This window comes from Vicugna pacos, unplaced genomic scaffold, assembly GCF_048564905.1.
Source record: "Vicugna pacos unplaced genomic scaffold, VicPac4 scaffold_19, whole genome shotgun sequence".
In the NCBI taxonomy this organism is placed as follows: Eukaryota; Metazoa; Chordata; class Mammalia; order Artiodactyla; family Camelidae; genus Vicugna; species Vicugna pacos.
Window position 1 is genome coordinate 57443236 of NW_027328740.1, and position 574320 is coordinate 58017555.

A 574320-nucleotide genomic window follows, 5' to 3' on the forward strand; every position below is an offset into this window, starting at 1 on the left:
AGAGAAACCTGGGGGTTGGGCTTTGAGGCCAAATAGTAGCGAGTGTCCCCGATGGACTGAGGAAGTATTTAGATGAATTCTCCATAAAGGGAAACACCTGAGCACCCATTCATCTGCGTGGAGTGGGGCTTCAAATCTCCCCACCACACAAGGTTGGGTTCCAGTATCCTGAGGGTGGGGTAGTTCCTCCAACTGACATCAGCGTCTTGGTTTGAATAGAATCCCTTTGCTTGTCTTCCCTGATGGTTTGCCTCGGCCAGTGTGTGGTTGAAAGTGGGATTTGGGATCTAAAACTAAGTATTAGCGTGTGCCTCTCCATGGGTAGTGGAGATGTTTAAACTACAACGCACAACTTGGGAATTACTGTGACCCCTGAAAAATGCGTGTGCTATGTTTCCCCACGTCCAGCACACATAGGAAGAAGTGTTCTGGGGTTCTGAGAGTGGGAAGGTTCCTCCAACAGACAGCAGCACCTGGGTTGTAATAGAATCCCTTAGCTTGACTTCCCTAAGTGTTTTCCTAGGCCTAGCAGTAAGCGATGGTGGGGGATGGGCTCTAAAGCCAAGTATTAGCGAGTGCATCTCTGTGGGTAGTGGAGGGTTTTAAACTACTTCCCCAACCTTGGAACACCTGTGCCCCATAAAGATGCGTGGAATCTGTTTCCCCACCTCCAGCACATACACGGAGACGTGCTCAGGTATCCTGATTGTGGGGAGGCTCCTCCAAATGACAGCAGCGCCTGGGTTCTAAAAGAATCCCTTAGCTTGTCTTCCCTGATGGCATTCCTGGGCTGGAGAGTGGGGGAAAGTGGGGGTTGGGCTCTAAACCAAGTATAAGCGAGAGCCTATCCATGGGACGTGGGTTTTTAACCTACAACCCACAACCATGGAATAAATGTGCCCCCTGAAAGATGCTTTGACTGTTTCCCTACATCCAGCACACACACGAAGATGTGTTCTTGTATTCTGAGTGTGGGGAAGTTCCTCAAACTGACAGCAGCACCTGGATTCTATTAGTATCCCTTAGCTTCTGTTCCCTGAGTGTTCTTTTAGGCCAGGCCATGAGGGAAAGCTGGGGGTTGGGCTTGGAGGCCACGTAGCAGTGAGTGCCCCCTGATCCATTGAGGAAGTTCTTAGAGGACTTGTCCCTAAAGGGAACACCTTTTCCTGCATTCATCTGGGTGTAGTGGGGCTGCACAACTCTCCCAAACCTAAGAATGTGTTCTGGAATTCTGAGTGCAGGGAAGTTCCTCCAACTGACAGCAGCGCCTGGGTTCTAATTGAATCCCTTTGCTTGTCTTCCCTGATGGAAAGCCTAGGCGGGAGTGCGGGGTAAAGTGTGGTTTGGGCTCCAAAACCAAGTATTTGCGATGACCTCTCTATGGTTTGTGGAGGTGTTTAAACTACATCCCTAACCTGGGAACACCTGTGCCCCCATAAAGATCCGTGGAGTCTGTTTCCACACCTCCAGCACACACACGAACACTTGCACAGTTATCCTGAGAGTGGGCAGCCTCCTCCAACTGAGAGGAGGGCCTTGGTTCTTATAAAATCGCTTAACTTGTCTACCCTGTTTGTTTGCCTGATACGGAGTGCTGGGGAAAGGGTGGGTTGGGCTCTAAATCCAAGTATTAGCGAGTGCTTCTCCATGGGATTTGGAAGTTATTAACCAAAAGCCCACAACATGGGAATACCTGTGCTCCTTGAAAAAAGCGTGGACTCTGTATCCCCACCACCAGAACACACATGAAGAAGTTTTCTGCTATCCTGAGAGTGGGCTGGCAATTTCAGGTGACAGAAGCGGCTGGGTTCTAATAGAATCCCTTAGCTTGTAATCCCTGAGTGTTTCCCTAGGACTGACTCTGAGAGAAACCTGGGGGTTGGGCTTTGAGGCCAAATAGTAGCGAGTGTCCCCGATGCACTGAGGAAGTATTTAGATGAATTCTCCATAAAGGGAAACACCTGAGCACCCATTCATCTGCGTGGAGTGGGGCTTCAAATCTCCCCACCACACAAGGTTGGGTTCCAGTATCCTGAGGGTGGGGTAGTTCCTCCAACTGACATCAGCGTCTTGGTTTGAATAGAATCCCTTTGCTTGTCTTCCCTGATGGTTTGCCTCGGCCAGTGTGTGGTTGAAAGTGGGATTTGGGATCTAAAACTAAGTATTAGCGTGTGCCTCTCCATGGGTTGTGGAGATGTTTAAACTACAACCCACAACTTGGGAATTACTGTGACCCCTGAAAAATGCGTGTGCTATGTTTCCCCACGTCCAGCACACACAGGAAGAAGTGTTCTGGGGTTCTGAGAGTGGGAAGGTTCCTCCAACAGACAGCAGCACCTGGGTTGTAATAGAATCCCTTAGCTTGACTTCCCTAAGTGTTTTCCTAGGCCTAGCAGTAAGCGATGGTGGGGGATGGGCTCTAAAGCCAAGTATTAGCGAGTGCATCTCTGTGGGTAGTGGAGGGTTTTAAACTACTTCCCCAACCTTGGAACACCTGTGCCCCATAAAGATGCGTGGAATCTGTTTCCCCACCTCCAGCACATACACGGAGACGTGCTCAGGTATCCTGATTGTGGGGAGGCTCCTCCAAATGACAGCAGCGCCTGGGTTCTAAAAGAATCCCTTAGCTTGTCTTCCCTGATGGCATTCCTGGGCTGGAGAGTGGGGGAAAGTGGGGGTTGGGCTCTAAACCAAGTATAAGCGAGAGCCTATCCATGGGACGTGGGTTTTTAACCTACAACCCACAACCATGGAATAAATGTGCCCCCTGAATGATGCTTTGACTGTTTCCCTACATCCAGCACACACACGAAGATGTGTTCTTGTATTCTGAGTGTGGGGAAGTTCCTCAAACTGACAGCAGCACCTGGATTCTATTAGTATCCCTTAGCTTCTGTTCCCTGAGTGTTCTTTTAGGCCAGGCCATGAGGGAAAGCTGGGGGTTGGGCTTGGAGGCCACGTAGCAGTGAGTGCCCCCTGATCCATTGAGGAAGTTCTTAGAGGACTTGTCCCTAAAGGGAACACCTTTTCCTGCATTCATCTGGGTGTAGTGGGGCTGCACAACTCTCCCAAACCTAAGAATGTGTTCTGGAATTCTGAGTGCAGGGAAGTTCCTCCAACTGACAGCAGCGCCTGGGTTCTAATTGAATCCCTTTGCTTGTCTTCCCTGATGGAAAGCCTAGGCGGGAGTGCGGGGTAAAGTGTGGTTTGGGCTCCAAAACCAAGTATTTGCGATGACCTCTCTATGGTTTGTGGAGGTGTTTAAACTACATCCCTAACCTGGGAACACCTGTGCCCCCATAAAGATCCGTGGAGTCTGTTTCCACACCTCCAGCACACACACGAACACTTGCACAGTTATCCTGAGAGTGGGCAGCCTCCTCCAACTGAGAGGAGGGCCTTGGTTCTTATAAAATCGCTTAACTTGTCTACCCTGTTTGTTTGCCTGATACGGAGTGCTGGGGAAAGGGTGGGTTGGGCTCTAAATCCAAGTATTAGCGAGTGCTTCTCCATGGGATTTGGAAGTTATTAACCAAAAGCCCACAACATGGGAATACCTGTGCTCCTTGAAAAAAGCGTGGACTCTGTATCCCCACCACCAGAACACACATGAAGAAGTTTTCTGCTATCCTGAGAGTGGGCTGGCAATTTCAGGTGACAGAAGCGGCTGGGTTCTAATAGAATCCCTTAGCTTGTAATCCCTGAGTGTTTCCCTAGGACTGACTCTGAGAGAAACCTGGGGGTTGGGCTTTGAGGCCAAATAGTAGCGAGTGTCCCCGATGCACTGAGGAAGTATTTAGATGAATTCTCCATAAAGGGAAACACCTGAGCACCCATTCATCTGCGTGGAGTGGGGCTTCAAATCTCCCCACCACACAAGGTTGGGTTCCAGTATCCTGAGGGTGGGGTAGTTCCTCCAACTGACATCAGCGTCTTGGTTTGAATAGAATCCCTTTGCTTGTCTTCCCTGATGGTTTGCCTCGGCCAGTGTGTGGTTGAAAGTGGGATTTGGGATCTAAAACTAAGTATTAGCGTGTGCCTCTCCATGGGTTGTGGAGATGTTTAAACTACAACCCACAACTTGGGAATTACTGTGACCCCTGAAAAATGCGTGTGCTATGTTTCCCCACGTCCAGCACACACAGGAAGAAGTGTTCTGGGGTTCTGAGAGTGGGAAGGTTCCTCCAACAGACAGCAGCACCTGGGTTGTAATAGAATCCCTTAGCTTGACTTCCCTAAGTGTTTTCCTAGGCCTAGCAGTAAGCGATGGTGGGGGATGGGCTCTAAAGCCAAGTATTAGCGAGTGCATCTCTGTGGGTAGTGGAGGGTTTTAAACTACTTCCCCAACCTTGGAACACCTGTGCCCCATAAAGATGCGTGGAATCTGTTTCCCCACCTCCAGCACATACACGGAGACGTGCTCAGGTATCCTGATTGTGGGGAGGCTCCTCCAAATGACAGCAGCGCCTGGGTTCTAAAAGAATCCCTTAGCTTGTCTTCTCTGATGGCATTCCTAGGCTGGAGAGTGGGGGAAAGTGGGGGTTGGGCTCTAAACCAAGTATAAGCGAGAGCCTATCCATGGGACGTGGGTTTTTAACCTACAACCCACAACCATGGAATAAATGTGCCCCCTGAAAGATGCTTTGACTGTTTCCCTACATCCAGCACACACACGAAGATGTGTTCTTGTATTCTGAGTGTGGGGAAGTTCCTCAAACTGACAGCAGCACCTGGATTCTATTAGTATCCCTTAGCTTCTGTTCCCTGAGTGTTCTTTTAGGCCAGGCCATGAGGGAAAGCTGGGGGTTGGGCTTGGAGGCCACGTAGCAGTGAGTGCCCCCTGATCCATTGAGGAAGTTCTTAGAGGACTTGTCCCTAAAGGGAACACCTTTTCCTGCATTCATCTGGGTGCAGTGGGGCTGCACAACTCTCCCACACCTAAGAATGTGTTCTGGAATTCTGAGTGCAGGGAAGTTCCTCCAACTGACAGCAGCGCCTGGGTTCTAATTGAATCCCTTTGCTTGTCTTCCCTGATGGAAAGCCTAGGCGGGAGTGCGGGGGAAAGTGTGGTTTGGGCTCCAAAACCAAGTATTTGCGATGACCTCTCTATGGTTTGTGGAGGTTTTTAAACTACATCCCTAACCTGGGAACACCTGTGCCCCCATAAAGATCCGTGGAGTCTGTTTCCACACCTCCAGCACACACACGAACACTTGCACAGTTATCCTGAGAGTGGGCAGCCTCCTCCAACTGAGAGCAGGGCCTTGGTTCTTATAAAATCGCTTAACTTGTCTACCCTGTTTGGTTGCCTGATACGGAGTGCTGGGGAAAGGGTGGGTTGGGCTCTAAATCCAAGTATTAGCGAGTGCTTCTCCATGGGATTTGGAGGTTATTAACCAAAAGCCCACAACATGGGAATACCTGTGCTCCTTGAAAAAAGCGTGGACTCTGTATCCCCACCACCAGAACACACATGAAGAAGTTTTCTGCTATCCTGAGAGTGGGCTGGCAATTTCAGGTGACAGAAGCGGCTGGGTTCTAATAGAATCCCTTAGCTTGTAATCCCTGAGTGTTTCCCTAGGACTGACTCTGAGACAAACCTGGGGGTTGGGCTTTGAGGCCAAATAGTAGCGAGTGTCCCCGATGGACTGAGGAAGTATTTAGATGAATTCTCCATAAAGGGAAACACCTGAGCACCCATTCATCTGCGTGGAGTGGGGCTTCAAATCTCCCCACCACACAAGGTTGGGTTCCAGTATCCTGAGGGTGGGGTAGTTCCTCCAACTGACATCAGCGTCTTGGTTTGAATAGAATCCCTTTGCTTGTCTTCCCTGATGGTTTGCCTAGGCCAGTGTGTGGTTGAAAGTGGTATTTGGGATCTAAAACTAAGTATTAGCGTGTGCCTCTCCATGGGTAGTGGAGATGTTTAAACTACAACCCACAACTTGGGAATTACTGTGACCCCTGAAAAATGCGTGTTCTATGTTTCCCCACGTCCAGCACACACAGGAAGAAGTGTTCTGGGGTTCTGAGTGTGGGGAGGTTCCTCCAACAGACAGCAGCACCTCGGTTGTAATAGAATCCCTTAGCTTGACTTCCCTAAGTGTTTTCCTAGGCCTAGCAGTAAGCGATGGTGGGGGATGGGCTCTAAAGCCAAGTATTAGCGAGTGCATCTCTGTGGGTAGTGGAGGGTTTTAAACTACTTCCCCAACCTTGGAACACCTGTGCCCCATAAAGATGCGTGGAATCTGTTTCCCCACCTCCAGCACACACACGGAGACGTGCTCAGGTATCCTGATTGTGGGGAGGCTCCTCCAAATGACAGCAGCGCCTGGGTTCTAAAAGAATCCCTTAGCTTGTCTTCCCTGATGGCATGCCTAGGCTGGAGAGTGGGGGAAAGTGGGGGTTGGGCTCTAAACCAAGTATAAGCGAGAGCCTATCCATGGGACGTAGGTTTTTAACCTACAACCCACAACCATGGAATAAATGTGCCCCCTGAAAGATGCTTTGACTGTTTCCCTACATCCAGCACACACACGAAGATGTGTTCTTGTATTCTGAGTGTGGGGAAGTTCCTCAAACTGACAGCAGCACCTGGATTCTATTAGTATCCCTTAGCTTCTGTTCCCTGAGTGTTCTTTTAGGCCAGGCCATGAGGGAAAGATGGGGGTTGGACTTGGAGGCCACGTAGCAGTGAGTGTCCCCTGATAAATTGAGGAAGTTCTTAGAGGACTTCTCCCTAAAGGGAACACCTTTTCCTGCATTCATCTGGGTGCAGTGGGGCTGCACATCGCTCCCACACCTAAGAATGTGTTCTGGAATTCTGAGTGCAGGGAAGTTCCTCCAACTGACAGCAGCGCCTGGGTTCTAATTGAATCCCTTTGCTTGTCTTCCCTGATGGAAAGCCTAGGCGGGAGTGCGGGGGAAAGTGTGGTTTGGGCTCCAAAACAAGTATTTGCGATGACCTCTCTATGGTTTGTGGAGGTGTTTAAACTACATCCGTAACCTGGGAACACCTGTGCCCCCATAAAGATCCGTGGAGTCTGTTTCCACACCTCCAGCACACACACGAACACTTGCACAGTTATCCTGAGAGTGGGCAGCCTCCTCCAACTGAGAGCAGGGCCTTGGTTCTTATAAAATCGCTTAACTTGTCTACCCTGTTTGGTTGCCTGATACGGAGTGCTGGGGAAAGGGTGGGTTGGGCTCTAAATCCAAGTATTAGCGAGTGCTTCTCCATGGGATTTGGAGGTTATTAACCAAAAGCCCACAACATGGGAATACCTGTGCTCCTTGAAAAAAGCGTGGATTCTGTATCCCCACCACCAGAACACACATGAAGAAGTTTTCTGCTATCCTGAGTGTGGGCTGGCAATTTCAGGTGACAGAAGCGGCTGGGTTCTAATAGAATCCCTTAGCTTGTAATCCCTGAGTGTTTCCCTAGGACTGACTCTGAGAGAAACCTGGGGGTTGGGCTTTGAGGCCAAATAGTAGCGAGTGTCCCCGATGGACTGAGGAAGTATTTAGATGAATTCTCCATAAAGGGAAACACCTGAGCACCCATTCATCTGCGTGGAGTGGGGCTTCAAATCTCCCCACCACACAAGGTTGGGTTCCAGTATCCTGAGGGTGGGGTAGTTCCTCCAACTGACATCAGCGTCTTGGTTTGAATAGAATCCCTTTGCTTGTCTTCCCTGATGGTTTGCCTAGGCCAGTGTGTGGTTGAAAGTGGGATTTGGGATCTAAAACTAAGTATTAGCGTGTGCCTCTGCATGGGTAGTGGAGATGTTTAAACTACAACCCACAACTTGGGAATTACTGTGACCCCTGAAAAATGCGTGTGCTATGTTTCCCCACGTCCAGCACACACAGGAAGAAGTGTTCTGGGGTTCTGAGAGTGGGGAGGTTCCTCCAACAGACAGCAGCACCTGGGCTGTAATAGAATCCCTTAGCTTGACTTCCCTAAGTGTTTTCCTAGGCCTAGCAGTAAGCGATGGTGGGGGATGGGCTCTAAAGCCAAGTATTAGCGAGTGCATCTCTGTGGGTAGTGGAGGGTTTTAAACTACTTCCCCAACCTTGGAACACCTGTGCCCCATAAAGATGCGTGGAATCTGTTTCCCCACCTCCAGCACACACACGGAGACGTGCTCAGGTATCCTGATTGTGGGGAGGCTCCTCCAAATGACAGCAGCGCCTGGGTTCTAAAAGAATCCCTTAGCTTGTATTCCCTGATGGCATGCCTAGGCTGGAGAGTGGGGGAAAGTGGGGGTTGGGCTCTAAACCAAGTATAAGGGAGAGCCTATCCATGGGATGTGGGTTTTCAACCTACAACCCACAGCCATGTAATAAATGTGCCCCCTGAAAGATGCTTTGACTGTTTCCCTACATCCAGCACACACACGAAATTGTGTTCTTGTATTCTGAGTGTGGGGAAGTTCCTCAAACTGACAGCAGCACCTGGATTCTATTAGTATTCCTTAGCTTCTGTTCCCTGAGTGTTCTTTTAGGCCAGGCCATGAGGGAAAGCTGGGGGTTGGGCTTGGAGGCCACGTAGCAGTGAGTGCCCCCTGATCCATTGAGGAAGTACTTAGAGGACTTGTCGCTAAAGGGAACACCTTTTCCTGCATTCATCTGGGTGCATTGGGGCTGCACAACTCTCCCACACCTAAGAATGTGTTCTGGAATTCTGAGTGCAGGGAAGTTCCTCCAACTGACAGCAGCGCCTGGGTTCTAATTGAATCTCTTTGCTTGTCTTCCCTGATGGAAAGCCTAGGCGGGAGTGCGGGGGAAAGTGTGGTTTGGGCTCCAAAACCAAGTATTTGCGATGACCTCTCTATGGTTTGTGGAGGTGTTTAAACTACATCCCTAACCTGGGAACACCTGTGCCCCCATAAAGATCCGTGGAGTCTGTTTCCACACCTCCAGCACACACACGAACACTTGCACAGTTATCCTGAGAGTGGGCAGCCTCCTCCAACTGAGAGCAGGGCCTTGGTTCTTATAAAATCGCTTAACTTGTCTACCCTGTTTGGTTGCCTGATACGGAGTGCTGGGGAAAGGGTGGGTTGGGCTCTAAATCCAAGTATTAGCGAGTGCTTCTCCATGGGATTTGGAGGTTATTAACCAAAAGCCCACAACATGGGAATACCTGTGCTCCTTGAAAAAAGCGTGGACTCTGTATCCCCACCATCAGAACACACATGAAGAAGTTTTCTGCTATCCTGAGTGTGGGCTGGCAATTTCAGGTGACAGAAGCGGCTGGGTTCTAATAGAATCCCTTAGCTTGTAATCCCTGAGTGTTTCCCTAGGACTGACTCTGAGAGAAACCTGGGGGTTGGGCTTTGAGGCCAAATAGTAGCGAGTGTCCCCGATGGACTGAGGAAGTATTTAGATGAATTCTCCATAAAGGGAAACACCTGAGCACCCATTCATCTGCGTGGAGTGGGGCTTCAAATCTCCCCACCACACAAGGTTGGGTTCCAGTATCCTGAGGGTGGGGTAGTTCCTCCAACTGACATCAGCGTCTTGGTTTGAATAGAATCCCTTTGCTTGTCTTCCCTGATGGTTTGCCTAGGCCAGTGTGTGGTTGAAAGTGGTATTTGGGATCTAAAACTAAGTATTAGCGTGTGCCTCTCCATGGGTTGTGGAGATGTTTAAACTACAACCCACAACTTGGGAATTACTGTGACCCCTGAAAAATGCGTGTGCTATGTTTCCCCTCGTCCAGCACACACAGGAAGAAGTGTTCTGGGATTCTGAGAGTGGGGAGGTCCCTCCAACAGACAGCAGCACCTGGGTTGTAATAGAATCCCTTAGCTTTACTTCCCTAAGTGTTTTCCTAGGCCTAGCAGTAAGCGATGGTGGGGGATGGGCTCTAAAGCCAAGTATTAGCGAGTGCATCTCTGTGGGTAGTGGAGGGTTTTAAACTACTTCCCCAACCTTGGAACACCTGTGCCCCATAAAGATGCGTGGAATCTGTTTCCCCACCTCCAGCACACACACGGAGACGTGCTCAGGTATCCTGATTGTGGGGAGGCTCCTCCAAATGACAGCAGCGCCTGGGTTCTAAAAGAATCCCTTAGCTTGTCTTCCCTGATGGCATTCCTAGGCTGGAGAGTGGGGGAAAGTGGGGGTTGGGCTCTAAACCAAGTATAAGCGAGAGCCTATCCATGGGATGTGGGTTTTTTAACCTACAACCCACAACCATGGAATAAATGTGCCCCCTGAAAGATGCTTTGACTGTTTCCCTACATCCAGCACACACACGAAGATGTGTTCTTGTATTCTGAGTGTGGGGTTGTTCCTCAAACTGACAGCAGCACCTGGATTCTATTAGTATCCCTTAGCTTCTGTTCCCTGAGTGTTCTTTTAGGCCAGGCCATGAGGGAAAGCTGGGGGTTGGGCTTGGAGGCCACGTAGCAGTGAGTGCCCCCTGATCCATTGAGGAAGTTCTTAAAGGACTTGTCCCTAAAGGGAACCCCTTTTCCTGCATTCATCTGGGTGCAGTGGGGCTGCACAACTCTCCCACACCTAAGAATGTGTTCTGGAATTCTGAGTGCAGGGAAGTTCCTCCAACTGACAGCAGCGCCTGGGTTCTAATTGAATCCCTTTGCTTGTCTTCCCTGATGGAAAGCCTAGGCGGGAGTGCGGGGGAAAGTGTGGTTTGGGCTCCAAACCAAGTATTTGCGATGACCTCTCTATGGTTTGTGGAGGTGTTTAAACTACATCCGTAACCTGGGAACACCTGTGCCCCCATAAAGATCCGTGGAGTCTGTTTCCACACCTCCAGCACACACACGAACACTTGCACAGTTATCCTGAGAGTGGGCAGCCTCGTCCAACTGAGAGCAGGGCCTTGGTTCTTATAAAATCGCTTAACTTGTCTACCCTGTTTGGTTGCCTGATACGGAGTGCTGGGGAAAGGGTGGGTTGGGCTCTAAATCCAAGTATTAGCGAGTGCTTCTCCATGGGATTTGGAGGTTATTAACCAAAAGCCCACAACATGGGAATACCTGTGCTCCTTGAAAAAAGCGTGGACTCTGTATCCCCACCACCAGAACACACATGAAGAAGTTTTCTGCTATCCTGAGTGTGGGCTGGCAATTTCAGGTGACAGAAGCGGCTGGGTTCTAATAGAATCCCTTAGCTTGTAATCCCTGAGTGTTTCCCTAGGACTGACTCTGAGAGAAACCTGGGGGTTGGGCTTTGAGGCCAAATAGTAGCGAGTGTCCCCGATGGACTGAGGAAGTATTTAGATGAATTCTCCATAAAGGGAAACACCTGAGCACCCATTCATCTGCGTGGAGTGGGGCTTCAAATCTCCCCACCACACAAGGTTGGGTTCCAGTATCCTGAGGGTGGGGTAGTTCCTCCAACTGACATCAGCGTCTTGGTTTGAATAGAATCCCTTTGCTTGTCTTCCCTGATGGTTTGCCTAGGCCAGTGTGTGGTTGAAAGTGGGATTTGGGATCTAAAACTAAGTATTAGCGTGTGCCTCTCCATGGGTAGTGGAGATGTTTAAACTACAACCCACAACTTGGGAATTACTGTGACCCCTGAAAAATGCGTGTGCTATGTTTCCCCACGTCCAGCACACACAGGAAGAAGTGTTCTGGGATTCTGAGTGTGGGGAGGTTCCTCCAACAGACAGCAGCACCTGGGTTTTAATAGAATCCCTAAGCTTGACTTCCCTAAGTGTTTTCCTAGGCCTAGCAGTAAGCGATGGTGGGGGATGGGCTCTAAAGCCAAGTATTAGCGAGTGCATCTCTGTGGGTAGTGGAGGGTTTTAAACTACTTCCCCAACCTTGGAACACCTGTGCCCCATAAAGATGCGTGGAATCTGTTTCCCCACCTCCAGCACACACACGGAGACGTGCTCAGGTATCCTGATTGTGGGGAGGCTCCTCCAAATGACAGCAGCGCGTGGGTTCTAAAAGAATCCCTTAGCTTGTCTTCCCTGATGGCATGCCTAGGCTGGAGAGTGGGGGAAAGTGGGGGTTGGGCTCTAAACCAAGTATAAGCGAGAGCCTATCCATGGGATGTGGGATTTTAACCTACAACCCACAACCATGGAATAAATGTGCCCCCTGGAAGATGCTTTGACTGTTTCCCTACATCCAGCACACACACGAAGATGTGTTCTTTTATTCTGAGTGTGGGGAAGTTCCTCAAACTGACAGCAGCACCTGGATTCTATTAGTATCCCTTAGCGTCTGTTCCCTGAGTGTTCTTTTAGGCCAGGCCATGAGGGAAAGCTGGGGGTTGGGCTTGGAGGCCACGTAGCAGTGAGTGCCCCCTGATCCATTGAGGAAGTTCTTAGAGGACTTTTCCCTAAAGGGAACACCTTTTCCTGCATTCATCTGGGTGCAGTGGGGCTGCACAACTCTCCCACACCTAAGAATGTGTTCTGGAATTCTGAGTGCAGGGAAGTTCCTCCAACTGACAGCAGCGCCTGGGTTCTAATTGAATCCCTTTGCTTGTCTTCCCTGATGGAAAGCCTAGGCGGGAGTGCGGGGGAAAGTGTGGTTTGGGCTCCAAAACCAAGTATTTGCGATGACCTCACTATGGTTTGTGGAGGTGTTTAAACTACATCCCTAACCTGGGAACACCTGTGCCCCCATAAAGATCCGTGGAGTCTGTTTCCACACCTCCAGCACACACACGAACACTTGCACAGTTATCCTGAGAGTGGGCAGCCTCCTCCAACTGAGAGCAGGGCCTTGGTTCTTATAAAATCGCTTAACTTGTCTACCCTGTTTGGTTGCCTGATACGGAGTGCTGGGGAAAGGGTGGGTTGGGCTCTAAATCCAAGTATTAGCGAGTGCTTCTCCATGGGATTTGGAGGTTATTAACCAAAAGCCCACAACATGGGAATACCTGTGCTCCTTGAAAAAAGCGTGGACTCTGTATCCCCACCACCAGAACACACATGAAGAAGTTTTCTGCTATCCTGAGTGTGGGCTGGCAATTTCAGGTGACAGAAGCGGCTGGGTTCTAATAGAATCCCTTAGCTTGTAATCCCTGAGTGTTTCCCTAGGACTGACTCTGAGAGAAACCTGGGGGTTGGGCTTTGAGGCCAAATAGTAGCGAGTGTCCCCGATGGACTGAGGAAGTATTTAGATGAATTCTCCATAAAGGGAAACACCTGAGCACCCATTCATCTGCGTGGAGTGGGGCTTCAAATCTCCCCACCACACAAGGTTGGGTTCCAGTATCCTGAGGGTGGGGTAGTTCCTCCAACTGACATCAGCGTCTTGGTTTGAATAGAATCCCTTTGCTTGTCTTCCCTGATGGTTTGCCTAGGCCAGTGTGTGGTTGAAAGTGGGATTTGGGATCTAAAACTAAGTATTAGCGTGTGCCTCTCCATGGGTAGTGGAGATGTTTAAACTACAACCCACAACTTGGGAATTACTGTGACCCCTGAAAAATGCGTGTGCTATGTTTCCCCACGTCCAGCACACACAGGAAGAAGTGTTCTGGGATTCTGAGAGTGGGGAGGTTCCTCCAACAGACAGCAGCACCTGGGTTTTAATAGAATCCCTAAGCTTGACTTCCCTAAGTGTTTTCCTAGGCCTAGCAGTAAGCGATGGTGGGGGATGGGCTCTAAAGCCAAGTATTAGCGAGTGCATCTCTGTGGGTAGTGGAGGGTTTTAAACTACTTCCCCAACCTTGGAACACCTGTGCCCCATAAAGATGCGTGGAATCTGTTTCCCCACCTCCAGCACACACACGGAGACGTGCTCAGGTATCCTGATTGTGGGGAGGCTCCTCCAAATGACAGCAGCGCCTGGGTTCTAAAAGAATCCCTTAGCTTGTCTTCCCTGATGGCATGCCTAGGCTGGAGAGTGGGGGAAAGTGGGGGTTGGGCTCTAAACCAAGTATAAGCGAGAGCCTATCCATGGGATGTGGGATTTTAACCTACAACCCACAACCATGGAATAAATGTGCCCCCTGAAAGATGCTTTGACTGTTTCCCTACATCCAGCACACACACGAAGATGTGTTCTTGTATTCTGAGTGTGGGGAAGTTCCTCAAACTGACAGCAGCACCTGGATTCTATTAGTATCCCTTAGCGTCTGTTCCCTGAGTGTTCTTTTAGGCCAGGCCATGAGGGAAAGCTGGGGGTTGGGCTTGGAGGCCACGTAGCAGTGAGTGCCCCCTGATCCATTGAGGAAGTTCTTAGAGGACTTTTCCCTAAAGGGAACACCTTTTCCTGCATTCATCTGGGTGCAGTGGGGCTGCACAACTCTCCCACACCTAAGAATGTGTTCTGGAATTCTGAGTGCAGGGAAGTTCCTCCAACTGACAGCAGCGCCTGGGTTCTAATTGAATCCCTTTGCTTGTCTTCCCTGATGGAAAGCCTAGGCGGGAGTGCGGGGGAAAGTGTGGTTTGGGCTCCAAAACCAAGTATTTGCGATGACCTCTCTATGGTTTGTGGAGGTGTTTAAACTACATCCCTAACCTGGGAACACCTGTGCCCCCATAAAGATCCGTGGAGTCTGTTTCCACACCTCCAGCACACACACGAACACTTGCACAGTTATCCTGAGAGTGGGCAGCCTCCTCCAACTGAGAGCAGGGCCTTGGTTCTTATAAAATCGCTTAACTTGTCTACCCTGTTTGTTTGCCTGATACGGAGTGCTGGGGAAAGGGTGGGTTGGGCTCTAAATCCAAGTATTAGCGAGTGCTTCTCCATGGGATTTGGAGGTTATTAACCAAAAGCCCACAACATGGGAATACCTGTGCTCCTTGAAAAAAGCGTGGACTCTGTATCCCCACCACCAGAACACACATGAAGAAGTTTTCTGCTATCCTGAGTGTGGGCTGGCAATTTCAGGTGACAGAAGCGGCTGGGTTCTAATAGAATCCCTTAGCTTGTAATCCCTGAGTGTTTCCCTAGGACTGACTCTGAGAGAAACCTGGGGGTTGGGCTTTGAGGCCAAATAGTAGCGAGTGTCCCCGATGGACTGAGGAAGTATTTAGATGAATTCTCCATAAAGGGAAACACCTGAGCACCCATTCATCTGCGTGGAGTGGGGCTTCAAATCTCCCCACCACACAAGGTTGGGTTCCAGTATCCTGAGGGTGGGGTAGTTCCTCCAACTGACATCAGCGTCTTGGTTTGAATAGAATCCCTTTGCTTGTCTTCCCTGATGGTTTGCCTAGGCCAGTGTGTGGTTGAAAGTGGGATTTGGGATCTAAAACTAAGTATTAGCGTGTGCCTCTCCATGGGTAGTGGAGATGTTTAAACTACAACCCACAACTTGGGAATTACTGTGACCCCTGAAAAATGCGTGTGCTATGTTTCCCCACGTCCAGCACACACAGGAAGTAGTGTTCTGGGGTTGTGAGTGTGGGGAGCTTCCTCCAACAGACAGCAGCACCTGGGTTGTAATAGAATCCCTTAGCTTGACTTCCCTAAGTGTTTTCCTAGGCCTAGCAGTAAGCGATGGTGGGGGATGGGCTCTAAAGCCAAGTATTAGCGAGTGCATCTCTGTGGGTAGTGGAGGGTTTTAAACTACTTCCCCAACCTTGGAACACCTGTGCCCCATAAAGATGCGTGGAATCTGTTTCCCCACCTCCAGCACACACACGGAGACGTGCTCAGGTATCCTGATTGTGGGGAGGCTCCTCCAAATGACAGCAGCGCCTGGGTTCTAAAAGAATCCCTTAGCTTGTCTTCCCTGATGGCTTACCTAGGCTGGAGAGTGGGGGAAAGTGGGGGTTGGGCTCTAAACCAAGTATAAGCGAGAGCCTATCCATGGGATGTGGGTTTTTAACCTACAACCCACAACCATGGAATAAATGTGCCCCCTGAAGGATGCTTTGACAGTTTCCCTACATCCAGCACACACACGGAGAGGTGTTCTTTTATTCTGAGTGTGGGGAAGTTCCTCAAGCTGACAGCAGCCCCTGGATTCTATTAGTATCCCTTAGCTTCTGTTCCCTGAGTGTTGTTTTAGGCCAGGCCATGAGGGAAAACTGGGGGTTGGGCTTGGAGGCCTCGTAACAGTGAGTGCCCCCTGATCCATTGAGGAAGTACTTAGAGGACTTGTCCCTAAAGGGAACACCTTTTCCTGCATTCATCTGGGTGCAGTGGGGCTGCACAACTCTCCCACACCTAAGAATGTGTTCTGGAATTCTGAGTGCAGGGAAGTTCCTCCAAGTGACAGCAGCGCCTGGGTTCTAATTGAATCCCTTTGCTTGTCTTCCCTGATGGAAAGCCTAGGCGGGAGTGCGGGGGAAAGTGTGGTTTGGGCTCCAAAACCAAGTATTTGCGATGACCTCTCTATGGTTTGTGGAGGTGTTTAAACTACACCCCTAACCTGGGAACACCTGTGCCCCCATAAAGATCCGTGGAGTCTGTTTCCACACCTCCAGCACACACACGAACACTTGCAAAGTTATCCTGAGAGTGGGCAGCCTCCTCCAACTGAGAGCAGGGCCTTGGTTCTTATAAAATCGCTTAACTTGTCTACCTTGTTTGGTTGCCTGATACGGAGTGCTGGGGAAAGGGTGGGTTGGGCTCTAAATCCAAGTATTAGCGAGTGCTTCTCCATGGGATTTGGAGGTTATTAACCAAAAGCCCACAACATGGGAATACCTGTGCTCCTTGAAAAAAGCGTGGACTCTGTATCCCCACCATCAGAACACACATGAAGAAGATTTCTGCTATCCTGAGTGTGGGCTGGCAATTTCAGGTGACAGAAGCGGCTGGGTTCTAATAGAATCTCTTAGCTTGTAATCCCTGAGTGTTTCCCTAGGACTGACTCTGAGAGAAACCTGAGGGTTGGGCTTTGAGGCCAAATAGCAGCGAGTTTCCCCGATGGACCGAAGGAAGTATTTAGATGAATTCTCCATAAAGGGAAACACCTGAGCACCCATTCATCTGCGTGGAGTGGGGCTTCAAATCTCCCCACCACACAAGGTTGGGTTCCAGTATCCTGAGGGTGGGGTAGTTCCTCCAACTGACATCAGCGTCTTGGTTTTAAAAGTATCCCTTTGCTTGTCTTCCCTGATGGTTTGCCTAGGCCAGTGTGTGGTTGAAAGTGGGATTTGGGATCTAAAACTAAGTATTAGCGTGTGCCTCTCCATGGGTAGTGGAGATGTTTAAACTACAACCCACAACTTGGGAATTACTGTGACCCCTGAAAAATGCGTGTGCTATGTTTCCCCACGTCCAGCACACACAGGAAGTAGTGTTCTGGGGTTGTGAGTGTGGGGAGGTTCCTCCAACAGACAGCAGCACCTGGGTTGTAATAGAATCCCTTAGCTTGACTTCCCTAAGTGTTTTCCTAGGCCTAGCAGTAAGCGATGGTGGGGGATGGGCTCTAAAGCCAAGTATTAGCGAGTGCATCTCTGTGGGTAGTGGAGGGTTTTAAACTACTTCCCCAACCTTGGAACACCTGTGCCCCATAAAGATGCTTGGAATCTGTTTCCCCACCTCCAGCACACACACGGAGACGTGCTCAGGTATCCTGATTGTGGGGAGGCTCCTCCAAATGACAGCAGCGCCTGGGTTCTAAAAGAATCCCTTAGCTTGTCTTCCCTGATGGCATGCCTAGGCTGGAGAGTGGGGGAAAGTGGGGGTTGGGCTCTAAACCAAGTATAAGCGAGAGCCTATCCATGGGATGTGGGTTTTTAACCTACAACGCACAACCATGGAATAAATGTGCCCCCTGAAAGATGCTTTGACTCTTTCCCTACATCCAGCACACACACGAAGATGTGTTCTTGTATTCTGAGTGTGGGGAAGTTCCTCAAACTGACAGCAGCACCAGGATTCTATTAGTATCCCTTAGCTTCTGTTCCCTGAGTGTTCTTTTAGGCCAGGCCATGAGGGAAAGCTGGGGGTTGGGCTTGGAGGCCACGTAGCAGTGAATGTCCCCTGATCCATTGAGGAAATTCTTAGAGGACTTGTCCCTAAAGGGAACACATTTTCCTGCATTCATCTGGGTGCAGTGGGGCTGCACATCTCTCCCACACCTAAGAATGTGTTCTGGAATTCTGAGTGCAGGGAAGTTCCTCCAACTGACAGCAGCGCCTGGGTTCTAATTGAATCCCTTTGCTTGTCTTCCCTGATGGAAAGCCTAGGCGGGAGTGCGGGGGAAAGTGTGGTTTGGGCTCCAAAACCAAGTAGTTGCGATGACCTCTCTATGGTTTGTGGAGGTGTTTAAACTACATCCCTAACCTGGGAACACCTGTGCCCCCATAAAGATCCGTGGAGTCTGTTTCCACACCTCCAGCACACACACGAACACTTGCACAGTTATCCTGAGAGTGGGCAGCCTCCTCCAACTGAGAGCAGGGCCTTGGTTCTTATAAAATCGCTTAACTTGTCTACCCTGTTTGGTTGCCTGATACGGAGTGCTGGGGAAAGGGTGGGTTGGGCTCTAAATCCAAGTATTAGCGAGTGCTTCTCCATGGGATTTGGAGGTTATTAACCAAAAGCCCACAACATGGGAATACCTGTGCTCCTTGAAAAAAGCGTGGACTCTGTATCCCCACCACCAGAACACACATGAAGAAGTTTTCTGCTATCCTGAGTGTGGGCTGGCCATTTCAGGTGACAGAAGCGGCTGGGTTCTAATAGAATCCCTTAGCTTGTAATCCCTGAGTGTTTCCCTAGGACTGACTCTGAGAGAAACCTGGGGGTTGGGCTTTGAGGCCAAATAGTAGCGAGTGTCCCCGATGGACTGAGGAAGTATTTAGATGAATTCTCCATAAAGGGAAACACCTGAGCACCCATTCATCTGCGTGGAGTGGGGCTTCAAATCTCCCCACCACACAAGGTTGGGTTCCAGTATCCTGAGGGTGGGGTAGTTCCTCCAACTGACATCAGCGTCTTGGTTTGAATAGAATCCCTTTGCTTGTCTTCCCTGATGGTTTGCCTAGGCCAGTGTGTGGTTGAAAGTGGGATTTGGGATCTAAAACTAAGTATTAGCGTGTGCCTCTCCATGGGTAGTGGAGATGTTTAAACTACAACCCACAACTTGGGAATTACTGTGACCCCTGAAAAATGCGTGTGCTATGTTTCCCCACGTCCAGCACACACAGGAAGAAGTGTTCTGGGGTTCTGAGTGTGGGGAGGTTCCTCCAACAGACAGCAGCACCTGGGTTGTAATAGAATCCCTTAGCTTGACTTCCCTAAGTGTTTTCCTAGGCCTAGCAGTAAGCGATGGTGGGGGATGGGCTCTAAAGCCAAGTATTAGCGAGTGCATCTCTGTGGGTAGTGGAGGGTTTTAAACTACTTCCCCAACCTTGGAACACCTGTGCCCCATAAAGATGCGTGGAATCTGTTTCCCCACCTCCAGCACACACACGGAGACGTGCTCAGGTATCCTGATTGTGGGGAGGCTCCTCCAAATGACAGCAGCGCCTGGGTTCTAAAAGAATCCCTTAGCTTGTCTTCCCTGATGGCATGCCTAGGCTGGAGAGTGGGGGAAAGTGGGGGTTGGGCTCTAAACCAAGTATAAGCGAGAGCCTATCCATGGGATGTTGGTTTTTAACCTACAACCCACAACCATGGAATAAATGTGCCCCCTGGAAGATGCTTTGACTGTTTCCCTACATCCAGCACACACACGAAGATGTGTTCTTGTATTCTGAGTGTGGGGAAGTTCCTCAAACTGACAGCAGCACCTGGATTCTATTAGTATCCCTTAGCTTCTGTTCCCTGAGTGTTCTTTTAGGCCAGGCCATGAGGGAAAGCTGGGGGTTGGGCTTGGAGGCCACGTAGCAGTGAGTGTCCCCTGATCCATTGAGGAAATTCTTGGAGGACTTGTCCCAAAAGGGAACACATTTTCCTGCATTCATCTGGGTGCAGTGGGGCTGCACATCTCTCCCACACCTAAGAATGTGTTCTGGAATTCTGAGTGCAGGGAAGTTCCTCCAACTGACAGCAGCGCCTGGGTTCTAATTGAATCCCTTTGCTTGTCTTCCCTGATGGAAAGCCTAGGCGGGAGTGCGGGGGAAAGTGTGGTTTGGGCTCCAAAACCAAGTATTTGCGATGACCTCTCTATGGTTTGTGGAGGTGTTTAAACTACATCCCTAACCTGGGAACACCTGTGCCCCCATAAAGATCCGTGGAGTCTGTTTCCACACCTCCAGCACACACACGAACACTTGCACAGTTATCCTGAGAGTGGGCAGTCTCCTCCAACTGAGAGCAGGGCCTTGGTTCTTATAAAATCGCTTAACTTGTCTACCCTGTTTGGTTGCCTGATACGGAGTGCTGGGGAAAGGGTGGGTTGGGCTCTAAATCCAAGTATTAGCGAGTGCTTCTCCATGGGATTTGGAGGTTATTAACCAAAAGCCCACAACATGGGAATACCTGTGCTCCTTGAAAAAAGCATGGACTCTGTATCCCCACCACCAGAACACACATGAAGAAGTTTTCTGCTATCCTGAGTGTGGGCTGGCCATTTCAGGTGACAGAAGCGGCTGGGTTCTAATAGAATCCCTTAGCTTGTAATCCCTGAGTGTTTCCCTAGGACTGACTCTGAGAGAAACCTGGGGGTTGGGCTTTGAGGCCAAATAGTAGCGAGTGTCCCCGATGGACTGAGGAAGTATTTAGATGAATTCTCCATAAAGGGAAACACCTGAGCACCCATTCATCTGCGTGGAGTGGGGCTTCAAATCTCCCCACCACACAAGGTTGGGTTCCAGTATCCTGAGGGTGGGGTAGTTCCTCCAACTGACATCAGCGTCTTGGTTTGAATAGAATCCCTTTGCTTGTCTTCCCTGATGGTTTGCCTAGGCCAGTGTGTGGTTGAAAGTGGGATTTGGGATCTAAAACTAAGTATTAGCGTGTGCCTCTCCATGGGTAGTGGAGATGTTTAAACTACAACCCACAACTTGGGAATTACTATGACCCCTGAAAAATGCGTGTGCTATGTTTCCCCACGTCCAGCACACACAGGAAGAAGTGTTCTGGGGTTCTGAGAGTGGGGAGGTTCCTCCAACAGACAGCAGCACCTGGGTTGTAATAGAATCCCTTAGCTTGACTTCCCTAAGTGTTTTCCTAGGCCTAGCAGTAAGCGATGGTGGGGGATGGGCTCTAAAGCCAAGTATTAGCGAGTGCATCTCTGTGGGTAGTGGAGGGTTTTAAACTACTTCCCCAACCTTGGAACACCTGTGCCCCATAAAGATGCGTGGAATCTGTTTCCCCACCTCCAGCACACACACGGAGACGTGCTCAGGTATCCTGATTGTGGGGAGGCTCCTCCAAATGACAGCAGCGCCTGGGTTCTAAAAGAATCCCTTAGCTTGTCTTCCCTGATGGCATGCCTAGGCTGGAGAGTGGGGGAAAGTGGGGGTTGGGCTCTAAACCAAGTATAAGGGAGAGCCTATCCATGGGATGTGGGTTTTCAACCTACAACCCACAGCCATGTAATAAATGTGCCCCCTGAAAGATGCTTTGACTGTTTCCCTACATCCAGCACACACACGAAGATGTGTTCTTGTATTCTGAGTGTGGGGAAGTTCCTCAAACTGACAGCAGCACCTGGATTCTATTAGTATCCCTTAGCTTCTGTTCCCTGAGTGTTCTTTTAGGCCAGGCCATGAGGGAAAGCTGGGGGTTGGGCTTGGAGGCCACGTAGCAGTGAGTGCCCCCTGATCCATTGAGGAAGTACTTAGAGGACTTGTCCCTAAAGGGAACATCTTTTCCTGCATTCATCTGGGTGCAGTGGGGCTGCACATCTCTCCCACACCTAAGAATGTGTTCTGGAATTCTGAGTGCAGAGAAGATCCTCCAACAGAGAGCAGCGCCTGGGTTCTAATTGAATCCCTTTGCTTGTCTTCCCTGATGGAAATCCTAGGCGGGCGTGCGGGGGAAATTGTGGTTTGGGCTCCAAAACCAAGTATTTGCGATGACCTCTCTATGGTTTGTGGAGGTATTTATACTACATCCCTAACCTGGGAACACCTGTGCCCCCATAAAGATCCGTGGAGTCTGTTTCCACACCTCCAGCACACACACGAACACTTGCACAATTATCCTGAGAGTGGGCAGCCTCCTCCAACTGAGAGCAGGGCCTTGGTTCTTATAAAATCGCTTAACTTGTCTACCCTGTTTGGTTGCCTGATACGGAGTGCTGGGGAAAGGGTGGGTTGGGCTCTAAATCCAAGTATTAGCGAGTGCTTCTCCATGGGATTTGGAGGTTATTAACCAAAAGCCCACAACATGGGAATACCTGTGCTCCTTGAAAAAAGCGTGGACTCTGTATCCCCACCACCAGAACACACATAAAGAAGTTTTCTGCTATCCTGAGTGTGGGCTGGCAATTTCAGGTGACAGAAGCGGCTGGGTTCTAATAGAATCCCTTAGCTTGTAATCCCTGAGTGTTTCCCTAGGACTGACTCTGAGAGAAACCTGGGGGTTGGGCTTTGAGGCCAAATAGTAGCGAGTGTCCCCGAAGGACTGAGGAAGTATTTAGATGAATTCTCCATAAAGGGAAACACCTGAGCACCCATTCATCTGCGTGGAGTGGGGCTTCAAATCTCCCCACCACACAAGGTTGGGTTCCAGTATCCTGAGGGTGGGGTAGTTCCTCCAACTGACATCAGCGTCTTGGTTTGAATAGAATCCCTTTGCTTGTCTTCCCTGATGGTTTGCCTAGGCCAGTGTGTGGTTGAAAGTGGGATTTGGGATCTAAAACTAAGTATTAGCGTGTGCCTCTCCATGGGTTGTGGAGATGATTAAACTACAACCCACAACTTGGGAATTACTGTGACCCCTGAAAAATGCGTGTGCTATGTTTCCCCACGTCCAGCACACACAGGAAGAAGTGTTCTGTGGTTCTGAGAGTGGGGAGGTTCCTCCAACAGACAGCAGCACCTGGGTTGTAATAGAATCCCTTAGCTTGACTTCCCTAAGTGTTTTCCTAGGCCTAGCAGTAAGCGATGGTGGGGGATGGGCTCTAAGCCAAGTATTAGCGAGTGCATCTCTGTGGGTAGTGGAGGGTTTTAAACTACTTCCCCAACCTTGGAACACCTGTGCCCCATAAAGATGCGTGGAATCTGTTTCCCCACATCCAGCACACACACGGAGACGTGCTCAGGTATCCTGATTGTGGGGAGGCTCCTCCAAATGACAGCAGCGCCTGGGTTCTAAAAGAATCCCTTAGCTTGTCTTCCCTGATGGCATGCCTAGGCTGGAGAGTGAGGGAAAGTGGGGGTTGGGCTCTAAACCAAGTATAAGCGAGAGCCTATCCATGGGATGTGGGTTTTCAACCTACAACCCACAACCATGGAATAAATGTGCCCCCTGAAAGATGCTTTGGCTGTTTCCCTACATCCAGCACACACACGAAGATGTGTTCTTGTATTCTGAGTGTGGGGAAGTTCCTCAAACTGACAGCAGCACCTGGATTCTATTAGTATCCCTTAGCTTCTGTTCCCTGAGTGTTCTTTTAGGCCAGGCCATGAGGGAAATCTGGGGGTTGGGCTTGGAGGCCACGTAGCAGTGAGTGTCCCCTGATCCACTGAGGAAATTCTTAGAGGACTTGTCCCTAAAGGGAACACATTTCCCTGCATTCATCTGGGTGCAGTGGGGCTGCACATCTCTCCCACACCTAAGAATGTGTTCTGGAATTCTGAGTGCAGGGAAGTTCCTCCAACTGACAGCAGCGCCTGGGTTCTAATTGAATCCCTTTGCTTGTCTTCCCTGATGGAAAGCCTAGGCGGGAGTGCGGGGGAAAGTGTGGTTTGGGCTCCAAAACCAAGTATTTGCGATGACCTCTCTATGGTTTGTGGAGGTGTTTAAACTACATCCCTAACCTGGGAACACCTGTGCCCCCATAAAGATTCGTGGAGTCTGTTTCCACACCTCCAGCACACACACGAACACTTGCACAGTTATCCTGAGAGTGGGCAGCCTCCTCCAACTGAGAGCAGGGCCTTGGTTCTTATAAAATCGCTTAACTTGTCTACCCTGTTTGGTTGCCTGATACGGAGTGCTGGGGAAAGGGTGGGTTGGGCTCTAAATCCAAGTATTAGCGAGTGCTTCTCCATGGGATTTGGAGGTTATTAACCAAAAGCCCACAACATGGGAATACCTGTGCTCCTTGAAAAAAGCGTGGACTCTGTATCCCCACCACCAGAACACACATGAAGAAGTTTTCTGCTATCCTGAGTGTGGGCTGGCAATTTCAGGTGACAGAAGCGGCTGGGTTCTAATAGAATCCCTTAGCTTGTAATCCCTGAGTGTTTCCCTAGGACTGACTCTGAGAGAAACCTGGGGGTTGGGCTTTGAGGCCAAATAGTAGCGAGTGTCCCCGATGGACTGAGGAAGTATTTAGATGAATTCTCCATAAAGGGAAACACCTGAGCACCCATTCATCTGCGTGGAGTGGGGCTTCAAATCTCCCCACCACACAAGGTTGGGTTCCAGTATCCTGAGGGTGGGGTAGTTCCTCCAACTGACATCAGCGTCTTGGTTTGAATAGAATCCCTTTGCTTGTCTTCCCTGATGGTTTGCCTAGGCCAGTGTGTGGTTGAAAGTGGGATTTGGGATCTAAAACTAAGTATTAGCGTGTGCCTCTCCATGGGTAGTGGAGATGTTTAAACTACAACCCACAACTTGGGAATTACTGTGACCCCTGAAAAATGCGTGTGCTATGTTTCCCCACGTCCAGCACACACAGGAAGAAGTGTTCTGGGGTTGTGAGTGTGGGGAGTTTCCTCCAACAGACAGCAGCACCTGGGTTGTAATAGAATCCCTTAGCTTGACTTCCCTAAGTGTTTTCCTAGGCCTAGCAGTAAGCGATGGTGGGGGATGGGCTCTAAAGCCAAGTATTAGCGAGTGCATCTCTGTGGGTAGTGGAGGGTTTTAAACTACTTCCCCAACCTTGGAACACCTGTGCCCCATAAAGATGCGTGGAATCTGTTTCCCCACCTCCAGCACACACACGGAGACGTGCTCAGGTATCCTGATTGTGGGGAGGCTCCTCCAAATGACAGCAGCGCCTGGGTTCTAAAAGAATCCCTTAGCTTGTTTTCCCTGATGGCATGCCTAGGCTGGAGAGTGGGGGAAAGTGGGGGTTGGCTCTAAACCAAGTGTAAGCGAGAGCCTATCCATGGGATGTGGGTTTTTAACCTACAACCCACAACCATGGAATAAATGTGCCCCCTGAAAGATGCTTTGACTGTTTCCCTACATCCAGCACACACACGAAGATGTGTTCTTGTATTCTGAGTGTGGGGAAGTTCCTCAAACTGACAGCAGCACCTGGATTCTATTAGTATCCCTTAGCTTCTGTTCCCTGAGTGTTCTTTTAGGCCAGGCCATGAGGGAAAGCTGGGGGTTGGGCTTGGAGGCCACGTAGCAGTGAGTGCCCCCTGATCCATTGAGGAAGTTCTTAGAGGACTTGTCCCTAAAGGGAACACCTTTTCCTGCATTCATCTGGGTGCAGTGGGACTGCACAACTCTCCCACACCTAAGAATGTGTTCTGGAATTCTGAGTGCAGGGAAGTTCCTCCAACTGACAGCAGCGCCTGGGTTCTAATTGAATCCCTTTGCTTGTCTTCCCTGATGGAAAGCCTAGGCGGGAGTGTGGGGGAAAGTGTGGTTTGGGCTCCAAAACCAAGTATTTGCGATGACCTCTCTATGGTTTGTGGAGGTGTTTAAACTACATCCCTAACCTGGGAACACCTGTGCCCCCATAAAGATCCGTGGAGTCTGTTTCCACACCTCCAGCACACACACGAACACTTGCACAGTTATCCTGAGAGTGGGCAGCCTCCTCCAACTGAGAGCAGGGACTTGGTTCTTATAAAATCGCTTAACTTGTCTACCCTGTTTGGTTGCCTGATACGGAGTGCTGGGGAAAGGGTGGGTTGGGCTCTAAATCCAAGTATTAGCGAGTGCTTCTCCATGGGATTTGGAGGTTATTAACCAAAAGCCCACAACTTGGGAATACCTGTGCTCCTTGAAAAAATCGTGGACTCTGTATCCCCACCACAAGAACACACATGAAGAAGTTTTCTGCTATCCTGAGTGTGGGCTGGCCATTTCAGGTGACAGAAGCGGCTGGGTTCTAATAGAATCCCTTAGCTTGTAATCCCTGAGTGTTTCCCTAGGACTGACTCTGAGAGAAACCTGGGGGTTGGGCTTTGAGGCCAAATAATAGCGAGTGTCCCCGATGGACTGAGGAAGTATTTAGATGAATTCTCCATAAAGGGAAACACCTGAGCACCCATTCATCTGCGTGGAGTGGGGCTTCAAATCTCCCCACCACACAAGGTTGGGTTCCAGTATCCTGAGGGTGGGGTAGTTCCTCCAACTGACATCAGCGTCTTGGTTTGAATAGAATCCCTTTGCTTGTCTTCCCTGATGGTTTGCCTAGGCCAGTGTGTGGTTGAAAGTGGGATTTGGGATCTAAAACCAAGTATTAGCGTGTGCCTCTCCATGGGTAGTGGAGATGTTTAAACTACAACCCACAACTTGGGAATTACTGTGACCCCTGAAAAATGCGTGTGCTATGTTTCCCCACGTCCAGCACACACAGGAAGAAGTGTTCTTTTGTTGTGAGTGTGGGGAGGTTCCTCCAACAGACAGCAGCACCTGGGTTGTAATAGAACCCCTTAGCTTGACTTCCCTAAGTGTTTTCCTAGGCCTAGCAGTAAGCGATGGTGGGGGATGGGCTCTAAAGCCAAGTATTAGCGAGTGCATCTCTGTGGGTAGTGGAGGGTTTTAAACTACTTCCCCAACCTTGGAACACCTGTGCCCCATAAAGATGCGTGGAATCTGTTTCCCCACCTCCAGCACACACACGGAGACGTGCTCAGGTATCCTGATTGTGGGGAGGCTCCTCCAAATGACAGCAGCGCCTGGGTTCTAAAAGAATCCCTTAGCTTGTCTTCCCTGATGTCATGCCTAGGCTGGAGAGTGGGGGAAAGTGGGGGTTGGGCTCTAAACCAAGTATAAGCGAGAGCCTATCCATGGGATGTGGGTTTTTAACCTACAACCCACAACCATGGAATAAATGTGCCCCCTGAAAGATGCTTTGACTGTTTCCCTACATCCAGCACACACACGAAGATGTGTTCTTGTATTCTGAGTGTGGGGAAGTTCCTCAAACTGACAGCAGCACCTGGATTCTATTAGTATCCCTTAGCTTCTGTTCCCTGAGTGTTCTTTTAGGCCAGGCCATGAGGGAAAGCTGGGGGTTGGGCTTGGAGGCCACGTAGCAGTGAGTGCCCCCTGATCCATTGAGGAAATTCTTAGAGGACTTGTCCCTAAAGGGAACACCTTTTCCTGCATTCATCTGGGTGCAGTGGGGCTGCACAACTCTCCCACACCTAAGAATGTGTTCTGGAATTCTGAGTGCAGGGAAGTTCCTCCAACTGACAGCAGCGCCTGGGTTCTAATTGAATCCCTTTGCTTGTCTTCCCTGATGGAAAGCCTAGGCGGGAGTGCGGGGGAAAGTGTGGTTTGGGCTCCAAAACCAAGTATTTGCGATGACCTCTCTATGGTTTGTGGAGGTGTTTAAACTACATCCCTAACCTGGGAACACCTGTGCCCCCATAAAGATCCATGGAGTCTGTTTCCACACCTCCAGCACACACACGAACACTTGCACAGTTATCCTGAGAGTGGGCAGCCTCCTCCAACTGAGAGCAGGGCCTTGGTTCTTATAAAATCGCTTAACTTGTCTACCCTGTTTGGTTGCCTGATACGGAGTGCTGGGGAAAGGGTGGGTTGGGCTCTAAATCCAAGTATTAGCGAGTGCTTCTCCATGGGATTTGGAGGTTATTAACCAAAAGCCCACAACATGGGGATACCTGTGCTCCTTGAAAAAAGCGTGGACTCTGTATCCCCACCACCAGAACACACATGAAGAAGTTTTCTGCTATCCTGAGTGTGGGCTGGCAATTTCAGGTGACAGAAGCGGCTGGGTTCTAATAGAATCCCTTAGCTTGTAATCCCTGAGTGTTTCCCTAGGACTGACTCTGAGAGAAACCTGGGGGTTGGGCTTTGAGGCCAAATAGTAGCGAGTGTCCCCGATGGACTGAGGAAGTATTTAGATGAATTCTCCATAAAGGGAAACACCTGAGCACCCATTCATCTGCGTGGAGTGGGGCTTCAAATCTCCCCACCACACAAGGTTGGGTTCCAGTATCCTGAGGGTGGGGTAGTTCCTCCAACTGACATCAGCGTCTTGGTTTGAATAGAATCCCTTTGCTTGTCTTCCCTGATGGTTTGCCTAGGCCAGTGTGTGGTTGAAAGTGGGATTTGGGATCTAAAACTAAGTATTAGCGTGTGCCTCTCCATGGGTAGTGGAGATGTTTAAACTACAACCCACAACTTGGGAATTACTGTGACCCCTGAAAAATGCGTGTGCTATGTTTCCCCACGTCCAGCACACACAGGAAGAAGTGTTCTGGGGTTCTGAGTGTGGGGAGGTTCCTCCAACAGACAGCAGCACCTGGGTTGTAATAGAATCCCTTAGCTTGACTTCCCTAAGTGTTTTCCTAGGCCTAGCAGTAAGCGATGGTGGGGGATGGGCTCTAAAGCCAAGTATTAGCGAGTGCATCTCTGTGGGTAGTGGAGGGTTTTAAACTACTTCCCCAACCTTGGAACACCTGTGCCCCATAAAGATGCGTGGAATCTGTTTCCCCACCTCCAGCACACACACGGAGACGTGCTCAGGTATCCTGATTGTGGGGAGGTTCCTCCAAATGACAGCAGCGCCTGGGTTCTAAAAGAATCCCTTAGCTTGTTTTCCCTGATGGCATGCCTAGGCTGGAGAGTGGGGGAAAGTGGGGGTTGGCTCTAAACCAAGTGTAAGCGAGAGCCTATCCATGGGATGTGGGTTTTTAACCTACAACCCACAAGCATGGAATAAATGTGCCCCCTGAAAGATGCTTTGACTGTTTCCCTACATCCAGCACACACACGAAGATGTGTTCTTGTATTCTGAGTGTGGGGAAGTTCCTCAAACTGACAGCAGCACCTGGATTCTATTAGTATCCCTTAGCTTCTGTTCCCTGAGTGTTCTTTTAGGCCAGGCCATGAGGGAAAGCTGGGGGTTGGGCTTGGAGGCCACGTAGCAGTGAGTGCCCCCTGATCCATTGAGGAAGTTCTTAGAGGACTTGTCCCTAAAGGGAACACCTTTTCCTGCATTCATCTGGGTGCAGTGGGACTGCACAACTCTCCCACACCTAAGAATGTGTTCTGGAATTCTGAGTGCAGGGAAGTTCCTCCAACTGACAGCAGCGCCTGGGTTCTAATTGAATCCCTTTGCTTGTCTTCCCTGATGGAAAGCCTAGGCGGGAGTGTGGGGGAAAGTGTGGTTTGGGCTCCAAAACCAAGTATTTGCGATGACCTCTCTATGGTTTGTGGAGGTGTTTAAACTACATCCCTAACCTGGGAACACCTGTGCCCCCATAAAGATCCGTGGAGTCTGTTTCCACACCTCCAGCACACACACGAACACTTGCACAGTTATCCTGAGAGTGGGCAGCCTCCTCCAACTGAGAGCAGGGACTTGGTTCTTATAAAATCGCTTAACTTGTCTACCCTGTTTGGTTGCCTGATACGGAGTGCTGGGGAAAGGGTGGGTTGGGCTCTAAATCCAAGTATTAGCGAGTGCTTCTCCATGGGATTTGGAGGTTATTAACCAAAAGCCCACAACTTGGGAATACCTGTGCTCCTTGAAAAAAGCGTGGACTCTGTATCCCCACCACAAGAACACACATGAAGAAGTTTTCTGCTATCCTGAGTGTGGGCTGGCCATTTCAGTTGACAGAAGCGGCTGGGTTCTAATAGAATCCCTTAGCTTGTAATCCCTGAGTGTTTCCCTAGGACTGACTCTGAGAGAAACCTGGGGGTTGGGCTTTGAGGCCAAATAGTAGCGAGTGTCCCCGATGGACTGAGGAAGTATTTAGATGAATTCTCCATAAAGGGAAACACCTGAGCACCCATTCATCTGCGTGGAGTGGGGCTTCAAATCTCCCCACCACACAAGGTTGGGTTCCAGTATCCTGAGGGTGGGGTAGTTCCTCCAACTGACATCAGCGTCTTGGTTTGAATAGAATCCCTTTGCTTGTCTTCCCTGATGGTTTGCCTAGGCCAGTGTGTGGTTGAAAGTGGGATTTGGGATCTAAAACCAAGTATTAGCGTGTGCCTCTCCATGGGTAGTGGAGATGTTTAAACTACAACCCACAACTTGGGAATTACTGTGACCCCTGAAAAATGCGTGTGCTATGTTTCCCCACGTCCAGCACACACAGGAAGAAGTGTTCTGGGGTTGTGAGTGTGGGGAGGTTCCTCCAACAGACAGCAGCACCTGGGTTGTAATAGAACCCCTTAGCTTGACTTCCCTAAGTGTTTTCCTAGGCCTAGCAGTAAGCGATGGTGGGGGATGGGCTCTAAAGCCAAGTATTAGCGAGTGCATCTCTGTGGGTAGTGGAGGGTTTTAAACTACTTCCCCAACCTTGGAACACCTGTGCCCCATAAAGATGCGTGGAATCTGTTTCCCCACCTCCAGCACACACACGGAGACGTGCTCAGGTATCCTGATTGTGGGGAGGCTCCTCCAAATGACAGCAGCGCCTGGGTTCTAAAAGAATCCCTTAGCTTGTCTTCCCTGATGTCATGCCTAGGCTGGAGAGTGGGAGAAAGTGGGGGTTGGGCTCTAAACCAAGTATAAGCGAGAGCCTATCCATGGGATGTGGGTTTTTAACCTACAACCCACAACCATGGAATAAATGTGCCCCCTGAAAGATGCTTTGACTGTTTCCCTACATCCAGCACACACACGAAGATGTGTTCTTGTATTCTGAGTGTGGGGAAGTTCCTCAAACTGACAGCAGCACCTGGATTCTATTAGTATCCCTTAGCTTCTGTTCCCTGAGTGTTCTTTTAGGCCAGGCCATGAGGGAAAGCTGGGGGTTGGGCTTGGAGGCCACGTAGCAGTGAGTGCCCCCTGATCCATTGAGGAAATTCTTAGAGGACTTGTCCCTAAAGGGAACACCTTTTCCTGCATTCATCTGGGTGCAGTGGGGCTGCACAACTCTCCCACACCTAAGAATGTGTTCTGGAATTCTGAGTGCAGGGAAGTTCCTCCAACTGACAGCAGCGCCTGGGTTCTAATTGAATCCCTTTGCTTGTCTTCCCTGATGGAAAGCCTAGGCGGGAGTGCGGGGGAAAGTGTGGTTTGGGCTCCAAAACCAAGTATTTGCGATGACCTCTCTATGGTTTGTGGAGGTGTTTAAACTACATCCCTAACCTGGGAACACCTGTGCCCCCATAAAGATCCGTGGAGTCTGTTTCCACACCTCCAGCACACACACGAACACTTGCACAGTTATCCTGAGAGTGGGCAGCCTCCTCCAACTGAGAGCAGGGCCTTGGTTCTTATAAAATCGCTTAACTTGTCTACCCTGTTTGGTTGCCTGATACGGAGTGCTGGGGAAAGGGTGGGTTGGGCTCTAAATCCAAGTATTAGCGAGTGCTTCTCCATGGGATTTGGAGGTTATTAACCAAAAGCCCACAACATGGGAATACCTGTGCTCCTTGAAAAAAGCGTGGACTCTGTATCCCCACCACCAGAACACACATGAAGAAGTTTTCTGCTATCCTGAGTGTGGGCTGGCAATTTCAGGTGACAGAAGCGGCTGGGTTCTAATAGAATCCCTTAGCTTGTAATCCCTGAGTGTTTCCCTAGGACTGACTCTGAGAGAAACCTGGGGGTTGGGCTTTGAGGCCAAATAGTAGCGAGTGTCCCCGATGGACTGAGGAAGTATTTAGATGAATTCTCCATAAAGGGAAACACCTGAGCACCCATTCATCTGCGTGGAGTGGGGCTTCAAATCTCCCCACCACACAAGGTTGGGTTCCAGTATCCTGAGGGTGGGGTAGTTCCTCCAACTGACATCAGCGTCTTGGTTTGAATAGAATCCCTTTGCTTGTCTTCCCTGATGGTTTGCCTAGGCCAGTGTGTGGTTGAAAGTGGGATTTGGGATCTAAAACTAAGTATTAGCGTGTGCCTCTCCATGGGTAGTGGAGATGTTTAAACTACAACCCACAACTTGGGAATTACTGTGACCCCTGAAAAATGCGTGTGCTATGTTTCCCCACGTCCAGCACACACAGGAAGAAGTGTTCTGGGGTTCTGAGAGTGGGGAGGTTCCTCCAACAGACAGCAGCACCTGGGTTGTAATAGAATCCCTTCGCTTGACTTCCCTAAGTGTTTTCCTAGGCCTAGCAGTAAGCGATGGTGGGGGATGGGCTCTAAAGCCAAGTATTAGCGAGTGCATCTCTGTGGGTAGTGGAGGGTTTTAAACTACTTCCCCAACCTTGGAACACCTGTGCCCCATAAAGATGCGTGGAATCTGTTTCCCCACCTCCAGCACACACACGGAGACGTGCTCAGGTATCCTGATTGTGGGGAGGCTCCTCCAAATGACAGCAGCGCCTGGGTTCTAAAAGAATCCCTTAGCTTGTCTTCCCTGATGGCATGCCTAGGCTGGAGAGTGGGGGAAAGTGGGGGTTGGGCTCTAAACCAAGTATAAGCGAGAGCCTATCCATGTGATGTTGGTTTTTAACCTACAACCCACAACCATGGAATAAATGTGCCCCCTGAAAAATGCTTTGACTCTTTCCCTACATCCAGCACACACACGAAGATGTGTTCTTGTATTCTGAGTGTGGGGAAGTTCCTCAAACTGACAGCAGCACCTGGATTCTATTAGTATCCCTTAGCTTCTGTTCCCTGAGTGTTCTTTTAGACCAGGCCATGAGGGAAAGCTGGGGGTTGGGCTTGGAGGCCACGTAGCAGTGAGTGTCCCCTGATCCATTGAGGAAATTCTTGGAGGACTTGTCCCTAAAGGGAACACATTTTCCTGCATTCATCTGGGTGCAGTGGGGCTGCACATCTCTCCCACACCTAAGAATGTGTTCTGGAATTCTGAGTGCAGGGAAGTTCCTCCAACTGACAGCAGCGCCTGGGTTCTAATTGAATCCCTTTGCTTGTCTTCCCTGATGGAAAGCCTAGGCGGGAGTGCGGGGGAAAGTGTGGTTTGGGCTCCAAAACCAAGTACTTGCGATGACCTCTCTATGGTTTGTGGAGGTGATTAAACTACATCCCTAACCTGGGAACACCTGTGCCCCCATAAAGATCCGTGGAGTCTGTTTCCACACCTCCAGCACACACACGAACACTTGCACAGTTATCCTGAGAGTGGGCAGTCTCTTCCAACTGAGAGCAGGGCCTTGGTTCTTATAAAATCGCTTAACTTGTCTACCCTGTTTGGTTGCCTGATACGGAGTGCTGGGGAAAGGGTGGGTTGGGCTCTAAATCCAAGTATTAGCGAGTGCTTCTCCATGGGATTTGGAGGTTATTAACCAAAAGCCCACAACATGGGAATACCTGTGCTCCTTGAAAAAAGCGTGGACTCTGTATCCCCACCACCAGAACACACATGAAGAAGTTTTCTGCTATCCTGAGTGTGGGCTGGCAATTTCAGGTGACAGAAGCGGCTGGGTTCTAATAGAATCCCTTAGCTTGTAATCCCTGAGTGTTTCCCTAGGACTGACTCTGAGAGAAACCTGGGGGTTGGGCTTTGAGGCCAAATAGTAGCGAGTGTCCCCGATGGACTGAGGAAGTATTTAGATGAATTCTCCATAAAGGGAAACACCTGAGCACCCATTCATCTGCGTGGAGTGGGGCTTCAAATCTCCCCACCACACAAGGTTGGGTTCCAGTATCCTGAGGGTGGGGTAGTTCCTCCAACTGACATCAGCGTCTTGGTTTGAATAGAATCCCTTTGCTTGTCTTCCCTGATGGTTTGCCTAGGCCAGTGTGTGGTTGAAAGTGGGATTTGGGATCTAAAACTAAGTATTAGCGTGTGCCTCTCCATGGGTAGTGGAGATGTTTAAACTACAACCCACAACTTGGGAATTACTGTGACCCCTGAAAAATGCGTGTGCTATGTTTCCCCACGTCCAGCACACACAGGAAGAAGTGTTCTGGGGTTCTGAGTGTGGGGAGGTTCCTCCAACAGACAGCAGCACCTGGGTTGTAATAGAATCCCTTAGCTTGACTTCCCTAAGTGTTTTCCTAGGCCTAGCAGTAAGCGATGGTGGGGGATGGGCTCTAAAGCCAAGTATTATCGAGTGCATCTCTGTGGGTAGTGGAGGGTTTTAAACTACTTCCCCAACCTTGGAACACCTGTGCCCCATAAAGATGCGTGGAATCTGTTTCCCCACCTCCAGCACACACACGGAGACGTGCTCAGGTATCCTGATTGTGGGGAGGCTCCTCCAAATGACAGCAGCGCCTGGGTTCTAAAATTATCCCTTAGCTTGTCTTCCCTGATGGCATGCCTAGGCTGGAGAGTGGGGGAAAGTGGGGGTTGGGCTCTAAACCAAGTATAAGCGAGAGCCTATCCATGGGATGTTGGTTTTTAACCTACAACCCACAACCATGGAATAAATGTGCCCCCTGGAAGATGCTTTGACTGTTTCCCTACATCCAGCACACACACGAAGATGTGTTCTTGTATTCTGAGTGTGGGGAAGTTCCTCAAACTGACAGCAGCACCTGGATTCTATTAGTATCCCTTAGCTTCTGTTCCCTGAGTGTTCTTTTAGGCCAGGCCATGAGGGAAAGCTGGGGGTTGGGCTTGGAGGCCACGTAGCAGTGAGTGTCCCCTGATCCACTGAGGAAATTCTTAGAGGACTTGTCCCTAAAGGGAACACATTTCCCTGCATTCATCTGGGTGCAGTGGGGCTGCACATCTCTCCCACACCTAAGAATGTGTTCTGGAATTCTGAGTGCAGGGAAGTTCCTCCAACTGACAGCAGCGCCTGGGTTCTAATTGAATCCCTTTGCTTGTCTTCCCTGATGGAAAGCCTAGGCGGGAGTGCGGGGGAAAGTGTGGTTTGGGCTCCAAAACCAAGTATTTGCGATGACCTCTCTATGGTTTGTGGAGGTGTTTAAACTACATCCCTAACCTGGGAACACCTGTGCCCCCATAAAGATCTGTGGAGTCTGTTTCCACACCTCCAGCACACACACGAACACTTGCACAGTTATCCTGAGAGTGGGCAGCCTCCTCCAACTGAGAGCAGGGCCTTGGTTCTTATAAAATCGCTTAACTTGTCTACCCTGTTTGGTTGCCTGATACGGAGTGCTGGGGAAAGGGTGGGTTGGGCTCTAAATCCAAGTATTAGCGAGTGCTTCTCCATGGGATTTGGAGGTTATTAACCAAAAGCCCACAACATGGGAATACCTGTGCTCCTTGAAAAAAGCGTGGACTCTGTATCCCCACCACCAGAACACACATGAAGAAGTTTTCTGCTATCCTGAGTGTGGGCTGGCAATTTCAGGTGACAGAAGCGGCTGGGTTCTAATAGAATCCCTTAGCTTGTAATCCCTGAGTGTTTCCCTAGGACTGACTCTGAGAGAAACCTGGGGGTTGGGCTTTGAGGCCAAATAGTAGCGAGTGTCCCCGATGGACTGAGGAAGTATTTAGATGAATTCTCCATAAAGGGAAACACCTGAGCACCCATTCATCTGCGTGGAGTGGGGCTTCAAATCTCCCCACCACACAAGGTTGGGTTCCAGTATCCTGAGGGTGGGGTAGTTCCTCCAACTGACATCAGCGTCTTGGTTTGAATAGAATCCCTTTGCTTGTCTTCCCTGATAGTTTGCCTAGGCCAGTGTGTGGTTGAAAGTGGGATTTGGGATCTAGAACTAAGTATTAGCGTGTGCCTCTCCATGGGTAGTGGAGATGTTTAAACTACAACCCACAACTTGGGAATTACTGTGACCCCTGAAAAATGCGTGTGCTATGTTTCCCCACGTCCAGCACACACAGGAAGAAGTGTTCTGGGGTTGTGAGTGTGGGGAGGTTCCTCCAACAGACAGCAGCACCTGGGTTGAAATATAACCCCTTCGCTTGACTTCCCTAAGTGTTTTCCTAGGCCTAGCAGTAAGCGATGGTGGGGGATGGCCTCTAAAGCCAAGTATTAGCGAGTGCATCTCTGTGGGTAGTGGAGGGTTTTAAACTACTTCCCCAACCTTGGAACACCTGTGCCCCATAAAGATGCGTGGAATCTGTTTCCCCACCTCCAGCACACACACGGAGACGTGCTCAGGTATCCTGATTGTGGGGAGGCTCCTCCAAATGACAGCAGCGCCTGGGTTCTAAAAGAATCCCTTAGCTTGTCTTCCCTGATGGCATGCCTAGGCTGGAGAGTGGGGGAAAGTGGGGGTTGGGCTCTAAACCAAATATAAGGGAGAGCCTATCCATGGGATGTGGGTTTTCAACGTACAACCCACAGCCATGTAATAAATGTGCCCCCTGAAAGGTGCTTTGACTGTTTCCCTACATCCAGCACACACACGAAGATGTGTTCTTGTATTCTGAGTGTGGGGAAGTTCCTCAAACTGACAGCAGCACCTGGATTCTATTAGTATCCCTTAGCTTCTGTTCCCTGAGTGTTCTTTTAGGCCAGGCCATGAGGGAAAGCTGGGGGTTGGGCTTGGAGGCCACGTAGCAGTGAGTGCCCCCTGATCCATTGAGGAAGTACTTAGAGGACTTGTCCCTAAAGTGAACACCTTTTCCTGCATTCATCTGGGTGCAGTGGGGCTGCACATCTCTCCCACACCTAAGAATGTGTTCTGGAATTCTGAGTGCAGAGAAGTTCCTCCAACAGAGAGCAGCGCCTGGGTTCTAATTGAATCCCTTTGCTTGTCTTCCCTGATGGAAATCCTAGGCGGGAGTGCGGGGGAAATTGTGGTTTGGGCTCCAAAACCAAGTATTTGCGATGACCTCTCTATGGTTTGTGGAGGTGTTTAAACTACATCCCTAACCTGGGAACACCTGTGCCCCCATAAAGATCCATGGAGTCTGTTTCCACACCTCCAGCACACACACGAACACTTGCACAGTTATCCTGAGAGTGGGCAGCCTCCTCCAACTGAGAGCAGGGCCTTGGTTCTTATAAAATCGCTTAACTTGTCTACCCTGTTTGGTTGCCTGATACGGAGTGCTGGGGAAAGGGTGGGTTGGGCTCTAAATCCAAGTATTAGCGAGTGCTTCTCCATGGGATTTGGAGGTTATTAACCAAAAGCCCACAACATGGGAATACCTGTGCTCCTTGAAAAAAGCGTGGACTCTGTATCCCCACCACCAGAACACACATGAAGAAGTTTTCTGCTATCCTGAGTGTGGGCTGGCAATTTCAGGTGACAGAAGCGGCTGGGTTCTAATAGAATCCCTTAGCTTGTAATCCCTGAGTGTTTCCCTAGGACTGACTCTGAGAGAAACCTGGGGGTTGGGCTTTGAGGCCAAATAGTAGCGAGTGTCCCCGAAGGACTGAGGAAGTATTTAGATGAATTCTCCATAAAGGGAAACACCTGAGCACCCATTCATCTGCGTGGAGTGGGGCTTCAAATCTCCCCACCACACAAGGTTGGGTTCCAGTATCCTGAGGGTGGGGTAGTTCCTCCAACTGACATCAGCGTCTTGGTTTGAATAGAATCCCTTTGCTTGTCTTCCCTGATGGTTTGCCTAGGCCAGTGTGTGGTTGAAAGTGGGATTTGGGATCTAAAACTAAGTATTAGCGTGTGCCTCTCCATGGGTTGTGGAGATGATTAAACTACAACCCACAACTTGGGAATTACTGTGACCCCTGAAAAATGCGTGTGCTATGTTTCCCCACGTCCAGCACACACAGGAAGAATTGTTCTGGGGTTCTGAGAGTGGGGAGGTTCCTCCAACAGACAGCAGCACCTGGGTTGTAATAGAATCCCTTAGCTTGACTTCCCTAAGTGTTTTCCTAGGCCTAGCAGTAAGCGATGGTGGGGGATGGGCTCTAAACCAAGTATTAGCGAGTGCATCTCTGTGGGTAGTGGAGGGTTTTAAACTACTTCCCCAACCTTGGAACACCTGTGCCCCATAAAGATGCGTGGAATCTGTTTCCCCACATCCAGCACACACACGGAGACGTGCTCAGGTATCCTGATTGTGGGGAGGCTCCTCCAAATGACAGCAGCGCCTGGGTTCTAAAAGAATCCCTTAGCTTGTCTTCCCTGATGGCATGCCTAGGCTGGAGAGTGAGGGAAAGTGGGGGTTGGGCTCTAAACCAAGTATAAGCGAGAGCCTATCCATGGGATGTGGGTTTTCAACCTACAACCCACAACCATGGAATAAATGTGCCCCCTGAAAGATGCTTTGACTGTTTCACTACATCCAGCACACACACGAAGATGTGTTCTTGTATTCTGAGTGTGGGGAAGTTCCTCAAACTGACAGCAGCACCTGGATTCTATTAGTATCCCTTAGCTTCTGTTCCCTGAGTGTTCTTTTAGGCCAGGCCATGAGGGAAAGCTGGGGGTTGGGCTTGGAGGCCACGTAGCAGTGAGTGTCCCCTGATCCACTGGGGAAATTCTTAGAGGACTTGTCCCTAAAGGGAACACATTTCCCTGCATTCATCTGGGTGCAGTGGGGCTGCACATCTCTCCCACACCTAAGAATGTGTTCTGGAATTCTGAGTGCAGGGAAGTTCCTCCAACTGACAGCAGCGCCTGGGTTCTAATTGAATCCCTTTGCTTGTCTTCCCTGATGGAAAGCCTAGGCGGGAGTGCGGGGGAAAGTGTGGTTTGGGCTCCAAAACCAAGTATTTGCGATGACCTCTCTATGGTTTGTGGAGGTGTTTAAACTACATCCCTAACCTGGGAACACCTGTGCCCCCATAAAGATCCGTGGAGTCTGTTTCCACACCTCCAGCACACACACGAACACTTGCACAGTTATCCTGAGAGTGGGCAGCCTCCTCCAACTGAGAGCAGGGCCTTGGTTCTTATAAAATCGCTTAACTTGTCTACCCTGTTTGGTTGCCTGATACGGAGTGCTGGGGAAAGGGTGGGTTGGGCTCTAAATCCAAGTATTAGCGAGTGCTTCTCCATGGGATTTGGAGGTTATTAACCAAAAGCCCACAACATGGGAATACCTGTGCTCCTTGAAAAAAGCGTGGACTCTGTATCCCCACCACCAGAACACACATGAAGAAGTTTTCTGCTATCCTGAGTGTGGGCTGGCAATTTCAGGTGACAGAAGCGGCTGGGTTCTAATAGAATCCCTTAGCTTGTAATCCCTGAGTGTTTCCCTAGGACTGACTCTGAGAGAAACCTGGGGGTTGGGCTTTGAGGCCAAATAGTAGCGAGTGTCCCCGATGGACTGAGGAAGTATTTAGATGATTTCTCCATAAAGGGAAACACCTGAGCACCCATTCATCTGCGTGGAGTGGGGCTTCAAATCTCCCCACCACACAAGGTTGGGTTCCAGTATCCTGAGGGTGGGGTAGTTCCTCCAACTGACATCAGCGTCTTGGTTTGAATAGAATCCCTTTGCTTGTCTTCCCTGATGGTTTGCCTAGGCCAGTGTGTGGTTGAAAGTGGGATTTGGGATCTAAAACTAAGTATTAGCGTGTGCCTCTCCATGGGTTGTGGAGATGATTAAACTACAACCCACAACTTGGGAATTACTGTGACCCCTGAAAAATGCGTGTGCTATGTTTCCCCACGTCCAGCACACACAGGAAGAAGTGTTCTGGGGTTCTGAGAGTGGGGAGGTTCCTCCAACAGACAGCAGCACCTGGGTTGTAATAGAATCCCTTAGCTTGACTTCCCTAAGTGTTTTCCTAGGCCTAGCAGTAAGCGATGGTGGGGGATGGGCTCTAAACCAAGTATTAGCGAGTGCATCTCTGTGGGTAGTGGAGGGTTTTAAACTACTTCCCCAACCTTGGAACACCTGTGCCCCATAAAGATGCGTGGAATCTGTTTCCCCACATCCAGCACACACACGGAGACGTGCTCAGGTATCCTGATTGTGGGGAGGCTCCTCCAAATGACAGCAGCGCCTGGGTTCTAAAAGAATCCCTTAGCTTGTCTTCCCTGATGGCATGCCTAGGCTGGAGAGTGAGGGAAAGTGGGGGTTGGGCTCTAAACCAAGTATAAGCGAGAGCCTATCCATGGGATGTGGGTTTTCAACCTACAACCCACAACCATGGAATAAATGTGCCCCCTGAAAGATGCTTTGACTGTTTCACTACATCCAGCACACACACGAAGATGTGTTCTTGTATTCTGAGTGTGGGGAAGTTCCTCAAACTGACAGCAGCACCTGGATTCTATTAGTATCCCTTAGCGTCTGTTCCCTGAGTGTTCTTTTAGGCCAGGCCATGAGGGAAAGCTGGGGGTTGGGCTTGGAGGCCACGTAGCAGTGAGTGCCCCCTGATCCATTGAGGAAGTTCTTAGAGGACTTGTCCCTAAAGGGAACACCTTTTCCTGCATTCATCTGGGTGCAGTGGGGCTGCACAACTCTCCCACACCTAAGAATGTGTTCTGGAATTCTGAGTGCAGGGAAGTTCCTCCAACTGACAGCAGCGCCTGGGTTCTAATTGAATCCCTTTGCTTGTCTTCCCTGATGGAAAGCCTAGGCGGGAGTGTGGGGGAAAGTGTGGTTTGGGCTCCAAAACCAAGTATTTGCGATGACCTCTCTATGGTTTGTGGAGGTGTTTAAACTACATCCCTAACCTGGGAACACCTGTGCCCCCATGAAGATCCGTGGAGTCTGTTTCCACACCTCCAGCACACACACGAACACTTGCACAGTTATCCTGAGAGTGGGCAGCCTCCTCCAACTGAGAGCAGGGCCTTGGTTCTTATAAAATCGCTTAACTTGTCTACCCTGTTTGGTTGCCTGATACGGAGTGCTGGGGAAAGGGTGGGTTGGGCTCTAAATCCAAGTATTAGCGAGTGCTTCTCCATGGGATTTGGAGGTTATTAACCAAAAGCCCACAACATGGGAATACCTGTGCTCCTTGAAAAAAGCGTGGACTCTGTATCCCCACCACCAGAACACACATGAAGAAGTTTTCTGCTATCCTGAGTGTGAGCTGGCCATTTCAGGTGACAGAAGCGGCTGGGTTCTAATAGAATCCCTTAGCTTGTAATCCCTGAGTGTTTCCCTAGGACTGACTCTGAGAGAAACCTGGGGGTTGGGCTTTGAGGCCAAATAGTAGCGAGTGTCCCCGATGGACTGAGGAAGTATTTAGATGAATTCTCCATAAAGGGAAACACCTGAGCACCCATTCATCTGCGTGGAGTGGGGCTTCAAATCTCCCCACCACACAAGGTTGGGTTCCAGTATCCTGAGGGTGGGGTAGTTCCTCCAACTGACATCAGCGTCTTGGTTTGAATAGAATCCCTTTGCTTGTCTTCCCTGATGGTTTGCCTAGGCCAGTGTGTGGTTGAAAGTGGGATTTGGGATCTAAAACCAAGTATTAGCGTGTGCCTCTCCATGGGTAGTGGAGATGTTTAAACTACAACCCACAACTTGGGAATTACTGTGACCCCTGAAAAATGCGTGTGCTATGTTTCCCCACGTCCAGCACACACAGGAAGAAGTGTTCTGGGGTTCTGAGTGTGGGGAGTTTCCTCCAACAGACAGCAGCACCTGGGTTGTAATAGAATCCCTTAGCTTGACTTCCCTAAGTGTATTCCTAGGCCTAGCAGTAAGCGATGGTGGGGGATGGGCTCTAAAGCCAAGTATTAGCGAGTGCATCTCTGTGGGTAGTGGAGGGTTTTAAACTACTTCCCCAACCTTGGAACACCTGTGCCCCATAAAGATGCGTGGAATCTGTTTCCCCACCTCCAGCACATACACGGAGACGTGCTCAGGTATCCTGATTGTGGGGAGGCTCCTCCAAATGACAGCAGCGCCTGGGTTCTAAAAGAATCCCTTAGCTTGTCTTCCCTGAAGGCATGCCTAGGCTGGAGAGAGGGGGAAAGTGGGGGTTGGCTCTAAACCAAGTGTAAGCGAGAGCCTATCCATGGGATGTGGGTTTTTAACCTACAACCCACAACCATGGAATAAATGTGCCCCCTGAAAGATGCTTTGACTGTTTCCCTACATCCAGCACACACACGAAGATGTGTCCTTGTATTCTGAGTGTGGGGAAGTTCCTCAAACTGACAGCAGCACCTGGATTCTATTAGTATCCCTTAGCTTCTGTTCCCTGAGTGTTCTTTTAGGCCAGGCCATGAGGGAAAGCTGGGGGTTGCGCTTGGAGGCCACGTAGCATTTAGTGCCCCCTAATCCATTGAGGAAGTTCTTAGAGGACTTGTCCCTAAAGGGAACACCTTTTCCTGCATTCATCTGGGTGCAGTGGGGCTGCACAACTCTCCCACACCTAAGAATGTGTTCTGGAATTCTGAGTGCAGGGAAGTTCCTCCAACTGACAGCAGCGCCTGGGTTCTAATTGAATCCCTTTGCTTGTCTTCCCTGATGGAAAGCCTAGGCGGGAGTGTGGGGGAAAGTGTGGTTTGGGCTCCAAAACCAAGTATTTGCGATGACCTCTCTATGGTTTGTGGAGGTGTTTAAACTACATCCCTAACCTGGGAACACCTGTGCCCCCATAAAGATCCGTGGAGTCTGTTTCCACACCTCCAGCACACACACGAACACTTGCACAGTTATCCTGAGAGTGGGCAGCCTCCTCCAACTGAGAGCAGGGCCTTGGTTCTTATAAAATCGCTTAACTTGTCTACCCTGTTTGGTTGCCTGATACGGAGTGCTGGGGAAAGGGTGGGTTGGGCTCTAAATCCAAGTATTAGCGAGTGCTTCTCCATGGGATTTGGAGGTTATTAACCAAAAGCCCACAACATGGGAATACCTGTGCTCCTTGAAAAAAGCGTGGACTCTGTATCCCCAACACCAGAACACACATGAAGAAGTTTTCTGCTATCCTGAGTGTGGGCTGGCCATTTCAGGTGACAGAAGCGGCTGGGTTCTAATAGAATCCCTTAGCTTGTAATCCCTGAGTGTTTCCCTAGGACTGACTCTGAGAGAAACCTGGGGGTTGGGCTTTGAGGCCAAATAGTAGCGAGTGTCCCCGATGGACTGAGGAAGTATTTAGATGAATTCTCCATAAAGGGAAACACCTGAGCACCCATTCATCTGCGTGGAGTGGGGCTTCAAATCTCCCCACCACACAAGGATGGGTTCCAGTATCCTGAGGGTGGGGTAGTTCCTCCAACTGACATCAGCGTCTTGGTTTGAATAGAATCCCTTTGCTTGTCTTCCCTGATGGTTTGCCTAGGCCAGTGTGTGGTTGAAAGTGGGATTTGGGATCTAAAACTAAGTATTAGCGTGTGCCTCTCCATGGGTAGTGGAGATGTTTAAACTACAACCCAGAACTTGGGAATTACTGTGACCCCTGAAAAATGCGTGTGCTATGTTTCCCCACGTCCAGCACACACAGGGAGAAGTGTTCTGGGGTTGTGAGTGTGGGGAGTTTCCTCCAACAGACAGCAGCACCTGGGTTGTAATAGAATCCCTTAGCTTGACTTCCCTAAGTGTTTTCCTAGGCCTAGCAGTAAGCGATGGTGGCGGATGGGCTCTAAAGCCAAGTATTAGCGAGTGCATCTCTGTGGGTAGTGGAGGGTTTTAAACTACTTCCCCAACCTTGGAACACCTGTGCCCCATAAAGATGCGTGGAATCTGTTTCCCCACCTCCAGCACACACACGGAGACGTGCTCAGGTATCCTGATTGTGGGGAGGCTCCTCCAAATGACAGCAGCGCCTGGGTTCTAAAAGAATCCCTTAGCTTGTCTTCCCTGAAGGCATGCCTAGTCTGGAGAGTGGGGGAAAGTGGGGGTTGGCTCTAAACCAAGTGTAAGCGAGAGCCTATCCATGGGATGTGGGTTTTTAACCTACAACCCACAACCATGGAATAAATGTGCCCCCTGAAAGATGCTTTGACTGTTTCCCTACATCCAGCACACACACGAAGATGTGTTCTTGTATTCTGAGTGTGGGGAAGTTCCTCAAACTGACAGCAGCACCTGGATTCTATTAGTATCCCTTAGCTTCTGTTCCCTGAGTGTTCTTTTAGGCCAGGCCATGAGGGAAAGCTGGGGGTTGCGCTTGGAGGCCACGTAGCATTGAGTGCCCCCTAATCCATTGAGGAAGTTCTTAGAGGACTTGTCCCTAAAGGGAACACCTTTTCCTGCATTCATCTGGGTGCAGTGGGGCTGCACATCTCTCCCACACCTAAGAATGTGTTCTGGAATTCTGAGTGCAGGGAAGTTCCTCCAACTGACAGCAGCGCCTGGGTTCTAATTGAATCCCTTTGCTTGTCTTCCCTGATGGAAAGCCTAGGCGGGAGTGTGGGGGAAAGTGTGGTTTGGGCTCCAAAACCAAGTATTTGCGATGACCTCTCTATGGTTTGTGGAGGTGTTTAAACTACATCCCTAACCTGGGAACACCTGTGCCCCCATAAAGATCCGTGGAGTCTGTTTCCACACCTCCAGCACACACACGAACACTTGCACAGTTATCCTGAGAGTGGGCAGCCTCCTCCAGCTGAGAGCAGGGCCTTGGTTCTTATAAAATCGCTTAACTTGTCTACCCTGTTTGGTTGCCTGATACGGAGTGCTGGGGAAAGGGTGGGTTGGGCTCTAAATCCAAGTATTAGCGAGTGCTTCTCCATGGGATTTGGAGGTTATTAACCAAAAGCCCACAACATGGGAATACCTGTGCTCCTTGAAAAAAGCGTGGACTCTGTATCCCCACCACCAGAACACACATGAAGAAGTTTTCTGCTATCCTGAGTGTGGGCTGGCCATTTCAGGTGACAGAAGCGGCTGGGTTCTAATAGAATCCCTTAGCTTGTAATCCCTGAGTGTTTCCCTAGGACTGACTCTGAGAGAAACCTGGGGGTTGGGCTTTGAGGCCAAATAGTAGCGAGTGTCCCCGATGGACTGAGGAAGTATTTAGATGAATTCTCCATAAAGGGAAACACCTGAGCACCCATTCATCTGCGTGGAGTGGGGCTTCAAATCTCCCCACCACACAAGGTTGGGTTCCAGTATCCTGAGGGTGGGGTAGTTCCTCCAACTGACATCAGCGTCTTGGTTTGAATAGAATCCCTTTGCTTGTCTTCCCTGATGGTTTGCCTAGGCCAGTGTGTGGTTGAAAGTGGGATTTGGGATCTAAAACTAAGTATTAGCGTGTGCCTCTCCATGGGTAGTGGAGATGTTTAAACTACAACCCACAACTTGGGAATTACTGTGACCCCTGAAAAATGCGTGCGCAATGTTTCCCCACGTCCAGCACACACAGGAAGAAGTGTTCTGGGGTTCTGAGTGTGGGGAGGTTCCTCCAACAGACAGCAGCACCTGGGTTGTAATAGAATCCCTTCGCTTGACTTCCCTAAGTGTTTTCCTAGGCCTAGCAGTAAGCGATGGTGGGGGATGGGCTCTAAAGCCAAGTATTAGCGAGTGCATCTCTGTGGGCAGTGGAGGGTTTTAAACTACTTCCCCAACCTTGGAACACCTGTGCCCCATAAAGATGCGTGGAATCTGTTTCCCCACCTCCAGCACACACACGGAGACGTGCTCAGGTATCCTGATTGTGGGGAGGCTCCTCCAAATGACAGCAGCGCCTGGGTTCTAAATGAATCCCTTAGCTTGTCTTCCCTGATGGCTTACCTAGGCTGGAGAGTGGGGGAAAGTGGGGGTTGGGCTCTAAACCAAGTATAAGCGAGAGCCTATCCATGGGATGTGGGTTTTTAACCTACAACCCACAACCATGGAATAAATGTGCCCCCTGAAAGATGCTTTGACTGTTTCCCTACATCTAGCACACACACGAAGAGGTGTTCTTGTATTCTGAGTGTGGGGAAGTTCCTCAAACTGACAGCAGCACCTGGATTCTATTAGTATCCCTTAGCTTCTGTTCCCTGAGTGTTCTTTTAGGCCAGGCCATGAGGGAAAGCTGGGGGTTGGGCTTGGAGGCCACGTAGCAGTGAGTGCCCCCTGATCCATTGAGGAAGTTCTTAGAGGACTTCTCCCGAAAGTGAACACCTTTTCCTGCATTCATCTGGGTGCAGTGGGGCTGCACATCTCCCCCAAACCTAAGAATGTGTTCTGGAATTCTGAGTGCAGGGAAGATCCTCCAACTGACAGCAGCGCCTGGGTTCTAATTGAATCCCTTTGCTTGTCTTCCCTGATGGAAAGCCTAGGCGGGAGTGCGGGGGAAAGTGTGGTTTGGGATCCAAAACCAAGTATTTGCGATGACCTCTCTATGGTTTGTGGAGGTGTTTAAACTACATCCCTAACCTGGGAACACCTGTGCCCCCATAAAGATCCGTGGAGTCTGTTTCCACACCTCCAGCACACACACGAACACTTGCACAGTTATCCTGAGAGTGGGCAGCCTCCTCCAACTGAGAGCAGGGCCTTGGTTCTTATAAAATCGCTTAACTTGTCTACCCTGTTTGGTTGCCTGATACGGAGTGCTGGGGAAAGGGTGGGTTGGGCTCTAAATCCAAGTATTAGCGAGTGCTTCTCCATGGGATTTGGAGGTTATTAACCAAAAGCCCACAACATGGGAATACCTGTGCTCCTTGAAAAAAGCGTGGACTCTGTATCCCCACCACCAGAACACACATGAAGAAGTTTTCTGCTATCCTGAGAGTGGGCTGGCAATTTCAGGTGACAGAAGCGGCTGGGTTCTAATAGAATCCCTTAGCTTGTTATCCCTGTGTGTTTCCCTAGGACTGACTCTGAGAGAAACCTGGGGGTTGGGCTTTGAGGCCAAATAGTAGCGAGTGTCCCCGATGGACTGAGGAAGTATTTAGATGAATTCTCCATAAAGGGAAACACCTGAGCACCCATTCATCTGCGTGGAGTGGGGCTTCAAATCTCCCCACCACACAAGGTTGGGTTCCAGTATCCTGAGGGTGGGGTAGTTCCTCCAACTGACATCAGCGTCTTGGTTTTAATAGAATCCCTTTGCTTGTCTTCCCTGATGGTTTGCCTAGGCCAGTGTGTGGTTGAAAGTGGGATTTGGGATCTAAAACTAAGTATTAGCGTGTGCCTCTCCATGGGTAGTGGAGATGTTTAAACTACAACCCACAACTTGGGAATTACTGTGACCCCTGAAAAATGCGTGTGCTATGTTTCCCCACGTCCAGCACACACAGGAAGTAGTGTTCTGGGGTTGTGAGTGTGGGGAGGTTCCTCCAACAGACAGCAGCACCTGGGTTGTAATAGAATCCCTTAGCTTGACTTCCCTAAGTGTTTTCCTAGGCCTAGCAGTAAGCGATGGTGGGGGATGGGCTCTAAAGCCAAGTATTAGCGAGTGCATCTCTGTGGGTAGTGGAGGGTTTTAAACTACTTCCCCAACCTTGGAACACCTGTGCCCCATAAAGATGCGTGGAATCTGTTTCCCCACCTCCAGCACACACACGGAGACGTGCTCAGGTATCCTGATTGTGGGGAGGCTCCTCCAAATGACAGCAGCGCCTGGGTTCTAAAAGAATCCCTTAGCTTGTCTTCCCTGATGGCATGCCTAGGCTGGAGAGTGGGGGAAAGTGGGGGTTGGGCTCTAAACCAAGTATAAGCGAGAGCCTATCCATGGGATGTGGGTTTTTAAACTACAACCCACAACCATGGAATAAATGTGCCCCCTGAAAGATGCTTTGACTGTTTCCCTACATCCAGCACACACACGAAGATGTGTTCTTGTATTCTGAGTGTGGGGAAGTTCCTCAAACTGACAGCAGCACCAGGATTCTATTAGTATCCCTTAGCTTCTGTTCCCTGAGTGTTCTTTTAGGCCAGGCCATGAGGGAAAGCTGGGGGTTGGGCTTGGAGGCCACGTAGCAGTGAGTGTCCCCTGATCCACTGAGGAAGTTCTTAAAGGACTTGTCCCTAAAGGGAACACCTTTTCCTGCATTCATCTGGGTGCAGTGGGGCTGCACATCTCTCCCACACCTAAGAATGTGTTCTGGAATTCTGAGTGCAGGGAAGATCCTCCAACTGACAGCAGCGCCTGGGTTCTAATTGAATCCCTTTGCTTGTCTTCCCTGATGGAAAGCCTAGGCGGGAGTGCGGGGGAAAGTGTGGTTTGGGATCCAAAACCAAGTATTTGCGATGACCTCTCTATGGTTTGTGGAGGTGTTTAAACTACATCCCTAACCTGGGAACACCTGTGCCCCCATAAAGATCCGTGGAGTCTGTTTCCACACCTCCAGCACACACACGAACACTTGCACAGTTATCCTGAGAGTGGGCAGCCTCCTCCAACTGAGAGCAGGGCCTTGGTTCTTATAAAATCGCTTAACTTGTCTACCCTGTTTGGTTGCCTGATACGGAGTGCTGGGGAAAGGGTGGGTTGGGCTCTAAATCCAAGTATTAGCGAGTGCTTCTCCATGGGATTTGGAGGTTATTAACCAAAAGCCCACAACATGGGAATACCTGTGCTCCTTGAAAAAAGCGTGGACTCTGTATCCCCACCACCAGAACACACATGAAGAAGTTTTCTGCTATCCTGAGTGTGGGCTGGCAATTTCAGGTGACAGAAGCGGCTGGGTTCTAATAGAATCCCTTAGCTTGTAATCCCTGAGTGTTTCCCTAGGACTGACTCTGAGAGAAACCTGGGGGTTGGGCTTTGAGGCCAAATAGTAGCGAGTGTCCCCGATGGACTGAGGAAGTATTTAGATGAATTCTCCATAAAGGGAAACACCTGAGCACCCATTCATCTGCGTGGAGTGGGGCTTCAAATCTCCCCACCACACAAGGTTGGGTTCCAGTATCCTGAGGGTGGGGTAGTTCCTCCAACTGACATCAGCGTCTTGGTTTGAATAGAATCCCTTTGCTTGTCTTCCCTGATGGTTTGCCTAGGCCAGTGTGTGGTTGAAAGTGGGATTTGGGATCTAAAACTAAGTATTAGCGTGTGCCTCTCCATGGGTAGTGGAGATGTTTAAACTACAACCCACAACTTGGGAATTACTGTGACCCCTGAAAAATGCGTGTGCTATGTTTCCCCACGTCCAGCACACACAGGAAGTAGTGTTCTGGGGTTGTGAGTGTGGGGAGGTTCCTCCAACAGACAGCAGCACCTGGGTTGTAATAGAATCCCTTAGCTTGACTTCCCTAAGTGTTTTCCTAGGCCTAGCAGTAAGCGATGGTGGGGGATGGGCTCTAAAGCCAAGTATTAGCGAGTGCATCTCTGTGGGTAGTGGAGGGTTTTAAACTACTTCCCCAACCTTGGAACACCTGTGCCCCATAAAGATGCGTGGAATCTGTTTCCCCACCTCCAGCACACACACGGAGACGTGCTCAGGTATCCTGATTGTGGGGAGGCTCCTCCAAATGACAGCAGCGCCTGGGATCTAAAAGAATCCCTTAGCTTGTCTTCCCTGATGGCATGCCTAGGCTGGAGAGTGGGGGAAAGTGGGGGTTGGGCTCTAAACCAAGTATAAGCGAGAGCCTATCCATGGGATGTGGGTTTTTAACCTACAACGCACAACCATGGAATAAATGTGCCTCCTGAAAGATGCTTTGACTGTTTCCCTACATCCAGCACACACACGAAGATGTGTTCTTGTATTCTGAGTGTGGGGAAGTTCCTCAAACTGACAGCAGCACCAGGATTCTATTAGTATCCCTTAGCTTCTGTTCCCTGAGTGTTCTTTTAGGCCAGGCCATGAGGGAAAGCTGGGGGTTGGGCTTGGAGGCCACGTAGCAGTGAGTGTCCCCTGATCCACTGAGGAAGTTCTTAAAGGACTTGTCCCTAAAGGGAACACCTTTTCCTGCATTCATCTGGGTGCAGTGGGGCTGCACATCTCTCCCACACCTAAGAATGTGTTCTGGAATTCTGAGTGCAGGGAAGATCCTCCAACTGACAGCAGCGCCTGGGTTCTAATTGAATCCCTTTGCTTGTCTTCCCTGATGGAAAGCCTAGGCGGGAGTGCGGGGGAAAGTGTGGTTTGGGATCCAAAACCAAGTATTTGCGATGACCTCTCTATGGTTTGTGGAGGTGTTTAAACTACATCCCTAACCTGGGAACACCTGTGCCCCCATAAAGATCCGTGGAGTCTGTTTCCACACCTCCAGCACACACACGAACACTTGCACAGTTATCCTGAGAGTGGGCAGCCTCCTCCAACTGAGAGCAGGGCCTTGGTTCTTATAAAATCGCTTAACTTGTCTACCCTGTTTGGTTGCCTGATACGGAGTGCTGGGGAAAGGGTGGGTTGGGCTCTAAATCCAAGTATTAGCGAGTGCTTCTCCATGGGATTTGGAGGTTATTAACCAAAAGCCCACAACATGGGAATACCTGTGCTCCTTGAAAAAAGCGTGGACTCTGTATCCCCACCACCAGAACACACATGAAGAAGTTTTCTGCTATCCTGAGTGTGGGCTGGCAATTTCAGGTGACAGAAGCGGCTGGGTTCTAATAGAATCCCTTAGCTTGTAATCCCTGAGTGTTTCCCTAGGACTGACTCTGAGAGAAACCTGGGGGTTGGGCTTTGAGGCCAAATAGTAGCGAGTGTCCCCGATGGACTGAGGAAGTATTTAGATGAATTCTCCATAAAGGGAAACACCTGAGCACCCATTCATCTGCGTGGAGTGGGGCTTCAAATCTCCCCACCACACAAGGTTGGGTTCCAGTATCCTGAGGGTGGGGTAGTTCCTCCAACTGACATCAGCGTCTTGGTTTGAATAGAATCCCTTTGCTTGTCTTCCCTGATGGTTTGCCTAGGCCAGTGTGTGGTTGAAAGTGGGATTTGGGATCTAAAACTAAGTATTAGCGTGTGCCTCTCCATGGGTAGTGGAGATGTTTAAACTACAACCCACAACTTGGGAATTACTGTGACCCCTGAAAAATGCGTGTGCTATGTTTCCCCACGTCCAGCACACACAGGAAGAAGTGTTCTGGGGTTCTGAGTGTGGGGAGGTTCCTCCAACATACAGCAGCACCTGGGTTGTAATAGAATCCCTTAGCTTGACTTCCCTAAGTGTTTCCTAGGCCTAGCAGTAAGCGATGGTGGGGGATGGTCTCTAAAGCCAAGTATTAGCGAGTGCATCTCTGTGGGTAGTGGAGGGTTTTAAACTACTTCCCCAACCTTGGAACACCTGTGCCCCATAAAGATGCGTGGAATCTGTTTCCCCACCTCCAGCACACACACGGAGACGTGCTCATGTATCCTGATTGTGGGGAGGCTCCTCCAAATGACAGCAGCGCCTGGGTTCAAAAAGAATCCCTTAGCTTGTATTCCCTGATGGCTTACCTAGGCTGGAGAGTGGGGGAAAGTGGGGGTTGGGCTCTAAACCAAGTATAAGCGAGAGCCTATCCATGGGATGTGGGTTTTTAACCTACAACCCACAACCATGGAATAAATGTGCCCCCTGAAAGATGCTTTGACTGTTTCCCTACATCCAGCACACACACGAAGAGGTGTTCTTGTATTCTGAGTGTGGGGAAGTTCCTCAAACTGACAGCAGCACCTGGATTCTATTAGTATCCCTTAGCTTCTGTTCCCTGAGTGTTCTTTTAGGCCAGGCCATGAGGGAAAGCTGGGGGTTGGGCTTGGAGGCCACGTAGCAGTGAGTGCCCCCTGATCCATTGAGGAAGTACTTAGAGGACTTGTCCCTAAAGGGAACACCTTTTCCTGCATTCATCTGGGTGCAGTGGGGCTGCACAACTCTCCCACACCTAAGAATGTGTTCTGGAATTCTGAGTGCAGGGAAGTTCCTCCAACTGACAGCAGCGCCTGGGTTCTAATTGAATCCCTTTGCTTGTCTTCCCTGATGGAAAGCCTAGGCGGGAGTGCGGGGGAAAGTGTGGTTTCGGCTCCAAAACCAAGTATTTGCGATGACCTCTCTATGGTTTGTGGAGGTGTTTAAACTACATCCCTAACCTGGGAACACCTGTGCCCCATAAAGATCCGTGGAGTCTGTTTCCACACCTCCAGCACACACACGAACACTTGCACAGTTATCCTGAGAGTGGGCAGCCTCCTCCAACTGAGAGCAGGGCCTTGGTTCTTATAAAATCGCTTAACTTGTCTACCCTGTTTGGTTGCCTGATACGGAGTGCTGGGGAAAGGGTGGGTTGGGCTCTAAATCCAAGTATTAGCGAGTGCTTCTCCATGGGATTTGGAGGTTATTAACCAAAAGCCCACAACATGGGAATACCTGTGCCCCTTGAAAAAAGCGTGGACTCTGTATCCCCACCACCAGAACACACATGAAGAAGTTTTCTGCTATCCTGAGTGTGGGCTGGCAATTTCAGGTGACAGAAGCGGCTGGGTTCTAATAGAATCCCTTAGCTTGTAATCCCTGAGTGTTTCCCTAGGACTGACTCTGAGAGAAACCTGGGGGTTGGGCTTTGAGGCCAAATAGTAGCGAGTGTCCCCGATGGACTGAGGAAGTATTTAGATAAATTCTCCATAAAGGGAAACACCTGAGCACCCATTCATCTGCGTGGAGTGGGGCTTCAAATCTCCCCACCACACAAGGTTGGGTTCCAGTATCCTGAGGGTGGGGTAGTTCCTCCAACTGACATCAGCGTCTTGGTTTGAATAGAATCCCTTTGCTTGTCTTCCCTGATGGTTTGCCTAGGCCAGTGTGTGGTTGAAAGTGGGATTTGGGATCTAAAACTAAGTATTAGCGTGTGCCTCTCCATGGGTAGTGGAGATGTTTAAACTACAACCCACAACTTGGGAATTACTGTGACCCCTGAAAAATGCGTGTGCTATGTTTCCCCACGTCCAGCACACACAGGAAGAAGTGTTCTGGGGTTGTGAGTGTGGGGAGGTTCCTCCAACAGACAGCAGCACCTGGGTTGTAATAGAATCCCTTCGCTTGACTTCCCTAAGTGTTTTCCTAGGCCTAGCAGTAAGCGATGGTGGGGGATGGGCTCTAAAGCCAAGTATTAGCGAGTGCATCTCTGTGGGTAGTGGAGGGTTTTAAACTACTTCCCCAACCTTGGAACACCTGTGCCCCATAAAGATGCGTGGAATCTGTTTCCCCACCTCCAGCACACACACGGAGACGTGCTCAGGTATCCTGATTGTGGGGAGGCTCCTCCAAATGACAGCAGCGCCTGGGTTCTAAAAGAATCCCTTAGCTTGTCTTCCCTGATGGCATGCCTAGGCTGGAGAGTGGGGGAAAGTGGGGGTTGGGCTCTAAACCAAGTATAAGCGAGAGCCTATCCATGGGATGTGGGTTTTTAACCTACAACCCACAACCATGGAATAAATGTGCCCCCTGAAAGATGCTTTGACTGTTTCCCTACATCCAGCACACACACGAAGATGTGTTCTTGTATTCTGAGTGTGGGGAAGTTCCTCAAACTGACAGCAGCACCTGGATTCTATTAGTATCCCTTAGCTTCTGTTCCCTGAGTGTTCTTTTAGGCCAGGCCATGAGGGAAAGCTGGGGGTTGGGCTTGGAGGCCACGTAGCAGTGAGTGCCCCCTGATCCATTGAGGAAGTTCTAGAGGACTTGTCCCTAAAGGGAACACCTTTTCCTGCATTCATCTGGGTGCAGTGGGGCTGCACAACTCTCCCACACCTAAGAATGTGTTCCGGAATTCTGAGTGCAGGGAAGTTCCTCCAACTGACAGCAGCGCCTGGGTTCTAATTGAATCCCTTTGCTTGTCTTCCCTGATGGAAAGCCTAGGCGGGAGTGCGGGGGAAAGTGTGGTTTGGGCTCCAAAACCAAGTATTTGCGATGACCTCTCTATGGTTTGTGGAGGTGTTTAAACTACATCCCTAACCTGGGAACACCTGTGCCCCCATAAAGATCCGTGGAGTCTGTTTCCACACCTCCAGCACTCACACGACCACTTGCACAGTTATCCTGAGAGTGGGCAGCCTCCTCCAACTGAGAGCAGGGCCTTGGTTCTTATAAAATCGCTTAACTTGTCTACCCTGTTTGGTTGCCTGATACGGAGTGCTGGGGAAAGGGTGGGTTGGGCTCTAAATCCAAGTATTAGCGAGTGCTTCTCCATGGGATTTGGAGGTTATTAACCAAAAGCCCACAACATGGGAATACCTGTGCTCCTTGAAAAAAGCGTGGACTCTGTATCCCCACCACCAGAACACACATGAAGAAGTTTTCTGCTATCCTGAGTGTGGGCTGGCAATTTCAGGTGACAGAAGCGGCTGGGTTCTAATAGAATCCCTTAGCTTGTAATCCCTGAGTGTTTCCCTAGGACTGACTCTGAGAGAAACCTGGGGGTTGGGCTTTGAGGCCAAATAGTAGCGAGTGTCCCCGATGGACTGAGGAAGTATTTAGATGAATTCTCCATAAAGGGAAACACCTGAGCACCCATTCATCTGCGTGGAGTGGGGCTTCAAATCTCCCCACCACACAAGGTTGGGTTCCAGTATCCTGAGGGTGGGGTAGTTCCTCCAACTGACATCAGCGTCTTGGTTTGAATAGAATCCCTTTGCTTGTCTTCCCTGATGGTTTGCCTAGGCCAGTGTGTGGTTGAAAGTGGGATTTGCAATCTAAAACTAAGTATTAGCGTGTGCCTCTCCATGGGTAGTGGAGATGTTTAAACTACAACCCACAACTTGGGAATTACTGTGACCCCTGAAAAATGCGTGTGCTATGTTTCCCCACGTCCAGCACACACAGGAAGAAGTGTTCTGGGGTTGTGAGTGTGGGGAGGTTCCTCCAACAGACAGCAGCACCTGGGTTGTAATAGAATCCCTTAGCTTGACTTCCCTAAGTGTTTTCCTAGGGCTAGCAGTAAGCGATGGTGGGGGATGGGCTCTAAAGCCAAGTATTAGCGAGTGCATCTCTGTGGGTAGTGGAGGGTTTTAAACTACTTCCCCAACCTTGGAACACCTGTGCCCCATAAAGATGCGTGGAATCTGTTTCCCCACCTCCAGCACACACACGGAGACGTGCTCAGGTATCCTGATTGTGGGGAGGCTCCTCCAAATGACAGCAGCGCCTGGGTTCTAAAAGAATCCCTTAGCTTGTCTTCCCTGATGGCATGCCTAGGCTGGAGAGTGGGGGAAAGTGGGGGTTGGGCTCTAAACCAAGTATAAGCGAGAGCCTATCCATGGGATGTGGGTTTTTAACCTACAACCCACAACCATGGAATAAATGTGCCCCCTGAAAGATGTTTTGACTGTTTCCCTACATCCAGCACACACACGAAGATGTGTTCTTGTATTCTGAGTGTGGGGAAGTTCCTCAAACTGACAGCAGCACCTGGATTCTATTAGTATCCCTTAGCTTCTGTTCCCTGAGTGTCCTTTTAGGCCAGGCCATGAGGGAAAGCTGGGGGTTGGGCTTGGAGGCCACGTAGCAGTGAGTGCCCCCTGATCCATTGAGGAAGTACTTAGAGGACTTGTCCCTAAAGGGAACACCTTTTCCTGCATTCATCTGGGTGCAGTGGGGCTGCACAACTCTCCCACACCTAAGAATGTGATCTGGAATTCTGAGTGCAGGGAAGTTCCTCCAACTGACAGCAGCGCCTGGGTTCTAATTGAATCCCTTTGCTTGTCTTCCCTGATGGAAAGCCTAGGCGGGAGTGCGGGGGAAAGTGTGGTTTGGGCTCCAAAACCAAGTATTTGCGATGACCTCTCTAAGGTTTGTGGAGGTGTTTAAACTACATCCCTAACCTGAGAACACCTGTGCCCCCATAAATGTCCGTGGAGTCTGTTTCCACACCTCCAGCACACACACGAACACTTGCACAGTTATCCTGAGAGTGGGCAGCCTCCTCCAACTGAGAGCAGGGCCTTGGTTCTTATAAAATCGCTTAACTTGTCTACACTGTTTGGTTGCCTGATACGGAGTGCTGGGGAAAGGGTGGGTTGGGCTCTAAATCCAAGTATTAGCGAGTGCTTCTCCATGGGATTTGGAGGTTATTAACCAAAACCCCACAACATTTGAATACCTGTGCTCCTTGAAAAAAGCATGGACTCTGTATCCCCACCACCAGAACACACATGAAGAAGTTTTCTGCTATCCTGAGTGTGGGCTGGCAATTTCAGGTGACAGAAGCGGCTGGGTTCTAATAGAATCCCTTAGCTTGTAATCCCTGAGTGTTTCCCTAGGACTGACTCTGAGAGAAACCTGGGGGTTGGGCTTTGAGGCCAAATAGTAGTGAGTGTCCCCGATGGACTGAGGAAGTATTTAGATGAATTCTCCATAAAGGGAAACACCTGAGCACCCATTCATCTGCGTGGAGTGGGGCTTCAAATCTCCCCACCACACAAGGTTGTGTTCCAGTATCCTGAGGGTGGGGTAGTTCCTCCAACTGACATCAGCGTCTTGGTTTTAATAGAATCCCTTTGCTTGTCTTCCCTGATGGTTTGCCTAGGCCAGTGTGTGGTTGAAAGTGGGATTTGGGATCTAAAACTAAGTATTAGCGTGTGCCTCTCCATGGGTAGTGGAGATGTTTAAACTACAACCCACAACTTGGGAATTACTGTGACCCCTGAAAAATGCGTGTGCTATGTTTCCCCACGTCCAGCACACACAGGAAGAAGTGTTCTGGGGTTGTGAGTGTGGGGAGGTTCCTCCAACAGACAGCAGCACCTGGGTTGTAATAGAATCCCTTCGCTTGACTTCCCTAAGTGTTTTCCTAGGCCTAGCAGTAAGCGATGGTGGGGGATGGGCTCTAAAGCCAAGTATTAGCGAGTGCATCTCTGTGGGTAGTGGAGGGTTTTAAACTACTTCCCCAACCTTGGAACACCTGTGCCCCATAAAGATGCGTGGAATCTGTTTCCCCACCTCCAGCACACACACGGAGACGTGCTCAGGTATCCTGATTGTGGGGAGGCTCCTCCAAATGACAGCAGCGCCTGGGTTCTAAAAGAATCCCTTAGCTTGTCTTCCCTGATGGCATGCCTAGGCTGGAGAGTGGGGGAAAGTGGGGGTTGGGCTCTAAACCAAGTATAAGCGAGAGCCTATCCATGGGATGTGGGTTTTTAACCTACAACCCACAACCATGGAATAAATGTGCCCCCTGAAAGATGCTTTGACTGTTTCCCTACATCCAGCACACACACGAAGATGTGTTCTTGTATTCTGAGTGTGGGGAAGTTCCTCAAACTGACAGCAGCACCTGGATTCTATTAGTATCCCTTAGCTTCTGTTCCCTGAGTGTACTTTTAGGCCAGGCCATGAGGGAAAGCTGGGGGTTGGGCTTGGAGGCCACGTAGCAGTGAGTGCCCCCTGATCCATTGAGGAAGTACTTAGAGGACTTGTCCCTAAAGGGAACACTTTTTCCTGCATTCATCTGGGTGCAGTGGGGCTGCACATCTCTCCCACACCTAAGAATGTGTTCTGGAATTCTGAGTGCAGGGAAGTTCCTCCAACTGACAGCAGCGCCTGGGTTCTAATTGAATCCCTTTGCTTGTCTTCACTGATGGAAAGCCTAGGCGGGAGTGCGGGGGAAAGTGTGGTTTGGGCTCCAAAACCAAGTATTTGCGATGACCTCTCTATGGTTTGTGGAGGTGTTAAACTACATCCCTAACCTGAGAACACCTGTGCCCCCATAAAGATCCGTGGAGTCTGTTTCCACACCTCCAGCACACAGACGAACACTTGCACAGTTATCCTGAGAGTGGGCAGCCTCCTCCAACTGAGAGCAGGGCCTTGGTTCTTATAAAATCGCTTAACTTGTCTACCCTGTTTGGTTGCCTGATACGGAGTGCTGGGGAAAGGGTGGGTTGGGCTCTAAATCCAAGTATTAGCGAGTGCTTCTCCATGGGATTTGGAGGTTATTAACCAAAAGCCCACAACATGGGAATACCTGTGCTCCTTGAAAAAAGCGTGGACTCTGTATCCCCACCACCAGAACACACATGAAGAAGTTTTCTGCTATCCTGAGTGTGGGCTGGCAATTTCAGGTGACAGAAGCGGCTGGGTTCTAATAGAATCCCTTAGCTTGTAATCCCTGAGTGTTTCCCTAGGACTGACTCTGAGAGAAACCTGGGGGTTGGGCTTTGAGGCCAAATAGTAGCGAGTGTCCCCGATGGACTGAGGAAGTATTTAGATGAATTCTCCATAAAGGGAAACACCTGAGCACCCATTCATCTGCGTGGAGTGGGGCTTCAAATCTCCCCACCACACAAGGTTGGGTTCCAGTATCCTGAGGGTGGGGTAGTTCCTCCAACTGACATCAGCGTCTTGGTTTGAATAGAATCCCTTTGCTTGTCTTCCCTGATAGTTTGCCTAGGCCAGTGTGTGGTTGAAAGTGGGATTTGGGATCTAGAACTAAGTATTAGCGTGTGCCTCTCCATGGGTAGTGGAGATGTTTAAACTACAACCCACAACTTGGGAATTACTGTGACCCCTGAAAAATGCGTGTGCTATGTTTCCCCACGTCCAGCACACACAGGAAGAAGTGTTCTGGGGTTGTGAGTGTGGGGAGGTTCCTCCAACAGACAGCAGCACCTGGGTTGAAATATAACCCCTTCGCTTGACTTCCCTAAGTGTTTTCCTAGGCCTAGCAGTAAGCGATGGTGGGGGATGGCCTCTAAAGCCAAGTATTAGCGAGTGCATCTCTGTGGGTAGTGGAGGGTTTTAAACTACTTCCCCAACCTTGGAACACCTGTGCCCCATAAAGATGCGTGGAATCTGTTTCCCCACCTCCAGCACACACACGGAGACGTGCTCAGGTATCCTGATTGTGGGGAGGCTCCTCCAAATGACAGCAGCGCCTGGGTTCTAAAAGAATCCCTTAGCTTGTCTTCCCTGATGGCATGCCTAGGCTGGAGAGTGGGGGAAAGTGGGGGTTGGGCTCTAAACCAAGTATAAGCGAGAGCCTATCCATGGGATGTGGGTTTTTAACCTACAACCCACAACCATGGAATAAATGTGCCCCCTGAAAGATGCTTTGACTGTTTCCCTACATCCAGCACACACACGAAGATGTGTTCTGGTATTCTGAGTGTGGGGAAGTTCCTCAAACTGACAGCAGCACCTGGATTCTATTAGTATCCCTTAGCTTCTGTTCCCTGAGTGTTCTTTTAGGCCAGGCCATGAGGGAAAGCTGGGGGTTGGGCTTGGAGGCCACGTAGCAGTGAGTGCCCCCTGATCCATTGAGGAAGTTCTTAGAGGACTTCTCCCTAAAGGGAACACCTTTTCCTGCATTCATCTGGGTGCAGTGGGGCTGCACATCTCTCCCACACCTAAGAATGTGTTCTGGAATTCTGAGTGCAGGGAAGTTCCTCCAACTGACAGCAGCGCCTGGGTTCTAATTGAATCCCTTTGCTTGTCTTCCCTGATGGAAAGCCTAGGCGGGAGTGCGGGGGAAAGTGTGGTTTGGGCTCCAAAACCAAGTATTTGCGATGACCTCTCTATGGTTTGTGGAGGTGTTTAAACTACATCCCTAACCTGAGAACACCTGTGCCCCCATAAAGATCCGTGGAGTCTGTTTCCACACCTCCAGCACACACACGAACACTTGCACAGTTACCCTGAGAGTGGGCAGCCTCCTCCAACTGAGAGCAGGGCCTTGGTTCTTATAAAATCGCTTAACTTGTCTACCCTGTTTGGTTGCCTGATACGGAGTGCTGGGGAAAGGGTGGGTTGGGCTCTAAATCCAAGTATTAGCGAGTGCTTCTCCATGGGATTTGGAGGTTATTAACCAAAACCCCACAACATGGGAATACCTGCGCTCCTTGAAAAAAGCATGGACTCTGTATCCCCACCACCAGAACACACATGAAGAAGTTTTCTGCTATCCTGAGTGTGGGCTGGCAATTTCAGGTGACAGAAGCGGCTGGGTTCTAATAGAATCCCTTAGCTTGTAATCCCAGAGTGTTTCCCTAGGACTGACTCTGAGAGAAACCTGGGGGTTGGGCTTTGAGGCCAAATAGTAGTGAGTGTCCCCGATGGACTGAGGAAGTATTTAGATGAATTCTCCATAAAGGGAAACACCTGAGCACCCATTCATCTGCGTGGAGTGGGGCTTCAAATCTCCCCACCACACAAGGTTGTGTTCCAGTATCCTGAGGGTGGGGTAGTTCCTCCAACTGACATCAGCGTCTTGGTTTGAATAGAATCCCTTTGCTTGTCTTCCCTGATGGTTTGCCTAGGCCAGTGTGTGGTTGAAAGTGGGATTTGGGATCTAAAACTAAGTATTGGCGTGTGCCTCTCCATGGGTAGTGGAGATGTTTAAACTACAACCCACAACTTGGGAATTACTGTGACCCCTGAAAAGTGCGTGTGCTATGTTTCCCCACGTCCAGCACACACAGGAAGAAGTGTTCTGGGGTTGTGAGTGTGGGGATGTTCCTCCAACAGACAGCAGCACCTGGGTTGTAATAGAATCCCTTCGCTTGACTTCCCTAAGTGTTTTCCTAGGCCTAGCAGTAAGCGATGGTGGGGGATGGGCTCTAAAGCCAAGTATTAGCGAGTGCATCTCTGTGGGTAGTGGAGGGTTTTAAACTACTTCCCCAACCTTGGAACACCTGTGCCCCATAAAGATGCGTGGAATCTGTTTCCCCACCTCCAGCACACACACGGAGACGTGCTCAGGTATCCTGATTGTGGGGAGGCTCCTCCAAATGACAGCAGCGCCTGGGTTCTAAAAGAATCCCTTAGCTTGCCTTCCCTGATGGCATGCCTTGGCTGGAGTGTGGGGGAAAGTGGGGGTTGGGCTGTAAACCAAGTATAAGCGAGAGCCTATCCATGGGATGTGGGTTTTTAACCTACAACCCACAACCATGGAATAAATGTGCCCCCTGAAAGATGCTTTGACTGTTTCCCTACATCCAGCACACACACGAAGATGTGTTCTTGTATTCTGAGTGTGGGGAAGTTCCTCAAACTGACAGCAGCACCTGGATTCTATTAGTATCCCTTAGCTTCTGTTCCCTGAGTGTTCTTTTAGGCCAGGCCATGAGGGAAAGCTGGGGGTTGGGCTTGGAGGCCACGTAGCAGTGAGTGCCCCCTGATCCATTGAGGAAGTTCTTAGAGGACTTCTCCCTAAAGGGAACACCTTTTCCTGCATTCATCTGGGTGCAGTGGGGCTGCACATCTCTCCCACACCTAAGAATGTGTTCTGGAATTCTGAGTGCAGGGAAGTTCCTCCAACTGACAGCAGCGCCTGGGTTCTAATTGAATCCCTTTGCTTGTCTTCCCTGATGGAATGCCTAGGCGGGAGTGCGGGGGAAAGTGTGGTTTGGGCTCCAAAACCAAGTATTTGCGATGACCTCTCTATGGTTTGTGGAGGTGTTTAAACTACATCCCTAACCTGAGAACACCTGTGCCCCCATAAAGATCCGTGGAGTCTGTTTCCACACCTCCAGCACACACACGAACACTTGCACAGTTATCCTGAGAGTGGGCAGCCTCCTCCAACTGAGAGCAGGGCCTTGGTTCTTATAAAATCGCTTAACTTGTCTACCCTGTTTGGTTGCCTGATACGGAGTGCTGGGGAAAGGGTGGGTTGGGCTCTAAATCCAAGTATTAGCGAGTGCTTCTCCATGGGATTTGGAGGTTATTAACCAAAAACCCACAACATGGGAATACCTGTGCTCCTTGAAAAAAGCGTGGACTCTGTATCCCCACCACCAGAACACACATGAAGAAGTTTTCTGCTATCCTGAGTGTGGGCTGGCAATTTCAGGTGACAGAAGCGGCTGGGTTCTAATAGAATCCCTTAGCTTGTAATCCCTGAGTGTTTCCCTAGGACTGACTCTGAGAGAAACCTGGGGGTTGGGCTTTGAGGCCAAATAGTAGCGAGTGTCCCCGATGGACTGAGGAAGTATTTAGATGAATTCTCCATAAAGGGAAACACCTGAGCACCCATTCATCTGCGTGGAGTGGGGCTTCAAATCTCCCCACCACACAAGGTTGGGTTCCAGTATCCTGAGGGTGGGGTAGTTCCTCCAACTGACATCAGCGTCTTGGTTTGAATAGAATCCCTTTGCTTGTCTTCCCTGATGGTTTGCCTAGGCCAGTGTGTGGTTGAAAGTGGGATTTGGGATCTAGAACTAAGTATTAGCGTGTGCCTCTCCATGGGTAGTGGAGATGTTTAAACTACAACCCACAACTTGGGAATTACTGTGACCCCTGAAAAATGCGTGTGCTATGTTTCCCCACGTCCAGCACACACAGGAAGAAGTGTTCTGGGGTTGTGAGTGTGGGGAGGTTCCTCCAACAGACAGCAGCACGTGGGTTGAAATAGAACCCCTTCGCTTGACTTCCGTAAGTGTTTTCCTAGGCCTAGCAGTAAGCGATGGTGGGGGATGGGCTCTAAAGCCAAGTATTAGCGAGTGCATCTCTGTGGGTAGTGGAGGGTTTTAAACTACTTCCCCAACCTTGGAACACCTGTGCCCCATAAAGATGCGTGGAATCTGTTTCCCCACCTCCAGCACACACACGGAGACGTGCTCAGGTATCCTGATTGTGGGGAGGCTCCTCCAAATGACAGCAGCGCCTGGGTTCTAAAAGAATCCCTTAGCTTGTCTTCCCTGATGGCATGCCTAGGCTGGAGAGTGGGGGAAAGTGGGGGTTGGGCTCTAAACCAAGTATAAGCGAGAGCCTATCCATGGGATTTGGGTTTTTAACCTACAACCCACAACCATGGAATAAATGTGCCCCCTGAGAGATGCTTTGACTGTTTCCCTACATCCAGCACACACACGAAGATGTGTTCTTGTATTCTGAGTGTGGGGAAGTTCCTCAAACTGACAGCAGCACCTGGATTCTATTAGTATCCCTTAGCTTCTGTTCCCTGAGTGTTCTTTTAGGCCAGGCCATGAGGGAAAGCTGGGGGTTGGGCTTGGAGGCCACGTAGCAGTGAGTGCCCCCTGATCCATTGAGGAAGTTCTTAGAGGACTTGTCCCTAAAGGGAACACCTTTTCCTGCATTCATCTGGGTGCAGTGGGGCTGCACAACTCTCCCGCACCTAAGAATGTGTTCTGGAATTCTGAGTGCAGGGAAGTTCCTCCAACTGACAGCAGCGCCTGGGTTCTAATTGAATCCCTTTGCTTGTCTTCCCTGATGGAAAGCCTAGGCGGGAGTGCGGGGGAAAGTGTGGTTTGGGCTCCAAAACCAAGTATTTGCGATGACCTCTCTATGGTTTGTGGAGGTGTTTAAACTACATCCCTAACCTGGGAACACCTGTGCCCCCATAAAGATCCGTGGAGTCTGTTTCCACACCTCCAGCACACACACGAACACTTGCACAGTTATCCTGAGAGTGGGCAGCCTCCTCCAACTGAGAGCAGGGCCTTGGTTCTTATAAAATCGCTTAACTTGTCTACCTTGTTTGGTTGCCTGATTCGGAGTGCTGGGGAAAGGGTGGGTTGGGCTCTAAATCCAAGTATTAGCGAGTGCTTCTCCATGGGATTTGGAGGTTATTAACCAAAAGCCCACAACATGGGAATACCTGTGCTCCTTGAAAAAAGCGTGGACTCTGTATCCCCACCACCAGAACACACATGAAGAAGTTTTCTGCTATCCTGAGTGTGGGCTGGCAATTTCAGGTGACAGAAGCGGCTGGGTTCTAATAGAATCCCTTAGCTTGTAATCCCTGAGTGTTTCCCTAGGACTGACTCTGAGAGAAACCTGGGGGTTGGGCTTTGAGGCCAAATAGTAGCGAGTGTCCCCGATGGACTGAGGAAGTATTTAGATGAATTCTCCATAAAGGGAAACACCTGAGCACCCATTCATCTGCGTGGAGTGGGGCTTCAAATCTCCCCACCACACAAGGTTGGGTTCCAGTATCCTGAGGGTGGGGTAGTTCCTCCAACTGACATCAGCGTCTTGGTTTGAATAGAATCCCTTTGCTTGTCTTCCCTGATGGTTTGCCTAGGCCAGTGTGTGGTTGAAAGTGGGATTTGGGATCTAGAACTAAGTATTAGCGTGTGCCTCTCCATGGGTAGTGGAGATGTTTAAATTACAACCCACAACTTGGGAATTACTGTGACCCCTGAAAAATGCGTGTGCTATGTTTCCCCACGTCCAGCACACACAGGAAGAAGTGTTCTGGGGTTGTGAGTGTGGGGAGGTTCCTCCAACAGACAGCAGCACCTGGGTTGAAATAGAACCCCTTCGCTTGACTTCCCTAAGTGTTTTCCTAGGCCTAGCAGTAAGCGATGGTGGGGGATGGGCTCTAAAGCCAAGTATTAGCGAGTGCATCTCTGTGGGTAGTGGAGGGTTTTAAACTACTTCCCCAACCTTGGAACACCTGTGCCCCATAAAGATGCGTGGAATCTCTTTCCCCACCTCCAGCACACACACAGAGACGTGCTCAGGTATCCTGATTGTGGGGAGGCTCCTCCAAATGACAGCAGCGCCTGGGTTCTAAAGGAATCCCTTAGCTTGTCTTCCCTGATGGCATGCCTAGGCTGGAGAGTGGGGGAAAGTGGGGGTTGGGCTCTAAACCAAGTATAAGCGAGAGCCTATCCATGGGATGTGGGTTTTTAACCTACAACCCACAACCATGGAATAAATGTGCCCCCTGAAAGATGCTTTGACTGTTTCCCTACATCCAGCACACACACGAAGATGTGTTCTTGTATTCTGAGTGTGGGGAAGTTCCTCAAACTGACAGCAGCACCTGGATTCTATTAGTATCCCTTAGCTTCTGTTCCCTGAGTGTTCTTTTAGGCCAGGCCATGAGGGAAAGCTGGGGGTTGGGCTTGGAGGCCACGTAGCAGTGAGTGCCCCCTGATCCATTGAGGAAGTACTTAGAGGACTTGTCCCTAAAGGGAACACCTTTTCCTGCATTCATCTGGGTGCAGTGGGGCTGCACAACTCTCCCACACCTAAGAATGTGTTCTGGAATTCTGAGTGCAGGGAAGTTCCTCCAACTGACAGCAGCGCCTGGGTTCTAATTGAATCCCTTTGCTTGTCTTCCCTGATGGAAAGCCTAGGCGGGAGTGCGGGGGAAAGTGTGGTTTGGGCTCCAAAACCAATTATTTGCGATGACCTCTCTATGGTTTGTGGAGGTGTTTAAACTACATCCCTAACCTGGGAACACCTGTGCCCCCATAAAGATCCGTGGAGTCTGTTTCCACACCTCCAGCACACACACGAACACTTGCACAGTTATCCTGAGAGTGGGCAGCCTCCTCCAACTGAGAGCAGGGCCTTGGTTCTTATAAAATCGCTTAACTTGTCTACCCTGTTTGGTTGCCTGATACGGAGTGCTGGGGAAAGGGTGGGTTGGGCTCTAAATCCAAGTATTAGCGAGTGCTTCTCCATGGGATTTGGAGGTTATTAACCAAAAGCCCACAACATGGGAATACCTGTGCTCCTTGAAAAAAGCGTGGACTCTGTATCCCCACCACCAGAACACACATGAAGAAGTTTTCTGCTATCCTGAGTGTGGGCTGGCAATTTCAGGTGACAGAAGCGGCTGGGTTCTAATAGAATCCCTTAGCTTGTAATCCCTGAGTGTTTCCCTAGGACTGACTCTGAGAGAAACCTGGGGGTTGGGCTTTGAGGCCAAATAGTAGCGAGTGTCCCCGATGGACTGAGGAAGTATTTAGATGAATTCTCCATAAAGGGAAACACCTGAGCACCCATTCATCTGCGTGGAGTGGGGCTTCAAATCTCCCCACCACACAAGGTTGGGTTCCAGTATCCTGAGGGTGGGGTAGTTCCTCCAACTGACATCAGCGTCTTGGTTTGAATAGAATCCCTTTGCTTGTCTTCCCTGATGGTTTGCCTAGGCCAGTGTGTGGTTGAAAGTGGGATTTGGGATCTAAAACTAAGTATTAGCGTGTGCCTCTCCATGGGTAGTGGAGATGTTTAAACTACAACCCACAACTTGGGAATTACTGTGACCCCTGAAAAAGGCGTGTGCTTTGTTTCCCCACGTCCAGCACACACAGGAAGAAGTGTTCTGGGGTTGTGATGGTGGGGAAGTTCCTCCAACAGACAGCAGCACCTGGGTTGTAATAGAATCCCTTAGCTTGACTTCCCTAAGTGTTTTCCTAGGCCTAGCAGTAAGCGATGGTGGGGGATGGGCTCTAAAGCCAAGTATTAGCGAGTGTATCTCTGTGGGTAGTGGAGGGTTTTAAACTACTTCCCCAACCTTGGAACACCTGTGCCCCATAAAGATGCGTGGAATCTGTTTCCCCACCTCCAGCACACACACAGAGACGTGCTCAGGTATCCTGATTGTGGGGAGGCTCCTCCAAATGACAGCAGCGACTGGGTTCTAAAAGAATCCCTTAGCTTTTCTTCCCTGATGGCATGCCTAGGCTGGAGAGTGGGGGAAAGTGGGGGTTGGGCTCTAAACCAAGTATAAGCGAGAGCCTATCCATGGGATGTGGGTTTTTAACCTACAACCCACAACCATAGAATAAATGTGCCCCCTGAAAGATGCTTTGACTGTTTCCCTACATCCAGCACACACACGAAGATGTGATCTTGTATTCTGAGTGTGGGGAAGTTCCTCAAACTGACAGCAGCACCTGGATTCTATTAGTATCCCTTAGCTTCTGTTCCCTGAATGTTCTTTTAGGCCAGGCCATGAGGGAAAGCTGGGGGTTGGGCTTGGAGGCCACGTAGCAGTGAGTGCCCCCTGATCCATTGAGGAAGTACCTAGAGGACTTCTCCCTAAAGGGAACACCTTTTCCTGCATTCATCTGGGTGCAGTGGGGCTGCACAACTCTCCCACACCTAAGAATGTGTTCTGGAATTCTGAGTGCAGGGAAGTTCCTCCAACTGACAGCAGCGCCTTGGTTCTAATTGAATCCCTTTGCTTGTCTTCCCTGATGGAAAGCCTAGGCGGGAGTGCGGGGGAAAGTGTGGTTTGGGCTCCAAAACCAAGTATCTGCGATGACCTCTCTATGGTTTGTGGAGGTGTTAAACTACATCCCTAACCTGGGAACACCTGTGCCCCCATAAAGATCCGTGTAGTCTGTTTCCACACCTCCAGCACACACACGAACACTTGCACAGTTATCCTGAGAGTGGGCAGCCTCCTCCAACTGAGAGCAGGGCCTTGGTTCTTATAAAATCGCTTAACTTGTCTACCCTGTTTGGTTGCCTGATACGGAGTGCTGGGGAAAGGGTGGGTTGGGCTCTAAATCCAAGTATTAGCGAGTGCTTCTCCATGGGATTTGGAGGTTATTAACCAAAAGCCCACAACATGGGAATACCTGTGCTCCTTGAAAAAAGCGTGGACTCTGTATCCCCACCACCAGAACACACATGAAGAAGTTTTCTGCTATCCTGAGTGTGGGCTGGCAATTTCAGGTGACAGAAGCGGCTGGGTTCTAATAGAATCCCTTAGCTTGTAATCCCTGAGTGTTTCCCTAGGACTGACTCTGAGAGAAACCTGGGGGTTGGGCTTTGAGGCCAAATAGTAGCGAGTGTCCCCGATGGACTGAGGAAGTATTTAGATGAATTCTCCATAAAGGGAAACACCTGAGCACCCATTCATCTGCGTGGAGTGGGGCTTCAAATCTCCCCACCACACAAGGTTGGGTTCCAGTATCCTGAGGGTGGGGTAGTTCCTCCAACTGACATCAGCGTCTTGGTTTGAATAGAATCCCTTTGCTTGTCTTCCCTGATGGTTTGCCTAGGCCAGTGTGTGGTTGAAAGTGGGATTTGGGATCTAAAACTAAGTATTAGCGTGTGCCTCTCCATGGGTAGTGGAGATGTTTAAACTACAACCCACAACTTGGGAATTACTGTGACCCCTGAAAAATGCGTGTGCTATGTTTCCCCACGTCCAGCACACACAGGAAGAAGTGTTCTGGGGTTGTGAGTGTGGGGAGGTTCCTCCAACAGACAGCAGCACCTGGGTTGTAATAGAATCCCTTCGCTTGACTTCCCTAAGTGTTTTCCTAGGCCTAGCAGTAAGCGATGGTGGGGGATGGGCTCTAAAGCCAAGTATTAGCGAGTGCATCTCTGTGGGTACTGGAGGGTTTTAAACTACTTCCCCAACCTTGGAACACCTGTGCCCCATAAAGATGCGTGGAATCTGTTTCCCCACCTCCAGCACACACACGGAGACGTGCTCAGGTATCCTGATTGTGGGGAGGCTCCTCCAAATGACAGCAGCGCCTGGGTTCTAAAAGAATCCCTTAGCTTGTCTTCCCTGATGGCATGCCTAGGCTGGAGAGTGGGGGAAAGTGGGGGTTGGGCTCTAAACCAAGTATAAGCGAGAGCCATTCCATGGGATGTGGGTTTTTAACCTACAACCCACAACCATGGAATAAATGTGCCCCCTGAAAGATGCTTTGACTGTTTCCCTACATCCAGCACACACACGAAGATGTGTTCTTGTATTCTGAGTGTGGGGAAGTTCCTCAAACTGACAGCAGCACCTGGATTCTATTAGTATCCCTTAGCTTCTGTTCCCTGAGTGTTCATTTAGGCCAGGCCATGAGGGAAAGCTGGGGGTTGGGCTTGGAGGCCACGTAGCAGTGAGTGCCCCCTGATCCATTGAGGAAGTACTTAGAGGACTTCTCCCTAAACGGAACACCTTTTCCTCCATTCATCTGGGTGCAGTGGGGCTGCACATCTCTCCCACACCTAAGAATGTCTTCTGGAATCCTGAGTGCAGGGAAGTTCCTCCAACTGACAGCAGCGCCTGGGTTCTAACTGAATTCCTTTGCTTGTCTTCCCTGACGGAAAGCCTAGGCGGGAGTGCGGTTAAAAGTGTGGTTTGGGCTCCAAAACCAAGTATTTGCGATGACCTCTCTATGGTTTGTGGAGGTGTTTAAACTACATCCCTAACCTGGGAACACCTGTGCCCCCATAAAGATCCGTGGAGTCTGTTTCCACACCTCCAGCACACACACGAACACTTGCACAGTTATCCTGAGAGTGGGCAGCCTCCTCCAACTGAGAGCAGGGCCTTGGTTCTTATAAAATCGCTTAACTTGTCTACCCTGTTTGGTTGCCTGATACGGAGTGCTGGGGAAAGGGTGGGTTGGGCTCTAAATCCAAGTATTAGCGAGTGCTTCTCCATGGGATTTGGAGGTTATTAACCAAAAGCCCACAACATGGGAATACCTGTGCTCCTTGAAAAAAGCGTGGACTCTGTATCCCCACCACCAGAACACACATGAAGAAATTTTCTGCTATCCTGAGTGTGGGCTGGCAATTTCAGGTGACAGAAGCGGCTGGGTTCTAATAGAATCCCTTAGCTTGTAATCCCTGAGTGTTTCCCTAGGACTGACTCTGAGAGAAACCTGGGGGTTGGGCTTTGAGGCCAAATAGTAGCGAGTGTCCCCGATGGACTGAGGAAGTATTTAGATGAATTCTCCATAAAGGGAAACACCTGAGCACCCATTCATCTGCGTGGAGTGGGGCTTCAAATCTCCCCACCACACAAGGTTGGGTTCCAGTATCCTGAGGGTGGGGTAGTTCCTCCAACTGACATCAGCGTCTTGGTTTGAATAGAATCCCTTTGCTTGTCTTCCCTGATGGTTTGCCTAGGCCAGTGTGTGGTTGAAAGTGGGATTTGGGATCTAAAACTAAGTATTAGCGTGTGCCTCTCCATGGGTAGTGGAGATGTTTAAACTACAACCCACAACTTGGGAATTACTGTGACCCCTGAAAAATGCGTGTGCTATGTTTCCCCACGTCCAGCACACACAGGAAGAAGTGTTCTGGGGTTGTGAGTGTGGGGAGGTTCCTCCAACAGACAGCAGCACCTGGGTTGTAATAGAATCCCTTCGCTTGACTTCCCTAAGTGTTTTCCTAGGCCTAGCAGTAAGCGATGGTGGGGGATGGGCTCTAAAGCCAAGTATTAGCGAGTGCATCTCTGTGGGTACTGGAGGGTTTTAAACTACTTCCCCAACCTTGGAACACCTGTGCCCCATAAAGATGCGTGGAATCTGTTTCCCCACCTCCAGCACACACACGGAGACGTGCTCAGGTATCCTGATTGTGGGGAGGCTCCTCCAAATGACAGCAGCGCCTGGGTTCTAAAAGAATCCCTTAGCTTGTCTTCCCTGATGGCATGCCTAGGCTGGAGAGTGGGGGAAAGTGGGGGTTGGGCTCTAAACCAAGTATAAGCGAGAGCCTATCCATGGGATGTGGGTTTTTAACCTACAACCCACAACCATGGAATAAATGTGCCCCCTGAAAGATGCTTTGACTGTTTCCCTACATCCAGCACACACACGATGATGTGTTCTGGTATTCTGAGTGTGGGGAAGTTCCTCAAACTGACAGCAGCACCTGGATTCTATTAGTATCCCTTAGCTTCTGTTCCCTGAGTGTTCTTTTAGGCCAGGCCATGAGGGATAGCTGGGGGTTGGGCTTGGAGGCCACGTAGCAGTGAGTGCCCCCTGATCCATTGAGGAAGTACTTAGAGGACTTCTCCCTAAACGGAACACCTTTTCCTCCATTCATCTGGGTGCAGTGGGGCTGCACAACTCTCCCACACCTAAGAATGTGTTCTGGAATCCTGAGTGCAGGGAAGTTCCTCCAACTGACAGCAGCGCCTGGGTTCTAATTGAATCCCTTTGCTTGTCTTCCCTGACGGAAAGCCTAGGCGGGAGTGCGGGGGAAAGTGTGGTTTGGGCTCCAAAACCAAGTATTTGCGATGACCTCTCTATGGTTTGTGGAGTTGTTTAAACTTCATCCCTTACCTGGGAACACCTGTGCCCCCATAAAGATCCGTGGAGTCTGTTTCCACACCTCCAGCACACACACGAACACTTGCACAGTTATCCTGAGAGTGGGCAGCCTCCTCCAACTGAGAGCAGGGCCTTGGTTCTTATAAAATCGCTTAACTTGTCTACCCTGTTTGGTTGCCTGATACGGAGTGCTGGGGAAAGGGTGGGTTGGGCTCTAAATCCAAGTATTAGCGAGTGCTTCTCCATGGGATTTGGAGGTTATTAACCAAAAGCCCACAACATGGGAATACCTGTGCTCCTTGAAAAAAGCGTGGACTCTGTATCCCCACCACCAGAACACACATGAAGAAGTTTTCTGCTATCCTGAGTGTGGGCTGGCAATTTCAGGTGACAGAAGCGGCTGGGTTCTAATAGAATCCCTTAGCTTGTAATCCCTGAGTGTTTCCCTAGGACTGACTCTGAGAGAAACCTGGGGGTTGGGCTTTGAGGCCAAATAGTAGCGAGTGTCCCCGATGGACTGAGGAAGTATTTAGATGAATTCTCCATAAAGGGAAACACCTGAGCACCCATTCATCTGCGTGGAGTGGGGCTTCAAATCTCCCCACCACACAAGGTTGGGTTCCAGTATCCTGAGGGTGGGGTAGTTCCTCCAACTGACATCAGCGTCTTGGTTTGAATAGAATCCCTTTGCTTGTCTTCCCTGATGGTTTGCCTAGGCCAGTGTGTGGTTGAAAGTGGGATTTGGGATCTAAAACTAAGTATTAGCGTGTGCCTCTCCATGGGTAGTGGAGATGTTTAAACTACAACCCACAACTTGGGAATTACTGTGACCCCTGAAAAATGCGTGTGCTATGTTTCCCCACGTCCAGCACACACAGGAAGAAGTGTTCTGGGGTTGTGAGTGTGGGGAGGTTCCTCCAACAGACAGCAGCACCTGGGTTGTAATAGAATCCCTTCGCTTGACTTCCCTAAGTGTTTTCCTAGGCCTAGCAGTAAGCGATGGTGGGGGATGGGCTCTAAAGCCAAGTATTAGCGAGTGCATCTCTGTGGGTAGTGGAGGGTTTTAAACTACTTCCCCAACCTTGGAACACCTGTGCCCCATAAAGATGCGTGGAATCTGTTTCCCCACCTCCAGCACACACACGGAGACGTGCTCAGGTATCCTGATTGTGGGGAGGCTCCTCCAAATGACAGCAGCGCCTGGGTTCTAAAAGAATCCCTTAGCTTGTCTTCCCTGATGGCATGCCTAGGCTGGAGAGTGGGGGAAAGTGGGGGTTGGGCTCTAAACCAAGTATAAGCGAGAGCCTATCCATGGGATGTGGGTTTTTAACCTACAACCCACAACCATGGAATAAATGTGCCCCCTGAAAGATGCTTTGACTGTTTCCCTACATCCAGCACACACATGAAGATGTGTTCTGGTATTCTGAGTGTGGGGAAGATCCTCAAATTGACAGCAGCACCTGGATTTTATTAGTATCCCTTAGCATCTGTTCCCTGAGTGTTCTCTTAGACCAGGCCATGAGGGAAAGCTGGGGGTTGGGCTTGGAGGCCACGTAGCAGTGAGTGCCCCCTGATCCATTGAGGAAGTACTTAGAGGACTTGTCCCTAAAGGGAACACCTTTTCCTGCATTCATCTGGGTGCAGTGGGGCTGCACAACTCTCCCACACCTAAGAATGTGTTCTGGAATTCTGAGTGCAGGGAAGTTCCTCCAACTGACAGCAGCGCCTGGGTTCTAATTGAATCCCTTTGCTTGTTTTCCCTGATGGAAAGCCTAGGCGGGAGTGCGGGGGAAAGTGTGGTTTGGGCTCCAAAACCAAGTATTTGCGATGACCTCTCTATGGTTTGTGGAGGTGTTAAACTACATCCCTAACCTGGGAACACCTGTGCCCCCATAAAGATCCGTGGAGTCTGTTTCCACACCTCCAGCACACACACGAACACTTGCACAGTTATCCTGAGAGTGGGCAGCCTCCTCCAACTGAGAGCAGGGCCTTGGTTCTTATAAAATCGCTTAACTTGTCTACCCTGTTTGGTTGCCTGATACGGAGTGCTGGGGAAAGGGTGGGTTGGGCTCTAAATCCAAGTATTAGCGAGTGCTTCTCCATGGGATTTGGAGGTTATTAACCAAAAGCCCACAACATGGGAATACCTGTGCTCCTTGAAAAAAGCGTGGACTCTGTATCCCCACCACCAGAACACACATGAAGAAGTTTTCTGCTATCCTGAGTGTGGGCTGGCAATTTCAGGTGACAGAAGCGGCTGGGTTCTAATAGAATCCCTTAGCTTGTAATCCCTGAGTGTTTCCCTAGGACTGACTCTGAGAGAAACCTGGGGGTTGGGCTTTGAGGCCAAACAGTAGCGAGTGTCCCCGATGGACTGAGGAAGTATTTAGATGAATTCTCCATAAAGGAAAACACCTGAGCACCCATTCATCTGCGTGGAGTGGGGCTTCAAATCTCCCCACCACACAAGGTTGGGTTCCAGTATCCTGAGGGTGGGGTAGTTCCTCCAACTGACATCAGCGTCTTGGTTTGAATAGAATCCCTTTGCTTGTCTTCCCTGATGGTTTGCCTAGGCCAGTGTGTGGTTGAAAGTGGGATTTGGGATCTAAAACTAAGTATTAGCGTGTGCCTCTCCATGGGTAGTGGAGATGTTTAAACTACAACCCACAACTTGGGAATTACTGTGACCCCTGAAAAATGCGTGTGCTATGTTTCCCCACGTCCAGCACACACAGGAAGAAGTGTTCTGGGGTTGTGAGTGTGGGGAGGTTCCTCCAACAGACAGCAGCACCTGGGTTGTAATAGAATCCCTTCGCTTGACTTCCCTAAGTGTTTTCCTAGGCCTAGCAGTAAGCGATGGTGGGGGATGGGCTCTAAAGCCAAGTATTAGCGAGTGCATCTCTGTGGGTAGTGGAGGGTTTTAAACTACTTCCCCAACCTTGGAACACTTGTGCCCCATAAAGATGCGTGGAATCTGTTTCCCCACCTCCAGCACACACACGGAGACGTGCTCAGGTATCCTGATTGTGGGGAGGCTCCTCCAAATGACAGCAGCGCCTGGGTTCTAAAAGAATCCCTTAGCTTGTCTTCCCTGATGGCATGCCTAGGCTGGAGAGTGGGGGAAAGTGGGGGTTGGGCTCTAAACCAAGTATAAGCGAGAGCCTATCCATGGGATGTGGGTTTTTAACCTACAACCCACAACCATGGAATAAATGTGCCCCCTGAAAGATGCTTTGACTGTTTCCCTACATCCAGCACACAGATGAAGATGTGTTCTGGTATTCTGAGTGTGGGGAAGATCCTCAAATTGACAGCAGCACCTGGATTTTATTAGTATCCCTTAGCATCTGTTCCCTGAGTGTTCTCTTAGACCAGGCCATGAGGGAAAGCTGGGGGTTGGGCTTGGAGGCCACGTAGCAGTGAGTGCCCCCTGATCCATTGAGGAAGTACTTAGAGGACTTGTCCCTAAAGGGAACACCTTTTCCTGCATTCATCTGGGTGCAGTGGGGCTGCACAACTCTCCCACACCTAAGAATGTGTTCTGGAATTCTGAGTGCAGGGAAGTTCCTCCAACTGACAGCAGCGCCTGGGTTCTAATTGAATCCCTTTGCTAGTTTTCACTGATGGAAAGCCTAGGCGGGAGTGCGGGGGAAAGTGTGGTTTGGGCTCCAAAACCAAGTATTTGCGATGACCTCTCTATGGTTTGTGGAGGTGTTAAACTACATCCCTAACCTGGGAACACCTGTGCCCCCATAAAGATCCGTGGAGTCTGTTTCCACACCTCCAGCACACACACGAACACTTGCACAGTTATCCTGAGAGTGGGCAGCCTCCTCCAACTGAGAGCAGGGCCTTGGTTCTTATAAAATCGCTTAACTTGTCTACCCTGTTTGGTTGCCTGATACGGAGTGCTGGGGAAAGGGTGGGTTGGGCTCTAAATCCAAGTATTAGCGAGTGCTTCTCCATGGGATTTGGAGGTTATTAACCAAAAGCCCACAACATGGGAATACCTGTGCTCCTTGAAAAAAGCGTGGACTCTGTATCCCCACCACCAGAACACACATGAAGAAGTTTTCTGCTATCCTGAGTGTGGGCTGGCAATTTCAGGTGACAGAAGCGGCTGGGTTCTAATAGAATCCCTTAGCTTGTAATCCCTGAGTGTTTCCCTAGGACTGACTCTGAGAGAAACCTGGGGGTTGGGCTTTGAGGCCAAATAGTAGCGAGTGTCCCCGATGGACTGAGGAAGTATTTAGATGAATTCTCCATAAAGGGAAACACCTGAGCACCCATTCATCTGCGTGGAGTGGGGCTTCAAATCTCCCCACCACACAAGGTTGGGTTCCAGTATCCTGAGGGTGGGGTAGTTCCTCCAACTGACATCAGCGTCTTGGTTTGAATAGAATCCCTTTGCTTGTCTTCCCTGATGGTTTGCCTAGGCCAGTGTGTGGTTGAAAGTGGGATTTGGGATCTAAAACTAAGTATTAGCGTGTGCCTCTCCATGGGTAGTGGAGATGTTTAAACTACAACCCACAACTTGGGAATTACTGTGACCCCTGAAAAATGCGTGTGCTATGTTTCCCCACGTCCAGCACACACAGGAAGAAGTGTTCTGGGGTTGTGAGTGTGGGGAGGTTCCTCCAACAGACAGCAGCACCTGGGTTGTAATAGAATCCCTTCGCTTGACTTCCCTAAGTGTTTTCCTAGGCCTAGCAGTAAGCGATGGTGGGGGATGGGCTCTAAAGCCAAGTATTAGCGAGTGCATCTCTGTGGGTAGTGGAGGGTTTTAAACTACTTCCCCAACCTTGGAACACCTGTGCCCCATAAAGATGCGTGGAATCTGTTTCCCCACCTCCAGCACACACACGGAGACGTGCTCAGGTATCCTGATTGTGGGGAGGCTCCTCCAAATGACAGCAGCGCCTGGGTTCTAAAAGAATCCCTTAGCTTGTCTTCCCTGATGGCATGCCTAGGCTGGAGAGTGGGGGAAAGTGGGGGTTGGGCTCTAAACCAAGTATAAGCGAGAGCCTATCCATGGGATGTGGGTTTTTAACCTACAACCCACAACCATGGAATAAATGTGCCCCCTGAAAGATGCTTTGACTGTTTCCCTACATCCAGCACACACATGAAGATGTGTTCTGGTATTCTGAGTGTGGGGAAGATCCTCAAATTGACAGCAGCACCTGGATTTTATTAGTATCCCTTAGCATCTGTTCCCTGAGTGTTCTCTTAGACCAGGCCATGAGGGAAAGCTGGGGGTTGGGCTTGGAGGCCACGTAGCAGTGAGTGCCCCCTGATCCATTGAGGAAGTACTTAGAGGACTTGTCCCTAAAGGGAACACCTTTTCCTGCATTCATCTGGGTGCAGTGGGGCTGCACAACTCTCCCACACCTAAGAATGTGTTCTGGAATTCTGAGTGCAGGGAAGTTCCTCCAACTGACAGCAGCGCCTGGGTTCTAATTGAATCCCTTTGCTTGTTTTCCCTGATGGAAAGCCTAGGCGGGAGTGCGGGGGAAAGTGTGGTTTGGGCTCCAAAACCAAGTATTTGCGATGACCTCTCTATGGTTTGTGGAGGTGTTAAACTACATCCCTAACCTGGGAACACCTGTGCCCCCATAAAGATCCGTGGAGTCTGTTTCCACACCTCCAGCACACACACGAACACTTGCACAGTTATCCTGAGAGTGGGCAGCCTCCTCCAACTGAGAGCAGGGCCTTGGTTCTTATAAAATCGCTTAACTTGTCTACCCTGTTTGGTTGCCTGATACGGAGTGCTGGGGAAAGGGTGGGTTGGGCTCTAAATCCAAGTATTAGCGAGTGCTTCTCCATGGGATTTGGAGGTTATTAACCAAAAGCCCACAACATGGGAATACCTGTGCTCCTTGAAAAAAGCGTGGACTCTGTATCCCCACCACCAGAACACACATGAAGAAGTTTTCTGCTATCCTGAGTGTGGGCTGGCAATTTCAGGTGACAGAAGCGGCTGGGTTCTAATAGAATCCCTTAGCTTGTAATCCCTGAGTGTTTCCCTAGGACTGACTCTGAGAGAAACCTGGGGGTTGGGCTTTGAGGCCAAACAGTAGCGAGTGTCCCCGATGGACTGAGGAAGTATTTAGATGAATTCTCCATAAAGGAAAACACCTGAGCACCCATTCATCTGCGTGGAGTGGGGCTTCAAATCTCCCCACCACACAAGGTTGGGTTCCAGTATCCTGAGGGTGGGGTAGTTCCTCCAACTGACATCAGCGTCTTGGTTTGAATAGAATCCCTTTGCTTGTCTTCCCTGATGGTTTGCCTAGGCCAGTGTGTGGTTGAAAGTGGGATTTGGGATCTAAAACTAAGTATTAGCGTGTGCCTCTCCATGGGTAGTGGAGATGTTTAAACTACAACCCACAACTTGGGAATTACTGTGACCCCTGAAAAATGCGTGTGCTATGTTTCCCCACGTCCAGCACACACAGGAAGAAGTGTTCTGGGGTTGTGAGTGTGGGGAGGTTCCTCCAACAGACAGCAGCACCTGGGTTGTAATAGAATCCCTTCGCTTGACTTCCCTAAGTGTTTTCCTAGGCCTAGCAGTAAGCGATGGTGGGGGATGGGCTCTAAAGCCAAGTATTAGCGAGTGCATCTCTGTGGGTAGTGGAGGGTTTTAAACTACTTCCCCAACCTTGGAACACTTGTGCCCCATAAAGATGCGTGGAATCTGTTTCCCCACCTCCAGCACACACACGGAGACGTGCTCAGGTATCCTGATTGTGGGGAGGCTCCTCCAAATGACAGCAGCGCCTGGGTTCTAAAAGAATCCCTTAGCTTGTCTTCCCTGATGGCATGCCTAGGCTGGAGAGTGGGGGAAAGTGGGGGTTGGGCTCTAAACCAAGTATAAGCGAGAGCCTATCCATGGGATGTGGGTTTTTAACCTACAACCCACAACCATGGAATAAATGTGCCCCCTGAAAGATGCTTTGACTGTTTCCCTACATCCAGCACACAGATGAAGATGTGTTCTGGTATTCTGAGTGTGGGGAAGATCCTCAAATTGACAGCAGCACCTGGATTTTATTAGTATCCCTTAGCATCTGTTCCCTGAGTGTTCTCTTAGACCAGGCCATGAGGGAAAGCTGGGGGTTGGGCTTGGAGGCCACGTAGCAGTGAGTGCCCCCTGATCCATTGAGGAAGTACTTAGAGGACTTGTCCCTAAAGGGAACACCTTTTCCTGCATTCATCTGGGTGCAGTGGGGCTGCACAACTCTCCCACACCTAAGAATGTGTTCTGGAATTCTGAGTGCAGGGAAGTTCCTCCAACTGACAGCAGCGCCTGGGTTCTAATTGAATCCCTTTGCTAGTTTTCACTGATGGAAAGCCTAGGCGGGAGTGCGGGGGAAAGTGTGGTTTGGGCTCCAAAACCAAGTATTTGCGATGACCTCTCTATGGTTTGTGGAGGTGTTAAACTACATCCCTAACCTGGGAACACCTGTGCCCCCATAAAGATCCGTGGAGTCTGTTTCCACACCTCCAGCACACACACGAACACTTGCACAGTTATCCTGAGAGTGGGCAGCCTCCTCCAACTGAGAGCAGGGCCTTGGTTCTTATAAAATCGCTTAACTTGTCTACCCTGTTTGGTTGCCTGATACGGAGTGCTGGGGAAAGGGTGGGTTGGGCTCTAAATCCAAGTATTAGCGAGTGCTTCTCCATGGGATTTGGAGGTTATTAACCAAAAGCCCACAACATGGGAATACCTGTGCTCCTTGAAAAAAGCGTGGACTCTGTATCCCCACCACCAGAACACACATGAAGAAGTTTTCTGCTATCCTGAGTGTGGGCTGGCAATTTCAGGTGACAGAAGCGGCTGGGTTCTAATAGAATCCCTTAGCTTGTAATCCCTGAGTGTTTCCCTAGGACTGACTCTGAGAGAAACCTGGGGGTTGGGCTTTGAGGCCAAATAGTAGCGAGTGTCCCCGATGGACTGAGGAAGTATTTAGATGAATTCTCCATAAAGGGAAACACCTGAGCACCCATTCATCTGCGTGGAGTGGGGCTTCAAATCTCCCCACCACACAAGGTTGGGTTCCAGTATCCTGAGGGTGGGGTAGTTCCTCCAACTGACATCAGCGTCTTGGTTTGAATAGAATCCCTTTGCTTGTCTTCCCTGATGGTTTGCCTAGGCCAGTGTGTGGTTGAAAGTGGGATTTGGGATCTAAAACTAAGTATTAGCGTGTGCCTCTCCATGGGTAGTGGAGATGTTTAAACTACAACCCACAACTTGGGAATTACTGTGACCCCTGAAAAATGCGTGTGCTATGTTTCCCCGCGTCCAGCACACACAGGAAGAAGTGTTCTGGGGTTGTGAGTGTGGGGAGGTTCCTCCAACAGACAGCAGCACCTGGGTTGTAATAGAATCCCTTCGCTTGACTTCCCTAAGTGTTTTCCTAGGCCTAGCAGTAAGCGATGGTGGGGGATGGGCTCTAAAGCCAAGTATTAGCGAGTGCATCTCTGTGGGTAGTGGAGGGTTTTAAACTACTTCCCCAACCTTGGAACACTTGTGCCCCATAAAGATGCGTGGAATCTGTTTCCCCACCTCCAGCACACACACGGAGACGTGCTCAGGTATCCTGATTGTGGGGAGGCTCCTCCAAATGACAGCAGCGCCTGGGTTCTAAAAGAATCCCTTAGCTTGTCTTCCCTGATGGCATGCCTAGGCTGGAGAGTGGGGGAAAGTGGGGTTTGGGCTCTAAACCAAGTATAAGCGAGAGCCTATCCATGGGATGTGGGTTTTTAACCTACAACCCACAACCATGGAATAAATGTGCCCCCTGAAAGATGCTTTGACTGTTTCCCTACATCCAGCACACACATGAAGATGTGTTCTGGTATTCTGAGTGTGGGGAAGATCCTCAAATTGACAGCAGCACCTGGATTTTATTAGTATCCCTTAGCATCTGTTCCCTGAGTGTTCTCTTAGACCAGGCCATGAGGGAAAGCTGGGGGTTGGGCTTGGAGGCCACGTAGCAGTGAGTGCCCCCTGATCCATTGAGGAAGTACTTAGAGGACTTGTCCCTAAAGGGAACACCTTTTCCTGCATTCATCTGGGTGCAGTGGGGCTGCACAACTCTCCCACACCTAAGAATGTTTTCTGGAATTCTGAGTGCAGGGAAGTTCCTCCAACTGACAGCAGCGCCTGGGTTCTAATTGAATCCCTTTGCTTGTTTTCCCTGATGGAAAGCCTAGGCGGGAGTGCGGGGGAAAGTGTGGTTTGGGCTCCAAAACCAAGTATTTGCGATGACCTCTCTATGGTTTGTGGAGGTGTTAAACTACATCCCTAACCTGGGAACACCTGTGCCCCCATAAAGATCCGTGGAGTCTGTTTCCACACCTCCAGCACACACACGAACACTTGCACAGTTATCCTGAGAGTGGGCAGCCTCCTCCAACTGAGAGCAGGGCCTTGGTTCTTATAAAATCGCTTAACTTGTCTACCCTGTTTGGTTGCCTGATACGGAGTGCTGGGGAAAGGGTGGGTTGGGCTCTAAATCCAAGTATTAGCGAGTGCTTCTCCATGGGATTTGGAGGTTATTAACCAAAAGCCCACAACATGGGAATACCTGTGCTCCTTGAAAAAAGCGTGGACTCTGTATCCCCACCACCAGAACACACATGAAGAAGTTTTCTGCTATCCTGAGTGTGGGCTGGCAATTTCAGGTGACAGAAGCGGCTGGGTTCTAATAGAATCCCTTAGCTTGTAATCCCTGAGTGTTTCCCTAGGACTGACTCTGAGAGAAACCTGGGGGTTGGGCTTTGAGGCCAAATAGTAGTGAGTGTCCCCGATGGACTGAGGAAGTATTTAGATGAATTCTCCATAAAGGGAAACACCTGAGCACCCATTCATCTGCGTGGAGTGGGGCTTCAAATCTCCCCACCACACAAGGTTGGGTTCCAGTATCCTGAGGGTGGGGTAGTTCCTCCAACTGACATCAGCGTCTTGGTTTGAATAGAATCCCTTTGCTTGTCTTCCCTGATGGTTTGCCTAGGCCAGTGTGTGGTTGAAAGTGGGATTTGGGATCTAAAACTAAGTATTAGCGTGTGCCTCTCCATGGGTAGTGGAGATGTTTAAACTACAACCCACAACTTGGGAATTACTGTGACCCCTGAAAAATGCGTGTGCTATGTTTCCCCACGTCCAGCACACACAGGAAGAAGTGTTCTGGGGTTGTGAGTGTGGGGAGGTTCCTCCAACAGACAGCAGCACCTGGGTTGTAATAGAATCCCTTCGCTTGACTTCCCTAAGTGTTTTCCTAGGCCTAGCAGTAAGCGATGGTGGGGGATGGGCTCTAAAGCCAAGTATTAGCGAGTGCATCTCTGTGGGTAGTGGAGGGTTTTAAACTACTTCCCCAACCTTGGAACACTTGTGCCCCATAAAGATGCGTGGAATCTGTTTCCCCACCTCCAGCACACACACGGAGACGTGCTCAGGTATCCTGATTGTGGGGAGGCTCCTCCAAATGACAGCAGCGCCTGGGTTCTAAAAGAATCCCTTAGCTTGTCTTCCCTGATGGCATGCCTAGGCTGGAGAGTGGGGGAAAGTGGGGTTTGGGCTCTAAACCAAGTATAAGCGAGAGCCTATCCATGGGATGTGGGTTTTTAACCTACAACCCACAACCATGGAATAAATGTGCCCCCTGAAAGATGCTTTGACTGTTTCCCTACATCCAGCACACACATGGAGATGTGTTCTGGTATTCTGAGTGTGGGGAAGATCCTCAAATTGACAGCAGCACCTGGATTTTATTAGTATCCCTTAGCATCTGTTCCCTGAGTGTTCTCTTAGACCAGGCCATGAGGGAAAGCTGGGGGTTGGGCTTGGAGGCCACGTAGCAGTGAGTGCCCCCTGATCCATTGAGGAAGTACTTAGAGGACTTGTCCCTAATGGGAACACCTTTTCCTGCATTCATCTGGGTGCAGTGGGGCTGCACAACTCTCCCACACCTAAGAATGTGTTCTGGAATTCTGAGTGCAGGGAAGTTCCTCCAACTGACAGCAGCGCCTGGGTTCTAATTGAATCCCTTTGCTTGTTTTCCCTGATGGAAAGCCTAGGCGGGAGTGCGGGGGAAAGTGTGGTTTGGGCTCCAAAACCAAGTATTTGCGATGACCTCTCTATGGTTTGTGGAGGTGTTAAACTACATCCCTAACCTGGGAACACCTGTGCCCCCATAAAGATCCGTGGAGTCTGTTTCCACACCTCCAGCACACACACGAACACTTGCACAGTTATCCTGAGAGTGGGCAGCCTCCTCCAACTGAGAGCAGGGCCTTGGTTCTTATAAAATCGCTTAACTTGTCTACCCTGTTTGGTTGCCTGATACGGAGTGCTGGGGAAAGGGTGGGTTGGGCTCTAAATCCAAGTATTAGCGAGTGCTTCTCCATGGGATTTGGAGGTTATTAACCAAAAGCCCACAACATGGGAATACCTGTGCTCCTTGAAAAAAGCGTGGACTCTGTATCCCCACCACCAGAACACACATGAAGAAGTTTTCTGCTATCCTGAGTGTGGGCTGGCAATTTCAGGTGACAGAAGCGGCTGGGTTCTAATAGAATCCCTTAGCTTGTAATCCCTGAGTGTTTCCCTAGGACTGACTCTGAGAGAAACCTGGGGGTTGGGCTTTGAGGCCAAATAGTAGCGAGTGTCCCCGATGGACTGAGGAAGTATTTAGATGAATTCTCCATAAAGGGAAACACCTGAGCACCCATTCATCTGCGTGGAGTGGGGCTTCAAATCTCCCCACCACACAAGGTTGGGTTCCAGTATCCTGAGGGTGGGGTAGTTCCTCCAACTGACATCAGCGTCTTGGTTTGAATAGAATCCCTTTGCTTGTCTTCCCTGATGGTTTGCCTAGGCCAGTGTGTGGTTGAAAGTGGGATTTGGGATCTAAAACTAAGTATTAGCGTGTGCCTCTCCATGGGTAGTGGAGATGTTTAAACTACAACCCACAACTTGGGAATTACTGTGACCCCTGAAAAATGCGTGTGCTATGTTTCCCCACGTCCAGCACACACAGGAAGAAGTGTTCTGGGGTTGTGAGTGTGGGGAGGTTCCTCCAACAGACAGCAGCACCTGGGTTGTAATAGAATCCCTTCGCTTGACTTCCCTAAGTGTTTTCCTAGGCCTAGCAGTAAGCGATGGTGGGGGATGGGCTCTAAAGCCAAGTATTAGCGAGTGCATCTCTGTGGGTAGTGGAGGGTTTTAAACTACTTCCCCAACCTTGGAACACTTGTGCCCCATAAAGATGCGTGGAATCTGTTTCCCCACCTCCAGCACACACACGGAGACGTGCTCAGGTATCCTGATTGTGGGGAGGCTCCTCCAAATGACAGCAGCGCCTGGGTTCTAAAAGAATCCCTTAGCTTGTCTTCCCTGATGGCATGCCTAGGCTGGAGAGTGGGGGAAAGTGGGGTTTGGGCTCTAAACCAAGTATAAGCGAGAGCCTATCCATGGGATGTGGGTTTTTAACCTACAACCCACAACCATGGAATAAATGTGCCCCCTGAAAGATGCTTTGACTGTTTCCCTACATCCAGCACACACATGAAGATGTGTTCTGGAATTCTGAGTGTGGGGAAGATCCTCAAATTGACAGCAGCACCTGGATTTTATTAGTATCCCTTAGCATCTGTTCCCTGAGTGTTCTCTTAGACCAGGCCATGAGGGAAAGCTGGGGGTTGGGCTTGGAGGCCACGTAGCAGTGAGTGCCCCCTGATCCATTGAGGAAGTACTTAGAGGACTTGTCCCTAAAGGGAACACCTTTTCCTGCATTCATCTGGGTGCAGTGGGGCTGCACAACTCTCCCACACCTAAGAATGTGTTCTGGAATTCTGAGTGCAGGGAAGTTCCTCCAACTGACAGCAGCGCCTGGGTTCTAATTGAATCCCTTTGCTTGTTTTCCCTGATGGAAAGCCTAGGCGGGAGTGCGGGGGAAAGTGTGGTTTGGGCTCCAAAACCAAGTATTTGCGATGACCTCTCTATGGTTTGTGGAGGTGTTAAACTACATCCCTAACCTGGGAACACCTGTGCCCCCATAAAGATCCGTGGAGTCTGTTTCCACACCTCCAGCACACACACGAACACTTGCACAGTTATCCTGAGAGTGGGCAGCCTCCTCCAACTGAGAGCAGGGCCTTGGTTCTTATAAAATCGCTTAACTTGTCTACCCTGTTTGGTTGCCTGATACGGAGTGCTGGGGAAAGGGTGGGTTGGGCTCTAAATCCAAGTATTAGCGAGTGCTTCTCCATGGGATTTGGAGGTTATTAACCAAAAGCCCACAACATGGGAATACCTGTGCTCCTTGAAAAAAGCGTGGACTCTGTATCCCCACCACCAGAACACACATGAAGAAGTTTTCTGCTATCCTGAGTGTGGGCTGGCAATTTCAGGTGACAGAAGCGGCTGGGTTCTAATAGAATCCCTTAGCTTGTAATCCCTGAGTGTTTCCCTAGGACTGACTCTGAGAGAAACCTGGGGGTTGGGCTTTGAGGCCAAATAGTAGCGAGTGTCCCCGATGGACTGAGGAAGTATTTAGATGAATTCTCCATAAAGGGAAACACCTGAGCACCCATTCATCTGCGTGGAGTGGGGCTTCAAATCTCCCCACCACACAAGGTTGGGTTCCAGTATCCTGAGGGTGGGGTAGTTCCTCCAACTGACATCAGCGTCTTGGTTTGAATAGAATCCCTTTGCTTGTCTTCCCTGATGGTTTGCCTAGGCCAGTGTGTGGTTGAAAGTGGGATTTGGGATCTAAAACTAAGTATTAGCGTGTGCCTCTCCATGGGTAGTGGAGATGTTTAAACTACAACCCACAACTTGGGAATTACTGTGACCCCTGAAAAATGCGTGTGCTATGTTTCCCCACGTCCAGCACACACAGGAAGAAGTGTTCTGGGGTTCTGAGTGTGGGGAGGTTCCTCCAACAGACAGCAGCACCTGGGTTGTAATAGAATCCCTTCGCTTGACTTCCCTAAGTGTTTTCCTAGGCCTAGCAGTAAGCGATGGTGGGGGATGGGCTCTAAAGCCAAGTATTAGCGAGTGCATCTCTGTGGGTAGTGGAGGGTTTTAAACTACTTCCCCAACCTTGGAACACTTGTGCCCCATAAAGATGCGTGGAATCTGTTTCCCCACCTCCAGCACACACACGGAGACGTGCTCAGGTATCCTGATTGTGGGGAGGCTCCTCCAAATGACAGCAGCGCCTGGGTTCTAAAAGAATCCCTTAGCTTGTCTTCCCTGATGGCATGCCTAGGCTGGAGAGTGAGGGAAAGTGGGGTTTGGGCTCTAAACCAAGTATAAGCGAGAGCCTATCCATGGGATGTGGGTTTTTAACCTACAACCCACAACCATGGAATAAATGTGCCCCCTGAAAGATGCTTTGACTGTTTCCCTACATCCAGCACACACATGAAGATGTGTTCTTGTATTCTGAGTGTGGGGAAGATCCTCAAATTGACAGCAGCACCTGGATTTTATTAGTATCCCTTAGCATCTGTTCCCTGAGTGTTCTCTTAGACCAGGCCATGAGGGAAAGCTGGGGGTTGGGCTTGGAGGCCACGTAGCAGTGAGTGCCCCCTGATCCATTGAGGAAGTACTTAGAGGACTTGTCCCTAAAGGGAACACCTTTTCCTGCATTCATCTGGGTGCAGTGGGGCTGCACAACTCTCCCACACCTAAGAATGTGTTCTGGAATTCTGAGTGCAGGGAAGTTCCTCCAACTGACAGCAGCGCCTGGGTTCTAATTGAATCCCTTTGCTTGTTTTCCCTGATGGAAAGCCTAGGCGGGAGTGCGGGGGAAAGTGTGGTTTGGGCTCCAAAACCAAGTATTTGCGATGACCTCTCTATGGTTTGTGGAGGTGTTAAACTACATCCCTAACCTGGGAACACCTGTGCCCCCATAAAGATCCGTGGAGTCTGTTTCCACACCTCCAGCACACACACGAACACTTGCACAGTTATCCTGAGAGTGTGCAGCCTCCTCCAACTGAGAGCAGGGCCTTGGTTCTTATAAAATCGCTTAACTTGTCTACCCTGTTTGGTTGCCTGATACGGAGTGCTGGGGAAAGGGTGGGTTGGGCTCTAAATCCAAGTATTAGCGAGTGCTTCTCCATGGGATTTGGAGGTTATTAACCAAAAGCCCACAACATGGGAATACCTGTGCTCCTTGAAAAAAGCGTGGACTCTGTATCCCCACCACCAGAACACACATGAAGAAGTTTTCTGCTATCCTGAGTGTGGGCTGGCAATTTCAGGTGACAGAAGCGGCTGGGTTCTAATAGAATCCCTTAGCTTGTAATCCCTGAGTGTTTCCCTAGGACTGACTCTGAGAGAAACCTGGGGGTTGGGCTTTGAGGCCAAATAGTAGCGAGTGTCCCCGATGGACTGAGGAAGTATTTAGATGAATTCTCCATAAAGGGAAACACCTGAGCACCCATTCATCTGCGTGGAGTGGGGCTTCAAATCTCCCCACCACACAAGGTTGGGTTCCAGTATCCTGAGGGTGGGGTAGTTCCTCCAACTGACATCAGCGTCTTGGTTTGAATAGAATCCCTTTGCTTGTCTTCCCTGATGGTTTGCCTAGGCCAGTGTGTGGTTGAAAGTGGGATTTGGGATCTAAAACTAAGTATTAGCGTGTGCCTCTCCATGGGTAGTGGAGATGTTTAAACTACAACCCACAACTTGGGAATTACTGTGACCCCTGAAAAATGCGTGTGCTATGTTTCCCCACGTCCAGCACACACAGGAAGAAGTGTTCTGGGGTTCTGAGTGTGGGGAGGTTCCTCCAACAGACAGCAGCACCTGGGTTGTAATAGAAACCCTTCGCTTGACTTCCCTAAGTGTTTTCCGAGGCCTAGCAGTAAGCGATGGTGGGGGATGGGCTCTAAAGCCAAGTATTAGCGAGTGCATCTCTGTGGGTAGTGGAGTGTTTTAAAGTACTTCCCCAACCTTGGAACACCTGTGCCCCATAAAGATGCGTGGAATCTGTTTCCCCACCTCCAGCACACACACGGAGACTTGCTCAGGTATCCTGATTGTGGGGAGGCTCCTCCAAATGACAGCAGCGCCTGGGTTCTAAAAGAATCCCTTAGCTTGACTTCCCTGATGGCATTCCTAGGCTGGAGAGTTGGGGAAAGTAGGGGTTGGGCTCTAAACCAAGTATAAGCGAGAGCCTATCCATGGGATGTGGGTTTTTAACCTACAACCCACAACCATGGAATAAATGTGCCCCCTGAATGATGCTTTGACTGTTTCCCTACATGCAGCACACACACGAAGATTTGTTCTTGTATTCTGAGTGTGGGGAAGTTCCTCAAACTGACAGCAGCACCTGGATTCTATTAGTATCCCTTAGCTTCTGTTCTCTGAGTGTTCTTTTAGGCCAGGCCATGAGGGAAAGCTGGGGGTTGGGCTTGGAGGCCACGTAGCAGAGAGTGCCCCCTGATCCATTGAGGAAGTTCTTAGAGGACTTCTCCCTAAAGGGAACACCTTTTCCTGCATTCATCTGGGTGCAGTGGGGCTGCACATCTCTCCCACACCTAAGAATGTGTTCTGGAATTCTGAGGGCAGGGAAGTTCCTCCAACTGACAGCAGCGCCTGGGTTCTAATTGAATCCCTTTGCTTGTCTTCCCTGATGGAAAGCCTAGGCGGGAGTGCGGGGAAAGTTTGGTTTGGGCTCCAAAACCAAGTATTTGCGATGACCTCTCTATGGTTTGTGGAGGTGTTTAAACTACATCCCTAACCTGGGAACACCTGTGCCCCATAAAGATCCGTGGAGTCTGTTTCCACACCTCCAGCACACACATGAACTCTTGCACAGTTATCCTGAGAGTGGGCAGCCTCCTCCAACTGAGAGCAGGGCCTTGGTTCTTATAAAATCGCTTAACTTGTCTACCCTGTTTGGTTGCCTGATACGGAGTGCTGGGGAAAGGGTGGGTTGGGCTCTAAATCCAAGTATTAGCGAGTGCTTCTCCATGGGATTTGGAGGTTATTAACCAAAAGCCCACAACATGGGAATACCTGTGCTCCTTGAAAAAAGCGTGGACTCTGTATCCCCACCACCAGAACACACATGAAGAAGTTTTCTGCTATCCTGAGTGTGGGCTGGCAATTTCAGGTGACAGAAGCGGCTGGGTTCTAATAGAATCCCTTAGCTTGTAATCCCTGAGTGTTTCCCTAGGACTGACTCTGAGAGAAGCCTAGGGGTTGGGCTTTGAGGCCAAATAGTAGCGAGTGTCCCCGATGGACTGAGGAAGTATTTAGATGAATTCTCCATAAAGGGAAACACCTGAGCACCCATTCATCTGCGTGGAGTGGGGCTTCAAATCTCCCCACCACACAAGGTTGGGTTCCAGTATCCTGAGGGTGGGGTAGTTCCTCCAACTGACATCAGCGTCTTGGTTTGAATAGAATCCCTTTGCTTGTCTTCCCTGATTGTTTGCCAAGGCCAGTGTGTGGTTGAAAGTGGGATTTGGGATCTAAAACTAAGTATTAGCGTGTGCCTCTCCATGGGTAGTGGAGATGTTTAAACTACAACCCACAACTTGGGAATTACTGTGACCCCTGAAAAATGCGTGTGCTATGTTTCCCCACGTCCAGCACACACAGGAAGTAGTGTTCTGGGGTTCTGAGTGTGGGGAGATTCCTCCAACAGACAGCAGCATCTGGGTTGTAATAGAATCCCTTCGCTTGACTTCCCTAAGTGTTTTCCTAGACCTAGCAGTAAGCGATGGTGGGTGATGGGCTCTAAAGCCAAGTATTAGCGAGTGCATCTCTGTGGGTAGTGGAGGGTTTTAAACTACTTCCCCAAACTTGGAACACCTGTGCCCCATAAAGATGCGTGGAATCTCTTTCCCCACCTCCAGCACACACACGGAGACGTGCTCAGGTATCCTGATTGTGGGGAGGCTCCTCCAAATGACAGCAGCGCCTGGGTTCTAAAGGAATCCCTTAGCTTGTCTTCCCTGATGGCATGCCTAGGCTGGAGAGTGGGGGAAAGTGGGGGTTGGGCTCTAAACCAAGTATAAGCGAGAGCCTATCCATGGGATGTGGGTTTTTAACCTACAACCCACAACCATGGAATAAATGTGCCCCCTGAAAGATGCTTTGACTGTTTCCCTACATCCAGCACACACACGAAGATGTGTTCTTGTATTCTGAGTGTGGGGAAGTTCCTCAAACTGACAGCAGCACCTGGATTCTATTAGTATCCCTTAGCTTCTGTTCCCTGAGTGTTCTTTTAGGCCAGGCCATGAGGGAAAGCTGGGGGTTGGGCTTGGAGGCCACGTAGCAGTGAGTGCCCCCTGATCCATTGAGGAAGTACTTAGAGGACTTGTCCCTAAAGGGAACACCTTTTCCTGCATTCATCTGGGTGCAGTGGGGCTGCACAACTCTCCCACACCTAAGAATGTGTTCTGGAATTCTGAGTGCAGGGAAGTTCCTCCAACTGACAGCAGCGCCTGGGTTCTAATTGAATCCCTTTGCTTGTCTTCCCTGATGGAAAGCCTAGGCGGGAGTGCGGGGGAAAGTGTGGTTTGGGCTCCAAAACCAAGTATTTGCGATGACCTCTCTATGGTTTGTGGAGGTGTTTAAACTACATCCCTAACCTGGGAACACCTGTGCCCCCATAAAGATCCGTGGAGTCTGTTTCCACACCTCCAGCACACACACGAACACTTGCACAGTTATCCTGAGAGTGGGCAGCCTCCTCCAACTGAGAGCAGGGCCTTGGTTCTTATAAAATCGCTTAACTTGTCTACCCTGTTTGGTTGCCTGATACGGAGTGCTGGGGAAAGGGTGGGTTGGGCTCTAAATCCAAGTATTAGCGAGTGCTTCTCCATGGGATTTGGAGGTTATTAACCAAAAGCCCACAACATGGGAATACCTGTGCTCCTTGAAAAAAGCGTGGACTCTGTATCCCCACCACCAGAACACACATGAAGAAGTTTTCTGCTATCCTGAGTGTGGGCTGGCAATTTCAGGTGACAGAAGCGGCTGGGTTCTAATAGAATCCCTTAGCTTGTAATCCCTGAGTGTTTCCCTAGGACTGACTCTGAGAGAAACCTGGGGGTTGGGCTTAGAGACCAAATAGTAGCGAGTGTCCCCGATGGACTGAGGAAGTATTTAGATGAATTCTCCATAAAGGGAAACACCTGAGCACCCATTCATCTGCGTGGAGTGGGGCTTCAAATCTCCCCACCACACAAGGTTGGGTTCCAGTATCCTGAGGGTGGGGTAGTTCCTCCAACTGACATCAGCGTCTTGGTTTGAATAGAATCCCTTTGCTTGTCTTCCCTGATGGTTTGCCTAGGCCAGTGTGTGGTTGAAAGTGGGATTTGGGATCTAAAACTAAGTATTAGCGTGTGCCTCTCCATGGGTAGTGGAGATGTTTAAACTACAACCCACAACTTGGGAATTACTGTGACCCCTGAAAAATGCGTGTGCTATGTTTCCCCACGTCCAGCACACACAGGAAGAAGTGTTCTGGGGTTGTGAGTGTGGGGAGGTTCCTCCAACAGACAGCAGCACCTGGGTTGTAATAGAATCCCTTCGCTTGACTTCCCTAAGTGTTTTCCTAGGCCTAGCAGTAAGCGATGGTGGGGGATGGGCTCTAAAGCCAAGTATTAGCGAGTGCATCTCTGTGGGTAGTGGAGGGTTTTAAAGTACTTCCCCAACCTTGGAACACCTGTGCCACATAAAGATGCGTGGAATCTCTTTCCCCACCTCCAGCACACACACGGAGACGTGCTCAGGTATCCTGATTGTGGGGAGGCTCCTCCAAATGACAGCAGCGCCTGGGTTCTAAAAGAATCCCTTAGCTTGTCTTCCCTGATGGCATGCCTAGGCTGGAGAGTGGGGGAAAGTGGGGGTTGGGCTCTAAACCAAGTATAAGCGAGAGCCTATCCATGGGATGTGGGTTTTTAACCTACAACCCACAACCATGGAATAAATGTGCCCCCTGAAAGATGCTTTGACTGTTTCCCTACATCCAGCACACACACGAAGATGTGTTCTTGTATTCTGAGTGTGGGGAAGTTCCTCAAACTGACAGCAGCACCTGGATTCTATTAGTATCCCTTAGCTTCTGTTCCCTGAGTGTTCTTTTAGGCCAGGCCATGAGGGAAAGCTGGGGGTTGGGCTTGGAGGCCACGTAGCAGTGAGTGCCCCCTGATCCATTGAGGAAGTACTTAGAGGACTTGTCCCTAAAGGGAACACCTTTTCCTGCATTCATCTGGGTGCAGTGGGGCTGCACAACTCTCCCACACCTAAGAATGTGTTCTGGAATTCTGAGTGCAGGGAAGTTCCTCCAACTGACAGCAGCGCCTGGGTTCTAATTGAATCCCTTTGCTTGTCTTCCCTGATGGAAAGCCTAGGCGGGAGTGCGGGGGAAAGTGTGGTTTGGGCTCCAAAACCAAGTATTTGCGATGACCTCTCTATGGTTTGTGGAGGTGTTTAAACTACATCCCTAACCTGGGAACACCTGTGCCCCCATAAAGATCCGTGGAGTCTGTTTCCACACCTCCAGCACACACACGAACTCTTGCACAGTTATCCTGAGAGTGGGCAGCCTCCTCCAACTGAGAGCAGGGCCTTGGTTCTTATAAAATCGCTTAACTTGTCTACCCTGTTTGGTTGCCTGATACGGAGTGCTGGGGAAAGGGTGGGTTGGGCTCTAAATCCAAGTATTAGCGAGTGCTTCTCCATGGGATTTGGAGGTTATTAACCAAAAGCCCACAACATGGGAATACCTGTGCTCCTTGAAAAAAGCGTGGACTCTGTATCCCCACCACCAGAACACACATGAAGAAGTTTTCTGCTATCCTGAGTGTGGGCTGGCAATTTCAGGTGACAGAAGCGGCTGGGTTCTAATAGAATCCCTTAGCTTGTAATCCCTGAGTGTTTCCCTAGGACTGACTCTGAGAGAAACCTGGGGGTTGGGCTTAGAGACCAAATAGTAGCGAGTGTCCCCGATGGACTGAGGAAGTATTTAGATGAATTCTCCATAAAGGGAAACACCTGAGCACCCATTCATCTACGTGGAGTGGGGCTTCAAATCTCCCCACCACACAAGGTTGGGTTCCAGTATCCTGAGGGTGGGGTAGTTCCTCCAACTGACATCAGCGTCTTGGTTTGAATAGAATCCCTTTGCTTGTCTTCCCTGATGGTTTGCCTAGGCCAGTGTGTGGTTGAAAGTGGGATTTGGGATCTAAAACTAAGTATTAGCGTGTGCCTCTCCATGGGTAGTGGAGATGTTTAAACTACAACCCACAACTTGGGAATTACTGTGACCCCTGAAAAATGCGTGTGCTATGTTTCCCCACGTCCAGCACACACAGGAAGAAGTGTTCTGGGGTTGTGAGTGTGGGGAGGTTCCTCCAACAGACAGCAGCACCTGGGTTGTAATAGAATCCCTTCGCTTGACTTCCCTAAGTGTTTTCCTAGGCCTAGCAGTAAGCGATGGTGGGGGATGGGCTCTAAAGCCAAGTATTAGCGAGTGCATCTCTGTGGGTAGTGGAGGGTTTTAAAGTACTTCCCCAACCTTGGAACACCTGTGCCCCATAAAGATGCGTGGAATCTGTTTCCCCACCTCCAGCACACACACGGAGACGTGCTCAGGTATCCTGATTGTGGGGAGGCTCCTCCAAATGACAGCAGCGCCTGGGTTCTAAAAGAATCCCTTAGCTTGTCTTCCCTGATGGCATGCCTAGGCTGGAGAGTGGGGGAAAGTAGGGGTTGGGCTCTAAACCAAGTATAAGCGAGAGCCTATCCATGGGATGTGGGTTTTTAACCTACAACCCACAACCATGGAATAAATGTGCCCCCTGAAAGATGCTTTGACTGTTTCCCTACATCCAGCACACACACGAAGATGTGTTCTTGTATTCTGAGTGTGGGGAAGTTCCTCAAACTGACAGCAGCACCTGGATTCTATTAGTATCCCTTAGCTTCTGTTCCCTGAGTGTTCTTTTAGGCCAGGCCATGAGGGAAAGCTGGGGGTTGGGCTTGGAGGCCACGTAGCAGTGAGTGCCCCCTGATCCATTGAGGAAGTACTTAGAGGACTTGTCCCTAAAGGGAACACCTTTTCCTGCATTCATCTGGGTGCAGTGGGGCTGCACAACTCTCCCACACCTAAGAATGTGTTCTGGAATTCTGAGTGCAGGGAAGTTCCTCCAACTGACAGCAGCGCCTGGGTTCTAATTGAATCCCTTTGCTTGTCTTCCCTTATGGAAAGCCTAGGCGGGAGTGCGGGGGAAAGTGTGGTTTGGGCTCCAAAACCAAGTATTTGCGATGACCTCTCTATGGTTTGTGGAGGTGTTTAAACTACATCCCTAACCTGGGAACACCTGTGCCCCCATAAAGATCCGTGGAGTCTGTTTCCACACCTCCAGCACACACACGAACACTTGCACAGTTATCCTGAGAGTGGGCAGCCTCCTCCAACTGAGAGCAGGGCCTTGGTTCTTATAAAATCGCTTAACTTGTCTACCCTGTTTGGTTGCCTGATACGGAGTGCTGGGGAAAGGGTGGGTTGGGCTCTAAATCCAAGTATTAGCGAGTGCTTCTCCATGGGATTTGGAGGTTATTAACCAAAAGCCCACAACATGGGAATACCTGTGCTCCTTGAAAAAAGCGTGGACTCTGTATCCCCACCACCAGAACACACATGAAGAAGTTTTCTGCTATCCTGAGTGTGGGCTGGCAATTTCAGGTGACAGAAGCGGCTGGGTTCTAATAGAATCCCTTAGCTTGTAATCCCTGAGTGTTTCCCTAGGACTGACTCTGAGAGAAACCTGGGGGTTGGGCTTAGAGACCAAATAGTAGCGAGTGTCCCCGATGGACTGAGGAAGTATTTAGATGAATTCTCCATAAAGGGAAACACCTGAGCACCCATTCATCTGCGTGGAGTGGGGCTTCAAATCTCCCCACCACACAAGGTTGTGTTCCAGTATCCTGAGGGTGGGGTAGTTCCTCCAACTGACATCAGCGTCTTGGTTTGAATAGAATCCCTTTGCTTGTCTTCCCTGATGGTTTGCCTAGGCCAGTGTGTGGTTGAAAGTGGGATTTGGGATCTAAAACTAAGTATTAGCGTGTGCCTCTCCATGGGTAGTGGAGATGTTTAAACTACAACCCACAACTTGGGAATTACTGTGACCCCTGAAAAATGCGTGTGCTATGTTTCCCCACGTCCAGCACACACAGGAAGAAGTGTTCTGGGGTTGTGAGTGTGGGGAGGTTCCTCCAACAGACAGCAGCACCTGGGTTGTAATAGAATCCCTTCGCTTGACTTCCCTAAGTGTTTTCCTAGGCCTAGCAGTAAGCGATGGTGGGGGATGGGCTCTAAAGCCAAGTATTAGCGAGTGCATCTCTGTGGGTAGTGGAGGGTTTTAAAGTACTTCCCCAACCTTGGAACACCTGTGCCCCATAAAGATGCGTGGAATCTGTTTCCCCACCTCCAGCACACACACGGAGACGTGCTCAGGTATCCTGATTGTGGGGAGGCTCCTCCAAATGACAGCAGCGCCTGGGTTCTAAAAGAATCCCTTAGCTTGTCTTCCCTGATGGCATGCCTAGGCTGGAGAGTGGGGGAAAGTAGGGGTTGGGCTCTAAACCAAGTATAAGCGAGAGCCTATCCATGCGATGTGGGTTTTTAACCTACAACCCACAACCATGGAATAAATGTGCCCCCTGAAAGATGCTTTGACTGTTTCCCTACATCCAGCACACACACGAAGATGTGTTCTTGTATTCTGAGTGTGGGGAAGTTCCTCAAACTGACAGCAGCACCTGGATTCTATTAGTATCCCTTAGCTTCTGTTCCCTGAGTGTTCTTTTAGGCCAGGCCATGAGGGAAAGCTGGGGGTTGGGCTTGGAGGCCACGTAGCAGTGAGTGCCCCCTGATCCATTGAGGAAGTACTTAGAGGACTTGTCCCTAAAGGGAACACCTTTTCCTGCATTCATCTGGGTGCAGTGGGGCTGCACAACTCTCCCACACCTAAGAATGTGTTCTGGAATTCTGAGTGCAGGGAAGTTCCTCCAACTGACAGCAGCGCCTGGGTTCTAATTGAATCCCTTTGCTTGTCTTCCCTGATGGAAAGCCTAGGCGGGAGTGCGGGGGAAAGTGTGGTTTGGGCTCCAAAACCAAGTATTTGCGATGACCTCTCTATGGTTTGTGGAGGTGTTTAAACTACATCCCTAACCTGGGAACACCTGTGCCCCCATAAAGATCCGTGGAGTCTGTTTCCACACCTCCAGCACACACACGAACACTTGCACAGTTATCCTGAGAGTGGGCAGCCTCCTCCAACTGAGAGCAGGGCCTTGGTTCTTATAAAATCGCTTAACTTGTCTACCCTGTTTGGTTGCCTGATACGGAGTGCTGGGGAAAGGGTGGGTTGGGCTCTAAATCCAAGTATTAGCGAGTGCTTCTCCATGGGATTTGGAGGTTATTAACCAAAAGCCCACAACATGGGAATACCTGTGCTCCTTGAAAAAAGCGTGGACTCTGTATCCCCACCACCAGAACACACATGAAGAAGTTTTCTGCTATCCTGAGTGTGGGCTGGCAATTTCAGGTGACAGAAGCGGCTGGGTTCTAATAGAATCCCTTAGCTTGTAATCCCTGAGTGTTTCCCTAGGACTGACTCTGAGAGAAACCTGGGGGTTGGGCTTAGAGACCAAATAGTAGCGAGTGTCCCCGATGGACTGAGGAAGTATTTAGATGAATTCTCCATAAAGGGAAACACCTGAGCACCCATTCATCTGCGTGGAGTGGGGCTTCAAATCTCCCCACCACACAAGGTTGGGTTCCAGTATCCTGAGGGTGGGGTAGTTCCTCCAACTGACATCAGCGTCTTGGTTTGAATAGAATCCCTTTGCTTGTCTTCCCTGATGGTTTGCCTAGGCCAGTGTGTGGTTGAAAGTGGGATTTGGGATCTAAAACTAAGTATTAGCGTGTGCCTCTCCATGGGTAGTGGAGATGTTTAAACTACAACCCACAACTTGGGAATTACTGTGACCCCTGAAAAATGCGTGTGCTATGTTTCCCCACGTCCAGCACACACAGGAAGTAGTGTTCGGGGGTTCTGAGTGTGGGGAGGTTCCTCCAACAGACAGCAGCACCTGGGTTGTAATAGAATCCCTTAGCTTGACTTCCCTAAGTGTTTTCCTAGGCCTAGCAGTAAGCGATGGTGGGGGATGGGCTCTAAAGCCAAGTATTAGCGAGTGCATCTCTGTGGGTAGTGGAGGGTTTTAAACTACTTCCCCAACCTTGGAACACCTGTGCCCCATAAAGATGCGTGGAATCTGTTTCCCCACCTCCAGCACACACACGGAGACGTGCTCAGGTATCCTGATTGTGGGGAGGCTCCTCCAAATGACAGCAGCGCCTGGGTTCTAAAAGAATCCCTTAGCTTGTCTTCCCTGATGGCATGCCTAGGCTGGAGAGTGGGGGAAAGTAGGGGTTGGGCTCTAAACCAAGTATAAGCGAGAGCCTATCCATGCGATGTGGGTTTTTAACCTACAACCCACAACCATGGAATAAATGTGCCCCCTGAAAGATGCTTTGACTGTTTCCCTACATCCAGCACACACACGAAGTTGTGTTCTTGTATTCTGAGTGTGGGGAAGTTCCTCAAACTGACAGCAGCACCTGGATTCTATTAGTATCCCTTAGCTTCTGTTCCCTGAGTGTTCTTTTAGGCCAGGCCATGAGGGAAAGCTGGGGGTTGGGCTTGGAGGCCACGTAGCAGTGAGTGCCCCCTGATCCATTGAGGAAGTACTTAGAGGACTTGTCCCTAAAGGGAACACCTTTTCCTGCATTCATCTGGGTGCAGTGGGGCTGCACAACTCTCCCACACCTAAGAATGTGTTCTGGAATTCTGAGTGCAGGGAAGTTCCTCCAACTGACAGCAGCGCCTGGGTTCTAATTGAATCCCTTTGCTTGTCTTCCCTGATGGAAAGCCTAGGCGGGAGTGCGGGGGAAAGTGTGGTTTGGGCTCCAAAACCAAGTATTTGCGATGACCTCTCTATGGTTTGTGGAGGTGTTTAAACTACATCCCTAACCTGGGAACACCTGTGCCCCCATAAAGATCCGTGGAGTCTGTTTCCACACCTCCAGCACACACACGAACACTTGCACAGTTATCCTGAGAGTGGGCAGCCTCCTCCAACTGAGAGCAGGGCCTTGGTTCTTATAAAATCGCTTAACTTGTCTACCCTGTTTGGTTGCCTGATACGGAGTGCTGGGGAAAGGGTGGGTTGGGCTCTAAATCCAAGTATTAGCGAGTGCTTCTCCATGGGATTTGGAGGTTATTAACCAAAAGCCCACAACATGGGAATACCTGTGCTCCTTGAAAAAAGCGTGGACTCTGTATCCCCACCACCAGAACACACATGAAGAAGTTTTCTGCTATCCTGAGTGTGGGCTGGCAATTTCAGGTGACAGAAGCGGCTGGGTTCTAATAGAATCCCTTAGCTTGTAATCCCTGAGTGTTTCCCTAGGACTGACTCTGAGAGAAACCTGGGGGTTGGGCTTAGAGACCAAATAGTAGCGAGTGTCCCCGATGGACTGAGGAAGTATTTAGATGAATTCTCCATAAAGGGAAACACCTGAGCACCCATTCATCTGCGTGGAGTGGGGCTTCAAATCTCCCCACCACACAAGGTTGGGTTCCAGTATCCTGAGGGTGGGGTAGTTCCTCCAACTGACATCAGCGTCTTGGTTTGAATAGAATCCCTTTGCTTGTCTTCCCTGATGGTTTGCCTAGGCCAGTGTGTGGTTGAAAGTGGGATTTGGGATCTAAAACTAAGTATTAGCGTGTGCCTCTCCATGGGTAGTGGAGATGTTTAAACTACAACCCACAACTTGGGAATTACTGTGACCCCTGAAAAATGCGTGTGCTATGTTTCCCCACGTCCAGCACACACAGGAAGAAGTGTTCTGGGGTTCTGAGTGTGGGGAGATTCCTCCAACAGACAGCAGCACCTGGGTTGTAATAGAATCCCTTCGCTTGACTTCCCTAAGTGTTTTCCTAGGCCTAGCAGTAAGCGATGGTGGGGGATGGGCTCTAAAGCCAAGTATTAGCGAGTGCATCTCTGTGGGTAGTGGAGGGTTTTAAAGTACTTCCCCAACCTTGGAACACCTGTGCCCCATAAAGATGCGTGGAATCTGTTTCCCCACCTCCAGCACACACACGGAGACGTGCTCAGGTATCCTGATTGTGGGGAGGCTCCTCCAAATGACAGCAGCGCCTGGGTTCTAAAAGAATCCATTAGCTTGTCTTCCCTGATGGCATGCCTATGCTGGAGAGTGGGGGAAAGTAGGGGTTGGGCTCTAAACCAAGTATAAGCGAGAGCCTATCCATGGGATGTGGGTTTTTAACCTACAACCCACAACCATGGAATAAATGTGCCCCCTGAATGATGCTTTGACTGTTTCCCTACATCCAGCACACACACGAAGATGTGTTCTTGTATTCTGAGTGTGGGGAAGTTCCTCAAACTGACAGCAGCACCTGGATTCTATTAGTATCCCTTAGCTTCTGTTCCCTGAGTGTTCTTTTAGGCCAGGCCATGAGGGAAAGCTGGGGGTTGGGCTTGGAGGCCACGTAGCAGTGAGTGCCCCCTGATCCATTGAGGAAGTACTTAGAGGACTTGTCCCTAAAGGGAACACCTTTTCCTGCATTCATCTGGGTGCAGTGGGGCTGCACAACTCTCCCACACCTAAGAATGTGTTCTGGAATTCTGAGTGCAGGGAAGTTCCTCCAACTGACAGCAGCGCCTGGGTTCTAATTGAATCCCTTTGCTTGTCTTCCCTGACGGAAAGCCTAGGCGGGAGTGCGGGGGAAAGTGTGGTTTGGGCTCCAAATCCAAGTATTTGCGATGACCTCTCTATGGTTTGTGGAGGTGTTTAAACTACATCCCTAACCTGGGAACACCTGTGCCCCCATAAAGATCCGTGGAGTCTGTTTCCACACCTCCAGCACACACACGAACACTTGCACAGTTATCCTGAGAGTGGGCAGCCTCCTCCAACTGAGAGCAGGGCCTTGGTTCTTATAAAATCGCTTAACTTGTCTACCCTGTTTGGTTGCCTGATACGGAGTGCTGGGGAAAGGGTGGGTTGGGCTCTAAATCCAAGTATTAGCGAGTGCTTCTCCATGGGATTTGGAGGTTATTAACCAAAAGCCCACAACATGGGAATACCTGTGCTCCTTGAAAAAACCGTGGACTCTGTATCCCCACCACCAGAACACACATGAAGAAGTTTTCTGCTATCCTGAGTGTGGGCTGGCAATTTCAGGTGACAGAAGCGGCTGGGTTCTAATAGAATCCCTTAGCTTGTAATCCCTGAGTGTTTCCCTAGGACTGACTCTGAGAGAAACCTGGGGGTTGGGCTTAGAGACCAAATAGTAGCGAGTGTCCCCGATGGACTGAGGAAGTATTTAGATGAATTCTCCATAAAGGGAAACACCTGAGCACCCATTCATCTGCGTGGAGTGGGGCTTCAAATCTCCCCACCACACAAGGTTGGGTTCCAGTATCCTGAGGGTGGGGTAGTTCCTCCAACTGACATCAGCGTCTTGGTTTGAATAGAATCCCTTTGCTTGTCTTCCCTGATGGTTTGCCTGGGCCAGTGTGTGGTTGAAAGTGGGATTTGGGATCTAAAACTAAGTATTAGCGTGTGCCTCTCCATGGGTAGTGGAGATGTTTAAACTACAACCCACAACTTGGGAATTACTGTGACCCCTGAAAAATGCGTGTGCTATGTTTCCCCACGTCCAGCACACACAGGAAGAAGTGTTCTGGGGTTCTGAGTATGGGGAGGTTCCTCCAACAGACAGCAGCACCTGGGTTGTAATAGAATCCCTTCGCTTGACTTCCCTAAGTGTTTTCCTAGGCCTAGCAGTAAGCGATGGTGGGGGATGGGCTCTAAAGCCAAGTATTAGCGAGTGCATCTCTGTGGGTAGTGGAGGGTTTTAAAGTACTTCCCCAACCTTGGAACACCTGTGCCCCATAAAGATGCGTGGAATCTGTTTCCCCACCTCCAGCACACACACGGAGACGTGCTCAGGTATCCTGATTGTGGGGAGGCTCCTCCAAATGACAGCAGCGCCTGGGTTCTAAAAGAATCCATTAGCTTGTCTTCCCTGATGGCATGCCTACGCTGGAGAGTGGGGGAAAGTAGGGGTTGGGCTCTAAACCAAGTATAAGCGAGAGCCTATCCATGGGATGTGGGTTTTTAACCTACAACCCACAACCATGGAATAAATGTGCCCCCTGAAAGATGCTTTGACTGTTTCCCTACATCCAGCACACACACGAAGATGTGTTCTTGTATTCTGAGTGTGGGGAAGTTCCTCAAACTGACAGCAGCACCTGGATTCTATTAGTATCCCTTAGCTTCTGTTCCCTGAGTGTTCTTTTAGGCCAGGCCATGAGGGAAAGCTGGGGGTTGGGCTTGGAGGCCACGTAGCAGTGAGTGCCCCCTGATCCATTGAGGAAGTACTTAGAGGACTTGTCCCTAAAGGGAACACCTTTTCCTGCATTCATCTGGGTGCAGTGGGGCTGCACAACTCTCCCACACCTAAGAATGTGTTCTGGAATTCTGAGTGCAGGGAAGTTCCTCCAACTGACTGCAGCGCCTGGGTTCTAATTGAATCCCTTTGCTTGTCTTCCCTGATGGAAAGCCTAGGCGGGAGTGCGGGGGAAAGTGTGGTTTGGGCTCCAAAACCAAGTATTTGCGATGACCTCTCTATGGTTTGTGGAGGTGTTTAAACTACATCCCTAACCTGGGAACACCTGTGCCCCCATAAAGATCCGTGGAGTCTGTTTCCACACCTCCAGCACACACACGAACACTTGCACAGTTATCCTGAGAGTGGGCAGCCTCCTCCAACTGAGAGCAGGGCCTTGGTTCTTATAAAATCGCTTAACTTGTCTACCCTGTTTGGTTGCCTGATACGGAGTGCTGGGGAAAGGGTGGGTTGGGCTCTAAATCCAAGTATTAGCGAGTGCTTCTCCATGGGATTTGGAGGTTATTAACCAAAAGCCCACAACATGGGAATACCTGTGCTCCTTGAAAAAAGCGTGGACTCTGTATCCCCACCACCAGAACACACATGAAGAAGTTTTCTGCTAGCCTGAGTGTGGGCTGGCAATTTCAGGTGACAGAAGCGGCTGGGTTCTAATAGAATCCCTTAGCTTGTAATCCCTGAGTGTTTCCCTAGGACTGACTCTGAGAGAAACCTGGGGGTTGGGCTTAGAGACCAAATAGAAGCGAGTGTCCCCGATGGACTGAGGAAGTATTTAGATGAATTCTCCATAAAGGGAAACACCTGAGCACCCATTCATCTGCGTGGAGTGGGGCTTCAAATCTCCCCACCACACAAGGTTGGGTTCCAGTATCCTGAGGGTGGGGTAGTTCCTCCAACTGACATCAGCGTCTTGGTTTGAATAGAATCCCTTTGCTTGTCTTCCCTCAGCGTCTTGGTTTGAATAGAATCCCTTTGCTTGTCTTCCCTGATGGTTTGCCTAGGCCAGTGTGTGGTTGAAAGTGGGATTTGGGATCTAAAACTAAGTATAGCGTGTGCCTCTCCATGGGTAGTGGAGATGTTTAAACTACAACCCACAACTTGGGAATTACTGTGACCCCTGAAAAATGCGTGTGCTATGTTTCCCCACGTCCAGCACACACAGGAAGAAGTGTTCTGGGGTTCTGAGTGTGGGGAGGTTCCTCCAACAGACAGCAGCATCTGGGTTGTAGTAGAATCCCTTCACTTGACTTCCCTAAGTGTTTTCCTAGGCCTAGCAGTAAGCGATGGTGGGGGATGGGCTCTTAATCCAAGTATTAGCGAGTGCATCTCTGTGGGTAGTGGAGGGTTTTAAACTACTTCCCCAACCTTGGAACAGCTGTGCCCCATAAAGATGCATGGAATCTGTTTCCCCACCTCCAGCACACACACGGAGACGTGCTCAGGTATCCTGATTGTGGGGAGGCTCCTCCAAATGACAGCAGCGCCTGGGTTCTAAAAGAATCCCTTAGCTTGTCTTCCCTGATGGCATGCCTAGGCTGGAGAGTGGGGGAAAGTGGGGGTTGGGCTCTTAACCAAGTATTAGCGAGAGCCTATCCATGGGATGTGGGTTTTTAACCTACAACCCACAACCATGGAATAAATGTGCCCCCTGAAAGATGCTTTGACTGTTTCCCTACATCCAGCACACAAACGAAGATGTGTTCTGGTATTCTGAGTGTGGGGAAGATCCTCAAATTGACAGCAGCACCTGGATTTTATTAGTATCCCTTAGCATCTGTTCCCTGAGTGTTCACTTATACCAGGCCATGAGGGAAAGCTGGGGGTTGGGCTTGGAGGCCACGTAGCAGTGAGTGCCCCCTGATCCATTGAGGAAGTACTTAGAGGACTTCTCCCTAAAGGGAACACCTTTTCCTGCATTCATCTGGGTGCAGTGGGGCTGCACATCTCTCCCACACCTAAGAATGTGTTCTGGAATTCTGAGTGCAGGGAAGTTCCTCCAAGTGACAGCAGCGCCTGGGTTCTAATTGAATCCCTTTGCTTGTCTTCCCTGATGGAAAGCCTAGGCGGGAGTGCGGGGGAAAGTGTGGTTTGGGCTCCAAAACCAAGTATTTGCGATGACCTCTCTATGGTTTGTGGAGGTGTTTAAACTACATCCCTAACCTGGGAACACCAGTGCCCCCATAAAAATCCGTGGAGTCTGTTTCCACACCTCCAGCACACACACGAACTCTTGCACAGTTATCCTGAGAGTGGGCAGCCTCCTCCAACTGAGAGCAGGGCCTTGGTTCTTATAAAATCGCTTAACTTGTCTACCCTGTTAGTTGCCTGATACGGAGTGCTGGGGAAAGGGTGGGTTGGGCTCTAAATCCAAGTATTAGCGAGTGCTTCTCCATGGGATTTGGAGGTTATTAACCAAAAGCCCACAACATGGGAATACCTGTGCTCCTTGAAAAAAGCGTGGACTCTGTATCCCCACCACCAGAACACACATGAAGAAGTTTTCTGCTATCCTGAGTGTGGGCTGGCCATTTCAGGTGACAGAAGCGGCTGGGTTCTAATAGAATCCCTTAGCTTGTAATCCCTGAGTGTTTCCCTAGGACTGACTCTGAGAGAAACCTGGGGGTTGGGCTTTGAGGCCAAATAGTAGCGAGTGTCCCCGATGGACTGAGGAAGTATTTAGATGAATTCTCCATAAAGGGAAACACCTGAGCACCCATTCATCTGCGTGGAGTGGGGCTTCAAATCTCCCCACCACACAAGGTTGGGTTCCAGTATCCTGAGGGTGGGGTAGTTCCTCCAACTGACATCAGCGTCTTGGTTTGAATAGAATCCCTTTGCTTGTCTTCCCTGATGGTTTGCCTAGGCCAGTGTGTGGTTGAAAGTGGGATTTGGGATCTAAAACTAAGTATTAGCGTGTGCCTCTCCATGGGTAGTGGAGATGTTTAAACTACAACCCACAACTTGGGAATTACTGTGACCCCTGAAAAATGCGTGTGCTATGTTTCCCCATGTCCAGCACACACAGGAAGTAGTGTTCTGGGGTTCTGAGTGTTGGGAGGTTCCTCCAACAGACAGCAGCATCTGGGTTGTAATAGAATCCCTTCACTTGACTTCCCTAAGTGTTTTCCTAGGCCTAGCAGTAAGCGATGGTGGGGGATGGGCTCTAAAGCCAAGTATTAGCGAGTGCATCTCTGTGGGTAGTGGAGGGTTTTAAACTACTTCCCCAACCTTGGAACACCTGTGCCCCATTAAGATGCGTGGAATCCCTTTCCCCACCTCCAGCACACACACGGAGATGTGCTCAGGTATCCTGATTGTGGGGAGGCTCCTCCAAATGACAGCAGCGCCTGGGTTCTAAAAGAATCCCTTAGCTTGTCTTCCCTGATGGCATGCCTAGGCTGGAGAGTGGGGGAAAGTGGGGGTTGGGCTCTAACCCAAGTATAAACGAGAGCCTATCCATGGGATGTGGGTTTTTAACCTACAACCCACAACCATGGAATAAATGTGACCCCTGAAGGATGCTTTGACTGTTTCCCTACATCCAGCACACACACGAAGATGTGTTCTTGTATTCTGAGTGTGGGGAAGTTCCTCAAACTGACAGCAGCACCTGGATTCTATTAGTATCCCTTAGCTTCTGTTCCCTGAGTGTTCTTTTAGGCCAGGCCATGAGGGAAAGCTGGGAGTTGGGCTTGGAGGCCACGTAGCAGTGAGTGCCCCCTGATCCATTGAGGAAGTACTTAGAGGACTTGTCCCTAAAGGGAACACCTTTTCCTGCATTCATCTGGGTGCAGTGGGGCTGCACAACTCTCCCACACCTAAGAATGTGTTCTGGAATTCTGAGTGCAGGGAAGTTCCTCCAACTGACAGCAGCGCCTGGGTTCTAATTGAATCCCTTTGCTTGTCTTCCCTGATGGAAAGCCTAGGCGGGAGTGCGGGGGAAAGTGTGGTTTGGGCTCCAAAACCAAGTATTTGCGATGACCTCTCTATGGTTTGTGGAGGTGTTTAAACTACATCCCTAACCTGGGAACACCTGTGCCCCCATAAAGATCCGTGGAGTCTGTTTCCACACCTCCAGCACACACACGAACACTTGCACAGTTATCCTGAGAGTGGGCAGCCTCCTCCAACTGAGAGCAGGGCCTTGGTTCTTATAAAATCGCTTAACTTGTCTACCCTGTTTGGTTGCCTGATACGGAGTGCTGGGGAAAGGGTGGGTTGGGCTCTAAATCCAAGTATTAGCGAGTGCTTCTCCATGGGATTTGGAGGTTATTAACCAAAAGCCCACAACATGGGAATACCTGTGCTCCTTGAAAAAAGCGTGGACTCTGTATCCCCACCACCAGAACACACATGAAGAAGTTTTCTGCTATCCTGAGTGTGGGCTGGCAATTTCAGGTGACAGAAGCGGCTGGGTTCTAATAGAATCCCTTAGCTTGTAATCCCTGAGTGTTTCCCTAGGACTGACTCTGAGAGAAACCTGGGGGTTGGGCTTAGAGACCAAATAGTAGCCAGTGTCCCCGATGGACTGAGGAAGTATTTAGATGAATTCTCCATAAAGGGAAACACCTGAGCACCCATTCATCTGCGTGGAGTGGGGCTTCAAATCTCCCCACCACACAAGGTTGGGTTCCAGTATCCTGAGGGTGGGGTAGTTCCTCCAACTGACATCAGCGTCTTGGTTTTAATAGAATCCCTTTGCTTGTCTTCCCTGATGGTTTGCCTAGGCCAGTGTGTGGTTGAAAGTGGGATTTGGGATCTAAAACTAAGTATTAGCGTGTGCCTCTCCATGGGTAGTGGAGATGTTTAAACTACAACCCACAACTTGGGAATTACTGTGACCCCTGAAAAATGCGTGTGCTATGTTTCCCCACGTCCAGCACACACAGGAAGTAGTGTTCTGGGGTTCTGAGTGTTGGGAGGTTCCTCCAACAGACAGCAGCATCTGGGTTGTAATAGAATCCCTTCGCTTGACTTCCCTAAGTGTTTTCCTAGGCCTAGCAGTAAGCGATGGTGGGGGATGGGCTCTAAAGCCAAGTATTAGCGAGTGCATCTCTGTGGGTAGTGGAGGGTTTTAAACTACTTCCCCAACCTTGGAACACCTGTGCCCCATAAAGATGCGTGGAATCTGTTTCCCCACCTCCAGCACACACACGGAGACGTGCTCAGGTATCCTGATTGTGGGGAGGCTCCTCCAAATGACAGCAGCGCCTGGGTTCTAAAAGAATCCCTTAGCTTGTCTTCCCTGACGGCATGCCTAGGCTGGAGAGTGGGGGAAAGTAGGTGTTGGGCTCTAAACCAAGTATAAGCGAGAGCCTATCCATGGGATGTGGGTTTTTAACCTACAACCCACAACCATGGAATAAATGTGCCCCCTGAAAGATGCCTTGACTGTTTCCCTACATCCAGCACACACACGAAAATATGTTCTTGTATTCTGAGTGTGGGGAAGTTCCTCAAACTGACAGCAGCACCTGGATTCTATTAGTATCCCTTAGCTTCTGTTCCCTGAGTGTTCTTTTAGGCCAGGCCATGAGGGAAAGCTGGGGGTTGGGCTTGGAGGCCACGTAGCAGTGAGTGCCCCCTGATCCATTGAGGAAGTACTTAGAGGACTTCTCCCTAAAGGGAACACCTTTTCCTGCATTCATCTGGGTGCAGTGGGGCTGCACATCTCTCCCACACCTAAGAATGTGTTCTGGAATTCTGAGTGCAGGGAAGTTCCTCCAACTGACAGCAGCGCCTGGGTTCTAATTGAATCCCTTTGCTTGTCTTCCCTGATGGAAAGCCTAGGCGAGAGTGCGGGGGAAAGTGTGGTTTGGGCTCCAAAACCAAGTATTTGCGATGACCTCTCTATGGTTTGTGGAGGTGTTTAAACTACATCCCTAACCTGGGAACACCTGTTCCCCCTTAAAAATCCGTGGAGTCTGTTTCCACACCTCCAGCACACACACGAACACTTGCACAGTTATCCTGAGAGTGGGCAGCCTCGTCCAACTGAGAGCAGGGCCTTGGTTCTTATAAAATCGCTTAACTTGTCTACCCTGTTTGGTTGCCTGATACGGAGTGCTGGGGAAAGGGTGGGTTGGGCTCTAAATCCAAGTATTAGCGAGTGCTTCTCCATGGGATTTGGAGGTTATTAACCAAAAGCCCACAACATGGGAATACCTGTGCTCCTTGAAAAAAGCGTGGACTCTGTATCCCCACCACCAGAACACACATGAAGAAGTTTTCTGCTATCCTGAGTGTGGGCTGGCAATTTCAGGTGACAGAAGCGGCTGGGTTCTAATAGAATCCCTTAGCTTGTAATCCCTGAGTGTTTCCCTAGGACTGACTCTGAGAGAAACCTGGGGGTTGGGCTTTGAGGCCAAATAGTAGCGAGTGTCCCCGATGGACTGAGGAAGTATTTAGATGAATTCTCCATAAAGGGAAACACCTGAGCACCCATTCATCTGCGTGGAGTGGGGCTTCAAATCTCCCCACCACACAAGGTTGGGTTCCAGTATCCTGAGGGTGGGGTAGTTCCTCCAACTGACATCAGCATCTTGGTTTGAATAGAATCCCTTTGCTTGTCTTCCCTGATGGTTTGCCTAGGCCAGTGTGTGGTTGAAAGTGGGATTTGGGATCTAAAACTAAGTATTAGCGTGTGCCTCTCCATGGGTAGTGGAGATGTTTAAACTACAACCCACAACTTGGGAATTACTGTGACCCCTGAAAAATGCGTGTGCTATGTTTCCCCACGTCCAGCACACACAGGAAGAAGTGTTCTGGGGTTCTGAGTGTGGGGAGGTTCCTCCAACAGACAGCAGCATCTGGGTTGTAATAGAATCCCTTCGCTTGACTTCCCTAAGTGTTTTCCTAGGCCTAGCAGTAAGCGATGGTGGGGGATGGGCTCTAAAGCCAAGTATTAGCGAGTGCATCTCTGTGGGTAGTGGAGGGTTTTAAACTACTTCCCCAACCTTGGAACACCTGTGCCCCATAAAGATGCGTGGAATCTGTTTCCCCACCTCCAGCACACACACGGAGACGTGCTCAGGTATCCTGATTGTGGGGAGGCTCCTCCAAATGACAGCAGCGCCTGGGTTCTAAAAGAATCCCTTAGCTTGTCTTCCCTGATGGCATGCCTAGGCTGGAGAGTGGGGGAAAGTGGGGGTTGGGCTCTAAACCAAGTATAAGCGAGAGCCTATCCATGGGATGTGGGTTTTTAACCTACAACCCACAACCATGGAATAAATGTGCCCCCTGAAAGATGCTTTGACTGTTTCCCTACATCCAGCACACACACGAAGATGTGTTCTTGTATTCTGAGTGTGGGGAAGTTCCTCAAACTGACAGCAGCACCTGGATTCTATTAGTATCCCTTAGCTTCTGTTCCCTGAGTGTTCTTTTAGGCCAGGCCATGAGGGAAAGCTGGGGGTTGGGCTTGGAGGCCACGTAGCAGTGAGTGCCCCCTGATCCATTGTGGAAGTACTTAGAGGACTTCTCCCTAAAGGGAACACCTTTTCCTGCATTCATCTGGGTGCAGTGGGGCTGCACATCTCTCCCACACCTAAGAATGTGTTCTGGAATTCTGAGTGCAGGGAAGTTCCTCCAACTGACAGCAGCGCCTGGGTTCTAATTGAATCCCTTTGCTTGTCTTCCATGATGGAAAGCCTAGGCGAGAGTGCGGGGGAAAGTGTGGTTTGGGCTCCAAAACCAAGTATTTGCGATGACCTCTCTATGGTTTGTGGAGGTGTTTAAACTACATCCCTAACCTGGGAACACCTGTGCTCCCATAAAAATCCGTGGAGTCTGTTTCCACACCTCCAGCACACACACGAACACTTGCACAGTTATCCTGAGAGTGGGCAGCCTCCTCCAACTGAGAGCAGGGCCTTGGTTCTTATAAAATCGCTTAACTTGTCTACCCTGTTTGGTTGCCTGATACGGAGTGCTGGGGAAAGGGTGGGTTGGGCTCTAAATCCAAGTATTAGCGAGTGCTTCTCCATGGGATTTGGAGGTTATTAACCAAAAGCCCACAACATGGGAATACCTGTGCTCCTTGAAAAAAGCGTGGACTCTGTATCCCCACCACCAGAACACACATGAAGAAGTTTTCTGCTATCCTGAGTGTGGGCTGGCAATTTCAGGTGACAGAAGCGGCTGAGTTCTAATAGAATCCCTTAGCTTGTAATCCCTGAGTGTTTCCCTAGGACTGACTCTGAGAGAAACCTGGGGGTTGGGCTTTGAGGCCAAATAGTAGCGAGTGTCCCCGATGGACTGAGGAAGTATTTAGATGAATTCTCCATAAAGGGAAACACCTGAGCACCCATTCATCTGCGTGGAGTGGGGCTTCAAATCTCCCCACCACACAAGGTTGGGTTCCAGTATCCTGAGAGTTGGGTAGTTCCTCCAACTGACATCAGCGTCTTGGTTTGAATAGAATCCATTTGCTTGTCTTCCCTGATGGTTTGCCTAGGCCAGTGTGTGGTTGAAAGTGGGATTTGGGATCTAAAACTTAGTATTAGCGTGTGCCTCTCCATGGGTAGTGGTGATGTTTAAACTACAACCCACAACTTGGGAATTACTGTGACCCCTGAAAAATGCGTGTGCTATGTTTCCCCACGTCCAGCACACACAGGAAGAAGTGTTCTGGGGTTGTGAGTGTGGGGAGGTTCCTCCAACAGACAGCAGCATCTGGGTTGTAATAGAATCCCTTCGCTTGACTTCCCTAAGTGTTTTCCTAGGCCTAGCAGTAAGCGATGGTGGGGGATGGGCTCTAAAGCCAAGTATTAGCGAGTGCATCTCTGTGGGTAGTGGAGGGTTTTAAACTACTTCCCCAACCTTGGAACAGCTGTGCCCCATAAAGATGCGTGGAATCTGTTTCCCCACCTCCAGCACACACACGGAGACGTGCTCAGGTATCCTGATTGTGGGGAGGCTCCTCCAAATGACAGCAGCGCCTGGGTTCTAAAAGAATCCCTTAGCTTGTCTTCCCTGATGGCATGCCTAGGCTGGAGAGTGGGGGAAAGTAGGGGTTGGGCTCTAAACCAAGTATAAGCGAGAGCCTATCCATGGGATGTGGGTTTTTAACATACAACCCACAACCATGGAATAAATGTGCCCCCTGGAAGATGCTTTGACTGTTTCCCTACATCCAGCACACACACGAAGATGTGTTCTGGTATTCTGAGTGTGGGGAAGATACTCAAATTGACAGCAGCACCTGGATTCTATTAGTATCCCTTAGCATCTGTTCCCTGAGTGTTCTCTTAGACCAGGCCATGAGGGAAAGCTGGGGGTTGGGCTTGGAGGCCACGTAGCAGTGAGTGCCCCCTGATCCATTGAGGAAGTACTTAGAGGACTTGTCCCTAAAGGGAACACCTTTTCCTGCATTCATCTGGGTGCAGTGGGGCTGCACAACTCTCCCACACCTAAGAATGTGTTCTGGAATTCTGAGTGCAGGGAAGTTCCTCCAACTGACAGCAGCGCCTGGGTTCTAATTGAATCCCTTTGCTTGTCTTCCCTGATGGAAAGCCTAGGCGGGAGTGCGGGGGAAAGTGTGGTTTGGGCTCCAAAACCAAGTATTTGCGATGACCTCTCTATGGTTTGTGGAGGTGTTTAAACTACATCCCTAACCTGGGAACACCTGTGCCCCATAAAGGTCCGTGGAGTCTGTTTCCACACCTCCAGCACACACACGAACACTTGCACAGTTATCCTGAGAGTGGGCAGCCTCCTCCAACTGAGAGCAGGGCCTTGGTTCTTATAAAATCGCTTAACTTGTCTACCCTGTTTGGTTGCCTGATACGGAGTGCTGGGGAAAGGGTGGGTTGGGCTCTAAATCCAAGTATTAGTGAGTGCTTCTCCATGGGATTTGGAGGTTATTAACCAAAAGCCCACAACATGGGAATACCTGTGCTCCTTGAAAAAAGCGTGGACTCTGTATCCCCACCACCAGAACACACATGAAGAAGTTTTCTGCTATCCTGAGTGTGGGCTGGCAATTTCAGGTGACAGAAGCGGCTGGGTTCTAATAGAATCCCTTAGCTTGTAATCCCTGAGTGTTTCCCTAGGACTGACTCTGAGAGAAACCTGGGGGTTGGGCTTAGAGACCAAATAGTAGCGAGTGTCCCCGATGGACTGAGGAAGTATTTAGATGAATTCTCCATAAAGGGAAACACCTGAGCACCCATTCATCTGCGTGGAGTGGGGCTTCAAATCTCCCCACCACACAAGGTTGGGTTCCAGTATCCTGAGGGTGGGGTAGTTCCTCCAACTGACATCAGCGTCTTGGTTTGAATAGAATCCCTTTGCTTGTCTTCCCTGATGGTTTGCCTAGGCCAGTGTGTGGTTGAAAGTGGGATTTGGGATCTAAAACTAAGTATTAGCGTGTGCCTCTCCATGGGTAGTGGAGATGTTTAAACTACAACCCACAACTTGGGAATTACTGTGACCCCTGAAAAATGCGTGTGCTATGTTTCCCCACGTCCAGCACACACAGGAAGAAGTGTTCTGGGGTTCTGAGTGTGGGGAGGTTCCTCCAACAGACAGCAGCATCTGGGTTGTAATAGAATCCCTTCGCTTGACTTCCCTAAGTGTTTTCCTAGGCCTAGCAGTAAGCGATGGTGGGGGATGGGCTCTAAAGCCAAGTATTAGCGAGTGCATCTCTGTGGGTAGTGGAGGGTTTTAAACTACTTCCCCAACCTTGGAACACCTGTGCTCCATAAAGATGCGTGGAATCTGTTTCCCCACCTCCATCACACACACGGAGACGTGCTCAGGTATCCTGATTGTGGGGAGGCTCCTCCAAATGACAGCAGCGCCTGGGTTCTAAAAGAATCCCTTTGCTTGTCTTCCCTGATGGCATGCCTAGGCTGGAGAGTGGGGAAAAGTGGGGGTTGGGCTCTAAACCAAGTATTAGCGAGAGCCTATCCATGGGATGTGGGTTTTTAACCTACAACCCACAACCATGGAATAAATGTGCCCCCTGAAAGATGCTTTGACTGTTTCCCTACATCCAGCACACACACGAAGATGTGTTCTTGTATTCTGAGTGTGGGGAAGATCCTCAAACTGACAGCAGCACCTGGATTCTATTAGTATCCCTTAGCTTCTGTTCCCTGAGTGTTCTTTTAGGCCAGGCCATGAGGGAAAGCTGGGGGTTGGGCTTGGAGGCCAAGTAGCAGTGAGTGCCCCCTGATCCATTGAGGAAGTACTTAGAGGACTTCTCCCTAAAGGGAACACCTTTTCCTGCATTCATCTGGGTGCAGTGGGGCTGCACAACTCTCCCACACCTAAGAATGTGTTCTGGAATTCTGAGTGCAGGGAAGATCCTCCAACTGACAGCAGCGCCTGGGTTCTAATTGAATCCCTTTGCTTGTCTTCCCTGATGGAAAGCCTAGGCGGGAGTGCGGGGGAAAGTGTGGTTTGGGCTCCAAAACCAAGTATTTGCGATGACCTCTCTATGGTTTGTGGAGGTGTTTAAACTACATCCCTAACCTGGGAACACCTGTGCCCCATAAAGATCCGTGGAGTCTGTTTCCACACCTCCAGCACACACACGAACACTTGCACAGTTATCCTGAGAGTGGGCAGCCTCCTCCAACTGAGAGCAGGGCCTTGGTTCTTATAAAATCGCTTAACTTGTCTACCCTGTTTGGTTGCCTGATACGGAGTGCTGGGGAAAGGGTGGGTTGGGCTCTAAATCCAAGTATTAGTGAGTGCTTCTCCATGGGATTTGGAGGTTATTAACCAAAAGCCCACAACATGGGAATACCTGTGCTCCTTGAAAAAAGCGTGGACTCTGTATCCCCACCACCAGAACACACATGAAGAAGTTTTCTGCTATCCTGAGTGTGGGCTGGCAATTTCAGGTGACAGAAGCGGCTGGGTTCTAATAGAATCCCTTAGCTTGTAATCCCTGAGTGTTTCCCTAGGACTGACTCTGAGAGAAACCTGGGGGTTGGGCTTAGAGACCAAATAGTAGCGAGTGTCCCCGATGGACTGAGGAAGTATTTAGATGAATTCTCCATAAAGGGAAACACCTGAGCACCCATTCATCTGCGTGTAGTGGGGCTTCAAATCTCCCCACCACACAAGGTTGGGTTCCAGTATCCTGAGGGTGGGGTAGTTCCTCCAACTGACATCAGCGTCTTGGTTTGAATAGAATCCCTTTGCTTGTCTTCCCTGATGGTTTGCCTAGGCCAGTGTGTGGTTGAAAGTGGGATTTGGGATCTAAAACTAAGTATTAGCGTGTGCCTCTCCATGGGTAGTGGAGATGTTTAAACTACAACCCACAACTTGGGAATTACTGTGACCCCTGAAAAATGCGTGTGCTATGTTTCCCCACGTCCAGCACACACAGGAAGAAGTGTTCTGGGGTTCTGAGTGTGGGGAGGTTCCTCCAACAGACAGCAGCATCTGGGTTGTAATAGAATCCCTTCGCTTGACTTCCCTAAGTGTTTTCCTAGGCCTAGCAGTAAGCGATGGTGGGGGATGGGCTCTAAAGCCAAGTATTAGCGAGTGCATCTCTGTGGGTAGTGGAGGGTTTTAAACTACTTCCCCAACCTTGGAACACCTGTGCTCCATAAAGATGCGTGGAATCTTTTTCCCCACCTCCAGGACACACACGGAGACGTGCTCAAGTATCCTGATTGTGGGGAGGCTCCTCCAAATGATAGCAGCGCCTGGGTTCTAAAAGAATCCCTTAGCTTGTCTTCCCTGATGGCATTCCTAGGCTGGAGAGTGGGGGAAAGTGGGGGTTGGGCTCTAAACCAAGTATTAGCGAGAGCCTATCCATGGGATGTGGGTTTTTAACCTACAACCCACAACCATGGAATAAATGTGCCCCCTGAAAGATGCTTTGACTGTTTCCCTACATCCAGCACACACACGAAGATGTGTTCTTGTATTCTGAGTGTGGGGAAGTTCCTCAAACTGACAGCAGCACCTGGATTCTATTAGTATCCCTTAGCTTCTGTTCCCTGAGTGTTCTTTTAGGCCAGGCCATGAGGGAAAGCTGGGGGTTGGGCTTGGAGGCCACGTAGCAGTGAGTGCCCCCTGATCCATTGAGGAAGTACTTAGAGGACTTCTCCCTAAAGGGAACACCTTTTCCTGCATTCATCTGGGTGCAGTGGGGCTGCACATCTCTCCCACACCTAAGAATGTGTTCTGGAATTCTGAGTGCAGGGAAGTTCCTCCAACTGACAGCAGCGCCTGGGTTCTAATTGAATCCCTTTGCTTGTCTTCCCTGATGGAAAGCCTAGGCGAGAGTGCGGGGCAAAGTGTGGTTTGGGCTCCAAAACCAAGTATTTGCGATGACCTCTCTATGGTTTGTGGAGGTGTTTAAACTACATCCCTAACCTGGGAACACCTGTGCCCCCATAAAGATCCGTGGAGTCTGTTTCCACACCTCCAGCACACACACGAACACTTGCACAGTTATCCTGAGAGTGGGCAGCCTCCTCCAACTGAGAGCAGGGCCTTGGTTCTTATAAAATCGCTTAACTTGTCTACCCTGTTTGGTTGCCTGATACGGAGTGCTGGGGAAAGGGTGGGTTGGGCTCTAAATCCAAGTATTAGCGAGTGCTTCTCCATGGGATTTGGAGGTTATTAACCAAAAGCCCACAACATGGGAATACCTGTGCTCCTTGAAAAAAGCGTGGACTCTGTATCCCCACCACCAGAACACACATGAAGAAGTTTTCTGCTATCCTGAGTGTGGGCTGGCAATTTCAGGTGACAGAAGCGGCTGGGTTCTAATAGAATCCCTTAGCTTGTAATCCCAGAGTGTTTCCCTAGGACTGACTCTGAGAGAAACCTGGGGGTTGGGCTTTGAGGCCAAATAGTAGCGAGTGTCCCCGATGGACTGAGGAAGTATTTAGATGAATTCTCCATAAAGGGAAACACCTGAGCACCCATTCATCTGCGTGGAGTGGGGCTTCAAATCTCCCCACCACACAAGGTTGGGTTCCAGTATCCTGAGGGTGGGGTAGTTCCTCCAACTGACATCAGCGTCTTGGTTTGAATAGAATCCCTTTGCTTGTCTTCCCTGATGGTTTGCCTAGGCCAGTGTGTGGTTGAAAGTGGGATTTGGGATCTAAAACTAAGTATTAGCGTGTGCCTCTCCATGGGTAGTGGAGATGTTTAAACTACAACCCACAACTTGGGAATTACTGTGACCCCTGAAAAATGCGTGTGCTATGTTTCCCCACGTCCAGCACACACAGGAAGAAGTGTTCTGGGGTTCTGAGTGTGGGGAGGTTCCTCCAACAGACAGCAGCACCTGGGTTGTAATAGAATCCCTTCGCTTGACTTCCCTAAGTGTTTTCCTAGGCCTAGCAGTAAGCGATGGTGGGGGGTGGGCTCTAAAGCCAAGTATTAGCGAGTGCATCTCTGTGGGTAGTGGAGGGTTTTAAACTACTTCCCCAACCTTGGAACACCTGTGCCCCATAAAGATGCGTGGAATCTGTTTCCCCACCTCCATCACACACACGGAGACGTGCTCAGGTATCCTGATTGTGGGGAGGCTCCTCCAAATGACAGCAGCGCCTGGGTTCTAAAAGAATCCCTTAGCTTGTCTTCCCTGATGGCATGCCTAGGCTGGAGAGTGGTGGAAAGTGGGGGTTGGGCTCTTAACCAAGTATTAGCGAGAGCCTATCCATGGGATGTGGGTTTTTAACCTACAACCCACAACCATGGAATAAATGTGCCCCCTGAAATATGCTTTGACTGCTTCCCTTCATCCAGCACACACACGAAGATGTGTTCTGGTATTCTGAGTGTGGGGAAGGTTCTCAAATTGAAAACAGCACCTGGATTTTATTAGTATCCCTTAGCATATGTTCCCTGAGTGTTCTCTTAGACCAGGCCATGAGGGAAAGCTGGGGGTTGGGCTTGGAGGCCACGTAGCAGTGAGTGCCCCCTGATCCATTCAGGAAGTACTAAGAGGACTTCTCCCTAAAGGGAACACCTTTTCATCCATTCATCTGGGTGCAGTGGGGCTGCACAACTCTCCCACACCTAAGAATGTGTTCTGGAATTTTGAGTGCAGGGAAGTTCCTCCAACTGACAGCAGCGCCTAGATTCTAATTGAATCCCTTTGCTTGTCTTCCCTGATGGAAAGCCTAGGCGGGAGTGCGGGGGAAAGTGTGGTTTGGGCTCCAAAACCAAGTATTTGCGATGACCTCTCTATGGTTTGTGGAGGTGTTTAAACTACATCCCTAACCTGGGAACACCTGTGCCCCCATAAAGATCCGTGGAGTCTGTTTCCACACCTCCAGCACACACACGAACACTTGCACAGTTATCCTGAGAGTGGGCAGCCTCCTCCAACTGAGAGCAGGGCCTTGGTTCTTATAAAATCGCTTAACTTGTCTACCCTGTTTGGTTGCCTGATACGGAGTGCTGGGGAAAGTGTGGGTTGGGCTCTAAATCCAAGTATTAGCGAGTGCTTCTCCATGGGATTTGGAGGTTATTAACCAAAAGCCCACAACATGGGAATACCTGTGCTCCTTGAAAAAAGCGTGGACTCTGTATCCCCTCCACCAGAACACACATGAAGAAGTTTTCTGCTATCCTGAGTGTGGGCTGGCAATTTCAGGTGACAGAAGCGGCTGGGTTCTAATAGAATCCCTTAGCTTGTAATCCCTGAGTGTTTCCCTAGGACTGACTCTGAGAGAAACCTGGGGGTTGGGCTTTGAGGCCAAATAGTAGCGAGTGTCCCCGATGGACTGAGGAAGTATTTAGATGAATTCTCCATAAAGGGAAACACCTGAGCACCCATTCATCTGCGTGGAGTGGGGCTTCAAATCTCCCCACCACACAAGGTTGGGTTCCAGTATCCTGAGGGTGGGGTAGTTCCTCCAACTGACATCAGCGTCTTGGTTTGAATAGAATCCCTTTGCTTGTCTTCCCTGATGGTTTGCCTAGGCCAGTGTGTGGTTGAAAGTGGTATTTGGGATCTAAAACTAAGAATTAGCGTGTGCCTCTCCATGGGTAGTGGAGATGTTTAAACTACAACCCACAACTTGGGAATTACTGTGACCCCTGAAAAATGCGTGTGCTATGTTTCCCCACGTCCAGCACACACAGGAAGAAGTATTCTGGAGTTGTGAGTGTGGGGAGGTTCCTCCAACAGACAGCAGCACCTGGGTTGTAATAGAATCCCTTCGCTTGACTTCCCTAAGTGTTTTCCTAGGCCTAGCAGTAAGCGATGGTGGGGGATGGGCTCTAAAGCCAAGTATTAGCGAGTGCATCTCTGTGGGTAGTGGAGGGTTTTAAACTACTTCCCCAACCTTGGAACACCTGTGCCCCATAAAGATGCGTGGAATCTGTTTCCCCACCTACAGCACACACACGGGGACGTGCTCAGGTATCCTGATTGTGGGGAGGCTCCTCCAAATGACAGCAGCGCCTGGGTTCTAAAAGAATCCCTTAGCTTGTCTTCCCTGATGGCATGCCTAGGCTGGAGAGTGGGGGAAAGTAGGGGTTGGGCTCTAAACCAAGTATAAGCGAGAGCCTATCCATGGGATGTGGGTTTTTAACCTACAACCCACAACCATGGAATAAATGTGCCCCCTGAAAGATGCTTTGACTGTTTCCCTACATCCAGCACACACACGAAGATGTGTTCTTGTATTCTGAGTGTGGTGAAATTCCTCAAACTGACAGCAGCACCTGGATTCTATTAGTATCCCTTAGCTTCTGTTCCCTGAGTGTTCTTTTAGGCCAGGCCATGAGGGAAAGCTGGGGGTTGGGCTTGGAGGCCACGTAGCAGTGAGTGCCCCCTGATCCATTGAGGAAGTACTTAGAGGACATGTTCCTAAAGGGAACACCTTTTCCTGCATTCATCTGGGTGCAGTGGGGCTGCACAACTCTCCCACACCTAAGAATGTGTTCTGGAATTCTGAGTGCAGGGAAGTTCCTCCAACTGACAGCAGCGCCTGGGTTCTAATTGAATCCCTTTGCTTGTCTTCCCTGATGGAAAGCCTAGGCGGGAGTGCGGGGGAAAGTTTGGTTTGGGCTCCAAAACCAAGTATTTGCGATGACCTCTCTATGGTTTGTGGAGGTGTTTAAACTACATCCCTAACCTGGGAACACCTGTGCCCCCATAAATATCCGTGGAGTCTGTTTCCACACCTCCAGCACACACACGAACACTTGCACAGTTATCCTGAGAGTGGGCAGCCTCCTCCAACTGAGAGCAGGGCCTTGGTTCTTATAAAATCGCTTAACTTGTCTACCCTGTTTGGTTGCCTGATACGGAGTGCTGGGGAAAGGGTGGGTTGGGCTCTAAATCCAAGTATTAGCGAGTGCTTCTCCATGGGATTTGGAGGTTATTAACCAAAAGCCCACAACATGGGAATACCTGTGCCCCTTGAAAAAAGCGTGGACTCTGTATCCCCACCACCAGAACACACATGAAGAAGTTTTCTGCTATCCTGAGTGTGGGCTGGCAATTTCAGGTGACAGAAGCGGCTGGGTTCTAATAGAATCCCTTAGCTTGTAATCCCTGAGTGTTTCCCTAGGACTGACTCTGAGAGAAACCTGGGGGTTGGGCTTTGAGGCCAAATAGTAGCGAGTGTCCCCGATGGACTCAGGAATTATTTAGATGAATTCTCCATAAAGGGAAACACCTGAGCACCCATTCATCTGCGTGGAGTGGGGCTTCAAATCTCCCCACCACACAAGGTTGGGTTCCAGTATCCTGAGTGTGGGGTAGTTCCTCCAACTGACATCAGCGTCTTGGTTAGAATAGAATCCCTTTGCTTGTCTTCACTGATGGTTTGCCTAGGCCAGTGTGTGGTTGAAAGTGGGATATGGGATCTAAAACTAAGTATTAGCGTGTGCCTCTCCATGGGTAGTGGAGATGTTTAAACTACAACCCACAACTTGGGAATTACTGTGACCCCTGAAAAATGCGTGTGCTATGTTTCCCCACGTCCAGCACACACAGGAAGAAGTGTTCTGGGGTTCTGAGTGTGGGGAGGTTCCTCCAACAGACAGCAGCACCTGGGTTGTAATAGAATCCCTTAGCTTGACTTCCCTAAGTGTTTTCCTAGGCCTAGCAGTAAGCGATGGTGGGGGATGGGCTCTAAAGCCAAGTATTAGCGAGTGCATCTCTGTGGGTAGTGGAGGGTTTTAAACTACTTCCCCAAACTTGGAACACCTTTGCCCCATAAAGATGCGTGGAATCTGTTTCCCCACCTCCAGCACACACACGGAGACGTGCTCAGGTATCCTGATTGTGGGGAGGCTCCTCCAAATGACAGCAGCGCCTGGGTTCTAAAAGAATCCCTTAGCTTGTCTTCCCTGATGGCATGCCTAGGCTGGAGAGTGGGGGAATGTGGGGGTTGGGCTCTAAACCAAGTATAAGCGAGAGCCTATCCATGGGATGTGGGTTTTTAACCTACAACCCACAACCATGGAATAAATGTGCCCCCTGAAAGATGCTTTGACTGTTTCCCTACATCCGGCACACACACGAAGATGTGTTCTTGTATTCTGAGTGTGGGGAAGTTCCTCAAACTGACAGCAGCACCTGGATTCTATTAGTATCCCTTAGCTTCTGTTCCCTGAGTGTTCTTTTAGGCCAGGCCATGAGGGAAAGCTGGGGGTTGGGCTTGGAGGCCACGTAGCAGTGAGTGCCCCCTGATCCATTGAATAAGTACTTAGAGGACATGTTCCTAAAGGGAACACCTTTTCCTGCATTCATCTGGGTGCAGTGGGGCTGCACATCTCTCCCACACCTAAGAATGTGTTCTGGAATTCTGAGTGCAGGGAAGTTCCTCCAACTGACAGCAGCGCCTGGGTTCTAATTGAATTCCTTTGCTTGTCTTCCCTGACGGAAAGCCTAGGCGGGAGTGCGGGGGAAAGTGTGGTTTGGGCTCCAAAACCAAGTATTTGCGATGACCTCTCTATGGTTTGTGGAGGTGTTTAAACTACATCCCTAACCTGGGAACACCTGTGCCCCCATAAAGATCCGTGGAGTCTGTTTCCACACCTCCAGCACACACACGAACACTTGCACAGTTATCCTGAGAGTGGGCAGCCTCCTCCAACTGAGAGCAGGGCCTTGGTTCTTATAAAATCGCTTAACTTGTCTACCCTGTTTGGTTGCCTGATACGGAGTGCTGGGGAAAGGGTGGGTTGGGCTCTAAATCCAAGTATTAGCGAGTGCTTCTCCATGGGATTTGGAGGTTATTAACCAAAAGCCCACAACATGGGAATACCTGTGCTCCTTGAAAAAAGCGTGGACTCTGTATCCCCACCACCAGAACACACATGAAGAAGTTTTCTGCTATCCTGAGTGTGGGCTGGCAATTTCAGGTGACAGAAGCGGCTGGGTTCTAATAGAATCCCTTAGCTTGTAATCCCTGAGTGTTTCCCTAGGACTGACTCTGAGAGAAACCTGGGGGTTGGGCTTTGAGGCCAAATAGTAGCGAGTGTCCCCGATGGACTGAGGAAGTATTTAGATGAATTCTCCATAAAGGGAAACACCTGAGCACCCATTCATCTGCGTGGAGTGGGGCTTCAAATCTCCCCACCACACAAGGTTGGGTTCCAGTATCCTGAGGGTGGGGTAGTTCCTCCAACTGACATCAGCGTCTTGGTTAGAATAGAATCCCTTTGCTTGTCTTCCCTGATGGTTTGCCTAGGCCAGTGTGTGGTTGAAAGTGGGATTTGGGATCTAAAACTAAGTATTAGCGTGTGCCTCTCCATGGGTAGTGGAGATGTTTAAAATACAACCCACAACTTGGGAATTACTGTGACCCCTGAAAAATGCATGTGCTATGTTTCCCCACGTCCAGCACACACAGGAAGAAGTGTTCTGGGGTTCTGAGTGTGGGGAGGTTCCTCCAACAGACAGCAGCACCTGGGTTGTAATAGAATCCCTTAGCTTGACTTCCCTAAGTGTTTTCCTAGGCCTAGCAGTAAGCGATGGTGGGGGATGGGCTCTAAAGCCAAGTATTAGCGAGTGCATCTCTGTGGGTAGTGGAGGGTTTTAAACTACTTCCCCAACCTTGGAACACCTTTGCCCCATAAAGATGTGTGGAATCTGTTTCCCCACCTCCAGCACACACACGGAGACGTGCTCAGGTATCCTGATTGTGGGGAGGCTCCTCCAAATGACAGCAGCGCCTGGGTTCTAAAAGAATCCCTTAGCTTGTCTTCCCTGATGGCATGCCTAGGCTGGAGAGTGGGGGAAAGTGGGGGTTGGGCTCTAAACCAAGTATAAGCGAGAGCCTATCCATGGGATGTGGGTTTTTAACCTACAACCCACAACCATGGAATAAATGTGCCCCCTGAGAGATGCTTTGACTGTTTCCCTACATCCGGCACACACACGAAGATGTGTTCTTGTATTCTGAGTGTGGGGAAGTTCCTCAAACTGACAGCAGCACCTGGATTCTATTAGTATCCCTTTGCTTCTGTTCCCTGAGTGTTCTTTTAGGCCAGGCCATGAGGGAAAGCTGGGGGTTGGGCTTGGAGGCCACGTAGCAGTGAGTGCCCCCTGATCCATTGAGGAAGTACTTAGAGGACTTCTCCCTAAAGGGAACACCTTTTCCTCCATTCATCTGGGTGCAGTGGGGCTGCACATCTCTCCCACACCTAAGAATGTGTTCTGGAATTCTGAGTGCAGGGAAGTTCCTCCAACTGACAGCAGCGCCTGGGTTCTAATTGAATTCCTTTGCTTGTCTTCCCTGACGGAAAGCCTAGGCGGGAGTGCGGGGGAAAGTGTGGTTTGGGCTCCAAAACCAAGTATTTGCGATGACCTCTCTATGGTTTGTGGAGGTGTTTAAACTACATCCCTAACCTGGGAACACCTGTGCCCCCATAAAGATCCGTGGAGTCTGTTTCCACACCTCCAGCACACACACGAACACTTGCACAGTTATCCTGAGAGTGGGCAGCCTCCTCCAACTGAGAGCAGGGCCTTGGTTCTTATAAAATCGCTTAACTTGTCTACCCTGTTTGGTTGCCTGATACGGAGTGCTGGGGAAAGGGTGGGTTGGGCTCTAAATCCAAGTATTAGCGAGTGCTTCTCCATGGGATTTGGAGGTTATTAACCAAAAGCCCACAACATGGGAATACCTGTGCTCCTTGAAAAAAGCGTGGACTCTGTATCCCCACCACCAGAACACACATGAAGAAGTTTTCTGCTATCCTGAGTGTGGGCTGGCAATTTCAGGTGACAGAAGCGGCTGGGTTCTAATAGAATCCCTTAGCTTGTAATCCCTGAGTGTTTCCCTAGGACTGACTCTGAGAGAAACCTGGGGGTTGGGCTTTGAGGCCAAATAGTAGCGAGTGTCCCCGATGGACTGAGGAAGTATTTAGATGAATTCTCCATAAAGGGAAACACCTGAGCACCCATTCATCTGCGTGGAGTGGGGCTTCAAATCTCCCCACCACACAAGGTTGGGTTCCAGTATCCTGAGGGTGGGGTAGTTCCTCCAACTGACATCAGCGTCTTGGTTTGAATAGAATCCCTTTGCTTGTCTTCCCTGATGGTTTGCCTAGGCCAGTGTGTGGTTGAAAGTGGGATTTGGGATCTAAAACTAAGTATTAGCGTGTGCCTCTCCATGGGTAGTGGAGATGTTTAAACTACAACCCACAACTTGGGAATTACTGTGACCCCTGAAAAATGCGTGTGCTATGTTTCCCCACGTCCAGCACACACAGGAAGAAGTGTTCTGGGGTTCTGAGTGTGGGGAGGTTCCTCCAACAGACAGCAGCACCTGGGTTGTAATAGAATCCCTTAGCTTGACTTCCCTAAGTGTTTTCCTAGGCCTAGCAGTAAGCGATGGTGGGGGATGGGCTCTAAAGCCAAGTATTAGCGAGTGCATCTCTGTGGGTAGTGGAGGGTTTTAAACTACTTCCCCAACCTTGGAACACCTGTGCCCCATAAAGATGCGTGGAATCTGTTTCCCCACCTCCAGCACACACACGGAGACGTGCTCATGTATCCTGATTGTGGGGAGGCTCCTCCAAATGACAGCAGCGCCTGGGTTCTAAAAGAATCCCTTAGCTTGTCTTCCCTGATGGCATGCCTAGGCTGGAGAGTGGGGGAAAGTGGGGGTTGGGCTCTAAACCAAGTATAAGCGAGAGCCTATCCATGGGATGTGGGTTTTTAACCTACAACCCACAACCATGGAATAAATGTGCCCCCTGAAAGATGCTTTGACTGTTTCCCTACATCCAGCACACACACGAAGATGTGTTCTTGTATTCTGAGTGTGGGGAAGTTCCTCAAACTGACAGCAGCACCTGGATTCTATTAGTATCCCTTAGCTTCTGTTCCCTGAGTGTTCTTTTAGGCCAGGCCATGAGGGAAAGCTGGGGGTTGGGCTTGGAGGCCACGTAGCAGTGAGTGCCCCCTGATCCATTTAGGAAGTACTTAGAGGACTTGTCCCTAAAGGGAACACCTTTTCCTGCATTCATCTGGGTGCAGTGGGGCTGCACAACTCTCCCACCCCTAAGAATGTGTTCTGGAATTCTGAGTGCAGGGAAGTTCCTCCAACTGACAGCAGCGCCTGGGTTCTAATTGAATTCCTTTGCTTGTCTTCCCTGACGGAAAGCCTAGGCGGGAGTGCGGGGGAAAGTGTGGTTTGGGCTCCAAAACCAAGTATTTGCGATGACCTCTCTATGGTTTGTGGAGGTGTTGAAACTACATCCCTAACCTGGGAACACCTGTGCCCCCATAAAGATCCGTGGAGTCTGTTTCCACACCTCCAGCACACACACGAACACTTGCACAGTTATCCTGAGAGTGGGCAGCCTCCTCCAACTGAGAGCAGGGCCTTGGTTCTTATAAAATCGCTTAACTTGTCTACCCTGTTTGGTTGCCTGATACGGAGTGCTGGGGAAAGGGTGGGTTGGGCTCTAAATCCAAGTATTAGCGAGTGCTTCTCCATGGGATTTGGAGGTTATTAACCAAAAGCCCACAACATGGGAATACCTGTGCTCCTTGAAAAAAGCGTGGACTCTGTATCCCCACCACCAGAACACACATGAAGAAGTTTTCTGCTAGCCTGAGTGTGGGCTGGCAATTTCAGGTGACAGAAGCGGCTGGGTTCTAATAGAATCCCTTAGCTTGTAATCCCTGAGTGTTTCCCTAGGACTGACTCTGAGAGAAACCTGGGGGTTGGGCTTTGAGGCCAAATAGTAGCGAGTGTCCCCGATGGACTGAGGAAGTATTTAGATGAATTCTCCATAAAGGGAAACACCTGAGCACCCATTCATCTGCGTGGAGTGGGGCTTCAAATCTCCCCACCACACAAGGTTGGGTTCCAGTATCCTGAGGGTGGGGTAGTTCCTCCAACTGACATCAGCGTCTTGGTTAGAATAGAATCCCTTTGCTTGTCTTCCCTGATGGTTTGCCTAGGCCAGTGTGTGGTTGAAAGTGGGATTTGGGATCTAAAACTAAGTATTAGCGTGTGCCTCTCCATGGGTAGTGGAGATGTTTAAACTACAACCCACAACTTGGGAATTACTGTGACCCCTGAAAAATGCGTGTGCTATGTTTCCCCACGTCCAGCACACACAGGAAGAAGTGTTCTGGGGTTCTGAGTGTGGGGAGGTTCCTCCAACAGACAGCAGCACCTGGGTTGTAATAGAATCCCTTAGCTTGACTTCCCTAAGTGTTTTCCTAGGCCTAGCAGTAAGCGATGGTGGGGGATGGGCTCTAAAGCCAAGTATTAGCGAGTGCATCTCTGTGGGTAGTGGAGGGTTTTAAACTACTTCCCCAACCTTGGAACACCTTTGCCCCATAAAGATGTGTGGAATCTGTTTCCCCACCTCCAGCACACACACGGAGACGTGCTCAGGTATCCTGATTGTGGGGAGGCTCCTCCAAATGACAGCAGCGCCTGGGTTCTAAAAGAATCCCTTAGCTTGTCTTCCCTGATGGCATGCCTAGGCTGGAGAGTGGGGGAAAGTGGGGGTTGGGCTCTAAACCAAGTATAAGCGAGAGCCTATCCATGGGATGTGGGTTTTTAACCTACAACCCACAACCATGGAATAAATGTGCCCCCTGAGAGATGCTTTGACTGTTTCCCTACATCCGGCACACACACGAAGAAGTGTTCTTGTATTCTGAGTGTGGGGAAGTTCCTCAAACTGACAGCAGCACCTGGATTCTATTAGTATCCCTTTGCTTCTGTTCCCTGAGTGTTCTTTTAGGCCAGGCCATGAGGGAAAGCTGGGGGTTGGGCTTGGAGGCCAAGTAGCAGTGAGTGCCCCCTGATCCATTGAGGAAGTACTTAGAGGACTTCTCCCTAAAGGGAACACCTTTTCCTCCATTCATCTGGGTGCAGTGGGGCTGCACATCTCTCCCACACCTAAGAATGTGTTCTGGAATTCTGAGTGCAGGGAAGTTCCTCCAACTGACAGCAGCGCCTGGGTTCTAATTGAATTCCTTTGCTTGTCTTCCCTGACGGAAAGCCTAGGCGGGAGTGCGGGGGAAAGTGTGGTTTGGGCTCCAAAACCAAGTATTTGCGATGATCTCTCTATGGTTTGTGGAGGTGTTTAAACTGCATCCCTAACCTGGGAACACCTGTGCCCCCATAAAGATCCGTGGAGTCTGTTTCCACACCTCCAGCACACACACGAACACTTGCACAGTTATCCTGAGAGTGGGCAGCCTCCTCCAACTGAGAGCAGGGCCTTGGTTCTTATAAAATCGCTTAACTTGTCTACCCTGTTTGGTTGCCTGATACGGAGTGCTGGGGAAAGGGTGGGTTGGGCTCTAAATCCAAGTATTAGCGAGTGCTTCTCCATGGGATTTGGAGGTTATTAACCAAAAGCCCACAACATGGGAATACCTGTGCTCCTTGAAAAAAGCGTGGACTCTGTATCCCCACCACCAGAACACACATGAAGTAGTTTTCTGCTATCCTGAGTGTGGGCTGGCAATTTCAGGTGACAGAAGCGGCTGGGTTCTAATAGAATCCCTTAGCTTGTAATCCCTGAGTGTTTCCCTAGGACTGACTCTGAGAGAAACCTGGGGGTTGGGCTTAGAGACCAAATAGTAGCGAGTGTCCCCGATGGACTGAGGAAGTATTTAGATGAATTCTCCATAAAGGGAAACACCTGAGCACCCATTCATCTGCGTGGAGTGGGGCTTCAAATCTCCCCACCACACAAGGTTGGGTTCCAGTATCCTGAGGGTGGGGTAGTTCCTCCAACTGACATCAGCGTCTTGGTTTGAATAGAATCCCTTTGCTTGTCTTCCCTGATGGTTTGCCTAGGCCAGTGTGTGGTTGAAAGTGGGATTTGGGATCTAAAACTAAGTATTAGCGTGTGCCTCTCCATGGGTAGTGGAGATGTTTAAACTACAACCCACAACTTGGGAATTACTGTGACCCCTGAAAAATGCGTGTGCTATGTTTCCCCACGTCCAGCACACACAGGAAGAAGTGTTCTGGGGTTCTGAGTGTGGGGAGGTTCCTCCAACAGACAGCAGCACCTGGGTTGTGATAGAATCCCTTCACTTGACTTCCCTAAGTGTTTTCCTAGGCCTAGCAGTAAGCGATGGTGGGGGATGGGCTCTAAAGCCAAGTATTAGCGAGTGCATCTCTGTGGGTAGTTGAGGGTTTTAAACTACTTCCCCAACCTTGGAACACCTGTGCCCCATAAAGTTGCATGGAATCTGTTTCCCCACCTCCATCACACACACGGAGAAGTGCTCAGGTATCCTGATTGTGGGGAGGCTCCTCCAAATGACAGCAGCGCCTGGGTTCTAAAAGAATCCCTTAGCTTGTCTTCCCTGATGGCATGCCTAGGCTGGAGAGTGGGGGAAAGTGGGGGTTGGGCTCTAAACCAAGTATTAGCGAAAGCCTATCCATGGGATGTGGGTTTTGAACCTACAACCCACAACCATGGAATAAATGTGCCCCCTGAAAGATGCTTTGACTGTTTCCCTACATCCAGCACACACACGAAGATGTGTTCTGGTATTCTGAGTGTGGGGAAGATCCTCAAATTGACAGCAGCACCTGGATTTTATTAGTATCCCTTAGCATATGTTCCCTGAGTGTTCTCTTAGACCAGGCCATGAGGGAAAGCTGGGGTTTGGGCTTGGAGGCCACGTAGCAGTGAGTGCCCCCTGATCCATTGAGGAAGTACTTAGAGGACTTCTCCCTAAAGGGAACACCTTTTCCTCCATTCATCTGGGTGCAGTGGGGCTGCACATCTCTCCCACACCTAAGAATGTGTTCTGGAATTCTGAGTGCAGGGAAGTTCCTCCAACTGACAGCAGCGCCTGGGTTCTAATTGAATCCCTTTGCTTGTCTTCCCTGATGGAAAGCCTAGGCGGGAGTGCGGGGGAAAGTGTGGTTTGGGCTCCAAACCAAGTATTTGCGATGACCTCTCTATGGTTTGTGGAGGTGTTTAAACTACATCCCTAACCTGGGAACACCTGTGCCCCCATAAAGATCCGTGGAGTCTGTTTCCACACCTCCAGCACACACACGAACACTTGCACAGTTATCCTGAGAGTGGGCAGCCTCCTCCAACTGAGAGCAGGGCCTTGGTTCTTATAAAATCGCTTAACTTGTCTACCCTGTTTGGTTGCCTGATACGGAGTGCTGGGGAAAGGGTGGGTTGGGCTCTAAATCCAAGTATTAGCGAGTGCTTCTCCATGGGATTTGGAGGTTATTAACCAAAAGCCCACAACATGGGAATACCTGTGCTCCTTGAAAAAAGCGTGGACTCTGTATTCCCACCACCAGAACACACATGAAGAAGTTTTCTGCTAGCCTGAGTGTGGGCTGGCAATTTCAGGTGACAGAAGCGGCTGGGTTCTAATAGAATCCCTTAGCTTGTAATCCCTGAGTGTTTCCCTAGGACTGACTCTGAGAGAAACCTGGGGGTTGGGCTTTGAGGCCAAATAGTAGCGAGTGTCCCCGATGGACTGAGGAAGTATTTAGATGAATTCTCCATAAAGGGAAACACCTGAGCACCCATTCATCTGCGTGGAGTGGGGCTTCAAATCTCCCCACCACACAAGGTTGGGTTCCAGTATCCTGAGGGTGGGGTAGTTCCTCCAACTGACATCAGAGTCTTGGTTAGAATAGAATCCCTTTGCTTGTCTTCCCTGATGGTTTGCCTAGGCCAGTGTGTGGTTGAAAGTGGGATTTGGGATCTAAAACTAAGTATTAGCGTGTGCCTCTCCATGGGTAGTGGAGATGTTTAAACTACAACCCACAACTTGGGAATTACTGTGACCCCTGAAAAATGCGTGTGCTATGTTTCCCCACGTCCAGCACACACAGGAAGAAGTGTTCTGGGGTTCTGAGTGTGGGGAGGTTCCTCCAACAGACAGCAGCACCTGGGTTGTAATAGAATCCCTTAGCTTGACTTCCCTAAGTGTTTTCCTAGGCCTAGCAGTAAGCGATGGTGGGGGATGGGCTCTAAAGCCAAGTATTAGCGAGTGCATCTCTGTGGGTAGTGGAGGGTTTTAAACTACTTCCCCAACCTTGGAACACCTTTGCCCCATAAAGATGTGTGGAATCTGTTTCCCCACCTCCAGCACACACACGGAGACGTGCTCAGGTATCCTGATTGTGGGGAGGCTCCTCCAAATGACAGCAGCGCCTGGGTTCTAAAAGAATCCCTTAGCTTGTCTTCCCTGATGGCATGCCTAGGCTGGAGAGTGGGGGAAAGTGGGGGTTGGGCTCTAAACCAAGTATAAGCGAGAGCCTATCCATGGGATGTGGGTTTTTAACCTACAACCCACAACCATGGAATAAATGTGCCCCCTGAGAGATGCTTTGACTGTTTCCCTACATCCGGCACACACACGAAGATGTGTTCTTGTATTCTGAGTGTGGGGAAGTTCCTCAAACTGACAGCAGCACCTGGATTCTATTAGTATCCCTTTGCTTCTGTTCCCTGAGTGTTCTTTTAGGCCAGGCCATGAGGGAAAGCTGGGGGTTGGGCTTGGAGGCCACGTAGCAGTGAGTGCCCCCTGATCCATTGAGGAAGTACTTAGAGGACTTCTCCCTAAAGGGAACACCTTTTCCTCCATTCATCTGGGTGCAGTGGGGCTGCACATCTCTCCCACACCTAAGAATGTGTTCTGGAATTCTGAGTGCAGGGAAGTTCCTCCAACTGACAGCAGCGCCTGGGTTCTAATTGAATTCCTTTGCTTGTCTTCCCTGACGGAAAGCCTAGGCGGGAGTGCGGGGGAAAGTGTGGTTTGGGCTCCAAAACCAAGTATTTGCGATGACCTCTCTATGGTTTGTGGAGGTGTTTAAACTACATCCCTAACCTGGGAACACCTGTGCCCCCATAAAGATCCGTGGAGTCTGTTTCCACACCTCCAGCACACACACGAACACTTGCACAGTTATCCTGAGAGTGGGCAGCCTCCTCCAACTGAGAGCAGGGCCTTGGTTCTTATAAAATCGCTTAACTTGTCTACCCTGTTTGGTTGCCTGATACGGAGTGCTGGGGAAAGGGTGGGTTGGGCTCTAAATCCAAGTATTAGCGAGTGCTTCTCCATGGGATTTGGAGGTTATTAACCAAAAGCCCACAACATGGGAATACCTGTGCTCCTTGAAAAAAGCGTGGACTCTGTATCCCCACCACCAGAACACACATGAAGTAGTTTTCTGCTATCCTGAGTGTGGGCTGGCAATTTCAGGTGACAGAAGCGGCTGGGTTCTAATAGAATCCCTTAGCTTGTAATCCCTGAGTGTTTCCCTAGGACTGACTCTGAGAGAAACCTGGGGGTTGGGCTTTGAGGCCAAATAGTAGCGAGTGTCCCCGATGGACTGAGGAAGTATTTAGATGAATTCTCCATAAAGGGAAACACCTGAGCACCCATTCATCTGCGTGGAGTGGGGCTTCAAATCTCCCCACCACACAAGGTTGGGTTCCAGTATCCTGAGGGTGGGGTAGTTCCTCCAACTGACATCAGCGTCTTGGTTTGAATAGAATCCCTTTGCTTGTCTTCACTCAGCGTCTTGGTTTGAATAGAATCCCTTTGCTTGTCTTCCCTGATGGTTTGCCTAGGCCAGTGTGTGGTTGAAAGTGGGATTTGGGATCTAAAACTAAGTATTAGCGTGTGCCTCTCCATGGGTAGTGGAGATGTTTAAACTACAACCCACAACTTGGGAATTACTGTGACCCCTGAAAAATGCGTGTGCTATGTTTCCCCACGTCCAGCACACACAGGAAGAAGTGTTCTGGGGTTCTGAGTGTGGGGAGGTACCTCCAACAGACAGCAGCACCTGGGTTGTAATAGAATCCCTTTGCTTGACTTCCCTAAGTGTTTTCCTAGGCCTAGCAGTAAGCGATGGTGGGGGATGGGCTCTAAAGCCAAGTATTAGCGAGTGCATCTCTGTGGGTAGTGGAGGGTTTTAAACTACTTCCCCTACCTTGGAGCACCTGTGCCCCATAAAGATGCGTGGAATCTGTTTCCCCACCTCCAGCACACACACGGAGACGTGCTCAGGTATCTTCATTGTGGGGAGGCTCCTCCAAATGACAGCAGCGCCTGGGTTCTAAAAGAATCCCTTAGCTTGTCTTCCCTGATGGCATGCCTAGGCTGGAGAGTGGGGGAAAGTGGGGGTTGGGCTCTAAACCAAGTATAAGCGAGAGCCTATCCATGGGATGTGGGTTTTTAACCTACAACCCACAACCATGGAATAAATGTGCCCCCTGAAAGATGCTTAGACTGTTTCCCTACATCCAGCACACACACGAAGATGTGTTCTTTTATTCTGAGTGTGGGGAAGTTCCTCAAACTGACAGCAGCACCTGGATTCTATTAGTATCCCTTAGCTTCTGTTCCCTGAGTGTTCTTTTAGGCCAGGCCATGAGGGAAAGCTGGGGGTTGGGCTTGGAGGCCACGTAGCAGTGAGTGCCCCCTGATCCATTGAGGAAGTACTTAGAGGACTTGTCCCTAAAGGGAACACCTTTTCCTGCATTCATCTGGGTGCAGTGGGGCTGCACAACTCTCCCACACCTAAGAATGTGTTCTGGAATTCTGAGTGCAGGGAAGTTCCTCCAACTGACAGCAGCGCCTGGGTTCTAATTGAATCCCTTTGCTTGTCTTCCCTGATGGAAAGCCTAGGCGGGAGTGCGGGGGAAAGTGTGGTTTGGGCTCCAAAACCAAGTATTTGCGATGACCTCTCTATGGTTTGTGGAGGTGTTTAAACTACATCCCTAACCTGGGAACACCTGTGCCCCCATAAAGATCCGTGGAGTCTGTTTCCACACCTCCAGCACACACACGAACACTTGCACAGTTATCCTGAGAGTGGGCAGCCTCCTCCAACTGAGAGCAGGGCCTTGGTTCTTATAAAATCGCTTAACTTGTCTACCCTGTTTGGTTGCCTGATACGGAGTGCTGGGGAAAGGGTGGGTTGGGCTCTAAATCCAAGTATTAGCGAGTGCTTCTCCATGGGATTTGGAGGTTATTAACCAAAAGCCCACAACATGGGAATACCTGTGCTCCTTGAAAAAACCGTGGACTCTGTATCCCCACCACCAGAACACACATGAAGAAGTTTTCTGCTATCCTGAGTGTGGGCTGGCCATTTCAGGTGACAGAAGCGGCTGGGTTCTAATAGAATCCCTTAGCTTGTAATCCCTGAGTGTTTCCCTAGGACTGACTCTGAGAGAAACCTGGGGGTTGGGCTTTGAGGCCAAATAGTAGCGAGTGTCCCCGATGGACTGAGGAAGTATTTAGATGAATTCTCCATAAAGGGAAACACCTGAGCACCCATTCATCTGCGTGGAGTGGGGCTTCAAATCTCCCCACCACACAAGGTTGGGTTCCAGTATCCTGAGGGTGGGGTAGTTCCTCCAACTGACATCAGCGTCTTGGTTTGAATAGAATCCCTTTGCTTGTCTTCCCTCAGCGTCTTGATTTGAATAGAATCCCTTTGCTTGTCTTCCCTGATGGTTTGCCTAGGCCAGTGTGTGGTTGAAAGTGGGATTTGGGATCTAAAACTAAGTATTAGCGTGTGCCTCTCCATGGGTAGTGGAGATGTTTAAACAGCAACCCACAACTTGGGAATTACTGTGACCCCTGAAAAATGCGTGTGCTATGTTTCCCCACGTCCAGCACACACAGGAAGAAGTGTTCTGGGGTTCTGAGTGTGGGGAGGTACCTCCAACAGACAGCAGCACCTGGGTTGTAATAGAATCCCTTCGCTTGACTTCCCTAAGTGTTTTCCTAGGCCTAGTAGTAAGCGATGGTGGGGGATGGGCTCTAAAGCCAAGTATTAGCGAGTGCATCTCTGTGGGTAGTGGAGGGTTTTAAACTACTTCCCCTACCTTGGAGCACCTGTGCCCCATAAAGATGCGTGGAATCTGTTTCCCCACCTCCAGCACACACACGGAGACGTGCTCAGGTATCTTCATTGTGGGGAGGCTCCTCCAAATGACAGCAGCGCCTGGGTTCTAAAAGAATCCCTTAGCTTGTCTTCCCTGTTGGCATGCCTAGGCTGGAGAGTGGGGGAAAGTGGGGGTTGGGCTCTAAACCAAGTATAAGCGAGAGCCTATCCATGGGATGTGGGTTTTTAACCTACAACCCACAACCATGGAATAAATGTGCCCCCTGAAAGATGCTTAGACTGTTTCCCTACATCCAGCACACACACGAAGATGTGTTCTTTTATTCTGAGTGTGGGGAAGTTCCTCAAACTGACAGCAGCACCTGGATTCTATTAGTATCCCTTAGCTTCTGTTCCCTGAGTGTTCTTTTAGGCCAGGCCATGAGGGAAAGCTGGGGGTTGGGCTTGGAGGCCACGTAGCAGTGAGTGCCCCCTGATCCATTGAGGAAGTACTTAGAGGACTTGTCCCTAAAGGGAACACCTTTTCCTGCATTCATCTGGGTGCAGTGGGGCTGCACAACTCTCCCACACCTAAGAATGTGTTCTGGAATTCTGAGTGCAGGGAAGTTCCTCCAACTGACAGCAGCGCCTGGGTTCTAATTGAATCCCTTTGCTTGTCTTCCCTGATGGAAAGCCTAGGCGGGAGTGCGGGGGAAAGTGTGGTTTGGGCTCCAAAACCAAGTATTTGCGATGACCTCTCTATGGTTTGTGGAGGTGTTTAAACTACATCCCTAACCTGGGAACACCTGTGCCCCCATAAAGATCCGTGGAGTCTGTTTCCACACCTCCAGCACACACACGAACACTTGCACAGTTATCCTGAGAGTGGGCAGCCTCCTCCAACTGAGAGCAGGGCCTTGGTTCTTATAAAATCGCTTAACTTGTCTACCCTGTTTGGTTGCCTGATACGGAGTGCTGGGGAAAGGGTGGGTTGGGCTCTAAATCCAAGTATTAGCGAGTGCTTCTCCATGGGATTTGGAGGTTATTAACCAAAAGCCCACAACATGGGAATACCTGTGCTCCTTGAAAAAAGCGTGGACTCTGTATCCCCACCACCAGAACACACATGAAGAAGTTTTCTGCTATCCTGAGTGTGGGCTGGCCATTTCAGGTGACAGAAGCGGCTGGGTTCTAATAGAATCCCTTAGCTTGTAATCCCTGAGTGTTTCCCTAGGACTGACTCTGAGAGAAACCTGGGGGTTGGGCTTTGAGGCCAAATAGTAGCGAGTGTCCCCGATGGACTGAGGAAGTATTTAGATGAATTCTCCATAAAGGGAAACACCTGAGCACCCATTCATCTGCGTGGAGTGGGGCTTCAAATCTCCCCACCACACAAGGTTGGGTTCCAGTATCCTGAGGGTGGGGTAGTTCCTCCAACTGACATCAGCGTCTTGGTTTGAATAGAATCCCTTTGCTTGTCTTCCCTCAGCGTCTTGATTTGAATAGAATCCCTTTGCTTGTCTTCCCTGATGGTTTGCCTAGGCCAGTGTGTGGTTGAAAGTGGGATTTGGGATCTAAAACTAAGTATTAGCGTGTGCCTCTCCATGGGTAGTGGAGATGTTTAAACAGCAACCCACAACTTGGGAATTACTGTGACCCCTGAAAAATGCGTGTGCTATGTTTCCCCACGTCCAGCACACACAGGAAGAAGTGTTCTGGGGTTCTGAGTGTGGGGAGGTACCTCCAACAGACAGCAGCACCTGGGTTGTAATAGAATCCCTTCGCTTGACTTCCCTAAGTGTTTTCCTAGGCCTAGTAGTAAGCGATGGTGGGGGATGGGCTCTAAAGCCAAGTATTAGCGAGTGCATCTCTGTGGGTAGTGGAGGGTTTTAAACTACTTCCCCTACCTTGGAGCACCTGTGCCCCATAAAGATGCGTGGAATCTGTTTCCCCACCTCCAGCACACACACGGAGACGTGCTCAGGTATCTTCATTGTGGGGAGGCTCCTCCAAATGACAGCAGCGCCTGGGTTCTAAAAGAATCCCTTAGCTTGTCTTCCCTGTTGGCATGCCTAGGCTGGAGAGTGGGGGAAAGTGGGGGTTGGGCTCTAAACCAAGTATAAGCGAGAGCCTATCCATGGGATGTGGGTTTTTAACCTACAACCCACAACCATGGAATAAATGTGCCCCCTGAAAGATGCTTAGACTGTTTCCCTACATCCAGCACACACACGAAGATGTGTTCTTTTATTCTGAGTGTGGGGAAGTTCCTCAAACTGACAGCAGCACCTGGATTCTATTAGTATCCCTTAGCTTCTGTTCCCTGAGTGTTCTTTTAGGCCAGGCCATGAGGGAAAGCTGGGGGTTGGGCTTGGAGGCCACGTAGCAGTGAGTGCCCCCTGATCCATTGAGGAAGTACTTAGAGGACTTGTCCCTAAAGGGAACACCTTTTCCTGCATTCATCTGGGTGCAGTGGGGCTGCACAACTCTCCCACACCTAAGAATGTGTTCTGGAATTCTGAGTGCAGGGAAGTTCCTCCAACTGACAGCAGCGCCTGGGTTCTAATTGAATCCCTTTGCTTGTCTTCCCTGATGGAAAGCCTAGGCGGGAGTGCGGGGGAAAGTGTGGTTTGGGCTCCAAAACCAAGTATTTGCGATGACCTCTCTATGGTTTGTGGAGGTGTTTAAACTACATCCCTAACCTGGGAACACCTGTGCCCCCATAAAGATCCGTGGAGTCTGTTTCCACACCTCCAGCACACACACGAACACTTGCACAGTTATCCTGAGAGTGGGCAGCCTCCTCCAACTGAGAGCAGGGCCTTGGTTCTGATAAAATCGCTTAACTTGTCTACCCTGTTTGGTTGCCTGATACGGAGTGCTGGGGAAAGGGTGGGTTGGGCTCTAAATCCAAGTATTAGCGAGTGCTTCTCCATGGGATTTGGAGGTTATTAACCAAAAGCCCACAACATGGGAATACCTGTGCTCCTTGAAAAAAGCGTGGACTCTGTATCCCCACCACCAGAACACACATGAAGAAGTTTTCTGCTATCCTGAGTGTGGGCTGGCCATTTCAGGTGACAGAAGCGGCTGGGTTCTAATAGAATCCCTTAGCTTGTAATCCCTGAGTGTTTCCCTAGGACTGAATCTGAGAGAAACCTGGGGGTTGGGCTTTGAGGCCAAATAGTAGCGAGTGTCCCCGATGGACTGAGGAAGTATTTAGATGAATTCTCCATAAAGGGAAACACCTGAGCACCCATTCATCTGCGTGGAGTGGGGCTTCAAATCTCCCCACCACACAAGGTTGGGTTCCAGTATCCTGAGGGTGGGGTAGTTCCTCCAACTGACATCAGCGTCTTGGTTTGAATAGAATCCCTTTGCTTGTCTTCCCTCAGCGTCTTGATTTGAATAGAATCCCTTTGCTTGTCTTCCCTGATGGTTTGCCTAGGCCAGTGTGTGGTTGAAAGTGGGATTTGGGATCTAAAACTAAGTATTAGCGTGTGCCTCTCCATGGGTAGTGGAGATGTTTAAACAGCAACCCACAACTTGGGAATTACTGTGACCCCTGAAAAATGCGTGTGCTATGTTTCCCCACGTCCAGCACACACAGGAAGAAGTGTTCTGGGGTTCTGAGTGTGGGGAGGTACCTCCAACAGACAGCAGCACCTGGGTTGTAATAGAATCCCTTCGCTTGACTTCCCTAAGTGTTTTCCTAGGCCTAGTAGTAAGCGATGGTGGGGGATGGGCTCTAAAGCCAAGTATTAGCGAGTGCATCTCTGTGGGTAGTGGAGGGTTTTAAACTACTTCCCGTACCTTGGAGCACCTGTGCCCCATAAAGATGCGTGGAATCTGTTTCCCCACCTCCAGCACACACACGGAGACGTGCTCAGGTATCTTCATTGTGGGGAGGCTCCTCCAAATGACAGCAGCGCCTGGGTTCTAAAAGAATCCCTTAGCTTGCCTTCCCTGATGGCATGCCTAGGCTGGAGAGTGGGGGAAAGTGGGGGTTGGGCTCTAAACCAAGTAGAAGCGAGAGCCTATCCATGGGATGTGGGTTTTTAACCTAAAACCCACAACCATGGAATAAATGTGCCCCCTGAAAGATTCTTTGACTCTTTCCCTACATCCGGCACACACACGAAGATGTGTTCTTATATTCTGAGTGTGGGGAAGTTCCTCAAACTGACAGCAGCACCTGGATTCTATTAGTATCCCTTAGCTACTGTTCCCTGAGTGTTCATTTAGGCCAGGCCATGAGGGAAAGCTGGGGGTTGGGCTTGGAGGCCACGTAGCAGTGAGTGCCCCCTGATCCATTGAGGAAGTACTTAGAGGACTTCTCCCTAAAGGGAACACCTTTTCCTGCATTCATCTGGGTGCCGTGGGGCTGCACATCTCTCCCACACCTAAGAATGTGTTCTGGAATTCTGAGTGCAGGGAAGTTCCTCCAAGTGACAGCAGCGCCTGGGTTCTAATTGAATCCCTTTGCTTGTCTTCCCTGATGGAAAGCCTAGGCGGGAGTGCGGGGGAAAGTGTGGTTTGGGCTCCAAAACCAAGTATTTGCGATGACCTCTCTATGGTTTGTGGAGGTGTTTAAACTACATCCCTAACCTGGGAACACCTGTGCCCCCATAAAGATCCTTGGAGTCTGTTTCCACACGACCAGCACACACACGAACACTTGCACAGTTATCCTGAGAGTGGGCAGCCTCCTCCAACTGAGAGCAGGGCCTTGGTTCTTATAAAATCGCTTAACTTGCCTACACTGTTTGGTTGCCTGATACGGAGTGCTGGGGAAAGGGTGGGTTGGGCTCTAAATCCAAGTATTAGCGAGTGCTTCTCCATGGGATTTGGAGGTTATTAACCAAAAGCCCACAACATGGGAATACCTGTGCTCCTTGAGAAAAGCGTGGATTCTGTATCCCCACCACCAGAACACACATGAAGAAGTTTTCTGCTATCCTGAGTGTGGGCTGGCAATTTCAGGTGACAGAAGCGGCTGGGTTCTAATAGAATCCCTTAGCTTGTAATCCCTGAGTGTTTCCCTAGGACTGACTCTGAGAGAAACCTGGGGGTTGGGCTTTGAGGCCAAATAGTAGCGAGTGTCCCCGATGGACTGAGGAAGTATTTAGATGAATTCTCCATAAAGGGAAACACCTGAGCACCCATTCATCTGCGTGGAGTGGGGCTTCAAATCTCCCCACCACACAAGGTTGGGTTCCAGTATCCTGAGGGTGGGGTAGTTCCTCCAACTGACATCAGCGTCTTGGTTTGAATAGAATCCCTTTGCTTGTCTTCCCTGATGGTTTGCCTAGGCCAGTGTGTGGTTGAAAGTGGGATTTGGGATCTAAAACTAAGTATTAGCGTGTGCCTCTCCATGGGTAGTGGAGATGTTTAAACTACAACCCACAACTTGGGAATTACTGTGACCCCTGAAAAATGCGTGTGCTATGTTTCCCCACGTCCAGCACACACAGGAAGAAGTGTTCTGGGGTTCTGAGTGTGGGGAGTTTCCTCCAACAGACAGCAGCACCTGGGTTGTAATAGAATCCCTTCGCTTGACTTCCCTAAGTGTTTTCCTAGGCCTAGCAGTAATCGATGGTGGGGGATGTGCTCTAAAGCCAAGTATTAGCGAGTGCATCTCTGTGGGTAGTGGAGGGTTTTAAACTACTTCCCCAACCTTGGAACACCTGTGCCCCATAAAGATGCATGGAATCTGTTTCCCCACCTCCAGCACACACACGGAGACTTGCTCAGGTATCCTGATTGTGGGGAGGCTCCTCCAAATGACAGCAGCGCCTGGGTTCTAAAAGAATCCCTTAGCTTGTCTTCCCTGATGGCATGCCTAGGCTGGAGAGTGGGGGAAAGTGGGGGTTGGGCTCTTAACCAAGTATTAGCGAGAGCCTATCCATGGGATGTGGGTTTTTAACCTACAACCCACAACCATGGAATAAATGTGCCCCCTGAAAGATGCTTTGACTGTTTCCCTACATCCAGCACACACACGAAGATGTGTTCTGGTATTCTGAGTGTGGGGAAGATCCTCAAATTGACAGCAGCACCTGGATTTTATTAGTATCCCTTAGCATATGTTCCTTGAGTGTTCTCTTAGACCAGGCCATGAGGGAAAGCTGGGGGTTGGGCTTGGAGGCCACGTAGCAGTGAGTGCCCCCTGATCCATTGAGGAAGTACTTAGAGGACTTGTCCCTAAAGGGAACACCTTTTCCTGCATTCATCTGGGTGCAGTGGGGCTGCACATCTCTCCCACACCTAAGAATGTGTTCTGGAATTCTGAGTGCAGGGAAGTTCCTCCAAGTGACAGCAGCGCCTGGGTTCTAATTGAATCCCTTTGCTTGTCTTCCCTGATGGAAAGCCTAGGCGGGAGTGCGGGGGAAAGTGTGGTTTGGGCTCCAAAACCAAGTATTTGCGATGACCTCTCTATGGTTTGTGGAGGTGTTTAAACTACATCCCTAACCTGGGAACACCTGTGCCCCCATAAAGATCCGTGGAGTCTGTTTCCACACCTCCAGCACACACACGAACACTTGCACAGTTATCCTGAGAGTGGGCAGCCTCCTCCAACTGAGAGCAGGGCCTTGGTTCTTATAAAATCGCTTAACTTGTCTACCCTGTTTGGTTGCCTGATACGGAGTGCTGGGGAAAGGGTGGGTTGGGCTCTAAATCCAAGTATTAGCGAGTGCTTCTCCATGGGATTTGGAGGTTATTAACCAAAAGCCCACAACATGGGAATACCTGTGCTCCTTGAAAAAACCGTGGACTCTGTATCCCCACCACCAGAACACACATGAAGAAGTTTTCTGCTATCCTGAGTGTGGGCTGGCAATTTCAGGTGACAGAAGCGGCTGGGTTCTAATAGAATCCCTTAGCTTGTAATCCCAGAGTGTTTCCCTAGGACTGACTCTGAGAGAAACCTGGGGGTTGGGCTTTGAGGCCAAATAGTAGCGAGTGTCCCCGATGGACTGAGGAAGTATTTAGATGAATTCTCCATAAAGGGAAACACCTGAGCACCCATTCATCTGCGTGGAGTGGGGCTTCAAATCTCCCCACCACACAAGGTTGGGTTCCAGTATCCTGAGGGTGGGGTAGTTCCTCCAACTGACATCAGCGTCTTGGTTTGAATAGAATCCCTTTGCTTGTCTTCCCTGATGGTTTGCCTAGGCCAGTGTGTGGTTGAAAGTGGGATTTGGGATCTAAAACTAAGTATTAGCGTGTGCCTCTCCATGGGTAGTGGAGATGTTTAAACTACAACCCACAACTTGGGAATTACTGTGACCCCTGAAAAATGCGTGTGCTATGTTTCCCCACGTCCAGCACACACAGGAAGAAGTGTTCTGGGGTTCTGAGTGTGGGGAGTTTCCTCCAACAGACAGCAGCACCTGGGTTGTAATAGAATCCCTTCGCTTGACTTCCCTAAGTGTTTTCCTAGGCCTAGCAGTAAGCGATGGTGGGGGATGGGCTCTAAAGCCAAGTATTAGCGAGTGCATCTCTGTGGGTAGTGGAGGGTTTTAAAGTACTTCCCCAACCTTGGAACACCTGTGCCCCATAAAGATGCGTGGAATCTGTTTCCCCACCTCCAGCACACACACGGAGACTTGCTCAGGTATCCTGATTGTGGGGAGGCTCCTCCAAATGACAGCAGCGCCTGGGTTCTAAAAGAATCCCTTAGCTTGTCTTCCCTGATGGCATGCCTAGGCTGGAGAGTGGGGGAAAGTGGGGGTTGGGCTCTTAACCAAGTATTAGCGAGAGCCTATCCATGGGATGTGGGTTTTTAACCTACAACCCACAACCATGGAATAAATGTGCCCCCTGAAAGATGCTTTGACTGTTTCCCTACATCCAGCACACACACGAAGATGTGTTCTGGTATTCTGAGTGTGGGGAAGATCCTCAAATTGACAGCAGCACCTGGATTTTATTAGTATCCCTTAGCATATGTTCCTTGAGTGTTCTCTTAGACCAGGACATGAGGGAAAGCTGGGGGTTGGGCTTGGAGGCCACGTAGCAGTGAGTGCCCCCTGATCCATTGAGGAAGTACTTAGAGGACTTGTCCCTAAAGGGAACACCTTTTCCTGCATTCATCTGGGTGCAGTGGGGCTGCACATCTCTCCCACACCTAAGAATGTGTTCTGGAATTCTGAGTGCAGGGAAGTTCCTCCAAGTGACAGCAGCGCCTGGGTTCCAATTGAATCCTTTTGCTTGTCTTCCCTGATGGAAAGCCTAGGCGGGAGTGCGGGGGAAAGTGTGGTTTGGGCTCCAAAACCAAGTATTTGCGATGACCTCTCTATGGTTTGTGGAGGTGTTTAAACTACATCCCTAACCTGGGAACACCTGTGCCCCCATAAAGATCCGTGGAGTCTGTTTCCACACCTCCAGCACACACACGAACACTTGCACAGTTATCCTGAGAGTGGGCAGCCTCCTCCAACTGAGAGCAGGGCCTTGGTTCTTATAAAATCGCTTAACTTGTCTACCCTGTTTGGTTGCCTGATACGGAGTGCTGGGGAAAGGGTGGGTTGGGCTCTAAATCCAAGTATTAGCGAGTGCTTCTCCATGGGATTTGGAGGTTATTAACCAAAAGCCCACAACATGGGAATACCTGTGCTCCTTGAAAAAAGCGTGGACTCTGTATCCCCACCACCAGAACACACATGAAGAAGTTTTCTGCTATCCTGAGTGTGGGCTGGCAATTTCAGGTGACAGAAGCGGCTGGGTTCTAATAGAATCCCTTAGCTTGTAATCCCTGAGTGTTTCCCTAGGACTGACTCTGAGAGAAACCTGGGGGTTGGGCTTTGAGGCCAAATAGTAGCGAGTGTCCCCGATGGACTGAGGAAGTATTTAGATGAATTCTCCATAAAGGGAAACACCTGAGCACCCATTCATCTGCGTGGAGTGGGGCTTCAAATCTCCCCACCACACAAGGTTGGGTTCCAGTATCCTGAGGGTGGGGTAGTTCCTCCAACTGACATCAGCGTCTTGGTTTGAATAGAATCCCTTTGCTTGTCTTCCCTCAGCGTCTTGGTTTGAATAGAATCCCTTGGCTTGTCTTCCCTGATGGTTTGCCTAGGCCAGTGTGTGGTTGAAAGTGGGATTTGGGATCTAAAACTAAGTATTAGCGTGTGCCTCTCCATGGGTAGTGGAGATGTTTAAACTACAACCCACAACTTGGGAATTACTGTGACCCCTGAAAAATGCGTGTGCTATGTTTCCCCACGTCCAGCACACACAGGAAGAAGTGTTCTGGGGTTCTGAGTGTGGGGAGGTTCCTCCAACAGACAGCAGCACCTGGGTTGTAATAGAATCCCTTAGCTTGACTTCCCTAAGTGTTTTCCTAGGCCTAGCAGTAAGCGATGGTGGGGGATGGGCTCTAAAGCCAAGTATTAGCGAGTGCATCTCTGTGGGTAGTGGAGGGTTTTAAACTACTTCCCCAACCTTGGAACACCTGTGCCCCATAAAGATGCGTGGAATCTGTTTCCCCACCTCCAGCACACACACGGAGACGTGCTCAGGTATCCTGATTGTGGGGAGGCTCCTCCAAATGACAGCAGCACCTGGGTTCTAAAAGAATCCCTTAGCTTCTTTTCCCTGATGGCATTCCTAGGCTGGAGAGTGGGGGAAAGTGGGGGTTGGGCTCTAAACCAAGTATAAGCGAGAGCCTATCCATGGGATGTGGGTTTTTAACCTACAACCCACAACCATGGAATAAATGTGCCCCCTGAAAGATGCTTTGACTGTTTCCCTACATCCAGCACACACACGAAGATGTGTTCTTATATTCTGAGTGTGGGGAAGTTCCTCAAACTGACAGCAGCACCTGGATTCTATTAGTATATCTTAGCTTCTGTTCCCTGAGTGTTCTTTTAGGCCAGGCCATGAGGGAAAGCTGGGGGTTGGGCTTGGAGGCCACGTAGCAGTGAGTGCCCCCTGATCCATTGAGGAAGTACTTAGAGGACTTGTCCCTAAAGGGAACACCTTTTCCTGCATTCATCTGGGTGCAGTGGGGCTGCACAACTCTCCCACACCTTAGAATGTGTTCTGGAATTCTGAGTGCAGGGAAGTTCCTCCAACTGACAGCAGCGCCTGGGTTCTAATTGAATTCCTTTGCTTGTCTTCCCTGACGGAAAGCCTAGGCGGGAGTGCGGGGGAAAGTGTGGTTTGGGCTCCAAAACCAAGTATTTGCGATGACCTCTCTATGGTTTGTGGAGGTGTTTAAACTACATCCCTAACCTGGGAACACCTGTGTCCCCATAAAGATCCGTGGAGTCTGTTTCCACACCTCCAGCACACACACGAACACTTGCACAGTTATCCTGAGAGTGGGCAGCCTCCTCCAACTGAGAGCAGGGCCTTGGTTCTTATAAAATCGCTTAACTTGTCTACCCTGTTTGGTTGCCTGATACGGAGTGCTGGGGAAAGGGTGGGTTGGGCTCTAAATCCAAGTATTAGCGAGTGCTTCTCCATGGGATTTGGAGGTTATTAACCAAAAGCCCACAACATGGGAATACCTGTGCTCCTTGAAAAAAGCGTGGACTCTGTATCCCCACCACCAGAACACACATGAAGAAGTTTTCTGCTATCCTGAGTGTGGGCTGGCCATTTCAGGTGACAGAAGCGGCTGGGTTCTAATAGAATCCCTTAGCTTGTAATCCCTGAGTGTTTCCCTAGGACTGACTCTGAGAGAAACCTGGGGGTTGGGCTTTGAGGCCAAATAGTAGCGAGTGTCCCCGATGGACTGAGGAAGTATTTAGATGAATTCTCCATAAAGGGAAACACCTGAGCACCCATTCATCTGCGTGGAGTGGGGCTTCAAATCTCCCCACCACACAAGGTTGGGTTCCAGTATCCTGAGGGTGGGGTAGTTCCTCCAACTGACATCAGCGTCTTGGTTTGAATAGAATCCCTTTGCTTGTCTTCCCTCAGCGTCTTGATTTGAATAGAATCCCTTTGCTTGTCTTCCCTGATGGTTTGCCTAGGCCAGTGTGTGGTTGAAAGTGGGATTTGGGATCTAAAACTAAGTATTAGCGTGTGCCTCTCCATGGGTAGTGGAGATGTTTAAACAGCAACCCACAACTTGGGAATTACTGTGACCCCTGAAAAATGCGTGTGCTATGTTTCCCCACGTCCAGCACACACAGGAAGAAGTGTTCTGGGGTTCTGAGTGTGGGGAGGTACCTCCAACAGACAGCAGCACCTGGGTTGTAATAGAATCCCTTCGCTTGACTTCCCTAAGTGTTTTCCTAGGCCTAGTAGTAAGCGATGGTGGGGGATGGGCTCTAAAGCCAAGTATTAGCGAGTGCATCTCTGTGGGTAGTGGAGGGTTTTAAACTACTTCCCCTACCTTGGAGCACCTGTGCCCCATAAAGATGCGTGGAATCTGTTTCCCCACCTCCAGCACACACACGGAGGCGGGCTCAGGTATCTTCATTGTGGGGAGGCTCCTCCAAATGACAGCAGCGCCTGGGTTCTAAAAGAATCCCTTAGCTTGTCTTCCCTGATGGCATGCCTAGGCTGGAGAGTGGGGGAAAGTGGGGGTTGGGCTCTAAACCAAGTATAAGCGAGAGCCTATCCATGGGATGTGGGTTTTTAACCTACAACCCACAACCATGGAATAAATGTGCCCCCTGAAAGATTCTTTGACTCTTTCCCTACATCCGGCACACACACGAAGATGTGTTCTTGTATTCTGAGTGTGGGGAAGTTCCTCAAACTGACAGCAGCACCTGGATTCTATTAGTATCCCTTAGCTTCTGTTCCCTGAGTGTTCATTTAGGCCAGGCCATGAGGGAAAGCTGGGGGTTGGGCTTGGAGGCCACGTAGCAGTGAGTGCCCCCTGATCCATTGAGGAAGTACTTAGAGGACTTCTCCCTAAAGGGAACACCTTTTCCTGCATTCATCTGGGTGCCGTGGGGCTGCACATCTCTCCCACACCTAAGAATGTGTTCTGGAATTCTGAGTGCAGGGAAGTTCCTCCAAGTAACAGCAGCGCCTGGGTTCTAATTGAATTCCTTTGCTTGTCTTCCCTGATGGAAAGCCTAGGCGGGAGTGCGGGGGAAAGTGTGGTTTGGGCTCCAAAACCAAGTATTTGCGATGACCTCTCTATGGTTTGTGGAGGTGTTTAAACTACATCCCTAACCTGGGAACACCTGTGCCCCCATAAAGATCCTTGGAGTCTGTTTCCACACCTCCAGCACACACACGAACACTTGCACAGTTATCCTGAGAGTGGGCAGCCTCCTCCAACTGAGAGCAGGGCCTTGGTTCTTATAAAATCGCTTAACTTGTCTACCCTGTTTGGTTGCCTGATACGGAGTGCTGGGGAAAGGGTGGGTTGGGCTCTAAATCCAAGTATTAGCGAGTGCTTCTCCATGGGATTTGGAGGTTATTAACCAAAAGCCCACAACATGGGAATACCTGTGCTCCTTGAAAAAAGCGTGGACTCTGTATCCCCACCACCAGAACACACATGAAGAAGTTTTCTGCTATCCTGAGTGTGGGCTGGCAATTTCAGGTGACAGAAGCGGCTGGGTTCTAATAGAATCCCTTAGCTTGTAATCCCTGAGTGTTTCCCTAGGACTGACTCTGAGAGAAACCTGGGGGTTGGGCTTTGAGGCCAAATAGTAGCGAGTGTCCCCGATGGACTGAGGAAGTATTTAGATGAATTCTCCATAAAGGGAAACACCTGAGCACCCATTCATCTGCGTGGAGTGGGGCTTCAAATCTCCCCACCACACAAGGTTGGGTTCCAGTATCCTGAGGGTGGGGTAGTTCCTCCAACTGACATCAGCGTCTTGGTTTGAATAGAATCCCTTTGCTTGTCTTCCCTGATGGTTTGCCTAGGCCAGTGTGTGGTTGAAAGTGGGATTTGGGATCTAAAACTCAGTATTAGCGTGTGCCTCTCCATGGGTAGTGGAGATGTTTAAACTACAACCCACAACTTGGGAATTACTGTGACCCCTGAAAAATGCGTGTGCTATGTTTCCCCACGTCCAGCACACACAGGAAGAAGTGTTCTGGGGTTGTGAGTGTGGGGAGGTTCCTCCAACAGACAGCAGCACCTGGGTTGTAATAGAATCCCTTAGCTTGACTTCCCTAAGTGTTTTCCTAGGCCTAGCAGTAAGCGATGGTGGGGGATGGGCTCTAAAGCCAAGTATTAGCGAGTGCATCTCTGTGGGTAGTGGAGGGTTTTAAACTACTTCCCCAACCTTGGAACACCTGTGCCCCATAAAGATGCGTGGAATCTGTTTCCCCACCTCCAGCACACACACGGAGCCGTGCTCAGGTATCCTGATTGTGGGGAGGCTCCTCCAAATGACAGCAGCACCTGGGTTCTAAAAGAATCCCTTAGCTTGTCTTCCCTGATGGCATGCCTAGGCTGGAGAGTGGGGGAAAGTGGGGTTTGGGCTCTAAACCAAGTATAAGCGAGAGCCTATCCATGGGATGTGGGTTTTTAACCTACAACCCACAACCATGGAATAAATGTGCCCCCTGAAAGATGCTTTGACTGTTGCCCTACATCCAGCACACACACGAAGATGTGTTCTTGTATTCTGAGTGTGGGGAAGTTCCTCAAACTGACAGCAGCACCTGGATTCTATTAGTATCCCTTAGCTTCTGTTCCCTGATTGTTCTTTTAGGCCAGGCCATGAGGGAAAGCTGGGGGTTGGGCTTGGAGGCCACGTAGCAGTGAGTGCCCCCTGATCCATTGAGGAAGTACTTAGAGGACTTGTCCCTAAAGGGAACACCTTTTCCTGCATTCATCTGGGTGCAGTGGGGCTGCACAACTCTCCCACACGTAAGAATGTGTTCTGGAATTCTAAGTGCAGGGAAGTTCCTCCAACTGACAGCAGCGCCTGGGTTCTAATTGAATTCCTTTGCTTGTCTTCCCTGACGGAAAGCCTAGGCGGGAGTGCGGGGGAAAGTGTGGTTTGGGCTCCAAAACCAAGTATTTGCGATGACCTCTCTATGGTTTGTGGAGGTGTTTAAACTACATCCCTAACCTGGGAACACCTGTGCCCCCATAAAGATCCGTGGAGTCTGTTTCCACACCTCCAGCACACACACGAACACTTGCACAGTTATCCTGAGAGTGGGCAGCCTCCTCCAACTGAGAGCAGGGCCTTGGTTCTTATAAAATCGCTTAACTTGTCTACCCTGTTTGGTTGCCTGATACGGAGTGCTGGGGAAAGGGTGGGTTGTGCTCTAAATCCAAGTATTAGCGAGTGCTTCTCCATGGGATTTGGAGGTTATTAACCAAAAGCCCACAACATGGGAATACCTGTGCTCCTTGAAAAAAGCGTGGACTCTGTATCCCCACCACCAGAACACACATGAAGAAGTTTTCTGCTATCCTGAGTGTGGGCTGGCAATTTCAGGTGACAGAAGCGGCTGGGTTCTAATAGAATCCCTTAGCTTGTAATCCCTGAGTGTTTCCCTAGGACTGACTCTGAGAGAAACCTGGGGGTTGGGCTTTGAGGCCAAATAGTAGCGAGTGTCCCCGATGGACTGAGGAAGTATTTAGATGAATTCTCCATAAAGGGAAACACCTGAGCACCCATTCATCTGCGTGGAGTGGGGCTTCAAATCTCCCCACCACACAAGGTTGGGTTCCAGTATCCTGAGGGTGGGGTAGTTCCTCCAACTGACATCAGCGTCTTGGTTTGAATAGAATCCCTTTGCTTGTCTTCCCTGATGGTTTGCCTAGGTCAGTGTGTGGTTGAAAGTGGGATTTGGGATCTAAAACTAAGTATTAGCGTGTGCCTCTCCATGGGTAGTGGAGATGTTTAAACTACAACCCACAACTTGGGAATTACTGTGACCCCTGAAAAATGCGTGTGCTATGTTTCCCCACGTCCAGCACACACAGGAAGAAGTGTTCTGGGGTTGTGAGTGTGGGGAGGTTCCTCCAACAGACAGCAGCACCTGGGTTGTAATAGAATCCCTTCGCTTGACTTCCCTAAGTGATTTCCTAGGCCTAGCAGTAAGCGATGGTGGGGGATGGGCTCTAAAGCCAAGTATTAGCGAGTGCATCTCTGTGGGTAGTGGAGGGTTTTAAACTACTTCCCCAACCTTGGAACACCTGTGCCCCATAAAGATGCGTGGAATCTGTTTCCCCACCTCCAGCACACACACGGAGACGTGCTCAGGTATTCTGATTGTGGGGAGGCTCCTCCAAATGACAGCAGCGCCTGGGTTCTAAAAGAATCCCTTAGCTTGTCTTCCCTGATGGCATGCCTAGGCTGGAGAGTGGGGGAAAGTGGGGGTTGGGCTCTAAACCAAGTATAAAAGAGAGCCTATCCATGGGATGTGGGTTTTTAACCTACAACCCACAACCATGGAATAAATGTGCCCCCTGAAAGATGCTTTGACTGTTTCCCTACATCCAGCACACACACGAAGTTGTGTTCTTGTATTCTGAGTGTGGGGAAGTTCCTCAAACTGACAGCAGCACCTGGATTCTATTAGTATCCCTTAGCTTCTGTTCCCTGAGTGTTCTTTTAGGCCAGGCCATGAGGGAAAGCTGGGGGTTGGGCTTGGAGGCCACGTAGCAGTGAGTGCCCCCTGATCCATTGAGGAAGTACTTAGAGGACTTGTCCCTAAATGGAACACCTTTTCCTGCATTCATCTGGGTGCAGTGGGGCTGCACAACTCTCCCACACGTAAGAATGTGTTCTGGAATTCTGAGTGCAGGGAAGTTCCTCCAACTGACAGCAGCGCCTGGGTTCTAATTGAATTCCTTTGCTTGTCTTCCCTGACGGAAAGCCTAGGCGGGAGTGCGGGGGAAAGTGTGGTTTGGGCTCCAAAACCAAGTATTTGCGATGACCTCTCTATGGTTTGTGGAGGTGTTTAAACTACATCCCTAACCTGGGAACACCTGTGCCCCCATAAAGATCCGTGGAGTCTGTTTCCACACCTCCAGCACACACACGAACACTTGCACAGTTATCCTGAGAGTGGGCAGCCTCCTCCAACTGAGAGCAGGGCCTTGGTTCTTATAAAATCGCTTAACTTGTCTACCCTGTTTGGTTGCCTGATACGGAGTGCTGGGGAAAGGGTGGGTTGGGCTCTAAATCCAAGTATTAGCGAGTGCTTCTCCATGGGATTTGGAGGTTATTAACCAAAAGCCCACAACATGGGAATACCTGTGCTCCTTGAAAAAAGCGTGGACTCTGTATCCCCACCACCAGAACACACATGAAGAAGTTTTCTGCTATCCTGAGTGTGGGCTGGCAATTTCAGGTGACAGAAGCGGCTGGGTTCTAATAGAATCCCTTAGCTTGTAATCCCTGAGTGTTTCCCTAGGACTGACTCTGAGAGAAACCTGGGGGTTGGGCTTTGAGGCCAAATAGTAGCGAGTGTCCCCGATGGACTGAGGAAGTATTTAGATGAATTCTCCATAAAGGGAAACACCTGAGCACCCATTCATCTGCGTGGAGTGGGGCTTCAAATCTCCCCACCACACAAGGTTGGGTTCCAGTATCCTGAGGGTGGGGTAGTTCCTCCAACTGACATCAGCGTCTTGGTTTGAATAGAATCCCTTTGCTTGTCTTCCCTGATGGTTTGCCTAGGCCAGTGTGTGGTTGAAAGTGGGATTTGGGCTCTAAAGCTAAGTATTAGCGTGTGCCTCTCCATGGGTAGTGGAGATGTTTAAACTACAACCCACAACTTGGGAATTACTGTGACCCCTGAAAAATGCGTGTGCTATGTTTCCCCACGTCCAGCACACACAGGAAGAAGTGTTCTGGGGTTGTGAGTGTGGGGAGGTTCCTCCAACAGACAGCAGCACCTGGGTTGTAATAGAATCCCTTCGCTTGACTTCCCTAAGTGATTTCCTAGGCCTAGCAGTAAGCGATGGTGGGGGATGGGCTCTAAAGCCAAGTATTAGCGAGTGCATCTCTGTGGGTAGTGGAGGGTTTTAAACTACTTCCCCAACCTTGGAACACCTGTGCCCCATAAAGATGCGTGGAATCTTTTTCCCCACCTCCAGCACACACACGGAGACGTGCTCAGGTATTCTGATTGTGGGGAGGCTCCTCCAAATGACAGCAGCGCCTGGGTTCTAAAAGAATCCCTTAGCTTGTCTTCCCTGATGGCATGCCTAGGCTGGAGAGTGGGGGAAAGTGGGGGTTGGGCTCTAAACCAAGTATAAGCGAGAGCCTATCCATGGGATGTGGGTTTTTAACCTACAACCCACAACCATGGAATAAATGTGCCCCCTGAAAGATGCTTTGACTGTTTCCCTACATCCAGCACACACACGAAGATATGTTCTAGAATCCTGAGTGTGGGGAAGTTCCTCAAACTGACAGCAGCACCTGGATTCTATTAGTATCCCTTAGCTTCTGTTCCCTGAGTGTTCTTTTAGGCCAGGCCATGAGGGAAAGCTGGGGGTTGGGCTTGGAGGCCACGTAGCAGTGAGTGCCCCCTGATCCATTGAGGAAGTACTTAGAGGACTTGTCCCTAAAGGGAACACCTTTTCCTGCATTCATCTGGGTGCAGTGGGGCTGCACAACTCTCCCACACCTAAGAATGTGTTCTGGAATTCTGAGTGCAGGGAAGTTCCTCCAACTGACAGCAGCGCCTGGGTTCTAATTGAATTCCTTTGCTTGTCTTCCCTGATGGAAAGCCTAGGCGGGAGTGCGGGGGAAAGTGTGCTTTGGGCTCCAAAACCAAGTATTTGCGATGACCTCTCTATGGTTTGTGGAGGTGTTTAAACTACATCCCTAACCTGGGAACACCTGTGCCCCCATAAAGATCCGTGGAGTCTGTTTCCACACCTCCAGCACACACACGAACACTTGCACAGTTATCCTGAGAGTGGGCAGCCTCCTCCAACTGAGAGCAGGGCCTTGGTTCTTATAAAATCGTTTAACTTGTCTACCCTGTTTGGTTGCCTGATACGGAGTGCTGGGGAAAGGGTGGGTTGGGCTCTAAATCCAAGTATTAGCGAGTGCTTCTCCATGGGATTTGGAGGTTATTAACCAAAAGCCCACAACATGGGAATACCTGTGCTCCTTGAAAAAAGCGTGGACTCTGTATCCCCACCACCAGAACACACATGAAGAAGTTTTCTGCTATCCTGAGTGTGGGCTGGCAATTTCAGGTGACAGAAGCGGCTGGGTTCTAATAGAATCCCTTAACTTGTAATCCCTGAGTGTTTCCCTAGGACTGACTCTGAGAGAAACCTGGGGGTTGGGCTTTGAGGCCAAATAGTAGCGAGTGTCCCCGATGGACTGAGGAAGTATTTAGATGAATTCTCCATAAAGGGAAACACCTGAGCACCCATTCATCTGCGTGGAGTGGGGCTTCAAATCTCCCCACCACACAAGGTTGGGTTCCAGTATCCTGAGGGTGGGGTAGTTCCTCCAACTGACATCAGCGTCTTGGTTTGAATAGAATCCCTTTGCTTGTCTTCCCTGATGGTTTGCCTAGGCCAGTGTGTGGTTGAAAGTGGGATTTGGGATCTAAAACTAAGTATTAGCGTGTGCCTCTCCATGGGTAGTGGAGATGTTTAAACTACAACCCACAACTTGGGAATTACTGTGACCCCTGAAAAATGCGTGTGCTATGTTTCCCCACGTCCAGCACACACAGGAAGAAGTGTTCTGGGGTTCTGAGTGTGGGGAGGTTCCTCCAACAGACAGCAGCACCTGGGTTGTAATAGAATCCCTTAGCTTGACTTCCCTAAGTGTTTTCCTAGGCCTAGCAATAAGCGATGGTGGGGGATGGGCTCTAAAGCCAAGTATTAGCGAGTGCATCTCTGTGGGTAGTGGAGGGTTTTAAACTACTTCCCCAACCTTGGAACACCTGTGCCCAATAAAGATGCGTGGAATCTGTTTCCCCACCTCCAGCACACACACGGAGACGTGCTCAGGTATCCTGATTGTGGGGAGGCTCCTCCAAATGACAGCAGCGCCTGGGTTCTTAAAGAATCCCTTAGCTTGTCTTCCCTGATGGCATGCCTAGGCTGGAGAGTGGGGGAAAGTGGGGGTTGGGCTCTAAACCAAGTATAAGCGAGAGCCTATCCATGGGATGTGGGTTTTTAACCTACAACCCACAACCATGGAATAAATGTGCCCCCTGAAAGATGCTTTGACTGTTTCCCTACATCCAGCACACACACGAAGATGTGTTCTTGTATTCTGAGTGTGGGGAAGTTCCTCAAACTGACAGCAGCACCTGGATTCTATTAGTATCCCTTAGCTTCTGTTCCCTGATTGTTCTTTTAGGCCAGGCCATGAGGGAAAGCTGGGGGTTGGGCTTGGAGGCCACGTAGCAGTGAGTGCCCCCTGATCCATTGAGGAAGTACTTAGAGGACTTGTCCCTAAAGGGAACACCTTTTCCTGCATTCATCTGGGTGCAGTGGGGCTGCACAACTCTCCCACACGTAAGAATGTGTTCTGGAATTCTAAGTGCAGGGAAGTTCCTCCAACTGACAGCAGCGCCTGGGTTCTAATTGAATTCCTTTGCTTGTCTTCCCTGACGGAAAGCCTAGGCGGGAGTGCGGGGGAAAGTGTGGTTTGGGCTCCAAAACCAAGTATTTGCGATGACCTCTCTATGGTTTGTGGAGGTGTTTAAACTACATCCCTAACCTGGGAACACCTGTGCCCCCATAAAGATCCGTGGAGTCTGTTTCCACACCTCCAGCACACACACGAACACTTGCACAGTTATCCTGAGAGTGGGCAGCCTCCTCCAACTGAGAGCAGGGCCTTGGTTCTTATAAAATCGCTTAACTTGTCTACCCTGTTTGGTTGCCTGATACGGAGTGCTGGGGAAAGGGTGGGTTGTGCTCTAAATCCAAGTATTAGCGAGTGCTTCTCCATGGGATTTGGAGGTTATTAACCAAAAGCCCACAACATGGGAATACCTGTGCTCCTTGAAAAAAGCGTGGACTCTGTATCCCCACCACCAGAACACACATGAAGAAGTTTTCTGCTATCCTGAGTGTGGGCTGGCAATTTCAGGTGACAGAAGCGGCTGGGTTCTAATAGAATCCCTTAGCTTGTAATCCCTGAGTGTTTCCCTAGGACTGACTCTGAGAGAAACCTGGGGGTTGGGCTTTGAGGCCAAATAGTAGCGAGTGTCCCCGATGGACTGAGGAAGTATTTAGATGAATTCTCCATAAAGGGAAACACCTGAGCACCCATTCATCTGCGTGGAGTGGGGCTTCAAATCTCCCCACCACACAAGGTTGGGTTCCAGTATCCTGAGGGTGGGGTAGTTCCTCCAACTGACATCAGCGTCTTGGTTTGAATAGAATCCCTTTGCTTGTCTTCCCTGATGGTTTGCCTAGGTCAGTGTGTGGTTGAAAGTGGGATTTGGGATCTAAAACTAAGTATTAGCGTGTGCCTCTCCATGGGTAGTGGAGATGTTTAAACTACAACCCACAACTTGGGAATTACTGTGACCCCTGAAAAATGCGTGTGCTATGTTTCCCCACGTCCAGCACACACAGGAAGAAGTGTTCTGGGGTTGTGAGTGTGGGGAGGTTCCTCCAACAGACAGCAGCACCTGGGTTGTAATAGAATCCCTTCGCTTGACTTCCCTAAGTGATTTCCTAGGCCTAGCAGTAAGCGATGGTGGGGGATGGGCTCTAAAGCCAAGTATTAGCGAGTGCATCTCTGTGGGTAGTGGAGGGTTTTAAACTACTTCCCCAACCTTGGAACACCTGTGCCCCATAAAGATGCGTGGAATCTGTTTCCCCACCTCCAGCACACACACGGAGACGTGCTCAGGTATTCTGATTGTGGGGAGGCTCCTCCAAATGACAGCAGCGCCTGGGTTCTAAAAGAATCCCTTAGCTTGTCTTCCCTGATGGCATGCCTAGGCTGGAGAGTGGGGGAAAGTGGGGGTTGGGCTCTAAACCAAGTATAAAAGAGAGCCTATCCATGGGATGTGGGTTTTTAACCTACAACCCACAACCATGGAATAAATGTGCCCCCTGAAAGATGCTTTGACTGTTTCCCTACATCCAGCACACACACGAAGTTGTGTTCTTGTATTCTGAGTGTGGGGAAGTTCCTCAAACTGACAGCAGCACCTGGATTCTATTAGTATCCCTTAGCTTCTGTTCCCTGAGTGTTCTTTTAGGCCAGGCCATGAGGGAAAGCTGGGGGTTGGGCTTGGAGGCCACGTAGCAGTGAGTGCCCCCTGATCCATTGAGGAAGTACTTAGAGGACTTGTCCCTAAATGGAACACCTTTTCCTGCATTCATCTGGGTGCAGTGGGGCTGCACAACTCTCCCACACCTAAGAATGTGTTCTGGAATTCTGAGTGCAGGGAAGTTCCTCCAACTGACAGCAGCGCCTGGGTTCTAATTGAATTCCTTTGCTTGTCTTCCCTGACGGAAAGCCTAGGCGGGAGTGCGGGGGAAAGTGTGGTTTGGGCTCCAAAACCAAGTATTTGCGATGACCTCTCTATGGTTTGTGGAGGTGTTTAAACTACATCCCTAACCTGGGAACACCTGTGCCCCCATAAAGATACGTGGAGTCTGTTTCCACACCTCCAGCACACACACGAACACTTGCACAGTTATCCTGAGAGTGGGCAGCCTCCTCCAACTGAGAGCAGGGCCTTGGTTCTTATAAAATCGCTTAACTTGTCTACCCTGTTTGGTTGCCTGATACGGAGTGCTGGGGAAAGGGTGGGTTGGGCTCTAAATCCAAGTATTAGCGAGTGCTTCTCCATGGGATTTGGAGGTTATTAACCAAAAGCCCACAACATGGGAATACCTGTGCTCCTTGAAAAAAGCGTGGACTCTGTATCCCCACCACCAGAACACACATGAAGAAGTTTTCTGCTATCCTGAGTGTGGGCTGGCAATTTCAGGTGACAGAAGCGGCTGGGTTCTAATAGAATCCCTTAGCTTGTAATCCCTGAGTGTTTCCCTAGGACTGACTCTGAGAGAAACCTGGGGGTTGGGCTTTGAGGCCAAATAGTAGCGAGTGTCCCCGATGGACTGAGGAAGTATTTAGATGAATTCTCCATAAAGGGAAACACCTGAGCACCCATTCATCTGCGTGGAGTGGGGCTTCAAATCTCCCCACCACACAAGGTTGGGTTCCAGTATCCTGAGGGTGGGGTAGTTCCTCCAACTGACATCAGCGTCTTGGTTTGAATAGAATCCCTTTGCTTGTCTTCCCTGATGGTTTGCCTAGGCCAGTGTGTGGTTGAAAGTGGGATTTGGGCTCTAAAGCTAAGTATTAGCGTGTGCCTCTCCATGGGTAGTGGAGATGTTTAAACTACAACCCACAACTTGGGAATTACTGTGACCCCTGAAAAATGCGTGTGCTATGTTTCCCCACGTCCAGCACACACAGGAAGAAGTGTTCTGGGGTTGTGAGTGTGGGGAGGTTCCTCCAACAGACAGCAGCACCTGGGTTGTAATAGAATCCCTTCGCTTGACTTCCCTAAGTGATTTCCTAGGCCTAGCAGTAAGCGATGGTGGGGGATGGGCTCTAAAGCCAAGTATTAGCGAGTGCATCTCTGTGGGTAGTGGAGGGTTTTAAACTACTTCCCCAACCTTGGAACACCTGTGCCCCATAAAGATGCGTGGAATCTTTTTCCCCACCTCCAGCACACACACGGAGACGTGCTCAGGTATTCTGATTGTGGGGAGGCTCCTCCAAATGACAGCAGCGCCTGGGTTCTAAAAGAATCCCTTAGCTTGTCTTCCCTGATGGCATGCCTAGGCTGGAGAGTGGGGGAAAGTGGGGGTTGGGCTCTAAACCAAGTATAAGCGAGAGCCTATCCATGGGATGTGGGTTTTTAACCTACAACCCACAACCATGGAATAAATGTGCCCCCTGAAAGATGCTTTGACTGTTTCCCTACATCCAGCACACACACGAAGTTGTGTTCTTGTATTCTGAGTGTGGGGAAGTTCCTCAAACTGACAGCAGCACCTGGATTCTATTAGTATCCCTTAGCTTCTGTTCCCTGAGTGTTCTTTTAGGCCAGGCCATGAGGGAAAGCTGGGGGTTGGGCTTGGAGGCCACGTAGCAGTGAGTGCCCCCTGATCCATTGAGGAAGTACTTAGAGGACTTGTCCCTAAATGGAACACCTTTTCCTGCATTCATCTGGGTGCAGTGGGGCTGCACAACTCTCCCACACGTAAGAATGTGTTCTGGAATTCTGAGTGCAGGGAAGTTCCTCCAACTGACAGCAGCGCCTGGGTTCTAATTGAATTCCTTTGCTTGTCTTCCCTGACGGAAAGCCTAGGCGGGAGTGCGGGGGAAAGTGTGGTTTGGGCTCCAAAACCAAGTATTTGCGATGACCTCTCTATGGTTTGTGGAGGTGTTTAAACTACATCCCTAACCTGGGAACACCTGTGCCCCCATAAAGATCCGTGGAGTCTGTTTCCACACCTCCAGCACACACACGAACACTTGCACAGTTATCCTGAGAGTGGGCAGCCTCCTCCAACTGAGAGCAGGGCCTTGGTTCTTATAAAATCGCTTAACTTGTCTACCCTGTTTGGTTGCCTGATACGGAGTGCTGGGGAAAGGGTGGGTTGGGCTCTAAATCCAAGTATTAGCGAGTGCTTCTCCATGGGATTTGGAGGTTATTAACCAAAAGCCCACAACATGGGAATACCTGTGCTCCTTGAAAAAAGCGTGGACTCTGTATCCCCACCACCAGAACACACATGAAGAAGTTTTCTGCTATCCTGAGTGTGGGCTGGCCATTTCAGGTGACAGAAGCGGCTGGGTTCTAATAGAATCCCTTAGCTTGTAATCCCTGAGTGTTTCCCTAGGACTGACTCTGAGAGAAACCTGGGGGTTGGGCTTTGAGGCCAAATAGTAGCGAGTGTCCCCGATGGACTGAGGAAGTATTTAGATGAATTCTCCATAAAGGGAAACACCTGAGCACCCATTCATCTGCGTGGAGTGGGGCTTCAAATCTCCCCACCACACAAGGTTGGGTTCCAGTATCCTGAGGGTGGGGTAGTTCCTCCAACTGACATCAGCGTCTTGGTTTGAATAGAATCCCTTTGCTTGTCTTCCCTGATGGTTTGCCTAGGCCAGTGTGTGGTTGAAAGTGGGATTTGGGATCTAAAACTAAGTATTAGCGTGTGCCTCTCCATGGGTAGTGGAGATGTTTAAACTACAACCCACAACTTGGGAATTACTGTGACCCCTGAAAAATGCGTGTGCTATGTTTCCCCACGTCCAGCACACACAGGAAGAAGTGTTCTGGGGTTGTGAGTGTGGGGAGGTTCCTCCAACAGACAGCAGCACCTGGGTTGTAATAGAATCCCTTCGCTTGACTTCCCTAAGTGTTTTCCTAGGCCTAGCAGTAAGCGATGGTGGGGGATGGGCTCTAAAGCCAAGTATTAGCGAGTGCATCTCTGTGGGTAGTGGAGGGTTTTAAACTACTTCCCCAACCTTGGAACACCTGTGCCCCATAAAGATGCGTGGAATCTGTTTCCCCACCTCCAGCACACACACGGAGACGTGCTCAGGTATCTTGATTGTGGGGAGGCTCCTCCAAATGACAGCAGCGCCTGGGTTCTAAAAGAATCCCTTAGCTTGTCTTCCCTGATGGCATGCCTAGGCTGGAGAGTGGGGGAAAGTGGGGGTTGGGCTCTAAACCAAGTATAAGCGAGAGCCTATCCATGGGATGTGGGTTTTTAACCTACAACCCACAACCATGGAATAAATGTGCCCCCTGAAAGATGCTTTGACTGTTTCCCTACATCCGGCACACACACGAAGATGTGTTCTTGTATTCTGAGTGTGGGGAAGTTCCTCAAACTGACAGCAGCACCTGGATTCTATTAGTATCCCTTAGCTTCTGTTCCCTGAGTGTTCTTTTAGGCCAGGCCATGAGGGAAAGCTGGGGGTTGGGCTTGGAGGCCACGTAGCAGTGAGTGCCCCCTGATCCATTGAGGAAGTACTTAGAGGACTTCTCCCTAAAGGGAACACCTTTTCCTGCATTCATGTGGGTGCAGTGGGGCTGCACATCTCTCCCACACCTAAGAATGTGTTCTGGAATTCTGAGTGCAGGGAAGTTCCTCCAACTGACAGCAGCGCCTGGGTTCTAATTGAATTCCTTTGCTTGTCTTCCCTGACGGAAAGCCTAGGCGGGAGTGCGGGGGAAAGTGTGGTTTGGGCTCCAAAACCCAGTATTTGCGATGACCTCTCTATGGTTTGTGGAGGTGTTTAAACTACATCCCTAACCTGGGAACACCTGTGCCCCCATAAAGATCCGTGGAGTCTGTTTCCACACCTCCAGCACACACACGAACACTTGCACAGTTATCCTGAGAGTGGGCAGCCTCCTCCAACTGAGAGCAGGGCCTTGGTTCTTATAAAATCGCTTAACTTGTCTACCCTGTTTGGTTGCCTGATACGGAGTGCTGGGGAAAGGGTGGGTTGGGCTCTAAATCCAAGTATTAGCGAGTGCTTCTCCATGGGATTTGGAGGTTATTAACCAAAAGCCCACAACATGGGAATACCTGTGCTCCTTGAAAAAAGCGTGGACCCTGTATCCCCACCACCAGAACACACATGAAGAAGTTTTCTGCTATCCTGAGTGTGGGCTGGCAATTTCAGGTGACAGAAGCGGCTGGGTTCTAATAGAATCCCTTAGCTTGTAATCCCTGAGTGTTTCCCTAGGACTGACTCTGAGAGAAACCTGGGGGTTGGGCTTTGAGGCCAAATAGTAGCGAGTGTCCCCGATGGACTGAGGAAGTATTTAGATGAATTCTCCATAAAGGGAAACACCTGAGCACCCATTCATCTGCGTGGAGTGGGGCTTCAAATCTCCCCACCACACAAGGTTGGGTTCCAGTATCCTGAGGGTGGGGTAGTTCCTCCAACTGACATCAGCGTCTTGGTTTGAATAGAATCCCTTTGCTTGTCTTCCCTGATGGTTTGCCTAGGCCAGTGTGTGGTTGAAAGTGGGATTTGGGATCTAAAACTAAGTATTAGCGTGTGCCTCTCCATGGGTAGTGGAGATGTTTAAACTACAACCCACAACTTGGGAATTACTGTGACCCCTGAAAAATGCGTGTGCTATGTTTCCCCACGTCCAGCACACACAGGAAGAAGTGTTCTGGGGTTGTGAGTGTGGGGAGGTTCCTCCAACAGACAGCAGCACCTGGGTTGTAATAGAATCCCTTCGCTTGACTTCCCTAAGTGATTTCCTAGGCCTAGCAGTAAGCGATGGTGGGGGATGGGCTCTAAAGCCAAGTATTAGCGAGTGCATCTCTGTGGGTAGTGGAGGGTTTTAAACTACTTCCCCAACCTTGGAACACCTGTGCCCCATAAAGATGCGTGGAATCTGTTTCCCCACCTCCAGCACACACACGGAGACGTGCTCAGGTTTCCTGATTGTGGGGAGGCTCCTCCAAATGACAGCAGCGCCTGGGTTCTAAAAGAATCCCTTAGCTTGTCTTCCCTGATGGCATGCCTAGGCTGGAGAGTGGGGGAAAGTGGGGGTTGGGCTCTAAACCAAGTATAAGCGAGAGCCTATCCATGTGATGTGGGTTTTTAACCTACAACCCACAACCATGGAATAAATGTGCCCCCTGAAAGATGCTTTGACTGTTTCCCTACATCCAGCACACACACGAAGATGTGTTCTTGTATTCTGAGTGTGGGGAAGTTCCTCAAACTGACAGCAGCACCTGGATTCTATTAGTATCCCTTAGCTTCTGTTCCCTGAGTGTTCTTTTAGGCCAGGCCATGAGGGAACGCTGGGGGTTGGGCTTGGAGGCCACGTAGCAGTGAGTGCCCCCTGATCCATTGAGGAAGTACTTAGAGGACTTGTCCCTAAAGGGAACACCTTTTCCTGCATTCATCTGGGTGCAGTGGGGCTGCACAACTCTCCCACACCTATGAATGTGTTCTGGAATTCTGAGTGCAGGGAAGTTCCTCCAAGTGACAGCAGCGCCTGGGTTCTAATTGAATCCCTTTGCTTGTCTTCCCTGACGGAAATCCTAGGCAGGAGTGACGGGAAAAGTGTGGTTTGGGCTCCAAAACCAAGTATTTGCGATGACCTCTCTATGGTTTGTGGAGGTGTTTAAACTACATCCCTAACCTGGGAACACCTGTGCCCCCATAAAGATCCGTGGAGTCTGTTTCCACACCTCCAGCACACACACGAACACTTGCACAGTTATCCTGAGAGTGGGCAGCCTCCTCCAACTGAGAGCAGGGCCTTGGTTCTTATAAAATCGCTTAACTTGTCTACCCTGTTTGGTTGCCTGATACGGAGTGCTGGGGAAAGGGTGGGTTGGGCTCTAAATCCAAGTATTAGCGAGTGCTTCTCCATGGGATTTGGAGGTTATTAACCAAAAGCCCACAACATGGGAATACCTGTGCTCCTTGAAAAAAGCGTGGACTCTGTATCCCCACCACCAGAACACACATGAAGAAGTTTTCTGCTATCCTGAGTGTGGGCTGGCAATTTCAGGTGACAGAAGCGGCTGGGTTCTAATAGAATCCCTTAGCTTGTAATCCCTGAGTGTTTCCCTAGGACTGACTCTGAGAGAAACCTGGGGGTTGGGCTTTGAGGCCAAATAGTAGCGAGTGTCCCCGATGGACTGAGGAAGTATTTAGATGAATTCTCCATAAAGGGAAACACCTGAGCACCCATTCATCTGCGTGGAGTGGGGCTTCAAATCTCCCCACCACACAAGGTTGGGTTCCAGTATCCTGAGGGTGGGGTAGTTCCTCCAACTGACATCAGCGTCTTGGATTGAATAGAATCCCTTTGCTTGTCTTCCCTCAGCGTGTTGGTTTGAATAGAATCCCTTTGCTTGTCTTCCCTGATGGTTTGCCTAGGCCAGTGTGTGGTTGAAAGTGGGATTTGGGATCTAAAACTAAGTATTAGCGTGTGCCTCTCCATGGGTAGTGGAGATGTTTAAACTACAACCCACAACTTGGGAATTACTGTGACCCCTGAAAAATGCGTGTGCTATGTTTCCCCACGTCCAGCACACACAGGAAGAAGTGTTCTGGGTTTCTGAGTGTGGGGAGGTACCTCCAACAGACAGCAGCACCTGGGTTGTAATAGAATCCCTTCGCTTGACTTCCCTAAGTGTTTTCCTAGGCCTAGTAGTAAGCGATGGTGGGGGATGGGCTCTAAAGCCAAGTATTAGCGAGTGCATCTCTGTGGGTAGTGGAGGGTTTTAAACTACTTCCCCTACCTTGGAGCACCTGTGCCCCATAAAGATGCGTGGAATCTGTTTCCCCACCTCCAGCACACACACGGTGACGTGCTCAGGTATCTTCATTGTGGGGAGGCTCCTCCAAATGACAGCAGCGCCTGGGTTCTAAAAGAATCCCTTAGCTTGTCTTCCCTGATGGCATGCCTAGGCTGGAGAGTGGGGGAAAGTGGGGGTTGGGCTCTAAACCAAGTATAAGCGAGAGCCTATCCATGGGATGTGGGTTTTTAACCTACAACCCACAACCATGGAATAAATGTGCCCCCTGAAAGATTCTTTGACTCTTTCCCTACATCCGGCACACACACGAAGATGTGTTCTTATATTCTGAGTGTGGGGAAGTTCCTCAAACTGACAGCAGCACCTGGATTCTATTAGTATCCCTTAGCTTCTGTTCCCTGAGTGTTCATTTAGGCCAGGCCATGAGGGAAAGCTGGGGGTTGGGCTTGGAGGCCACGTAGCAGTGAGTGCCCCCTGATCCATTGAGGAAGTACTTAGAGGACTTCTCCCTAAAGGGAACACCTTTTCCTGCATTCATCTGGGTGCCGTGGGGCTGCACATCTCTCCCACACCTAAGAATGTGTTCTGGAATTCTGAGTGCAGGGAAGTTCCTCCAAGTGACAGCAGCGCCTGGGTTCTAATTGAATCCCTTTGCTTGTCTTCCCTGATGGAAAGCCTAGGCGGGAGTGCGGGGGAAAGTGTGGTTTGGGCTCCAAAACCAAGTATTTGCGATGACCTCTCTATGGTTTGTGGAGGTGTTTAAACTACATCCCTAACCTGGGAACACCTGTGCCCCCATAAAGATCCTTGGAGTCTGTTTCCACACCTCCAGCACACACACGAACACTTGCACAGTTATCCTGAGAGTGGGCAGTCTCCTCCAACTGAGAGCAGGGCCTTGGTTCTTATAAAATCGCTTAACTTGTCTACCCTGTTTGGTTGCCTGATACGGAGTGCTGGGGAAAGGGTGGGTTGGGCTCTAAATCCAAGTATTAGCGAGTGCTTCTCCATGGGATTTGGAGGTTATTAACCAAAAGCCCACAACATGGGAATACCTGTGCTCCTTGAAAAAAGCGTGGACTCTGTATCCCCACCACCAGAACACACATGAAGAAGTTTTCTGCTATCCTGAGTGTGGGCTGGCAATTTCAGGTGACAGAAGCGGCTGGGTTCTAATAGAATCCCTTAGCTTGTAATCCCTGAGTGTTTCCCTAGGACTGACTCTGAGAGAAACCTGGGGGTTGGGCTTTGAGGCCAAATAGTAGCGAGTGTCCCCGATGGACTGAGGAAGTATTTAGATGAATTCTCCATAAAGGGAAACACCTGAGCACCCATTCATCTGCGTGGAGTGGGGCTTCAAATCTCCCCACCACACAAGGTTGGGTTCCAGTATCCTGAGGGTGGGGTAGTTCCTCCAACTGACATCAGCGTCTTGGTTTGAATAGAATCCCTTTGCTTGTCTTCCCTGATGGTTTGCCTAGGCCAGTGTGTGGTTGAAAGTGGGATTTGGGATCTAAAACTCAGTATTAGCGTGTGCCTCTCCATGGGTAGTGGAGATGTTTAAACTACAACCCACAACTTGGGAATTACTGTGACCCCTGAAAAATGCGTGTGCTATGTTTCCCCACGTCCAGCACACACAGGAAGAAGTGTTCTGGGGTTCTGAGTGTGGGGAGGTTCCTCCAACAGACAGCAGCACCTGGGTTGTAATAGAATCCCTTAGCTTGACTTCCCTAAGTGTTTTCCTAGGCCTAGCAGTAAGCGATGGTGGGGGATGGGCTCTAAAGCCAAGTATTAGCGAGTGCATCTCTGTGGGTAGTGGAGGGTTTTAAACTACTTCCCCAACCTTGGAACACCTGTGCCCCATAAAGATGCGTGGAATCTGTTTCCCCACCTCCAGCACACACACGGAGACGTGCTCAGGTATCCTGATTGTGGGGAGGCTCCTCCAAATGACAGCAGCACCTGGGTTCTAAAAGAATCCCTTAGCTTGTCTTCCCTGATGGCATGCCTAGGCTGGAGAGTGGGGGAAAGTGGGGGTTGGGCTCTAAACCAAGTATAAGCGAGAGCCTATCCATGGGATGTGGGTTTTTAACCTACAACCCACAACCATGGAATAAATGTGCCCCCTGAAAGATGCTTTGACTGTTTCCCTACATCCAGCACACACACGAAGATGTGTTCTAGTATTCTGAGTGTGGGGAAGTTCCTCAAACTGACAGCAGCACCTGGATTCTATTAGTATCCCTTAGCTTCTGTTCCCTGAGTGTTCTTTTAGGCCAGGCCATGAGGGAAAGCTGGGGGTTGGGCTTGGAGGCCACGTAGCAGTGAGTGCCCCATGATCCATTGAGGAAGTACTTAGAGGACTTGTCCCTAAAGGGAACACCTTTTCCTGCATTCATCTCGGTGCAGTGGGGCTGCACATCTCTCCCACACCTAAGAATGTGTTCTGGAATTCTGAGTGCAGGGAAGTTCCTCCAACTGACAGCAGCGCCTTGGTTCTAATTGAATTCCTTTGCTTGTCTTCCCTGACGGAAAGCCTAGGCGGGAGTGCGGGGGAAAGTGTGCTTTGGGCTCCAAAACCAAGTATTTGCGATGACCTCTCTATGGTTTGTGGAGGTTTTTAAACTACATCCCTAACCTGGGAACACCTGTGCCCCCATAAAGATCCGTGGAGTCTGTTTCCACACCTCCAGCACACACACGAACACTAGCACAGTTATCCTGAGAGTGGGCAGCCTCCTCCAACTGAGAGCAGGGCCTTGGTTCTTATAAAATCGCTTAACTTGTCTACCCTGTTTGGTTGCCTGATACGGAGTGCTGGGGAAAGGGTGGGTTGGGCTCTAAATCCAAGTATTAGCGAGTGCTTCTCCATGGGATTTGGAGGTTATTAACCAAAAGCCCACAACATGGGAATACCTGTGCTCCTTGAAAAAAGCGTGGACTCTGTATCCCCACCACCAGAACACACATGAAGTTTTCTGCTATCCTGAGTGTGGGCTGGCAATTTCAGGTGACAGAAGCGGCTGGGTTCTAATAGAATCCCTTAGCTTGTAATCCCTGAGTGTTTCCCTAGGACTGACTCTGAGAGAAACCTGGGGGTTGGGCTTTGAGTCCAAATAGTAGAGAGTGTCCCCGATGGACTGAGAAAGTATTTAGATGAATTCTCCATAAAGGGAAACACCTGAGCACCCATTCATCTGCGTGGAGTGGGGCTTCAAATCTCCCCACCACACAAGGTTGGGTTCCAGTATCCTGAGGGTGGGGTAGTTCCTCCAACTGACATCAGCGTCTTGGTTTGAATAGAATCCATTTGCTTGTCTTCCCTGATGGTTTGCCTAGGCCAGTGTGTGGTTGAAAGTGGGATTTGGGATCTAAAACTAAGTATTAGCGTGTGCCTCTCCATGGGTAGTGGAGATGTTTAAAATACAACCCACAACTTGGGAATTACTGTGACCCCTGAAAAATGCATGTGCTATGTTTCCCCACGTCCAGCACACACAGGAAGAAGTGTTCTGGGGTTCTGAGTGTGGGGAGGTTCCTCCAACAGACAGCAGCACCTGGGTTGTAATAGAATCCCTTAGCTTGACTTCCCTAAGTGTTTTCCTAGGCCTAGCAGTAAGCGATGGTGGGGGATGGGCTCTAAAGCCAAGTATTAGCGAGTGCATCTCTGTGGGTAGTGGAGGGTTTTAAACTACTTCCCCAACCTTGGAACACCTGTGCCCCAAAAAGATGCGTGGAATCTGTTTCCCCACCTCCAGCACACACACGGAGACGTGCTCAGGTATCCTGATTGTGGGGAGGCTCCTCCAAATGACAGCAGCGCCTGGGTTCTAAAAGAATCCCTTAGCTTGTCTTCCCTGATGGCATGCCTAGGCTGGAGAGTGGGGGAAAGTGGGGGTTGGGCTCTAAACCAAGTATAAGCGAGAGCCTATCCATGGGATGTGGGTTTTTAACCTACAACCCACAACCATGGAATAAATGTGCCCCCTGAAAGATGCTTTGACTGTTTCCCTACATCCAGCACACACACGAAGATGTGTTCTTGTATTCTGAGTGTGGGGAAGTTCCTCAAACTGACAGCAGCACCTGGATTCTATTAGTATCCCTTAGCTTCTGTTCCCTGAGTGTTCTTTTAGGCCAGGCCATGAGGGAAAGCTGGGGGTTGGGCTTGGAGGCCACGTAGCAGTGAGTACCCCCTGATCCATTGAGGAAGTACTTAGAGGACTTGTCCCTAAATGGAACACCTTTTCCTGCATTCATCTGGGTGCAGTGGGGCTGCACAACTCTCCCACACGTAAGAATGTGTTCTGGAATTCTGAGTGCAGGGAAGTTCCTCCAACTGACAGCAGCGCCTGGGTTCTAATTGAATTGCTTTGCTTGTCTTCCCTGACGGAAAGCCTAGGCGGGAGTGCGGGGGAAAGTGTGGTTTGGGCTCCAAAACCAAGTATTTGCGATGACCTCTCTATGGTTTGTGGAGGTGTTTAAACTACATCCCTAACCTGGGAACACCTGTGCCCCCATAAAGATCCGTGGAGTCTGTTTCCACACCTCCAGCACACACACGAACACTTGCACAGTTATCCTGAGAGTGGGCAGCCTCCTCCAACTGAGAGCAGGGCCTTGGTTCTTATAAAATCGCTTAACTTGTCTACCCTGTTTGGTTGCCTGATACGGAGTGCTGGGGAAAGGGTGGGTTGGGCTCTAAATCCAAGTATTAGCGAGTGCTTCTCCATGGGATTTGGAGGTTATTAACCAAAAGCCCACAACATGGGAATACCTGTGCTCCTTGAAAAAAGCGTGGACTCTGTATCCCCACCACCAGAACACACATGAAGAAGTTTTCTGCTATCCTGAGTGTGGGCTGGCAATTTCAGGTGACAGAAGCGGCTGGGTTCTAATAGAATCCCTTAGCTTGTAATCCCTGAGTGTTTCCCTAGGACTGACTCTGAGAGAAACCTGGGGGTTGGGCTTTGAGGCCAAATAGTAGCGAGTGTCCCCGATGGACTGAGGAAGTATTTAGATGAATTCTCCATAAAGGGAAACACCTGAGCACCCATTCATCTGCGTGGAGTGGGGCTTCAAATCTCCCCACCACACAAGGTTGGGTTCCAGTATCCTGAGGGTGGGGTAGTTCCTCCAACTGACATCAGCGTCTTGGTTTGAATAGAATCCCTTTGCTTGTCTTCCCTGATGGTTTGCCTAGGCCAGTGTGTGGTTGAAAGTGGGATTTGGGATCTAAAACTAAGTATTAGCGTGTGCCTCTCCATGGGTAGTGGAGATGTTTAAAATACAACCCACAACTTGGGAATTACTGTGACCCCTGAAAAATGCATGTGCTTTGTTTCCCCACGACCAGCACACACATGAAGAAGTGTTCTGGGGTTGTGAGTGTGGGGAGGTTCCTCCAACAGACAGCAGCACCTGGGTTGTAATAGAATCCCTTAGCTTGACTTCCCTAAGTGTTTTCCTAGGCCTAGCAGTAAGCGATGGTGGGGGATGGGCTCTAAAGCCAAGTATTAGCGAGTGCATCTCTGTGGGTAGTGGAGGGTTTTAAACTACTTCCCCAACCTTGGAACACCTGTGCCCCATAAAGATGCGTGGAATCTGTTTCCCCACCTCCAGCACACACACGGAGACGTGCTCAGGTATCCTGATTGTGGGGAGGCTCCTCCAAATGACAGCAGCGCCTGGTTTCTTAAAGAATCCTTTAGCTTGTCTTCCCTGATGGCATGCCTAGGCTGGAGAGTGGGGGAAAGTGGGGGTTGGGCTCTAAACCAAGTATAAGCGAGAGCCTATCCATGGGATGTGGGTTTTTAACCTACAACCCACAACCATGGAATAAATGTGCCCCCTGAAAGATGCTTTGACTGTTTCCCTACATCCGGCACACACACGAAGATGTGTTCTTGTATTCTGAGTGTGGGGAAGTTCCTCAAACTGACAGCAGCACCTGGATTCTATTAGTATCCCTTAGCTTCTGTTCCCTGAGTGTTCTTTTAGGCCAGGCCATGAGGGAAAGCTGGGGGTTGGGCTTGGAGGCCACGTAGCAGTGAATGCCCCCTGATCCATTGAGGAAGTACTTAGAGGACTTCTCCCTAAAGGGAACACCTTTTCCTGCATTCATCTGGGTGCAGTGGGGCTGCACATCTCTCCCACACCTAAGAATGTGTTCTGGAATTCTGAGTGCAGGGAAGTTCCTCCAACTGACAGCAGCGCCTGGGTTCTAATTGAATTCCTTTGCTTGTCTTCCCTGACGGAAAGCCTAGGCGGGAGTGCGGGGGAAAGTGTGGTTTGGGCTCCAAAACCCAGTATTTGCGATGACCTCTCTATGGTTTGTGGAGGTGTTTAAACTACATCCCTAACCTGGGAACACCTGTGCCCCCATAAAGATCCGTGGAGTCTGTTTCCACACCTCCAGCACACACACGAACACTTGCACAGTTATCCTGAGAGTGGGCAGCCTCCTCCAACTGAGAGCAGGGCCCTGGTTCTTATAAAATCGCTTAACTTGTCTACCCTGTTTGGTTGCCTGATACGGAGTGCTGGGGAAAGGGTGGGTTGGGCTCTAAATCCAAGTATTAGCGAGTGCTTCTCCATGGGATTTGGAGGTTATTAACCAAAAGCCCACAACATGGGAATACCTGTGCTCCTTGAAAAAAGCGTGGACCCTGTATCCCCACCACCAGAACACACATGAAGAAGTTTTCTGCTATCCTGAGTGTGGGCTGGCAATTTCAGGTGACAGAAGCGGCTGGGTTCTAATAGAATCCCTTAGCTTGTAATCCCTGAGTGTTTCCCTAGGACTGACTCTGAGAGAAACCTGGGGGTTGGGCTTTGAGGCCAAATAGTAGCGAGTGTCCCCGATGGACTGAGGAAGTATTTAGATGAATTCTCCATAAAGGGAAACACCTGAGCACCCATTCATCTGCGTGGAGTGGGGCTTCAAATCTCCCCACCACACAAGGTTGGGTTCCAGTATCCTGAGGGTGGGGTAGTTCCTCCAACTGACATCAGCGTCTTGGTTTGAATAGAATCCCTTTGCTTGTCTTCCCTGATGGTTTGCCTAGGCCAGTGTGTGGTTGAAAGTGGGATTTGGGATCTAAAACTAAGTATTAGCGTGTGCCTCTCCATGGGTAGTGGAGATGTTTAAACTACAACCCACAACTTGGGAATTACTGTGACCCCTGAAAAATGCGTGTGCTATGTTTCCCCACGTCCAGCACACACAGGAAGAAGTGTTCTGGGGTTGTGAGTGTGGGGAGGTTCCTCCAACAGACAGCAGCACCTGGGTTGTAATAGAATCCCTTCGCTTGACTTCCCTAAGTGATTTCCTAGGCCTAGCAGTAAGCGATGGTGGGGGATGGGCTCTAAAGCCAAGTATTAGCGAGTGCATCTCTGTGGGTAGTGGAGGGTTTTAAACTACTTCCCCAACCTTGGAACACCTGTGCCCCATAAAGATGCGTGGAATCTGTTTCCCCACCTCCAGCACACACACGGAGACGTGCTCAGGTTTCCTGATTGTGGGGAGGCTCCTCCAAATGACAGCAGCGCCTGGGTTCTAAAAGAATCCCTTAGCTTGTCTTCCCTGATGGCATGCCTAGGCTGGAGAGTGGGGGAAAGTGGGGGTTGGGCTCTAAACCAAGTATAAGCGAGAGCCTATCCATGGGATGTGGGTTTTTAACTTACAACCCACAACCATGGAATAAATGTGCCCCCTGAATGATGCTTTGACTGTTTCCCTACATCCAGCACACACACGAAGATGTGTTCTTGTATTCTGAGTGTGGGGAAGTTCCTCAAACTGACAGCAGCACCTGGATTCTATTAGTATCCCTTAGCTTCTGTTCCCTGAGTGTTCTTTTAGGCCAGGCCATGAGGGAACGCTGGGGGTTGGGCTTGGAGGCCACGTAGCAGTGAGTGCCCCCTGATCCATTGAGGAAGTACTTAGAGGACTTGTCCCTAAAGGGAACACCTTTTCCTGCATTCATCTGGGTGCAGTGGGGCTGCACAACTCTCCCACACCTATGAATGTGTTCTGGAATTCTGAGTGCAGGGAAGTTCCTCCAAGTGACAGTAGCGCCTGGGTTCTAATTGAATCCCTTTGCTTGTCTTCCCTGACGGAAATCCTAGGCAGGAGTGACGGGGAAAGTGTGGTTTGGGCTCCAAAACCAAGTATTTGCGATGACCTCTCTATGGTTTGTGGAGGTGTTTAAACTACATCCCTAACCTGGGAACACCTGTGCCCCCATAAAGATCCGTGGAGTCTGTTTCCACACCTCCAGCACACACACGAACACTTGCACAGTTATCCTGAGAGTGGGCAGCCTCCTCCAACTGAGAGCAGGGCCTTGGTTCTTATAAAATCGCTTAACTTGTCTACCCTGTTTGGTTGCCTGATACGGAGTGCTGGGGAAAGGGTGGGTTGGGCTCTAAATCCAAGTATTAGCGAGTGCTTCTCCATGGGATTTGGAGGTTATTAACCAAAAGCCCACAACATGGGAATACCTGTGCTCCTTGAAAAAAGCGTGGACTCTGTATCCCCACCACCAGAACACACATGAAGAAGTTTTCTGCTATCCTGAGTGTGGGCTGGCAATTTCAGGTGACAGAAGCGGCTGGGTTCTAATAGAATCCCTTAGCTTGTAATCCCTGAGTGTTTCCCTAGGACTGACTCTGAGAGAAACCTGGGGGTTGGGCTTTGAGGCCAAATAGTAGCGAGTGTCCCCGATGGACTGAGGAAGTATTTAGATGAATTCTCCATAAAGGGAAACACCTGAGCACCCATTCATCTGCGTGGAGTGGGGCTTCAAATCTCCCCACCACACAAGGTTGGGTTCCAGTATCCTGAGGGTGGGGTAGTTCCTCCAACTGACATCAGCGTCTTGGATTGAATAGAATCCCTTTGCTTGTCTTCCCTCAGCGTGTTGGTTTGAATAGAATCCCTTTGCTTGTCTTCCCTGATGGTTTGCCTAGGCCAGTGTGTGGTTGAATGTGCGATTTGGGATCTAAAACTAAGTATTAGCGTGTGCCTCTCCATGGGTAGTGGAGATGTTTAAACTACAACCCACAACTTGGGAATTACTGTGACCCCTGAAAAATGCGTGTGCTATGTTTCCCCACGTCCAGCACACACAGGAAGAAGTGTTCTGGGTTTCTGAGTGTGGGGAGGTACCTCCAACAGACAGCAGCACCTGGGTTGTAATAGAATCCCTTCGCTTGACTTCCCTAAGTGTTTTCCTAGGCCTAGTAGTAAGCGATGGTGGGGGATGGGCTCTAAAGCCAAGTATTAGCGAGTGCATCTCTGTGGGTAGTGGAGGGTTTTAAAATACTTCCCCTACCTTGGAGCACCTGTGCCCCATAAAGATGCGTGGAATCTGTTTCCCCACCTCCAGCACACACACGGAGACGTGCTCAGGTATCTTCATTGTGGGGAGGCTCCTCCAAATGACAGCAGCGCCTGGGTTCTAAAAGAATCCCTTAGCTTGTCTTCCCTGATGGCATGCCTAGGCTGGAGAGTGGGGGAAAGTGGGGGTTGGGCTCTAAACCAAGTATAAGCGAGAGCCTATCCATGGGATGTGGGTTTTTAACCTACAACCCACAACCATGGAATAAATGTGCCCCCTGAAAGATTCTTTGACTCTTTCCCTACATCCGGCACACACACGAAGATGTGTTCTTATATTCTGAGTGTGGGGAAGTTCCTCAAACTGACAGCAGCACCTGGATTCTATTAGTATCCCTTAGCTTCTGTTCCCTGAGTGTTCATTTAGGCCAGGCCATGAGGGAAAGCTGGGGGTTGGGCTTGGAGGCCACGTAGCAGTGAGTGCCCCCTGATCCATTGAGGAAGTACTTAGAGGACTTCTCCCTAAAGGGAACACCTTTTCCTGCATTCATCTGGGTGCCGTGGGGCTGCACATCTCTCCCACACCTAAGAATGTGTTCTGGAATTCTGAGTGCAGGGAAGTTCCTCCAAGTGACAGCAGCGCCTGGGTTCTAATTGAATCCCTTTGCTTGTCTTCCCTGATGGAAAGCCTAGGCGGGAGTGCGGGGGAAAGTGTGGTTTGGGCTCCAAAACCAAGTATTTGCGATGACCTCTCTATGGTTTGTGGAGGTGTTTAAACTACATCCCTAACCTGGGAACACCTGTGCCCCCATAAAGATCCTTGGAGTCTGTTTCCACACCTCCAGCACACACACGAACACTTGCACAGTTATCCTGAGAGTGGGCAGTCTCCTCCAACTGAGAGCAGGGCCTTGGTTCTTATAAAATCGCTTAACTTGTCTACCCTGTTTGGTTGCCTGATACGGAGTGCTGGGGAAAGGGTGGGTTGGGCTCTAAATCCAAGTATTAGCGAGTGCTTCTCCATGGGATTTGGAGGTTATTAACCAAAAGCCCACAACATGGGAATACCTGTGCTCCTTGAAAAAAGCGTGGACTCTGTATCCCCACCACCAGAACACACATGAAGAAGTTTTCTGCTATCCTGAGTGTGGGCTGGCAATTTCAGGTGACAGAAGCGGCTGGGTTCTAATAGAATCCCTTAGCTTGTAATCCCTGAGTGTTTCCCTAGGACTGACTCTGAGAGAAACCTGGGGGTTGGGCTTTGAGGCCAAATAGTAGCGAGTGTCCCCGATGGACTGAGGAAGTATTTAGATGAATTCTCCATAAAGGGAAACACCTGAGCACCCATTCATCTGCGTGGAGTGGGGCTTCAAATCTCCCCACCACACAAGGTTGGGTTCCAGTATCCTGAGGGTGGGGTAGTTCCTCCAACTGACATCAGCGTCTTGGTTTGAATAGAATCCCTTTGCTTGTCTTCCCTGATGGTTTGCCTAGGCCAGTGTGTGGTTGAAAGTGGGATTTGGGATCTAAAACTCAGTATTAGCGTGTGCCTCTCCATGGGTAGTGGAGATGTTTAAACTACAACCCACAACTTGGGAATTACTGTGACCCCTGAAAAATGCGTGTGCTATGTTTCCCCACGTCCAGCACACACAGGAAGAAGTGTTCTGGGGTTGTGAGTGTGGGGAGGTTCCTCCAACAGACAGCAGCACCTGGGTTGTAATAGAATCCCTTAGCTTGACTTCCCTAAGTGTTTTCCTAGGCCTAGCAATAAGCGATGGTGGGGGATGGGCTCTAAAGCCAAGTATTAGCGAGTGCATCTCTGTGGGTAGTGGAGGGTTTTAAACTACTTCCCCAACCTTGGAACACCTGTGCCCCATAAAGATGCGTGGAATCTGTTTCCCCACCTCCAGCACACACACGGAGACGTGCTCAGGTATCCTGATTGTGGGGAGGCTCCTCCAAATGACAGCAGCGCCTGGGTTCTAAAAGAATCCCTTAGCTTGTCTTCCCTGATGGCATGCCTAGGCTGGAGAGTGGGGGAAAGTGGGGGTTGGGCTCTAAACCAAGTATAAGCGAGAGCCTATCCATGGGATGTGGGTTTTTAACCTACAACCCACAACCATGGAATAAATGTGCCCCCTGAAAGATGCTTTGACTGTTTCCCTACATCCAGCACACACACGAAGATGTGTTCTAGTATTCTGAGTGTGGGGAAGTTCCTCAAACTGACAGCAGCACCTGGATTCTATTAGTATCCCTTAGCTTCTGTTCCCTGAGTGTTCTTTTAGGCCAGGCCATGAGGGAAAGCTGGGGGTTGGGCTTGGAGGCCACGTAGCAGTGAGTGCCCCCTGATCCATTGAGGAAGTACTTAGAGGACTTGTCCCTAAAGGGAACACCTTTTCCTGCATTCATCTGGGTGCAGTGGGGCTGCACATCTCTCCCACACCTAAGAATGTGTTCTGGAATTCTGAGTGCAGGGAAGTTCCTCCAACTGACAGCAGCGCCTGGGTTCTAATTGAATTCCTTTGCTTGTCTTCCCTGACGGAAAGCCTAGGCGGGAGTGCGGGGGAAAGTGTGCTTTGGGCTCCAAAACCAAGTATTTGCGATGACCTCTCTATGGTTTGTGGAGGTGTTTAAACTACATCCCTAACCTGGGAACACCTGTGCCCCCATAAAGATCCGTGGAGTCTGTTTCCACACCTCCAGCACACACACGAACACTAGCACAGTTATCCTGAGAGTGGGCAGCCTCCTCCAACTGAGAGCAGGGCCTTGGTTCTTATAAAATCGTTTAACTTGTCTACCCTGTTTGGTTGCCTGATACGGAGTGCTGGGGAAAGGGTGGGTTGGGCTCTAAATCCAAGTATTAGCGAGTGCTTCTCCATGGGATTTGGAGGTTATTAACCAAAAGCCCACAACATGGGAATACCTGTGCTCCTTGAAAAAAGCGTGGACCCTGTATCCCCACCACCAGAACACACATGAAGAAGTTTTCTGCTATCCTGAGTGTGGGCTGGCAATTTCAGGTGACAGAAGCGGCTGGGTTCTAATAGAATCCCTTAGCTTGTAATCCCTGAGTGTTTCCCTAGGACTGACTCTGAGAGAAACCTGGGGGTTGGGCTTTGAGGCCAAATAGTAGCGTGTGTCCCCGATGGACTGAGGAAGTATTTAGATGAATTCTCCATAAAGGGAAACACCTGAGCACCCATTCATCTGCGTGGAGTGGGGCTTCAAATCTCCCCACCACACAAGGTTGGGTTCCAGTATCCTGAGGGTGGGGTAGTTCCTCCAACTGACATCAGCGTCTTGGTTTGAATAGAATCCCTTTGCTTGTCTTCCCTGATGGTTTGCCTAGGCCAGTGTGTGGTTGAAAGTGGGATTTGGGATCTAAAACTAAGTATTAGCGTGTGCCTCTCCATGGGTAGTGGAGATGTTTAAAATACAACCCACAACTTGGGAATTACTGTGACCCCTGAAAAATGCATGTGCTTTGTTTCCCCACGTCCAGCACACACATGAAGAAGTGTTCTGGGGTTGTGAGTGTGGGGAGGTTCCTCCAACAGACAGCAGCACCTGGGTTGTAATAGAATCCCTTAGCTTGACTTCCCTAAGTGTTTTCCTAGGCCTAGCAGTAAGCGATGGTGGGGGATGGGCTCTAAAGCCAAGTATTAGCGAGTGCATCTCTGTGGGTAGTGTAGGGTTTTAAACTACTTCCCCAACCTTGGAACACCTGTGCCCCATAAAGATGCGTGGAATCTGTTTCCCCACCTCCAGCACACACACGGAGACGTGCTCAGGTATCCTGATTGTGGGGAGGCTCCTCCAAATGACAGCAGCGCCTGGTTTCTTAAAGAATCCCTTAGCTTGTCTTCCCTGATGGCATGCCTAGGCTGGAGAGTGGGGGAAAGTGGGGGTTGGGCTCTAAACCAAGTATAAGCGAGAGCCTATCCATGGGATGTGGGTTTTTAACCTACAACCCACAACCATGGAATAAATGTGCCCCCTGAAAGATGCTTTGACTGTTTCCCTACATCCAGCACACACACGAAGATGTGTTCTTGTATTCTGAGTGTGGGGAAGTTCCTCAAACTGACAGCAGCACCTGGATTCTATTAGTATCCCTTAGCTTCTGTTCCCTGAGTGTTCTTTTAGGCCAGGCCATGAGGGAAAGCTGGGGGTTGGGCTTGGAGGCCACGTAGCAGTGAGTGCCCCCTGATCCATTGAGGAAGTACTTAGAGGACTTGTCCCTAAATGGAACACCTTTTCCTGCATTCATCTGGGTGCAGTGGGGCTGCACAACTCTCCCACACGTAAGAATGTGTTCTGGAATTCTGAGTGCAGGGAAGTTCCTCCAACTGACAGCAGCGCCTGGGTTCTAATTGAATTCCTTTGCTTGTCTTCCCTGACGGAAAGCCTAGGCGGGAGTGCGGGGGAAAGTGTGGTTTGGGCTCCAAAACCAAGTATTTGCGATGACCTCTCTATGGTTTGTGGAGGTGTTTAAACTACATCCCTAACCTGGGAACACCTGTGCCCCCATAAAGATCCGTGGAGTCTGTTTCCACACCTCCAGCACACACACGAACACTTGCACAGTTATCCTGAGAGTGGGCAGCCTCCTCCAACTGAGAGCAGGGCCTTGGTTCTTATAAAATCGCTTAACTTGTCTACCCTGTTTGGTTGCCTGATACGGAGTGCTGGGGAAAGGGTGGGTTGGGCTCTAAATCCAAGTATTAGCGAGTGCTTCTCCATGGGATTTGGAGGTTATTAACCAAAAGCCCACAACATGGGAATACCTGTGCTCCTTGAAAAAAGCGTGGACTCTGTATCCCCACCACCAGAACACACATGAAGAAGTTTTCTGCTATCCTGAGTGTGGGCTGGCAATTTCAGGTGACAGAAGCGGCTGGGTTCTAATAGAATCCCTTAGCTTGTAATCCCTGAGTGTTTCCCTAGGACTGACTCTGAGAGAAACCTGGGGGTTGGGCTTTGAGGCCAAATAGTAGCGAGTGTCCCCGATGGACTGAGGAAGTATTTAGATGAATTCTCCATAAAGGGAAACACCTGAGCACCCATTCATCTGCGTGGAGTGGGGCTTCAAATCTCCCCACCACACAAGGTTGGGTTCCAGTATCCTGAGGGTGGGGTAGTTCCTCCAACTGACATCAGCGTCTTGGTTTGAATAGAATCCCTTTGCTTGTCTTCCCTGATGGTTTGCCTAGGCCAGTGTGTGGTTGAAAGTGGGATTTGGGATCTAAAACTAAGTATTAGCGTGTGCCTCTCCATGGGTAGTGGAGATGTTTAAACTACAACCCACAACTTGGGAATTACTGTGACCCCTGAAAAATGCGTGTACTATGTTTCCCCACGTCCAGCACACACAGGAAGAAGTGTTCTGGGGTTGTGAGTGTGGGGAGGTTCCTCCAACAGACAGCAGCACCTGGGTTGTAATAGAATCCCTTAGCTTGACTTCCCTAAGTGTTTTCCTAGGCCTAGCAGTAAGCGATGGTGGGGGATGGGCTCTAAAGCCAAGTATTAGCGAGTGCATCTCTGTGGGTAGTGGAGGGTTTTAAACTACTTCCCCAACCTTGGAACACCTGTGCCCCATAAAGATGCGTGGAATCTGTTTCCCCACCTCCAGCACACACACGGAGACGTGCTCAGGTATCCTGATTGTGGGGAGGCTCCTCCAAATGACAGCAGCGCCTGGGTTCTAAAAGAATCCCTTAGCTTGTCTTCCCTGATGGCATGCCTAGGCTGGAGAGTGGGGGAAAGTGGGGGTTGGGCTCTAAACCAAGTATAAGCGAGAGCCTATCCATGGGATGTGGGTTTTTAACCTACAACCCACAACCATGGAATAAATGTGCCCCCTGAAAGATGCTTTGACTGTTTCCCTACATCCAGCACACACACGAAGATGTGTTCTGGTATTCTGAGTGTGGGGAAGTTCCTCAAACTGACAGCAGCACCTGGATTCTATTAGTATCCCTTAGCTTCTGTTCCCTGAGTGTTCTTTTAGGCCAGGCCATGAGGGAAAGCTGGGGGTTGGGCTTGGAGGCCACGTAGCAGTGAGTGCCCCCTGATCCATTGAGGAAGTACTTAGAGGACTTGTCCCTAAATGGAACACCTTTTCCTGCATTCATCTGGGTGCAGTGGGGCTGCACAACTCTCCCACACGTAAGAATGTGTTCTGGAATTCTGAGTGCAGGGAAGTTCCTCCAACTGACAGCAGCGCCTGGGTTCTAATTGAATTGCTTTGCTTGTCTTCCCTGACGGAAAGCCTAGGCGGGAGTGCGGGGGAAAGTGTGGTTTGGGCTCCAAAACCAAGTATTTGCGATGACCTCTCTATGGTTTGTGGAGGTGTTTAAACTACATCCCTAACCTGGGAACACCTGTGCCCCCATAAAGATCCGTGGAGTCTGTTTCCACACCTCCAGCACACACACGAACACTTGCACAGTTATCCTGAGAGTGGGCAGCCTCCTCCAACTGAGAGCAGGGCCTTGGTTCTTATAAAATCGCTTAACTTGTCTACCCTGTTTGGTTGCCTGATACGGAGTGCTGGGGAAAGGGTGGGTTGGGCTCTAAATCCAAGTATTAGCGAGTGCTTCTCCATGGGATTTGGAGGTTATTAACCAAAAGCCCACAACATGGGAATACCTGTGCTCCTTGAAAAAAGCGTGGACTCTGTATCCCCACCACCAGAACACACATGAAGAAGTTTTCTGCTATCCTGAGTGTGGGCTGGCAATTTCAGGTGACAGAAGCGGCTGGGTTCTAATAGAATCCCTTAGCTTGTAATCCCTGAGTGTTTCCCTAGGACTGACTCTGAGAGAAACCTGGGGGTTGGGCTTTGAGGCCAAATAGTAGCGAGTGTCCCCGATGGACTGAGGAAGTATTTAGATGAATTCTCCATAAAGGGAAACACCTGAGCACCCATTCATCTGCGTGGAGTGGGGCTTCAAATCTCCCCACCACACAAGGTTGGGTTCCAGTATCCTGAGGGTGGGGTAGTTCCTCCAACTGACATCAGCGTCTTGGTTTGAATAGAATCCCTTTGCTTGTCTTCCCTGATGGTTTGCCTAGGCCAGTGTGTGGTTGAAAGTGGGATTTGGGATCTAAAACTAAGTATTAGCGTGTGCCTCTCCATGGGTAGTGGAGATGTTTAAACTACAACCCACAACTTGGGAATTACTGTGACCCCTGAAAAATGCGTGTGCTATGTTTCCCCACGTCCAGCACACACAGGAAGAAGTGTTCTGGGGTTGTGAGTGTGGGGAGGTTCCTCCAACAAACAGCAGCACCTGGGTTGTAATAGAATCCCTTAGCTTGACTTCCCTAAGTGTTTTCCTAGGCCTAGCAGTAAGCGATGGTGGGGGATGGGCTCTAAAGCCAAGTATTAGCGAGTGCATCTCTGTGGGTAGTGGAGGGTTTTAAACTACTTCCCCAACCTTGGAACACCTGTGCCCCATAAAGATGCGTGGAATCTGTTTCCCCACCTCCAGCACACACACGGAGACGTGCTCAGGTATCTTGATTGTGGGGAGGCTCCTCCAAATGACAGCAGCGCCTGGTTTCTTAAAGAATCCCTTAGCTTGTCTTCCCTGATGGCATGCCTAGGCTGGAGAGTGGGGGAAATTGGGGGTTGGGCTCTAAACCAAGTATAAGCGAGAGCCTATCCATGGGATGTGGGTTTTTAACCTACAACCCACAACCATGGAATAAATGTGCCCCCTGAAAGATGCTTTGACTGTTTCCCTACATCCGGCACACACACGAAGATGTGTTCTTGTATTCTGAGTGTGGGGAAGTTCCTCAAACTGACAGCAGCACCTGGATTCTATTAGTATCCCTTAGCTTCTGTTCCCTGAGTGTTCTTTTAGGCCAGGCCATGAGGGAAAGCTGGGGGTTGGGCTTGGAGGCCACGTAGCAGTGAGTGCCCCCTGATCCATTGAGGAAGTACTTAGAGGACTTCTCCCTAAAGGGAACACCTTTTCCTCCATTCATCTGGGTGCAGTGGGGCTGCACATCTCTCCCACACCTAAGAATGTGTTCTGGAATTCTGAGTGCAGGGAAGTTCCTCCAACTGACAGCAGCGCCTGGGTTCTAATTGAATTCCTTTGCTTGTCTTCCCTGACGGAAAGCCTAGGCGGGAGTGCGGGGGAAAGTGTGGTTTGGGCTCCAAAACCAAGTATTTGCGATGACCTCTCTATGGTTTGTGGAGGTGTTTAAACTACATCCCTAACCTGGGAACACCTGTGCCCCCATAAAGATCCGTGGAGTCTGTTTCCACACCTCCAGCACACACACGAACACTTGCACAGTTATCCTGAGAGTGGGCAGCCTCCTCCAACTGAGAGCAGGGCCTTGGTTCTTATAAAATCGCTTAACTTGTCTACCCTGTTTGGTTGCCTGATACGGAGTGCTGGGGAAAGGGTGGGTTGGGCTCTAAATCCAAGTATTAGCGAGTGCTTCTCCATGGGATTTGGAGGTTATTAACCAAAAGCCCACAACATGGGAATACCTGTGCTCCTTGAAAAAAGCGTGGACTCTGTATCCCCACCACCAGAACACACATGAAGAAGTTTTCTGCTATCCTGAGTGTGGCCTGGCAATTTCAGGTGACAGAAGCGGCTGGGTTCTAATAGAATCCCTTAGCTTGTAATCCCTGAGTGTTTCCCTAGGACTGACTCTGAGAGAAACCTGGGGGTTGGGCTTTGAGGCCAAATAGTAGCGAGTGTCCCCGATGGACTGAGGAAGTATTTAGATGAATTCTCCATAAAGGGAAACACCTGAGCACCCATTCATCTGCGTGGAGTGGGGCTTCAAATCTCCCCACCACACAAGGTTGGGTTCCAGTATCCTGAGGGTGGGGTAGTTCCTCCAACTGACATCAGCGTCTTGGTTTGAATAGAATCCCTTTGCTTGTCTTCCCTGATGGTTTGCCTAGGCCAGTGTGTGGTTGAAAGTGGGATTTGGGATCTAAAACTAAGTATTAGCGTGTGCCTCTCCATGGGTAGTGGAGATGTTTAAACTACAACCCACAACTTGGGAATTACTGTGACCCCTGAAAAATGCATGTGCTATGTTTCCCCACGTCCAGCACACACAGGAAGAAGTATTCTGGGGTTGTGAGTGTGGGGAGGTTCCTCCAACAGACAGCAGCACCTGGGTTGTAATAGAATCCCTTAGCTTGACTTCCCTAAGTGTTTTCCTAGGCCTAGCAGTAAGCGATGGTGGGGGATGGGCTCTAAAGCCAAGTATTAGCTAGTGCATCTCTGTGGGTAGTGGAGGGTTTTAAACTACTTCCCCAACCTTGGAACACCTGTGCCCCATAAAGATGCGTGGAATCTGTTTCCCCACCTCCAGCACACACACGGAGACGTGCTCAGGTATCCTGATTGTGGGGAGGCTCCTCCAAATGACAGCAGCACCTGGGTTCTAAAAGAATCCCTTAGCTTGTCTTCCCTGATGGCATGCCTAGGCTGGAGAGTGGGGGAAAGTGGGGGTTGGGCTCTAAACCAAGTATAAGCGAGAGCCTATCCATGGGATGTGGGTTTTTAACCTACAACCCACAACCATGGAATAAATGTGCCCCCTGAAAGATGCTTTGACTGTTTCCCTACATCCGGCACACACACGAAGAAGTTTTCTTGTATTCTGAGTGTGGGGAAGTTCCTCAAACTGACAGCAGCACCTGGATTCTATTAGTATCCCTTAGCTTCTGTTCCCTGAGTGTTCTTTTAGGCCAGGCCATGAGGGAAAGCTGGGGGTTGGGCTTGGAGGCCACGTAGCAGTGAGTGCCCCCTGATCCATTGAGGAAGTACTTAGAGGACTTGTCCCTAAAGGGAACACCTTTTCCTGCATTCATCTGGGTGCAGTGGGGCTGCACAACTCTCCCACACCTAAGAATGTGTTCTGGAATTCTGAGTGCAGGGAAGTTCCTCCAAGTGACAGCAGCGCCTGGGTTCTAATTGAATCCCTTTGCTTGTCTTCCCTGACGGAAATCCTAGGCGGGAGTGACGGGGAAAGTGTGGTTTGGGCTCCAAAACCAAGTATTTGCGATGACCTCTCTATGGTTTGTGGAGGTGTTTAAACTACATCCCTTACCTGGGAACACCTGTGCCCCCATAAAGATCCGTGGAGTCTGTTTCCACACCTCCAGCACACACACGAACACTTGCACAGTTATCCTGAGAGTGGGCAGCCTCCTCCAACTGAGAGCAGGGCCTTGGTTCTTATAAAATCGCTTAACTTGTCTACCCTGTTTGGTTGCCTGATACGGAGTGCTGGGGAAAGGGTGGGTTGGGCTCTAAATCCAAGTATTAGCGAGTGCTTCTCCATGGAATTTGGAGGTTATTAACCAAAAGCCCACAACATGGGAATACCTGTGCTCCTTGAAAAAAGCGTGGACTCTGTATCCCCACCACCAGAACACACATGAAGAAGTTTTCTGCTATCCTGAGTGTGGGCTGGCAATTTCAGGTGACAGAAGCGGCTGGGTTCTAATAGAATCCCTTAGCTTGTAATCCCTGAGTGTTTCCCTAGGACTGACTCTGAGAGAAACCTGGGGGTTGGGCTTTGAGGCCAAATAGTAGCGAGTGTCCCCGATGGACTGAGGAAGTATTTAGATGAATTCTCCATAAAGGGAAACACCTGAGCACCCATTCATCTGCGTGGAGTGGGGCTTCAAATCTCCCCACCACACAAGGTTGGGTTCCAGTATCCTGAGGGTGGGGTAGTTCCTCCAACTGACATCAGCGTCTTGGTTTGAATAGAATCCCTTTGCTTGTCTTCCCTGATGGTTTGCCTAGGCCAGTGTGTGGTTGAAAGTGGGATTTGGGATCTAAAACTAAGTATTAGCGTGTGCCTCTCCATGGGTAGTGGAGATGTTTAAACTACAACCCACAACTTGGGAATTACTGTGACCACTGAAAAATGCGTGTGCTATGTTTCCCCACGTCTAGCACACACAGGAAGAAGTGTTCTGGGGTTCTGAGAGTGGGGAGGTTCCTCCAACAGACAGCAGCACCTGGGTTGTAATAGAATCCCTTCGCTTGACTTCCCTAAGTGTTTTCCTAGGCCTAGCAGTAAGCGATGGTGGGGGATGGGCTCTAAAGCCAAGTATTAGCGAGTGCATCTCTGTGGGTAGTGGAGGGTTTTAAACTACTTCCCCAACCTTGGAACACCTGTGCCCCATAAAGATGCGTGGAATCTGTTTCCCCACCTCCAGCACACACACGGAGACGTGCTCAGGTATCCTGATTGTGGGGAGGCTCCTCCAAATGACAGCAGCGCCTGGGTTCTAAAAGAATCCCTTAGCTTGTCTTCCCTGATGGCATGCCTAGGCTGGAGAGTGGGGGAAAGTGGGGGTTGGGCTCTAAACCAAGTATAAGCGAGAGCCTATCCATGGGATGTGGGTTTTTAACCTACAACCCACAACCATGGAATAAATGTGCCCCCTGAAAGATGCTTTGACTGTTTCCCTACATCCAGCACACACACGAATATGTGTTCTTGTATTCTGAGTGTGGGGAAGTTCCTCAAACTGACAGCAGCACCTGGATTCTATTAGTATCCCTTAGCTTCTGTTCCCTGAGTGTTCTTTTAGGCCAGGCCATGAGGGAAAGCTGGGGGTTGGGCTTGGAGGCCACGTAGCAGTGAGTGCCCCCTGATCCATTGAGGAAGTACTTAGAGGACTTGTCCCTAAAGGGAACACCTTTTCCTGCATTCATCTGGGTGCAGTGGGGCTGCACAACTCTCCCACACCTAAGAATGTGTTCTGGAATTCTGAGTGCAGGGAAGTTCCTCCAAGTGACAGCAGCGCCTGGGTTCTAATTGAATCCCTTTGCTTGTCTTCCCTGACGGAAATCCTAGGCGGGATTGACGGGGAAAGTGTGGTTTGGGCTCCAAAACCAAGTATTTGCGATGACCTCTCTATGGTTTGTGGAGGTGTTTAAACTACATCCCTTACCTGGGAACACCTGTGCCCCCATAAAGATCCGTGGAGTCTGTTTCCACACCTCCAGCACACACACGAACACTTGCACAGTTATCCTGAGAGTGGGCAGCCTCCTCCAACTGAGAGCAGGGCCTTGGTTCTTATAAAATCGCTTAACTTGTCTACCCTGTTTGGTTGCCTGATACGGAGTGCTGGGGAAAGGGTGGGTTGGGCTCTAAATCCAAGTATTAGCGAGTGCTTCTCCATGGGATTTGGAGGTTATTAACCAAAAGCCCACAACATGGGAATACCTGTGCTCCTTGAAAAAAGCGTGGACTCTGTATCCCCACCACCAGAACACACATGAAGAAGTTTTCTGCTATCCTGAGTGTGGGCTGGCAATTTCAGGTGACAGAAGCGGCTGGGTTCTAATAGAATCCCTTAGCTTGTAATCCCTGAGTGTTTCCCTAGGACTGACTCTGAGAGAAACCTGGGGGTTGGGCTTTGAGGCCAAATAGTAGCGAGTGTCCCCGATGGACTGAGGAAGTATTTAGATGAATTCTCCATAAAGGGAAACACCTGAGCACCCATTCATCTGCGTGGAGTGGGGCTTCAAATCTCCCCACCACACAAGGTTGGGTTCCAGTATCCTGAGGGTGGGGTAGTTCCTCCAACTGACATCAGCGTCTTGGTTTGAATAGAATCCCTTTGCTTGTCTTCCCTGATGGTTTGCCTAGGCCAGTGTGTGGTTGAAAGTGGGATTTGGGATCTAAAACTAAGTATTAGCGTGTGCCTCTCCATGGGTAGTGGAGATGTTTAAACTACAACCCACAACTTGGGAATTACTGTGACCACTGAAAAATGCGTGTGCTATGTTTCCCCACGTCTAGCACACACAGGAAGAAGTGTTCTGGGGTTCTGAGAGTGGGGAGGTTCCTCCAACAGACAGCAGCACCTGGGTTGTAATAGAATCCCTTCGCTTGACTTCCCTAAGTGTTTTCCTAGGCCTAGCAGTAAGCGATGGTGGGGGATGGGCTCTAAAGCCAAGTATTAGCGAGTGCATCTCTGTGGGTAGTGGAGGGTTTTAAACTACTTCCCCAACCTTGGAACACCTGTGCCCCATAAAGATGCGTGGAATCTGTTTCCCCACCTCCAGCACACACACGGAGACGTGCTCAGGTATCCTGATTGTGGGGAGGCTCCTCCAAATGACAGCAGCGCCTGGGTTCTAAAAGAATCCCTTAGCTTGTCTTCCCTGATGGCATGCCTAGGCTGGAGAGTGGGGGAAAGTGGGGGTTGGGCTCTAAACCAAGTATAAGCGAGAGCCTATCCATGGGATGTGGGTTTTTAACCTACAACCCACAACCATGGAATAAATGTGCCCCCTGAAAGATGCTTTGACTGTTTCCCTACATCCAGCACACACACGAATATGTGTTCTTGTATTCTGAGTGTGGGGAAGTTCCTCAAACTGACAGCAGCACCTGGATTCTATTAGTATCCCTTAGCTTCTGTTCCCTGAGTGTTCTTTTAGGCCAGGCCATGAGGGAAAGCTGGGGGTTGGGCTTGGAGGCCACGTAGCAGTGAGTGCCCCCTGATCCATTGAGGAAGTACTTAGAGGACTTGTCCCTAAAGGGAACACCTTTTCCTGCATTCATCTGGGTGCAGTGGGGCTGCACAACTCTCCCACACCTAAGAATGTGTTCTGGAATTCTGAGTGCAGGGAAGTTCCTCCAAGTGACAGCAGCGCCTGGGTTCTAATTGAATCCCTTTGCTTGTCTTCCCTGACGGAAATCCTAGGCGGGATTGACGGGGAAAGTGTGGTTTGGGCTCCAAAACCAAGTATTTGCGATGACCTCTCTATGGTTTGTGGAGGTGTTTAAACTACATCCCTTACCTGGGAACACCTGTGCCCCCATAAAGATCCGTGGAGTCTGTTTCCACACCTCCAGCACACACACGAACACTTGCACAGTTATCCTGAGAGTGGGCAGCCTCCTCCAACTGAGAGCAGGGCCTTGGTTCTTATAAAATCGCTTAACTTGTCTACCCTGTTTGGTTGCCTGATACGGAGTGCTGGGGAAAGGGTGGGTTGGGCTCTAAATCCAAGTATTAGCGAGTGCTTCTCCATGGGATTTGGAGGTTATTAACCAAAAGCCCACAACATGGGAATACCTGTGCTCCTTGAAAAAAGCGTGGACTCTGTATCCCCACCACCAGAACACACATGAAGAAGTTTTCTGCTATCCTGAGTGTGGGCTGGCAATTTCAGGTGACAGAAGCGGCTGGGTTCTAATAGAATCCCTTAGCTTGTAATCCCTGAGTGTTTCCCTAGGACTGACTCTGAGAGAAACCTGGGGGTTGGGCTTTGAGGCCAAATAGTAGCGAGTGTCCCCGATGGACTGAGGAAGTATTTAGATGAATTCTCCATAAAGGGAAACACCTGAGCACCCATTCATCTGCGTGGAGTGGGGCTTCAAATCTCCCCACCACACAAGGTTGGGTTCCAGTATCCTGAGGGTGGGGTAGTTCCTCCAACTGACATCAGCGTCTTGGTTTGAATAGAATCCCTTTGCTTGTCTTCCCTGATGGTTTGCCTAGGCCAGTGTGTGGTTGAAAGTGGGATTTGGGATCTAAAACTAAGTATTAGCGTGTGCCTCTCCATGGGTAGTGGAGATGTTTAAACTACAACCCACAACTTGGGAATTACTGTGACCCCTGAAAAATGCATGTGCTATGTTTCCCCACGTCCAGCACACACAGGAAGAAGTGTTCTGGGGTTCTGAGTGTGGGGAGGTTCCTCCAACAGACAGCAGCACCTGGGTTGTAATAGAATCCCTTCGCTTGACTTCCCTAAGTGTTTTCCTAGGCCTAGCAGTAAGCGATGGTGGGGGATGGGCTCTAAAGCCAAGTATTAGCGAGTGCATCTCTGTGGGTAGTGGAGGGTTTTAAACTACTTCCCCAACCTTGGAACACCTGTGCCCCATAAAGATGCGTGGAATCTCTTTCCCCACCTCCAGCACACACACGGAGACGTGCTCAGGTATCCTGATTGTGGGGAGGCTCCTCCAAATGACAGCAGCGCCTGGGTTCTAAAAAAATCCCTTAGCTTGTCTTCCCTGATGGCATGCCTAGGCTGGAGAGTGGGGGAAAGTGGGGGTTGGGCTCTAAACCAAGTATAAGCGAGAGCCTATCCATGGGATGTGGGTTTTAAACCTACAACCCACAACCATGGAATAAATGTGCCCCCTGAAAGATGCTTTGACTGTTTCCCTACATCCAGCACACACACGAAGATGTGTTCTTGTATTCTGAGTGTGGGGAAGTTCCTCAAACTGACAGCAGCACCTGGATTCTATTAGTATCCCTTAGCTTCTGTTCCCTGAGTGTTCTTTTAGGCCAGGCCATGAGGGAAAGCTGGGGGTTGGGCTTGGAGGCCACGTAGCAGTGAGTGCCCCCTGATCCATTGAGGAAGTACTTAGAGGACTTGTCCCTAAAGGGAACACCTTTTCCTGCATTCATCTGGGTGCTGTGGGGCTGCAAAACTCTCCCACACCTAAGAATGTGTTCTGGAATTCTGAGTGCAGGGAAGTTCCTCCAACTGACAGCAGCGCCTGGGTTCTAATTGAATCCCTTTGCTTGTCTTCCCTGACGGAAAGCCTAGGCGGGAGTGCGGGGGAAAGTGTGGTTTGGGCTCCAAAACCAAGTATTTGCGATGACCTCTCTATGGTTTGTGGAGGTGTTTAAACTACATCCCTAACCTGGGAACACCTGTGCCCCCATAAAGATCCGTGGAGTCTGTTTCCACACCTCCAGCACACACACGAACACTTGCACAGTTATCCTGAGAGTGGGCAGCCTCCTCCAACTGAGAGCAGGGCCTTGGTTCTTATAAAATCGCTTAACTTGTCTACCCTGTTTGGTTGCCTGATACGGAGTGCTGGGGAAAGGGTGGGTTGGGCTCTAAATCCAAGTATTAGCGAGTGCTTCTCCATGGGATTTGGAGGTTATTAACCAAAAGCCCACAACATGGGAATACCTGTGCTCCTTGAAAAAAGCGTGGACTCTGTATCCCCACCACCAGAACACACATGAAGAAGTTTTCTGCTATCCTGAGTGTGGGCTGGCAATTTCAGGTGACAGAAGCGGCTGGGTTCTAATAGAATCCCTTAGCTTGTAATCCCTGAGTGTTTCCCTAGGACTGACTCTGAGAGAAACCTGGGGGTTGGGCTTTGAGGCCAAATAGTAGCGAGTGTCCCCGATGGACTGAGGAAGTATTTAGATGAATTCTCCATAAAGGGAAACACCTGAGCACCCATTCATCTGCGTGGAGTGGGGCTTCAAATCTCCCCACCACACAAGGTTGGGTTCCAGTATCCTGAGGGTGGGGTAGTTCCTCCAACTGACATCAGCGTCTTGGTTTTAATAGAATCCCTTTGCTTGTCTTCCCTGATGGTTTGCCTAGGCCAGTGTGTGGTTGAAAGTGGGATTTGGGATCTAAAACTAAGTATTAGCGTGTGCCTCTCCATGGGTAGTGGAGATGTTTAAACTACAACCCACAACTTGGGAATTACTGTGACCCCTGAAAAATGCGTGTGCTATGTTTCCCCACGTCCAGCACACACAGGAAGAAGTGTTCTGGGGTTCTGAGTGTGGGGAGGTTCCTCCAACAGACAGCAGCACCTGGGTTGTAATAGAATCCCTTAGCTTGACTTCCCTAAGTGTATTCCTAGGCCTAGCAGTAAGCGATGGTGGGGGATGGGCTCTAAAGCCAAGTATTAGCGAGTGCATCTCTGTGGGTAGTGGAGGGTTTTAAATTACTTCCCCAACCTTGGAACACCTGTGCCCCATAAAGATGCGTGGAATCTGTTTCCCCACCTCCAGCACACACACGGAGACGTGCTCAGGTATCCTGATTGTGGGGAGGCTCCTCCAAATGACAGCAGCGCCTGGGTTCTAAAAGAATCCCTTAGCTTGTCTTCCCTGATGGCATGCCTAGGCTGGAGAGTGGGGGAAAGTGGGGGTTGGGCTCTAAACCAAGTATAAGCGAGAGCCTATCCATGGGATGTGGGTTTTTAACCTACAACCCACAACCATGGAATAAATGTGCCCCCTGAAAGATGCTTTGACTGTTTCCCTACATCCAGCACACACACGAAGATGTGTTCTTGTATTCTGAGTGTGGGGAAGTTCCTCAAACTGACAGCAGCACCTGGATTCTATTAGTATCCCTTAGCTTCTGTTCCCTGAGTGTTCTTTTAGGCCAGGCCATGAGGGAAAGCTGGGGGTTGGGCTTGGAGGCCACGTAGCAGTGAGTGCCCCCTGATCCATTGAGGAAGTACTTAGAGGACTTGTCCCTAAAGGGAACACCTTTTCCTGCATTCATCTGGGTGCAGTGGGGCTGCACATCTCTCCCACACCTAAGAATGTGTTCTGGAATTCTGAGTGCAGGGAAGTTCCTCCAACTGACAGCAGCGCCTGGGTTCTAATTGAATCCCTTTGCTTGTCTTCCCTGACGGAAAGCCTAGGCGGGAGTGCGGGGGAAAGTGTGGTTTGGGCTCCAAAACCAAGTATTTGCGATGACCTCTCTATGGTTTGTGGAGGTGTTTAAACTACATCCCTAACCTGGGAACACCTGTGCCCCCATAAAGATCCGTGGAGTCTGTTTCCACACCTCCAGCACACACACGAACACTTGCACAGTTATCCTGAGAGTGGGCAGCCTCCTCCAACTGAGAGCAGGGCCTTGGTTCTTATAAAATCGCTTAACTTGTCTACCCTGTTTGGTTGCCTGATACGGAGTGCTGGGGAAAGGGTGGGTTGGGCTCTAAATCCAAGTATTAGCGAGTGCTTCTCCATGGGATTTGGAGGTTATTAACCAAAAGCCCACAACATGGGAATACCTGTGCTCCTTGAAAAAAGCGTGGACTCTGTATCCCCACCACCAGAACACACATGAAGAAGTTTTCTGCTATCCTGAGTGTGGGCTGGCAATTTCAGGTGACAGAAGCGGCTGGGTTCTAATAGAATCCCTTAGCTTGTAATCCCTGAGTGTTTCCCTAGGACTGACTCTGAGAGAAACCTGGGGGTTGGGCTTTGAGGCCAAATAGTAGCGAGTGTCCCCGATGGACTGAGGAAGTATTTAGATGAATTCTCCATAAAGGGAAACACCTGAGCACCCATTCATCTGCGTGGAGTGGGGCTTCAAATCTCCCCACCACACAAGGTTGGGTTCCAGTATCCTGAGGGTGGGGAAGTTCCTCCAACTGACATCAGGGTCTTGGTTTGAATAGAATCCCTTTGCTTGTCTTCCCTGATGGTTTGCCTAGGCCAGTGTGTGGTTGAAAGTGGTATTTGGTATCTAAAACTAAGTATTAGCGTGTGCCTCTCCATGGGTAGTGGAGATGTTTAAACTACAACCCACAACTTGGGAATTACTGTGACCCCTGAAAAATGCGTGTGCTATGTTTCCCCACGTCCAGCACACACAGGAAGAAGTGTTCTGGGGTTCTGAGTGTGGGGAGGTTCCTCCAACAGGCAGCAGCACCTGGGTTGTAATAGAATCCCTTCGCTTGACTTCCCTAAGTGTATTCCTAGGCCTAGCAGTAAGCGATGGTGGGGGATGGGCTCTAAAGCCAAGTATTAGCGAGTGCATCTCTGTGGGTAGTGGAGGGTTTTAAACTACTTCCCCAACCTTGGAACACCTGTGCCCCATAAAGATGCGTGGAATCTCTTTCCCCACCTCCAGCACACACACGGAGACGTGCTCAGGTATCCTGATTGTGGGGAGGCTCCTCCAAATGACAGCAGCGCCTGGGTTCTAAAAAAACCCTTAGCTTGTCTTCCCTGATGGCATGCCTAGGCTGGAGAGTGGGGGAAAGTGGGGGTTGGGCTCTAAACCAAGTATAAGCGAGAGCCTATCCATGGGATGTGGGTTTTCAACCTACAACCCACAACCATGGAATAAATGTGCCCCCTGAAAGATGCTTTGACTGTTTCCCTACATCCAGCACACACACGAAGATGTGTTCTTGTATTCTGAGTGTGGGGAAGTTCCTCAAACTGACAGCAGCACCTGGATTCTATTAGTATCCCTTAGCTTCTGTTCCCTGAGTGTTCTTTTAGGCCAGGCCATGAGGGAAAGCTGGGGGTTGGGCTTGGAGGCCACGTAGCAGTGAGTGCCCCCTGATCCATTGAGGAAGTACTTAGAGGACTTGTCCCTAAAGGGAACACCTTTTCCTGCATTCATCTGGGTGCAGTGGGGCTGCACAACTCTCCCACACCTAAGAATGTGTTCTGGAATTCTGAGTGCAGGGAAGTTCCTCCAACTGACAGCAGCGCCTGGGTTCTAATTGAATTCCTTTGCTTGTCTTCCCTGACGGAAAGCCTAGGCGGGAGTGCGGGGGAAAGTGTGGTTTGGGCTCCAAAACCAAGTATTTGCGATGACCTCTCTATGGTTTGTGGAGGTGTTTAAACTACATCCCTAACCTGGGAACACCTGTGCCCCCATAAAGATCCGTGGAGTCTGTTTCCACACCTCCAGCACACACACGAACACTTGCACAGTTATCCTGAGAGTGGGCAGCCTCCTCCAACTGAGAGCAGGGCCTTGGTTCTTATAAAATCGCTTAACTTGTCTACCCTGTTTGGTTGCCTGATACGGAGTGCTGGGGAAAGGGTGGGTTGGGCTCTAAATCCAAGTATTAGCGAGTGCTTCTCCATGGGATTTGGAGGTTATTAACCAAAAGCCCACAACATGGGAATACCTGTGCTCCTTGAAAAAAGCGTGGACTCTGTATCCCCACCACCAGAACACACATGAAGAAGTTTTCTGCTATCCTGAGTGTGGGCTGGCCATTTCAGGTGACAGAAGCGGCTGGGTTCTAATAGAATCCCTTAGCTTGTAATCCCTGAGTGTTTCCCTAGGACTGACTCTGAGAGAAACCTGGGGGTTGGGCTTTGAGGCCAAATAGTAGCGAGTGTCCCCGATGGACTGAGGAAGTATTTAGATGAATTCTCCATAAAGGGAAACACCTGAGCACCCATTCATCTGCGTGGAGTGGGGCTTCAAATCTCCCCACCACACAAGGTTGGGTTCCAGTATCCTGAGGGTGGGGTAGTTCCTCCAACTGACATCAGCGTCTTGGTTTGAATAGAATCCCTTTGCTTGTCTTCCCTGATGGTTTGCCTAGGCCAGTGTGTGGTTGAAAGTGGGATTTGGGATCTAAAACTAAGTATTAGCGTGTGCCTCTCCATGGGTAGTGGAGATGTTTAAACTACAACCCACAACTTGGGAATTACTGTGACCCCTGAAAAATGCGTGTGCTCTGTTTCCCCACGTCCAGCACACACAGGAAGAAGTGTTCTGGGGTTCTGAGTGTGGGGAGGTTCCTCCAACAGACAGCAGCACCTGGGTTGTAATAGAATCCCTTAGCTTGACTTCCCTAAGTGTATTCCTAGGCCTAGCAGTAAGCGATGGTGGGGGATGGGCTCTAAAGCCAAGTATTAGCGAGTGCATCTCTGTGGGTAGTGGAGGGTTTTAAATTACTTCCCCAACCTTGGAACACCTGTGCCCCATAAAGATGCGTGGAATCTGTTTCCCCACCTCCAGCACACACACGGAGACGTGCTCAGGTATCCTGATTGTGGGGAGGCTCCTCCAAATGACAGCAGCGCCTGGGTTCTAAAAGAATCCCTTAGCTTGTCTTCCCTGATGGCATGCCTAGGCTGGAGAGTGGGGGAAAGTGGGGGTTGGGCTCTAAACCAAGTATAAGCGAGAGCCTATCCATGGGATGTGGGTTTTTAACCTACAACCCACAACCATGGAATAAATGTGCCCCCTGAAAGATGCTTTGACTGTTTCCCTACATCCAGCACACACACGAAGATGTGTTCTGGTATTCTGAGTGTGGGGAAGTTCCTCAAACTGACAGCAGCACCTGGATTCTATTAGTATCCCTTAGCTTCTGTTCCCTGAGTGTTCTTTTAGGCCAGGCCATGAGGGAAAGCTGGGGGTTGGGCTTGGAGGCCACGTAGCAGTGAGTGCCCCCTGATCCATTGAGGAAGTACTTAGAGGACTTGTCCCTAAAGGGAACACCTTTTCCTGCATTCATCTGGGTGCAGTGGGGCTGCACATCTCTCCCACACCTAAGAATGTGTTCTGGAATTCTGAGTGCAGGGAAGTTCCTCCAACTGACAGCAGCGCCTGGGTTCTAATTGAATCCCTTTGCTTGTCTTCCCTGATGGAAAGCCTAGGCGGGAGTGCGGGGGAAAGTGTGGTTTGGGCTCCAAAACCAAGTATTTGCGATGACCTCTCTATGGTTTGTGGAGGTGTTTAAACTACATCCCTAACCTGGGAACACCTGTGCCCCCATAAAGATCCGTGGAGTCTGTTTCCACACCTCCAGCACACACACGAACACTTGCACAGTTATCCTGAGAGTGGGCAGCCTCCTCCAACTGAGAGCAGGGCCTTGGTTCTTATAAAATCGCTTAACTTGTCTACCCTGTTTGGTTGCCTGATACGGAGTGCTGGGGAAAGGGTGGGTTGGGCTCTAAATCCAAGTATTAGCGAGTGCTTCTCCATGGGATTTGGAGGTTATTAACCAAAAGCCCACAACATGGGAATACCTGTGCTCCTTGAAAAAAGCGTGGACTCTGTATCCCCACCACCAGAACACACATGAAGAAGTTTTCTGCTATCCTGAGTGTGGGCTGGCAATTTCAGGTGACAGAAGCGGCTGGGTTCTAATAGAATCCCTTAGCTTGTAATCCCTGAGTGTTTCCCTAGGACTGACTCTGAGAGAAACCTGGGGGTTGGGCTTTGAGGCCAAATAGTAGCGAGTGTCCCCGATGGACTGAGGAAGTATTTAGATGAATTCTCCATAAAGGGAAACACCTGAGCACCCATTCATCTGCGTGGAGTGGGGCTTCAAATCTCCCCACCACACAAGGTTGGGTTCCAGTATCCTGAGGGTGGGGTAGTTCCTCCAACTGACATCAGCGTCTTGGTTTGAATAGAATCCCTTTGCTTGTCTTCCCTGATGGTTTGCCTAGGCCAGTGTGTGGTTGAAAGTGGGATTTGGGATCTAAAACTAAGTATTAGCGTGTGCCTCTCCATGGGTAGTGGAGATGTTTAAACTACAACCCACAACTTGGGAATTACTGTGACCCCTGAAAAATGCGTGTGCTATGTTTCCCCACGTCCAGCACACACAGGAAGAAGTGTTCTGGGGTTGTGAGTGTGGGGAGGTTCCTCCAACAGACAGCAGCACCTGGGTTGTAATAGAATCCCTTAGCTTGACTTCCCTAAGTGTTTTCCTAGGCCTAGCAGTAAGCGATGCTGGGGGATGGGCTCTAAAGCCAAGTATTAGCGAGTGCATCTCTGTGGGTATTGGAGGGTTTTAAATTACTTCCCCAACCTTGGAACACCTGTGCCCCATAAAGATGCGTGGAATCTGTTTCCCCACCTCCAGCACACACACGGAGACGTGCTCAGGTATCCTGATTGTGGGGAGGCTCCTCCAAATGACAGCAGCGCCTGGGTTCTAAAAGAATCCCTTAGCTTGTCTTCCCTGATGGCATGCCTAGGCTGGAGAGTGGGGGAAAGTGGGGGTTGGGCTCTAAACCAAGTATAAGCGAGAGCCTATCCATCGGATGTGGGTTTTTAACCTACAACCCACAACCATGGAATAAATGTGCCCCCTGAAAGATGCTTTGACTGTTTCCCTACATCCAGCACACACACGAAGATGTGTTCTTGTATTCTGAGTGTGGGGAAGTTCCTCAAACTGACAGCAGCACCTGGATTCTATTAGTATCCCTTAGCTTCTGTTCCCTGAGTGTTCTTTTAGGCCAGGCCATGAGGGAAAGCTGGGGGTTGGGCTTGGAGGCCACGTAGCAGTGAGTGCCCCCTGATCCATTGAGGAAGTACTTAGAGGACTTGTCCCTAAAGGGAACACCTTTTCCTGCATTCATCTGGGTGCAGTGGGGCTGCACATCTCTCCCACACCTAAGAATGTGTTCTGGAATTCTGAGTGCAGGGAAGTTCCTCCAACTGACAGCAGCGCCTGGGTTCTAATTGAATCCCTTTGCTTGTCTTCCCTGATGGAAAGCCTAGGCGGGAGTGCGGGGGAAAGTGTGGTTTGGGCTCCAAAACCAAGTATTTGCGATGACCTCTCTATGGTTTGTGGAGGTGTTTAAACTACATCCCTAACCTGGGAACACCTGTGCCCCCATAAAGATCCGTGGAGTCTGTTTCCACACCTCCAGCACACACACGAACACTTGCACAGTTATCCTGAGAGTGGGCAGCCTCCTCCAACTGAGAGCAGGGCCTTGGTTCTTATAAAATCGCTTAACTTGTCTACCCTGTTTGGTTGCCTGATACGGAGTGCTGGGGAAAGGGTGGGTTGGGCTCTAAATCCAAGTATTAGCGAGTGCTTCTCCATGGGATTTGGAGGTTATTAACCAAAAGCCCACAACATGGGAATACCTGTGCTCCTTGAAAAAAGCGTGGACTCTGTATCCCCACCACCAGAACACACATGAAGAAGTTTTCTGCTATCCTGAGTGTGGGCTGGCAATTTCAGGTGACAGAAGCGGCTGGGTTCTAATAGAATCCCTTAGCTTGTAATCCCTGAGTGTTTCCCTAGGACTGACTCTGAGAGAAACCTGGGGGTTGGGCTTTGAGGCCAAATAGTAGCGAGTGTCCCCGATGGACTGAGGAAGTATTTAGATGAATTCTCCATAAAGGGAAACACCTGAGCACCCATTCATCTGCGTGGAGTGGGGCTTCAAATCTCCCCACCACACAAGGTTGGGTTCCAGTATCCTGAGGGTGGGGTAGTTCCTCCAACTGACATCAGCGTCTTGGTTTGAATAGAATCCCTTTGCTTGTCTTCCCTGATGGTTTGCCTAGGCCAGTGTGTGGTTGAAAGTGGGATTTGGGATCTAAAACTAAGTATTAGCGTGTGCCTCTCCATGGGTAGTGGAGATGTTTAAACTACAACCCACAACTTGGGAATTACTGTGACCCCTGAAAAATGCGTGTGCTATGTTTCCCCACGTCCAGCACACACAGGAAGAAGTGTTCTGGGGTTCTGAGTGTGGGGAGGTTCCTCCAACAGACAGCAGCACCTGGGTTGTAATAGAATCCCTTAGCTTGACTTCCCTAAGTGTTTTCCTAGGCCTAGCAGTAAGCGATGCTGGGGGATGGGCTCTAAAGCCAAGTATTAGCGAGTGCATCTCTGTGGGTATTGGAGGGTTTTAAACTACTTCCCCAACCTTGGAACACCTGTGCCCCATAAAGATGCGTGGAATCTGTTTCCCCACCTCCAGCACACACACGGAGACGTGCTCAGGTATCCTGATTGTGGGGAGGCTCCTCCAAATGACAGCAGCGCCTGGGTTCTAAAAGAATCCCTTAGCTTGTCTTCCCTGATGGCATGCCTAGGCTGGAGAGTGGGGGAAAGTGGGGGTTGGGCTCTAAACCAAGTATAAGCGAGAGCCTATCCATCGGATGTGGGTTTTTAACCTACAACCCACAACCATGGAATAAATGTGCCCCCTGAAAGATGCTTTGACTGTTTCCCTACATCCAGCACACACACGAAGATGTGTTCTTGTATTCTGAGTGTGGGGAAGTTCCTCAAACTGACAGCAGCACCTGGATTCTATTAGTATCCCTTAGCTTCTGTTCCCTGAGTGTTCTTTTAGGCCAGGCCATGAGGGAAAGCTGGGGGTTGGGCTTGGAGGCCACGTAGCAGTGAGTGCCCCCTGATCCATTGAGGAAGTACTTAGAGGACTTGTCCCTAAAGGGAACACCTTTTCCTGCATTCATCTGGGTGCAGTGGGGCTGCACATCTCTCCCACACCTAAGAATGTGTTCTGGAATTCTGAGTGCAGGGAAGTTCCTCCAACTGACAGCAGCGCCTGGGTTCTAATTGAATCCCTTTGCTTGTCTTCCCTGACGGAAAGCCTAGGCGGGATTGCGGGGGAAAGTGTGGTTTGGGCTCCAAAACCAAGTATTTGCGATGACCTCTCTATGGTTTGTGGAGGTGTTTAAACTACATCCCTAACCTGGGAACACCTGTGCCCCCATAAAGATCCGTGGAGTCTGTTTCCACACCTCCAGCACACACACGAACACTTGCACAGTTATCCTGAGAGTGGGCAGCCTCCTCCAACTGAGAGCAGGGCCTTGGTTCTTATAAAATCGCTTAACTTGTCTACCCTGTTTGGTTGCCTGATACGGAGTGCTGGGGAAAGGGTGGGTTGGGCTCTAAATCCAAGTATTAGCGAGTGCTTCTCCATGGGATTTGGAGGTTATTAACCAAAAGCCCACAACATGGGAATACCTGTGCTCCTTGAAAAAAGCGTGGACTCTGTATCCCCACCACCAGAACACACATGAAGAAGTTTTCTGCTATCCTGAGTGTGGGCTGGCAATTTCAGGTGACAGAAGCGGCTGGGTTCTAATAGAATCCCTTAGCTTGTAATCCCTGAGTGTTTCCCTAGGACTGACTCTGAGAGAAACCTGGGGGTTGGGCTTTGAGGCCAAATAGTAGCGAGTGTCCCCGATGGACTGAGGAAGTATTTAGATGAATTCTCCATAAAGGGAAACACCTGAGCACCCATTCATCTGCGTGGAGTGGGGCTTCAAATCTCCCCACCACACAAGGTTGGGTTCCAGTATCCTGAGGGTGGGGTAGTTCCTCCAACTGACATCAGCGTCTTGGTTTGAATAGAATCCCTTTGCTTGTCTTCCCTGATGGTTTGCCTAGGCCAGTGTGTGGTTGAAAGTGGGATTTGGGATCTAAAACTAAGTATTAGCGTGTGCCTCTCCATGGGTAGTGGAGATGTTTAAACTACAACCCACAACTTGGGAATTACTGTGACCCCTGAAAAATGCGTGTGCTATGTTTCCCCACGTCCAGCACACACAGGAAGAAGTGTTCTGGGGTTCTGAGTGTGGGGAGGTTCCTCCAACAGACAGCAGCACCTGGGTTGTAATAGAATCCCTTAGCTTGACTTCCCTAAGTGTTTTCCTAGGCCTAGCAGTAAGCGATGCTGGGGGATGGGCTCTAAAGCCAAGTATTAGCGAGTGCATCTCTGTGGGTAGTGGAGGGTTTTAAATTACTTCCCCAACCTTGGAACACCTGTGCCCCATCAAGATGCGTGGAATCTGTTTCCCCACCTCCAGCACACACACGGAGACGTGCTCAGGTATCCTGATTGTGGGGAGGCTCCTCCAAATGACAGCAGCGCCTGGGTTCTAAAAGAATCCCTTAGCTTGTCTTCCCTGATGGCATGCCTAGGCTGGAGAGTGGGGGAAAGTGGGGGTTGGGCTCTAAACCAAGTATAAGCGAGAGCCTATCCATGGGATGTGGGTTTTTAACCTACAACCCACAACCATGGAATAAATGTGCCCCCTGAAAGATGCTTTGACTGTTTCCCTACATCCAGCACACACACGAAGATGTGTTCTTGTATTCTGAGTGTGGGGAAGTTCCTCAAACTGACAGCAGCACCTGGATTCTATTAGTATCCCTTAGCTTCTGTTCCCTGAGTGTTCTTTTAGGCCAGGCCATGAGGGAAAGCTGGGGGTTGGGCTTGGAGGCCACGTAGCAGTGAGTGCCCCCTGATCCATTGAGGAAGTACTTAGAGGACTTGTCCCTAAAGGGAACACCTTTTCCTGCATTCATCTGGGTGCAGTGGGGCTGCACATCTCTCCCACACCTAAGAATGTGTTCTGGAATTCTGAGTGCAGGGAAGTTCCTCCAACTGACAGCAGCGCCTGGGTTCTAATTGAATCCCTTTGCTTGTCTTCCCTGACGGAAAGCCTAGGCGGGATTGCGGGGGAATGTGTGGTTTGGGCTCCAAAACCAAGTATTTGCGATGACCTCTCTATGGTTTGTGGAGGTGTTTAAACTACATCCCTAACCTGGGAACACCTGTGCCCCCATAAAGATCCGTGGAGTCTGTTTCCACACCTCCAGCACACACACGAACACTTGCACAGTTATCCTGAGAGTGGGCAGCCTCCTCCAACTGAGAGCAGGGCCTTGGTTCTTATAAAATCGCTTAACTTGTCTACCCTGTTTGGTTGCCTGATACGGAGTGCTGGGGAAAGGGTGGGTTGGGCTCTAAATCCAAGTATTAGCGAGTGCTTCTCCATGGGATTTGGAGGTTATTAACCAAAAGCCCACAACATGGGAATACCTGTGCTCCTTGAAAAAAGCGTGGACTCTGTATCCCCACCACCAGAACACACATGAAGAAGTTTTCTGCTATCCTGAGTGTGGGCTGGCAATTTCAGGTGACAGAAGCGGCTGGGTTCTAATAGAATCCCTTAGCTTGTAATCCCTGAGTGTTTCCCTAGGACTGACTCTGAGAGAAACCTGGGGGTTGGGCTTTGAGGCCAAATAGTAGCGAGTGTCCCCGATGGACTGAGGAAGTATTTAGATGAATTCTCCATAAAGGGAAACACCTGAGCACCCATTCATCTGCGTGGAGTGGGGCTTCAAATCTCCCCACCACACAAGGTTGGGTTCCAGTATCCTGAGGGTGGGGAAGTTCCTCCAACTGACATCAGGGTCTTGGTTTGAATAGAATCCCTTTGCTTGTCTTCCCTGATGGTTTGCCTAGGCCAGTGTGTGGTTGAAAGTGGTATTTGGGATCTAAAACTAAGTATTAGCGTGTGCCTCTCCATGGGTAGTGGAGATGTTTAAACTACAACCCACAACTTGGGAATTACTGTGACCCCTGAAAAATGCGTGTGCTATGTTTCCCCACGTCCAGCACACACAGGAAGAAGTGTTCTGGGGTTCTGAGTGTGGGGAGGTTCCTCCAACAGACAGCAGCACCTGGGTTGTAATAGAATCCCTTCGCTTGACTTCCCTAAGTGTTTTCCTAGGCCTAGCAGTAAGCGATGCTGGGGGATGGGCTCTAAAGCCAAGTATTAGCGAGTGCATCTCTGTGGGTAGTGGAGGGTTTTAAATTACTTCCCCAACCTTGGAACACCTGTGCCCCATCAAGATGCGTGGAATCTGTTTCCCCACCTCCAGCACACACACGGAGACGTGCTCAGGTATCCTGATTGTGGGGAGGCTCCTCCAAATGACAGCAGCGCCTGGGTTCTAAAAGAATCCCTTAGCTTGTCTTCCCTGATGGCATGCCTAGGCTGGAGAGTGGGGGAAAGTGGGGGTTGGGCTCTAAACCAAGTATAAGCGAGAGCCTATCCATGGGATGTGGGTTTTTAACCTACAACCCACAACCATGGAATAAATGTGCCCCCTGAAAGATGCTTTGACTGTTTCCCTACATCCAGCACACACACGAAGATGTGTTCTGGTATTCTGAGTGTGGGGAAGTTCCTCAAACTGACAGCAGCACCTGGATTCTATTAGTATCCCTTAGCTTCTGTTCCCTGAGTGTTCTTTTAGGCCAGGCCATGAGGGAAAGCTGGGGGTTGGGCTTGGAGGCCACGTAGCAGTGAGTGCCCCCTGATCCATTGAGGAAGTACTTAGAGGACTTGTCCCTAAAGGGAACACCTTTTCCTGCATTCATCTGGGTGCAGTGGGGCTGCACAACTCTCCCAAACCTAAGAATGTGTTCTGGAATTCTGAGTGCAGGGAAGTTCCTCCAACTGACAGCAGCGCCTGGGTTCTAATTGAATCCCTTTGCTTGTCTTCCCTGATGGAAAGCCTAGGCGGGAGTGCGGGGGAAAGTGTGGTTTGGGCTCCAAAACCAAGTATTTGCGATGACCTCTCTATGGTTTGTGGAGGTGTTTAAACTACATCCCTAACCTGGGAACACCTGTGCCCCCATAAAGATCCGTGGAGTCTGTTTCCACACCTCCAGCACACACACGAACACTTGCACAGTTATCCTGAGAGTGGGCAGCCTCCTCCAACTGAGAGCAGGGCCTTGGTTCTTATAAAATCGCTTAACTTGTCTACCCTGTTTGGTTGCCTGATACGGAGTGCTGGGGAAAGGGTGGGTTGGGCTCTAAATCCAAGTATTAGCGAGTGCTTCTCCATGGGATTTGGAGGTTATTAACCAAAAGCCCACAACATGGGAATACCTGTGCTCCTTGAAAAAAGCGTGGACTCTGTATCCCCACCACCAGAACACACATGAAGAAGTTTTCTGCTATCCTGAGTGTGGGCTGGCAATTTCAGGTGACAGAAGCGGCTGGGTTCTAATAGAATCCCTTAGCTTGTAATCCCTGAGTGTTTCCCTAGGACTGACTCTGAGAGAAACCTGGGGGTTGGGCTTTGAGGCCAAATAGTAGCGAGTGTCCCCGATGGACTGAGGAAGTATTTAGATGAATTCTCCATAAAGGGAAACACCTGAGCACCCATTCATCTGCGTGGAGTGGGGCTTCAAATCTCCCCACCACACAAGGTTGGGTTCCAGTATCCTGAGGGTGGGGTAGTTCCTCCAACTGACATCAGCGTCTTGGTTTGAATAGAATCCCTTTGCTTGTCTTCCCTGATGGTTTACCTAGGCCAGTGTGTGGTTGAAAGTGGGATTTGGGATCTAAAACTAAGTATTAGCGTGTGCCTCTCCATGGGTAGTGGAGATGTTTAAACTACAACCCACAACTTGGGAATTACTGTGACCCCTGGAAAATGTGTGTGCTATGTTTCCCCATGTCCAGCACACAGAGGAAGAATTGTTCTGGTGTTGTGAGTGTGGGGAGGTTCCTCCAACAGACAGCAGCACCTGGGTTGTAATAGAATCCCTTCGCTTGACTTCCCTAAGTGTTTTCCTAGGCCTAGCAGTAAGCGATGGTGGGGGATGGGCTCTAAAGCCAAGTATTAGCGAGTGCATCTCTGTGGGTAGTGGAGGGTTTTAAACTACTTCCCCAACCTTGGAACACTTGTGCCCCATAAAGATGCGTGGAATCTGTTTCCCCACCTCCAGCACACACACGGAGACGTGCTCAGGTATCCTGATTGTGGGGAGGCTCCTCCAAATGACAGCAGCGCCTGGGTTCTAAAAGAATCCCTTAGCTTGTCTTCCCTGATGGCATGCCTAGGCTGGAGAGTGGGGGAAAGTGGGGGTTGGGCTCTAAACCAAGTATAAGCGAGAGCCTATCCATGGGATGTGGGTTTTTAACCTACAACCCACAACCATGGAATAAATGTGCCCCCTGAAAGATGCTTTGACTGTTTCCCTACATCCAGCACACACACGAAGACGTGTTCTGGTATTCTGAGTGTGGGGAAGTTCCTCAAACTGACAGCAGCACCTGGATTCTATTAGTATCCCTTAGCTTCTGTTCCCTGAGTGTTCTTTTAGGCCAGGCCATGAGGGAAAGCTGAGGGTTGGGCTTGGAGGCCACGTAGCAGTGAGTGCCCCCTGATCCATTGAGGAAGTACTTAGAGGACTTGTCCCTAAAGGGAACACCTTTTCCTGCATTCATCTGGGTGCAGTGGGGCTGCACATCTCTCCCACCCCTAAGAATGTGTTCTGGAATTCTGAGTGCAGGGAAGTTCCTCCAACTGACAGCAGCGCCTGGGTTCTAATTGAATCCCTTTGCTTGTCTTCCCTGACGGAAAGCCTAGGCGGGAGTGCGGGGGAAAGTGTGGTTTGGGCTCCAAAACCAAGTATTTGCGATGACCTCTCTATGGTTTGTGGAGGTGTTTAAACTACATCCCTAACCTGGGAACACCTGTGCCCCCATAAAGATCCGTGGAGTCTGTTTCCACACCTCCAGCACACACACGAACACTTGCACAGTTATCCTGAGAGTGGGCAGCCTCCTCCAACTGAGAGCAGGGCCTTGGTTCTTATAAAATCGCTTAACTTGTCTACCCTGTTTGGTTGCCTGATACGGAGTGCTGGGGAAAGGGTGGGTTGGGCTCTAAATCCAAGTATTAGCGAGTGCTTCTCCATGGGATTTGGAGGTTATTAACCAAAAGCCCACAACATGGGAATACCTGTGCTCCTTGAAAAAAGCGTGGACTCTGTATCCCCACCACCAGAACACACATGAAGAAGTTTTCTGCTATCCTGAGTGTGGGCTGGCAATTTCAGGTGACAGAAGCGGCTGGGTTCTAATAGAATCCCTTAGCTTGTAATCCCTGAGTGTTTCCCTAGGACTGACTCTGAGAGAAACCTGGGGGTTGGGCTTTGAGGCCAAATAGTAGCGAGTGTCCCCGATGGACTGAGGAAGTATTTAGATGAATTCTCCATAAAGGGAAACACCTGAGCACCCATTCATCTGCGTGGAGTGGGGCTTCAAATCTCCCCACCACACAAGGTTGGGTTCCAGTATCCTGAGGGTGGGGTAGTTCCTCCAACTGACATCAGCGTCTTGGTTTGAATAGAATCCCTTTGCTTGTCTTCCCTGATGGTTTACCTAGGCCAGTGTGTGGTTGAAAGTGGGATTTGGGATCTAAAACTAAGTATTAGCGTGTGCCTCTCCATGGGTAGTGGAGATGTTTAAACTACAACCCACAACTTGGGAATTACTGTGACCCCTGGAAAATGTGTGTGCTATGTTTCCCCATGTCCAGCACACACAGGAAGAATTGTTCTGGTGTTGTGAGTGTGGGGAGGTTCCTCCAACAGACAGCAGCACCTGGGTTGTAATAGAATCCCTTAGCTTGACTTCCCTAAGTGTTTTCCTAGGCCTAGCAGTAAGCGATGGTGGGGGATGGGCTCTAAAGCCAAGTATTAGCGAGTGCATCTCTGTGGGTAGTGGAGGGTTTTAAACTACTTCCCCAACCTTGGAACACCTGTGCCCCATCAAGATGCGTGGAATCTGTTTCCCCACCTCCAGCACACACACGGAGACGTGCTCAGGTATCCTGATTGTGGGGAGGCTCCTCCAAATGACAGCAGCGCCTGGGTTCTAAAAGAATCCCTTAGCTTGTCTTCCCTGATGGCATGCCTAGGCTGGAGAGTGGGGGAAAGTGGGGGTTGGGCTCTAAACCAAGTATAAGCGAGAGCCTATCCATCGGATGTGGGTTTTTAACCTACAACCCACAACCATGGAATAAATGTGCCCCCTGAAAGATGCTTTGACTGTTTCCCTACATCCAGCACACACACGAAGATGTGTTCTGGTATTCTGAGTGTGGGGAAGTTCCTCAAACTGACAGCAGCACCTGGATTCTATTAGTATCCCTTAGCTTCTGTTCCCTGAGTGTTCTTTTAGGCCAGGCCATGAGGGAAAGCTGGGGGTTGGGCTTGGAGGCCACGTAGCAGTGAGTGCCCCCTGATCCATTGAGGAAGTACTTAGAGGACTTGTCCCTAAAGGGAACACCTTTTCCTGCATTCATCTGGGTGCAGTGGGGCTGCACATCTCTCCCACACCTAAGAATGTGTTCTGGAATTCTGAGTGCAGGGAAGTTCCTCCAACTGACAGCAGCGCCTGGGTTCTAATTGAATCCCTTTGCTTGTCTTCCCTGACGGAAAGCCTAGGCGGGATTGCGGGGGAATGTGTGGTTTGGGCTCCAAAACCAAGTATTTGCGATGACCTCTCTATGGTTTGTGGAGGTGTTTAAACTACATCCCTAACCTGGGAACACCTGTGCCCCCATAAAGATCCGTGGAGTCTGTTTCCACACCTCCAGCACACACACGAACACTTGCACAGTTATCCTGAGAGTGGGCAGCCTCCTCCAACTGAGAGCAGGGCCTTGGTTCTTATAAAATCGCTTAACTTGTCTACCCTGTTTGGTTGCCTGATACGGAGTGCTGGGGAAAGGGTGGGTTGGGCTCTAAATCCAAGTATTAGCGAGTGCTTCTCCATGGGATTTGGAGGTTATTAACCAAAAGCCCACAACATGGGAATACCTGTGCTCCTTGAAAAAAGCGTGGACTCTGTATCCCCACCACCAGAACACACATGAAGAAGTTTTCTGCTATCCTGAGTGTGGGCTGGCAATTTCAGGTGACAGAAGCGGCTGGGTTCTAATAGAATCCCTTAGCTTGTAATCCCTGAGTGTTTCCCTAGGACTGACTCTGAGAGAAACCTGGGGGTTGGGCTTTGAGGCCAAATAGTAGCGAGTGTCCCCGATGGACTGAGGAAGTATTTAGATGAATTCTCCATAAAGGGAAACACCTGAGCACCCATTCATCTGCGTGGAGTGGGGCTTCAAATCTCCCCACCACACAAGGTTGGGTTCCAGTATCCTGAGGGTGGGGTAGTTCCTCCAACTGACATCAGCGTCTTGGTTTGAATAGAATCCCTTTCCTTGTCTTCCCTGATGGTTTACCTAGGCCAGTGTGTGGTTGAAAGTGGGATTTGGGATCTAAAACTAAGTATTAGCGTGTGCCTCTCCATGGGTAGTGGAGATGTTTAAACTACAACCCACAACTTGGGAATTACTGTGACCCCTGGAAAATGTGTGTGCTATGTTTCCCCATGTCCAGCACACACAGGAAGAATTGTTCTGGTGTTGTGAGTGTGGGGAGGTTCCTCCAACAGACAGCAGCACCTGGGTTGTAATAGAATCCCTTAGCTTGACTTCCCTAAGTGTTTTCCTAGGCCTAGCAGTAAGCGATGGTGGGGGATGGGCTCTAAAGCCAAGTATTAGCGAGTGCATCTCTGTGGGTAGTGGAGGGTTTTAAACTACTTCCCCAACCTTGGAACACCTGTGCCCCATCAAGATGCGTGGAATCTGTTTCCCCACCTCCAGCACACACACGGAGACGTGCTCAGGTATCCTGATTGTGGGGAGGCTCCTCCAAATGACAGCAGCGCCTGGGTTCTAAAAGAATCCCTTAGCTTGTCTTCCCTGATGGCATGCCTAGGCTGGAGAGTGGGGGAAAGTGGGGGTTGGGCTCTAAACCAAGTATAAGCGAGAGCCTATCCATCGGATGTGGGTTTTTAACCTACAACCCACAACCATGGAATAAATGTGCCCCCTGAAAGATGCTTTGACTGTTTCCCTACATCCAGCACACACACGAAGATGTGTTCTGGTATTCTGAGTGTGGGGAAGTTCCTCAAACTGACAGCAGCACCTGGATTCTATTAGTATCCCTTAGCTTCTGTTCCCTGAGTGTTCTTTTAGGCCAGGCCATGAGGGAAAGCTGGGGGTTGGGCTTGGAGGCCACGTAGCAGTGAGTGCCCCCTGATCCATTGAGGAAGTACTTAGAGGACTTGTCCCTAAAGGGAACACCTTTTCCTGCATTCATCTGGGTGCAGTGGGGCTGCACATCTCTCCCACACCTAAGAATGTGTTCTGGAATTCTGAGTGCAGGGAAGTTCCTCCAACTGACAGCAGCGCCTGGGTTCTAATTGAATCCCTTTGCTTGTCTTCCCTGACGGAAAGCCTAGGCGGGATTGCGGGGGAATGTGTGGTTTGGGCTCCAAAACCAAGTATTTGCGATGACCTCTCTATGGTTTGTGGAGGTGTTTAAACTACATCCCTAACCTGGGAACACCTGTGCCCCCATAAAGATCCGTGGAGTCTGTTTCCACACCTCCAGCACACACACGAACACTTGCACAGTTATCCTGAGAGTGGGCAGCCTCCTCCAACTGAGAGCAGGGCCTTGGTTCTTATAAAATCGCTTAACTTGTCTACCCTGTTTGGTTGCCTGATACGGAGTGCTGGGGAAAGGGTGGGTTGGGCTCTAAATCCAAGTATTAGCGAGTGCTTCTCCATGGGATTTGGAGGTTATTAACCAAAAGCCCACAACATGGGAATACCTGTGCTCCTTGAAAAAAGCGTGGACTCTGTATCCCCACCACCAGAACACACATGAAGAAGTTTTCTGCTATCCTGAGTGTGGGCTGGCAATTTCAGGTGACAGAAGCGGCTGGGTTCTAATAGAATCCCTTAGCTTGTAATCCCTGAGTGTTTCCCTAGGACTGACTCTGAGAGAAACCTGGGGGTTGGGCTTTGAGGCCAAATAGTAGCGAGTGTCCCCGATGGACTGAGGAAGTATTTAGATGAATTCTCCATAAAGGGAAACACCTGAGCACCCATTCATCTGCGTGGAGTGGGGCTTCAAATCTCCCCACCACACAAGGTTGGGTTCCAGTATCCTGAGGGTGGGGAAGTTCCTCCAACTGACATCAGGGTCTTGGTTTGAATAGAATCCCTTTGCTTGTCTTCCCTGATGGTTTGCCTAGGCCAGTGTGTGGTTGAAAGTGGGATTTGGGATCTAAAACTAAGTATTAGCGTGTGCCTCTCCATGGGTAGTGGAGATGTTTAAACTACAACCCACAACTTGGGAATTACTGTGACCCCTGAAAAATGCGTGTGCTATGTTTCCCCACGTCCAGCACACACAGGAAGAAGTGTTCTGGGGTTCTGAGTGTGGGGAGGTTCCTCCAACAGACAGCAGCACCTGGGTTGTAATAGAATCCCTTCGCTTGACTTCCCTAAGTGTTTTCCTAGGCCTAGCAGTAAGCGATGCTGGGGGATGGGCTCTAAAGCCAAGTATTAGCGAGTGCATCTCTGTGGGTAGTGGAGGGTTTTAAATTACTTCCCCAACCTTGGAACACCTGTGCCCCATCAAGATGCGTGGAATCTGTTTCCCCACCTCCAGCACACACACGGAGACGTGCTCAGGTATCCTGATTGTGGGGAGGCTCCTCCAAATGACAGCAGCGCCTGGGTTCTAAAAGAATCCCTTAGCTTGTCTTCCCTGATGGCATGCCTAGGCTGGAGAGTGGGGGAAAGTGGGGGTTGGGCTCTAAACCAAGTATAAGCGAGAGCCTATCCATGGGATGTGGGTTTTTAACCTACAACCCACAACCATGGAATAAATGTGCCCCCTGAAAGATGCTTTGACTGTTTCCCTACATCCAGCACACACACGAAGATGTGTTCTGGTATTCTGAGTGTGGGGAAGTTCCTCAAACTGACAGCAGCACCTGGATTCTATTAGTATCCCTTAGCTTCTGTTCCCTGAGTGTTCTTTTAGGCCAGGCCATGAGGGAAAGCTGGGGGTTGGGCTTGGAGGCCACGTAGCAGTGAGTGCCCCCTGATCCATTGAGGAAGTACTTAGAGGACTTGTCCCTAAAGGGAACACCTTTTCCTGCATTCATCTGGGTGCAGTGGGGCTGCACAACTCTCCCAAACCTAAGAATGTGTTCTGGAATTCTGAGTGCAGGGAAGTTCCTCCAACTGACAGCAGCGCCTGGGTTCTAATTGAATCCCTTTGCTTGTCTTCCCTGATGGAAAGCCTAGGCGGGAGTGCGGGGGAAAGTGTGGTTTGGGCTCCAAAACCAAGTATTTGCGATGACCTCTCTATGGTTTGTGGAGGTGTTTAAACTACATCCCTAACCTGGGAACACCTGTGCCCCCATAAAGATCCGTGGAGTCTGTTTCCACACCTCCAGCACACACACGAACACTTGCACAGTTATCCTGAGAGTGGGCAGCCTCCTCCAACTGAGAGCAGGGCCTTGGTTCTTATAAAATCGCTTAACTTGTCTACCCTGTTTGGTTGCCTGATACGGAGTGCTGGGGAAAGGGTGGGTTGGGCTCTAAATCCAAGTATTAGCGAGTGCTTCTCCATGGGATTTGGAGGTTATTAACCAAAAGCCCACAACATGGGAATACCTGTGCTCCTTGAAAAAAGCGTGGACTCTGTATCCCCACCACCAGAACACACATGAAGAAGTTTTCTGCTATCCTGAGTGTGGGCTGGCAATTTGAGGTGACAGAAGCGGCTGGGTTCTAATAGAATCCCTTAGCTTGTAATCCCTGAGTGTTTCCCTAGGACTGACTCTGAGAGAAACCTGGGGGTTGGGCTTTGAGGCCAAATAGTAGCGAGTGTCCCCGATGGACTGAGGAAGTATTTAGATGAATTCTCCATAAAGGGAAACACCTGAGCACCCATTCATCTGCGTGGAGTGGGGCTTCAAATCTCCCCACCACACAAGGTTGGGTTCCAGTATCCTGAGGGTGGGGTAGTTCCTCCAACTGACATCAGCGTCTTGGTTTGAATAGAATCCCTTTGCTTGTCTTCCCTGATGGTTTACCTAGGCCAGTGTGTGGTTGAAAGTGGGATTTGGGATCTAAAACTAAGTATTAGCGTGTGCCTCTCCATGGGTAGTGGAGATGTTTAAACTACAACCCACAACTTGGGAATTACTGTGACCCCTGGAAAATGTGTGTGCTATGTTTCCCCATGTCCAGCACACACAGGAAGAATTGTTCTGGTGTTGTGAGTGTGGGGAGGTTCCTCCAACAGACAGCAGCACCTGGGTTGTAATAGAATCCCTTAGCTTGACTTCCCTAAGTGTTTTCCTAGGCCTAGCAGTAAGCGATGGTGGGGGATGGGCTCTAAAGCCAAGTATTAGCGAGTGCATCTCTGTGGGTAGTGGAGGGTTTTAAACTACTTCCCCAACCTTGGAACACCTGTGCCCCATAAAGATGCGTGGAATCTGTTTCCCCACCTCCAGCACACACACGGAGACGTGCTCAGGTATCCTGATTGTGGGGAGGCTCCTCCAAATGACAGCAGCGCCTGGGTTCTAAAAGAATCCCTTAGCTTGTCTTCCCTGATTGCATGCCTAGGCTGGAGAGTGGGGGAAAGTGGGGGTTGGGCTCTAAACCAAGTATAAGCGAGAGCCTATCCATGGGATGTGGGTTTTTAACCTACAACCCACAACCATGGAATAAATGTGCCCCCTGAAAGATGCTTTGACTGTTTCCCTACATCCAGCACACACACGAAGATGTTTTCTGGTATTCTGAGTGTGGGGAAGTTCCTCAAACTGACAGCAGCACCTGGATTCTATTAGTATCCCTTAGCTTCTGTTCCCTGAGTGTTCTTTTAGGCCAGGCCATGAGGGAAAGCTGAGGGTTGGGCTTGGAGGCCACGTAGCAGTGAGTGCCCCCTGATCCATTGAGGAAGTACTTAGAGGACTTGTCCCTAAAGGGAACACCTTTTCATGCATTCATCTGGGTGCAGTGGGGCTGCACATCTCTCCCACACCTAAGAATGTGTTCTGGAATTCTGAGTGCAGGGAAGTTCCTCCAACTGACAGCAGCGCCTGGGTTCTAATTGAATCCCTTTGCTTGTCTTCCCTGATGGAAAGCCTAGGCGGGAGTGCGGGGGAAAGTGTGGTTTGGGCTCCAAAACCAAGTATTTGCGATGACCTCTCTATGGTTTGTGGAGGTGTTTAAACTACATCCCTAACCTGGGAACACCTGTGCCCCCATAAAGATCCGTGGAGTCTGTTTCCACACCTCCAGCACACACACGAACACTTGCACAGTTATCCTGAGAGTGGGCAGCCTCCTCCAACTGAGAGCAGGGCCTTGGTTCTTATAAAATCGCTTAACTTGTCTACCCTGTTTGGTTGCCTGATACGGAGTGCTGGGGAAAGGGTGGGTTGGGCTCTAAATCCAAGTATTAGCGAGTGCTTCTCCATGGGATTTGGAGGTTATTAACCAAAAGCCCACAACATGGGAATACCTGTGCTCCTTGAAAAAAGCGTGGACTCTGTATCCCCACCACCAGAACACACATGAAGAAGTTTTCTGCTATCCTGAGTGTGGGCTGGCAATTTCAGGTGACAGAAGCGGCTGGGTTCTAATAGAATCCCTTAGCTTGTAATCCCTGAGTGTTTCCCTAGGACTGACTCTGAGAGAAACCTGGGGGTTGGGCTTTGAGGCCAAATAGTAGCGAGTGTCCCCGATGGACTGAGGAAGTATTTAGATGAATTCTCCATAAAGGGAAACACCTGAGCACCCATTCATCTGCGTGGAGTGGGGCTTCAAATCTCCCCACCACACAAGGTTGGGTTCCAGTATCCTGAGGGTGGGGAAGTTCCTCCAACTGACATCAGGGTCTTGGTTTGAATAGAATCCCTTTGCTTGTCTTCCCTGATGGTTTGCCTAGGCCAGTGTGTGGTTGAAAGTGGTATTTGGGATCTAAAACTAAGTATTAGCGTGTGCCTCTCCATGGGTAGTGGAGATGTTTAAACTACAACCCACAACTTGGGAATTACTGTGACCCCTGAAAAATGCGTGTGCTATGTTTCCCCACGTCCAGCACACACAGGAAGAAGTGTTCTGTGGTTCTGAGTGTGGGGAGGTTCCTCCAACAGACAGCAGCACCTGGGTTGTAATAGAATCCCTTCGCTTGACTTCCCTAAGTGTTTTCCTAGGCCTAGCAGTAAGCGATGCTGGGGGATGGGCTCTAAAGCCAAGTATTAGCGAGTGCATCTCTGTGGGTAGTGGAGGGTTTTAAATTACTTCCCCAACCTTGGAACACCTGTGCCCCATCAAGATGCGTGGAATCTGTTTCCCCACCTCCAGCACACACACGGAGACGTGCTCAGGTATCCTGATTGTGGGGAGGCTCCTCCAAATGACAGCAGCGCCTGGGTTCTAAAAGAATCCCTTAGCTTGTCTTCCCTGATGGCATGCCTAGGCTGGAGAGTGGGGGAAAGTGGGGGTTGGGCTCTAAACCAAGTATAAGCGAGAGCCTATCCATGGGATGTGGGTTTTTAACCTACAACCCACAACCATGGAATAAATGTGCCCCCTGAAAGATGCTTTGACTGTTTCCCTACATCCAGCACACACACGAAGATGTGTTCTGGTATTCTGAGTGTGGGGAAGTTCCTCAAACTGACAGCAGCACCTGGATTCTATTAGTATCCCTTAGCTTCTGTTCCCTGAGTGTTCTTTTAGGCCAGGCCATGAGGGAAAGCTGGGGGTTGGGCTTGGAGGCCACGTAGCAGTGAGTGCCCCCTGATCCATTGAGGAAGTACTTAGAGGACTTGTCCCTAAAGGGAACACCTTTTCCTGCATTCATCTGGGTGCAGTGGGGCTGCACAACTCTCCCAAACCTAAGAATGTGTTCTGGAATTCTGAGTGCAGGGAAGTTCCTCCAACTGACAGCAGCGCCTGGGTTCTAATTGAATCCCTTTGCTTGTCTTCCCTGATGGAAAGCCTAGGCGGGAGTGCGGGGGAAAGTGTGGTTTGGGCTCCAAAACCAAGTATTTGCGATGACCTCTCTATGGTTTGTGGAGGTGTTTAAACTACATCCCTAACCTGGGAACACCTGTGCCCCCATAAAGATCCGTGGAGTCTGTTTCCACACCTCCAGCACACACACGAACACTTGCACAGTTATCCTGAGAGTGGGCAGCCTCCTCCAACTGAGAGCAGGGCCTTGGTTCTTATAAAATCGCTTAACTTGTCTACCCTGTTTGGTTGCCTGATACGGAGTGCTGGGGAAAGGGTGGGTTGGGCTCTAAATCCAAGTATTAGCGAGTGCTTCTCCATGGGATTTGGAGGTTATTAACCAAAAGCCCACAACATGGGAATACCTGTGCTCCTTGAAAAAAGCGTGGACTCTGTATCCCCACCACCAGAACACACATGAAGAAGTTTTCTGCTATCCTGAGTGTGGGCTGGCAATTTGAGGTGACAGAAGCGGCTGGGTTCTAATAGAATCCCTTAGCTTGTAATCCCTGAGTGTTTCCCTAGGACTGACTCTGAGAGAAACCTGGGGGTTGGGCTTTGAGGCCAAATAGTAGCGAGTGTCCCCGATGGACTGAGGAAGTATTTAGATGAATTCTCCATAAAGGGAAACACCTGAGCACCCATTCATCTGCGTGGAGTGGGGCTTCAAATCTCCCCACCACACAAGGTTGGGTTCCAGTATCCTGAGGGTGGGGAAGTTCCTCCAACTGACATCAGGGTCTTGGTTTGAATAGAATCCCTTTGCTTGTCTTCCCTGATGGTTTGCCTAGGCCAGTGTGTGGTTGAAAGTGGTATTTGGGATCTAAAACTAAGTATTAGCGTGTGCCTCTCCATGGGTAGTGGAGATGTTTAAACTACAACCCACAACTTGGGAATTACTGTGACCCCTGAAAAATGCGTGTGCTATGTTTCCCCACGTCCAGCACACACAGGAAGAAGTGTTCTGGGGTTCTGAGTGTGGGGAGGTTCCTCCAACAGACAGCAGCACCTGGGTTGTAATAGAATCCCTTCGCTTGACTTCCCTAAGTGTTTTCCTAGGCCTAGCAGTAAGCGATGCTGGGGGATGGGCTCTAAAGCCAAGTATTAGCGAGTGCATCTCTGTGGGTAGTGGAGGGTTTTAAATTACTTCCCCAACCTTGGAACACCTGTGCCCCATCAAGATGCGTGGAATCTGTTTCCCCACCTCCAGCACACACACGGAGACGTGCTCAGGTATCCTGATTGTGGGGAGGCTCCTCCAAATGACAGCAGCGCCTGGGTTCTAAAAGAATCCCTTAGCTTGTCTTCCCTGATGGCATGCCTAGGCTGGAGAGTGGGGGAAAGTGGGGGTTGGGCTCTAAACCAAGTATAAGCGAGAGCCTATCCATGGGATGTGGGTTTTTAACCTACAACCCACAACCATGGAATAAATGTGCCCCCTGAAAGATGCTTTGACTGTTTCCCTACATCCAGCACACACACGAAGATGTGTTCTGGTATTCTGAGTGTGGGGAAGTTCCTCAAACTGACAGCAGCACCTGGATTCTATTAGTATCCCTTAGCTTCTGTTCCCTGAGTGTTCTTTTAGGCCAGGCCATGAGGGAAAGCTGGGGGTTGGGCTTGGAGGCCACGTAGCAGTGAGTGCCCCCTGATCCATTGAGGAAGTACTTAGAGGACTTGTCCCTAAAGGGAACACCTTTTCCTGCATTCATCTGGGTGCAGTGGGGCTGCACAACTCTCCCAAACCTAAGAATGTGTTCTGGAATTCTGAGTGCAGGGAAGTTCCTCCAACTGACAGCAGCGCCTGGGTTCTAATTGAATCCCTTTGCTTGTCTTCCCTGATGGAAAGCCTAGGCGGGAGTGCGGGGGAAAGTGTGGTTTGGGCTCCAAAACCAAGTATTTGCGATGACCTCTCTATGGTTTGTGGAGGTGTTTAAACTACATCCCTAACCTGGGAACACCTGTGCCCCCATAAAGATCCGTGGAGTCTGTTTCCACACCTCCAGCACACACACGAACACTTGCACAGTTATCCTGAGAGTGGGCAGCCTCCTCCAACTGAGAGCAGGGCCTTGGTTCTTATAAAATCGCTTAACTTGTCTACCCTGTTTGGTTGCCTGATACGGAGTGCTGGGGAAAGGGTGGGTTGGGCTCTAAATCCAAGTATTAGCGAGTGCTTCTCCATGGGATTTGGAGGTTATTAACCAAAAGCCCACAACATGGGAATACCTGTGCTCCTTGAAAAAAGCGTGGACTCTGTATCCCCACCACCAGAACACACATGAAGAAGTTTTCTGCTATCCTGAGTGTGGGCTGGCAATTTCAGGTGACAGAAGCGGCTGGGTTCTAATAGAATCCCTTAGCTTGTAATCCCTGAGTGTTTCCCTAGGACTGACTCTGAGAGAAACCTGGGGGTTGGGCTTTGAGGCCAAATAGTAGCGAGTGTCCCCGATGGACTGAGGAAGTATTTAGATGAATTCTCCATAAAGGGAAACACCTGAGCACCCATTCATCTGCGTGGAGTGGGGCTTCAAATCTCCCCACCACACAAGGTTGGGTTCCAGTATCCTGAGGGTGGGGTAGTTCCTCCAACTGACATCAGCGTCTTGGTTTGAATAGAATCCCTTTCCTTGTCTTCCCTGATGGTTTACCTAGGCCAGTGTGTGGTTGAAAGTGGGATTTGGGATCTAAAACTAAGTATTAGCGTGTGCCTCTCCATGGGTAGTGGAGATGTTTAAACTACAACCCACAACTTGGGAATTACTGTGACCCCTGGAAAATGTGTGTGCTATGTTTCCCCATGTCCAGCACACACAGGAAGAATTGTTCTGGGGTTGTGAGTGTGGGGAGGTTCCTCCAACAGACAGCAGCACCTGGGTTGTAATAGAATCCCTTCGCTTGACTTCCCTAAGTGTTTTCCTAGGCCTAGCAGTAAGCGATGGTGGGGGATGGGCTCTAAAGCCAAGTATTAGCGAGTGCATCTCTGTGGGTAGTGGAGGGTTTTAAACTACTTCCCCAACCTTGGAACACCTGTGCCCCATAAAGATGCGTGGAATCTGTTTCCCCACCTCCAGCACACACACGGAGACGTGCTCAGGTATCCTGATTGTGGGGAGGCTCCTCCAAATGACAGCAGCGCCTGGGTTCTAAAAGAATCCCTTAGCTTGTCTTCCCTGATGGCATGCCTAGGCTGGAGAGTGGGGGAAAGTGGGGGTTGGGCTCTAAACCAAGTATAAGCGAGAGCCTATCCATGGGATGTGGGTTTTTAACCTACAACCCACAACCATGGAATAAATGTGCCCCCTGAAAGATGCTTTGACTGTTTCCCTACATCCAGCACACACACGAAGACGTGTTCTGGTATTCTGAGTGTGGGGAAGTTCCTCAAAATGACAGCAGCACCTGGATTCTATTAGTATCCCTTAGCTTCTGTTCCCTGAGTGTTCTTTTAGGCCAGGCCATGAGGGAAAGCTGAGGGTTGGGCTTGGAGGCCACGTAGCAGTGAGTGCCCCCTGATCCATTGAGGAAGTACTTAGAGGACTTGTCCCTAAAGGGAACACCTTTTCCTGCATTCATCTGGGTGCAGTGGGGCTGCACATCTCTCCCACACCTAAGAATGTGTTCTGGAATTCTGAGTGCAGGGAAGTTCCTCCAACTGACAGCAGCGCCTGGGTTCTAATTGAATCCCTTTGCTTGTCTTCCCTGATGGAAAGCCTAGGCGGGAGTGCGGGGGAAAGTGTGGTTTGGGCTCCAAAACCAAGTATTTGCGATGACCTCTCTATGGTTTGTGGAGGTGTTTAAACTACATCCCTAACCTGGGAACACCTGTGCCCCCATAAAGATCCGTGGAGTCTGTTTCCACACCTCCAGCACACACACGAACACTTGCACAGTTATCCTGAGAGTGGGCAGCCTCCTCCAACTGAGAGCAGGGCCTTGGTTCTTATAAAATCGCTTAACTTGTCTACCCTGTTTGGTTGCCTGATACGGAGTGCTGGGGAAAGGGTGGGTTGGGCTCTAAATCCAAGTATTAGCGAGTGCTTCTCCATGGGATTTGGAGGTTATTAACCAAAAGCCCACAACATGGGAATACCTGTGCTCCTTGAAAAAAGCGTGGACTCTGTATCCCCACCACCAGAACACACATGAAGAAGTTTTCTGCTATCCTGAGTGTGGGCTGGCAATTTCAGGTGACAGAAGCGGCTGGGTTCTAATAGAATCCCTTAGCTTGTAATCCCTGAGTGTTTCCCTAGGACTGACTCTGAGAGAAACCTGGGGGTTGGGCTTTGAGGCCAAATAGTAGCGAGTGTCCCCGATGGACTGAGGAAGTATTTAGATGAATTCTCCATAAAGGGAAACACCTGAGCACCCATTCATCTGCGTGGAGTGGGGCTTCAAATCTCCCCACCACACAAGGTTGGGTTCCAGTATCCTGAGGGTGGGGAAGTTCCTCCAACTGACATCAGGGTCTTGGTTTGAATAGAATCCCTTTGCTTGTCTTCCCTGATGGTTTGCCTAGGCCAGTGTGTGGTTGAAAGTGGTATTTGGGATCTAAAACTAAGTATTAGCGTGTGCCTCTCCATGGGTAGTGGAGATGTTTAAACTACAACCCACAACTTGGGAATTACTGTGACCCCTGAAAAATGCGTGTGCTATGTTTCCCCACGTCCAGCACACACAGGAAGAAGTGTTCTGGGGTTCTGAGTGTGGGGAGGTTCCTCCAACAGACAGCAGCACCTGGGTTGTAATAGAATCCCTTCGCTTGACTTCCCTAAGTGTTTTCCTAGGCCTAGCAGTAAGCGATGCTGGGGGATGGGCTCTAAAGCCAAGTATTAGCGAGTGCATCTCTGTGGGTAGTGGAGGGTTTTAAATTACTTCCCCAACCTTGGAACACCTGTGCCCCATCAAGATGCGTGGAATCTGTTTCCCCACCTCCAGCACACACACGGAGACGTGCTCAGGTATCCTGATTGTGGGGAGGCTCCTCCAAATGACAGCAGCGCCTGGGTTCTAAAAGAATCCCTTAGCTTGTCTTCCCTGATGGCATGCCTAGGCTGGAGAGTGGGGGAAAGTGGGGGTTGGGCTCTAAACCAAGTATAAGCGAGAGCCTATCCATGGGATGTGGGTTTTTAACCTACAACCCACAACCATGGAATAAATGTGCCCCCTGAAAGATGCTTTGACTGTTTCCCTACATCCAGCACACACACGAAGATGTGTTCTGGTATTCTGAGTGTGGGGAAGTTCCTCAAACTGACAGCAGCACCTGGATTCTATTAGTATCCCTTAGCTTCTGTTCCCTGAGTGTTCTTTTAGGCCAGGCCATGAGGGAAAGCTGGGGGTTGGGCTTGGAGGCCACGTAGCAGTGAGTGCCCCCTGATCCATTGAGGAAGTACTTAGAGGACTTGTCCCTAAAGGGAACACCTTTTCCTGCATTCATCTGGGTGCAGTGGGGCTGCACAACTCTCCCAAACCTAAGAATGTGTTCTGGAATTCTGAGTGCAGGGAAGTTCCTCCAACTGACAGCAGCGCCTGGGTTCTAATTGAATCCCTTTGCTTGTCTTCCCTGATGGAAAGCCTAGGCGGGAGTGCGGGGGAAAGTGTGGTTTGGGCTCCAAAACCAAGTATTTGCGATGACCTCTCTATGGTTTGTGGAGGTGTTTAAACTACATCCCTAACCTGGGAACACCTGTGCCCCCATAAAGATCCGTGGAGTCTGTTTCCACACCTCCAGCACACACACGAACACTTGCACAGTTATCCTGAGAGTGGGCAGCCTCCTCCAACTGAGAGCAGGGCCTTGGTTCTTATAAAATCGCTTAACTTGTCTACCCTGTTTGGTTGCCTGATACGGAGTGCTGGGGAAAGGGTGGGTTGGGCTCTAAATCCAAGTATTAGCGAGTGCTTCTCCATGGGATTTGGAGGTTATTAACCAAAAGCCCACAACATGGGAATACCTGTGCTCCTTGAAAAAAGCGTGGACTCTGTATCCCCACCACCAGAACACACATGAAGAAGTTTTCTGCTATCCTGAGTGTGGGCTGGCAATTTCAGGTGACAGAAGCGGCTGGGTTCTAATAGAATCCCTTAGCTTGTAATCCCTGAGTGTTTCCCTAGGACTGACTCTGAGAGAAACCTGGGGGTTGGGCTTTGAGGCCAAATAGTAGCGAGTGTCCCCGATGGACTGAGGAAGTATTTAGATGAATTCTCCATAAAGGGAAACACCTGAGCACCCATTCATCTGCGTGGAGTGGGGCTTCAAATCTCCCCACCACACAAGGTTGGGTTCCAGTATCCTGAGGGTGGGGTAGTTCCTCCAACTGACATCAGCGTCTTGGTTTGAATAGAATCCCTTTGCTTGTCTTCCCTGATGGTTTACCTAGGCCAGTGTGTGGTTGAAAGTGGGATTTGGGATCTAAAACTAAGTATTAGCGTGTGCCTCTCCATGGGTAGTGGAGATGTTTAAACTACAACCCACAACTTGGGAATTACTGTGACCCCTGGAAAATGTGTGTGCTATGTTTCCCCATGTCCAGCACACACAGGAAGAATTGTTCTGGGGTTGTGAGTGTGGGGAGGTTCCTCCAACAGACAGCAGCACCTGGGTTGTAATAGAATCCCTTCGCTTGACTTCCCTAAGTGTTTTCCTAGGCCTAGCAGTAAGCGATGGTGGGGGATGGGCTCTAAAGCCAAGTATTAGCGAGTGCATCTCTGTGGGTAGTGGAGGGTTTTAAACTACTTCCCCAACCTTGGAACACCTGTGCCCCATAAAGATGCGTGGAATCTGTTTCCCCACCTCCAGCACACACACGGAGACGTGCTCAGGTATCCTGATTGTGGGGAGGCTCCTCCAAATGACAGCAGCGCCTGGGTTCTAAAAGAATCCCTTAGCTTGTCTTCCCTGATGGCATGCCTAGGCTGGAGAGTGGGGGAAAGTGGGGGTTGGGCTCTAAACCAAGTATAAGCGAGAGCCTATCCATGGGATGTGGGTTTTTAACCTACAACCCACAACCATGGAATAAATGTGCCCCCTGAAAGATGCTTTGACTGTTTCCCTACATCCAGCACACACACGAAGACGTGTTCTGGTATTCTGAGTGTGGGGAAGTTCCTCAAAATGACAGCAGCACCTGGATTCTATTAGTATCCCTTAGCTTCTGTTCCCTGAGTGTTCTTTTAGGCCAGGCCATGAGGGAAAGCTGAGGGTTGGGCTTGGAGGCCACGTAGCAGTGAGTGCCCCCTGATCCATTGAGGAAGTACTTAGAGGACTTGTCCCTAAAGGGAACACCTTTTCCTGCATTCATCTGGGTGCAGTGGGGCTGCACATCTCTCCCACACCTAAGAATGTGTTCTGGAATTCTGAGTGCAGGGAAGTTCCTCCAACTGACAGCAGCGCCTGGGTTCTAATTGAATCCCTTTGCTTGTCTTCCCTGATGGAAAGCCTAGGCGGGAGTGCGGGGGAAAGTGTGGTTTGGGCTCCAAAACCAAGTATTTGCGATGACCTCTCTATGGTTTGTGGAGGTGTTTAAACTACATCCCTAACCTGGGAACACCTGTGCCCCCATAAAGATCCGTGGAGTCTGTTTCCACACCTCCAGCACACACACGAACACTTGCACAGTTATCCTGAGAGTGGGCAGCCTCCTCCAACTGAGAGCAGGGCCTTGGTTCTTATAAAATCGCTTAACTTGTCTACCCTGTTTGGTTGCCTGATACGGAGTGCTGGGGAAAGGGTGGGTTGGGCTCTAAATCCAAGTATTAGCGAGTGCTTCTCCATGGGATTTGGAGGTTATTAACCAAAAGCCCACAACATGGGAATACCTGTGCTCCTTGAAAAAAGCGTGGACTCTGTATCCCCACCACCAGAACACACATGAAGAAGTTTTCTGCTATCCTGAGTGTGGGCTGGCAATTTCAGGTGACAGAAGCGGCTGGGTTCTAATAGAATCCCTTAGCTTGTAATCCCTGAGTGTTTCCCTAGGACTGACTCTGAGAGAAACCTGGGGGTTGGGCTTTGAGGCCAAATAGTAGCGAGTGTCCCCGATGGACTGAGGAAGTATTTAGATGAATTCTCCATAAAGGGAAACACCTGAGCACCCATTCATCTGCGTGGAGTGGGGCTTCAAATCTCCCCACCACACAAGGTTGGGTTCCAGTATCCTGAGGGTGGGGAAGTTCCTCCAACTGACATCAGGGTCTTGGTTTGAATAGAATCCCTTTGCTTGTCTTCCCTGATGGTTTGCCTAGGCCAGTGTGTGGTTGAAAGTGGTATTTGGGATCTAAAACTAAGTATTAGCGTGTGCCTCTCCATGGGTAGTGGAGATGTTTAAACTACAACCCACAACTTGGGAATTACTGTGACCCCTGAAAAATGCGTGTGCTATGTTTCCCCACGTCCAGCACACACAGGAAGAAGTGTTCTGGGGTTCTGAGTGTGGGGAGGTTCCTCCAACAGACAGCAGCACCTGGGTTGTAATAGAATCCCTTCGCTTGACTTCCCTAAGTGTTTTCCTAGGCCTAGCAGTAAGCGATGCTGGGGGATGGGCTCTAAAGCCAAGTATTAGCGAGTGCATCTCTGTGGGTAGTGGAGGGTTTTAAATTACTTCCCCAACCTTGGAACACCTGTGCCCCATCAAGATGCGTGGAATCTGTTTCCCCACCTCCAGCACACACACGGAGACGTGCTCAGGTATCCTGATTGTGGGGAGGCTCCTCCAAATGACAGCAGCGCCTGGGTTCTAAAAGAATCCCTTAGCTTGTCTTCCCTGATGGCATGCCTAGGCTGGAGAGTGGGGGAAAGTGGGGGTTGGGCTCTAAACCAAGTATAAGCGAGAGCCTATCCATGGGATGTGGGTTTTTAACCTACAACCCACAACCATGGAATAAATGTGCCCCCTGAAAGATGCTTTGACTGTTTCCCTACATCCAGCACACACACGAAGATGTGTTCTGGTATTCTGAGTGTGGGGAAGTTCCTCAAACTGACAGCAGCACCTGGATTCTATTAGTATCCCTTAGCTTCTGTTCCCTGAGTGTTCTTTTAGGCCAGGCCATGAGGGAAAGCTGGGGGTTGGGCTTGGAGGCCACGTAGCAGTGAGTGCCCCCTGATCCATTGAGGAAGTACTTAGAGGACTTGTCCCTAAAGGGAACACCTTTTCCTGCATTCATCTGGGTGCAGTGGGGCTGCACAACTCTCCCAAACCTAAGAATGTGTTCTGGAATTCTGAGTGCAGGGAAGTTCCTCCAACTGACAGCAGCGCCTGGGTTCTAATTGAATCCCTTTGCTTGTCTTCCCTGATGGAAAGCCTAGGCGGGAGTGCGGGGGAAAGTGTGGTTTGGGCTCCAAAACCAAGTATTTGCGATGACCTCTCTATGGTTTGTGGAGGTGTTTAAACTACATCCCTAACCTGGGAACACCTGTGCCCCCATAAAGATCCGTGGAGTCTGTTTCCACACCTCCAGCACACACACGAACACTTGCACAGTTATCCTGAGAGTGGGCAGCCTCCTCCAACTGAGAGCAGGGCCTTGGTTCTTATAAAATCGCTTAACTTGTCTACCCTGTTTGGTTGCCTGATACGGAGTGCTGGGGAAAGGGTGGGTTGGGCTCTAAATCCAAGTATTAGCGAGTGCTTCTCCATGGGATTTGGAGGTTATTAACCAAAAGCCCACAACATGGGAATACCTGTGCTCCTTGAAAAAAGCGTGGACTCTGTATCCCCACCACCAGAACACACATGAAGAAGTTTTCTGCTATCCTGAGTGTGGGCTGGCAATTTGAGGTGACAGAAGCGGCTGGGTTCTAATAGAATCCCTTAGCTTGTAATCCCTGAGTGTTTCCCTAGGACTGACTCTGAGAGAAACCTGGGGGTTGGGCTTTGAGGCCAAATAGTAGCGAGTGTCCCCGATGGACTGAGGAAGTATTTAGATGAATTCTCCATAAAGGGAAACACCTGAGCACCCATTCATCTGCGTGGAGTGGGGCTTCAAATCTCCCCACCACACAAGGTTGGGTTCCAGTATCCTGAGGGTGGGGTAGTTCCTCCAACTGACATCAGCGTCTTGGTTTGAATAGAATCCCTTTGCTTGTCTTCCCTGATGGTTTACCTAGGCCAGTGTGTGGTTGAAAGTGGTATTTGGGATCTAAAACTAAGTATTAGCGTGTGCCTCTCCATGGGTAGTGGAGATGTTTAAACTACAACCCACAACTTGGGAATTACTGTGACCCCTGGAAAATGTGTGTGCTATGTTTCCCCATGTCCAGCACACACAGGAAGAATTGTTCTGGTGTTGTGAGTGTGGGGAGGTTCCTCCAACAGACAGCAGCACCTGGGTTGTAATAGAATCCCTTAGCTTGACTTCCCTAAGTGTTTTCCTAGGCCTAGCAGTAAGCGATGGTGGGGGATGGGCTCTAAAGCCAAGTATTAGCGAGTGCATCTCTGTGGGTAGTGGAGGGTTTTAAACTACTTCCCCAACCTTGGAACACCTGTGCCCCATAAAGATGCGTGGAATCTGTTTCCCCACCTCCAGCACACACACGGAGACGTGCTCAGGTATCCTGATTGTGGGGAGGCTCCTCCAAATGACAGCAGCGCCTGGGTTCTAAAAGAATCCCTTAGCTTGTCTTCCCTGATGGCATGCCTAGGCTGGAGAGTGGGGGAAAGTGGGGGTTGGGCTCTAAACCAAGTATAAGCGAGAGCCTATCCATGGGATGTGGGTTTTTAACCTACAACCCACAACCATGGAATAAATGTGCCCCCTGAAAGATGCTTTGACTGTTTCCCTACATCCAGCACACACACGAAGATGTGTTCTGGTATTCTGAGTGTGGGGAAGTTCCTCAAACTGACAGCAGCACCTGGATTCTATTAGTATCCCTTAGCTTCTGTTCCCTGAGTGTTCTTTTAGGCCAGGCCATGAGGGAAAGCTGAGGGTTGGGCTTGGAGGCCACGTAGCAGTGAGTGCCCCCTGATCCATTGAGGAAGTACTTAGAGGACTTGTCCCTAAAGGGAACACCTTTTCATGCATTCATCTGGGTGCAGTGGGGCTGCACATCTCTCCCACACCTAAGAATGTGTTCTGGAATTCTGAGTGCAGGGAAGTTCCTCCAACTGACAGCAGCGCCTGGGTTCTAATTGAATCCCTTTGCTTGTCTTCCCTGATGGAAAGCCTAGGCGGGAGTGCGGGGGAAAGTGTGGTTTGGGCTCCAAAACCAAGTATTTGCGATGACCTCTCTATGGTTTGTGGAGGTGTTTAAACTACATCCCTAACCTGGGAACACCTGTGCCCCCATAAAGATCCGTGGAGTCTGTTTCCACACCTCCAGCACACACACGAACACTTGCACAGTTATCCTGAGAGTGGGCAGCCTCCTCCAACTGAGAGCAGGGCCTTGGTTCTTATAAAATCGCTTAACTTGTCTACCCTGTTTGGTTGCCTGATACGGAGTGCTGGGGAAAGGGTGGGTTGGGCTCTAAATCCAAGTATTAGCGAGTGCTTCTCCATGGGATTTGGAGGTTATTAACCAAAAGCCCACAACATGGGAATACCTGTGCTCCTTGAAAAAAGCGTGGACTCTGTATCCCCACCACCAGAACACACATGAAGAAGTTTTCTGCTATCCTGAGTGTGGGCTGGCAATTTCAGGTGACAGAAGCGGCTGGGTTCTAATAGAATCCCTTAGCTTGTAATCCCTGAGTGTTTCCCTAGGACTGACTCTGAGAGAAACCTGGGGGTTGGGCTTTGAGGCCAAATAGTAGCGAGTGTCCCCGATGGACTGAGGAAGTATTTAGATGAATTCTCCATAAAGGGAAACACCTGAGCACCCATTCATCTGCGTGGAGTGGGGCTTCAAATCTCCCCACCACACAAGGGTGGGTTCCAGTATACTGAGGGTGGGGTAGTTCCTCCAACTGATATCAGCGTCTGGGTTTTAATAGAATCCCTTTGCTTGTCTTCCCTGATGGTTTGCCTAGGCCAGTGTGTGGTTGAAAGTGGGATTTGGGATCTAAAACTAAGTATTAGCGTGTGCCTCTCCATGGGTAGTGGAGATGTTTAAACTACAACCCACAACTTGGGAATTACTGTGACCCCTGAAAAATGCGTGTGCTATGTTTCCCCACGTCCAGCACACACAGGAAGAAGTGTTCTGGGGTTGTGAGTGTGGGGAGGTTCCTCCAACAGACAGCAGCACCTGGGTTGTAATAGAATCCCTTCGCTTGACTTCCCTAAGTGTTTTCCTAGGCCTAGCAGTAAGCGATGGTGGGGGATGGGCTCTAAAGCCAAGTATTAGCGAGTGCATCTCTGTGGGTAGTGGAGGGTTTTAAACTACTTCCCCAACCTTGGAACACTTGTGCCCCATAAAGATGCGTGGAATCTGTTTCCCCACCTCCAGCACACACACGGAGACGTGCTCAGGTATCCTGATTGTGGGGAGGCTCCTCCAAATGACAGCAGCGCCTGGGTTCTAAAAGAATCCCTTAGCTTGTCTTCCCTGATGGCATGCCTAGGCTGGAGAGTGGGGGAAAGTGGGGGTTGGGCTCTAAACCAAGTATAAGCGAGAGCCTATCCATGGGATGTGGGTTTTTAACCTACAACCCACAACCATGGAATAAATGTGCCCCCTGAAAGATGCTTTGACTGTTTCCCTACATCCAGCACACACACGAAGACGTGTTCTGGTATTCTGAGTGTGGGGAAGTTCCTCAAAATGACAGCAGCACCTGGATTCTATTAGTATCCCTTAGCTTCTGTTCCCTGAGTGTTCTTTTAGGCCAGGCCATGAGGGAAAGCTGAGGGTTGGGCTTGGAGGCCACGTAGCAGTGAGTGCCCCCTGATCCATTGAGGAAGTACTTAGAGGACTTGTCCCTAAAGGGAACACCTTTTCCTGCATTCATCTGGGTGCAGTGGGGCTGCACATCTCTCCCACACCTAAGAATGTGTTCTGGAATTCTGAGTGCAGGGAAGTTCCTCCAACTGACAGCAGCGCCTGGGTTCTAATTGAATCCCTTTGCTTGTCTTCCCTGATGGAAAGCCTAGGCGGGAGTGCGGGGGAAAGTGTGGTTTGGGCTCCAAAACCAAGTATTTGCGATGACCTCTCTATGGTTTGTGGAGGTGTTTAAACTACATCCCTAACCTGGGAACACCTGTGCCCCCATAAAGATCCGTGGAGTCTGTTTCCACACCTCCAGCACACACACGAACACTTGCACAGTTATCCTGAGAGTGGGCAGCCTCCTCCAACTGAGAGCAGGGCCTTGGTTCTTATAAAATCGCTTAACTTGTCTACCCTGTTTGGTTGCCTGATACGGAGTGCTGGGGAAAGGGTGGGTTGGGCTCTAAATCCAAGTATTAGCGAGTGCTTCTCCATGGGATTTGGAGGTTATTAACCAAAAGCCCACAACATGGGAATACCTGTGCTCCTTGAAAAAAGCGTGGACTCTGTATCCCCACCACCAGAACACACATGAAGAAGTTTTCTGCTATCCTGAGTGTGGGCTGGCAATTTCAGGTGACAGAAGCGGCTGGGTTCTAATAGAATCCCTTAGCTTGTAATCCCTGAGTGTTTCCCTAGGACTGACTCTGAGAGAAACCTGGGGGTTGGGCTTTGAGGCCAAATAGTAGCGAGTGTCCCCGATGGACTGAGGAAGTATTTAGATGAATTCTCCATAAAGGGAAACACCTGAGCACCCATTCATCTGCGTGGAGTGGGGCTTCAAATCTCCCCAACACACAAGGTTGGGTTCCAGTATCCTGAGGGTGGGGTAGTTCCTCCAACTGACATCAGCGTCTTGGTTTCAATAGAATCCCTTTGCTTGTCTTCCCTGATGGTTTACCTAGGCCAGTGTGTGGTTGAAAGTGGGATTTGGGATCTAAAACTAAGTATTAGCGTGTGCCTCTCCATGGGTAGTGGAGATGTTTAAACTACAACCCACAACTTGGGAATTACTGTGACCCCTGGAAAATGTGTGTGCTATGTTTCCCCATGTCCAGCACACACAGGAAGAATTGTTCTGGTGTTGTGAGTGTGGGGAGGTTCCTCCAACAGACAGCAGCACCTGGGTTGTAATAGAATCCCTTAGCTTGACTTCCCTAAGTGTTTTCCTAGGCCTAGCAGTAAGCGATGGTGGGGGATGGGCTCTAAAGCCAAGTATTAGCGAGTGCATCTCTGTGGGTAGTGGAGGGTTTTAAACTACTTCCCCAACCTTGGAACACCTGTGCCCCATAAAGATGCGTGGAATCTGTTTCCCCACCTCCAGCACACACACGGAGACGTGCTCAGGTATCCTGATTGTGGGGAGGCTCCTCCAAATGACAGCAGCGCCTGGGTTCTAAAAGAATCCCTTAGCTTGTCTTCCCTGATGGCATGCCTAGGCTGGAGAGTGGAGGAAAGTGGGGGTTGGGCTCTAAACCAAGTATAAGCGAGAGCCTATCCATGGGATGTGGGTTTTTAACCTACAACCCACAACCATGGAATAAATGTGCCCCCTGAAAGATGCTTTGACTGTTTCCCTACATCCAGCACACACACGAAGATGTGTTCTGGTATTCTGAGTGTGGGGAAGTTCCTCAAACTGACAGCAGCACCTGGATTCTATTAGTATCCCTTAGCTTCTGTTCCCTGAGTGTTCTTTTAGGCCAGGCCATGAGGGAAAGCTGAGGGTTGGGCTTGGAGTCCACGTAGCAGTGAGTGCCCCCTGATCCATTGAGGAAGTACTTAGAGGACTTCTCCCTAAAGGGAACACCTTTTCCTGCATTCATCTGGGTGCAGTGGGGCTGCACATCTCTCCCACACCTAAGAATGTGTTCTGGAATTCTGAGTGCAGGGAAGTTCCTCCAACTGACAGCAGCGCCTGGGTTCTAATTGAATCCCTTTGCTTGTCTTCCCTGACGGAAAGCCAAGGCGGGAGTGCGGGGGAAAGTGTGGTTTGGGCTCCAAAACCAAGTATTTGCGATGACCTCTCTATGGTTTGTGGAGGTGTTTAAACTTCATCCCTAACCTGGGAACACCTGTGCCCCCATAAAGATCCGTGGAGTCTGTTTCCACACCTCCAGCACACACACGAACACTTGCACAGTTATCCTGAGAGTGGGCAGCCTCCTCCAACTGAGAGCAGGGCCTTGGTTCTTATAAAATCGCTTAACTTGTCTACCCTGTTTGGTTGCCTGATACGGAGTGCTGGGGAAAGGGTGGGTTGGGCTCTAAATCCAAGTATTAGCGAGTGCTTCTCCATGGGATTTGGAGGTTATTAACCAAAAGCCCACAACATGGGAATACCTGTGCTCCTTGAAAAAAGCGTGGACTCTGTATCCCCACCACCAGAACACACATGAAGAAGTTTTCTGCTATCCTGAGTGTGGGCTGGCAATTTGAGGTGACAGAAGCGGCTGGGTTCTAATAGAATCCCTTAGCTTGTAATCCCTGAGTGTTTCCCTAGGACTGACTCTGAGAGAAACCTGGGGGTTGGGCTTTGAGGCCAAATAGTAGCGAGTGTCCCCGATGGACTGAGGAAGTATTTAGATGAATTCTCCATAAAGGGAAACACCTGAGCACCCATTCATCTGCGTGGAGTGGGGCTTCAAATCTCCCCACCACACAAGGTTGGGTTCCAGTATCCTGAGGGTGGGGTAGTTCCTCCAACTGACATCAGCGTCTTGGTTTGAATAGAATCCCTTTGCTTGTCTTCCCTGATGGTTTACCTAGGCCAGTGTGTGGTTGAAAGTGGGATTTGGGATCTAAAACTAAGTATTAGCGTGTGCCTCTCCATGGGTAGTGGAGATGTTTAAACTACAACCCACAACTTGGGAATTACTGTGACCCCTGAAAAATGCGTGTGCTATGTTTCCCCACGTCCAGCACACACAGGAAGAAGTGTTCTGGGGTTGTGAGTGTGGGGAGGTTCCTCCAACAGACAGCAGCACCTGGGTTGTAATAGAATCCCTTCGCTTGACTTCCCTAAGTGTTTTCCTAGGCCTAGCAGTAAGCGATGGTGGGGGATGGGCTCTAAAGCCAAGTATTAGCGAGTGCATCTCTGTGGTTAGTGGAGGGTTTTAAATTACTTCCCCAACCTTGGAACACCTGTGCCCCATAAAGATGCGTGGAATCTGTTTCCCCACCTCCAGCACACACACGGAGACGTGCTCAGGTATCCTGATTGTGGGGAGGCTCCTCCAAATGACAGCAGCGCCTGGGTTCTAAAAGAATCCCTTAGCTTGTCTTCCCTGATGGCATGCCTAGGCTGGAGAGTGAGGGAAAGTGGGGGTTGGGCTCTAAACCAAGTATAAGCGAGAGCCTATCCATGGGATGTGGGTTTTTAACCTACAACCCACAACCATGGAATAAATGTGCCCCCTGAAAGATGCTTTGACTGTTTCCCTACATCCAGCACACACACGAAGATGTGTTCTTGTATTCTGAGTGTGGGGAAGTTCCTCAAACTGACAGCAGCACCTGCATTCTATTAGTATCCCTTAGCTTCTGTTCCCTGAGTGTTCTTTTAGGCCAGGCCATGAGGGAAAGCTGGGGGTTGGGCTTGGAGGCCACGTAGCAGTGAGTGCCCCCTGATCCATTGAGGAAGTACTTAGAGGACTTCTCCCTAAAGGGAACACCTTTTCCTCCATTCATCTGGGTGCAGTGGGGCTGCGCATCTCTCCCACACCTAAGAATGTGTTCTGGAATTCTGAGTGCAGGGAAGTTCCTCCAACTGACAGCAGCGCCTGGGTTCTAATTGAATCCCTTTGCTTGTCTTCCCTGATGGAAAGCCTAGGCGGGAGTGCGGGGGAAAGTGTGGTTTGGGCTCCAAAACCAAGTATTTGCGATGACCTCTCTATGGTTTGTGGAGGTGTTTAAACTACATCCCTAACCTGGGAACACCTGTGCCCCCATAAAGATCCGTGGAGTCTGTTTCCACACCTCCAGCACACACACGAACACTTGCACAGTTATCCTGAGAGTGGGCAGCCTCCTCCAACTGAGAGCAGGTCCTTGGTTCTTATAAAATCGCTTAACTTGTCTACCCTGTTTGGTTGCCTGATACGGAGTGCTGGGGAAAGGGTGGGTTGGGCTCTAAATCCAAGTATTAGCGAGTGCTTCTCCATGGGATTTGGAGGTTATTAACCAAAAGCCCACAACATGGGAATACCTGTGCTCCTTGAAAAAAGCGTGGACTCTGTATCCCCACCACCAGAACACACATGAAGAAGTTTTCTGCTACCCTGAGTGTGGGCTGGCAATTTCAGGTGACAGAAGCGGCTGGGTTCTAATAGAATCCCTTAGCTTGTAATCCCTGAGTGTTTCCCTAGGACTGACTCTGAGAGAAACCTGGGGGTTGGGCTTTGAGGCCAAATAGTAGCGAGTGTCCCCGATGGACTGAGGAAGTATTTAGATGAATTCTCCATAAAGGGAAACACCTGAGCACCCATTCATCTGCGTGGAGTGGGGCTTCAAATCTCCCCACCACACAAGGTTGGGTTCCAGTATACTGAGGGTAGGGTAGTTCCTCCAACTGACATCAGCGTCTTGGTTTGAATAGAATCCCTTTGCTTGTCTTCCCTGATGGTTTGCCTAGGCCAGTGTGTGGTTGAAAGTGGTATTTGGGATCTAAAACTAAGTATTAGCGTGTGCCTCTCCATGGGTAGTGGAGATGTTTAAACTACAACCCACAACTTGGGAATTACTGTGACCCCTGAAAAATGCGTGTGCTATGTTTCCCCACGTCCAGCACACACAGGAAGAAGTGTTCTGGGGTTGTGAGTGTGGGGAGGTTCCTCCAACAGACAGCAGCACCTGGGTTGTAATAGAATCCCTTCGCTTGACTTCCCTAAGTGTTTTCCTAGGCCTAGCAGTAAGCGATGGTGGGGGATGGGCTCTAAAGCCAAGTATTAGCGAGTGCATCTCTGTGGGTAGTGGAGGGTTTTAAACTACTTCCCCAACCTTGGAACACCTGTGCCCCATAAAGATGCGTGGAATCTGTTTCCCCACCTCCAGCACACACACGGAGACGTGCTCAGGTATCCTGATTGTGGGGAGGCTCCTCCAAATGACAGCAGCGCCTGGGTTCTAAAAGAATCCCTTAGCTTGTCTTCCCTGATGGCATGCCTAGGCTGGAGAGTGGGGGAAAGTGGGGGTTGGGCTCTAAACCAAGTATAAGCGAGAGCCTATCCATGGGATGTGGGTTTTTAACCTACAACCCACAACCATGGAATAAATGTGCCCCCTGAAAGATGCTTTGACTGTTTCCCTACTTCCAGCACACACACGAAGATGTGTTCTTGTATTCTGAGTGTGGGGAAGTTCCTCAAACTGACAGCAGCACCTGGATTCTATTAGTATCCCTTAGCTTCTGTTCCCTGAGTGTTCATTTAGGCCAGGCCATGAGGGAAAGCTGGGGGTTGGGCTTGGAGGCCACGTAGCAGTGAGTGCCCCCTGATCCATTGAGGAAGTACTTAGAGGACTTGTCCCTAAATGGAACACCTTTTCCTGCATTCATCTGGGTGCAGTGGGGCTGCACACCTCTCCCACACCTAAGAATGTGTTCTGGAATTCTGAGTGCAGGGAAGTTCCTCCAACTGACAGCAGCGCCTGGGTTCTAATTGAATCCCTTTGCTTGTCTTCCCTGATGGAAAGCCTAGGCGGGAGTGCGGGGGAAAGTGTGGTTTGGGCTCCAAAACCAAGTATTTGCGATGACCTCTCTATGGTTTGTGGAGGTGTTTAAACTACATCCCTAACCTGGGAACACCTGTGCCCCCTAAAGATCCGTGGAGTCTGTTTCCACACCTCCAGCACACACACGAACACTTGCACAGTTATCCTGAGAGTGGGCAGCCTCGTCCAACTGAGAGCAGGGCCTTGGTTCTTATAAAATCGCTTAACTTGTCTACCCTGTTTGGTTGCCTGATACGGAGTGCTGGGGAAAGGGTGGGTTGGGCTCTAAATCCAAGTATTAGCGAGTGCTTCTCCATGGGATTTGGAGGTTATTAACCAAAAGCCCACAACATGGGAATACCTGTGCTCCTTGAAAAAAGCGTGGACTCTGTATCCCCACCACCAGAACACACATGAAGAAGTTTTCTGCTATCCTGAGTGTGGGCTGGCAATTTCAGGTGACAGAAGCGGCTGGGTTCTAATAGAATCCCTTAGCTTGTAATCCCTGAGTGTTTCCCTAGGACTGACTCTGAGAGAAACCTGGGGGTTGGGCTTTGAGGCCAAATAGTAGCGAGTGTCCCCGATGGACTGAGGAAGTATTTAGATGAATTCTCCATAAAGGGAAACACCTGAGCACCCATTCATCTGCGTGGAGTGGGGCTTCAAATCTCCCCACCACACAAGGTTGGGTTCCAGTATCCTGAGGGTGGGGTAGTTCCTCCAACTGACATCAGCGTCTTGGTTTGAATAGAATCCCTTTGCTCGTCTTCCCTGGTGGTTTGCCTAGGCCAGTGTGTGGTTGAAAGTGGGATTTGGGATCTAAAACTAAGTATTAGCGTGTGCCTCTCCATGGGTAGTGGAGATGTTTAAACTACAACCCACAACTTGGGAATTACTGTGACCCCTGAAAAATGCGTGTGCTATGTTTCCCCACGTCCAGCACACACAGGAAGAAGTGTTCTGGGGTTCTGAGTGTGGGGAGGTTCCTCCAACAGACAGCAGCACCTGGGTTGTAATAGAATCCCTTAGCTTGACTTCCCTAAGTGTTTTCCTAGGCCTAGCAGTAAGCGATGGTGTGGGATGGGCTCTAAAGCCAAGTATTAGCGAGTGCATCTCTGTGGGTAGTGGAGGGTTTTAAACTACTTCCCCAACCTTGGAACACCTGTGCCCCATAAAGATGCGTGGAATCTGTTTCCCCACCTCCAGCACACACACGGAGACGTGCTCATGTATCCTGATTGTGGGGAGGCTCCTCCAACTGACAGCAGCGCCTGGGTTCTAAAAGAATCCCTTAGCTTGTCTTCCCTGATGGCTTACCTAGGCTGGAGAGTGGGGGAAAGTGGGGGTTGGGCTCTAAACCAAGTATAAGCGAGAGCCTATCCATGGGATGTGGGTTTTTAACCTACAACCCACAACCATGGAATAAATGTGCCCCCTGAAAGATGCTTTGACTGTTTCCCTACTTCCAGCACACACACGAAGATGTGTTCTTGTATTCTGAGTGTGGGGAAGTTCCTCAAACTGACAGCAGCACCTGGATTCTATTAGTATCCCTTAGCTTCTGTTCCCTGAGTGTTCTTTTAGGCCAGGCCATGAGGGAAAGCTGGGGGTTGGGCTTGGAGGCCACGTAGCAGTGAGTGCCCCCTGATCCATTGAGGAAGTACTTAGAGGACTTGTCCCTAAAGGGAACAACTTTTCCTGCATTCATCTGGGTGCAGTGGGGCTGCACAACTCTCCCACACCTAAGAATGTGTTCTGGAATTCTGAGTGCAGGGAAGTTCCTCCAACTGACAGCAGCGCCTGGGTTCTAATTGAATCCCTTTGCTTGTCTTCCCTGATGGAAAGCCTAGGCGGGAGTGCGGGGGAAAGTGTGGTTTGGGCTCCAAAACCAAGTATTTGCGATGACCTCTCTATGGTTTGTGGAGGTGTTTAAACTACATCCCTAACCTGGGAACACCTGTGCCCCCATAAAGATCCGTGGAGTCTGTTTCCACACCTCCAGCACACACACGAACACTTGCACAGTTATCCTGAGAGTGGGCAGCCTCCTCCAACTGAGAGCAGGGCCTTGGTTCTTATAAAATCGCTTAACTTGTCTACCCTGTTTGGTTGCCTGATACGGAGTGCTGGGGAAAGGGTGGGTTGGGCTCTAAATCCAAGTATTAGCGAGTGCTTCTCCATGGGATTTGGAGGTTATTAACCAAAAGCCCACAACATGGGAATACCTGTGCTCCTTGAAAAAAGCGTGGACTCTGTATCCCCACCACCAGAACACACATGAAGAAGTTTTCTGCTATCCTGAGTGTGGGCTGGCAATTTCAGGTGACAGAAGCGGCTGGGTTCTAATAGAATCCCTTAGCTTGTAATCCCTGAGTGTTTCCCTAGGACTGACTCTGAGAGAAACCTGGGGGTTGGGCTTTGAGGCCAAATAGTAGCGAGTGTCCCCGATGGACTGAGGAAGTATTTAGATGAATTCTCCATAAAGGGAAACACCTGAGCACCCATTCATCTGCGTGGAGTGGGGCTTCAAATCTCCCCACCACACAAGGTTGGGTTCCAGTATCCTGAGGGTGGGGTAGTTCCTCCAACTGACATCAGCGTCTTGGTTTGAATAGAATCCCTTTGCTCGTCTTCCCTGGTGGTTTGCCTAGGCCAGTGTGTGGTTGAAAGTGGGATTTGGGATCTAAAACTAAGTATTAGCGTGTGCCTCTCCATGGGTAGTGGAGATGTTTAAACTACAACCCACAACTTGGGAATTACTGTGACCCCTGAAAAATGCGTGTGCTATGTTTCCCCACGTCCAGCACACACAGGAAGAAGTGTTCTGGGGTTCTGAGTGTGGGGAGGTTCCTCCAACAGACAGCAGCACCTGGGTTGTAATAGAATCCCTTAGCTTGACTTCCCTAAGTGTTTTCCTAGGCCTAGCAGTAAGCGATGGTGTGGGATGGGCTCTAAAGCCAAGTATTAGCGAGTGCATCTCTGTGGGTAGTGGAGGGTTTTAAACTACTTCCCCAACCTTGGAACACCTGTGCCCCATAAAGATGCGTGGAATCTGTTTCCCCACCTCCAGCACACACACGGAGACGTGCTCATGTATCCTGATTGTGGGGAGGCTCCTCCAAATGACAGCAGCGCCTGGGTTCTAAAAGAATCCCTTAGCTTGTCTTCCCTGATGGCTTACCTAGGCTGGAGAGTGGGGGAAAGTGGGGGTTGGGCTCTAAACCAAGTATAAGCGAGAGCCTATCCATGGGATGTGGGTTTTTAACCTACAACCCACAACCATGGAATAAATGTGCCCCCTGAAAGATGCTTTGACTGTTTCCCTACATCCAGCACACACACGAAGATGTGTTCTTGTATTCTGAGTGTGGGGAAGTTCCTCAAACTGACAGCAGCACCTGGATTCTATTAGTATCCCTTAGCTTCTGTTCCCTGAGTGTTCTTTTAGGCCAGGCCATGAGGGAAAGCTGGGGGTTGGGCTTGGAGGCCACGTAGCAGTGAGTGCCCCCTGATCCATTGAGGAAGTACTTAGAGGACTTGTCCCTAAAGGGAACACCTTTTCCTGCATTCATCTGGGTGCAGTGGGGCTGCACAACTCTCCCACACCTAAGAATGTGTTCTGGAATTCTGAGTGCAGGGAAGTTCCTCCAACTGACAGCAGCGCCTGGGTTCTAATTGAATCCCTTTGCTTGTCTTCCCTGATGGAAAGCCTAGGCGGGAGTGCGGGGGAAAGTGTGGTTTGGGCTCCAAAACCAAGTATTTGCGATAACCTCTCTATGGTTTGTGGAGGTATTTAAACTACATCCCTAACCTGGGAACACCTGTGCCCCCATAAAGATCCGTGGAGTCTGTTTCCACACCTCCAGCACACACACGAACACTTGCACAGTTATCCTGAGAGTGGGCAGCCTCGTCCAACTGAGAGCACGGCCTTGGTTCTTATAAAATCGCTTAACTTGTCTACCCTGTTTGGTTGCCTGATACGGAGTGCTGGGGAAAGGGTGGGTTGGGCTCTAAATCCAAGTATTAGCGAGTGCTTCTCCATGGGATTTGGAGGTTATTAACCAAAAGCCCACAACATGGGAATACCTGTGCTCCTTGAAAAAAGCGTGGACTCTGTATCCCCACCACCAGAACACACATGAAGACGTTTTCTGCTATCCTGAGAGTGGGCTGGCAATTTCAGGTGACAGAAGCGGCTGGGTTCTAATAGAATCCCTTAGCTTGTAATCCCTGAGTGTTTCCCTAGGACTGACTCTGAGAGAAACCTGGGGGTTGGGCTTTGAGGCCAAATAGTAGCGAGTGTCCCCGATGGACTGAGGAAGTATTTAGATGAATTCTCCATAAAGGGAAACACCTGAGCACCCATTCATCTGCGTGGAGTGGGGCTTCAAATCTCCCCACCACACAAGGTTGGGTTCCAGTATCCTGAGGGTGGGGTAGTTCCTCCAACTGACATCAGCGTCTTGGTTTGAATAGAATCCCTTTGCTTGTCTTCCCTGATGGTTTGCCTAGGCCAGTGTGTGGTTGAAAGTGGGATTTGGGATCTAAAACTAAGTATTAGCGTGTGCCTCTCCATGGGTAGTGGAGATGTTTAAACTACAACCCACAACTTGGGAATTACTGTGACCCCTGAAAAATGCGTGTGCTATGTTTCCCCACGTCCAGCACACACAGGAAGAAGTGTTCTGGGGTTGTGAGTGTGGGGAGGTTCCTCCAACAGACAGCAGCACCTGGGTTGTAATAGAATCCCTTAGCTTGACTTCCCTAAGTGTTTTCCTAGGCCTAGCAGTAAGCGATGGTGGGGGATGGGCTCTAAAGCCAAGTATTAGCGAGTGCATCTCTGTGGGTAGTGGAGGGTTTTAAACTACTTCCCCAACCTTGGAACACCTGTGCCCCATAAAGATGCGTGGAATCTGTTTCCCCACCTCCAGCACACACACGGAGACGTGCTCAGGTATCCTGATTGTGGGGAGGCTCCTCCAAATGACAGCAGCGCCTGGGTTCTAAAAGAATCCCTTAGCTTGTCTTCCCTGAAGGCATGCCTAGGCTGGAGAGTGGGGGAAAGTGGGGGTTGGGCTCTAAACCAAGTATAAGCGAGAGCCTATCCATGGGATGTGGGTTTTTAACCTACAACCCACAACCATGGAATAAATGTGCCCCCTGAAAGATGCTTTGACTGTTTCCCTACATCCAGCACACACACGAAGATGTGTTCTTGTATTCTGAGTGTGGGGAAGTTCCTCAAACTGACAGCAGCACCTGGATTCTATTAGTATCCCTTAGCTTCTGTTCCCTGAGTGTTCTTTTAGGCCAGGCCATGAGGGAAAGCTGGGGGTTGGGCTTGGAGGCCACGTAGCAGTGAGTGCCCCCTGATCCATTGAGGAAATACTTAGAGGACTTGTCCCTAAAGGGAACACCTTTTCCTGCATTCATCTGGGTGCATTGGGGCTGCACAACTCTCCCACACCTAAGAATGTGTTCTGGAATTCTGAGTGCAGGGAAGTTCCTCCAACTGACAGCAGCGCCTGGGTTCTAATTGAATCCCTTTGCTTGTCTTCCCTGATGGAAAGCCTAGGCGGGAGTGCGGGGGAAAGTGTGGTATGGGCTCCAAAACCAAGTATTTGCGATGACCTCTCTATGGTTTGTGGAGGTGTTTAAACTACATCCCTAACCTGGGAACACCTGTGCCCCATAAAGATCCGTGGAGTCTGTTTCCACACCTCCAGCACACACACGAACACTTGCACAGTTATCCTGAGAGTGGGCAGCCTCCTCCAACTGAGAGCAGGGCCTTGGTTCTTATAAAATCGCTTAACTTGTCTACCCTGTTTGGTTGCCTGATACGGAGTGCTGGGGAAAGGGTGGGTTGGGCTCTAAATCCAAGTATTAGCGAGTGCTTCTCCATGGGATTTGGAGGTTATTAACCAAAAGCCCACAACATGGGAATACCTGTGCTCCTTGAAAAAAGCGTGGACTCTGTATCCCCACCATCAGAACACACATGAAGAAGATTTCTGCTATCCTGAGTGTGGGCTGGCAATTTCAGGTGACAGAAGCGGCTGGGTTCTAATAGAATCCCTTAGCTTGTAATCCCTGAGTGTTTCCCTAGGACTGACTCTGAGAGAAACCTGAGGGTTGGGCTTTGAGGCCAAATAGCAGCGAGTGTCCCCGATGGACCGAAGGAAGTATTTAGATGAATTCTCCATAAAGGGAAACACCTGAGCACCCATTCATCTGCGTGGAGTGGGGCTTCAAATCTCCCCACCACACAAGGTTGGGTTCCAGTATCCTGAGGGTGGGGTAGTTCCTCCAACTGACATCAGCGTCTTGGTTTGAATAGAATCCCTTTGCTTGTCTTCCCTGATGGTTTGCCTAGGCCAGTGTGTGGTTGAAAGTGGGATTTGGGGTCTAAAACTAAGTATTAGCGTGTGCCTCTCCATGGGTAGTGGAGATGTTTAAACTACAACCCACAACTTGGGAATTACTGTGACCCCTGAAAAATGCGTGTGCTATGTTTCCCCACGTCCAGCACACACAGGAAGAAGTGTTCTGGGGTTGTGAGTGTGGGGAGGTTCCTCCAACAGACAGCAGCACCCGGGTTGTAATAGAATCCCTTCGCTTGACTTCCCTAAGTGTTTTCCTAGGCCTAGCAGTAAGCGATGGTGGGGGATGGGCTCTAAAGCCAAGTATTAGCGAGTGCATCTCTGTGGGTAGTGGAGGGTTTTAAACTACTTCCCCAACCTTGGAACACCTGTGCCCCATAAAGATGCGTGGAATCTGTTTCCCCACCTCCAGCACACACACGGAGACGTGCTCAGGTATCCTGATTGTGGGGAGGCTCCTCCAAATGACAGCAGCGCCTGGGTTCTAAAAGAATCCCTTTGCTTGTCTTCCCTGATGGCATGCCTAGGCTGGAAAGTGCGGGAAAGTGGGGGTTGGGCTCTAAACCAAGTATAAGCGAGAGCCTATCCATGGGATGTGGGTTTTTAACCTACAACGCACAACCATGGAATAAATGTGCCCCCTGAAAGATGCTTTGACTGTTTCCCTACATCCAGCACACACACGAAGATGTGTTCTTGTATTCTGAGTGTGGGGAAGTTCCTCAAACTTACAGCAGCACCTGGATTCTATTAGTATCCCTTAGCTTCTGTTCCCTGAGTGTTCTTTTAGGCCAGGCCATGAGGGAAAGCTGGGGGTTGGGCTTGGAGGCCACGTAGCAGTGAGTGTCCCCTGATCCATTGAGGAAGTTCTTAGAGGACTTGTCCCTAAAGGGAACAACTTTTCCTGCATTCATCTGGGTGCAGTGGGGCTGCACATCTCTCCCACACCTAAGAATGTGTTCTGGAATTCTGAGTGCAGGGAAGATCCTCCAACTGACAGCAGCGCCTGGGTTCTAATTGAATCCCTGTGCTTGTCTTCCCTGATGGAAAGCCTAGGCGGGAGTGCGGGGGATAGTGTGGTTTGGGCTCCAAAACCAAGTATTTGCGATGACCTCTCTATGGTTTGTGGAGGTGTTTAAACTACATCCCTAACCTGGGAACACCTGTGCCCCATAAAGATCCGTGGAGTCTGTTTCCACACCTCCAGCACACACACGAACACTTGCACAGTTATCCTGAGAGTGGGCAGCCTCCTCCAACTGAGAGCAGGGCCTTGGTTCTTATAAAATCGCTTAACTTGTCTACCCTGTTTGGTTGCCTGATACGGAGTGCTGGGGAAAGGGTGGGTTGGGCTCTAAATCCAAGTATTAGCGAGTGCTTCTCCATGGGATTTGGAGGTTATTAACCAAAAGCCCACAACATGGGAATACCTGTGCTCCTTGAAAAAAGCGTGGACTCTGTATCCCCACCATCAGAACACACATGAAGAAGATTTCTGCTATCCTGAGTGTGGGCTGGCAATTTCAGGTGACAGAAGCGGCTGGGTTCTAATAGAATCCCTTAGCTTGTAATCCCTGAGTGTTTCCCTAGGACTGACTCTGAGAGAAACCTGAGGGTTGGGCTTTGAGGCCAAATAGCAGCGAGTGTCCCCGAAGGACCGAAGGAAGTATTTAGATGAATTCTCCTTAAAGGGAAACACCTGAGCACCCATTCATCTGCGTGGAGTGGGGCTTCAAATCTCCCCACCACACAAGGTTGGGTTCCAGTATCCTGAGGGTGGGGTAGTTCCTCCAACTGACATCAGCGTCTTGGTTTGAATAGAATCCCTTTGCTTGTCTTCCCTGATGGTTTGCCTAGGCCAGTGTGTGGTTGAAAGTGGGATTTGGGATCTAAAACTAAGTATTAGCGTGTGCCTCTCCATGGGTAGTGGAGATGTTTAAACTACAACCCACAACTTGGGAATTACTGTGACCCCTGAAAAATGCGTGTGCTATGTTTCCCCACGTCCAGCACACACAGGAAGAAGTGTTCTGGGGTTGTGAGTGTGGGGAGGTTCCTCCAACAGACAGCAGCACCTGGGTTGTAATAGAATCCCTTAGCTTGACTTCCCTAAGTGTTTTCCTAGGCCTAGCAGTAAGCGATGGTGGGGGATGGGCTCTAAAGCCAAGTATTAGCGAGTGCATCTCTGTGGGTAGTGGAGGGTTTTAAACTACTTCCCCAACCTTGGAACACCTGTGCCCCATAAAGATGCGTGGAATCTCTTTCCCCACCTCCAGCACACACACGGAGACGTGCTCAGGTATCCTGATTGTGGGGAGGCTCCTCCAAATGACAGCAGCGCCTGGGTTCTAAAAGAATCCCTTAGCTTGTCTTCCCTGATGGCATGCCTAGGCTGGAGAGTGGGGGAAAGTGGGGGTTGGGCTCTAAACCAAGTATAAGCGAGAGCCTATCCATGGGATGTGGGTTTTTAACCTACAACGCACAACCATGGAATAAATGTGCCCCCTGAAAGATGCTTTGACTGTTTCCCTACATCCAGCACACACACGAAGATGTGTTCTTGTATTCTGAGTGTGGGGAAGTTCCTCAAACTGACAGAAGCACCTGGATTCTATTAGTATCCCTTAGCTTCTGTTCCCTGAGTGTTCTTTTAGGCCAGGCCATGAGGGAAAGCTGGGGGTTGGGCTTGGAGGCCACGTAGCAGTGAGTGTCCCCTGATCCATTGAGGAAGTTCTTAGAGGACTTGTCCCTAAAGGGAACACCTTTTCCTGCATTCATCTGGGTGCAGTGGGGCTGCACATCTCTCCCACACCTAAGAATGTGTTCTGGAATTCTGAGTGCAGGGAAGATCCTCCAACTGACAGCAGCGCCTGGGTTCTAATTGAATCCCTTTGCTTGTCTTCCCTGATGGAAAGCCTAGGCGGGAGTGCGGGGGATAGTGTGGTTTGGGCTCCAAAACCAAGTATTTGCGATGACCTCTCTATGGTTTGTGGAGCTGTTTAAACTACATCCCTAACCTGGGAACACCTGTGCCCCCATAAAGATCCGTGGAGTCTGTTTCCACACCTCCAGCACACACACGAACACTTGCACAGTTATCCTGAGTGTGGGCAGCCTCCTCCAACTGAGAGCAGGGCCTTGGTTCTTATAAAATCGCTTAACTTGTCTACCCTGTTTGGTTGCCTGATACGGAGTGCTGGGGAAAGGGTGGGTTGGGCTCTAAATCCAAGTATTAGCGAGTGCTTCTAAATGGGATTTGGAGGTTATTAACCAAAAGCCCACATCTTGGGAATACCTGTGCTCCTTGAGAAAAGCGTGGATTCTGTATCCCCACCACCAGAACACACATGAAGAAGTTTTCTGCTATCCTGAGTGTGGGCTGGCAATTTCAGGTGACAGAAGCGGCTGGGTTCTAATAGAATCCCTTAGCTTGTAATCCCTGAGTGTTTCCCTAGGACTGACTCTGAGAGAAACCTGAGGGTTGGGCTTTGAGGCCAAATAGCAGCGAGTGTCCCCGATGGACCGAAGGAAGTATTTAGATGAATTCTCCATAAAGGGAAGCACCTGAGCACCCATTCATCTGCGTGGAGTGGGGCTTCAAATCTCCCCACCACACAAGGTTGGGTTCCAGTATCCTGAGGGTGGGGTAGTTCCTCCAACTGACATCAGCGTCTTGGTTTGAATAGAATCCCTTTGCTTGTCTTCCCTGATGGTTTGCCTAGGCCAGTGTGTGGTTGAAAGTGGGATTTGGGATCTAAAACTAAGTATTAGCGTGTGCCTCTCCATGGGTAGTGGAGATGTTTAAACTACAACCCACAACTTGGGAATTACTGTGACCCCTGAAAAATGCGTGTGCTCTGTTTCCCCACGTCCAGCACACACAGGAAGAAGTGTTCTGGGGTTGTGAGTGTGGGGAGGTTCCTCCAACAGACAGCAGCACCTGGGTTGTAATAGAATCCCTTCGCTTGACTTCCCTAAGTGTTTTCCTAGGCCTAGCAGTAAGCGATGGTGGGGGATGGGCTCTAAAGCCAAGTATTAGCGAGTGCATCTCTGTGGGTAGTGGAGGGTTTTAAAATACTTCCCCAACCTTGGAACACCTGTGCCCCATAAAGATGCGTGGAATCTGTTTCCCCACCTCCAGCACACACACGGAGACGTGCTCAGGTATCCTGATTGTGGGGAGGCTCCTCCAAATGACAGCAGCGCCTGGGTTCTAAAAGAATCCCTTAGCTTGTCTTCCCTGATGGCATGCCTAGGCTGGAAAGTGCGGGAAAGTGGGGGTTGGGCTCTAAACCAAGTATAAGCGAGAGCCTATCCATGGGATGTGGGTTTTTAACCTACAACGCACAACCATGGAATAAATGTGCCCCCTGAAAGATGCTTTGACTGTTTCCCTACATCCAGCACACACACGAAGATGTGTTCTTGTATTCTGAGTGTGGGGAAGTTCCTCAAACTGACAGCAGCACCTGGATTCTATTAGTATCCCTTAGCTTCTGTTCCCTGAGTGTTCTTTTAGGCCAGGCCATGAGGGAAAGCTGGGGGTTGGGCTTGGAGGCCACGTAGCAGTGAGTGTCCCCTGATCCATTGAGGAAGTTCTTAGAGGACTTGTCCCTAAAGGGAACAACTTTTCCTGCATTCATCTGGGTGCAGTGGGGCTGCACATCTCTCCCACACCTAAGAATGTGTTCTGGAATTCTGAGTGCAGGGAAGATCCTCCAACTGACAGCAGCGCCTGGGTTCTAATTGAATCCCTTTGCTTGTCTTCCCTGATGGAAAGCCTAGGCGGGAGTGCGGGGGATAGTGTGGTTTGGGCTCCAAAACCAAGTATTTGCGATGACCTCTCTATGGTTTGTGGAGCTGTTTAAACTACATCCCTAACCTGGGAACACATGTGCCCCCATAAAGATCCGTGGAGTCTGTTTCCACACCTCCAGCACACACACGAACACTTGCACAGTTATCCTGAGTGTGGGCAGCCTCCTCCAACTGAGAGCAGGGCCTTGGTTCTTATAAAATCGCTTAACTTGTCTACCCTGTTTGGTTGCCTGATACGGAGTGCTGGGGAAAGGGTGGGTTGGGCTCTAAATCCAAGTATTAGCGAGTGCTTCTAAATGGGATTTGGAGGTTATTAACCAAAAGCCCACATCATGGGAATACCTGTGCTCCTTGAGAAAAGCGTGGATTCTGTATCCCCACCACCAGAACACACATGAAGAAGTTTTCTGCTATCCTGAGTGTGGGCTGGCAATTTCAGGTGACAGAAGCGGCTGGGTTCTAATAGAATCCCTTAGCTTGTAATCCCTGAGTGTTTCCCTAGGACTGACTCTGAGAGAAACCTGAGGGTTGGGCTTTGAGGCCAAATAGCAGCGAGTGTCCCCGATGGACCGAAGGAAGTATTTAGATGAATTCTCCATAAAGGGAAGCACCTGAGCACCCATTCATCTGCGTGGAGTGGGGCTTCAAATCTCCCCACCACACAAGGTTGGGTTCCAGTATCCTGAGGGTGGGGTAGTTCCTCCAACTGACATCAGCGTCTTGGTTTGAATAGAATCCCTTTGCTTGTCTTCCCTGATGGTTTGCCTAGGCCAGTGTGTGGTTGAAAGTGGGATTTGGGATCTAAAACTAAGTATTAGCGTGTGCCTCTCCATGGGTAGTGGAGATGTTTAAACTACAACCCACAACTTGGGAATTACTGTGACCCCTGAAAAATGCGTGTGCTCTGTTTCCCCACGTCCAGCACACACAGGAAGAAGTGTTCTGGGGTTGTGAGTGTGGGGAGGTTCCTCCAACAGACAGCAGCACCTGGGTTGTAATAGAATCCCTTCGCTTGACTTCCCTAAGTGTTTTCCTAGGCCTAGCAGAAAGCGATGGTGGGGGATGGGCTCTAAAGCCAAGTATTAGCGAGTGCATCTCTGTGGGTAGTGGAGGGTTTTAAACTACTTCCCCAACCTTGGAACACCTGTGCCCCATAAAGATGCGTGGAATCTGTTTCCCCACCTCCAGCACACACACGGAGACGTGCTCAGGTATCCTGATTGTGGGGAGGCTCCTCCAAATGACAGCAGCGCCTGGGTTCTAAAAGAATCCCTTAGCTTGTCTTCCCTGATGGCATGCCTAGGCTGGAAAGTGCGGGAAAGTGGGGGTTGGGCTCTAAACCAAGTATAAGCGAGAGCCTATCCATGGGATGTGGGTTTTTAACCTACAACGCACAACCATGGAATAAATGTGCCCCCTGAAAGATGCTTTGACTGTTTCCCTACATCCAGCACACACACGAAGATGTGTTCTTGTATTCTGAGTGTGGGGAAGTTCCTCAAACTGACAGCAGCACCTGGATTCTATTAGTATCCCTTAGCTTCTGTTCCCTGAGTGTTCTTTTAGGCCAGGCCATGAGGGAAAGCTGGGGGTTGGGCTTGGAGGCCACGTAGCAGTGAGTGTCCCCTGATCCATTGAGGAAGTTCTTAGAGGACTTGTCCCTAAAGGGAACAACTTTTCCTGCATTCATCTGGGTGCAGTGGGGCTGCACATCTCTCCCACACCTAAGAATGTGTTCTGGAATTCTGAGTGCAGGGAAGATCCTCCAACTGACAGCAGCGCCTGGGTTCTAATTGAATCCCTTTGCTTGTCTTCCCTGATGGAAAGCCTAGGCGGGAGTGCGGGGGATAGTGTGGTTTGGGCTCCAAAACCAAGTATTTGCGATGACCTCTCTATGGTTTGTGGAGCTGTTTAAACTACATCCCTAACCTGGGAACACCTGTGCCCCCATAAAGATCCGTGGAGTCTGTTTCCACACCTCCAGCACACACACGAACACTTGCACAGTTATCCTGAGTGTGGGCAGCCTCCTCCAACTGAGAGCAGGGCCTTGGTTCTTATAAAATCGCTTAACTTGTCTACCCTGTTTGGTTGCCTGATACGGAGTGCTGGGGAAAGGGTGGGTTGGGCTCTAAATCCAAGTATTAGCGAGTGCTTCTAAATGGGATTTGGAGGTTATTAACCAAAAGCCCACATCATGGGAATACCTGTGCTCCTTGAGAAAAGCGTGGATTCTGTATCCCCACCACCAGAACACACATGAAGAAGTTTTCTGCTATCCTGAGTGTGGGCTGGCAATTTCAGGTGACAGAAGCGGCTGGGTTCTAATAGAATCCCTTAGCTTGTAATCCCTGAGTGTTTCCCTAGGACTGACTCTGAGAGAAACCTGAGGGTTGGGCTTTGAGGCCAAATAGCAGCGAGTGTCCCCGATGGACCGAAGGAAGTATTTAGATGAATTCTCCATAAAGGGAAGCACCTGAGCACCCATTCATCTGCGTGGAGTGGGGCTTCAAATCTCCCCACCACACAAGGTTGGGTTCCAGTATCCTGAGGGTGGGGTAGTTCCTCCAACTGACATCAGCGTCTTGGTTTGAATAGAATCCCTTTGCTTGTCTTCCCTGATGGTTTGCCTAGGCCAGTGTGTGGTTGAAAGTGGGATTTGGGATCTAAAACTAAGTATTAGCGTGTGCCTCTCCATGGGTAGTGGAGATGTTTAAACTACAACCCACAACTTGGGAATTACTGTGACCCCTGAAAAATGCGTGTGCTCTGTTTCCCCACGTCCAGCACACACAGGAAGAAGTGTTCTGGGGTTGTGAGTGTGGGGAGGTTCCTCCAACAGACAGCAGCACCTGGGTTGTAATAGAATCCCTTCGCTTGACTTCCCTAAGTGTTTTCCTAGGCCTAGCAGAAAGCGATGGTGGGGGATGGGCTCTAAAGCCAAGTATTAGCGAGTGCATCTCTGTGGGTAGTGGAGGGTTTTAAACTACTTCCCCAACCTTGGAACACCTGTGCCCCATAAAGATGCGTGGAATCTGTTTCCCCACCTCCAGCACACACACGGAGACGTGCTCAGGTATCCTGATTGTGGGGAGGCTCCTCCAAATGACAGCAGCGCCTGGGTTCTAAAAGAATCCCTTAGCTTGTCTTCCCTGATGGCATGCCTAGGCTGGAGAGTGGGGGAAAGTGGGGGTTGGGCTCTAAACCAAGTATAAGCGAGAGCCTATCCATGGGATGTGGGTTTTTAACCTACAACCCACAACCATGGAATAAATGTGCCCCCTGAAAGATGCTTTGACTGTTTCCCTACATCCAGCACACACACGAAGATGTGTTCTTGTATTCTGAGTGTGGGGAAGTTCCTCAAACTGACAGCAGCACCTGGATTCTATTAGTATCCCTTAGCTTCTGTTCCCTGAGTGTTCTTTTAGGCCAGGCCATGAGGGAAAGCTGGGGGTTGGGCTTGGAGGCCACGTAGCAGTGAGTGCCCCCTGATCCATTGAGGAAGTACTTAGAGGACTTGTCCCTAAAGGGAACACCTTTTCCTGCATTCATCTGGGTGCAGTGGGGCTGCACAACTCTCCCACACCTAAGAATGTGTTCTGGAATTCTGAGTGCAGGGAAGTTCCTCCAACTGACAGCAGCGCCTGGGTTCTAATTGAATCCCTTTGCTTGTCTTCCCTGATGGAAAGCCTAGGCGGGAGTGCGGGGGAAAGTGTGGTTTGGGCTCCAAAACCAAGTATTTGCGATGACCTCTCTATGGTTTGTGGAGCTGTTTAAACTACATCCCTAACCTGGGAACACCTGTGCCCCCATAAAGATCCGTGGAGTCTGTTTCCACACCTCCAGCACACACACGAACACTTGCACAGTTATCCTGAGTGTGGGCAGCCTCCTCCAACTGAGAGCAGGGCCTTGGTTCTTATAAAATCGCTTAACTTGTCAACCCTGTTTGGTTGCCTGATACGGAGTGCTGGGGAAAGGGTGGGTTGGGCTCTAAATCCAAGTATTAGCGAGTACTTCTCCATGGGATTTGGAGGTTATTAACCAAAAGCCCACAACATGGGAATACCTGTGCTCCTTGAAAAAAGCGTGGACTCTGTATCCCCACCATCAGAACACACATGAAGAAGATTTCTGCTATCCTGAGTGTGGGCTGGCAATTTCAGGTGACAGAAGCGGCTGGGTTCTAATAGAATCCCTTAGCTTGTAATCCCTGAGTGTTTCCCTAGGACTGACTCTGAGAGAAACCTGGGGGTTGGGCTTTGAGGCCAAATAGTAGCGAGTGTCCCCGATGGACTGTGGAAGTATTTAGATGAATTCTCCATAAAGGGAAACACCTGAGCACCCATTCATCTGCGTGGAGTGGGGCTTCAAATCTCCCCACCACACAAGGTTGGGTTCCAGTATCCTGAGGGTGGGGTAGTTCCTCCAACTGACATCAGCGTCTTGGTTTGAATAGAATCACTTTGCTTGTCTTCCCTGATGGTTTGCCTAGGCCAGTGTGTGGTTGAAAGTGGGATTTGGGATCTAAAACTAAGTATGAGCGTGTGCCTCTCCATGGGTAGTGGAGATGTTTAAACTACAACCCACAACTTGGGAATTACTGTGACCCCTGAAAAATGCGTGTGCTATGTTTCCCCACGTCCAGCACACACAGGAAGAAGTGTTCTGGGGTTCTGAGTGTGGGAAGGTTCCTCCAACAGACAGCAGCACCTGGGTTGTAATAGAATCCCTTAGCTTGACTTCCCTAAGTGTTTTCCTAGGCCTAGCAGTAAGCGATGGTGGGGGATGGGCTCTAAAGCCAAGTATTAGCGAGTGCATCTCTGTGGGTAGTGGAGGGTTTTAAACTACTTCCCCAACCTTGGAACACCTGTGCCCCATAAAGATGCGTGGAATCTGTTTCCCCACCTCCAGCACACACACGGAGACGTGCTCAGGTATCCTGATTGTGGGGAGGCTCCTCCAAATGACAGCAGCGCCTGGGTTCTAAAAGAATCCCTTAGCTTGTCTTCCCTGATGGCATGCCTAGGCTGGAAAGTGGGGGAAAGTGGGGGTTGGGCTCTAAACCATGTATAAGCGAGAGCCTATCCATGGGATGTGGGTTTTTAACCTACAACCCACAACCATGGAATAAATGTGCCCCCTGAAAGATGCTTTGACTGTTTCCCTACATCCAGCACACACACGAAGATGTGTTCTTGTATTCTGAGTGTGGGGAAGTTCCTCAAACTGACAGCAGCACCTGGATTCTATTAGTATCCCTTAGCTTCTGTTCCCTGAGTGTTCTTTTAGGCCAGGCCATGAGGGAAAGCTGGGGGTTGGGGTTGGAGGCCACGTAGCAGTGAGTGTCCCCTGATCCATTGAGGAAGTTCTTAGAGGACTTGTCCCTAAAGGGAACACCTTTTCCTGCATTCATCTGGGTGCAGTGGGGCTGCACATCTCTCCCACACCTAAGAATGTGTTCTGGGATTCTGAGTGCAGGGAAGTTCCTCCAACTGACAGCAGCGCCTGGGTTCTAATTGAATCCCTTTGCTTGTCTTCCCTGATGGAAAGCCTAGGCGGGAGTGCGGGGGAAAGTGTGGTTTGGGCTCCAAAACCAAGTATTTGCGATGACCTCTCTATGGTTTGTGGAGGTGTTTAAACTACATCCCTAACCTGGGAACACCTGTGCCCCATAAAGATCCGTGGAGTCTGTTTCCACACCTCCAGCACACACACGAACACTTGCACAGTTATCCTGAGAGTGGGCAGCCTCCTCCAACTGAGAGCAGGGCCTTGGTTCTTATAAAATCGCTTAACTTGTCTACCCTGTTTGGTTGCCTGATACGGAGTGCTGGGGAAAGGGTGGGTTGGGCTCTAAATCCAAGTATTAGCGAGTGCTTCTCCATGGGATTTGGAGGTTATTAACCAAAAGCCCACAACATGGGAATACCTGTGCTCCTTGAAAAAAGCGTGGACTCTGTATCCCCACCATCAGAACACACATGAAGAAGATTTCTGCTATCCTGAGTGTGGGCTGGCAATTTCAGGTGACAGAAGCGGCTGGGTTCTAATAGAATCCCTTAGCTTGTAATCCCTGAGTGTTTCCCTAGGACTGACTCTGAGAGAAACCTGAGGGTTGTGCTTTGAGGCCAAATAGCAGCGAGTGTCCCCGATGGACCGAAGGAAGTATTTAGATGAATTCTCCATAAAGGGAAACACCTGAGCACCCATTCATCTGCGTGGAGTGGGGCTTCAAATCTCCCCACCACACAAGGTTGGGTTCCAGTATCCTGAGGGTGCGGTAGTTCCTCCAACTGACATCAGCGTCTTGGTTTGAATAGAATCCCTTTGCTTGTCTTCCCTGATGGTTTGCCTAGGCCAGTGTGTGGTTGAAAGTGGGATTTGGGATCTAAAACTAAGTATTAGCGTGTGCCTCTCCATGGGTAGTGGAGATGTTTAAACTACAACCCACAACTTGGGAATTACTGTGACCCCTGAAAAATGCGTGTGCTATGTTTCCCCACGTCCAGCACACACAGGAAGAAGTGTTCTGGGGTTGTGAGTGTGGGGAGGTTCCTCCAACAGACAGCAGCACCTGGGTTGTAATAGAATCCCTTCGCTTGACTTCCCTAAGTGTTTTCCTAGGCCTAGCAGTAAGCGATGGTGGGGGATGGGCTCTAAAGCCAAGTATTAGCGAGTGCATCTCTGTGGGTAGTGGAGGGTTTTAAACTACTTCCCCAACCTTGGAACACCTGTGCCCCATAAAGATGCGTGGAATCTGTTTCCCCACCTCCAGCACACACACGGAGACGTGCTCAGGTATCCTGATTGTGGGGAGGCTCCTCCAAATGACAGCAGCGCCTGGGTTCTAAAAGAATCCCTTAGCTTGTCTTCCCTGAAGGCATGCCTAGGCTGGAGAGTGGGGGAAAGTGGGGGTTGGGCTCTAAACCAAGTATAAGCGAGAGCCTATCCATGGGATGTGGGTTTTTAACCTACAACCCACAACCATGGAATAAATGTGCCCCCTGAAAGATGCTTTGACTGTTTCCCTACATCCAGCACACACACGAAGATGTGTTCTTGTATTCTGAGTGTGGGGAAGTTCCTCAAACTGACAGCAGCACCTGGATTCTATTAGTATCCCTTAGCTTCTGTTCCCTGAGTGTTCTTTTAGGCCAGGCCATGAGGGAAAGCTGGGGGTTGGGCTTGGAGGCCACGTAGCAGTGAGTGCCCCCTGATCCATTGAGGAAGTACTTAGAGGACTTGTCCCTAAAGGGAACACCTTTTCCTGCATTCATCTGGGTGCAGTGGGGCTGCACAACTCTCCCACACCTAAGAATGTGTTCTGGAATTCTGAGTGCATGGAAGTTCCTCCAACTGACAGCAGCGCCTGGGTTCTAATTGAATCCCTTTGCTTGTCTTCCCTGATGGAAAGCCTAGGCGGGAGTGCGGGGGAAAGTGTGGTTTGGGCTCCAAAACCAAGTATTTGCGATGACCTCTCTATGGTTTGTGGAGCTGTTTAAACTACATCCCTAACCTGGGAACACCTGTGCCCCCATAAAGATCCGTGGAGCCTGTTTCCACACCTCCAGCACACACACGAACACTTGCACAGTTATCCTGAGTGTGGGCAGCCTCCTCCAACTGAGAGCAGGGCCTTGGTTCTTATAAAATCGCTTAACTTGTCAACCCTGTTTGGTTGCCTGATACGGAGTGCTGGGGAAAGGGTGGGTTGGGCTCTAAATCCAAGTATTAGCGAGTGCTTCTCCATGGGATTTGGAGGTTATTAACCAAAAGCCCACAACATGGGAATACCTGTGCTCCTTGAGAAAAGCGTGGATTCTGTATCCCCACCACCAGAACACACATGAAGAAGTTTTCTGCTATCCTGAGTGTGGGCTGGCAATTTCAGGTGACAGAAGCGGCTGGGTTCTAATAGAATCCCTTAGCTTGTAATCCCTGAGTGTTTCCCTAGGACTGACTCTGAGAGAAACCTGGGGGTTGGGCTTTGAGGCCAAATAGTAGCGAGTGTCCCCGATGGACTGAGGAAGTATTTAGATGAATTCTCCATAAAGGGAAACACCTGAGCACCCATTCATCTGCGTGGAGTGGGGCTTCAAATCTCCCCACCACACAAGGTTGGGTTCCAGTATCCTGAGGGTGGGGTAGTTCCTCCAACTGACATCAGCGTCTTGGTTTGAATAGAATCACTTTGCTTGTCTTCCCTGATGGTTTGCCTAGGCCAGTGTGTGGTTGAAAGTGGGATTTGGGATCTAAAACTAAGTATGAGCGTGTGCCTCTCCATGGGTAGTGGAGATGTTTAAACTACAACCCACAACTTGGGAATTACTGTGACCCCTGAAAAATGCGTGTGCTATGTTTCCCCACGTCCAGCACACACAGGAAGAAGTGTTCTGGGGTTCTGAGAGTGGGGAGGTTCCTCCAACAGACAGCAGCACCTGGGATGTAATAGAATCCCTTAGCTTGACTTCCCTAAGTGTTTTCCTAGGCCTAGCAGTAAGCGATGGTGGGGGATGGGCTCTAAAGCCAAGTATTAGCGAGTGCATCTCTGTGGGTAGTGGAGGGTTTTAAACTACTTCCCCAACCTTGGAACACCTGTGCCCCATAAAGATGCGTGGAATCTGTTTCCCCACCTCCAGCACACACACGGAGACGTGCTCAGGTATCCTGATTGTGGGGAGGCTCCTCCAAATGACAGCAGCGCCTGGGTTCTAAAAGAATCCCTTAGCTTGTCTTCCCTGATGGCATACCTAGGCTGGAGAGTGGGGGAAAGTGGGGGTTGGGCTCTAAACCAAGTATAAGCGAGAGCCTATCCATGGGATGTGGGTTTTTAACCTACAACCCACAACCATGGAATAAATGTGCCCCCTGAAAGATGCTTTGACTGTTTCCCTACATCCAGCACACACACGAAGATGTGTTCTTGTATTCTGAGTGTGGGGAAGTTCCTCAAACTGACAGCAGCACCTGGATTCTATTAGTATCCCTTAGCTTCTGTTCCCTGAGTGTTCTTTTAGGCCAGGCCATGAGGGAAAGCTGGGGGTTGGGCTTGGAGGCCACGTAGCAGTGAGTGCCCCCTGATCCATTGAGGAAGTTCTTAGAGGACTTGTCCCTAAAGGGAACACCTTTTCCTGCATTCATCTGGGTACATTGGGGCTGCACAACTCTCCCACACCTAAGAATGTGTTCTGGAATTCTGAGTGCAGGGAAGTTCCTCCAACTGACAGCAGCGCCTGGGTTCTAATTGAATCCCTTTGCTTGTCTTCCCTGATGGAAAGCCTAGGCGGGAGTGCGGGGGAAAGTGTGGTTTGGGCTCCAAAACCAAGTATTTGCGATGACCTCTCTATGGTTTGTGGAGGTGTTTAAACTACATCCCTAACCTGGGAACACCTGTGCCCCCATAAAGATCCGTGGAGTCTGTTTCCACACATCCAGCACACACACGAACACTTGCACAGTTATCCTGGGAGTGGGCAGCCTCCTCCAACTGAGAGCAGGGCCTTGGTTCTTATAAAATCGCTTAACTTGTCTACCCTGTTTGGTTGCCTGATACGGAGTGCTGGGGAAAGGGTGGGTTGGGCTCTAAATCCAAGTATTAGCGAGTGCTTCTCCATGGGATTTGGAGTTTATTAACCAAAAGCCCACAACATGGGAAAACTTGTGCTACTTGAAAAAAGCGTGTATTCTGTATCCCCACCACCAGAACACACATGATGAAGTTTTCTGCTATCCTGAGTGTGGGCTGGCAATTTCAGGTGACAGAAGCGGCTGGGTTCTAATAGAATCCCTTAGCTTGTAATCCCTGAGTGTTTCCCCAGGACTGACTCTGAGAGAAACCTGGGGGTTGGGCTTTGAGACCAAATAGTAGCGAGTGTCCCCGATGGACTGAGGAAGTATTTAGATGAATTCTCCATAAAGGGAAACACCTGAGCACCCATTCATCTGCGTGGAGTGGGGCTTCAAATCTCCCCACCACACAAGGTTGGGTTCCAGTATCCTGAGGGTGGGGTAGTTCCTCCAACTGACATCAGCGTCTTGGTTTGAATAGAATCCCTTTGCTTGTCTTCCCTGATGGTTTGCCTAGGCCAGTGTGTGGTTGAAAGTGGGATTTGGGATCTAAAACTAAGTATTAGCGTGTGCCTCTCCATGGGTAGTGGAGATGTTTAAACTACAACCCACAACTTGGGAATTACTGTGACCCCTGAAAAATGCGTGTGCTATGTTTCCCCACGTCCAGCACACACAGGAAGAAGTGTTCTGGGGTTGTGAGTGTGGGGAGGTTCCTCCAACAGACAGCAGCACCTGGGTTGTAATAGAATCCCTTCGCTTGACTTCCCTAAGTGTTTTCCTAGGCCTAGCAGTAAGCGATGGTGGGGGATGGGCTCTAAAGCCAAGTATTAGCGAGTGCATCTCTGTGGGTAGTGGAGGGTTTTAAACTACTTCCCCAACCTTGGAACACCTGTGCCCCATAAAGATGCGTGGAATCTGTTTCCCCACCTCCAGCACACACACGGAGACGTGCTCAGGTATCCTGATTGTGGGGAGGCTCCTCCAAATGACAGCAGCGCCTGGGTTCTAAAAGAATCCCTTAGCTTGTCTTCCCTGATGGCATGCCTAGGCTGGAGAGTGGGGGAAAGTGGTGGTTGGGCTCTAAACCAAGTATAAGCGAGAGCCTATCCATGGGATGTGGGTTTTTAACCTACAACCCACAACCATGGAATAAATGTGCCCCCTGAAAGATGCTTTGACTGTTTCCCTACATCCAGCACACACACGAAGATGTGTTCTTGTATTCAGAGTGTGGGGAAGTTCCTCAAACTGACAGCAGCACCTGGATTCTATTAGTATCCCTTAGCTTCTGTTCCCTGAGTGTTCTTTTAGGCCAGGCCATGAGGGAAAGCTGGGGGTTGGGCTTGGAGGCCACGTAGCAGTGAGTGTCCCCTGATCCATTGAGGAAGTTCTTAGAGGACTTGTCCCTAAAGGGAACACCTTTTCCTGCATTCATCTGGGTGCAGTGGGGCTGCACATCTCTCCCACACCTAAGAATGTGTTCTGGAATTCTGAGTGCAGGGAAGTTCCTCCAAAAGACAGGAGCGCCTGGGTTCTAATTGAATCCCTTTGCTTGTCTTCCCTGATGGAAAGCCTAGGCTTGAGTGCGGGGATAGTGTGCTTTGGGCTCCAAAACCAAGTATTTGCGATGACCTCTCTATGGTTTGTGGAGGTGTTTAAACTACATCCCTAACCTGGGAACACCTGTGCCCCCATAAAGATCCGTGGAGTCTGTTTCCACACCTCCAGCACACACACGAACACTTGCACAGTTATCCTGAGAGTGGGCAGCCTCCTCCAACTGAGAGCAGGGCCTTGGTTCTTATAAAATCGCTTAACTTGTCTACCCTGTTTGGTTGCCTGATACGGAGTGCTGGGGAAAGGGTGGGTTGGGCTCTAAATCCAAGTATTAGCGAGTGCTTCTCCATGGGATTTGGAGGTTATTAACCAAAAGCCCACAACATGGGAATACCTGTGCTCCTTGAAAAAAGCGTGGACTCTGTATCCACACCATCAGAACACACATGAAGAAGATTTCTGCTATCCTGAGTGTGGGCTGGCAATTTCAGGTGACAGAAGCGGCTGGGTTCTAATAGAATCCCTTAGCTTGTAATCCCTGAGTGTTTCCCTAGGACTGACTCTGAGAGAAACCTGGGGGTTGGGCTTTGAAGCCAAATAGTAGCGAGTGTCCCCGATGGACTGAGGAAGTATTTAGATGAATTCTCCATAAAGGGAAACACCTGAGCACCCATTCATCTGCGTGGAGTGGGGCTTCAAATCTCCCCACCACACAAGGTTGGGTTCCAGTATCCTGAGGGTGGTGTAGTTCCTCCAACTGACATCAGCGTCTTGGTTTGAATAGAATCCCTTTGCTTGTCTTCCCTGATGGTTTGCCTAGGCCAGTGTGTGGTTGAAAGTGGGATTTGGGATCTAAAACTAAGTATGAGCGTGTGCCTCTCCATGGGTAGTGGAGATGTTTAAACTACAACCCACAACTTGGGAATTACTGTGACCCCTGAAAAATGCGTGTGCTATGTTTCCCCACGTCCAGCACACACAGGAAGAAGTGTTCTGGTGTTGTGAGTGTGGGGAGGTTCCTCCAACAGACAGCAGCACCTGGGTTGTAATAGAATCCCTTAGCTTGACTTCCCTAAGTGTTTTCCTAGGCCTAGCAGTAAGCGATGGTGGGGGATGGGCTCTAAAGCCAATTATTTGCGAGTGCATCTCTGTGGGTAGTGGAGGGTTTTAAACTACTTCCCCAACCTTGGAACACCTGTGCCCCATAAAGTTGCGTGGAATCTGTTTCCCCACCTCCAGCACACACACGGAGACGTGCTCAGGTATCCTGATTGTGGGGAGGCTCCTCCAAATGACAGCAGCGCCTGGGTTCTAAAAGAATCCCTTAGCTTATCTTCCCTGATGTCATGCCTAGGCTGGAGAGTGGGGGAAGTGGGGGTTGGGCTCTAAACCAAGTATAAGCGAGAGCCTATCCATGGGACGTGGGTTTTTAACATACAACCCACAACCATGGAATAAATGTGCCCCCTGAAAGATGCTTTGACTGTTTCCCTACATCCAGCACACACACGAAGATGTGTTCTTGTATTCTGAGTGTGGGGAAGTTCCTCAAACTGACAGCAGCACCTGGATTCTATTAGTATCCCTTAGCTTCTGTTCCCTGAGTGTTCTTTTAGGCCAGGCCATGAGGGAAAGCTGTGGGTTGGGCTTGGAGGCCACGTAGCAGTGAGTGCCCCCTGATCCATTGAGGAAGTTCTTAGAGGACTTGTCCCTAAAGGGAACACCTTTTCCTGCATTCATCTGGGTGCAGTGGGGCTGCACAACTCTCCCACACCTAAGAATGTGTTCTGGAATTCTGAGTGCAGGGAAGTTCCTCCAACTGACAGCAGCGCCTGGGTTCTAATTGAATCCCTTTGCTTGTCTTCCCTGATGGAAAGCCTAGGCGGGAGTGCGGGGGAAAGTGTGGTTTGGGCTCCAAAACCAAGTATTTGCGATGACCTCTCTATGGTTTGTGGAGGTGTTTAAACTACATCCCTAACCTGGGAACACCTGTGCCCCCATAAAGATCCGTGGAGTCTGTTTCCACACCTCCAGCACACACACGAACACTTGCACAGTTATCCTGAGAGTGGGCAGCCTCCTCCAACTGAGAGCAGGGCCTTGGTTCTTATAAAATCGCTTAACTTGTCTACCCTGTTTGGTTGCCTGATACGGAGTGCTGGGGAAAGGGTGGGTTGGGCTCTAAATCCAAGTATTAGCGAGTGCTTCTCCATGGGATTTGGAGGATATTAACCAAAAGCCCACAACATGGGAATACCTGTGCTCCTTGAAAAAAGCGTGGACTCTGTATCCCCACCACCAGAACACACATGAAGAAGATTTCTGCTATTCTGAGTGTGGACTGGCAATTTCAGGTGACAGAAGCGGCTGGGTTCTAATAGAATCCCTTAGCTTGTAATCCCTGAGTGTTTCCCTAGGACTGACTCTGAGAGAAACCTGGGGGTTGGGCTTTGAGGCCAAATAGTAGCGAGTGTCCCCGATGGACTCAGGAAGTATTTAGATGAATTCTCCATAAAGGGAAACACCTGAGCACCCATTCATCTGCGTGGAGTGGGGCTTCAAATCTCCCCACCACACAAGGTTGGGTTCCAGTATCCTGAGGGTGGGGTAGTTCCTCCAACTGACATCAGCGTCTTGGTTTGAATAGAATCCCTTTGCTTGTCTTCCCTGATGGTTTGCCTAGGCCAGTGTGTGGTTGAAAGTGGGATTTGGGATCTAAAACTAAGTATGAGCGTGTGCCTCTACATGGGTAGTGGAGATGTTTAAACTACAACCCACAACTTGGGAATTACTGTGACCCCTGAAAAATGCGTGTGCTATGTTTCCCCACGTCCAGCACACACAGGAAGAAGTGTTCTGGTGTTGTGAGTGTGGGGAGGTTCCTCCAACAGACAGCAGCACCTGGGTTGTAATAGAATCCCTTAGCTTGACTTCCCTAAGTGTTTTCCTAGGCCTAGCAGTAAGCGATGGTGGGGGATGGGCTCTAAAGCCAAGTATTAGCGAGTGCATCTCTGTGGGTAGTGGAGGGTTTTAAACTACTTCCCCAACCTTGGAACATCTGTGCCCCATAAAGTTGCGTGGAATCTGTTTCCCCACCTCCAGCACACACACGGAGACGTGCTCAGGTGTCCTGATTGTGGGGAGGCTCCTCCAAATGACAGCAGCGCCTGGGTTCTAAAAGAATCCCTTAGCTTATCTTCCCTGATGTCATGCCTAGGCTGGAGAGTGGGGGAAAGTGGGGGTTGGGCTCTAAACCAAGTATAAGCGAGAGCCTATCCATGGGATGTGGGTTTTTAAACTACAACCCACAACCATGGAATAAATGTGCCCCCTGAAAGATGCTTTGACTGTTTCCCTACATCCAGCACACACACGAAGATGTGTTCTTGAATTCTGAGTGTGGGGAAGTTCCTCAAACTGACAGCAGCACCTGGATTCTATTAGTATCCCTTAGCTTCTGTTCCCTGAGTGTTCTTTTAGGCCAGGCCATGAGGGAAAGCTGGGGGTTGGGCTTGGAGGCCACGTAGCAGTGAGTGCCCCCTGATCCATTGAGGAAGTACTTAGAGGACTTGTCCCTAAAGGGAACACCTTTTCCTGCATTCATCTGGGTGCAGTGGGGCTGCACAACTCTCCCACACCTAAGAATGTGTTCTGGAATTCTGAGTGCAGGGAAGTTCCTCCAACTGACAGCAGCGCCTGGGTTCTAATTGAATCCCTTTGCTTGTCTTCCCTGATGGAAAGCCTAGGCGGGAGTGCGGGGGAAAGTGTGGTTTGGGCTCCAAAACCAAGTATTTGCGATGACCTCTCTATGGTTTGTGGAGGTGTTTAAACTACATCCCTAACCTGGGAACACCTGTGCCCCCATAAAGATCCGTGGAGTCTGTTTCCACACCTCCAGCACACACACGAACACTTGCACAGTTATCCTGAGAGTGGGCAGCCTCCTCCAACTGAGAGCAGGGCCTTGGTTCTTATAAAATCGCTTAACTTGTCTACCCTGTTTGGTTGCCTGATACGGAGTGCTGGGGAAAGGGTGGGTTGGGCTCTAAATCCAAGTATTAGCGAGTGCCTCTCCATGGGATTTGGAGGTTATTAACCAAAAGCCCACAACATGGGAATACCTGTGCTCCTTGAAAAAAGCATGGACTCTGTATCCCCACCACCAGAACACACATGAAGAAGTTTTCTGCTATCCTGAGTGTGGGCTGACAATTTCAGGTGACAGAAGCGGCTGGGTTCTAATAGAATCCCTTAGCTTGTAATCCCTGAGTGTTTCCCTAGGACTGACTCTGAGAGAAACCTGGGGGTTGGGCTTTGAGGCCAAATAGTAGCGAGTGTCCCCGATGGACTGAGGAAGTATTTAGATGAATTCTCCATAAAGGGAAACACCTGAGCACCCATTCATCTGCGTGGAGTGGGGCTTCAAATCTCCCCACCACACAAGGTTGGGTTCCAGTATCCTGAGGGTGGGGTAGTTCCTCCAACTGACATCAGCGTCTTGGTTTTAATAGAATCCATTTGCTTGTCTTCCCTGATGGTTTGCCTAGGCCAGTGTGTGGTTGAAAGTGGGATTTGGGATCTAAAACTAAGTATTAGCGTGTGCCTCTCCATGGGTAGTGGAGATGTTTAAACTACAACCCACAACTTGGGAATTACTGTGACCCATGACAAATGCGTGTGCTATGTTTCCCCACGTCCAGCACACACAGGAAGAAGTGTTCTGGGGTTGTGAGTGTGGGGAGGTTCCTCCAACAGACAGCAGCACCTGGGTTGTAATAGAATCCCTTAGCTTGACTTCCCTAAGTGTTTTCCTAGGCCTAGCAGTAAGCGATGGTGGGGGATGGGCTCTAAAGCCAAGTATTAGCGAGTGCATCTCTGTGGGTAGTGGAGGGTTTTAAATTACTTCCCCAACCTTGGAACACCTGTGCCCCATAAAGATGCGTGGAATCTGTTTCCCCACCTCCAGCACACACACGGAGACGTGCTCAGGTATCCTGATTGTGGGGAGGCTCCTCCAAATGACAGCAGCGCCTGGGTTCTAAAAGAATCCCTTAGCTTGTCTTCCCTGATGGCATGCCTAGGCTGGAGAGTGGGGGAAAGTGGGGGTTGGGCTCTAAACCAAGTATAAGCGAGAGCCTATCCATGGGATGTGGGTTTTTAACCTACAACCCACAACCATGGAATAAATGTGCCCCCTGAAAGATGCTTTGACTGTTTCCCTACATCCAGCACACACACGAAGATGTGTTCTTGTATTCTGAGTGTGGGGAAGTTCCTCAAACTGACAGCAGCACCTGGATTCTATTAGTATCCCTTAGCTTCTGTTCCCTGAGTGTTCTTTTACGCCAGGCCATGAGGGAAAGCTGGGGGTTGGGCTTGGAGGCCACGTAGCAGTGAGTGCCCTCTGATCCATTGAGGAAGTACTTAGAGGACTTGTCCCTAAAGGGAACACCTTTTCCTGCATTCATCTGGGTGCAGTGGGGCTGCACAACTCTCCCACACCTAAGAATGTGTTCTGGAATTCTGAGTGCAGGGAAGTTCCTCCAACTGACAGCAGCGCCTGGGTTCTAATTGAATCCCTTTGCTTGTCTTCCCTGATGGAAAGCCTAGGCGGGAGTGCGGGGGAAAGTGTGGTTTGGGCTCCAAAACCAAGTATTTGCGATGACCTCTCTATGGTTTGTGGAGGTGTTTAAACTACATCCCTAACCTGGGAACACCTGTGCCCCCATAAAGATCCGTGGAGTCTGTTTCCACACCTCCAGCACACACACGAACACTTGCACAGTTATCCTGAGAGTGGGCAGCCTCCTCCAACTGAGAGCAGGGCCTTGGTTCTTATAAAATCGCTTAACTTGTCTACCCTGTTTGGTTGCCTGATACGGAGTGCTGGGGAAAGGGTGGGTTGGGCTCTAAATCCAAGTATTAGCGAGTGCTTCTCCATGGGATTTGGAGGTTATTAACCAAAATCCCACAACATGGGAATACCTGTGCTCCTTGAAAAAAGCGTGGACTCTGTATCCCCACCACCAGAACACACATGAAGAAGTTTTCTGCTATCCTGAGTGTGGGCTGGCAATTTCAGGTGACAGAAGCGGCTGGGTTCTAATAGAATCCCTTAGCTTGTAATCCCTGAGTGTTTCCCTAGGACTGACTCTGAGAGAAACCTGGGGGTTGGGCTTTGAGGCCAAATAGTAGCGAGTGTCCCCGATGGACTGAGGAAGTATTTAGATGAATTCTCCATAAAGGGAAACACCTGAGCACCCATTCATCTGCGTGGAGTGGGGCTTCAAATCTCCCCACCACACAAGGTTGGGTTCCAGTATCCTGAGGGTGGGGTAGTTCCTCCAACTGACATCAGCGTCTTGGTTTGAATAGAATCCCTTTGCTCGTCTTCCCTGGTGGTTTGCCTAGGCCAGTGTGTGGTTGAAAGTGGGATTTGGGATCTAAAACTAAGTATTAGCGTGTGCCTCTCCATGGGTAGTGGAGATGTTTAAACTACAACCCACAACTTGGGAATTACTGTGACCCCTGAAAAATGCGTGTGCTATGTTTCCCCACGTCCAGCACACACAGGAAGAAGTGTTCTGGGGTTCTGAGTGTGGGGAGGTTCCTCCAACAGACAGCAGCACCTGGGTTGTAATAGAATCCCTTAGCTTGACTTCCCTAAGTGTTTTCCTAGGCCTAGCAGTAAGCGATGGTGTGGGATGGGCTCTAAAGCCAAGTATTAGCGAGTGCATCTCTGTGGGTAGTGGAGGGTTTTAAACTACTTCCCCAACCTTGGAACACCTGTGCCCCATAAAGATGCGTGGAATCTGTTTCCCCACCTCCAGCACACACACGGAGACGTGCTCATGTATCCTGATTGTGGGGAGGCTCCTCCAAATGACAGCAGCGCCTGGGTTCTAAAAGAATCCCTTAGCTTGTCTTCCCTGATGGCATGCCTAGGCTGGAGAGTGGGGGAAATTGGGGGTTGGGCTCTAAACCAAGTATAAGCGAGAGCCTATCCATGGGATGTGGGTTTTTAACCTACAACCCACAACCATGGAATAAATGTGCACCCTGAAAGATGCTTTGACTCTTTCCCTACATCCAGCACACACACGAAGATGTTTTCTTGTATTCTGAGTGTGGGGAAGTTCCTCAAACTGACAGCAGCACCTGGATTTTATTAGTATCCCTTAGCTTCTGTTCCCTGAATGTTCTTTTAGGCCAGGCCATGAGGGAAAGCTGGGGGTTGGGCTTGGAGGCCACGTAGCATTGAGTGCCCCCTGATCCATTGAGGAAGTTCTTAGAGGACTTGTCCCTAAAGGGAACAACTTTTCCTGCATTCATCTGGGTGCAGTGGGGCTGCACAACTCTCCCACACCTAAGAATGTGTTCTGGAATTCTGAGTGCAGGGAAGTTCCTCCAACTGACAGCAGCGCCTGGGTTCTAATTGAATCCCTTTGCTTGTCTTCCCTGATGGAAAGCCTAGGCGGGAGTGCGGGGGAAAGTGTGGTTTGGGCTCCAAAACCAAGTATTTGCGATGACCTCTCAATGGTTTGTGGAGGTGTTTAAACTACATCCCTAACCTGGGAACACCTGTGCCCCCATAAAGATCCGTGGAGTCTGTTTCCACACCTCCAGCACACACACGAACACTTGCACAGTTATCCTGAGAGTGGGCAGCCTCCTCCAACTGAGAGCAGGGCCTTGGTTCTTATAAAATCGCTTAACTTGTCTACCCTGTTTGGTTGCCTGATACGGAGTGCTGGGGAAAGGGTGGGTTGGGCTCTAAATCCAAGTATTAGCGAGTGCTTCTCCATGGGATTTGGAGGTTATTAACCAAAAGCCCACAACATGGGAATACCTGTGCTCCTTGAAAAAAGCGTGGACTCTGTATCCCCACCACCAGAACACACATGAAGAAGTTTTCTGCTATCCTGAGTGTGGGCTGGCAATTTCAGGTGACAGAAGCGGCTGGGTTCTAATAGAATCCCTTAGCTTGTAATCCCTGAGTGTTTCCCTAGGACTGACTCTGAGAGAAACCTGGGGGTTGGGCTTTGAGGCCAAATAGTAGCGAGTGTCCCCGATGGACTCAGGAAGTATTTAGATGAATTCTCCATAAAGGGAAACACCTGAGCACCCATTCATCTGCGTGGAGTGGGGCTTCAAATCTCCCCACCACACAAGGTTGGGTTCCAGTATCCTGAGGGTGGGGTAGTTCCTCCAACTGACATCAGCGTCTTGGTTTGAATAGAATCCCTTTGCTTGTCTTCCCTGATGGTTTGCCTAGGCCAGTGTGTGGTTGAAAGTGGGATTTGGGATCTAAAACTAAGTATTAGCGTGTGCCTCTCCATGGGTAGTGGAGATGTTTAAACTACAACCCACAACTTGGGAATTACTGTGACCCCTGAAAAATGCGTGTGCTATGTTTCCCCACGTCCAGCACACACAGGAAGAAGTGTTCTGGGGTTGTGAGTGTGGGGAGGTTCCTCCAACAGACAGCAGCACCTGGGTTGTAATAGAATCCCTTCGCTTGACTTCCCTAAGTGTTTTCCTAGGCCTAGCAGTAAGCGATGGTGGGGGATGGGCTCTAAAGCCAAGTATTAGCGAGTGCATCTCTGTGGGTAGTGGAGGGTTTTAAACTACTTCCCCAACCTTGGAACACTTGTGCCCCATAAAGATGCGTGGAATCTCTTTCCCCACCTCCAGCACACACACAGAGACGTGCTCAGGTATCCTGATTGTGGGGAGGCTCCTCCAAATGACAGCAGCGCCTGGGTTCTAAAAGAATCCCTTAGCTTGTCTTCCCTGATGGCATGCCTAGGCTGGAGACTGGGGGAAAGTGGGGGTTGGGCTCTAAACCAAGTATAAGCGAGAGCCTATCCATGGGATGTGGGTTTTTAACCTACAACCCACAACCATGGAATAAATGTGCCCCCTGAAAGATGCTTTGACTGTTTCCCTACATCCAGCACACACACGAAGATGTGTTCTTGTATTCTGAGTGTGGGGAAGTTCCTCAAACTGACAGCAGCACCTGGATTCTATTAGTATCCCTTAGCTTCTGTTCCCTGAGTGTTCTTTTAGGCCAGGCCATGAGGGAAAGCTGGGGGTTGGGCTTGGAGGCCACGTAGCAGTGAGTGCCCCCTGATCCATTGAGGAATTACTTAGAGGACTTCTCCCTAAACGGAACACCTTTTCCTCCATTCATCTGGGTGCAGTGGGGCTGCACATCTCTCCCACACCTAAGAATGTGTCCTGGAATTCTGAGTGCAGGGAAGTTCCTCCAACTGACAGCAGCGCCTGGGTTCTAATTGAATTCCTTTGCTTGTCTTCCCTGACGGAAAGCCTAGGCGGGAGTGCGGGGAAAAGTGTGGTTTGGGCTCCAAAACCAAGTATTTGCTATGATCTCTCTATGGTTTGTGGAGATGTTTAAACTACATCCCTAACCTGGGAACGCCTGTGCCCCCATAAAGATCCGTGGAGTCTGTTTCCACACCTCCAGCACACACACGGACACTTGCACAGTTATCCTGAGAGTGGGCAGCCTCCTCCAACTGAGAGCAGGGCCTTGGTTCTTATAAAATCGCTTAACTTGTCTACCCTGTTTTGTTGCCTGATACGGAGTGCTGGGGAAAGGGTGGGTTGGGCTCTAAATCCAAGTATTAGCGAGTGCTTCTCCATGGGATTTGGAGGTTATTAACCAAAAGCCCACAACATGGGAATACCTGTGCTCCTTGAAAAAGCGTGGACTCTGTATCCCCACCACCAGAACACACATGAAGAAGTTTTCTGCTATCCTGAGTGTGGGCTGGCAATTTCAGGTGACAGAAGCGGCTGGGTTCTAATAGAATCCCTTAGCTTGTAATCCCTGAGTGTTTCCCTAGGACTGACTCTGAGAGAAACCTGGGGGTTGGGCTTTGAGGCCAAATAGTAGCGAGTGTCCCCGATGGACTGAGGAAGTATTTAGATGAATTCTCCATAAAGGGAAACACCTGAGCACCCATTCATCTGCGTGGAGTGGGGCTTCAAATCTCCCCACCACACAAGGTTGGGTTCCAGTATCCTGAGGGTGGGGTAGTTCCTCCAACTGACATCAGCGTCTTGGTTTGAATAGAATCCCTTTGCTTGTCTTCCCTGATGGTTTGCCTAGGCCAGTGTGTGGTTGAAAGTGGGATTTGGGATCTAAAACTAAGTATTAGCGTGTGCCTCTCCATGGGTAGTGGAGATGTTTAAACTACAACCCACAACTTGGGAATTACTGTGACCCCTGAAAAATGCGTGTGCTATGTTTCCCCACGTCCAGCACACACAGGAAGAAGTGTTCTGGGGTTCTGAGAGTGGGGAGGTTCCTCCAACAGACAGCAGCACCTGGGATGTAATAGAATCCCTTAGCTTGACTTCCCTAAGTGTTTTCCTAGGCCTAGCAGTAAGCGATGGTGGGGGATGGGCTCTAAAGCCAAATATTAGCGAGTGCATCTCTGTGGGTAGTGGAGGGTTTTAAACTACTTCCCCAACCTTGGAACACCTGTGCCCCATAAAGATGCGTGGAATCTGTTTCCCCACCTCCAGCACACACACGGAGACTTGCTCAGGTATCATGATTGTGGGGAGGCTCCTCCAAATGACAGCAGCGCCTGGGTTCTAAAAGAATCCCTTAGCTTGTCTTCCCTGATGGCATGCCTAGGCTGGAGAGTGGGGGAAAGTGGGGGTTGGGCTCTAAACCAAGTATAAGCGAGAGCCTATCCATGGGATGTGGGTTTTGAACCTACAACCCACAACCATGGAATAAATGTGCCCCCTGAAAGATGCTTTGACTGTTTCCCTACATCCAGCACACACACGAAGATGTGTTCTTGTATTCTGAGTGTGGGGAAGTTCCTCAAACTGACAGCAGCACCTGGATTCTATTAGTATCCCTTAGCTTCTTTTCCCTGAGTGTTTTTTTAGGCCAGGCCATGAGGGAAAGCTGGGGGTTGGGCTTGGAGGCCACGTAGCAGTGAGTGCCCCCTGATCCATTGAGGAAATACTTAGAGGACTTCTCCCTAAACGGAACACCTTTTCCTCCATTCATCTGGGTGCAGTGGGGCTGCACATCTCTCCCACACCTAAGAATGTGTTCTGGAATCCTGAGTGCAGGGAAGTTCCTCCAACTGACAGCAGTGCCTGGGTTCTAATTGAATTCCTTTGCTTGTCTTCCCTGACAGAAGGCCTAGGCGGGAGTGCGGGGAAAAGTGTGGTTTGGGCTCCAAAACCAAGTATTTGCGATGACCTCTCTATGGTTTGTGGAGGTGTTTAAACTACATCCCTAACCTGGGAACACCTGTGCCCCCATAAAGATCCGTGGAGTCTGTTTCCACACCTCCAGCACACACACGAACACTTGCACAGTTATCCTGAGAGTGGGCAGCCTCCTCCAACTGAGAGCAGGGCCTTGGTTCTTATAAAATCGCTTAACTTGTCTACCCTGTTTGGTTGCCTGATACGGAGTGCTGGGGAAAGGGTGGGTTGGGCTCTAAATCCAAGTATTAGCGAGTGCTTCTCCATGGGATTTGGAGGTTATTAACCAAAAGCCCACAACATGGGAATACCTGTGCTCCTTGAAAAAAGCGTGGACTCTGTATCCCCACCACCAGAACACACATGAAGAAGTTTTCTGCTATCCTGAGTGTGGGCTGGCAATTTCAGGTGACAGAAGCGGCTGGGTTCTAATAGAATCCCTTAGCTTGTAATCCCTGAGTGTTTCCCTAGGACTGACTCTGAGAGAAACCTGGGGGTTGGGCTTTGAGGCCAAATAGTAGCGAGTGTCCCCGATGGACTCAGGAAGTATTTAGATGAATTCTCCATAAAGGGAAACACCTGAGCACCCATTCATCTGCGTGGAGTGGGGCTTCAAATCTCCCCACCACACAAGGTTGGGTTCCAGTATCCTGAGGGTGGGGTAGTTCCTCCAACTGACATCAGCGTCTTGGTTTGAATAGAATCCCTTTGCTTGTCTTCCCTGATGGTTTGCCTAGGCCAGTGTGTGGTTGAAAGTGGGATTTGGGATCTAAAACTAAGTATTAGCGTGTGCCTCTCCATGGGTAGTGGAGATGTTTAAACTACAACCCACAACTTGGGAATTACTGTGACCCCTGAAAAATGCGTGTGCTATGTTTCCCCACGTCCAGCACACACAGGAAGAAGTGTTCTGGGGTTGTGAGTGTGGGGAGGTTCCTCCAACAGACAGCAGCACCTGGGTTGTAATAGAATCCCTTCGCTTGACTTCCCTAAGTGTTTTCCTAGGCCTAGCAGTAAGCGATGGTGGGGGATGGGCTCTAAAGCCAAGTATTAGCGAGTGCATCTCTGTGGGTAGTGGAGGGTTTTAAACTACTTCCCCAACCTTGGAACACTTGTGCCCCATAAAGATGCGTGGAATCTCTTTCCCCACCTCCAGCACACACACGGAGACGTGCTCAGGTATCCTGATTGTGGGGAGGCTCCTCCAAATGACAGCAGCGCCTGGGTTCTAAAAGAATCCCTTAGCTTGTCTTCCCTGATGGCATGCCTAGGCTGGAGACTGGGGGAAAGTGGGGGTTGGGCTCTAAACCAAGTATAAGCGAGAGCCTATCCATGGGATGTGGGTTTTTAACCTACAACCCACAACCATGGAATAAATGTGCCCCCTGAAAGATGCTTTGACTGTTTCCCTACATCCAGCACACACACGAAGATGTGTTCTTGTATTCTGAGTGTGGGGAAGTTCCTCAAACTGACAGCAGCACCTGGATTCTATTAGTATCCCTTAGCTTCTGTTCCCTGAGTGTTCTTTTAGGCCAGGCCATGAGGGAAAGCTGGGGATTGGGCTTGGAGGCCACGTAGCAGTGAGTGCCCCCTGATCCATTGAGGAAGTACTTAGAGGACTTGTCCCTAAAGGGAACACCTTTTCCTGCATTCATCTGGGTGCAGTGGGGCTGCACATCTCTCCCACACCTAAGAATGTGTTCTGGAATCCTGAGTGCAGGGAAGTTCCTCCAACTGACAGCAGCGCCTGGGTTCTAATTGAATTCCTTTGCTTGTCTTCCCTGACGGAAAGCCTAGGCGGGAGTGCGGGGAAAAGTGTGGTTTGGGCTCCAAAACCAAGTATTTGCTATGATCTCTCTATGGTTTGTGGAGGTGTTTAAACTACATCCCTAACCTGGGAACACCTGTGCCCCCATAAAGATCCGTGGAGTCTGTTTCCACACCTCCAGCACACACACGAACACTTGCACAGTTATCCTGAGAGTGGGCAGCCTCCTCCAACTGAGAGCAGGGCCTTGGTTCTTATAAAATCGCTTAACTTGTCTACCCTGTTTGGTTGCCTGATACGGAGTGCTGGGGAAAGGGTGGGTTGGGCTCTAAATCCAAGTATTAGCGAGTGCTTCTCCATGGGATTTGGAGGTTATTAACCAAAAGCCCACAACATGGGAATACCTGTGCTCCTTGAAAAAAGCGTGGACTCTGTATCCCCACCACCAGAACACACATGAAGAAGTTTTCTGCTATCCTGAGTGTGGGCTGGCAATTTCAGGTGACAGAAGCGGCTGGGTTCTAATAGAATCCCTTAGCTTGTAATCCCTGAGTGTTTCCCTAGGACTGACTCTGAGAGAAACCTGGGGGTTGGGCTTTGAGGCCAAATAGTAGCGAGTGTCCCCGATGGACTGAGGAAGTATTTAGATGAATTCTCCATAAAGGGAAACACCTGAGCACCCATTCATCTGCGTGGAGTGGGGCTTCAAATCTCCCCACCACACAAGGTTGGGTTCCAGTATCCTGAGGGTGGGGTAGTTCCTCCAACTGACATCAGCGTCTTGGTTTGAATAGAATCCCTTTGCTTGTCTTCCCTGATGGTTTGCCTAGGCCAGTGTGTGGTTGAAAGTGGGATTTGGGATCTAAAACTAAGTATTAGCGTGTGCCTCTCCATGGGTAGTGGAGATGTTTAAACTACAACCCACAATTTGGGAATTACTGTGACCCCTGAAAAATGCGTGTGCTATGTTTCCCCACGTCCAGCACACACAGGAAGAAGTGTTCTGGGGTTGTGAGTGTGGGGAGGTTCCTCCAACAGACAGCAGCACCTGGGTTGTAATAGAATCCCTTCGCTTGACTTCCCTAAGTGTTTTCCTAGGCCTAGCAGTAAGCGATGGTGGGGGATGGGCTCTAAAGCCAAGTATTAGCGAGTGCATCTCTGTGGGTAGTGGAGGGTTTTAAACTACTTCCCCAACCTTGGAACACCTGTGCCCCATAAAGATGCGTGGAATCTGTTTCCCCACCTCCAGCACACACACGGAGACGTGCTCAGGTATCCTGATTGTGGGGAGGCTCCTCCAAATGACAGCAGCGCCTGGGTTCTAAAAGAATCCCTTAGCTTGTCTTCCCTGATGGCATGCCTAGGTTGGAGAGTGGGGGAAAGAGGGGGTTGAGCTCTAAACCAAGTATAAGCGAGAGCCTATCCATGGGATGTGGGTTTTTAACCTACAACCCACAACCATGGAATAAATGTGCCCCCTGAAAGATGCTTTGACTGTTTCCCTACATCCAGCACACACACGAAGATGTGTTCTTGTATTCTGAGTGTGGGGAAGTTCTTCAAACTGACAGCAGCACCTGGATTCTATTAGTATCCCTTAGCTTCTGTTCCCTGAGTGTTCTTTTAGGCCAGGCCATGAGGGAAAGCTGGGGGTTGGGCTTGGAGGCCACGTAGCAGTGAGTGCCCCCTGATTCATTGAGGAAGTACTTAGAGGACTTCTCCCTAAACGGAACACCTTTTCCTGCATTCATCTGGGTGCAGTGGGGCTGCACATCTCTCCCACACCTAAGAATGTGTTCTGGAATCCTGAGTGCAGGGAAGTTCCTCCAACTGACAGCAGCGCCTGGGTTCTAATTGAATTCCTTTGCTTGTCTTCCCTGACGGAAAGCCTAGGCGGGAGTGCGGGTAAAAGTGTGGTTTGGGCTCCAAAACCAAGTATTTGCGATGACCTCTCTATGGTTTGTGGAGGTGTTTAAACTACATCCCTAACCTGGGAACACCTGTGCCCCCATAAAGATCCGTGGAGTCTGTTTCCACACCTCCATCACACACACGAACACTTGCACAGTTATCCTGAGTGTGGGCAGCCTCCTCCAACTGAGAGCAGGGCCTTGGTTCTTATAAAATCGCTTAACTTGTCTACCCTGTTTGGTTGCCTGATACGGAGTGCTGGGGAAAGGGTGGGTTGGGCTCTAAATCCAAGTATTAGCGAGTGCTTCTCCATGGGATTTGGAGGTTATTAACCAAAAGCCCACAACATGGGAATACCTGTGCTCCTTGAAAAAAGCGTGGACTCTGTATCCCCACCACCAGAACACACATGAAGAAGTTTTCTGCTATCCTGAGTGTGGGCTGGCAATTTCAGGTGACAGAAGCGGCTGGGTTCTAATAGAATCCCTTAGCTTGTAATCCCTGAGTGTTTCCCTAGGACTGACTCTGAGAGAAACCTGGGGGTTGGGCTTTGAGGCCAAATAGTAGCGAGTGTCCCCGATGGACTGAGGAAGTATTTAGATGAATTCTCCATAAAGGGAAACACCTGAGCACCCATTCATCTGCGTGGAGTGGGGCTTCAAATCTCCCCACCACACAAGGTTGGGTTCCAGTATCCTGAGGGTGGGGTAGTTCCTCCAACTGACATCAGCGTCTTGGTTTGAATAGAATCCCTTTGCTTGTCTTCGCTCAGCGTCTTGGTTTGAATAGAATCCCTTTGCTCGTCTTCCCTGATGGTTTGCCTAGGCCAGTGTGTGGTTGAAAGTGGGATTTGGGATATAAAACTAAGTATTAGCGTGTGCCTCTCCATGGGTAGTGGACATGTTTAAACTACAACCCACAACTTGGGAATTACTGTGACCCCTGAAAAATGCGTGTGCTATGTTTCCCCACGTCCAGCACACACAGGAAGAAGTGTTCTGGGGTTGTGAGTGTGGGGAGGTTCCTCCAACAGACAGCAGCACCTGGGTTGTAATAGAATCCCTTCGCTTGACTTCCCTAAGTGTTTTCCTAGGCCTAGCAGTAAGCGATGGTGGGGGATGGGCTCTAAAGCCAAGTATTAGCGAGTGCATCTCTGTGGGTAGTGGAGGGTTTTAAACTACTTCCCCAACCTTGGAACACCTGTGCCCCATAAAGATGCGTGGAATCTGTTTCCCCACCTCCAGCACACACACGGAGACGTGCTCAGGTATCCTGATTGTGGGGAGGCTCCTCCAAATGACAGCAGCGCCTGGGTTCTAAAAGAATCCCTTAGCTTGTCTTCCCTGATGGCATGCCTAGGCTGGAGAGTGGGGGAAAGTGGGGGTTGGGCTCTAAACCAAGTATAAGCGAGAGCCTATCCATGGGATGTGGGTTTTTAACCTACAACCCACAACCATGGAATAAATGTGCCCCCTGAAAGATGCTTTGACTGTTTCCCTACATCCAGCACACACACGAAGTTGTGTTCTTGTATTCTGAGTGTGGGGAAGTTCCTCAAACTGACAGCAGCACCTGGATTCTATTAGTATCCCTTAGCTTCTGTTCCCTGAGTGTTCTTTTAGGCCAGGCCATGAGGGAAAGCTGGGGGTTGGGCTTGGAGGCCACGTAGCAGTGAGTGCCCCCTGATCCATTGAGGAAGTACTTAGAGGACTTGTCCCTAAAGGGAACACCTTTTCCTGCATTCATCTGGGTGCAGTGGGGCTGCACAACTCTCCCACACCTAAGAATGTGTTCTGGAATTCTGAGTGCAGGGAAGTTCCTCCAAGTGACAGCAGCGCCTGGGTTCTAATTGAATCCCTTTGCTTGTCTTCCCTGATGGAAAGCCTAGGCGGGAGTGCGGGGGAAAGTTTGGTTTGGGCTCCAAAACCAAGTATTTGCGATGACCTCTCTATGGTTTGTGGAGGTGTTTAAACTACATCCCTAACCTGGGAACACCTGTGCCCCCATAAAGATCCGTGGAGTCTGTTTCCACACCTCCAGCACACACACGAACACTTGCACAGTTATCCTGAGAGTGGGCAGCCTCCTCCAACTGAGAGCAGGGCCTTGGTTCTTATAAAATCGCTTAACTTGTCTACCCTGTTTGGTTGCCTGATACGGAGTGCTGGGGAAAGGGTGGGTTGGGCTCTAAATCCAAGTATTAGCGAGTGCTTCTCCATGGGATTTGGAGGTTATTAACCAAAAGCCCACAACATGGGAATACCTGTGCTGCTTGCAAAAAGCGTGGACTCTTTATCCCCACCACCAGAACACACATGAAGAAGTTTTCTGCTATCCTGAGTGTGGGCTGGCAATTTCAGGTGACAGAAGCAGCTGGGTTCTAATAGAATCCCTTAGCTTGTAATCCCTGAGTGTTTCCCTAGGACTGACTCTGAGAGAAACCTGGGGGTTGGGCTTTGAGGCCAAATAGTAGCGAGTGTCCCCGATGGACTGAGGAAGTATTTAGATGAATTCTCCATAAAGGGAAACACCTGAGCACCCATTCATCTGCGTGGAGTGGGGCTTCAAATCTCCCCACCACACAAGGTTGGGTTCCAGTATCCTGAGTGTGGGGTAGTTCCTCCAACTGACATCAGCATCTTGGTTTGAATAGAATCCCTTTGCTTGTCTTCCCTGATGGTTTGCCTAGGCCAGTGTGTGGTTGAAAGTGGTATTTGGGATCTAAAACTAAGTATTAGCGTGTGCCTCTCCATGGGTAGTGGAGATGTTTAAACTACAACCCACAACTTGGGAATTACTGTGACCCCTGAAAAATGCGTGTGCTATGTTTCCCCACGTCCAGCACACACAGGAAGTAGTGTTCTGGGGTTCTGAGTGTGGGGAGGTTCCTCCAACAGACAGCAGCATCTGGGTTGTAATAGAATCCTTTCGGTTGACTTCGCTAAGTGTTTTCCTAGGCCTAGCAGTAAGCGATGGTGGGGGATGGGCTCTAAAGCCAAGTATTAGCGAGTGCATCTCTGTGGGTAGTGGAGGGTTTTAAACTACTTCCCCAATCTTGGAACACCTGTGCCCCATAAAGATGCGTGGAATCTCTTTCCCCACCTACAGCACACACACGGAGATGTGCTCAGGTATCCTGATTGTGGGGAGGCTCCTCCAAATGACAGCAGCGCCTGGGTTCTAAAAGAATCCCTTAGCTTGTCTTCCCTGATGGCATGCCTAGGCTGGAGAGTGGGGGAAAGTGGGGGTTGGGCTCTAAACCAAGTATAAGCGAGAGCCTATCCATGGGATGTGGGTTTTTAACCTACAACCCACAACCATGGAATAAATGTGCCCCCTGAAAGATGCTTTGACTGTTTCCCTACATCCAGCACACACACGAACATGTTTTCTTGTATTCTGAGTTTGGGGAAGTTCCTCAAACTGACAGCAGCACCTGGATTCTATTAGTATCCCTTAGCTTCTGTTCCCTGAGTGTTCTTTTAGGCCAGGCCATGAGGGAAAGCTGGGGGTTGGGCTTGGAGGCCACGTAGCAGTGAGTGCCCCCTGATCCATTGAGGAAGTACTTAGAGGAATTGTCCCTAAAGGGAACACCTTTTCCTGCATTCATCTGGGTGCAGTGGGGCTGCACAACTCTCCCACACCTAAGAATGTGTTCTGGAATTCTGAGTGCAGGGAAGTTCCTCCAACTGACAGCAGCGCCTGGGTTCTAATTGAATCCCTTTGCTTGTCTTCCCTGATGGAAAGCCTAGGCGGGAGTGCGGGGGAAAGTGTGGTTTGGGCTCCAAAACCAAGTATTTGCGATGACCTCTCTATGGTTTGTGGAGGTGTTTAAACTACATCCCTAACCTGGGAACACCTGTGCCCCCATAAAGATCCGTGGAGTCTGTTTCCACACCTCCAGCACACACACGAACACTTGCACAGTTATCCTGAGAGTGGGCAGCCTCCTCCAACTGAGAGCAGGGCCTTGGTTCTTATAAAATCGCTTAACTTGTCTACCCTGTTTGGTTGCCTGATACGGAGTGCTGGGGAAAGGGTGGGTTGGGCTCTAAATCCAAGTATAAGCGAGTGCTTCTCCATGGGATTTGGAGGTTATTAACCAAAAGCCCACAACATGGGAATACCTGTGCTCCTTGCAAAAAGCGTGGACTCTGTATCCCCACCACCAGAAAACACTTGAAGAAGTTTTCTGCTATCCTGAGTGTGGGCTGGCAATTTCAGGTGACAGAAGCGGCTGGGTTCTAATAGAATCCCTTAGCTTGTAATCCCTGAGTGTTTCCCTAGGACTGACTCTGAGAGAAACCTGGGGGTTGGGCTTTGAGGCCAAATAGTAGCGAGTGTCCCCGATGGACTGAGGAAGTATTTAGATGAATTCTCCATAAAGGGAAACACCTGAGCACCCATTCATCTGCGTGGAGTGGGGCTTCAAATCTCCCCACCACACAAGGTTGGGTTCCAGTATCCTGAGGGTGGGGTAGTTCCTCCAACTGACATCAGCATCTTGGTTTTAATAGAATCCCTTTGCTTGTCTTCCCTGATGGTTTGCCTAGGCCAGTGTGTGGTTGAAAGTGGGATTTGGGATCTAAAACTAAGTATTAGCGTGTGCCTCTCCATGGGTAGTGGAGATGTTTAAACTACAACCCACAACTTGGGAATTACTGTGACCCCTGAAAAATGCGTGTGCTATGTTTCCCCACGTCCAGCACACACAGGAAGAAGTGTTCTGGGGTTCTGAGTGTGGGGAGGTTCCTCCAACAGACAGCAGCATCTGGGTTGTAATAGAATCCCTTCGCTTGACTTCCCTAAGTGTTTTCCTAGGCCTAGTAGTAAGCGATGGTGGGGGATGGACTCTAAAGCCAAGTATTAGCGAGTGCATCTCTGTGGGTAGTGGAGGGTTTTAAACTACTTCCCCAATCTTGGAACACCTGTGCCCCATAAAGATGCGTGGAATCTCTTTCCCCACCTCCAGCACACACACGGAGATGTGCTCAGGTATCCTGATTGTGGGGAGGCTCCTCCAAATGACAGCAGCACCTGGGTTCTAAAAGAATCCCTTAGCTTGTCTTCCCTGATGGCATGCCTAGGCTGGAGAGTGGGGGAAAGTGGGGGTTGGGCTCTAAACCAAGTATAAGCGAGAGCCTATCCATGGGATGTGGGTTTTTAACCTACAACCCACAACCATGGAATAAATGTGCCCCCTGAAAGATGCTTTGACTGTTTCCCTACATCCAGCACACACACGAACATTTGTTCTTGTATTCTGAGTGTGGGGAAGTTCCTCAAACTGACAGCAGCACCTGGATTCTATTAGTATCCCTTAGCTTCTGTTCCCTGAGTGTTCTTTTAGGCCAGGCCATGAGGGAAAGCTGGGGGTTGGGCTTGGAGGCCACGTAGCAGTGAGTGCCCCCTGATCCATTGAGGAAGTACTTAGAGGACTTGTCCCTAAAGGGAACACCTTTTCCTGCATTCATCTGGGTGCAGTGGGGCTGCACAACTCTCCCACACCTAAGAATGTGTTCTGGAATTCTGAGTGCAGGGAAGTTCCTCCAACTGACAGCAGCGCCTGGGTTCTAATTGAATCCCTTTGCTTGTCTTCCCTGATGGAAAGCCTAGGCGGGAGTGCGGGGGAAAGTGTGGTTTGGGCTCCAAAACCAAGTATTTGCGATGACCTCTCTATGGTTTGTGGAGGTGTTTAAACTACATCCCTAACCTGGGAACACCTGTGCCCCATAAAGATCCGTGGAGTCTGTTTCCACACCTCCAGCACACACACGAACACTTGCACAGTTATCCTGAGAGTGGGCAGCCTCGTCCAACTGAGAGCAGGGCCTTGGTTCTTATAAAATCGCTTAACTTGTCTACCCTGTTTGGTTGCCTGATACGGAGTGCTGGGGAAAGGGTGGGTTGGGCTCTAAATCCAAGTATTAGCGAGTGCTTCTCCATGGGATTTGGAGGTTATTAACCAAAAGCCCACAACATGGGAATACCTGTGCTCCTTGAAAAAAGCGTGGACTCTGTATCCCCACCACCAGAACACACATGAAGAAGTTTTCTGCTATCCTGAGTGTGGGCTGGCAATTTCAGGTGACAGAAGCGGCTGGGTTCTAATAGAATCCCTTAGCTTGTAATCCCTGAGTGTTTCCCTAGGACTGACTCTGAGAGAAACCTGGGGGTTGGGCTTAGAGACCAAATAGTAGCGAGTGTCCCCGATGGACTGAGGAAGTATTTAGATGAATTCTCCATAAAGGGAAACACCTGAGCACCCATTCATCTGCGTGGAGTGGGGCTTCAAATCTCCCCACCACACAAGATTGGGTTCCAGTATCCTGAGGGTGCGGTAGTTCCTCCAACTGACATCAGCGTCTTGGTTTGAATAGAATCCCTTTGCTTGTCTTCCCTGATGGTTTGCCTAGGCCAGTGTGTGGTTGAAAGTGGGATTTGGGATCTAAAACTAAGTATTAGCGTGTGCCTCTCCATGGGTAGTGGAGATGTTTAAACTACAACCCACAACTTGGGAATTACTGTGACCCCTGAAAAATGCGTGTGCTATGTTTCCCCACGTCCAGCACACACAGGAAGAAGTGTTCTGGGGTTCTGAGTGTGGGGAGGTTCCTCCAACAGACAGCAGCACCTGGGTTGTAATAGAATCCCTTCGCTTGACTTCCCTAAGTGTTTTCCTAGGCCTAGCAGTAAGCGATGGTGGGGGATGGGCTCTAAAGCCAAGTATTAGCGAGTGCATCTCTGTGGGTAGTGGAGGGTTTTAAACTACTTCCCCAACCTTGGAACACCTGTGCGCCATAAAGATGCGTGGAATCTGTTTCCCCACCTCCAGCACACACACGGAGACGTGCTCAGGTATCCTGATTGTGGGGAGGCTCCTCCAAATGACAGCAGCGCCTGGGTTCTAAAGGAATCCCTTAGCTTGTCTTCCCTGATGGCATGCCTAGGCTGGAGAGTGGGGGAAAGTGGGGGTTGGGCTCTAAACCAAGTATAAGCGAGAGCCTATCCATGGGATGTGGGTTTTTAAACTACAACCCACAACCATGGAATAAATGTGCCCCCTGAAAGATGCTTTGACTGTTTCCCTACATCCAGCACACACACGAACATGTTTTCTTGTATTCTGAGTGTGGGGAAGTTCCTCAAACTGACAGCAGCACCTGGATTCTATTAGTATCCCTTAGCTTCTGTTCCCTGAGTGTTCTTTTAGGCCAGGCCATGAGGGAAAGCTGGGGGTTGGGCTTGGAGGCCACGTAGCAGTGAGTGCCCCCTGATCCATTGAGGAAGTACTTAGAGGACTTGTCCCTAAAGGGAACACCTTTTCCTGCATTCATCTGGGTGCAGTGGGGCTGCACAACTCTCCCACACCTAAGAATGTGTTCTGGAATTCTGAGTGCAGGGAAGTTCCTCCAACTGACAGCAGCGCCTGGGTTCTAATTGAATCCCTTTGCTTGTCTTCCCTGATGGAAAGCCTAGGCGGGAGTGCGGGGGAAAGTGTGGTTTGGGCTCCAAAACCAAGTATTTGCGATGACCTCTCTATGGTTTGTGGAGGTGTTTAAACTACATCCCTAACCTGGGAACACCTGTGCCCCATAAAGATCCGTGGAGTCTGTTTCCACACCTCCAGCACACACACAAACACTTGCACAGTTATCCTGAGAGTGGGCAGCCTCGTCCAACTGAGAGCAGGGCCTTGGTTCTTATAAAATCGCTTAACTTGTCTACCCTGTTTGGTTGCCTGATACGGAGTGCTGGGGAAAGGGTGGGTTGGGCTCTAAATCCAAGTATTAGCGAGTGCTTCTCCATGGGATTTGGAGGTTATTAACCAAAAGCCCACAACATGGGAATACCTGTGCTCCTTGAAAAAAGCGTGGACTCTGTATCCCCACCACCAGAACACACATGAAGAAGTTTTCTGCTATCCTGAGTGTGGGCTGGCAATTTCAGGTGACAGAAGCGGCTGGGTTCTAATAGAATCCCTTAGCTTGTAATCCCTGAGTGTTTCCCTAGGACTGACTCTGAGAGAAACCTGGGGGTTGGGCTTTGAGGCCAAATAGTAGCGAGTGTCCCCGATGGACTGAGGAAGTATTTAGATGAATTCTCCATAAAGGGAAACACCTGAGCACCCATTCATCTGCGTGGAGTGGGGCTTCAAATCTCCCCACCACACAAGGTTGGGTTCCAGTATCCTGAGTGTGGGGTAGTTCCTCCAACTGACATCAGCATCTTTGTTTTAATAGAATCCCTTTGCTTGTCTTCCCTGATGGTTTGCCTAGGCCAGTGTGTGGTTGAAAGTGGGATTTGGGATCTAAAACTAAGTATTAGCGTGTGCCTCTCCATGGGTAGTGGAGATGTTTAAACTACAACCCACAACTTGGGAATTACTGTGACCCCTGAAAAATGCGTGTGCTATGTTTCCCCACGTCCAGCACACATAGGAAGTAGTGTTCTGGGGTTCTGAGGGTGGGGAGGTTCCTCCAACAGACAGCAGCATCTGGGTTGTAATAGAATCCCTTCGCTTGACTTCCCTAAGTGTTTTCCTAGGCCTAGTAGTAAGCGATGGTGGGGGATGGGCTCTAAAGCCAAGTATTAGCGAGTGCATCTCTGTGGGTAGTGGAGGGTTTTAAACTACTTCCCCAATCTTGGAACACCTGTGCCCCATAAAGATGCGTGGAATCTCTTTCCCCACCTCCAGCACACACACGGAGATGTGCTCAGGTATCCTGATTGTGGGGAGGCTCCTCCAAATGACAGCAGCGCCTGGGTTCTAAAAGAATCCCTTAGCTTGTCTTCCCTGATGGCATGCCTAGGCTGGAGAGTGGGGGAAAGTGGGGGTTGGGCTCTAAACCAAGTATAAGCGAGAGCCTATCCATGGGATGTGGGTTTTTAACCTACAACCCACAACCATGTAATAAATGTGCCCCCTGAAAGATGCTTTGACTGTTTCCCTACATCCAGCACACACACGAACATGTTTTCTTGTATTCTGAGTGTGGGGAAGTTCCTCAAACTGACAGCAGCACCTGGATTCTATTAGTATCCCTTAGCTTCTGTTCCCTGAGTGTTCTTTTAGGCCAGGCCATGAGGGAAAGCTGGGGGTTGGGCTTGGAGGCCACGTAGCAGTGAGTGCCCCCTGATCCATTGAGGAATTACTTAGAGGACTTGTCCCTAAAGGGAACACCTTTTCCTGCATTTATCTGGGTGCAGTGGGGCTGCACAACTCTCCCACACCTAAGAATGTGTTCTGGAATTCTGAGTGCAGGGAAGTTCCTCCAACTGACAGCAGCGCCTGGGTTCTAATTGAATCCCTTTGCTTGTCTTCCCTGATGGAAAGCCTAGGCGGGAGTGCGGGGGAAAGTGTGGTTTGGGCTCCAAAACCAAGTATTTGCGATGACCTCTCTATGGTTTGTGGAGGTGTTTAAACTACATCCCTAACCTGGGAACACCTGTGCCCCCATAAAGATCCGTGGAGTCTGTTTCCACACCTCCAGCACACACACGAACACTTGCACAGTTATCCTGAGAGTGGGCAGCCTCCTCCAACTGAGAGCAGGGCCTTGGTTCTTATAAAATCGCTTAACTTGTCTACCCTGTTTGGTTGCCTGATACGGAGTGCTGGGGAAAGGGTGGGTTGGGCTCTAAATCCAAGTATAAGCGAGTGCTTCTCCATGGGATTTGGAGGTTATTAACCAAAAGCCCACAACATGGGAATACCTGTGCTCCTTGCAAAAAGCGTGGACTCTGTATCCCCACCACCAGAACACACTTGAAGAAGTTTTCTGCTATCCTGAGTGTGGGCTGGCAATTTCAGGTGACAGAAGTGGCTGGGTTCTAATAGAATCCCTTAGCTTGTAATCCCTGAGTGTTTCCCTAGGACTGACTCTGAGAGAAACCTGGGGGTTGGGCTTTGAGGCCAAATAGTAGCGAGTGTCCCCGATGGACTGAGGAAGTATTTAGATGAATTCTCCATAAAGGGAAACACCTGAGCACCCATTCATCTGCGTGGAGTGGGGCTTCAAATCTCCCCACCACACAAGGCTGGGTTCCAGTATCCTGAGGGTGGGGTAGTTCCTCCAACTGACATCAGCGTCTTGGTTTGAATAGAATCCCTTTGCGTGTCTTCCCTGATGGTTTGCCTAGGCCAGTGTGTGGTTGAAAGTGGGATTTGGGATCTAAAACTAAGTATTAGCGTGTGCCTCTCCATGGGTATTGGAGATGTTTAAACAACAACCCACAACTTGGGAATTACTGTGACCCCTGAAAAATGCGTGTGCTATGTTTCCCCACGTCCAGCACACACAGGAAGAAGTGTTCTGGGGTTCTGAGAGTGGGGAGGTTCCTCCAACAGACAGCAGCACCTGGGTTGTAATAGAATCCCTTAGCTTGACTTCCCTAAGTGTTTTCCTAGGCCTAGCAGTAAGCGATGGTGGGGGATGGGCTCTAAAGCCAAGTATTAGCGAGTGCATCTCTGTGGGTAGTGGAGGGTTTTAAACTACTTCCCCAACCTTGGAACACCTGTGCCCCATAAAGATGCGTGGAATCTGTTTCCCCACCTCCAGCACACACACGGAGACGTGCTCAGTTATCCTGATTGTGGGGAGGCTCCTCCAAATGACAGCAGCACCTGGGTTCTAAAAGAATCCCTTAGCTTGTCTTCCCTGATGGCATGCCTAGGCTGGAGAGTGAGGGAAAGTGGGGGTTGGGCTCTAAACCAAGTAAAAGCGAGAGCCTATCCATGGGATGTCGGTTTTTAACCTACAACACACAACCATGGAATAAATGTGCCCCCTGAAAGATGCTTTGACTGTTTCCCTACATCCAGCACACGCACGAAGCTGTGTTCTGGTATTCTGAGTGTGGGGAAGTTCCTCAAACTGACAGCAGCACCTGGATTCTATTAGTATCCCATAGCTTCTGTTCCCTGAGTGTTCTCTTAGACCAGGCCATGAGGGAAAGCTGGGAGTTGGGCTTGGAGGCCACGTAGCAGTGAGTGCCCCCTGATCCATTGAGGAAGTACTTAGAGGACTTCTCCCTAAACGGAACACCTTTTCCTCCATTCATCTGGGTGCAGTGGGGCTGCACATCTCTCCCACACCTAAGAATGTGTTCTGGAATTCTGAGTGCAGGGAAGTTCCTCCAACTGACAGCAGCGCCTGGGTTCTAATTGAATCCCTTTGCTTGTCTTCCCTGATGGAAAGCCTAGGCGGGAGTGTGGGGAAATTGTGGTTTGGGCTCCAAAACCAAGTATTTGCGATGACCTCTCTAAGGTTTGTGGAGCTGTTTAAACTACATCCCTAACCTGGGAACACCTGTGCCCCCATAAAGATCCGTGGAGTCTGTTTCCACACCTCCAGCACACACACGAACTCTTGCACAATTTTCCTGAGTGTGGGCAGCCTCCTCCAACTGAGAGCAGGGCCTTGGTTCTTATAAAATCGCTTAACTTGTCTACCCTGTTTGGTTGCCTGAAATGGAGTGCTGGGGAAAGGGTGGGTTGGGCTCTAAATCCAAGTATTAGCGAGTGCTTCTCCATGGGATTTGGAGGTTATTAACCAAAAGCCCACAACATGGGAATACCTGTGCTCCTTGAAAAAAGCGTGGACTCTGTATCCCCACCACCAGAACACACATGAAGAAGTTTTCTGCTATCCTGAGTGTGGGCTGGCAATTTCAGGTGACAGAAGCGGCTGGGTTCTAATAGAATCCCTTAGCTTGTAATCCCTGAGTGTTTCCCTAGGACTGACTCTGAGAGAAACCTGGGGGTTGGGCTTTGAGGCCAAATAGTAGCGAGTGTCCCCGATGGACTGAGGAAGTATTTAGATGAATTCTCCATAAAGGGAAACACCTGAGCACCCATTCATCTGCGTGGAGTGGGGCTTCAAATCTCCCCACCACACAAGGTTGGGTTCCAGTATCCTGAGGGTGGGGTAGTTCCTCCAACTGACATCAGCGTCTTGGTTTGAATAGAATCCCTTTGCGTGTCTTCCCTGATGGTTTGCCTAGGCCAGTGTGTGGTTGAAAGTGGGATTTGGGATCTAAAACTAAGTATTAGCGTGTGCCTCTCCATGGGTAGTGGAGATGTTTAAACTACAACCCACAACTTGGGAATTACTGTGACCCCTGAAAAATGCGTGTGCTATGTTTCCCCACGTCCAGCACACACAGGAAGAAGTGTTCTGAGGTTTTGAGAGTGGGGAGGTTCTTCCAACAGACAGCAGCACCTGGGTTGTAATAGAATCCCTTAGCTTGACTTCCCTAAGTGTTTTCCTAGGCCTAGAAGTAAGCGATGGTTGGGGATGGGCTGTAAAGCCAAGTATTAGCAAGTGCATCTCTGTGGGTAGTGGAGGGTTTTAAACTACTTCCCCAACCTTGGAACACCTGGGCCCCATAAAGATGCGTGGAATCTGTTTCCCCTCCTCCAGCACACACACGGAGACGTGCTCAGGTATCCTGATTGTGGGGAGGCTCCTCCAAATGACAGCAGAGCCTGGGTTCTAAAAGAATCCCTTAGCTTGTCTTCCCTGAAGGCATGTCTAGGCTGGAGAGTGAGGGAAAGTGGGGGTTGGGCTCTAAACCAAGTAAAAGCGAGAGCCTATCCATGGGATGTGGGTTTTTTACCTACAACACACAACCATGGAATAAATGTGCCCCCTGAAAGATGCTTTGACTGTTTCCCTACATACAGCACACACACGAAGATGTGTTCTGGTATTCTGAGTGTGGGGAAGTTCCTCAAACTGACAGCAGCACCTGGATTGTATTAGTTTCCCTTAGCTTCTGTTCCCTGAGTGTTCTCTTAGACCAGGCCATGAGGGAAAGCTGGGAGTTGGGCTTGGAGGCCACGTAGCAGTGAGTGCCCCCTGATCCATTGAGGAAGTACTTAGAGGACTTCTCCCTAAACGGAACACCTTTTCCTGCATTCATCTGGGTGCAGTGGGGTGCACATCTCTCCCACACCTAAGAATGTGTTCTGGAATTCTGAGTGCAGGGAAGTTCCTCCAACTGACAGCAGCGCCTGGGTTCTAATTGAATCCGTTTGCTTGTCTTCCATGATGGAAAGCCTAGGCGGGAGTGTGGGGGAAAGTGTGGTTTGGGCTCCAAAACCAAGTATTTCGATGACCTCTCTATGGTTTGTGGAGATGTTTAAACTACATCCCTAACCTGGGAACACCTGTGCCCCCATAAAGATCCGTGGAGTCTGTTTCCACACCTCCAGCACACACACGAACACTTGCACAGTTATCCTGAGAGTGGGCAGCCTCCTCCAACTGAGAGCAGGGCCTTGGTTCTTATAAAATCGCTTAACTTGTCTACCCTGTTTGGTTGCCTGAAATGGAGTGCTGGGGAAAGGGTGGGTTGGGCTCTAAATCCAAGTATTAGCGAGTGCTTCTCCATGGGATTTGGAGGTTATTAACCAAAAGCCCACAACATGGGAATACCTGTGCTCCTTGAAAAAAGCGTGGACTCTATATCCCCACCACCAGAACACACATGAAGAAGTTTTCTGCTATCCTGAGTGTGGGCTGGCAATTTCAGGTGACAGAAGCGGCTGGGTTCTAATAGAATCCCTTAGCTTGTAATCCCTGAGTGTTTCCCTAGGACTGACTCTGAGAGAAACCTGGGGGTTGGGCTTTGAGGCCAAATAGTAGCGAGTGTCCCCGATGGACTGAGGAAGTATTTAGATGAATTCTCCATAAAGGGAAACACCTGAGCACCCATTCATCTGCGTGGAGTGGGGCTTCAAATCTCCCCACCACACAAGGTTGGGTTCCAGTATCCTGAGGGTGGGGTAGTTCCTCCAACTGACATCAGCGTCTTGGTTTGAATAGAATCCCTTTGCGTGTCTTCCCTGATGGTTTGCCTAGGCCAGTGTGTGGTTGAAAGTGGGATTTGGGATCTAAAACTAAGTATTAGCGTGTGCCTCTCCATGGGTAGTGGAGATGTTTAAACTACAACCCACAACTTGGGAATTACTGTGACCCCTGAAAAATGCGTGTGCTATGTTTCCCCACGTCCAGCACACACAGGAAGAAGTGTTCTGGGGTTCTGAGAGTGGGGAGGTTCCTCCAACAGACAGCAGCACCTGGGTTGTAATAGAATCCCTTAGCTTGACTTCCCTAAGTGTTTTCCTAGGCCTAGCAGTAAGCGATGGTGGGGGATGGGCTCTAAAGCCAAGTATTAGCGAGTGCATCTCTGTGGGTAGTGGAGGGTTTTAAACTACTTCCCCAACCTTGGAACACCTGTGCCCCATAAAGATGCGTGGAATCTGTTTCCCCACCTCCAGCACACACACGGAGACGTGCTCAGGTATCCTGATTGTGGGGAGGCTCCTCCAAATGACAGCAGAGCCTGGGTTCTAAAAGAATCCCTTAGCTTGTTTCCCTGATGGCATGCCTAGGCTGGAGAGTGAGGGAAAGTGGGGGTTGGGCTCTAAACCAAGTAAAAGCGAGAGCCTATCCATGGGATGTGGGTTTTTTACCTACAACACACAACCATGGAATAAATGTGCCCCCTGAAAGATGCTTTGACTGTTTCCCTACATCCAGCACACACACGAAGATGTGTTCTGGTATTCTGAGTGTGGGGAAGTTCCTCAAACTGACAGCAGCACCTGGATTCTATTAGTATCCCTTAGCTTCTGTTCCCTGAGTGTTCTCTTAGACCAGGCCATGAGGGAAAGCTGGGAGTTGGGCTTGGAGGCCACGTAGCAGTGAGTGCCCCCTGATCCATTGAGGAAGTACTTAGAGGACTTCTCCCTAAACGGAACACCTTTTCCTCCATTCATCTGGGTGCAGTGGGGCTGCACATCTCTCCCACACCTAAGAATGTGTTCTGGAATTCTGAGTGCAGGGAAGTTCCTCCAACTGACAGCAGCACCTGGGTTCTAATTGAATCCGTTTGCTTGTCTTAAATGATGGAAAGCCTAGGCGGGAGTGTGGGGGAAAGTGTGGTTTGGGCTCCAAAACCAAGTATTTGCGATGACCTCTCTATGGTTTGTGGAGGTGTTTAAACTTCATCCCTAACCTGGGAACACCTGTGCCCCCATAAAGATCCGTGGAGTCTGTTTCCACACCTCCAGCACACACACGAACACTTGCACAGTTATCCTGAGAGTGGGCAGCCTCCTCCAACTGAGAGCAGGGCCTTGGTTCTTATAAAATCGCTTAACTTGTCTCCCCTGTTTGGTTGCCTGATACGGAGTGCTGGGGAAAGGGTGGGTTGGGCTCTAAATCCAAGTATTAGCGAGTGCTTCTCCATGGGATTTGGAAGTTATTAACCAAAACCCCACAACATGGTAATACCTGTGCTCCTTGAAAAAAGCGTGGACTCTGTATCCCCACCACCAGAACACACATGAAGAAGTTTTCTGCTATCCTGAGTGTGGGCTGGCAATTTCAGGTGACAGAAGTGGCTGGGTTCTAATAGAATCCCTTAGCTTGTAATCCCTGAGTGTTTCCCTAGGACTGACTCTGAGAGAAACCTGGGGGTTGGGCTTTGAGGCCAAATAGTAGCGAGTGTCCCCGATGGACTGAGGAAGTATTTAGATGAATTCTCCATAAAGGGAAACACCTGAGCACCCATTCATCTGCGTGGAGTGGGGCTTCAAATCTCCCCACCACACAAGGCTGGGTTCCAGTATCCTGAGGGTGGGGTAGTTCCTCCAACTGACATCAGCGTCTTGGTTTGAATAGAATCCCTTTGCGTGTCTTCCCTGATGGTTTGCCTAGGCCAGTGTGTGGTTGAAAGTGGGATTTGGGATCTAAAACTAAGTATTAGCGTGTGCCTCTCCATGGGTAGTGGAGATGTTTAAACAACAACCCACAAATTGGGAATTACAGTGACCCCTGAAAAATGCGTGTGCTATGTTTCCCCACGTCCAGCACACACAGGAAGAAGTGTTCTGGGGTTCTGAGAGTGGGGAGGTTCCTCCAACAGACAGCAGCACCTGGGTTGTAATAGAATCCCTTAGCTTGACTTCCCTAAGTGTTTTCCTAGGCCTAGCAGTAAGCGATGGTCGGGGATGGGCTCTAAAGCCAAGTATTAGCGAGTGCATCTCTGTGGGTAGTGGAGGGTTTTAAACTACTTCCCCAACCTTGGAACACCTGTGCCCCATAAAGATGCGTGGAATCTGTTTCCCCACCTCCAGCACACACACGGAGACGTGCTCAGGTATCCTGATTGTGGGGAGGCTCCTCCAAATGACAGCAGCACCTGGGTTCTAAAAGAATCCCTTAGCTTGTCTTCCCTGATGGCATGCCTAGGCTGGAGAGTGAGGGAAAGTGGGGGTTGGGCTCTAAACCAAGTAAAAGCGAGAGCCTTTCCATGGGATGTGGGTTTTTAACCTACAACACACAACCATGGAATAAATGTGCCCCCTGAAAGATGCTTTGACTGTTTCCCTACATCCAGCACACGCACGAAGATGTGTTCTGGTATTCTGAGTGTGGGGAAGTTCCTCAAACTGACAGCAGCACCTGGATTCTATTAGTATCCCTTAGCTTCTGTTCCCTGAGTGTTCTCTTAGACCAGGCCATGAGGGAAAGCTGGGAGTTGGGCTTGGAGGCCACGTAGCAGTGAGTGCCCCCCTGATCCATTGAGGAAGTACTTAGAGGACTTCTCCCTAAACGGAACACCTTTTCCTCCATTCATCTGGGTGCAGTGGGGCTGCACATCTCTCCCACACCTAAGAATGTGTTCTGGAATTCTGAGTGCAGGGAAGTTCCTCCAACTGACAGCAGCGCCTGGGTTCTAATTGAATCCCTTTGCTTGTCTTCCCTGATGGAAAGCCTAGGCGGGAGTGTGGGGGAAATTGTGGTTTGGGCTCCAAAACCAAGTATTTGCGATGACCTCTCTATGGTTTGTGGAGGTGTTTAAACTACATCCCTAACCTGGGAACACCTGTGCCCCCATAAAGATCCGTGGAGTCTGTTTCCACACCTCCAGCACACACACGAACTCTTGCACAATTTTCCTGAGTGTGGGCAGCCTCCTCCAACTGAGAGCAGGGCCTTGGTTCTTATAAAATCGCTTAACTTGTCTACCCTGTTTGGTTGCCTGAAATGGAGTGCTGGGGAAAGGGTGGGTTGGGCTCTAAATCCAAGTATTAGCGAGTGCTTCTCCATGGGATTTGGAGGTTATTAACCAAAAGCCCACAACATGGGAATACCTGTGCTCCTTGAAAAAAGCGTGGACTCTGTATCCCCACCACCAGAACACACATGAAGAAGTTTTCTGCTATCCTGAGTGTGGGCTGGCAATTTCAGGTGACAGAAGCGGCTGGGTTCTAATAGAATCCCTTAGCTTGTAATCCCTGAGTGTTTCCCTAGGACTGACTCTGAGAGAAACCTGGGGGTTGGGCTTTGAGGCCAAATAGTAGCGAGTGTCCCCGATGGACTGAGGAAGTATTTAGATGAATTCTCCATAAAGGGAAACACCTGAGCACCCATTCATCTGCGTGGAGTGGGGCTTCAAATCTCCCCACCACACAAGGCTGGGTTCCAGTATCCTGAGGGTGGGGAAGTTCCTCCAACTGACATCAGCGTCTTGGTTTGAATAGAATCCCTTTGCGTGTCTTCCCTGATGGTTTGCCTAGGCCAGTGTGTGGTTGAAAGTGGGATTTGGGATCTAAAACTAAGTATTAGCGTGTGCCTCTCCATGGGTAGTGGAGATGTTTAAACAACAACCCACAACTTGGGAATTACTGTGACCCCTGAAAAATGCGTGTGCTATGTTTCCCCACGTCCAGCACACACAGGAAGAAGTGTTCTGGGGTTCTGAGAGTGGGGAGGTTCCTCCAACAGACAGCAGCACCTGGGTTGTAATAGAATCCCTTAGCTTGACTTCCCTAAGTGTTTTCCTAGGCCTAGCAGTAAGCGATGGTGGGGGATGGGCTCTAAAGCCACGTATTAGCGAGTGCATCTCTGTGGGTAGTGGAGGGTTTTAAACTACTTCCCCAACCTTGGAACACCTGTGCCCCATAAAGATGCGTGGAATCTGTTTCCCCTCCTCCAGCACACACACGGAGACGTGCTCAGGTATCCTGATTGTGGGGAGGCTCCTCCAAATGACAGCAGCACCTGGGTTCTAAAAGAATCCCTTAGCTTGTCTTCCCTGATGGCATGCCTAGGCTGGAGAGTGAGGGAAAGTGGGGGTTGGGCTCTAAACCAAGTAAAAGCGAGAGCCTATCCATGGGATGTGGGTTTTTAACCTACAACACACAACCATGGAATAAATGTGCCCCCTGAAAGATGCTTTGACTGTTTCCCTACATCCAGCACACGCACGAAGATGTGTTCTGGTATTCTGAGTGTGGGGAAGTTCCTCAAACTGACAGCAGCACCTGGATTCTATTAGTATCCCTTAGCTTCTGTTCCCTGAGTGTTCTCTTAGACCAGGCCATGAGGGAAAGCTGGGAGTTGGGCTTGGAGGCCACGTAGCAGTGAGTGCCCCCTGATCCATTGAGGAAGTACTTAGAGGACTTCTCCCTAAACGGAACAACTTTTCCTCCATTCATCTGGGTGCAGTGGGGCTGCACATCTCTCCCACACCTAAGAATGTGTTCTGGAATTCTGAGTGCAGGGAAGTTCCTCCAACTGACAGCAGCGCCTGGGTTCTAATTGAATCCCTTTGCTTGTCTTCCCTGATGGAAAGCCTAGGCGGGAGTGTTGGGGAAAGTGTGGTTTGGGCTCCAAAACCAAGTATTTGCGATGACCTCTCTATGGTTTGTGGAGGTGTTTAAACTACATCCCTAACCTGGGAACACCTGTGCCCACATAAAGATCCGTGGAGTCTGTTTCCACACCTCCAGCACAGACACGAACGCTTGCACAATTTTCCTGAGTGTGGGCAGCCTCCTCCAACTGAGAGCAGGGCCTTGGTTCTTATAAAATCGCTTAACTTGTCTACCCTGTTTGGTTGCCTGCTACGGAGTGCTGGGGAAAGGGTGGGTTGGGCTCTAAATCCAAGTATTAGCGAGTGCTTCTCCATGGGATTTGGAGGTTATTAACCAAAAGCCCACAACATGGGAATACCTGTGCTCCTTGAAAAAAGCGTGGACTCTGTATCCCCACCACCAGAACACACATGAAGAAGTTTTCTGCTATCCTGAGTGTGGGCTGGCAATTTCAGGTGACAGAAGCGGCTGGGTTCTAATAGAATCCCTTAGCTTGTAATCCCTGAGTGTTTCCCTAGGACTGACTCTGAGAGAAACCTGGGGGTTGGGCTTTGAGGCCAAATAGTAGCGAGTGTCCCCGATGGACTGAGGAAGTATTTAGATGAATTCTCCATAAAGGGAAACACCTGAGCACCCATTCATCTGCGTGGAGTGGGGCTTCAAATCTCCCCACCACACAAGGTTGGGTTCCAGTATCCTGAGGGTGGGGTAGTTCCTCCAACTGACATCAGCGTCTTGGTTTGAATAGAATCCCTTTGCGTGTCCTCCCTGATGGTTTGCCTAGGCCAGTGTGTGGTTGAAAGTGGGATTTGGGATCTAAAACTAAGTATTAGCGTGTGCCTCTCCATGGGTAGTGGAGATGTTTAAACTACAACCCACAACTTGGGAATTACTGTGACCCCTGAAAAATGCGTGTGCTATGTTTCCCCACGTCCAGCACACACAGGAAGAAGTGTTCTGGGGTTCTGAGAGTGGGGAGGATCCTCCAACAGACAGCAGCACCTGGGTTGTAATAGAATCCCTTAGCTTGACTTCCCTAAGTGTTTTCCTAGGCCTAGCAGTAAGCGATGGTGGGGGATGGGCTCTAAAGCCAAGTATTAGCGAGTGCATCTCTGTGGGTAGTGGAGGGTTTTAAACTACTTCCCCAACCTTGGAACACCTGTGCCCCATAAAGATGCGTGGAATCTGTTTCCCCACCTCCAGCACACACACGGAGACGTGCTCAGGTATCCTGATTGTGGGGAGGCTCCTCCAAATGACAGCAGAGCCTGGGTTCTAAAAGAATCCCTTAGCTTGTCTTCCCTGATGGCATTCCTAGGCTGGAGAGTGAGGGAAAGTGGGGGTTGGGCTCTAAACCAAGTAAAAGCGAGAGCCTATCCATGGGATGTGGGTTTTTTACCTACAACACACAACCATGGAATAAATGTGCCCCCTGAAAGATGCTTTGACTGTTTCCCTACATCCAGCACACACACGAAGATGTGTTCTGGTATTCTGAGTGTGGGGAAGTTCCTCAATCTGACAGCAGCACCTGGATTCTATTAGTATCCCTTAGCTTCTGTTCCCTGAGTGTTCTCTTAGACCAGGCCATGAGGGAAAGCTGGGAGTTGGGCTTGGAGGCCACGTAGCAGTGAGTGTCCCCTGATCCATTGAGGAAGTACTTAGAGGACTTCTCCCTAAACGGAACACCTTTTCCTGCATTCATCTGGGTGCAGTGGGGATGCACATCTCTCCCACAAATAGGAATGTGTTCTGGAATTCTGAGTGCAGGGTAGTTCCTCCAACTGACAGCAGCACCTGGGTTCTAATTGAATCCGTTTGCTTGTCTTCCATGATGGAAAGCCTAGGCGGGAGTGTGTGGGAAAGTGTGGTTTGGGCTCCAAAACCAAGTATTTGCGATGACCTCTCTATGGTTTGTGGAGGTGTTTAAACTACATCCCTAACCTGGGAACACCTGTGCCCCCATAAAGATCCGTGGAGTCTGTTTCCACACCTCCAGCACACACACGAACACTTGCACAGTTATCCTGAAAGTGGGCAGCCTCCTCCAACAGAGAGCAGGGCCTTGGTTCTTATAAAATCGCTTAACTTGTCTACCCTGTTTGGTTGCCTGATACGGAGTGCTGCGGAAAGGGTGGGTTGGGCTCTAAATCCAAGTATTAGCGAGTGCTTCTCCATGGGATTTGGAGGTTATTAACCAAAAGCCCACAACATGGGAACACCTGTGCTCCTTGAAAAAAGTGTGGACTCTGTATCCCCACCACCAGAACACACATGAAGAAGTTTTCTGCTATCCTGAGTGTGGGCTGGCAATTTCAGGTGACAGAAGTGGCTGGGTTCTAATAGAATCCCTTAGCTTGTAATCCCTGAGTGTTTCCCTAGGACTGACTCTGAGAGAAACCTGGGGGTTGGGCTTTGAGGCCAAATAGTAGCGACTGTCCCCGATGGACTGAGGAAGTATTTAGATGAATTCTCCATAAAGGGAAACACCTGAGCACCCATTCATCTGCGTGGAGTGGGGCTTCAAATCTCCCCACCACACAAGGCTGGGTTCCAGTATCCTGAGGGTGGGGAAGTTCCTCCAACTGACATCAGCGTCTTGGTTTGAATAGAATCCCTTTGCGTGTCTTCCCTGATGGTTTGCCTAGGCCAGTGTGTGGTTGAAAGTGGGATTTGGGATCTAAAACTAAGTATTAGCGTGTGCCTCTCCATGGGTAGTGGAGATGTTTAAACAACAACCCACAACTTGGGAATTACTGTGACCCCTGAAAAATGCGTGTGCTATGTTTCCCCACGTCCAGCACACACAGGAAGAAGTGTTCTGGGGTTCTGAGAGTGGGGAGGTTCCTCCAACAGACAGCAGCACCTGGGTTGTAATAGAATCCCTTAGCTTGACTTCCCTAAGTGTTTTCCTAGGCCTAGCAGTAAGCGATGGTGGGGGATGGGCTCTAAAGCCACGTATTAGCGAGTGCATCTCTGTGGGTAGTGGAGGGTTTTAAACTACTTCCCCAACCTTGGAACACCTGTGCCCCATAAAGATGCGTGGAATCTGTTTCCCCTCCTCCAGCACACACACGGAGACGTGCTCAGGTATCCTGATTGTGGGGAGGCTCCTCCAAATGACAGCAGCACCTGGGTTCTAAAAGAATCCCTTAGCTTGTCTTCCCTGATGGCATGCCTAGGCTGGAGAGAGAGGGAAAGTGGGGGTTGGGCTCTAAACCAAGTAAAAGCGAGAGCCTATCCATGGGATGTGGGTTTTTAACCTACAACACACAACCATGGAATAAATGTGCCCCCTGAAAGATGCTTTGACTGTTTCCCTACATCCAGCACACGCACGAAGATGTGTTCTGGTATTCTGAGTGTGGGGAAGTTCCTCAAACTGACAGCAGCACCTGGATTCTATTAGTATCCCTTAGCTTCTGTTCCCTGAGTGTTCTCTTAGACCAGGCCATGAGGGAAAGCTGGGAGTTGGGCTTGGAGGCCACGTAGCAGTGAGTGCCCCCTGATCCATTGAGGAAGTACTTAGAGGACTTCTCCCTAAACGGAACACCTTTTCCTCCATTCATCTGGGTGCAGTGGGGCTGCACATCTCTCCCACACCTAAGAATGTGTTCTGGAATTCTGAGTGCAGGGAAGTTCCTCCAACTGACAGCAGCGCCTGGGTTCTAATTGAATCCGTTTGCTTGTCTTCCATGATGGAATGCCTAGGCGGGAGTGTGGGGGAATGTGTGGTTTGGGCTCCAAAACCAAGTATTTGCGATGACCTCTCTATCGTTTGTGGAGGTGTTTAAACTACATCCCTAACCTGGGAACACCTGTGCCCCCATAAAGATCCGTGGAGTCTGTTTCCACACCTCCAGCACACACACGAACACTTGCACAGTTATCCTGAGAGTGGGCAGCCTCCTCCAACTGAGAGCAGGGCCTTGGTTCTTATAAAATCGCTTAACTTGTCTACACTGTTTGGTTGCCTGAAATGGAGTGCTGGGGAAAGGGTGGGTTGGGCTCTAAATCCAAGTATTAGCGAGTGCTTCTCCATGGGATTTGGAGGTTATTAACCAAAAGCCCACAACATGGGAATACCTGTGCTCCTTGAAAAAAGCGTGGACTCTGTATCCCCACCACCAGAACACACATGAAGAAGTTTTCTGCTATCCTGAGTGTGGGCTGGCAATTTCAGGTGACAGAAGCGGCTGGGTTCTAATAGAATCCCTTAGCTTGTAATCCCTGAGTGTTTCCCTAGGACTGACTCTGAGAGAAACCTGGGGGTTGGGCTTTGAGGCCAAATAGTAGCGAGTGTCCCCGATGGACTGAGGAAGTATTTAGATGAATTCTCCATAAAGGGAAACACCTGAGCACCCATTCATCTGCGTGGAGTGGGGCTTCAAATCTCCCCACCACACAAGGTTGGGTTCCAGTATCCTGAGGGTGGGGTAGTTCCTCCAACTGACATCAGCGTCTTGGTTTTAATATAATCCCTTTGCTTGTCTTCCCTGATGGTTTGCCTAGGCCAGTGTGTGGTTGAAAGTGGGATTTGGGATCTAAAACTAAGTATTAGCGTGTGCCTCTCCATGGGTAGTGGAGATGTTTAAACTACAACCCACAACTTGGGAATTACTGTGACCCCTGAAAAATGCGTGTGCTATGTTTCCCCACGTCCAGCACACACAGGATGAAGTGTTCTGGGGTTCTGAGTGTGGGGAGGTTCCTCCAACAGACAGCAGCACCTGGGTTGTAATAGAATCCCTTAGCTTGACTTCCCTAAGTGTTTTCCTAGGCCTAGCAGTAAGCGATGGTGGGGGATGGGCTCTAAAGCCAAGTATTAGCGAGTGCATCTCTGTGGGTAGTGGAGGGTTTTAAACTACTTCCCCAACCTTGGAACACCTGGGCCCCATAAAGATGCGTGGAATCTGTTTCCCCACCTCCAGCACACACACGGAGACGTGCTCAGGTATCCTGATTGTGGGGAGGCTCCTCCAAATGACAGCAGCGCCTGGGTTCTAAAAGAATCCCTTAGCTTGTCTTCCCTGATGGCATGCCTAGGCTGGAGAGTGGGGGAAAGTGGCGGTTGGGCTCTAAACCAAGTATAAGCGAGAGCCTATCCATGGGATGTGGGTTTTTAACCTACAACCCACAACCATGGAATAAATGTGCCCCCTGAAAGATGCTTTGACTGTTTCCCTACATCCAGCACACACACGAAGATGTGTTCTGGTATTCTGCGTTTGGGGAAATTCCTCAAACTGACAGCAGCACCAACATTCCATTAATATCCCTTAGCTTCTTTTCCCTGAGTGTTCTTTTAGGCCAGGCCATGAGGGAAAGCTGGGGGTTGGGCTCGGAGGCCACGCAGCAGTGAGTGCCCCCTGATCCATTGAGGAAGTACTTAGAGGACTTCTCCCTAAAGGGAACACCTTTTCCTGCATTCATGTGGGTGCAGTGGGGCTGCACATCTCTCCCACACCTAAGAATGTGTTCTGGAATTCTGAGTGCAGGGAAGTTCCTCCAACTGACAGCAGCGCCTGGGTTCTAATTGAATCCGTTTGCTTGTCTTCAATGATGGAATGCCTAGGCGGGAGTGTGGGGGAATGTGTGGTTTGGGCTCCAAAACCAAGTATTTGCGATGACCTCTCTATGGTTTGTGGAGGTGTTTAAACTACATCCCTAACCTGGGAACACCTGTGCCCCCATAAAGATCCGTGGAGTCTGTTTCCACACCTCCAGCACACACACGAACACTTGCACAGTTATCCTGAGAGTGGGCAGCCTCCTCCAACTGAGAGCAGGGCCTTGGTTCTTATAAAATCGCTTAACTTGTCTACCCTGTTTGGTTGCCTGAAATGGAGTGCTGGGGAAAGGGTGGGTTGGGCTCTAAATCCAAGTATTAGCGAGTGCTTCTCCATGGGATTTGGAGGTTATTAACCAAAAGCCCACAACATGGGAATACCTGTGCTCCTTGAAAAAAGCGTGGACTCTGTATCCCCACCACCAGAACACACATGAAGAAGTTTTCTGCTATCCTGAGTGTGGGCTGGCAATTTCAGGTGACAGAAGCGGCTGGGTTCTAATAGAATCCCTTAGCTTGTAATCCCTGCGTGTTTCCCTAGGACTGACTCTGAGAGAAACCTGGGGGTTGGGCTTTGAGGCCAAATAGTAGCGAGTGTCCCCGATGGACTGAGGAAGTATTTAGATGAATTCTCCATAAAGGGAAACACCTGAGCACCCATTCATCTGCGTGGAGTGGGGCTTCAAATCTCCCCACCACACAAGGTTGGGTTCCAGTATCCTGAGGGTGGGGTAGTTCCTCCAACTGACATCAGCGTCTTGGTTTGAATAGAATCCCTTTGTTTGTCTTCCCTGATGGTTTGCCTAGGCCAGTGTGTGGTTGAAAGTGGGATTTGGGATCTAAAACTAAGTATTAGCGTGTGCCTCTCCATGGGTAGTGGAGATGTTTAAACTACAACCCACAACTTGGGAATTACTGTGACCCCTGAAAAATGCGTGTGCTATGTTTCCCCACGTCCAGCACACACAGGAAGAAGTGTTCTGGGGTTCTGAGTGTGGGGAGGTTCCTCCAACAGACAGCACCACCTGGGTTGTAATAGAATCCCTTAGCTTGACTTCCCTAAGTGTTTTCCTAGGCCTAGCAGTAAGCGATGGTGGGGGATGGGCTCTAAAGCCAAGTATTAGCGAGTGCATCTCTGTGGGTAGTGGAGGGTTTTAAACTACTTCCCCAACCTTGGAACACCTGTGCCCCATAAAGATGCGTGGAATCTGTTTCCCCACCTCCAGCACACACACGGAGACGTGCTCAGGTATCCTGATTGTGGGGAGGCTCCTCCAAATGACAGCAGCGCCTGGGTTCTAAAAAAATCCCTTAGCTTGTCTTCCCTGATGGCATGCCTAGGCTGGAGTGTGGGGGAAAGTGGGGGTTGGGCTCTAAACCAAGTATAAGCGAGAGCCTATCCATGGGATGTGGGTTTTTAACCTACAACCCACAACCATGGAATAAATGTGCCCCCTGAAAGATGCTTTGACTGTTTCCCTACATCCAGCACACACACGAAGATGTGTTCTTGTATTCTGAGTGTGGGGAAGTTCCTCAAACTGACAGCAGAACCAAGATTCCATTAGTATTCCTTAGCTTCTGTTCCCTGAGTGTTCTCTTAGACCAGGCCATGAGGGAAAGCTGGGGGTTGGGCTTGGAGGCCACGTAGCAGTGAGTGCCCCCTGATCCATGGAGGAAGTACTTAGAGGACTTCTCCCTAAACGGAACACCTTTTCCTGCATTCATCTGGGTGCAGTGGGGCTGCACATCTCTCCCACACCTAAGAATGTGTTCTGGAATTCTGAGTGCAGGGAAGTTCCTCCAACTGACAGCAGCGCCTGGGTTCTAATTGAATCCCTTTGCTTGTCTTCCCTGATGGATAGCCTAGGCGGGAGTGCGGGCGAAAGTGTGGTTTGGGCTCCAAAACCAAGTATTTGCGATGACCTCTCTATGGTTTGTGGAGGTGTTTAAACTACATCCCTAACCTGGGAACACCTGTGCCCCCATAAAGATCCGTGGAGTCTGTTTCAACACCTCCAGCACACATACGATCACTTGCACAGTTATCCTGAGAGTGGGCAGCCTCCTCCAACTGAGAGCAGGGCCTTGGTTCTTATAAAATCGCTTAACTTGTCTACCCTGTTTGGTTGCCTGATACGGAGTGCTGGGGAAAGGGTGGGTTGGGCTCTAAATCCAAGTATTAGCGAGTGCTTCTCCATGGGATTTGGAGGTTATTAACCAAAAGCCCACAACATGGGAATACCTGTGCTCCTTGAAAAAAGCGTGGACTCTGTATCCCCACCACCAGAACACACATGAAGAAGTTTTCTGCTATCCTGAGTGTGGGCTGGCAATTTCAGGTGACAGAAGCGGCTGGGTTCTAATAGAATCCCTTAGCTTGTAATCCCTGCGTGTTTCCCTAGGACTGACTCTGAGAGAAACCTGGGGGTTGGGCTTTGAGGCCAAATAGTAGCGAGTGTCCCCGATGGACTGAGGAAGTATTTAGATGAATTCTCCATAAAGGGAAACACCTGAGCACCCATTCATCTGCGTGGAGTGGGGCTTCAAATCTCCCCACCACACAAGGTTGGGTTCCAGTATCCTGAGGGTGGGGTAGTTCCTCCAACTGACATCAGCGTCTTGGTTTGAATAGAATCCCTTTGTTTGTCTTCCCTGATGGTTTGCCTAGGCCAGTGTGTGGTTGAAAGTGGGATTTGGGATCTAAAACTAAGTATTAGCGTGTGCCTCTCCATGGGTAGTGGAGATGTTTAAACTACAACCCACAACTTGGGAATTACTGTGACCCCTGAAAAATGCGTGTGCTATGTTTCCCCACGTCCAGCACACACAGGAAGAAGTGTTCTGGGGTTCTGAGTGTGGGGAGGTTCCTCCAACAGACAGCACCACCTGGGTTGTAATAGAATCCCTTAGCTTGACTTCCCTAAGTGTTTTCCTAGGCCTAGCAGTAAGCGATGGTGGGGGATGGGCTCTAAAGCCAAGTATTAGCGAGTGCATCTCTGTGGGTAGTGGAGGGTTTTAAACTACTTCCCCAACCTTGGAACACCTGTGCCCCATAAAGATGCGTGGAATCTGTTTCCCCACCTCCAGCACACACACGGAGACGTGCTCAGGTATCCTGATTGTGGGGAGGCTCCTCCAAATGACAGCAGCGCCTGGGTTCTAAAAAAATCCCTTAGCTTGTCTTCCCTGATGGCATGCCTAGGCTGGAGTGTGGGGGAAAGTGGGGGTTGGGCTCTAAACCAAGTATAAGCGAGAGCCTATCCATGGGATGTGGGTTTTTAACCTACAACCCACAACCATGGAATAAATGTGCCCCCTGAAAGATGCTTTGACTGTTTCCCTACATCCAGCACACACACGAAGATGTGTTCTTGTATTCTGAGTGTGGGGAAGTTCCTCAAACTGACAGCAGAACCAAGATTCCATTAGTATTCCTTAGCTTCTGTTCCCTGAGTGTTCTCTTAGACCAGGCCATGAGGGAAAGCTGGGGGTTGGGCTTGGAGGCCACGTAGCAGTGAGTGCCCCCTGATCCATGGAGGAAGTACTTAGAGGACTTCTCCCTAAACGGAACACCTTTTCCTGCATTCATCTGGGTGCAGTGGGGCTGCACATCTCTCCCACACCTAAGAATGTGTTCTGGAATTCTGAGTGCAGGGAAGTTCCTCCAACTGACAGCAGCGCCTGGGTTCTAATTGAATCCCTTTGCTTGTCTTCCCTGATGGATAGCCTAGGCGGGAGTGCGGGCGAAAGTGTGGTTTGGGCTCCAAAACCAAGTATTTGCGATGACCTCTCTATGGTTTGTGGAGGTGTTTAAACTACATCCCTAACCTGGGAACACCTGTGCCCCCATAAAGATCCGTGGAGTCTGTTTCAACACCTCCAGCACACATACGATCACTTGCACAGTTATCCTGAGAGTGGGCAGCCTCCTCCAACTGAGAGCAGGGCCTTGGTTCTTATAAAATCGCTTAACTTGTCTACCCTGTTTGGTTGCCTGATACGGAGTGCTGGGGAAAGGGTGGGTTGGGCTCTAAATCCAAGTATTAGCGAGTGCTTCTCCATGGGATTTGGAGGTTATTAACCAAAAGCCCACAACATGGGAATACCTGTGCTCCTTGAAAAAAGCGTGGACTCTGTATCCCCACCACCAGAACACACATGAAGAAGTTTTCTGCTATCCTGAGTGTGGGCTGGCAATTTCAGGTGACAGAAGCGGCTGGGTTCTAATAGAATCCCTTAGCTTGTAATCCCTGAGTGTTTCCCTAGGACTGACTCTGAGAGAAACCTGGGGGTTGGGCTTTGAGGCCAAATAGTAGCGAGTGTCCCCGATGGACTGAGGAAGTATTTAGATGAATTCTCCATAAAGGGAAACACCTGAGCACCCATTCATCTGCGTGGAGTGGGGCTTCAAATCTCCCCACCACACAAGGTTGGGTTCCAGTATCCTGAGGGTGGGGTAGTTCCTCCAACTGACATCAGCGTCTTGGTTTGAATAGAATCCCTTTGTTTGTCTTCCCTGATGGTTTGCCTAGGCCAGTGTGTGGTTGAAAGTGGGATTTGGGATCTAAAACTAAGTATTAGCGTGTGCCTCTCCATGGGTAGTGGAGATGTTTAAACTACAACCCACAACTTGGGAATTACTGTGACCCCTGAAAAATGCGTGTGCTATGTTTCCCCACGTCCAGCACACACAGGAAGAAGTGTTCTGGGGTTCTGAGTGTGGGGAGGTTCCTCCAACAGACAGCACCACCTGGGTTGTAATAGAATCCCTTAGCTTGACTTCCCTAAGTGTTTTCCTAGGCCTAGCAGTAAGCGATGGTGGGGGATGGGCTCTAAAGCCAAGTATTAGCGAGTGCATCTCTGTGGGTAGTGGAGGGTTTTAAACTACTTCCCCAACCTTGGAACACCTGTGCCCCATAAAGATGCGTGGAATCTGTTTCCCCACCTCCAGCACACACACGGAGACGTGCTCAGGTATCCTGATTGTGGGGAGGCTCCTCCAAATGACAGCAGCGCCTGGGTTCTAAAAAAATCCCTTAGCTTGTCTTCCCTGATGGCATGCCTAGGCTGGAGTGTGGGGGAAAGTGGGGGTTGGGCTCTAAACCAAGTATAAGCGAGAGCCTATCCATGGGATGTGGGTTTTTAACCTACAACCCACAACCATGGAATAAATGTGCCCCCTGAAAGATGCTTTGACTGTTTCCCTACATCCAGCACACACACGAAGATGTGTTCTTGTATTCTGAGTGTGGGGAAGTTCCTCAAACTGACAGCAGAACCAAGATTCCATTAGTATTCCTTAGCTTCTGTTCCCTGAGTGTTCTCTTAGACCAGGCCATGAGGGAAAGCTGGGGGTTGGGCTTGGAGGCCACGTAGCAGTGAGTGCCCCCTGATCCATGGAGGAAGTACTTAGAGGACTTCTCCCTAAACGGAACACCTTTTCCTGCATTCATCTGGGTGCAGTGGGGCTGCACATCTCTCCCACACCTAAGAATGTGTTCTGGAATTCTGAGTGCAGGGAAGTTCCTCCAACTGACAGCAGCGCCTGGGTTCTAATTGAATCCCTTTGCTTGTCTTCCCTGATGGATAGCCTAGGCGGGAGTGCGGGCGAAAGTGTGGTTTGGGCTCCAAAACCAAGTATTTGCGATGACCTCTCTATGGTTTGTGGAGGTGTTTAAACTACATCCCTAACCTGGGAACACCTGTGCCCCCATAAAGATCCGTGGAGTCTGTTTCAACACCTCCAGCACACATACGATCACTTGCACAGTTATCCTGAGAGTGGGCAGCCTCCTCCAACTGAGAGCAGGGCCTTGGTTCTTATAAAATCGCTTAACTTGTCTACCCTGTTTGGTTGCCTGATACGGAGTGCTGGGGAAAGGGTGGGTTGGGCTCTAAATCCAAGTATTAGCGAGTGCTTCTCCATGGGATTTGGAGGTTATTAACCAAAAGCCCACAACATGGGAATACCTGTGCTCCTTGAAAAAAGCGTGGACTCTGTATCCCCACCACCAGAACACACATGAAGAAGTTTTCTGCTATCCTGAGTGTGGGCTGGCAATTTCAGGTGACAGAAGCGGCTGGGTTCTAATAGAATCCCTTAGCTTGTAATCCCTGAGTGTTTCCCTAGGACTGACTCTGAGAGAAACCTGGGGGTTGGGCTTTGAGGCCAAATAGTAGCGAGTGTCCCCGATGGACTGAGGAAGTATTTAGATGAATTCTCCATAAAGGGAAACACCTGAGCACCCATTCATCTGCGTGGAGTGGGGCTTCAAATCTCCCCACCACACAAGGTTGGGTTCCAGTATCCTGAGGGTGGGGTAGTTCCTCCAACTGACATCAGCGTCTTGGTTTGAATAGAATCCCTTTGCTTGTCTTCCCTGATGCTTTGCCTAGGCCAGTGTGTGGTTGAAAGTGGGATTTGGGATCTAAAACTAAGTATTAGCGTGTGCCTCTCCATGGGTAGTGGAGATGTTTAAACTACAACCCACAACTTGGGAATTACTGTGACCCCTGAAAAATGCGTGTGCTATGTTTCCCCACGTCCAGCACACACCGGAAGAAGTGTTCTGGGGTTCTGAGTGTGGGGAAGTACCTCCAACAGACAGCAGCACCTGGGTTGTAATAGAATCCCTTAGCTTGACTTCCCTAAGTGTTTTCCTAGGCCTAGCAGTAAGCGATGGTGGGGGATGGGCTCTAAAGCCAAGTATTAGCGAGTGCATCTCTGTGGGTAGTGGAGGGTTTTAAACTACTTCCCCAACCTTGGAACACCTGTGCCCCATAAAGATGCGTGGAATCTGTTTCCCCACCTCCAGCACACACACGGAGACGTGCTCAGGTATCCTGATTGTGGGGAGGCTCCTCCAAATGACAGCAGCGCCTGGGTTCTAAAAGAATCCCTTAGCTTGTCTTCCCTGATTGCATGCCTAGGCTGGAGTGTGGGGGAAGTGGGGGTTGGGCTCTAAACCAAGTATAAGCGAGAGCCTATCCATGGGATGTGGGTTTTTAACCTACAACCCACAACCATGGAATAAATGTGCCCCCTGAAAGATGCTTTGACTGTTTCCCTACATCCAGCACACACACGAAGATGTGTTCTGGTATTCTGCGTTTGGGGAAATTCCTCAAACTGACAGCAGCACCAACATTCCATTAATATCCCTTAGCTTCTTTTCCCTGAGTGTTCTTTTAGGCCAGGCCATGAGGGAAAGCTGGGGGTTGGGCTCGGAGGCCACGCAGCAGTGAGTGCCCCCTGATCCATTGAGGAAGTACTTAGAGGACTTCTCCCTAAAGGGAACACCTTTTCCTGCATTCATGTGGGTGCAGTGGGGCTGCACATCTCTCCCACACCTAAGAATGTGTTCTGGAATTCTGAGTGCAGGGAAGTTCCTCCAACTGACAGCAGCGCCTGGGTTCTAATTGAATCCGTTTGCTTGTCTTCAATGATGGAATGCCTAGGCGGGAGTGTGGGGGAATGTGTGGTTTGGGCTCCAAAACCAAGTATTTGCGATGACCTCTCTATGGTTTGTGGAGGTGTTTAAACTACATCCCTAACCTGGGAACACCTGTGCCCCCATAAAGATCCGTGGAGTCTGTTTCCACACCTCCAGCACACACACGAACACTTGCACAGTTATCCTGAGAGTGGGCAGCCTCCTCCAACTGAGAGCAGGGCCTTGGTTCTTATAAAATCGCTTAACTTGTCTACCCTGTTTGGTTGCCTGAAATGGAGTGCTGGGGAAAGGGTGGGTTGGGCTCTAAATCCAAGTATTAGCGAGTGCTTCTCCATGGGATTTGGAGGTTATTAACCAAAAGCCCACAACATGGGAATACCTGTGCTCCTTGAAAAAAGCGTGGACTCTGTATCCCCACCACCAGAACACACATGAAGAAGTTTTCTGCTATCCTGAGTGTGGGCTGGCAATTTCAGGTGACAGAAGCGGCTGGGTTCTAATAGAATCCCTTAGCTTGTAATCCCTGCGTGTTTCCCTAGGACTGATTCTGAGAGAAACCTGGGGGTTGGGCTTTGAGGCCAAATAGTAGCGAGTGTCCCCGATGGACTGAGGAAGTATTTAGATGAATTCTCCATAAAGGGAAACACCTGAGCACCCATTCATCTGCGTGGAGTGGGGCTTCAAATCTCCCCACCACACAAGGTTGGGTTCCAGTATCCTGAGGGTGGGGTAGTTCCTCCAACTGACATCAGCGTCTTGGTTTGAATAGAATCCCTTTGCTTGTCTTCCCTGATGGTTTGCCTAGGCCAGTGTGTGGTTGAAAGTGGGATTTGGGATCTAAAACTAAGTATTAGCGTGTGCCTCTCCATGGGTAGTGGAGATGTTTAAACTACAACCCACAACTTGGGAATTACTGTGACCCCTGAAAAATGCGTGTGCTATGTTTCCCCACGTCCAGCACACACAGGAAGAAGTGTTCTGGGGTTCTGAGTGTGGGGAGGTTCCTCCAACAGACAGCACCACCTGGGTTGTAATAGAATCCCTTAGCTTGACTTCCCTAAGTGTTTTCCTAGGCCTAGCAGTAAGCGATGGTGGGGGATGGGCTCTAAAGCCAAGTATTAGCGAGTGCATCTCTGTGGGTAGTGGAGGGTTTTAAACTACTTCCCCAACCTTGGAACACCTGTGCCCCATAAAGATGCGTGGAATCTGTTTCCCCACCTCCAGCACACACACGGAGACGTGCTCAGGTATCCTGATTGTGGGGAGGCTCCTCCAAATGACAGCAGCGCCTGGGTTCTAAAAAAATCCCTTAGCATGTCTTCCCTGATGGCATGCCTAGGCTGGAGTGTGGGGGAAAGTGGGGGTTGGGCTCTAAACCAAGTATAAGCGAGAGCCTATCCATGGGATGTGGGTTTTTAACCTACAACCCACAACCATGGAATAAATGTGCCCCCTGAAAGATGCTTTGACTGTTTCCCTACATCCAGCACACACACGAAGATGTGTTCTTGTATTCTGAGTGTGGGGAAGTTCCTCAAACTGACAGCAGAACCAAGATTCCATTAGTATTCCTTAGCTTCTGTTCCCTGAGTGTTCTCTTAGACCAGGCCATGAGGGAAAGCTGGGGGTTGGGCTTGGAGGCCACGTAGCAGTGAGTGCCCCCTGATCCATGGAGGAAGTACTTAGAGGACTTCTCCCTAAACGGAACACCTTTTCCTGCATTCATCTGGGTGCAGTGGGGCTGCACATCTCTCCCACACCTAAGAATGTGTTCTGGAATTCTGAGTGCAGGGAAGTTCCTCCAACTGACAGCAGCGCCTGGGTTCTAATTGAATCCCTTTGCTTGTCTTCCCTGATGGATAGCCTAGGCGGGAGTGCGGGCGAAAGTGTGGTTTGGGCTCCAAAACCAAGTATTTGCGATGACCTCTCTATGGTTTGTGGAGGTGTTTAAACTACATCCCTAACCTGGGAACACCTGTGCCCCCATAAAGATCCGTGGAGTCTGTTTCAACACCTCCAGCACACATACGATCACTTGCACAGTTATCCTGAGAGTGGGCAGCCTCCTCCAACTGAGAGCAGGGCCTTGGTTCTTATAAAATCGCTTAACTTGTCTACCCTGTTTGGTTGCCTGATACGGAGTGCTGGGGAAAGGGTGGGTTGGGCTCTAAATCCAAGTATTAGCGAGTGCTTCTCCATGGGATTTGGAGGTTATTAACCAAAAGCCCACAACATGGGAATACCTGTGCTCCTTGAAAAAAGCGTGGACTCTGTATCCCCACCACCAGAACACACATGAAGAAGTTTTCTGCTATCCTGAGTGTGGGCTGGCAATTTCAGGTGACAGAAGCGGCTGGGTTCTAATAGAATCCCTTAGCTTGTAATCCCTGAGTGTTTCCCTAGGACTGACTCTGAGAGAAACCTGGGGGTTGGGCTTTGAGGCCAAATAGTAGCGAGTGTCCCCGATGGACTGAGGAAGTATTTAGATGAATTCTCCATAAAGGGAAACACCTGAGCACCCATTCATCTGCGTGGAGTGGGGCTTCAAATCTCCCCACCACACAAGGTTGGGTTCCAGTATCCTGAGGGTGGGGTAGTTCCTCCAACTGACATCAGCGTCTTGGTTTGAATAGAATCCCTTTGCTTGTCTTCCCTGATGCTTTGCCTAGGCCAGTGTGTGGTTGAAAGTGGGATTTGGGATCTAAAACTAAGTATTAGCGTGTGCCTCTCCATGGGTAGTGGAGATGTTTAAACTACAACCCACAACTTGGGAATTACTGTGACCCCTGAAAAATGCGTGTGCTATGTTTCCCCACGTCCAGCACACACAGGAAGAAGTGTTCTGGGGTTCTGAGAGTGGGGAGGTTCCTCCAACAGACAGCAGCACCTGGGTTGTAATAGAATCCCTTAGCTTGACTTCCCTAAGTGTTTTCCTAGGCCTAGCAGTAAGCGATGGTGGGGGATGGGCTCTAAAGCCAAGTATTAGCGAGTGCATCTCTGTGGGTAGTGGAGGGTTTTAAACTACTTCCCCAACCTTGGAACACCTGTGCCCCATAAAGATGCGTGGAATCTGTTTCCCCACCTCCAGCACACACACGGAGACGTGCTCAGGTATCCTGATTGTGGGGAGGCTCCTCCAAATGACAGCAGCACCTGGGTTCTAAAAGAATCCCTTAGCTTGTCTTCCCTGATGGCATGCCTAGGCTGGAGTGTGGGGGAAAGTGGGGGTTGGGCTCTAAACCAAGTATAAGCGAGAGCCTATCCATGGGATGTGGGTTTTTAACCTACAACCCACAACCATGGAATAAATGTGCCCCCTGAAAGATGCTTTGACTGTTTCCCTACATCCAGCACACACACGAAGATGTGTTCTTGTATTCTGAGTGTGGGGAAGTTCCTCAAACTGACAGCAGAACCAAGATTCCATTAGTATTCCTTAGCTTCTGTTCCCTGAGTGTTCTCTTAGACCAGGCCATGAGGGAAAGCTGGGGGTTGGGCTTGGAGGCCACGTAGCAGTGAGTGCCCCCTGATCCATGGAGGAAGTACTTAGAGGACTTCTCCCTAAACGGAACACCTTTTCCTCCATTCATCTGGGTGCAGTGGGGCTGCACATCTCTCCCACACCTAAGAATGTGTTCTGGAATTCTGAGTGCAGGGAAGTTCCTCCAACTGACAGCAGCGCCTGGGTTCTAATTGAATCCCTTTGCTTGTCTTCCCTGATGGATAGCCTAGGCGGGAGTGCGGGGGAAAGTGTGGTTTGGGCTCCAAAACCAAGTATTTGCGATGACCTCTCTATGGTTTGTGGAGGTGTTTAAACTACATCCCTAACCTGGGAACACCTGTGCCCCCATAAAGATCCGTGGAGTATGTTTCAACACCTCCAGCACACACACGATCACTTGCACAGTTATCCTGAGAGTGGGCAGCCTCCTCCAACTGAGAGCAGGGCCTTGGTTCTTATAAAATCGCTTAACTTGTCTACCCTGTTTGGTTGCCTGATACGGAGTGCTGGGGAAAGGGTGGGTTGGGCTCTAAATCCAAGTATTAGCGAGTGCTTCTCCATGGGATTTGGAGGTTATTAACCAAAAGCCCACAACATGGGAATACCTGTGCTCCTTGAAAAAAGCGTGGACTCTGTATCCCCACCACCAGAACACACATGAAGAAGTTTTCTGCTATCCTGAGTGTGGGCTGGCAATTTCAGGTGACAGAAGCGGCTGGGTTCTAATAGAATCCCTTAGCTTGTAATCCCTGAGTGTTTCCCTAGGACTGACTCTGAGAGAAACCTGGGGGTTGGGCTTTGAGGCCAAATAGTAGCGAGTGTCCCCGATGGACTGAGGAAGTATTTAGATGAATTCTCCATAAAGGGAAACACCTGAGCACCCATTCATCTGCGTGGAGTGGGGCTTCAAATCTCCCCACCACACAAGGTTGGGTTCCAGTATCCTGAGGGTGGGGTAGTTCCTCCAACTGACATCAGCGTCTTGGTTTGAATAGAATCCCTTTGCTTGTCTTCCCTGATGGTTTGCCTAGGCCAGTGTGTGGTTGAAAGTGGGATTTGGGATCTAAAACTAAGTATTAGCGTGTGCCTCTCCATGGGTAGTGGAGATGTTTAAACTACAACCCACAACTTGGGAATTACTGTGACCCCTGAAAAATGCGTGTGCTCTGTTTCCCCACGTCCAGCACACACAGGAAGAAGTGTTCTGGGGTTCTGAGTGTGGGGAGGTTCCTCCAACAGACAGCAGCACCTGGGTTGTAATAGAATCCCTTAGCTTGTCTTCCCTAAGTGTATTCCTACGCCTAGCAGTAAGCGATGGTGGGGGATGGGCTCTAAAGCCAAGTATTAGCGAGTGCATCTCTGTGGGTAGTGGAGGGTTTTAAACTACTTCCCCAACCTTGGAACACCTGTGCCCCATAAAGATGCGTGGAATCTGTTTCCCAACCTCCAGCACACACACGGAGACGTGCTCAGGTATCCTGATTGTGGGGAGGCTCCTCCAAATGACAGCAGAGCCTGGGTTCTAAAAGAATCCCTTAGCTTGTCTTCCCCGATGGCATGCCTAGGCTGGAGAGTGAGGGAAAGTGGGGGTTGGGCTCTAAACCAAGTAAAAGCGAGAGCCTATCCATGGGATGTGGGTTTTTAACCTACAACACACAACCATGGAATAAATGTGCCCCCTGAAAGATGCTTTGACTGTTTCCCTACATCCAGCACACGCACGAAGATGTGTTCTGGTATTCTGAGTGTGGGGAAGTTCCTCAAACTGACAGCAGCACCTGGATTCTATTAGTATCCCTTAGCTTCTGTTCCCTGAGTGTTCTCTTAGACCAGGCCATGAGGGAAAGCTGGGAGTTGGGCTTGGAGGCCACGTAGCAGTGAGTGCCCCCTGATCCATTGAGGAAGTACTTAGAGGACTTCTCCCTAAACGGAACAACTTTTCCTCCATTCATCTGGGTGCAGTGGGGCTGCACATCTCTCCCACACCTAAGAATGTGTTCTGGAATTCTGAGTGCAGGGAAGTTCCTCCAAATGACTGCAGCGCCTGGGTTCTAATTGAATCCGTTTGCTTGTCTTCCAAGATGGAAAGCCTAGGCGGGAGTGTGGGGGAAAGTGTGGTTTGGGCTCCAAAACCAAGTATTTGCGATGACCTCTCTATGGTTTGTGGAGGTGTTTAAACTACATCCCTAACCTGGGAACACCTGTGCCCCCATAAAGCTCCGTGGAGTCTGTTTCCACACCTCCAGCACACACACGAACACTTGCACAGTTATCCTGAGAGTGGGCAGCCTCCTCCAACTGAGAGCAGGGCCTTGGATCTTATAAAATCGCTTAACTTGTCTACCCTGTTTGGTTGCCTGATACGGAGTGCTGGGGAAAGGGTGGGTTGGGCTCTAAATCCAAGTATTAGCGAGTGCTTCTCCATGGGATTTGGAGGTTATTAACCAAAAGCCCACAACATGGGAATACCTGTGCTCCTTGAAAAAAGCGTGGACTCTGTATCCCCACCACCAGAACACACATGAAGAAATTTTCTGCTATCCTGAGTGTGGGCTGGCAATTTCAGGTGACAGAAGCGGCTGGGTTCTAATAGAATCCCTTAGCTTGTAATCCCTGAGTGTTTCCCTAGGACTGACTCTGAGAGAAACCTGGGGGTTGGGCTTTGAGGCCAAATAGTAGCGAGTGTCCCCGATGGACTGAGGAAGTATTTAGATGAATTCTCCATAAAGGGAAACACCTGAGCACCCATTCATCTGCGTGGAGTGGGGCTTCAAATCTCCCCACCACACAAGGCTGGGTTCCAGTATCCTGAGGGTGGGGTAGTTCCTCCAACTGACATAAGCGTCTTGGTTTGAATAGAATCCCTTTGCGTGTCTTCCCTGATGGTTTGCCTAGGCCAGTGTGTGGTTGAAAGTGGGATTTGGGATCTAAAACTAAGTATTAGCGTGTGCCTCTCCATGGGTAGTGGAGATGTTTAAAGAACAACCCACAGCTTGGGAATTACTGTGACCCCTGAAAAATGCGTGTGCTATGTTTCCCCACGTCCAGCACACACAGGAAGAAGTGTTCTGGGGTTCTGAGAGTGGGGAGGTTCCTCCAACAGACAGCAGCACCTGGGTTGTAATAGAATCCCTTCGCTTGACTTCCCTAAGTGTTTTCCTAGGCCTAGCAGTAAGCGATGGTGGGGGATGGGCTCTAAAGCCAAGTATTAGCGAGTGCATCTCTGTGGGTAGTGGAGGGTTTTAAACTACTTCCCCAACCTTGGAACACCTGTGCCCCATAAAGATGCGTGGAATCTGTTTCCCCACCTCCAGCACACACACGGAGACGTGTTCAGGTATCCTGATTGTGGGGAGGCTCCTCCAAATGACAGCAGCACCTGGGTTCTAAAAGAATCCCTTAGCTTGCCTTCCCTGATGGCATGCCTAGGCTGAAGAGTGAGGGAAAGTGGGGGTTGGGCTCTAAACCAAGTAAAAGCGAGAGCCTATCCATGGGATGTGGGTTTTTAACCTACAACACACAACCATGGAATAAATGTGCCCCCTGAAAGATGCTTTGACTGTTTCCCTACATCCAGCACACACACGAAGATGTGTTCTTGTATTCTGAGTGTGGGGAAGTTCCTCAAACTGACAGCAGCACCTGGATTCTATTAGTATCCCTTAGCTTCTGTTCCCTGAGTGTTCTCTTAGACCAGGCCATGAGGGAAAGCTGGGAGTTGGGCTTGGAGGCCACGTAGCAGTGAGTTCCCCCTGATCCATTGAGGAACTACTTAGAGGACTTCTCCCTTAACGGAAAACCTTTTCCTGCATTCATCTGGGTGCAGTGGGGCTGCACAACTCTCCCACACCTAAGAATGTGTTCTGGAATTCTGAGTGCAGGGAAGTTCCTCCAACTGACAGCAGCGCCTGGGTTCTAATTGAATCCCTTTGCTTGTCTTCCCTGATGGAAACCCTAGGCGGGAGTGTGGGGAAAGTGTTGTTTGGGCTCCAAAACCAAGTATTTGCGATGACCTCTCTATGGTTCGTGGAGGTGTTTAAACTACATCCCTAAACTGGGAACACCTTTGCCCCCATAAAGATCCGTGGAGTCTGTTTCCACACCTCCAGCACAGACACGAACTCTTGCACAGTTATCCTGAGAGTGGGCAGCCTCCTCCAACTGAGAGCAGGGCCTTGGTTCTTATAAAATCGCTTAACTTGTCTACGGTGTTTGGTTGCCTGAAATGGAGTGCTGGGGAAAGGGTGGGTTGGGCTCTAAATCCAAGTATTAGCGAGTGCTTCTCCATGGGATTTGGAGGTTATTAACCAAAAGCCCACAACATGGGAATACCTGTGCTCCTTGAAAAAAGCGTGGACTCTGTATCCCCACCACCAGAACACACATGAAGAAGTTTTCTGCTATCCTGAGTGTGGGCTGGCAATTTCAGGTTACAGAAGCGGCTGGGTTCTAATAGAATCCCTTAGCTTGTAATCCCTGAGTGTTTCCCTAGGACTGACTCTGAGAGAAACCTGGGGGTTGGGCTTTGAGGCCAAATAGTAGCGAGTGTCCCCGATGGACTGAGGAAGTATTTAGATGAATTCTCCATAAAGGGAAACACCTGAGCACCCATTCATCTGCGTGGAGTGGGGCTTCAAATCTCCCCACCACACAAGGTTGGGTTCCAGTATCCTGAGGGTGGGGTAGTTCCTCCAACTGACATCAGCGTCTTGGTTTGAATAGAATCCCTTTGCTTGTCTTCCCTGATGGTTTGCCTAGGCCAGTGTGTGGTTGAAAGTGGGATTTGGGATCTAAAACTAAGTATTAGCGTGTGCCTCTCCATGGGTAGTGGAGATGTTTAAACTACAACCCACAACTTGGGAATTACTGTGACCCCTGAAAAATGCGTGTGCTATGTTTCCCCACGTCCAGCACACACAGGAAGAAGTGTTCTGGGGTTCTGAGTGTGGGGAGGTTCCTCCAACAGACAGCAGCACCTGGGTTGTAATAGAATCCCTTAGCTTGACTTCCTTAAGTGTTTTCCTAGGCCTAGCAGTAAGCGATGGTGGGGGATGGGCTCTAAAGCCAAGTATTAGCGAGTGCATCTCTGTGGGTAGTGGAGGGTTTTAAACTACTTCCCCAACCTTGGAACACCTGTGCCCCATAAAGATGCGTGGAATCTGTTTCCCCACCTCCAGCACACACACGGAGACGTGCTCAGGTATCCTGATTGTGGGGATGCTCCTCCAAATGACAGCAGCGCCTGGGTTCTAAAAGAATCCCTTAGCTTGTCTTCCCTGATGGCATGCCTAGGCTGGAGAGTGGGGGAAAGTGGGGGTTGGGCTCTAAACCAAGTATAAGCGAGAGCCTATCCATGGGATGTGGGTTTTTAACCTACAACCCACAACCATGGAATAAATGTGCCCCCTGAAAGATGCTTTGACTGTTTCCCTACATCCAGCACACACACGAAGATGTGTTCTGGTATTCTGAGTGTGGGGAAGTTCCTCAAACTGACAGCAGCACCATGATTCCATTAGTATTTCTTAGCTTCTGTTCCCTGAGTGTTCTCTTAGACCAGGCCATGAGGGAAAGCTGGGGGTTGGGCTTGGAGGCCACGTAGCAGTGAGTGCCCCCTGATCCATTGAGGAAGTACTTAGAGGACTTCTCCCTAAACGGAACACCTTTTCCTGCATTCATCTGGGTGCAGTGGGGCTGCACATCTCTCCCACAGCTAAGAATGTGTTCTGGAATTCTGAGTGCAGGGAAGTTCCTCCAACTGACAGCAGCGCCTGGGTTCTAATTGAACCCCTTTGCTTGTCTTCCCTGATGGAAAGCCTAGGCGGGAGTGCTGGGGAAAGTGTGGTTTGGGCTCCAAAACCAAGTATTTGCGATGACCTCTCTATTGTTTGTGGAGGTGTTTAAACTACATCCCTAACCTGGGAACACCTGTGCCCCCATAAAGATCCGTGGAGTCTGTTTCCACACCTCCAGCACACACACGAACACTTGCACAGTTATCCTGAGAGTGGGCAGCCTCCTCCAACTGAGAGCAGGTCCTTGGTTCTTATAAAATCGCTTAACTTGTCTACCCTGTTTGGTTGCCTGATACGGAGTGCTGGGGAAAGGGTGGGTTGGGCTCTAAATCCAAGTATTAGCGAGTGCTTCTCCATGGGATTTGGAGGTTATTAACCAAAACCCCACAACATGGGAATACCTGTGCTCCTTGAAAAAAGCGTGGACTCTGTATCCCCACCACCAGAACGCACATGAAGAAGTTTTCTGCTATCCTGGGTGTGGGCTGGGAATTTCAGGTGACAGAAGCGGCTGGGTTCTAATAGAATCCCTTAGCTTGTAATCCCTGAGTGTTTCCCTAGGACTGACTCTGAGAGAAACCTGGGGGTTGGGCTTTGAGGCCAAATAGTAGCGAGTGTCCCCGATGGACTGAGGAAGTATTTAGATGAATTCTCCATAAAGGGAAACACCTGAGCACCCATTCATCTGCGTGGAGTGGGGCTTCAAATCTCCCCACCACACAAGGTTGGGTTCCAGTATCCTGAGGGTGGGGTAGTTCCTCCAACTGACATCAGCGTCTTGGTTTGAATAGAATCCCTTTGCTTGTCTTCCCTGATGGTTTGCCTAGGCCAGTGTGTGGTTGAAAGTGGGATTTGGGATCTAAAACTAAGTATTAGCGTGTGCCTCTCCATGGGTAGTGGAGAAGTTTAAACTACAACCCACATCTTGGGAATTACTGTGACCCCTGAAAAATGCGTGTGCTATGTTTCCCCACGTCCAGCATACACAGGAAGAAGTGTTCTGGGGTTCTGAGTGTGGGGAGGTTCCTCCAACAGACAGCAGCACCTGGGTTGTAATAGAATCCCTTAGCTTGACTTCCCTAAGTGTTTTCCTAGGCCTAGCAGTAAGCGATGGTGGGGGATGGGCTCTAAAGCCAAGTATTAGCGAGTGCATCTCTGTGGGTACTGGAGGGTTTTAAACTACTTCCCCAACCTTGGAACACCTGTGCCCCATAAAGATGCGTGGAATCTGTTTCCCCACCTCCAGCACACACACGGAGACGTGCTCAGGTGTCCTGATTGTGGGGAGGCTCCTCCAAATGACAGCAGCGCCTGGGTTCTAAAAGAATCCCTTAGCTTGTCTTCCCTGATGGCATGCCTAGGCTGGAGAGTGGGGGAAAGTGGGGGTTGGGCCCTAAACCAAGTATAAGCGAGAGCCTATCCATGGGATGTGGGTTTTTAACCTACAACCCACAACCATGGAATAAATGTGCCCCCTGAAAGATGCTTTGACTGTTTCCCTACATCCAGCACACACACGAAGATGTGTTCTTGTATTCTGAGTGTGGGGATGTTCCTCAAACTGACAGCAGCAACTGGATTCTATTAGTATCCCTTAGCTTCTGTTCCCTGAGTGTTCATTTAGGCCAGGCCATGAGGGAAAGCTGGGGGTTGGGCTTGGAGGCCACGTAGCAGTGAGTGCCCCCTGATTCATGGAGGAAGTACTTAGAGGACTTCTCCCTAAAGGGAACACCTTTTCCTGCATTCATCTGGGTGCAGTGGGGCTGCACATCTCTCCCACACCTAAGAATGTGTTCTGGAATTCTGAGTGCAGGGAAGTTCCTCCAACTGACAGCAGCGCCTGGGTTCTAATTGAATCCCTTTGCTTGTCTTCCCTGATGGAAAGCCTAGGCGGGAGTGCGGGGGAAAGTGTGGTTTGGGCTCCAAAACCAAGTATTTGCGATGACCTCTCTATGGTTTGTGGAGGTGTTTAAACTACATCCCTAACATGGGAACACCTGTGGTCCCATAAAGATCCGTGGAGTCTGTTTCAACACCTCCAGCACACACACGATCACTTGCACAGTTATCCTGAGAGTGGGCAGCCTCCTCCAACTGAGAGCAGGGCCTTGGTTCTTATAAAATCTCTTCACTTGTCTACCCTGTTTGGTTGCCTGATACGGAGTGCTGGGGAAAGGGTGGGTTGGGCTCTAAATCCAAGTAGTAGCGAGTGCTTCTCCATGGGATTTGGAGGTTATTAACCAAAAGCCCACAACATGGGAATACCTGTGCTCCTTGAAAAAAGCGTGGACTCTGTATCCCCACCACCAGAACACACATGAAGAAGTTTTCTGCTATCCTGAGTGTGGGCTGGCAATTTCAGGTGACAGAAGCGGCTGGGTTCTAATAGAATCCCTTAGCTTGTAATCCCTGAGTGTTTCCCTAGGACTGACTCTGAGAGAAACCTGGGGGTTGGGCTTTGAGGCCAAATAGTAGCGAGTGTCCCCGATGGACTGAGGAAGTATTTAGATGAATTCTCCATAAAGGGAAACACCTGAGCACCCATTCATCTGCGTGGAGTGGGGCTTCAAATCTCCCCACCACACAAGGTTGGGTTCCAGTATCCTGAGGGTGGGGTAGTTCCTCCAACTGACATCAGCGTCTTGGTTTGAATAGAATCCCTTTGCTTGTCTCCCTGATGGTTTGCCTAGGCCAGTGTGTGGTTGAAAGTGGGATTTGGGATCTAAAACTAAGTATTAGCGTGTGCCTCTCCATGGGTAGTGGAGATGTTTAAACTACAACCCACAACTTGGGAATTACTGTGACCCCTGAAAAATGCGTGTGCTATGTTTCCCCACGTCCAGCACACACAGGAAGAAGTGTTCTGGGGTTGTGAGTGTGGGGAGGTTCCTCCAACAGACAGCAGCACCTGGGTTGTAATAGAATCCCTTCGCTTGACTTCCCTAAGTGTTTTCCTAGGCCTAGCAGTAAGCGATGGTGTGGGATGGGCTCTAAAGCCAAGTATTAGCGAGTGCATCTCTGTGGGTAGTGGAGGGTTTTAAACTACTTCCCCAACCTTGGAACACCTGTGCCCCATAAAGATGCGTGGAATCTGTTTCCCCACCTCCAGCACACACACGGAGACGTGCTCAGGTATCCTGATTGTGGGGAGGCTCCTCCAAATGACAGCAGCGCCTGGGTTCTAAAAGAATCCCTTAGCTTGTCTTCCCTGATGGCATGCCTAGGCTGGAGAGTGGGGGAAAGTGGGGGTTGGGCTCTAAACCAAGTATAAGCGAGAGCCTATCCATGGGATGTGGGTTTTTAACTTACAACCCACAACCATGGAATAAATGTGCCCCCTGAAAGATGCTTTGACTGTTTCCCTACATCCAGCACACACACGAAGATGTGTTCTGGTATTCTGAGTGTGGGGATGTTCCTCAAACTGACAGCAGCACCTGGATTCCATTAGTATCCCTTAGCTTCTGTTCCCTGAGTGTTCTTTTAGGCCAGGCCATGAGGGAAAGCTGGGGGTTGGGCTTGGAGGCCACGTAGCAGTGAGTGCCCCCTGATTCATGGAGGAAGTACTTAGAGGACTTCTCCCTAAAGGGAACACCTTTTCCTGCATTCATCTGGGTGCAGTGGGGCTGCACATCTCTCCCACACCTAAGAATGTGTTCTGGAATTCTGAGTGCAGGGAAGTTCCTCCAACTGACAGCAGCGCCTGGGTTCTAATTGAATCCCTTTGCTTGTCTTCCCTGATGGAAAGCCTAGGCGGGAGTGCGGGGGAAAGTGTGGTTTGGGCTCCAAAACCAAGTATTTGCGATGACCTCTCTATGGTTTGTGGAGGTGTTTAAACTACATCCCTTACCTGGGAACACCTGTGGTCCCATAAAGATCCGTGGAGTCTGTTTCAACACCTCCAGCACACACACGATCACTTGCACAGTTATCCTGAGAGTGGGCAGCCTCCTCCAACTGAGAGCAGGGCCTTGGTTCTTATAAAATCGCTTAACTTGTCTACCCTGTTTGGTTGCCTGATACGGAGTGCTGGGGAAAGGGTGGGTTGGGCTCTAAATCCAAGTATTAGCGAGTGCTTCTCCATGGGATTTGGAGGTTATTAACCAAAAGCCCACAACATGGGAATACCTGTGCTCCTTGAAAAAAGCGTGGACTCTGTATCCCCACCACCAGAACACACATGAAGAAGTTTTCTGCTATCCTGAGTGTGGGCTGGCAATTTCAGGTGACAGAAGCGGCTGGGTTCTAATAGAATCCCTTAGCTTGTAATCCCTGAGTGTTTCCCTAGGACTGACTCTGAGAGAAACCTGGGGGTTGGGCTTTGAGGCCAAATAGTAGCGAGTGTCCCCGATGGACTGAGGAAGTATTTAGATGAATTCTCCATAAAGGGAAACACCTGAGCACCCATTCATCTGCGTGGAGTGGGGCTTCAAATCTCCCCACCACACAAGGTTGGGTTCCAGTATCCTGAGGGTGGGGTAGTTCCTCCAACTGACATCAGCGTCTTGGTTTGAATAGAATCCCTTTGTTTGTCTTCCCTGATGGTTTGCCTAGGCCAGTGTGTGGTTGAAAGTGGGATTTGGGATCTAAAACTAAGTATTAGCGTGTGCCTCTCCATGGGTAGTGGAGATGTTTAAACTACAACCCACAACTTGGGAATTACTGTGACCCCTGAAAAATGCGTGTGCTATGTTTCCCCACGTCCAGCACACACAGGAAGAAGTGTTCTGGGGTTCTGAGTGTGGGGAGGTTCCTCCAACAGACAGCAGCACCTGGGTTGTAATAGAATCCCTTAGCTTGACTTCCCTAAGTGTTTTCCTAGGCCTAGCAGTAAGCGATGGTGGGGGATGGGCTCTAAAGCCAAGTATTAGCGAGTGCATCTCTGTGGGTAGTGGAGGGTTTTAAACTACTTCCCCAACCTTGGAACACCTGTGCCCCATAAAGATGCGTGGAATCTGTTTCCCCACCTCCAGCACACACACGGAGACGTGCTCAGGTATCCTGATTGTGGGGAGGCTCCTCCAAATGACAGCAGCGCCTGGGTTCTAAAAGAATCCCTTAGTTTGTCTTCCCTGATGGCATGCCTAGGCTGGAGAGTGGGGGAATGTGGGGCTTGGGCTCTAAACCAAGTATAAGCGAGAGCCTATCCATGGGATGTGGGTTTTTAACCTACAACCCACAACCATGGAATAAATGTGCCCCCTGAAAGATGCTTTGACTGTTTCCCTACATCCAGCACACACACGAAGATGTGTTCTGGTATTCTGAGTGTGGGGAAGTTCCTCAAACTGACAGCAGCACCAAGATTCCACTAGTATCCCTTAGCTTCTGTTCCCTGATTGTTCTCTTAGACCAGGCCATGAGGGAAAGCTGGGGGTTGGGCTTGGAGGCCACGTAGCAGTGAGTGCCCCCTGATCCATTGAGGAAGTACTTAGAGGACTTCTCCCTAAAGGGAACACCTTTTCCTGCATTCATCTGGGTGCAGTGGGGCTGCACATCTCTCCCACACCTAAGAATGTGTTCTGGAATTCTGAGTGCAGGGAAGTTCCTCCAACTGACAGCACCGCCTGGGTTCTAATTGAATCCCTTTGCTTGTCTTCCCTGATGGAAAGCCTAGGCGGGAGTGCGGGGGAAAGTGTGGTTTGGGCTCCAAAACTAAGTATTTGCGATGACCTCTCTATGGTTTGTGGAGGTGTTTAAACTACATCCCTAACCTGGGAACACCTGTGCCCCCATAAAGATCCGTGGAGTCTGTTTCCACACCTCCAGCACACACACGAACACTTGCACAGTTATCCTGAGAGTGGGCAGCCTCCTCCAACTGAGAGCAGGGCCTTGGTTCTTATAAAATCGCTTAACTTGTCTACCCTGTTTGGTTGCCTGATACGGAGTGCTGGGGAAAGGGTGGGTTGGGCTCTAAATCCAAGTATTAGCGAGTGCTTCTCCATGGGATTTGGAGGTTATTAACCAAAAGCCCACAACATGGGAATACCTGTGCTCCTTGAAAAACGCGTGGACTCTGTATCCCCACCACCAGAACACACATGAAGAAGTTTTCTGCTATCCTGAGTGTGGGCTGGCAATTTCAGGTGACAGAAGCGGCTGAGTTCTAATAGAATCCCTTAGCTTGTAATCCCTGAGTGTTTCCCTAGGACTGACTCTGAGAGAAACCTGGGGGTTGGGCTTTGAGGCCAAATAGTAGCGAGTGTCCCCGATGGACTGAGGAAGTATTTAGATGAATTCTCCATAAAGGGAAACACCTGAGCACCCATTCATCTGCGTGGAGTGGGGCTTCAAATCTCCCCACCACACAAGGTTGGGTTCCAGTATCCTGAGGGTGGGGTAGTTCCTCCAACTGACATTAGCGTCTTGGTTTGAATAGAATCCCTTTGCTTGTCTTCCCTGATGGTTTGCCTAGGCCAGTGTGTGGTTGAAAGTGGGATTTGGGATCTAAAACTAAGTATTAGCGTGTGCCTCTCCATGGGTAGTGGAGATGTTTAAACTACAACCCACAACTTGGGAATTACTGTGACCCCTGAAAAATGCGTGTGCTATGTTTCCCCACGTCCAGCACACACAGGAAGAAGTGTTCTGGGGTTCTGAGTGTGGGGAGGTTCCTCCAACAGACAGCAGCACCTGGGTTGTAATAGAATCCCTTAGCTTGACTTCCTTAAGTGTTTTCCTAGGCCTAGCAGTAAGCGATGGTGGGGGATGGGCTCTAAAGCCAAGTATTAGCGAGTGCATCTCTGTGGGTAGTGGAGGGTTTTAAACTACTTCCCCAACCTTGGAACACCTGTGCCCCATAAAGATGCGTGGAATCTGTTTCCCCACCTCCAGCACACACACGGAGACGTGCTCAGGTATCCTGATTGTGGGGATGCTCCTCCAAATGACAGCAGCGCCTGGGTTCTAAAAGAATCCCTTAGCTTGTCTTCCCTGATGGCATGCCTAGGCTGGAGAGTGGGGGAAAGTGGGGGTTGGGCTCTAAACCAAGTATAAGCGAGAGCCTATCCATGGGATGTGGGTTTTTAACCTACAACCCACAACCATGGAATAAATGTGCCCCCTGAAAGATGCTTTGACTGTTTCCCTACATCCAGCACACACACGAAAATGTGTTCTGGTATTCTGAGTGTGGGGAAGTTCCTCAAACTGACAGCAGCACCATGATTCCATTAGTATTTCTTAGCTTCTGTTCCCTGAGTGTTCTCTTAGACCAGGCCATGAGGGAAAGCTGGGGGTTGGGCTTGGAGGCCACGTAGCAGTGAGTGCCCCCTGATCCATTGAGGAAGTACTTAGAGGACTTCTCCCTAAACGGAACACCTTTTCCTGCATTCATCTGGGTGCAGTGGGGCTGCACATCTCTCCCACAGCTAAGAATGTGTTCTGGAATTCTGAGTGCAGGGAAGTTCCTCCAACTGACAGCAGCGCCTGGGTTCTAATTGAACCCCTTTGCTTGTCTTCCCTGATGGAAAGCCTAGGCGGGAGTGCTGGGGAAAGTGTGGTTTGGGCTCCAAAACCAAGTATTTGCGATGACCTCTCTATTGTTTGTGGAGGTGTTTAAACTACATCCCTAACCTGGGAACACCTGTGCCCCCATAAAGATCCGTGGAGTCTGTTTCCACACCTCCAGCACACACACGAACACTTGCACAGTTATCCTGAGAGTGGGCAGCCTCCTCCAACTGAGAGCAGGTCCTTGGTTCTTATAAAATCGCTTAACTTGTCTACCCTGTTTGGTTGCCTGATACGGAGTGCTGGGGAAAGGGTGGGTTGGGCTCTAAATCCAAGTATTAGCGAGTGCTTCTCCATGGGATTTGGAGGTTATTAACCAAAACCCCACAACATGGGAATACCTGTGCTCCTTGAAAAAAGCGTGGACTCTGTATCCCCACCACCAGAACGCACATGAAGAAGTTTTCTGCTATCCTGGGTGTGGGCTGGGAATTTCAGGTGACAGAAGCGGCTGGGTTCTAATAGAATCCCTTAGCTTGTAATCCCTGAGTGTTTCCCTAGGACTGACTCTGAGAGAAACCTGGGGGTTGGGCTTTGAGGCCAAATAGTAGCGAGTGTCCCCGATGGACTGAGGAAGTATTTAGATGAATTCTCCATAAAGGGAAACACCTGAGCACCCATTCATCTGCGTGGAGTGGGGCTTCAAATCTCCCCACCACACAAGGTTGGGTTCCAGTATCCTGAGGGTGGGGTAGTTCCTCCAACTGACATCAGCGTCTTGGTTTGAATAGAATCCCTTTGCTTGTCTTCCCTGATGGTTTGCCTAGGCCAGTGTGTGGTTGAAAGTGGGATTTGGGATCTAAAACTAAGTATTAGCGTGTGCCTCTCCATGGGTAGTGGAGAAGTTTAAACTACAACCCACATCTTGGGAATTACTGTGACCCCTGAAAAATGCGTGTGCTATGTTTCCCCACGTCCAGCATACACAGGAAGAAGTGTTCTGGGGTTCTGAGTGTGGGGAGGTTCCTCCAACAGACAGCAGCACCTGGGTTGTAATAGAATCCCTTAGCTTGACTTCCCTAAGTGTTTTCCTAGGCCTAGCAGTAAGCGATGGTGGGGGATGGGCTCTAAAGCCAAGTATTAGCGAGTGCATCTCTGTGGGTAGTGGAGGGTTTTAAACTACTTCCCCAACCTTGGAACACCTGTGCCCCATAAAGATGCGTGGAATCTGTTTCCCCACCTCCAGCACACACACGGAGACGTGCTCAGGTGTCCTGATTGTGGGGAGGCTCCTCCAAATGACAGCAGCGCCTGGGTTCTAAAAGAATCCCTTAGCTTGTCTTCCCTGATGGCATGCCTAGGCTGGAGAGTGGGGGAAAGTGGGGGTTGGGCTCTAAACCAAGTATAAGCGAGAGCCTATCCATGGGATGTGGGTTTTTAACTTACAACCCACAACCATGGAATAAATGTGCCCCCTGAAAGATGCTTTGACTGTTTCCCTACATCCAGCACACACACGAAGATGTGTTCTTGTATTCTGAGTGTGGGGATGTTCCTCAAACTGACAGCAGCAACTGGATTCTATTAGTATCCCTTAGCTTCTGTTCCCTGAGTGTTCATTTAGGCCAGGCCATGAGGGAAAGCTGGGGGTTGGGCTTGGAGGCCACGTAGCAGTGAGTGCCCCCTGATTCATGGAGGAAGTACTTAGAGGACTTCTCCCTAAAGGGAACACCTTTTCCTGCATTCATCTGGGTGCAGTGGGGCTGCACATCTCTCCCACACCTAAGAATGTGTTCTGGAATTCTGAGTGCAGGGAAGTTCCTCCAACTGACAGCAGCGCCTGGGTTCTAATTGAATCCCTTTGCTTGTCTTCCCTGATGGAAAGCCTAGGCGGGAGTGCGGGGGAAAGTGTGGTTTGGGCTCCAAAACCAAGTATTTGCGATGACCTCTCTATGGTTTGTGGAGGTGTTTAAACTACATCCCTAACATGGGAACACCTGTGGTCCCATAAAGATCCGTGGAGTCTGTTTCAACACCTCCAGCACACACACGATCACTTGCACAGTTATCCTGAGAGTGGGCAGCCTCCTCCAACTGAGAGCAGGGCCTTGGTTCTTATAAAATCGCTTCACTTGTCTACCCTGTTTGGTTGCCTGATACGGAGTGCTGGGGAAAGGGTGGGTTGGGCTCTAAATCCAAGTAGTAGCGAGTGCTTCTCCATGGGATTTGGAGGTTATTAACCAAAAGCCCACAACATGGGAATACCTGTGCTCCTTGAAAAAAGCGTGGACTCTGTATCCCCACCACCAGAACACACATGAAGAAGTTTTCTGCTATCCTGAGTGTGGGCTGGCAATTTCAGGTGACAGAAGCGGCTGGGTTCTAATAGAATCCCTTAGCTTGTAATCCCTGAGTGTTTCCCTAGGACTGACTCTGAGAGAAACCTGGGGGTTGGGCTTTGAGGCCAAATAGTAGCGAGTGTCCCCGATGGACTGAGGAAGTATTTAGATGAATTCTCCATAAAGGGAAACACCTGAGCACCCATTCATCTGCGTGGAGTGGGGCTTCAAATCTCCCCACCACACAAGGTTGGGTTCCAGTATCCTGAGGGTGGGGTAGTTCCTCCAACTGACATCAGCGTCTTGGTTTGAATAGAATCCCTTTGCTTGTCTTCCCTGATGGTTTGCCTAGGCCAGTGTGTGGTTGAAAGTGGGATTTGGGATCTAAAACTAAGTATTAGCGTGTGCCTCTCCATGGGTAGTGGAGATGTTTAAACTACAACCCACAACTTGGGAATTACTGTGACCCCTGAAAAATGCGTGTGCTATGTTTCCCCACGTCCAGCACACACAGGAAGAAGTGTTCTGGGGTTGTGAGTGTGGGGAGGTTCCTCCAACAGACAGCAGCACCTGGGTTGTAATAGAATCCCTTCGCTTGACTTCCCTAAGTGTTTTCCTAGGCCTAGCAGTAAGCGATGGTGGGGGATGGGCTCTAAAGCCAAGTATTAGCGAGTGCATCTCTGTGGGTAGTGGAGGGTTTTAAACTACTTCCCCAACCTTGGAACACCTGTGCCCCATAAAGATGCGTGGAATCTGTTTCCCCACCTCCAGCACACACACGGAGACGTGCTCAGGTATCCTGATTGTGGGGAGGCTCCTCCAAATGACAGCAGCGCCTGGGTTCTAAAAGAATCCCTTAGCTTGTCTTCCCTGATGGCATGCCTAGGCTGGAGAGTGGGGGAAAGTGGGGGTTGGGCTCTAAACCAAGTATAAGCGAGAGCCTATCCATGGGATGTGGGTTTTTAACTTACAACCCACAACCATGGAATAAATGTGCCCCCTGAAAGATGCTTTGACTGTTTCCCTACATCCAGCACACACACGAAGATGTGTTCTGGTATTCTGAGTGTGGGGATGTTCCTCAAACTGACAGCAGCACCTGGATTCTATTAGTATCCCTTAGCTTCTGTTCCCTGAGTGTTCTTTTAGGCCAGGCCATGAGGGAAAGCTGGGGGTTGGGCTTGGAGGCCACGTAGCAGTGAGTGCCCCCTGATTCATGGAGGAAGTACTTAGAGGACTTCTCCCTAAAGGGAACACCTTTTCCTGCATTCATCTGGGTGCAGTGGGGCTGCACATCTCTCCCACACCTAAGAATGTGTTCTGGAATTCTGAGTGCAGGGAAGTTCCTCCAACTGACAGCAGCGCCTGGGTTCTAATTGAATCCCTTTGCTTGTCTTCCCTGATGGAAAGCCTAGGCGGGAGTGCGGGGGAAAGTGTGGTTTGGGCTCCAAAACCAAGTATTTGCGATGACCTCTCTATGGTTTGTGGAGGTGTTTAAACTACATCCCTTACCTGGGAACACCTGTGGTCCCATAAAGATCCGTGGAGTCTGTTTCAACACCTCCAGCACACACACGATCACTTGCACAGTTATCCTGAGAGTGGGCAGCCTCCTCCAACTGAGAGCAGGGCCTTGGTTCTTATAAAATCGCTTAACTTGTCTACCCTGTTTGGTTGCCTGATACGGAGTGCTGGGGAAAGGGTGGGTTGGGCTCTAAATCCAAGTATTAGCGAGTGCTTCTCCATGGGATTTGGAGGTTATTAACCAAAAGCCCACAACTTGGGAATACCTGTGCTCCTTGAAAAAAGCGTGGACTCTGTATCCCCACCACCAGAACACACATGAAGAAGTTTTCTGCTATCCTGAGTGTGGGCTGGCAATTTCAGGTGACAGAAGCGGCTGGGTTCTAATAGAATCCCTTAGCTTGTAATCCCTGAGTGTTTCCCTAGGACTGACTCTGAGAGAAACCTGGGGGTTGGGCTTTGAGGCCAAATAGTAGCGAGTGTCCCCGATGGACTGAGGAAGTATTTAGATGAATTCTCCATAAAGGGAAACACCTGAGCACCCATTCATCTGCGTGGAGTGGGGCTTCAAATCTCCCCACCACACAAGGTTGGGTTCCAGTATCCTGAGGGTGGGGTAGTTCCTCCAACTGACATCAGCGTCTTGGTTTGAATAGAATCCCTTTGCTTGTCTTCCCTGATGGTTTGCCTAGGCCAGTGTGTGGTTGAAAGTGGGATTTGGGATCTAAAACTAAGTATTAGCGTGTGCCTCTCCATGGGTAGTGGAGATGTTTAAACTACAACCCACAACTTGGGAATTACTGTGACCCCTGAAAAATGCGTGTGATATGTTTCCCCACGTCCAGCACACACAGGAAGAAGTGTTCTGGGGTTCTGAGTGTGGGGAGGTTCCTCCAACAGACAGCAGCACCTGGGTTGTAATAGAATCCCTTAGCTTGACTTCCCTAAGTGTTTTCCTAGGCCTAGCAGTAAGCGATGGTGGGGGATGGGCTCTAAAGCCAAGTATTAGCGAGTGCATCTCTGTGGGTAGTGGAGGGTTTTAAACTACTTCCCCAACCTTGGAACACCTGTGCCCCATAAAGATGCGTGGAATCTGTTTCCCCACCTCCAGCACACACACGGAGACGTGCTCAGGTATCCTGATTGTGGGGAGGCTCCTCCAAATGACAGCAGCGCCTGGGTTCTAAAAGAATCCCTTAGCTTGTCTTCCCTGATGGCATGCCTAGGCTGGAGAGTGGGGGAATGTGGGGCTTGGGCTCTAAACCAAGTATAAGCGAGAGCCTATCCATGGGATGTGGGTTTTTAACCTACAACCCACAACCATGGAATAAATGTGCCACCTGAAAGATGCTTTGACTGTTTCCCTACATCCAGCACACACACGAAGATGTGTTCTGGTATTCTGAGTGTGGGGAAGTTCCTCAAACTGACAGCAGCACCAAGATTCCACTAGTATCCCTTAGCTTCTGTTCCCTGATTGTTCTCTTAGACCAGGCCATGAGGGAAAGCTGGGGGTTGGGCTTGGAGGCCACGTAGCAGTGAGTGCCCCCTGATTCATGGAGGAAGTACTTAGAGGACTTCTCCCTAAAGGGAACACCTTTTCCTGCATTCATCTGGGTGCAGTGGGGCTGCACATCTCTCCCACCCCTAAGACTGTGTTCTGGAATTCTGAGTGCAGGGAAGTTCCTCCAACTGACAGCAGCGCCTGGGTTCTAATTGAATCCCTTTGCTTGTCTTCCCTGATGGAAAGCCTAGGCGGGAGTGCGGGGGAAAGTGTGGTTTGGGCTCCAAAACCAAGTATTTGCGATGACCTCTCTATGGTTTGTGGAGGTGTTTAAACTACATCCCTAACCTGGGAACACCTGTGCCCCCATAAAGATCCGTGGAGTCTGTTTCCACACCTCCAGCACACACACGAACACTTGCACAGTTATCCTGAGAGTGGGCAGCCTCCTCCAACTGAGAGCAGGGCCTTGGTTCTTATAAAATCGCTTAACTTGTCTACCCTGTTTGGTTGCCTGATACGGAGTGCTGGGGAAAGGGTGGGTTGGGCTCTAAATCCAAGTATTAGCGAGTGCTTCTCCATGGCATTTGGAGGTTATTAACCAAAAGCCCACAACATGGGAATACCTGTGCTCCTTGAAAAAAGCGTGGACTCTGTATCCCCACCACCAGAACACACATGAAGAAGTTTTCTGCTATCCTGAGTGTGGGCTGGCAATTTCAGGTGACAGAAGCGGCTGGGTTCTAATAGAATCCCTTAGCTTGTAATCCCTGAGTGTTTCCCTAGGACTGACTCTGAGAGAAGCCTGGGGGTTGGGTTTTGAGGCCAAATAGTAGCGAGTGTCCCCGATGGACTGAGGAAGTATTTAGATGAATTCTCCTTAAAGGGAAACACCTGAGCACCCATTCATCTGCGTGGAGTGGGGCTTCAAATCTCCCCACCACACAAGGTTGGGTTCCAGTATCCTGAGGGTGGGATAGTTCCTCCAACTGACATCAGCGTCTTGGTTTGAATAGAATCCCTTTGCTTGTCTTCCCTGTTGGTTTGCCTAGGCCAGTGTGTGGTTGAAAGTGGGATTTGGGATCTAAAACTAAGTATTAGCGTGTGCCTCTCCATGGGTAGTGGAGATGTTTAAACTACAACCCACAACTTGGGAATTACTGTGAACCCTGAAAAATGCGTGTGCTATGTTTCCCCACGTCCAGCACACACAGGATGAAGTGTTCTGGGGCTCTGAGTGTGGGGAGGTTCCTCCAACAGACAGCAGCACCTGGGTTGTAATAGAATCCCTTAGCTTGACTTCCCTAAGTGTTTTCCTAGGCCTAGCAGTAAGCGATGGTGGGGGATGGGCTCTAAAGCCAAGTATTAGCGAGTGCATCTCTGTGGGTAGTGGAGGGTTTTAAACTACTTCCCCAACCTTGGAACACCTGTGCCCCATAAAGATGCGTGGAATCTGTTTCCCCACCTCCAGCACACACACGGAGACGTGCTCAGGTGTCCTGATTGTGGGGAGGCTCCTCCAAATGACAGCAGCGCCTGGGTTCTAAAAGAATCCCTTAGCTTGTCTTCCCTGATGGCATGCCTAGGCTGGAGAGTGGGGGAAAGTGGGGGTTGGGCTCTTAAGCAAGTATAAGCGAGAGCCTATCCATGGGATGTGGGTTTTTAACCTACAACCCACAACCATGGAATAAATGTGCCCCTGAAAGATGCTTTGACTGTTTCCCTACATCCAGCACACACACGAAGATGTGTTCTGGTATTCTGAGTGTGGGGAAGTTCCTCAAACTGACAGCAGCACCAAGATTCCACTAGTATCCCTTAGCTTCTGTTCCCTGAGTGTTCTCTTAGACCAGGCCATGAGGGAAAGCTGGGGGTTGGGCTTGGAGGCCACGTAGCAGTGAGTGCCCCCTGATCCATTGAGGAAGTACTTAGAGGACTTCTCCCTAAAGGGAACACCTTTTCCTGCATTCATGTGGGTGCAGTGGGGCTGCACATCTTTCCCACACCTAAGAATGTGTTCTGGAATTCTGAGTGCAGGGAAGTTCCTCCAACAGACAGCACCGCCTGGGTTCTAATTGAATCCCTTTGCTTGTCTTCCCTGATGGAAAGCCTAGGCGGGAGTGCGGGGGAAAGTGTGGTTTGGGCTCCAAAACCAAGTATTTGCGATGACCTCTCTATGGTTTGTGGAGGTGTTTAAACTACATCCCTAACCTGGGAACACCTGTGCCCCCATAAAGATCCGTGGAGTCTGTTTCCACACCTCCAGCACACACACGAACACTTGCACAGTTATCCTGAGAGTGGGCAGCCTCCTCCAACTGAGAGCAGGGCCTTGGTTCTTATAAAATCGCTTAACTTGTCTACCCTGTTTGGTTGCCTGATACGGAGTGCTGGGGAAAGGGTGGGTTGGGCTCTAAATCCAAGTATTAGCGAGTGCTTCTCCATGGGATTTGGAGGTTATTAACCAAAAGCCCACAACATGGGAATACCTGTGCTCCTTGAAAAAAGCGTGGACTCTGTATCCCCACCACCAGAACACACATGAAGAAGTTTTCTGCTATCCTGAGTGTGGGCTGGCAATTTCAGGTGACAGAAGCGGCTGGGTTCTAATAGAATCCCTTAGCTTGTAATCCCTGAGTGTTTCCCTAGGACTGACTCTGAGAGAAACCTGGGGGTTGGGCTTTGAGGCCAAATAGTAGCGAGTGTCCCCGATGGACTGAGGAAGTATTTAGATGAATTCTCCATAAAGGGAAACACCTGAGCACCCATTCATCTGCGTGGAGTGGGGCTTCAAATCTCTCCACCACACAAGGTTGGGTTCCAGTATCCTGAGGGTGGGGTAGTTCCTCCAACTGACATCAGCGTCTTGGTTTCAATAGAATCCCTTTGCTTGTCTTCCCTGATGGTTTGCCTAGGCCAGTGTGTGGTTGAAAGTGGGATTTGGGATCTAAAACTAAGTATTAGCGTGTGCCTCTCCATGGGTAGTGGAGATGTTTAAACTACAACCCACAACTTGGGAATTACTGTGACCCCTGAAAAATGCGTGTGCTCTGTTTCCCCACGTCCAGCACACACAGGAAGAAGTGTTCTGGGGTTCTGAGTGTGGGGAGGTTCCTCCAACAGACAGCAGCACCTGGGTTGTAATAGAATCCCTTAGCTTGACTTCCCTAAGTGTTTTCCTAGGCCTAGCAGTAAGCGATGGTGGGGGATGGGCTCTAAAGCCAAGTATTAGCGAGTGCATCTCTGTGGGTAGTGGAGGGTTTTAAACTACTTCCCCAACCTTGGAACACCTGTGCCCCATAAAGATGCGTGGAATCTGTTTCCCCACCTCCAGCACACACACGGAGAAGTGCTCAGGTGTCCTGATTGTGGGGAGGCTCCTCCAAATGACAGCAGCGCCTGGGTTCTAAAAGAATCCCTTAGCTTGTCTTCCCTGATGGCATGCCTAGGCTGGAGAGTGGGGGAAAGTGGGGGTTGGGCTCTAAACCAAGTATAAGCGAGAGCCTATCCATGGGATGTGGGTTTTTAACCTACAACCCACAACCATGGAATAAATGTGCCCCCTGAAAGATGCTTTGACTGTTTCCCTACATCCAGCACACACACGAAGATGTGTTCTGGTATTCTGAGTGTGGGGAAGTTCCTCAAACTGACAGCAGCACCAAGATTCCATTAGTATCCCTTAGCTTCTGTTCCCTGAGTGTTCTCTTAGACCAGGCCATGAGGGAAAGCTGGGGGTTGGGCTTGGAGGTCACGTAGCAGTGAGTGCCCCCTGATCCATTGAGGAAGTACTTAGAGGACTTCACCCTAAACGGAACACCTTTTCCTGCATTCATCTGTGTGCAGTGGGGCTGCACATCTCTCCCACAGCTAAGAATGTGTTCTGGAATTCTGAGTGCAGGGAAGTTCCTCCAACTGACAGCAGCGCCTGGGTTCTAATTGAATCCCTTTGCTTGTCTTCCCTGATGGAAAGCCTAGGCGGGAGTGCGGGGGAAAGTGTGGTTTGGGCTCCAAAACCAAGTATTTGCGATGACCTCTCTATGGTTTGTGGAGGTGTTTAAACTACATCCCTAACCTGGGAACACCTGTGCCCCCATAAAGATCCGTGGAGTCTGTTTCCACACCTCCAGCACACACACGAACACTTGCACAGTTATCCTGAGAGTGGGCAGCCTCCTCCAACTGAGAGCAGGGCCTTGGTTCTTATAAAATCGCTTAACTTGTCTACCCTGTTTGGTTGCCTGATACGGAGTGCTGGGGAAAGGGTGGGTTGGGCTCTAAATCCAAGTATTAGCGAGTGCTTCTCCATGGGATTTGGAGGTTATTAACCAAAAGCCCACAACATGGGAATACCTGTGCTCCTTGAAAAAAGCGTGGACTCTGTATCCCCACCACCAGAACACACATGAAGAAGTTTTCTGCTATCCTGAGTGTGGGCTGGCAATTTCAGGTGACAGAAGCGGCTGGGTTCTAATAGAATCCCTTAGCTTGTAATCCCTGAGTGCTTCCCTAGGACTGACTCTGAGAGAAACCTGGGGGTTGGGCTTTGAGGCCAAATAGTAGCGAGTGTCCCCGATGGACTGAGGAAGTATTTAGATGAATTCTCCATAAAGGGAAACACCTGAGCACCCATTCATCTGCGTGGAGTGGGGCTTCAAATCTCCCCACCACACAAGGTTGTGTTCCAGTATCCTGAGGCTGGGGTAGTTCCTCCAACTGACATCAGCGTCTTGGTTTCAATAGAATCCCTTTGCTTGTCTTCCCTGATGGTTTGCCTAGGCCAGTGTGTGGTTGAAAGTGGGATTTGGGATCTAAAACTAAGTATTAGCGTGTGCCTCTCCATGGGTAGTGGAGATGTTTAAACTACAACCCACAACTTGGGAATTACTGTGACCCCTGAAAAATGCGTGTGCTCTGTTTCCCCACGTCCAGCACACACATGAAGAAGTGTTCTGGGGTTCTGAGTGTGGGGAGGTTCCTCCAACAGACAGCAGCACCTGGGTTGTAATAGAATCCCTTAGCTTGACTTCCCTAAGTGTATTCCTAGGCCTAGCAGTAAGCGATGGTGGGGGATGGGCTCTAAAGCCAAGTATTAGCGAGTGCATCTCTGTGGGTAGTGGAGGGTTTTAAACTACTTCCCCAACCTTGGAACACCTGTGCCCCATAAAGATGCGTGGAATCTGTTTCCCCACCTCCAGCACACACACGGAGACGTGCTCAGGTGTCCTGATTGTGGGGAGGCTCCTCCAAATGACAGCAGCGCCTGGGTTCTAAAAGAATCCCTTAGCTTGTCTTCCCTGATGGCATGCCTAGGCTGGAGAGTGGGGGAAAGTGGGGGTTGGGCTCTAAACCAAGTATAAGCGAGAGCCTATCCATGGGATGTGGGTTTTTAACCTACAACCCACAACCATGGAATAAATGTGCCCCCTGAAAGATGCTTTGACTGTTTCCCTACATCCAGCACACACACGAAGATGTGTTCTTGTATTCTGAGTGTGGGGTTGTTCCTCAAACTGACAGCAGGACCTGGATTCTATTAATATCCCTTAGCTTCTGTTCCCTGAGTGTTCTTTTAGGCCAGGCCATGAGGGAAAGCTGGGGGTTGGGCTTGGAGGCCACGTAGCAGTGAGTGCCCCCTGATTCATGGAGGAAGTACTTAGAGGACTTCTCCCTAAAGGGAACACCTTTTCCTGCATTCATCTGGGTGCAGTGGGGCTGCACATCTCTCCCACCCCTAAGACTGTGTTCTGGAATTCTGAGTGCAGGGAAGTTCCTCCAACTGACAGCAGCGCCTGGGTTCTAATTGAATCCCTTTGCTTGTCTTCCCTGATGGAAAGCCTAGGCGGGAGTGCGGGGGAAAGTGTGGTTTGGGCTCCAAAACCAAGTATTTGCGATGACCTCTCTATGGTTTGTGGAGGTGTTTAAACTACATCCCTAACCTGGGAACACCTGTGCCCCCATAAAGATCCGTGGAGTCTGTTTCCACACCTCCAGCACACACACGAACACTTGCACAGTTATCCTGAGAGTGGGCAGCCTCCTCCAACTGAGAGCAGGGCCTTGGTTCTTATAAAATCGCTTAACTTGTCTACCCTGTTTGGTTGCCTGATACGGAGTGCTGGGGAAAGGGTGGGTTGGGCTCTAAATCCAAGTATTAGCGAGTGCTTCTCCATGGCATTTGGAGGTTATTAACCAAAAGCCCACAACATGGGAATACCTGTGCTCCTTGAAAAAAGCGTGGACTCTGTATCCCCACCACCAGAACACACATGAAGAAGTTTTCTGCTATCCTGAGTGTGGGCTGGCAATTTCAGGTGACAGAAGCGGCTGGGTTCTAATAGAATCCCTTAGCTTGTAATCCCTGAGTGTTTCCCTAGGACTGACTCTGAGAGAAGCCTGGGGGTTGGGTTTTGAGGCCAAATAGTAGCGAGTGTCCCCGATGGACTGAGGAAGTATTTAGATGAATTCTCCTTAAAGGGAAACACCTGAGCACCCATTCATCTGCGTGGAGTGGGGCTTCAAATCTCCCCACCACACAAGGTTGGGTTCCAGTATCCTGAGGGTGGGGTAGTTCCTCCAACTGACATCAGCGTCTTGGTTTGAATAGAATCCCTTTGCTTGTCTTCCCTGTTGGTTTGCCTAGGCCAGTGTGTGGTTGAAAGTGGGATTTGGGATCTAAAACTAAGTATTAGCGTGTGCCTCTCCATGGGTAGTGGAGATGTTTAAACTACAACCCACAACTTGGGAATTACTGTGAACCCTGAAAAATGCGTGTGCTATGTTTCCCCACGTCCAGCACACACAGGATGAATTGTTCTGGGGCTCTGAGTGTGGGGAGGTTCCTCCAACAGACAGCAGCACCTGGGTTGTAATAGAATCCCTTAGCTTGACTTCCCTAAGTGTTTTCCTAGGCCTAGCAGTAAGCGATGGTGGGGGATGGGCTCTAAAGCCAAGTATTAGCGAGTGCATCTCTGTGGGTAGTGGAGGGTTTTAAACTACTTCCCCAACCTTGGAACACCTGTGCCCCATAAAGATGCGTGGAATCTGTTTCCCCACCTCCAGCACACACACGGAGACGTGCTCAGGTGTCCTGATTATGGGGAGGCTCCTCCAAATGACAGCAGCGCCTGGGTTCTAAAAGAATCCCTTAGCTTGTCTTCCCTGATGGCATGCCTAGGCTGGAGAGTGGGGGAAAGTGGGGGTTGGGCTCTTAAGCAAGTATAAGCGAGAGCCTATCCATGGGATGTGGGTTTTTAACCTACAACCCACAACCATGGAATAAATGCGCCCCTGAAAGATGCTTTGACTGTTTCCCTACATCCAGCACACACACGAAGATGTGTTCTGGTATTCTGAGTGTGGGGAAGTTCCTCAAACTGACAGCAGCACCAAGATTCCACTAGTATCCCTTAGCTTCTGTTCCCTGAGTGTTCTCTTAGACCAGGCCATGAGGGAAAGCTGGGGGTTGGGCTTGGAGGCCACGTAGCAGTGAGTGCCCCCTGATCCATTGAGGAAGTACTTAGAGGACTTCTCCCTAAAGGGAACACCTTTTCCTGCATTCATGTGGGTGCAGTGGGGCTGCACATCTCTCCCACACCTAAGAATGTGTTCTGGAATTCTGAGTGCAGGGAAGTTCCTCCAACAGACAGCACCGCCTGGGTTCTAATTGAATCCCTTTGCTTGTCTTCCCTGATGGAAAGCCTAGGCGGGAGTGCGGGGGAAAGTGTGGTTTGGGCTCCAAAACCAAGTATTTGCGATGACCTCTCTATGGTTTGTGGAGGTGTTTAAACTACATCCCTAACCTGGGAACACCTGTGCCCCCATAAAGATCCGTGGAGTCTGTTTCCACACCTCCAGCACACACACGAACACTTGCACAGTTATCCTGAGAGTGGGCAGCCTCCTCCAACTGAGAGCAGGGCCTTGGTTCTTATAAAATCGCTTAACTTGTCTACCCTGTTTGGTTGCCTGATACGGAGTGCTGGGGAAAGGGTGGGTTGGGCTCTAAATCCAAGTATTAGCGAGTGCTTCTCCATGGGATTTGGAGGTTATTAACCAAAAGCCCACAACATGGGAATACCTGTGCTCCTTGAAAAAAGCGTGGACTCTGTATCCCCACCACCAGAACACACATGAAGAAGTTTTCTGCTATCCTGAGTGTGGGCTGGCAATTTCAGGTGACAGAAGCGGCTGGGTTCTAATAGAATCCCTTAGATTGTAATCCCTGAGTGTTTCCCTAGGACTGACTCTGAGAGAAACCTGGGGGTTGGGCTTTGAGGCCAAATAGTAGCGAGTGTCCCCGATGGACTGAGGAAGTATTTAGATGAATTCTCCATAAAGGGAAACACCTGAGCACCCATTCATCTGCGTGGAGTGGGGCTTCAAATCTCTCCACCACACAAGGTTGGATTCCAGTATCCTGAGGGTGGGGTAGTTCCTCCAACTGACATCAGCGTCTTGGTTTCAATAGAATCCCTTTGCTTGTCTTCCCTGATGGTTTGCCTAGGCCAGTGTGTGGTTGAAAGTGGGATTTGGGATCTAAAACTAAGTATTAGCGTGTGCCTCTCCATGGGTAGTGGAGATGTTTAAACTACAACCCACAACTTGGGAATTACTGTGACCCCTGAAAAATGCGTGTGCTCTGTTTCCCCACGTCCAGCACACACAGGAAGAAGTGTTCTGGGGTTCTGAGTGTGGGGAGGTTCCTCCAACAGACAGCAGCACCTGGGTTGTAATAGAATCCCTTAGCTTGACTTCCCTAAGTGTTTTCCTAGGCCTAGCAGTAAGCGATGGTGGGGGATGGGCTCTAAAGCCAAGTATTAGCGAGTGCATCTCTGTGGGTAGTGGAGGGTTTTAAACTACTTCCCCAACCTTGGAACACCTGTGCCCCATAAAGATGCGTGGAATCTGTTTCCCCACCTCCAGCACACACACGGAGAAGTGCTCAGGTGTCCTGATTGTGGGGAGGCTCCTCCAAATGACAGCAGCGCCTGGGTTCTAAAAGAATCCCTTAGCTTGTCTTCCCTGATGGCATGCCTAGGCTGGAGAGTGGGGGAAAGTGGGGGTTGGGCTCTAAACCAAGTATAAGCGAGAGCCTATCCATGGGATGTGGGTTTTTAACCTACAACCCACAACCATGGAATAAATGTGCCCCCTGAAAGATGCTTTGACTGTTTCCCTACATCCAGCACACACACGAAGATGTGTTCTGGTATTCTGAGTGTGGGGAAGTTCCTCAAACTGACAGCAGCACCAAGATTCCATTAGTATCCCTTAGCTTCTGTTCCCTGAGTGTTCTCTTAGACCAGGCCATGAGGGAAAGCTGGGGGTTGGGCTTGGAGGTCACGTAGCAGTGAGTGCCCCCTGATCCATTGAGGAAGTACTTAGAGGACTTCACCCTAAACGGAACACCTTTTCCTGCATTCATCTGTGTGCATTGGGGCTGCACATCTCTCCCACAGCTAAGAATGTGTTCTGGAATTCTGAGTGCAGGGAAGTTCCTCCAACTGACAGCAGCGCCTGGGTTCTAATTGAATCCCTTTGCTTGTCTTCCCTGATGGAAAGCCTAGGCGGGAGTGCGGGGGAAAGTGTGGTTTGGGCTCCAAAACCAAGTATTTGCGATGACCTCTCTATGGTTTGTGGAGGTGTTTAAACTACATCCCTAACCTGGGAACACCTGTGCCCCCATAAAGATCCGTGGAGTCTGTTTCCACACCTCCAGCACACACACGAACACTTGCACAGTTATCCTGAGAGTGGGCAGCCTCCTCCAACTGAGAGCAGGGCCTTGGTTCTTATAAAATCGCTTAACTTGTCTACCCTGTTTGGTTGCCTGATACGGAGTGCTGGGGAAAGGGTGGGTTGGGCTCTAAATCCAAGTATTAGCGAGTGCTTCTCCATGGGATTTGGAGGTTATTAACCAAAAGCCCACAACATGGGAATACCTGTGCTCCTTGAAAAAAGCGTGGACTCTGTATCCCCACCACCAGAACACACATGAAGAAGTTTTCTGCTATCCTGAGTGTGGGCTGGCAATTTCAGGTGACAGAAGCGGCTGGGTTCTAATAGAATCCCTTAGCTTGTAATCCCTGAGTGCTTCCCTAGGACTGACTCTGAGAGAAACCTGGGGGTTGGGCTTTGAGGCCAAATAGTAGCGAGTGTCCCCGATGGACTGAGGAAGTATTTAGATGAATTCTCCATAAAGGGAAACACCTGAGCACCCATTCATCTGCGTGGAGTGGGGCTTCAAATCTCCCCACCACACAAGGTTGTGTTCCAGTATCCTGAGGCTGGGGTAGTTCCTCCAACTGACATCAGCGTCTTGGTTTCAATAGAATCCCTTTGCTTGTCTTCCCTGATGGTTTGCCTAGGCCAGTGTGTGGTTGAAAGTGGGATTTGGGATCTAAAACTAAGTATTAGCGTGTGCCTCTCCATGGGTAGTGGAGATGTTTAAACTACAACCCACAACTTGGGAATTACTGTGACCCCTGAAAAATGCGTGTGCTCTGTTTCCCCACGTCCAGCACACACATGAAGAAGTGTTCTGGGGTTCTGAGTGTGGGGAGGTTCCTCCAACAGACAGCAGCACCTGGGTTGTAATAGAATCCCTTAGCTTGACTTCCCTAAGTGTATTCCTAGGCCTAGCAGTAAGCGATGGTGGGGGATGGGCTCTAAAGCCAAGTATTAGCGAGTGCATCTCTGTGGGTAGTGGAGGGTTTTAAACTACTTCCCCAACCTTGGAACACCTGTGCCCCATAAAGATGCGTGGAATCTGTTTCCCCACCTCCAGCACACACACGGAGACGTGCTCAGGTGTCCTGATTGTGGGGAGGCTCCTCCAAATGACAGCAGCGCCTGGGTTCTAAAAGAATCCCTTAGCTTGTCTTCCCTGATGGCATGCCTAGGCTGGAGAGTGGGGGAAAGTGGGGGTTGGGCTCTAAACCAAGTATAAGCGAGAGCCTATCCATGGGATGTGGGTTTTTAACCTACAACCCACAACCATGGAATAAATGTGCCCCCTGAAAGATGCTTTGACTGTTTCCCTACATCCAGCACACACACGAAGATGTGTTCTGGTATTCTGAGTGTGGGGAAGTTCCTCAAACTGACAGCAGCACCAAGATTCCATTAGTATCCCTTAGCTTCTGTTCCCTGAGTGTTCTCTTAGACCAGGCCATGAGGGAAAGCTGGGGGTTGGGCTTGGAGGCCACGTAGCAGTGAGTGCCCCCTGATCCATTGAGGAAGTACTTAGAGGACTTCTCCCTAAACGGAACACCTTTTCCTGCATTCATCTGGGTGCAGTGGGGCTGCACATCTCTCCCACACCTAAGAATGTGTTCTGGAATTCTGAGTGCAGGGAAGTTCCTCCAACTGACAGCAGCGCCTGGGTTCTAATTGAATCCCTTTGCTTGTCTTCCCTGATGGAAAGCCTAGGCGGGAGTGCGGGGGAAAGTGTGGTTTGGGCTCCAAAACCAAGTATTTGCGATGACCTCTCTATGGTTTGTGGAGGTGTTTAAACTACATCCCTAACCTGGGAACACCTGTGCCCCCATAAAGATCCGTGGAGTCTGTTTCCACACCTCCAGCACACACACGAACACTTGCACAGTTATCCTGAGAGTGGGCAGCCTCCTCCAACTGAGAGCAGGGCCTTGGTTCTTATAAAATCGCTTAACTTGTCTACCCTGTTTGGTTGCCTGATACGGAGTGCTGGGGAAAGGGTGGGTTGGGCTCTAAATCCAAGTATTAGCGAGTGCTTCTCCATGGGATTTGGAGGTTATTAACCAAAAGCCCACAACATGGGAATACCTGTGCTCCTTGAGAAAAGCGTGGACTCTGTATCCCCACCACCAGAACACACATGAAGAAGTTTTCTGCTATCCTGAGTGTGGGCTGGCAATTTCAGGTGACAGAAGCGGCTGGGTTCTAATAGAATCCCTTAGCTTGTAATCCCTGAGTGTTTCCCTAGGACTGACTCTGAGAGAAACCTGGGGGTTGGGTTTTGAGGCCAAATAGTAGCGAGTGTCCCCGATGGACTGAGGAAGTATTTAGATGAATTCTCCATAAAGGGAAACACCTGAGCACCCATTCATCTGCGTGTAGTGGGGCTTCAAATCTCCCCACCACACAAGGTTGGGTTCCAGTATCCTGAGGGTGGGGTAGTTCCTCCAACTGACATCAGCGTCTTGGTTTGAATAGAATCCCTTTGCTTGTCTTCCCTGATGGTTTGCCTAGGCCAGTGTGTGGTTGAAAGTGGGATTTGGGATCTAAAACTAAGTATTAGCGTGTGCCTCTCCATGGGTAGTGGAGATGTTTAAACTACAACCCACAACTTGGGAATTACTGTGACCCCTGAAAAATGCGTGTGCTATGTTTCCCCACGTCCAGCACACACAGGAAGAAGTGTTCTGGGGTTCTGAGTGTGGGGAGGTTCCTCCAACAGACAGCAGCACCTGGGTTGTAATAGAATCCCTTCACTTGACTTCCCTAAGTGTTTTCCTAGGCCTAGCAGTAAGCGATGGTGGGGGATGGGCTCTAAAGCCAAGTATTAGCGAGTGCATCTCTGTGGGTAGTGGAGGGTTTTAAACTACTTCCCCAACCTTGGAACACCTGTGCCCCATAAAGATGCGTGGAATCTGTTTCCCCACCTCCAGCACACACACGGAGACGTGCTCAGGTGTCCTGATTGTGGGGAGGCTCCTCCAAATGACAGCAGCGCCTGGGTTCTAAAAGAATCCCTTAGCTTGTCTTCCCTGATGGCATGCCTAGGCTGGAGAGTGGGGGAAAGTGGGGGTTGGGCTCTAAACCAAGTATAAGCGAGAGCCTATCCATGGGATGTGGGTTTTTAACCTACAACCCACAACCATGGAATAAATGTGCCCCCTGAAAGATGCTTTGACTGTTTCCCTACATCCAGCACACACACGAAGAAGTGTTCTAGTATTCTGAGTGTGGGGAAGTTCCTCAAACTGACAGCAGCACCTGGATTCTAGTAGTATCCCTTTGCTTCTGTTCCCTGTGTGTTCTCTTAGACCAGGACATGAGGAAAAGCTGGGGGTTGGGCTTGGAGGCCACGTAGCAGTGAGTGCCCCCTGATCCATTGAGGAAGTACATAGAGGACTTCTCCCTAAACGGAACACCTTTTCCTGCATTCATCTGGGTGCAGTGGGGCTGCACATCTCTCCCACACCTAAGAATGTGTTCTGGAATTCTGAGTGCAGGGAAGTTACTCCAACTGACAGCAGCGCCTGGGTTCTAATTGAATCCCTTTGCTTGTCTTCCCTGATGGAAAGCCTAGGCGGGAGTGCGGGGGAAAGTGTGGTTTGGGCTCCAAAACCAAGTATTTGCGATGACCTCTCTATGGTTTGTGGAGGTGTTTAAACTACATCCCTAACCTGGGAACACCTGTGCCCCCATAAAGATCCGTGGAGTCTGTTTCCACACCTCCAGCACACACACGAACACTTGCACAGTTATCCTGAGAGTGGGCAGCCTCCTCCAACTGAGAGCAGGGCCTTGGTTCTCATAAAATCGCTTAACTTGTCTACCCTGTTTGTTTGCCTGATACGGAGTGCTGGGGAAAGGGTGGGTTGGGCTCTAAATCCAAGTATTAGCGAGTGCTTCTCCATGGGATTTGGAGGTTATTAACCAAAAGCCCACAACTTGGGAATACCTGTACTCCTTGAAAAAAGCGTGGACTCTGTATCCCCACCACCAGAACACACATGAAGAAGTTTTCTGCTATCCTGAGTGTGGGCTGGCAATTTCAGGTGACAGAAGCGGCTGGGTTCTAATAGAATCCCTTAGCTTGTAATCCCTGAGTGTTTCCCTAGGACTGAATCTGAGAGAAACCTGGGGGTTGGGCTTTGAGGCCAAATAGTAGCGAGTGTCCCCGATGGACTGAGGAAGTATTTAGATGAATTCTCCATAAAGGGAAACACCTGAGCACCCATTCATCTGCGTGGAGTGGGGCTTCAAATCTCCCCACCACACAAGGTTGGGTTCCAGTATCCTGAGGGTGGGGTAGTTCCTCCAACTGACATCAGCGTCTTGGTTTGAATAGAATCCCTTTGCTTGTCTTCCCTGATGGTTTGCCTAGGCCAGTGTGTGGTTGAAAGTGGGATTTGGGATCTAAAACTAAGTATTAGCGTGTGCCTCTCCATGGGTAGTGGAGATGTTTAAACTACAACCCACAACTTGGGAATTACTGTGACCCCTGAAAAATGCGTGTGCTATGTTTCCCCACGTCCAGCACACACAGGAAGAAGTGTTCTGGGGTTCTGAGTGTGGGGAGGTTCCTCCAACAGACAGCAGCACCTGGGTTGTAATAGAATCCCTTAGCTTGACTTCCCTAAGTGTTTTCCTAGGCCTAGCAGTAAGCGATGGTGGGGGATGGGCTCTAAAGCCAAGTATTAGCGAGTGCATCTCTGTGGGTAGTGGAGGGTTTTAAACTACTTCCCCAACCTTGGAACACCTGTGCCCCATAAAGATGCGTGGAATCTGTTTCCCCACCTCCAGCACACACACGGAGACGTGCTCAGGTATCCTGATTGTGGGGAGTCTCCTCCAAATGACAGCAGCGCCTGGGTTCTAAAAGAATCCCTTAGCTTGACTTCCCTGATGGCATGCCTAGGCTGGAGAGTGGGGGAAAGTGGGGGTTGGGCTCTAAAGCAGGTATAAGCGAGAGCCTATCCATGGGATGTGGGATTTTAACCTACAACCCACAACCATGGAATAAATGTGCCCCCTGAAAGATGCTTTGACTGTTTCCCTACATCCAGCACACACACGAAGAAGTGTTCTGGTATTCTGAGTGTGGGGTTGTTCCTCAAACTGACAGCAGCACCTGGATTCTATTAGTATCCCTTAGCTTCTGTTCCCTGAGTGTTCTTTTAGGCCAGGCCATGAGGGAAAGCTGGGGGTTGGGCTTGGAGGCCACGTAGCAGTGAGTGCCCCCTGATCCATTGAGGAAGTACTGAGAGGACTTCTCCCTAAAGGGAACACCTTTTCCTGCATTCATCTGGGTGCAGTGGGGCTGCACATCTCTCCCACACCTAAGAATGTGTTCTGGAATTCTGAGTGCAGGGAAGTTCCTCCAACTGACAGCAGCGCCTGGGTTCTAATTGAATCCCTTTGCTTGTCTTCCCTGATGGAAAGCCTAGGCGGGAGTGCGGGGGAAAGTGTGGTTTGGGCTCCAAAACCAAGTATTTGCGATGACCTCTCTATGGTTTGTGGAGGTGTTTAAACTACATCCCTAACCTGGGAACACCTGTGCCCCCATAAAGATCCGTGGAGTCTGTTTCCACACCTCCAGCACACACACGAACACTTGCACAGTTATCCTGAGAGTGGGCAGCCTCCTCCAACTGAGAGCAGGGCCTTGGTTCTTATAAAATCGCTTAACTTGTCTACCCTGTTTGTTTGCCTGATACGGAGTGCTGGGGAAAGGGTGGGTTGGGCTCTAAATCCAAGTATTAGCGAGTGCTTCTCCATGGGATTTGGAGGTTATTAACCAAAAGCCCACAACATGGGAATACCTGTGCTCCTTGAAAAAAGCGTGGACTCTGTATCCCCACCACCAGAACACACATGAAGAAGTTTTCTGCTATCCTGAGTGTGGGCTGGCAATTTCAGGTGACAGAAGCGGCTGGGTTCTAATAGAATCCCTTAGCTTGTAATCCCTGAGTGTTTCCCTAGGACTGACTCTGAGAGAAACCTGGGGGTTGGGCTTTGAGGCCAAATAGTAGCGAGTGTCCCCGATGGACTGAGGAAGTATTTAGATGAATTCTCCATAAAGGGAAACACCTGAGCACCCATTCATCTGCGTGGAGTGGGGCTTCAAATCTCCCCACCACACAAGGTTGGGTTCCAGTATCCTGAGGGTGGGGTAGTTCCTCCAACTGACATCAGCGTCTTGGATTGAATAGAATCCCTTTGCTTGTCTTCCCTGATGGTTTGCCTAGGCCAGTGTGTGGTTGAAAGTGGGATTTGGGATCTAAAAGTAAGTATTAGCGTGTGCCTCTCCATGGGTAGTGGAGATGTTTAAACTACAACCCACAACTTGGGAATTACTGTGACCCCTGAAAAATGCGTGTGCTATGTTTCCCCACGTCCAGCACACACAGGAAGAAGTGTTCTGGGGTTCTGAGTGTGGGGAGGTTCCTCCAACAGACAGCAGCACCTGGGTTGTAATAGAATGCCTTAGCTTGACTTCCCTAAGTGTTTTCCTAGGCCTAGCAGTAAGCGATGGTGGGGGATGGGCTCTAAAGCCAAGTATTAGCGAGTGCATCTCTGTGGGTAGTGGAGGGTTTTAAACTACTTCCCCAACCTTGGAACACCTGTGCCCCATAAAGATGCGTGGAATCTGTTTCCCCACCTCCAGCACACACACGGAGACGTGCTCAGGTATCCTGATTGTGGGGAGGCTCCTCCAAATGACAGCAGCACCTGGGTTCTAAAAGAATCCCTTAGCTTGTCTTCCCTGAAGGCATGCCTAGGCTGGAGAGTGGGGGAAAGTGGGGGTTGGGCTCTAAACCAAGTATAAGCGAGAGCCTATCCATGGGATGTGGGTTTTTAACCTACAACCCACAACCATGGAATAAATGTGCCCCCTGAAAGATGCTTTGACTGTTTCCCTACATCCAGCACACGCACGAAGATTTGTTCTTGTATTCTGAGTGTGGGGAAGTTCCTCAAACTGACAGCAGCACCTGGATTCTATTAGTATCCCTTAGCTTCTGTTCCCTGAGTGTTCTTTTAGGCCAGGCCATGAGGGAAAGCTGGGGGTTGGGCTTGGAGGCCACGTAGCAGTGAGTGCCCCCTGATTCATGGAGGAAGTACTTAGAGGACTTCTCCCTAAAGGGAACACCTTTTCCTGCATTCATCTGGGTGCAGTGGGGCTGCACATCTCTCCCACCCCTAAGAATGTGTTCTGGAATTCTGAGTGCAGGGAAGTTCCTCCAACTGACAGCAGCGCCTGGGTTCTAATTGAATCCCTTTGCTTGTCTTCCCTGATGGAAAGCCTAGGCGGGAGTGCGGGGGAAAGTGTGGTTTGGGCTCCAAAACCAAGTATTTGTGATGACCTCTCTATGGTTTGTGGAGGTGTTTAAACTACATCCCTAACCTGGGAACACCTGTGCCCCCATAAAGATCCGTGGAGTCTGTTTCCACACCTCCAGCACACACACGAACACTTGCACAGTTATCCTGAGAGTGGGCAGCCTCCTCCAACTGAGAGCAGGGCCTTGGTTCTTATAAAATCGCTTAACTTGTCTACCCTGTTTGTTTGCCTGATACGGAGTGCTGGGGAAAGGGTGGGTTGGGCTCTAAATCCAAGTATTAGCGAGTGCTTCTCCATGGGATTTGGAGGTTATTAACCAAAAGCCCACAACATGGGAATACCTGTGCTCCTTGAAAAAAGCGTGGACTCTGTATCCCCACCACCAGAACACACATGAAGAAGTTTTCTGCTATCCTGAGTGTGGGCTGGCAATTTCAGGTGACAGAAGCGGCTGGGTTCTAATAGAATCCCTTAGCTTGTAATCCCTGAGTGTTTCCCTAGGACTGACTCTGAGAGAAACCTGGGGGTTGGGCTTTGAGGCCAAATAGTAGCGAGTGTCCCCGATGGACTGAGGAAGTATTTAGATGAATTCTCCATAAAGGGAAACACCTGAGCACCCATTCATCTGCGTGGAGTGGGGCTTCAAATCTCCCCACCACACAAGGTTGGGTTTCAGTATCATGAGGGTGGGGTAGTTCCTCCAACTGACATCAGCGTCTTGGATTGAATAGAATCCCTTTGCTTGTCTTCCCTGATGGTTTGCCTAGGCCAGTGTGTGGTTGAAAGTGGGATTTGGGATCTAAAACTAAGTATTAGCGTGTGCCTCTCCATGGGTAGTGGAGATGTTTAAACTACAACCCACAACTTGGGAATTACTGTGACCCCTGAAAAATGCGTGTGCTATGTTTCCCCACATCCAGCACACACAGGAAGAAGTGTTTTGGGGTTCTGAGTGTGGGGAGGTTCCTCCAACAGACAGCAGCACCTGGGTTGTAATAGAATGCCTTAGCTTGACTTCCCTAAGTGTTTTCCTAGGCCTAGCAGCAAGCGATGGTGGGGGATGGGCTCTAAAGCCAAGTATTAGCGAGTGCATCTCTGTGGGTAGTGGAGGGTTTTAAACTACTTCCCCAACCTTGGAACACCTGTGCCCCATAAAGATGCGTGGAATCTGTTTCCCCACCTCCAGCACACACACGGAGACTTGCTCAGGTGTCCTGATTGAGGGGAGGCTCCTCCAAATGACAGCAGCGCCTGGGTTCTAAAAGAATCCCTTAGCTTGTCTTCCCTGATGGCATGCCTAGGCTGGAGAGTGGGGGAAAGTGGGGGTTGGGCTCTAAACCAAGTATAAGCGAGAGCCTATCCATGGGATGTGGGTTTTTAACCTACAACCCACAACCATGGAATAAATGTGCCCCCTGAAAGATGCTTTGACTGTTTCCCTACATCCAGCACACACACGAAGATGTGTTCTTGTATTCTGAGTGTGGGGTTGTTCCTCAAACTGACAGCAGCACCTGGATTCTATTAATATCCCTTAGCTTCTGTTCCCTGAGTGTTCTTTTAGGCCAGGCCATGAGGGAAAGCTGGGGGTTGGGCTTGGAGGCCACGTAGCAGTGAGTGCCCCCTGATTCATGGAGGAAGTACTTAGAGGACTTCTCCCTAAAGGGAACACCTTTTCCTGCATTCATCTGGGTGCAGTGGGGCTGCACATCTCTCCCACACCTAAGAATGTGTTCTGGAATTCTGAGTGCAGGGAAGTTCCTCCAACTGACAGCAGCGTCTGGGTTCTAATTGAATCCCTTTGCTTGTCTTCCCTGATGGAAAGCCAAGGCGGGAGTGCGGGGGAAAGTGTGGTTTGGGCTCCAAAACCAAGTATTTGCGATGACCTCTCTATGGTTTGTGGAGGTGTTTAAACTACATCCCTAACCTGGGAACACCTGTGCCCCCATAAAGATCCGTGGAGTCTGTTTCCACACCTCCAGCACACACACGAACACTTGCACATTTATCCTGAGAGTGGGCAGCCTCCTCCAACTGAGAGCAGGGCCTTGGTTCTTATAAAATCGCTTAACTTGTCTACCCTGTTTGGTTGCCTGATACGGAGTGCTGGGGAAAGGGTGGGTTGGGCTCTAAATCCAAGTATTAGCGAGTGCTTCTCCATGGCATTTGGAGGTTATTAACCAAAAGCCCACAACATGGGAATACCTGTGCTCCTTGAAAAAAGCGTGGACTCTGTATCCCCACCACCAGAACACACATGAAGAAGTTTTCTGCTATCCTGAGTGTGGGCTGGCAATTTCAGGTGACAGAATCGGCTGGGTTCTAATAGAATCCCTTAGCTTGTAATCCCTGAGTGTTTCCCTAGGACTGACTCTGAGAGAAACCTGGGGGTTGGGCTTTGAGGCCAAATAGTAGCGAGTGTCCCCGATGGACTGAGGAAGTATTTAGATGAATTCTCCATAAAGGGAAACACCTGAGGACCCATTCATCTGCGTGGAGTGGGGCTTCAAATCTCCCCACCACACAAGGTTGGGTTCCAGTATCCTGAGGGTGGGGTAGTTCCTCCAACTGACATCAGCATCTTGGTTTGAATAGAATCCCTTTGCTTGTCTTCCCTGATGGTTTGCCTAGGCCAGTGTGTGGTTGAAAGTGGGATTTGGGATCTAAAACTAAGTATTAGAGTGTGTCTCTCCATGGGTAGTGGAGATGTTTAAACTACAACCCACAACTTGGGAATTACTGTGACCCCTGAAAAATGCGTGTGCTATGTTTCCCCACGTCCAGCACACACAGGAAGAAGTGTTCTGGGGTTCTGAGTGTGGGGAGGTTCCTCCAACAGAGAGCAGCACCTGGGTTGTAATAGAATCCCTTAGCTTGACTTCCCTAAGTGTTTTCCTAGGCCTAGCAGTAAGCGATGGTGGGGGATGGGCTCTAAAGCCAAGTATTAGCGAGTGCATCTCTGTGGGTAGTGGAGGGTTTTAAACTACTATCCCAACCTTTGAACACCTGTGCCCCATAAAGATGCGTGGAATCTGTTTCCCCACCTCCAGCACACACACGGAGACGTGCTCAGGTATCCTGATTGTGGGGAGGCTCCTCCAAATGACAGCAGCGCCTGGGTTCTAAAAGAATCCCTTAGCTTGTCTTCCCTGATGGCATGCCTAGGCTGGAGAGTGGGGGAAAGTGGGGGTTGGGCTCTAAACCAAGTATAAGCGAGAGCCTATCCATGGGATGTGGGTTTTTAACCTACAACCCACAACCATGGAATAAATGTGCCCCCTGAAAGATGCTTTGACTGTTTCCCTACATCCAGCACACGCACGAAGATTTGTTCTTGTATTCTGAGTGTGGGGAAGTTCCTCAAACTGACAGCAGCACCTGGATTCTATTAGTATCCCTTAGCTTCTGTTCCCTGAGTGTTCTTTTAGGCCAGGCCATGAGGGAAAGCTGGGGGTTGGGCTTGGAGGCCACGTAGCACTGAGTGCCCCCTGATTCATGGAGGAAGTACTTAGAGGACTTCTCCCTAAAGGGAACACCTTTTCCTGCATTCATCTGGGTGCAGTGGGGCTGCACATCTCTCCCACGCCTAAGAATGTGTTCTGGAATTCTGAGTGCAGGGAAGTTCCTCCAACTGACAGCAGCGCCTGGGTTCTAATTGAATCCCTTTGCTTGTCTTCCCTGATGGAAAGCCTAGGCGGGAGTGCGGGGGAAAGTGTGGTTTGGGCTCCAAAACCAAGTATTTGCGATGGCCTCTCTATGGTTTGTGGAGGTGTTTAAACTACATCCCTAACCTGGGAACACCTGTGCCCCCATAAAGATCCGTGGAGTCTGTTTCCACACCTCCAGCACACACACGAACACTTGCACAGTTATCCTGAGAGTGGGCAGCCTCCTCCAACTGAGAGCAGGGCCTTGGTTCTTATAAAATCGCTTAACTTGTCTACCCTGTTTGGTTGCCTGATACGGAGTGCTGGGGAAAGGGTGGGTTGGGCTCTAAATCCAAGTATTAACGAGTGCTTCTCCATGGGATTTGGAGGTTATTAACCAAAAGCCCACAACATGGGAATACCTGTGCTCCTTGAAAAAAGCGTGGACTCTGTATCCCCACCACCAGAACACACATGAAGAAGTTTTCTGCTATCCTGAGTGTGGGCTGGCAATTTCAGGTGACAGAAGCGGCTGGGTTCTAATAGAATCCCTTAGCTTGTAATCCCTGAGTGTTTCCCTAGGACTGACTCTGAGAGAAACCTGGGGGTTGGGCTTTGAGGCCAAATAGTAGCGAGTGTCCCCGATGGACTGAGGAAGTATTTAGATGAATTCTCCATAAAGGGAAACACCTGAGCACCCATTCATCTGCGTGGAGTGGGGCTTCAAATCTCCCCACCACACAAGGTTGGGTTCCAGTATCCTGAGGGTGGGGTAGTTCCTCCAACTGACATCAGCGTCTTGGATTGAATAGAATCCCTTTGCTTGTCTTCCCTGATGGTTTGCCTAGGCCAGTGTGTGGTTGAAAGTGGGATTTGGGATCTAAAACTAAGTATTAGCGTGTGCCTCTCCATGGGTAGTGGAGATGTTTAAACTACAACCCACAACTTGGGAATTACTGTGACCCCTGAAAAATGCGTGTGCTATGTTTCCCCACGTCCAGCACACACAGGAAGAAGTGTTTTGGGGTTCTGAGTGTGGGGAGGTTCCTCCAACAGACAGCAGCACCTGGGTTGTAATAGAATGCCTTAGCTTGACTTCCCTAAGTGTTTTCCTAGGCCTAGCAGTAAGCGATGGTGGGGGATGGGCTCTAAAGCCAAGAATTAGCGAGTGCATCTCTGTGGGTAGTGGAGGGTTTTAAACGACTTCCCCAACCTTGGAACACCTGTGCCCCATAAAGATGCGTGGAATCTGTTTCCCCACCTCCAGCACACACACGGAGACTTGCTCAGGTGTCCTGATTGAGGGGAGGCTCCTCCAAATGACAGCAGCGCCTGGGTTCTAAAAGAATCCCTTAGCTTGTCTTCCCTGATGGCATGCCTAGGCTGGAGAGTGGGGGAAAGTGGGGGTTGGGCTCTAAACCAAGTATAAGCGAGAGCCTATCCATGGGATGTGGGTTTTTAACCTACAACCCACAACCATGGAATAAATGTGCCCCCTGAAAGATGCTTTGACTGTTTCCCTACATCCAGCACACACACGAAGATGTGTTCTTGTATTCTGAGTGTGGGGTTGTTCCTCAAACTGACAGCAGCACCTGGATTCTATTAATATCCCTTAGCTTCTGTTCCCTGAGTGTTCTTTTAGGCCAGGCCATGAGGGAAAGCTGGGGGTTGGGCTTGGAGGCCACGTAGCAGTGAGTGCCCCCTGATTCATGTAGGAAGTACTTAGAGGACTTCTCCCTAAGGGGAACACCTTTTCCTGCATTCATCTGGGTGCAGTGGGGCTGCACATCTCTCCCACACCTAAGAATGTGTTCTGGAATTCTGAGTGCAGGGAAGTTCCTCCAACTGACAGCAGCGTCTGGGTTCTAATTGAATCCCTTTGCTTGTCTTCCCTGATGGAAAGCCTAGGCGGGAGTGCGGGGGAAAGTGTGGTTTGGGCTCCAAAACCAAGTATTTGCGATGACCTCTCTATGGTTTGTGGAGGTGTTTAAACTACATCCCTAACCTGGGAACACCTGTGCCCCCATAAAGATCCGTGGAGTCTGTTTCCACACCTCCAGCACACACACGAACACTTGCACAGTTATCCTGAGAGTGGGCAGCCTCCTCCAACTGAGAGCAGGGCCTTGGTTCTTATAAAATCGCTTAACTTGTCTACCCTGTTTGGTTGCCTGATACGGAGTGCTGGGGAAAGGGTGGGTTGGGCTCTAAATCCAAGTATTAGCGAGTGCTTCTCCATGGGATTTGGAGGTTATTAACCAAAAGCCCACAACATGGGAATACCTGTGCTCCTTGAAAAAAGCGTGGACTCTGTATCCCCACCACCAGAACACACATGAAGAAGTTTTCTGCTATCCTGAGTGTGGGCTGGCAATTTCAGGTGACAGAAGCGGCTGGGTTCTAATAGAATCCCTTAGCTTGTAATCCCTGAGTGTTTCCCTAGGACTGACTCTGAGAGAAACCTGGGGGTTGGGCTTTGAGGCCAAATAGTAGCGAGTGTCCCCGATGGACTGAGGAAGTATTTAGATGAATTCTCCATAAAGGGAAACACCTGAGCACCCATTCATCTGCGTGGAGTGGGGCTTCAAATCTCCCCACCACACAAGGTTGGGTTCCAGTATCCTGAGGGTGGGGTAGTTCCTCCAACTGACATCAGCGTCTTGGATTGAATAGAATCCCTTTGCTTGTCTTCCCTGATGGTTTGCCTAGGCCAGTGTGTGGTTGAAAGTGGGATTTGGGATCTAAAACTAAGTATTAGCGTGTGCCTCTCCATGGGTAGTGGAGATGTTTAAACTACAACCCACAACTTGGGAATTACTGTGACCCCTGAAAAATGCGTGTGCTCTGTTTCCCCACGTCCAGCACACACATGAAGAAGTGTTCTGGGGTTCTGAGTGTGGGGAGGTTCCTCCAACAGACAGCAGCACCTGGGTTGTAATAGAATCCCTTAGCTTGACTTCCCTAAGTGTATTCCTAGGCCTAGCAGTAAGCGATGGTGGGGGATGGGCTCTAAAGCCAAGTATTAGCGAGTGCATCTCTGTGGGTAGTGGAGGGTTTTAAACTACTTCCCCAACCTTGGAACACCTGTGCCCCATAAAGATGCGTGGAATCTGTTTCCCCACCTCCAGCACACACACGGAGACGTGCTCAGGTGTCCTGATTGTGGGGAGGCTCCTCCAAATGACAGCAGCGCCTGGGTTCTAAAAGAATCCCTTAGCTTGTCTTCCCTGATGGCATGCCTAGGCTGGAGAGTGGGGGAAAGTGGGGGTTGGGCTCTAAACCAAGTATAAGCGAGAGCCTATCCATGGGATGTGGGTTTTTAACCTACAACCCACAACCATGGAATAAATGTGCCCCCTGAAAGATGCTTTGACTGTTTCCCTACATCCAGCACACACACGAAGATGTGTTCTGGTATTCTGAGTGTGGGGAAGTTCCTCAAACTGACAGCAGCACCAAGATTCCATTAGTATCCCTTAGCTTCTGTTCCCTGAGTGTTCTCTTAGACCAGGCCATGAGGGAAAGCTGGGGGTTGGGCTTGGAGGCCACGTAGCAGTGAGTGCCCCCTGATCCATTGAGGAAGTACTTAGAGGACTTCTCCCTAAACGGAACACCTTTTCCTGCATTCATCTGGGTGCAGTGGGGCTGCACATCTCTCCCACACCTAAGAATGTGTTCTGGAATTCTGAGTGCAGGGAAGTTCCTCCAACTGACAGCAGCGCCTGGGTTCTAATTGAATCCCTTTGCTTGTCTTCCCTGATGGAAAGCCTAGGCGGGAGTGCGGGGGAAAGTGTGGTTTGGGCTCCAAAACCAAGTATTTGCGATGACCTCTCTATGGTTTGTGGAGGTGTTTAAACTACATCCCTAACCTGGGAACACCTGTGCCCCCATAAAGATCCGTGGAGTCTGTTTCCACACCTCCAGCACACACACGAACACTTGCACAGTTATCCTGAGAGTGGGCAGCCTCCTCCAACTGAGAGCAGGGCCTTGGTTCTTATAAAATCGCTTAACTTGTCTACCCTGTTTGGTTGCCTGATACGGAGTGCTGGGGAAAGGGTGGGTTGGGCTCTAAATCCAAGTATTAGCGAGTGCTTCTCCATGGGATTTGGAGGTTATTAACCAAAAGCCCACAACATGGGAATACCTGTGCTCCTTGAGAAAAGCGTGGACTCTGTATCCCCACCACCAGAACACACATGAAGAAGTTTTCTGCTATCCTGAGTGTGGGCTGGCAATTTCAGGTGACAGAAGCGGCTGGGTTCTAATAGAATCCCTTAGCTTGTAATCCCTGAGTGTTTCCCTAGGACTGACTCTGAGAGAAACCTGGGGGTTGGGTTTTGAGGCCAAATAGTAGCGAGTGTCCCCGATGGACTGAGGAAGTATTTAGATGAATTCTCCATAAAGGGAAACACCTGAGCACCCATTCATCTGCGTGGAGTGGGGCTTCAAATCTCCCCACCACACAAGGTTGGGTTCCAGTATCCTGAGGGTGGGGTAGTTCCTCCAACTGACATCAGCGTCTTGGTTTGAATAGAATCCCTTTGCTTGTCTTCCCTGATGGTTTGCCTAGGCCAGTGTGTGGTTGAAAGTGGGATTTGGGATCTAAAACTAAGTATTAGCGTGTGCCTCTCCATGGGTAGTGGAGATGTTTAAACTACAACCCACAACTTGGGAATTACTGTGACCCCTGAAAAATGCGTGTGCTATGTTTCCCCACGTCCAGCACACACAGGAAGAAGTGTTCTGGGGTTCTGAGTGTGGGGAGGTTCCTCCAACAGACAGCAGCACCTGGGTTGTAATAGAATCCCTTCACTTGACTTCCCTAAGTGTTTTCCTAGGCCTAGCAGTAAGCGATGGTGGGGGATGGGCTCTAAAGCCAAGTATTAGCGAGTGCATCTCTGTGGGTAGTGGAGGGTTTTAAACTACTTCCCCAACCTTGGAACACCTGTGCCCCATAAAGATGCGTGGAATCTGTTTCCCCACCTCCAGCACACACACGGAGACGTGCTCAGGTGTCCTGATTGTGGGGAGGCTCCTCCAAATGACAGCAGCGCCTGGGTTCTAAAAGAATCCCTTAGCTTGTCTTCCCTGATGGCATGCCTAGGCTGGAGAGTGGGGGAAAGTGGGGGTTGGGCTCTAAACCAAGTATAAGCGAGAGCCTATCCATGGGATGTGGGTTTTTAACCTACAACCCACAACCATGGAATAAATGTGCCCCCTGAAAGATGCTTTGACTGTTTCCCTACATCCAGCACACACACGAAGAAGTGTTCTGGTATTCTGAGTGTGGGGAAGTTCCTCAAACTGACAGCAGCACCTGGATTCTAGTAGTATCCCTTTGCTTCTGTTCCCTGTGTGTTCTCTTAGACCAGGACATGAGGGAAAGCTGGGGGTTGGGCTTGGAGGCCACGTAGCAGTGAGTGCCCCCTGATCCATTGAGGAAGTACATAGAGGACTTCTCCCTAAACGGAACACCTTTTCCTGCATTCATCTGGGTGCAGTGGGGCTGCACATCTCTCCCACACCTAAGAATGTGTTCTGGAATTCTGAGTGCAGGGAAGTTACTCCAACTGACAGCAGCGCCTGGGTTCTAATTGAATCCCTTTGCTTGTCTTCCCTGATGGAAAGCCTAGGCGGGAGTGCGGGGGAAAGTGTGGTTTGGGCTCCAAAACCAAGTATTTGCGATGACCTCTCTATGGTTTGTGGAGGTGTTTAAACTACATCCCTAACCTGGGAACACCTGTGCCCCCATAAAGATCCGTGGAGTCTGTTTCCACACCTCCAGCACACACACGAACACTTGCACAGTTATCCTGAGAGTGGGCAGCCTCCTCCAACTGAGAGCAGGGCCTTGGTTCTCATAAAATCGCTTAACTTGTCTACCCTGTTTGTTTGCCTGATACGGAGTGCTGGGGAAAGGGTGGGTTGGGCTCTAAATCCAAGTATTAGCGAGTGCTTCTCCATGGGATTTGGAGGTTATTAACCAAAAGCCCACAACTTGGGAATACCTGTACTCCTTGAAAAAAGCGTGGACTCTGTATCCCCACCACCAGAACACACATGAAGAAGTTTTCTGCTATCCTGAGTGTGGGCTGGCAATTTCAGGTGACAGAAGCGGCTGGGTTCTAATAGAATCCCTTAGCTTGTAATCCCTGAGTGTTTCCCTAGGACTGAATCTGAGAGAAACCTGGGGGTTGGGCTTTGAGGCCAAATAGTAGCGAGTGTCCCCGATGGACTGAGGAAGTATTTAGATGAATTCTCCATAAAGGGAAACACCTGAGCACCCATTCATCTGCGTGGAGTGGGGCTTCAAATCTCCCCACCACACAAGGTTGGGTTCCAGTATCCTGAGGGTGGGGTAGTTCCTCCAACTGACATCAGCGTCTTGGTTTGAATAGAATCCCTTTGCTTGTCTTCCCTGATGGTTTGCCTAGGCCAGTGTGTGGTTGAAAGTGGGATTTGGGATCTAAAACTAAGTATTAGCGTGTGCCTCTCCATGGGTAGTGGAGATGTTTAAACTACAACCCACAACTTGGGAATTACTGTGACCCCTGAAAAATGCGTGTGCTATGTTTCCCCACGTCCAGCACACACAGGAAGAAGTGTTCTGGGGTTCTGAGTGTGGGGAGGTTCCTCCAACAGACAGCAGCACCTGGGTTGTAATAGAATCCCTTAGCTTGACTTCCCTAAGTGTTTTCCTAGGCCTAGCAGTAAGCGATGGTGGGGGATGGGCTCTAAAGCCAAGTATTAGCGAGTGCATCTCTGTGGGTAGTGGAGGGTTTTAAACTACTTCCCCAACCTTGGAACACCTGTGCCCCATAAAGATGCGTGGAATCTGTTTCCCCACCTCCAGCACACACACGGAGACGTGCTCAGGTATCCTGATTGTGGGGAGTCTCCTCCAAATGACAGCAGCGCCTGGGTTCTAAAAGAATCCCTTAGCTTGACTTCCCTGATGGCATGCCTAGGCTGGAGAGTGGGGGAAAGTGGGGGTTGGGCTCTAAAGCAGGTATAAGCGAGAGCCTATCCATGGGATGTGGGATTTTAACCTACAACCCACAACCATGGAATAAATGTGCCCCCTGAAAGATGCTTTGACTGTTTCCCTACATCCAGCACACACACGAAGAAGTGTTCTGGTATTCTGAGTGTGGGGTTGTTCCTCAAACTGACAGCAGCACCTGGATTCTATTAGTATCCCTTAGCTTCTGTTCCCTGAGTGTTCTTTTAGGCCAGGCCATGAGGGAAAGCTGGGGGTTGGGCTTGGAGGCCACGTAGCAGTGAGTGCCCCCTGATCCATTGAGGAAGTACTTAGAGGACTTCTCCCTAAAGGGAACACCTTTTCCTGCATTCATCTGGGTGCAGTGGGGCTGCACATCTCTCCCACACCTAAGAATGTGTTCTGGAATTCTGAGTGCAGGGAAGTTCCTCCAACTGACAGCAGCGCCTGGGTTCTAATTGAATCCCTTTGCTTGTCTTCCCTGATGGAAAGCCTAGGCGGGAGTGCGGGGGAAAGTGTGGTTTGGGCTCCAAAACCAAGTATTTGCGATGACCTCTCTATGGTTTGTGGAGGTGTTTAAACTACATCCCTATCCTGGGAACACCTGTGCCCCCATAAAGATCCGTGGAGTCTGTTTCCACACCTCCAGCACACACACGAACACTTGCACAGTTATCCTGAGAGTGGGCAGCCTCCTCCAACTGAGAGCAGGGCCTTGGTTCTTATAAAATCGCTTAACTTGTCTACCCTGTTTGTTTGCCTGATACGGAGTGCTGGGGAAAGGGTGGGTTGGGCTCTAAATCCAAGTATTAGCGAGTGCTTCTCCATGGGATTTGGAGGTTATTAACCAAAAGCCCACAACATGGGAATACCTGTGCTCCTTGAAAAAAGCGTGGACTCTGTATCCCCACCACCAGAACACACATGAAGAAGTTTTCTGCTATCCTGAGTGTGGGCTGGCAATTTCAGGTGACAGAAGCGGCTGGGTTCTAATAGAATCCCTTAGCTTGTAATCCCTGAGTGTTTCCCTAGGACTGACTCTGAGAGAAACCTGGGGGTTGGGCTTTGAGGCCAAATAGTAGCGAGTGTCCCCGATGGACTGAGGAAGTATTTAGATGAATTCTCCATAAAGGGAAACACCTGAGCACCCATTCATCTGCGTGGAGTGGGGCTTCAAATCTCCCCACCACACAAGGTTGGGTTCCAGTATCCTGAGGGTGGGGTAGTTCCTCCAACTGACATCAGCGTCTTGGATTGAATAGAATCCCTTTGCTTGTCTTCCCTGATGGTTTGCCTAGGCCAGTGTGTGGTTGAAAGTGGGATTTGGGATCTAAAAGTAAGTATTAGCGTGTGCCTCTCCATGGGTAGTGGAGATGTTTAAACTACAACCCACAACTTGGGAATTACTGTGACCCCTGAAAAATGCGTGTGCTATGTTTCCCCACGTCCAGCACACACAGGAAGAAGTGTTCTGGGGTTCTGAGTGTGGGGAGGTTCCTCCAACAGACAGCAGCACCTGGGTTGTAATAGAATGCCTTAGCTTGACTTCCCTAAGTGTTTTCCTAGGCCTAGCAGTAAGCGATGGTGGGGGATGGGCTCTAAAGCCAAGTATTAGCGAGTGCATCTCTGTGGGTAGTGGAGGGTTTTAAACTACTTCCCCAACCTTGGAACACCTGTGCCCCATAAAGATGCGTGGAATCTGTTTCCCCACCTCCAGCACACACACGGAGACGTGCTCAGGTATCCTGATTGTGGGGAGGCTCCTCCAAATGACAGCAGCACCTGGGTTCTAAAAGAATCCCTTAGCTTGTCTTCCCTGAAGGCATGCCTAGGCTGGAGAGTGGGGGAAAGTGGGGGTTGGGCTCTAAACCAAGTATAAGCGAGAGCCTATCCATGGGATGTGGGTTTTTAACCTACAACCCACAACCATGGAATAAATGTGCCCCCTGAAAGATGCTTTGACTGTTTCCCTACATCCAGCACACGCACGAAGATTTGTTCTTGTATTCTGAGTGTGGGGAAGTTCCTCAAACTGACAGCAGCACCTGGATTCTATTAGTATCCCTTAGCTTCTGTTCCCTGAGTGTTCTTTTAGGCCAGGCCATGAGGGAAAGCTGGGGGTTGGGCTTGGAGGCCACGTAGCAGTGAGTGCCCCCTGATTCATGGAGGAAGTACTTAGAGGACTTCTCCCTAAAGGGAACACCTTTTCCTGCATTCATCTGGGTGCAGTGGGGCTGCACATCTCTCCCACCCCTAAGAATGTGTTCTGGAATTCTGAGTGCAGGGAAGTTCCTCCAACTGACAGCAGCGCCTGGGTTCTAATTGAATCCCTTTGCTTGTCTTCCCTGATGGAAAGCCTAGGCGGGAGTGCGGGGGAAAGTGTGGTTTGGGCTCCAAAACCAAGTATTTGTGATGACCTCTCTATGGTTTGTGGAGGTGTTTAAACTACATCCCTAACCTGGGAACACCTGTGCCCCCATAAAGATCCGTGGAGTCTGTTTCCACACCTCCAGCACACACACGAACACTTGCACATTTATCCTGAGAGTGGGCAGCCTCCTCCAACTGAGAGCAGGGCCTTGGTTCTTATAAAATCGCTTAACTTGTCTACCCTGTTTGGTTGCCTGATACGGAGTGCTGGGGAAAGGGTGGGTTGGGCTCTAAATCCAAGTATTAGCGAGTGCTTCTCCATGGGATTTGGAGGTTATTAACCAAAAGCCCACAACATGGGAATACCTGTGCTCCTTGAAAAAAGCGTGGACTCTGTATCCCCACCACCAGAACACACATGAAGAAGTTTTCTGCTATCCTGAGTGTGGGCTGGCAATTTCAGGTGACAGAATCGGCTGGGTTCTAATAGAATCCCTTAGCTTGTAATCCCTGAGTGTTTCCCTAGGACTGACTCTGAGAGAAACCTGGGGGTTGGGCTTTGAGGCCAAATAGTAGCGAGTGTCCCCGATGGACTGAGGAAGTATTTAGATGAATTCTCCATAAAGGGAAACACCTGAGGACCCATTCATCTGCGTGGAGTGGGGCTTCAAATCTCCCCACCACACAAGGTTGGGTTCCAGTATCCTGAGGGTGGGGTAGTTCCTCCAACTGACATCAGCATCTTGGTTTGAATAGAATCCCTTTGCTTGTCTTCCCTGATGGTTTGCCTAGGCCAGTGTGTGGTTGAAAGTGGGATTTGGGATCTAAAACTAAGTATTAGAGTGTGTCTCTCCATGGGTAGTGGAGATGTTTAAACTACAACCCACAACTTGGGAATTACTGTGACCCCTGAAAAATGCGTGTGCTATGTTTCCCCACGTCCAGCACACACAGGAAGAAGTGTTCTGGGGTTCTGAGTGTGGGGAGGTTCCTCCAACAGAGAGCAGCACCTGGGTTGTAATAGAATCCCTTAGCTTGACTTCCCTAAGTGTTTTCCTAGGCCTAGCAGTAAGCGATGGTGGGGGATGGGCTCTAAAGCCAAGTATTAGCGAGTGCATCTCTGTGGGTAGTGGAGGGTTTTAAACTACTATCCCAACCTTTGAACACCTGTGCCCCATAAAGATGCGTGGAATCTGTTTCCCCACCTCCAGCACACACACGGAGACGTGCTCAGGTATCCTGATTGTGGGGAGGCTCCTCCAAATGACAGCAGCGCCTGGGTTCTAAAAGAATCCCTTAGCTTGTCTTCCCTGATGGCATGCCTAGGCTGGAGAGTGGGGGAAAGTGGGGGTTGGGCTCTAAACCAAGTATAAGCGAGAGCCTATCCATGGGATGTGGGTTTTTAACCTACAACCCACAACCATGGAATAAATGTGCCCCCTGAAAGATGCTTTGACTGTTTCCCTACATCCAGCACACGCACGAAGATTTGTTCTTGTATTCTGAGTGTGGGGAAGTTCCTCAAACTGACAGCAGCACCTGGATTCTATTAGTATCCCTTAGCTTCTGTTCCCTGAGTGTTCTTTTAGGCCAGGCCATGAGGGAAAGCTGGGGGTTGGGCTTGGAGGCCACGTAGCACTGAGTGCCCCCTGATTCATGGAGGAAGTACTTAGAGGACTTCTCCCTAAAGGGAACACCTTTTCCTGCATTCATCTGGGTGCAGTGGGGCTGCACATCTCTCCCACGCCTAAGAATGTGTTCTGGAATTCTGAGTGCAGGGAAGTTCCTCCAACTGACAGCAGCGCCTGGGTTCTAATTGAATCCCTTTGCTTGTCTTCCCTGATGGAAAGCCTAGGCGGGAGTGCGGGGGAAAGTGTGGTTTGGGCTCCAAAACCAAGTATTTGCGATGGCCTCTCTATGGTTTGTGGAGGTGTTTAAACTACATCCCTAACCTGGGAACACCTGTGCCCCCATAAAGATCCGTGGAGTCTGTTTCCACACCTCCAGCACACACACGAACACTTGCACAGTTATCCTGAGAGTGGGCAGCCTCCTCCAACTGAGAGCAGGGCCTTGGTTCTTATAAAATCGCTTAACTTGTCTACCCTGTTTGGTTGCCTGATACGGAGTGCTGGGGAAAGGGTGGGTTGGGCTCTAAATCCAAGTATTAACGAGTGCTTCTCCATGGGATTTGGAGGTTATTAACCAAAAGCCCACAACATGGGAATACCTGTGCTCCTTGAAAAAAGCGTGGACTCTGTATCCCCACCACCAGAACACACATGAAGAAGTTTTCTGCTATCCTGAGTGTGGGCTGGCAATTTCAGGTGACAGAAGCGGCTGGGTTCTAATAGAATCCCTTAGCTTGTAATCCCTGAGTGTTTCCCTAGGACTGACTCTGAGAGAAACCTGGGGGTTGGGCTTTGAGGCCAAATAGTAGCGAGTGTCCCCGATGGACTGAGGAAGTATTTAGATGAATTCTCCATAAAGGGAAACACCTGAGCACCCATTCATCTGCGTGGAGTGGGGCTTCAAATCTCCCCACCACACAAGGTTGGGTTCCAGTATCCTGAGGGTGGGGTAGTTCCTCCAACTGACATCAGCGTCTTGGATTGAATAGAATCCCTTTGCTTGTCTTCCCTGATGGTTTGCCTAGGCCAGTGTGTGGTTGAAAGTGGGATTTGGGATCTAAAACTAAGTATTAGCGTGTGCCTCTCCATGGGTAGTGGAGATGTTTAAACTACAACCCACAACTTGGGAATTACTGTGACCCCTGAAAAATGCGTGTGCTATGTTTCCCCACGTCCAGCACACACAGGAAGAAGTGTTTTGGGGTTCTGAGTGTGGGGAGGTTCCTCCAACAGACAGCAGCACCTGGGTTGTAATAGAATGCCTTAGCTTGACTTCCCTAAGTGTTTTCCTAGGCCTAGCAGTAAGCGATGGTGGGGGATGGGCTCTAAAGCCAAGAATTAGCGAGTGCATCTCTGTGGGTAGTGGAGGGTTTTAAACGACTTCCCCAACCTTGGAACACCTGTGCCCCATAAAGATGCGTGGAATCTGTTTCCCCACCTCCAGCACACACACGGAGACTTGCTCAGGTGTCCTGATTGAGGGGAGGCTCCTCCAAATGACAGCAGCGCCTGGGTTCTAAAAGAATCCCTTAGCTTGTCTTCCCTGATGGCATGCCTAGGCTGGAGAGTGGGGGAAAGTGGGGGTTGGGCTCTAAACCAAGTATAAGCGAGAGCCTATCCATGGGATGTGGGTTTTTAACCTACAACCCACAACCATGGAATAAATGTGCCCCCTGAAAGATGCTTTGACTGTTTCCCTACATCCAGCACACACACGAAGATGTGTTCTTGTATTCTGAGTGTGGGGTTGTTCCTCAAACTGACAGCAGCACCTGGATTCTATTAATATCCCTTAGCTTCTGTTCCCTGAGTGTTCTTTTAGGCCAGGCCATGAGGGAAAGCTGGGGGTTGGGCTTGGAGGCCACGTAGCAGTGAGTGCCCCCTGATTCATGTAGGAAGTACTTAGAGGACTTCTCCCTAAGGGGAACACCTTTTCCTGCATTCATCTGGGTGCAGTGGGGCTGCACATCTCTCCCACACCTAAGAATGTGTTCTGGAATTCTGAGTGCAGGGAAGTTCCTCCAACTGACAGCAGCGTCTGGGTTCTAATTGAATCCCTTTGCTTGTCTTCCCTGATGGAAAGCCTAGGCGGGAGTGCGGGGGAAAGTGTGGTTTGGGCTCCAAAACCAAGTATTTGCGATGACCTCTCTATGGTTTGTGGAGGTGTTTAAACTACATCCCTAACCTGGGAACACCTGTGCCCCCATAAAGATCCGTGGAGTCTGTTTCCACACCTCCAGCACACACACGAACACTTGCACAGTTATCCTGAGAGTGGGCAGCCTCCTCCAACTGAGAGCAGGGCCTTGGTTCTTATAAAATCGCTTAACTTGTCTACCCTGTTTGTTTGCCTGATACGGAGTGCTGGGGAAAGGGTGGGTTGGGCTCTAAATCCAAGTATTAGCGAGTGCTTCTCCATGGGATTTGGAGGTTATTAACCAAAAGCCCACAACATGGGAATACCTGTGCTCCTTGAAAAAAGCGTGGACTCTGTATCCCCACCACCAGAACACACATGAAGAAGTTTTCTGCTATCCTGAGTGTGGGCTGGCAATTTCAGGTGACAGAAGCGGCTGGGTTCTAATAGAATCCCTTAGCTTGTAATCCCTGAGTGTTTCCCTAGGACTGACTCTGAGAGAAACCTGGGGGTTGGGCTTTGAGGCCAAATAGTAGCGAGTGTCCCCGATGGACTGAGGAAGTATTTAGATGAATTCTCCATAAAGGGAAACACCTGAGGACCCATTCATCTGCGTGGAGTGGGGCTTCAAATCTCCCCACCACACAAGGTTGGGTTCCAGTATCCTGAGGGTGGGGTAGTTCCTCCAACTGACATCAGCATCTTGGTTTGAATAGAATCCCTTTGCTTGTCTTCCCTGATGGTTTGCCTAGGCCAGTGTGTGGTTGAAAGTGGGATTTGGGATCTAAAACTAAGTATTAGAGTGTGTCTCTCCATGGGTAGTGGAGATGTTTAAACTACAACCCACAACTTGGGAATTACTGTGACCCCTGAAAAATGCGTGTGCTATGTTTCCCCACGTCCAGCACACACAGGAAGAATTGTTCTGGGGTTCTGAGTGTGGGGAGGTTCCTCCAACAGAGAGCAGCACCTGGGTTGTAATAGAATCCCTTAGCTTGACTTCCCTAAGTGTTTTCCTAGGCCTAGCAGTAAGCGATGGTGGGGGATGGGCTCTAAAGCCAAGTATTAGCGAGTGCATCTCTGTGGGTAGTGGAGGGTTTTAAACTACTTCCCCAACCTTGGAACACCTGTGCCCCATAAAGATGCGTGGAATCTGTTTCCCCACCTCCAGCACACACACGGAGACGTGCTCAGGTATCCTGATTGTGGGGAGGCTCCTCCAAATGACAGCAGCGCCTGGGTTCTAAAAGAATCCCTTAGCTTGTCTTCCCTGATGGCATGCCTAGGCTGGAGAGTGGGGGAAAGTGGGGGTTGGGCTCTAAACCAAGTATAAGCGAGAGCCTATCCATGGGATGTGGGTTTTTAACCTACAACCCACAACCATGGAATAAATGTGCCCCCTGAAAGATGCATTGACTGTTTCCCTACATCCAGCACACGCACGAAGATTTGTTCTTGTATTGTGAGTGTGGGGAAGTTCCTCAAACTGACAGCAGCACCTGGATTCTATTAGTATCCCTTAGCTTCTGTTCCCTGAGTGTTCTTTTAGGCCAGGCCATGAGGGAAAGCTGGGGGTTGGGCTTGGAGGCCACGTAGCAGTGAGTGCCCCCTGATTCATGGAGGAAGTACTTAGAGGACTTCTCCCTAAAGGGAACACCTTTTCCTGCATTCATCTGGGTGCAGTGGGGCTGCACATCTCTCCCACGCCTAAGAATATGTTCTGGAATTCTGAGTGCAGGGAAGTTCCTCCAACTGACAGCAGCGCCTGGGTTCTAATTGAATCCCTTTGCTTGTCTTCCCTGATGGAAAGCCTAGGCGGGAGTGCGGGGGAAAGTGTGGTTTGGGCTCCAAAACCAAGTATTTGCGATGGCCTCTCTATGGTTTGTGGAGGTGTTTAAACTACATCCCTAACCTGGGAACACCTGTGCCCCCATAAAGATCCGTGGAGTCTGTTTCCACACCTCCAGCACACACACGAACACTTGCACAGTTATCCTGAGAGTGGGCAGCCTCCTCCAACTGAGAGCAGGTCCTTGGTTCTTATAAAATCGCTTAACTTGTCTACACTGTTTGGTTGCCTGATACGGAGTGCTGGGGAAAGGGTGGGTTGGGCTCTAAATCCAAGTATTAGCGAGTGCTTCTCCATGGGATTTGGAGGTTATTAACCAAAAGCCCACAACATGGGAATACCTGTGCTCCTTGAAAAAAGCGTGGACTCTGTATCCCCACCACCAGAACACACATGAAGAAGTTTTCTGCTATCCTGAGTGTGGGCTGGCAATTTCAGATGACAGAAGCGGCTGGGTTCTAATAGAATCCCTTAGCTTGTAATCCCTGAGTGTTTCCCTAGGACTGACTCTGAGAGAAACCTGGGGGTTGGGCTTTGAGGCCAAATAGTAGCGAGTGTCCCCGATGGACTGAGGAAGTATTTAGATGAATTCTCCATAAAGGGAAACACCTGAGCACCCATTCATCTGCGTGGAGTGGGGCTTCAAATCTCCCCACCACACAAGGTTGGGTTCCAGTATCCTGAGGGTGGGGTAGTTCCTCCAACTGACATCAGCATCTTGGTTTGAATAGAATCCCTTTGCTTGTCTTCCCTGATGGTTTGCCTAGGCCAGTGTGTGGTTGAAAGTGGGATTTGGGATCTAAAACTAAGTATTAGAGTGTGTCTCTCCATGGGTAGTGGAGATGTTTAAACTACAACCCACAACTTGGGAATTACTGTGACCCCTGAAAAATGCGTGTGCTATGTTTCCCCACGTCCAGCACACACAGGAAGAAGTGTTCTGGGGTTCTGAGTGTGGGGAGGTTCCTCCAACTGAGAGCAGCACCTGGGTTGTAATAGAATCCCTTAGCTTGACTTCCCTAAGTGTTTTCCTAGGCCTAGCAGTAAGCGATGGTGGGGGATGGGCTCTAAAGCCAAGTATTAGCGAGTGCATCTCTGTGGGTAGTGGAGGGTTTTAAACTACTTCCCCAACCTTGGAACACCTGTGCCCCATAAAGATGCGTGGAATCTGTTTCCCCACCTCCAGCACACACACGGAGACGTGCTCAGGTATCCTGATTGTGGGGAGGCTCCTCCAAATGACAGCAGCGCCTGGGTTCTAAAAGAATCCCTTAGCTTGTCTTCCCTGATGGCATGCCTAGGCTGGAGAGTGGGGGAAAGTGGGGGTTGGGCTCTAAACCAAGTATAAGCGAGAGCCTATCCATGGGATGTGGGTTTTTAACCTACAACCCACAACCATGGAATAAATGTGCCCCCTGAAAGATGCTTTGACTGTTTCCCTACATCCAGCACACGCACGAAGATTTGTTCTTGTATTCTGAGTGTGGGGAAGTTCCTCAAACTGACAGCAGCACCTGGATTCTATTAGTATCCCTTAGCTTCTGTTCCCTGAGTGTTCTTTTAGGCCAGGCCATGAGGGAAAGCTGGGGGTTGGGCTTGGAGGCCACGTAGCAGTGAGTGCCCCCTGATTCATGGAGGAAGTACTTAGAGGACTTCTCCCTAAAGGGAACACCTTTTCCTGCATTCATATGGGTGCAGTGGGGCTGCACATCTCTCCCACGCCTAAGAATGTGTTCTGGAATTCTGAGTGCAGGGAAGTTCCTCCAACTGACAGCAGCGCCTGGGTTCTAATTGAATCCCTTTGCTTGTCTTCCCTGATGGAAAGCCTAGGCGGGAGTGCGGGGGAAAGTGTGGTTTGGGCTCCAAAACCAAGTATTTGCGATGGCCTCTCTATGGTTTGTGGAGGTGTTTAAACTACATCCCTAACCTGGGAACACCTGTGCCCCCATAAAGATCCGTGGAGTCTGTTTCCACACCTCCAGCACACACACGAACACTTGCACAGTTATCCTGAGAGTGGGCAGCCTCCTCCAACTGAGAGCAGGGCCTTGGTTCTTATAAAATCGCTTAACTTGTCTACCCTGTTTGGTTGCCTGATACGGAGTGCTGGGGAAAGGGTGGGTTGGGCTCTAAATCCAAGTATTAGCGAGTGCTTCTCCATGGGATTTGGAGGTTATTAACCAAAAGCCCACAACATGGGAATACCTGTGCTCCTTGAAAAAAGCGTGGACTCTGTATCCCCACCACCAGAACACACATGAAGAAGTTTTCTGCTATCCTGAGTGTGGGCTGGCAATTTCAGGTGACAGAAGCGGCTGGGTTCTAATAGAATCCCTTAGCTTGAAATCCCTGAGTGTTTCCCTAGGACTGACTCTGAGAGAAACCTGGGGGTTGGGCTTTGAGGCCAAATAGTAGCGAGTGTCCCCGATGGACTGAGGAAGTATTTAGATGAATTCTCCATAAAGGGAAACACCTGAGCACCCATTCATCTGCGTGGAGTGGGGCTTCAAATCTCCCCACCACACAAGGTTGGGTTCCAGTATCCTGAGGGTGGGGTAGATCCTCCAACTGACATCAGCGTCTTGGATTGAATAGAATCCCTTTGCTTGTCTTCCCTGATGGTTTGCCTAGGCCAGTGTGTGGTTGAAAGTGGGATTTGGGATCTAAAACTAAGTATTAGCGTGTGCCTCTCCATGGGTAGTGGAGATGTTTAAACTACAACCCACAACTTGGGAATTACTGTGACCCCTGAAAAATGCGTGTGCTATGTTTCCCCACGTCCAGCACACACAGGAAGAAGTGTTTTGGGGTTCTGAGTGTGGGAGGTTCCTCCAACAGACAGCAGCACCTGGGTTGTAATAGAATGCCTTAGCTTGACTTCCCTAAGTGTTTTCCTAGGCCTAGCAGTAAGCGATGGTGGGGGATGGGCTCTAAAGCCAAGTATTAGCGAGTGCATCTCTGTGGGTAGTGGAGGGTTTTAAACTACTTCCCCAACCTTGGAACACCTGTGCCCCATAAAGATGCGTGGAATCTGTTTCCCCACCTCCAGCACACACACGGAGACTTGCTCAGGTGTCCTGATTGAGGGGAGGCTCCTCCAAATGACAGCAGCGCCTGGGTTCTAAAAGAATCCCTTAGCTTGTCTTCCCTGATGGCATGCCTAGGCTGGAGAGTGGGGGAAAGTGGGGGTTGGGCTCTAAACCAAGTATTAGCGAGAGCCTATCCATGGGATGTGGGTTTTTAACCTACAACCCACAACCATGGAATAAATGTGCCCCCTGAAAGATGCTTTGACTGTTTCCCTACATCCAGCACACACACGAAGATGTGTTCTTGTATTCTGAGTGTGGGGTTGTTCCTCAAACTGACAGCAGCACCTGGATTCTATTAATATCCCTTAGCTTCTGTTCCCTGAGTGTTCTTTTAGGCCAGGCCATGATGGAAAGCTGGGGGTTGGGCTTGGAGGCCACGTAGAAGTGAGTGCCCCCTGATTCATGGAGGAAGTACTTAGAGGACTTCTCCCTAAAGGGAACACCTTTTCCTGCATTCATCTGGGTGCAGTGGGGCTGCACATCTCTCCCACACCTAAGAATGTGTTCTGGAATTCTGAGTGCAGGGAAGTTCCTCCAACTGACAGCAGCGCCTGGGTTCTAATTGAATCCCTTTGCTTGTCTTCCCTGATGGAAAGCCTAGGCGGGAGTGCGGGGGAAAGTGTGGTTTGGGCTCCAAAACCAAGTATTTGCGATGACCTCTCTATGGTTTGTGGAGGTGTTTAAACTACATCCCTAACCTGGGAACACCTGTGCCCCCATAAAGATCCGTGGAGTCTGTTTCCACACCTCCAGCACACACACGAACACTTGCACAGTTATCCTGAGAGTGGGCAGCCTCCTCCAACTGAGAGCAGGGCCTTGGTTCTTATAAAATCGCTTAACTTGTCTACCTTGTTTGGTTGCCTGATACGGAGTGCTGGGGAAAGGGTGGGTTGGGCTCTAAATCCAAGTATTAGCGAGTGCTTCTCCATGGGATTTGGAGGTTATTAACCAAAAGCCCACAACATGGGAATACCTGTGCTCCTTGAAAAAAGCGTGGACTCTGTATCCCCACCACCAGAACACACATGAAGAAGTTTTCTGCTATCCTGAGTGTGGGCTGGCAATTTCAGGTGACAGAAGCGGCTGGGTTCTAATAGAATCCCTTAGCTTGTAATCCCTGAGTGTTTCCCTAGGACTGACTCTGAGAGAAACCTGGGGGTTGGGCTTTGAGGCCAAATAGTAGCGAGTGTCCCCGATGGACTGAGGAAGTATTTAGATGAATTCTCCATAAAGGGAAACACCTGAGCACCCATTCATCTGCGTGGAGTGGGGCTTCAAATCTCCCCACCACACAAGGTTGGGTTCCAGTATCCTGAGGGTGGGGTAGTTCCTCCAACTGACATCAGCGTCTTGGTTTCAATAGAATCCCTTTGCTTGTCTTCCCTGATGGTTTGCCTAGGCCAGTGTGTGGTTGAAAGTGGGATTTGGGATCTAAAACTAAGTATTAGAGTGTGTCTCTCCATGGGTAGTGGAGATGTTTAAACTACAACCCACAACTTGGGAATTACTGTGACCCCTGAAAAATGCGTGTGCTATGTTTCCCCACGTCCAGCACACACAGGAAGAAGTGTTCTGGGGTTCTGAGTGTGGGGAGGTTCCTCCAACAGAGAGCAGCACCTGGGTTGTAATAGAATCCCTTAGCTTGACTTCCCTAAGTGTTTTCCTAGGCCTAGCAGTAAGCGATGGTGGGGGGTGGGCTCTAAAGCCAAGTATTAGCGAGTGCATCTCTGTGGGTAGTGGAGGGTTTTAAACTACTTCCCCAACCTTGGAACACCTGTGCCCCATAAAGATGCGTGGAATCTGTTTCCCCACCTCCAGCACACACACGGAGACGTGCTCAGGTGTCCTGATTGTGGGGAGGTTCCTCCAAATGACAGCAGCGCCTGGGTTCTAAAAGAATCCCTTAGCGTGTCTTCCCTGATGGCATGCCTAGGCTGGAGAGTGGGGGAAAGTGGGGGTTGGGCTCTAAACCAAGTATAAACGAGAGCGTATCCATGGGATGTGGGTTTTTAACCTACAACCCACAACCATGGAATAAATGTGCCCCCTGAAAGATGCTTTGACTGTTTCCCTACATCCAGCACACGCACGAAGATTTGTTCATGTATTCTGAGTGTGGGGAAGTTCCTCAAACTGACAGCAGCACCTGGATTCTATTAGTATCCCTTAGCTTCTGTTCCCTGAGTGTTCTTTTAGGCCAGGCCATGAGGGAAAGCTGGGGGTTGGGCTTGGAGGCCACGTAGCAGTGAGTGCCCCCTGATTCATGGAGGAAGTACTTAGAGGACTTCTCCCTAAAGGGAACACCTTTTCCTGCATTCATCTGGGTGCAGTGGGGCTGCACATCTCTCCCACCCGTAAGAATGTGTTCTGGAATTCTGAGTGCAGGGAAGTTCCTCCAACTGACAGCAGCGCCTGGGTTCTAATTGAATCCCTTTGCTTGTCTTCCCTGATGGAAAGCCTAGGCGGGAGTGCGGGGGAAAGTGTGGTTTGGGCTCCAAAACCAAGTATTTGCGATGGCCTCTCTATGGTTTGTGGAGGTGTTTAAACTACATCCCTAACCTGGGAACACCTGTGCCCCCATAAAGATCCGTGGAGTCTGTTTCCACACCTCCAGCACACACACGAACACTTGCACAGTTATCCTGAGAGTGGGCAGCCTCCTCCAACTGAGAGCAGGGCCTTGGTTCTTATAAAATCGCTTAACTTGTCTACCCTGTTTGGTTGCCTGATACGGAGTGCTGGGGAAAGGGTGGGTTGGGCTCTAAATCCAAGTATTAGCGAGTGCTTCTCCATGGGATTTGGAGGTTATTAACCAAAAGCCCACAACATGGGAATACCTGTGCTCCTTGAAAAAAGCGTGGACTCTGTATCCCCACCACCAGAACACACATGAAGAAGTTTTCTGCTATCCTGAGTGTGGGCTGGCAATTTCAGGTGACAGAAGCGGCTGGGTTCTAATAGAATCCCTTAGCTTGTAATCCCTGAGTGTTTCCCTAGGACTGACTCTGAGAGAAACCTGGGGGTTGGGCTTTGAGGCCAAATAGTAGCGACTGTCCCCGATGGACTGAGGAAGTATTTAGATGAATTCTCCATAAAGGGAAACACCTGAGCACCCATTCATCTGCGTGGAGTGGGGCTTCAAATCTCCCCACCACACAAGGTTGGGTTCCAGTATCCTGAGGGTGGGGTAGTTCCTCCAACTGACATCAGCGTCTTGGTTTCAATAGAATCCCTTTGCTTGTCTTCCCTGATGGTTTGCCTAGGCCAGTGTGTGGTTGAAAGTGGGATTTGGGATCTAAAACTAAGTATTAGCGTGTGCCTCTCCATGGGTAGTGGAGATGTTTAAACTACAACCCACAACTTGGGAATTACTGTGACCCCTGAAAAATGCGTGTGCTATGTTTCCCCACGTCCAGCACACACAGGAAGAAGTGTTCTGGGGTTCTGAGTGTGGGGAGGTTCCTCCAACAGACAGCAGCACCTGGGTTGTAATAGAATCCCTTAGCTTGACTTCCCTAAGTGATTTCCTAGGCCTAGCAGTAAGCGATGGTGGGGGATGGGCTCTAAAGCCAAGTATTAGCGAGTGCATCTCTGTGGGTAGTGGAGGGTTTTAAACTACTTCCCCAACCTTGGAACACCTGTGCCCCATAAAGATGCGTGGAATCTGTTTCCCCACCTCCAGCACACACACGGAGACGTGCTCAGGTATCCTGATTGTGGGGAGGCTCCTCCAAATGACAGCAGCGCCTGGGTTCTAAAAGAATCCCTTAGCTTGTCTTCCCTGATGGCATGGCTAGGCTGGAGAGTGGGGGAAAGTGGGGGTTGGGCTCTAAACCAAGTATAAGCGAGAGCCTATCCATGGGATGTGGGTTTTTAACCCACAACCCACAACCATGGAATAAATGTGCCCCCTGAAAGATGCTTTGACTGTTTCCCTACATCCAGCACACACACGAAGATGTGTTCTTGTATTCTGAGTGTGGGGAAGTTCCTCAAACTGACAGCAGCACCTGGATTCTATTAGTATCCCTTAGCTTCTGTTCCCTGAGTGTTCTTTTAGGCCAGGCCATGAGGGAAAGCTGGGGGTTGGGCTTGGAGGCCACGTAGCAGTGAGTGCCCCCTGATCCATTGAGGAAGTACTTAGAGGACTTCTCCCTAAAGGGAACACCTTTTCCTGCATTCATCAGGGTGCATTGGGGCTGCACATCTCTCCCACACCTAAGAATGTGTTCTGGAATTCTGAGTGCAGGGAAGTTCCTCCAACTGACAGCAGCGCCTGGGTTCTAATTGAATCCCTTTGGTTGTCTTCCCTGATGGAAAGCCTAGGCGGGAGTGCGGGGGAAAGTGTGGTTTGGGCTCCAAAACCAAGTATTTGCGATGACCTCTCTATGGTTTGTGGAGGTGTTTAAACTACATCCCTAACCTGGGAACACCTGTGCCCCCATAAAGATCCGTGGAGTCTGTTTCCACACCTCCAGCACACACACGAACACTTGCACAGTTATCCTGAGAGTGGGCAGCCTCCTCCAACTGAGAGCAGGGCCTTGGTTATTATAAGATCGCTTAACTTGTCTACCCTGTTTGGTTGCCTGATACGGAGTGCTGGGGAAAGGGTGGGTTGGGCTCTAAATCCAAGTATTAGCGAGTGCTTCTCCATGGGATTTGGAGGTTATTAACCAAAAGCCCACAACATGGGAATACCTGTGCTCCTTGAAAAAAGCGTGGACTCTGTATCCCCACCACCAGAACACACATGAAGAAGTTTTCTGCTATCCTGAGTGTGGGCTGGCAATTTCAGGTGACAGAAGCGGCTGGGTTCTAATAGAATCCCTTAGCTTGTAATCCCTGAGTGTTTCCCTAGGACTGACTCTGAGAGAAACCTGGGGGTTGGGCTTTGAGGCCAAATAGTAGCGAGTGTCCCCGATGGACTGAGGAAGTGTTTAGATGAATTCTCCATAAAGGGAAACACCTGAGCATCCATTCATCTGCGTGGAGTGGGGCTTCAAATCTCCCCACCACACAAGGTTGGGTTCCAGTATCCTGAGGGTGGGGTAGTTCCTCCAACTGACATCAGCGTCTTGGTTTCAATAGAATCCCTTTGCTTGTCTTCCCTGATGGTTTGCCTAGGCCACTGTGGGGTTGAAAGTGGGATTTGGGATCTAAAACTAAGTATTAGCGTGTGCCTCTCCATGGGTAGTGGAGATGTTTAAACTACAACCCACAACTTGGGAATTACTGTGACCCCTGAAAAATGCGTGTGCTCTGTTTCCCCACGTCCAGCACACACAGGAAGAAGTGTTCTGGGGTTCTGAGTGTGGGGAGGTTCCTCCAACAGACAGCAGCACCTGGGTTGTAATAGAATCCCTTAGCTTGACTTCCCTAAGTGTTTTCCTAGGCCTAGCAGTAAGCGATGGTGGGGGATGGGCTCTAAAGCCAAGTATTAGCGAGTGCATCTCTGTGGGTAGTGGAGGGTTTTAAACTACTTCCCCAACCTTGGAACACCTGTGCCCCATAAAGATGCGTGGAATCTGTTTCCCCACCTCCAGCACACACACGGAGACGTGCTCAGGTATCCTGATTGTGGGGAGGCTCCTCCAAATGACAGCAGCGCCTGGGTTCTAAAGGAATCCCTTAGCTTGTCTTCCCTGATGGCATGGCTAGGCTGGAGAGTGGGGGAATGTGGGGGTTGGGCTCTAAACCAAGTATAAGCGAGAGCCTATCCATGGGATGTGGGTTTTTAACCTACAACACACAACCATGGAATAAATGTGCCCCCTGAAAGATGCTTTGACTGTTTCCCTACATCCAGCACACACACGAAGATGTGTTCTTGTATTCTGAGTGTGGGGAAGTTCCTCAAACTGACAGCAGCACCTGGATTCTATTAGTATCCCTTAGCTTCTGTTCCCTGAGTGTTCTTTTAGGCCAGGCCATGAGGGAAAGCTGGGGGTTGGGCTTGGAGGCCACGTAGCAGTGAGTGCCCCCTGATCCATTGAGGAAGTACTTAGAGGACTTCTCCCTAAAGGGAACACCTTTTCCTGCATTCATCAGGGTGCAGTGGGGCTGCACATCTCTCCCACACCTAAGAATGTGTTCTGGAATTCTGAGTGCAGGGAAGTTCCTCCAACTGACAGCAGCGCCTGGGTTCTAATTGAATCCCTTTGGTTGTCTTCCCTGATGGAAAGCCTAGGCGGGAGTGCGGGGGAAAGTGTGGTTTGGGCTCCAAAACCAAGTATTTGCGATGACCTCTCTATGGTTTGTGGAGGTGTTTAAACTACATCCCTAACCTGGGAACACCTGTGCCCCCATAAAGATCCGTGGAGTCTGTTTCCACACCTCCAGCACACACACGAACACTTGCACAGTTATCCTGAGAGTGGGCAGCCTCCTCCAACTGAGAGCAGGGCCTTGGTTCTTATAAGATCACTTAAATTGTCTACCCTGTTTGGTTGCCTGATACGGAGTGCTGGGGAAAGGGTGGGTTGGGCTCTAAATCCAAGTATTAGCGAGTGCTTCTCCATGGCATTTGGAGGTTATTAACCAAAAGCCCACAACATGGGAATACCTGTGCTCCTTGAAAAAAGCGTGGACTCTGTATCCCCACCACCAGAACACACATGAAGAAGTTTTCTGCTATCCTGAGTGTGGGCTGGCAATTTCAGGTGACAGAAGCGGCTGGGTTCTAATAGAATCCCTTAGCTTGTAATCCCTGAGTGTTTCCCTAGGACTGACTCTGAGAGAAACCTGGGGGTTGGGCTTTGAGGCCAAATAGTAGCGAGTGTCCCCGATGGACTGAGGAAGTATTTAGATGAATTCTCCATAAAGGGAAACACCTGAGCACCCATTCATCTGCGTGGAGTGGGGCTTCAAATCTCCCCACCACACAAGGTTGGGTTCCAGTATCCTGAGGGTGGGGTAGTTCCTCCAACTGACATCAGCGTCTTGGTTTCAATAGAATCCCTTTGCTTGTCTTCCCTGATGGTTTGCCTAGGCCACTGTGGGGTTGAAAGTGGGATTTGGGATCTAAAACTAAGTATTAGCGTGTGCCTCTCCATGGGTAGTGGAGATGTTTAAACTACAACCCACAACTTGGGAATTACTGTGACCCCTGAAAAATGCGTGTGCTATGTTTCCCCACGTCCAGCACACACAGGAAGAAGTGTTCTGGGGTTCTGAGTGTGGGGAGGTTCCTCCAACAGACAGCAGCACCTGGGTTGTAATAGAATCCCTTAGCTTGACTTCCCTAAGTGTTTTCCTAGGCCTAGCAGCAAGCGATGGTGGGGGATGGGCTCTAAAGCCAAGTATTAGCGAGTGCATCTCTGTGGGTAGTGGAGGGTTTTAAACTACTTCCCCAACCTTGGAACACCTGTGCCCCATAAAGATGCGTGGAATCTGTTTCCCCACCTCCAGCACACACACGGAGACGTGCTCAGGTATCCTGATTGTGGGGAGGCTCCTCCAAATGAGAGCAGCGCCTGGGTTCTAAAAGAATCCCTTAGCTTGTCTTCCCTGTTGGCATGCCTAGGCTGGAGAGTGGGGGAAAGTGGGGGTTGGGCTCTAAACCAAGTATAAGCGAGAGCCTATCCATGGGATGTGGGTTTTTAACCTACAACCCACAACCATGGAATAAATGTGCCCCCTGAAAGATGCTTTGACTGTTTCCCTACATCCAGCACACACACGAAGATGTGTTCTTGTATTCTGAGTGTGGGGAAGTTCCTCAAACTGACAGCAGCACCTGGATTCTATTAGTATCCCTTAGCTTCTGTTCCCTGAGTGTTCTTTTAGGCCAGGCCATGAGGGAAAGCTGGGGGTTGGGCTTGGAGGCCACGTAGCAGTGAGTGCCCCCTGATCCATTGAGGAAGTACTTAGAGGACTTCTCCCTAAAGGGAACACCTTTTCCTGCATTCATCTGGGTGCAGTGGGGCTGCACAACTCTCCCACACCTAAGAATGTGTTCTGGAATTCTGAGTGCAGGGAAGTTCCTCCAACTGACAGCAGCGCCTGGGTTCTAATTGAATCCCTTTGCTTGTCTTCCCTGATGGAAAGCCTAGGCGGGAGTGCGGGGGAAAGTGTGGTTTGGGCTCCAAAACCAAGTATTTGCGATGACCTCTCTATGGTTTGTGGAGGTGTTTAAACTACATCCCTAACCTGGGAACACCTGTGCCCCCATAAAGATCCGTGGAGTCTGTTTCCACACCTCCAGCACACAAACGAACACTTGCACAGTTATCCTGAGAGTGGGCAGCCTCCTCCAACTGAGAGCAGGGCCTTGGTTCTTATAAAATCGCTTAACTTGTCTACCCTGTTTGGTTGCCTGCTACGGAGTGCTGGGGAAAGGGTGGGTTGGGCTCTAAATCCAAGTATTAGCGAGTGCTTCTCCATGGGATTTGGAGGTTATTAACCAAAAGCCCACAACATGGGAGTACCTGTGCTCCTTGATAAAAGCGTGGACTCTGTATCCCCACCACCAGAACACACATGAAGAAGTTTTCTGCTATCCTGAGTGTGGGCTGGCAATTTCAGGTGACAGAAGCGGCTGGGTTCTAATAGAATCCCTTAGCTTGTAATCCCTGAGTGTTTCCCTAGGACTGACTCTGAGAGAAACCTGGGGGTTGGGCTTTGAGGCCAAATAGTAGCGAGTGTCCCCGATGGACTGAGGAAGTATTTAGATGAATTCTCCATAAAGGGAAACACCTGAGCACCCATTCATCTGCGTGGAGTGGGGCTTCAAATCTCCCCACCACACAAGGTTGGGTTCCAGTATCCTGAGGGTGGGGTAGTTCCTCCAACTGACATCAGCGTCTTGGTTTGAATAGAATGCCTTTGCTTGTCTTCCCTGATGGTTTGCCTAGGCCAGTGTGTGGTTGAAAGTGGGATTTGGGATCTAAAACTAAGTATTAGCGTGTGCCTCTCCATGGGTAGTGGAGATGTTTAAACTACAACCCACAACTTGGGAATTACTGTGACCCCTGAAAAATGCGTGTGCTATGTTTCCCCACGTCCAGCACACACAGGAAGAAGTGTTCTGGGGTTCTGAGTGTGGGGAGGTTCCTCCAACAGACAGCAGCACCTGGGTTGTAATAGAATCCCTTCGCTTGACTTCCCTAAGTGTTTTCCTAGGCCTAGCAGTAAGCGATGGTGGGGGATGGGCTCTAAAGCCAAGTATTAGCGAGTGCATCTCTGTGGGTAGTGGAGGGTTTTAAACTACTTCCCCAACCTTGGAACACCTGTGCCCCATAAAGATGCGTGGAATCTGTTTCCCCACCTCCAGCATACACACGGAGACGTGCTCAGGTATCCTGATTGTGGGGAGGCTCCTCCAAATGACAGCAGCGCCTGGGTTCTAAAAGAATCCCTTAGCTTGTCTTCCCTGATGGCATGCCTAGGCTGGAGAGTGGGGGAAAGTGGGTGTTGGGCTCTTAACCAAGTATTAGAGAAAGCCTATCCATGGGATGTGGGTTTTTAACGTACAACCCACAACCGTGGAATAAATCTGCCCCCTGAAAGATGCTTTGACTGTTTCCCTACATCCAGCACACACAGGAAGATGTGTTCTAGTATTCTGAGTTTGTGGAAGTTCCTCAAACTGACAGCAGCACCTGGATTCTATTAGTATCCCTTAGCTTCTGTTCCCTGAGTGTTCTCTTAGACCAGGCCATGAGGGAAAGCTGGGGGTTGGGCTTGGAGGCCACGTAGCAGTGAGTGCCCCCTGATCCATTGAGGAAGTACTTAGAGGACTTCTCCCTAAACGGAACACCTTTTCCTGCATTCATCTGGGTGCATTGGGGCTGCACAACTCTCCCACACCTAAGAATGTGTTCTGGAATTCTGAGTGCAGGGAAGTTCCTCCAACTGACAGCAGCGCCTGGGTTCTAATTGAGTCCCTTTGCTTGTCTTCCCTGATGGAAGCCTAGGCGGGAGTGCGGGGGAAAGTGTGGTTTGGGCTCCAAAACCAAGTATTTGCGATGACCTCTCTATGGTTTGTGGAGGTGTTTAAACTACATCCCTAACCTGGGAACACCTGTGCCCCCATAAAGATCCATGGAGTCTGTTTCCACACCTCCAGCACACACACGAACACTTGCACAGTTATCCTGAGAGTGGGCAGCCTCCTCCAACTGAGAGCAGGGCCTTGGTTCTTATAAAATCGCTTAACTTGTCTACCCTGTTTGGTTGCCTGATACGGAGTGCTGGGGAAAGGGTGGGTTGGGCTCTAAATCCAAGTATTAGCGAGTGCTTCTCCATGGGATTTGGAGGTTATTAACCAAAAGCCCACAACATGGGAGTACCTGTGCTCCTTGAAAAAAGCGTGGACTCTGTATCCCCACCACCAGAACACACATGAAGAAGTTTTCTGCTATCCTGAGTGTGGGCTGGCAATTTCAGGTGACAGAAGCGGCTGGGTTCTAATAGAATCCCTTAGCTTGTAATCCCTGAGTGTATCCCTAGGACTGACTCTGAGAGAAACCTGGGGGTTGGGCTTTGAGGCCAAATAGTAGCGAGTGTCCCCGATGGACTGAGGAAGTATTTAGATGAATTCTCCATAAAGGGAAACACCTGAGCACCCATTCATCTGCGTGGAGTGGGGCTTCAAATCTCCCCACCACACAAGGTTGGGTTCCAGTATCCTGAGGGTGGGGTAGTTCCTCCAACTGACATCAGCGTCTTGGTTTTAATATAATCCCTTTGCTTGTCTTCCCTGATGGTTTGCCTAGGCCAGTGTGTGGTTGAAAGTGGGATTTGGGATCTAAAACTAAGTATTAGCGTGTGCCTCTCCATGGGTAGTGGAGATGTTTAAACTACAACCCACAACTTGGGAATTACTGTGACCCCTGAAAAATGCGTGTGCTATGTTTCCCCACGTCCAGCACACACAGGAAGAAGTGTTCTGGGGTTCTGAGAGTGGGGAGGTTCCTCCAACAGACAGCAGCACCTGGGTTGTAATAGAATCCCTTAGCTTGACTTCCCTAAGTGTTTTCCTAGGCCTAGCAGTAAGCGATGGTCGGGGATGGGCTCTAAAGCCAAGTATTAGCGAGTGCATCTCTGTGGGTAGTGGAGGGTTTTAAACTACTTCCCCAACCTTGGAACACCTGTGCCCCATAAAGATGCGTGGAATCTGTTTCCCCACCTCCAGCACACACACGGAGACGTGCTCAGGTATCCTGATTGTGGGGAGGCTCCTCCAAATGACAGCAGCGCCTGGGTTCTAAAAGAATCCCTTAGCTTGTCTTCCCTGATGGCATGGCTAGGCTGGAGAGTGGGGGAAAGTGGGGGTTGGGCTCTAAACCAAGTATAAGCGAGGGCCTATCCATGGGATGTGGGTTTTTAACCTACAACCCACAACCATGGAATAAATGTGCCCCCTGAAAGATGCTTTGACTGTTTCCCTACATCCTGCACACACACGAAGATGTGTTCTGGTATTCTGAGTGTGGGGAAGTTCCTCAAACTGACAGCAGCACCTGGATTCTATTAGTATCCCTTAGCTTCTGTTCCCTGAGTGTTCTTTTAGGCCAGGCCATGAGGGAAAGCTGGGGGTTGGGCTTGGAGGCCACGTAGCAGTGAGTGCCCCCTGATCCATTGAGGAAGTACTTAGAGGACTTCTCCCTAAAGGAACACCTTTTCCTGCATTCATCTGGGTGCAGTGGGGCTGCACAACTCTCCCACACCTAAGAATGTGTTCTGGAATTCTGAGTGCAGGGAAGTTCCTCCAACTGACAGCAGCGCCTGGGTTCTAATTGAATCCCTTTGCTTGTCTTCCCTGATGGAAAGCCTAGGCGGGAGAGCGGGGAAAGTGTGGTTTGGGCTCCAAAACCAAGTATTTGCGATGACCTCTCTATGGTTTGTGGAGGCGTTTAAACTACATCCATAACCTGGAAACACCTGTGCCCCCATAAAGATCCGTGGAGTCTGTTTCCACACCTCCAGCACACACACGAACACTTGCACAGTTATCCTGAGAGTGGGCAGCCTCCTCCAACTGAGAGCAGGGCCTTGGTTCTTATAAAATCGCTTAACTTGTCTACCCTGTTTGGTTGCCTGCTACGGAGTGCTGGGGAAAGGGTGGGTTGGGCTCTAAATCCAAGTATTAGCGAGTGCTTCTCCATGGGATTTGGAGGTTATTAACCAAAAGCCCACAACATGGGAATACCTGTGCTCCTTGAAAAAAGCGTGGACTCTGTATCCCCACCACCAGAACACACATGAAGAAGTTTTCTGCTATCCTGAGTGTGGGCTGGCAATTTCAGGTGACAGAAGCGGCTGGGTTCTAATAGAATCCCTTAGCTTGTAATCCCTGAGTGTTTCCCTAGGACTGACTCTGAGAGAAACCTGGGGGTTGGGCTTTGAGGCCAAATAGTAGCGAGTGTCCCCGATGGACTGAGGAAGTATTTAGATGAATTCTCCAAAAAGGGAAACACCTGAGCACCCATTCATCTGCGTGGAGTGGGGCTTCAAATCTCCCCACCACACAAGGTTGGGTTCCAGTATCCTGAGGGTGGGGTAGTTCCTCCAACTGACATCAGCGTCTTGGTTTGAATAGAATCCCTTTGCTTGTCTTCCCTGATGGTTTGCCTAGGCCAGTGTGTGGTTGAAAGTGGGATTTGGGATCTAAATCTAAGTATTAGCGTGTGCCCCTCCATGGGTAGTGGAGATGTTTAAACTACAACCCTCAACTTGGGAATTACTGTGACCCCTGAAAAATGCGTGTGCTATGTTTCCCCACGTCCAGCACACACAGGAAGAAGTGTTCTGGGGTTCTGAGAGTGGGGAGGTTCCTCCAAGAGACAGCAGCACCTGGGTTGTAATAGAATCCCTTAGCTGGACTTCCCTAAGTGTTTTCCTAGGCCTAGCAGTAAGCGATGGTGGGGGATGGGCTCTAAAGCCAAGTATTAGCGAGTGCATCTCTGTGGGTAGTGGAGGGTTTTAAACTACTTCCCCAACCTTGGAACACCTGTGCCCCATAAAGATGCGTGGAATCTGTTTCCCCACCTCCAACACACACACGGAGACGTGCTCAGGTATCCTGATTGTGGGGAGGCTCCTCCAAATGACAGCAGCGCCTGGGTTCTAAAAGAATCCCTTAGCTTGTCTTCCCTGATGGCATGCCTAGGCTGGAGAGTGGGGGAAAGTGGGGTTTGGGCTCTAAACCAAGTATAAGCGAGAGCCTATCCATGGGATGTGGGTTTTTAACCTACAACCCACAACCATGGAATAAATGTGCCCCCTGAAAGATGCTTTGACTGTTTCCCTACATCCAGCACACACACGAAGATGTGTTCTAGTATTCTGAGTTTGTGGAAGTTCCTCAAACTGACAGCAGCACCTGGATTCTATTAGTATCCCTTAGCTTCTGTTCCCTGAGTGTTTTCATAGACCAGGCCATGAGGGAAAGCTGGGGGTTGGGCTTGGAGGCCACGTAGCAGTGAGTGCCCCCTGATCCATTGAGGAAGTACTTAGAGGACTTCTCCCTAAACGGAACACCTTTTCCTCAATTCATCTGGGTGCAGTGGGGCTGCACATCTCTCCCACACCTAAGAATGTGTTCTGGAATTCTGAGTGCAGGGAAGTTCCTCCAACTGACAGCAGCGCCTGGGTTCTAATTAAATCCCTTTGCTTGTCTTCCCTGATGGAAAGCCTAGGCGGGAGTGCGGGGGAAAGTGTGGTTTGGGCTCCAAAACCAAGTATTTGCGATGACCTCTCTATGGTTTGTGGAGGTGTTTAAACTACATCCCTAACCTGGGAACACCTGTGCCCCCATAAAGATCCGTGGAGTCTGTTTCCACACCTCCAGCACACACACGAACACTTGCACAGTTATCCTGAGAGTGGGCAGCCTCCTCCAACTGAGAGCAGGGCCTTGGTTCTTATAAAATCGCTTAACTTGTCTACCCTGTTTGGTTGCCTGCTACGGAGTGGTGGGGAAAGGGTGGGTTGGGCTCTAAATCCAAGTATTAGCGAGTGCTTCTCCATGGGATTTGGAGGTTATTAACCAAAAGCCCACAACATGGGAGCACCTGTGCTCCTTGAAAAAAGCGTGGACTCTGTATCCCCACCACCAGAACACACATGAAGAAGTTTTCTGCTATCCTGAGTGTGGGCTGGCAATTTCAGGTGACAGAAGCGGCTGGGTTCTAATAGAATCCCTTAGCTTGTAATCCCTGAGTGTTTCCCTAGGACTGACTCTGAGAGAAACCTGGGGGTTGGGCTTTGAGGCCAAATAGTAGCGAGTGTCCCCGATGGACTGAGGAAGTATTTAGATGAATTCTCCATAAAGGGAAACACCTGAGCACCCATTCATCTGCGTGGAGTGGGGCTTCAAATCTCCCCACCACACAAGGTTGTGTTCCAGTATCCTGAGGGTGGGGTAGTTCCTCCAACTGACATCAGCGTCTTGGTTTGAATAGAATCCCTTTGCTTGTCTTCCCTGATGGTTTGCCTAGGCCAGTGTGTGGTTGAAAGTGGGATTTGGGCTCTAAAGCTAAGTATTAGCGTGTGCCTCTCCATGGGTTGTGGAAATGTTTAAACTACAACCCACAACTTGGAAATTACTGTGACCCCTGAAAAATGCGTGTGCTATGTTTCCCCACGTCCAGCACACACAGGAAGTAGTGTTCTGGGGTTCTGAGTGTGGGGAGGTTCCTCCAACAGACAGCAGCACCTGGGTTGTAATAGAATCCCTTAGCTTGACTTCCCTAAGTGTTTTCCTAGGCCTAGCAGTAAGCGATGGTGGGGGATGGGCTCTAAAGCCAAGTATTAGCGAGTGCATCTCTGTGGGTAGTGGAGGGTTTTAAATTACTTCACCAACCTTGGAACACCTGTGCCCCATAAAGATGCGTGGAATCGGTTTCCCCACCTCCAGCACACACACGGAGACGTGCTCAGGTATCCTGATTGTGGGGAGGCTCCTCCAAATGACAGCAGCGCCTGGGTTCTAAAAGAATCCCTTAGCTTGTCTTCCCTGATGGCATGCCTAGGTTGGAGAGTGGGGGAAAGTGGGGGTTGGGCTCTAAACCAGGTATAAGCGAGAGCCTATCCATGGGATGTGGGTTTTTAACCTACAACCCACAACCATGGAATAAATGTGCCCCCTGAAAGATGCTTTGACTGTTTCCCTACATCCAGCACACACACGAAGATGTATTCTGGTATTCAGAGTGTGGGGAAGTTCCTCAAACTGACAGCAGCACCTGGAATCTATTAGTATCCCTTAGCATCTGTTCCCTGAGTGTTCTTTTAGGCCAGGCCATGAGGGAAAGCTGGGGGTTGGGCTTGGAGGCCACGTAGCAGTGAGTGCCCCCTGATCCATTGAGGAAGTACTTAGAGGACTTCTCCCTAAAGGAACACCTTTTCCTGCATTCATCTGGGTGCAGTGGGGCTGCACAACTCTCCCACACCTAAGAATGTGTTCTGGAATTCTGAGTGCAGGGAAGTTCCTCCAACTGACAGCAGCGCCTGGGTTCTAATTGAATCCCTTTGCTTGTCTTCCCTGATGGAAAGCCTAGGCGGGAGAGCGGGGAAAGTGTGGTTTGGGCTCCAAAACCAAGTATTTGCGATGACCTCTCTATGGTTTGTGGAGGCGTTTAAACTACATCCATAACCTGGAAACACCTGTGCCCCCATAAAGATCCGTGGAGTCTGTTTCCACACCTCCAGCACACACACGAACACTTGCACAGTTATCCTGAGAGTGGGCAGCCTCCTCCAACTGAGAGCAGGGCCTTGGTTCTTATAAAATCGCTTAACTTGTCTACCCTGTTTGGTTGCCTGCTACGGAGTGCTGGGGAAAGGGTGGGTTGGGCTCTAAATCCAAGTATTAGCGAGTGCTTCTCCATGGGATTTGGAGGTTATTAACCAAAAGCCCACAACATGGGAATACCTGTGCTCCTTGAAAAAAGCGTGGACTCTGTATCCCCACCACCAGAACACACATGAAGAAGTTTTCTGCTATCCTGAGTGTGGGCTGGCAATTTCAGGTGACAGAAGCGGCTGGGTTCTAATAGAATCCCTTAGCTTGTAATCCCTGAGTGTTTCCCTAGGACTGACTCTGAGAGAAACCTGGGGGTTGGGCTTTGAGGCCAAATAGTAGCGAGTGTCCCCGATGGACTGAGGAAGTATTTAGATGAATTCTCCAAAAAGGGAAACACCTGAGCACCCATTCATCTGCGTGGAGTGGGGCTTCAAATCTCCCCACCACACAAGGTTGGGTTCCAGTATCCTGAGGGTGGGGTAGTTCCTCCAACTGACATCAGCGTCTTGGTTTGAATAGAATCCCTTTGCTTGTCTTCCCTGATGGTTTGCCTAGGCCAGTGTGTGGTTGAAAGTGGGATTTGGGATCTAAATCTAAGTATTAGCGTGTGCCCCTCCATGGGTAGTGGAGATGTTTAAACTACAACCCTCAACTTGGGAATTACTGTGACCCCTGAAAAATGCGTGTGCTATGTTTCCCCACGTCCAGCACACACAGGAAGAAGTGTTCTGGGGTTCTGAGAGTGGGGAGGTTCCTCCAAGAGACAGCAGCACCTGGGTTGTAATAGAATCCCTTAGCTTGACTTCCCTAAGTGTTTTCCTAGGCCTAGCAGTAAGCGATGGTGGGGGATGGGCTCTAAAGCCAAGTATTAGCGAGTGCATCTCTGTGGGTAGTGGAGGGTTTTAAACTACTTCCCCAACCTTGGAACACCTGTGCCCCATAAAGATGCGTGGAATCTGTTTCCCCACCTCCAACACACACACGGAGACGTGCTCAGGTATCCTGATTGTGGGGAGGCTCCTCCAAATGACAGCAGCGCCTGGGTTCTAAAAGAATCCCTTAGCTTGTCTTCCCTGATGGCATGGCTAGGCTGGAGAGTGGGGGAAAGTGGGGTTTGGGCTCTAAACCAAGTATAAGCGAGAGCCTATCCATGGGATGTGGGTTTTTAACCTACAACCCACAACCATGGAATAAATGTGCCCCCTGAAAGATGCTTTGACTGTTTCCCTACATCCAGCACACACACGAAGATGTATTGTGGTATTCAGAGTGTGGGGAAGTTCCTCAAACTGACAGCAGCACCTGGAATCTATTAGTATCCCTTAGCTTCTGTTCCCTGAGTGTTCTTTTAGGCCAGGCCATGAGGGAAAGCTGGGGGTTGGGCTTGGAGGCCACGTAGCAGTGAGTGCCCCCTGATCCATTGAGGAAGTACTTAGAGGACTTCTCCCTAAAGGAACACCTTTTCCTGCATTCATCTGGGTGCAGTGGGGCTGCACAACTCTCCCACACCTAAGAATGTGTTCTGGAATTCTGAGTGCAGGGAAGTTCCTCCAACTGACAGCAGCGCCTGGGTTCTAATTGAATCCCTTTGCTTGTCTTCCCTGATGGAAAGCCTAGGCGGGAGAGCGGGGAAAGTGTGGTTTGGGCTCCAAAACCAAGTATTTGCGATGACCTCTCTATGGTTTGTGGAGGCGTTTAAACTACATCCATAACCTGGAAACACCTGTGCCCCCATAAAGATCCGTGGAGTCTGTTTCCACACCTCCAGCACACACACGAACACTTGCACAGTTATCCTGAGAGTGGGCAGCCTCCTCCAACTGAGAGCAGGGCCTTGGTTCTTATAAAATCGCTTAACTTGTCTACCCTGTTTGGTTGCCTGCTACGGAGTGCTGGGGAAAGGGTGGGTTGGGCTCTAAATCCAAGTATTAGCGAGTGCTTCTCCATGGGATTTGGAAGTTATTAACCAAAAGCCCACAACATGGGAATACCTGTGCTCCTTGAAAAAAGCGTGGACTCTGTATCCCCACCACCAGAACACACATGAAGAAGTTTTCTGCTATCCTGAGTGTGGGCTGGCAATTTCAGGTGACAGAAGCGGCTGGGTTCTAATAGAATCCCTTAGCTTGTAATCCCTGAGTGTTTCCCTAGGACTGACTCTGAGAGAACCCTGGGGGTTGGGCTTTGAGGCCAAATAGTAGCGAGTGTCCCCGATGGACTGAGGAAGTATTTAGATGAATTCTCCATAAAGGGAAACACCTGAGCACCCATTCATCTGCGTGGAGTGGGGCTTCAAATTTCCCCACCACACAAGGTTGGGTTCCAGTATCCTGAGGGTGGGGTAGTTCCTCCAACTGACATCAGCTTCTTGGTTTGAATAGAATCCCTTTGCTTGTCTTCCCTGATGGTTTGCCTAGGCCAGTGTGTGGTTGAAAGTGGGATTTGGGATCTAAAACTAAGTATTAGCGTGTGCCTCTCCATGGGTAGTGGAGATGTTTAAACTACAACCCACAACTTGGGAATTACTGTGACCCCTGAAAAATGCGTGTGCTATGTTTCCCCACGTCCAGCACACACAGGAAGAAGTGTTCTGGAGTTGTGAGTGTGGGGAGGTTCCTCCAACAGACAGCAGCACCTGGGTTGTAATAGAATCCCTTAGCTTGACTTCCCTAAGTGTTTTCCTAGGCCTAGCAGTAAGCGATGGTGGGGGATGGGCTCTAAAGCCAAGTATTAGCGAGTGCATCTCTGTGGGTAGTGGAGGGTTTTAAATTACTTCCCCAACCTTGGAAAACCTGTGCCCCATAAAGATGCGTGGAATCTGTTTCCCCACCTCCAGCACACACACGGAGACGTGCTCAGGTATCCTGATTGTGGGGAGGCTCCTCCAAATGACAGCAGCGCCTGGGTTCTAAAAGAATCCCTTAGCTTGTCTTCCCTGATGGCATGCCTAGGCTGGAGAGTGGGGGAAAGTGGGGGTTGGGCCCTAAACCAAGTATAAGCGAGAGCCTATCCATGGGATGTGGAATTTTAACCTACAACCCACAACCATGGAATAAATGTGCCCCCTGAAAGATGCTTTGACTGTTTCCCTACATCCAGCACACACACGAAGATGTGTTCTTGTATTCTGACTGTGGGGAAGTTCCTCAAACTGACAGCAGCACCTGGATTCTATTAGTATCCCTTAGCTTCTGTTCCCTGAGTGTTCTTTTAGGCCAGGCCATGAGGGAAAGCTGGGGGTTGGGCTTGGAGGCCACGTTGCAGTGAGTGCACCCTGATCCATTGAGGAAGTACTTAGAGGACATCTCCCTAAACGGAACAACTTTTCCTGCATTCATCTGGGTGCAGAGGGGCTGCACAACTCTCCCACACCTAAGAATGTGTTCTGGAATTCTGAGTGCAGGGAAGTTCCTCCAACTGACAGCAGCGCCTGGGTTCTAATTGAATCCATTTGCTTGTCTTCCCTGATGGAAAGCCCAGGCGGGAGTGCGGGGGAAAGTGTGGTTTGGGCTCCAAAACCAAGTATTGGCGATGACCTCTCTATGGTTTGTGGAGGTGTTTAAACTACATCCCTAACCTGGGAACACCTGTGCCCCCATAAAGATCCGTGGAGTCTGTTTCCACACCTCCAGCACACACACGAACACTTGCACAGTCATCCTGAGAGTGGGCAGCCTCCTCCAACTGGAGCAGGGCCTTGGTTCTTATAAAATCGCTTAACTTGTCTACACTGTTTGGTTGCCTGATACGGAGTGCTGGGGAAAGGGTGGGTTGGGCTCTAATTCCAAGTATTAGCGAGTGCTTCTCCATGGGATTTGGAGGTTATTAACCAAAAGCCCACAACTTGGGAATACATGTGCTCCTTGAAAAAAGCGTGGACTCTGTATCCCCACCACCAGAACACACATGAAGAAGTTTTCTGCTATCCTGAGTGTGGGCTGGCAATTTCAGGTGACAGAAGCGGCTGGGTTCTAATAGAATCCCTTAGCTTGTAATCCCTGAGTGTTTCCCTAGGACTGACTCTGAGAGAAACCTGGGGGTTGGGCTTTGAGGCCAAATAGTAGCGAGTGTCCCCGATGGACTGAGGAAGTATTTAGATGAATTCTCCATAAAGGGAAACACCTGAGCACCCATTCATCTGCGTGGAGTGGGGCTTCAAATCTCCCCACCAAACAAGGTTGTGTTCCAGCATCCTGAGGGTGGGGTAGTTCCTCCAACTGACATCAGGTTCTTGGTTTTAATTGAATCCCTTTGCTTGTCTTCCCTGATGGTTTGCCTAGGCCAGTGTGTGGTTGAAAGTGGGATTTGGGTTCTAAAACTAAGTATTAGCGTGTGCATCTCCATGGGTAGTGGAGATGTTTAAACTACAACCCACAACTTGGGAATTACTGTGACCCCTGAAAAATGCGTGTGCTATGTTTCCCCACGTCCAGCACACACAAGAAGTAGTGTTCTGGGGATCTGAGGGTGGGGAGTTTCCTCCAACAGACAGCAGCACCTGGGTTGTAATAGAATCCCTTAGCTTGACTTCCCTAAGTGTTTTCCTAGGCCTAGCAGTAAGCGATGGTGGGGGATGGGCTCTAAAGCCAAGTATTAGCGAGTGCATCTCTGTGGGTAGTGGAGGGTTTTAAACTACTTCCCCAACCTTGGAACACCTGTGCCCCATAAAGATGCGTGGAATCTGTTTCCCCACCTCCAGCACACACACGGAGACGTGCTCAGGTATCCTGATTATGGGGAGGCTCCTCCAAATGACAGCAGCGCCTGGGTTCTAAAAGAATCCCTTAGCTTGTCTTCCCTGATGGCATGCCTAGGCTGGAGAGTGGGGGAAAGTGGGGGTTGGGCTCTAAACCAAGTATAAGCGAGAGCCTATCCATGGGATGTGGGTTTTTAACCTACAACCCACAACCATGGAATAAATGTGCCCCCCGAAAGATGCTTTGACTGTTTCCCTACATCCAGCACACACACGAAGATGTGTTCTGGTATTCTGAGTGTGGGGAAGTTCCTCAAACTGACAGCAGCACCTGGATTCTATTAGTACCCCTTAGCTTCTGTTCCCTGAGTGTTCTCTTAGACCAGGATATGAGGGAAAGCTGGGGGTTGGGCTTGGAGGCCACGTAGCAGTGAGTGCCCCCTGATCCATTGAGGAAGTACTTAGAGGACTTCTCCCTAAACGGAACACCTTTTCCTCCATTCATCTGGGTGCAGTGGGGCTGCACATCTCTCCCACACTTAAGAATGTGTTCTGGAATTCTGAGTGCAGGGAAGTTCCTCCAACTGACAGCAGCGCCTGGGTTCTAATTGAATTCCTTTGCTTGTCTTCCCTGATGGAAAGCCTAGGCGGGAGTGCGGGGAAAAGTGTGGTTTGGGCTCCAAAACCCAGTAATTGCGATGACCTCCCTATGGTTTGTGGAGGTGTTTAAACTACATCCCTAACCTGGGAACACCTGTGCCCCCATAAAGATCCGTGGAGTCTGTTTCCACACCTCCAGCACACACACGAACACTTGCACAGTTATCCTGAGAGTGGGCAGCCTCCTCCAACTGAGAGCAGGGCCTTGGTTCTTATAAAATCGCTTAACTTGTCTACCCTGTTTGGTTGCCTGATACGGAGTGCTGGGGAAAGGGTGGGTTGGGCTCTAAATCCAAGTATTAGCGAGTGCTTCTCCATGGGATTTGGAGGTTATTAACCAAAAGCCCACAACATGGGAATACCTGTGCTCCTTTAGAAAAGTGTGGACTCTGTATCCCCACCACCAGAACACACATGAAGAAGTTTTCTGCTATCCTGAGTGTGGGCTGGCAATTTCAGGTGACAGAAGCGGCTGGGTTTTAATAGAATCCCTTAGCTTGTAATCCCTGAGTGTTTCCCTAGGACTGATTCTGAGAGAAACCTGGGGGTTGGGCTTTGAGGCCAAATAGTAGCGAGTGTCCCCGATGGACTGAGGAAGTATTTAGATGAATTCTCCATAAAGGGAAACACCTGAGCACCCATTCATCTGCGTGGAGTGGGGCTTCAAATCTCCCCACCACACAAGGTTGTGTTCCAGTATCCTGAGGGTGGGGTAGTTCCTCCAACTGACATCAGCGTCTTGGTTTGAATAGAATCCATTTGCTTGTCTTCCCTGATGGTTTGCCTAGGCCAGTGTGTGGTTGAAAGTGGGATTTGGGATCTAGAACTAAGTATTAGCGTGTGCCTCTCCATGGGTAGTGGAGATGTTTAAACTACAACCCACAACTTGGGAATTACTGTGACCCCTGAAAAATGCGTGTGCTATGTTTCCCCACGTCCAGCACACACAGGAAGAAGTGTTCTGGGGTTCTGAGTGTGGGGAGGTTCCTCCAACAGACAGCAGCACCTGGGTTGTAATAGAATCCCTTAGCTTGACTTCCCTAAGTGTTTTCCTAGGCCTAGCAGTAAGCGATGGTGGGGGATGGGCTCTAAAGCCAAGTATTAGCGAGTGCATCTCTGTGGGTAGTGGAGGGTTTTAAACTACTTCCCCAACCTTGGAACACCTGTGCCCCATAAAGATGCGTGGAATCTGTTTCCCCACCTCCAGCACACACACGGAGACGTGCTCAGGTATCCTGATTGTGGGGAGGCTCCTCCAAATGACAGCAGCGCCTGGGTTCTAAAAGAATCCCTTAGCTTGTCTTCCCTGATGGCATGCCTAGGCTGGAGAGTGGGGGAAAGTGGGGGTTGGGCCCTAAACCAAGTATAAGCGAGAGCCTATCCATGGGATGTGGGATTTTAACCTACAACCCACAACCATGGAATAAATGTGCCCCCTGAAAGATGCTTTGACTGTTTCCCTACATCCAGCACACACACGAAGATGTGTTCTTGTATTCTGACTGTGGGGAAGTTCCTCAAACTGACAGCAGCACCTGGATTCTATTAGTATCCCTTAGCTTCTGTTCCCTGAGTGTTCTTTTAGGCCAGGCCATGAGGGAAAGCTGGGGGTTGGGCTTGGAGGCCACGTTGCAGTGAGTGCACCCTGATCCATTGAGGAAGTACTTAGAGGACATCTCCCTAAACGGAACAACTTTTCCTGCATTCATCTGGGTGCAGAGGGGCTGCACAACTCTCCCACACCTAAGAATGTGTTCTGGAATTCTGAGTGCAGGGAAGTTCCTCCAACTGACAGCAGCGCCTGGGTTCTAATTGAATCCATTTGCTTGTCTTCCCTGATGGAAAGCCCAGGCGGGAGTGCGGGGGAAAGTGTGGTTTGGGCTCCAAAACCAAGTATTGGCGATGACCTCTCTATGGTTTGTGGAGGTGTTTAAACTACATCCCTAACCTGGGAACACCTGTGCCCCCATAAAGATCCGTGGAGTCTGTTTCCACACCTCCAGCACACACACGAACACTTGCACAGTCATCCTGAGAGTGGGCAGCCTCCTCCAACTGGAGCAGGGCCTTGGTTCTTATAAAATCGCTTAACTTGTCTACACTGTTTGGTTGCCTGATACGGAGTGCTGGGGAAAGGGTGGGTTGGGCTCTAATTCCAAGTATTAGCGAGTGCTTCTCCATGGGATTTGGAGGTTATTAACCAAAAGCCCACAACTTGGGAATACATGTGCTCCTTGAAAAAAGCGTGGACTCTGTATCCCCACCACCAGAACACACATGAAGAAGTTTTCTGCTATCCTGAGTGTGGGCTGGCAATTTCAGGTGACAGAAGCGGCTGGGTTCTAATAGAATCCCTTAGCTTGTAATCCCTGAGTGTTTCCCTAGGACTGACTCTGAGAGAAACCTGGGGGTTGGGCTTTGAGGCCAAATAGTAGCGAGTGTCCCCGATGGACTGAGGAAGTATTTAGATGAATTCTCCATAAAGGGAAACACCTGAGCACCCATTCATCTGCGTGGAGTGGGGCTTCAAATCTCCCCACCAAACAAGGTTGTGTTCCAGCATCCTGAGGGTGGGGTAGTTCCTCCAACTGACATCAGGTTCTTGGTTTTAATTGAATCCCTTTGCTTGTCTTCCCTGATGGTTTGCCTAGGCCAGTGTGTGGTTGAAAGTGGGATTTGGGTTCTAAAACTAAGTATTAGCGTGTGCATCTCCATGGGTAGTGGAGATGTTTAAACTACAACCCACAACTTGGGAATTACTGTGACCCCTGAAAAATGCGTGTGCTATGTTTCCCCACGTCCAGCACACACAAGAAGTAGTGTTCTGGGGATCTGAGGGTGGGGAGTTTCCTCCAACAGACAGCAGCACCTGGGTTGTAATAGAATCCCTTAGCTTGACTTCCCTAAGTGTTTTCCTAGGCCTAGCAGTAAGCGATGGTGGGGGATGGGCTCTAAAGCCAAGTATTAGCGAGTGCATCTCTGTGGGTAGTGGAGGGTTTTAAACTACTTCCCCAACCTTGGAACACCTGTGCCCCATAAAGATGCGTGGAATCTGTTTCCCCACCTCCAGCACACACACGGAGACGTGCTCAGGTATCCTGATTATGGGGAGGCTCCTCCAAATGACAGCAGCGCCTGGGTTCTAAAAGAATCCCTTAGCTTGTCTTCCCTGATGGCATGCCTAGGCTGGAGAGTGGGGGAAAGTGGGGGTTGGGCTCTAAACCAAGTATAAGCGAGAGCCTATCCATGGGATGTGGGTTTTTTACCTACAACCCACAACCATGGAATAAATGTGCCCCCTGAAAGATGCTTTGACTGATTCCCTACATGCAGCACACACACGAAAATGTGTTCTTGTATTCTGAGTGTGGGGAAGTTCCTCAAACTGACAGCAGCACCTGGATTCTATTAGTATCCCTTAGCTTCTGTTCCCTGAGTGTTCTTTTAGGCCAGGCCATGAGGGAAAGCTGCGGGTTGGGCTTGGAGGCCACGTAGCAGTGAGTGCCCCCTGATCCATTGAGGAAGTACTTAGAGGACTTCTCCCTAAAGGGAACACCTTTTCCTGCATTCATCTGGGTGTAGTGGGGCTGCACATCTCTCCCACACCTAAGAATGTGTTCTGGAATTCTGAGTGCAGGGAAGTTCCTCCAACTGACAGCAGCGCCTGGGTTCTAATTGAATCCCTTTGCTTGTCTTCCCTGATGGAAAGCCTAGGCTGGAGTGCGGGGAAAGAGTGGTTTGGGCTCCAAAACCATGTATTTGCGATGACCTTTCTATGGTTTGTGGAGGTGTTTAAACTACATCCCTAACCTGGGAACACCTGTGCCCCCATAAAGATCCGTGGAGTCTGTTTCCACACCTCCAGCACACACACGAACACTTGCACAGTTATCCTGAGAGTGGGCAGCCTCCTCCAACTGAGAGCAGGGCCTTGGTTCTTATAAAATCGCTTAACTTGTCTACCCTGTTTGGTTGCCTGATACGGAGTGCTGGGGAAAGGGTGGGTTGGGCTCTAAATCCAAGTATTAGCGAGTGCTTCTCCATGGGATTTGGAGGTTATTAACCAAAAGCCCACAACATGGGAATACCTGTGCTCCTTGAAAAAAGCGTGGACTCTGTATCCCCACCACCAGAACACACATGAAGAAGTTTTCTGCTATCCTGAGTGTGGGCTGGCAATTTCAGGTGACAGAAGCGGCTGGGTTCTAATAGAATCCCTTAGCTTGTAATCCCTGAGTGTTTCCCTAGGACTGACTCTGAGAGAAACCTGGGGGTTGGGCTTTGAGGACAAATAGTAGCGAGTGTCCCCGATGGACTGAGGAAGTATTTAGATGAATTCTCCATAAAGGGAAACACCTGAGCACCCATTCATCTGCGTGGAGTGGGGCTTCAAATCTCCCCACCACACAAGGTTGGGTTCCAGTATCCTGAGGGTGGGGTAGTTCCTCCAACTGACATCAGCGTCTTGGTTTGAATAGAATCCCTTTGCTTGTCTTCCCTGATGGTTTGCCTAGGCCAGTGTGTGGTTGAAAGTGGGATTTGGGATCTAAAACTAAGTATTAGCGTGTGCCTCTCCATGGGTAGTGGAGATGTTTAAACTACAACCCACAACTTGGGAATTACTGTGACCCCTGAAAAATGCGTGTGCTATGTTTCCCCACGTCCAGCACACACAGGAAGAAGTGTTCTGGGGTTCTGAGTGTGGGGAGGTTCCTCCAACAGACAGCAGCACCTGGGTTGTAATAGAATCCCTTCGCTTGACTTCCCTAAGTGTTTTCCTAGGCCTAGCAGTAAGCGATGGTGGGGGATGGGCTCTAAAGCCAAGTATTAGCGAGTGCATCTCTGTGGGTAGTGGAGGGTTTTAAACTACTTCCCCAACCTTGGAACACCTGTGCCCCATAAAGATGCGTGGAATCTGTTTCCCCACCTCCAGCACACACACGGAGACGTGCTCAGGTATCCTGATTGTGGGGAGGCTCCTCCAAATGACAGCAGCGCCTGGGTTCTAAAAGAATCCCTTAGCTTGTCTTCCCTGATGGCATGCCTAGGCTGGAGAGTGAGGGAAAGTGGGGGTTGGGCTCTAAACCAAGTATAAGCGAGAGCCTATCCATGGGATGTGGGTTTTTAACCTACAACCCACAACCATGGAATAAATGTGCCCCCTGAAAGATGCTTTGACTGTTTCCCTACATCCAGCACACACACGAAGATGTGTTCTTGTATTCTGAGTGTGGGGAAGTTCCTCAAACTGACAGCAGCACCTGGATTCTATTAGTATCCCTTAGCTTCTGTTCCCTGAGTGTTCTTTTAGGCCAGGCCATGAGGGAAAGCTGGGGGTTGGGCTTGGAGGCCACGTAGCAGTGAGTGCCCCCTGATCCATTGAGGAAGTACTTAGAGGACTTCTTCCTAAAGGGAACACCTTTTCCTGCATTCATCTGGGTGCAGTGGGGATGCACATCTCTCCCACACCTAAGAATGTGTTCTGGAATCCTGAGTGCAGGGAAGTTCCTCCAACTGACAGCAGCGCCTGGGTTCTAATTGAATCCCTTTGCTTGTCTTCCCTGATGGAAAGCCTAGGCGGGAGTGTGGGGGAAAGTGTGGTTTGGGCTCCAAAACCAAGTATTTGCAATGACCTCTCTATGGTTTGTGGAGGTGTTTAAACTACATCCCTAACCTGGGAACACCTGTGCCCCCATAAAGATCCGTGGAGTCTGTTTCCACACCTCCAGCACACACACGAACACTTGCACAGTTATCCTGAGAGTGGGCAGCCTCCTCCAACTGAGAGCAGGGCCTTGGTTCTTATAAAATCGCTTAACTTGTCTACCCTGTTTGGTTGCCTGATACGGAGTGCTGGGGAAAGGGTGGGTTGGGCTCTAAATCCAAGTATTAGCGAGTGCTTCTCCATGGGATTTGGAGGTTATTAACCAAAAGCCCACAACATGGGAAAACCTGTGGTCCTTGAAAAAAGTGTGGACTCAGTATCCCCACCACCAGTACACACATGAAGAAGTTTTCTGCTATCCTGAGTGTGGGCTGGCAATTTCAGGTGACAGAAGCGGCTGGGTTCTAATAGAATCCCTTAGCTTGTAATTCCTGAGTGTTTCCCTAGGACTGACTCTGAGAGAAACCTGGGGGTTGGGCTTTGAGGACAAATAGTAGCGAGTGTCCCCGATGGACTGAGGAAGTATTTAGATGAATTCTCCATAAAGGGAAACACCTGAGCACCCATTCATCTGCGTGGAGTGGGGCTTCAAATCTCCCCACCACACAAGGTTGGGTTCCAGTATCCTGAGGGTGGGGTAGTTCCTCCAACTGACATCAGCGTCTTGGTTTGAATAGAATCCCTTTGCTTGTCTTCCCTGATGGTTTGCCTAGGCCAGTGTGTGGTTGAAAGTGGGATTTGGGATCTAAAACTAAGTATTAGCGTGTGCCTCTCCATGGGTAGTGGAGATGTTTAAACTACAACCCACAACTTGGGAATTACTGTGACCCCTGAAAAATGCGTGTGCTATGTTTCCCCACGTCCAGCACACACAGGAAGAAGTGTTCTGGGGTTCTGAGTGTGGGGAGGTTCCTCCAACAGACAGCAGCACCTGGGTTGTAATAGAATCCCTTCGCTTGACTTCCCTAAGTGTTTTCCTAGGCCTAGCAGTAAGCGATGGTGGGGGATGGGCTCTAAAGCCAAGTATTAGCGAGTGCATCTCTGTGGGTAGTGGAGGGTTTTAAACTACTTCCCCAACCTTGGAACACCTGTGCCCCATAAAGATGCGTGGAATCTGTTTCCCCACCTCCAGCACACACACGGAGACGTGCTAAGGTATCCTGATTGTGGGGAGGCTCCTCCAAATGACAGCAGCGCCTGGATTCTAAAAGAATCCCTTAGCTTGTCTTCCCTGATGGCATGCCTAGGCTGGAGAGTGGGGGAAAGTGGGGGTTGGGCTCTAAACCAAGTATAAGCGAGAGCCTATCCATGGGATGTGGGTTTTTAACCTACAACCCACAACCATGGAATAAATGTGCCCCCTTAAAGATGCTTTGACTGTTTCCCTACATCCAGCACACACGCGAAGAAGTGTTCTTGTATTCTGTGTGTGGGGAAGTTCCTCAAACTGACAGCAGCACCTGGATTCTATTAGTATCCCTTAGCTTCTGTTCCCTGAGTGTTCTTTTAGGCCAGGCCATGAGGGAAAGCTGGGGGTTGGGCTTGGAGGCCACGTAGCATTGAGTGCCCCCTGATCCATTGAGGAAGTACTTAGAGGACTTCTCCCTAAAGGGAACACCTTTTCCTGCATTCATCTGTGTGCAGTGGGGCTGCACATCTCTCCCACACCTAAGAATGTGTTCTGGAATTCTGAGTGCAGGGAAGTTCCTCCAACTGACTGCAGCGCCTGGGTTCTAATTGAATCCCTTTGCTTGTCTTCCCTGATGGAAAGCCTAGGTGGGAGTGCGGGGGAAAGTGTGGTTTGGGCTCCAAAACCAAGTATTTGCGATGACCTCTCTATGGTTTGTGGAGGTGTTTAAACTACATCCCTAACCTGGGAACACCTGTGCCCCCATAAAGATCCGTGGAGTCTGTTTCCACACCTCCAGCACACACACGAACACTTGCACAGTTATCCTGAGAGTGGGCAGCCTCCTCCAACTGAGAGCAGGGCCTTGGTTCTTATAAAATCGCTTAACTTGTCTACCCTGTTTGGTTGCCTGATACGGAGTGCTGGGGAAAGGGTGGGTTGGGCTCTAAATCCAAGTATTAGCGAGTGCTGCTCCATGGGATTTGGAGGTTATTAACCAAAAGCCCACAACATGGGAATACCTGTGCTCCTTGAAAAAAGCGTGGACTCTGTATCCCCACCACCAGAACACACATGAAGAAGTTTTCTGCTATCCTGAGTGTGGGCTGGCAATTTCAGGTGACAGAAGCGGCTGGGTTCTAATAGAATCCCTTAGCTTGTAATCCCTGAGTGTTTCCCTAGGACTGACTCTGAGAGAAACCTGGGGGTTGGGCTTTGAGGACAAATAGTAGTGAGTGTCCCCGATGGACTGAGGAAGTATTTAGATGAATTCTCCATAAAGGGAAACACCTGAGCACCCATTCATCTGCGTGGAGTGGGGCTTCACATCTCCCCACCACACAAGGTTGGGTTCCAGTATCCTGAGGGTGGGGTAGTTCCTCCAACTGACATCAGCGTCTTGGTTTGAATAGAATCCCTTTGCTTGTCTTCCCTGATGGTTTGCCTAGGCCAGTGTGTGGTTGAAAGTGGGATTTGGGATCTAAAACTAAGTATTAGCGTGTGCCTCTCCATGGGTAGTGGAGATGTTTAAACTACAACCCACAACTTGGGAATTACTGTGACCCCTGAAAAATGCATGTGCTATGTTTCCCCACGTCCAGCACACACAGGAAGAAGTGTTCTGGGGTTCTGAGCGTGGGGAGGTTCCTCCAACAGACAGCAGCACCTGGGTTGTAATAGAATCCCTTAGCTTGACTTCCCTAAGTGTTTTCCTAGGCCTAGCAGTAAGCGATGGTGGGGGATGGGCTCTAAAGCCAAGTATTAGCGAGTGCATCTCTGTGGGTAGTGGAGGGTTTTAAACTACTTCCCCAACCTTGGAACACCTGTGCCCCATAAAGATGCGTGGAATCTGTTTCCCCACCTACAGCACACACACGGAGACGTGCTCAGGTATCCTGATTGTGGGGAGGCTCCTCCAAATGACAGCAGCGCCTGGGTTCTAAAAGAATCCCTTAGCTTGTCTTTCCTGATGGCATGCCTAGGCTGGAGAGTGGGGGAAAGTGGGGGTTGGGCTCTTAACGAAGTATTAGCGAAAGCCTATCCATGGGACGTGGGTTTTTAACCTACAACCCACAACCATGGAATAAATGTGCCCCCTGAAAGATGCTTTGACTGTTTCCCTACATCCAGCACACACACGAAGATTTGTTCTTGTATTCTGAGTTTGGGGAAGTTCCTCAAACTGACATCAGCAACTGGATTCTATTAGTATCCCTTAGCTTCGGTTCCCTGAGTGTTTTCTTAGACCAGGCCATGAGGGAAACCTGGGGGTTGGGCTTGGAGGCCACGTAGCAGTGAGTGCCCCCTGATCCATTGAGGAAGTACTTAGAGGACTTCTCCCTAAAGGGAACACCTTTTCCTCCATTCATCTGGGTGCAGTGGGGCCGCACATCTCTCCCACACCTAAGAATGTGTTCTGGAATTCTGAGTGAAGGGAAGTTCCTCCAACTGACAGCAGCGCCTGGGTTCTAATTAAATCCCTTTGCTTGTCTTCCCTGATGGAAAGCCTAGGCGGGAGTGCGGGGGAAAGTGTGGTTTGGGCTCCAAAACCAAGTATTTGCGATGACCTCTCTATGGTTTGTGGAGGTGTTTAAACTAAATCCGTAACCTGGGAACACCTGTGCCCCCATAAAAATCCGTGGAGTCTGTTTCCACACCTCCAGCACACACACGAACACTTGCACAGTTATCCTGAGAGTGGGCAGCCTCCTCCAACTGAGAGCAGGGCCTTGGTTCTTATAAAATCGCTTAACTTGTCTACCCTGTTTGGTTGCCTGATACGGAGTGCTGGGGAAAGGGTGGGTTGGGCTCTAAATCCAAGTATTAGCGAGTGCTTCTCCATGGGATTTGGAGGTTATTAACCAAAAGCCCACAACATGGGAATACCTGTGCTCCTTGATAAAAGCGTGGACTCTGTATCCCCACCACCAGAACACACATGAAGAAGTTTTCTGCTATCATGAGTGTGGGCTGGCAATTTCAGGTGACAGAAGCGGCTGGGTTCTAATAGAATCCCTTAGCTTGTAATCCCTGAGTGTTTCCCTAGGACTGACTCTGAGAGAAACCTGGGGGTTGGGCTTTGAGGCCAAATAGTAGCGAGTGTTCCCGATAGACTGAGGAAGTATTTAGATGAATTCTCCATAAAGGGAAACACCTGAGCACCCATTCATCTGCGTGGAGTGGGGCTTCAAATCTCCCCACCACACAAGGTTGGGTTCCAGTATCCTGAGGGTGGGGTAGTTCCTCCAACTGACATCAGCGTCTTGGTTTGAATAGAATCCCTTTGCTTGTCTTCCCTGATGGTTTGCCTAGGCCAGTGTGTGGTTGAAAGTGGGATTTGGGTTCTAAAACTAAGTATTAGCGTGTGCCTCTCCATGGGTAGTGGAGATGTTTAAACTACAACCCACAACTTGGGAATTACTGTGACCCCTGAAAAATGCGTGTGCTATGTTTCCCCACGTCCAGCACACACAGGAAGAAGTGTTCTGGGGTTGTGAGTGTGGGGAGGTTCCTCCAACAGACAGCAGCACCTGGGTTGTAATAGAATCCCTTCGCTTGACTTCCCTAAGTGTTTTCCTAGGCCTAGCAGTAAGCGATGGTGGGGGATGGGCTCTAAAGCCAAGTATTAGCGAGTGCATCTCTGTGGGTAGTGGAGGGTTTTAAACTACTTCCCCAACCTTGGAACACCTGTGCCCCATAAAGATGCGTGGAATCTGTTTCCCCACCTCCAGCACACACACAGAGACGTGCTCAGGTATCCTGATTGTGGGGAGGCTCCTCCAAATGACAGCAGCGCCTGGGTTCTAAAAGAATCCCTTAGCTTGTCTTCCCTGATGGCATGCCTAGGCTGGAGAGTGGGAGAAAGTGGGGGTTGGGCTCTAAACCAAGTATAAGCGAGAGCCTATCCATGGGATGTGGGTTTTTAACCTACAACCCACAACCATGGAATAAATGTGCCCCCTGAAAGATGCTTTGACTGTTTCCCTACATCCAGCACACACGCGAAGAAGTGTTCTTGTATTCTGAGTGTGGGGAAGTTCCTCAAACTGACAGCAGCACCTGGATTCTATTAGTATCCCTTAGCTTCTGTTCCCTGAGTGTTTTCTTAGACCAGGCCATGAGGGAAAGCTGGGGGTTGGGCTTGGAGGCCACGTAGCAGTGAGTGCCCCCTGATCCATTGAGGAAGTACTTAGAGGACTTCTCCCTAAACGGAACACCTTTTCCTCAATTCATCTGGGTGCAGTGGGGCTGCACATCTCTCCCACACCTAAGAATGTGTTCTGGAATTCTGAGTGCAGGGAAGTTCCTCCAACTGACAGCAGCGCCTGGGTTCTAATTAAATCCCTTTGCTTGTCTTCCCTGATGGAAAGCCTAGGCGGGAGTGCGGGGGAAAGTGTGGTTTGGGCTCCAAAACCAAGTATTTGCGATGACCTCTCTATGGTTTGTGGAGGTGTTTAAACTACATCCCTAACCTGGGAACACCTGTGCCCCCATAAAGATCCGTGGAGTCTGTTTCCACACCTCCAGCACACACACGAACACTTGCACAGTTATCCTGAGAGTGGGCAGCCTCCTCCAACTGAGAGCAGGGCCTTGGTTCTTATAAAATCGCTTAACTTGTCTACCCTGTTTGGTTGCCTGCTACGGAGTGCTGGGGAAAGGGTGGGTTGGGCTCTAAATCCAAGTATTAGCGAGTGCTTCTCCATGGGATTTGGAGGTTATTAACCAAAAGCCCACAACATGGGAGCACCTGTGCTCCTTGAAAAAAGCGTGGACTCTGTATCCCCACCACCAGAACACACATGAAGAAGTTTTCTGCTATCCTGAGCGTGGGCTGGCAATTTCAGGTGACAGAAGCGGCTGGGTTCTAATAGAATCCCTTAGCTTGTAATCCCTGAGTGTTTCCCTAGGACTGACTCTGAGAGAAACCTGGGGGTTGGGCTTTGAGGCCAAATAGTAGCGAGTGTCCCCGATGGACTGAGGAAGTATTTAGATGAATTCTCCATAAAGGGAAACACCTGAGCACCCATTCATCTGCGTGGAGTGGGGCTTCAAATCTCCCCACCACACAAGGTTGTGTTCCAGTATCCTGAGGGTGGGGTAGTTCCTCCAACTGACATCAGCGTCTTGGTTTGAATAGAATCCCTTTGCTTGACTTCCCTGATGGTTTGCCTAGGCCAGTGTGTGGTTGAAAGTGGGATTTGGGCTCTAAAGCTAAGTATTAGCGTGTGCCTCTCCATGGGTAGTGGAGATGTTTAAACTACAACCCACAACTTGGAAATTACTGTGACCCCTGAAAAATGCGTTTGCTATGTTTCCCCACGTCCAGCACACACAGGAAGAAGTGTTCTGGGTTTCTGAGTGTGGGGAGGTTCCTCCAACAGACAGCAGCACCTGGGTTGTAATAGAATCCCTTAGCTTGACTTCCCTAAGTGTTTTCCTAGGCCTAGCAGTAAGCGATGGTGGGGGATGGGCTCTAAAGCCAAGTATTAGCGAGTGCATCTCTGTGGGTAGTGGAGGGTTTTAAATTACTTCCCCAACCTTGGAACACCTGTGCCCCATAAAGATGCGTGGAATCGGTTTCCCCACCTCCAGCACACACACGGAGACGTGCTCAGGTATCCTGATTGTGGGGAGGCTCCTCCAAATGACAGCAGCGCCTGGGTTCTAAAAGAATCCCTTAGCTTGTCTTCCCTGATGGCATGCCTAGGCTGGAGAGTGGGGGAAAGTGGGGGTTGGGCTCTAAACCAAGTATAAGCGAGAGCCTATCCATGGGATGTGGGTTTTTAACCTACAACCCACAACCATGGAATAAATGTGCCCCCTGAAAGATGCTTTGACTGTTTCCCTACATCCAGCACACACACGAAGATGTATTCTGGTATTCAGAGTGTGGGGAAGTTCCTCAAACTGACAGCAGCACCTGGAATCTATTAGTATCCCTTAGCTTCTGTTCCCTGAGTGTTCTTTTAGGCCAGGCCATGAGGGAAAGCTGGGGGTTGGGCTTGGAGGCCACGTAGCAGTGAGTGCCCCCTGATCCATTGAGGAAGTACTTAGAGGACTTCTCCCTAAAGGAACACCTTTTCCTGCATTCATCTGGGTGCAGTGGGGCTGCACAACTCTCCCACACCTAAGAATGTGTTCTGGAATTCTGAGTGCAGGGAAGTTCCTCCAACTGACAGCAGCGCCTGGGTTCTAATTGAATCCCTTTGCTTGTCTTCCCTGATGGAAAGCCTAGGCGGGAGAGCGGGGAAAGTGTGGTTTGGGCTCCAAAACCAAGTATTTGCGATGACCTCTCTATGGTTTGTGGAGGCGTTTAAACTACATCCATAACCTGGAAACACCTGTGCCCCCATAAAGATCCGTGGAGTCTGTTTCCACACCTCCAGCACACACACGAACACTTGCACAGTTATCCTGAGAGTGGGCAGCCTCCTCCAACTGAGAGCAGGGCCTTGGTTCTTATAAAATCGCTTAACTTGTCTACCCTGTTTGGTTGCCTGCTACGGAGTGCTGGGGAAAGGGTGGGTTGGGCTCTAAATCCAAGTATTAGCGAGTGCTGCTCCATGGGATTTGGAGGTTATTAACCAAAAGCCCACAACATGGGAATACCTGTGCTCCTTGAAAAAAGCGTGGACTCTGTATCCCCACCACCAGAACACACATGAAGAAGTTTTCTGCTATCCTGAGTGTGGGCTGGCAATTTCAGGTGACAGAAGCGGCTGGGTTCTAATAGAATCCCTTAGCTTGTAATCCCTGAGTGTTTCCCTAGGACTGACTCTGAGAGAAACCTGGGGGTTGGGCTTTGAGGACAAATAGTAGTGAGTGTCCCCGATGGACTGAGGAAGTATTTAGATGAATTCTCCATAAAGGGAAACACCTGAGCACCCATTCATCTGCGTGGAGTGGGGCTTCACATCTCCCCACCACACAAGGTTGGGTTCCAGTATCCTGAGGGTGGGGTAGTTCCTCCAACTGACATCAGCGTCTTGGTTTGAATAGAATCCCTTTGCTTGTCTTCCCTGATGGTTTGCCTAGGCCAGTGTGTGGTTGAAAGTGGGATTTGGGATCTAAAACTAAGTATTAGCGTGTGCCTCTCCATGGGTAGTGGAGATGTTTAAACTACAACCCACAACTTGGGAATTACTGTGACCCCTGAAAAATGCGTGTGCTATGTTTCCCCACGTCCAGCACACACAGGAAGAAGTGTTCTGGGGTTCTGAGCGTGGGGAGGTTCCTCCAACAGACAGCAGCACCTGGGTTGTAATAGAATCCCTTAGCTTGACTTCCCTAAGTGTTTTCCTAGGCCTAGCAGTAAGCGATGGTGGGGGATGGGCTCTAAAGCCAAGTATTAGCGAGTGCATCTCTGTGGGTAGTGGAGGGTTTTAAACTACTTCCCCAACCTTGGAACACCTGTGCCCCATAAAGATGCGTGGAATCTGTTTCCCCACCTACAGCACACACACGGAGACGTGCTCAGGTATCCTGATTGTGGGGAGGCTCCTCCAAATGACAGCAGCGCCTGGGTTCTAAAAGAATCCCTTAGCTTGTCTTTCCTGATGGCATGCCTAGGCTGGAGAGTGGGGGAAAGTGGGGGTTGGGCTCTTAACGAAGTATTAGCGAAAGCCTATCCATGGGACGTGGGTTTTTAACCTACAACCCACAACCATGGAATAAATGTGCCCCCTGAAAGATGCTTTGACTGTTTCCCTACATCCAGCACACACACGAAGATTTGTTCTTGTATTCTGAGTTTGGGGAAGTTCCTCAAACTGACATCAGCAACTGGATTCTATTAGTATCCCTTAGCTTCGGTTCCCTGAGTGTTTTCTTAGACCAGGCCATGAGGGAAACCTGGGGGTTGGGCTTGGAGGCCACGTAGCAGTGAGTGCCCCCTGATCCATTGAGGAAGTACTTAGAGGACTTCTCCCTAAAGGGAACACCTTTTCCTCCATTCATCTGGGTGCAGTGGGGCCGCACATCTCTCCCACACCTAAGAATGTGTTCTGGAATTCTGAGTGCAGGGAAGTTCCTCCAACTGACAGCAGCGCCTGGGTTCTAATTAAATCCCTTTGCTTGTCTTCCCTGATGGAAAGCCTAGGCGGGAGTGCGGGGGAAAGTGTGGTTTGGGCTCCAAAACCAAGTATTTGCGATGACCTCTCTATGGTTTGTGGAGGTGTTTAAACTAAATCCGTAACCTGGGAACACCTGTGCCCCCATAAAAATCCGTGGAGTCTGTTTCCACACCTCCAGCACACACACGAACACTTGCACAGTTATCCTGAGAGTGGGCAGCCTCCTCCAACTGAGAGCAGGGCCTTGGTTCTTATAAAATCGCTTAACTTGTCTACCCTGTTTGGTTGCCTGATACGGAGTGCTGGGGAAAGGGTGGGTTGGGCTCTAAATCCAAGTATTAGCGAGTGCTTCTCCATGGGATTTGGAGGTTATTAACCAAAAGCCCACAACATGGGAATACCTGTGCTCCTTGATAAAAGCGTGGACTCTGTATCCCCACCACCAGAACACACATGAAGAAGTTTTCTGCTATCATGAGTGTGGGCTGGCAATTTCAGGTGACAGAAGCGGCTGGGTTCTAATAGAATCCCTTAGCTTGTAATCCCTGAGTGTTTCCCTAGGACTGACTCTGAGAGAAACCTGGGGGTTGGGCTTTGAGGCCAAATAGTAGCGAGTGTTCCCGATAGACTGAGGAAGTATTTAGATGAATTCTCCATAAAGGGAAACACCTGAGCACCCATTCATCTGCGTGGAGTGGGGCTTCAAATCTCCCCACCACACAAGGTTGGGTTCCAGTATCCTGAGGGTGGGGTAGTTCCTCCAACTGACATCAGCGTCTTGGTTTGAATAGAATCCCTTTGCTTGTCTTCCCTGATGGTTTGCCTAGGCCAGTGTGTGGTTGAAAGTGGGATTTGGGTTCTAAAACTAAGTATTAGCGTGTGCCTCTCCATGGGTAGTGGAGATGTTTAAACTACAACCCACAACTTGGGAATTACTGTGACCCCTGAAAAATGCGTGTGCTATGTTTCCCCACGTCCAGCACACACAGGAAGAAGTGTTCTGGGGTTGTGAGTGTGGGGAGGTTCCTCCAACAGACAGCAGCACCTGGGTTGTAATAGAATCCCTTCGCTTGACTTCCCTAAGTGTTTTCCTAGGCCTAGCAGTAAGCGATGGTGGGGGATGGGCTCTAAAGCCAAGTATTAGCGAGTGCATCTCTGTGGGTAGTGGAGGGTTTTAAACTACTTCCCCAACCTTGGAACACCTGTGCCCCATAAAGATGCGTGGAATCTGTTTCCCCACCTCCAGCACACACACAGAGACGTGCTCAGGTATCCTGATTGTGGGGAGGCTCCTCCAAATGACAGCAGCGCCTGGGTTCTAAAAGAATCCCTTAGCTTGTCTTCCCTGATGGCATGCCTAGGCTGGAGAGTGGGAGAAAGTGGGGGTTGGGCTCTAAACCAAGTATAAGCGAGAGCCTATCCATGGGATGTGGGTTTTTAACCTACAACCCACAACCATGGAATAAATGTGCCCCCTGAAAGATGCTTTGACTGTTTCCCTACATCCAGCACACACGCGAAGAAGTGTTCTTGTATTCTGAGTGTGGGGAAGTTCCTCAAACTGACAGCAGCACCTGGATTCTATTAGTATCCCTTAGCTTCTGTTCCCTGAGTGTTTTCTTAGACCAGGCCATGAGGGAAAGCTGGGGGTTGGGCTTGGAGGCCACGTAGCAGTGAGTGCCCCCTGATCCATTGAGGAAGTACTTAGAGGACTTCTCCCTAAACGGAACACCTTTTCCTCAATTCATCTGGGTGCAGTGGGGCTGCACATCTCTCCCACACCTAAGAATGTGTTCTGGAATTCTGAGTGCAGGGAAGTTCCTCCAACTGACAGCAGCGCCTGGGTTCTAATTAAATCCCTTTGCTTGTCTTCCCTGATGGAAAGCCTAGGCGGGAGTGCGGGGGAAAGTGTGGTTTGGGCTCCAAAACCAAGTATTTGCGATGACCTCTCTATGGTTTGTGGAGGTGTTTAAACTACATCCCTAACCTGGGAACACCTGTGCCCCCATAAAGATCCGTGGAGTCTGTTTCCACACCTCCAGCACACACACGAACACTTGCACAGTTATCCTGAGAGTGGGCAGCCTCCTCCAACTGAGAGCAGGGCCTTGGTTCTTATAAAATCGCTTAACTTGTCTACCCTGTTTGGTTGCCTGCTACGGAGTGCTGGGGAAAGGGTGGGTTGGGCTCTAAATCCAAGTATTAGCGAGTGCTTCTCCATGGGATTTGGAGGTTATTAACCAAAAGCCCACAACATGGGAGCACCTGTGCTCCTTGAAAAAAGCGTGGACTCTGTATCCCCACCACCAGAACACACATGAAGAAGTTTTCTGCTATCCTGAGCGTGGGCTGGCAATTTCAGGTGACAGAAGCGGCTGGGTTCTAATAGAATCCCTTAGCTTGTAATCCCTGAGTGTTTCCCTAGGACTGACTCTGAGAGAAACCTGGGGGTTGGGCTTTGAGGCCAAATAGTAGCGAGTGTCCCCGATGGACTGAGGAAGTATTTAGATGAATTCTCCATAAAGGGAAACACCTGAGCACCCATTCATCTGCGTGGAGTGGGGCTTCAAATCTCCCCACCACACAAGGTTGTGTTCCAGTATCCTGAGGGTGGGGTAGTTCCTCCAACTGACATCAGCGTCTTGGTTTGAATAGAATCCCTTTGCTTGACTTCCCTGATGGTTTGCCTAGGCCAGTGTGTGGTTGAAAGTGGGATTTGGGCTCTAAAGCTAAGTATTAGCGTGTGCCTCTCCATGGGTAGTGGAGATGTTTAAACTACAACCCACAACTTGGAAATTACTGTGACCCCTGAAAAATGCGTTTGCTATGTTTCCCCACGTCCAGCACACACAGGAAGAAGTGTTCTGGGTTTCTGAGTGTGGGGAGGTTCCTCCAACAGACAGCAGCACCTGGGTTGTAATAGAATCCCTTAGCTTGACTTCCCTAAGTGTTTTCCTAGGCCTAGCAGTAAGCGATGGTGGGGGATGGGCTCTAAAGCCAAGTATTAGCGAGTGCATCTCTGTGGGTAGTGGAGGGTTTTAAATTACTTCCCCAACCTTGGAACACCTGTGCCCCATAAAGATGCGTGGAATCGGTTTCCCCACCTCCAGCACACACACGGAGACGTGCTCAGGTATCCTGATTGTGGGGAGGCTCCTCCAAATGACAGCAGCGCCTGGGTTCTAAAAGAATCCCTTAGCTTGTCTTCCCTGATGGCATGCCTAGGCTGGAGAGTGGGGGAAAGTGGGGGTTGGGCTCTAAACCAAGTATAAGCGAGAGCCTATCCATGGGATGTGGGTTTTTAACCTACAACCCACAACCATGGAATAAATGTGCCCCCTGAAAGATGCTTTGACTGTTTCCCTACATCCAGCACACACACGAAGATGTATTCTGGTATTCAGAGTGTGGGGAAGTTCCTCAAACTGACAGCAGCACCTGGAATCTATTAGTATCCCTTAGCTTCTGTTCCCTGAGTGTTCTTTTAGGCCAGGCCATGAGGGAAAGCTGGGGGTTGGGCTTGGAGGCCACGTAGCAGTGAGTGCCCCCTGATCCATTGAGGAAGTACTTAGAGGACTTCTCCCTAAAGGAACACCTTTTCCTGCATTCATCTGGGTGCAGTGGGGCTGCACAACTCTCCCACACCTAAGAATGTGTTCTGGAATTCTGAGTGCAGGGAAGTTCCTCCAACTGACAGCAGCGCCTGGGTTCTAATTGAATCCCTTTGCTTGTCTTCCCTGATGGAAAGCCTAGGCGGGAGAGCGGGGAAAGTGTGGTTTGGGCTCCAAAACCAAGTATTTGCGATGACCTCTCTATGGTTTGTGGAGGCGTTTAAACTACATCCATAACCTGGAAACACCTGTGCCCCCATAAAGATCCGTGGAGTCTGTTTCCACACCTCCAGCACACACACGAACACTTGCACAGTTATCCTGAGAGTGGGCAGCCTCCTCCAACTGAGAGCAGGGCCTTGGTTCTTATAAAATCGCTTAACTTGTCTACCCTGTTTGGTTGCCTGCTACGGAGTGCTGGGGAAAGGGTGGGTTGGGCTCTAAATCCAAGTATTAGCGAGTGCTGCTCCATGGGATTTGGAGGTTATTAACCAAAAGCCCACAACATGGGAATACCTGTGCTCCTTGAAAAAAGCGTGGACTCTGTATCCCCACCACCAGAACACACATGAAGAAGTTTTCTGCTATCCTGAGTGTGGGCTGGCAATTTCAGGTGACAGAAGCGGCTGGGTTCTAATAGAATCCCTTAGCTTGTAATCCCTGAGTGTTTCCCTAGGACTGACTCTGAGAGAAACCTGGGGGTTGGGCTTTGAGGACAAATAGTAGTGAGTGTCCCCGATGGACTGAGGAAGTATTTAGATGAATTCTCCATAAAGGGAAACACCTGAGCACCCATTCATCTGCGTGGAGTGGGGCTTCACATCTCCCCACCACACAAGGTTGGGTTCCAGTATCCTGAGGGTGGGGTAGTTCCTCCAACTGACATCAGCGTCTTGGTTTGAATAGAATCCCTTTGCTTGTCTTCCCTGATGGTTTGCCTAGGCCAGTGTGTGGTTGAAAGTGGGATTTGGGATCTAAAACTAAGTATTAGCGTGTGCCTCTCCATGGGTAGTGGAGATGTTTAAACTACAACCCACAACTTGGGAATTACTGTGACCCCTGAAAAATGCGTGTGCTATGTTTCCCCACGTCCAGCACACACAGGAAGAAGTGTTCTGGGGTTCTGAGCGTGGGGAGGTTCCTCCAACAGACAGCAGCACCTGGGTTGTAATAGAATCCCTTAGCTTGACTTCCCTAAGTGTTTTCCTAGGCCTAGCAGTAAGCGATGGTGGGGGATGGGCTCTAAAGCCAAGTATTAGCGAGTGCATCTCTGTGGGTAGTGGAGGGTTTTAAACTACTTCCCCAACCTTGGAACACCTGTGCCCCATAAAGATGCGTGGAATCTGTTTCCCCACCTACAGCACACACACGGAGACGTGCTCAGGTATCCTGATTGTGGGGAGGCTCCTCCAAATGACAGCAGCGCCTGGGTTCTAAAAGAATCCCTTAGCTTGTCTTTCCTGATGGCATGCCTAGGCTGGAGAGTGGGGGAAAGTGGGGGTTGGGCTCTTAACGAAGTATTAGCGAAAGCCTATCCATGGGACGTGGGTTTTTAACCTACAACCCACAACCATGGAATAAATGTGCCCCCTGAAAGATGCTTTGACTGTTTCCCTACATCCAGCACACACACGAAGATTTGTTCTTGTATTCTGAGTTTGGGGAAGTTCCTCAAACTGACATCAGCAACTGGATTCTATTAGTATCCCTTAGCTTCGGTTCCCTGAGTGTTTTCTTAGACCAGGCCATGAGGGAAACCTGGGGGTTGGGCTTGGAGGCCACGTAGCAGTGAGTGCCCCCTGATCCATTGAGGAAGTACTTAGAGGACTTCTCCCTAAAGGGAACACCTTTTCCTCCATTCATCTGGGTGCAGTGGGGCCGCACATCTCTCCCACACCTAAGAATGTGTTCTGGAATTCTGAGTGCAGGGAAGTTCCTCCAACTGACAGCAGCGCCTGGGTTCTAATTAAATCCCTTTGCTTGTCTTCCCTGATGGAAAGCCTAGGCGGGAGTGCGGGGGAAAGTGTGGTTTGGGCTCCAAAACCAAGTATTTGCGATGACCTCTCTATGGTTTGTGGAGGTGTTTAAACTAAATCCGTAACCTGGGAACACCTGTGCCCCCATAAAAATCCGTGGAGTCTGTTTCCACACCTCCAGCACACACACGAACACTTGCACAGTTATCCTGAGAGTGGGCAGCCTCCTCCAACTGAGAGCAGGGCCTTGGTTCTTATAAAATCGCTTAACTTGTCTACCCTGTTTGGTTGCCTGATACGGAGTGCTGGGGAAAGGGTGGGTTGGGCTCTAAATCCAAGTATTAGCGAGTGCTTCTCCATGGGATTTGGAGGTTATTAACCAAAAGCCCACAACATGGGAATACCTGTGCTCCTTGATAAAAGCGTGGACTCTGTATCCCCACCACCAGAACACACATGAAGAAGTTTTCTGCTATCATGAGTGTGGGCTGGCAATTTCAGGTGACAGAAGCGGCTGGGTTCTAATAGAATCCCTTAGCTTGTAATCCCTGAGTGTTTCCCTAGGACTGACTCTGAGAGAAACCTGGGGGTTGGGCTTTGAGGCCAAATAGTAGCGAGTGTTCCCGATAGACTGAGGAAGTATTTAGATGAATTCTCCATAAAGGGAAACACCTGAGCACCCATTCATCTGCGTGGAGTGGGGCTTCAAATCTCCCCACCACACAAGGTTGGGTTCCAGTATCCTGAGGGTGGGGTAGTTCCTCCAACTGACATCAGCGTCTTGGTTTGAATAGAATCCCTTTGCTTGTCTTCCCTGATGGTTTGCCTAGGCCAGTGTGTGGTTGAAAGTGGGATTTGGGTTCTAAAACTAAGTATTAGCGTGTGCCTCTCCATGGGTAGTGGAGATGTTTAAACTACAACCCACAACTTGGGAATTACTGTGACCCCTGAAAAATGCGTGTGCTATGTTTCCCCACGTCCAGCACACACAGGAAGAAGTGTTCTGGGGTTGTGAGTGTGGGGAGGTTCCTCCAACAGACAGCAGCACCTGGGTTGTAATAGAATCCCTTCGCTTGACTTCCCTAAGTGTTTTCCTAGGCCTAGCAGTAAGCGATGGTGGGGGATGGGCTCTAAAGCCAAGTATTAGCGAGTGCATCTCTGTGGGTAGTGGAGGGTTTTAAACTACTTCCCCAACCTTGGAACACCTGTGCCCCATAAAGATGCGTGGAATCTGTTTCCCCACCTCCAGCACACACACAGAGACGTGCTCAGGTATCCTGATTGTGGGGAGGCTCCTCCAAATGACAGCAGCGCCTGGGTTCTAAAAGAATCCCTTAGCTTGTCTTCCCTGATGGCATGCCTAGGCTGGAGAGTGGGAGAAAGTGGGGGTTGGGCTCTAAACCAAGTATAAGCGAGAGCCTATCCATGGGATGTGGGTTTTTAACCTACAACCCACAACCATGGAATAAATGTGCCCCCTGAAAGATGCTTTGACTGTTTCCCTACATCCAGCACACACGCGAAGAAGTGTTCTTGTATTCTGAGTGTGGGGAAGTTCCTCAAACTGACAGCAGCACCTGGATTCTATTAGTATCCCTTAGCTTCTGTTCCCTGAGTGTTTTCTTAGACCAGGCCATGAGGGAAAGCTGGGGGTTGGGCTTGGAGGCCACGTAGCAGTGAGTGCCCCCTGATCCATTGAGGAAGTACTTAGAGGACTTCTCCCTAAACGGAACACCTTTTCCTCAATTCATCTGGGTGCAGTGGGGCTGCACATCTCTCCCACACCTAAGAATGTGTTCTGGAATTCTGAGTGCAGGGAAGTTCCTCCAACTGACAGCAGCGCCTGGGTTCTAATTAAATCCCTTTGCTTGTCTTCCCTGATGGAAAGCCTAGGCGGGAGTGCGGGGGAAAGTGTGGTTTGGGCTCCAAAACCAAGTATTTGCGATGACCTCTCTATGGTTTGTGGAGGTGTTTAAACTACATCCCTAACCTGGGAACACCTGTGCCCCCATAAAGATCCGTGGAGTCTGTTTCCACACCTCCAGCACACACACGAACACTTGCACAGTTATCCTGAGAGTGGGCAGCCTCCTCCAACTGAGAGCAGGGCCTTGGTTCTTATAAAATCGCTTAACTTGTCTACCCTGTTTGGTTGCCTGCTACGGAGTGCTGGGGAAAGGGTGGGTTGGGCTCTAAATCCAAGTATTAGCGAGTGCTTCTCCATGGGATTTGGAGGTTATTAACCAAAAGCCCACAACATGGGAGCACCTGTGCTCCTTGAAAAAAGCGTGGACTCTGTATCCCCACCACCAGAACACACATGAAGAAGTTTTCTGCTATCCTGAGCGTGGGCTGGCAATTTCAGGTGACAGAAGCGGCTGGGTTCTAATAGAATCCCTTAGCTTGTAATCCCTGAGTGTTTCCCTAGGACTGACTCTGAGAGAAACCTGGGGGTTGGGCTTTGAGGCCAAATAGTAGCGAGTGTCCCCGATGGACTGAGGAAGTATTTAGATGAATTCTCCATAAAGGGAAACACCTGAGCACCCATTCATCTGCGTGGAGTGGGGCTTCAAATCTCCCCACCACACAAGGTTGTGTTCCAGTATCCTGAGGGTGGGGTAGTTCCTCCAACTGACATCAGCGTCTTGGTTTGAATAGAATCCCTTTGCTTGTCTTCCCTGATGGTTTGCCTAGGCCAGTGTGTGGTTGAAAGTGGGATTTGGGCTCTAAAGCTAAGTATTAGCGTGTGCCTCTCCATGGGTAGTGGAGATGTTTAAACTACAACCCACAACTTGGAAATTACTGTGACCCCTGAAAAATGCGTTTGCTATGTTTCCCCACGTCCAGCACACACAGGAAGAAGTGTTCTGGGTTTCTGAGTGTGGGGAGGTTCCTCCAACAGACAGCAGCACCTGGGTTGTAATAGAATCCCTTAGCTTGACTTCCCTAAGTGTTTTCCTAGGCCTAGCAGTAAGCGATGGTGGGGGATGGGCTCTAAAGCCAAGTATTAGCGAGTGCATCTCTGTGGGTAGTGGAGGGTTTTAAATTACTTCCCCAACCTTGGAACACCTGTGCCCCATAAAGATGCGTGGAATCGGTTTCCCCACCTCCAGCACACACACGGAGACGTGCTCAGGTATCCTGATTGTGGGGAGGCTCCTCCAAATGACAGCAGCGCCTGGGTTCTAAAAGAATCCCTTAGCTTGTCTTCCCTGATGGCATGCCTAGGCTGGAGAGTGGGGGAAAGTGGGGGTTGGGCTCTAAACCAAGTATAAGCGAGAGCCTATCCATGGGATGTGGGTTTTTAACCTACAACCCACAACCATGGAATAAATGTGCCCCCTGAAAGATGCTTTGACTGTTTCCCTACATCCAGCACACACACGAAGATGTATTCTGGTATTCAGAGTGTGGGGAAGTTCCTCAAACTGACAGCAGCACCTGGAATCTATTAGTATCCCTTAGCTTCTGTTCCCTGAGTGTTCTTTTAGGCCAGGCCATGAGGGAAAGCTGGGGGTTGGGCTTGGAGGCCACGTAGCAGTGAGTGCCCCCTGATCCATTGAGGAAGTACTTAGAGGACTTCTCCCTAAAGGAACACCTTTTCCTGCATTCATCTGGGTGCAGTGGGGCTGCACAACTCTCCCACACCTAAGAATGTGTTCTGGAATTCTGAGTGCAGGGAAGTTCCTCCAACTGACAGCAGCGCCTGGGTTCTAATTGAATCCCTTTGCTTGTCTTCCCTGATGGAAAGCCTAGGCGGGAGAGCGGGGAAAGTGTGGTTTGGGCTCCAAAACCAAGTATTTGCGATGACCTCTCTATGGTTTGTGGAGGCGTTTAAACTACATCCATAACCTGGAAACACCTGTGCCCCCATAAAGATCCGTGGAGTCTGTTTCCACACCTCCAGCACACACACGAACACTTGCACAGTTATCCTGAGAGTGGGCAGCCTCCTCCAACTGAGAGCAGGGCCTTGGTTCTTATAAAATCGCTTAACTTGTCTACCCTGTTTGGTTGCCTGCTACGGAGTGCTGGGGAAAGGGTGGGTTGGGCTCTAAATCCAAGTATTAGCGAGTGCTTCTCCATGGGATTTGGAGGTTATTAACCAAAAGCCCACAACATGGGAATACCTGTGCTCCTTGAAAAAAGCGTGGACTCTGTATCCCCACCACCAGAACACACATGAAGAAGTTTTCTGCTATCCTGAGTGTGGGCTGGCAATTTCAGGTGACAGAAGCGGCTGGGTTCTAATAGAATCCCTTAGCTTGTAATCCCTGAGTGTTTCCCTAGGACTGACTCTGAGAGAAACCTGGGGGTTGGGCTTTGAGGCCAAATAGTAGCGAGTGTCCCCGATGGACTGAGGAAGTATTTAGATGAATTCTCCAAAAAGGGAAACACCTGAGCACCCATTCATCTGCGTGGAGTGGGGCTTCAAATCTCCCCACCACACAAGGTTGGGTTCCAGTATCCTGAGGGTGGGGTAGTTCCTCCAACTGACATCAGCGTCTTGGTTTGAATAGAATCCCTTTGCTTGTCTTCCCTGATGGTTTGCCTAGGCCAGTGTGTGGTTGAAAGTGGGATTTGGGATCTAAATCTAAGTATTAGCGTGTGCCCCTCCATGGGTAGTGGAGATGTTTAAACTACAACCCTCAACTTGGGAATTACTGTGACCCCTGAAAAATGCGTGTGCTATGTTTCCCCACGTCCAGCACACACAGGAAGAAGTGTTCTGGGGTTCTGAGAGTGGGGAGGTTCCTCCAAGAGATAGCAGCACCTGGGTTGTAATAGAATCCCTTAGCTTGACTTCCCTAAGTGTTTTCCTAGGCCTAGCAGTAAGCGATGGTGGGGGATGGGCTCTAAAGCCAAGTATTAGCGAGTGCATCTCTGTGGGTAGTGGAGGGTTTTAAACTACTTCCCCAACCTTGGAACACCTGTGCCCCATAAAGATGCGTGGAATCTGTTTCCCCACCTCCAACACACACACGGAGACGTGCTCAGGTATCCTGATTGTGGGGAGGCTCCTCCAAATGACAGCAGCGCCTGGGTTCTAAAAGAATCCCTTAGCTTGTCTTCCCTGATGGCATGGCTAGGCTGGAGAGTGGGGGAAAGTGGGGTTTGGGCTCTAAACCAAGTATAAGCGAGAGCCTATCCATGGGATGTGGGTTTTTAACCTACAACCCACAACCATGGAATAAATGTGCCCCCTGAAAGATGCTTTGACTGTTTCCCTACATCCAGCACACACACGAAGATGTATTCTGGTATTCAGAGTGTGGGGAAGTTCCTCAAACTGACAGCAGCACCTGGAATCTATTAGTATCCCTTAGCTTCTGTTCCCTGAGTGTTCTTTTAGGCCAGGCCATGAGGGAAAGCTGGGGGTTGGGCTTGGAGGCCACGTAGCAGTGAGTGCCCCCTGATCCATTGAGGAAGTACTTAGAGGACTTCTCCCTAAAGGAACACCTTTTCCTGCATTCATCTGGGTGCAGTGGGGCTGCACAACTCTCCCACACCTAAGAATGTGTTCTGGAATTCTGAGTGCAGGGAAGTTCCTCCAACTGACAGCAGCGCCTGGGTTCTAATTGAATCCCTTTGCTTGTCTTCCCTGATGGAAAGCCTAGGCGGGAGAGCGGGGAAAGTGTGGTTTGGGCTCCAAAACCAAGTATTTGCGATGACCTCTCTATGGTTTGTGGAGGCGTTTAAACTACATCCATAACCTGGAAACACCTGTGCCCCCATAAAGATCCGTGGAGTCTGTTTCCACACCTCCAGCACACACACGAACACTTGCACAGTTATCCTGAGAGTGGGCAGCCTCCTCCAACTGAGAGCAGGGCCTTGGTTCTTATAAAATCGCTTAACTTGTCTACCCTGTTTGGTTGCCTGCTACGGAGTGCTGGGGAAAGGGTGGGTTGGGCTCTAAATCCAAGTATTAGCGAGTGCTTCTCCATGGGATTTGGAAGTTATTAACCAAAAGCCCACAACATGGGAATACCTGTGCTCCTTGAAAAAAGCGTGGACTCTGTATCCCCACCACCAGAACACACATGAAGAAGTTTTCTGCTATCCTGAGTGTGGGCTGGCAATTTCAGGTGACAGAAGCGGCTGGGTTCTAATAGAATCCCTTACCTTGTAATCCCTGAGTGTTTCCCTAGGACTGACTCTGAGAGAACCCTGGGGGTTGGGCTTTGAGGCCAAATAGTAGCGAGTGTCCCCGATGGACTGAGGAAGTATTTAGATGAATTCTCCATAAAGGGAAACACCTGAGCACCCATTCATCTGCGTGGAGTGGGGCTTCAAATTTCCCCACCACACAAGGTTGGGTTCCAGTATCCTGAGGGTGGGGTAGTTCCTCCAACTGACATCAGCTTCTTGGTTTGAATAGAATCCCTTTGCTTGTCTTCCCTGATGGTTTGCCTAGGCCAGTGTGTGGTTGAAAGTGGGATTTGGGATCTAAAACTAAGTATTAGCGTGTGCCTCTCCATGGGTAGTGGAGATGTTTAAACTACAACCCACAACTTGGGAATTACTGTGACCCCTGAAAAATGCGAGTGCTATGTTTCCCCACGTCCAGCACACACAGGAAGAAGTGTTCTGGAGTTGTGAGTGTGGGGAGGTTCCTCCAACAGACAGCAGCACCTGGGTTGTAATAGAATCCCTTAGCTTGACTTCCCTAAGTGTTTTCCTAGGCCTAGCAGTAAGCGATGGTGGGGGATGGGCTCTAAAGCCAAGTATTAGCGAGTGCATCTCTGTGGGTAGTGGAGGGTTTTAAATTACTTCCCCAACCTTGGAAAACCTGTGCCCCATAAAGATGCGTGGAATCTGTTTCCCCACCTCCAGCACACACACGGAGACGTGCTCAGGTATCCTGATTGTGGGGAGGCTCCTCCAAATGACAGCAGCGCCTGGGTTCTAAAAGAATCCCTTAGCTTGTCTTCCCTGATGGCATGCCTAGGCTGGAGAGTGGGGGAAAGTGGGGGTTGGGCCCTAAACCAAGTATAAGCGAGAGCCTATCCATGGGATGTGGGATTTTAACCTACAACCCACAACCATGGAATAAATGTGCCCCCTGAAAGATGCTTTGACTGTTTCCCTACATCCAGCACACACACGAAGATGTGTTCTTGTATTCTGACTGTGGGGAAGTTCCTCAAACTGACAGCAGCACCTGGATTCTATTAGTATCCCTTAGCTTCTGTTCCCTGAGTGTTCTTTTAGGCCAGGCCATGAGGGAAAGCTGGGGGTTGGGCTTGGAGGCCACGTTGCAGTGAGTGCACCCTGATCCATTGAGGAAGTACTTAGAGGACATCTCCCTAAACGGAACAACTTTTCCTGCATTCATCTGGGTGCAGAGGGGCTGCACAACTCTCCCACACCTAAGAATGTGTTCTGGAATTCTGAGTGCAGGGAAGTTCCTCCAACTGACAGCAGCGCCTGGGTTCTAATTGAATCCATTTGCTTGTCTTCCCTGATGGAAAGCCCAGGCGGGAGTGCGGGGGAAAGTGTGGTTTGGGCTCCAAAACCAAGTATTGGCGATGACCTCTCTATGGTTTGTGGAGGCGTTTAAACTACATCCCTAACCTGGGAACACCTGTGCCCCCATAAAGATCCGTGGAGTCTGTTTCCACACCTCCAGCACACACACGAACACTTGCACAGTCATCCTGAGAGTGGGCAGCCTCCTCCAACTGGAGCAGGGCCTTGGTTCTTATAAAATCGCTTAACTTGTCTACACTGTTTGGTTGCCTGATACGGAGTGCTGGGGAAAGGGTGGGTTGGGCTCTAATTCCAAGTATTAGCGAGTGCTTCTCCATGGGATTTGGAGGTTATTAACCAAAAGCCCACAACTTGGGAATACATGTGCTCCTTGAAAAAAGCGTGGACTCTGTATCCCCACCACCAGAACACACATGAAGAAGTTTTCTGCTATCCTGAGTGTGGGCTGGCAATTTCAGGTGACAGAATCGGCTGGGTTCTAATAGAATCCCTTAGCTTGTAATCCCTGAGTGTTTCCCTAGGACTGACTCTGAGAGAAACCTGGGGGTTGGGCTTTGAGGCCAAATAGTAGCGAGTGTCCCCGATGGACTGAGGAAGTATTTAGATGAATTCTCCATAAAGGGAAACACCTGAGCACCCATTCATCTGCGTGGAGTGGGGCTTCAAATCTCCCCACCACACAAGGTTGGGTTCCAGTATCCTGAGGGTGGGGTAGTTCCTCCAACTGACATCAGCGTCTTGGTTTGAATAGAATCCCTTTGCTTGTCTTCCCTGATGGTTTGCCTAGGCCAGTGTGTGGTTGAAAGTGGGATTTGGGATCTAGAACTAAGTATTAGCGTGTGCCTCTCCATGGGTAGTGGAGATGTTTAAACTACAACCCACAACTTGGGAATTACTGTGACCCCTGAAAAATGCGTGTGCTATGTTTCCCCACGTCCAGCACACACAGGAAGAAGTGTTCTGGGGTTCTGAGTGTGGGGAGGTTCCTCCAACAGACAGCAGCACCTGGGTTGTAATAGAATCCCTTCGCTTGACTTCCCTAAGTGTTTTCCTAGGCCTAGCAGTAAGCGATGGTGGGGGATGGGCTCTAAAGCCAAGTATTAGCGAGTGCATCTCTGTGGGTAGTGGAGGGTTTTAAACTACTTCCCCAACCTTGGAACACCTGTGCCCCATAAAGATGCGTGGAATCTGTTTCCCCACCTCCAGCACACACACGGAGACGTGCTCAGGTATCCTGATTGTGGGGAGGCTCCTCCAAATGACAGCAGCGCCTGGGTTCTAAAAGAATCCCTTAGCTTGTCTTCCCTGATGGCATGCCTAGACTGGAGAGTGGGGGAAAGTGGGGGTTGGGCTCTAAACCAAGTATAAGCGAGAGCCTATCCATGGGATGTGGGTTTTTAACCTACAACCCACAACCATGGAATAAATGTGCCCCCTGAAAGATGCTTTGACTGTTTCCCTACATCCAGCACACACACGAAGATGTGTTCTTGTATTCTGACTGTGGGGAAGTTCCTCAAACTGACAGCAGCACCTGGATTCTATTAGTATCCCTTAGCTTCTGTTCCCTGAGTGTTCTTTTAGGCCAGGCCATGAGGGAAAGCTGGGGGTTGGGCTTGGAGGCCACGTTGCAGTGAGTGCACCCTGATCCATTGAGGAAGTACTTAGAGGACATCTCCCTAAACGGAACAAATTTTCCTGCATTCATCTGGGTGCAGAGGGGCTGCACAACTCTCCCACACCTAAGAATGTGTTCTGGAATTCTGAGTGCAGGGAAGTTCCTCCAACTGACAGCAGCGCCTGGGTTCTAATTGAATCCATTTGCTTGTCTTCCCTGATGGAAAGCCTAGGCGGGAGTGCGGGCTAAAGTGTGGTTTGGGCTCCAAAACCAAGTATTGGCGATGACCTCTCTATGGTTTGTGGAGGTGTTTAAACTACATCCCTAACCTGGGAACACCTGTGCCCCCATATAGATCCGTGGAGTCTGTTTCCACACCTCCAGCACACACACGAACACTTGCACAGTCATCCTGAGAGTGGGCAGCCTCCTCCAACTGGAGCAGGGCCTTGGTTATATAAAATCGCTTAACTTGTCTACCCTGTTTGGTTGCCTGATACGGAGTGCTGGGGAAAGAGTGGGTTGGGCTCTAAATCGAAGTATAAGCGAGAGCCTATCCATGGGATGTGGGTTTTTTACCTACAACCCACAACCATGGAATAAATGTGCCCCCTGAAAGCTGCTTTGACTGATTCCCTACATGCAGCACACACACGAAAATGTGTTCTTGAATTCTGAGTGTGGGGAAGTTCCTCAAACTGACAGCAGCACCTGGATTCTATTAGTATCCCTTAGCTTCTGTTCTCTGAGTGTTCTTTTAGGCCAGGCCATGAGGGAAAGCTGCGGGTTGGGCTTGGAGGCCACGTAGCAGTGAGTGCCCCCTGATCCATTGAGGAAGTACTTAGAGGACTTCTCCCTAAAGGGAACACCTTTTCCTGCATTCATCTGGGTGTAGTGGGGCTGCACATCTCTCCCACACCTAAGAATGTGTTCTGGAATTCTGAGTGCAGGGAAGTTCCTCCAAGTGACAGCAGCGCCTGGGTTCTAATTGAATCCCTTTGCTTGTCTTCCCTGATGGAAAGCCTAGGCTGGAGTGCGGGGAAAGTGTGGTTTGGGCTCCAAAACCATGTATTTGCGATGACCTTTCTATGGTTTGTGGAGGTGTTTAAACTACATCCCTAACCTGGGAACACCTGTGCCCCCATAAAGATCCGTGGAGTCTGTTTCCACACCTCCAGCACACACACGAACACTTGCACAGTTATCCTGAGAGTGGGCAGCCTCCTCCAACTGAGAGCAGGGCCTTGGTTCTTATAAAATCGCTTAACTTGTCTACCCTGTTTTGTTGCCTGATACGGAGTGCTGGGGAAAGGGTGGGTTGGGCTCTAAATCCAAGTATTAGCGAGTGCTTCTCCTTGGGATTTGGAGGTTATTAACCAAAAGCCCACAACATGGGAATACCTGTGCTCCTTGAAAAAAGCGTGGACTCTGTATCCCCACCACCAGAACACACATGAAGAAGTTTTCTGCTATCCTGAGTGTGGGCTGGCAATTTCAGGTGACAGAAGCGGCTGGGTTCTAATAGAATCCCTTAGCTTGTAATCCCTGAGTGTTTCCCTAGGACTGACTCTGAGAGAAACCTGGGGGTTGGGCTTTGAGGCCAAATAGTAGCGAGTGTCCCCGATGGACTGAGGAAGTATTTAGATGAATTCTCCATAAAGGGAAACACCTGAGCACCCATTCATCTGCGTGGAGTGGGGCTTCAAATCTCCCCACCACACAAGGTTGGGTTCCAGTATCCTGAGGGTGGGGTAGTTCCTCCAACTGACATCAGCGTCTTGGTTTGAATAGAATCCCTTTGCTTGTCTTCCCTGATGGTTTGCCTAGGCCAGTGTGTGGTTGAAAGTGGGATTTGGGATCTAAAACTAAGTATTAGCGTGTGCGTCTCCATGGGTAGTGGAGATGTTTAAACTACAACCCACAACTTGGGAATTACTGTGACCCCTGAAAAATGCGTGTGCTATGTTTCCCCACGTCCAGCACACACAGGAAGAAGTGTTCTGGGGTTCTGACTGTGGGGAGGTTCCTCCAACAGACAGCAGCACCTGGGTTGTAATAGAATCCCTTCGCTTGACTTCCCTAAGTGTTTTCCTAGGCCTAGCAGTAAGCGATGGTGGGGGATGGGCTCTAAAGCCAAGTATTAGCGAGTGCATCTCTGTGGGTAGTGGAGGGTTTTAAACTACTTCCCCAACCTTGGAACACCTGTGCCCCATAAAGATGCGTGGAATCTGTTTCCCCACCTCCAGCACACACACGGAGACGTGCTCAGGTATCCTGATTGTGGGGAGGCTCCTCCAAATGACAGCAGCGCCTGGGTTCTAAAAGAATCCCTTAGCTTGTCTTCCCTGATGGCATGCCTAGGCTGGAGAGTGAGGGAAAGTGGGGGTTGGGCTCTAAACCAAGTATAAGCGAGAGCCTATCCATGGGATGTGGGTTTTTAACCTACAACCCACAACCATGGAATAAATGTGCCCCCTGAAAGATGCTTTGACTGTTTCCCTACATCCAGCACACACACGAAGATGTGTTCTTGTATTCTGAGTGTGGGGAAGTTCCTCAAACTAACAGCAGCACCTGGATTCTATTAGTATCCCTTAGCTTCTGTTCCCTGAGTGTTCTTTTAGGCCAGGCCATGAGGGAAAGCTGGGGGTTGGGCTTGGAGGCCACGTAGCAGTGAGTGCCCCCTGATCCATTGAGGAAGTACTTAGAGGACTTCTTCCTAAAGGGAACACCTTTTCCTGCATTCATCTGGGTGCAGTGGGGCTGCACATCTCTCCCACACCTAAGAATGTGTTCTGGAATTCTGAGTGCAGGGAAGTTCCTCCAACTGACAGCAGCGCCTGGGTTCTAATTGAATCCCTTTGCTTGTCTTCCCTGATGGAAAGCCTAGGCGGGAGTGTGGGGGAAAGTGTGGTTTGGGCTCCAAAACCAAGTATTTGCAATGACCTCTCTATGGTTTGTGGAGGTGTTTAAACTACATCCCTAACCTGGGAACACCTGTGCCCCCATAAAGATCCGTGGAGTCTGTTTCCACACCTCCAGCACACACACGAACACTTGCACAGTTATCCTGAGAGTGGGCAGCCTCCTCCAACTGAGAGCAGGGCCTTGGTTCTTATAAAATCGCTTAACTTGTCTACCCTGTTTGGTTGCCTGATACGGAGAGCTGGGGAAAGGGTGGGTTGGGCTCTAAATCCAAGTATTAGCGAGTGCTTCTCCATGGGATTTGGAGGTTATTAACCAAAAGCCCACAACATGGGAAAACCTGTGGTCCTTGAAAAAAGTGTGGACTCAGTATCCCCACCACCAGTACACACATGAAGAAGTTTTCTGCTATCCTGAGTGTGGGCTGGCAATTTCAGGTGACAGAAGCGGCTGGGTTCTAATAGAATCCCTTAGCTTGTAATTCCTGAGTGTTTCCCTAGGACTGACTCTGAGAGAAACCTGGGGGTTGGGCTTTGAGGACAAATAGTAGCGAGTGTCCCCGATGGACTGAGGAAGTATTTAGATGAATTCTCCATAAAGGGAAACACCTGAGCACCCATTCATCTGCGTGGAGTGGGGCTTCAAATCTCCCCACCACACAAGGTTGGGTTCCAGTATCCTGAGGGTGGGGTAGTTCCTCCAACTGACATCAGCGTCTTGGTTTGAATAGAATCCCTTTGCTTGTCTTCCCTGATGGTTTGCCTAGGCCAGTGTGTGGTTGAAAGTGGGATTTGGGATCTAAAACTAAGTATTAGCGTGTGCCTCTCCATGGGTAGTGGAGATGTTTAAACTACAACCCACAACTTGGGAATTACTGTGACCCCTGAAAAATGCGTGTGCTATGTTTCCCCACGTCCAGCACACACAGGAAGAAGTGTTCTGGGGTTCTGAGTGTGGGGAGGTTCCTCCAACAGACAGCAGCACCTGGGTTGTAATAGAATCCCTTCGCTTGACTTCCCTAAGTGTTTTCCTAGGCCTAGCAGTAAGCGATGGTGGGGGATGGGCTCTAAAGCCAAGTATTAGCGAGTGCATCTCTGTGGGTAGTGGAGGGTTTTAAACTACTTCCCCAACCTTGGAACACCTGTGCCCCATAAAGATGCGTGGAATCTGTTTCCCCACCTCCAGCACACACACGGAGACGTGCTAAGGTATCCTGATTGTGGGGAGGCTCCTCCAAATGACAGCAGCGCCTGGATTCTAAAAGAATCCCTTAGCTTGTCTTCCCTGATGGCATGCCTAGGCTGGAGAGTGGGGGAAAGTGGGGGTTGGGCTCTAAACCAAGTATAAGCGAGAGCCTATCCATGGGATGTGGGTTTTTAACCTACAACCCACAACCATGGAATAAATGTGCCCCCTTAAAGATGCTTTGACTGTTTCCCTACATCCAGCACACACGCGAAGAAGTGTTCTTGTATTCTGTGTGTGGGGAAGTTCCTCAAACTGACAGCAGCACCTGGATTCTATTAGTATCCCTTAGCTTCTGTTCCCTGAGTGTTCTTTTAGGCCAGGCCATGAGGGAAAGCTGGGGGTTGGGCTTGGAGGCCACGTAGCATTGAGTGCCCCCTGATCCATTGAGGAAGTACTTAGAGGACTTCTCCCTAAAGGGAACACCTTTTCCTGCATTCATCTGTGTGCAGTGGGGCTGCACATCTCTCCCACACCTAAGAATGTGTTCTGGAATTCTGAGTGCAGGGAAGTTCCTCCAACTGACTGCAGCGCCTGGGTTCTAATTGAATCCCTTTGCTTGTCTTCCCTGATGGAAAGCCTAGGCGGGAGTGCGGGGGAAAGTGTGGTTTGGGCTCCAAAACCAAGTATTTGCGATGACCTCTCTATGGTTTGTGGAGGTGTTTAAACTACATCCCTAACCTGGGAACACCTGTGCCCCCATAAAGATCCGTGGAGTCTGTTTCCACACCTCCAGCACACACACGAACACTTGCACAGTTATCCTGAGAGTGGGCAGCCTCCTCCAACTGAGAGCAGGGCCTTGGTTCTTATAAAATCGCTTAACTTGTCTACCCTGTTTGGTTGCCTGATACGGAGTGCTGGGGAAAGGGTGGGTTGGGCTCTAAATCCAAGTATTAGCGAGTGCTTCTCCATGGGATTTGGAGGTTATTAACCAAAAGCCCACAACATGGGAATACCTGTGCTCCTTGAAAAAAGCGTGGACTCTGTATCCCCACCACCAGAACACACATGAAGAAGTTTTCTGCTATCCTGAGTGTGGGCTGGCAATTTCAGGTGACAGAAGCGGCTGGGTTCTAATAGAATCCCTTAGCTTGTAATCCCTGAGTGTTTCCCTAGGACTGACTCTGAGAGAAACCTGGGGGTTGGGCTTTGAGGACAAATAGTAGCGAGTGTCCCCGATGGACTGAGGAAGTATTTAGATGAATTCTCCATAAAGGGAAACACCTGAGCACCCATTCATCTGCGTGGAGTGGGGCTTCACATCTCCCCACCACACAAGGTTGGGTTCCAGTATCCTGAGGGTGGGGTAGTTCCTCCAACTGACATCAGCGTCTTGGTTTGAATAGAATCCCTTTGCTTGTCTTCCCTGATGGTTTGCCTAGGCCAGTGTGTGGTTGAAAGTGGGATTTGGGATCTAAAACTAAGTATTAGCGTGTGCCTCTCCATGGGTAGTGGAGATGTTTAAACTACAACCCACAACTTGGGAATTACTGTGACCCCTGAAAAATGCGTGTGCTATGTTTCCCCACGTCCAGCACACACAGGAAGAAGTGTTCTGGGGTTCTGAGTGTGGGGAGGTTCCTCCAACAGACAGCAGCACCTGGGTTGTAATAGAATCCCTTAGCTTGACTTCCCTAAGTGTTTTCCTAGGCCTAGCAGTAAGCGATGGTGGGGGATGGGCTCTAAAGCCAAGTATTAGCGAGTGCATCTCTGTGGGTAGTGGAGGGTTTTAAACTACTTCCCCAACCTTGGAACACCTGTGCCCCATAAAGATGCGTGGAATCTGTTTCCCCACCTCCAGCACACACACGGAGACGTGCTCAGGTATCCTGATTGTGGGGAGGCTCCTCCAAATGACAGCAGCGCCTGGATTCTAAAAGAATCCCTTAGCTTGTCTTCCCTGATGGCATGCCTAGGCTGGAGAGAGGGGGAAAGTGGGGGTTGGGCTCTAAACCAAGTATAAGCGAGAGCCTATCCATGGGATGTGGGTTTTTAACCTACAACCCACAACTATGGTATAAATGTGCCCCCTGAAAGATTCTTTGACTTTTTCCCTACATCCAGCACACACACGAAGATGTGTTCTTGTATTCTGAGTTTGGGAAAGTTCCTCAAACTGACAGCAGCACCTGGATTCTATTAGTATCCCTTAGCTTCTGTTTCCTGAGTGTTCTTTTAGGCCAGGCCATGAGGGAAAGCTGGGGGTTGGGCTTGGAGGCCACGTAGCAGTGAGTGCCCCCTGATCCATTGAGGAAGTACTTAGAGGACTTCTTCCTAAAGGGAACACCTTTTCCTGCATTCATCTGGGTGCAGTGGGGCTGCACATCTCTCCCACACCTAAGAATGTGTTCTGGAATTCTGAGTGCAGGGAAGTTCCTCCAACTGACAGCAGCGCCTGGGTTCTAATTGAATCCCTTTGCTTGTCTTCCCTGATGGAAAGCCTAGGCGGGAGTGCGGGGGAAAGTGTGGTTTGGGCTCCAAAACCAAGTATTTGCGATGACCTCTCTATGGTTTGTGGAGGTGTTTAAACTACATCCCTAAACTGGGAACACCTGTGCCCCCATAAAGATCCGTGGAGTCTGTTTCCACACCTCCAGCACACACACGAACACTTGCACAGTTATCCTGAGAGTGGGCAGCCTCCTCCAACTGAGAGCAGGGCCTTGGTTCTTATAAAATCGCTTAACTTGTCTACCCTGTTTGGTTGCCTGATACGGAGTGCTGGGGAAAGGGTGGGTTGGGCTCTAAATCCAAGTATTAGCGAGTGCTTCTCCATGGGATTTGGAGGTTATTAACCAAAAGCCCACAACATGGGAAAACCTGTGCTCGTTGAAAAAAGTGTGGACTCTGTATCCCCACCACCAGTACACACATGAAGAAGTTTTCTGCTATCCTGAGTGTGGGCTGGCAATTTCAGGTGACAGAAGCGGCTGGGTTCTAATAGAATCCCTTAGCTTGTAATCCCTGAGTGTTTCCCTAGGACTGACTCTGAGAGAAACCTGGGGGTTGGGCTTTGAGGCCAAATAGTAGCGAGTGTCCCCGATGGACTGAGGAAGTATTTAGATGAATTCTCCATAAAGGGAAACACCTGAGCACCCATTCATCTGCGTGGAGTGGGGCTTCAAATCTCCCCACCACACAAGGTTGGGTTCCAGTATCCTGAGGGTGGGGTAGTTCCTCCAACTGACATCAGCGTCTTGGTTTGAATAGAATCCCTTTGCTTGTCTTCCCTGATGGTTTGCCTAGGCCAGTGTGTGGTTGAAAGTGGGATTTGGGATCTAAAACTAAGTATTAGCGTGTGCCTCTCCATGGGTAGTGGAGATGTTTAAACTACAACCCACAACTTGGGAATTACTGTGACCCCTGAAAAATGCGTGTGCTATGTTTCCCCACGTCCAGCACACACAGGAAGAAGTGTTCTGGGGTTCTGAGTGTGGGGAGGATCCTCCAACTGACAGCAGCACCTAGGTTTCAATAGAATCCCTTAGCTTGACTTCCCTAAGTGTTTTCCTAGGCCTAGCAGTAAGCGATGGTGGGGGATGGGCTCTAAAGCCAAGTATTAGCGAGTGCATCTCTGTGGGTAGTGGAGGGTTTTAAACTACTTCCCCAACCTTGGAACACCTGTGCCCCATAAAGATGCGTGGAATCTGTTTCCCCACCTACAGCACACACACGGAGACGTGCTCAGGTATCCTGATTGTGGGGAGGCTCCTCCAAATGACAGCAGCGCCTGGGTTCTAAAAGAATCCCTTAGCTTGTCTTTCCTGATGGCATGCCTAGGCTGGAGAGTGGGGGAAAGTGGGGGTTGGGCTCTTAACGAAGTATTAGCGAAAGCCTATCCATGGGACGTGGGTTTTTAACCTACAACCCCCAACCATGGAATAAATGTGCCCCCTGAAAGATGCTTTGACTGTTTCCCTACATCCAGCACACACACGAAGATTTGTTCTTGTATTCTGAGTTTGGGGAAGTTCCTCAAACTGACATCAGCAACTGGATTCTATTAGTATCCCTTAGCTTCGGTTCCCTGAGTGTTTTCTTAGACCAGGCCATGAGGGAAACCTGGGGGTTGGGCTTGGAGGCCACGTAGCAGTGAGTGCCCCCTGATCCATTGAGGAAGTACTTAGAGGACTTCTCCCTAAAGGGAACACCTTTTCCTCCATTCATCTGGGTGCAGTGGGGCTGCACATCTCTCCCACACCTAAGAATGTGTTCTGGAATTCTGAGTGCAGGGAAGTTCCTCCAACTGACAGCAGCGCCTGGGTTCTAATTAAATCCCTTTGCTTGTCTTCCCTGATGGAAAGCCTAGGCGGGAGTGCGGGGGAAAGTGTGGTTTGGGCTCCAAAACCAAGTATTTGCGATGACCTCTCTATGGTTTGTGGAGGTGTTTAAACTAAATCCGTAACCTGGGAACACCTGTGCCCCCATAAAAATCCGTGGAGTCTGTTTCCACACCTCCAGCACACACACGAACACTTGCACAGTTATCCTGAGAGTGGGCAGCCTCCTCCAACTGAGAGCAGGGCCTTGGTTCTTATAAAATCGCTTAACTTGTCTACCCTGTTTGGTTGCCTGATACGGAGTGCTGGGGAAAGGGTGGGTTGGGCTCTAAATCCAAGTATTAGCGAGTGCTTCTCCATGGGATTTGGAGGTTATTAACCAAAAGCCCACAACATGGGAATACCTGTGCTCCTTGAAAAAAGCGTGGACTCTGTATCCCCACCACCAGAACACACATGAAGAAGTTTTCTGCTATCCTGAGTGTGGGCTGGCAATTTCAGGTGACAGAAGCGGCTGGGTTCTAATAGAATCCCTTAGCTTGTAATCCCTGAGTGTTTCCCTAGGACTGACTCTGAGAGAAACCTGGGGGTTGGGCTTTGAGGCCAAATAGTAGCGAGTGTTCCCGATAGACTGAGGAAGTATTTAGATGAATTCTCCATAAAGGGAAACACCTGAGCACCCATTCATCTGCGTGGAGTGGGGCTTCAAATCTCCCCACCACACAAGGTTGGGTTCCAGTATCCTGAGGGTGGGGTAGTTCCTCCAACTGACATCAGCGTCTTGGTTTGAATAGAATCCCTTTGCTTGTCTTCCCTGATGGTTTGCCTAGGCCAGTGTGTGGTTGAAAGTGGGATTTGGGATCTAAAACTAAGTATTAGCGTGTGCCTCTCCATGGGTAGTGGAGATGTTTAAACTACAACCCACAACTTGGGAATTACTGTGACCCCTGAAAAATGCGTGTGCTATGTTTCCCCACGTCCAGCACACACAGGAAGAAGTGTTCTGGGGTTGTGAGTGTGGGGAGGTTCCTCCAACAGACAGCAGCACCTGGGTTGTAATAGAATTCCTTCGCTTGACTTCCCTAAGTGTTTTCCTAGGCCTAGCAGTAAGCGATGGTGGGGGATGGGCTCTAAAGCCAAGTATTAGCGAGTGCATCTCTGTGGGTAGTGGAGGGTTTTAAACTACTTCCCCAACCTTGGAACACCTGTGCCCCATAAAGATGCGTGGAATCTGTTTCCCCACCTCCAGCACACACACAGAGACGTGCTCAGGTATCCTGATTGTGGGGAGGCTCCTCCAAATGACAGCAGCGCCTGGGTTCTAAAAGAATCCCTTAGCTTGTCTTCCCTGATGGCATGCCTAGGCTGGAGAGTGGGAGAAAGTGGGGGTTGGGCTCTAAACCAAGTATAAGCGAGAGCCTATCCATGGGATGTGGGTTTTTAACCTACAACCCACAACCATGGAATAAATGTGCCCCCTGAAAGATGCTTTGACTGTTTCCCTACATCCAGCACACACGCGAAGAAGTGTTCTTGTATTCTGAGTGTGGGGAAGTTCCTCAAACTGACAGCAGCACCTGGATTCTATTAGTATCCCTTAGCTTCTGTTCCCTGAGTGTTCTTTTAGGCCAGGCCATGAGGGAAAGCTGGGGGTTGGGCTTGGAGGCCACGTAGCAGTGAGTGCCCCCTGATCCATTGAGGAAATACTTAGAGGACTTCTTCCTAAAGGGAACACCTTTTCCTGCATTCATCTGGGTGCAGTGGGGCTGCACATTTCTCCCACACCTAAGAATGTGTTCTGGAATTCTGAGTGCAGGGAAGTTCCTCCAACTGACAGCAGCGCCTGGGTTCTAATTGAATCCCTTTGCTTGTCTTCCCTGATGGCAAGCCTAGGCGCGAGTGCGGGGGAAAGTGTGGTTTGGGCTCCAAAACCAAGTATTGGCGATGACCTCTCTATGGTTTGTGGAGGTGTTTAAACTACATCCCTAATCTGGGAACACCTGTGCCCCCATAAAGATCCGTGGAGTCTGTTTCCACACCTCCAGCACACACACGAACACTTGCACAGTTATCCTGAGAGTGGGCAGCCTCCTCCAACTGAGAGCAGGGCCTTGGTTCTTATAAAATCGCTTAACTTGTCTACCCTGTTTGGTTGCCTGATACGGAGTGCTGGGGAAAGGGTGGGTTGGGCTCTAAATCCAAGTATTAGCGAGTGGTTCTCCATGGGATTTGGAAGTTATTAACCAAATGCCCACAACATGGGAATACCTGTGCTCCTTAAAAAAGCGTGCACTCTGTATCCCCACCACCAGAACACACATGAAGAAGTTTTCTGCTATCCTGAGTGTGGGCTGGCAATTTCAGGTGACAGAAGCGGCTGGGTTCTAATAGAATCCCTTAGCTTGTAATCCCTGAGTGTTTCCCTAGGACTGACTCTGAGAGAAACCTGGGGGTTGGGCTTTGAGGCCAAATAGTAGCGAGTGTCCCCGATGGACTGAGGAAGTATTTAGATGAATTCTCCATAAAGGGAAACACCTGAGCACCCATTCATCTGCGTGGAGTGGGGCTTCAAATCTCCCCACCACACAAGGTTGGGTTCCAGTATCCTGAGGGTGGGGTAGTTCCTCCAACTGACATCAGCGTCTTGGTTTGAATAGAATCCCTTTGCTTGTCTTCCCTGATGGTTTGCCTAGGCCAGTGTGTGGTTGAAAGTGGGATTTGGGATCTAAAACTAAGTATTAGCGTGTGCCTCTCCATGGGTAGTGGAGATGTTTAAACTACAACCCACAACTTGGGAATTACTGTGACCCCTGAAAAATGCGTGTGCTATGTTTCCCCACGTCCAGCACACACAGGAAGAAGTGTTCTGGGGTTCTGAGTGTGGGGAGGTTCCTCCAACAGACAGCAGCACCTGGGTTGTAATAGAATCCCTTACCTTGACTTCCCTAAGTGTTTTCCTAGGCCTAGCAGTAAGCGATGGTGGGGGATGGGCTCTAAAGCCAAGTATTAGCGAGTGCATCTCTGTGGGTAGTGGAGGGTTTTAAACTACTTCCCCAACCTTGGAACACCTGTGCCCCATAAAGATGCGTGGAATCTGTTTCCCCACCTCCAGCACACACACGGAGACGTGCTCAGGTATCCTGATTGTGGGGAGGCTCCTCCAAATGACAGCAGCGCCTGGATTCTAAAAGAATCCCTTAGCTTGTCTTCCCTGATGGCATGCCTAGGCTGGAGAGTGGGGGAAAGTGGGGGTTGGGCTCTAAACCAAGTATAAGCGAGAGCCTATCCATGGGACGTGGGTTTTTAACCTACAACCCACAACCATGGAATAAATGTGCCCCCTGAAAGATGCTTTGACTGTTTCCCTACATCCAGCACACACGCGAAGAAGTGTTCTTGTATTCTGAGTGTGGGGAAGTTCCTCAAACTGACAGCAGCACCTGGATTCTATTAGTATCCCTTAGCTTCTGTTCCCTGAGTGTTCTCTTAGACCAGGCCATGAGGGAAAGCTGGGGGTTGGGCTTGGAGGCCACGTAGCAGTGAGTGCCCCCTGATCCATTGAGGAAGTACTTAGAGGACTTGTCCCTAAATGGAACACCTTTTCCTGCATTCATCTGGGTGCAGTGGGGCTGCACAACTCTCCCACACCTAAGAATGTGTTCTGGAATTCTGAGTGCAGGGAAGTTCCTCCAACTGACAGCAGCGCCTGGGTTCTAATTGAATCCCTTTGCTTGTCTTCCCTGATGGAAAGCCTAGGCGGGAGTGCGGGGGAAAGTGTGGTTTGGGCTCCAAATCCAAGTATTTGCGATGACCTGTCTATGGTTTGTGGAGGTGTTTAAACTACATCCCTAATCTGGGAACACCTGTGCCCCCATAAAGATCCGTGGAGTCTGTTTCCACACCTCCAGCACACACACGAACACTTGCACAGTTATCCTGAGAGTGGGCAGCCTCCTCCAACTGAGAGCAGGGCCTTGGTTCTTATAAAATCGCTTAACTTGTCTACCCTGTTTGGTTGCCTGATACGGAGTGCTGGGGAAAGGGTGGGTTGGGCTCTAAATCCAAGTATTAGCGAGTGCTTCTCCATGGGATTTGGAGGTTATTAACCAAAAGCCCACAACATGGGAATACCTGTGCTCCTTGAAAAAAGCGTGGACTCTGTATCCCCACCACCAGAACACACATGAAGAAGTTTTCTGCTATCCTGAGTGTGGGCTGGCAATTTCAGGTGACAGAAGCGGCTGGGTTCTAATAGAATCCCTTAGCTTGTAATCCCTGAGTGTTTCCCTAGGACTGACTCTGAGAGAAACCTGGGGGTTGGGCTTTGAGGCCAAATAGTAGCGAGTGTCCCCGATGGACTGAGGAAGTATTTAGATGAATTCTCCATAAAGGGAAACACCTGAGCACCCATTCATCTGCGTGGAGTGGGGCTTCAAATCTCCCCACCACACAAGGTTGGGTTCCAGTATCCTGAGGGTGGGGTAGTTCCTCCAACTGACATCAGCGTCTTGGTTTGAATAGAATCCCTTTGCTTGTCTTCCCTGATGGTTTGCCTAGGCCAGTGTGTGGTTGAAAGTGGGATTTGGGATCTAAAACTAAGTATTAGCGTGTGCCTCTCCATGGGTAGTGGAGATGTTTAAACTACAACCCACAACTTGGGAATTACTGTGACCCCTAAAAAATGCGTGTGCTATGTTTCCCCACGTCCAGCACACACAGGAAGAAGTTTTCTGGGGTTGTGAGTGTGGGGAGGTTCCTCCAACAGACAGCAGCACCTGGGTTGTAATAGAATCCCTTCGCTTGACTTCCCTAAGTGTTTTCCTAGGCCTAGCAGTAAGCGATGGTGGGGGATGGGCTCTAAAGCCAAGTATTAGCGAGTGCATCTCTGTGGGTAGTGGAGGGTTTTAAACTACTTCCCCAACCTTGGAACACCTGTGCCCCATAAAGATGCGTGGAATCTGTTTCCCCACCTCCAGCACACACACGGAGACGTGCTCAGGTATCCTGATTGTGGGGAGGCTCCTCCAAATGACAGCAGCGCCTGGGTTCTAAAAGAATCCCTTAGCTTGTCTTCCCTGATGGCATGCCTAGGCTGGAGAGTGGGGGAAAGTGGGGGTTGGGCTCTAAACCAAGTATAAGCGAGAGCCTATCCATGGGACGTGGGTTTTTAACCTACAACCCACAACCATGGAATAAATGTGCCCCCTGAAAGATGCTTTGACTGTTTCCCTACATCCAGCACACACACGAAGATGTGTTCTGGTATTCTGAGTTTGGGGAAGTTCCTCAAACTGACAGCAGCACCTGGATTATATTAGTATCCCTTAGCTTCTGTTCCCTGAGTGTTCTTTTAGGCCAGGCCATGAGGGAAAGCTGGGGGTTGGGCTTGGAGGCCACGTAGCAGTGAGTGCCCCCTGATCCATTGAGGAAGTACTTAGAGGACTTGTCCCTAAAGGGAACACCTTTTCCTGCATTCATCTGGGTGCAGTGGGGCTGCACAACTCTCCCACACCTAAGAATGTGTTCTGGAATTCTGAGTGCAGGGAAGTTCCTCCAACTGACAGCAGCGCCTGGGTTCTAATTGAATCCCTTTGCTTGTCTTCCCTGATGGAAAGCCTAGGCGGGAGTGCGGGGGAAAGTGTGGTTTGGGCTCCAAAACCAAGTATTTGCGATGACCTCTCTATGGTTTGTGGAGGTGTTTAAACTACATCCCTAACCTGGGAACACCTGTGCCCCCATAAAGATCCGTGGAGTCTGTTTCCACACCTCCAGCACACACACGAACACTTGCACAGTTATCCTGAGAGTGGGCAGCCTCCTCCAACTGAGAGCAGGGCCTTGGTTCTTATAAAATCGCTTAACTTGTCTACCCTGTTTGGTTGCCTGATACGGAGTGCTGGGGAAAGGGTGGGTTGGGCTCTAAATCCAAGTATTAGCGAGTGCTTCTCCATGGGATTTGGAGGTTATTAACCAAAAGCCCACAACATGGGAATACCTGTGCTCCTTGAAAAAAGCGTGGACTCTGTATCCCCACCACCAGAACACACATGAAGAAGTTTTCTGCTATCCTGAGTGTGGGCTGGCAATTTCAGGTGACAGAAGCGGCTGGGTTCTAATAGAATCCCTTAGCTTGTAATCCCTGAGTGTTTCCCTAGGACTGACTCTGAGAGAAACCTGGGGGTTGGGCTTTGAGGCCAAATAGTAGCGAGTGTTCCCGATAGACTGAGGAAGTATTTAGATGAATTCTCCATAAAGGGAAACACCTGAGCACCCATTCATCTGCGTGGAGTGGGGCTTCAAATCTCCCCACCACACAAGGTTGGGTTCCAGTATCCTGAGGGTGGGGTAGTTCCTCCAACTGACATCAGCGTCTTGGTTTGAATAGAATCCCTTTGCTTGTCTTCCCTGATGGTTTGCCTAGGCCAGTGTGTGGTTGAAAGTGGGATTTGGGATCTAAAACTAAGTATTAGCGTGTGCCTCTCCATGGGTAGTGGAGATGTTTAAACTACAACCCACAACTTGGGAATTACTGTGACCCCTGAAAAATGCGTGTGCTATGTTTCCCCACGTCCAGCACACACAGGAAGAAGTGTTCTGGGGCTCTGAGTGTGGGGAGGTTCCTCCAACAGACAGCAGCACCTGGGTTGTAATAGAATCCCTTAGCTTGACTTCCCTAAGTGTTTTCCTAGGCCTAGCAGTAAGCGATGGTGGGGGATGGGCTCTAAAGCCAAGTATTAGCGAGTGCATCTCTGTGGGTAGTGGAGGGTTTTAAACTACTTCCCCAACCTTGGAACACCTGTGTCCCATAAAGATGCGTGGAATCTGTTTCCCCACCTCCAGCACACACACGGAGACGTGCTCAGGTATCCTGATTGTGGGGAGGCTCCTCCAAATGACAGCAGCGCCTGGGTTCTAAAAGAATCCCTTAGCTTGTCTTCCCTGATGGCATGCCTAGGCTGGAGAGTGGGGGAAAGTGGGGGTTGGGCTCTAAACCAAGTATAAGCGAGAGCCTATCCATGGGACGTGGGTTTTTAACCTACAACCCACAACCATGGAATAAATGTGCCCCCTGAAAGATGCTTTGACTGTTTCCCTACATCCAGCACACACACGAAGATGTGTTCTGGTATTCTGAGTTTGGGGAAGTTCCTCAAACTGACAGCAGCACCTGGATTCTATTAGTATCCCTTAGCTTCTGTTCCCTGAGTGTTCTTTTAGGCCAGGCCATGAGGGAAAGCTGGGGGTTGGGCTTGGAGGCCACGTAGCAGTGAGTGCCCCCTGATCCATTGAGGAAGTACTTAGAGGACTTGTCCCTAAAGGGAACACCTTTTCCTGCATTCATCTGGGTGCAGTGGGGCTGCACAACTCTCCCACACCTAAGAATGTGTTCTGGAATTCTGAGTGCAGGGAAGTTCCTCCAACTGACAGCAGCGCCTGGGTTCTAATTGAATCCCTTTGCTTGTCTTCCCTGATGGAAAGCCTAGGCGGGAGTGCGGGGGAAAGTGTGGTTTGGGCTCCAAAACCAAGTATTTGCGATGACCTCTCTATGGTTTGTGGAGGTGTTTAAACTACATCCCTAACCTGGGAACACCTGTGCCCCCATAAAGATCCGTGGAGTCTGTTTCCACACCTCCAGCACACACACGAACACTTGCACAGTTATCCTGAGAGTGGGCAGCCTCCTCCAACTGAGAGCAGGGCCTTGGTTCTTATAAAATCGCTTAACTTGTCTACCCTGTTTGGTTGCCTGATACGGAGTGCTGGGGAAAGGGTGGGTTGGGCTCTAAATCCAAGTATTAGCGAGTGCTTCTCCATGGGATTTGGAGGTTATTAACCAAAAGCCCACAACATGGGAATACCTGTGCTCCTTGAAAAAAGCGTGGACTCTGTATCCCCACCACCAGAACACACATGAAGAAGTTTTCTGCTATCCTGAGTGTGGGCTGGCAATTTCAGGTGACAGAAGCGGCTGGGTTCTAATAGAATCCCTTAGCTTGTAATCCCTGAGTGTTTCCCTAGGACTGACTCTGAGAGAAACCTGGGGGTTGGGCTTTGAGGCCAAATAGTAGCGAGTGTTCCCGATAGACTGAGGAAGTATTTAGATGAATTCTCCATAAAGGGAAACACCTGAGCACCCATTCATCTGCGTGGAGTGGGGCTTCAAATCTCCCCACCACACAAGGTTGGGTTCCAGTATCCTGAGGGTGGGGTAGTTCCTCCAACTGACATCAGCGTCTTGGTTTGAATAGAATCCCTTTGCTTGTCTTCCCTGATGGTTTGCCTAGGCCAGTGTGTGGTTGAAAGTGGGATTTGGGATCTAAAACTAAGTATTAGCGTGTGCCTCTCCATGGGTAGTGGAGATGTTTAAACTACAACCCACAACTTGGGAATTACTGTGACCCCTGAAAAATGCGTGTGCTATGTTTCCCCACGTCCAGCACACACAGGAAGAAGTGTTCTGGGGCTCTGAGTGTGGGGAGGTTCCTCCAACAGACAGCAGCACCTGGGTTGTAATAGAATCCCTTAGCTTGACTTCCCTAAGTGTTTTCCTAGGCCTAGCAGTAAGCGATGGTGGGGGATGGGCTCTAAAGCCAAGTATTAGCGAGTGCATCTCTGTGGGTAGTGGAGGGTTTTAAACTACTTCCCCAACCTTGGAACACCTGTGTCCCATAAAGATGCGTGGAATCTGTTTCCCCACCTCCAGCACACACACGGAGACGTGCTCAGGTATCCTGATTGTGGGGAGGCTCCTCCAAATGACAGCAGCGCCTGGGTTCTAAAAGAATCCCTTAGCTTGTCTTCCCTGATGGCATGCCTAGGCTGGAGAGTGGGGGAAAGTGGGGGTTGGGCTCTAAACCAAGTATAAGCGAGAGCCTATCCATGGGACGTGGGTTTTTAACCTACAACCCACAACCATGGAATAAATGTGCCCCCTGAAAGATGCTTTGACTGTTTCCCTACATCCAGCACACACACGAAGATGTGTTCTGGTATTCTGAGTTTGGGGAAGTTCCTCAAACTGACAGCAGCACCTGGATTCTATTAGTATCCCTTAGCTTCTGTTCCCTGAGTGTTCTTTTAGGCCAGGCCATGAGGGAAAGCTGGGGGTTGGGCTTGGAGGCCACGTAGCAGTGAGTGCCCCCTGATCCATTGAGGAAGTACTTAGAGGACTTGTCCCTAAAGGGAACACCTTTTCCTGCATTCATCTGGGTGCAGTGGGGCTGCACAACTCTCCCACACCTAAGAATGTGTTCTGGAATTCTGAGTGCAGGGAAGTTCCTCCAACTGACAGCAGCGCCTGGGTTCTAATTGAATCCCTTTGCTTGTCTTCCCTGATGGAAAGCCTAGGCGGGAGTGCGGGGGAAAGTGTGGTTTGGGCTCCAAAACCAAGTATTTGCGATGACCTCTCTATGGTTTGTGGAGGTGTTTAAACTACATCCCTAACCTGGGAACACCTGTGCCCCCATAAAGATCCGTGGAGTCTGTTTCCACACCTCCAGCACACACACGAACACTTGCACAGTTATCCTGAGAGTGGGCAGCCTCCTCCAACTGAGAGCAGGGCCTTGGTTCTTATAAAATCGCTTAACTTGTCTACCCTGTTTGGTTGCCTGATACGGAGTGCTGGGGAAAGGGTGGGTTGGGCTCTAAATCCAAGTATTAGCGAGTGCTTCTCCATGGGATTTGGAGGTTATTAACCAAAAGCCCACAACATGGGAATACCTGTGCTCCTTGAAAAAAGCGTGGACTCTGTATCCCCACCACCAGAACACACATGAAGAAGTTTTCTGCTATCCTGAGTGTGGGCTGGCAATTTCAGGTGACAGAGCGGCTGGGTTCTAATAGAATCCCTTAGCTTGTAATCCCTGAGTGTTTCCCTAGGACTGACTCTGAGAGAAACCTGGGGGTTGGGCTTTGAGGCCAAATAGTAGCGAGTGTTCCCGATAGACTGAGGAAGTATTTAGATGAATTCTCCATAAAGGGAAACACCTGAGCACCCATTCATCTGCGTGGAGTGGGGCTTCAAATCTCCCCACCACACAAGGTTGGGTTCCAGTATCCTGAGGGTGGGGTAGTTCCTCCAACTGACATCAGCGTCTTGGTTTGAATAGAATCCCTTTGCTTGTCTTCCCTGATGGTTTGCCTAGGCCAGTGTGTGGTTGAAAGTGGGATTTGGGATCTAAAACTAAGTATTAGCGTGTGCCTCTCCATGGGTAGTGGAGATGTTTAAACTACAACCCACAACTTGGGAATTACTGTGACCCCTGAAAAATGCGTGTGCTATGTTTCCCCACGTCCAGCACACACAGGAAGAAGTGTTCTGGGGCTCTGAGTGTGGGGAGGTTCCTCCAACAGACAGCAGCACCTGGGTTGTAATAGAATCCCTTAGCTTGACTTCCCTAAGTGTTTTCCTAGGCCTAGCAGTAAGCGATGGTGGGGGATGGGCTCTAAAGCCAAGTATTAGCGAGTGCATCTCTGTGGGTAGTGGAGGGTTTTAAACTACTTCCCCAACCTTGGAACACCTGTGTCCCATAAAGATGCGTGGAATCTGTTTCCCCACCTCCAGCACACACACGGAGACGTGCTCAGGTATCCTGATTGTGGGGAGGCTCCTCCAAATGACAGCAGCGCCTGGGTTCTAAAAGAATCCCTTAGCTTGTCTTCCCTGATGGCATGCCTAGGCTGGAGAGTGGGGGAAAGTGGGGGTTGGGCTCTAAACCAAGTATAAGCGAGAGCCTATCCATGGGACGTGGGTTTTTAACCTACAACCCACAACCATGGAATAAATGTGCCCCCTGAAAGATGCTTTGACTGTTTCCCTACATCCAGCACACACACGAAGATGTGTTCTGGTATTCTGAGTTTGGGGAAGTTCCTCAAACTGACAGCAGCACCTGGATTCTATTAGTATCCCTTAGCTTCTGTTCCCTGAGTGTTCTTTTAGGCCAGGCCATGAGGGAAAGCTGGGGGTTGGGCTTGGAGGCCACGTAGCAGTGAGTGCCCCCTGATCCATTGAGGAAGTACTTAGAGGACTTGTCCCTAAAGGGAACACCTTTTCCTGCATTCATCTGGGTGCAGTGGGGCTGCACAACTCTCCCACACCTAAGAATGTGTTCTGGAATTCTGAGTGCAGGGAAGTTCCTCCAACTGACAGCAGCGCCTGGGTTCTAATTGAATCCCTTTGCTTGTCTTCCCTGATGGAAAGCCCAGGCGGGAGTGCGGGGGAAAGTGTGGTTTGGGCTCCAAAACCAAGTATTGGCGATGACCTCTCTATGGTTTGTGGAGGTGTTTAAACTACATCCCTAACCTGGGAACACCTGTGCCCCCATAAAGATCCGTGGAGTCTGTTTCCACACCTCCAGCACACACACGAACACTTGCACAGTCATCCTGAGAGTGGGCAGCCTCCTCCAACTGGAGCAGGGCCTTGGTTCTTATAAAATCGCTTAACTTGTCTACACTGTTTGGTTGCCTGATACGGAGTGCTGGGGAAAGGGTGGGTTGGGCTCTAATTCCAAGTATTAGCGAGTGCTTCTCCATGGGATTTGGAGGTTATTAACCAAAAGCCCACAACTTGGGAATACATGTGCTCCTTGAAAAAAGCGTGGACTCTGTATCCCCACCACCAGAACACACATGAAGAAGTTTTCTGCTATCCTGAGTGTGGGCTGGCAATTTCAGGTGACAGAAGCGGCTGGGTTCTAATAGAATCCCTTAGCTTGTAATCCCTGAGTGTTTCCCTAGGACTGACTCTGAGAGAAACCTGGGGGTTGGGCTTTGAGGCCAAATAGTAGCGAGTGTCCCCGATGGACTGAGGAAGTATTTAGATGAATTCTCCATAAAGGGAAACACCTGAGCACCCATTCATCTGCGTGGAGTGGGGCTTCAAATCTCCCCACCACACAAGGTTGGGTTCCAGTATCCTGAGGGTGGGGTAGTTCCTCCAACTGACATCAGCGTCTTGGTTTGAATAGAATCCCTTTGCTTGTCTTCCCTGATGGTTTGCCTAGGCCAGTGTGTGGTTGAAAGTGGGATTTGGGATCTAAAACTAAGTATTAGCGTGTGCGTCTCCATGGGTAGTGGAGATGTTTAAACTACAACCCACAACTTGGGAATTACTGTGACCCCTGAAAAATGCGTGTGCTATGTTTCCCCACGTCCAGCACACACAGGAAGAAGTGTTCTGGGGTTCTGAGTGTGGGGAGGTTCCTCCAACAGACAGCAGCACCTGGGTTGTAATAGAATCCCTTCGCTTGACTTCCCTAAGTGTTTTCCTAGGCCTAGCAGTAAGCGATGGTGGGGGATGGGCTCTAAAGCCAAGTATTAGCGAGTGCATCTCTGTGGGTAGTGGAGGGTTTTAAACTACTTCCCCAACCTTGGAACACCTGTGCCCCATAAAGATGCGTGGAATCTGTTTCCCCACCTCCAGCACACACACGGAGACGTGCTCAGGTATCCTGATTGTGGGGAGGCTCCTCCAAATGACAGCAGCGCCTGGGTTCTAAAAGAATCCCTTAGCTTGTCTTCCCTGATGGCATGCCTAGGCTGGAGAGTGAGGGAAAGTGGGGGTTGGGCTCTAAACCAAGTATAAGCGAGAGCCTATCCATGGGATGTGGGTTTTTAACCTACAACCCACAACCATGGAATAAATGTGCCCCCTGAAAGATGCTTTGACTGTTTCCCTACATCCAGCACACACACGAAGATGTGTTCTTGTATTCTGAGTGTGGGGAAGTTCCTCAAACTAACAGCAGCACCTGGATTCTATTAGTATCCCTTCGCTTCTGTTCCCTGAGTGTTCTTTTAGGCCAGGCCATGAGGGAAAGCTGGGGGTTGGGCTTGGAGGCCACGTAGCAGTGAGTGCCCCCTGATCCATTGAGGAAGTACTTAGAGGACTTCTTCCTAAAGGGAACACCTTTTCCTGCATTCATCTGGGTGCAGTGGGGCTGCACATCTCTCCCACACCTAAGAATGTGTTCTGGAATTCTGAGTGCAGGGAAGTTCCTCCAACTGACAGCAGCGCCTGGGTTCTAATTGAATCCCTTTGCTTGTCTTCCCTGATGGAAAGCCTAGGCGGGAGTGTGGGGGAAAGTGTGGTTTGGGCTCCAAAACCAAGTATTTGCAATGACCTCTCTATGGTTTGTGGAGGTGTTTAAACTACATCCCTAACCTGGGAACACCTGTGCCCCCATAAAGATCCGTGGAGTCTGTTTCCACACCTCCAGCACACACACGAACACTTGCACAGTTATCCTGAGAGTGGGCAGCCTCCTCCAACTGAGAGCAGGGCCTTGGTTCTTATAAAATCGCTTAACTTGTCTACCCTGTTTGGTTGCCTGATACGGAGTGCTGGGGAAAGGGTGGGTTGGGCTCTAAATCCAAGTATTAGCGAGTGCTTCTCCATGGGATTTGGAGGTTATTAACCAAAAGCCCACAACATGGGAAAACCTGTGGTCCTTGAAAAAAGTGTGGACTCAGTATCCCCACCACCAGTACACACATGAAGAAGTTTTCTGCTATCCTGAGTGTGGGCTGGCAATTTCAGGTGACAGAAGCGGCTGGGTTCTAATAGAATCCCTTAGCTTGTAATTCCTGAGTGTTTCCCTAGGACTGACTCTGAGAGAAACCTGGGGGTTGGGCTTTGAGGACAAATAGTAGCGAGTGTCCCCGATGGACTGAGGAAGTATTTAGATGAATTCTCCATAAAGGGAAACACCTGAGCACCCATTCATCTGCGTGGAGTGGGGCTTCAAATCTCCCCACCACACAAGGTTGGGTTCCAGTATCCTGAGGGTGGGGTAGTTCCTCCAACTGACATCAGCGTCTTGGTTTGAATAGAATCCCTTTGCTTGTCTTCCCTGATGGTTTGCCTAGGCCAGTGTGTGGTTGAAAGTGGGATTTGGGATCTAAAACTAAGTATTAGCGTGTGCCTCTCCATGGGTAGTGGAGATGTTTAAACTACAACCCACAACTTGGGAATTACTGTGACCCCTGAAAAATGCGTGTGCTATGTTTCCCCACGTCCAGCACACACAGGAAGAAGTGTTCTGGGGTTCTGAGTGTGGGGAGGTTCCTCCAACAGACAGCAGCACCTGGGTTGTAATAGAATCCCTTCGCTTGACTTCCCTAAGTGTTTTCCTAGGCCTAGCAGTAAGCGATGGTGGGGGATGGGCTCTAAAGCCAAGTATTAGCGAGTGCATCTCTGTGGGTAGTGGAGGGTTTTAAACTACTTCCCCAACCTTGGAACACCTGTGCCCCATAAAGATGCGTGGAATCTGTTTCCCCACCTCCAGCACACACACGGAGACGTGCTAAGGTATCCTGATTGTGGGGAGGCTCCTCCAAATGACAGCAGCGCCTGGATTCTAAAAGAATCCCTTAGCTTGTCTTCCCTGATGGCATGCCTAGGCTGGAGAGTGGGGGAAAGTGGGGGTTGGGCTCTAAACCAAGTATAAGCGAGAGCCTATCCATGGGATGTGGGTTTTTAACCTACAACCCACAACCATGGAATAAATGTGCCCCCTTAAAGATGCTTTGACTGTTTCCCTACATCCAGCACACACGCGAAGAAGTGTTCTTGTATTCTGTGTGTGGGGAAGTTCCTCAAACTGACAGCAGCACCTGGATTGTATTAGTATCCCTTAGCTTCTGTTCCCTGAGTGTTCTTTTAGGCCAGGCCATGAGGGAAAGCTGGGGGTTGGGCTTGGAGGCCACGTAGCATTGAGTGCCCCCTGATCCATTGAGGAAGTACTTAGAGGACTTCTCCCTAAAGGGAACACCTTTTCCTGCATTCATCTGTGTGCAGTGGGGCTGCACATCTCTCCCACACCTAAGAATGTGTTCTGGAATTCTGAGTGCAGGGAAGTTCCTCCAACTGACTGCAGCGCCTGGGTTCTAATTGAATCCCTTTGCTTGTCTTCCCTGATGGAAAGCCTAGGCGGGAGTGCGGGGGAAAGTGTGGTTTGGGCTCCAAAACCAAGTATTTGCGATGACCTCTCTATGGTTTGTGGAGGTGTTTAAACTACATCCCTAACCTGGGAACACCTGTGCCCCCATAAAGATCCGTGGAGTCTGTTTCCACACCTCCAGCACACACACGAACACTTGCACAGTTATCCTGAGAGTGGGCAGCCTCCTCCAACTGAGAGCAGGGCCTTGGTTCTTATAAAATCGCTTAACTTGTCTACCCTGTTTGGTTGCCTGATACGGAGTGCTGGGGAAAGGGTGGGTTGGGCTCTAAATCCAAGTATTAGCGAGTGCTTCTCCATGGCATTTGGAGGTTATTAACCAAAAGCCCACAACATGGGAATACCTGTGCTCCTTGAAAAAAGCGTGGACTCTGTATCCCCACCACCAGAACACACATGAAGAAGTTTTCTGCTATCCTGAGTGTGGGCTGGCAATTTCAGGTGACAGAAGCGGCTGGGTTCTAATAGAATCCCTTAGCTTGTAATCCCTGAGTGTTTCCCTAGGACTGACTCTGAGAGAAACCTGGGGGTTGGGCTTTGAGGACAAATAGTAGCGAGTGTCCCCGATGGACTGAGGAAGTATTTAGATGAATTCTCCATAAAGGGAAACACCTGAGCACCCATTCATCTGCGTGGAGTGGGGCTTCACATCTCCCCACCACACAAGGTTGGGTTCCAGTATCCTGAGGGTGGGGTAGTTCCTCCAACTGACATCAGCGTCTTGGTTTGAATAGAATCCCTTTGCTTGTCTTCCCTGATGGTTTGCCTAGGCCAGTGTGTGGTTGAAAGTGGGATTTGGGATCTAAAACTAAGTATTAGCGTGTGCCTCTCCATGGGTAGTGGAGATGTTTAAACTACAACCCACAACTTGGGAATTACTGTGACCCCTGAAAAATGCGTGTGCTATGTTTCCCCACGTCCAGCACACACAGGAAGAAGTGTTCTGGGGTTCTGAGTGTGGGGAGGTTCCTCCAACAGACAGCAGCACCTGGGTTGTAATAGAATCCCTTAGCTTGACTTCCCTAAGTGTTTTCCTAGGCCTAGCAGTAAGCGATGGTGGGGGATGGGCTCTAAAGCCAAGTATTAGCGAGTGCATCTCTGTGGGTAGTGGAGGGTTTTAAACTACTTCCCCAACCTTGGAACACCTGTGCCCCATAAAGATGCGTGGAATCTGTTTCCCCACCTCCAGCACACACACGGAGACGTGCTCAGGTATCCTGATTGTGGGGAGGCTCCTCCAAATGACAGCAGCGCCTGGATTCTAAAAGAATCCCTTAGCTTGTCTTCCCTGATGGCATGCCTAGGCTGGAGAGAGGGGGAAAGTGGGGGTTGGGCTCTAAACCAAGTATAAGCGAGAGCCTATCCATGGGATGTGGGTTTTTAACCTACAACCCACAACTATGGTATAAATGTGCCCCCTGAAAGATTCTTTGACTGTTTCCCTACATCCAGCACACACACGAAGATGTGTTCTTGTATTCTGAGTTTGGGAAAGTTCCTCAAACTGACAGCAGCACCTGGATTCTATTAGTATCCCTTAGCTTCTGTTTCCTGAGTGTTCTTTTAGGCCAGGCCATGAGGGAAAGCTGGGGGTTGGGCTTGGAGGCCACGTAGCAGTGAGTGCCCCCTGATCCATTGAGGAAGTACTTAGAGGACTTCTTCCTAAAGGGAACACCTTTTCCTGCATTCATCTGGGTGCAGTGGGGCTGCACATCTCTCCCACACCTAAGAATGTGTTCTGGAATTCTGAGTGCAGGGAAGTTCCTCCAACTGACAGCAGCGCCTGGGTTCTAATTGAATCCCTTTGCTTGTCTTCCCTGATGGAAAGCCTAGGCGGGAGTGCGGGGGAAAGTGTGGTTTGGGCTCCAAAACCAAGTATTTGCGATGACCTCTCTATGGTTTGTGGAGGTGTTTAAACTACATCCCTAAACTGGGAACACCTGTGCCCCCATAAAGATCCGTGGAGTCTGTTTCCACACCTCCAGCACACACACGAACACTTGCACAGTTATCCTGAGAGTGGGCAGCCTCCTCCAACTGAGAGCAGGGCCTTGGTTCTTATAAAATCGCTTAACTTGTCTACCCTGTTTGGTTGCCTGATACGGAGTGCTGGGGAAAGGGTGGGTTGGGCTCTAAATCCAAGTATTAGCGAGTGCTTCTCCATGGGATTTGGAGGTTATTAACCAAAAGCCCACAACATGGGAAAACCTGTGCTCGTTGAAAAAAGTGTGGACTCTGTATCCCCACCACCAGTACACACATGAAGAAGTTTTCTGCTATCCTGAGTGTGGGCTGGCAATTTCAGGTGACAGAAGCGGCTGGGTTCTAATAGAATCCCTTAGCTTGTAATCCCTGAGTGTTTCCCTAGGACTGACTCTGAGAGAAACCTGGGGGTTGGGCTTTGAGGACAAATAGTAGCGAGTGTCCCCGATGGACTGAGGAAGTATTAAATGAATTCTCCATAAAGGGAAACACCTGAGCACCCATTCATCTGCGTGGAGTGGGGCTTCAAATCTCCCCACCACACAAGGTTGGGTTCCAGTATCCTGAGGGTGGGGTAGTTCCTCCAACTGACATCAGCGTCTTGGTTTGAATAGAATCCCTTTGCTTGTCTTCCCTGATGGTTTGCCTAGGCCAGTGTGTGGTTGAAAGTGGGATTTGGGATCTAAAACTAAGTATTAGCGTGTGCCTCTCCATGGGTAGTGGAGATGTTTAAACTACAACCCACAACTTGGGAATTACTGTGACCCCTGAAAAATGCGTGTGCTATGTTTCCCCACGTCCAGCACACACAGGAAGAAGTGTTCTGGGGTTCTGAGTGTGGGGAGGTTCCTCCAACTGACAGCAGCACCTAGGTTTCAATAGAATCCCTTAGCTTGACTTCCCTAAGTGTTTTCCTAGGCCTAGCAGTAAGCGATGGTGGGGGATGGGCTCTAAAGCCAAGTATTAGCGAGTGCATCTCTGTGGGTAGTGGAGGGTTTTAAACTACTTCCCCAACCTTGGAACACCTGTGCCCCATAAAGATGCGTGGAATCTGTTTCCCCACCTACAGCACACACACGGAGACGTGCTCAGGTATCCTGATTGTGGGGAGGCTCCTCCAAATGACAGCAGCGCCTGGGTTCTAAAAGAATCCCTTAGCTTGTCTTTCCTGATGGCATGCCTAGGCTGGAGAGTGGGGGAAAGTGGGGGTTGGGCCCTTAACGAAGTATTAGCGAAAGCCTATCCATGGGACGTGGGTTTTTAACCTACAACCCACAACCATGGAATAAATGTGCCCCCTGAAAGATGCTTTGACTGTTTCCCTACATCCAGCACACACACGAAGATTTGTTCTTGTATTCTGCGTGTGGGGAAGTTCCTCAAACTGACAGCAGCACCTGGATTCTATTAGTATCCCTTAGCTTCTGTTCCCTGAGTGTTCTTTTAGGCCAGGGCATGAGGGAAAGCTGGGGGTTGGGCTTGGAGGCCACGTAGCAGTGAGTGCCCCCTGATCCATTGAGGAAATACTTAGAGGACTTCTTCCTAAAGGGAACAACTTTTCCTGCATTCATCTGGGTGCAGTGGGGCTGCACATTTCTCCCACACCTAAGAATGTGTTCTGGAATTCTGAGTGCAGGGAAGTTCCTCCAACTGACAGCAGCGCCTGGGTTCTAATTGAATCCCTTTGCTTGTCTTCCCTGATGGCAAGCCTAGGCGCGAGTGCGGGGGAAAGTGTGGTTTGGGCTCCAAAACCAAGTATTGGCGATGACCTCTCTATGGTTTGTGGAGGTGTTTAAACTACATCCCTAATCTGGGAACACCTGTGCCCCCATAAAGATCCGTGGAGTCTGTTTCCACACCTCCAGCACACACACGAACACTTGCACAGTTATCCTGAGAGTGGGCAGCCTCCTCCAACTGAGAGCAGGGCCTTGGTTCTTATAAAATCGCTTAACTTGTCTACCCTGTTTGGTTGCCTGATACGGAGTGCTGGGGAAAGGGTGGGTTGGGCTCTAAATCCAAGTATTAGCGAGTGGTTCTCCATGGGATTTGGAAGTTATTAACCAAATGCCCACAACATGGGAATACCTGTGCTCCTTAAAAAAGCGTGCACTCTGTATCCCCACCACCAGAACACACATGAAGAAGTTTTCTGCTATCCTGAGTGTGGGCTGGCAATTTCAGGTGACAGAAGCGGCTGGGTTCTAATAGAATCCCTTAGCTTGTAATCCCTGAGTGTTTCCCTAGGACTGACTCTGAGAGAAACCTGGGGGTTGGGCTTTGAGGCCAAATAGTAGCGAGTGTCCCCGATGGACTGAGGAAGTATTTAGATGAATTCTCCATAAAGGGAAACACCTGAGCACCCATTCATCTGCGTGGAGTGGGGCTTCAAATCTCCCCACCACACAAGGTTGGGTTCCAGTATCCTGAGGGTGGGGTAGTTCCTCCAACTGACATCAGCGTCTTGGTTTGAATAGAATCCCTTTGCTTGTCTTCCCTGATGGTTTGCCTAGGCCAGTGTGTGGTTGAAAGTGGGATTTGGGATCTAAAACTAAGTATTAGCGTGTGCCTCTCCATGGGTAGTGGAGATGTTTAAACTACAACCCACAACTTGGGAATTACTGTGACCCCTGAAAAATGCGTGTGCTATGTTTCCCCACGTCCAGCACACACAGGAAGAAGTGTTCTGGGGTTCTGAGTGTGGGGAGGTTCCTCCAACAGACAGCAGCACCTGGGTTGTAATAGAATCCCTTAGCTTGACTTCCCTAAGTGTTTTCCTAGGCCTAGCAGTAAGCGATGGTGGGGGATGGGCTCTAAAGCCAAGTATTAGCGAGTGCATCTCTGTGGGTAGTGGAGGGTTTTAAACTACTTCCCCAACCTTGGAACACCTGTGCCCCATAAAGATGCGTGGAATCTGTTTCCCCACCTCCAGCACACACACGGAGACGTGCTCAGGTATCCTGATTGTGGGGAGGCTCCTCCAAATGACAGCAGCGCCTGGATTCTAAAAGAATCCCTTAGCTTGTCTTCCCTGATGGCATGCCTAGGCTGGAGAGTGGGGGAAAGTGGGGGTTGGGCTCTAAACCAAGTATAAGCGAGAGCCTATCCATGGGACGTGGGTTTTTAACCTACAACCCACAACCATGGAATAAATGTGCCCCCTGAAAGATGCTTTGACTGTTTCCCTACATCCAGCACACACGCGAAGAAGTGTTCTTGTATTCTGAGTGTGGGGAAGTTCCTCAAACTGACAGCAGCACCTGGATTCTATTAGTATCCCTTAGCTTCTGTTCCCTGAGTGTTCTCTTAGACCAGGCCATGAGGGAAAGCTGGGGGTTGGGCTTGGAGGCCACGTAGCAGTGAGTGCCCCCTGATCCATTGAGGAAGTACTTAGAGGACTTGTCCCTAAATGGAACACCTTTTCCTGCATTCATCTGGGTGCAGTGGGGCTGCACAACTCTCCCACACCTAAGAATGTGTTCTGGAATTCTGAGTGCAGGGAAGTTCCTCCAACTGACAGCAGCGCCTGGGTTCTAATTGAATCCCTTTGCTTGTCTTCCCTGATGGAAAGCCTAGGCGGGAGTGCGGGGGAAAGTGTGGTTTGGGCTCCAAATCCAAGTATTTGCGATGACCTGTCTATGGTTTGTGGAGGTGTTTAAACTACATCCCTAATCTGGGAACACCTGTGCCCCCATAAAGATCCGTGGAGTCTGTTTCCACACCTCCAGCACACACACGAACACTTGCACAGTTATCCTGAGAGTGGGCAGCCTCCTCCAACTGAGAGCAGGGCCTTGGTTCTTATAAAATCGCTTAACTTGTCTACCCTGTTTGGTTGCCTGATACGGAGTGCTGGGGAAAGGGTGGGTTGGGCTCTAAATCCAAGTATTAGCGAGTGCTTCTCCATGGGATTTGGAGGTTATTAACCAAAAGCCCACAACATGGGAATACCTGTGCTCCTTGAAAAAAGCGTGGACTCTGTATCCCCACCACCAGAACACACATGAAGAAGTTTTCTGCTATCCTGAGTGTGGGCTGGCAATTTCAGGTGACAGAAGCGGCTGGGTTCTAATAGAATCCCTTAGCTTGTAATCCCTTAGTGTTTCCCTTGGACTGACTCTGAGAGAAACCTGGGGGTTGGGCTTTGAGGCCAAATAGTAGCGAGTGTCCCCGATGGACTGAGGAAGTATTTAGATGAATTCTCCATAAAGGGAAACACCTGAGCACCCATTCATCTGCGTGGAGTGGGGCTTCAAATCTCCCCACCACACAAGGTTGGGTTCCAGTATCCTGAGGGTGGGGTAGTTCCTCCAACTGACATCAGCGTCTTGGTTTGAATAGAATCCCTTTGCTTGTCTTCCCTGATGGTTTGCCTAGGCCAGTGTGTGGTTGAAAGTGGGATTTGGGATCTAAAACTAAGTATTAGCGTGTGCCTCTCCATGGGTAGTGGAGATGTTTAAACTACAACCCACAACTTGGGAATTACTGTGACCCCTAAAAAATGCGTGTGCTATGTTTCCCCACGTCCAGCACACACAGGAAGAAGTTTTCTGGGGTTGTGAGTGTGGGGAGGTTCCTCCAACAGACAGCAGCACCTGGGTTGTAATAGAATCCCTTCGCTTGACTTCCCTAAGTGTTTTCCTAGGCCTAGCAGTAAGCGATGGTGGGGGATGGGCTCTAAAGCCAAGTATTAGCGAGTGCATCTCTGTGGGTAGTGGAGGGTTTTAAACTACTTCCCCAACCTTGGAACACCTGTGCCCCATAAAGATGCGTGGAATCTGTTTCCCCACCTCCAGCACACACACGGAGACGTGCTCAGGTATCCTGATTGTGGGGAGGCTCCTCCAAATGACAGCAGCGCCTGGGTTCTAAAAGAATCCCTTAGCTTGTCTTCCCTGATGGCATGCCTAGGCTGGAGAGTGGGGGAAAGTGGGGGTTGGGCTCTAAACCAAGTATAAGCGAGAGCCTATCCATGGGACGTGGGTTTTTAACCTACAACCCACAACCATGGAATAAATGTGCCCCCTGAAAGATGCTTTGACTGTTTCCCTACATCCAGCACACACACGAAGATGTGTTCTGGTATTCTGAGTTTGGGGAAGTTCCTCAAACTGACAGCAGCACCTGGATTATATTAGTATCCCTTAGCTTCTGTTCCCTGAGTGTTCTTTTAGGCCAGGCCATGAGGGAAAGCTGGGGGTTGGGCTTGGAGGCCACGTAGCAGTGAGTGCCCCCTGATCCATTGAGGAAGTACTTAGAGGACTTGTCCCTAAAGGGAACACCTTTTCCTGCATTCATCTGGGTGCAGTGGGGCTGCACAACTCTCCCACACCTAAGAATGTGTTCTGGAATTCTGAGTGCAGGGAAGTTCCTCCAACTGACAGCAGCGCCTGGGTTCTAATTGAATCCCTTTGCTTGTCTTCCCTGATGGAAAGCCTAGGCGGGAGTGCGGGGGAAAGTGTGGTTTGGGCTCCAAAACCAAGTATTTGCGATGACCTCTCTATGGTTTGTGGAGGTGTTTAAACTACATCCCTAACCTGGGAACACCTGTGCCCCCATAAAGATCCGTGGAGTCTGTTTCCACACCTCCAGCACACACACGAACACTTGCACAGTTATCCTGAGAGTGGGCAGCCTCCTCCAACTGAGAGCAGGGCCTTGGTTCTTATAAAATCGCTTAACTTGTCTACCCTGTTTGGTTGCCTGATACGGAGTGCTGGGGAAAGGGTGGGTTGGGCTCTAAATCCAAGTATTAGCGAGTGCTTCTCCATGGGATTTGGAGGTTATTAACCAAAAGCCCACAACATGGGAATACCTGTGCTCCTTGAAAAAAGCGTGGACTCTGTATCCCCACCACCAGAACACACATGAAGAAGTTTTCTGCTATCCTGAGTGTGGGCTGGCAATTTCAGGTGACAGAAGCGGCTGGGTTCTAATAGAATCCCTTAGCTTGTAATCCCTGAGTGTTTCCCTAGGACTGACTCTGAGAGAAACCTGGGGGTTGGGCTTTGAGGCCAAATAGTAGCGAGTGTTCCCGATAGACTGAGGAAGTATTTAGATGAATTCTCCATAAAGGGAAACACCTGAGCACCCATTCATCTGCGTGGAGTGGGGCTTCAAATCTCCCCACCACACAAGGTTGGGTTCCAGTATCCTGAGGGTGGGGTAGTTCCTCCAACTGACATCAGCGTCTTGGTTTGAATAGAATCCCTTTGCTTGTCTTCCCTGATGGTTTGCCTAGGCCAGTGTGTGGTTGAAAGTGGGATTTGGGATCTAAAACTAAGTATTAGCGTGTGCCTCTCCATGGGTAGTGGAGATGTTTAAACTACAACCCACAACTTGGGAATTACTGTGACCCCTGAAAAATGCGTGTGCTATGTTTCCCCACGTCCAGCACACACAGGAAGAAGTGTTCTGGGGCTCTGAGTGTGGGGAGGTTCCTCCAACAGACAGCAGCACCTGGGTTGTAATAGAATCCCTTAGCTTGACTTCCCTAAGTGTTTTCCTAGGCCTAGCAGTAAGCGATGGTGGGGGATGGGCTCTAAAGCCAAGTATTAGCGAGTGCATCTCTGTGGGTAGTGGAGGGTTTTAAACTACTTCCCCAACCTTGGAACACCTGTGTCCCATAAAGATGTGTGGAATCTGTTTCCCCACCTCCAGCACACACACGGAGACGTGCTCAGGTATCCTGATTGTGGGGAGGCTCCTCCAAATGACAGCAGCGCCTGGGTTCTAAAAGAATCCCTTAGCTTGTCTTCCCTGATGGCATGCCTAGGCTGGAGAGTGGGGGAAAGTGGGGGTTGGGCTCTAAACCAAGTATAAGCGAGAGCCTATCCATGGGACGTGGGTTTTTAACCTACAACCCACAACCATGGAATAAATGTGCCCCCTGAAAGATGCTTTGACTGTTTCCCTACATCCAGCACACACACGAAGATGTGTTCTGGTATTCTGAGTTTGGGGAAGTTCCTCAAACTGACAGCAGCACCTGGATTCTATTAGTATCCCTTAGCTTCTGTTCCCTGAGTGTTCTTTTAGGCCAGGCCATGAGGGAAAGCTGGGGGTTGGGCTTGGAGGCCACGTAGCAGTGAGTGCCCCCTGATCCATTGAGGAAGTACTTAGAGGACTTGTCCCTAAAGGGAACACCTTTTCCTGCATTCATCTGGGTGCAGTGGGGCTGCACAACTCTCCCACACCTAAGAATGTGTTCTGGAATTCTGAGTGCAGGGAAGTTCCTCCAACTGACAGCAGCGCCTGGGTTCTAATTGAATCCCTTTGCTTGTCTTCCCTGATGGAAAGCCTAGGCGGGAGTGCGGGGGAAAGTGTGGTTTGGGCTCCAAAACCAAGTATTTGCGATGACCTCTCTATGGTTTGTGGAGGTGTTTAAACTACATCCCTAACCTGGGAACACCTGTGCCCCCATAAAGATCCGTGGAGTCTGTTTCCACACCTCCAGCACACACACGAACACTTGCACAGTTATCCTGAGAGTGGGCAGCCTCCTCCAACTGAGAGCAGGGCCTTGGTTCTTATAAAATCGCTTAATTGTCTACCCTGTTTGGTTGCCTGATACCGAGTGCTGGGGAAAGGGTGGGTTGGGCTCTAAATCCAAGTATTAGCGAGTGCTTCTCCATGGGATTTGGAGGTTATTAACCAAAAGCCCACAACATGGGAATACCTGTGCTCCTTGAAAAAAGCGTGGACTCTGTATCCCCACCACCAGAACACACATGAAGAAGTTTTCTGCTATCCTGAGTGTGGGCTGGCAATTTCAGGTGACAGAAGCGGCTGGGTTCTAATAGAATCCCTTAGCTTGTAATCCCTGAGTGTTTCCCTAGGACTGACTCTGAGAGAAACCTGGGGGTTGGGCTTTGAGGCCAAATAGTAGCGAGTGTTCCCGATAGACTGAGGAAGTATTTAGATGAATTCTCCATAAAGGGAAACACCTGAGCACCCATTCATCTGCGTGGAGTGGGGCTTCAAATCTCCCCACCACACAAGGTTGGGTTCCAGTATCCTGAGGGTGGGGTAGTTCCTCCAACTGACATCAGCGTCTTGGTTTGAATAGAATCCCTTTGCTTGTCTTCCCTGATGGTTTGCCTAGGCCAGTGTGTGGTTGAAAGTGGGATTTGGGATCTAAAACTAAGTATTAGCGTGTGCCTCTCCATGGGTAGTGGAGATGTTTAAACTACAACCCACAACTTGGGAATTACTGTGACCCCTGAAAAATGCGTGTGCTATGTTTCCCCACGTCCAGCACACACAGGAAGAAGTGTTCTGGGGCTCTGAGTGTGGGGAGGTTCCTCCAACAGACAGCAGCACCTGGGTTGTAATAGAATCCCTTAGCTTGACTTCCCTAAGTGTTTTCCTAGGCCTAGCAGTAAGCGATGGTGGGGGATGGGCTCTAAAGCCAAGTATTAGCGAGTGCATCTCTGTGGGTAGTGGAGGGTTTTAAACTACTTCCCCAACCTTGGAACACCTGTGTCCCATAAAGATGCGTGGAATCTGTTTCCCCACCTCCAGCACACACACGGAGACGTGCTCAGGTATCCTGATTGTGGGGAGGCTCCTCCAAATGACAGCAGCGCCTGGGTTCTAAAAGAATCCCTTAGCTTGTCTTCCCTGATGGCATGCCTAGGCTGGAGAGTGGGGGAAAGTGGGGGTTGGGCTCTAAACCAAGTATAAGCGAGAGCCTATCCATGGGACGTGGGTTTTTAACCTACAACCCACAACCATGGAATAAATGTGCCCCCTGAAAGATGCTTTGACTGTTTCCCTACATCCAGCACACACACGAAGATGTGTTCTGGTATTCTGAGTTTGGGGAAGTTCCTCAAACTGACAGCAGCACCTGGATTCTATTAGTATCCCTTAGCTTCTGTTCCCTGAGTGTTCTTTTAGGCCAGGCCATGAGGGAAAGCTGGGGGTTGGGCTTGGAGGCCACGTAGCAGTGAGTGCCCCCTGATCCATTGAGGAAGTACTTAGAGGACTTGTCCCTAAAGGGAACACCTTTTCCTGCATTCATCTGGGTGCAGTGGGGCTGCACAACTCTCCCACACCTAAGAATGTGTTCTGGAATTCTGAGTGCAGGGAAGTTCCTCCAACTGACAGCAGCGCCTGGGTTCTAATTGAATCCCTTTGCTTGTCTTCCCTGATGGAAAGCCCAGGCGGGAGTGCGGGGGAAAGTGTGGTTTGGGCTCCAAAACCAAGTATTGGCGATGACCTCTCTATGGTTTGTGGAGGTGTTTAAACTACATCCCTAACCTGGGAACACCTGTGCCCCCATAAAGATCCGTGGAGTCTGTTTCCACACCTCCAGCACACACACGAACACTTGCACAGTCATCCTGAGAGTGGGCAGCCTCCTCCAACTGAAGCAGGGCCTTGGTTCTTATAAAATCGCTTAACTTGTCTACACTGTTTGGTTGCCTGATACGGAGTGCTGGGGAAAGGGTGGGTTGGGCTCTAATTCCAAGTATTAGCGAGTGCTTCTCCATGGGATTTGGAGGTTATTAACCAAAAGCCCACAACTTGGGAATACATGTGCTCCTTGAAAAAAGCGTGGACTCTGTATCCCCACCACCAGAACACACATGAAGAAGTTTTCTGCTATCCTGAGTGTGGGCTGGCAATTTCAGGTGACAGAAGCGGCTGGGTTCTAATAGAATCCCTTAGCTTGTAATCCCTGAGTGTTTCCCTAGGACTGACTCTGAGAGAAACCTGGGGGTTGGGCTTTGAGGCCAAATAGTAGCGAGTGTCCCCGATGGACTGAGGAAGTATTTAGATGAATTCTCCATAAAGGGAAACACCTGAGCACCCATTCATCTGCGTGGAATGGGGCTTCAAATCTCCCCACCAAACAAGGTTGTGTTCCAGCATCCTGAGGGTGGGGTAGTTCCTCCAACTGACATCAGGGTCTTGGTTTTAATTGAATCCCTTTGCTTGTCTTCCCTGATGGTTTGCCTAGGCCAGTGTGTGGTTGAAAGTGGGATTTGGGTTCTAAAACTAAGTATTAGCGTGTGCATCTCCATGGGTAGTGGAGATGTTTAAACTACAACCCACAACTTGGGAATTACTGTGACCCCTGAAAAATGCGTGTGCTATGTTTCCCCACGTCCAGCACACACAAGAAGTAGTGTTCTGGGGATCTGAGGGTGGGGAGTTTCCTCCAACAGACAGCAGCACCTGGGTTGTAATAGAATCCCTTAGCTTGACTTCCCTAAGTGTTTTCCTAGGCCTAGCAGTAAGCGATGGTGGGGGATGGGCTCTAAAGCCAAGTATTAGCGAGTGCATCTCTGTGGGTAGTGGAGGGTTTTAAACTACTTCCCCAACCTTGGAACACCTGTGCCCCATAAAGATGCGTGGAATCTGTTTCCCCACCTCCAGCACACACACGGAGACGTGCTCAGGTATCCTGATTATGGGGAGGCTCCTCCAAATGACAGCAGCGCCTGGGTTCTAAAAGAATCCCTTAGCTTGTCTTCCCTGATGGCATGCCTAGGCTGGAGAGTGGGGGAAAGTGGGGGTTGGGCTCTAAACCAAGTATAAGCGAGAGCCTATCCATGGGATGTGGGTTTTTAACCTACAACCCACAACCATGGAATAAATGTGCCCCCCGAAAGATGCTTTGACTGTTTCCCTACATCCAGCACACACACGAAGATGTGTTCTGGTATTCTGAGTGTGGGGAAGTTCCTCAAACTGACAGCAGCACCTGGATTCTATTAGTACACCTTTGCTTCTGTTCCCTGAGTGTTCTCTTAGACCAGGATATGAGGGAAAGCTGGGGGTTGGGCTTGGAGGCCACGTAGCAGTGAGTGCCCCCTGATCCATTGAGGAAGTACTTAGAGGACTTCTCCCTAAACGGAACACCTTTTCCTCCATTCATCTGGGTGCAGTGGGGCTGCACATCTCTCCCACACTTAAGAATGTGTTCTGGAATTCTGAGTGCAGGGAAGTTCCTCCAACTGACAGCAGCGCCTGGGTTCTAATTGAATTCCTTTGCTTGTCTTCCCTGATGGAAAGCCTAGGCGGGAGTGCGGGGAAAAGTGTGGTTTGGGCTCCAAAACCCAGTAATTGCGATGACCTCTCTACGGTTTGTGGAGGTGTTTAAACTACATCCCTAACCTGGGAACACCTGTGCCCCCATAAAGATCCGTGGAGTCTGTTTCCACACCTCCAGCACACACACGAACACTTGCACAGTTATCCTGAGAGTGGGCAGCCTCCTCCAACTGAGAGCAGGGCCTTGGTTCTTATAAAATCGCTTAACTTGTCTACCCTGTTTGGTTGCCTGATACGGAGTGCTGGGGAAAGGGTGGGTTGGGCTCTAAATCCAAGTATTAGCGAGTGCTTCTCCATGGGATTTGGAGGTTATTAACCAAAAGCCCACAACATGGGAATACCTGTGCTCCTTTAGAAAAGTGTGGACTCTGTATCCCCACCACCAGAACACACATGAAGAAGTTTTCTGCTATCCTGAGTGTGGGCTGGCAATTTCAGGTGACAGAAGCGGCTGGGTTTTAATAGAATCCCTTAGCTTGTAATCCCTGAGTGTTTCCCTAGGACTGATTCTGAGAGAACCCTGGGGGTTGGGCTTTGAGGCCAAATAGTAGCGAGTGTCCCCGATGGACTGAGGAAGTATTTAGATGAATTCTCCATAAAGGGAAACACCTGAGCACCCATTCATCTGCGTGGAGTGGGGCTTCAAATCTCCCCACCACACAAGGTTGGGTTCCAGTATCCTGAGGGTGGGGTAGTTCCTCCAACTGACATCAGCGTCTTGGTTTGAATAGAATCCCTTTGCTTGTCTTCCCTGATGGTTTGCCTAGGCCAGTGTGTGGTTGAAAGTGGGATTTGGGATCTAGAACTAAGTATTAGCGTGTGCCTCTCCATGGGTAGTGGAGATGTTTAAACTACAACCCACAACTTGGGAATTACTGTGACCCCTGAAAAATGCGTGTGCTATGTTTCCCCACGTCCAGCACACACAGGAAGAAGTGTTCTGGGGTTCTGAGTGTGGGGAGGTTCCTCCAACAGACAGCAGCACCTGGGTTGTAATAGAATCCCTTAGCTTGACTTCCCTAAGTGTATTCCTAGGCCTAGCAGTAAGCGATGGTGGGGGATGGGCTCTAAAGCCAAGTATTAGCGAGTGCATCTCTGTGGGTAGTGGAGGGTTTTAAACTACTTCCCCAACCTTGGAACACCTGTGCCCCATAAAGATGCGTGGAATCTGTTTCCCCACCTCCAGCACACACACGGAGACGTGCTCAGGTATCCTGATTGTGGGGAGGCTCCTCCAAATGACAGCAGCGCCTGGGTTCTAAAAGAATCCCTTAGCTTGTCTTCCCTGATGGCATGCCTAGGCTGGAGAGTGGGGGAAAGTGGGGGTTGGGCTCTAAACCAAGTATAAGCGAGAGCCTATCCATGGGATGTGGGTTTTTAACCTACAACCCACAACCATGGAATAAATGTGCCCCCTGAAAGATGCTTTGACTGTTTCCCTACATCCAGCACACACACGAAGATGTGTTCTTGTATTCTGACTGTGGGGAAGTTCCTCAAACTGACAGCAGCACCTGGATTCTATTAGTATCCCTTAGCTTCTGTTCCCTGAGTGTTCTCTTAGACCAGGCCATGAGGGAAAGCTGGGGGTTGGGCTTGGAGGCCACGTAGCAGTGAGTGCCCCCTGATCCATTGAGGAAGTACTTAGAGGACTTCTTCCTAAAGGGAACACCTTTTCCTGCATTTATCTGGGTGCAGTGGGGCTGCACATTTCTCCCACACCTAAGAATGTGTTCTGGAATTCTGAGTGCAGGGAAGTTCCTCCAACTGACAGCAGCGCCTGGGTTCTAATTGAATCCCTTTGCTTGTCTTCCCTGATGGAAAGCGTAGGCGGGAGTGCGGGGGAAAGTGTGGTTTGGGCTCCAAAACCAAGTATTTGCGATGACCTCTCTATGGTTTGTGGAGGTGTTTAAACTACATCCCTAACCTGGGAACACCTGTGCCCCCATAAAGATCCGTGGAGTCTGTTTCCACACCTCCAGCACACACACGAACACTTGCACAGTTATCCTGAGAGTGGGCAGCCTCCTCCAACTGAGAGCAGGGCCTTGGTTCTTATAAAATCGCTTAACTTGTCTACCCTGTTTGATTGCCTGATACGGAGTGCTGGGGAAAGGGTGGGTTGGGCTCTAAATCCAAGTATTAGCGAGTGCTTCTCCATGGCATTTGGAGGTTATTAACCAAAAGCCCACAACATGGGAATACCTGTGCTCCTTGAAAAAAGTGTGGACTCTGTATCCCCACCACCAGAACACACATGAAGAAGTTTTCTGCTATCCTGAGTGTGGGCTGGCAATTTCAGGTGACAGAAGCGGCTGGGTTCTAATAGAATCCCTTAGCTTGAAATCCCTGAGTGTTTCCCTAGGACTGACTCTGAGAGAAACCTGGGGGTTGGGCTTTGAGGCCAAATAGTAGCGAGTGTCCCCGATGGACTGAGGAAGTATTTAGATGAATTCTCCATAAAGGGAAACACCTGAGCACCCATTCATCTGCGTGGAGTGGGGCTTCAAATCTCCCCACCACACAAGGTTGGGTTCCAGTATCCTGAGGGTGGGGTAGTTCCTCCAACTGACATCAACGTCTTGGTTTGAATAGAATCCCTTTGCTTGTCTTCCCTGATGCTTTGCCTAGGCCAGTGTGTGGTTGAAAGTGGGATTTGGGATCTAAAACTAAGTATTAGCGTGTGCCTCTCCATGGGTAGTGGAGATGTTTAAACTACAACCCACAACTTGGGAATTACTGTGACCCCTGAAAAATGCGTGTGCTATGTTTCCCCACGTCCAGCACACACAGGAAGAAGTGTTCTGGGGCTCTGAGTGTGGGGAGGTTCCTCCAACAGACAGCAGCACCTGGGTTGTAATAGAATCCCTTAGCTTGACTTCCCTAAGTGTTTTCCAAGGCCTAGCAGTAAGCGATGGTGGGGGATGGGCTCTAAAGCCAAGTATTAGCGAGTGCATCTCTGTGGGTAGTGGAGGGTTTTAAACTACTTCCCCAACCTTGGAACACCTGTGTCCCATAAAGATGCGTGGAATCTGTTTCCCCACCTCCAGCACACACACGGAGACGTGCTCAGGTATCCTGATTGTGGGGAGGCTCCTCCAAATGACAGCAGCGCCTGGGTTCTAAAAGAATCCCTTAGCTTGTCTTCCCTGATGGCATGCCTAGGCTGGAGAGTGGGGGAAAGTGGGGGTTGGGCTCTAAACCAAGTATAAGCGAGAGCCTATCCATGGGACGTGGGTTTTTAACCTACAACCCACAACCATGGAATAAATGTGCCCCCTGAAAGATGCTTTGACTGTTTCCCTACATCCAGCACACACACGAAGATGTGTTCTGGTATTCTGAGTTTGGGGAAGTTCCTCAAACTGACAGCAGCACCTGGATTCTATTAGTATCCCTTAGCTTCTGTTCCCTGAGTGTTCTTTTAGGCCAGGCCATGAGGGAAAGCTGGGGGTTGGGCTTGGAGGCCACGTAGCAGTGAGTGCCCCCTGATCCATTGAGGAAGTACTTAGAGGACTTGTCCCTAAATGGAACACCTTTTCCTGCATTCATCTGGGTGCAGTGGGGCTGCACAACTCTCCCACACCTAAGAATGTGTTCTGGAATTCTGAGTGCAGGGAAGTTCCTCCAACTGACAGCAGCGCCTGGGTTCTAATTGAATCCCTTTGCTTGTCTTCCCTGATGGAAAGCCTAGGCGGGAGTGCGGGGGAAAGTGTGGTTTGGGCTCCAAATCCAAGTATTTGCGATGACCTGTCTATGGTTTGTGGAGGTGTTTAAACTACATCCCTAATCTGGGAACACCTGTGCCCCCATAAAGATCCGTGGAGTCTGTTTCCACACCTCCAGCACACACACGAACACTTGCACAGTTATCCTGAGAGTGGGCAGCCTCCTCCAACTGAGAGCAGGGCCTTGGTTCTTATAAAATCGCTTAACTTGTCTACCCTGTTTGGTTGCCTGATACGGAGTGCTGGGGAAAGGGTGGGTTGGGCTCTAAATCCAAGTATTAGCGAGTGCTTCTCCATGGGATTTGGAGGTTATTAACCAAAAGCCCACAACATGGGAATACCTGTGCTCCTTGAAAAAAGCGTGGACTCTGTATCCCCACCACCAGAACACACATGAAGAAGTTTTCTGCTATCCTGAGTGTGGGCTGGCAATTTCAGGTGACAGAAGCGGCTGGGTTCTAATAGAATCCCTTAGCTTGTAATCCCTGAGTGTTTCCCTAGGACTGACTCTGAGAGAAACCTGGGGGTTGGGCTTTGAGGCCAAATAGTAGCGAGTGTCCCCGATGGACTGAGGAAGTATTTAGATGAATTCTCCATAAAGGGAAACACCTGAGCACCCATTCATCTGCGTGGAGTGGGGCTTCAAATCTCCCCACCACACAAGGTTGGGTTCCAGTATCCTGAGGGTGGGGTAGTTCCTCCAACTGACATCAGCGTCTTGGTTTGAATAGAATCCCTTTGCTTGTCTTCCCTGATGGTTTGCCTAGGCCAGTGTGTGGTTGAAAGTGGGATTTGGGATCTAAAACTAAGTATTAGCGTGTGCCTCTCCATGGGTAGTGGAGATGTTTAAACTACAACCCACAACTTGGGAATTACTGTGACCCCTAAAAAATGCGTGTGCTATGTTTCCCCACGTCCAGCACACACAGGAAGAAGTTTTCTGGGGTTGTGAGTGTGGGGAGGTTCCTCCAACAGACAGCAGCACCTGGGTTGTAATAGAATCCCTTCGCTTGACTTCCCTAAGTGTTTTCCTAGGCCTAGCAGTAAGCGATGGTGGGGGATGGGCTCTAAAGCCAAGTATTAGCGAGTGCATCTCTGTGGGTAGTGGAGGGTTTTAAACTACTTCCCCAACCTTGGAACACCTGTGCCCCATAAAGATGCGTGGAATCTGTTTCCCCACCTCCAGCACACACACGGAGACGTGCTCAGGTATCCTGATTGTGGGGAGGCTCCTCCAAATGACAGCAGCGCCTGGGTTCTAAAAGAATCCCTTAGCTTGTCTTCCCTGATGGCATGCCTAGGCTGGAGAGTGGGGGAAAGTGGGGGTTGGGCTCTAAACCAAGTATAAGCGAGAGCCTATCCATGGGACATGGGTTTTTAACCTACAACCCACAACCATGGAATAAATGTGCCCCCTGAAAGATGCTTTGACTGTTTCCCTACATCCAGCACACACACGAAGATGTGTTCTGGTATTCTGAGTTTGGGGAAGTTCCTCAAACTGACAGCAGCACCTGGATTCTATTAGTATCCCTTAGCTTCTATTCCCTGAGTGTTCTTTTAGGCCAGGCCATGAGGGAAAGCTGGGGGTTGGGCTTGGAGGCCACGTAGCAGTGAGTGCCCCCTGATCCATTGAGGAAGTACTTAGAGGACTTGTCCCTAAAGGGAACAACTTTTCCTGCATTCATCTGGGTGCAGTGGGGCTGCACAACTCTCCCACACCTAAGAATGTGTTCTGGAATTCTGAGTGCAGGGAAGTTCCTCCAACTGACAGCAGCGCCTGGGTTCTAATTGAATCCCTTTGCTTGTCTTCCCTGATGGAAAGCCCAGGCGGGAGTGCGGGGGAAAGTGTGGTTTGGGCTCCAAAACCAAGTATTGGCGATGACCTCTCTATGGTTTGTGGAGGTGTTTAAACTACATCCCTAACCTGGGAACACCTGTGCCCCCATAAAGATCCGTGGAGTCTGTTTCCACACCTCCAGCACACACACGAACACTTGCACAGTCATCCTGAGAGTGGGCAGCCTCCTCCAACTGGAGCAGGGCCTTGGTTCTTATAAAATCGCTTAACTTGTCTACACTGTTTGGTTGCCTGATACGGAGTGCTGGGGAAAGGGTGGGTTGGGCTCTAATTCCAAGTATTAGCGAGTGCTTCTCCATGGGATTTGGAGGTTATTAACCAAAAGCCCACAACTTGGGAATACATGTGCTCCTTGAAAAAAGCGTGGACTCTGTATCCCCACCACCAGAACACACATGAAGAAGTTTTCTGCTATCCTGAGTGTGGGCTGGCAATTTCAGGTGACAGAAGCGGCTGGGTTCTAATAGAATCCCTTAGCTTGTAATCCCTGAGTGTTTCCCTAGGACTGACTCTGAGAGAAACCTGGGGGTTGGGCTTTGAGGCCAAATAGTAGCGAGTGTCCCCGATGGACTGAGGAAGTATTTAGATGAATTCTCCATAAAGGGAAACACCTGAGCACCCATTCATCTGCGTGGAATGGGGCTTCAAATCTCCCCACCAAACAAGGTTGTGTTCCAGCATCCTGAGGGTGGGGTAGTTCCTCCAACTGACATCAGGGTCTTGGTTTTAATTGAATCCCTTTGCTTGTCTTCCCTGATGGTTTGCCTAGGCCAGTGTGTGGTTGAAAGTGGGATTTGGGTTCTAAAACTAAGTATTAGCGTGTGCATCTCCATGGGTAGTGGAGATGTTTAAACTACAACCCACAACTTGGGAATTACTGTGACCCCTGAAAAATGCGTGTGCTATGTTTCCCCACGTCCAGCACACACAAGAAGTAGTGTTCTGGGGATCTGAGGGTGGGGAGTTTCCTCCAACAGACAGCAGCACCTGGGTTGTAATAGAATCCCTTAGCTTGACTTCCCTAAGTGTTTTCCTAGGCCTAGCAGTAAGCGATGGTGGGGGATGGGCTCTAAAGCCAAGTATTAGCGAGTGCATCTCTGTGGGTAGTGGAGGGTTTTAAACTACTTCCCCAACCTTGGAACACCTGTGCCCCATAAAGATGCGTGGAATCTGTTTCCCCACCTCCAGCACACACACGGAGACGTGCTCAGGTATCCTGATTATGGGGAGGCTCCTCCAAATGACAGCAGCGCCTGGGTTCTAAAAGAATCCCTTAGCTTGTCTTCCCTGATGGCATGCCTAGGCTGGAGAGTGGGGGAAAGTGGGGGTTGGGCTCTAAACCAAGTATAAGCGAGAGCCTATCCATGGGATGTGGGTTTTTAACCTACAACCCACAACCATGGAATAAATGTGCCCCCCGAAAGATGCTTTGACTGTTTCCCTACATCCAGCACACACACGAAGATGTGTTCTGGTATTCTGAGTGTGGGGAAGTTCCTCAAACTGACAGCAGCACCTGGATTCTATTAGTACACCTTTGCTTCTGTTCCCTGAGTGTTCTCTTAGACCAGGATATGAGGGAAAGCTGGGGGTTGGGCTTGGAGGCCACGTAGCAGTGAGTGCCCCCTGATCCATTGAGGAAGTACTTAGAGGACTTCTCCCTAAACGGAACACCTTTTCCTCCATTCATCTGGGTGCAGTGGGGCTGCACATCTCTCCCACACTTAAGAATGTGTTCTGGAATTCTGAGTGCAGGGAAGTTCCTCCAACTGACAGCAGCGCCTGGGTTCTAATTGAATCCCTTTGCTTGTCTTCCCTGATGGAAAGCCTAGGCGGGAGTGCGGGGAAAAGTGTGGTTTGGGCTCCAAAACCCAGTAATTGCGATGACCTCTCTACGGTTTGTGGAGGTGTTTAAACTACATCCCTAACCTGGGAACACCTGTGCCCCCATAAAGATCCGTGGAGTCTGTTTCCACACCTCCAGCACACACACGAACACTTGCACAGTTATCCTGAGAGTGGGCAGCCTCCTCCAACTGAGAGCAGGGCCTTGGTTCTTATAAAATCGCTTAACTTGTCTACCCTGTTTGGTTGCCTGATACGGAGTGCTGGGGAAAGGGTGGGTTGGGCTCTAAATCCAAGTATTAGCGAGTGCTTCTCCATGGGATTTGGAGGTTATTAACCAAAAGCCCACAACATGGGAATACCTGTGCTCCTTTAGAAAAGTGTGGACTCTGTATCCCCACCACCAGAACACACATGAAGAAGTTTTCTGCTATCCTGAGTGTGGGCTGGCAATTTCAGGTGACAGAAGCGGCTGGGTTTTAATAGAATCCCTTAGCTTGTAATCCCTGAGTGTTTCCCTAGGACTGATTCTGAGAGAAACCTGGGGGTTGGGCTTTGAGGCCAAATAGTAGCGAGTGTCCCCGATGGACTGAGGAAGTATTTAGATGAATTCTCCATAAAGGGAAACACCTGAGCACCCATTCATCTGCGTGGAGTGGGGCTTCAAATCTCCCCACCACACAAGGTTGGGTTCCAGTATCCTGAGGGTGGGGTAGTTCCTCCAACTGACATCAGCGTCTTGGTTTGAATAGAATCCCTTTGCTTGTCTTCCCTGATGGTTTGCCTAGGCCAGTGTGTGGTTGAAAGTGGGATTTGGGATCTAGAACTAAGTATTAGCGTGTGCCTCTCCATGGGTAGTGGAGATGTTTAAACTACAACCCACAACTTGGGAATTACTGTGACCCCTGAAAAATGCGTGTGCTATGTTTCCCCACGTCCAGCACACACAGGAAGAAGTGTTCTGGGGTTCTGAGTGTGGGGAGGTTCCTCCAACAGACAGCAGCACCTGGGTTGTAATAGAATCCCTTAGCTTGACTTCCCTAAGTGTATTCCTAGGCCTAGCAGTAAGCGATGGTGGGGGATGGGCTCTAAAGCCAAGTATTAGCGAGTGCATCTCTGTGGGTAGTGGAGGGTTTTAAACTACTTCCCCAACCTTGGAACACCTGTGCCCCATAAAGATGCGTGGAATCTGTTTCCCCACCTCCAGCACACACACGGAGACGTGCTCAGGTATCCTGATTGTGGGGAGGCTCCTCCAAATGACAGCAGCGCCTGGGTTCTAAAAGAATCCCTTAGCTTGTCTTCCCTGATGGCATGCCTAGGCTGGAGAGTGGGGGAAAGTGGGGGTTGGGCTCTAAACCAAGTATAAGCGAGAGCCTATCCATGGGATGTGGGTTTTTAACCTACAACCCACAACCATGGAATAAATGTGCCCCCTGAAAGATGCTTTGACTGTTTCCCTACATCCAGCACACACACGAAGATGTGTTCTTGTATTCTGACTGTGGGGAAGTTCCTCAAACTGACAGCAGCACCTGGATTCTATTAGTATCCCTTAGCTTCTGTTCCCTGAGTGTTCTCTTAGACCAGGCCATGAGGGAAAGCTGGGGGTTGGGCTTGGAGGCCACGTAGCAGTGAGTGCCCCCTGATCCATTGAGGAAGTACTTAGAGGACTTCTTCCTAAAGGGAACACCTTTTCCTGCATTTATCTGGGTGCAGTGGGGCTGCACATTTCTCCCACACCTAAGAATGTGTTCTGGAATTCTGAGTGCAGGGAAGTTCCTCCAACTGACAGCAGCGCCTGGGTTCTAATTGAATCCCTTTGCTTGTCTTCCCTGATGGAAAACGTAGGCGGGAGTGCGGGGGAAAGTGTGGTTTGGGCTCCAAAACCAAGTATTTGCGATGACCTCTCTATGGTTTGTGGAGGTGTTTAAACTACATCCCTAACCTGGGAACACCTGTGCCCCCATAAAGATCCGTGGAGTCTGTTTCCACACCTCCAGCACACACACGAACACTTGCACAGTTATCCTGAGAGTGGGCAGCCTCCTCCAACTGAGAGCAGGGCCTTGGTTCTTATAAAATCGCTTAACTTGTCTACCCTGTTTGGTTGCCTGATACGGAGTGCTGGGGAAAGGGTGGGTTGGGCTCTAAATCCAAGTATTAGCGAGTGCTTCTCCATGGGATTTGGAGGTTATTAACCAAAAGCCCACAACATGGGAATACCTGTGCTCCTTGAAAAAAGCGTGGACTCTGTATCCCCACCACCAGAACACACATGAAGAAGTTTTCTGCTATCCTGAGTGTGGGCTGGCAATTTCAGGTGACAGAAGCGGCTGGGTTCTAATAGAATCCCTTAGCTTGTAATCCCTGAGTGTTTCCCTAGGACTGACTCTGAGAGAAACCTGGGGGTTGGGCTTTGAGGCCAAATAGTAGCGAGTGTCCCCGATGGACTGAGGAAGTATTTAGATGAATTCTCCATAAAGGGAAACACCTGAGCACCCATTCATCTGCGTGGAGTGGGGCTTCAAATCTCCCCACCACACAAGGTTGGGTTCCAGTATCCTGAGGGTGGGGTAGTTCCTCCAACTGACATCAGCGTCTTGGTTTGAATAGAATCCCTTTGCTTGTCTTCCCTGATGGTTTGCCTAGGCCAGTGTGTGGTTGAAAGTGGGATTTGGGATCTAAAACTAAGTATTAGCGTGTGCCTCTCCATGGGTAGTGGAGATGTTTAAACTACAACCCACAACTTGGGAATTACTGTGACCCCTAAAAAATGCGTGTGCTATGTTTCCCCACGTCCAGCACACACAGGAAGAAGTTTTCTGGGGTTGTGAGTGTGGGGAGGTTCCTCCAACAGACAGCAGCACCTGGGTTGTAATAGAATCCCTTCGCTTGACTTCCCTAAGTGTTTTCCTAGGCCTAGCAGTAAGCGATGGTGGGGGATGGGCTCTAAAGCCAAGTATTAGCGAGTGCATCTCTGTGGGTAGTGGAGGGTTTTAAACTACTTCCCCAACCTTGGAACACCTGTGCCCCATAAAGATGCGTGGAATCTGTTTCCCCACCTCCAGCACACACACGGAGACGTGCTCAGGTATCCTGATTGTGGGGAGGCTCCTCCAAATGACAGCAGCGCCTGGGTTCTAAAAGAATCCCTTAGCTTGTCTTCCCTGATGGCATGCCTAGGCTGGAGAGTGGGGGAAAGTGGGGGTTGGGCTCTAAACCAAGTATAAGCGAGAGCCTATCCATGGGACATGGGTTTTTAACCTACAACCCACAACCATGGAATAAATGTGCCCCCTGAAAGATGCTTTGACTGTTTCCCTACATCCAGCACACACACGAAGATGTGTTCTGGTATTCTGAGTTTGGGGAAGTTCCTCAAACTGACAGCAGCACCTGGATTCTATTAGTATCCCTTAGCTTCTGTTCCCTGAGTGTTCTTTTAGGCCAGGCCATGAGGGAAAGCTGGGGGTTGGGCTTGGAGGCCACGTAGCAGTGAGTGCCCCCTGATCCATTGAGGAAGTACTTAGAGGACTTGTCCCTAAAGGGAACAACTTTTCCTGCATTCATCTGGGTGCAGTGGGGCTGCACAACTCTCCCACACCTAAGAATGTGTTCTGGAATTCTGAGTGCAGGGAAGTTCCTCCAACTGACAGCAGCGCCTGGGTTCTAATTGAATCCCTTTGCTTGTCTTCCCTGATGGAAAGCCTAGGCGGGAGTGCGGGGGAAAGTGTGGTTTGGGCTCCAAAACCAAGTATTTGCGATGACCTCTCTATGGTTTGTGGAGGTGTTTAAACTACATCCCTAACCTGGGAACACCTGTGCCCCCATAAAGATCCGTGGAGTCTGTTTCCACACCTCCAGCACACACACGAACACTTGCACAGTTATCCTGAGAGTGGGCAGCCTCCTCCAACTGAGAGCAGGGCCTTGGTTCTTATAAAATCGCTTAACTTGTCTACCCTGTTTGGTTGCCTGATACGGAGTGCTGGGGAAAGGGTGGGTTGGGCTCTAAATCCAAGTATTAGCGAGTGCTTCTCCATGGGATTTGGAGGTTATTAACCAAAAGCCCACAACATGGGAATACCTGTGCTCCTTGAAAAAAGCGTGGACTCTGTATCCCCACCACCAGAACACACATGAAGAAGTTTTCTGCTATCCTGAGTGTGGGCTGGCAATTTCAGGTGACAGAAGCGGCTGGGTTCTAATAGAATCCCTTAGCTTGTAATCCCTGAGTGTTTCCCTAGGACTGACTCTGAGAGAAACCTGGGGGTTGGGCTTTGAGGCCAAATAGTAGCGAGTGTTCCCGATAGACTGAGGAAGTATTTAGATGAATTCTCCATAAAGGGAAACACCTGAGCACCCATTCATCTGCGTGGAGTGGGGCTTCAAATCTCCCCACCACACAAGGTTGGGTTCCAGTATCCTGAGGGTGGGGTAGTTCCTCCAACTGACATCAGCGTCTTGGTTTGAATAGAATCCCTTTGCTTGTCTTCCCTGATGGTTTGCCTAGGCCAGTGTGTGGTTGAAAGTGGGATTTGGGATCTAAAACTAAGTATTAGCGTGTGCCTCTCCATGGGTAGTGGAGATGTTTAAACTACAACCCACAACTTGGGAATTACTGTGACCCCTGAAAAATGCGTGTGCTATGTTTCCCCACGTCCAGCACACACAGGAAGAAGTGTTCTGGGGCTCTGAGTGTGGGGAGGTTCCTCCAACAGACAGCAGCACCTGGGTTGTAATAGAATCCCTTAGCTTGACTTCCCTAAGTGTTTTCCTAGGCCTAGCAGTAAGCGATGGTGGGGGATGGGCTCTAAAGCCAAGTATTAGCGAGTGCATCTCTGTGGGTAGTGGAGGGTTTTAAACTACTTCCCCAACCTTGGAACACCTGTGTCCCATAAAGATGCGTGGAATCGGTTTCCCCACCTCCAGCACACACACGGAGACGTGCTCAGGTATCCTGATTGTGGGGAGGCTCCTCCAAATGACAGCAGCGCCTGGGTTCTAAAAGAATCCCTTAGCTTGTCTTCCCTGATGGCATGCCTAGGCTGGAGAGTGGGGGAAAGTGGGGGTTGGGCTCTAAACCAAGTATAAGCGAGACCCTATCCATGGGACGTGGGTTTTTAACCTACAACCCACAACCATGGAATAAATGTGCCCCCTGAAAGATGCTTTGACTGTTTCCCTACATCCAGCACACACACGAAGATGTGTTCTGGTATTCTGAGTTTGGGGAAGTTCCTCAAACTGACAGCAGCACCTGGATTCTATTAGTATCCCTTAGCTTCTGTTCCCTGAGTGTTCTTTTAGGCCAGGCCATGAGGGAAAGCTGGGGGTTGGGCTTGGAGGCCACGTAGCAGTGAGTGCCCCCTGATCCATTGAGGAAGTACTTAGAGGACTTGTCCCTAAAGGGAACACCTTTTCCTGCATTCATCTGGGTGCAGTGGGGCTGCACAACTCTCCCACACCTAAGAATGTGTTCTGGAATTCTGAGTGCAGGGAAGTTCCTCCAACTGACAGCAGCGCCTGGGTTCTAATTGAATCCCTTTGCTTGTCTTCCCTGATGGAAAGCCTAGGCGGGAGTGCGGGGGAAAGTGTGGTTTGGGCTCCAAATCCAAGTATTTGCGATGACCTGTCTATGGTTTGTGGAGGTGTTTAAACTACATCCCTAATCTGGGAACACCTGTGCCCCCATAAAGATCCGTGGAGTCTGTTTCCACACCTCCAGCACACACACGAACACTTGCACAGTTATCCTGAGAGTGGGCAGCCTCCTCCAACTGAGAGCAGGGCCTTGGTTCTTATAAAATCGCTTAACTTGTCTACCCTGTTTGGTTGCCTGATACGGAGTGCTGGGGAAAGGGTGGGTTGGGCTCTAAATCCAAGTATTAGCGAGTGCTTCTCCATGGGATTTGGAGGTTATTAACCAAAAGCCCACAACATGGGAATACCTGTGCTCCTTGAAAAAAGCGTGGACTCTGTATCCCCACCACCAGAACACACATGAAGAAGTTTTCTGCTATCCTGAGTGTGGGCTGGCAATTTCAGGTGACAGAAGCGGCTGGGTTCTAATAGAATCCCTTAGCTTGTAATCCCTGAGTGTTTCCCTAGGACTGACTCTGAGAGAAACCTGGGGGTTGGGCTTTGAGGCCAAATAGTAGCGAGTGTCCCCGATGGACTGAGGAAGTATTTAGATGAATTCTCCATAAAGGGAAACACCTGAGCACCCATTCATCTGCGTGGAGTGGGGCTTCAAATCTCCCCACCACACAAGGTTGGGTTCCAGTATCCTGAGGGTGGGGTAGTTCCTCCAACTGACATCAGCGTCTTGGTTTGAATAGAATCCCTTTGCTTGTCTTCCCTGATGGTTTGCCTAGGCCAGTGTGTGGTTGAAAGTGGGATTTGGGATCTAAAACTAAGTATTAGCGTGTGCCTCTCCATGGGTAGTGGAGATGTTTAAACTACAACCCACAACTTGGGAATTACTGTGACCCCTAAAAAATGCGTGTGCTATGTTTCCCCACGTCCAGCACACACAGGAAGAAGTTTTCTGGGGTTGTGAGTGTGGGGAGGTTCCTCCAACAGACAGCAGCACCTGGGTTGTAATAGAATCCCTTCGCTTGACTTCCCTAAGTGTTTTCCTAGGCCTAGCAGTAAGCGATGGTGGGGGATGGGCTCTAAAGCCAAGTATTAGCGAGTGCATCTCTGTGGGTAGTGGAGGGTTTTAAACTACTTCCCCAACCTTGGAACACCTGTGCCCCATAAAGATGCGTGGAATCTGTTTCCCCACCTCCAGCACACACACGGAGACGTGCTCAGGTATCCTGATTGTGGGGAGGCTCCTCCAAATGACAGCAGCGCCTGGGTTCTAAAAGAATCCCTTAGCTTGTCTTCCCTGATGGCATGCCTAGGCTGGAGAGTGGGGGAAAGTGGGGGTTGGGCTCTAAACCAAGTATAAGCGAGAGCCTATCCATGGGACGTGGGTTTTTAACCTACAACCCACAACCATGGAATAAATGTGCCCCCTGAAAGATGCTTTGACTGTTTCCCTACATCCAGCACACACACGAAGATGTGTTCTGGTATTCTGAGTTTGGGGAAGTTCCTCAAACTGACAGCAGCACCTGGATTCTATTAGTATCCCTTAGCTTCTGTTCCCTGAGTGTTCTTTTAGGCCAGGCCATGAGGGAAAGCTGGGGGTTGGGCTTGGAGGCCACGTAGCAGTGAGTGCCCCCTGATCCATTGAGGAAGTACTTAGAGGACTTGTCCCTAAAGGGAACACCTTTTCCTGCATTCATCTGGGTGCAGTGGGGCTGCACAACTCTCCCACACCTAAGAATGTGTTCTGGAATTCTGAGTGCAGGGAAGTTCCTCCAACTGACAGCAGCGCCTGGGTTCTAATTGAATCCCTTTGCTTGTCTTCCCTGATGGAAAGCCTAGGCGGGAGTGCGGGGGAAAGTGTGGTTTGGGCTCCAAAACCAAGTATTTGCGATGACCTCTCTATGGTTTGTGGAGGTGTTTAAACTACATCCCTAACCTGGGAACACCTGTGCCCCCATAAAGATCCGTGGAGTCTGTTTCCACACCTCCAGCACACACACGAACACTTGCACAGTTATCCTGAGAGTGGGCAGCCTCCTCCAACTGAGAGCAGGGCCTTGGTTCTTATAAAATCGCTTAACTTGTCTACCCTGTTTGGTTGCCTGATACGGAGTGCTGGGGAAAGGGTGGGTTGGGCTCTAAATCCAAGTATTAGCGAGTGCTTCTCCATGGGATTTGGAGGTTATTAACCAAAAGCCCACAACATGGGAATACCTGTGCTCCTTGAAAAAAGCGTGGACTCTGTATCCCCACCACCAGAACACACATGAAGAAGTTTTCTGCTATCCTGAGTGTGGGCTGGCAATTTCAGGTGACAGAAGCGGCTGGGTTCTAATAGAATCCCTTAGCTTGTAATCCCTGAGTGTTTCCCTAGGACTGACTCTGAGAGAAACCTGGGGGTTGGGCTTTGAGGCCAAATAGTAGCGAGTGTCCCCGATGGACTGAGGAAGTATTTAGATGAATTCTCCATAAAGGGAAACACCTGAGCACCCATTCATCTGCGTGGAGTGGGGCTTCAAATCTCCCCACCACACAAGGTTGGGTTCCAGTATCCTGAGGGTGGGGTAGTTCCTCCAACTGACATCAGCGTCTTGGTTTGAATAGAATCCCTTTGCTTGTCTTCCCTGATGGTTTGCCTAGGCCAGTGTGTGGTTGAAAGTGGGATTTGGGATCTAAAACTAAGTATTAGCGTGTGCCTCTCCATGGGTAGTGGAGATGTTTAAACTACAACCCACAACTTGGGAATTACTGTGACCCCTAAAAAATGCGTGTGCTATGTTTCCCCACGTCCAGCACACACAGGAAGAAGTTTTCTGGGGTTGTGAGTGTGGGGAGGTTCCTCCAACAGACAGCAGCACCTGGGTTGTAATAGAATCCCTTCGCTTGACTTCCCTAAGTGTTTTCCTAGGCCTAGCAGTAAGCGATGGTGGGGGATGGGCTCTAAAGCCAAGTATTAGCGAGTGCATCTCTGTGGGTAGTGGAGGGTTTTAAACTACTTCCCCAACCTTGGAACACCTGTGCCCCATAAAGATGCGTGGAATCTGTTTCCCCACCTCCAGCACACACACGGAGACGTGCTCAGGTATCCTGATTGTGGGGAGGCTCCTCCAAATGACAGCAGCGCCTGGGTTCTAAAAGAATCCCTTAGCTTGTCTTCCCTGATGGCATGCCTAGGCTGGAGAGTGGGGGAAAGTGGGGGTTGGGCTCTAAACCAAGTATAAGCGAGAGCCTATCCATGGGACGTGGGTTTTTAACCTACAACCCACAACCATGGAATAAATGTGCCCCCTGAAAGATGCTTTGACTGTTTCCCTACATCCAGCACACACACGAAGATGTGTTCTGGTATTCTGAGTTTGGGGAAGTTCCTCAAACTGACAGCAGCACCTGGATTCTATTAGTATCCCTTAGCTTCTGTTCCCTGAGTGTTCTTTTAGGCCAGGCCATGAGGGAAAGCTGGGGGTTGGGCTTGGAGGCCACGTAGCAGTGAGTGCCCCCTGATCCATTGAGGAAGTACTTAGAGGACTTGTCCCTAAAGGGAACACCTTTTCCTGCATTCATCTGGGTGCAGTGGGGCTGCACAACTCTCCCACACCTAAGAATGTGTTCTGGAATTCTGAGTGCAGGGAAGTTCCTCCAACTGACAGCAGCGCCTGGGTTCTAATTGAATCCCTTTGCTTGTCTTCCCTGATGGAAAGCCTAGGCGGGAGTGCGGGGGAAAGTGTGGTTTGGGCTCCAAAACCAAGTATTTGCGATGACCTCTCTATGGTTTGTGGAGGTGTTTAAACTACATCCCTAACCTGGGAACACCTGTGCCCCCATAAAGATCCGTGGAGTCTGTTTCCACACCTCCAGCACACACACGAACACTTGCACAGTTATCCTGAGAGTGGGCAGCCTCCTCCAACTGAGAGCAGGGCCTTGGTTCTTATAAAATCGCTTAACTTGTCTACCCTGTTTGGTTGCCTGATACGGAGTGCTGGGGAAAGGGTGGGTTGGGCTCTAAATCCAAGTATTAGCGAGTGCTTCTCCATGGGATTTGGAGGTTATTAACCAAAAGCCCACAACATGGGAATACCTGTGCTCCTTGAAAAAAGCGTGGACTCTGTATCCCCACCACCAGAACACACATGAAGAAGTTTTCTGCTATCCTGAGTGTGGGCTGGCAATTTCAGGTGACAGAAGCGGCTGGGTTCTAATAGAATCCCTTAGCTTGTAATCCCTGAGTGTTTCCCTAGGACTGACTCTGAGAGAAACCTGGGGGTTGGGCTTTGAGGCCAAATAGTAGCGAGTGTTCCCGATAGACTGAGGAAGTATTTAGATGAATTCTCCATAAAGGGAAACACCTGAGCACCCATTCATCTGCGTGGAGTGGGGCTTCAAATCTCCCCACCACACAAGGTTGGGTTCCAGTATCCTGAGGGTGGGGTAGTTCCTCCAACTGACATCAGCGTCTTGGTTTGAATAGAATCCCTTTGCTTGTCTTCCCTGATGGTTTGCCTAGGCCAGTGTGTGGTTGAAAGTGGGATTTGGGATCTAAAACTAAGTATTAGCGTGTGCCTCTCCATGGGTAGTGGAGATGTTTAAACTACAACCCACAACTTGGGAATTACTGTGACCCCTGAAAAATGCGTGTGCTATGTTTCCCCACGTCCAGCACACACAGGAAGAAGTGTTCTGGGGTTCTGAGTGTGGGGAGGTTCCTCCAACAGACAGCAGCACCTGGGTTGTAATAGAATCCCTTCGCTTGACTTCCCTAAGTGTTTTCCTAGGCCTAGCAGTAAGCGATGGTGGGGGATGGGCTCTAAAGCCAAGTATTAGCGAGTGCATCTCTGTGGGTAGTGGAGGGTTTTAAACTACTTCCCCAACCTTGGAACACCTGTGCCCCATAAAATGCGTGGAATCTGTTTCCCCACCTCCAGCACACACACGGAGACGTGCTCAGGTATCCTGATTGTGGGGAGGCTCCTCCAAATGACAGCAGCGCCTGGGTTCTAAAAGAATCCCTTAGCTTGTCTTCCCTGATGGCATGCCTAGGCTGGAGAGTGGGGGAAAGTGGGGGTTGGGCTCTAAACCAAGTATAAGCGAGAGCCTATCCATGGGATGTGGGTTTTTAACCTACAACCCACAACCATGGAATAAATGTGCCCCCTGAAAGATGCTTTGACTGTTTCCCTACATCCAGCACACACGCGAAGAAGTGTTCTTGTATTCTGAGTGTGGGGAAGTTCCTCAAACTGACAGCAGCACCTGGATTCTATTAGTATCCCTTAGCTTCTGTTCCCTGAGTGTTCTTTTAGGCCAGGCCATGAGGGAAAGCTGGGGGTTGGGCTTGGAGGCCACGTAGCAGTGAGTGCCCCCTGATCCATTGAGGAAGTACTTAGAGGACTTCTTCCTAAAGGGAACACCTTTTCCTGCATTCATCTGGGTGCAGTGGGGCTGCACATTTCTCCCACACCTAAGAATGTGTTCTGGAATTCTGAGTGCAGGGAAGTTCCTCCAACTGACAGCAGCGCCTGGGTTCTAATTGAATCCCTTTGCTTGTCTTCCCTGATGGCAAGCCTAGGCGCGAGTGCTGGGGAAAGTGTGGTTTGGGCTCCAAAACCAAGTATTGGCGATGACCTCTCTATGGTTTGTGGAGGTGTTTAAACTACATCCCTAATCTGGGAACACCTGTGCCCCCATAAAGATCCGTGGAGTCTGTTTCCACACCTCCAGCACACACACGAACACTTGCACAGTTATCCTGAGAGTGGGCAGCCTCCTCCAACTGAGAGCAGGGCCTTGGTTCTTATAAAATCGCTTAACTTGTCTACCCTGTTTGGTTGCCTGATACGGAGTGCTGGGGAAAGGGTGGGTTGGGCTCTAAATCCAAGTATTAGCGAGTGCTTCTCCATGGGATTTGGAAGTTATTAACCAAATGCCCACAACATGGGATTACCTGTGCTCCTTAAAAAAGCGTGCACTCTGTATCCCCACCACCAGAACACACATGAAGAAGTTTTCTGCTATCCTGAGTGTGGGCTGGCAATTTCAGGTGACAGAAGCGGCTGGGTTCTAATAGAATCCCTTAGCTTGTAATCCCTGAGTGTTTCCCTAGGACTGACTCTGAGAGAAACCTGGGGGTTGGGCTTTGAGGCCAAATAGTAGCGAGTGTCCCCGATGGACTGAGGAAGTATTTAGATGAATTCTCCATAAAGGGAAACACCTGAGCACCCATTCATCTGCGTGGAGTGGGGCTTCAAATCTCCCCACCACACAAGGTTGGGTTCCAGTATCCTGAGGGTGGGGTAGTTCCTCCAACTGACATCAGCGTCTTGGTTTGAATAGAATCCCTTTGCTTGTCTTCCCTGATGGTTTGCCTAGGCCAGTGTGTGGTTGAAAGTGGGATTTGGGATCTAAAACTAAGTATTAGCGTGTGCCTCTCCATGGGTAGTGGAGATGTTTAAACTACAACCCACAACTTGGGAATTACTGTGACCCCTGAAAAATGCGTGTGCTATGTTTCCCCACGTCCAGCACACACAGGAAGAAGTGTTCTGGGGTTCTGAGTGTGGGGAGGTTCCTCCAACAGACAGCAGCACCTGGGTTGTAATAGAATCCCTTACCTTGACTTCCCTAAGTGTTTTCCTAGGCCTAGCAGTAAGCGATGGTGGGGGATGGGCTCTAAAGCCAAGTATTAGCGAGTGCATCTCTGTGGGTAGTGGAGGGTTTTAAACTACTTCCCCAACCTTGGAACACCTGTGCCCCATAAAGATGCGTGGAATCTGTTTCCCCACCTCCAGCACACACACGGAGACGTGCTCAGGTATCCTGATTGTGGGGAGGCTCCTCCAAATGACAGCAGCGCCTGGGTTCTAAAAGAATCCCTTAGCTTGTCTTCCCTGATGGCATGCCTAGGCTGGAGAGTGGGGGAAAGTGGGGGTTGGGCTCTAAACCAAGTATAAGCGAGAGCCTATCCATGGGACGTGGGTTTTTAACCTACAACCCACAACCATGGAATAAATGTGCCCCCTGAAAGATGCTTTGACTGTTTCCCTACATCCAGCACACACGCGAAGAAGTGTTCTTTTATTCTGAGTGTGGGGAAGTTCCTCAAACTGACAGCAGCACCTGGATTCTATTAGTATCCCTTAGCTTCTGTTCCCTGAGTGTTCTTTTAGGCCAGGCCATGAGGGAAAGCTGGGGGTTGGGCTTAGAGGCCACGTAGCAGTGAGTGCCCCCTGATCCATTGAGGAAGTACTTAGAGGACTTCTTCCTAAAGGGAACACCTTTTCCTGCATTTATCTGGGTGCAGTGGGGCTGCACATTTCTCCCACACCTAAGAATGTGTTCTGGAATTCTGAGTGCAGGGAAGTTCCTCCAACTGACAGCAGCGCCTGGGTTCTAATTGAATCCCTTTGCTTGTCTTCCCTGATGGAAAGCCTAGGCGGGAGTGCGGGGGAAAGTGTGGTTTGGGCTCCAAAACCAAGTATTTGCGATGACCTCTCTATGGTTTGTGGAGGTGTTTAAACTACATCCCTAACCTGGGAACACCTGTGCCCCCATAAAGATCCGTGGAGTCTGTTTCCACACCTCCAGCACACACACGAACACTTGCACAGTTATCCTGAGAGTGGGCAGCCTCCTCCAACTGAGAGCAGGGCCTTGGTTCTTATAAAATCGCTTAACTTGTCTACCCTGTTTGATTGCCTGATACGGAGTGCTGGGGAAAGGGTGGGTTGGGCTCTAAATCCAAGTATTAGCGAGTGCTTCTCCATGGGATTTGGAGGTTATTAACCAAAAGCCCACAACATGGGAATACCTGTGCTCCTTGAAAAAAGTGTGGACTCTGTATCCCCACCACCAGAACACACATGAAGAAGTTTTCTGCTATCCTGAGTGTGGGCTGGCAATTTCAGGTGACAGAAGCGGCTGGGTTCTAATAGAATCCCTTAGCTTGAAATCCCTGAGTGTTTCCCTAGGACTGACTCTGAGAGAAACCTGGGGGTTGGGCTTTGAGGCCAAATAGTAGCGAGTGTCCCCGATGGACTGAGGAAGTATTTAGATGAATTCTCCATAAAGGGAAACACCTGAGCACCCATTCATCTGCGTGGAGTGGGGCTTCAAATCTCCCCACCACACAAGGTTGGGTTCCAGTATCCTGAGGGTGGGGTAGTTCCTCCAACTGACATCAACGTCTTGGTTTTAATAGAATCCCTTTGCTTGTCTTCCCTGATGCTTTGCCTAGGCCAGTGTGTGGTTGAAAGTGGGATTTGGGATCTAAAACTAAGTATTAGCGTGTGCCTCTCCATGGGTAGTGGAGATGTTTAAACTACAACCCACAACTTGGGAATTACTGTGACCCCTGAAAAATGCGTGTGCTATGTTTCCCCACGTCCAGCACACACAGGAAGAAGTGTTCTGGGGCTCTGAGTGTGGGGAGGTTCCTCCAACAGACAGCAGCACCTAGGTTTTAATAGAATCCCTTAGCTTGACTTCCCTAAGTGTTTTCCTAGGCCTAGCAGTAAGCGATGGTGGGGGATGGGCTCTAAAGCCAAGTATTAGCGAGTGCATCTCTGTGGGTAGTGGAGGGTTTTAAACTACTTCCCCAACCTTGGAACACCTGTGTCCCATAAAGATGCGTGGAATCTGTTTCCCCACCTCCAGCACACACACGGAGACGTGCTCAGGTATCCTGATTGTGGGGAGGCTCCTCCAAATGACAGCAGCGCCTGGGTTCTAAAAGAATCCCTTAGCTTGTCTTCCCTGATGGCATGCCTAGGCTGGAGAGTGGGGGAAAGTGGGGGTTGGGCTCTAAACCAAGTATAAGCGAGAGCCTATCCATGGGACGTGGGTTTTTAACCTACAACCCACAACCATGGAATAAATGTGCCCCCTGAAAGATGCTTTGACTGTTTCCCTACATCCAGCACACACACGAAGATGTGTTCTGGTATTCTGAGTTTGGGGAAGTTCCTCAAACTGACAGCAGCACCTGGATTCTATTAGTATCCCTTAGCTTCTGTTCCCTGAGTGTTCTTTTAGGCCAGGCCATGAGGGAAAGCTGGGGGTTGGGCTTGGAGGCCACGTAGCAGTGAGTGCCCCCTGATCCATTGAGGAAGTACTTAGAGGACTTGTCCCTAAAGGGAACACCTTTTCCTGCATTCATCTGGGTGCAGTGGGGCTGCACAACTCTCCCACACCTAAGAATGTGTTCTGGAATTCTGAGTGCAGGGAAGTTCCTCCAACTGACAGCAGCGCCTGGGTTCTAATTGAATCCCTTTGCTTGTCTTCCCTGATGGAAAGCCTAGGCGGGAGTGCGGGGGAAAGTGTGGTTTGGGCTCCAAATCCAAGTATTTGCGATGACCTGTCTATGGTTTGTGGAGGTGTTTAAACTACATCCGTAATCTGGGAACACCTGGGCCCCCATAAAGATCCGTGGAGTCTGTTTCCACACCTCCAGCACACACACGAACACTTGCACAGTTATCCTGAGAGTGGGCAGCCTCCACCAACTGAGAGCAGGGCCTTGGTTCTTATAAAATCGCTTAACTTGTCTACCCTGTTTGGTTGCCTGATACGGAGTGCTGGGGAAAGGGTGGGTTGGGCTCTAAATCCAAGTATTAGCGAGTGCTTCTCCATGGGATTTGGAGGTTATTAACCAAAAGCCCACAACATGGGAATACCTGTGCTCCTTGAAAAAAGCGTGGACTCTGTATCCCCACCACCAGAACACACATGAAGAAGTTTTCTGCTATCCTGAGTGTGGGCTGGCAATTTCAGGTGACAGAAGCGGCTGGGTTCTAATAGAATCCCTTAGCTTGTAATCCCTGAGTGTTTCCCTAGGACTGACTCTGAGAGAAACCTGGGGGTTGGGCTTTGAGGCCAAATAGTAGCGAGTGTCCCCGATGGACTGAGGAAGTATTTAGATGAATTCTCCATAAAGGGAAACACCTGAGCACCCATTCATCTGCGTGGAGTGGGGCTTCAAATCTCCCCACCACACAAGGTTGGGTTCCAGTATCCTGAGGGTGGGGTAGTTCCTCCAACTGACATCAGCGTCTTGGTTTGAATAGAATCCCTTTGCTTGTCTTCCCTGATGGTTTGCCTAGGCCAGTGTGTGGTTGAAAGTGGGATTTGGGATCTAAAACTAAGTATTAGCGTGTGCCTCTCCATGGGTAGTGGAGATGTTTAAACTACAACCCACAACTTGGGAATTACTGTGACCCCTAAAAAATGCGTGTGCTATGTTTCCCCACGTCCAGCACACACAGGAAGAAGTTTTCTGGGGTTGTGAGTGTGGGGAGGTTCCTCCAACAGACAGCAGCACCTGGGTTGTAATAGAATCCCTTCGCTTGACTTCCCTAAGTGTTTTCCTAGGCCTAGCAGTAAGCGATGGTGGGGGATGGGCTCTAAAGCCAAGTATTAGCGAGTGCATCTCTGTGGGTAGTGGAGGGTTTTAAACTACTTCCCCAACCTTGGAACACCTGTGCCCCATAAAGATGCGTGGAATCTGTTTCCCCACCTCCAGCACACACACGGAGACGTGCTCAGGTATCCTGATTGTGGGGAGGCTCCTCCAAATGACAGCAGCGCCTGGGTTCTAAAAGAATCCCTTAGCTTGTCTTCCCTGATGGCATGCCTAGGCTGGAGAGTGGGGGAAAGTGGGGGTTGGGCTCTAAACCAAGTATAAGCGAGAGCCTATCCATGGGACGTGGGTTTTTAACCTACAACCCACAACCATGGAATAAATGTGCCCCCTGAAAGATGCTTTGACTGTTTCCCTACATCCAGCACACACACGAAGATGTGTTCTGGTATTCTGAGTTTGGGGACGTTCCTCAAACTGACAGCAGCACCTGGATTCTATTAGTATCCCTTAGCTTCTGTTCCCTGAGTGTTCTTTTAGGCCAGGCCATGAGGGAAAGCTGGGGGTTGGGCTTGGAGGCCACGTAGCAGTGAGTGCCCCCTGATCCATTGAGGAAGTACTTAGAGGACTTGTCCCTAAAGGGAACACCTTTTCCTGCATTCATCTGGGTGCAGTGGGGCTGCACAACTCTCCCACACCTAAGAATGTGTTCTGGAATTCTGAGTGCAGGGAAGTTCCTCCAACTGACAGCAGCGCCTGGGTTCTAATTGAATCCCTTTGCTTGTCTTCCCTGATGGAAAGCCTAGGCGGGAGTGCGGGGGAAAGTGTGGTTTGGGCTCCAAAACCAAGTATTTGCGATGACCTCTCTATGGTTTGTGGAGGTGTTTAAACTACATCCCTAACCTGGGAACACCTGTGCCCCCATAAAGATCCGTGGAGTCTGTTTCCACACCTCCAGCACACACACGAACACTTGCACAGTTATCCTGAGAGTGGGCAGCCTCCTCCAACTGAGAGCAGGGCCTTGGTTCTTATAAAATCGCTTAACTTGTCTACCCTGTTTGGTTGCCTGATACGGAGTGCTGGGGAAAGGGTGGGTTGGGCTCTAAATCCAAGTATTAGCGAGTGCTTCTCCATGGGATTTGGAGGTTATTAACCAAAAGCCCACAACATGGGAATACCTGTGCTCCTTGAAAAAAGCGTGGACTCTGTATCCCCACCACCAGAACACACATGAAGAAGTTTTCTGCTATCCTGAGTGTGGGCTGGCAATTTCAGGTGACAGAAGCGGCTGGGTTCTAATAGAATCCCTTAGCTTGTAATCCCTGAGTGTTTCCCTAGGACTGACTCTGAGAGAAACCTGGGGGTTGGGCTTTGAGGCCAAATAGTAGCGAGTGTCCCCGATGGACTGAGGAAGTATTTAGATGAATTCTCCATAAAGGGAAACACCTGAGCACCCATTCATCTGCGTGGAGTGGGGCTTCAAATCTCCCCACCACACAAGGTTGGGTTCCAGTATCCTGAGGGTGGGGTAGTTCCTCCAACTGACATCAGCGTCTTGGTTTGAATAGAATCCCTTTGCTTGTCTTCCCTGATGGTTTGCCTAGGCCAGTGTGTGGTTGAAAGTGGGATTTGGGATCTAAAACTAAGTATTAGCGTGTGCCTCTCCATGGGTAGTGGAGATGTTTAAACTACAACCCACAACTTGGGAATTACTGTGACCCCTGAAAAATGCGTGTGCTATGTTTCCCCACGTCCAGCACACACAGGAAGAAGTGTTCTGGGGTTGTGAGTGTGGGGAGGTTCCTCCAACAGACAGCAGCACCTGGGTTGTAATAGAATCCCTTCGCTTGACTTCCCTAAGTGTTTTCCTAGGCCTAGCAGTAAGCGATGGTGGGGGATGGGCTCTAAAGCCAAGTATTAGCGAGTGCATCTCTGTGGGTAGTGGAGGGTTTTAAACTACTTCCCCAACCTTGGAACACCTGTGCCCCATAAAGATGCGTGGAATCTGTTTCCCCACCTCCAGCACACACACGGAGACGTGCTCAGGTATCCTGATTGTGGGGAGGCTCCTCCAAATGACAGCAGCGCCTGGGTTCTAAAAGAATCCCTTAGCTTGTCTTCCCTGATGGCATGCCTAGGCTGGAGAGTGGGGGAAAGTGGGGGTTGGGCTCTAAACCAAGTATAAGCGAGAGCCTATCCATGGGACGTGGGTTTTTAACCTACAACCCACAACCATGGAATAAATGTGCCCCCTGAAAGATGCTTTGACTGTTTCCCTACATCCAGCACACACACGAAGATGTGTTCTGGTATTCTGAGTGTGGGGAAGTTCCTCAAACTGACAGCAGCACCTGGATTCTATTAGTATCCCTTAGCTTCTGTTCCCTGAGTGTTCTTTTAGGCCAGGCCATGAGGGAAAGCTGGGGGTTGGGCTTGGAGGCCACGTAGCAGTGAGTGCCCCCTGATCCATTGAGGAAGTACTTAGAGGACTTCTCCCTAAACGGAACACTTTTTCCTCCATTCATCTGGGTGCAGTGGGGCTGCACATCTCTCCCACACCTAAGAATGTGTTCTGGAATTCTGAGTGCAGGGAAGTTCCTCCAACTGACAGCAGCGCCTGGGTTCTAATTGAATCCCTTTGCTTGTCTTCCCTGATGGAAAGCCTAGGCGCGAGTGCGGGGGAAAGTGTGGTTTGGGCTCCAAAACCAAGTATTTGCGATGACCTCTCTATGGTTTGTGGAGGTGTTTAAACTACATCCCTAACCTGGGAACACCTGTGCCCCCATAAAGATCCGTGGAGTCTGTTTCCACACCTCCAGAACACACACGAGCACTTGCACAGTTATCCTGAGAGTGGGCAGCCTCCTCCAACTGAGAGCAGGGCCTTGGTTCTTATAAAATCACTTAACTTGTCTACCCTGTTTGGTTGCCTGATACGGAGTGCTGGGTAAAGGGTGGGTTGGGCTCTAAATCCAAGTATTAGCGAGTGCTTCTCCATGGGATTTGGAGGTTATTAACCAAAAGCCCACAACATGGGAATACCTGCGCTCCTTGAAAAAAGCGTGGACTCTGTATCCCCACCACCAGAACACACATGAAGAAGTTTTCTGCTATCCTGAGTGTGGGCTGGCAATTTCAGGTGACAGAAGCGGCTGGGTTCTAATAGAATCCCTTAGCTTGTAATCCCTGAGTGTTTCCCTAGGACTGACTCTGAGAGAAACCTGGGGGTTGGGCTTTGAGGCCAAATAGTAGCGAGTGTCCCCGATGGACTGAGGAAGTATTTAGATGAATTCTCCATAAAGGGAAACACCTGAGCACCCATTCATCTGCGTGGAGTGGGGCTTCAAATCTCCCCACCACACAAGGTTGGGTTCCAGTATCCTGAGGGTGGGGTAGTTCCTCCAACTGACATCAGCGTCTTGGTTTGAATAGAATCCCTTTGCTTGTCTTCCCTGATGGTTTGCCTAGGCCAGTGTGTGGTTGAAAGTGGGATTTGGGATCTAAAACTAAGTATTAGCGTGTGCCTCTCCATGGGTAGTGGAGATGTTTAAACTACAACCCACAACTTGGGAATTACTGTGACCCCTGAAAAATGCGTGTGCTATGTTTCCCCACGTCCAGCACACACAGGAAGAAGTGTTCTGGGGTTCTGAGTGTGGGGAGGTTCCTCCAACAGACAGCAGCACCTGGGTTGTAATAGAATCCCTTCGCTTGACTTCCCTAAGTGTTTTCCTAGGCCTAGCAGTAAGCGATGGTGGGGGATGGGCTCTAAAGCCAAGTATTAGCGAGTGCATCTCTGTGGGTAGTGGAGGGTTTTAAACTACTTCCCCAACCTTGGAACACCTGTGCCCATAAAGTTGCGTGGAATCTGTTTCCCCACTTCCAGCACACACACGGAGACGTGCTCAGGTATCCTGATTGTGGGGAGGCTCCTCCAAATGACAGCAGCACCTGGGTTCTAAAAGAATCCCTTAGCTTGTCTTCCCTGATGGCATGCCTAGGCTGGAGAGTGGGGGAAAGTGGGGGTTGGGCTCTAAACCAAGTATAAGCGAGAGCCTATCCATGGGACGTGGGTTTTTAACCTCCAACCCACAACCATGGAATAAATGTGCCCCCTGAAAGATGCTTTGACTGTTTCCTACATCCAGCACACACACGAAGATGTGTTCTTGTATTCTGAGTGTGGGGAAGTTCCTCAAACTGACAGCAGCACCTGGATTCTATTAGTAACCCTTAGCTTCTGTTCCCTGAGTGTTCTTTTAGGCCAGGCCATGAGGGAAAGCTGGGGGTTGGGCTTGGAGGCCACGTAGCAGTGAGTGCCCCCTGATCCATTGAGGAATTACTTAGAGGACTTCTTCCTAAAGGGAACACCTTTTCCTGCATTCATCTGGGTGCAGTGGGGCTGCACATCTCTCCCACACCTAAGAATGTGTTCTGGAATTCTGAGTGCAGGGAAGTTCCTCCAACTGACAGCAGCGCCTGGGTTCTAATTGAATCCCTTTGCTTGTCTTCCCTGATGGAAAGCCTAGGCGGGAGTGCGGGGGAAAGTGTGGTTTGGGCTCCAAAACCAAGTATTTGCGATGACCTCTCTATGGTTTGTGGAGGTGTTTAAACTACATCCCTAACCTGGGAACACCTGTGCCCCCATAAAGATCCGTGGAGTCTGTTTCCACACCTCCAGCACACACACGAACACTTGCACAGTTATCCTGAGAGTGGGCAGCCTCCTCCAACTGAGAGCAGGGCCTTGGTTCTTATAAAATCGCTTAACTTGTCTACCCTGTTTGGTTGCCTGATACGGAGTGCTGGGGAAAGGGTGGGTTGGGCTCTAAATCCAAGTATTAGCGAGTGCTTCTCCATGGGATTTGGAGGTTATTAACCAAAAGCCCACAACATGGGAATACCTGTGCTCCTTGAAAAAAGCGTGGACTCTGTATCCCCACCACCAGAACACACATGAAGAAGTTTTCTGCTATCCTGAGTGTGGGCTGGCAATTTCAGGTGACAGAAGCGGCTGGGTTCTAATAGAATCCCTTAGCTTGTAATCCCTGAGTGTTTCCCTAGGACTGACTCTGGGAGAAACCTGGGGGTTGGGCTTTGAGGCCAAATAGTAGCGAGTGTCCCCGATGGACTGAGGAAGTATTTAGATGAATTCTCCATAAAGGGAAACACCTAAGCACCCATTCATCTGCGTGGAGTGGGGCTTCAAATCTCCCCACCACACAAGGTTGGGTTTCAGTATCCTGAGGGTGAGGTAGTTCTTCCAACTGACATCAGCGTCTTGGTTTTAATAGATTCCCTTTGCTTGTATTCCCTGATGGTTTGCCTAGGCCAGTGTGTGGTTGAAAGTGGGATTTGGGATCTAAACTAAGTATTAGCGTGTGCCTCTCCATGGGTAGTGGAGATGTTTAAACTACAACCCACAACTTGGGAATTACTGTGACCCCTGAAAAATGCGTGTGCTATGTTTCCCCACGTCCAGCACACACAGGAAGAAGTGTTCTGGGGTTCTGAGTGTGGGGAGGTTCCTCCAACAGACAGCAGCACCTGGGTTGCAATAGAATCCCTTCGCTTGACTTCCCTAAGTGTTTTCCTAGGCCTAGCAGTAAGCGATGGTGGGGGATGGGCTCTAAAGTCAAGTATTAGCGAGTGCATCTCTGTGGGTAGTGGAGGGTTTTAAACTACTTCCCCAACCTTGGAACACCTGTGCCCCATAAAGATGCGTGGAATCTGTTTCCCCACCTCCAGCACACACACGGAGATGTGCTCAGGTATCCTGATTGTGGGGAGGCTCCTCCAAATGACAGCAGCGCCTGGGTTCTAAAAGAATCCCTTAGCTTGTCTTCCCTGATGGCATGCCTAGGCTGGAGCGTGGGGGAAAGTGGGGGTTGGGCTCTTAACCAAGTATAAGCGAGAGCCTATCCATGGGATGTGGGTTTTTAACCTACAACCCACAACCATGGAATAAATGTGCCCCCTGAAAGATGCTTTGACTGTTTCCCTACATCCAGCACACAAACGAAGATGTGTTCTGGTATTCTGAGTGTGGGGAAGTTCCTCAAACTGACAGCAGCACCTGGATTCTATTAGTATCCCTTAGCTTCTGTTCCCTGAGTGTTCTTTTAGGCCAGGCCATGAGGGAAAGCTGGGGGTTGGGCTTGGAGGCCACGTAGCAGTGAGTGCCACCTGATCCATTGAGGAAGTTCTTAGAGGACTTGTCCCTAAAGGGAACACCTTTTCCTGCATTCATCTGGGTGCAGTGGGGCTGCACAACTCTCCCACACCTAAGAATGTGTTCTGGAATTCTGAGTGCAGGGAAGTTCCTCCAACTGACAGCAGCGCCTGGGGTCTAATTGAATCCCTTTGCTTGTCTTCCCTGACGGAAAGCCTAGGCGGGAGTGTGGGGGAAAGTGTGGTTTGGGCTCCAAAACCAAGTATTTGCGATGACCTCTCTATGGTTTGTGGAGGTTTTTAAACTACATCCCTAACCTGGGAACACCTGTGCCCCCATAAAGATCCGTGGAGTCTGTTTCCACACCTCCAGCACACACACGAACACTTGCACAGTTATCCTGAGAGTGGGCAGCCTCCTCCAACTGAGAGCAGGGCCTTGGTTCTTATAAAATCGCTTAACTTGTCTACCCTGTTTGGTTGCCTGATACGGAGTGCTGGGGAAAGGGTGGGTTGGGCTCTAAATCCAAGTATTAGCGTGTGCTTCTCCATGGGATTTGGAGGTTATTAACCAAAAGCCCACAACATGGGAATACCTGTGCTCCTTGAAAAAAGCGTGGACTCTGTATCCCCACCACCAGAACACACATGAAGAAGTTTTCTGCTATCCTGAGTGTGGGCTGGCAATTTCAGGTGACAGAAGCGGCTGGGTTCTAATAGAATCCCTTAGCTTGTAATCCCTGAGTGTTTCCCTAGGACTGACTCTGAGAGAAACCTGGGGGTTGGGCTTTGAGACCAAATAGTAGCGAGTGTCCCCGATGCACTGAGGAAGTATTTAGATGAATTCTCCATAAAGGGAAACACCTGAGCACCCATTCATCTGCGTGGAGTGGGGCTTCAAATCTCCCCACCACACAAGGTTGGTTCCAGTATCCTGAGGGTGGGGTAGTTCCTCCAACTGACATCAGCGTCTTGGTTTGAATAGAATCCCTTTGCTTGTCTTCCCTGATGGTTTGCCTAGGCCAGTGTGTGGTTGAAAGTGGGATTTGGGATCTAAAACTAAGTATTAGCGTGTGCCTCTCCATGGGTAGTGGAGATGTTTAAACTACAACCCACAACTTGGGAATTACTGTGACCCCTGAAAAATGCGTGTGCTATGTTTCCCCACGTCCAGCACACACATTAAGAAGTGTTCTGGGGTTCTGAGAGTGGGAAGGTTCCTCCAACAGACAGCAGCACCTGGGTTGTAATAGAATCCCTTAGCTTGACTTCCCTAAGTGTTTTCCTAGGCCTAGCAGTAAGCGATGGTGGGGGATGGGCTCTAAAGCCAAGTATTAGCGAGTGCATCTCTGTGGGTAGTGGAGGGTTTTAAACTACTTCCCCAACCTTGGAACACCTGTGCCCCATAAAGATGCGTGGAATCTGTTTCCCCACCTCCAGCACATACACGGAGACGTGCTCAGGTATCCTGATTGTGGGGAGGCTCCTCCAAATGACAGCAGCGCCTGGGTTCTAAAAGAATCCCTTAGCTTGTCTTCCCTGATGGCATTCCTGGGCTGGAGAGTGGGGGAAAGTGGGGGTTGGGCTCTAAACCAAGTATAAGCGAGAGCCTATCCATGGGACGTGGGTTTTTAACCTACAACCCACAACCATGGAATAAATGTGCCCCCTGAAAGATGCTTTGACTGTTTCCCTACATCCAGCACACACACGAAGATGTGTTCTTGTATTCTGAGTGTGGGGAAGTTCCTCAAACTGACAGCAGCACCTGGATTCTATTAGTATCCCTTAGCTTCTGTTCCCTGAGTGTTCTTTTAGGCCAGGCCATGAGGGAAAGCTGGGGGTTGGGCTTGGAGGCCACGTAGCAGTGAGTGCCCCCTGATCCATTGAGGAAGTTCTTAGGGGACTTGTCCCTAAAGGGAACACCTTTTCCTGCATTCATCTGGGTGTAGTGGGGCTGCACAACTCTCCCAAACCTAAGAATGTGTTCTGGAATTCTGAGTGCAGGGAAGTTCCTCCAACTGACAGCAGCGCCTGGGTTCTAATTGAATCCCTTTGCTTGTCTTCCCTGATGGAAAGCCTAGGCGGGAGTGCGGGGTAAAGTGTGGTTTGGGCTCCAAAACCAAGTATTTGCGATGACCTCTCTATGGTTTGTGGAGGTGTTTAAACTACATCCCTAACCTGGGAACACCTGTGCCCCCATAAAGATCCGTGGAGTCTGTTTCCACACCTCCAGCACACACACGAACACTTGCACAGTTATCCTGAGAGTGGGCAGCCTCCTCCAACTGAGAGGAGGGCCTTGGTTCTTATAAAATCGCTTAACTTGTCTACCCTGTTAGTTTGCCTGATACGGAGTGCTGGGGAAAGGGTGGGTTGGGCTCTAAATCCAAGTATTAGCGAGTGCTTCTCCATGGGATTTGGAAGTTATTAACCAAAAGCCCACAACATGGGAATACCTGTGCTCCTTGAAAAAAGCGTGGACTCTGTATCCCCACCACCAGAACACACATGAAGAAGTTTTCTGCTATCCTGAGAGTGGGCTGGCAATTTCAGGTGACAGAAGCGGCTGGGTTCTAATAGAATCCCTTAGCTTGTAATCCCTGAGTGTTTCCCTAGGACTGACTCTGAGAGAAACCTGGGGGTTGGGCTTTGAGGCCAAATAGTAGCGAGTGTCCCCGATGCACTGAGGAAGTATTTAGATGAATTCTCCATAAAGGGAAACACCTGAGCACCCATTCATCTGCGTGGAGTGGGGCTTCAAATCTCCCCACCACACAAGGTTGGGTTCCAGTATCCTGAGGGTGGGGTAGTTCCTCCAACTGACATCAGCGTCTTGGTTTGAATAGAATCCCTTTGCTTGTCTTCCCTGATGGTTTGCCTCGGCCAGTGTGTGGTTGAAAGTGGGATTTGGGATCTAAAACTAAGTATTAGCGTGTGCCTCTCCATGGGTTGTGGAGATGTTTAAACTACAACCCACAACTTGGGAATTACTGTGACCCCTGAAAAATGCGTGTGCTATGTTTCCCCACGTCCAGCACACACAGGAAGAAGTGTTCTGGGGTTCTGAGAGTGGGAAGGTTCCTCCAACAGACAGCAGCACCTGGGTTGTAATAGAATCCCTTAGCTTGACTTCCCTAAGTGTTTTCCTAGGCCTAGCAGTAAGCGATGGTGGGGGATGGGCTCTAAAGCCAAGTATTAGCGAGTGCATCTCTGTGGGTAGTGGAGGGTTTTAAACTACTTCCCCAACCTTGGAACACCTGTGCCCCATAAAGATGCGTGGAATCTGTTTCCCCACCTCCAGCACATACACGGAGACGTGCTCAGGTATCCTGATTGTGGGGAGGCTCCTCCAAATGACAGCAGCGCCTGGGTTCTAAAAGAATCCCTTAGCTTGTCTTCTCTGATGGCATTCCTAGGCTGGAGAGTGGGGGAAAGTGGGGGTTGGGCTCTAAACCAAGTATAAGCGAGAGCCTATCCATGGGATGTGGGTTTTTAACCTACAACCCACAACCATGGAATAAATGTGCCCTCTGAAAGATGCTTTGACTGTTTCCCTACATCCAGCACACACACGAAGATGTGTTCTTGTATTCTGAGTGTGGGGAAGTTCCTCAAACTGACAGCAGCACCTGGATTCTATTAGTATCCCTTAGCTTCTGTTCCCTGAGTGTTCTTTTAGGCCAGGCCATGAGGGAAAGCTGGGGGTTGGGCTTGGAGGCCACGTAGCAGTGAGTGCCCCCTGATCCATTGAGGAAGTTCTTAGAGGACTTGTCCCTAAAGGGAACACCTTTTCCTGCATTCATCTGGGTGCAGTGGGGCTGCACAACTCTCCCACACCTAAGAATGTGTTCTGGAATTCTGAGTGCAGGGAAGTTCCTCCAACTGACAGCAGCGCCTGGGTTCTAATTGAATCCCTTTGCTTGTCTTCCCTGATGGAAAGCCTAGGCGGGAGTGCGGGGGAAAGTGTGGTTTGGGCTCCAAAACCAAGTATTTGCGATGACCTCTCTATGGTTTGTGGAGGTTTTTAAACTACATCCCTAACCTGGGAACACCTGTGCCCCCATAAAGATCCGTGGAGTCTGTTTCCACACCTCCAGCACACACACGAACACTTGCACAGTTATCCTGAGAGTGGGCAGCCTCCTCCAACTGAGAGCAGGGCCTTGGTTCTTATAAAATCGCTTAACTTGTCTACCCTGTTTGGTTGCCTGATACGGAGTGCTGGGGAAAGGGTGGGTTGGGCTCTAAATCCAAGTATTAGCGAGTGCTTCTCCATGGGATTTGGAGGTTATTAACCAAAAGCCCACAACATGGGAATACCTGTGCTCCTTGAAAAAAGCGTGGACTCTGTATCCCCACCACCAGAACACACATGAAGAAGTTTTCTGCTATCCTGAGAGTGGGCTGGCAATTTCAGGTGACAGAAGCGGCTGGGTTCTAATAGAATCCCTTAGCTTGTAATCCCTGAGTGTTTCCCTAGGACTGACTCTGAGACAAACCTGGGGGTTGGGCTTTGAGGCCAAATAGTAGCGAGTGTCCCCGATGGACTGAGGAAGTATTTAGATGAATTCTCCATAAAGGGAAACACCTGAGCACCCATTCATCTGCGTGGAGTGGGGCTTCAAATCTCCCCACCACACAAGGTTGGGTTCCAGTATCCTGAGGGTGGGGTAGTTCCTCCAACTGACATCAGCGTCTTGGTTTGAATAGAATCCCTTTGCTTGTCTTCCCTGATGGTTTGCCTAGGCCAGTGTGTGGTTGAAAGTGGTATTTGGGATCTAAAACTAAGTATTAGCGTGTGCCTCTCCATGGGTAGTGGAGATGTTTAAACTACAACCCACAACTTGGGAATTACTGTGACCCCTGAAAAATGCGTGTTCTATGTTTCCCCACGTCCAGCACACACAGGAAGAAGTGTTCTGGGGTTCTGAGTGTGGGGAGGTTCCTCCAACAGACAGCAGCACCTGGGTTGTAATAGAATCCCTTAGCTTGACTTCCCTAAGTGTTTTCCTAGGCCTAGCAGTAAGCGATGGTGGGGGATGGGCTCTAAAGCCAAGTATTAGCGAGTGCATCTCTGTGGGTAGTGGAGGGTTTTAAACTACTTCCCCAACCTTGGAACACCTGTGCCCCATAAAGATGCGTGGAATCTGTTTCCCCACCTCCAGCACACACACGGAGACGTGCTCAGGTATCCTGATTGTGGGGAGGCTCCTCCAAATGACAGCAGCGCCTGGGTTCTAAAAGAATCCCTTAGCTTGTCTTCCCTGATGGCATGCCTAGGCTGGAGAGTGGGGGAAAGTGGGGGTTGGGCTCTAAACCAAGTATAAGCGAGAGCCTATCCATGGGACGTAGGTTTTTAACCTACAACCCACAACCATGGAATAAATGTGCCCCCTGAAAGATGCTTTGACTGTTTCCCTACATCCAGCACACACACGAAGATGTGTTCTTGTATTCTGAGTGTGGGGAAGTTCCTCAAACTGACAGCAGCACCTGGATTCTATTAGTATCCCTTAGCTTCTGTTCCCTGAGTGTTCTTTTAGGCCAGGCCATGAGGGAAAGATGGGGGTTGGACTTGGAGGCCACGTAGCAGTGAGTGTCCCCTGATAAATTGAGGAAGTTCTTAGAGGACTTCTCCCTAAAGGGAACACCTTTTCCTGCATTCATCTGGGTGCAGTGGGGCTGCACATCGCTCCCACACCTAAGAATGTGTTCTGGAATTCTGAGTGCAGGGAAGTTCCTCCAACTGACAGCAGCGCCTGGGTTCTAATTGAATCCCTTTGCTTGTCTTCCCTGATGGAAAGCCTAGGCGGGAGTGCGGGGGAAAGTGTGGTTTGGGCTCCAAAACAAGTATTTGCGATGACCTCTCTATGGTTTGTGGAGGTGTTTAAACTACATCCCTAACCTGGGAACACCTGTGCCCCCATAAAGATCCGTGGAGTCTGTTTCCACACCTCCAGCACACACACGAACACTTGCACAGTTATCCTGAGAGTGGGCAGCCTCCTCCAACTGAGAGCAGGGCCTTGGTTCTTATAAAATCGCTTAACTTGTCTACCCTGTTTGGTTGCCTGATACGGAGTGCTGGGGAAAGGGTGGGTTGGGCTCTAAATCCAAGTATTAGCGAGTGCTTCTCCATGGGATTTGGAGGTTATTAACCAAAAGCCCACAACATGGGAATACCTGTGCTCCTTGAAAAAAGCGTGGATTCTGTATCCCCACCACCAGAACACACATGAAGAAGTTTTCTGCTATCCTGAGTGTGGGCTGGCAATTTCAGGTGACAGAAGCGGCTGGGTTCTAATAGAATCCCTTAGCTTGTAATCCCTGAGTGTTTCCCTAGGACTGACTCTGAGAGAAACCTGGGGGTTGGGCTTTGAGGCCAAATAGTAGCGAGTGTCCCCGATGGACTGAGGAAGTATTTAGATGAATTCTCCATAAAGGGAAACACCTGAGCACCCATTCATCTGCGTGGAGTGGGGCTTCAAATCTCCCCACCACACAAGGTTGGGTTCCAGTATCCTGAGGGTGGGGTAGTTCCTCCAACTGACATCAGCGTCTTGGTTTGAATAGAATCCCTTTGCTTGTCTTCCCTGATGGTTTGCCTAGGCCAGTGTGTGGTTGAAAGTGGGATTTGGGATCTAAAACTAAGTATTAGCGTGTGCCTCTGCATGGGTAGTGGAGATGTTTAAACTACAACCCACAACTTGGGAATTACTGTGACCCCTGAAAAATGCGTGTGCTATGTTTCCCCACGTCCAGCACACACAGGAAGAAGTGTTCTGGGGTTCTGAGAGTGGGGAGGTTCCTCCAACAGACAGCAGCACCTGGGCTGTAATAGAATCCCTTAGCTTGACTTCCCTAAGTGTTTTCCTAGGCCTAGCAGTAAGCGATGGTGGGGGATGGGCTCTAAAGCCAAGTATTAGCGAGTGCATCTCTGTGGATAGTGGAGGGTTTTAAACTACTTCCCCAACCTTGGAACACCTGTGCCCCATAAAGATGCGTGGAATCTGTTTCCCCACCTCCAGCACACACACGGAGACGTGCTCAGGTATCCTGATTGTGGGGAGGCTCCTCCAAATGACAGCAGCGCCTGGGTTCTAAAAGAATCCCTTAGCTTGTCTTCCCTGATGGCATGCCTAGGCTGGAGAGTGGGGGAAAGTGGGGGTTGGGCTCTAAACCAAGTATAAGGGAGAGCCTATCCATGGGATGTGGGTTTTCAACCTACAACCCACAGCCATGTAATAAATGTGCCCCCTGAAAGATGCTTTGACTGTTTCCCTACATCCAGCACACACACGAAATTGTGTTCTTGTATTCTGAGTGTGGGGAAGTTCCTCAAACTGACAGCAGCACCTGGATTCTATTAGTATTCCTTAGCTTCTGTTCCCTGAGTGTTCTTTTAGGCCAGGCCATGAGGGAAAGCTGGGGGTTGGGCTTGGAGGCCACGTAGCAGTGAGTGCCCCCTGATCCATTGAGGAAGTACTTAGAGGACTTGTCCCTAAAGGGAACACCTTTTCCTGCATTCATCTGGGTGCATTGGGGCTGCACAACTCTCCCACACCTAAGAATGTGTTCTGGAATTCTGAGTGCAGGGAAGTTCCTCCAACTGACAGCAGCGCCTGGGTTCTAATTGAATCCCTTTGCTTGTCTTCCCTGATGGAAAGCCTAGGCGGGAGTGCGGGGGAAAGTGTGGTTTGGGCTCCAAAACCAAGTATTTGCGATGACCTCTCTATGGTTTGTGGAGGTGTTTAAACTACATCCCTAACCTGGGAACACCTGTGCCCCCATAAAGATCCGTGGAGTCTGTTTCCACACCTCCAGCACACACACGAACACTTGCACAGTTATCCTGAGAGTGGGCAGCCTCCTCCAACTGAGAGCAGGGCCTTGGTTCTTATAAAATCGCTTAACTTGTCTACCCTGTTTGGTTGCCTGATACGGAGTGCTGGGGAAAGGGTGGGTTGGGCTCTAAATCCAAGTATTAGCGAGTGCTTCTCCATGGGATTTGGAGGTTATTAACCAAAAGCCCACAACATGGGAATACCTGTGCTCCTTGAAAAAAGCGTGGACTCTGTATCCCCACCATCAGAACACACATGAAGAAGTTTTCTGCTATCCTGAGTGTGGGCTGGCAATTTCAGGTGACAGAAGCGGCTGGGTTCTAATAGAATCCCTTAGCTTGTAATCCCTGAGTGTTTCCCTAGGACTGACTCTGAGAGAAACCTGGGGGTTGGGCTTTGAGGCCAAATAGTAGCGAGTGTCCCCGATGGACTGAGGAAGTATTTAGATGAATTCTCCATAAAGGGAAACACCTGAGCACCCATTCATCTGCGTGGAGTGGGGCTTCAAATCTCCCCACCACACAAGGTTGGGTTCCAGTATCCTGAGGGTGGGGTAGTTCCTCCAACTGACATCAGCGTCTTGGTTTGAATAGAATCCCTTTGCTTGTCTTCCCTGATGGTTTGCCTAGGCCAGTGTGTGGTTGAAAGTGGGATTTGGGATCTAAAACTAAGTATTAGCGTGTGCCTCTCCATGGGTAGTGGAGATGTTTAAACTACAACCCACAACTTGGGAATTACTGTGACCCCTGAAAAATGCGTGTGCTATGTTTCCCCACGTCCAGCACACACAGGAAGAAGTGTTCTGGGATTCTGAGAGTGGGGAGGTTCCTCCAACAGACAGCAGCACCTGGGTTTTAATAGAATCCCTAAGCTTGACTTCCCTAAGTGTTTTCCTAGGCCTAGCAGTAAGCGATGGTGGGGGATGGGCTCTAAAGCCAAGTATTAGCGAGTGCATCTCTGTGGGTAGTGGAGGGTTTTAAACTACTTCCCCAACCTTGGAACACCTGTGCCCCATAAAGATGCGTGGAATCTGTTTCCCCACCTCCAGCACACACACGGAGACGTGCTCAGGTATCCTGATTGTGGGGAGGCTCCTCCAAATGACAGCAGCGCGTGGGTTCTAAAAGAATCCCTTAGCTTGTCTTCCCTGATGGCATGCCTAGGCTGGAGAGTGGGGGAAAGTGGGGGTTGGGCTCTAAACCAAGTATAAGCGAGAGCCTATCCATGGGATGTGGGATTTTAACCTACAACCCACAACCATGGAATAAATGTGCCCCCTGGAAGATGCTTTGACTGTTTCCCTACATCCAGCACACACACGAAGATGTGTTCTTTTATTCTGAGTGTGGGGAAGTTCCTCAAACTGACAGCAGCACCTGGATTCTATTAGTATCCCTTAGCGTCTGTTCCCTGAGTGTTCTTTTAGGCCAGGCCATGAGGGAAAGCTGGGGGTTGGGCTTGGAGGCCACGTAGCAGTGAGTGCCCCCTGATCCATTGAGGAAGTTCTTAGAGGACTTTTCCCTAAAGGGAACACCTTTTCCTGCATTCATCTGGGTGCAGTGGGGCTGCACAACTCTCCCACACCTAAGAATGTGTTCTGGAATTCTGAGTGCAGGGAAGTTCCTCCAACTGACAGCAGCGCCTGGGTTCTAATTGAATCCCTTTGCTTGTCTTCCCTGATGGAAAGCCTAGGCGGGAGTGCGGGGGAAAGTGTGGTTTGGGCTCCAAAACCAAGTATTTGCGATGACCTCACTATGGTTTGTGGAGGTGTTTAAACTACATCCCTAACCTGGGAACACCTGTGCCCCCATAAAGATCCGTGGAGTCTGTTTCCACACCTCCAGCACACACACGAACACTTGCACAGTTATCCTGAGAGTGGGCAGCCTCCTCCAACTGAGAGCAGGGCCTTGGTTCTTATAAAATCGCTTAACTTGTCTACCCTGTTTGGTTGCCTGATACGGAGTGCTGGGGAAAGGGTGGGTTGGGCTCTAAATCCAAGTATTAGCGAGTGCTTCTCCATGGGATTTGGAGGTTATTAACCAAAAGCCCACAACATGGGAATACCTGTGCTCCTTGAAAAAAGCGTGGACTCTGTATCCCCACCACCAGAACACACATGAAGAAGTTTTCTGCTATCCTGAGTGTGGGCTGGCAATTTCAGGTGACAGAAGCGGCTGGGTTCTAATAGAATCCCTTAGCTTGTAATCCCTGAGTGTTTCCCTAGGACTGACTCTGAGAGAAACCTGGGGGTTGGGCTTTGAGGCCAAATAGTAGCGAGTGTCCCCGATGGACTGAGGAAGTATTTAGATGAATTCTCCATAAAGGGAAACACCTGAGCACCCATTCATCTGCGTGGAGTGGGGCTTCAAATCTCCCCACCACACAAGGTTGGGTTCCAGTATCCTGAGGGTGGGGTAGTTCCTCCAACTGACATCAGCGTCTTGGTTTGAATAGAATCCCTTTGCTTGTCTTCCCTGATGGTTTGCCTAGGCCAGTGTGTGGTTGAAAGTGGGATTTGGGATCTAAAACTAAGTATTAGCGTGTGCCTCTCCATGGGTAGTGGAGATGTTTAAACTACAACCCACAACTTGGGAATTACTGTGACCCCTGAAAAATGCGTGTGCTATGTTTCCCCACGTCCAGCACACACAGGAAGAAGTGTTCTGGGATTCTGAGAGTGGGGAGGTTCCTCCAACAGACAGCAGCACCTGGGTTTTAATAGAATCCCTAAGCTTGACTTCCCTAAGTGTTTTCCTAGGCCTAGCAGTAAGCGATGGTGGGGGATGGGCTCTAAAGCCAAGTATTAGCGAGTGCATCTCTGTGGGTAGTGGAGGGTTTTAAACTACTTCCCCAACCTTGGAACACCTGTGCCCCATAAAGATGCGTGGAATCTGTTTCCCCACCTCCAGCACACACACGGAGACGTGCTCAGGTATCCTGATTGTGGGGAGGCTCCTCCAAATGACAGCAGCGCCTGGGTTCTAAAAGAATCCCTTAGCTTGTCTTCCCTGATGGCATGCCTAGGCTGGAGAGTGGGGGAAAGTGGGGGTTGGGCTCTAAACCAAGTATAAGCGAGAGCCTATCCATGGGATGTGGGATTTTAACCTACAACCCACAACCATGGAATAAATGTGCCCCCTGAAAGATGCTTTGACTGTTTCCCTACATCCAGCACACACACGAAGATGTGTTCTTGTATTCTGAGTGTGGGGAAGTTCCTCAAACTGACAGCAGCACCTGGATTCTATTAGTATCCCTTAGCGTCTGTTCCCTGAGTGTTCTTTTAGGCCAGGCCATGAGGGAAAGCTGGGGGTTGGGCTTGGAGGCCACGTAGCAGTGAGTGCCCCCTGATCCATTGAGGAAGTTCTTAGAGGACTTTTCCCTAAAGGGAACACCTTTTCCTGCATTCATCTGGGTGCAGTGGGGCTGCACAACTCTCCCACACCTAAGAATGTGTTCTGGAATTCTGAGTGCAGGGAAGTTCCTCCAACTGACAGCAGCGCCTGGGTTCTAATTGAATCCCTTTGCTTGTCTTCCCTGATGGAAAGCCTAGGCGGGAGTGCGGGGGAAAGTGTGGTTTGGGCTCCAAAACCAAGTATTTGCGATGACCTCTCTATGGTTTGTGGAGGTGTTTAAACTACATCCCTAACCTGGGAACACCTGTGCCCCCATAAAGATCCGTGGAGTCTGTTTCCACACCTCCAGCACACACACGAACACTTGCACAGTTATCCTGAGAGTGGGCAGCCTCCTCCAACTGAGAGCAGGGCCTTGGTTCTTATAAAATCGCTTAACTTGTCTACCCTGTTTGTTTGCCTGATACGGAGTGCTGGGGAAAGGGTGGGTTGGGCTCTAAATCCAAGTATTAGCCAGTGCTTCTCCATGGGATTTGGAGGTTATTAACCAAAAGCCCACAACATGGGAATACCTGTGCTCCTTGAAAAAAGCGTGGACTCTGTATCCCCACCACCAGAACACACATGAAGAAGTTTTCTGCTATCCTGAGTGTGGGCTGGCAATTTCAGGTGACAGAAGCGGCTGGGTTCTAATAGAATCCCTTAGCTTGTAATCCCTGAGTGTTTCCCTAGGACTGACTCTGAGAGAAACCTGGGGGTTGGGCTTTGAGGCCAAATAGTAGCGAGTGTCCCCGATGGACTGAGGAAGTATTTAGATGAATTCTCCATAAAGGGAAACACCTGAGCACCCATTCATCTGCGTGGAGTGGGGCTTCAAATCTCCCCACCACACAAGGTTGGGTTCCAGTATCCTGAGGGTGGGGTAGTTCCTCCAACTGACATCAGCGTCTTGGTTTGAATAGAATCCCTTTGCTTGTCTTCCCTGATGGTTTGCCTAGGCCAGTGTGTGGTTGAAAGTGGGATTTGGGATCTAAAACTAAGTATTAGCGTGTGCCTCTCCATGGGTAGTGGAGATGTTTAAAATAAAACCCACAACTTGGGAATTACTGTGACCCCTGAAAAATGCGTGTGCTATGTTTCCCCACGTCCAGCACACACAGGAAGTAGTGTTCTGGGGTTGTGAGTGTGGGGAGCTTCCTCCAACAGACAGCAGCACCTGGGTTGTAATAGAATCCCTTAGCTTGACTTCCCTAAGTGTTTTCCTAGGCCTAGCAGTAAGCGATGGTGGGGGATGGGCTCTAAAGCCAAGTATTAGCGAGTGCATCTCTGTGGGTAGTGGAGGGTTTTAAACTACTTCCCCAACCTTGGAACACCTGTGCCCCATAAAGATGCGTGGAATCTGTTTCCCCACCTCCAGCACACACACGGAGACGTGCTCAGGTATCCTGATTGTGGGGAGGCTCCTCCAAATGACAGCAGCGCCTGGGTTCTAAAAGAATCCCTTAGCTTGTCTTCCCTGATGGCTTACCTAGGCTGGAGAGTGGGGGAAAGTGGGGGTTGGGCTCTAAACCAAGTATAAGCGAGAGCCTATCCATGGGATGTGGGTTTTTAACCTACAACCCACAACCATGGAATAAATGTGCCCCCTGAAGGATGCTTTTACAGTTTCCCTACATCCAGCACACACACGGAGAGGTGTTCTTGTATTCTGAGTGTGGGGAAGTTCCTCAAGCTGACAGCAGCACCTGGATTCTATTAGTATCCCTTAGCTTCTGTTCCCTGAGTGTTCTTTTAGGCCAGGCCATGAGGGAAAACTGGGGGTTGGGCTTGGAGGCCACGTAGCAGTGAGTGCCCCCTGATCCATTGAGGAAGTACTTAGAGGACTTGTCCCTAAAGGGAACACCTTTTCCTGCATTCATCTGGGTGCAGTGGGGCTGCACAACTCTCCCACACCTAAGAATGTGTTCTGGAATTCTGAGTGCAGGGAAGTTCCTCCAACTGACAGCAGCGCCTGGGTTCTAATTGAATCCCTTTGCTTGTCTTCCCTGATGGAAAGCCTAGGCGGGAGTGCGGGGGAAAGTGTGGTTTGGGCTCCAAAACCAAGTATTTGCGATGACCTCTCTATGGTTTGTGGAGGTGTTTAAACTACACCCCTAACCTGGGAACACCTGTGCCCCCATAAAGATCCGTGGAGTCTGTTTCCACACCTCCAGCACACACACGAACACTTGCACAGTTATCCTGAGAGTGGGCAGCCTCCTCCAACTGAGAGCAGGGCCTTGGTTCTTATAAAATCGCTTAACTTGTCTACCTTGTTTGGTTGCCTGATACGGAGTGCTGGGGAAAGGGTGGGTTGGGCTCTAAATCCAAGTATTAGCGAGTGCTTCTCCATGGGATTTGGAGGTTATTAACCAAAAGCCCACAACATGGGAATACCTGTGCTCCTTGAAAAAAGCGTGGACTCTGTATCCCCACCATCAGAACACACATGAAGAAGATTTCTGCTATCCTGAGTGTGGGCTGGCAATTTCAGGTGACAGAAGCGGCTGGGTTCTAATAGAATCCCTTAGCTTGTAATCCCTGAGTGTTTCCCTAGGACTGACTCTGAGAGAAACCTGAGGGTTGGGCTTTGAGGCCAAATAGCAGCGAGTTTCCCCGATGGACCGAAGGAAGTATTTAGATGAATTCTCCATAAAGGGAAACACCTGAGCACCCATTCATCTGCGTGGAGTGGGGCTTCAAATCTCCCCACCACACAAGGTTGGGTTCCAGTATCCTGAGGGTGGGGTAGTTCCTCCAACTGACATCAGCGTCTTGGTTTTAAAAGAATCCCTTTGCTTGTCTTCCCTGATGGTTTGCCTAGGCCAGTGTGTGGTTGAAAGTGGGATTTGGGATCTAAAACTAAGTATTAGCGTGTGCCTCTCCATGGGTAGTGGAGATGTTTAAACTACAACCCACAACTTGGGAATTACTGTGACCCCTGAAAAATGCGTGTGCTATGTTTCCCCACGTCCAGCACACACAGGAAGTAGTGTTCTGGGGTTGTGAGTGTGGGGAGCTTCCTCCAACAGACAGCAGCACCTGGGTTGTAATAGAATCCCTTAGCTTGACTTCCCTAAGTGTTTTCCTAGGCCTAGCAGTAAGCGATGGTGGGGGATGGGCTCTAAAGCCAAGTATTAGCGAGTGCATCTCTGTGGGTAGTGGAGGGTTTTAAACTACTTCCCCAACCTTGGAACACCTGTGCCCCATAAAGATGCGTGGAATCTGTTTCCCCACCTCCAGCACACACACGGAGACGTGCTCAGGTATCCTGATTGTGGGGAGGCTCCTCCAAATGACAGCAGCGCCTGGGTTCTAAAAGAATCCCTTAGCTTGTCTTCCCTGATGGCTTACCTAGGCTGGAGAGTGGGGGAAAGTGGGGGTTGGGCTCTAAACCAAGTATAAGCGAGAGCCTATCCATGGGATGTGGGTTTTTAACCTACAACCCACAACCATGGAATAAATGTGCCCCCTGAAGGATGCTTTAACAGTTTCCCTACATCCAGCACACACACGGAGAGGTGTTCTTGTATTCTGAGTGTGGGGAAGTTCCTCAAGCTGACAGCAGCACCTGGATTCTATTAGTATCCCTTAGCTTCTGTTCCCTGAGTGTTCTTTTAGGCCAGGCCATGAGGGAAAACTGGGGGTTGGGCTTGGAGGCCACGTAGCAGTGAGTGCCCCCTGATCCATTGAGGAAGTACTTAGAGGACTTGTCCCTAAAGGGAACACCTTTTCCTGCATTCATCTGGGTGCAGTGGGGCTGCACAACTCTCCCACACCTAAGAATGTGTTCTGGAATTCTGAGTGCAGGGAAGTTCCTCCAACTGACAGCAGCGCCTGGGTTCTAATTGAATCCCTTTGCTTGTCTTCCCTGATGGAAAGCCTAGGCGGGAGTGCGGGGGAAAGTGTGGTTTGGGCTCCAAAACCAAGTATTTGCGATGACCTCTCTATGGTTTGTGGAGGTGTTTAAACTACACCCCTAACCTGGGAACACCTGTGCCCCCATAAAGATCCGTGGAGTCTGTTTCCACACCTCCAGCACACACACGAACACTTGCACAGTTATCCTGAGAGTGGGCAGCCTCCTCCAACTGAGAGCAGGGCCTTGGTTCTTATAAAATCGCTTAACTTGTCTACCTTGTTTGGTTGCCTGATACGGAGTGCTGGGGAAAGGGTGGGTTGGGCTCTAAATCCAAGTATTAGCGAGTGCTTCTCCATGGGATTTGGAGGTTATTAACCAAAAGCCCACAACATGGGAATACCTGTGCTCCTTGAAAAAAGCGTGGACTCTGTATCCCCACCATCAGAACACACATGAAGAAGATTTCTGCTATCCTGAGTGTGGGCTGGCAATTTCAGGTGACAGAAGCGGCTGGGTTCTAATAGAATCCCTTAGCTTGTAATCCCTGAGTGTTTCCCTAGGACTGACTCTGAGAGAAACCTGAGGGTTGGGCTTTGAGGCCAAATAGCAGCGAGTTTCCCCGATGGACCGAAGGAAGTATTTAGATGAATTCTCCATAAAGGGAAACACCTGAGCACCCATTCATCTGCGTGGAGTGGGGCTTCAAATCTCCCCACCACACAAGGTTGGGTTCCAGTATCCTGAGGGTGGGGTAGTTCCTCCAACTGACATCAGCGTCTTGGTTTTAAAAGAATCCCTTTGCTTGTCTTCCCTGATGGTTTGCCTAGGCCAGTGTGTGGTTGAAAGTGGGATTTGGGATCTAAAACTAAGTATTAGCGTGTGCCTCTCCATGGGTAGTGGAGATGTTTAAACTACAACCCACAACTTGGGAATTACTGTGACCCCTGAAAAATGCGTGTGCTATGTTTCCCCACGTCCAGCACACACAGGAAGTAGTGTTCTGGGGTTGTGAGTGTGGGGAGGTTCCTCCAACAGACAGCAGCACCTGGGTTGTAATAGAATCCCTTAGCTTGACTTCCCTAAGTGTTTTCCTAGGCCTAGCAGTAAGCGATGGTGGGGGATGGGCTCTAAAGCCAAGTATTAGCGAGTGCATCTCTGTGGGTAGTGGAGGGTTTTAAACTACTTCCCCAACCTTGGAACACCTGTGCCCCATAAAGATGCTTGGAATCTGTTTCCCCACCTCCAGCACACACACGGAGACGTGCTCAGGTATCCTGATTGTGGGGAGGCTCCTCCAAATGACAGCAGCGCCTGGGTTCTAAAAGAATCCCTTAGCTTGTCTTCCCTGATGGCATGCCTAGGCTGGAGAGTGGGGGAAAGTGGGGGTTGGGCTCTAAACCAAGTATAAGCGAGAGCCTATCCATGGGATGTGGGTTTTTAACCTACAACGCACAACCATGGAATAAATGTGCCCCCTGAAAGATGCTTTGACTCTTTCCCTACATCCAGCACACACACGAAGATGTGTTCTTGTATTCTGAGTGTGGGGAAGTTCCTCAAACTGACAGCAGCACCAGGATTCTATTAGTATCCCTTAGCTTCTGTTCCCTGAGTGTTCTTTTAGGCCAGGCCATGAGGGAAAGCTGGGGGTTGGGCTTGGAGGCCACGTAGCAGTGAATGTCCCCTGATCCATTGAGGAAATTCTTAGAGGACTTTTCCCTAAAGGGAACACCTTTTCCTGCATTCATCTGGGTGCAGTGGGGCTGCACATCTCTCCCACACCTAAGAATGTGTTCTGGAATTCTGAGTGCAGGGAAGTTCCTCCAACTGACAGCAGCGCCTGGGTTCTAATTGAATCCCTTTGCTTGTCTTCCCTGATGGAAAGCCTAGGCGGGAGTGCGGGGGAAAGTGTGGTTTGGGCTCCAAAACCAAGTATTTGCGATGACCTCTCTATGGTTTGTGGAGGTGTTTAAACTACATCCCTAACCTGGGAACACCTGTGCCCCCATAAAGATCCGTGGAGTCTGTTTCCACACCTCCAGCACACACACGAACACTTGCACAGTTATCCTGAGAGTGGGCAGCCTCCTCCAACTGAGAGCAGGGCCTTGGTTCTTATAAAATCGCTTAACTTGTCTACCCTGTTTGGTTGCCTGATACGGAGTGCTGGGGAAAGGGTGGGTTGGGCTCTAAATCCAAGTATTAGCGAGTGCTTCTCCATGGGATTTGGAGGTTATTAACCAAAAGCCCACAACATGGGAATACCTGTGCTCCTTGAAAAAAGCGTGGACTCTGTATCCCCACCACCAGAACACACATGAAGAAGTTTTCTGCTATCCTGAGTGTGGGCTGGCAATTTCAGGTGACAGAAGCGGCTGGGTTCTAATAGAATCCCTTAGCTTGTAATCCCTGAGTGTTTCCCTAGGACTGACTCTGAGAGAAACCTGGGGGTTGGGCTTTGAGGCCAAATAGTAGCGAGTGTCCCCGATGGACTGAGGAAGTATTTAGATGAATTCTCCATAAAGGGAAACACCTGAGCACCCATTCATCTGCGTGGAGTGGGGCTTCAAATCTCCCCACCACACAAGGTTGGGTTCCAGTATCCTGAGGGTGGGGTAGTTCCTCCAACTGACATCAGCGTCTTGGTTTGAATAGAATCCCTTTGCTTGTCTTCCCTGATGGTTTGCCTAGGCCAGTGTGTGGTTGAAAGTGGGATTTGGGATCTAAAACTAAGTATTAGCGTGTGCCTCTCCATGGGTAGTGGAGATGTTTAAACTACAACCCACAACTTGGGAATTACTGTGACCCCTGAAAAATGCGTGTGCTATGTTTCCCCACGTCCAGCACACACAGGAAGAAGTGTTCTGGGGTTCTGAGTGTGGGGAGGTTCCTCCAACAGACAGCAGCACCTGGGTTGTAATAGAATCCCTTAGCTTGACTTCCCTAAGTGTTTTCCTAGGCCTAGCAGTAAGCGATGGTGGGGGATGGGCTCTAAAGCCAAGTATTAGCGAGTGCATCTCTGTGGGTAGTGGAGGGTTTTAAAATACTTCCCCAACCTTGGAACACCTGTGCCCCATAAAGATGCGTGGAATCTGTTTCCCCACCTCCAGCACACACACGGAGACGTGCTCAGGTATCCTGATTGTGGGGAGGCTCCTCCAAATGACAGCAGCGCCTGGGTTGTAAAAGAATCCCTTAGCTTGTCTTCCCTGATGGCATGCCTAGGCTGGAGAGTGGGGGAAAGTGGGGGTTGGGCTCTAAACCAAGTATAAGCGAGAGCCTATCCATGGGATGTGGGTTTTTAACCTACAACCCACAACCATGGAATAAATGTGCCCCCTGGAAGATGCTTTGACTGTTTCCCTACATCCAGCACACACACGAAGATGTGTTCTTGTATTCTGAGTGTGGGGAAGTTCCTCAAACTGACAGCAGCACCTGGATTCTATTAGTATCCCTTAGCTTCTGTTCCCTGAGTGTTCTTTTAGGCCAGGCCATGAGGGAAAGCTGGGGGTTGGGCTTGGAGGCCACGTAGCAGTGAGTGTCCCCTGATCCATTGAGGAAATTCTTGGAGGACTTGTCCCAAAAGGGAACACATTTTCCTGCATTCATCTGGGTGCAGTGGGGCTGCACATCTCTCCCACACCTAAGAATGTGTTCTGGAATTCTGAGTGCAGGGAAGTTCCTCCAACTGACAGCAGCGCCTGGGTTCTAATTGAATCCCTTTGCTTGTCTTCCCTGATGGAAAGCCTAGGCGGGAGTGCGGGGGAAAGTGTGGTTTGGGCTCCAAAACCAAGTATTTGCGATGACCTCTCTATGGTTTGTGGAGGTGTTTAAACTACATCCCTAACCTGGGAACACCTGTGCCCCCATAAAGATCCGTGGAGTCTGTTTCCACACCTCCAGCACACACACGAACACTTGCACAGTTATCCTGAGAGTGGGCAGCCTCCTCCAACTGAGAGCAGGGCCTTGGTTCTTATAAAATCGCTTAACTTGTCTACCCTGTTTGGTTGCCTGATACGGAGTGCTGGGGAAAGGGTGGGTTGGGCTCTAAATCCAAGTATTAGCGAGTGCTTCTCCATGGGATTTGGAGGTTATTAACCAAAAGCCCACAACATGGGAATACCTGTGCTCCTTGAAAAAAGCATGGACTCTGTATCCCCAACACCAGAACACACATGAAGAAGTTTTCTGCTATCCTGAGTGTGGGCTGGCCATTTCAGGTGACAGAAGCGGCTGGGTTCTAATAGAATCCCTTAGCTTGTAATCCCTGAGTGTTTCCCTAGGACTGACTCTGAGAGAAACCTGGGGGTTGGGCTTTGAGGCCAAATAGTAGCGAGTGTCCCCGATGGACTGAGGAAGTATTTAGATGAATTCTCCATAAAGGGAAACACCTGAGCACCCATTCATCTGCGTGGAGTGGGGCTTCAAATCTCCCCACCACACAAGGTTGGGTTCCAGTATCCTGAGGGTGGGGTAGTTCCTCCAACTGACATCAGCGTCTTGGTTTGAATAGAATCCCTTTGCTTGTCTTCCCTGATGGTTTGCCTAGGCCAGTGTGTGGTTGAAAGTGGGATTTGGGATCTAAAACTAAGTATTAGCGTGTGCCTCTCCATGGGTAGTGGAGATGTTTAAACTACAACCCACAACTTGGGAATTACTGTGACCCCTGAAAAATGCGTGTGCTATGTTTCCCCACGTCCAGCACACACAGGAAGAAGTGTTCTGGGGTTCTGAGTGTGGGGAGGTTCCTCCAACAGACAGCAGCACCTGGGTTGTAATAGAATCCCTTAGCTTGACTTCCCTAAGTGTTTTCCTAGGCCTAGCTGTAAGCGATGGTGGGGGATGGGCTCTAAAGCCAAGTATTAGCGAGTGCATCTCTGTGGGTAGTGGAGGGTTTTAAACTACTTCCCCAACCTTGGAACACCTGTGCCCCATAAAGATGCGTGGAATCTGTTTCCCCACCTCCAGCTCACACACGGAGACGTGCTCAGGTATCCTGATTGTGGGGAGGCTCCTCCAAATGACAGCAGCGCCTGGGTTCTAAAAGTATCCCTTAGCTTGTCTTCCCTGATGGCATGCCTAGGCTGGAGAGTGGGGGAAAGTGGGGGTTGGGCTCTAAACCAAGTATAAGCGAGAGCCTATCCATGGGATGTTGGTTTTTAACCTCCAACCCACAACCATGGAATAAATGTGCCCCCTGGAAGATGCTTTGACTGTTTCCCTACATCCAGCACACACACGAAGATGTGTTCTTGTATTCTGAGTGTGGGGAAGTTCCTCAAACTGACAGCAGCACCTGGATTCTATTAGTATCCCTTAGCTTCTGTTCCCTGAGTGTTCTTTTAGGCCAGGCCATGAGGGAAAGCTGGGGGTTGGGCTTGGAGGCCACGTAGCAGTGAGTGTCCCCTGATCCACTGAGGAAATTCTTAGAGGACTTGTCCCTAAAGGGAACACATTTTCCTGCATTCATCTGGGTGCAGTGGGGCTGCACATCTCTCCCACACCTAAGAATGTGTTCTGGAATTCTGAGTGCAGGGAAGTTCCTCCAACTGACAGCAGCGCCTGGGTTCTAATTGAATCCCTTTGCTTGTCTTCCCTGATGGAAAGCCTAGGCGGGAGTGCGGGGGAAAGTGTGGTTTGGGCTCCAAAACCAAGTATTTGCGATGACCTCTCTATGGTTTGTGGAGGTGTTTAAACTACATCCCTAACCTGGGAACACCTGTGCCCCCATAAAGATCCGTGGAGTCTGTTTCCACACCTCCAGCACACACACGAACACTTGCACAGTTATCCTGAGAGTGGGCATCCTCCTACAACTGAGAGCAGGGCCTTGGTTCTTATAAAATCGCTTAACTTGTCTACCCTGTTTGGTTGCCTGATACGGAGTGCTGGGGAAAGGGTGGGTTGGGCTCTAAATCCAAGTATTAGCGAGTGCTTCTCCATGGGATTTGGAGGTTATTAACCAAAAGCCCACAACATGGGAATACCTGTGCTCCTTGAAAAAAGCGTGGACTCTGTATCCCCACCACCAGAACACACATGAAGAAGTTTTCTGCTATCCTGAGTGTGGGCTGGCCATTTCAGGTGACAGAAGCAGCTGGGTTCTAATAGAATCCCTTAGCTTGTAATCCCTGAGTGTTTCCCTAGGACTGACTCTGAGAGAAACCTGGGGGTTGGGCTTTGAGGCCAAATAGTAGCGAGTGTCCCCGATGGACTGAGGAAGTATTTAGATGAATTCTCCATAAAGGGAAACACCTGAGCACCCATTCATCTGCGTGGAGTGGGGCTTCAAATCTCCCCACCACACAAGGTTGGGTTCCAGTATCCTGAGGGTGGGGTAGTTCCTCCAACTGACATCAGCGTCTTGGTTTGAATAGAATCCCTTTGCTTGTCTTCCCTGATGGTTTGCCTAGGCCAGTGTGTGGTTGAAAGTGGTACTTGGGATCTAAAACTAAGTATTAGCGTGTGCCTCTCCATGGGTAGTGGAGATGTTTAAACTACAACCCACAACTTGGGAATTACTGTGACCCCTGAAAAATGCGTGTGCTATGTTTCCCCACGTCCAGCACACACAGGAAGAAGTGTTCTGGGGTTCTGAGAGTGGGGAGGTTCCTCCAACAGACAGCAGCACCTGGGTTGTAATAGAATCCCTTAGCTTGACTTCCCTAAGTGTTTTCCTAGGCCTAGCAGTAAGCGATGGTGGGGGATGGGCTCTAAAGCCAAGTATTAGCGAGTGCATCTCTGTGGGTAGTGGAGGGTTTTAAACTACTTCCCCAACCTTGGAACACCTGTGCCCCATAAAGATGCGTGGAATCTGTTTCCCCACCTCCAGCACACACACGGAGACGTGCTCAGGTATCCTGATTGTGGGGAGGCTCCTCCAAATGACAGCAGCGCCTGGGTTCTAAAAGAATCCCTTAGCTTGTCTTCCCTGATGGCATGCCTAGGCTGGAGAGTGGGGGAAAGTGGGGGTTGGGCTCTAAACCAAGTATAAGGGAGAGCCTATCCATGGGATGTGGGTTTTCAACCTACAACCCACAGCCATGTAATAAATGTGCCCCCTGAAAGATGCTTTGACTGTTTCCCTACATCCAGCACACACACGAAGATGTGTTCTTGTATTCTGAGTGTGGGGAAGTTCCTCAAACTGACAGCAGCACCTGGATTCTATTAGTATCCCTTAGCTTCTGTTCCCTGAGTGTTCTTTTAGGCCAGGCCATGAGGGAAAGCTGGGGGTTGGGCTTGGAGGCCACGTAGCAGTGAGTGCCCCCTGATCCATTGAGGAAGTACTTAGAGGACTTGTCCCTAAAGGGAACACCTTTTCCTGCATTCATCTGGGTGCAGTGGGGCTGCACATCTCTCCCACACCTAAGAATGTGTTCTGGAATTCTGAGTGCAGAGAAGATCCTCCAACAGAGAGCAGCGCCTGGGTTCTAATTGAATCCCTTTGCTTGTCTTCCCTGATGGAAATCCTAGGCGGGAGTGCGGGGGAAATTGTGGTTTGGGCTCCAAAACCAAGTATTTGCGATGACCTCTCTATGGTTTGTGGAGGTGTTTATACTACATCCCTAACCTGGGAACACCTGTGCCCCCATAAAGATCCGTGGAGTCTGTTTCCACACCTCCAGCACACACACGAACACTTGCACAATTATCCTGAGAGTGGGCAGCCTCCTCCAACTGAGAGCAGGGCCTTGGTTCTTATAAAATCGCTTAACTTGTCTACCCTGTTTGGTTGCCTGATACGGAGTGCTGGGGAAAGGGTGGGTTGGGCTCTAAATCCAAGTATTAGCGAGTGCTTCTCCATGGGATTTGGAGGTTATTAACCAAAAGCCCACAACATGGGAATACCTGTGCTCCTTGAAAAAAGCGTGGACTCTGTATCCCCACCACCAGAACACACATAAAGAAGTTTTCTGCTATCCTGAGTGTGGGCTGGCAATTTCAGGTGACAGAAGCGGCTGGGTTCTAATAGAATCCCTTAGCTTGTAATCCCTGAGTGTTTCCCTAGGACTGACTCTGAGAGAAACCTGGGGGTTGGGCTTTGAGGCCAAATAGTAGCGAGTGTCCCCGAAGGACTGAGGAAGTATTTAGATGAATTCTCCATAAAGGGAAACACCTGAGCACCCATTCATCTGCGTGGAGTGGGGCTTCAAATCTCCCCACCACACAAGGTTGGGTTCCAGTATCCTGAGGGTGGGGTAGTTCCTCCAACTGACATCAGCGTCTTGGTTTGAATAGAATCCCTTTGCTTGTCTTCCCTGATGGTTTGCCTAGGCCAGTGTGTGGTTGAAAGTGGGATTTGGGATCTAAAACTAAGTATTAGCGTGTGCCTCTCCATGGGTTGTGGAGATGATTAAACTACAACCCACAACTTGGGAATTACTGTGACCCCTGAAAAATGCGTGTGCTATGTTTCCCCACGTCCAGCACACACAGGAAGTAGTGTTCTGGGGTTCTGAGAGTGGGGAGGTTCCTCCAACAGACAGCAGCACCTGGGTTGTAATAGAATCCCTTAGCTTGACTTCCCTAAGTGTTTTCCTAGGCCTAGCAGTAAGCGATGGTGGGGGATGGGCTCTAAACCAAGTATTAGCGAGTGCATCTCTGTGGGTAGTGGAGGGTTTTAAACTACTTCCCCAACCTTGGAACACCTGTGCCCCATAAAGATGCGTGGAATCTGTTTCCCCACATCCAGCACACACACGGAGACGTGCTCAGGTATCCTGATTGTGGGGAGGCTCCTCCAAATGACAGCAGCGCCTGGGTTCTAAAAGAATCCCTTAGCTTGTCTTCCCTGATGGCATGCCTAGGCTGGAGAGTGAGGGAAAGTGGGGGTTGGGCTCTAAACCAAGTATAAGCGAGAGCCTATCCATGGGATGTGGGTTTTCAACCTACAACCCACAACCATGGAATAAATGTGCCCCCTGAAAAATGCTTTGGCTGTTTCCCTACATCCAGCACACACACGAAGATGTGTTCTTGTATTCTGAGTGTGGGGAAGTTCCTCAAACTGACAGCAGCACCTGGATTCTATTAGTATCCCTTAGCTTCTGTTCCCTGAGTGTTCTTTTAGGCCAGGCCATGAGGGAAATCTGGGGGTTGGGCTTGGAGGCCACGTAGCAGTGAGTGTCCCCTGATCCACTGAGGAAATTCTTAGAGGACTTGTCCCTAAAGGGAACACATTTCCCTGCATTCATCTGGGTGCAGTGGGGCTGCACATCTCTCCCACACCTAAGAATGTGTTCTGGAATTCTGAGTGCAGTGAAGTTCCTCCAACTGACAGCAGCGCCTGGGTTCTAATTGAATCCCTTTGCTTGTCTTCCCTGATGGAAAGCCTAGGCGGGAGTGCGGGGGAAAGTGTGGTTTGGGCTCCAAAACCAAGTATTTGCGATGACCTCTCTATGGTTTGTGGAGGTGTTTAAACTACATCCCTAACCTGGGAACACCTGTGCCCCCATAAAGATCCGTGGAGTCTGTTTCCACACCTCCAGCACACACACGAACACTTGCACAGTTATCCTGAGAGTGGGCAGCCTCCTCCAACTGAGAGCAGGGCCTTGGTTCTTATAAAATCGCTTAACTTGTCTACCCTGTTTGGTTGCCTGATACGGAGTGCTGGGGAAAGGGTGGGTTGGGCTCTAAATCCAAGTATTAGCGAGTGCTTCTCCATGGGATTTGGAGGTTATTAACCAAAAGCCCACAACATGGGAATACCTGTGCTCCTTGAAAAAAGCGTGGACTCTGTATCCCCACCACCAGAACACACATGAAGAAGTTTTCTGCTATCCTGAGTGTGGGCTGGCAATTTCAGGTGACAGAAGCGGCTGGGTTCTAATAGAATCCCTTAGCTTGTAATCCCTGAGTGTTTCCCTAGGACTGACTCTGAGAGAAACCTGGGGGTTGGGCTTTGAGGCCAAATAGTAGTGAGTGTCTCCGATGGACTGAGGAAGTATTTAGATGAATTCTCCATAAAGGGAAACACCTGAGCACCCATTCATCTGCGTGGAGTGGGGCTTCAAATCTCCCCACCACACAAGGTTGGGTTCCAGTATCCTGAGGGTGGGGTAGTTCCTCCAACTGACATCAGCGTCTTGGTTTGAATAGAATCCCTTTGCTTGTCTTCCCTGATGGTTTGCCTAGGCCAGTGTGTGGTTGAAAGTGGGATTTGGGATCTAAAACTAAGTATTAGCGTGTGCCTCTCCATGGGTAGTGGAGATGTTTAAACTACAACCCACAACTTGGGAATTACTGTGACCCCTGAAAAATGCGTGTGCTATGTTTCCCCACGTCCAGCACACACAGGAAGAAGTGTTCTGGGGTTGTGAGTGTGGGGAGTTTCCTCCAACAGACAGCAGCACCTGGGTTGTAATAGAATCCCTTAGCTTGACTTCCCTAAGTGTTTTCCTAGGCCTAGCAGTAAGCGATGGTGGGGGATGGGCTCTAAAGCCAAGTATTAGCGAGTGCATCTCTGTGGGTAGTGGAGGGTTTTAAACTACTTCCCCAACCTTGGAACACCTGTGCCCCATAAAGATGCGTGGAATCTGTTTCCCCACCTCCAGCACACACACGGAGACGTGCTCAGGTATCCTGATTGTGGGGAGGTTCCTCCAAATGACAGCAGCGCCTGGGTTCTAAAAGAATCCCTTAGCTTGTTTTCCCTGATGGCATGCCTAGGCTGGAGAGTGGGGGAAAGTGGGGGTTGGCTCTAAACCAAGTGTAAGCGAGAGCCTATCCATGGGACGTGGGTTTTTAACCTACAACCCACAACCATGGAATAAATGTGCCCCCTGAAAGATGCTTTGACTGTTTCCCTACATCCAGCACACACACGAAGATGTGTTCTTGTATTCTGAGTGTGGGGAAGTTCCTCAAACTGACAGCAGCACCTGGATTCTATTAGTATCCCTTAGCTTCTGTTCCCTGAGTGTTCTTTTAGGCCAGGCCATGAGGGAAAGCTGGGGGTTGGGCTTGGAGGCCACGTAGCAGTGAGTGCCCCCTGATCCATTGAGGAAGTTCTTAGAGGACTTGTCCCTAAAGGGAACACCTTTTCCTGCATTCATCTGGGTGCAGTGGGACTGCACAACTCTCCCACACCTAAGAATGTGTTCTGGATTTCTGAGTGCAGGGAAGTTCCTCCAACTGACAGCAGCGCCTGGGTTCTAATTGAATCCCTTTGCTTGTCTTCCCTGATGGAAAGCCTAGGCGGGAGTGTGGGGGAAAGTGTGGTTTGGGCTCCAAAACCAAGTATTTGCGATGACCTCTCTATGGTTTGTGGAGGTGTTTAAACTACATCCCTAACCTGGGAACACCTGTGCCCCCATAAAGATCCGTGGAGTCTGTTTCCACACCTCCAGCACACACACGAACACTTGCACAGTTATCCTGAGAGTGGGCAGCCTCCTCCAACTGAGAGCAGGGACTTGGTTCTTATAAAATCGCTTAACTTGTCTACCCTGTTTGGTTGCCTGATACGGAGTGCTGGGGAAAGGGTGGGTTGGGCTCTAAATCCAAGTATTAGCGAGTGCTTCTCCATGGGATTTGGAGGTTATTAACCAAAAGCCCACAACTTGGGAATACCTGTGCTCCTTGAAAAAAGCGTGGACTCTGTATCCCCACCACAAGAACACACATGAAGAAGTTTTCTGCTATCCTGAGTGTGGGCTGGCCATTTCAGGTGACAGAAGCGGCTGGGTTCTAATAGAATCCCTTAGCTTGTAATCCCTGAGTGTTTCCCTAGGACTGACTCTGAGAGAAACCTGGGGGTTGGGCTTTGAGGCCAAATAATAGCGAGTGTCCCCGATGGACTGAGGAAGTATTTAGATGAATTCTCCATAAAGGGAAACACCTGAGCACCCATTCATCTGCGTGGAGTGGGGCTTCAAATCTCCCCACCACACAAGGTTGGGTTCCAGTATCCTGAGGGTGGGGTAGTTCCTCCAACTGACATCAGCGTCTTGGTTTGAATAGAATCCCTTTGCTTGTCTTCCCTGATGGTTTGCCTAGGCCAGTGTGTGGTTGAAAGTGGGATTTGGGATCTAAAACCAAGTATTAGCGTGTGCCTCTCCATGGGTAGTGGAGATGTTTAAACTACAACCCACAACTTGGGAATTACTGTGACCCCTGAAAAATGCGTGTGCTATGTTTCCCCACGTCCAGCACACACAGGAAGAAGTGTTCTGGTGTTGTGAGTGTGGGGAGGTTCCTCCAACAGACAGCAGCACCTGGGTTGTAATAGAACCCCTTAGCTTGACTTCCCTAAGTGTTTTCCTAGGCCTAGCAGTAAGCGATGGTGGGGGATGGGCTCTAAAGCCAAGTATTAGCGAGTGCATCTCTGTGGGTAGTGGAGGGTTTTAAACTACTTCCCCAACCTTGGAACACCTGTGCCCCATAAAGATGCGTGGAATCTGTTTCCCCACCTCCAGCACACACACGGAGACGTGCTCAGGTATCCTGATTGTGGGGAGGCTCCTCCAAATGACAGCAGCGCCTGGGTTCTAAAAGAATCCCTTAGCTTGTCTTCCCTGATGTCATGCCTAGGCTGGAGAGTGGGGGAAAGTGGGGGTTGGGCTCTAAACCAAGTATAAGCGAGAGCCTATCCATGGGATGTGGGTTTTTAACCTACAACCCACAACCATGGAATAAATGTGCCCCCTGAAAGATGCTTTGACTGTTTCCCTACATCCAGCACACACACGAAGATGTGTTCTTGTATTCTGAGTGTGGGGAAGTTCCTCAAACTGACAGCAGCACCTGGATTCTATTAGTATCCCTTAGCTTCTGTTCCCTGAGTGTTCTTTTAGGCCAGGCCATGAGGGAAAGCTGGGGGTTGGGCTTGGAGGCCACGTAGCAGTGAGTGCCCCCTGATCCATTGAGGAAATTCTTAGAGGACTTGTCCCTAAAGGGAACACCTTTTCCTGCATTCATCTGGGTGCAGTGGGGCTGCACAACTCTCCCACACCTAAGAATGTGTTCTGGAATTCTGAGTGCAGGGAAGTTCCTCCAACTGACAGCAGCGCCTGGGTTCTAATTGAATCCCTTTGCTTGTCTTCCCTGATGGAAAGCCTAGGCGGGAGTGCGGGGGAAAGTGTGGTTTGGGCTCCAAAACCAAGTATTTGCGATGACCTCTCTATGGTTTGTGGAGGTGTTTAAACTACATCCCTAACCTGGGAACACCTGTGCCCCCATAAAGATCCGTGGAGTCTGTTTCCACACCTCCAGCACACACACGAACACTTGCACAGTTATCCTGAGAGTGGGCAGCCTCCTCCAACTGAGAGCAGGGCCTTGGTTCTTATAAAATCGCTTAACTTGTCTACCCTGTTTGGTTGCCTGATACGGAGTGCTGGGGAAAGGGTGGGTTGGGCTCTAAATCCAAGTATTAGCGAGTGCTTCTCCATGGGATTTGGAGGTTATTAACCAAAAGCCCACAACATGGGAATACCTGTGCTCCTTGAAAAAAGCGTGGACTCTGTATCCCCACCACCAGAACACACATGAAGAAGTTTTCTGCTATCCTGAGTGTGGGCTGGCAATTTCAGGTGACAGAAGCGGCTGGGTTCTAATAGAATCCCTTAGCTTGTAATCCCTGAGTGTTTCCCTAGGACTGACTCTGAGAGAAACCTGGGGGTTGGGCTTTGAGGCCAAATAGTAGCGAGTGTCCCCGAAGGACTGAGGAAGTATTTAGATGAATTCTCCATAAAGGGAAACACCTGAGCACCCATTCATCTGCGTGGAGTGGGGCTTCAAATCTCCCCACCACACAAAGTTGGGTTCCAGTATCCTGAGGGTGGGGTAGTTCCTCCAACTGACATCAGCGTCTTGGTTTGAATAGAATCCCTTTGCTTGTCTTCCCTGATGGTTTGCCTAGGCCAGTGTGTGGTTGAAAGTGGGATTTGGGATCTAAAACTAAGTATTAGCGTGTGCCTCTCCATGGGTAGTGGAGATGTTTAAACTACAACCCACAACTTGGGAATTACTGTGACCCCTGAAAAATGCGTGTGCTATGTTTCCCCACGTCCAGCACACACAGGAAGAAGTGTTCTGGGGTTCTGAGTGTGGGGAGGTTCCTCCAACAGACAGCAGCACCTGGGTTGTAATAGAATCCCTTAGCTTGACTTCCCTAAGTGTTTTCCTAGGCCTAGCAGTAAGCGATGGTGGGGGATGGGCTCTAAAGCCAAGTATTAGCGAGTGCATCTCTGTGGGTAGTGGAGGGTTTTAAACTACTTCCCCAACCTTGGAACACCTGTGCCCCATAAAGATGCGTGGAATCTGTTTCCCCACCTCCAGCACACACACGGAGACGTGCTCAGGTATCCTGATTGTGGGGAGGCTCCTCCAAATGACAGCAGCGCCTGGGTTCTAAAAGTATCCCTTAGCTTGTCTTCCCTGATGGCATGCCTAGGCTGGAGAGTGGGGGAAAGTGGGGGTTGGGCTCTAAACCAAGTATAAGCGAGAGCCTATCCATGGGATGTTGGTTTTTAACCTACAACCCAAAACCATGGAATAAATGTGCCCCCTGGAAGATGCTTTGACTGTTTCCCTACATCCAGCACACACACGAAGATGTGTTCTTGTATTCTGAGTGTCGGGAAGTTCCTCAAACTGACAGCAGCACCTGGATTCTATTAGTATCCCTTAGCTTCTGTTCCCTGAGTGTTCTTTTAGGCCAGGCCATGAGGGAAAGCTGGGGGTTGGGCTTGGAGGCCACGTAGCAGTGAGTGTCCCCTGATCCACTGAGGAAATTCTTAGAGGACTTGTCCCTAAAGGGAACACATTTCCCTGCATTCATCTGGGTGCAGTGGGGCTGCACATCTCTCCCACACCTAAGAATGTGTTCTGGAATTCTGAGTGCAGGGAAGTTCCTCCAACTGACAGCAGCGCCTGGGTTCTAATTGAATCCCTTTGCTTGTCTTCCCTGATGGAAAGCCTAGGCGGGAGTGCGGGGGAAAGTGTGGTTTGGGCTCCAAACCAAGTATTTGCGATGACCTCTCTATGGTTTGTGGAGGTGTTTAAACTACATCCCTAACCTGGGAACACCTGTGCCCCCATAAAGATCCGTGGAGTCTGTTTCCACACCTCCAGCACACACACGAACACTTGCACAGTTATCCTGAGAGTGGGCAGCCTCCTCCAACTGAGAGCAGGGCCTTGGTTCTTATAAAATCGCTTAACTTGTCTACCCTGTTTGGTTGCCTGATACGGAGTGCTGGGGAAAGGGTGGGTTGGGCTCTAAATCCAAGTATTAGCGAGTGCTTCTCCATGGGATTTGGAGGTTATTAACCAAAAGCCCACAACATGGGAATACCTGTGCTCCTTGAAAAAAGCGTGGACTCTGTATCCCCACCACCAGAACACACATGAAGAAGTTTTCTGCTATCCTGAGTGTGGGCTGGCAATTTCAGGTGACAGAAGCGGCTGGGTTCTAATAGAATCCCTTAGCTTGTAATCCCTGAGTGTTTCCCTAGGACTGACTCTGAGAGAAACCTGGGGGTTGGGCTTTGAGGCCAAATAGTAGCGAGTGTCCCCGATGGACTGAGGAAGTATTTAGATGAATTCTCCATAAAGGGAAACACCTGAGCACCCATTCATCTGCGTGGAGTGGGGCTTCAAATCTCCCCACCACACAAGGTTGGGTTCCAGTATCCTGAGGGTGGGGTAGTTCCTCCAACTGACATCAGCGTCTTGGTTTGAATAGAATCCCTTTGCTTGTCTTCCCTGATGGTTTGCCTAGGCCAGTGTGTGGTTGAAAGTGGGATTTGGGATCTAAAACCAAGTATTAGCGTGTGCCTCTCCATGGGTAGTGGAGATGTTTAAACTACAACCCACAACTTGGGAATTACTGTGACCCCTGAAAAATGCGTGTGCTATGTTTCCCCACGTCCAGCACACACAGGAAGAAGTGTTCTGGTGTTGTGAGTGTGGGGAGGTTCCTCCAACATACAGCAGCACCTGGGTTGTAATAGAACCCCTTAGCTTGACTTCCCTAAGTGTTTTCCTAGGCCTAGCAGTAAGCGATGGTGGGGGATGGGCTCTAAAGCCAAGTATTAGCGAGTGCATCTCTGTGGGTAGTGGAGGGTTTTAAACTACTTCCCCAACCTTGGAACACCTGTGCCCCATAAAGATGCGTGGAATCTGTTTCCCCACCTCCAGCACACACACGGAGACGTGCTCAGGTATCCTGATTGTGGGGAGGCTCCTCCAAATGACAGCAGCGCCTGGGTTCTAAAAGAATCCCTTAGCTTGTCGTCCCTGATGTCATGCCTAGGCTGGAGAGTGGGGGAAAGTGGGGGTTGGGCTCTAAACCAAGTATAAGCGAGAGCCTATCCATGGGATGTGGGTTTTTAACCTACAACCCACAACCATGGAATAAATGTGCCCCCTGAAAGATGCTTTGACTGTTTCCCTACATCCAGCACACACACGAAGATGTGTTCTTGTATTCTGAGTGTGGGGAAGTTCCTCAAACTGACAGCAGCACCTGGATTCTATTAGTATCCCTTAGCTTCTGTTCCCTGAGTGTTCTTTTAGGCCAGGCCATGAGGGAAAGCTGGGGGTTGGGCTTGGAGGCCACGTAGCAGTGAGTGCCCCCTGATCCATTGAGGAAATTCTTAGAGGACTTGTCCCTAAAGGGAACACCTTTTCCTGCATTCATCTGGGTGCAGTGGGGCTGCACAACTCTCCCACACCTAAGAATGTGTTCTGGAATTCTGAGTGCAGGGAAGTTCCTCCAACTGACAGCAGCGCCTGGGTTCTAATTGAATCCCTTTGCTTGTCTTCCCTGATGGAAAGCCTAGGCGGGAGTGCGGGGGAAAGTGTGGTTTGGGCTCCAAAACCAAGTATTTGCGATGACCTCTCTATGGTTTGTGGAGGTGTTTAAACTACATCCCTAACCTGGGAACACCTGTGCCCCCATAAAGATCCGTGGAGTCTGTTTCCACACCTCCAGCACACACACGAACACTTGCACAGTTATCCTGAGAGTGGGCAGCCTCCTCCAACTGAGAGCAGGGCCTTGGTTCTTATAAAATCGCTTAACTTGTCTACCCTGTTTGGTTGCCTGATACGGAGTGCTGGGGAAAGGGTGGGTTGGGCTCTAAATCCAAGTATTAGCGAGTGCTTCTCCATGGGATTTGGAGGTTATTAACCAAAAGCCCACAACATGGGAATACCTGTGCTCCTTGAAAAAAGCGTGGACTCTGTATCCCCACCACCAGAACACACATGAAGAAGTTTTCTGCTATCCTGAGTGTGGGCTGGCAATTTCAGGTGACAGAAGCGGCTGGGTTCTAATAGAATCCCTTAGCTTGTAATCCCTGAGTGTTTCCCTAGGACTGACTCTGAGAGAAACCTGGGGGTTGGGCTTTGAGGCCAAATAGTAGCGAGTGTCCCCGAAGGACTGAGGAAGTATTTAGATGAATTCTCCATAAAGGGAAACACCTGAGCACCCATTCATCTGCGTGGAGTGGGGCTTCAAATCTCCCCACCACACAAAGTTGGGTTCCAGTATCCTGAGGGTGGGGTAGTTCCTCCAACTGACATCAGCGTCTTGGTTTGAATAGAATCCCTTTGCTTGTCTTCCCTGATGGTTTGCCTAGGCCAGTGTGTGGTTGAAAGTGGGATTTGGGATCTAAAACTAAGTATTAGCGTGTGCCTCTCCATGGGTAGTGGAGATGTTTAAACTACAACCCACAACTTGGGAATTACTGTGACCCCTGAAAAATGCGTGTGCTATGTTTCCCCACGTCCAGCACACACAGGAAGAAGTGTTCTGGGGTTCTGAGTGTGGGGAGGTTCCTCCAACAGACAGCAGCACCTGGGTTGTAATAGAATCCCTTAGCTTGACTTCCCTAAGTGTTTTCCTAGGCCTAGCAGTAAGCGATGGTGGGGGATGGGCTCTAAAGCCAAGTATTAGCGAGTGCATCTCTGTGGGTAGTGGAGGGTTTTAAACTACTTCCCCAACCTTGGAACACCTGTGCCCCATAAAGATGCGTGGAATCTGTTTCCCCACCTCCAGCACACACACGGAGACGTGCTCAGGTATCCTGATTGTGGGGAGGCTCCTCCAAATGACAGCAGCGCCTGGGTTCTAAAAGTATCCCTTAGCTTGTCTTCCCTGATGGCATGCCTAGGCTGGAGAGTGGGGGAAAGTGGGGGTTGGGCTCTAAACCAAGTATAAGCGAGAGCCTATCCATGGGATGTTGGTTTTTAACCTACAACCCAAAACCATGGAATAAATGTGCCCCCTGGAAGATGCTTTGACTGTTTCCCTACATCCAGCACACACACGAAGATGTGTTCTTGTATTCTGAGTGTCGGGAAGTTCCTCAAACTGACAGCAGCACCTGGATTCTATTAGTATCCCTTAGCTTCTGTTCCCTGAGTGTTCTTTTAGGCCAGGCCATGAGGGAAAGCTGAGGGTTGGGCTTGGAGGCCACGTAGCAGTGAGTGTCCCCTGATCCACTGAGGAAATTCTTAGAGGACTTGTCCCTAAAGGGAACACATTTCCCTGCATTCATCTGGGTGCAGTGGGGCTGCACATCTCTCCCACACCTAAGAATGTGTTCTGGAATTCTGAGTGCAGGGAAGTTCCTCCAACTGACAGCAGCGCCTGGGTTCTAATTGAATCCCTTTGCTTGTCTTCCCTGATGGAAAGCCTAGGCGGGAGTGCGGGGGAAAGTGTGGTTTGGGCTCCAAACCAAGTATTTGCGATGACCTCTCTATGGTTTGTGGAGGTGTTTAAACTACATCCCTAACCTGGGAACACCTGTGCCCCCATAAAGATCCGTGGAGTCTGTTTCCACACCTCCAGCACACACACGAACACTTGCACAGTTATCCTGAGAGTGGGCAGCCTCCTCCAACTGAGAGCAGGGCCTTGGTTCTTATAAAATCGCTTAACTTGTCTACCCTGTTTGGTTGCCTGATACGGAGTGCTGGGGAAAGGGTGGGTTGGGCTCTAAATCCAAGTATTAGCGAGTGCTTCTCCATGGGATTTGGAGGTTATTAACCAAAAGCCCACAACATGGGAATACCTGTGCTCCTTGAAAAAAGCGTGGACTCTGTATCCCCACCACCAGAACACACATGAAGAAGTTTTCTGCTATCCTGAGTGTGGGCTGGCAATTTCAGGTGACAGAAGCGGCTGGGTTCTAATAGAATCCCTTAGCTTGTAATCCCTGAGTGTTTCCCTAGGACTGACTCTGAGAGAAACCTGGGGGTTGGGCTTTGAGGCCAAATAGTAGCGAGTGTCCCCGATGGACTGAGGAAGTATTTAGATGAATTCTCCATAAAGGGAAACACCTGAGCACCCATTCATCTGCGTGGAGTGGGGCTTCAAATCTCCCCACCACACAAGGTTGGGTTCCAGTATCCTGAGGGTGGGGTAGTTCCTCCAACTGACATCAGCGTCTTGGTTTGAATAGAATCCCTTTGCTTGTCTTCCCTGATGGTTTGCCTAGGCCAGTGTGTGGTTGAAAGTGGGATTTGGGATCTAAAACTAAGTATTAGCGTGTGCCTCTCCATGGGTAGTGGAGATGTTTAAACTACAACCCACAACTTGGGAATTACTGTGACCCCTGAAAAATGCGTGTGCTATGTTTCCCCACGTCCAGCACACACAGGAAGAAGTGTTCTGGGGTTCTGAGTGTGGGGAGGTTCCTCCAACAGACAGCAGCACCTGGGTTGTAATAGAATCCCTTAGCTTGACTTCCCTAAGTGTTTTCCTAGGCCTAGCAGTAAGCGATGGTGGGGGATGGGCTCTAAAGCCAAGTATTAGCGAGTGCATCTCTGTGGGTAGTGGAGGGTTTTAAACTACTTCCCCAACCTTGGAACACCTGTGCCCCATAAAGATGCGTGGAATCTGTTTCCCCACCTCCAGCACACACACGGAGACGTGCTCAGGTATCCTGATTGTGGGGAGGTTCCTCCAAATGACAGCAGCGCCTGGGTTCTAAAAGAATCCCTTAGCTTGTTTTCCCTGATGGCATGCCTAGGCTGGAGAGTGGGGGAAAGTGGGGGTTGGCTCTAAACCAAGTGTAAGCGAGAGCCTATCCATGGGATGTGGGTTTTTAACCTACAACCCACAACCATGGAATAAATGTGCCCCCTGAAAGATGCTTTGACTGTTTCCCTACATCCAGCACACACACGAAGATGTGTTCTTGTATTCTGAGTGTGGGGAAGTTCCTCAAACTGACAGCAGCACCTGGATTCTATTAGTATCCCTTAGCTTCTGTTCCCTGAGTGTTCTTTTAGGCCAGGCCATGAGGGAAAGCTGGGGGTTTGGCTTGGAGGCCACGTAGCAGTGAGTGCCCCCTGATCCATTGAGGAAGTTCTTAGAGGACTTGTCCCTAAAGGGAACACCTTTTCCTGCATTCATCTGGGTGCAGTGGGACTGCACAACTCTCCCACACCTAAGAATGTGTTCTGGAATTCTGAGTGCAGGGAAGTTCCTCCAACTGACAGCAGCGCCTGGGTTCTAATTGAATCCCTTTGCTTGTCTTCCCTGATGGAAAGCCTAGGCGGGAGTGTGGGGGAAAGTGTGGTTTGGGCTCCAAAACCAAGTATTTGCGATGACCTCTCTATGGTTTGTGGAGGTGTTTAAACTACATCCCTAACCTGGGAACACCTGTGCCCCCATAAAGATCCGTGGAGTCTGTTTCCACACCTCCAGCACACACACGAACACTTGCACAGTTATCCTGAGAGTGGGCAGCCTCCTCCAACTGAGAGCAGGGACTTGGTTCTTATAAAATCGCTTAACTTGTCTACCCTGTTTGGTTGCCTGATACGGAGTGCTGGGGAAAGGGTGGGTTGGGCTCTAAATCCAAGTATTAGCGAGTGCTTCTCCATGGGATTTGGAGGTTATTAACCAAAAGCCCACAACTTGGGAATACCTGTGCTCCTTGAAAAAAGCGTGGACTCTGTATCCCCACCACAAGAACACACATGAAGAAGTTTTCTGCTATCCTGAGTGTGGGCTGGCCATTTCAGGTGACAGAAGCGGCTGGGTTCTAATAGAATCCCTTAGCTTGTAATCCCTGAGTGTTTCCCTAGGACTGACTCTGAGAGAAACCTGGGGGTTGGGCTTTGAGGCCAAATAATAGCGAGTGTCCCCGAAGGACTGAGGAAGTATTTAGATGAATTCTCCATAAAGGGAAACACCTGAGCACCCATTCATCTGCGTGGAGTGGGGCTTCAAATCTCCCCACCACACAAGGTTGGGTTCCAGTATCCTGAGGGTGGGGTAGTTCCTCCAACTGACATCAGCGTCTTGGTTTGAATAGAATCCCTTTGCTTGTCTTCCCTGATGGTTTGCCTAGGCCAGTGTGTGGTTGAAAGTGGGATTTGGGATCTAAAACCAAGTATTAGCGTGTGCCTCTCCATGGGTAGTGGAGATGTTTAAACTACAACCCACAACTTGGGAATTACTGTGACCCCTGAAAAATGCGTGTGCTATGTTTCCCCACGTCCAGCACACACAGGAAGAAGTGTTCTGGTGTTGTGAGTGTGGGGAGGTTCCTCCAACAGACAGCAGCACCTGGGTTGTAATAGAACCCCTTAGCTTGACTTCCCTAAGTGTTTTCCTAGGCCTAGCAGTAAGCGATGGTGGGGGATGGGCTCTAAAGCCAAGTATTAGCGAGTGCATCTCTGTGGGTAGTGGAGGGTTTTAAACTACTTCCCCAACCTTGGAACACCTGTGCCCCATAAAGATGCGTGGAATCTGTTTCCCCACCTCCAGCACACACACGGAGACGTGCTCAGGTATCCTGATTGTGGGGAGGCTCCTCCAAATGACAGCAGCGCCTGGGTTCTAAAAGAATCCCTTAGCTTGTCTTCCCTGATATCATGCCTAGGCTGGAGAGTGGGAGAAAGTGGGGGTTGGGCTCTAAACCAAGTATAAGCGAGAGCCTATCCATGGGATGTGGGTTTTTAACCTACAACCCACAACCATGGAATAAATGTGCCCCCTGAAAGATGCTTTGACTGTTTCCCTACATCCAGCACACACACGAAGATGTGTTCTTGTATTCTGAGTGTGGGGAAGTTCCTCAAACTGACAGCAGCACCTGGATTCTATTAGTATCCCTTAGCTTCTGTTCCCTGAGTGTTCTTTTAGGCCAGGCCATGAGGGAAAGCTGGGGGTTGGGCTTGGAGGCCACGTAGCAGTGAGTGCCCCCTGATCCATTGAGGAAATTCTTAGAGGACTTGTCCCTAAAGGGAACACCTTTTCCTGCATTCATCTGGGTGCAGTGGGGCTGCACAACTCTCCCACACCTAAGAATGTGTTCTGGAATTCTGAGTGCAGGGAAGTTCCTCCAACTGACAGCAGCGCCTGGGTTCTAATTGAATCCCTTTGCTTGTCTTCCCTGATGGAAAGCCTAGGCGGGAGTGCGGGGGAAAGTGTGGTTTGGGCTCCAAAACCAAGTATTTGCGATGACCTCTCTATGGTTTGTGGAGGTGTTTAAACTACATCCCTAACCTGGGAACACCTGTGCCCCCATAAAGATCCGTGGAGTCTGTTTCCACACCTCCAGCACACACACGAACACTTGCACAGTTATCCTGAGAGTGGGCAGCCTCCTCCAACTGAGAGCAGGGCCTTGGTTCTTATAAAATCGCTTAACTTGTCTACCCTGTTTGCTTGCCTGATACGGAGTGCTGGGGAAAGGGTGGGTTGGGCTCTAAATCCAAGTATTAGCGAGTGCTTCTCCATGGGATTTGGAGGTTATTAACCAAAAGCCCACAACATGGGAATACCTGTGCTCCTTGAAAAAAGCGTGGACTCTGTATCCCCACCACCAGAACACACATGAAGAAGTTTTCTGCTATCCTGAGTGTGGGCTGGCAATTTCAGGTGACAGAAGCGGCTGGGTTCTAATAGAATCCCTTAGCTTGTAATCCCTGAGTGTTTCCCTAGGACTGACTCTGAGAGAAACCTGGGGGTTGGGCTTTGAGGCCAAATAGTAGCGAGTGTCCCCGATGGACTGAGGAAGTATTTAGATGAATTCTCCATAAAGGGAAACACCTGAGCACCCATTCATCTGCGTGGAGTGGGGCTTCAAATCTCCCCACCACACAAGGTTGGGTTCCAGTATCCTGAGGGTGGGGTAGTTCCTCCAACTGACATCAGCGTCTTGGTTTGAATAGAATCCCTTTGCTTGTCTTCCCTGATGGTTTGCCTAGGCCAGTGTGTGGTTGAAAGTGGGATTTGGGATCTAAAACTAAGTATTAGCGTGTGCCTCTCCATGGGTAGTGGAGATGTTTAAACTACAACCCACAACTTGGGAATTACTGTGACCCCTGAAAAATGCGTGTGCTATGTTTCCCCACGTCCAGCACACACAGGAAGAAGTGTTCTGGGGTTCTGAGAGTGGGGAGGTTCCTCCAACAGACAGCAGCACCTGGGTTGTAATAGAATCCCTTCGCTTGACTTCCCTAAGTGTTTTCCTAGGCCTAGCAGTAAGCGATGGTGGGGGATGGGCTCTAAAGCCAACTATTAGCGAGTGCATCTCTGTGGGTAGTGGAGGGTTTTAAACTACTTCCCCAACCTTGGAACACCTGTGCCCCATAAAGATGCGTGGAATCTGTTTCCCCACCTCCAGCACACACACGGAGACGTGCTCAGGTATCCTGATTGTGGGGAGGCTCCTCCAAATGACAGCAGCGCCTGGGTTCTAAAAGAATCCCTTAGCTTGTCTTCCCTGATGGCATGCCTAGGCTGGAGAGTGGGGGAAAGTGGGGGTTGGGCTCTAAACCAAGTATAAGCGAGAGCCTATCCATGTGATGTTGGTTTTTAACCTACAACCCACAACCATGGAATAAATGTGCCCCCTGAAAAATGCTTTGACTCTTTCCCTACATCCAGCACACACACGAAGATGTGTTCTTGTATTCTGAGTGTGGGGAAGTTCCTCAAACTGACAGCAGCACCTGGATTCTATTAGTATCCCTTAGCTTCTGTTCCCTGAGTGTTCTTTTAGGCCAGGCCATGAGGGAAAGCTGGGGGTTGGGCTTGGAGGCCACGTAGCAGTGAGTGTCCCCTGATCCATTGAGGAAATTCTTGGAGGACTTGTCCCTAAGGGGAACACATTTTCCTGCATTCATCTGGGTGCAGTGGGGCTGCACATCTCTCCCACACCTAAGAATGTGTTCTGGAATTCTGAGTGCAGGGAAGTTCCTCCAACTGACAGCAGCGCCTGGGTTCTAATTGAATCCCTTTGCTTGTCTTCCCTGATGGAAAGCCTAGGCGGGAGTGCGGGGGAAAGTGTGGTTTGGGCTCCAAAACCAAGTACTTGCGATGACCTCTCTATGGTTTGTGGAGGTGATTAAACTACATCCCTAACCTGGGAACACCTGTGCCCCCATAAAGATCCGTGGAGTCTGTTTCCACACCTCCAGCACACACACGAACACTTGCACAGTTATCCTGAGAGTGGGCAGTCTCTTCCAACTGAGAGCAGGGCCTTGGTTCTTATAAAATCGCTTAACTTGTCTACCCTGTTTGGTTGCCTGATACGGAGTGCTGGGGAAAGGGTGGGTTGGGCTCTAAATCCAAGTATTAGCGAGTGCTTCTCCATGGGATTTGGAGGTTATTAACCAAAAGCCCACAACATGGGAATACCTGTGCTCCTTGAAAAAAGCGTGGACTCTGTATCCCCACCACCAGAACACACATGAAGAAGTTTTCTGCTATCCTGAGTGTGGGCTGGCAATTTCAGGTGACAGAAGCGGCTGGGTTCTAATAGAATCCCTTAGCTTGTAATCCCTGAGTGTTTCCCTAGGACTGACTCTGAGAGAAACCTGGGGGTTGGGCTTTGAGGCCAAATAGTAGCGAGTGTCCCCGATGGACTGAGGAAGTATTTAGATGAATTCTCCATAAAGGGAAACACCTGAGCACCCATTCATCTGCGTGGAGTGGGGCTTCAAATCTCCCCACCACACAAGGTTGGGTTCCAGTATCCTGAGGGTGGGGTAGTTCCTCCAACTGACATCAGCGTCTTGGTTTGAATAGAATCCCTTTGCTTGTCTTCCCTGATGGTTTGCCTAGGCCAGTGTGTGGTTGAAAGTGGGATTTGGGATCTAAAACTAAGTATTAGCGTGTGCCTCTCCATGGGTAGTGGAGATGTTTAAACTACAACCCACAACTTGGGAATTACTGTGACCCCTGAAAAATGCGTGTGCTATGTTTCCCCACGTCCAGCACACACAGGAAGAAGTGTTCTGGGGTTCTGAGTGTGGGGAGGTTCCTCCAACAGACAGCAGCACCTGGGTTGTAATAGAATCCCTTAGCTTGACTTCCCTAAGTGTTTTCCTAGGCCTAGCAGTAAGCGATGGTGGGGGATGGGCTCTAAAGCCAAGTATTATCGAGTGCATCTCTGTGGGTAGTGGAGGGTTTTAAACTACTTCCCCAACCTTGGAACACCTGTGCCCCATAAAGATGCGTGGAATCTGTTTCCCCACCTCCAGCACACACACGGAGACGTGCTCAGGTATCCTGATTGTGGGGAGGCTCCTCCAAATGACAGCAGCGCCTGGGTTCTAAAATTATCCCTTAGCTTGTCTTCCCTGATGGCATGCCTAGGCTGGAGAGTGGGGGAAAGTGGGGGTTGGGCTCTAAACCAAGTATAAGCGAGAGCCTATCCATGGGATGTTGGTTTTTAACCTACAACCCACAACCATGGAATAAATGTGCCCCCTGGAAGATGCTTTGACTGTTTCCCTACATCCAGCACACACACGAAGATGTGTTCTTGTATTCTGAGTGTGGGGAAGTTCCTCAAACTGACAGCAGCACCTGGATTCTATTAGTATCCCTTAGCTTCTGTTCCCTGAGTGTTCTTTTAGGCCAGGCCATGAGGGAAAGCTGGGGGTTGGGCTTGGAGGCCACGTAGCAGTGAGTGTCCCCTGATCCACTGAGGAAATTCTTAGAGGACTTGTCCCTAAAGGGAACACATTTTCCTGCATTCATCTGGGTGCAGTGGGGCTGCACATCTCTCCCACACCTAAGAATGTGTTCTGGAATTCTGAGTGCAGGGAAGTTCCTCCAACTGACAGCAGCGCCTGGGTTCTAATTGAATCCCTTTGCTTGTCTTCCCTGATGGAAAGCCTAGGCGGGAGTGCGGGGGAAAGTGTGGTTTGGGCTCCAAAACCAAGTATTTGCGATGACCTCTCTATGGTTTGTGGAGGTGTTTAAACTACATCCCTAACCTGGGAACACCTGTGCCCCCATAAAGATCCGTGGAGTCTGTTTCCACACCTCCAGCACACACACGAACACTTGCACAGTTATCCTGAGAGTGGGCAGCCTCCTCCAACTGAGAGCAGGGCCTTGGTTCTTATAAAATCGCTTAACTTGTCTACCCTGTTTGGTTGCCTGATACGGAGTGCTGGGGAAAGGGTGGGTTGGGCTCTAAATCCAAGTATTAGCGAGTGCTTCTCCATGGGATTTGGAGGTTATTAACCAAAAGCCCACAACATGGGAATACCTGTGCTCCTTGAAAAAAGCGTGGACTCTGTATCCCCACCACCAGAACACACATGAAGAAGTTTTCTGCTATCCTGAGTGTGGGCTGGCAATTTCAGGTGACAGAAGCGGCTGGGTTCTAATAGAATCCCTTAGCTTGTAATCCCTGAGTGTTTCCCTAGGACTGACTCTGAGAGAAACCTGGGGGTTGGGCTTTGAGGCCAAATAGTAGCGAGTGTCCCCGATGGACTGAGGAAGTATTTAGATGAATTCTCCATAAAGGGAAACACCTGAGCACCCATTCATCTGCGTGGAGTGGGGCTTCAAATCTCCCCACCACACAAGGTTGGGTTCCAGTATCCTGAGGGTGGGGTAGTTCCTCCAACTGACATCAGCGTCTTGGTTTGAATAGAATCCCTTTGCTTGTCTTCCCTGATGGTTTGCCTAGGCCAGTGTGTGGTTGAAAGTGGTATTTGGGATCTAAAACTAAGTATTAGCGTGTGCCTCTCCATGGGTAGTGGAGATGTTTAAACTACAACCCACAACTTGGGAATTACTGTGACCCCTGAAAAATGCGTGTGCTATGTTTCCCCACGTCCAGCACACACAGGAAGAAGTGTTCTGGGGTTCTGAGAGTGGGGAGGTTCCTCCAACAGACAGCAGCACCTGGGTTGTAATAGAATCCCTTAGCTTGACTTCCCTAAGTGTTTTCCTAGGCCTAGCAGTAAGCGATGGTGGGGGATGGGCTCTAAAGCCAAGTATTAGCGAGTGCATCTCTGTGGGTAGTGGAGGGTTTTAAACTACTTCCCCAACCTTGGAACACCTGTGCCCCATAAAGATGCGTGGAATCTGTTTCCCCACCTCCAGCACACACACGGAGACGTGCTCAGGTATCCTGATTGTGGGGAGGCTCCTCCAAATGACAGCAGCGCCTGGGTTCTAAAAGAATCCCTTAGCTTGTCTTCCCTGATGGCATGCCTAGGCTGGAGAGTGGGGGAAAGTGGGGGTTGGGCTCTAAACCAAATATAAGGGAGAGCCTATCCATGGGATGTGGGTTTTCAACGTACAACCCACAGCCATGTAATAAATGTGCCCCCTGAAAGGTGCTTTGACTGTTTCCCTACATCCAGCACACACACGAAGATGTGTTCTTGTATTCTGAGTGTGGGGAAGTTCCTCAAACTGACAGCAGCACCTGGATTCTATTAGTATCCCTTAGCTTCTGTTCCCTGAGTGTTCTTTTAGGCCAGGCCATGAGGGAAAGCTGGGGGTTGGGCTTGGAGGCCACGTAGCAGTGAGTGCCCCCTGATCCATTGAGGAAGTACTTAGAGGACTTGTCCCTAAAGGGAACACCTTTTCCTGCATTCATCTGGGTGCAGTGGGGCTGCACATCTCTCCCACACCTAAGAATGTGTTCTGGAATTCTGAGTGCAGAGAAGTTCCTCCAACAGAGAGCAGCGCCTGGGTTCTAATTGAATCCCTTTGCTTGTCTTCCCTGATGGAAATCCTAGGCGGGAGTGCGGGGGAAATTGTGGTTTGGGCTCCAAATCCAAGTATTTGCGATGACCTCTCTATGGTTTGTGGAGGTGTTTAAACTACATCCCTAACCTGGGAACACCTGTGCCCCCATAAAGATCCATGGAGTCTGTTTCCACACCTCCAGCACACACACGAACACTTGCACAGTTATCCTGAGAGTGGGCAGCCTCCTCCAACTGAGAGCAGGGCCTTGGTTCTTATAAAATCGCTTAACTTGTCTACCCTGTTTGGTTGCCTGATACGGAGTGCTGGGGAAAGGGTGGGTTGGGCTCTAAATCCAAGTATTAGCGAGTGCTTCTCCATGGGATTTGGAGGTTATTAACCAAAAGCCCAAACATGGGAATACCTGTGCTCCTTGAAAAAAGCGTGGACTCTGTATCCCCACCACCAGAACACACATGAAGAAGTTTTCTGCTATCCTGAGTGTGGGCTGGCAATTTCAGGTGACAGAAGCGGCTGGGTTCTAATAGAATCCCTTAGCTTGTAATCCCTGAGTGTTTCCCTAGGACTGACTCTGAGAGAAACCTGGGGGTTGGCTTTGAGGCCAAATAGTAGCGAGTGTCCCCGAAGGACTGAGGAAGTATTTAGATGAATTCTCCATAAAGGGAAACACCTGAGCACCCATTCATCTGCGTGGAGTGGGGCTTCAAATCTCCCCACCACACAAGGTTGGGTTCCAGTATCCTGAGGGTGGGGTAGTTCCTCCAACTGACATCAGCGTCTTGGTTTGAATAGAATCCCTTTGCTTGTCTTCCCTGATGGTTTGCCTAGGCCAGTGTGTGGTTGAAAGTGGGATTTGGGATCTAAAACTAAGTATTAGCGTGTGCCTCTCCATGGGTTGTGGAGATGATTAAACTACAACCCACAACTTGGGAATTACTGTGACCCCTGAAAAATGCGTGTGCTATGTTTCCCCACGTCCAGCACACACAGGAAGAATTGTTCTGGGGTTCTGAGAGTGGGGAGGTTCCTCCAACAGACAGCAGCACCTGGGTTGTAATAGAATCCCTTAGCTTGACTTCCCTAAGTGTTTTCCTAGGCCTAGCAGTAAGCGATGGTGGGGGATGGGCTCTAAACCAAGTATTAGCGAGTGCATCTCTGTGGGTAGTGGAGGGTTTTAAACTACTTCCCCAACCTTGGAACACCTGTGCCCCATAAAGATGCGTGGAATCTGTTTCCCCACATCCAGCACACACACGGAGACGTGCTCAGGTATCCTGATTGTGGGGAGGCTCCTCCAAATGACAGCAGCGCCTGGGTTCTAAAAGAATCCCTTAGCTTGTCTTCCCTGATGGCATGCCTAGGCTGGAGAGTGAGGGAAAGTGGGGGTTGGGCTCTAAACCAAGTATAAGCGAGAGCCTATCCATGGGATGTGGGTTTTCAACCTACAACCCACAACCATGGAATAAATGTGCCCCCTGAAAGATGCTTTGACTGTTTCACTACATCCAGCACACACACGAAGATGTGTTCTTGTATTCTGAGTGTGGGGAAGTTCCTCAAACTGACAGCAGCACCTGGATTCTATTAGTATCCCTTAGCTTCTGTTCCCTGAGTGTTCTTTTAGGCCAGGCCATGAGGGAAAGCTGGGGGTTGGGCTTGGAGGCCACGTAGCAGTGAGTGTCCCCTGATCCACTGAGGAAATTCTTAGAGGACTTGTCCCTAAAGGGAACACATTTCCCTGCATTCATCTGGGTGCAGTGGGGCTGCACATCTCTCCCACACCTAAGAATGTGTTCTGGAATTCTGAGTGCAGGGAAGTTCCTCCAACTGACAGCAGCGCCTGGGTTCTAATTGAATCCCTTTGCTTGTCTTCCCTGATGGAAAGCCTAGGCGGGAGTGCGGGGGAAAGTGTGGTTTGGGCTCCAAAACCAAGTATTTGCGATGACCTCTCTATGGTTTGTGGAGGTGTTTAAACTACATCCCTAACCTGGGAACACCTGTGCCCCCATAAAGATCCGTGGAGTCTGTTTCCACACCTCCAGCACACACACGAACACTTGCACAGTTATCCTGAGAGTGGGCAGCCTCCTCCAACTGAGAGCAGGGCCTTGGTTCTTATAAAATCGCTTAACTTGTCTACCCTGTTTGTTTGCCTGATACGGAGTGCTGGGGAAAGGGTGGGTTGGGCTCTAAATCCAAGTATTAGCGAGTGCTTCTCCATGGGATTTGGAGGTTATTAACCAAAAGCCCACAACATGGGAATACCTGTGCTCCTTGAAAAAAGCGTGGACTCTGTATCCCCACCACCAGAACACACATGAAGAAGTTTTCTGCTATCCTGAGTGTGGGCTGGCAATTTCAGGTGACAGAAGCGGCTGGGTTCTAATAGAATCCCTTAGCTTGTAATCCCTGAGTGTTTCCCTAGGACTGACTCTGAGAGAAACCTGGGGGTTGGGCTTTGAGGCCAAATAGTAGCGAGTGTCCCCGATGGACTGAGGAAGTATTTAGATGAATTCTCCATAAAGGGAAACACCTGAGCACCCATTCATCTGCGTGGAGTGGGGCTTCAAATCTCCCCACCACACAAGGTTGGGTTCCAGTATCCTGAGGGTGGGGTAGTTCCTCCAACTGACATCAGCGTCTTGGTTTGAATAGAATCCCTTTGCTTGTCTTCCCTGATGGTTTGCCTAGGCCAGTGTGTGGTTGAAAGTGGGATTTGGGATCTAAAACTAAGTATTAGCGTGTGCCTCTCCATGGGTTGTGGAGATGATTAAACTACAACCCACAACTTGGGAATTACTGTGACCCCTGAAAAATGCGTGTGCTATGTTTCCCCACGTCCAGCACACACAGGAAGAAGTGTTCTGGGGTTCTGAGAGTGGGGAGGTTCCTCCAACAGACAGCAGCACCTGGGTTGTAATAGAATCCCTTAGCTTGACTTCCCTAAGTGTTTTCCTAGGCCTAGCAGTAAGCGATGGTGGGGGATGGGCTCTAAACCAAGTATTAGCGAGTGCATCTCTGTGGGTAGTGGAGGGTTTTAAACTACTTCCCCAACCTTGGAACACCTGTGCCCCATAAAGATGCGTGGAATCTGTTTCCCCACATCCAGCACACACACGGAGACGTGCTCAGGTATCCTGATTGTGGGGAGGCTCCTCCAAATGACAGCAGCGCCTGGGTTCTAAAAGAATCCCTTAGCTTGTCTTCCCTGATGGCATGCCTAGGCTGGAGAGTGAGGGAAAGTGGGGGTTGGGCTCTAAACCAAGTATAAGCGAGAGCCTATCCATGGGATGTGGGTTTTCAACCTACAACCCACAACCATGGTATAAATGTGCCCCCTGAAAGATGCTTTGACTGTTTCACTACATCCAGCACACACACGAAGATGTGTTCTTGTATTCTGAGTGTGGGGAAGTTCCTCAAACTGACAGCAGCACCTGGATTCTATTAGTATCCCTTAGCTTCTGTTCCCTGAGTGTTCTTTTAGGCCAGGCCATGAGGGAAAGCTGGGGGTTGCGCTTGGAGGCCACGTAGCATTTAGTGCCCCCTAATCCATTGAGGAAGTTCTTAGAGCACTTGTCCCTAAAGGGAACACCTTTTCCTGCATTCATCTGGGTGCAGTGGGGCTGCACATCTCTCCCACACCTAAGAATGTGTTCTGGAATTCTGAGTGCAGGGAAGTTCCTCCAACTGACAGCAGCGCCTGGGTTCTAATTGAATCCCTTTGCTTGTCTTCCCTGATGGAAAGCCTAGGCGGGAGTGTGGGGGAAAGTGTGGTTTGGGCTCCAAAACCAAGTATTTGCGATGACCTCTCTATGGTTTGTGGAGGTGTTTAAACTACATCCCTAACCTGGGAACACCTGTGCCCCCATAAAGATCCGTGGAGTCTGTTTCCACACCTCCAGCACACACACGAACACTTGCACAGTTATCCTGAGAGTGGGCAGCCTCCTCCAGCTGAGAGCAGGGCCTTGGTTCTTATAAAATCGCTTAACTTGTCTACCCTGTTTGGTTGCCTGATACGGAGTGCTGGGGAAAGGGTGGGTTGGGCTCTAAATCCAAGTATTAGCGAGTGCTTCTCCATGGGATTTGGAGGTTATTAACCAAAAGCCCACAACATGGGAATACCTGTGCTCCTTGAAAAAAGCGTGGACTCTGTATCCCCACCACCAGAACACACATGAAGAAGTTTTCTGCTATCCTGAGTGTGGGCTGGCCATTTCAGGTGACAGAAGCGGCTGGGTTCTAATAGAATCCCTTAGCTTGTAATCCCTGAGTGTTTCCCTAGGACTGACTCTGAGAGAAACCTGGGGGTTGGGCTTTGAGGCCAAATAGTAGCGAGTGTCCCCGATGGACTGAGGAAGTATTTAGATGAATTCTCCATAAAGGGAAACACCTGAGCACCCATTCATCTGCGTGGAGTGGGGCTTCAAATCTCCCCACCACACAAGGTTGGGTTCCAGTATCCTGAGGGTGGGGTAGTTCCTCCAACTGACATCAGCGTCTTGGTTTGAATAGAATCCCTTTGCTTGTCTTCCCTGATGGTTTGCCTAGGCCAGTGTGTGGTTGAAAGTGGGATTTGGGATCTAAAACTAAGTATTAGCGTGTGCCTCTCCATGGGTAGTGGAGATGTTTAAACTACAACCCACAACTTGGGAATTACTGTGACCCCTGAAAAATGCGTGCGCTATGTTTCCCCACGTCCAGCACACACAGGAAGAAGTGTTCTGGGGTTCTGAGTGTGGGGAGGTTCCTCCAACAGACAGCAGCACCTGGGTTGTAATAGAATCCCTTCGCTTGACTTCCCTAAGTGTTTTCCTAGGCCTAGCAGTAAGCGATGGTGGGGGATGGGCTCTAAAGCCAAGTATTAGCGAGTGCATCTCTGTGGGCAGTGGAGGGTTTTAAACTACTTCCCCAACCTTGGAACACCTGTGCCCCATAAAGATGCGTGGAATCTGTTTCCCCACCTCCAGCACACACACGGAGACGTGCTCAGGTATCCTGATTGTGGGGAGGCTCCTCCAAATGACAGCAGCGCCTGGGTTCTAAATGAATCCCTTAGCTTGTCTTCCCTGATGGCTTACCTAGGCTGGAGAGTGGGGGAAAGTGGGGGTTGGGCTCTAAACCAAGTATAAGCGAGAGCCTATCCATGGGATGTGGGTTTTTAACCTACAACCCACAACCATGGAATAAATGTGCCCCCTGAAAGATGCTTTGACTGTTTCCCTACATCTAGCACACACACGAAGAGGTGTTCTTGTATTCTGAGTGTGGGGAAGTTCCTCAAACTGACAGCAGCACCTGGATTCTATTAGTATCCCTTAGCTTCTGTTCCCTGAGTGTTCTTTTAGGCCAGGCCATGAGGGAAAGCTGGGGGTTGGGCTTGGAGGCCACGTAGCAGTGAGTGCCCCCTGATCCATTGAGGAAGTTCTTAGAGGACTTCTCCCGAAAGTGAACACCTTTTCCTGCATTCATCTGGGTGCAGTGGGGCTGCACATCTCCCCCAAACCTAAGAATGTGTTCTGGAATTCTGAGTGCAGGGAAGATCCTCCAACTGACAGCAGCGCCTGGGTTCTAATTGAATCCCTTTGCTTGTCTTCCCTGATGGAAAGCCTAGGCGGGAGTGCGGGGGAAAGTGTGGTTTGGGCTCCAAAACCAAGTATTTGCGATGACCTCTCTATGGTTTGTGGAGGTGTTTAAACTACATCCCTAACCTGGGAACACCTGTGCCCCCATAAAGATCCGTGGAGTCTGTTTCCACACCTCCAGCACACACACGAACACTTGCACAGTTATCCTGAGAGTGGGCAGCCTCCTCCAACTGAGAGCAGGGCCTTGGTTCTTATAAAATCGCTTAACTTGTCTACCCTGTTTGGTTGCCTGATACGGAGTGCTGGGGAAAGGGTGGGATGGGCTCTAAATCCAAGTATTAGCGAGTGCTTCTCCATGGGATTTGGAGGTTATTAACCAAAAGCCCACAACATGGGAATACCTGTGCTCCTTGAAAAAAGCGTGGACTCTGTATCCCCACCACCAGAACACACATGAAGAAGTTTTCTGCTATCCTGAGTGTGGGCTGGCAATTTCAGGTGACAGAAGCGGCTGGGTTCTAATAGAATCCCTTAGCTTGTAATCCCTGAGTGTTTCCCTAGGACTGACTCTGAGAGAAACCTGGGGGTTGGGCTTTGAGGCCAAATAGTAGCGAGTGTCCCCGATGGACTGAGGAAGTATTTAGATGAATTCTCCATAAAGGGAAACACCTGAGCACCCATTCATCTGCGTGGAGTGGGGCTTCAAATCTCCCCACCACACAAGGTTGGGTTCCAGTATCCTGAGGGTGGGGTAGTTCCTCCAACTGACATCAGCGTCTTGGTTTGAATAGAATCCCTTTGCTTGTCTTCCCTGATGGTTTGCCTAGGCCAGTGTGTGGTTGAAAGTGGGATTTGGGATCTAAAACTAAGTATTAGCGTGTGCCTCTCCATGGGTAGTGGAGATGTTTAAACTACAACCCACAACTTGGGAATTACTGTGACCCCTGAAAAATGCGTGTGCTATGTTTCCCCACGTCCAGCACACACAGGAAGTAGTGTTCTGGGGTTGTGAGTGTGGGGAGGTTCCTCCAACAGACAGCAGCACCTGGGTTGTAATAGAATCCCTTAGCTTGACTTCCCTAAGTGTTTTCCTAGGCCTAGCAGTAAGCGATGGTGGGGGATGGGCTCTAAAGCCAAGTATTAGCGAGTGCATCTCTGTGGGTAGTGGAGGGTTTTAAACTACTTCCCCAACCTTGGAACACCTGTGCCCCATAAAGATGCGTGGAATCTGTTTCCCCACCTCCAGCACACACACGGAGACGTGCTCAGGTATCCTGATTGTGGGGAGGCTCCTCCAAATGACAGCAGCGCCTGGGTTCTAAAAGAATCCCTTAGCTTGTCTTCCCTGATGGCATGCCTAGGCTGGAGAGTGGGGGAAAGTGGGGGTTGGGCTCTAAACCAAGTATAAGCGAGAGCCTATCCATGGGATGTGGGTTTTTAACCTACAACGCACAACCATGGAATAAATGTGCCTCCTGAAAGATGCTTTGACTGTTTCCCTACATCCAGCACACACACGAAGATGTGTTCTTGTATTCTGAGTGTGGGGAAGTTCCTCAAACTGACAGCAGCACCAGGATTCTATTAGTATCCCTTAGCTTCTGTTCCCTGAGTGTTCTTTTAGGCCAGGCCATGAGGGAAAGCTGGGGGTTGGGCTTGGAGGCCACGTAGCAGTGAGTGTCCCCTGATCCACTGAGGAAGTTCTTAAAGGACTTGTCCCTAAAGGGAACACCTTTTCCTGCATTCATCTGGGTGCAGTGGGGCTGCACATCTCTCCCACACCTAAGAATGTGTTCTGGAATTCTGAGTGCAGGGAAGATCCTCCAACTGACAGCAGCACCTGGGTTCTAATTGAATCCCTTTGCTTGTCTTCCCTGATGGAAAGCCTAGGCGGGAGTGCGGGGGAAAGTGTGGTTTGGGATCCAAAACCAAGTATTTGCGATGACCTCTCTATGGTTTGTGGAGGTGTTTAAACTACATCCCTAACCTGGGAACACCTGTGCCCCCATAAAGATCCGTGGAGTCTGTTTCCACACCTCCAGCACACACACGAACACTTGCACAGTTATCCTGAGAGTGGGCAGCCTCCTCCAACTGAGAGCAGGGCCTTGGTTCTTATAAAATCGCTTAACTTGTCTACCCTGTTTGGTTGCCTGATACGGAGTGCTGGGGAAAGGGTGGGTTGGGCTCTAAATCCAAGTATTAGCGAGTGCTTCTCCATGGGATTTGGAGGTTATTAACCAAAAGCCCACAACATGGGAATACCTGTGCTCCTTGAAAAAAGCGTGGACTCTGTATCCCCACCACCAGAACACACATGAAGAAGTTTTCTGCTATCCTGAGTGTGGGCTGGCAATTTCAGGTGACAGAAGCGGCTGGGTTCTAATAGAATCCCTTAGCTTGTAATCCCTGAGTGTTTCCCTAGGACTGACTCTGAGAGAAACCTGGGGGTTGGGCTTTGAGGCCAAATAGTAGCGAGTGTCCCCGATGGACTGAGGAAGTATTTAGATGAATTCTCCATAAAGGGAAACACCTGAGCACCCATTCATCTGCGTGGAGTGGGGCTTCAAATCTCCCCACCACACAAGGTTGGGTTCCAGTATCCTGAGGGTGGGGTAGTTCCTCCAACTGACATCAGCGTCTTGGTTTGAATAGAATCCCTTTGCTTGTCTTCCCTGATGGTTTGCCTAGGCCAGTGTGTGGTTGAAAGTGGGATTTGGGATCTAAAACTAAGTATTAGCGTGTGCCTCTCCATGGGTAGTGGAGATGTTTAAACTACAACCCACAACTTGGGAATTACTGTGACCCCTGAAAAATGCGTGTGCTATGTTTCCCCACGTCCAGCACACACAGGAAGAAGTGTTCTGGGGTTCTGAGTGTGGGGAGGTTCCTCCAACATACAGCAGCACCTGGGTTGTAATAGAATCCCTTAGCTTGACTTCCCTAAGTGTTTCCTAGGCCTAGCAGTAAGCGATGCTGGGGGATGGTCTCTAAAGCCAAGTATTAGCGAGTGCATCTCTGTGGGTAGTGGAGGGTTTTAAACTACTTCCCCAACCTTGGAACACCTGTGCCCCATAAAGATGCGTGGAATCTGTTTCCCCACCTCCAGCACACACACGGAGACGTGCTCATGTATCCTGATTGTGGGGAGGCTCCTCCAAATGACAGCAGCGCCTGGGTTCAAAAAGAATCCCTTAGCTTGTATTCCCTGATGGCTTACCTAGGCTGGAGAGTGGGGGAAAGTGGGGGTTGGGCTCTAAACCAAGTATAAGCGAGAGCCTATCCATGGGATGTGGGTTTTTAACCTACAACCCACAACCATGGAATAAATGTGCCCCCTGAAAGATGCTTTGACTGTTTCCCTACATCCAGCACACACACGAAGAGGTGTTCTTGTATTCTGAGTGTGGGGAAGTTCCTCAAACTGACAGCAGCACCTGGATTCTATTAGTATCCCTTAGCTTCTGTTCCCTGAGTGTTCTTTTAGGCCAGGCCATGAGGGAAAGCTGGGGGTTGGGCTTGGAGGCCACGTAGCAGTGAGTGCCCCCTGATCCATTGAGGAAGTACTTAGAGGACTTGTCCCTAAAGGGAACACCTTTTCCTGCATTCATCTGGGTGCAGTGGGGCTGCACAACTCTCCCACACCTAAGAATGTGTTCTGGAATTCTGAGTGCAGGGAAGTTCCTCCAACTGACAGCAGCGCCTGGGTTCTAATTGAATCCCTTTGCTTGTCTTCCCTGATGGAAAGCCTAGGCGGGAGTGCGGGGGAAAGTGTGGTTTCGGCTCCAAAACCAAGTATTTGCGATGACCTCTCTATGGTTTGTGGAGGTGTTTAAACTACATCCCTAACCTGGGAACACCTGTGCCCCATAAAGATCCGTGGAGTCTGTTTCCACACCTCCAGCACACACACGAACACTTGCACAGTTATCCTGAGAGTGGGCAGCCTCCTCCAACTGAGAGCAGGGCCTTGGTTCTTATAAAATCGCTTAACTTGTCTACCCTGTTTGGTTGCCTGATACGGAGTGCTGGGGAAAGGGTGGGTTGGGCTCTAAATCCAAGTATTAGCGAGTGCTTCTCCATGGGATTTGGAGGTTATTAACCAAAAGCCCACAACATGGGAATACCTGTGCTCCTTGAAAAAAGCGTGGACTCTGTATCCCCACCACCAGAACACACATGAAGAAGTTTTCTGCTATCCTGAGTGTGGGCTGGCAATTTCAGGTGACAGAAGCGGCTGGGTTCTAATAGAATCCCTTAGCTTGTAATCCCTGAGTGTTTCCCTAGGACTGACTCTGAGAGAAACCTGGGGGTTGGGCTTTGAGGCCAAATAGTAGCGAGTGTCCCCGATGGACTGAGGAAGTATTTAGATGAATTCTCCATAAAGGGAAACACCTGAGCACCCATTCATCTGCGTGGAGTGGGGCTTCAAATCTCCCCACCACACAAGGTTGGGTTCCAGTATCCTGAGGGTGGGGTAGTTCCTCCAACTGACATCAGCGTCTTGGTTTGAATAGAATCCCTTTGCTTGTCTTCCCTGATGGTTTGCCTAGGCCAGTGTGTGGTTGAAAGTGGGATTTGGGATCTAAAACTAAGTATTAGCGTGTGCCTCTCCATGGGTAGTGGAGATGTTTAAACTACAACCCACAACTTGGGAATTACTGTGACCCCTGAAAAATGCGTGTGCTATGTTTCCCCACGTCCAGCACACACAGGAAGAAGTGTTCTGGGGTTGTGAGTGTGGGGAGGTTCCTCCAACAGACAGCAGCACCTGGGTTGTAATAGAATCCCTTAGCTTGACTTCCCTAAGTGTTTTCCTAGGGCTAGCAGTAAGCGATGGTGGGGGATGGGCTCTAAAGCCAAGTATTAGCGAGTGCATCTCTGTGGGTAGTGGAGGGTTTTAAACTACTTCCCCAACCTTGGAACACCTGTGCCCCATAAAGATGCGTGGAATCTGTTTCCCCACCTCCAGCACACACACGGAGACGTGCTCAGGTATCCTGATTGTGGGGAGGCTCCTCCAAATGACAGCAGCGCCTGGGTTCTAAAAGAATCCCTTAGCTTGTCTTCCCTGATGGCATGCCTAGGCTGGAGAGTGGGGGAAAGTGGGGGTTGGGCTCTAAACCAAGTATAAGCGAGAGCCTATCCATGGGATGTGGGTTTTTAACCTACAACCCACAACCATGGAATAAATGTGCCCCCTGAAAGATGCTTTGACTGTTTCCCTACATCCAGCACACACACGAAGATGTGTTCTTGTATTCTGAGTGTGGGGAAGTTCCTCAAACTGACAGCAGCACCTGGATTCTATTAGTATCCCTTAGCTTCTGTTCCCTGAGTGTTCTTTTAGGCCAGGCCATGAGGGAAAGCTGGGGGTTGGGCTTGGAGGCCACGTAGCAGTGAGTGCCCCCTGATCCATTGAGGAAGTACTTAGAGGACTTGTCCCTAAAGGGAACACCTTTTCCTGCATTCATCTGGGTGCAGTGGGGCTGCACAACTCTCCCACACCTAAGAATGTGATCTGGAATTCTGAGTGCAGGGAAGTTCCTCCAACTGACAGCAGCGCCTGGGTTCTAATTGAATCCCTTTGCTTGTCTTCCCTGATGGAAAGCCTAGGCGGGAGTGCGGGGGAAAGTGTGGTTTGGGCTCCAAAACCAAGTATTTGCGATGACCTCTCTAAGGTTTGTGGAGGTGTTTAAACTACATCCCTAACCTGAGAACACCTGTGCCCCCATAAATATCCGTGGAGTCTGTTTCCACACCTCCAGCACACACACGAACACTTGCACAGTTATCCTGAGAGTGGGCAGCCTCCTCCAACTGAGAGCAGGGCCTTGGTTCTTATAAAATCGCTTAACTTGTCTACACTGTTTGGTTGCCTGATACGGAGTGCTGGGGAAAGGGTGGGTTGGGCTCTAAATCCAAGTATTAGCGAGTGCTTCTCCATGGGATTTGGAGGTTATTAACCAAAACCCCACAACATGGGAATACCTGTGCTCCTTGAAAAAAGCATGGACTCTGTATCCCCACCACCAGAACACACATGAAGAAGTTTTCTGCTATCCTGAGTGTGGGCTGGCAATTTCAGGTGACAGAAGCGGCTGGGTTCTAATAGAATCCCTTAGCTTGTAATCCCTGAGTGTTTCCCTAGGACTGACTCTGAGAGAAACCTGGGGGTTGGGCTTTGAGGCCAAATAGTAGTGAGTGTCCCCGATGGACTGAGGAAGTATTTAGATGAATTCTCCATAAAGGGAAACACCTGAGCACCCATTCATCTGCGTGGAGTGGGGCTTCAAATCTCCCCACCACACAAGGTTGTGTTCCAGTATCCTGAGGGTGGGGTAGTTCCTCCAACTGACATCAGCGTCTTGGTTTTAATAGAATCCCTTTGCTTGTCTTCCCTGATGGTTTGCCTAGGCCAGTGTGTGGTTGAAAGTGGGATTTGGGATCTAAAACTAAGTATTAGCGTGTGCCTCTCCATGGGTAGTGGAGATGTTTAAACTACAACCCACAACTTGGGAATTACTGTGACCCCTGAAAAATGCGTGTGCTATGTTTCCCCACGTCCAGCACACACAGGAAGAAGTGTTCTGGGGTTGTGAGTGTGGGGAGGTTCCTCCAACAGACAGCAGCACCTGGGTTGTAATAGAATCCCTTCGCTTGACTTCCCTAAGTGTTTTCCTAGGCCTAGCAGTAAGCGATGGTGGGGGATGGGCTCTAAAGCCAAGTATTAGCGAGTGCATCTCTGTGGGTAGTGGAGGGTTTTAAACTACTTCCCCAACCTTGGAACACCTGTGCCCCATAAAGATGCGTGGAATCTGTTTCCCCACCTCCAGCACACACACGGAGACGTGCTCAGGTATCCTGATTGTGGGGAGGCTCCTCCAAATGACAGCAGCGCCTGGGTTCTAAAAGAATCCCTTAGCTTGTCTTCCCTGATGGCATGCCTAGGCTGGAGAGTGGGGGAAAGTGGGGGTTGGGCTCTAAACCAAGTATAAGCGAGAGCCTATCCATGGGATGTGGGTTTTTAACCTACAACCCACAACCATGGAATAAATGTGCCCCCTGAAAGATGCTTTGACTGTTTCCCTACATCCAGCACACACACGAAGATGTGTTCTTGTATTCTGAGTGTGGGGAAGTTCCTCAAACTGACAGCAGCACCTGGATTCTATTAGTATCCCTTAGCTTCTGTTCCCTGAGTGTACTTTTAGGCCAGGCCATGAGGGAAAGCTGGGGGTTGGGCTTGGAGGCCACGTAGCAGTGAGTGCCCCCTGATCCATTGAGGAAGTACTTAGAGGACTTGTCCCTAAAGGGAACACTTTTTCCTGCATTCATCTGGGTGCAGTGGGGCTGCACATCTCTCCCACACCTAAGAATGTGTTCTGGAATTCTGAGTGCAGGGAAGTTCCTCCAACTGACAGCAGCGCCTGGGTTCTAATTGAATCCCTTTGCTTGTCTTCCCTGATGGAAAGCCTAGGCGGGAGTGCGGGGGAAAGTGTGGTTTGGGCTCCAAAACCAAGTATTTGCGATGACCTCTCTATGGTTTGTGGAGGTGTTAAACTACATCCCTAACCTGAGAACACCTGTGCCCCCATAAAGATCCGTGGAGTCTGTTTCCACACCTCCAGCACACAGACGAACACTTGCACAGTTATCCTGAGAGTGGGCAGCCTCCTCCAACTGAGAGCAGGGCCTTGGTTCTTATAAAATCGCTTAACTTGTCTACCCTGTTTGGTTGCCTGATACGGAGTGCTGGGGAAAGGGTGGGTTGGGCTCTAAATCCAAGTATTAGCGAGTGCTTCTCCATGGGATTTGGAGGTTATTAACCAAAAGCCCACAACATGGGAATACCTGTGCTCCTTGAAAAAAGCGTGGACTCTGTATCCCCACCACCAGAACACACATGAAGAAGTTTTCTGCTATCCTGAGTGTGGGCTGGCAATTTCAGGTGACAGAAGCGGCTGGGTTCTAATAGAATCCCTTAGCTTGTAATCCCTGAGTGTTTCCCTAGGACTGACTCTGAGAGAAACCTGGGGGTTGGGCTTTGAGGCCAAATAGTAGCGAGTGTCCCCGATGGACTGAGGAAGTATTTAGATGAATTCTCCATAAAGGGAAACACCTGAGCACCCATTCATCTGCGTGGAGTGGGGCTTCAAATCTCCCCACCACACAAGGTTGGGTTCCAGTATCCTGAGGGTGGGGTAGTTCCTCCAACTGACATCAGCGTCTTGGTTTGAATAGAATCCCTTTGCTTGTCTTCCCTGATAGTTTGCCTAGGCCAGTGTGTGGTTGAAAGTGGGATTTGGGATCTAGAACTAAGTATTAGCGTGTGCCTCTCCATGGGTAGTGGAGATGTTTAAACTACAACCCACAACTTGGGAATTACTGTGACCCCTGAAAACTGCGTGTGCTATGTTTCCCCACGTCCAGCACACACAGGAAGAAGTGTTCTGGGGTTGTGAGTGTGGGGAGGTTCCTCCAACAGACAGCAGCACCTGGGTTGAAATATAACCCCTTCGCTTGACTTCCCTAAGTGTTTTCCTAGGCCTAGCAGTAAGCGATGGTGGGGGATGGGCTCTAAAGCCAAGTATTAGCGAGTGCATCTCTGTGGGTAGTGGAGGGTTTTAAACTACTTCCCCAACCTTGGAACACCTGTGCCCCATAAAGATGCGTGGAATCTGTTTCCCCACCTCCAGCACACACACGGAGACGTGCTCAGGTATCCTGATTGTGGGGAGGCTCCTCCAAATGACAGCAGCGCCTGGGTTCTAAAAGAATCCCTTAGCTTGTCTTCCCTGATGGCATGCCTAGGCTGGAGAGTGGGGGAAAGTGGGGGTTGGGCTCTAAACCAAGTATAAGCGAGAGCCTATCCATGGGATGTGGGTTTTTAACCTACAACCCACAACCATGGAATAAATGTGCCCCCTGAAAGATGCTTTGACTGTTTCCCTACATCCAGCACACACACGAAGATGTGTTCTTGTATTCTGAGTGTGGGGAAGTTCCTCAAACTGACAGCAGCACCTGGATTCTATTAGTATCCCTTAGCTTCTGTTCCCTGAGTGTTCTTTTAGGCCAGGCCATGAGGGAAAGCTGGGGGTTGGGCTTGGAGGCCACGTAGCAGTGAGTGCCCCCTGATCCATTGAGGAAGTTCTTAGAGGACTTCTCCCTAAAGGGAACACCTTTTCCTGCATTCATCTGGGTGCAGTGGGGCTGCACATCTCTCCCACACCTAAGAATGTGTTCTGGAATTCTGAGTGCAGGGAAGTTCCTCCAACTGACAGCAGCGCCTGGGTTCTAATTGAATCCCTTTGCTTGTCTTCCCTGATGGAAAGCCTAGGCGGGAGTGCGGGGGAAAGTGTGGTTTGGGCTCCAAAACCAAGTATTTGCGATGACCTCTCTATGGTTTGTGGAGGTGTTTAAACTACATCCCTAACCTGAGAACACCTGTGCCCCCATAAAGATCCGTGGAGTCTGTTTCCACACCTCCAGCACACACACGAACACTTGCACAGTTACCCTGAGAGTGGGCAGCCTCCTCCAACTGAGAGCAGGGCCTTGGTTCTTATAAAATCGCTTAACTTGTCTACACTGTTTGGTTGCCTGATACGGAGTGCTGGGGAAAGGGTGGGTTGGGCTCTAAATCCAAGTATTAGCGAGTGCTTCTCCATGGGATTTGGAGGTTATTAACCAAAACCCCACAACATGGGAATACCTGTGCTCCTTGAAAAAAGCATGGACTCTGTATCCCCACCACCAGAACACACATGAAGAAGTTTTCTGCTATCCTGAGTGTGGGCTGGCAATTTCAGGTGACAGAAGCGGCTGGGTTCTAATAGAATCCCTTAGCTTGTAATCCCAGAGTGTTTCCCTAGGACTGACTCTGAGAGAAACCTGGGGGTTGGGCTTTGAGGCCAAATAGTAGTGAGTGTCCCCGATGGACTGAGGAAGTATTTAGATGAATTCTCCATAAAGGGAAACACCTGAGCACCCATTCATCTGCGTGGAGTGGGGCTTCAAATCTCCCCACCACACAAGGTTGTGTTCCAGTATCCTGAGGGTGGGGTAGTTCCTCCAACTGACATCAGCGTCTTGGTTTGAATAGAATCCCTTTGCTTGTCTTCCCTGATGGTTTGCCTAGGCCAGTGTGTGGTTGAAAGTGGGATTTGGGATCTAAAACTAAGTATTAGCGTGTGCCTCTCCATGGGTAGTGGAGATGTTTAAACTACAACCCACAACTTGGGAATTACTGTGACCCCTGAAAAATGCGTGTGCTATGTTTCCCCACGTCCAGCACACACAGGAAGAAGTGTTCTGGGGTTGTGAGTGTGGGGATGTTCCTCCAACAGACAGCAGCACCTGGGTTGTAATAGAATCCCTTCGCTTGACTTCCCTAAGTGTTTTCCTAGGCCTAGCAGTAAGCGATGGTGGGGGATGGGCTCTAAAGCCAAGTATTAGCGAGTGCATCTCTGTGGGTAGTGGAGGGTTTTAAACTACTTCCCCAACCTTGGAACACCTGTGCCCCATAAAGATGCGTGGAATCTGTTTCCCCACCTCCAGCACACACACGGAGACGTGCTCAGGTATCCTGATTGTGGGGAGGCTCCTCCAAATGACAGCAGCGCCTGGGTTCTAAAAGAATCCCTTAGCTTGCCTTCCCTGATGGCATGCCTTGGCTGGAGAGTGGGGGAAAGTGGGGGTTGGGCTCTAAACCAAGTATAAGCGAGAGCCTATCCATGGGATGTGGGTTTTTAACCTACAACCCACAACCATGGAATAAATGTGCCCCCTGAAAGATGCTTTGACTGTTTCCCTACATCCAGCACACACACGAAGATGTGTTCTTGTATTCTGAGTGTGGGGAAGTTCCTCAAACTGACAGCAGCACCTGGATTCTATTAGTATCCCTTAGCTTCTGTTCCCTGAGTGTTCTTTTAGGCCAGGCCATGAGGGAAAGCTGGGGGTTGGGCTTGGAGGCCACGTAGCAGTGAGTGCCCCCTGATCCATTGAGGAAGTTCTTAGAGGACTTCTCCCTAAAGGGAACACCTTTTCCTGCATTCATCTGGGTGCAGTGGGGCTGCACAACTCTCCCACACCTAAGAATGTGTTCTGGAATTCTGAGTGCAGGGAAGTTCCTCCAACTGACAGCAGCGCCTGGGTTCTAATTGAATCCCTTTGCTTGTCTTCCCTGATGGAAAGCCTAGGCGGGAGTGCGGGGGAAAGTGTGGTTTGGGCTCCAAAACCAAGTATTTGCGATGACCTCTCTATGGTTTGTGGAGGTGTTTAAACTACATCCCTAACCTGGGAACACCTGTGCCCCCATAAAGATCCGTGGAGTCTGTTTCCACACCTCCAGCACACACACGAACACTTGCACAGTTATCCTGAGAGTGGGCAGCCTCCTCCAACTGAGAGCAGGGCCTTGGTTCTTATAAAATCGCTTAACTTGTCTACCTTGTTTGGTTGCCTGATTCGGAGTGCTGGGGAAAGGGTGGGTTGGGCTCTAAATCCAAGTATTAGCGAGTGCTTCTCCATGGGATTTGGAGGTTATTAACCAAAAGCCCACAACATGGGAATACCTGTGCTCCTTGAAAAAAGCGTGGACTCTGTATCCCCACCACCAGAACACACATGAAGAAGTTTTCTGCTATCCTGAGTGTGGGCTGGCAATTTCAGGTGACAGAAGCGGCTGGGTTCTAATAGAATCCCTTAGCTTGTAATCCCTGAGTGTTTCCCTAGGACTGACTCTGAGAGAAACCTGGGGGTTGGGCTTTGAGGCCAAATAGTAGCGAGTGTCCCCGATGGACTGAGGAAGTATTTAGATGAATTCTCCATAAAGGGAAACACCTGAGCACCCATTCATCTGCGTGGAGTGGGGCTTCAAATCTCCCCACCACACAAGGTTGGGTTCCAGTATCCTGAGGGTGGGGTAGTTCCTCCAACTGACATCAGCGTCTTGGTTTGAATAGAATCCCTTTGCTTGTCTTCCCTGATGGTTTGCCTAGGCCAGTGTGTGGTTGAAAGTGGGATTTGGGATCTAGAACTAAGTATTAGCGTGTGCCTCTCCATGGGTAGTGGAGATGTTTAAATTACAACCCACAACTTGGGAATTACTGTGACCCCTGAAAAATGCGTGTGCTATGTTTCCCCACGTCCAGCACACACAGGAAGAAGTGTTCTGGGGTTGTGAGTGTGGGGAGGTTCCTCCAACAGACAGCAGCACCTGGGTTGAAATAGAACCCCTTCGCTTGACTTCCCTAGGTGTTTTCCTAGGCCTAGCAGTAAGCGATGGTGGGGGATGGGCTCTAAAGCCAAGTATTAGCGAGTGCATCTCTGTGGGTAGTGGAGGGTTTTAAACTACTTCCCCAACCTTGGAACACCTGTGCCCCATAAAGATGCGTGGAATCTCTTTCCCCACCTCCAGCACACACACAGAGACGTGCTCAGGTATCCTGATTGTGGGGAGGCTCCTCCAAATGACAGCAGCGCCTGGGTTCTAAAGGAATCCCTTAGCTTGTCTTCCCTGATGGCATGCCTAGGCTGGAGAGTGGGGGAAAGTGGGGGTTGGGCTCTAAACCAAGTATAAGCGAGAGCCTATCCATGGGATGTGGGTTTTTAACCTACAACCCACAACCATGGAATAAATGTGCCCCCTGAAAGATGCTTTGACTGTTTCCCTACATCCAGCACACACACGAAGATGTGTTCTTGTATTCTGAGTGTGGGGAAGTTCCTCAAACTGACAGCAGCACCTGGATTCTATTAGTATCCCTTAGCTTCTGTTCCCTGAGTGTTCTTTTAGGCCAGGCCATGAGGGAAAGCTGGGGGTTGGGCTTGGAGGCCACGTAGCAGTGAGTGCCCCCTGATCCATTGAGGAAGTACTTAGAGGACTTGTCCCTAAAGGGAACACCTTTTCCTGCATTCATCTGGGTGCAGTGGGGCTGCACAACTCTCCCACACCTAAGAATGTGTTCTGGAATTCTGAGTGCAGGGAAGTTCCTCCAACTGACAGCAGCGCCTGGGTTCTAATTGAATCCCTTTGCTTGTCTTCCCTGATGGAAAGCCTAGGCGGGAGTGCGGGGGAAAGTGTGGTTTGGGCTCCAAAACCAAGTATCTGCGATGACCTCTCTATGGTTTGTGGAGGTGTTAAACTACATCCCTAACCTGGGAACACCTGTGCCCCCATAAAGATCCGTGGAGTCTGTTTCCACACCTCCAGCACACACACGAACACTTGCACAGTTATCCTGAGAGTGGGCAGCCTCCTCCAACTGAGAGCAGGGCCTTGGTTCTTATAAAATCGCTTAACTTGTCTACCCTGTTTGGTTGCCTGATACGGAGTGCTGGGGAAAGGGTGGGTTGGGCTCTAAATCCAAGTATTAGCGAGTGCTTCTCCATGGGATTTGGAGGTTATTATCCAAAAGCCCACAACATGGGAATACCTGTGCTCCTTGAAAAAAGCGTGGACTCTGTATCCCCACCACCAGAACACACATGAAGAAGTTTTCTGCTATCCTGAGTGTGGGCTGGCAATTTCAGGTGACAGAAGCGGCTGGGTTCTAATAGAATCCCTTAGCTTGTAATCCCTGAGTGTTTCCCTAGGACTGACTCTGAGAGAAACCTGGGGGTTGGGCTTTGAGGCCAAATAGTAGCGAGTGTCCCCGATGGACTGAGGAAGTATTTAGATGAATTCTCCATAAAGGGAAACACCTGAGCACCCATTCATCTGCGTGGAGTGGGGCTTCAAATCTCCCCACCACACAAGGTTGGGTTCCAGTATCCTGAGGGTGGGGTAGTTCCTCCAACTGACATCAGCGTCTTGGTTTGAATAGAATCCCTTTGCTTGTCTTCCCTGATGGTTTGCCTAGGCCAGTGTGTGGTTGAAAGTGGGATTTGGGATCTAAAACTAAGTATTAGCGTGTGCCTCTCCATGGGTAGTGGAGATGTTTAAACTACAACCCACAACTTGGGAATTACTGTGACCCCTGAAAAATGCGTGTGCTATGTTTCCCCACGTCCAGCACACACAGGAAGAAGTGTTCTGGGGTTGTGAGTGTGGGGAGGTTCCTCCAACAGACAGCAGCACCTGGGATGTAATAGAATCCCTTAGCTTGACTTCCCTAAGTGTTTTCCTAGGCCTAGCAGTAAGCGATGGTGGGGGATGGGCTCTAAAGCCAAGTATTAGCGAGTGCATCTCTGTGGGTAGTGGAGGGTTTTAAACTACTTCCCCAACCTTGGAACACCTGTGCCCCATAAAGATGCGTGGAATCTGTTTCCCCACCTCCAGCACACACACGGAGACTTGCTCAGGTATCCTGATTGTGGGGAGGCTCCTCCAAATGACAGCAGCGCCTGGGTTCTAAAAGAATCCCTTAGCTTGTCTTCCCTGATGGCATGCCTAGGCTGGAGAGTGGGGGAAAGTGGGGGTTGGGCTCTAAACCAAGTATAAGCGAGAGCCTATCCATGGGATGTGGGTTTTTAACCTACAACCCACAACCATGGAATAAATGTGCCCCCTGGAAGATGCTTTGACTGTTTCCCTACATCCAGCACACACACGATGATGTGTTCTTGTATTCTGAGTGTGGGGAAGTTCCTCAAACTGACAGCAGCACCTGGATTCTATTAGTATCCCTTAGCTTCTGTTCCCTGAGTGTTCTTTTAGGCCAGGCCATGAGGGATAGCTGGGGGTTGGGCTTGGAGGCCACGTAGCAGTGAGTGCCCCCTGATCCATTGAGGAAGTACTTAGAGGACTTCTCCCTAAACGGAACACCTTTTCCTCCATTCATCTGGGTGCAGTGGGGCTGCACAACTCTCCCACACCTAAGAATGTGTTCTGGAATTCTGAGTGCAGGGAAGTTCCTCCAACTGACAGCAGCGCCTGGGTTCTAATTGAATCCCTTTGCTTGTCTTCCCTGACGGAAAGCCTAGGCGGGAGTGCGGGGGAAAGTGTGGTTTGGGCTCCAAAACCAAGTATTTGCGATGACCTCTCTATGGTTTGTGGAGTTGTTTAAACTTCATCCCTTACCTGGGAACACCTGTGCCCCCATAAAGATCCGTGGAGTCTGTTTCCACACCTCCAGCACACACACGAACACTTGCACAGTTATCCTGAGAGTGGGCAGCCTCCTCCAACTGAGAGCAGGGCCTTGGTTCTTATAAAATCGCTTAACTTGTCTACCCTGTTTGGTTGCCTGATACGGAGTGCTGGGGAAAGGGTGGGTTGGGCTCTAAATCCAAGTATTAGCGAGTGCTTCTCCATGGGATTTGGAGGTTATTAACCAAAAGCCCACAACATGGGAATACCTGTGCTCCTTGAAAAAAGCGTGGACTCTGTATCCCCACCACCAGAACACACATGAAGAAGTTTTCTGCTATCCTGAGTGTGGGCTGGCAATTTCAGGTGACAGAAGCGGCTGGGTTCTAATAGAATCCCTTAGCTTGTAATCCCTGAGTGTTTCCCTAGGACTGACTCTGAGAGAAACCTGGGGGTTGGGCTTTGAGGCCAAATAGTAGCGAGTGTCCCCGATGGACTGAGGAAGTATTTAGATGAATTCTCCATAAAGGGAAACACCTGAGCACCCATTCATCTGCGTGGAGTGGGGCTTCAAATCTCCCCACCACACAAGGTTGGGTTCCAGTATCCTGAGGGTGGGGTAGTTCCTCCAACTGACATCAGCGTCTTGGTTTGAATAGAATCCCTTTGCTTGTCTTCCCTGATGGTTTGCCTAGGCCAGTGTGTGGTTGAAAGTGGGATTTGGGATCTAAAACTAAGTATTAGCGTGTGCCTCTCCATGGGTAGTGGAGATGTTTAAACTACAACCCACAACTTGGGAATTACTGTGACCCCTGAAAAATGCGTGTGCTATGTTTCCCCACGTCCAGCACACACAGGAAGAAGTGTTCTGGGGTTGTGAGTGTGGGGAGGTTCCTCCAACAGACAGCAGCACCTGGGTTGTAATAGAATCCCTTCGCTTGACTTCCCTAAGTGTTTTCCTAGGCCTAGCAGTAAGCGATGGTGGGGGATGGGCTCTAAAGCCAAGTATTAGCGAGTGCATCTCTGTGGGTACTGGAGGGTTTTAAACTACTTCCCCAACCTTGGAACACCTGTGCCTCATAAAGATGCGTGGAATCTGTTTCCCCACCTCCAGCACACACACGGAGACGTGCTCAGGTATCCTGATTGTGGGGAGGCTCCTCCAAATGACAGCAGCGCCTGGGTTCTAAAAGAATCCCTTAGCTTGTCTTCCCTGATGGCATGCCTAGGCTGGAGAGTGGGGGAAAGTGGGGTTTGGGCTCTAAACCAAGTATAAGCGAGAGCCATTCCATGGGATGTGGGTTTTTAACCTACAACCCACAACCATGGAATAAATGTGCCCCCTGAAAGATGCTTTGACTGTTTCCCTACATCCAGCACACACACGAAGATGTGTTCTTGTATTCTGAGTGTGGGGAAGTTCCTCAAACTGACAGCAGCACCTGGATTCTATTAGTATCCCTTAGCTTCTGTTCCCTGAGTGTTCATTTAGGCCAGGCCATGAGGGAAAGCTGGGGGTTGGGCTTGGAGGCCACGTAGCAGTGAGTGCCCCCTGATCCATTGAGGAAGTACTTAGAGGACTTCTCCCTAAACGGAACACCTTTTCCTCCATTCATCTGGGTGCAGTGGGGCTGCACATCTCTCCCACACCTAAGAATGTGTTCTGGAATCCTGAGTGCAGGGAAGTTCCTCCAACTGACAGCAGCGCCTGGGTTCTAATTGAATTCCTTTGCTTGTCTTCCCTGACGGAAAGCCTAGGCGGGAGTGCGGGGAAAAGTGTGGTTTGGGCTCCAAAACCAAGTATTTGCGATGACCTCTCTATGGTTTGTGGAGGTGTTTAAACTACATCCCTAACCTGGGAACACCTGTGCCCCCATAAAGATCCGTGGAGTCTGTTTCCACACCTCCAGCACACACACGAACACTTGCACAGTTATCCTGAGAGTGGGCAGCCTCCTCCAACTGAGAGCAGGGCCTTGGTTCTTATAAAATCGCTTAACTTGTCTACCCTGTTTGGTTGCCTGATACGGAGTGCTGGGGAAAGGGTGGGTTGGGCTCTAAATCCAAGTATTAGCGAGTGCTTCTCCATGGGATTTGGAGGTTATTAACCAAAAGCCCACAACATGGGAATACCTGTGCTCCTTGAAAAAAGCGTGGACTCTGTATCCCCACCACCAGAACACACATGAAGAAGTTTTCTGCTATCCTGAGTGTGGGCTGGCAATTTCAGGTGACAGAAGCGGCTGGGTTCTAATAGAATCCCTTAGCTTGTAATCCCTGAGTGTTTCCCTAGGACTGACTCTGAGAGAAACCTGGGGGTTGGGCTTTGAGGCCAAATAGTAGCGAGTGTCCCCGATGGACTGAGGAAGTATTTAGATGAATTCTCCATAAAGGGAAACACCTGAGCACCCATTCATCTGCGTGGAGTGGGGCTTCAAATCTCCCCACCACACAAGGTTGGGTTCCAGTATCCTGAGGGTGGGGTAGTTCCTCCAACTGACATCAGCGTCTTGGTTTGAATAGAATCCCTTTGCTTGTCTTCCCTGATGGTTTGCCTAGGCCAGTGTGTGGTTGAAAGTGGGATTTGGGATCTAAAACTAAGTATTAGCGTGTGCCTCTCCATGGGTAGTGGAGATGTTTAAACTACAACCCACAACTTGGGAATTACTGTGACCCCTGAAAAATGCGTGTGCTATGTTTCCCCACGTCCAGCACACACAGGAAGAAGTGTTCTGGGGTTGTGAGTGTGGGGAGGTTCCTCCAACAGACAGCAGCACCTGGGTTGTAATAGAATCCCTTCGCTTGACTTCCCTAAGTGTTTTCCTAGGCCTAGCAGTAAGCGATGGTGGGGGATGGGCTCTAAAGCCAAGTATTAGCGAGTGCATCTCTGTGGGTAGTGGAGGGTTTTAAACTACTTCCCCATCCTTGGTACACTTGTGCCCCATAAAGATGCGTGGAATCTGTTTCCCCACCTCCAGCACACACACGGAGACGTGCTCATGTATCCTGATTGTGGGGAGGCTCCTCCAAATGACAGCAGCGCCTGGGTTCTAAAAGAATCCCTTAGCTTGTCTTCCCTGATGGCATGCCTAGGCTGGAGAGTGGGGGAAAGTGGGGGTTGGGCTCTAAACCAAGTATAAGCGAGAGCCTATCCATGGGATGTGGGTTTTTAACCTACAACCCACAACCATGGAATAAATGTGCCCCCTGAAAGATGCTTTGACTGTTTCCCTACATCCAGCACACACATGAAGATGTGTTCTGGTATTCTGAGTGTGGGGAAGATCCTCAAATTGACAGCAGCACCTGGATTTTATTAGTATCCCTTAGCATCTGTTCCCTGAGTGTTCTCTTAGACCAGGCCATGAGGGAAAGCTGGGGGTTGGGCTTGGAGGCCACGTAGCAGTGAGTGCCCCCTGATCCATTGAGGAAGTACTTAGAGGACTTGTCCCTAAAGGGAACACCTTTTCCTGCATTCATCTGGGTGCAGTGGGGCTGCACAACTCTCCCACACCTAAGAATGTGTTCTGGAATTCTGAGTGCAGGGAAGTTCCTCCAACTGACAGCAGCGCCTGGGTTCTAATTGAATCCCTTTGCTTGTTTTCCCTGATGGAAAGCCTAGGCGGGAGTGCGGGGGAAAGTGTGGTTTGGGCTCCAAAACCAAGTATTTGCGATGACCTCTCTATGGTTTGTGGAGGTGTTAAACTACATCCCTAACCTGGGAACACCTGTGCCCCCATAAAGATCCGTGGAGTCTGTTTCCACACCTCCAGCACACACACGAACACTTGCACAGTTATCCTGAGAGTGGGCAGCCTCCTCCAACTGAGAGCAGGGCCTTGGTTCTTATAAAATCGCTTAACTTGTCTACCCTGTTTGGTTGCCTGATACGGAGTGCTGGGGAAAGGGTGGGTTGGGCTCTAAATCCAAGTATTAGCGAGTGCTTCTCCATGGGATTTGGAGGTTATTAACCAAAAGCCCACAACATGGGAATACCTGTGCTCCTTGAAAAAAGCGTGGACTCTGTATCCCCACCACCAGAACACACATGAAGAAGTTTTCTGCTATCCTGAGTGTGGGCTGGCAATTTCAGGTGACAGAAGCGGCTGGGTTCTAATAGAATCCCTTAGCTTGTAATCCCTGAGTGTTTCCCTAGGACTGACTCTGAGAGAAACCTGGGGGTTGGGCTTTGAGGCCAAACAGTAGCGAGTGTCCCCGATGGACTGAGGAAGTATTTAGATGAATTCTCCATAAAGGAAAACACCTGAGCACCCATTCATCTGCGTGGAGTGGGGCTTCAAATCTCCCCACCACACAAGGTTGGGTTCCAGTATCCTGAGGGTGGGGTAGTTCCTCCAACTGACATCAGCGTCTTGGTTTGAATAGAATCCCTTTGCTTGTCTTCCCTGATGGTTTGCCTAGGCCAGTGTGTGGTTGAAAGTGGGATTTGGGATCTAAAACTAAGTATTAGCGTGTGCCTCTCCATGGGTAGTGGAGATGTTTAAACTACAACCCACAACTTGGGAATTACTGTGACCCCTGAAAAATGCGTGTGCTATGTTTCCCCACGTCCAGCACACACAGGAAGAAGTGTTCTGGGGTTCTGAGTGTGGGGAGGTTCCTCCAACAGACAGCAGCACCTGGGTTGTAATAGAATCCCTTCGCTTGACTTCCCTAAGTGTTTTCCTAGGCCTAGCAGTAAGCGATGGTGGGGGATGGGCTCTAAAGCCAAGTATTAGCGAGTGCATCTCTGTGGGTAGTGGAGGGTTTTAAACTACTTCCCCAACCTTGGAACACTTGTGCCCCATAAAGATGCGTGGAATCTGTTTCCCCACCTCCAGCACACACACGGAGACGTGCTCAGGTATCCTGATTGTGGGGAGGCTCCTCCAAATGACAGCAGCGCCTGGGTTCTAAAAGAATCCCTTAGCTTGTCTTCCCTGATGGCATGCCTAGGCTGGAGAGTGGGGGAAAGTGGGGGTTGGGCTCTAAACCAAGTATAAGCGAGAGCCTATCCATGGGATGTGGGTTTTTAACCTACAACCCACAACCATGGAATAAATGTGCCCCCTGAAAGATGCTTTGACTGTTTCCCTACATCCAGCACACAGATGAAGATGTGTTCTGGTATTCTGAGTGTGGGGAAGATCCTCAAATTGACAGCAGCACCTGGATTTTATTAGTATCCCTTAGCATCTGTTCCCTGAGTGTTCTCTTAGACCAGGCCATGAGGGAAAGCTGGGGGTTGGGCTTGGAGGCCACGTAGCAGTGAGTGCCCCCTGATCCATTGAGGAAGTACTTAGAGGACTTGTCCCTAAAGGGAACACCTTTTCCTGCATTCATCTGGGTGCAGTGGGGCTGCACAACTCTCCCACACCTAAGAATGTGTTCTGGAATTCTGAGTGCAGGGAAGTTCCTCCAACTGACAGCAGCGCCTGGGTTCTAATTGAATCCCTTTGCTAGTTTTCACTGATGGAAAGCCTAGGCGGGAGTGCGGGGGAAAGTGTGGTTTGGGCTCCAAAACCAAGTATTTGCGATGACCTCTCTATGGTTTGTGGAGGTGTTAAACTACATCCCTAACCTGGGAACACCTGTGCCCCCATAAAGATCCGTGGAGTCTGTTTCCACACCTCCAGCACACACACGAACACTTGCACAGTTATCCTGAGAGTGGGCAGCCTCCTCCAACTGAGAGCAGGGCCTTGGTTCTTATAAAATCGCTTAACTTGTCTACCCTGTTTGGTTGCCTGATACGGAGTGCTGGGGAAAGGGTGGGTTGGGCTCTAAATCCAAGTATTAGCGAGTGCTTCTCCATGGGATTTGGAGGTTATTAACCAAAAGCCCACAACATGGGAATACCTGTGCTCCTTGAAAAAAGCGTGGACTCTGTATCCCCACCACCAGAACACACATGAAGAAGTTTTCTGCTATCCTGAGTGTGGGCTGGCAATTTCAGGTGACAGAAGCGGCTGGGTTCTAATAGAATCCCTTAGCTTGTAATCCCTGAGTGTTTCCCTAGGACTGACTCTGAGAGAAACCTGGGGGTTGGGCTTTGAGGCCAAATAGTAGCGAGTGTCCCCGATGGACTGAGGAAGTATTTAGATGAATTCTCCATAAAGGGAAACACCTGAGCACCCATTCATCTGCGTGGAGTGGGGCTTCAAATCTCCCCACCACACAAGGTTGGGTTCCAGTATCCTGAGGGTGGGGTAGTTCCTCCAACTGACATCAGCGTCTTGGTTTGAATAGAATCCCTTTGCTTGTCTTCCCTGATGGTTTGCCTAGGCCAGTGTGTGGTTGAAAGTGGGATTTGGGATCTAAAACTAAGTATTAGCGTGTGCCTCTCCATGGGTAGTGGAGATGTTTAAACTACAACCCACAACTTGGGAATTACTGTGACCCCTGAAAAATGCGTGTGCTATGTTTCCCCACGTCCAGCACACACAGGAAGAAGTGTTCTGGGGTTGTGAGTGTGGGGAGGTTCCTCCAACAGACAGCAGCACCTGGGTTGTAATAGAATCCCTTCGCTTGACTTCCCTAAGTGTTTTCCTAGGCCTAGCAGTAAGCGATGGTGGGGGATGGGCTCTAAAGCCAAGTATTAGCGAGTGCATCTCTGTGGGTAGTGGAGGGTTTTAAAGTACTTCCCCAACCTTGGAACACTTGTGCCCCATAAAGATGCGTGGAATCTGTTTCCCCACCTCCAGCACACACACGGAGACGTGCTCAGGTATCCTGATTGTGGGGAGGCTCCTCCAAATGACAGCAGCGCCTGGGTTCTAAAAGAATCCCTTAGCTTGTCTTCCCTGATGGCATGCCTAGGCTGGAGAGTGGGGGAAAGTGGGGTTTGGGCTCTAAACCAAGTATAAGCGAGAGCCTATCCATGGGATGTGGGTTTTTAACCTACAACCCACAACCATGGAATAAATGTGCCCCCTGAAAGATGCTTTGACTGTTTCCCTACATCCAGCACACACATGAAGATGTGTTCTGGTATTCTGAGTGTGGGGAAGATCCTCAAATTGACAGCAGCACCTGGATTTTATTAGTATCCCTTAGCATCTGTTCCCTGAGTGTTCTCTTAGACCAGGCCATGAGGGAAAGCTGGGGGTTGGGCTTGGAGGCCACGTAGCAGTGAGTGCCCCCTGATCCATTGAGGAAGTACTTAGAGGACTTGTCCCTAAAGGGAACACCTTTTCCTGCATTCATCTGGGTGCAGTGGGGCTGCACAACTCTCCCACACCTAAGAATGTGTTCTGGAATTCTGAGTGCAGGGAAGTTCCTCCAACTGACAGCAGCGCCTGGGTTCTAATTGAATCCCTTTGCTTGTTTTCCCTGATGGAAAGCCTAGGCGGGAGTGCGGGGGAAAGTGTGGTTTGGGCTCCAAAACCAAGTATTTGCGATGACCTCTCTATGGTTTGTGGAGGTGTTAAACTACATCCCTAACCTGGGAACACCTGTGCCCCCATAAAGATCCGTGGAGTCTGTTTCCACACCTCCAGCACACACACGAACACTTGCACAGTTATCCTGAGAGTGGGCAGCCTCCTCCAACTGAGAGCAGGGCCTTGGTTCTTATAAAATCGCTTAACTTGTCTACCCTGTTTGGTTGCCTGATACGGAGTGCTGGGGAAAGGGTGGGTTGGGCTCTAAATCCAAGTATTAGCGAGTGCTTCTCCATGGGATTTGGAGGTTATTAACCAAAAGCCCACAACATGGGAATACCTGTGCTCCTTGAAAAAAGCGTGGACTCTGTATCCCCACCACCAGAACACACATGAAGAAGTTTTCTGCTATCCTGAGTGTGGGCTGGCAATTTCAGGTGACAGAAGCGGCTGGGTTCTAATAGAATCCCTTAGCTTGTAATCCCTGAGTGTTTCCCTAGGACTGACTCTGAGAGAAACCTGGGGGTTGGGCTTTGAGGCCAAATAGTAGCGAGTGTCCCCGATGGACTGAGGAAGTATTTAGATGAATTCTCCATAAAGGGAAACACCTGAGCACCCATTCATCTGCGTGGAGTGGGGCTTCAAATCTCCCCACCACACAAGGTTGGGTTCCAGTATCCTGAGGGTGGGGTAGTTCCTCCAACTGACATCAGCGTCTTGGTTTGAATAGAATCCCTTTGCTTGTCTTCCCTGATGGTTTGCCTAGGCCAGTGTGTGGTTGAAAGTGGGATTTGGGATCTAAAACTAAGTATTAGCGTGTGCCTCTCCATGGGTAGTGGAGATGTTTAAACTACAACCCACAACTTGGGAATTACTGTGACCCCTGAAAAATGCGTGTGCTATGTTTCCCCACGTCCAGCACACACAGGAAGAAGTGTTCTGGGGTTGTGAGTGTGGGGAGGTTCCTCCAACAGACAGCAGCACCTGGGTTGTAATAGAATCCCTTCGCTTGACTTCCCTAAGTGTTTTCCTAGGCCTAGCAGTAAGCGATGGTGGGGGATGGGCTCTAAAGCCAAGTATTAGCGAGTGCATCTCTGTGGGTACTGGAGGGTTTTAAACTACTTCCCCAACCTTGGAACACTTGTGCCCCATAAAGATGCGTGGAATCTGTTTCCCCACCTCCAGCACACACACGGAGACGTGCTCAGGTATCCTGATTGTGGGGAGGCTCCTCCAAATGACAGCAGCGCCTGGGTTCTAAAAGAATCCCTTAGCTTGTCTTCCCTGATGGCATGCCTAGGCTGGAGAGTGGGGGAAAGTGGGGTTTGGGCTCTAAACCAAGTATAAGCGAGAGCCTATCCATGGGATGTGGGTTTTTAACCTACAACCCACAACCATGGAATAAATGTGCCCCCTGAAAGATGCTTTGACTGTTTCCCTACATCCAGCACACACATGAAGATGTGTTCTGGTATTCTGAGTGTGGGGAAGATCCTCAAATTGACAGCAGCACCTGGATTTTATTAGTATCCCTTAGCATCTGTTCCCTGAGTGTTCTCTTAGACCAGGCCATGAGGGAAAGCTGGGGGTTGGGCTTGGAGGCCACGTAGCAGTGAGTGCCCCCTGATCCATTGAGGAAGTACTTAGAGGACTTGTCCCTAAAGGGAACACCTTTTCCTGCATTCATCTGGGTGCAGTGGGGCTGCACAACTCTCCCACACCTAAGAATGTTTTCTGGAATTCTGAGTGCAGGGAAGTTCCTCCAACTGACAGCAGCGCCTGGGTTCTAATTGAATCCCTTTGCTTGTTTTCCCTGATGGAAAGCCTAGGCGGGAGTGCGGGGGAAAGTGTGGTTTGGGCTCCAAAACCAAGTATTTGCGATGACCTCTCTATGGTTTGTGGAGGTGTTAAACTACATCCCTAACCTGGGAACACCTGTGCCCCCATAAAGATCCGTGGAGTCTGTTTCCACACCTCCAGCACACACACGAACACTTGCACAGTTATCCTGAGAGTGGGCAGCCTCCTCCAACTGAGAGCAGGGCCTTGGTTCTTATAAAATCGCTTAACTTGTCTACCCTGTTTGGTTGCCTGATACGGAGTGCTGGGGAAAGGGTGGGTTGGGCTCTAAATCCAAGTATTAGCGAGTGCTTCTCCATGGGATTTGGAGGTTATTAACCAAAAGCCCACAACATGGGAATACCTGTGCTCCTTGAAAAAAGCGTGGACTCTGTATCCCCACCACCAGAACACACATGAAGAAGTTTTCTGCTATCCTGAGTGTGGGCTGGCAATTTCAGGTGACAGAAGCGGCTGGGTTCTAATAGAATCCCTTAGCTTGTAATCCCTGAGTGTTTCCCTAGGACTGACTCTGAGAGAAACCTGGGGGTTGGGCTTTGAGGCCAAATAGTAGTGAGTGTCCCCGATGGACTGAGGAAGTATTTAGATGAATTCTCCATAAAGGGAAACACCTGAGCACCCATTCATCTGCGTGGAGTGGGGCTTCAAATCTCCCCACCACACAAGGTTGGGTTCCAGTATCCTGAGGGTGGGGTAGTTCCTCCAACTGACATCAGCGTCTTGGTTTGAATAGAATCCCTTTGCTTGTCTTCCCTGATGGTTTGCCTAGGCCAGTGTGTGGTTGAAAGTGGGATTTGGGATCTAAAACTAAGTATTAGCGTGTGCCTCTCCATGGGTAGTGGAGATGTTTAAACTACAACCCACAACTTGGGAATTACTGTGACCCCTGAAAAATGCGTGTGCTATGTTTCCCCACGTCCAGCACACACAGGAAGAAGTGTTCTGGGGTTGTGAGTGTGGGGAGGTTCCTCCAACAGACAGCAGCACCTGGGTTGTAATAGAATCCCTTCGCTTGACTTCCCTAAGTGTTTTCCTAGGCCTAGCAGTAAGCGATGGTGGGGGATGGGCTCTAAAGCCAAGTATTAGCGAGTGCATCTCTGTGGGTAGTGGAGGGTTTTAAACTACTTCCCCAACCTTGGAACACTTGTGCCCCATAAAGATGCGTGGAATCTGTTTCCCCACCTCCAGCACACACACGGAGACGTGCTCAGGTATCCTGATTGTGGGGAGGCTCCTCCAAATGACAGCAGCGCCTGGGTTCTAAAAGAATCCCTTAGCTTGTCTTCCCTGATGGCATGCCTAGGCTGGAGAGTGGGGGAAAGTGGGGGTTGGGCTCTAAACCAAGTATAAGCGAGAGCCTATCCATGGGATGTGGGTTTTTAACCTACAACCCACAACCATGGAATAAATGTGCCCCCTGAAAGATGCTTTGACTGTTTCCCTACATCCAGCACACAGATGAAGATGTGTTCTGGTATTCTGAGTGTGGGGAAGATCCTCAAATTGACAGCAGCACCTGGATTTTATTAGTATCCCTTAGCATCTGTTCCCTGAGTGTTCTCTTAGACCAGGCCATGAGGGAAAGCTGGGGGTTGGGCTTGGAGGCCACGTAGCAGTGAGTGCCCCCTGATCCATTGAGGAAGTACTTAGAGGACTTGTCCCTAAAGGGAACACCTTTTCCTGCATTCATCTGGGTGCAGTGGGGCTGCACAACTCTCCCACACCTAAGAATGTGTTCTGGAATTCTGAGTGCAGGGAAGTTCCTCCAACTGACAGCAGCGCCTGGGTTCTAATTGAATCCCTTTGCTAGTTTTCACTGATGGAAAGCCTAGGCGGGAGTGCGGGGGAAAGTGTGGTTTGGGCTCCAAAACCAAGTATTTGCGATGACCTCTCTATGGTTTGTGGAGGTGTTAAACTACATCCCTAACCTGGGAACACCTGTGCCCCCATAAAGATCCGTGGAGTCTGTTTCCACACCTCCAGCACACACACGAACACTTGCACAGTTATCCTGAGAGTGGGCAGCCTCCTCCAACTGAGAGCAGGGCCTTGGTTCTTATAAAATCGCTTAACTTGTCTACCCTGTTTGGTTGCCTGATACGGAGTGCTGGGGAAAGGGTGGGTTGGGCTCTAAATCCAAGTATTAGCGAGTGCTTCTCCATGGGATTTGGAGGTTATTAACCAAAAGCCCACAACATGGGAATACCTGTGCTCCTTGAAAAAAGCGTGGACTCTGTATCCCCACCACCAGAACACACATGAAGAAGTTTTCTGCTATCCTGAGTGTGGGCTGGCAATTTCAGGTGACAGAAGCGGCTGGGTTCTAATAGAATCCCTTAGCTTGTAATCCCTGAGTGTTTCCCTAGGACTGACTCTGAGAGAAACCTGGGGGTTGGGCTTTGAGGCCAAATAGTAGCGAGTGTCCCCGATGGACTGAGGAAGTATTTAGATGAATTCTCCATAAAGGGAAACACCTGAGCACCCATTCATCTGCGTGGAGTGGGGCTTCAAATCTCCCCACCACACAAGGTTGGGTTCCAGTATCCTGAGGGTGGGGTAGTTCCTCCAACTGACATCAGCGTCTTGGTTTGAATAGAATCCCTTTGCTTGTCTTCCCTGATGGTTTGCCTAGGCCAGTGTGTGGTTGAAAGTGGGATTTGGGATCTAAAACTAAGTATTAGCGTGTGCCTCTCCATGGGTAGTGGAGATGTTTAAACTACAACCCACAACTTGGGAATTACTGTGACCCCTGAAAAATGCGTGTGCTATGTTTCCCCACGTCCAGCACACACAGGAAGAAGTGTTCTGGGGTTGTGAGTGTGGGGAGGTTCCTCCAACAGACAGCAGCACCTGGGTTGTAATAGAATCCCTTCGCTTGACTTCCCTAAGTGTTTTCCTAGGCCTAGCAGTAAGCGATGGTGGGGGATGGGCTCTAAAGCCAAGTATTAGCGAGTGCATCTCTGTGGGTAGTGGAGGGTTTTAAAGTACTTCCCCAACCTTGGAACACTTGTGCCCCATAAAGATGCGTGGAATCTGTTTCCCCACCTCCAGCACACACACGGAGACGTGCTCAGGTATCCTGATTGTGGGGAGGCTCCTCCAAATGACAGCAGCGCCTGGGTTCTAAAAGAATCCCTTAGCTTGTCTTCCCTGATGGCATGCCTAGGCTGGAGAGTGGGGGAAAGTGGGGTTTGGGCTCTAAACCAAGTATAAGCGAGAGCCTATCCATGGGATGTGGGTTTTTAACCTACAACCCACAACCATGGAATAAATGTGCCCCCTGAAAGATGCTTTGACTGTTTCCCTACATCCAGCACACACATGAAGATGTGTTCTGGTATTCTGAGTGTGGGGAAGATCCTCAAATTGACAGCAGCACCTGGATTTTATTAGTATCCCTTAGCATCTGTTCCCTGAGTGTTCTCTTAGACCAGGCCATGAGGGAAAGCTGGGGGTTGGGCTTGGAGGCCACGTAGCAGTGAGTGCCCCCTGATCCATTGAGGAAGTACTTAGAGGACTTGTCCCTAAAGGGAACACCTTTTCCTGCATTCATCTGGGTGCAGTGGGGCTGCACAACTCTCCCACACCTAAGAATGTGTTCTGGAATTCTGAGTGCAGGGAAGTTCCTCCAACTGACAGCAGCGCCTGGGTTCTAATTGAATCCCTTTGCTTGTTTTCCCTGATGGAAAGCCTAGGCGGGAGTGCGGGGGAAAGTGTGGTTTGGGCTCCAAAACCAAGTATTTGCGATGACCTCTCTATGGTTTGTGGAGGTGTTAAACTACATCCCTAACCTGGGAACACCTGTGCCCCCATAAAGATCCGTGGAGTCTGTTTCCACACCTCCAGCACACACACGAACACTTGCACAGTTATCCTGAGAGTGGGCAGCCTCCTCCAACTGAGAGCAGGGCCTTGGTTCTTATAAAATCGCTTAACTTGTCTACCCTGTTTGGTTGCCTGATACGGAGTGCTGGGGAAAGGGTGGGTTGGGCTCTAAATCCAAGTATTAGCGAGTGCTTCTCCATGGGATTTGGAGGTTATTAACCAAAAGCCCACAACATGGGAATACCTGTGCTCCTTGAAAAAAGCGTGGACTCTGTATCCCCACCACCAGAACACACATGAAGAAGTTTTCTGCTATCCTGAGTGTGGGCTGGCAATTTCAGGTGACAGAAGCGGCTGGGTTCTAATAGAATCCCTTAGCTTGTAATCCCTGAGTGTTTCCCTAGGACTGACTCTGAGAGAAACCTGGGGGTTGGGCTTTGAGGCCAAATAGTAGCGAGTGTCCCCGATGGACTGAGGAAGTATTTAGATGAATTCTCCATAAAGGGAAACACCTGAGCACCCATTCATCTGCGTGGAGTGGGGCTTCAAATCTCCCCACCACACAAGGTTGGGTTCCAGTATCCTGAGGGTGGGGTAGTTCCTCCAACTGACATCAGCGTCTTGGTTTGAATAGAATCCCTTTGCTTGTCTTCCCTGATGGTTTGCCTAGGCCAGTGTGTGGTTGAAAGTGGGATTTGGGATCTAAAACTAAGTATTAGCGTGTGCCTCTCCATGGGTAGTGGAGATGTTTAAACTACAACCCACAACTTGGGAATTACTGTGACCCCTGAAAAATGCGTGTGCTATGTTTCCCCACGTCCAGCACACACAGGAAGAAGTGTTCTGGGGTTGTGAGTGTGGGGAGGTTCCTCCAACAGACAGCAGCACCTGGGTTGTAATAGAATCCCTTCGCTTGACTTCCCTAAGTGTTTTCCTAGGCCTAGCAGTAAGCGATGGTGGGGGATGGGCTCTAAAGCCAAGTATTAGCGAGTGCATCTCTGTGGGTACTGGAGGGTTTTAAACTACTTCCCCAACCTTGGAACACTTGTGCCCCATAAAGATGCGTGGAATCTGTTTCCCCACCTCCAGCACACACACGGAGACGTGCTCAGGTATCCTGATTGTGGGGAGGCTCCTCCAAATGACAGCAGCGCCTGGGTTCTAAAAGAATCCCTTAGCTTGTCTTCCCTGATGGCATGCCTAGGCTGGAGAGTGGGGGAAAGTGGGGTTTGGGCTCTAAACCAAGTATAAGCGAGAGCCTATCCATGGGATGTGGGTTTTTAACCTACAACCCACAACCATGGAATAAATGTGCCCCCTGAAAGATGCTTTGACTGTTTCCCTACATCCAGCACACACATGAAGATGTGTTCTGGTATTCTGAGTGTGGGGAAGATCCTCAAATTGACAGCAGCACCTGGATTTTATTAGTATCCCTTAGCATCTGTTCCCTGAGTGTTCTCTTAGACCAGGCCATGAGGGAAAGCTGGGGGTTGGGCTTGGAGGCCACGTAGCAGTGAGTGCCCCCTGATCCATTGAGGAAGTACTTAGAGGACTTGTCCCTAAAGGGAACACCTTTTCCTGCATTCATCTGGGTGCAGTGGGGCTGCACAACTCTCCCACACCTAAGAATGTTTTCTGGAATTCTGAGTGCAGGGAAGTTCCTCCAACTGACAGCAGCGCCTGGGTTCTAATTGAATCCCTTTGCTTGTTTTCCCTGATGGAAAGCCTAGGCGGGAGTGCGGGGGAAAGTGTGGTTTGGGCTCCAAAACCAAGTATTTGCGATGACCTCTCTATGGTTTGTGGAGGTGTTAAACTACATCCCTAACCTGGGAACACCTGTGCCCCCATAAAGATCCGTGGAGTCTGTTTCCACACCTCCAGCACACACACGAACACTTGCACAGTTATCCTGAGAGTGGGCAGCCTCCTCCAACTGAGAGCAGGGCCTTGGTTCTTATAAAATCGCTTAACTTGTCTACCCTGTTTGGTTGCCTGATACGGAGTGCTGGGGAAAGGGTGGGTTGGGCTCTAAATCCAAGTATTAGCGAGTGCTTCTCCATGGGATTTGGAGGTTATTAACCAAAAGCCCACAACATGGGAATACCTGTGCTCCTTGAAAAAAGCGTGGACTCTGTATCCCCACCACCAGAACACACATGAAGAAGTTTTCTGCTATCCTGAGTGTGGGCTGGCAATTTCAGGTGACAGAAGCGGCTGGGTTCTAATAGAATCCCTTAGCTTGTAATCCCTGAGTGTTTCCCTAGGACTGACTCTGAGAGAAACCTGGGGGTTGGGCTTTGAGGCCAAATAGTAGTGAGTGTCCCCGATGGACTGAGGAAGTATTTAGATGAATTCTCCATAAAGGGAAACACCTGAGCACCCATTCATCTGCGTGGAGTGGGGCTTCAAATCTCCCCACCACACAAGGTTGGGTTCCAGTATCCTGAGGGTGGGGTAGTTCCTCCAACTGACATCAGCGTCTTGGTTTGAATAGAATCCCTTTGCTTGTCTTCCCTGATGGTTTGCCTAGGCCAGTGTGTGGTTGAAAGTGGGATTTGGGATCTAAAACTAAGTATTAGCGTGTGCCTCTCCATGGGTAGTGGAGATGTTTAAACTACAACCCACAACTTGGGAATTACTGTGACCCCTGAAAAATGCGTGTGCTATGTTTCCCCACGTCCAGCACACACAGGAAGAAGTGTTCTGGGGTTGTGAGTGTGGGGAGGTTCCTCCAACAGACAGCAGCACCTGGGTTGTAATAGAATCCCTTCGCTTGACTTCCCTAAGTGTTTTCCTAGGCCTAGCAGTAAGCGATGGTGGGGGATGGGCTCTAAAGCCAAGTATTAGCGAGTGCATCTCTGTGGGTAGTGGAGGGTTTTAAACTACTTCCCCAACCTTGGAACACTTGTGCCCCATAAAGATGCGTGGAATCTGTTTCCCCACCTCCAGCACACACACGGAGACGTGCTCAGGTATCCTGATTGTGGGGAGGCTCCTCCAAATGACAGCAGCGCCTGGGTTCTAAAAGAATCCCTTAGCTTGTCTTCCCTGATGGCATGCCTAGGCTGGAGAGTGGGGGAAAGTGGGGTTTGGGCTCTAAACCAAGTATAAGCGAGAGCCTATCCATGGGATGTGGGTTTTTAACCTACAACCCACAACCATGGAATAAATGTGCCCCCTGAAAGATGCTTTGACTGTTTCCCTACATCCAGCACACACATGGAGATGTGTTCTGGTATTCTGAGTGTGGGGAAGATCCTCAAATTGACAGCAGCACCTGGATTTTATTAGTATCCCTTAGCATCTGTTCCCTGAGTGTTCTCTTAGACCAGGCCATGAGGGAAAGCTGGGGGTTGGGCTTGGAGGCCACGTAGCAGTGAGTGCCCCCTGATCCATTGAGGAAGTACTTAGAGGACTTGTCCCTAATGGGAACACCTTTTCCTGCATTCATCTGGGTGCAGTGGGGCTGCACAACTCTCCCACACCTAAGAATGTGTTCTGGAATTCTGAGTGCAGGGAAGTTCCTCCAACTGACAGCAGCGCCTGGGTTCTAATTGAATCCCTTTGCTTGTTTTCCCTGATGGAAAGCCTAGGCGGGAGTGCGGGGGAAAGTGTGGTTTGGGCTCCAAAACCAAGTATTTGCGATGACCTCTCTATGGTTTGTGGAGGTGTTAAACTACATCCCTAACCTGCGAACACCTGTGCCCCCATAAAGATCCGTGGAGTCTGTTTCCACACCTCCAGCACACACACGAACACTTGCACAGTTATCCTGAGAGTGGGCAGCCTCCTCCAACTGAGAGCAGGGCCTTGGTTCTTATAAAATCGCTTAACTTGTCTACCCTGTTTGGTTGCCTGATACGGAGTGCTGGGGAAAGGGTGGGTTGGGCTCTAAATCCAAGTATTAGCGAGTGCTTCTCCATGGGATTTGGAGGTTATTAACCAAAAGCCCACAACATGGGAATACCTGTGCTCCTTGAAAAAAGCGTGGACTCTGTATCCCCACCACCAGAACACACATGAAGAAGTTTTCTGCTATCCTGAGTGTGGGCTGGCAGTTTCAGGTGACAGAAGCGGCTGGGTTCTAATAGAATCCCTTAGCTTGTAATCCCTGAGTGTTTCCCTAGGACTGACTCTGAGAGAAACCTGGGGGTTGGGCTTTGAGGCCAAATAGTAGCGAGTGTCCCCGATGGACTGAGGAAGTATTTAGATGAATTCTCCATAAAGGGAAACACCTGAGCACCCATTCATCTGCGTGGAGTGGGGCTTCAAATCTCCCCACCACACAAGGTTGGGTTCCAGTATCCTGAGGGTGGGGTAGTTCCTCCAACTGACATCAGCGTCTTGGTTTGAATAGAATCCCTTTGCTTGTCTTCCCTGATGGTTTGCCTAGGCCAGTGTGTGGTTGAAAGTGGGATTTGGGATCTAAAACTAAGTATTAGCGTGTGCCTCTCCATGGGTAGTGGAGATGTTTAAACTACAACCCACAACTTGGGAATTACTGTGACCCCTGAAAAATGCGTGTGCTATGTTTCCCCACGTCCAGCACACACAGGAAGAAGTGTTCTGGGGTTGTGAGTGTGGGGAGGTTCCTCCAACAGACAGCAGCACCTGGGTTGTAATAGAATCCCTTCGCTTGACTTCCCTAAGTGTTTTCCTAGGCCTAGCAGTAAGCGATGGTGGGGGATGGGCTCTAAAGCCAAGTATTAGCGAGTGCATCTCTGTGGGTAGTGGAGGGTTTTAAACTACTTCCCCAACCTTGGAACACTTGTGCCCCATAAAGATGCGTGGAATCTGTTTCCCCACCTCCAGCACACACACGGAGACGTGCTCAGGTATCCTGATTGTGGGGAGGCTCCTCCAAATGACAGCAGCGCCTGGGTTCTAAAAGAATCCCTTAGCTTGCCTTCCCTGATGGCATGCCTAGGCTGGAGAGTGGGGGAAAGTGGGGTTTGGGCTCTAAACCAAGTATAAGCGAGAGCCTATCCATGGGATGTGGGTTTTTAACCTACAACCCACAACCATGGAATAAATGTGCCCCCTGAAAGATGCTTTGACTGTTTCCCTACATCCAGCACACACATGAAGATGTGTTCTGGAATTCTGAGTGTGGGGAAGATCCTCAAATTGACAGCAGCACCTGGATTTTATTAGTATCCCTTAGCATCTGTTCCCTGAGTGTTCTCTTAGACCAGGCCATGAGGGAAAGCTGGGGGTTGGGCTTGGAGGCCACGTAGCAGTGAGTGCCCCCTGATCCATTGAGGAAGTACTTAGAGGACTTGTCCCTAAAGGGAACACCTTTTCCTGCATTCATCTGGGTGCAGTGGGGCTGCACAACTCTCCCACACCTAAGAATGTGTTCTGGAATTCTGAGTGCAGGGAAGTTCCTCCAACTGACAGCAGCGCCTGGGTTCTAATTGAATCCCTTTGCTTGTTTTCCCTGATGGAAAGCCTAGGCGGGAGTGCGGGGGAAAGTGTGGTTTGGGCTCCAAAACCAAGTATTTGCGATGACCTCTCTATGGTTTGTGGAGGTGTTAAACTACATCCCTAACCTGGGAACACCTGTGCCCCCATAAAGATCCGTGGAGTCTGTTTCCACACCTCCAGCACACACACGAACACTTGCACAGTTATCCTGAGAGTGGGCAGCCTCCTCCAACTGAGAGCAGGGCCTTGGTTCTTATAAAATCGCTTAACTTGTCTACCCTGTTTGGTTGCCTGATACGGAGTGCTGGGGAAAGGGTGGGTTGGGCTCTAAATCCAAGTATTAGCGAGTGCTTCTCCATGGGATTTGGAGGTTATTAACCAAAAGCCCACAACATGGGAATACCTGTGCTCCTTGAAAAAAGCGTGGACTCTGTATCCCCACCACCAGAACACACATGAAGAAGTTTTCTGCTATCCTGAGTGTGGGCTGGCAATTTCAGGTGACAGAAGCGGCTGGGTTCTAATAGAATCCCTTAGCTTGTAATCCCTGAGTGTTTCCCTAGGACTGACTCTGAGAGAAACCTGGGGGTTGGGCTTTGAGGCCAAATAGTAGCGAGTGTCCCCGATGGACTGAGGAAGTATTTAGATGAATTCTCCATAAAGGGAAACACCTGAGCACCCATTCATCTGCGTGGAGTGGGGCTTCAAATCTCCCCACCACACAAGGTTGGGTTCCAGTATCCTGAGGGTGGGGTAGTTCCTCCAACTGACATCAGCGTCTTGGTTTGAATAGAATCCCTTTGCTTGTCTTCCCTGATGGTTTGCCTAGGCCAGTGTGTGGTTGAAAGTGGGATTTGGGATCTAAAACTAAGTATTAGCGTGTGCCTCTCCATGGGTAGTGGAGATGTTTAAACTACAACCCACAACTTGGGAATTACTGTGACCCCTGAAAAATGCGTGTGCTATGTTTCCCCACGTCCAGCACACACAGGAAGAAGTGTTCTGGGGTTGTGAGTGTGGGGAGGTTCCTCCAACAGACAGCAGCACCTGGGTTGTAATAGAATCCCTTCGCTTGACTTCCCTAAGTGTTTTCCTAGGCCTAGCAGTAAGCGATGGTGGGGGATGGGCTCTAAAGCCAAGTATTAGCGAGTGCATCTCTGTGGGTAGTGGAGGGTTTTAAACTACTTCCCCAACCTTGGAACACTTGTGCCCCATAAAGATGCGTGGAATCTGTTTCCCCACCTCCAGCACACACACGGAGACGTGCTCAGGTATCCTGATTGTGGGGAGGCTCCTCCAAATGACAGCAGCGCCTGGGTTCTAAAAGAATCCCTTAGCTTGTCTTCCCTGATGGCATGCCTAGGCTGGAGAGTGGGGGAAAGTGGGGTTTGGGCTCTAAACCAAGTATAAGCGAGAGCCTATCCATGGGATGTGGGTTTTTAACCTACAACCCACAACCATGGAATAAATGTGCCCCCTGAAAGATGCTTTGACTGTTTCCCTACATCCAGCACACACATGGAGATGTGTTCTGGTATTCTGAGTGTGGGGAAGATCCTCAAATTGACAGCAGCACCTGGATTTTATTAGTATCCCTTAGCATCTGTTCCCTGAGTGTTCTCTTAGACCAGGCCATGAGGGAAAGCTGGGGGTTGGGCTTGGAGGCCACGTAGCAGTGAGTGCCCCCTGATCCATTGAGGAAGTACTTAGAGGACTTGTCCCTAATGGGAACACCTTTTCCTGCATTCATCTGGGTGCAGTGGGGCTGCACAACTCTCCCACACCTAAGAATGTGTTCTGGAATTCTGAGTGCAGGGAAGTTCCTCCAACTGACAGCAGCGCCTGGGTTCTAATTGAATCCCTTTGCTTGTTTTCCCTGATGGAAAGCCTAGGCGGGAGTGCGGGGGAAAGTGTGGTTTGGGCTCCAAAACCAAGTATTTGCGATGACCTCTCTATGGTTTGTGGAGGTGTTAAACTACATCCCTAACCTGCGAACACCTGTGCCCCCATAAAGATCCGTGGAGTCTGTTTCCACACCTCCAGCACACACACGAACACTTGCACAGTTATCCTGAGAGTGGGCAGCCTCCTCCAACTGAGAGCAGGGCCTTGGTTCTTATAAAATCGCTTAACTTGTCTACCCTGTTTGGTTGCCTGATACGGAGTGCTGGGGAAAGGGTGGGTTGGGCTCTAAATCCAAGTATTAGCGAGTGCTTCTCCATGGGATTTGGAGGTTATTAACCAAAAGCCCACAACATGGGAATACCTGTGCTCCTTGAAAAAAGCGTGGACTCTGTATCCCCACCACCAGAACACACATGAAGAAGTTTTCTGCTATCCTGAGTGTGGGCTGGCAGTTTCAGGTGACAGAAGCGGCTGGGTTCTAATAGAATCCCTTAGCTTGTAATCCCTGAGTGTTTCCCTAGGACTGACTCTGAGAGAAACCTGGGGGTTGGGCTTTGAGGCCAAATAGTAGCGAGTGTCCCCGATGGACTGAGGAAGTATTTAGATGAATTCTCCATAAAGGGAAACACCTGAGCACCCATTCATCTGCGTGGAGTGGGGCTTCAAATCTCCCCACCACACAAGGTTGGGTTCCAGTATCCTGAGGGTGGGGTAGTTCCTCCAACTGACATCAGCGTCTTGGTTTGAATAGAATCCCTTTGCTTGTCTTCCCTGATGGTTTGCCTAGGCCAGTGTGTGGTTGAAAGTGGGATTTGGGATCTAAAACTAAGTATTAGCGTGTGCCTCTCCATGGGTAGTGGAGATGTTTAAACTACAACCCACAACTTGGGAATTACTGTGACCCCTGAAAAATGCGTGTGCTATGTTTCCCCACGTCCAGCACACACAGGAAGAAGTGTTCTGGGGTTGTGAGTGTGGGGAGGTTCCTCCAACAGACAGCAGCACCTGGGTTGTAATAGAATCCCTTCGCTTGACTTCCCTAAGTGTTTTCCTAGGCCTAGCAGTAAGCGATGGTGGGGGATGGGCTCTAAAGCCAAGTATTAGCGAGTGCATCTCTGTGGGTAGTGGAGGGTTTTAAACTACTTCCCCAACCTTGGAACACTTGTGCCCCATAAAGATGCGTGGAATCTGTTTCCCCACCTCCAGCACACACACGGAGACGTGCTCAGGTATCCTGATTGTGGGGAGGCTCCTCCAAATGACAGCAGCGCCTGGGTTCTAAAAGAATCCCTTAGCTTGCCTTCCCTGATGGCATGCCTAGGCTGGAGAGTGGGGGAAAGTGGGGTTTGGGCTCTAAACCAAGTATAAGCGAGAGCCTATCCATGGGATGTGGGTTTTTAACCTACAACCCACAACCATGGAATAAATGTGCCCCCTGAAAGATGCTTTGACTGTTTCCCTACATCCAGCACACACATGAAGATGTGTTCTGGAATTCTGAGTGTGGGGAAGATCCTCAAATTGACAGCAGCACCTGGATTTTATTAGTATCCCTTAGCATCTGTTCCCTGAGTGTTCTCTTAGACCAGGCCATGAGGGAAAGCTGGGGGTTGGGCTTGGAGGCCACGTAGCAGTGAGTGCCCCCTGATCCATTGAGGAAGTACTTAGAGGACTTGTCCCTAAAGGGAACACCTTTTCCTGCATTCATCTGGGTGCAGTGGGGCTGCACAACTCTCCCACACCTAAGAATGTGTTCTGGAATTCTGAGTGCAGGGAAGTTCCTCCAACTGACAGCAGCGCCTGGGTTCTAATTGAATCCCTTTGCTTGTTTTCCCTGATGGAAAGCCTAGGCGGGAGTGCGGGGGAAAGTGTGGTTTGGGCTCCAAAACCAAGTATTTGCGATGACCTCTCTATGGTTTGTGGAGGTGTTAAACTACATCCCTAACCTGGGAACACCTGTGCCCCCATAAAGATCCGTGGAGTCTGTTTCCACACCTCCAGCACACACACGAACACTTGCACAGTTATCCTGAGAGTGGGCAGCCTCCTCCAACTGAGAGCAGGGCCTTGGTTCTTATAAAATCGCTTAACTTGTCTACCCTGTTTGGTTGCCTGATACGGAGTGCTGGGGAAAGGGTGGGTTGGGCTCTAAATCCAAGTATTAGCGAGTGCTTCTCCATGGGATTTGGAGGTTATTAACCAAAAGCCCACAACATGGGAATACCTGTGCTCCTTGAAAAAAGCGTGGACTCTGTATCCCCACCACCAGAACACACATGAAGAAGTTTTCTGCTATCCTGAGTGTGGGCTGGCAATTTCAGGTGACAGAAGCGGCTGGGTTCTAATAGAATCCCTTAGCTTGTAATCCCTGAGTGTTTCCCTAGGACTGACTCTGAGAGAAACCTGGGGGTTGGGCTTTGAGGCCAAATAGTAGCGAGTGTCCCCGATGGACTGAGGAAGTATTTAGATGAATTCTCCATAAAGGGAAACACCTGAGCACCCATTCATCTGCGTGGAGTGGGGCTTCAAATCTCCCCACCACACAAGGTTGGGTTCCAGTATCCTGAGGGTGGGGTAGTTCCTCCAACTGACATCAGCGTCTTGGTTTGAATAGAATCCCTTTGCTTGTCTTCCCTGATGGTTTGCCTAGGCCAGTGTGTGGTTGAAAGTGGGATTTGGGATCTAAAACTAAGTATTAGCGTGTGCCTCTCCATGGGTAGTGGAGATGTTTAAACTACAACCCACAACTTGGGAATTACTGTGACCCCTGAAAAATGCGTGTGCTATGTTTCCCCACGTCCAGCACACACAGGAAGAAGTGTTCTGGGGTTCTGAGTGTGGGGAGGTTCCTCCAACAGACAGCAGCACCTGGGTTGTAATAGAATCCCTTCGCTTGACTTCCCTAAGTGTTTTCCTAGGCCTAGCAGTAAGCGATGGTGGGGGATGGGCTCTAAAGCCAAGTATTAGCGAGTGCATCTCTGTGGGTAGTGGAGGGTTTTAAACTACTTCCCCAACCTTGGAACACCTGTGCCCCATAAAGATGCGTGGAATCTGTTTCCCCACCTCCAGCACACACACGGAGACGTGCTCAGGTATCCTGATTGTGGGGAGGCTCCTCCAAATGACAGCAGCGCCTGGGTTCTAAAAGAATCCCTTAGCTTGTCTTCCCTGATGGCATGCCTAGGCTGGAGAGTGAGGGAAAGTGGGGTTTGGGCTCTAAACCAAGTATAAGCGAGAGCCTATCCATGGGATGTGGGTTTTTAACCTACAACCCACAACCATGGAATAAATGTGCCCCCTGAAAGATGCTTTGACTGTTTCCCTACATCCAGCACACACATGAAGATGTGTTCTTGTATTCTGAGTGTGGGGAAGATCCTCAAATTGACAGCAGCACCTGGATTTTATTAGTATCCCTTAGCATCTGTTCCCTGAGTGTTCTCTTAGACCAGGCCATGAGGGAAAGCTGGGGGTTGGGCTTGGAGGCCACGTAGCAGTGAGTGCCCCCTGATCCATTGAGGAAGTACTTAGAGGACTTGTCCCTAAAGGGAACACCTTTTCCTGCATTCATCTGGGTGCAGTGGGGCTGCACAACTCTCCCACACCTAAGAATGTGTTCTGGAATTCTGAGTGCAGGGAAGTTCCTCCAACTGACAGCAGCGCCTGGGTTCTAATTGAATCCCTTTGCTTGTTTTCCCTGATGGAAAGCCTAGGCGGGAGTGCGGGGGAAAGTGTGGTTTGGGCTCCAAAACCAAGTATTTGCGATGACCTCTCTATGGTTTGTGGAGGTGTTAAACTACATCCCTAACCTGGGAACACCTGTGCCCCCATAAAGATCCGTGGAGTCTGTTTCCACACCTCCAGCACACACACGAACACTTGCACAGTTATCCTGAGAGTGGGCAGCCTCCTCCAACTGAGAGCAGGGCCTTGGTTCTTATAAAATCGCTTAACTTGTCTACCCTGTTTGGTTGCCTGATACGGAGTGCTGGGGAAAGGGTGGGTTGGGCTCTAAATCCAAGTATTAGCGAGTGCTTCTCCATGGGATTTGGAGGTTATTAACCAAAAGCCCACAACATGGGAATACCTGTGCTCCTTGAAAAAAGCGTGGACTCTGTATCCCCACCACCAGAACACACATGAAGAAGTTTTCTGCTATCCTGAGTGTGGGCTGGCAATTTCAGGTGACAGAAGCGGCTGGGTTCTAATAGAATCCCTTAGCTTGTAATCCCTGAGTGTTTCCCTAGGACTGACTCTGAGAGAAACCTGGGGGTTGGGCTTTGAGGCCAAATAGTAGCGAGTGTCCCCGATGGACTGAGGAAGTATTTAGATGAATTCTCCATAAAGGGAAACACCTGAGCACCCATTCATCTGCGTGGAGTGGGGCTTCAAATCTCCCCACCACACAAGGTTGGGTTCCAGTATCCTGAGGGTGGGGTAGTTCCTCCAACTGACATCAGCGTCTTGGTTTGAATAGAATCCCTTTGCTTGTCTTCCCTGATGGTTTGCCTAGGCCAGTGTGTGGTTGAAAGTGGGATTTGGGATCTAAAACTAAGTATTAGCGTGTGCCTCTCCATGGGTAGTGGAGATGTTTAAACTACAACCCACAACTTGGGAATTACTGTGACCCCTGAAAAATGCGTGTGCTATGTTTCCCCACGTCCAGCACACACAGGAAGAAGTGTTCTGGGGTTCTGAGTGTGGGGAGGTTCCTCCAACAGACAGCAGCACCTGGGTTGTAATAGAAACCCTTCGCTTGACTTCCCTAAGTGTTTTCCGAGGCCTAGCAGTAAGCGATGGTGGGGGATGGGCTCTAAAGCCAAGTATTAGCGAGTGCATCTCTGTGGGTAGTGGAGTGTTTTAAAGTACTTCCCCAACCTTGGAACACCTGTGCCCCATAAAGATGCGTGGAATCTGTTTCCCCACCTCCAGCACACACACGGAGACTTGCTCAGGTATCCTGATTGTGGGGAGGCTCCTCCAAATGACAGCAGCGCCTGGGTTCTAAAAGAATCCCTTAGCTTGACTTCCCTGATGGCATTCCTAGGCTGGAGAGTTGGGGAAAGTAGGGGTTGGGCTCTAAACCAAGTATAAGCGAGAGCCTATCCATGGGATGTGGGTTTTTAACCTACAACCCACAACCATGGAATAAATGTGCCCCCTGAATGATGCTTTGACTGTTTCCCTACATCCAGCACACACACGAAGATTTGTTCTTGTATTCTGAGTGTGGGGAAGTTCCTCAAACTGACAGCAGCACCTGGATTCTATTAGTATCCCTTAGCTTCTGTTCCCTGAGTGTTCTTTTAGGCCAGGCCATGAGGGAAAGCTGGGGGTTGGGCTTGGAGGCCACGTAGCAGTGAGTGCCCCCTGATCCATTGAGGAAGTACTTAGAGGACTTGTCCCTAAAGGGAACACCTTTTCCTGCATTCATCTGGGTGCAGTGGGGCTGCACAACTCTCCCACACCTAAGAATGTGTTCTGGAATTCTGAGTGCAGGGAAGTTCCTCCAACTGACAGCAGCGCCTGGGTTCTAATTGAATCCCTTTGCTTGTCTTCCCTGATGGAAAGCCTAGGCGGGAGTGCGGGGGAAAGTGTGGTTTGGGCTCCAAAACCAAGTATTTGCGATGACCTCTCTATGGTTTGTGGAGGTGTTTAAACTACATCCCTAACCTGGGAACACCTGTGCCCCCAGAAAGATCCGTGGAGTCTGTTTCCACACCTCCAGCACACACACGAACACTTGCACAGTTATCCTGAGAGTGGGCAGCCTCCTCCAACTGAGAGCAGGGCCTTGGTTCTTATAAAATCGCTTAACTTGTCTACCCTGTTTGGTTGCCTGATACGGAGTGCTGGGGAAAGGGTGGGTTGGGCTCTAAATCCAAGTATTAGCGAGTGCTTCTCCATGGGATTTGGAGGTTATTAACCAAAAGCCCACAACATGGGAATACCTGTGCTCCTTGAAAAAAGCGTGGACTCTGTATCCCCACCACCAGAACACACATGAAGAAGTTTTCTGCTATCCTGAGTGTGGGCTGGCAATTTCAGGTGACAGAAGCGGCTGGGTTCTAATAGAATCCCTTAGCTTGTAATCCCTGAGTGTTTCCCTAGGACTGACTCTGAGAGAAACCTGGGGGTTGGGCTTAGAGACCAAATAGTAGCGAGTGTCCCCGATGGACTGAGGAAGTATTTAGATGAATTCTCCATAAAGGGAAACACCTGAGCACCCATTCATCTGCGTGGAGTGGGGCTTCAAATCTCCCCACCACACAAGGTTGGGTTCCAGTATCCTGAGGGTGGGGTAGTTCCTCCAACTGACATCAGCGTCTTGGTTTGAATAGAATCCCTTTGCTTGTCTTCCCTGATGGTTTGCCTAGGCCAGTGTGTGGTTGAAAGTGGGATTTGGGATCTAAAACTAAGTATGAGCGTGTGCCTCTCCATGGGTAGTGGAGATGTTTAAACTACAACCCACAACTTGGGAATTACTGTGACCCCTGAAAAATGCGTGTGCTATGTTTCCCCACGTCCAGCACACACAGGAAGAAGTGTTCTGGGGTTCTGAGTGTGGGGAGGTTCCTCCAACAGACAGCAGCACCTGGGTTGTAATAGAATCCCTTCGCTTGACTTCCCTAAGTGTTTTCCTAGGCCTAGCAGTAAGCGATGGTGGGGGATGGGCTCTAAAGCCAAGTATTAGCGAGTGCATCTCTGTGGGTAGTGGAGGGTTTTAAAGTACTTCCCCAACCTTGGAACACCTGTGCCCCATAAAGATGCGTGGAATCTGTTTCCCCACCTCCAGCACACACACGGAGACGTGCTCAGGTATCCTGATTGTGGGGAGGCTCCTCCAAATGACAGCAGCGCCTGGGTTCTAAAAGAATCCCTTAGCTTGTCTTCCCTGATGGCATGCCTAGGCTGGAGAGTGGGGGAAAGTAGGGGTTGGGCTCTAAACCAAGTATAAGCGAGAGCCTATCCATGGGATGTGGGTTTTTAACCTACAACCCACAACCATGGAATAAATGTGCCCCCTGAAAGATGCTTTGACTGTTTCCCTACATCCAGCACACACACGAAGATGTGTTCTTGTATTCTGAGTGTGGGGAAGTTCCTCAAACTGACAGCAGCACCTGGATTCTATTAGTATCCCTTAGCTTCTGTTCCCTGAGTGTTCTTTTAGGCCAGGCCATGAGGGAAAGCTGGGGGTTGGGCTTGGAGGCCACGTAGCAGTGAGTGCCCCCTGATCCATTGAGGAAGTACTTAGAGGACTTGTCCCTAAAGGGAACACCTTTTCCTGCATTCATCTGGGTGCAGTGGGGCTGCACATCTCTCCCACACCTAAGAATGTGTTCTGGAATTCTGAGTGCAGGGAAGTTCCTCCAACTGACAGCAGCGCCTGGGTTCTAATTGAATCCCTTTGCTTGTCTTCCCTGATGGAATGCCTAGGCGGGAGTGCGGGGGAAAGTGTGGTTTGGGCTCCAAAACCAAGTATTTGCGATGACCTCTCTATGGTTTGTGGAGGTGTTTAAACTACATCCCTAACCTGGGAACACCTGTGCCCCCATAAAGATCCGTGGAGTCTGTTTCCACACCTCCAGCACACACACGAACACTTGCACAGTTATCCTGAGAGTGGGCAGCCTCCTCCAACTGAGAGCAGGGCCTTGGTTCTTATAAAATCGCTTAACTTGTCTACCCTGTTTGGTTGCCTGATACGGAGTGCTGGGGAAAGGGTGGGTTGGGCTCTAAATCCAAGTATTAGCGAGTGCTTCTCCATGGGATTTGGAGGTTATTAACCAAAAGCCCACAACATGGGAATACCTGTGCTCCTTGAAAAAAGCGTGGACTCTGTATCCCCACCACCAGAACACACATGAAGAAGTTTTCTGCTATCCTGAGTGTGGGCTGGCAATTTCAGGTGACAGAAGCGGCTGGGTTCTAATAGAATCCCTTAGCTTGTAATCCCTGAGTGTTTCCCTAGGACTGACTCTGAGAGAAACCTGGGGGTTGGGCTTAGAGACCAAATAGTAGCGAGTGTCCCCGATGGACTGAGGAAGTATTTAGATGAATTCTCCATAAAGGGAAACACCTGAGCACCCATTCATCTGCGTGGAGTGGGGCTTCAAATCTCCCCACCACACAAGGTTGGGTTCCAGTATCCTGAGGGTGGGGTAGTTCCTCCAACTGACATCAGCGTCTTGGTTTGAATAGAATCCCTTTGCTTGTCTTCCCTGATGGTTTGCCTAGGCCAGTGTGTGGTTGAAAGTGGGATTTGGGATCTAAAACTAAGTATTAGCGTGTGCCTCTCCATGGGTAGTGGAGATGTTTAAACTACAACCCACAACTTGGGAATTACTGTGACCCCTGAAAAATGTGTGTGCTATGTTTCCCCACGTCCAGCACACACAGGAAGAAGTGTTCTGGGGTTCTGAGTGTGGGGAGGTTCCTCCAACAGACAGCAGCACCTGGGTTGTAATAGAATCCCTTCGCTTGACTTCCCTAAGTGTTTTCCTAGGCCTAGCAGTAAGCGATGGTGGGGGATGGGCTCTAAAGCCAAGTATTAGCGAGTGCATCTCTGTGGGTAGTGGAGGGTTTTAAAGTACTTCCCCAACCTTGGAACACCTGTGCCACATAAAGATGCGTGGAATCTGTTTCCCCACCTCCAGCACACACACGGAGACGTGCTCAGGTATCCTGATTGTGGGGAGGCTCCTCCAAATGACAGCAGCGCCTGGGTTCTAAAAGAATCCCTTAGCTTGTCTTCCCTGATGGCATGCCTAGGCTGGAGAGTGGGGGAAAGTAGGGGTTGGGCTCTAAACCAAGTATAAGCGAGAGCCTATCCATGGGATGTGGGTTTTTAACCTACAACCCACAACCATGGAATAAATGTGCCCCCTGAAAGATGCTTTGACTGTTTCCCTACATCCAGCACACACACGAAGATGTGTTCTTGTATTCTGAGTGTGGGGAAGTTCCTCAAACTGACAGCAGCACCTGGATTCTATTAGTATCCCTTAGCTTCTGTTCCCTGAGTGTTCTTTTAGGCCAGGCCATGAGGGAAAGCTGAGGGTTGGGCTTGGAGGCCACGTAGCAGTGAGTGCCCCCTGATCCATTGAGGAAGTACTTAGAGGACTTGTCCCTAAAGGGAACACCTTTTCCTGCATTCATCTGGGTGCAGTGGGGCTGCACAACTCTCCCACACCTAAGAATGTGTTCTGGAATTCTGAGTGCAGGGAAGTTCCTCCAACTGACAGCAGCGCCTGGGTTCTAATTGAATCCCTTTGCTTGTCTTCCCTGATGGAAAGCCTAGGCGGGAGTGCGGGGGAAAGTGTGGTTTGGGCTCCAAAACCAAGTATTTGCGATGATCTCTCTATGGTTTGTGGAGGTGTTTAAACTACATCCCTAACCTGGGAACACCTGTGCCCCCATAAAGATCCGTGGAGTCTGTTTCCACACCTCCAGCACACACACGAACACTTGCACAGTTATCCTGAGAGTGGGCAGCCTCCTCCAACTGAGAGCAGGGCCTTGGTTCTTATAAAATCGCTTAACTTGTCTACCCTGTTTGGTTGCCTGATACGGAGTGCTGGGGAAAGGGTGGGTTGGGCTCTAAATCCAAGTATTAGCGAGTGCTTCTCCATGGGATTTGGAGGTTATTAACCAAAAGCCCACAACATGGGAATACCTGTGCTCCTTGAAAAAAGCGTGGACTCTGTATCCCCACCACCAGAACACACATGAAGAAGTTTTCTGCTATCCTGAGTGTGGGCTGGCAATTTCAGGTGACAGAAGCGGCTGGGTTCTAATAGAATCCCTTAGCTTGTAATCCCTGAGTGTTTCCCTAGGACTGACTCTGAGAGAAACCTGGGGGTTGGGCTTAGAGACCAAATAGTAGCGAGTGTCCCCGATGGACTGAGGAAGTATTTAGATGAATTCTCCATAAAGGGAAACACCTGAGCACCCATTCATCTGCGTGGAGTGGGGCTTCAAATCTCCCCACCACACAAGGTTGGGTTCCAGTATCCTGAGGGTGGGGTAGTTCCTCCAACTGACATCAGCGTCTTGGTTTGAATAGAATCCCTTTGCTTGTCTTCCCTGATGGTTTGCCTAGGCCAGTGTGTGGTTGAAAGTGGGATTTGGGATCTAAAACTAAGTATTAGCGTGTGCCTCTCCATGGGTAGTGGAGATGTTTAAACTACAACCCACAACTTGGGAATTACTGTGACCCCTGAAAAATGCGTGTGCTATGTTTCCCCACGTCCAGCACACACAGGAAGTAGTGTTCGGGGGTTCTGAGTGTGGGGAGGTTCCTCCAACAGACAGCAGCACCTGGGTTGTAATAGAATCCCTTAGCTTGACTTCCCTAAGTGTTTTCCTAGGCCTAGCAGTAAGCGATGGTGGGGGATGGGCTCTAAAGCCAAGTATTAGCGAGTGCATCTCTGTGGGTAGTGGAGGGTTTTAAACTACTTCCCCAACCTTGGAACACCTGTGCCCCATAAAGATGCGTGGAATCTGTTTCCCCACCTCCAGCACACACACGGAGACGTGCTCAGGTATCCTGATTGTGGGGAGGCTCCTCCAAATGACAGCAGCGCCTGGGTTCTAAAAGAATCCCTTAGCTTGTCTTCCCTGATGGCATGCCTAGGCTGGAGAGTGGGGGAAAGTAGGGGTTGGGCTCTAAACCAAGTATAAGCGAGAGCCTATCCATGCGATGTGGGTTTTTAACCTACAACCCACAACCATGGAATAAATGTGCCCCCTGAAAGATGCTTTGACTGTTTCCCTACATCCAGCACACACACGAAGTTGTGTTCTTGTATTCTGAGTGTGGGGAAGTTCCTCAAACTGACAGCAGCACCTGGATTCTATTAGTATCCCTTAGCTTCTGTTCCCTGAGTGTTCTTTTAGGCCAGGCCATGAGGGAAAGCTGGGGGTTGGGCTTGGAGGCCACGTAGCAGTGAGTGCCCCCTGATCCATTGAGGAAGTACTTAGAGGACTTGTCCCTAAAGGGAACACCTTTTCCTGCATTCATCTGGGTGCAGTGGGGCTGCACAACTCTCCCACACCTAAGAATGTGTTCTGGAATTCTGAGTGCAGGGAAGTTCCTCCAACTGACAGCAGCGCCTGGGTTCTAATTGAATCCCTTTGCTTGTCTTCCCTGATGGAAAGCCTAGGCGGGAGTGCGGGGGAAAGTGTGGTTTGGGCTCCAAAACCAAGTATTTGCGATGACCTCTCTATGGTTTGTGGAGGTGTTTAAACTACATCCCTAACCTGGGAACACCTGTGCCCCCATAAAGATCCGTGGAGTCTGTTTCCACACCTCCAGCACACACACGAACACTTGCACAGTTATCCTGAGAGTGGGCAGCCTCCTCCAACTGAGAGCAGGGCCTTGGTTCTTATAAAATCGCTTAACTTGTCTACCCTGTTTGGTTGCCTGATACGGAGTGCTGGGGAAAGGGTGGGTTGGGCTCTAAATCCAAGTATTAGCGAGTGCTTCTCCATGGGATTTGGAGGTTATTAACCAAAAGCCCACAACATGGGAATACCTGTGCTCCTTGAAAAAAGCGTGGACTCTGTATCCCCACCACCAGAACACACATGAAGAAGTTTTCTGCTATCCTGAGTGTGGGCTGGCAATTTCAGGTGACAGAAGCGGCTGGGTTCTAATAGAATCCCTTAGCTTGTAATCCCTGAGTGTTTCCCTAGGACTGACTCTGAGAGAAACCTGGGGGTTGGGCTTAGAGACCAAATAGTAGCGAGTGTCCCCGATGGACTGAGGAAGTATTTAGATGAATTCTCCATAAAGGGAAACACCTGAGCACCCATTCATCTGCGTGGAGTGGGGCTTCAAATCTCCCCACCACACAAGGTTGGGTTCCAGTATCCTGAGGGTGGGGTAGTTCCTCCAACTGACATCAGCGTCTTGGTTTGAATAGAATCCCTTTGCTTGTCTTCCCTGATGGTTTGCCTAGGCCAGTGTGTGGTTGAAAGTGGGATTTGGGATCTAAAACTAAGTATTAGCGTGTGCCTCTCCATGGGTAGTGGAGATGTTTAAACTACAACCCACAACTTGGGAATTACTGTGACCCCTGAAAAATGCGTGTGCTATGTTTCCCCACGTCCAGCACACACAGGAAGAAGTGTTCTGGGGTTCTGAGTGTGGGGAGATTCCTCCAACAGACAGCAGCACCTGGGTTGTAATAGAATCCCTTCGCTTGACTTCCCTAAGTGTTTTCCTAGGCCTAGCAGTAAGCGATGGTGGGGGATGGGCTCTAAAGCCAAGTATTAGCGAGTGCATCTCTGTGGGTAGTGGAGGGTTTTAAAGTACTTCCCCAACCTTGGAACACCTGTGCCCCATAAAGATGCGTGGAATCTGTTTCCCCACCTCCAGCACACACACGGAGACGTGCTCAGGTATCCTGATTGTGGGGAGGCTCCTCCAAATGACAGCAGCGCCTGGGTTCTAAAAGAATCCCTTAGCTTGTCTTCCCTGATGGCATGCCTATGCTGGAGAGTGGGGGAAAGTAGGGGTTGGGCTCTAAACCAAGTATAAGCGAGAGCCTATCCATGGGATGTGGGTTTTTAACCTACAACCCACAACCATGGAATAAATGTGCCCCCTGAATGATGCTTTGACTGTTTCCCTACATCCAGCACACACACGAAGATGTGTTCTTGTATTCTGAGTGTGGGGAAGTTCCTCAAACTGACAGCAGCACCTGGATTCTATTAGTATCCCTTAGCTTCTGTTCCCTGAGTGTTCTTTTAGGCCAGGCCATGAGGGAAAGCTGGGGGTTGGGCTTGGAGGCCACGTAGCAGTGAGTGCCCCCTGATCCATTGAGGAAGTACTTAGAGGACTTGTCCCTAAAGGGAACACCTTTTCCTGCATTCATCTGGGTGCAGTGGGGCTGCACAACTCTCCCACACCTAAGAATGTGTTCTGGAATTCTGAGTGCAGGGAAGTTCCTCCAACTGACAGCAGCGCCTGGGTTCTAATTGAATCCCTTTGCTTGTCTTCCCTGACGGAAAGCCTAGGCGGGAGTGCGGGGGAAAGTGTGGTTTGGGCTCCAAATCCAAGTATTTGCGATGACCTCTCTATGGTTTGTGGAGGTGTTTAAACTACATCCCTAACCTGGGAACACCTGTGCCCCCATAAAGATCCGTGGAGTCTGTTTCCACACCTCCAGCACACACACGAACACTTGCACAGTTATCCTGAGAGTGGGCAGCCTCCTCCAACTGAGAGCAGGGCCTTGGTTCTTATAAAATCGCTTAACTTGTCTACCCTGTTTGGTTGCCTGATACGGAGTGCTGGGGAAAGGGTGGGTTGGGCTCTAAATCCAAGTATTAGCGAGTGCTTCTCCATGGGATTTGGAGGTTATTAACCAAAAGCCCACAAAATGGGAATACCTGTGCTCCTTGAAAAAAGCGTGGACTCTGTATCCCCACCACCAGAACACACATGAAGAAGTTTTCTGCTATCCTGAGTGTGGGCTGGCAATTTCAGGTGACAGAAGCGGCTGGGTTCTAATAGAATCCCTTAGCTTGTAATCCCTGAGTGTTTCCCTAGGACTGACTCTGAGAGAAACCTGGGGGTTGGGCTTAGAGACCAAATAGTAGCGAGTGTCCCCGATGGACTGAGGAAGTATTTAGATGAATTCTCCATAAAGGGAAACACCTGAGCACCCATTCATCTGCGTGGAGTGGGGCTTCAAATCTCCCCACCACACAAGGTTGGGTTCCAGTATCCTGAGGGTGGGGTAGTTCCTCCAACTGACATCAGCGTCTTGGTTTGAATAGAATCCCTTTGCTTGTCTTCCCTGATGGTTTGCCTGGGCCAGTGTGTGGTTGAAAGTGGGATTTGGGATCTAAAACTAAGTATTAGCGTGTGCCTCTCCATGGGTAGTGGAGATGTTTAAACTACAACCCACAACTTGGGAATTACTGTGAACCCTGAAAAATGCGTGTGCTATGTTTCCCCACGTCCAGCACACACAGGAAGAAGTGTTCTGGGGTTCTGAGTATGGGGAGGTTCCTCCAACAGACAGCAGCACCTGGGTTGTAATAGAATCCCTTAGCTTGACTTCCCTAAGTGTTTTCCTAGGCCTAGCAGTAAGCGATGGTGGGGGATGGGCTCTAAAGCCAAGTATTAGCGAGTGCATCTCTGTGGGTAGTGGAGGGTTTTAAAGTACTTCCCCAACCTTGGAACACCTGTGCCCCATAAAGATGCGTGGAATCTGTTTCCCCACCTCCAGCACACACACGGAGACGTGCTCAGGTATCCTGATTGTGGGGAGGCTCCTCCAAATGACAGCAGCGCCTGGGTTCTAAAAGAATCCATTAGCTTGTCTTCCCTGATGGCATGCCTACGCTGGAGAGTGGGGGAAAGTAGGGGTTGGGCTCTAAACCAAGTATAAGCGAGAGCCTATCCATGGGATGTGGGTTTTTAACCTACAACCCACAACCATGGAATAAATGTGCCCCCTGAAAGATGCTTTGACTGTTTCCCTACATCCAGCACACACACGAAGATGTGTTCTTGTATTCTGAGTGTGGGGAAGTTCCTCAAACTGACAGCAGCACCTGGATTCTATTAGTATCCCTTAGCTTCTGTTCCCTGAGTGTTCTTTTAGGCCAGGCCATGAGGGAAAGCTGGGGGTTGGGCTTGGAGGCCACGTAGCAGTGAGTGCCCCCTGATCCATTGAGGAAGTACTTAGAGGACTTGTCCCTAAAGGGAACACCTTTTCCTGCATTCATCTGGGTGCAGTGGGGCTGCACAACTCTCCCACACCTAAGAATGTGTTCTGGAATTCTGAGTGCAGGGAAGTTCCTCCAACTGACTGCAGCGCCTGGGTTCTAATTGAATCCCTTTGCTTGTCTTCCCTGATGGAAAGCCTAGGCGGGAGTGCGGGGGAAAGTGTGGTTTGGGCTCCAAATCCAAGTATTTGCGATGACCTCTCTATGGTTTGTGGAGGTGTTTAAACTACATCCCTAACCTGGGAACACCTGTGCCCCCATAAAGATCCGTGGAGTCTGTTTCCACACCTCCAGCACACACACGAACACTTGCACAGTTATCCTGAGAGTGGGCAGCCTCCTCCAACTGAGAGCAGGGCCTTGGTTCTTATAAAATCGCTTAACTTGTCTACCCTGTTTGGTTGCCTGATACGGAGTGCTGGGGAAAGGGTGGGTTGGGCTCTAAATCCAAGTATTAGCGAGTGCTTCTCCATGGGATTTGGAGGTTATTAACCAAAAGCCCACAACATGGGAATACCTGTGCTCCTTGAAAAAAGCGTGGACTCTGTATCCCCACCACCAGAACACACATGAAGAAGTTTTCTGCTATCCTGAGTGTGGGCTGGCAATTTCAGGTGACAGAAGCGGCTGGGTTCTAATAGAATCCCTTAGCTTGTAATCCCTGAGTGTTTCCCTAGGACTGACTCTGAGAGAAACCTGGGGGTTGGGCTTAGAGACCAAATAGTAGCGAGTGTCCCCGATGGACTGAGGAAGTATTTAGATGAATTCTCCATAAAGGGAAACACCTGAGCACCCATTCATCTGCGTGGAGTGGGGCTTCAAATCTCCCCACCACACAAGGTTGGGTTCCAGTATCCTGAGGGTGGGGTAGTTCCTCCAACTGACATCAGCGTCTTGGTTTGAATAGAATCCCTTTGCTTGTCTTCCCTGATGGTTTGCCTAGGCCAGTGTGTGGTTGAAAGTGGGATTTGGGATCTAAAACTAAGTATTAGCGTGTGCCTCTCCATGGGTAGTGGAGATGTTTAAACTACAACCCACAATTTGGGAATTACTGTGACCCCTGAAAAATGCGTGTGCTATGTTTCCCCACGTCCAGCACACACAGGAAGAAGTGTTCTGGGGTTCTGAGTGTGGGGAGATTCCTCCAACAGACAGCAGCACCTGGGTTGTAATAGAATCCCTTCGCTTGACTTCCCTAAGTGTTTTCCTAGGCCTAGCAGTAAGCGATGGTGGGGGATGGGCTCTAAAGCCAAGTATTAGCGAGTGCATCTCTGTGGGTAGTGGAGGGTTTTAAAGTACTTCCCCAACCTTGGAACACCTGTGCCCCATAAAGATGCGTGGAATCTGTTTCCCCACCTCCAGCACACACACGGAGACGTGCTCAGGTATCCTGATTGTGGGGAGGCTCCTCCAAATGACAGCAGCGCCTGGGTTCTAAAAGAATCCCTTAGCTTGTCTTCCCTGATGGCATGCCTATGCTGGAGAGTGGGGGAAAGTAGGGGTTGGGCTCTAAACCAAGTATAAGCGAGAGCCTATCCATGGGATGTGGGTTTTTAACCTACAACCCACAACCATGGAATAAATGTGCCCCCTGAATGATGCTTTGACTGTTTCCCTACATCCAGCACACACACGAAGATGTGTTC